General features: G+C 40.6%; 7 protein-coding genes, 3 long non-coding RNA genes and 1 other non-coding gene across 30 annotated transcripts; 3 read left to right on the top strand and 8 right to left on the bottom strand.

The window, feature by feature from the left end:
• Positions 1-17,211: 17,211 nt before the first annotated feature.
• Positions 17,212-30,710, bottom strand: LOC116453121. The gene is made up of 3 exons (XR_004243685.1): positions 17,994-30,710; positions 17,878-17,905; positions 17,212-17,362 (listed from the first exon to the last, which is right to left on the bottom strand). It is a non-coding gene; the product is annotated as an uncharacterized LOC116453121 (long non-coding RNA).
• Positions 30,711-84,007: 53,297 nt separating this feature from the next.
• RANBP1 (RAN binding protein 1) lies at positions 84,008-93,921 on the bottom strand. The gene is made up of 6 exons (XM_032128310.1): positions 93,834-93,921; positions 91,917-92,053; positions 90,740-90,897; positions 88,822-88,950; positions 86,848-86,913; positions 84,008-85,918 (listed from the first exon to the last, which is right to left on the bottom strand). The coding sequence occupies exons 1-6, from the start codon at positions 93,846-93,848 to the stop codon at positions 85,794-85,796; spliced, it is 630 nt and encodes a 209-aa protein (XP_031984201.1). The 5' UTR covers positions 93,849-93,921; the 3' UTR covers positions 84,008-85,793.
• Positions 86,636-86,767, bottom strand: LOC116453288. The gene has a single exon (XR_004243742.1). It is a non-coding gene; the product is annotated as a small nucleolar RNA SNORA77 (small nucleolar RNA).
• A 112-nt stretch (positions 93,922-94,033) lies between the features above and the next one.
• On the top strand, positions 94,034-101,106 carry TRMT2A (tRNA methyltransferase 2 homolog A). Its single transcript, XM_032128309.1, has 11 exons — positions 94,034-95,012; positions 95,717-95,825; positions 96,308-96,489; positions 97,355-97,469; positions 97,712-97,827; positions 98,403-98,514; positions 98,987-99,109; positions 99,398-99,473; positions 99,975-100,091; positions 100,309-100,405; positions 100,720-101,106. The coding sequence occupies exons 1-11, from the start codon at positions 94,432-94,434 to the stop codon at positions 101,018-101,020; spliced, it is 1,929 nt and encodes a 642-aa protein (XP_031984200.1). The 5' UTR covers positions 94,034-94,431; the 3' UTR covers positions 101,021-101,106.
• Positions 101,107-102,269: 1,163 nt separating this feature from the next.
• Positions 102,270-122,068, bottom strand: DGCR8 (DGCR8 microprocessor complex subunit). The gene is made up of 14 exons (XM_032128308.1): positions 121,929-122,068; positions 115,102-116,101; positions 114,508-114,670; positions 113,193-113,335; positions 112,220-112,502; positions 110,540-110,737; positions 110,074-110,175; positions 109,421-109,519; positions 108,940-109,022; positions 107,734-107,834; positions 107,213-107,319; positions 106,867-106,994; positions 106,442-106,555; positions 102,270-106,099 (listed from the first exon to the last, which is right to left on the bottom strand). Exons 2-14 carry the CDS (start codon positions 115,822-115,824, stop codon positions 106,016-106,018), a joined length of 2,328 nt encoding a protein of 775 aa, XP_031984199.1. The 5' UTR covers positions 115,825-116,101; positions 121,929-122,068; the 3' UTR covers positions 102,270-106,015.
• A 5,917-nt stretch (positions 122,069-127,985) lies between these two features.
• Positions 127,986-156,958, bottom strand: TANGO2 (transport and golgi organization 2 homolog). 2 transcript variants are annotated; one of them, XM_032127823.1, is made up of 9 exons: positions 156,687-156,958; positions 148,343-148,464; positions 144,218-144,306; positions 143,893-144,012; positions 142,792-142,906; positions 135,904-135,974; positions 134,404-134,557; positions 132,595-132,699; positions 127,986-130,824 (listed from the first exon to the last, which is right to left on the bottom strand). In XM_032127823.1, the coding sequence occupies exons 2-9, from the start codon at positions 148,396-148,398 to the stop codon at positions 130,704-130,706; spliced, it is 831 nt and encodes a 276-aa protein (XP_031983714.1). In that variant the 5' UTR covers positions 148,399-148,464; positions 156,687-156,958; the 3' UTR covers positions 127,986-130,703. The 2 variants fall into 2 exon arrangements, with proteins under 2 accessions (XP_031983714.1, XP_031983715.1); XM_032127824.1 differs by lacking the exon at positions 156,687-156,958 and adding an exon at positions 153,720-153,785.
• An 866-nt stretch (positions 156,959-157,824) lies between these two features.
• On the top strand, positions 157,825-416,102 carry ARVCF (ARVCF delta catenin family member). 11 transcript variants are annotated; one of them, XM_032127686.1, is made up of 22 exons: positions 157,825-158,036; positions 245,498-245,564; positions 257,054-257,155; positions 261,562-261,800; positions 318,886-318,924; positions 326,352-326,510; positions 335,171-335,778; positions 342,535-343,034; positions 351,029-351,212; positions 364,226-364,343; positions 365,587-365,758; positions 368,044-368,061; positions 372,510-372,581; positions 396,458-396,585; positions 397,554-397,704; positions 399,062-399,254; positions 400,397-400,508; positions 401,103-401,193; positions 402,247-402,300; positions 407,407-407,498; positions 409,413-409,526; positions 410,894-416,102. In XM_032127686.1, the coding sequence occupies exons 4-21, from the start codon at positions 261,585-261,587 to the stop codon at positions 409,512-409,514; spliced, it is 3,009 nt and encodes a 1,002-aa protein (XP_031983577.1). In that variant the 5' UTR covers positions 157,825-158,036; positions 245,498-245,564; positions 257,054-257,155; positions 261,562-261,584; the 3' UTR covers positions 409,515-409,526; positions 410,894-416,102. The 11 variants fall into 11 exon arrangements, with proteins under 11 accessions (XP_031983577.1, XP_031983575.1, XP_031983579.1 ...); XM_032127684.1 differs by having other exon boundaries at positions 157,826-158,036; positions 261,555-261,800; XM_032127685.1 differs by lacking the exon at positions 157,825-158,036 and adding an exon at positions 243,882-243,903 and having other exon boundaries at positions 261,555-261,800.
• LOC116452867 lies at positions 226,747-238,400 on the bottom strand. Its single transcript, XR_004243619.1, has 3 exons — positions 238,314-238,400; positions 231,305-231,465; positions 226,747-228,851 (listed from the first exon to the last, which is right to left on the bottom strand). It is a non-coding gene; the product is annotated as an uncharacterized LOC116452867 (long non-coding RNA).
• LOC116452866 lies at positions 387,830-396,462 on the bottom strand. Its single transcript, XR_004243618.1, has 2 exons — positions 389,106-396,462; positions 387,830-388,510 (listed from the first exon to the last, which is right to left on the bottom strand). It is a non-coding gene; the product is annotated as an uncharacterized LOC116452866 (long non-coding RNA).
• Positions 416,103-419,796: 3,694 nt separating the features above from the next.
• On the bottom strand, positions 419,797-443,082 carry COMT (catechol-O-methyltransferase). 8 transcript variants are annotated; one of them, XM_032127703.1, is made up of 7 exons: positions 436,281-436,443; positions 434,889-434,941; positions 428,550-428,742; positions 426,957-427,239; positions 424,988-425,181; positions 423,616-423,747; positions 419,797-421,160 (listed from the first exon to the last, which is right to left on the bottom strand). In XM_032127703.1, the coding sequence occupies exons 4-7, from the start codon at positions 427,237-427,239 to the stop codon at positions 420,981-420,983; spliced, it is 789 nt and encodes a 262-aa protein (XP_031983594.1). In that variant the 5' UTR covers positions 428,550-428,742; positions 434,889-434,941; positions 436,281-436,443; the 3' UTR covers positions 419,797-420,980. The 8 variants fall into 8 exon arrangements, with proteins under 8 accessions (XP_031983594.1, XP_031983591.1, XP_031983589.1 ...); XM_032127700.1 differs by lacking the exons at positions 428,550-428,742; positions 436,281-436,443 and adding an exon at positions 438,791-438,808; XM_032127698.1 differs by lacking the exon at positions 428,550-428,742.
• TXNRD2 (thioredoxin reductase 2) lies at positions 442,317-475,539 on the top strand. Of its 2 annotated transcripts, XM_032127695.1 has the most exons (17): positions 442,317-442,463; positions 443,492-443,557; positions 444,259-444,315; positions 444,907-445,051; positions 445,370-445,444; positions 446,272-446,350; positions 447,311-447,373; positions 447,736-447,806; positions 451,315-451,334; positions 451,694-451,785; positions 453,083-453,257; positions 461,673-461,809; positions 467,114-467,209; positions 467,426-467,518; positions 468,287-468,358; positions 470,136-470,233; positions 472,475-475,539. In XM_032127695.1, the coding sequence occupies exons 1-17, from the start codon at positions 442,391-442,393 to the stop codon at positions 472,596-472,598; spliced, it is 1,536 nt and encodes a 511-aa protein (XP_031983586.1). In that variant the 5' UTR covers positions 442,317-442,390; the 3' UTR covers positions 472,599-475,539. The 2 variants fall into 2 exon arrangements, with proteins under 2 accessions (XP_031983586.1, XP_031983588.1); XM_032127697.1 differs by lacking the exon at positions 468,287-468,358.
• Positions 475,540-486,230: the final 10,691 nt, after the last annotated feature.

Genomic DNA, 486,230 nt, shown 5'->3' with positions numbered 1-486,230 from the left:
TCACTACACTGAAACAGAACATTCGCATAGGAGGTAGAAAGGGGCCCTAATCTATTAAGATTTTACACAGGCAACAAAAAAATCAAAATTATTTTATCTGATTTAAGAAAAGAAAAATATAAGAGACCTTCATGTTTCAACATATAAAACTTTGCATTTGGAAAAAACATGCTCCTGTGGCCACCCGCTTTGGGATGTTTCACTCCTCAAGCCACCAGCTGGTACCAGTCACCTTTTGAAACTGGACATCAGAGGAGAATCATGAGTGATTCAGCCTGTTTTGGCAACACCTTTAATCATAAACTGGAACAGACCGAACAGCTATGGCCAAGGTAACAGAACAGACCAGGACACACCATCCCATTCAGCCCCCTGCTACCACAGACACCACGTGCACCACTTCTGGCCGTGCACTGTTCTGAAATCCAGCAACATTTTTTTATATCCCACATCTCTTCCCTGCAGAGTGGATGCCAGCAACAGCAGGGCAGAACTGGGGTCCTCCCAAACTGCTTCCCAGCCCATTTCTGCTGGAGGACTGGGACTGTTTTGGGGCACGAGGACAGAGCTGAAAAATCCTCATTTCTTCCAGCAGAGGGTAGTGGGACACACAAGCCTGCAAGCAAACGTGTAAGATTATATTGCAAGCAAGAGATACACACAGTTCAAACAAAACCAAGGGTGCAAAACCAGAATTCCAGTGCCTAACCCAGTGGGAATGTTCCTCCATTTGCATTCATCAAATGAAGACACACATCAAACTCAGCTTGTTCTCATTATCTCCACCCTTCCCCAGTAACATCATCTTCATTCCCTTTTCTAATTTTGGGAAGGACACCCCCAGGCAGCAGCAGAGTCAAAAGAGCCTTTTTCTAAACATCTCTACTAGAAATCTGCCTGCTCTTTCTCTCTGTGGAACTATTCTCCTTTCCTTGGATCTCCTCGACTTTCAGGCTCTGTTTCATCTTCTCTCCCTCTCATCATCCTGTTCTAAATCAATGACTGAGCAGTCCCACACGTCCTCCCGCAGCAGAGGAACGTGGTGCAGTTGCTGCTTTAATCTGGGCGTGTGGCAACTCAAAGGCATTGTCAGGTGCCTCCACAGGCCTGGAAGCCCATGGGCAGAACTGCACACAGATTTCCCAGGCTCAGAGCAAAGGTGACACATGCAGAGGACTTGTGGCTGTTCCCATGCATTCTCTCAACAGATACCAAGGAGAATCACTAAGGGAGAAGAACAGTCACAGTCTTCTCAAACTATTAAATCACTGTCCCAAGACTCCCCTGCCTGCACATCAGTGACTGAAACATCTCCACTTACCATCTAAAAGGATTAGGGCAGGCTTCTGGAGGCAGCTTCTCCTGCAGAGAAAATCTTATTACAGAACCCATCAAAAACCAAAATGCTTTTGGGGAGCAATAAAAACCTAAAGCAGACCATAGTGACTGTCACATTAACAGTAATTTTTTTATTTAAATGATGAAACCTAGCAGCATCACCACCTTAGGTCTAAGTGTTTCTGTCAGCGTGGACAAAATATAAAGCAAGTCTTCCAATATTTGTGCTGGTGCACAGGTATTCAATTCAGGCTGACAGAAAACAAAACTACTTTCTTAGAAAACATCCTCTGAGGTGATAGCATCTTAATTACAGAGAGAGGGAAATGGGATTCAGCACGGTATATAGATTTGTTTCTTGCCAATTCCACTCCAAAGTGCACAAGGTGAGGATTCTCCCAGCAGCCACAAAGGTGGGGGGAAGTGTCATTGCTTTACTTTTGTATTATTGACTATACCCCCAAACCCAGAACTTTTAAAGACAGAAGAGTAGCTTGCTCACACAATGCAGTGGACACAGGGTAGCTGTTTTCCCTACTAACACCTCACTGTTCACTAAAAGCCCATGGGGTTTGTCATTTTGGGGTGTGTTTCTTTGGAAGAATCACAGAGTCACCAGAAAAGGTACAATTATGCACTGGATGTGATGAACTAAAACTCGTCCAACTCAGTGGCCATAATACAGGAACATAAGCCAATTACAATTACCTGAGATGCATTAACAAAGCTTAATACTCCCAAGTCAAAATGGGACAATTAGCAGCTCCTGTACCAAAATAGAAGACTATGGAAATGACAATTGTGCCACCATCTGCTAACAATATACAATAGGCAAACCAATCCAGGGAAGGAAAAGAAAAGAAAAATAAAAAAAGTTTCTTGATGAAACTTGTTCCCATTTCCAAGAATCAAAGTGAATATTCAGCTTAAACATTACACTTTCCAGATTCCCAGCTGGGACCAGAATGAGGAGTGTCAAGCACCTTATGATTTAACTGTTGAGAAATTTCCAGGCCAAATTTTCAAGCAAGAGATCTGGATACAGATCTGAACTGTGGGATGTTTTGTCTGTGGAGTTCTGTCCTTGCTTCCAGTGGCAATAGCTTGCATTAGTACGTGTACTTTTTCAATACCCAGTGGCTCCTGAACTTTGTTAAGTTCTTAATTCATGCTTTTTCCCCTTGATTTAATTTAAAGCATAGGGACCATCATTCTGCTTTTCAGAAAAAAATGAACATTTACTTCTTGCTGAACAGCTGTCACAATGTAATGAAAATAATTCACTGTTCAGTTTGTCTGAATGAGTCCCTTATCCCTCCTGTCCTTTCTTCCTTGAATATTTCTTTAAAGTCATAAACCACCAGCAAACTAGTTTTGGCTTATACTAGAAAAGTTTCTTTAACTCTGGGATGCCTTACTGCCCTTCACATTCCTCTTCAACAGCAGATGAGTCTGCCATAATAGATAGGGGAAATGTGGAGCTGCACATCACAGGAGAACAGCCACAGAGACATAAGCAAAGCTTGCAAAGATAAAACTGCCATCATCTCCTTTGACTGGGGGGAGGAAATAAAAAAAGGAAGTGAGAGTAATCAGAAAATCTAAGCACAGAGCTGCAATTCATATTCTGCGGAAAACTTTGAAGAAAACTTGTAATTTCTCAAATTGTACTACAGAGCACCTGATTCCACAGGGCAAGAACAAGGTAGAAATGAACCATGTTCTGGGAAGTTAAATCCCTGAAGTACCCTTTGGTGAATACGAAAAGCAATTTCTTTTCCAGAGCTAGAAGAGTGGCTTTTTGATGTTTTAATTCCAGGATGCACATTTGAGTCCTCCAAATAATATTTTTCTCACTCACCCACTGGGCTAAAAACAGAGTCTTGTTTATTCACCTGAAGAAGCATAGTCAGGTAGTTTGAGTGACCTGGTTGAGGGTTATTTTTTCCACCACTTTGTTTATATATTCCACAATTCAGCATATTTTTTTTCCTCTGGAAACACCTTGCCTTTAACATTAATTCAGCAATTTTGGGAAGTCTTCCATTTAAAACAATACAAAAATATGTCAATATAAAAATTAACTGGAAAGTGTTATAGCCTATCTCAAGAGAAGTTCACCAAGTAGGGACACAGATTTACCAAAAGAATGGCTGAAATTAGTGACTCTCAGCAACAGACTAATACACCCTTAAACAAGAGATTTACACTGCTGCAGGTTGGGTGTGGAGATGCAGATGAGGAGGGCCCATCCCCTTCCTCATCTTCTATCACAACAGCCCTCCCAAAGCTTCTCACTGGTGATATTAATTCTCTGTCATGCTTACAGGCCTGCTTCCACACTCTACAGAGAGGAAAAGAGCCTTTTACATTGTTTATTCCTTGGGCATGAGTGACACACTCATTTTATCAGCTCTTCAACATCTGCTGTTCAACGTTAAACAGACATATCAGCAGGTTTTATATTTTTTTACAATACCAGCTCCATCAAGTCATTGACAAGTTAACAAATCTGCTTGCTTTTCATGGTGCTTTGCTTTGATTTTTTGTAATTAAACAAAAGATTGTTTGGATCCTGCCTTTTCCCTCAAAATGGAACACTGCCATACAGCAGTTTAACTCTGCATTTACCTTCTAAATCATCATATTCTCTCTTCTCCCTCCCTATGACAGCTGAAGGCAAACCACAGTCCCTGGGACATCTGGAGGTTGTGGTTTGACTGCATCCCTTCCTGCCGTGAACAAAAGCAATCAGCTTTGCTGAATTAATAATTATTTAGGAATTGTTAGTATTTCTGAATTGCAAAACTCCATGATTGCAAAGGCTGTAGAGAACACAGCCCTCCTTCAAAAGGTTATTAAAAAGAAGATAAAAGCTCCATGTTAGTTGTCTTAACTGTGCAAGATGAGAAAATCCATCTGCCTTGTTTATTCAGTAACCGCTATGCAGCAGCTCCTTTGGTATTCCTTGCTTCTCTCAAATTCACGTAACCATGGCTTAGTTGCCCAGGGACATTTTGTGGATGTTGGAAAAAAATAAAGGCTAGAGAGAGAATAATATGGTTATGCTAAAGATATAGTAAACACAGCCAGCAAGAAAATGCAAGTATCCTCATTCTGAATAGGAACAGATGCCAAGACAGCAGAACCCTGCCTTGAACTGGACATGTTTTCAATTATTCACAATTTGTGCCAGCAAAACAAAAAAGGGGTTAAAGTGAATTCAGAACATGCTAATAGATGTAGAAAAAGCAAGAGCCTGTCCAGAGGGTGTGCTCCCACTGGAGCCCCTGTGCCAGTGCTCCAGACGCTGAGGGGCCGCTCGGCATCCGTGCAGTTAAACCATCCTGGCAAAGCTGCACCCTTCGGAAAAGTCAACCTGGGTGTGCACTTCTGGCAGAAGGGCTGCCTGGGCAGAGGGGAGGAGCAGGCAAGGAGAACAGATTCCCTTTCCACCAGGATTTTGTTTCCTACGTGTTTGATTCAACTCCGAGCCCTCGCCTGCACTAACACACAGGTGTTGAATTGTTCAAATTACACACGGTCTTGTGTTGCTCATTTACAACAGCACAGCCAGTAACAAAGAAAAGAACTTAAAGTGCTCAGCGCCCTTCAAACAGGAAGAAAGCCCGTGGTGACAGGCTAGAGAACGCATGACTGGTTTTTCCACCACCCCATGATGCACACACACCACATGGAGTTCGGGAAGCTCCAGAAAACTCTGCACGCAGGCTCACAGTTGTCTGCAAGAGAGTTAAACCTCCAGCTCCCCTGCCCCGAGTTAGGAGTACAAAGCACGAAAAGCAGACCCTCTCTGGAACATCTCTCAAATTGTTGTAATTTCCCATCTGTCCTCAGCTTGGATGACTCTGCCAGGTCCACAGGGGACCATTTACAGCATTCGTTTTGGATTAAGGGTTCCTACACTGTGACTCAGGAGCCAGAGTAAATGATCTGCAGCTGCCTCACAGGGCCATGTCAAATGGTGAAAGTGCCAGTCCCAAGGGGCTCTGCTAGTGTGTCCTAAGCAAGTTAAAATCCAGCAGCTACCACCTGATCTCAAATATTAGGAACCAATGACTGTGTCAAGTTGATTTGCAGAGTGATAAAAGTGTGAATGATTTGTTGGATAACCTCCATCGGAAAGGACAGGGTTTGCTCAGGCTTTTTTTTTAACTAGCAAAGTTGTTGGCTGAACCAATCCAACTCATTTTTTTCTACTAGTGAAATCTATTGTTTGCCATTTACTTTTATGCTGAAAACTACTTCTACCACCACACCTTGCTTTGTGTGCAAACAATATTACAAAACAGTTGTGTTTGGCTTGACACCTAGACTAACTGCAGTGTGACTTCACTGAAGTTCACAAAGACAAACAGGCATAAGAAAAGCATCTCCTGGATCAAAAAATGTTTTCAGAAACAACACATTCATTTGCTCATTATTTCTCTGGAAACTTCTGAGTTTTGGATATTTCTGGATTTTTCAGTAGGCACAAAGTCCTTTCTCTAGTGAATAGGAAAAACATGGTTTACATTTGTCTTTTATGATGGCATTTTCTAGATACTCAGTGAAAGCCAACAGTACATTATTGGACCTTCCCTTCAATTTTCAGTTGCCATACAGTCACATTTTAGCCAAGCAGTGTTGTTGTCTCCAGTGCTATATGGACTTTCCTGTACTATAAAACTCACAAGTGGAGGCCAGGCTGTGAGAGTCACCTTGAAATGTTTTGCTCCTAAAACATCCCATCTCTGCAGAGTGGATACACCCTCACAAGTGGATGCTGCCAGCCGGTATTGGGTAATTAACTGCAGTCTGGTAGAAAAATTGTATTAGCACAGCCAAGCCCAATATCAATCTACCAGGTCAGTGCAAATCTGCAATGCAGATGCAGAAGCCTATTTAGTTAGTTTGCTTAAGTATTTTAATTTCAATAACTGAAGTAACTCTACCAGTTCGCTGCTCAGCATCTTCCACACTGAGGCAAATTCTGCAAATTTGACCTTAACTCTTGGTCACTGAGTGCTCGGTGTTGAAATACCCCTGTTTGAAACAGGGACAGTGGTCGTGCCTGCAGCGTGTGCAGACTGCTCAGAGACTGACACACAGCAACTAAATAAGCATAAAGAAACACAGTGCTGTGGGTATTATAACCATTAAGTGCTCCCTCATCTCGCACCGCTACAGCTATGTTAGAGGAAAATGGGTCAAGGAAAGGTACATCTTCAACTTTCAGATACTTCCAGTTATGCCCTATCTCAATGTGGCTGAAAACTCTGGCCCCTCAAAGCTTTGGTAACCACTTGCTGCAACTCCACTGTGTCAGGCTCCAGGTCCACTCCATATTCATATATAAGCCAATTATAATGCGGACTTTGCAATTCATTGATAATATAAAACAGACTAAGAGACTAACACGTCTACCTAAGTATGCAGGAAGACAATTTTCCCTGGGTATAAGTACATCCCTTCCTTCTGATCAAAGATTTGACAGGAACAGGACTGTAGTACAAGTACAGGAACCAAAAAACTACCTGCCAGCACAGCTGGAACTGAGCAACAACAGCTGGAGCCAGCCTTGACCCTGGTCAAAAGGACAGACAGAAGCCTCAAATCCTTCCCTTCTAGAGAAGAAGGCAGCAGCACTGTCACCAACATCTTGCTGCACCAGCTGGCCCTGTCTACAGAGCAGCACACGGAAAGGAAAGCAGGACTTCTACAGCTTTCCCTAAAACATGCATTTGCATCAAGGAGTGAACTAGTTAAACCACTGTTCCATGCCAGCTGATAAATTCTGTCCAGAAACCAAGTAAGCATTTTGAAAAAGGTTTGATTACAGCTGCCTGGGGGCCTGGCAAGATGCAGGAAACTTATGTGACCCACTTATATTGCTCATCAGAAGCCTCTTCCTAGCAGACGGTGAGATGGTGCATGAGGACAGCCAGAGAAACTTCAGGGGAAAGCTCTGCACAGAAATATTCTGCAGTTAGCTGTCTCTGACGTTCATTACCATCACCATGTAGCATCACAACTCTTTTGGGCTTTTGACTACCAAGGATACTAAAGCTTCCTCATGCAATTCCTCTAACTTTTGATTTGAACTTGTTTCCTTCAGTGGAGCTTTCTCTTAACTCTGAAAAACTCTGCATACTAATAATGTGTCAGGAATACTCCCTGTGCATAAAGAATTTACATACTATGCAGCAAGAAACTTCTACAATTGTTTACTTCTGACCAGAAAGAAAGCTCAGAAAGAAGTCCCTGATGGCTTGTAAGTGGCAGCAATGGTAAAGTAGGAGTAAAATGCTGCAGCCATGAAAGAGAAAAATAATCTAGTTGAATCATGAAGTAGATGCTTGGAACATATGTCAAGGCCAGATCAAAACAGCCAATTGTTGCTATTATCTACTTAATCTTCTGTTGTGTGGAAAAGGGAGTTAGGAAATTCTTTTCAGCCAACGCGTCTGTCTAAGCCAATGCCCAAGGCAAATAATGCTCTAAACAATAAGGCATTTTGTTCAACTCTGCAATAAATATTAAATTTGCAAAGACAGCTGTTTGGTGGCTGTCTCCTCCTGCAATTTCCAGTCAATGCTTCATATTTACATAAACGGATAACCATACATAATCCCCCCACCCTCAAGTCTCAGCTCCTTGAGAGAGAAGGCAAAAGGGTGGAAATTGGGGCTTAGAAGTTTAATCCTTGAAACAAAAAATACACTGCTTCCTTGAGAGCTGCCACATGGTGTCTGTTTGAAAAAGTGACATTTGTGGATTTTTACTTTAAAGTTATTGAAATCTTTTCACAAGATTATCAAGCACAGAACAGTTTCATTACAGAAGGATCTCTAGCAGAAGAAGGAATTGACAGGAGCAGCTCCTGTAGCATGGGAACTCAGAACAACCACAGGTCAGGGCAGCAATCTTTAACCTTTGTTTTCAGGGGAGCCTGACCTTGACAAATTACCAGCAGCATCTGACTGTACCATGAAGTGGTCCCTGATCTTTTAGCAGCTGTATTATTCATACAGTAGATTAACATTATTGTTTGCCCTACCTATTGATTGTGAAAAGCTAATAAATCAACTTTGGCTGAAAAAAGTACATGCAAATCCATGCTATGATGCTGAAGATATTGGCACAACAAGTCAAATCAACCCAGAAACCTTAATCAACAGGGACACTACCCTGAAAGTACACTTACCTTCCTCTAAACTCAGTAAAGTTCTATCATCTGGACAGGAGTATAGAAGTTTTAAAATACTTAATAACCCTCAAAATGCAGGGTTCTGGAAGCTCACAACTCTTTGCCAGGCAGTTATCCATTCTTGCACTCACACCAAACTCTACTAAACTTTCCATTCCAAGACCACCGGAGTCCCTGGAATGAAGATGACTGAACATGGTTGTTTGCAGATACAGGAGCAGACAGACAGAGCCTCTCCACCATAAGCATTCCCACCCACGACCAGATTTCTGCATGATGGCTCAGAACATCAGGGATGCTCACTGCTGAAAACTCTGAGAATAAAGAAGTTTTGAATTTAACACCATCCTTCTGAAAAAAAAAAGTATTTTTTTTTCTGTATGATTCAATGCAAGGCACAAGTCCTTGTGTTCAGTGGGATGAGTACAAATCTTTAACTTGATTTGGATCCTCTGCCATTTCCTTCTAAAAGCTAACTTGCATATGGCCACACTAAGGCTAAAATAAATACATTCTAATGTAACCACAGACCATCCATGGACTGAATCTACAGCACAAAAACTCAGGTGTCTGACATACTACTGAAACTGCAGATGCTTGAAATGTTAAAGGAGGAAAAGCACGTGAGCCCCAGTACAGCTCTTATACCCAGGTGCATCTTGCTTCCCCTTCCCTCCTTCTTCACCAGGCACATGGCCCATGCATTGACAAGAGTGTTTTCCCAGTTTGGTTTCCTGGGAGTCTCTACTGGCTGCACATCAAGCCAAATGTTCACTTTGCTATGAACATAGCCAGGGGGCTTAGAGATGCTCGCCAACCCTTGTTCAACCAGTGTTTCTGTTTTACAACATGTCATGCTTGGTGATATTGAAAGGAAAAGCCAATAAAAGGAAAAATTAATCTTGTGATTAAACAAAACACTTTGGATTGCTGGCTGCTGACACTGGCACCAAGCCACCTTCTTCGAGGACAGAACAGGACCTGTCTGCTGTCTTCACCAACAAAAGGATTTTTACAAAATAAGGGTGTCTTGCTATGAATGATCAAAATGAGCAGCTTGGCAAAAGGACCTGGCCAATCCTCAATTACAGCTTTGTTCTACCCACACTTAAAGATGGTATTGCCCAGTTCCAGAATGAGATTATATGATCCTGCTCTTGCAGAATTTCTGCATGCCATATAAGTCACATCTAAAATCACAAAATACAGAATTTATAGCAAATTTGTAAGAGAATAAGAGTTTGGAAATTTGTTTTTAAGGTAGTTGTATGTGTCAATGCAGTGTACAGTTTGGAAATCTGAATCCTCAGGGCTTGCTAAGCACCTGCTCCCTCAAAAGCAGGCTTATGTGCAATTGAAAGATTTGTGCTGGCCCTTTGGAAAGGGATTAATTCCTTTTCAACTGTGCATATTTGCATAAGGTACTGTGCTAGTTATGCGTAAATTGTAGTTTTTGTCATCAGTTATACAATGTTCATTTTTATTCTGACAAATGCTAAAGTTTAATTTAAACACTGCTTAGTAGGTCTCAGGGAAATTCAGATATGCATATATACTTACTTAATGAAATAAAAAGAGCTCATAAGCACAGTCAAATCAGAACATACTTCTGAGTGGCTTCTCACCATTGCTGTGCTAGAGGAATAGGACAGAAACTTCATACTATAAACTTCATACTATAAACTGGGGCTGGGTCTGTTATTTGTAAATGGAACCCAATCCCCTTCCAGTCCTGCTCTCCCTATTTCCACACATTCTTCAGTTAACCATAAAATCTCATCACTTTATACATTAATATTCTCTTAAAGTTGAACAGCACAAGCACTGGACAGTCCTTCCTGGTCAAAAGCTAATCCAAAGCAGGGCAATGAGCTGGTGAAGGGTCTAGAGCTCAAGTCCTATGAGGAGTGGCTGAGAGAATTTGAGTTGTTTAGCCTCAGGAGGAAAGGAGGCTGAGAGGAGATCCTCAAGAAGAGGAAATGCCCTCAAGTTGCACCAGGGGAGGTTTAGGTTGGCTATTAGAAAACATTTCTTCACGGAAAGGGTTGTCAAACTTTGGAACAGGCTGCCCAGGACAGTGGCTGAGTCAGCATCCCTAGAGGCTTTTAAAAGCATAGATGTGGCACTCAGGGACATGGTTTAGTGGTGACTTGGCACTGCTGGGTTAACAGCTGGACTCAATGAGCTGATAGATCTTCCCAAATTCTATGATCTATGTTTCTATCTACGTCAAATCACGTGAGTGACCAATTAACACCACTACTAAAACCATCAACACCACCTTCACCCAAAAGCATTTAAACTGTGATTAAATCCAACCCCCAAACACTGTACGACCTCTCACTTTTTATTTCAATACGGTTGCTGATGTTACAGTGTACCCATTAGTCCTGGCAGCACCAAGGCCCTTCAGTGGATCAGTGATGAATGTCACTTCTTATAATCCAGCTTTCTAAAAACCAGTTCCATCCAGCAGTACACATCTGTCTCCCAACAAATGTGATGACAGAGTTGCTTCCCAGTAATAAATGGTAAAGATACCACTGCTTCCCAAAACAAATACTATTTCTATGAAAACCTCTCAATTTGTTTTTTTATGATCTTCAGCCATTCCTTTACTCATCACAGGGGACACTGGAAAGTGTTACTGAGAGGCAAGTTTATGAAGACATAAATAATTCAATCAGAAGAAACTTTTGACCAAATCTTTGATGATGAATAGCAAAATATCAGTTTCTGGAATCAGTGTGTCAAACTTCAAATGGTCGTGGCAGACAAAAATGGTTCTGAGACATAAATCCCATAATCTGACATGGAGTACAACCTGCCTGTGTGCTTCCCCTACTGAAGGAACTGTAAGAAGCTTTTATTCAGCTCACCAGGCAGAAAAAATCATGTGTCAGTAGGAAAGTTGTGCTACCTAATGCTATGAATCCATAAAGGTGATGAATAGCCCAAATGTTGATGCAGCTGGTGAGAAGGATGCTGTCAGATCATTAAGCACAGCCAGGTGATTTGTCAGTGTTCAAAGACGCAGAATTTCCTATCTTCCACTTCCTCCCTCGGGCTCCTTGCACATGCACACATCCTCCAAAGCGATCTTTCATTACAGCCTGAAAATCATATTTTATCTCCTCTTCACCCTACTCACAAATCTGCCAGGTTTCCAGGGATGATTTTCAGCTCATTCTCTCCTTTCTGAGAGAGGCTGGGTCTGAGCACAAACCTTTATTAGCAAGTTTAGGCTAACACACTGCACCATGATTATCATGTCTACTGTTCTAAGGAAATTCTTTGCTGCTGCAGTAGCTGAATGCATGTGGGCTTTTTTTCCCCCTCTCTTGTGGCTATAGACAATAAGTACTGCTGATGTGTGCTTTTCACAGAGCAGCAGATTGATGTCAGATTAATTCTAAAACCTATTTTATCAGATTAGTTTGATTAGCTTGGATTTCACATCTGTTCTGTAAGATACACTAAAAATCTCTCTCCAGTTTAACTTCTGGGAGAAAAAGCAGTGAATTCACAAATGTATCCTAACAGAGACATAAAACTCCTCCTAAAGAAAAACCCAGAAGTGAGAGGCACCAAGGCAATGACAAATGGAAGGAGTAAAAGCACAGATAAGCATGAGGAAAGGTCCTCCATTAACACTCTACCATGACCACTTTGTTAAGCAGCATTGCAAGATCACATTGAACTTTTTTACTTATGTAAGCAGTCCTGCTTGGGCTAGAATGACTGAGCAACCTGGCAGGGATGTTCATGGTTTAGTCCCCACAGACACAGGTAATTGGAGCATTCTTCATGTTGCTCACAGAGGTGGATGCTCTTTCTGACTTAACCATAATGCTGTAACTGAGACATCTCACTGGAGACAAGAGGAACAGACACAAATACAATGTGAGAAAAGGATCTTCAAAAACACTATACAGAGCAAGTATTTTTCACACTTGTGCAACTAAGATAATTTCTACTGGAAAAATCCACACCTGCTGCAGGCTAATATTTTACATGTAGTGAACATAAACCTGAACATGGAGGTTTCAACTGTGACACACAGAAAAACAGACACCTTTACATTCTCAAAGCAAGCAAACTTTTGACTGGCTAGGGGAGAGCTGGAGACACAGGAACCTCATGTTTTGGTCTCAACTGACTGCCTTCCTGTAACTCAGCAGCAGCTCTGCATTGCATTAATCTTACTTTGCAAATGCTCCACAACATGGACTGGCTGGCCTTCAGGACAGTAAAAAAAAAACTCAAGTGGAAACTGCTTGTGTTTGCTCAACACTTCATTTTCAGGCCACTTGTCTTCTTGGTATTAACAATGCCATGGCAATTCTACTGTAGAACAAATTCCTTATAAATATGGATTTCCAAAACTGAAATGTGTAGGTAATAAAAACAGCAGAGACACAAACCCACAAGTAGGATCACGTTTAAGACTGGTTGCAAAATGTGACTTGACTGGCAACTCTTCTTAACATCTTTATAAATTTCATGTATAAGAAATATGCATTTAGACAAAACAGCAAATGACAAAAGTAGCATTTGAAGACTCAAATGAATGCAAGTCGCAGAAATGTAAATAGAATATTTTATTATTGCACTACATTTTCAGGCTGCATAAGTAAGTGTACATATATTGGTGGCTGTACTAAGTCACTGTGACAACTATGACTTTATTGTGGCAACAAAATGCCAAGAAATCCCCGGAGATTTAGCAATATTTTCTGACACCACAATCCTGCAGCTATCTCCACAAGCAATTACATGAAAATGCTGCACTGCCTCCTGCTACATTCCAGAGAGCTGTATCAGGCAATTCAGCCTGCCCAAGAAAAACACTGACAATGTACAGCCAGTGACTGACAGCTGCCAATCAGCTCTAACCCACCACAACCTCCTGAAATGGTTCAGATAGGCTGGCAAGAGAAAATACTACACTGCATTACCCCTCAGATGTCAAGAATGTCTTCCAAACAGGTTAGTCTTCCTGAAAAGGAAACCTATATTCTTCAAGGGGTAAAAAAATAGAGTTGTGGAAGATGCCAGGTTGTTTTGCACTTTCTATGCCAACCCTCCCTGCCACCCCCACCACAGAGAGAGAACTGGGCTATGCTTTGGGGAGCGTGGCAGCAGCCACCAAGAATATCCAAAGGGGAGATGCTCTGCTGAGTCTAGTCAGGCATCCAGTCTGCTGCTATCAACTTCTTGCTCGGCTGGAGGAGAGGGAAGCTTGTAGCTGGCTGAGATGCACCAGTGCTGGCATAAAAAAAAGCCCTCGGAAGGGAACAGAAAGAATACAGACGCTTCCCAGGGAATAAGGCAAAAAACCCCAGTTAGAACTGACTGCCTTGGATTAAGCGTGTAAAGGAACAGTAAGTGAAAACAGAGGGAGATACTGGATGTAGAGGAGAGAGCAGCAAGGCAAAAGTACAGAAGACAGGAAGGAAAGCAAGAGTAAAGGAGGTGGCAGAAAGTGCTGCAAGAAAACACAGCAGTGTTTTCCACAGCAGTGACATACTGGAACCAGTGTGGGTAATTTTTGTTCCAGCAATGGCTTTGGGGAAGACAATTCTTCCACCTTCATTCCCTCTAGTATGGTGCTGCTCTATCAGGCACAGTAAAAATCTCTGCCTCAGAAGGACTACTGGCAACCAACTAAGCTTGTCCTTAGAATGAAGCAGGGAGACAAGACAGGTCACTGAATGCTGCTAAGAAATCTTGCATGTCCTCAAGCTCAAAGCTACCAAGGGTACTTCCACAGTAAATTTACAGCATTTCAGTGGTCAAGTCAGAACCATGCAGCCTTTCGCTCTCACAGGTTATTCATATAAAAGATAATGACTAGTTGCAAATTTTGGCTTCTCTTTTTGGGAAGAGTTTTCTTGCGTAGTTTTGGCTCTGTGTCCACTATGAGCTGGGTTTAGCTTAAATAGTTGATAGCTCTGCTTTGTCATTCCAGAGCTGGAATACACAAGATTTGCAGCTTATATGTGTGTGACTTCCCCTTCCTCAGGTTGTTCAGACAATTCTTGTGTGTACCAAAGGACATGCTATGCAGGAATCTGACACACAGGAATTGGTTTTAACACATTATTCAGGATTATGTCTGTTTTCATCATGCTTTTCTATTACAAGCAAAATCACTTTCTGAAACTATTAAAGGACCTGGCATCAAATAAAGCAGAGCCTCAATTCCTGCCTGGAGGGTCCATGCTGCAGCATTTGTAGACTCAATCTAAAGGCAAAGTTTGCTGATAGACAGCCAGACTTTCAAACTTCGTTTGCTCAGGCTGTACCAGAAGCATCCACGCTAACACAATTCCAGCAAACATAGCAATCATTTGTTCTGCTTGACAAAGGTCACCAGATATCAGCTTGAATCTCCCACTGAAGTCCCTTTACCAAATTCTGCTTTCAGCGGCAGAACCAAAACTGGTTCACAATAAGCAGGGCCCCATTTTTATAATAAGCAGTCAGGAACATTATGCATTTTTTATACTCTGCAATTTTAAATTTACAGGGTATAATCCTGAAAACTAGGATTAAGTTTAATATGCTTTGAATTCACATGGTCTCATTACAGGATGAAATAATTCTAGACAGACTCTGCACAACTGCATGGTGAATGTACTCAGGGGCCCAGCATGTGACAACTACGCACGTAACTCAGCAATTCTGCCTGGAAAGGAGGGTTTGTATAATTTTACTCAAAGAACCTTTTGATTTCAGTCTTAAGTCTTTTGGCTAACTGATAAATTCTGAACACTAAAGTAGTCTGCCATTTAGCAACAACTCCCCCTAAAGCTATTAGACTTTATTCTGGGGCACAAAAAAGGTACACAGTTTAAAGAACTTTAAGCTGCTCTCTTTTATTATAGCAAGGTATCAACTCGCTCTTACCTTGCAGGAGGATTTGCAAGGTACAGCAGGTTGATACCTTGTCTAATTCACAAGGTGCAGAGTTATGTGGCTTTTGTGTCTAATTTATACATGGACATTTCCAACTTTCAAAGGGGAAAATGTGATTTAAGTACAAGATTGTCTGCCAAATTCCTCAAACAATCACAGATGTTTCATACATGTCTGACTTAAGAGGGCTGACTGCTGAAACCTAGACTTATCCAAACCACTACAAATTCCTCTACAAGCCATTTGTCTAGAGGCAAACGACGAGATCTAGATTTATGGATCATGACACAAACTTATAAATCTTTACTCTTAGTTTACGATTTAAAAAACATTTAAATATGGAGTTTGTCAGTCGAAGTAGCTTTTGGTCCTTTAATCCTTAGTTCCAGCTTAATGGAGCAGAAGCAGCATTTGTGTTTCCCTGCCTTAATGTGCACTTAGTGGTTGTGTACAGTGCCAGTATCTGCAGCACGAATGCAAGTAACCAAACCTGCAGAATTCTGGAAACAGCAAAGATGAGGAACCTTTTCCCCCCAGCCTCACCAGCAGGAAGAAGAGCCTGCAGGGTTCCCTGCAGAAGGCACTGCTGCTGGCAAACCAACTATTGCCCCTCCAGCCTCCTGAGGAGGTTGCCTGGCATGGCAGGAGCAGAGAGGCTCCTGAAGATGCACCAGCCCAAAACACAGAGTCTGTGGTGTGTGTCAGTGTCACTCAGCTGAGGATGGGTTTTGTTTCTCAAACAGCTTGTCTTGATGACTGTGGAACAACCCCAGAACTGCCTAACATTCAGTTTCTATTCTAGATTAAGTTGCCCTCAAGTTGCTGTTGCTTGACAATACCAAAAAAGAACCTGTCCTCAGTTTTATCTAATTTACCAAACTTCAACAGTTTTGGGTGACTGAAGATACAATTTTCAATCTGTGACAAACAAATTTTTCAGTTAAGTTTTTAACAGAGCAAAAGAAAACCACTACTTGCCCAGTTAAATCCAGTAACTTAATCTTTATGATACTAATGGTGATCATGTTTGGGCCTAAAATTTGGCAGGGTGTTGCCACTGATTTCTTCAAACCAAAACTTTTAATCATATATTATCCAATTTTTTAAATAGCTTTAGCTAGTTCAAAACACCATTTTTTCAGTGAATGAGCTATTCAAAAATCCTAATCAGGGACCCATTTTACTAGAAGCTGTATAAACACAGCTGCTAGAAAGGCTCTGGTACATATTGCAACAGAATGGTTTGAATTCTGTTTGGAGAACCTCACAGCGACAACTTAAACGTGTCAAACATGCTTCTGTGGCCCCCAAAAGTGATATTGTTTGATTAAAAATAAACCACAACAAGCGAAATGTAATACTCAAATGCAAAGAGCAGAAGGTGGAGCCAGAGCAACCATGATGCAAATTTATGAGAATTTGCTCTTGAGGAGAAACACCCATGAGTGAAAGAGGAGGAGGAGATGAGGAGGAAAGACAACTCTGAGGAAAGAGAAGTGAAAAAAACCTGAGGCAAAACCAGAGCCAAGGAGGCCACCTGAGAGTTGCTCTGCCTGTGAGAGCACTGCCAGCCCTGGCCATTGAAGCATCTGAGGAACCACTAATTCTGAAGGGAGGCTTCCAGGATTTAGCACTAACATGTCAAAGACTCTTCAAATTGTATTCTGCTTCACTCAGGTAATTTTCTTTCAAAACAATTCACTGCTTTCAGGGTTCAGGAAAAATCCATTGTGGAGCCAAAACCAGATGGGAAAATGTTTAATAACGTGCAGAGTACTCAGTGCCAGGAGAAAGCCCAAAGGCAGCTATTTGGAGACAAGGCTCATGAGGCTGCAGGTGGAAAACAGTGAGAGGGCTGGTCCAGGTAGCTGCTTCCACAGGCTCTTCTGGATGCTGCAAAAAAAGATCAAATACAGGTTATACACACTTTGCAGTGGTTTTAGTGAGTGGGGTGGGGAATGGGAAGGTTATTTGGTTTATTTGCTTGGTGCTGAAATAGCTCTCAGTTGCAGCTACAGAGAGCTATAATCCCTGCAATCATTTCATTGTGTCACAGAAACATATATTTGAGATAGTCTGGCTGGGATTTATTCAGTACATATAACAGCAGCAAGGAGTTTTCAAAAAAGGGTCTGTGGTTGGATTGATGGACATGTAATCACTTTGGAAGGCAAGATGAATCACTCAAACTAGTAGTGTAAAGCAAAAATACACACTGAATTCCCCTCAGCCAAGGAAACAAAAGAATAATTTATCACATTCTACATGAACTGGGGGGAAAAAAGGACCAGAAAATTTTCCAAGACAACTGACTTCAAAGAGTGTTTGAATTTCATATTCAAAGGATTTCTAGGAAGAATCTTTTTGGAATGGATGTGAAATTTGTAATAACTCACTACACAGCTTACCTTCTTGCTGGTACTTGAATTCTCATTCCTAGGAAAAAAGAGGAACATATCAGTGTTGCATCACCAGGCTGAAGCTGGGGGTGTTCTTAAGAGAATTTTCAAAAATATCTACTTACCAAACTCTGTGCCTCTCAGGTGAGGAAGGTCCCTGTAACTTGGATTCTTTTGACCATCTTCAATTAAAAAAAAAAAAAAAAAAGAAAAAAAAGAAAAAAAAAAAAAGAGGGGGGCTGCGTTCTCAGATTGCAAATGCTGGAGTTACCCAACCTGAACAATCAGTGTTGACTGCTGCAGATTAAATTCGCTGTGGCAAAGTAAATCATGTTGCATAGCAGATGACTTAAATCTCTTCTCAGGCCCACCCATACTACACAAAGAGAAGGCTGCATTCAATTCAGTAACCAGGCTGGGTTGCCTGAGCCTTTCCTTCTGCCTGTTCCTTAAACTTACCATTTCTTTTGACTGGACAATTTTCTACAGAATAAATGGTTCCTTCCAAAAATCCCATTATAGACTATGGATTTTTCCCCCCAGATTCTAGTTCCACTGAAGTCCAAGTCTTCTCTTGGGCTTTCCCTGCTGGCAAGGCAACAGATCATTGCTATCCTTTGGATTGTTCTTGCTTGCTTGTTAATAGGAAGTGCTCTGGACTTCCTAATAGACCGCACCTGTGAGAGATTTGACCAAGCAGCAAAATCACTCCCAAGAAAACAGTTTTTAACCACAGTACTTAATAATGATCTTTGGGATGTACTGCCTTAACTGTGGATTTTAGCATGTTGACTCACAAAATGTTTCCATGAAATGGAGCTTTTGGTCTCATTATGAGGATACTTCTTGCTGGGAAAAATCTTGATGCTCATTTTCTTTATGCAGATTGCTGATTTGGGGAGGGAGATGGGAATAGCCAAGGAGAATACCAGGGGTCAAATCAAGGACAGGAGACAGGCCACTTGGTAGGGTAACTATAGCTCCCTGTATTTTTCTGCAGGATATGATCTGGACATCAGGCATTGCATTAAGAAATACGACACAAAAGCCACAAACTGTGTATCGTGTTTAATTCTGGCAACCTAAGTGAGCTACGAAGTCCAGGCCCAGTAGGAGGAAACCTATACAATATGTTTGACATATGTTTGTTCTTATACAGCCCCTCCCCTGTAACTTCAGCCACAGACTCCAGTGTTTGAGTGCATGGCTCACTGTACGAGTTCAGTTTTGGAAGGTATTTACAATCCTGACAGAGGATCTTATTTCTACCACAACAGTTACCCAGATTCTCTGACAGGACACTGGACAAGTTGACTTCAGGCATAAATTGACTACAGGAGAGTTCAGTGTGTTTATTTTGCAGCTTTATGAAGAAAATACTGATGGATTTTCGATGCCTTATCACATCTCTTCCGTGGCCATGTGGTTGACATTACTTTGGACCTTTAAGCAAAGAAAACTTTCAACTCTATTAATAGATACTAACCAAGAAATGTTTTTTGGTGACCTCACAGGACGGCTTACCTGTCAACTAAATGTCTGTAATTACTGATAAATTCTTATCTGGGGTTGAACATAATTAAGATTTCTGTTGATTATCCAAAGCCCTGGAGACTTCTTAACTTTGCACACTGATTTATGTCAGTGTCCAGCTACTGACATAAATCAGTTTTCTTGAGCCTATAAGGAAATCCTTCTGGGATAGGTGTTAAGTTGGTCAGAAGTGTTTGATCACAGCTGTGAAAGTTGAGGACTTCTGCCTTCCCCAGTGCAGTAAAATACAGTCTAAATTCAAGTTTCTATACTTGCTGTGACAATTTGTCCTTTCTATACATTTTTTCTCACTAGCAGAGTCTTTGCATCCCTTCTCAATCTCTGCTGAGATTAAGCTGCTATACTTCAACAGATAATACAAGCAATATTCAAGCCAGTAGCTCAGATATGATGGGACTGCTTTGCTAACAGGATTTTTCAGGAGGATAATGGAGATATTTGTTCCAATCTCTAACTCTAAAAGTTAAAACCTACAAGTTAAAACTTTCTTTTAACTTCTCTGACTCTCAGCCACTGACAGCATACCCAAAGGTGCACAGTATGATCCTACAAGTGGAGAAGATAAAACTGTGGCCACAGCCAAGTGCCTTTCCATTTTCATAAAATGGACAGAATCTTGTCTGATTGATTTTTTAAAAACTGACCCAAGGAATTAGCTAAAAGATTAAGTTATACTACTTCTGAAGTACAAGAGTGAAATTACAGGTGTGACATAGACTGTGTCGAGTTTTGATTTTTCCTTTATTTAAATTCTCTTGCCAAATATAATTAAAACATATTTAGGTTGCACTTACCTTTTTTTCATAGTAGCAGAATACAAACACAAATGTAAATCACCTCACAGTTCTCACTATTATCTTAAGCTGGAGCTTAAAACCTTCTTTCTAATGTACACCTTTGATTATCTTAGGTTTTGATTATTAACAGCAATTATTTTTGGAGAAGTAAATGTTTATGCCCAAATTAAAAAGACAAAAAAGGTTGCAACTAAACATACTGCTTTTCTCAGTAATCAAATTCTCCCCATCAAAACTAGACTGACTCTCAAATGAATGACCTCTACATTGAGACTCCAGCAATAACCAGAGATTACAACTGACATTGTCAGTTTTCCATTGTCACAGCACAGAAAGTGCCAAGTTTCAAGACTTATTTACCACCTGGTTTCACAAACAGAGAAGGGATGCACTGAGGATATTAAAATATTTATCAGTATGAAAGGTAATAGGAATAAATCTTCTAAAATGTTATAGGCCAGCTCCCACAGCTGGGATTTAGCTTTTATGTTGAAAGACCTTGGTTCAAACCCAGAAACTCTTTTGGGGTCACAGCATAAATGCTTGAAGTTTCCAAAGATAAGTAAAAGATCAGGTTCATGGTCTGTTTCCTTAATAAATAACAGTAATAATAGAATCATTCTCCATTTTCTGAGTCAAAGCTTCCCAGAATCATTCCAAACTTCCCCCCTCCAGCCTTATTTTCTCATAGAAATCCCTAGTAAAGTAAAATGAGGAAATTCAGTGCTTGTTTGCAAGAAGTATTCCCTCCCACAGAGCAAGCATTTTTCCACCCTTGGAAAAACAGCTTCCCAAAATGGGGCACTGCATTAAATCAATATCCCTGTACATGAACAGGCAGAGACATGATTTCCCCTTGTTTCTTGAGGGCAGGGCAGCCCCCAGTGTGATATAAAAGCCTGACCCACCAGGTGTCTATTCACAGCTCAGGATCACCCCAGGTATCTGGTGACAGAACTGCCGGAGCTGTGCTGCTCTCTGCCAGGGAATTGTGCAGGCCAATTCCCTGCCAAGTCTGCTCCACACAGGCACACACAGTCAGTCTCCTGGGAAACCTCTTTCTGCTTCAGTTCTGATAGCATTTGAAACTCTTAATGGAGTATTTGACTCATTCTTAACATAATCAGATCAATCAGATGAAGATGTAGAAAATGGTTACCAAAAATTATTAATTTCAGTGTTTTCTCTGGCAGAAACAAAAATAAGTTCTGGTAAGGCTGAAGATGTCAGGGAAGAACATCCTCAAAGGATGAGAGAGAAACTGGAGTCACAAAGGCAAACACATGGTAGAGAATCAGAAAATCCTCCACTGGGTTCCAACTCCTAAATTAACAGTATATTCTGACGCATGCTGGGGAGAGACAGCAGTGAAACAATCTGGTTGTTCCTTTTATGAGATGAAAACAATCTCTTCTCCTTGCTCAAACCTTTTACAATAATCCCAATGAGCAATTGCTCCAGCCAGGCACACATGGAGCCAACACACCCACCCAGGCCAAGGCTACACAGGGAACGTTTTCCCCCCACCAATCTCCTGTGTCCAAAGGGTCAGCCCACAACCTCCCAGCTCTTCAGGGACTGGAGTGCGTGTGGAAGGCACAACTGTCAGGCCTCCAAACCCAACCTGGTAGGACTCCATGGCTTGTGGAAGGGAAGGAAGGTTATCTTTTGACAGTAGAAAAGTAATGCAAACTTTAATTGCTATATAGCCAGTGCCTAGCACAATGTGTAGCAGGGATGATAAGGAAAATACCTATAAGCAGTTCAAATTGGGTTTTAAAGAGAAAGGGCTTAATCCATTTCTAATTAAGTCACATGAAGTAGAGAATTGACACTCTAAGTGAATGTATGCAAAAACAGCTGAGAAGAGAAGGTGGGTAACTCCTCTCAGCACAAGTTAGCTCACTTCTGCAATCTATAACTCATCTACGGACAGCATTCACCGTGCCAAAACTCCACGTGGCCACTTTGAACTGGAAAAGAAGCCAAAAGCAGAGGACAGGCATCCAAAGGGAACACAAAAGCAGATTCCAGCAGCTTTGCTTACGGGCTCTATTCACGCTGGTTAACCCCACACAATGCAGCCTGGCAGCCCTTGCCTGACCAAATTAGCAGCGTGTCCCTAATGAGCCTGACAGCTCAGGATGCTGCCATTAACCAAGCAGTTGATGAGACTTCCCTGCTGCCTGCCCCAGTGACAGACATCCCTCTCACACACGGCCACTTCTTTACGGGCAGGCTGGTGACCTGTTACAGAGGGTTGTGATTTTAGTTTTTTACAGTGGTATTTTCCGTTTTCAGATAACTACACCCTTAAGCCAAAGGCAGAGAAAGAACACAAATCTTCCTAGATTTGCTGAAATGACTTCTGCCCATAAAACTGTGCTCAATAAAAAGGTACAGAAAGGAAATACCCCTGCATTAATCTCCACTCAGACACTGCTCAGCCAGCAGCTGTCCAGGACTCTGGCAGCCAAGCACCATCATGTCCTTCCTCAGGCAAGCAGCACTGTCACTTGGTCTGATGTTTTTTGCAAGGACCTCCATCCCTCCACCCACTCCAGTTCCAATCTCCAATGTCAGACACTAAACATAAAGAGCCTTCTTACAAGCATTCCCAACCAAAAAGGAACTAATTGGTAGACCTGAGCTTCTTGACCTTGAATTTTTTGATGGACACATGATTCAAGATGGGCTAGCACCACACTACTGAACTTCAAATCGGAGCTTTGAAGAGGCTTGGATAGAGTTGCTCATATATTTAATTACAAAGTTTATTCTCCTGATATATGATATAATTTAGATTCAGTATTCTGTGGTCTACTTCTATTTATCTCTTTCCTCACTAGTGTGTGTCCAAGGGCTCTCACAAGCAAAATTTTCATAAAAACAGAACAATCAGCCTAAAGGACACTTCAAGATCAACTCTTACAAAGCTCCGTAAGTGTGTACAATGCAAATGTAGCATGGGAAGCTTTTTTCTCTAAATTAGAATTCAGCTGGGTTGATCTCTAAAGCAGTTCAGACAGAGAGTGTAACCCTGAGGTTTTTACTAGGCTTCATCCTACAGCTGGCTCTTTCACTGAAAGATGGAGTGTTATGATACTGCACTGCAAATTCAAAAGCAGGATACAGGGCATAAGATACGCATTCAAAGCGCCTGCAAGAATCAGACATAAAAGACACAGAGCACATTGCTGCTTTCAGAGATGTGAAAGATGATGATGATATTTGTTCTATGTTAGATTAAAATCTTCCAATATCAGGTTAGCAGCCGCAAGACTTGTGAATGCTGTAATGACACTTCACTCACACTCCACACTTGGGTAGGCAATTGCCATAGTAAGGAGACCTCAGCTATCCCAAACTGCAGCCTCTTTAACGTGGATTAGTTAAGCTGCTTTCCAGCCTGTGGTTCTCTCCTTATTATTCAAGCACAGACAGGAGGAAGGTGCACAATTTCAAGCAGGATGGAAGTTGAAATAGCTCACTGAAACCCATAGTGACCCTTGGTCATCAGAACAGGGCCTGCACATCTGTGTGAAACATGGGCTCCAATATGTCAAAGCCAAAGTTTCCAGCTCTCAGGCTTTGTTTTCCAAGAAACAAAGTTCACTGATAACAATTGCTTCTCCAGACCACGACTGTCTTTCATTCTCAAATCCTTGTTTCATCTCACTAACAAAGCAAACAGTACTTAAGCAGCCTAGAGATGTCACGCACAGACAGTTAAGCAGTCTCATAGAGCCATTTTACATTTTAAAAAGCACTTATATTTTTGCATGTCTAAATGTTATGACTTACACTAAAAAAATTAAGTCAATCAACATTTCTATCTGTTAACACTACCAAAAGTTTTTAAAATTTTACATAGGATATTTTTTCTTAAATTCCTTTGAGCAGCAAGTTTCAAAACTAATCTGCAGTGGAATTCAGGAAAAAATTCTGAACAGAAGACATTTTGCAATTTGCCCCAACACTGACAAAACTGTGACAAAAGCAAAGCACGCAACTTGCTCTGTCCAAATGATACTTCTGTTCAGCTTTTTTGCACACTTAAATAAGATGCTGTGAGAAAAGTTGTATAAAAAAAAGAATCTCCTGATACATAAATCCTAAGTAATACCAAAAATAAGGAAATACTCCTTCAAGGTAGAGCTCTTAAAAAAACTCAAGCAAACCCTTCAGTTTCACTTATACAGGAGCTTTCTAAAAAGGAAATATTACTGAAGAATCTTATTTCTTCTAAACTGATCTGCAATTAAAGCAAAACAATTTTAAAAACCCCTCAAATGCCAACAAAAAAAACCCTCTAAATCACTTTTGTGACCCTCTTGCGCTGCTGGCTCTTCAGAGGGAAGACTCCAAACTAAACAAATCCATGAAGGCAGCAGCACACATTGGTTTCAACTGGTTTTGAAGTCTCCCCTGCTTTTCTACCAAATAAAAAAGTACCCTTTATTGCTTAAGCCAACTGAACAATAGTTTGCTATCACACAAGCTCAGACACCTTACAAATATTACACTAATAATTCGAGTCGTAATTTTAGGAGTTAATTTCTCAGCCCTATTGCTTGGGGGAGGAAAAATGGGCAAAAGAAACCTCCAAAGCATAGGTAATACTAGCAACAAAGATCTTTGGATTCAGATTTCTCTGAGATTGGCAAAAGTGTATGTGAGGCACTAACCTAATCTTACTCTTGCTGGTTCAATGCCATTGCTCAGCCTTGTTTTCTTCATCTTGCCGGGCAAGATGGTATTGGAGGAGACACAGACTTTTGTCTCAAATCTGCCGCTGTGGACTTCAGCCCAGAAAGAAGTTCTAGAGGGGAGACAGAGAAGATACATCCCACATGACATAACCCAACACCACGCAAAATGAAACCTTACTTAAGAGAGAAAAATGCAGATAGGAAGATGACTTGTTTAGCTCATCTGGTTTGTTTTCAGAGCAAAGCTTGCTTTAATTCCTGTCCATTTTACTAATTATTACAAAGTGTATGTCTGTGCTCAGTGTTGCTAATCAGAGTGTGCAGAAACAATACCCTCTCTGCACTTAGTGCCAAATTTAGAGGTCTGCTGTCCACTCCATAAAGTTTAGGGTTTCTATGAATAAGCTTAATTAAGTCTTGGAGAATATCCAGGCTTCAGGACATAATTCCCACACAGAGCCTTTGAAGCAAGATTTCAGCATCATTCCTCCTGGAGATGAATGGATTAGAGTGATATGGCATCATATTGTTTTCCCCTTTAACCTGAGACTGCTTAAAATGGAACATTGTTATTGAGCAGGAACCAGCTCTTCCTCTACGTATTTTGTGTATTGAACTGATGCCTTGAAGTGGCTACCTGAAAACAGAGGCTAGACAAAGTTAAGAGAATAACAGCAGGTATTTATTTGAAGGGCCATCAAAGGTACACCTTGGGAGTCAAAAGCCTCCGAGGGGCTCCACCCAAGATGGATGCTGGGTCACACACAGTGGTTCTTCACACTTTCATAAGTTTGGTCTAGTTGCATATCAGGGTTAATTTTCCAATTATCATTTCAGTTAATGATGTAATTACCCCAAGTTTGCCCCTCCTCTCAAAGGCTTTAGTTTACATATTTTGGGAACACCTGGGACAACAAGGTGTTCTTGAAGTGCAAACCTAGAGAGGGTTTATTATGTCTAACCAGCATGAGAGAATAGTAGTTAACAGGCCACACAAAACTTCAGTTACACACTAGGCAGTACAGGATTTAAAAAATATAAAAGTTAAAACCTAAGGCATCAATGTCCTGGAATTTATCCCGATCGAACATAAGAAAGTATCCAGAAATAAAACTAGGAAAAGAGTATATGAGCAGCCCCAGGCTGAAATGAATAGCACCTTACCCTTGTTTTTTAAAAATTCATCCCATGTACCACCAAACTGCTGGAAAAACTCTTTCTTCCCAAGCCCTCACTTCTCCCCTATCTCAATCACAGGTTCCCATTCAAAGCCAGTGACTCAACACCTCAACAGGGAAAACAGTCCAGGCTGAAATTTATACTCAACAGGATGGGAGAATGTTAAGCTCATTTCAAGGAGGAAGGAAGGAAAAGCCATTAGCAGTCAGAAAGGAAGCACGTTTCAATAAGGCTCTTTTGTATTTAGAAAAGAGAAAGCAAACTGAGAAAAGTTCTCTCCACTACACAGTTGTGCTTACATGGGCTTCTTGCTTGGAAAAATCTTTGATTTTGGCAAAAATCACACAAAAGAAGAAAAAAACCTAAACTGCTTAAGAAAAGAAACCTTCTAAATAACAATAACACAGATCTGGTCTGGAAAAGATTTAAATATTTGCACTTCTAAGTAAATAGGAGGAGTCAAGGCCTGTAGGTGCCAGATAAATAACACACACTGAGTCATTTTTCACAGGAGCAGTGACTGACTGTCAGACTGGCTATGGGTGAGTGGCTGGGCACACACCAGGGACACGGTGCTGGACCTTCTCTTCTGTCTCACGAAGAACATGAGAAACACCGCTCCAGCATATCCCAGAGGTTTCTCTGGTTGCCTCTGTGAGCCCACCAAGGTACAAGAACTCTTTATCATGCAACTGTCCACTCCGAAATGGAGAATTCAGCAGGGACACAGAGCAAGGAAGTGCTGCTGGAAAGGAGGTAAGAGTGAGCTCCCCAGTACAGGGCCTGCAGCACACTCCAGAAATGTAAGACTTGGAAACATAAATAAGTCTTTGATGCACTTTTCTTCTTCTACTACAGTGAGCAAATCCTGGACACAGGCAAGTGTACAGCGCTGGGAGAAATGCCAGGCAGTTCCTCCCTGAAATGGCATCTCCCTGAGCTGCAGGAGCTGTGGGACCATTCCATCCACTGGCACAGAGCAGAGCCCTGTGCAGAACAGCAGAACAGCAAGGCGTTCCTGCTTGCAGCACATGCCTGGGTAGTTTTTCCAGAGAAGTTGCAGCTCCTCCTGCAGCTGTGCCCGTCCATCTGTTTCCTGCTTTTGATGAAAACTCTGCAGCTTGGCTAGACCTGGGTTTTGAGCCTTAACAGGGGACTGTTTTACTTTCCTCCAACCCTCTCCAGTGGAAATTAGATGTGTAAGCACGGCTATCTCTCAAGATCACAGAAGACAAAGTATTATGGGTTATCATATTAGCTCCCTTCCATCTGACAACTCCAAGAATAGGCACACTGTGTACCTGTCACTGCTTGTCCCCATTGAACAAAGCCACAGTACTTTATGCTTTCATTGACAAGTTTAGGCCAAGAAGAGTAAGTCCAAAGCACCCCTGACCCAGGCATTCCCAAACCACCCAATGGTGGGTGGCACCAACTCCAGCCCAGAGCACCTCTGAGCGCACTGCGGGCATGGCTTGGCCATGGTTTGTGCCACCACACATAATGTGCTCTTCAGACAAGGGCAATAGAACAATAGAAGATTTGTGAGATAATGTACTGGAGCAAAAATGAGTACTTAACATTTTGAAAAATACAAGGGCCTGACAGGGCCAAGCAGAAGCACACACTGAACAAAACCTTTCAGAGGCAGACTGGAGCTGCCCACATGTTAGCAGCTACCGGCCTCCGACTACCATGAACTGAGGCTCAATTGTGTAACACAGATCAGAGGCTTTCACCAGAAGTCTGGCAAACTGAAAAGCTCTCTCAAGTTTTCAACAGTGGGGCTGTTAGCAGGAAGCACAGCTCATATGACCCTCACAGCCTTCCCAGGAAGAAAAGCAACAGCCTACAAATGCAATGGAGAGTTGGGATCACCACTGCTGTGATGGCAAAACAGATCCTAATAACATCTGCTGCCCTTCGCTTTATTGGAGGAGGCTTTTCCTCTGCATATTTCAACTCTCTGCTTTAGCTGAATAGTTTTTGACTACAGAAGGCATTCTTAACTTATTTAGCTTTATTACAACACTTAGACTAAGAGTCCATTATTCTTCAGTTATGCCCAAAACATAATATTGCTTGAGCTCAGGAAGGCCAATGCCCTTCCCAGGCCTGTTCCGAGTAGCTGTGGTGTGGGACTGCTGCCCAGGACCTGCTGGTGACAAAGGAGCCACATGCTCACCTGAGCAGACTGTTCCTCCCAACTTGGGACCAGCACAGCTTCTCCATGGAGACACCTGGGGCTGGATCTCCTGACTCATCCACATGAGGAGCCAAGTGCTGGCAGGACCCAGCCCTGGCACGAGCTGTGCTGCCAGGGCACTCTCTGCACCATGCTCCGTGATCCTTGCCTGACACTGCACAGAAGACACCGCTGCTGATTTAAGAGCACTCTGGACTGCAGTTGTAGGAATCAGGGACAGTATTTTGGCCAAGCATCTCATCTGGATTGTTCCAACACTCCTTTTCAGGCAACTGCTACTGGCTACTATCACAGATGGGATATAGGGCTAGGTGGACCCAGCACAGCCGAAGTCATAGTTACAAAAGAGCACTGCAAGAGGAAATACACATCAACACAGATTAAGTTTTTTAGGTATCATACTGGGAATAATTTGGCCTGCAGAACTTTGGCAACAAGGGTAGAGTCGCATGCTGTGACTTCCAGATCTGCATGCCTGACAGAGCTCCTCAGTTGAATAGCAATTTCTCATCAAGAGCCTCTCTGGTCATTCACTGTGAAATATTCTGTTCAGAAGAAAAACTATTTTCAAGTTAAAGAAGGGGGTTTTAATTTTAAATTGTTTTTCAACCTATTGCTTTTTGGCCTGAAGCCAGTAGACAAAATTCCATTTATATTTATAGATCAGATTACCTCCTCATCATTCACACATCCATCTGTTTAAAAGGTGCACTTTTCACTTATACCTTCCTAGGAAAAAAAAAACCCAAACAAACCCCAAGCCTTTTAATTTCTTCAAAGCCTTTCAATGACTATAATTGAAATTAACAGCACCCACTTGTGCATAACTTCATTTCATTGCTATTTGTCACATAAGCCCCCATTCTGTAACTACAATAACTTAGACAATAGTAAAGAATTGGACAGAAACCTGTAGAAATATGAACAAGCCTGTAGAAATATGAATAAACCTGAGGTGGGTTTGGGCCATCTGATTCTGAATGGATGGAAGATGGAGCTCCTGCCTGCAGCTGCTATGTGCCAACACCCTGCATGCTTCCCACGCTGCCACAGCTTAACACCACGCCACAGGCTGTAAAACCCAAACTACGAAAAAAGGAACAGGCCAACACACTCCTGTACAACTAACAATCATTTTTAACAAACGCTACCTTGGATGGATGCTACAATCAGTGAGTTTTAAGATTTGGGTTTGTTTTTAGGTTTTTTTTTAGTAAAAGCTTGTCATTTGCCTCACAGATAGATATGTAATGCAGGTTCACGTCACAGATCACAAAAAATGTTTGGCTAGTTCTCTATTCAGGTGTACTCACAAACAAGAGCAGTATATCAGTATCTCTTCTCATAATCCTTCTCCATTGCAGTTATCTCAAGATAGTTCAACCTGCAGAAATTCAAACTTTAGTATCTGCTGCTACAGTAAGCAGGAGGGAACCATGTCTGAAAAGGAAATGTTGATTTCCAAAGCCATTCATGCTTTGGCTCAGATTTCGGCAGTGGCAGTTTAAGTGCTGGCCGAAATGTTCCCCTGCTTCAGCCCTGGCACAGCCCCACAGAGCAGAACAGCCCTGAGCCAAATACCTGAGAGCCAGTTTCCCACTACAGCTCTTCCCAGAGCTACTGTCATTCCCCCTTACCCAGTCAGATTAAAAGCTAGTAACACTGATATAAAGGAAAATATTTACTTAATGCTGCAATCTTCTCAACAACGATTGTTCTGGAACGAGCAGTGATAACAATGCCTCGATCACTGCGAGCAAATGCCTGCTTTGCAGAGCGGCCTTGGAAGCCACACCTGCAGCGCTGAGCACACCTGCCAGCAGCTGCAGATGCTTAGTCACCTCGGCACAGCAAACAACCCAGCAGCCCCGTCTGTGCCTGCCACTGATTTCATTTGCAAAGTTACAGATGTGCCTACTCAAAAGCACCCTTTACAGGCAGCTCCTCGCAACATTAAAGCCCCTTTACACCTTCTGAACAATTCTAGCTGCCTGTACAGCAGGGATGTTATTTGTTATCCTATCCTTAGGGATTACAGTTGAATTACTTTGCTGTGTATTATCCTCTACCCAAATATTCAAAAATCATGCTGACTGCTTGTCTGTGCAGGAAGTAAGAGTTTCAGCTGTATCAAAGGGGAGGAAAAATCCAAGCTGTGTCTACAGTGAACCTCCTCTAACATCCCTCCCCCCACCTGGTACTGTGCAATTTCAATGTCAGCACTACTGTAGTTCAGCCAGACTGCCAAAGCCTACTTAAAAACTGAGCAACGGAGATTAGAGAGATGGAGTGGCTCAAAAACGAAGTTAAGCAAAACCTTTATACATTTATCATAAAATGATAGGCTTCATAGTCCATGAGGATATTACTTGGAAAACAATCTGCAACTGTGATGAATTTCCTTAAGCTTCTGCAGGCACAGGTCTGTACAGAATGGGATTAATTCAAAAGCTTATCAGCAAAAATTCATATGGCCCAGTTCATGGATCCCGCTTTACAGGGTTAAAATTTAGGCTATCTGGTATACTATGGAGGAAAACATTGTTTTTATAACCACACTTTTGATTCTCAGAGCACAATACTGCCCTTGAGCAGGTTTGCTATTTCATTGTTAATAATGAAACCCTAAAGGAAAAGCTCAAAGGAACTAAAAGGAAGAAGAAGAAATCTCAAACTGTTTTTTGTATTTAAGTCTTCTGCTGACATTCCCATTTCCCCAAAATAAATATTTATTACACTCCTTAAGCAAAATAAGATTTAATCCATGGTTCAGTTTTGAGATAATACTGAGCATCCTATGGGTTTTAGTTCCAGCCTTGTTTCCTAGAGGCATAAGCCATAGGTGAAAACACCCTGAACAAGTGTTTCTTTTGCTGCTGATGTGAAAAATAAAAGCTTGGGCATCCTGGGGGACTTTTTTCAAGTGCAGTGAGCCACATGCCTGTCTCTACAGTGATATGACAGCAGCGGCCTCTCCCATCACTCAGAGAGGCAGATCCATGAAGCAGCAGCATGTGCTCATGGGCCATCAGTTGGATTAATCCTGCTGTGAGCAGATGGCTCTCCCTCACCTTACAGCATGGAGGCTGTGATAAAGACATCAGTCATGGATAATTCCAAGTTATCAGAAGCTCCGTCAGAAGCATGTAAAGGGTGGTGACTGCACACCAGCTGGCTTCAGGAAGTGGGTTTTGACTTGAGTTTGCACTATTTTGATTTAAACCAGCCTTTTCCAATTCTGCAGAAGGCTAGCAAGATTAGTAAAGGTAGATTAAGATTAGTAAGGATGGATTTACGCGAAACTAAAATAGACTTGATTTTAAACTCCATTATGTTCTTCCCACCATGTAAAAGATTCTTCTTTTGAAATTACAGTATAGTGATATAAATTTGCAAAGAGGGAAGCCCTTGAATGTTCTGAAGCTTCCTCAATATTATCTTTCAAGCAGAAAAGTTACCTCATCAAATGAATTCTACTTCTCCCAAACTCTCAGTGTGTGATGTTAATGATGGGATCCTCTTCCCAAGATACTGGGTCCTGTGAAGCTATTGCAACAGCCACCAAACTTGAGAATCTAAAGCAAGAGATCAAGCTGAAATCTGCAGTAGCCCCAGTTTAAGTTTTGAGTACAAGGCCAGGCCAGTTTCTCCACTCAAAAAGTTCAAAGATTTAAGAAATGCATTTTAAGTGTAGCTAAACTGTGATGAGCATTCCTATCTGGGAACATTTATTAACATCATCTCTTTCCACTGAAGAAAACACAAAAAGAAACTAGACTTGTGAATCAAAGTATAAACAATGACATCAAGTACAAACACTGTAGTTCCCAGAGATGCTGACCTCTGACAGGCACTTGGAACACAGAAGCACAATTACAAGAGTCACCAATGTCTTGATGGAAGCCAGCAGCCTGTGATCTATTTGAAACACTTTCCTCACCCAGCACTTAATATATCAGCTCCAAATTTTCCAGTCTGTTTGCAGTTTTTAACAGCTTTAACTGATACTCAGCCTGTAATGAGTTCATTTTTAAATGTACATCTCACTGGATGCAAGTCTCCACGGTTCCCAGAAGAAATGACTGCTAACTTCACACCTTGGCCACTGGGGCCTTGTTTGCCCAAAACCAGTGCTGGAGTGGTTGAAAAATTTGCAACTGAAAAATTTGCATAGGTTTCTATTAAAGGACAGGAATGCAACTAATGGCAATCTCAAGGGGTTTATGATACCAAACAAACCTGATTTCAGAATTTGAAATGACAGGCTTGGCTGGTAGAGTTGATTGAGTAGTTAAGACTTTCAAGGCACGTGACTTATACCACATGATATTCTGACTACAAATTTGGCTCGTGTCAATAAAGCACATGCTAAATGGATTAAGGGTTGGCTAACTGACAGATCTCAAAGTAGTTGACAGCATAAAGTCACTGGGGAATGAAATTGCTTTAGTTTGGTTTTGCATTAATCAGAGTTAGCCAGATGCTCATCCAGATACATAAAAATGCTGAAGTCTAGATATAACCAATTCCTTGGAAGAAATGTTCTGCTAACACATAGATTGGCAGAATGAAATAAAAAAATAAAAGTATAAAGAAGAAAGAAAAATGTGCACACGTTCAGTTAAAACAGGCAAAGCCAGAGCTACACCTCTGGCAACACAGAGGACAGGCAAGTGCTCCAGGCAAGAGGATGTCTTGAAGAATTTCAGCATCCTGGCAGGTGAGTGGCTCAGGAGCAGCTTGCCACTGCCACAGCACAATGAATAAATAACTCACAGAGCCTTCAGCTTTCTGAAACAAGGAAAAAGAAAGTCAGGATGTGATTCCATGGCACTACTGATGTTCTACATTCGAATCTGAGTATCCAAATTTTTAAATTTTTATTGGAAAATTGAAGGTGGCAGAAAAGAAGTCACCAAGAAAAAAATCTGAGGGTTGAAATAAAAGGTTTCTATTGGAGATTTTAAACACTCTCTCTGTTGGGAAGTGACAATTATAAACAGCAAGAAGTAATCCTGAGGAGATGCTAAAGGATTCTTTACCCAGGAGGGAGGGCACAGTGGGGCTCAGTCCCAGAAGCTGCTGCTGTTCAAGCAAGACAAATTAGAAATATGATACCAATTTATGGGTGAGGCCAACTAGTTACTGGAAGAAAACTGGAGAAGTGAAACAGCAAATCCTTCACTTGGGTGTCATTAGACCAAAACTATCAGCTTTTCAGAAAAATGTACTTTAATCAACAAGGATATGGTAATGCCCGTGGATTAGAGATGGTGAAACAAGATCATTATTTGTTCCTTTTAGCTGTTCCTTTTTTACATCTGCACCAGATCCTACAGAGACTTTCAAGTATACTTGTGGGCATGCAGACCTGTATCATTCTAGTAAGGGTTGGAGAGATGTAAACATTGAGTTACTTCAATATTAAATTTGAGAGTGGAGAAAGAAAAGGAAGTCAGTCAAAGCTATGATGATGAGATGGACAGAAACATTAAGAAATTAAATTAGTATTGACATTTTATAGCCAAAATTAGCACTTGGGAATACTGAATCAATATTACAATCTCCCCTGAACATTACAGGGGCAAAAAAGGTTTTAAAGCTAGTTTGATATTATATACACATTTACATAATCTTGCAGTCATTCCCTTACACCCTTATCACACTGTACCTTTAAACATGAAGGTAAAGAGCTATGTTTTCCAAATTTCATATGCATTTGGAAAACTTCCTGTACCCCAGCCTCTCAATTATGTATTGTATGCCTACAATTAGGTATTAAAACAAGTAAGAATGAAACAGGAAGGGACGCAAAAGCCATGCAGAAAAAAACCAGCAAAACTACCTGCACTCATTCAAAAACAACACTGCAAGGCAACTTTTATGTTTAGACTACTGGGCCTCAAATTTCCATTATGTGAAGTTTCAATTCATAATTCAGGAGCCAGTAGTCAGGTTTTGTTTGCAGCTGAGCTAATTCCTAGTCTTTTCTTGGGTTAGATCCAAACTCTAAAAAGGGCAAGAAGGCCATCTCTAAGAAGGCAAAAATACATTTAATCTATTCAGGAGCTTTCAAGACCTGTCAATATTAAAGAGCAGCACATGTTCCTTGTCCAAGGCTCATCCATCATGATCCCTTAAGGAGTACTGGAAACGTTTAAGCCCAAACCTACTAAACTGGAATATTTACAAAGAAAAGAATTAAAACTTTAATTGAGAGATTATTTCATTCATATCTGCCCTGGATATTCAGATACAAAACACTGCTTCCCTTTATTCCCTTATTAAATCAGGAGTGGGCTCATCATCCAGTTAGAAACAGATGCACTAAGAGTATGTCAATGATTTTACTGCTCACGAAGCTCTAATGTCAAAAAACTGACCCCATATGTGTGTCTGTGCAAGTGTTTGTAAGATCAGGTTTTTTAAATTCATAGATGTTAAAGTCAGGAAATCTTAGAAATTCAAATTAGTCAAGAAGGGAGGAAGGGCAGTGAACCAATAAACCAGAAAACTCTGAAACTATTTATGGTAAAAACATTATTATTCATAGCACTAAGCTTAACTTGTTTATTTGCAGTTTCAGATGTTCAAACTGGTCACATTTGCACAAGTGAAATCTAGAGATCCCCTAGAAACTCAGATATTAAATAGATGGTAGATTCAATCATTTACAGTCTTAAACCTTGTATACACAAGTCCCAATTCAGTCTTTCTCACATTCAGTCATGCCTTTGAAATAAAAAACCAGAATGTCTGGCTAAGGCATAGACAACTTTGCAAAGCTAAAGATAAAACCAAACATTTTGTTTCCAAGGTGGTGTGCTAGGGACCTCTGATCATCTCTCTGCACAGCTTCCAGTTCTCCTTCAAAATATAAGTGTGAGCAAGCAGCCTCCCATTTCCACAGATATTCTCCAATACATGAGCACAATGGAGGAAGAAAACATTTGCCAAAGCTGCTTCCCTGAGAAAGTAAAAGGGATAGTGGAGCATGGCAGACAGGAACGATGTGCAGCCATCAGTCCTTGGGTGAAGGGAAGCAACATGAATGCTTTGTCTGGAAATCACAGCCCTCCTACTCCTTGGCCTAAACACGACGCATTACAGCAGTCCAGTCATGCAGGACCCCTCTCCTTCCTCTCCTCTGCTTCAGAGGGAGAGAGCATTTTCAAAATTCTTAAGAAAATAACTCTTGTTTGATACCAGAGCACAAGTTCAGCAGGCTCAGCCTCCTGTCTCTGACAGTGGCCAACAGCAGATGTTTAGGAAAAAACCCCTAAGAACGACCTCATCCATCACTTCTTATCTGTTGAACATTCTTGTGCCACTGACGGTAAAGCTCAGGGCAGACAGAGCCAGCAAGCTCATAATTTAGCACCAACAGTAAAATGTTCTATTCCCATTCAAAGCAAGACATCTGAGCTATCAGAAATTTGAAGCAGTTCAAGACACAAGATGAAGGGCAGGTACATCTATCAGCTGTGCTTTTGGTTGAATGCACATTTTTCATAGCACTGGATTTGATGACCCATGAAGTTTCTCCCTGCAATAATATCAAATCACACAGCGCTTTGTTTTCTTTGACTTCAAGCAGTGAGATGAGCCCCAAAGAAAAACAACCCAAGGATCACAGCTGTATTTCAGAGGAAATTTGTTTCAGGTTTGAGGTAGTCTCCTCTCTTTGTCATTTGGTCTCATTTGACATGGTCGGGTATTTCTTACAGCTCTTCCCATTGTTTTAGAGACATATGTGTATATAGTTCACATACAAAGAGAAAAATCTAAGTAAAGATGACCTGTCCGCACTGGCCAATTCACTGGTCAGCTCCTGTCAAATGATGTGCAACAGCTAAATGCTGCTGCTTCCTCCTGAGCAGAAATGTTCATTTGTGTCACCCTTCCATTTCAGAAGGAGCAATGCTGTTCCAGGCTTCCAGCTCTCTTCTCAAACATGAAAACTGACCAATGAATTCAGGAATTATTCAACTGACAGGGCAATCACAAAAGCCTGGCATTTCCTTAGGAAGCAGTCTAAATAGAGTAAATAGCCTTATACAGTATTTGGATTCAATCTAGGCATTTTTGGTTGGAATACCGAAAATAGTAAGGAGAGATAAGAAGTTGATCAATAGAAATGTCTTTTTAAAAGAAGAAACTAGGAATGTAACATTTGCAGATATCTGTGAAGCTGGGAAATACCAATATCTGAATTATCCAAGCAGCATGCAAGCTCTAACTGTAACATTCACTGGTTTTCAGTACCAGACCTCTGGCAGGTTAGTTCTTACCATCAGAGAGCACCCACCTGGACACAGCTTGCCCTAGCTTAGTAAGCCATTTCAAACCCGGCCTAACAGTACAATAACAGTTTCTATTGTCTTTTAAGGTCAGTTTTGGTTTAATCTCTTCCACAAAGTCAGATTACTAGAACTTGCTCAAGAAACATTTTCATGAAAAACAGAAACCATAACTAGGCTTTTTACAATAACACCACATAGCATCTGTGAATACAGGTATTTCCATCTGTAGTTTTCACTTCTTATGCAATTATGTAGTCTGCTTTGTATTTTACTAATTAGGCAGTTTTACCATTCTATTGCATTTTATGTAAGGGCCATTTATATGAGGTCTAATCTAACTAAGTGTCAGAACTAAAAGCTCATTGTTCCCAGGCAGGAAGGCAATAAAATGATCCCAGCAGACAAGGCAAAGGCCTCCAGGGTCAATTGCCAGGGGCCACTAACCAAGCACCTCCAGGCTCTCCACACACCTGAAACAAGGGGTGCTCTGGAAATGGGTTTTCTTGTGAAGAAAACTGTGCAAGGAGGTCACAAAGCAATGGCTGCCTCAGGACCTCAGGTTATCACTTCAGCAGATGCTATTTCTGTTCTTTTCTTCTATTCTTTTCACTGAGATGAAAGCTGTTGATGGAGACACTGATTAAGCCTCCAGACATTTTGTACCAGTTACTATCACAGGTCGTTGTTCTAAGATTTATGGCACATGAGCAGTAATACAGAGACACTGACAAACTATATCAAAGAAACAAAAATCATTTTTAGTGAAGCCCATGATGAAGCAGCACCAGCCATTTTTCTAGGCATGCAAATTAAGGGGAAAAAAATTCCTTCTTTCTGACATGAAATAGGATGCTATTTAACAATTTATTTAACCAAATATTTTCTGGCTCAGGAGAGAAGTCTTGTAGGAATCAGGCACTCAGATTCCACTTTAGCTTACAGCTCAGGAAGTCAGGTGTAGGTGTGGAGGGAAGTTTGAACCCAGATATCTATTTGTTTAGATACCTCACCGTAACCTACATTTTGGCATTCGTAAAGGTCTTAAACAACCACAGACACTGAGCACTCAGGCTTGCCTTTCACTGCCTTCCTGCCAACACACAAGGCACACCAGATATGATCTCCAGAGCCGCTGCTTATTGTGGCAGTCTTGCACAGTGGAAGTGAGAAGCAGTTGTATAGTCCAGTATGTTAACTCCCATTATCAAAAGTGGAGGCACACCCTCCATTCCCTTCGAGCATACCTACTGACAAAAAAATGGCCTTGGAGGCCAATGTCATTTTGTAGAGTCAACTAGGAAATAAAATAATCCCTATGTGATGAAACTTTGCATTAAGAATCTTTCTCACCTCCAAATCTACATCTCAAGCACCAACACCAAACATATTTCAGAACACAGATCAGCTGTTGTACAGAGAATTCAGGCTCAGTCTCCTAGCAGCATCACTATTAATAGAATCTGTTTAGATTAATCTTCAGTTTCAACCTTACCGAACTCTGTGGACTGAATTCCAAAAGCCAAGATTATTTAGGTATCCATAACTAATTTTTCCTCCTCAGTTTTCTGCAACTGATGTATGTAATGTCAGAATAAGTCCAAACAACAACATTCTCATTAAATGGCCGATCAGTCCAAAAGACCAGAATAAGAATATTTCACCTTCATTACAGATTGAGTGGCCCACAGGGGCTTGTGTTTTTGCCAACGTGCCTGTGCTATGGTAGAGATGTTTAGGAATTGTATAGCTCTACAGAGCTGTTTCTAGAATTAAAGCAACTCTAATGCTAGCATGATGCCTTTGAAATTAAAAATATACACATGCTGACATGTTTTCAAACTTGTCAGTTCCCATCTGGAGCTGCATTCACTCATCTCTGCCTTCAGCTTTAAAAAGAGTGCTGTTCCTGGAACCACAAAGGGAAAAGCACTGTGTGCACAACCCTGGGCCACACAGCCCAGGGATGGGATCCATTTGAAAAGTGCAGCAGAGACAGCAATTGCAGCTGTATCACGCTGACAGGGACTAACATAAGTCTGATCTCCTTCTGCCCAGGCTCCCAGACAAAACTCTCCTCCAACTGCTCTCTAATGCTGCCAACTCCCAGAAGGACATGTGCTCCAAGCTCCAATGGCTTTCAGGTCTTTGGGAAGCAGAGTTCAATTGAGAGGTAGTACTAACTACAAACAGCCAGTTTCTACTTAATAAACAATTACAACACATACACACAGCTGCTTCTTTCCCCCCATGGTTTTAAAGCACTCAAGCCACTACAAAGCCTTCGCTCCTTACAGCCTCTCCAAGTGTCTATCCCTCAGCCTCAACCATTTACATATTGCTCAAAACTGTCTGTAACATCTCTTTGTTTTGGCTGTTCCCTCTTCAGTTCTACCACACTTGAACACCATTTATGACAGCTAAAAATACAAAAAGATCTTATTGTTCTCTGAAAGAATCTTAGAACTGCGTTTTACCTGCAGTCAAGCATGCAGGAGATGATCATGGATCTTGTCTTGCCAGCTGTTTTGCTTATTAAGCTACTTTTACTTCTCCTACATAGAAAGGGTTTCTTTCTTCCATTCATCTTGTATCCTGAACCTTGAAATGTTGGTACTCTCTGTGTCAGTGTCACCATGACTCTGGAGCCTCTAAACCAGCACATTCTGACCATTGGTCTCTGCTGGTGCAAATTACTTTTATTGCACTGCTTCTTATTCAGATGGATTTTTCATTTTATCTGCAGTGCTTTGTACATCTTCAAATTCCACCTACTGCACCTATTATATCCATAGTGACCTCCTCATGGCTCTCTTTGGTGCTTTACATCCACTGAGCATAGGACAATTCTTTAGGGCAAGGATTATGTACTGCTTAGCATATTCTACCTCTTATTAGGCACAGGGTAAATGATGATTATATTTAAAAACAGACATTGTCAAATTCATGCCCTTAAAATTTTAGACCATTTTTAAGTGTTCATGAGCTAGTGGCATTTCTTTTGCATTCTTTCACTGTTTTACCCTCTCAATATCCAACAGCACCAAGCACAGACTCACATAATAAAGATGTAACCCACCCCTGGGATCTCTAGTTCCTGAGATGCAGCACGTTAAGCTCTAAGAAAATCTTATGTTCTTTTAGCTGGCCACAATTCTAAAAAATTGTTTATTGGTTATTTTATGCTCACCCTTTAATGTAAATGATAAGCCCTTCTGAAAGTCAATATTTATGTGAGACATTAAATATGAGTTCCCTAAAGGCTTTGGACGAGTCCTTTTAGGTTTTTTCATTGACTTACATAGCCAATATATAACAAATGGAAGTAATTAATTCAAATATAAGTCGATGTGAATAGCACCTGCATTTTAGGGGTGAAAAAACTTAGTTCTGTAAGACTGACACTGTGACTTGACACAAAAACAAAGGTGTTTTTGATCAACCCGCAGCTAAAAGGCTTGACACTGAGAATTCCAGTTTAAGTGGGGACACAAATCACTGGGTAGGTTTAAGTACTATCTGCTTGGCTGCCCTATGCCCCATGGAATCTAGGAACTTACATGTTCTGAACCACTCGCAAGCCTGGCTGGATTGCACAGGCACAGAGGAAAGAGCAGAGAGCAGAAAAACACCCCATTACAATCAATTCACCATGCATTTCCTATCCACTTGAATTTGCAGGGTGGCACTTTGCTGTGAAGAGGAGGTAAGATAAATCACCAGCCACCTATACAAAATCCTCCTGCTTCATAGGTCATTTTGAAGCCCAGGAAATCCAGAGGAGAAGAACACCAGTATTTAAGCTGAAGAGTGAATCTCACCCTAGATAAAACTAATCCACCCCAGCAGGTCTGACTTTTATTCATAGTCGAAAAGATACTTTGAAGAGAGAATGCTTTGTATTTCAAATGCATCTGTTTTGTATTTCAAATGCATCTCAATTCTTATGAAAGACCATGCAAGGCAGGAGGTCTCCTAAACCTCTCCACAAGAGACTGCTTTTCTTTACAAATCAGAATGACGACTGAACTGAACCCTGGGATCTGGCTAAATCTGCAGTTCAGACAGTTTGGGGTTTTACTGCTCATGAGTAAATCAACTCCTGGGAAGCTGGGGGTAATAATGCTTCCTATTTGATATACCTCCATCAACAAGGGGTTGGGGTTTTCCTGTAGCGAAGGGAGGAAGAAAGGAAAAAAAACCAAAGAAACAGGTGGCAAGTAGAAAGAACTGGGTTTACTACTTATCTGTGCTTAGTAAGACAATTTGTTAACACCTACTGGACCCACATAAATCATCTGAAAATCTCTCAGGCGTTTACCTCTCATGTTTGGTTCAACTTTCCTGTAAATTTTGTCCACCTAACTAAATGCTGCCTCCCCTTCCAGACCTTCCTCTCCTGTGCTTGAACAGGGGTAACAAGCAGAGCAATGTTTCAGAACAGTAACAGTCAATTACCACAAGCATTTCCTTCAAAAGTGGCACTGTGGCACACTTGGTAACAGCTAAGTTTATGTTGAGCATAACTATTTTATTAACAGAATAACAAACTTCAGCTTTCAGCTAGTAAGACTCACTAAATTCTCAGTTTCTACCTTTACATTTAGACATTGCTGGCAAGAGGCTTGGTACAGATCACCTAATGTGGGAAGTCTTGTGCTTTGCAAGCACATTTCTTGGGAAGGAGAAACTAGGTCCACCAGTGTCCTGTCCCTGAAAGGAAACACCTGGGGTAAGTAAGCAAAAGATAGGCAAGACTGCATCTGATCACAGCTTACATCACATGTGCTTCAAAAGCCCAAACTATTGCATTCTTTTCAGGGAAATATTAGGGAAATAAGGCCTGCAGTTTCAAAATGTAGGCCAAGTTTTCAATACTTTAATGCCAAACTAAGGCAGTCTGTTCTATATTGTTTCAGGTATAAACTCCAAAAATAGAATATTCAATTATGTGTATGATCGATATTTAGTGTCAAGGAAAGCCCATTGGGTATTTTGTGGAATTTAGAAACAGGTTTACAGTCTTTTAGAAATGAACTACAGAGATACAAATCCTCTCTGGAGAAACTGATGCATGCTGTGGGTACTCCACAAGACTGAAGCACAGAATTTGGAACTAAGTTTCAAAACATCTGAGACGTTAATGAGGTTTTACTGAGCTCTTTTCAAGATTTCAAGTCCAGTGAGGAGGGAGAGGGGGGAGAAAGTATGAAAACATAAGATTTTAATCTGCCATCACCCAAATGTACATACAATATTCTGTAGAATCTTGCCCAGCCCTCTTGGTAAGTATCACCGAAAAGTGGCCTAAATGTTCACTCTAATCGGCTTTAAAAGTTTAATCTCTTTATTTATACATACAGCTACCTAAGTAAGCAATAATTTGGAGTTATGAGTCCAATGTATCACTGATTCAGTTCTGCACACTTGGGATTCCCTATGCTCTAGGTCTCTGCAGGCAAAGGAGCCTTTGGTCTGAACACACTGGCTGTGACTGACAGCAATTTACTGTTGAATCAGCTTTTCCCAGATCTAAATTGATAATTTCAATTCCAGAAACAGGTTTAAAACTGTCCTGTTTGAGAAGGTTTACAAAAAGACAAAACAGAAGCTGAGCTCTGAAGGAAGCAGAATTACTACAGAGACTCAGAAGCCTATGTATGATCTTATTTTGTTCAACTGCATTGTAAATCCACCCACCATCCCACAAAAATAACAGATTGCACTATTCTGTTTCTTGGACAAGATTTTCAAATACTTTCTAGTTGGCCAAAACATGCTCCAAGACTTTTACTAGCAACTTTAACAACAGAAAAACTGACACGCCTCTGGTAGCACTGAGAGCAGACCCAGTATGAGATGTGTAATAAAGCACTTGGCCTTTCAGCCATCCGGGCTGAAAAGCAAACTCTGCCAAATATCCATCTTGAATGTGTTAGCTAAAACACCCCCGGCCAGCCAGTGATCTACAGAGTGTAACTGGATGTTTGCATGAAGCCTGCAGATTTAAAAAGTATCCACAGGTTTGTTTCAATGTACTAAAATCGACTAAAAGCCCTTCTTTTAAGTATAGCACTCCCTGTAGATAAAACCTTTCATTCCTTTATTACATGGTGTATTATCAAATTATATACAGCTTCAATTGTGCTAAATCATAAAGCATACATTTGATTTCCTGAACACTAAGATCTGAAACAGTGGGAAGCTAGTCAGCAGTCCTAAACCAAGCTCTTCCCACTAATACATCTTCCTGAGCTCTTCTGAAGAACTTTGCCATCACAATAAAGGCGTATTTTTAAAAGAGCTCCTTTTTAAACATCTCTGGAGTGGCAGCTCCCAGGCTAGAGCTGTGTGAAAATGCAGGAGTCCTGTAGAGTCTCTCCCTAGAGCAGTTCCATGCAGTGTAAACTGCAAACTTCTACAGAAATCCAATGAAAAAATAACATTATTTGGTACCTAATGACAACATCCTGCTATTGAGTCAATTAAGTCCTATATTCCTCCAGATCAAAAGGCAGCAGCTGGTTACACTCATCTATTGATTGAGATTTGCACAGGGCAGCCTTCACAGCCTAACACCTTTCTGCTGCATTCCACAGCCAGGAGATTAATACAGCAGCAGGGTCTCTGCTAGGTTAGGAAGCCAGAGTAATTACCAGTCATTTACTGCTAATGTCTATTCAAACTCTTGAGGTACTGTCAGAAAAGATATTAATTCAACTCCTGCTTTTTGCTAACCAAAGGCGAGCGAGTCTGCCCTGTGTTACAGTGAAGAGTCTATTTAAATCCCACTGGAAATAATGGGGCTAAAGCACCACAAAGAGTTAGAAAAATGGAACCCAGGCTTTAAAAGAAGCTCAAGTATTGCTGATGCCTTCCTTTAACACAGGTTTTTTTCTCAGGGTGTCATCAGCCTTGCACAGCAGTCTGGGAAAAACTCACTACAGAAAAAGACCTCTAGAAGAATTCCTACCTCTAGAAATCAAGACTTCAGCTCAAAGCCCTGACTGTATCAGGGATCTACAGGAAAGAAAATGTGGTGGCTTTGAGCCATTTCCCACTCTATCTACCTTTTCTTCCAATTAATCCTGAGAAGTTCAAATTTGCTCAACACTATTTCAGTTATTGCTTGAATAGAAACACTCTTGCCAAAGCAGAAAAGAGAAATCAATCTTGCAGATTTTTCTCTAACAATAACTTTGTCTAGTAGAACCACTTTCATTGCAGTCCCACCTGAAATCACTACTTGTGAAACAATACTCATTTGAGAAAGCCATTGTAGAAGCATACAGAGTCTTCATGTGTTTTAGGACAGATTGCAAACAATTTGAATCATAGTCAAGAGTGATTCTTTAAATAATTCCATTGCTAAGTTGTCCTGTAGCAACTCACATTCATGGACTCTCCTTAAAACCATCAGGGGAATTTTATCACCGATAGAATATTGAACGTAATCACAAAGATAACTACAGCCTGTGAAATAACCTGGAAGCAACTGCAAACTATCTACTGGAAAGTGTTAATGCCAGTCAGCCGGGAAAGGGGAAGAAAAAACTGAAGCTTTTTTGTACTGCATACAAAATGCAGTTCATCTGGGTCTACTTTGCTGCCAAGATTTTATCATGGCTGAGTTTGGGTTTTGTTTTTCTCTTCAAAAGATTAGTGTCGAAGCATATGAATACATGGTATTTGTTTTGCTGTCAAAACATAAATACCATGTGTTTTATCCAGCAACACAGTTCACTTCAAAGATCTATCAGAAACAGAAGACATACCATAGGCTAAGCCATTCCTCAAGTAGGCAGCAGTCTGGGGCAGTTTCTGACTTCCAGCTCACTCTCTAAAGGCTGGTTATTTTATACTCCACAAGAAAGTACTAATACATTCTTTGCTCTTCTCTTGTTTGAGATCCACTCAAAGTCTCCCAGTGCATGTGTTTTCTTTAAAATTTCATCCCCATCCCTAATTACTTTCTCAAAGGGAACTGTCAATGTGAAGAGGCCCATATATTTGCTCAATTTATAGCCTTTTATTAGCTCCCCCTGCATGTGATGCCAAAGGCTGTTTTTTTGCCAAGTCTCTTCAGTCCCTGCTTAAAGCAGAAGCAGATGCTGTGCATTGTCAGCACAGAAATACATGTTCTGATTTAAGCCACCCTATCCCATTATTTATAGGTAATTTCAATTCTTGCAGAAGCTTGAATATCACTTTCTCATGGATAGGACAAGAATGGCTAAGGAGTTTAAACTAACTTCTTTCCAGACCCCCTCTCACTATGAATTATTCCCTCTACATCTACAAGCAGCCTGTTTCAGAGTAGAATTGAGCAGGAGAGGATTCCCCCCAGCAGCACAGCCCAGATCTCTCACTATGCTTCTGCCGAGTGTCTGGCCAAAGCCCTGCCTTTTCCCCAAGTACAGCATAATTAAACCCCAAGGCTATTGCACGTGCTGATAGACTAGAGAGCCCTAAGTTACCTGACCACGAACATCACCAAGCAGTGTTCCAGGTGCACACTGTCCTCTAACCTTCCTTTTACATAGATGGAGTTGCTACACTTACACTACATGTTCAAGTCTGCTCAAATTTCTTTCTCCTCCTTCAGAACTGATTTCTCAGTCTTGGTGCAAAATAGCCATGATAAACAGCAATCCTCAAGGACACAAGAAGAGTTGAGTCCCATTCTTTTCCAAATGCTTCAAAATCCGCTTGCCAAGCAAAGCCTGCAGCTTCAGAGCCAGCAGCATGCAGCTCCTGGGTTAGCAGTTAACTAGCTCCCACCCACTGGTAGACAGTTTCGTGCACATGCATCCCTTGATCCTTTCCTCAACCAGGCAGCAAGTCCACAGCACAGGCCAACTTGCACATTGTTAGTTACCCCTCCCTTCTCTCTGTATCCTTCTCATTCTGTGATCCAATTAGCTCAGGTCATAATGAACAAGTAATTTGTAGTACAATCCAAAATGAAAATATTAAAAACAATTACTGGCTATGTCCAGTAACATCATGATCCTGTTAGAGCTTTTTCAGTCAAGTTTCCTATCCAGCATATTGTTCAGACACCCACATCTTCTTGTACCCCTTTGGATCAAAGTCAAACTGTACAGTAAAAAGGATGAGCCCCTGAACACACCTGTAACACTCTGGCACAGCCTCAGTTTAAAATTTTCCATAGGATCAATCACAGTAATTCCAGTTGCCTTGGCATAAATCTCAGTTACACACGCTGGATAGTTAAACTCAGAAAAACAGACCTCAGCCATCAAAATTCACCCTGGAGATTTTATTACTAAGAGCAAAAAACCCCACAGTTTCCTTTTCCAAACCAAACAAAATCCTGGAGTAGTTTCAATACACTAGTCCAACACCTGAAAAGTTCAAAACATTATCTCCTGTTTGGACATGGCTTTCACTCACACATCCCTCATACACAAATTATTTTAAAAACCATTTAGGTGCAGCAGAAGAAGGGAACAAGAACCTGTGCTGGATCAAACACAGTGATGGAGAAGCAAAGTAGAGGGAAATGCAGGTCCTGCTTGATGGGTCTGAAAAAACTGAACTGCTGACTCTTCTGAACAAAGTATAATTGTCTTACTTCTATTATTGGTGTTTTTACTTATATATACATGTACGTATGAATATATTTAAATATATGTATGTACGTATATATGTATACATGTATGTGTGTATGTTAATGCTGCATAAACCATTGAAAACACTATAGAGAGAAGTTAATTTTCCTGGCTCTCTACTAAAAGGTACCTAAAATGACATTTTCTTAAGTGTTTTAATTCCAGAAACATCACCACAAGAAACGGGGTCCTATTCACAGCCCATTTAAACCTCAACAATGGATCTAGTAAACTTTTTTAAGTCACAGAGAGACATGAGAGACAGGATCACTCCTCATTCCTTAGTAATACTGAGGCTGCCTGAAACTGAGCTCTGCAGCAGTGCATTTCTACTGATGTTTTATTGGCCCAGCAAGCTATTTAAAGGTTTTGACAGTTTTTGACAGTTATGAATTTGCAGCAATTTCTCCCTGCAGCTATTTTCTGATCTTTTCTGTGTTCTGTCCCATTCCTTCCCACCTGACTCCTCCGAACATCCCAGCAGCTGAACAGCAAGTGTACAAAGCCACATCTTAATCCTGCCTAATAGACTCTTGTGCAGGGTACTAAGAACAAGTGGCTCCAAAGCAGTAATCCTCAGTAAGGTAATGCAGAGGTGTTTATGCAACAGTGTCCCCCCTGAATTATGTAAGCACAGCATTCACAAGGGCTGCCAGAAGAGTGAGGCATCAGCAGCTCTTGACTCCCCAATCCAACATATCTGTAAGCTAATTTTACACCCAAGACTGTTTAAATAGTTACGACGTGTGAGAATATACACCAGTGTTCCAGCATCGCCTCTGATACAACTCAAACCTTATGAAATTATAATTTTCAGATGTGCATTGAAGACATGCACTAAATCATACCCAAACCTATTTGACTGCAAAGAAATTATCAAGAGTATGAAATTGGCCTGGTCAGTCAGGCCTACACAGATAAGAAAACAGTTTCCTAAAACATGTGTCCTAAACACATCCTCCAACTTACAGTATACTTGCAAAACAATCTGATATGAAGGAAAAGGAAAAATCATTCCCTTAACATCCTATCTGGGCAGAGCATTTCATAGCTTTTTTCCCAGAAAGGGAATATATTGCCAGTTCTGTAGCTACATGTGTGGTGTTTGTTAGAAACGCTCCTCCAGCATCTCAGAAAAACAGCAAATATGTGAGAGACACAGGAGGGAGATGTTGGCAAAAACAAACTTAACAAAAACACACAAAGAAATCCAAAACATGCAAAGTCTGGAAGATCTTATGGTTTTTACACCAGTGCTTTGTCCTGCTTGCTTCATGATGGGTGTTCAAGAAGAGGGGAAGGCTGGGAGTACAAAAAACAACAGAAGTTTGGGCTCCTGGCCCACAGAACTGAAGTCTGAGATAAAGCAGAAGCAAACTACAAAAGAACCCAGATGTGGCCTTGCTAGAAAGAACTGACAGATGCTTAGGTACCACCCTTCATCATCTCTTTGCTAAAAATATGGGCCAGACTCTTCCAAAATTACTGGAATCACTCCACCTAAATTCCGTAGGCTTTGGATCAGATCTTTAATTGGGCTAAAAGCAAACTCACCATTTGCTGATCAAAACCAAAGCTCAACAAGAGCTTTCAAAATACATACTTTCCTTGGTAAGGGCAGACAATTTCTCAATCTCAAAGTTCCCACTCAAAAAGCAACAACCAAGGCAATTGTTGGCTGATTCACTAGCGTCCCCTCACTATAGCTTGGGAACACACAAAAAAATCGTAGTGTATCTGTTATTTATGACTATTATAAGTATATTGACTGTACCACTGCCATTAAATTGAAGCATTAGATAAGAACTTATTAATACACATAAAATTTTTGAAAATACAGAATTGTAAAAATCCTTTAAAATTAGTATCCCAATGAAACATTTCTCCAAGCTGTAACTTGGACAAAAGGCTCCACTTGTATAAAGTGGCTTTCTTTTTATTTGTTTAGAAAGCTTTACAACTATGGTCTGTCAGAAATCTTGAAAAAGCAGCCTCCCCATAACACACCTTTTCACTTAATTTACAGTCCTACTAAAGCAGGGCCTTTCCCTGCAAACACATTCTTTGTGCTCCATACCTAAATAATAGGATATTACTGTAAATCATGCGTGCACTAGGAAGGAACTGTTATGTTTCCAATACAAAGTGAAGTACCAAAGACTAGACAGAATATCCTCCCAAAAAAGAAAACACTGTTTAGCTTCCATAAGAACCCACAATGAACTTTGCCCAGTGGACTGGCTGGCACAGAGGTGTATGACCTCAGTGATACTAACACAACATCATTAGTATGAGAGTGAAGCCATTTCTTCCACTGGATATTAAACAGCAAAGTATTGCACTGCCTCTAGTCCTTCCCCTAGAGGAAGATAAATCATTGCTGACGTGAAGTTTCCCTCCAGAAAATGTTTTATAAAGCACACTTTTTTTAAAAAAATGTGCTGCTAGGCTGTCTCATTTCTACAGCTCTGCCAGAGAAACTGCTCGTGCTATAAAGCTCTGTTCCTTTGGACAAAATAGTCAGTCTTAGCCTCAAAAAGACGGAGTTTCTTACCTGCACAATTTGTACAGGTATTAAAACCAGTTTAAAGTTCTCCTATTGAAGGATGCAAGGTGAAACAGTCTGGCAGCCGGATCTGTACGCCACATGAAGCATGTCCAGCAGAAGAAAAGTGTCTTCTAGAGGATCCCCAAATTGGAGATGATGGAGATGGAGCCAGCCTGCTTTTGCCAACTTTTGAGGGGGATCATTTCACTAAAACCAGAATCAGATCCTTTCCACAATTAGGCTGTGTAATAGCAATGCAAAATGCTTTGATCAAGCCCTTTATCAGGGACACACTGGAGGGGACAAGGAAAACAGCATCTGTCTTGCTCATTCTTTTGTGACTAAGGAATTGTTTAATTGTTTCTATAGACAAAAGTGTTACAAAAAGGAGTCCAAAGTTAGTCACACACTTGTACAAAATTACCTCCTAATAAGGCAAATTCACAAGTGGAGAGGAAAGATGAGCTCTCTGGCCCACACCACTTTCAGTAACTTAAGAGGAAAAAAGCTTCAGCAGTTAACTCACAGATGAGAAACAAGCCAGAGAAGGGGCAGGGGACAATAGGGTGTGTAAAGCACAGCTGTGTCTAGTTTAGCTTTTTCTTGATTCCAAACCACTCCAGAGTTTTCACCAAAATAACTCAATTCCAATGAACAACAGCATTCTAGCATTTTTATGTTCACACCTGCACACACATTTAGGAGGTCCATTTCCTGCCTTACTGTACACAAGCACAGTGAGGCTCCTAATTTGTTTATTGCTCTCCAGACAATATTTTTACACTGATGGAGAAATAAGATATACAAGGTAATTTAAAAAAAGAAAATAAAATAAAAAGAGAAGTGAAAGTTATGAATTATCCTAAATGCGGGTAGCTCAGGAAATGTCTGTGATTTACAAGTAGTCAGCCCAAACACTTGATGTGGAGACAGCCACCTTTGCCAAGAGTCCATTTTTTAATCAAACCTCCCGAAACTCAGGCATTACAGGACCTCCAGCATTAAAAAAGCACCAATCATCCAAAATACTACACAGAACCCAAGAGATCTTATCTTCCAGGTTTATGCAAACATCTTATGCTTAATTCCTCCAGCCTCAAGATTCCTGAAAAGAACACCGGCCTGGGGAATGCCTCTCAGGATCCTCTGCTGTGCTTCTCCCCAGACTCTGCCTGGCAGACTCACATGGAGAAAGAGACTTCCTTCTTTTGATGGAAGAAATGCAGCAGAGGAGCTGGACATCGCCTCATGGCTGGAAGAAAGGGGAGGAGATCTTGGCCTCTTTCGCATTCCCTTCACTGGAAAAGGGATTTCCCATTGATAGGGACACATGAAATAGCTTGGCAGCTGGGAAAAACTAACTGCAAGGAAAAGGGAGGCTTTAGAATGGTGGAGACTACTATCACAACGTAGATAAATGCAGAGAAGTCAACAGCACATAGATGCTACTACTGAGCCTCAAAGCAGTTCCAGTGTTGCTGCCTCTCTACATTTTCCATCACGATTTCTTAATACTCCTCCACTCAGAACAAAAATAGCCTCTTCAATATGCCAAATGTGAATGGCAAACATATTTGGCTTCTACATCTAATTTTATAAGCAAAAAATGAGGAAATGGGACTGATCTGTGACAAACAGCAAGACAGTCCAGTTTAGCATGTTCTCTCTCCTGTGTAAATATTTTTGGGAAAGGAGACTATAGATGTAAGGACTTGGGAAAGGATATTCAGCATAGTAGCAACAGAAGCAGATTTTTAGCAACAGCAATAAGTGAAATGAAAGATTTCCCTGCCATCAAAGCTGTCAGTCCCTTCTGAAAATTATTACATAGACACAAAATTTCCCAGGAAGACCATCATCACAGCTCAGCTTTGTGAGACAGTATCATTCCCTTCTCATTCCTCTTCTACAAACACGGGACTATCAAGTTCACTGAATTTTATTAGTTGTGCCTCTATCCCCAACTACTTGACTATCACGCTTTAAACTCAGTTCAGGTGGAGATCAGTGAGTTTCCTTTAGGGAGACTGAGGCTCTTGCTGCCCAGCTATCCTGCACTGTTCTGGAATCTCAGCATTGGCTTACAACAAGACAGGATGAAGCACAGAGTAAAAGATAGAGGAAAATATCTCCTGTGGGTGGCCACATGCTTGGCATGAGCAGCTCTTCACTTCCTGAAATTCTATCATTTGTCTCATCTTGTTTTCCTCAAGGTCACAAATCAGCTTTAAACTGAATTTTATGACCTTTCCTACTTTTCCAGGAAATCACACCTCCAGCTGGTTAGTATTAAGCAACTCCCCGAGTTATAGCCCAGGGAAATCATCTCAGTAGCATAGTTGCAATCACAGTAAGAAACTAGCATGTCTTTATATGGTTCATCCCTCACACTATTTTTAAAGAAGTCTTTACTTCTAATTTAATTACTTGGAAGTGACTCCAAGTTCAGTTCCCTCCAGCAAGCTTGAATTTAAAAATACCTCAGACTGGTCATTCATCAGTGGCATTTCTGTTGCTCTGCAAGGCACAACGGCTTCTCTTTTTATTATTTCTGATTAAGTTAGAGGCTTCTTTTAACAGCAAGCAAAAGAGTGTTGTAAACTGAACTGATGCTCAAAACCCAATTAACATCAATATTCACCAGAAATACACGTGAGCTCTATTTGTTCTTACCCTCCAATGCTGCTCTGTTTCATGAATAACCTACCAGCCAAAAAGTAAAGTATTTCCACATCTAAAGCTCTGCAGTTTCCCTTCTGGATTGGCCACAAAGAAGTTCACACAATAAAATGAGCCTTTCTGCATGCCAGAAGAAGAAGAGAAATGTGAGCCCTCCCTTCAGCCATTCTACAGAAGATCTGATGAAAATTTGGAACCATACAAACCAAGATAATTATTTTAAAATATTGCAGTACACTGTTACTCAATGGAAAAAGCCATGTAATTCTTTGTATATTTGGTACAAGTTCAATGATTATTCCAGGCTGTGAAATTTTTACACTACACATTCCTGGAATGAGTTCTTTTAGAAGCAGAAAGTTGCCATTTTTTTCCGCTAGAAAAAGGGATGTTTCCTTTAGCTGAACCACTTTATGCTTGCAATAAAACACTCCAGGGTGCGGTGACAAACTGTCTAATAATCACCACACCTACCAGTGAATGAAGTCAGTGTGTCCCAGCACAGATTAGGTGTGGCCAGACTGGACAACATCATCGTATCCTGTTGTGAATTATTACTTAATGAAAAAAGGCGTAACTGGGGGCAGGGAGGGTTAAGCAGTGCTGAACTTTAAAACAACTCTACACACACAGTACTGAGAATGGAAAGACAAGGAAGCAGACAGAAGGATCCATCTGCATCATTTCCATTTGCAAAGTTTGTCCAAAAAATCCTTTCCTACGTGTAGAATATGCAGACTTTTTCTTCCCTTTTCCTCCTCTTCCTCTATTAAAAGCGGTTAGAATAGCTTTTTTTCTGGTGAGATGATTCAACACTTACTGGGCTTTTACATTGCAACAAATAAATTACATGAAAGGGAGGAGGACAAACAATAAACATGAGAAACTACCATAAGCCCTCCTGAAGTCAGGGCAATACTTAATTTGGTATTGAAGATCATCTTGACATCAAGCAAAGCTAGTTATGTTTTTTTTTTTTTTGCTAAAGTAAAACCAGGTTTGAAGTTATATGAAATTTAGATTAACAGCAAACTCCTGACACACAGGAGTCGAACTGAAAAATCCCATGACTATGGAAAGGGTGGCTTGGCATCTTACAGAATATTGTGCTTCATTCTGGAAGTTTTCTTTCTAAGAAAAGTCATCCCATGGTAGAATTATCCTTCACTGAACTGTTCCTCTAGCTCGAGTTCTAACAATCAAAAATTGAACTCTTTACACATATTGCTACAGAGAAAAGAAACAGGGCTCCTACAAGAGCAGAATGATTTAAAACTTGTGACTGTTTCACAACAGAAGTTCTCAGTCTAAATGTTCTTTTTCAGTATCATAACATCTTTCATATGTTTACACTCGAATCAATGTAATAGTGTCAATTTTAAGCGGTTGCTTAGAGCAATAATTATCTTTCAAAATAAATGGTCCAAACATTTTCTCCTGCCCTCTGGGGAACGAACAAGCTTTAAGAAGATGGTTGGTTGCTCAAGCAGCCAGGAGACACAGAGGCGACAGCTGTCAATACAGACAGAAACCCACAATTCTCATAATGCAAACCAACAAACATTAGGATATAAAGAAGTCTAAATATAAAACAATCTGATTTCTTTTCTTTCCAAGCTCTTTCTTGCTATAGAATAAAGAAATTTTGATTATACTATTCCAGACTGCAATGGTAACCACTTTCCCAGCAGCCAAGTCCTCCCATTCTACTCCTGTCCACCCTCCCCACTGCTGCTACCAACCCCAGTTTAATTCCTGTAGGAAGAAAGTACCTTTCTTAGTCATTTTTAAAAATTGGAATTTCATGGAAACCAAAATGTTACCAGATTTTTAACCTGTTTAGGTTTCTCATACACACTAAATTTTTTATTCTAAAAACCATTCCAAAGATTTTTAGAGAAAGTAGGGAATTGCATTTAGACAAGAAATTATTTTTCCTTATCTCACAGCCTGAGAGACAGTTTGGCTTCTTTTTTTCCCCCTAATCCTTAAAAGTGCTAGAGGAAAAAAGGTATCTTAAATCTGTACAGTAGAACTTTTAGGACACAAAAACATGGTGATTTTTATTGTGCCACAAAAACATGGTGATTACTCCTTCTCCCCTTTCCATCAGGGACTGATTTATTTGATTGATGAATAGCTTTGCCTGCAAAAATTTGAAATCCCAGTTATTTCGGCCTCAAATAGTTGCCATGCTTGTAATTATTTCCAAGAACAATAATTACTTTCACCCAATCTATTTGAAGTTATAAAAAACCCACCAGTTTTTGAACTCTAATCCATAAAACCACAACTTATAAAGTCATAAAGGATTGCAAAAGAGTCAAATTTGTGAAATATTAAACATCATGGAGAACGCAAGGAAGCCTAAGGTTTTGTTCTTAAAATATAAGACTTAAATTTATGATACTGCTTAATACATCATATGATCCCTTTTTATCAGTGAGAGATGGAAGCATCCAAGATAGTCTTGCAGAAATGTGCCCACAACAAACTGAAACCCCTAATCCTATTTGTAAAAATAGGCTGTATGCTAAAGGTAATAGACTTTCCTGTAATTCCTGGGGAAGCAAGCATTTTTCCAAATATTTCTGCATGCAGTAACATCTTTTACTTGCTCCAAGATCAATTGTGATGATTTTGACAATAAAGAAGAAAAATGCACTGAAACAACCCAGATCAATCCAAGGGAACCCCAAGTTGCTTATAATGTTTAAGCTTTTCCACTTTATAGATACAATATTGGATTTCTCACCTTCCTCAGACTAATAATTGAGTGAAGAAAAAAAACAGCCCGAAGCCCAGCACTTCTTTTTGCAACCTGACACTGTAAATTCATATTCACCATCATATTTTTTAAATACATTAAAGTGACAACACTGGCATAAAGGCAAGTGCTCAGAAAATGGGACTGCTGGAATAAAACTGTCCATGAATCTTTAAAGTCACTTGCATGTAACAAGAGGGACAAATTTAATCTCTTTATTGCCTGTATTCCCTAAAGGGCTGCTGCTGCTCTGCACGCTGGCTGAGCAGGTACTGTTCAGGATCACTGTACCCCGCCAACATGCGGCCTCGGGCCATACTCGCTGCATGCCATGCACATTCTGTATTCAATATAGAATTGTTCTCCTTCTGGGATGTTCTGTTATAATTAACTTCATATGAGTGTTTTGCTAACATCAGCATTTATCATTTTAACACCCAGAAGTTGTTATCATCTCTCCATCTCAGTCTGATTTTGCAGATGGGAACTCAAAGTGCTGTGTGACCCCCATAACCTGACTTTTCAGGGACCTTGGCATTTGGAAGTCAGTGAAATGGGCACTGCCAGCATAACATAAACTTGGTATTGCTCAGAGCTAGAAGTTCAAGATGACATTGCTCTTCAAATAAAGCAAGACTGCAGTCACTGTGAGTTGACTGAAACCAGCTCACCCAGGTGCTTGCAGGCTCTTCGCCTTCCCCCGAGCCCTGCCCGGCTCCCTGACTGCTCACCTTAGAAGCACTGAGAAAACACGGCTGTTTCTGAAATATCTGTTTCTGCCCTCATTTCTGCTGCTTGCAAGACGCAAATCCTGGGCAAAGAGCCCCACACCTCCTCAGGACAGGGCAGAGGCCCTGGGGCACCAGATCATGCCCTGTGAGGGTGAACATTAAGGGACAGGAGCAGTCTGCCTCTGAACACAAACTCCACTGCTCTTCTAGAGACAGAAAAAGTCCAAGCACAAAAGCAGTTTTGTTGTTCCATTTCAAGTCCCTAAGGTTTAGCCTTGCTGAATTTGAGGATTCTGACAGGCAAAACATTTTTTTTAAAAATCATTCTGGTTTTGCCTAAGCATACACAAAATCCCTTGGTGTGAAGCATATTTCTTCACCCAAATGGCAGGTTTCACAGAATTAAACGTAAGGTCTTATAGCAGAAGTGTTGGGGATAATTATGATTAAGGTACACTGCAACCTGCAATCTAAATTGCAAAGCAGTGATTTCACGCACAAGGGAGGTTAAGGGCACAGCTTCACAGGAACTTGATGCCAACAGCAGTGGTAACTGCAGAGAGAGCACAGGACCCTCTTTGCTATTGGCTACATGGGAACTGAACCACAGCAGCACACCTGGGTGAAAGCCACCATCAGTGCTGGCACACAATGGCTGTAAAGGAATGCCGTAGGGCAGAAGGTCTGGCACCTTTTTCAGAAGCAGCACACGTAAGTCACCTTCTGCAATCATAAACAATGTCCCAAAAACCATTACAGCTTTTAGTAATTCCACTGGTTGCTTCTGTCTTCCACTCATGTCAGAATCCATTTCACTGCTTGAGGTCTTGCTTTATCATGTTTTCTCTCCTATTCGCGTAGTATCCAAAGTGGCCGGCAAAGATTAGAATCATAGTCTACATATTTCATTTGTTCAGTTTCCTTAATTTTGGATGCTTACCAGATGGAAGCCAGGAAAGCAAGTTTAAAAGGGAAGACTGACCAAGGGCTTGAGAAGCATCTGAAAGTACTTGCTTTTAAGAGGACCATATTACAGCTATTATTTTTATTCCAGCAGTACAAAGCTGGGCAGTTTTCAATCCAATGCAAGCCTTGGTGGCAACACAGAAAGCTCTGATTTGGACAAGTGATCTGGTCTACTCTGACAGAGCTAAATAAATACAGAAACTAAAAAAACAGTAAAAAGAGACATTAAATAATCTCCTGTCTCATTAACCTATGATAGACCTGGGAATGTCAGACGGAAGGGTTCCCCCTCTGAAAGTATCTATTTTAAAAGTAGTACATAGCACAAACAGCTTTAGTCATCTAATTTCCAGACAAGCTTGCTGCTCAAATGGGAGGACAAAGAGCAGAAATTACAGTGTCACTTCATGCTGCTGTGGTTCCCTGGAGCTGTGTACTCTGCTCCCTCATGCCCAGGTGCCAGTCCCAGGTGCTGCAGTTTGAGGGTCTGCAAATGGAGCTGCTGTGAAGGGCACACCCAGACTGTGAAGTCCTACTCAAAACACAGTGTGAACTGACAAGGTCTGCAAAAATTCCAAGTTCTTTATTTTAATTAAACACATGCAGATCAATAGTCATTCTTCTAGATATGCACAGTCTTGAGTTAATTAAACCAGTTAGTTATTTTCTTTCCACAGCAATCAATGAAAACCATTTTCATTAATTAGCCCAACAGCATCCTGACCCTGAAGAGTTTAGTATAAGCTGAAGCACCGAACGAGTAGGCAACATCCAGGGGAGAAGAAAACCCACATGCTTTTAATCTGTGGAGAGCAACTATTTAATTTAAAGTTCTGTTTGCTTTCCAAACAAGGTTATGCTGAAAATAGCTATGGGCCATAATTTTTTTTTGTTTGTTTTCAAAATAACACTTGTCACAAGAGTTTATCAAGGCCAACTACTTACTCCCTTTCACCGCAGAGCAGATAAATGGACAGACAAACTTCCAGCAAGTGAATTGCACTTTTCATTAAGAACATAACTTTTTGAGAATGTGCATTTTCAGGTTTTGTAACTAGCATATAAAAACCATGCAGTACACACACCAGTGATCGAAGATGCTGCAAATTACAACACAGAATTCCCAGACCTGTTCTCCATGCATGCTAGCACCCACTTAAGAAGATTAGTTGTTCACACAGCTACAGGAATGAGACTGGTAATCACTGTAGTGCAGTTTATCACTTTTCTTTGCAGATGCAAGAAAATGAGCCAAATAAAAATTAAAAGAAAAATATTTAATTTGTTCTGTACATATTTGTTGTTCAGTGACGGACCAGGTATGCAAAAAACCCATATTGTAACTAGGTTTCCTTTATTGTGTTAAATACCATGACAGCTTCAGTCCTTTGCATTATTTGCTCATTCAAGTATTCATAATTCTTTCACTGTGACACGAAGAGACACATCAGTTCCACTAAAATTTCAAATACTCTTTTGCACTACCTTAAATCAATGAAATTGTATACAGAAAGAATTAAAGTCACCAACTGGTACATGAGAGTCACTTCATTTTTCTAATGTGTTTTAAAATAGCTAATGAAGGACAGGCTTTTTATAAAGCTTGGCACCTGTGTAAAAAACGTTTAAGCCTTAGGATCTGTTTTTTTATTAGCCTCTTCTTTTGGACCTCTGACACTGCCCACCTGTCTCTGGTCACTCTGCATCACATTTCACCCCAGGAACAAAACAGGAGGTAGCAGGATAGACTTGCTTTCTTCCTGCCCAAAGACTTCAAAGGAAGGTCTCTTATGCCTCATTCCTGGGGAGCAGAATCTCCCTGCCAGCCCCTGAGCACCTTTCTGAAATTACCAGTGCCAAATGAAAACCCAGAACAGTGACCAAAGCACTCAGATTCACTTTACCTCTCACTCCTCCTCTCTCCTGCGCAGGTTTGCCCTATAAGCCAGCAAAAACCACTGTTGTGAGGAACAGCACTGTTGAAAAAGCACAGATTAAACACCCACTGGTTCCCAGTCACTCTTCCCCAAAAAGCATTCATTTGGGCCTCACCTGCTTAAGCAAAAACCACTCAGGTGAATAGCAGGGATAGTCCAGTGCACCCCAGAATAAGCCAACAGGCTTGGGCATTGCCAGGTGCTCTGAAAAGGCCAGAAGCCTGAGGTGGAACTTGGTACACAAGGATCGTGTTCGGCTGCCTCAGGAAGCTGCAACTCCTGCTTGTAACAGAGCAGGTTTAAGGTTCCTGTGAGTCATCCCTAAGCAGTACTGTCCTTCCTTTCAGCAGGTGCTGCAGGTGCCAGCCAGGGCTGTGCCTCAGAGGAGCTGCTGCTCTCTGAGCAGTTTCAGCACAGGAAAAGGCAAGGAGTGTAGTGAGGAAGACGAGCACTTTGCAGCACCCACTGAGCACTGTAAATCTCCCATCAGACCGACAGTGGGCTGTTAAAGCCTGCACAAGGACATTCCTCCCCAAACCCCCAAAGAGCTTAAACAATCTTCACTCTGTCAATAAAGAACAGGAATGTTCTTCGAAAGCACAAGATGAGTTTGCTATGGTAAGATTTTTATACTGTGCTAATAACTTAATGAATGAGCCAACTAGATTCACTACATCCAATTTGGGCTTCAAATATTCAATATATTCCTGGCAACAACTCTGCTATGCATAGGAGCTCCTACTCCAGCAGATATTAGTTCCAGTTGTAATTTTAAAAAGTAATTCATTAAAATGCTGTCATGGTATGATAACAATGTTTTTAATAACCTGTAAATCATTTAAATGCCTACATTCTTTTGAAATTCAGGAAGATTTAACTACTGCCCATACTACGCAGGGCTGGCCAAAACACTGACAGAAGAGCTACTCTATACTCCAGATCAATTCTCTTCTCCAGTCAGCCTTAAGAGCTCATTGCTAATATTAGCTTTGGGACTACATGAGATTTTAAAAGTGAACACAAGAGAGGCACTTTTCAGAGGCACACTGGAAAACAGTTTGGTTCCTTCCAACGGGCACTGAAGCAAAACTCTCTATACTCTACATCAGTGAACTATCCACCGCAGCAAAGCTTTTGCAGCAACTTTAAGATTTGGGAAAGCAAGGGAAAAGGATGACCACTTTTCTGTATCATCCAATTTCCATGAGAAAGAGTTGACAAGTTCAGTGGTCTGAGCCTGGAGAAAAAAGGGAGAGTGAGCACCAACTCCTTGCCAGCCATGAGTAACAGGGACACAGGGATATTCACACGGGCAGGGAGAGCAGATGTGGCAAACTAGCTTTTTAAACCATTTGGAAACAAATTGTGACTTCAAGCAGCAAGTCTGATTTAAACAACTGCAATCTTGCACTATCAGGATTATCTGTTCAATGTTTAGAATAATTCTCATGTTTCAAAACAAACTTACAATTTATTTTATGTTTCAATCTTTCTCCCTTTGTGGAAGATATTTCTATCAAAAATAAAACATTTCCAAAACTGTCTTCCAGCTAATGAAGTCTTTGTGCATCAAGCAAAAGGTACTTCCTTTTGCAAGGAAAGTGTGAAGAACAGGAGATTAAACCCACTACATTAAAGTGGATTGAAAGCCCATCAGCACAGTAAAGAGAAGCTTATATCTCACTTATATTTCCTCCATGCACTCACAGCACAGTTATAACTTCAGTTCAATGTAAATAACACTGTTTTCATATACTTGTATTTCTTGTATCTAAAACATTAACCAGATTTCAAAGTTAACCTAGAATTGGTGCTGCACACGTAGACAGCAAATTAAAATGGTTTCTCATCAAGTCATCAAGCTTAAATACAGATGACCTAATGTAACTGGTGATGTTCAAAACCAGAGGTGTTGATAAGTCTGACTAATGAACAGTGCAGTAACAAGGATCACTGTATCACATGCTGAGGAAAAACTGCTGCTTAAATTTATCTTAGGTGGCATTAACTATTACTGCAAGCCAGAGTCTGGCATAAATACATATTTAGAGAGCATCAGCTTTTTCTACCCAGCCATGAGGCACTGAAATCTAAGAGAGGAGCCTCAGCTTGTTAAGACTGTGCTATAAACATACTTCCAGCAGTCTGGATACTGTACCAAAATAAACAGAGGCATTAAAAGCAGTTCTCCAGTATTTTTAAAGGGGCCCAGGAAGGACAGTCAATTTGGTTTATGCACAATGTGTTACTGTTTGGCTTTATTTCTAAATTAGGGGGGTAAAAAAGCTGGTAGACCAGAGCAAGTACTAGAAGATGGGCACCAGCCGCCTCTGTTCTGGGCAGGGCAAAACACATTGCTGTCACACTACCAAGTTTAATGCATAACAGTGACATCTCTTGACAGGTGTAGTATGAGCAAAGGCAACTATGATGGAGTGCTTCAGGATAAGAAAAGAGAAAACTGCAAACTGGGCTGAAGCTTTAGTGTTTCTGCTCTGGAAACTTCATTCCTCACACAGCTTCTGACCTAGTCACTTTTCCTGACATTGACAGAAGGTGATTATTTCTCCTTGTCTCTTACTATGTACTCTCCAATAACAGGGTACAGCTGCCAAAGTTACCCAAACAGATCCCTGTAAAACTGTGGTAAATGCTTCACATTTTCTCCTTCTACTACATGAATGTTAATGTGGGCAGTTTCCACATCTTAAACCTTTTCTAGTCCCCAGAGAAGAGCCAGCTATTCTCTGGAAAGTTTCCTCTAAAAATCTCAGCCCTGTAACCAAACCCTAGCATTTAAGAGGGGTTAAAACTAACCAAATCAAGTTTTCTGTGGGATTAGCAGGAGGGACAAGGCTTTTCAGCAGCCAGTCAGCAGCAATGCAGTTGGCTGGTGAGGCTACACAGAATTATCTGCTGCCAGCCCCAGGTGTGGGGATGTTTGCAGCCACAGCCTCCCACCAGTGAACTCTCTTCACCAGCAGCTTGCAGAGCACAAGAACTGACGGACTTTGTGTCCCGTGCTTGAATAAAACCCTCAGCTCATGACAGAGAAGCTACAGCAGAACACGCAAATGGAGGATCCTCAAGTCACAGCTGAAGAAGCCACATTAACGTGACTCACAGAATCACAATGGAAATTCTAAGGAATTTCATTAATGAGAGTGAGCCATTGCTGCACTCTGACATTCAGCAATTTTCCTGAAGAGAGATTGTTAAGCGCTACTAAAAAACAAGTAGTTTATAGGCAGGAAAAATAGGCAAATCTGTTTTCCTCCCAACTTGTTTGACTGACCTTGTGGTACAGGTGGGACGATGAAGGTCAAACCCGCATTTTTTTGGTAAGTCTCCTTCTCCTGTATGTAAAGACTCATATAAATGTAGAACTGCTGGAACATCTACCTAGAAATGTTTCCTCTTTGGGGTTTGGGTGCCTGTGCCCAGACACTGAGGGCTGCTGTGAGGGGAGCCCTTAGCAAGGCCGCAGCACCTCGGGAAAGGGCAAAACCTGCACGGAGTGAGGGGAAAAGTCTGAGGAATGTCCCTCGAGTGAGGGGAAAAGTCTGAGGAATGTCCCTGGGAGTGGCTGTGCTGGATTCCCTGGCAGCCATCATGGAGCAAATCCACACTGCAGCCTGCAGAGGAGCCCATGCTGGAGCAGAGGGTATTTCCTGAGGGAATGTGGCTGCGGAGAGGAACGGCAGCCATGGAGAGCCCACACTGAAGCAACAGAGAGGGGCTGAAATGGACTGACCACAGCCCACATTCCCCCTCCCTTTGGCCCTGCTCAGGGGGCAGGAAGAGGTGGAGGAGTTGGGAATAGAGGAATGAAGCTGAGCTTGCAAAAAAAAGAGGTAAGGGGGGAAGGTGTTTGGGTTTTATCTTTGCTTTTCACCGTCCAAATGTATTTTAATTGGCAGTAAATTAATTTTCCCTGAGTTGAGTTTGTTTTGTCTCCGATGGTAACTGGTAAGTGATGTGCCTGTCTTTATCTCAATCCCCGAGGTTTTTCATCCCATTTTCCCCCCTGTCCTGTGAGGGGAAGAATGCCAGAGCGGCTGGGTGGGCATCCAGCCAGCCAAGGTCATCCGGGAAGGGCAGGGCAGAGGGAGAGCTCTGAACAGGAATTCTGCTCCATGCTGGGCTGCGAACAGCATGAAGCACTTACGCAGCACTAACAGTCTGTAGCGATGGCTCCAGCACCTGGAACAGCCTCCCTGCACAGAATATTTCCAGATATAGCATCTGTAGCTATGAACCAGCAATTCTATAGGAAACATAAGCAAAGGTGCGTTTAAACTGCTGTCAACACTAGCTCTGATCTTTCATCCTGACATTCACTACCATCAAAATCCAAGACTGAAGGAATGGATGGAGGAGTGACAGGTCTCACACAGAGCACTGAGGAAACAACAGCGAAAAAAAGAAAAAAAGATAAAAAGAAAAAAAAATAAAAATAATAAAAATAAAAAAACTATGCTTCAAAGCAAAAAGACAAGAAAAAAGATGATTTCATCAACAATCAGCCAGCCAGATTTTATTAATCCTGACTGTACTTGCAGGGTCTCCAAAAGACTACAGATTAGTGTCCTCCTTATGTAATTACTGCCAATCACCTCTTTGAGCCAGAAATACCAGACAGAAAGCAGTCTTACAGAAAAAAAAAAATTAAAAAGGGGAAAAAATTCATTTTGTTAGCTTTAGATTCAATAAGATACTGGACTTAATGAGAATTCAGGGAAAGGAGATAAGAATCGAGGAGAAAAAGTAAAAAGATAAAAGGGCAAAACCCCAGCATTTGTTTTGAAGACTATTTATTTAAAATTGCTGCTGACCATAAAATGAACAAAAGTAACAGGAAAAAAATATTGCCATATCTAAGTGCCATGTTTCTGTGATAATATGGAACAGCATCATATGCTGCAATAAAATGTTTAGGCTGATCATTTCTTGTCTTTTTTGGCACTCTGCTGACACACTTTTAAAAGTGTTAATTAAAAAAAGAATCAAATCAACACTACAAATTGGATGGATTTGTGCCCTACAAACAGTCTCTTCTGACCAGTAATTTGTGGAGCTGGGGCTCAGCCAACTTCCAATGAATCTGTGGAGAGTTTCCAGCAAACTGTCATCACAGCAGGATGCAGTTCTTGATAGGGTGATCATACATGGCAAGTGAAGTGATGCTGAACTGTCACTAAACAAGTCTATTTTACTGTGCCTGAACCTTCCTTTAAGGCTCACCCAAAAATGGGGATTGACAGTTTATATCCAGATATACATTTATACCATAATGCACCTAAAACCCCGTGGTATCCTCATGGAAACAAGATTTTTGGATGATTGTCACATTGTGGGAGAACAACAAAGAACGCTGGACCAGCCGCAGCTCTAGAACACACTTTTTAATATTTATAAATCAAATAGGCCATGACAAGAGACCTGAACATGCAGTACTTTCCCCTTAGGGGTTCTGACTTATTTCCTTTCTATCTTCTTTAGTTTGAAATAAAGAATTTCAGATTTCATATACATGAGAGTATTTTAGGTGTGCCTAGTGCAGCCCTCATACTGTATTCATCTATTGCTAATATTTTTAGAATTTCCAAGATACAGGTAAATAAGTACAAAAGGAAAGCTAATCTGCATGTAGAATACTAACAGTAATTTGCAAATTCAGTGTAGATGTATTGACTTTTGACAGGTTTCTGCTTTCTGAACATGGACCCAGTCAAGGTTAGGCAAATACAGAGTAAGAATCAGCAGTCTAAGTCTCCCTTGATGTACCTTCTCTCCAGTACCCTTCAAAATATCACAGGTAATGTCAGGAAACTGATAGTGAAGTGTTTGTGTACTCTTGCAGAAGTGTTTGTGTACTCTTGGAGAAAAGACAAAATTTCTTCTGTGTTACCATCTTGGAAATCAGAATATCCCTTCTCACCTGCAACTTCTTCCTTAGATACATAAGATGGGGGGGGGGGGGGGGGGGGGAATGAAAGAAATCCTTGCCTACTGCACAATAATTCATAATAACACTATTTTATACTCTCCTGTCTTTCCATCCTGCCCCCTACCACTTAAATGGGTGCAGACTGTAAATTGTCTGAAATATCTTCTAAAAGAGATAATTTAGCTTAAATCACTGCTTTCTGAACTCAGAAAAACAAAAAGAGCAAACAATACATTTTTAAGACTGTCACCCTACAGAAGAAGCAGATGTAAGAGAACTGACTTTGAGAGGGAAAGCTCAGTATTTCCTGAAATTTAGAAAGACTTTAGAAAACAAAGGAGTGAAGAGAAGCATCTGAAAACTAGCAGCCACTGGAAAAGCTGATGGGAATGTGTTCAGATATCTGTTGATGGGACTAAGAAGGCACAGGTATAAAACAATATTGCATATTTTGCATTCTGAATCACTTTGCCAAATTAACTGTTAGGCTGCAATCTTTCTTCCACCTCTGCCCTTCAAGCAAAGCATTTGTCCCAATTAAGGCTTTAACCAAAATGATTCAGACGTTTCCAAGAGGAAGCTGAAGAATGCTATTCTTTTCTCCTGTTGAAAAGCTCATCACTTCAGAGTCACAGAACAGGATCTTGTCCTTGGGCCACAGACAGTCATCTTTCAGAATGGTAAGGCTCAGGACACGTGCATGATAAAGGCAGCTGAAGGAACACAATCAGCCAAGCCAGCAGGACCAAGAGCCCTCCAAGGGATCTAAACCAAGTGTGCAGTCCCTTGGATACCTTGAAGTAATCACTTTGCAGTGAGATTTTAATGGGCAGGTCAGGAGATCAGATTCAGGTTCTAGCTTTAGATGGCTTCATCCCATCTCAGTAATTCTTACACAGCTTCATCAGGTTATTTAAGCAGGCACAGTTAAGAAAGAGCAAGAAGGAAACGAAGGGGAGAGATCTGAATTAGATGCAGCCTGTTTAATCAACTATCTCAATATAACTGTAAGCTTTTTTTTTTACTAAAAAAAGAAAAGAAATGCCTTCCAAAAGAAGAGGCCACTGGGACTAAAAGAAGACAGAATGTATATTAAAGCCTCAAGTTTCCTAACTGAGGAGTTGGCAGGACTCACATGCCCAGGGGAATCAATCCCTCATCAGACATGCAAGCATCCACCCATCACACATGCATAGTATGCTGCTTTGGAGACTTATCACAACATACACAATGGCAGAAGCAGCCCAAAAGAAATGTATTTCTAGGGGAATCAAGAAAAAAACTGGCAAGAAGAGACACTTTTTTAATGATGCCAAGTCAATATTACACTCAAAATAGCCTTTTCTCATTTCCAAAACAGTTGAAGCAACAAAAATAAATAACGTCACTCTCAAAGACGCAAACAAAAGCACAAAACATATTAATCACAAAAATGCAGAATCAATGCCTCACTCCACTAAACAGGGCTCTCTTGTGTTCAGAGGAGGACAATGTAACTGGCAAATTGCTACACATCTCTTTCCCTTTTGACCAGCCAGCAACTCAGCTTACTGTTCTGGAGCAAGTAAATTCACAAAGAATTTCTTAGTGGGGAAGAAGATAGAAATGTTGGTCAGCTTCTTTGGAGAGGATGCCAAACATGTGTGAGTCACAAGAAAGACAGTGGCCCAGTGAGAGCACTTACAGTTTCAATACAGAAGAGTTGTTTCATCAACCCCTAAAAGCCACCCCAGCTCAACAGACGGGATTAGATGTTGAATTACATCTTGTAGGGCTTCTACTCTGGCATTTCAGAAGGTAAACAAGCAGTGTTTTGTGTATATATTGGGCAAAAGGCCTTATCCACCTGAACAGACTGACCTGGAGATCAACTGTCAAGAGAGAAAGAGAACAGCAAAAAAAAACCAGCACAAGAGGCAGACAAGATGCAGCCAGATAAGCCCAGGAAGATCCAGAGTGATGGAAAAGACCAAACACAGGAAGTGAGAGGTCTGTTCTGTAAAGGTCTCATAGCTTAGTCCATAGCCATGCCTCTCCCGGAGAGGCAGAGTGGCTGGAAGCAGCTACTCAGGACACTTAAACCCACCGTAGTTCTCCGTTTCCTTCTGCTGTGAAGTGCCTCTGAAACGTAAACCACGTACTTGGGTTATGCTAAAAGTCAAGGGGCATGGCAGTGGGTTGTGACAGCAGCTGTGATACTTGGGGTCAATGCAAGTCCTGGGGTCAGATCCTACAGAGGATAACAAGGCTCATGTGGGAAATGAGAGGTGGAGAAAACATGGGTCTGGAAACCTTCAGGAGCACTTTAGGGCCCAAAATTCACAACTCCCCAGCACCCACTGCCGGAAGAACTAAGAAAACCCCACCTAGATGTAAATGGAGAGATGATAGCTGACTCAGAAGAGTATGTCTCTTATCAGATATGCATTATAAATCAAACACAGCAGGCTAGAGAAGGAATCATTAATTTTTCAGTTCTCAAACCACAGATACCATGTTTAGCTCTATCCCACTAGTCTCTGTAATACAATGCAAGAAAAATTACTGCAAAAGTAACTAGTCATTGTGGAATCACACACAAATAAAAGTTTAAAGACTACAATGTTACCATTAAACTCTTAAAGAGAGACAACAAAGCTTTAGTACATGTATCTCTATATTCATGCATTCATGCAGTGTTCAAGAAACAAAACACTCTTGCTGCATGAAGGATGGCCCAAAATGACATTAGACGGAGTAGAAACCGTAGAATTAAGCACAGCTTCAGAAGCCCTCTCTGAAAGAACGATCTCCATTGAGTCCTGGGCTAAAAGGGCCTCAGCCCTGGAGTTGGCACATTTGTGCAAAACTTCCTAAGCACCAGCACTTCAGTTGTACAGTGCCTCTCTGCCTCAGTTTAAGAAGTAAACAGGGATTATAGCGCTGATGACCTTATTCACAAGTTACACTACTGGAGACCAGAAGGGATGGAGACTTCCTAAGAAGCAGCACAGCTTTGCCCCAGCAAAGTCTTCTCAACTCAAGCAGTAGAGAAAGCAGATGTTTTCCAACCTGTTTATTATCATCAGCCGGCCAAATTCAATGCCACATGTAAGACCTTGTATGTTATTATCATTGCGATCTATTTGTCAAATGCCATTTTCTAAAAATACACAAAGATGACACAACCAGAACCATTTCATTTCAAGGAACCAGCCCTTCCACTGTTAAAAAAGACCTGTATCTGCCTGTCCTCCTCCATTGTCCCCCAGATCCTTGAGAGCACTGCTCATACAGACTGGCTTTGATTTCAAAATCAATAGATTATGTAAGATGAGAGAACATACTTAGCAGAGCTCTGCCAAGAGGAGCTGAGGTGGTCCTTGCATTTTATTTTTGATACATAACTATCTGGACATAGATCACGTAGAAGTTTTGCTTCACAACTAAAAGAAAATTGATTCAGTGGCCACACCTAGCAAGCCCTGTTATTTTAATCCTGCATTGTCTTTGAACTGAAATTTCTGTAGCAGATATTAATTCCCTTTGTTGCTGCAGATGCTACAGCTTCCATACGATTTAGAAGTCACCTTATCAGGTTCAGTGGCTTCATATCTCCTTCTGTTTGACTTGTACTGTGTATCAGAAAGCAGCCATTTTATCCACCTCTTTTTACGGAATTCTCAAAACTCGGTCATTAAAAACATCTAGTGTGTTGATGCTCTTATTGTTCTTGCCACAAAGACTCATTAGCCACTTACACAAGATGCAGTACGTGCAAAGCCAGCTTCAAAGAGAAAAGAAAGATGTGAGACTTACGCACCACACAACAGAGAAATGAGACAATAATTTAACAAAAAACCCAATACAAAACAAGAACCTAGAGACCTACAGTTACTGGTCAAACTCACAGGTCTTGACCACATGACCGCTTGACCACATGAAGATGACCATACAGACATCCTCAAGACCCTGTTCCATCATTGTGCCTTGGAATGTCAGAGGATAAGCCAAGTTAACAGTGTGGTTCCATAGGGAAACCTTGAGGTAGTGGCTCCTGAGCCCAGTGCCAGACACAAACCCCCATGGAGGGGGAGCTGCCCACCTACACAAGTCATGGCTCCTGCTGCCTGGAGCCAGGAAACAACATCATCAAATGCTGGGGCTTGGTAAAACACAGGAGGTGGTTCAGCAAGCTGCTGACAGTAGACAAGGGTTAACCACAGCATTATTAGATCATAACACATCTGGAGAGTCTTATTGCTGGGGCAAACATTAATCTTCAGAGAAAGCTAAACATGCAAAATGAGATCTCACTGATGAGAAAGAACTGAAAGGGAGGTTGTACACAATGAAAATAATCCTAAATAACTTTTGAAAAGTTAGGCTGAAAAGGGCGAGAGGAAGTATTTTTCCATAAAAAATACCTGCCTCTCCTAGCCGACTGGGATCAGAGTAAGTGGAAAAATTATAAGCTGAACTTTTCCATTTTGAAGCATTTCTGTGATTGACCCAAGTTTCAATTAAAACGATGCTTGTTTATAGAAATGTCCAAGCTCTCCTTATTCCCAGAACTGTACTTAAATTGTGTTGATATAGATATTACATTACATTATTTCCCTGAAGACATGAATAAGAGCTAATGTAAATGCCAATTTAGTTTTAAGAATCCTGGGAGAGTAATGCTTTGTCTGGCTTTATTTGAAGGCCCTTATATATTTAAGCAGTCTGTAGTTTGCTTTGTTGGGCTCCAACTTAAGTAATTTGTCTGTGATTAGTTCAGTCTGAGTGTGTACCAAGGTTTCTGGAGAGTAGTCATTTCATGGTGCACATGCACACTGGAAACAGCTACTTTGGTGTTTAGATTTCAAATTCAAGAGATACTTTTCCTGCACCTGGCTCCAGTGTCTTTTGTTGCTGGATGATCTCAACACGCGGCAGCAGAGCACAGGTATTTCATAAGGATTTCACATTTGAAGTGCACGAATGCTGTGTTTACAATTTCACAGAGAACCATGGTAACCACTGCAATATCTAAATATGGGTTACTGTACAGTTCATTCCATAATATCCATCCTGAGAAAAACAAAGAATCAAGTACCCACTAATGTTTGCACAATACGTTTTAGAGCGTAGAATTTCAGGCACTTTGGACAGCTTTGAAGCAAGTCTAGCTAAATTGCATTAGTAATTAAAAAAACCAATCAGTGACTAATTAAATCCTCTTTCTGGAAACAGACTACTGGCTGAAGATTTATGTAGTAGACACTACACTGTGGTGTACTCATTGGAATTAATTTTTCCAATCACCAAGCTAGGATCCCTAAAATTGCTTCTCCATGGTAAAATAAGATCAAGGCTGGGTAGGTTTTTCCAATCTATGGTATTCTTTGCAAAAGAACAATACAGCATTTCCATTAAAAACTGCAGCATTTCTGTCTCAACCTCCATGCCTCTTCCTCTCAATTTCATTAGCTGCTCCCAGTGACAAATGATCAACTAATAGTAGCTCTGTAACAGTGCAGCCAAATTGAACATTATTCTTGGATTATAGAGAAATGAGTGTTGTATCTACTGGCTTGAATCAAAGGACAGTAAATCAGTGTTCCACTTCTGCACTGATTACACAAGTGTAGCTCGTGTAGCTTTTACAATACTTCCCCCCCACTCCAGTTTGCATCTCCTTCATGCTCTAAACTGGCTTGCACCACTTTATTGCTGTATTCCAGGCATCTTCCATGGCAAAACTCATGGTTTCCCTTTGTTGGCCTTGAAAAGTTTCCTTGTAGCTTATACACTAAGTAAGCACAGAAAACTTGTTCCAGGTCATCTCTCACAGGTCCCACGGAGATCCCCACACCACAGGGCCCTACAGCTGATTTCAGCTGAGAAGCACATGATAGCAGAGTAAGTTGTTTACACAATAATGTTATGTGTATAATTAGCAAATATCCCAGGTAATGAACTTCAAAAATCAGATCTCTAAGGTCACCACATGTATTTATCTCTCAATTTAAGTTTTGTGTTTTCAGCAGTAACATTTCTTAGTTGATGTTACTAACAAATCAATTGAGCTTGAACAATCTTGTAGAGATTGTTTCTATTTATAAAAGGATACACATGTGGCATACTTGGACAAACAAGGACAGTATTTAAATTAGCATCTTGAAAAGGACTGCAGACAAAAAAAAGAAAAATTGCTTGTATATTCTTGTACAAAGGCTGAGAGGCCCACCCTGATCTAATTGAGACACTCTCATTCCTACTTCCATATGACCTTAATCTCTGCTTATTAGGAAAAATAGAAAGGAGGTTGCTACTGGCATAAATCACACACTGTCTACAGCTGTAGCCCATGTACAGCAATAACTTCCACTACGGTAGCTCTTCTGCTTTTTTCAAACTGGATCTACAGTGAGCACTGAAATGCCACTGCAGTGGCTGCAGAAAGCTCTGCATCCACAGCTGAACACGTGTAGCCATTTACTGCCTTCCACAAACACGATTCTGCTTTTTACTTTCTCAAACTACAGGGGAAAAAAAAATATTCCCATTGATAATAAATACCAGGTTTTGTTCTAAAGGAATGAATTTTAATAGCTTTCAGAAATGTCCTGTATTGACAACTTTGCTGTTCCCCTTGGAAGCAAGATCATAAAATCAGCTAGTTAAAAACAGTAAAATGGAGGCTTCTTATAGCATTAAAAACAAAACAAAGCAAAAACTTTTCACACTTCAGTTAAACATATTTTCCTGTTGAGATTGCCCATCTTATCCTGCATGACAAGGTTGTCTAGATTCTATTTCCAAAAATTTTATAGCAAGATGAAACTGCCATGGCTTAAAAGGACATTTCTTTGTCATAACAAAAGTAAATATTTTTCAGAAGCTTACAGACATGACAACTGAGATGACTGAGGTCAACCAGGCAAGCGTTACCTCTTCTGGATTGCAGGTAGAGTGGACAGGAAAAGCCTGCCATTAAAGATGCATTTAACATGGAAAATGTTAAAGTATCTCAGGAGGCCAAACTGCACTACTTGAAATCAGTATGTGACTGAAGTCAGTTTTAAAATTCACCTGAATAAACTGATCCACACTTTTTTTGCACATTCTTCTTCCCCTGTATAGTGTCACCTGCGTGGCTGTCAGTGAAGCTGCTCCCTACCAGTTCCAGCGATTTCTCAGTTTGGCATACAGAAAGCAAAAACATAAAAGAAAAATCAGAAATACATTAATATTCCAAGTAGTGAAGAATGGTGTGGAAAGAACATTCAAGGAGGGCGGAATTTGTTCCTTTTCATAATTAGCATTACCGCTATTAAATGGCCCCCTAGCCTGGCTAGAAACAGACAAGGTAGAGGGGCTTTGTGCTCCAAAGTTTTCAGAATGCCAAGGATATCTGATCTGACCATCTGATTAGGATGGGGGGAGAGATGGATTGTGGAGTGGCAGTGTTTCCATGTGCTTTCACACACACCACAGCACACCTGGAACTTCTGGCATCACACAGCACAAGCAACTGCCACCAGAGCTCTCCAAATCCACAAGCAGCCTTCGGCAAGTTATTAGGCAGAAGCCAAACTGTAAGAAGGATGTAAGACCACACTCTAAGGCAAAATTCATGCTGTCCAGCAGCCTATCAAGATAAAACAATTTGAGCTACAATTTTATCTTTATTTTCTTTGTTGTGCATCTACTTCTCAGCATTCAGTTCTATTTCCTCTAGGCTGGTATAAAACACACCTGTGTTACAGATGAAGCTCCATACCATCTGTAATATACATTTCATCATTTGTTCTAACTGAAATCAGAACACTGAACTGGCAGAAGTGAGTATCTGCACAGCTGGAACTAAATACTTTAGGCAAGGAAAACATCTTTGGATATAAATCAAATTCACTAAAGCAAAGATGATCTTCTATTAGCTTGACCTTTGCTAGTGACTAAACAAACCCAAGTCAAAACAGCAGACCATATTTTTCCCTTTTTGATCTGTGAACACTAGCAAGTCATAGGAGGAAAAGATCTATTGGACAGTTCAAGAACTCTAGGTACACATTTTTTTCATTATATATAGTTCATACTATATTCATATTATATTATATTCCTATTATATTTTCATTAACTACCATCCAGGACGGTTACTATAGTTTTGAACTTTAAGGTGCTATTACCTGATTATTTTAAGGCTGTTCCAGTGCAGGATCAGATGACTGCAGGAAGGGGGTAGTGCCTATGATTTAAGAGGTGAATGCATCGTAAGTGCATCTGGATTCATATATATCTGACTACAGAAATGCCGAGTCTTTCTAGTTCATTAAATACAGTAACATGATATACAAATGTGGGGGGAGCACAAATTTTTCTGTAAATATTCATCAATTGAAGCCAAGCTTTCCTCCCTGTTAAGGTAAATCTAGGAGCCCTGCTATGGAGCACAGTCTACCAGCCATTCTTCCTCCTTCTGCCATCTGAACAGCACAGGTTTAGCTATGTCTCTATTTTCTTTCGATCCCTACTGCGACTTCAGTTTCTCTTCTACACCAATTTATCACTCCTCAGTTTTTTCCTGAAGGTTATTGGTATTAGACTCCCTGTGCCACAGACTGCATTACAGTGCCAATTGCAGATGTCTGTGGTGTATATCTATGATTATCTCCCATTATGACTCTTAAGAACAAAGTTGTTCGCATCTTCAGTACTGACTGAATGTGTTTTCACCTTATTTGCGCTTTCACTTCACCCAGAAAATTACCCATTTTATTATCCCATTTCAAAAGATAATATACAGCAGTGTTACTACCATTATATCAAAGATGTAGTGGCACCTAGACCTTTGTTATGAATTACATGTTTCTACTGTATTTCAAAGGTGCTCAAGAAGCTGCATGCTACGGAAAATAGTCTGAAAATGGGTATTTTATGAGAAACTTCAGGCCTACAATATTCAGTGAATGATGAGCTTTTTTTTCCTTACTCAAATGAGCCACAGTTTCCCCTTAAAACCATATGCTTTCAGCTGGCTGTGTAATCTCCAGACACAGGCACTGCAGCTGCAGAACTAACTCAGAAGTTCTCAGCACTAACACCTACAGTAAGTAGCCAACTTAAGCAGGTGAAGAGAACTATTAGCTCCAGAATAATTATAGAATCATTTAGGTTGGAAAAGTCCTTTTAGATCACTGATTCCAACTGTTCACAGGTGACATTCTACTTGCTGACAATTAAGCTAAATTCTCTGCTAATACTGAAGGTGCAGAACCTAAAATAAGGTGGCAAGTTCTTGAAACTCAGGGTCTTTGAATGAATACAATTAGGTTTACACCACAGCACTTGGTAGTCCAAGGCATAAGAACCCAGACTTCATTGAAATTGGTTAATTTGTTATCTCTAACAAAAAGCCTTATGAGAAATACAAAGAAAAAATGGTTTTGGTAGAAATAAGTTCAGGTTTGCCAGGACTGAATCACTGGATTCGTGCTATGTTAAGAAGAATTGGTTCTTCCTTCATTACACTGTTTGATTTGCTCATATAAGTAAATTAACTTAATCATTCTACACAACATTATTGATATGTTCCTTCATAATGCTTAGAGTTAACGCTTGTTTACTCTCCCACTGTGACAAATCAGACCACCTACTCAGACACTGTATTTATTACTGAAGGAACACACATGGAGTGCTAAAAGCCTGTGATAATACAAGTGCAATATTTAGTTGCTTTTCCAGGCAATAATCTTGATAGCTAAATAGTTTAGTTCCCCCTCATAAAACCAGAAGAAATACAGCAGCGATACAGTAAATCGTAAATGCTTAGCTGAGGAAAAAGAATAAAGGAGAATCTAAAATGGAATTTTCCTAAAGTATAACAGTACCACCGATCAGCACCACGATGAACTAATAGTGGACACTGTGTAATTCAAACACTCTTTATGTGCTGCTTTTTAGCAAAGGTGTTTGGAAAAAAAGTTAAAAATAAAGACCACATTGCTAAAAAGCTAACCCCGGCCTTCAAGTTCAAAGAGCTTTTCATCCAGCAGAAGATACTCATAATGTGTGGCATGAGCCCACAAACATGTCTCAGGGAGAAGCCAAGTCAGAGCCTCTGTTTTCATACGTGTTACTCAGAAATGTTTCCAGTGCCCTAAAAAGCTTATTTTTTCTATTCAGTAAGTGGTTTAAAACCAATTATTATTCAGTTTTTCCACTGCACTGAAGTTGCTCAAATCTCTGACACCCTACTGAGGTGATCTGCACCCAAAATTTGATAGAAATCCCATCCATCTTCAGTTTCATGTGTTTATACACAGGTTACTTCATTAAGAGACACAGCAGCCTTAGAGTTTAATGACACAAATAAGGAATTAATAAATACACACGTAAATCTGCCTCTGATTAAGTTCTTGTGCTATGACAAGCAAGCATGGATTGTATCAAAAACACCACTTAAAACAATTTTAGGCCAGTGTTTCAACTGCTGCATCTCAGAGCTCTATCCAACATCAAAGGAGTTGTGCAAATCAACACACCTGAAAATTCAGGTCTATCTCAGCCTTTAATAACATATCACAACAAAAAAATCTTCAGGAGACAAAACACTGCCTGTGGAAAAAGATAAAAAATGGAAATGCTCAGGAAAGGGGAAAAAACCCACCGCCACACAAAAGAAACTAATCTCATGGATATGGCTTGCTTTGATTCCACAACAAAGATAGATTTTACTAAAACTGCTCAGCATGAAAAACAACACCAATCCCATACAAAATCATCTGAGTATTTTTGAATGGACAGGACTTCAGATTCTGCCTGACAACAGTTGCTCAATTATGTGTTACTTTTATTACACACAAGACTTGGCAGCAGCAGAGAACGTATGTCTGGGACAATCCCTAAAAAATTTACTAACACTTCAAGATACACAGGCCAAGTTACAATATGGAGAGATCCTCAAAATACTTCATTTTGCATGTAATTATTCACTGATAACAGAGGGAGCAGAGCGAAGTTTCAGACTCGGTAACAGATTAAAGCCAATTGCTTCTTCCATACCAATTGTAAAACGAACATCTCAGTTGATGTCCTGCTGCCAAAAGGATGTTTCAACAACAACTGTGTTACCAGGAAAGTCTCACATCACTAAGCAATTTGTAGCTCTACACTGGAAGTATCCTATGAAAACAAACATACAGCTTCCAAAACAACCTTAGCATAAATCCATTTCTCAAGCAGCCGGAAAAATAAATGCTGGCATTAAGGCCCCTTTTTTCATCATTTAATATTCGCCACTCCAATGTCAACCAAGTTCATCACAAAAGCCAACTTCTGTCCTGTGTTTGCCTATGAGCACCAAACTATAATTAGATGCCCAAATGATGAATGATAGGCTGATACTTGTACTAGCTCTTGAGGCTTGACCAGTTCTTGAAACAGTGTAATATCCTGAAAGGATTTACCCGTACTTCATATCAAATGCATTGAAAACAAGCAAGGAAAAATCAAGGCACATTAAGTCAAGAGCAAAACTCAGTGTCAAAATCTGTTCCGATTTAAGAAACTGTTAGACAAAACAACATTTACATTTTATTCTGAATTCCTACATTAACATTACCATACCAGTGACGAGCATTTTGAAACATCGAGAATCATATCACAGCCAAACCACGAAAGATAATGACACAGACACATACTCCCACTCTTATAGAGCCTTCTGCTTCCAACAACTTCACTGAGCTAAGTTAAAAAATAGCAATGGCAAAACAAGGAAAACAGAGTTCCAAAATAAGTGCGACAATAAATCTTAATATGCAATAGCCATGTTTTCATCTTCCCAAAGGCAGCTTAGTCAAAGCTCCTTTCAGAGCACAGTTTTGTAGCATCTCTGGAAACACCGACACCTCTGCAGGGAGGGTGCCGCTAAACGCACAGGGTTAGCGAGCTACAGAACTCGAGTGTATAGAAAGGGAAAGGAAACAGCCAAAGCACTACAGCACTCACATATTAATATAACTACAGGAGATCTGCAAGCCGACAGCCACAGCTCCCTTCTGCATTTAAGGGAGAAGGGAAGGAGTGAAGAGGAAACAGGGGAAAAGTTTCCTCGTCTTTCCGTCAAGCAAATGTAAATTTGTTCATTAGCTCCTCAATCTTTCAGGAACAGTTACATAAAGATATGTAAAATCAGTAATCCTTAGAAAAGGATTCCTTCCACTTCAAAAGGCTGTACCGGATAAACCCTGAGACACGCGAGAGATTGACGGGAGAGGCCAGCTCTTCCTCCTGAAGCACAGAGACTCCAGCCAGCTGAGACACGGGCTGGATCCACGCCTGTCGGCACCGCGGAGGCTGGGGCTGCATTTCCCTCCCGTACACCAGCCCTGCACAGACGGGCAGAGGGGCTGCGGGGCTCTGGCATCTCTGATGCACACAGCCGGCAGCTGCGGGAGGCTGATGGGGTTTTACGTGCCATGAAATGGTGGATCTGACTGTCAGGCACATTTTATGATAGGGAGAGATCGTGAGCCTCTGCAAACCAAAGCCGGGCAGGGATAGCAAGAGGCAGGCGGGGAGCGGGACCAGCAGAGGCAGGGCCTGGAGGACTGTCAAGCCCAGCCACCTCCCCCCGCCGGGCCGGGTGGCCCCAGCCCGGGCCCCCCCTCCGCCAGAGCGGTACTTACGTGAAAACAAAAAATAAAGTAGTCGAACCCACTAATAAGGCAGCTGCTGTGGAGACCGGGATGTATTTAGTAGGTTTAAACCTCTTTCCAGTGCTGCTGGGCATCCTGTAGTTTACACATCACTATGTAAATCCAACCCGAGAGGAGGGAGCCGGGAGGATGCGGGTCCCTCCGGCGCGGGGAGAGCGGGACCCGGGCGGCTGGGAGGGACGGGAGCAGCTGACCTCCAGCACAGGAAATCCCACCCACACCGCCCAGCCCACTCGGCTGATGTCAACCAGCCCCTTAAGGTAGCGCTGCGGGGAGATGGGAGCGGGGCGCGCAGGCAGCGCAGCCCCGCGGAAGGGCGGCCGGTGCGGGCAGTGACGGCCCCGGGGCGGCCGAGCCATCGCCGCTCGGGCCTCCCGCAGCGGGGCAGCCCCTGCGGACAGGGGTGTCTAGGTCTATCCTCTCTACAAGAAGCCCCCCCTCCTCCCCCGAAAAGAAAAATGGCAATGAACTGAGCTCCACAGGGCGCTGTGTGGGACGCTGAAGCTCCTGTAGCAGCTCCCTGTACAGCGGGGCTCTAGAGGGGGCTGCGGGCACGGCACCGCCGCAGCAGCCCCGGAGCGCAGCGGGGTCCGCGCAGGGAGCGGCTCCGAGCGGGGCCCTGCAGGACAGGGCGAGCTGCGCACGAATCCTGCCTTGCTAGCTCAGGGAATAAACCCTACTTTTCATTCTGCTACAGCCAGAGTCACAGTATTAACGGAACTGCTGCACTCTGCCAAATGTAACTGATTCCAAGATCCATAACTGACTGCAAACATCACTGAAATTACACTATAGTCTGTTCTTTAAAAAACTATCCATTAGCATCAGGACGCAGACAGAAGAGGTAATTTAAGGTAACAACAGAAAGTTCACTGAATCGGCTTTCCCAAGAGTAGTGTGTGAATGGCTCCTCTGTTCACACTCGGGGGCACCACGCAGCAGCTCGCCTCAGTCACAAGGACACCCTACGATGGGAAGAAAGGTTCAAGGCCGCTTGGAAGTTTAGAAATCAAGACCAGGAGCTGCATGCATCTTGCTCCCTCCCTCCTGCTTTCTTTCTCAGCTAATCCCCCTTTTGCAGCTGCCAACATGCAGATAAGTAACCCCTGCCTAACACAAAAGCCACATTTGCAGCATCTGCTGGGTGTTGTTAAAAGCAAGCTTGCCCTAGAAGGCATACACTGCAGTGCTGTTCTGAAAGGACATTCATAATTTCTTGTTTCAAGAGACTTGATTAGTTCCACAGTCCTAAAAGTCTTAAGAACAGAACAAGTAAAACCCAACCAAAAATCTGTAAGGGTCCTCAGCTTTGCAGTTTGCAAACTGCCAACTCCCCCCTGCCCCCCCCCCCCCCCCCCAAACAAAAACCAAATTTTGAGCATCAGCTTTAACAAAAGCAAAGCCAGTAAGTTCCAGCCTTAGGACATATGGCTATGTGAAATCTCAGCTTTTGCTAACAACTGCCCTGCTTAAAAAAAAAAAAAAAAAAAAAATCTTATCCAAAAGGGACTACAGCCAGAAGGCAACTTAAAATGATCTCCAGAGTTGGATTTTAAGGAATGGGAAGGACAACATCTACTGAAAGTTAGTTATTTTTGAATGCTTGGGGGATTGAATGTTTCCTTGCTTCACTACTCCTTGTCATGCTAGCTTATTAGAATTAATTATTCTCCAACCCCTTGTAAGTAATCAAAAGGTCAACAGTTTTACACAGAATCAGGCTCTGCATACTAAGCTGAAAGGCTTCAGGTACAGCTACATGAGCATGTTAAATCAGATCAAAGGCACACCTGGGAAGCAAATCTCTCCATCACCATCACTTACCAGGTCTGATGTGTATTGCTGAGTGGTCTTCAAGGAGCCAGCTGGGTCCCTTTTCAACAAAACTGGGCTGGAAGATCCATGTCAGGAGCACACCTAATGTTCTGGGCCACAAGTTAGTTTAGCACCACTTACTTGACAAAAGCAGAGACTTCATCACTTACATCAGTTTAATCATCTTCTTCCTTCCCACTCAAGCAACAGTCTGGGTGAAGAATTTTAAATGCAAACAGAACTCTGACTAATTTTTCAGTGATATTTTTATTTTAATCTGGAAAATGTTATTCTAAGCAACATTATAGACTGTTTATGAAGTTTGGTCAGCATCCTGTAATGGATAGTATGAGAATTACTCAAATGCATTTCTTATGTCTTGAAAAATAGTAAAGAAGTTGTCTCCCAAGTGACAGTCATATCTGCATTTTTAGCATGGACCTGCAAGTTTCCTTTCTAGGTGAGCCACAGAAACATCCTGTCAAGTTTCTAGCATGAGCTGGTAAGCAATAGGCACAAGTTCATTTTAAGATACATATCTGGAGTATAAAGATTTATTTAAATTTCATTATTTTTAAAGATGAAGCCTTTCTGGGACAGTAACATTCCTTCATGTGAATAGAGGAGTTATTCTTAAGGAGACTATGCCTCCTCTGCACCTCATTATTTTCAGTTGTGTTTTCCCCTAAGGACTCTTTCCTCCATAGAAAGTCTGCTTCTCAAAGACAGCTTTCCAAGTGGGGAGGATTCAGCACTTCTGCTCGTTCCAGCCTTCAGAATGGTTTTCCCTTCATCACTCTGACACACTGATGCTGATCCACTCTCACTGTATCAGCCCCCACTTATTGGGCCAATCTTTCAAGCCATTCCTGTTCTGAAAAGAGGCTCTCAGCAGCAAGCAACTTCGGCTTTTTTTTTTTTTAATATCCCAATCACACAACACTTCTCTAGAGGGAGACTAAAGATAACTGAGTTATCAGGACACAAAGAATTGTACCTTTCATAGCCACAAGAAGAGGTGCATCTCCAAACTGAACTGATCTCAAAGATCACTGTGGGAGCCTGGTTTGAGCTGCACAATCATCCTGTGGATCACGACACCTGTGCTGTGCAGTCATGCAGACCCAGCATTTCCAAAAAACAGCTGAGACATTTCATTTTACAAGGCTACAGTGTTGGGCTTTGGGATTACTTTTTTCTGGTGCACATTGTAGATTACCTATCAGAAAGCAGTGATTTTCTGTAATTTTGTGTCCAACAGTTCCCACAGTTCACCTCATTTCCTTCCCACTAACACTCCAGTTCTCAAGAATGCCCTGTTTTCAAGCCAGCACAAAGCACTGCTGAGCAACACTCAATCTCATTATTACAAGCCAAGTATATTTAAAGCAGTCAGATGACTTTACCTGTCAAACACTAAGGGTGTCTGAGGAGGACTTGACTAAAGCAGAACAGGCATGTCTCAGAATTGCTCTCCTGGAACACCTTTGTTTCAAGGACTGCAGTTTCTGGATTCACACTACCTTATGAGCATGCCAAAAGATTCTGGCAGCACTGAGGTAAACAGCAAAGGCAGCATGAGTTAGGGAAAGATTTAATGACAAAGAACAAACACAGCTACAAAGAGCAATCTAAGAATAATCTAGCAGAGCATGGCTAGTAATTGCACGTCTTCTTGCAAGATTTTACTCTGAGGTTTTACCCCAAAGGAGGAAGGGCCAACCACAGAAGTTGTGTTGGAGCCACATGGCAGGGTACCCCTCTCGGAGCTGGTAAGATGAAAGGAAACTCACAACAGAGCAAGAATCAAGAAAGCCATGCAATTTTCATATCAAGTCATGGCACTAATTTTAGCTGGAAATCTTAGCTACGTGATTAAGAAAATTCTTTTATTTTGCACACTTGAAAGTACTGAAAATCCCTGGAATATTTTATTGGTCACTTGCAAGTTAGCTCCTAGCTTGTATTTGCTGTTGCCATTTAACAGTGACCACAATAAATAATTATACTTTTCTTACTACAACAAATGTAGTTGCCAGCCCTTGTAGTATTTGTGACCTGCAAACTGTTCAGGGTCACTGGGAGAACCCTCAAGGATCACCAATTTGTTGTTTAGTAAAAGCTGGTTTTCCCCTCTAATTTGCAGTGCTCAGAACAGAGCCATCTGGATCATCTTGTGCTGCACAGTGCTGCCAGAAAGTGCCAGACAGTTCTAGGTATGAGCCAGGCCTAGTAAGTTACCCACTGGAACTTTAATTTGACAATTTTCATTTAGTTGTTCATTTCTTACCAGATAAATCAAGAAATTATTGCCTAATGATGACTTTTCAGTAGCCTTAACAGATAAACCACAAAATTTTCTAGATGATTCCAATAGATATTTTTCATGGGATGGCTTTTGCTCAGAACAGAGATGGAGTATTTCCCAACAGCAGTGACGAGGCATGTCAAGTTTCATTTACTATGAGACTTTGGTAACTCTGCAGACTGATTCTTAAATGATCCCCACAAAAAACTACTTACATCAGAATGAGGTAGACCTCCAGTTTTAAAGATTCACTAACCATCCTGTTTAAAACCATTACTTAAGTGCAATTCTCCTCCTCTAGAATGAAATATCACTCTAAATGATGCTGCTGAAACTCTGCAAGCCAACAGTGCTCATAAACCAGCAAACAAGATATTAAAACTGATAAGCACTGTTTATATGAAACAATGTTAACTTTAATTAGAATAGTTAGAATAGCTTGAGAAATATCCTCCAAACATACAAAATATTCAGTCATTTTAATGTCTAATCCATCTTTGTTGATGTTTACAATAGCCATAATTGCTTTTATGGAAAAACGTAACTACTTGAAATGAGGCCAGCCAGCACAACATGAATAGGCAAGAGCTCATGACACCATTAGCTTCTCTGTTAGGTCATAAGCAAATTGCACATCTTGATACAACAGTTCATATCTACAATACAGTGAATCAGCTGATGTCAGTTTGTAGAGTCAAGACTGATAAACAACGAGCTGCACTTTTCCAGCTTGAAAGCTGGAAACATGTTTAAGACTGTAAAGCTGGTGAAACACTTGCAGTAGTCAGACACCTTCCACAAAGGAAGTTTGCTGCACGTAACATCTGATCCAGATTTGTGCCAGCACCTTCTTTGTACTTAAAACATTACATTGGTGTAACAGAAAATACACCCCACAAACATTACCTGTACCATTAATACTTTACAAAAAACCATCTGATCTGATGTATGTTGCATTTTCACTAGGAGACTATAGCAAACTGGTTTGACAAGTCTTCCAAATATGAACAGGTCTTAAGTCAGTGGTTGGTGTCTAATGTGACTTAAGTGGACAGATATTCCATACTTAAATTTGCGTATTATAAAAATACAGTGGGCATAAATCTAATGCATAGCTGTAGGTACTAACACTACTCAGCTCTTAAATATTAGGAAGATTTTTGCTCCTGTGCTTGTCAGTTTTCACAGCCTCAAGATTTATTTCCTTATTCTTACTTGCTCAAGCTGCTTACTTGAGAAGCACCTTGTTTTCACAAGCACTAGAGTCTTGACAAATCACTTGCATGTAGAATCCATTCTACAGCTGATCATTTCAAACTTTTCTTCATCAAGCAAACCACTTCTGATCTGTTGCAGTTAAGTTTTCCTTAGCTCCTTACTCTGAAAATGATACTGTCAAAGATTTAGCTAAGGTTGGTAAAAACCTGGTAATTCCTTTTCTTTCTATTTTAAAGAGTAATTCTAGCTAAATCTAATTAGGAAGACCTTTAAAATAGATCCTAAATAAACCATCATAAAATAAAATAAAATCCTTTATACACACCTCACTTCACTGAACTAGTGTAAGTTTACACATGAACTCAGCAATGTAAAAACGCTTTGAAATTAGTTTGGCTAATCAAAATTAAGACATTGGCTTGCCATGGACACCTCAGAAAATACAGCTTGCTAGAAACAACCTGGAGCAGCCAGGACAGATGGGTGTCCTGGGAACAGGAGGGCATAAATAAAGACAGCAAAGGGAAGTTAACTGGAGAGGTTTAGGGTTGTTAAAATAACCACCCACTGTTTAAGGACTTGGCACTGAAAGCCAATGGCAATTTGTACAGATCAAAAACCAGCAGGGCAGTTTATAATGTAATCTCCACCACTGTCTCCATTTCTACACAAATAGGTGCAATTTAATATTACTGAGGTGCCAAGCTGAGTTTTCTGAACTCTGATTCGGAGTCTTTTCTTTAGAGAAAAGTTACTAGCAACATTTTTCACTGAATTATGTGAAGGAATGCACCGAGATGGAGCAGCACAAGGCCCAGCATTGCTGAGGGGCATCAGAGTTCAGCACAACTCATTGTGATCCACACACAGCATCCACCAGAGGACACAACACTCTCAAAGAGGTAACAACTCTTAGCAATAAAATCCAAAGAACTACTCAGACTGATTTTTTTCCCCCTTTACATACAGCTTTAAGCATGTTGCATCAAAATTAAGAATTTACAACATTCTCCTATCTGCATAGCGTTGAGAAGAATTTTAATTTTCTGAGTTTTTGGTATCACTGAGAACTTGTGTTTGATACAAGCTACCTTATTATACAGGAAAAAAAATATCAACATTTAGTGTTAAAACAACAAATTGGGAGTGTTTGCAATTTGTGAATGAGAGATTTAGTATCATTAATACAAACTTACTCCTGGAGAAAAAAAACCCCAACAGATTAGTGTAGTCTTCAAAATAATTAACATGGAATCTAGAGAGAACTATTTTAAATTCATTTCTATAATAAGTAGACTTCTTTAAGACCTGAACTACCTGTTAAGAAGGTATTCTTTTGATGCTTGTCCACAGTTAACAATTTCTAAGTTGAATTCATCACTCAGGAATCCTCAGACATTCATCCATTCAGCATATACACAAAACCATTAGTACCATCAAAGGCTGGGTCATTAAGCCTGGCTATATAGCATCTTTCTAAACCTGAAGCAAGCAGAAAATTTGTACAAATTGCAGACTTTAGCACCCAACAATGCTTTACTAACCCTATTATATTTTCCTTCTTTCTCAAACATGGAATAAAGCTTTTAAAAAATCTTCACTTGGCAGCCTACCTTACCTGTAGGAAAGTTTAATCATTAGAATAACTTGTAAAAAAAAAAAAGGTCTTATTTCATCGAGATAATTTTAAAAATACTTACTGCTTTTTAATGTGTAGAACAGCTAAAGCAACCAGAGTATTGACTGAGCATCCTTTAGTTTAGAGGACTAAAATATTCTTCAGCCCAATGTTACCTAGAGAAATGATTTTACTGAGTGGTCTCTCTTAACTTTGCTCTTTGAGACTGCAGACTTGCAAGGATGGTTGCAATCCATGAACTGTAAACACAGATCAGTTAACTTAAACAGGAATGGAAATGTCTTGAAGTCATTTAAGGATGCTGAAGTAAGAGGGGAAGAGAGGGTAATAACATTAAGCAGGAGTCATCAATAACCAATATTAAGACAAATTAAGTCATTCAGGTGCTGCCCCCCCTCTTCTGTACAATGTTTGACAGTGAAATGCAACTCACCCATTTTGCTGCCTTCATCACTTTGCCCCTGAAGACTAAAAATGCATTCCCAGTATGAGTTCTCAAAATAAAAAGCAAATCCTTTAAATGAAAATTTAGGTTTATTTTGAAATTTTTAAGTCATTTCTATCAATTTAGACACAGTTTGACATTATCAGATCATTTACAATGATTCATGGATAAAGATTTGGCTTTTACATTCAAATGTTAAATACTTCAAAATAGCTTTGTCTTGTTATTTCCAAACCAGAAACACTAAAGAGCATTTTGTTTTGCCTTTCAACCATCTTCATTAATTAACAGACTTTTGATATCTGCTGTAGTTCAAGGGGAACGTGCAAAACACCAAAGGAATTATTTTGTTTGAATGAAGTGAGTACCTGAATTACAGTTCCAGATTTAAGACTCGTTCACTGTAGCATCAAAAGGCAGTGCTAAGAAAAAAAGACGTGATTTTTTTTTTTTTAAAAATATATTTTCCTCAGGTACACTGCAGAACCTGACTGAGCTAAAAGCCTCTTTATGAAGACAAAAAGGTCTTGCTATCCCATGTTAACATCATTCAGTCTTACAGTTTAGCAAGTTTTGTCCAGTTTTCATAATTATTTTGGAAACTATTATAAAATTTCATCTCTATCCTAACACAATCCTTGTATTAGTGTTTAACAACAAAATTCAATTTATCTATTAGACTTAATTCTGTTGATTTTATTGCTTATTAAAGTTTATTTTCTTACTCTCTAGCACTAATTTGAAATTGGATAAACTAAAAACATTTGCAGGGAAGAGATTTGATCAATTTGCCCATTCTGGCAAGGAGGGTGTCCCTCAAGCATGTGCACCATAATTAACTGTTCCAAAATGAATTCCAGACTGCTGCTCTCCAAGAGGGACAGCCACCCTACCAAGCATCTGAGAAGTTCAAAACTCCTCTAGTTTGTAAAAACAATGAGCTCCAAAGCCCTGGGAAAAAAGCTTATACGTTTTAGACCTATAACAACAACAGGCTGGCAAGGGGAATGTCACAGGAAGGTACTCAAACAGCTCAGATTCCTTTGCATACACCTCAGCGTAACAGGCTGCTGCTGCTGCTGCCTTCAGTCAGCAAACAGCACACCATGGAAGATCTGGGACAACAGCAGGAACTGTCTGCTGGAATCAAGCCTTTGTACTATTAACAAATTTGGGGCAGGGGGAAGCACAGATTTTGTTTTGTAAGAGGGAAATGCTTCTCAAATCTGACATAATACATATTTGTCCCCCACCTTTATTTTCACTGTCTGATGGATCATCATCAACAGTGTGCCAGAAATGCTCTTACTGCCTGATTCCAGAAGTCTGCTGTGTTTCAAGAAGCACAGGCACATTCCCTGCTCAGGTACACACAGCAGCAGGTGTGAAAGGTCTGTTACATTACAGTTTAGAAGCCATACAAGAAACACAAATGCAATCCTAATCTTCCCTGCTGACAAAGTCTGTTAACCTACTTAATCCACAGGAATGATGATATGTAGCTCAATTAAACATGTGTATTCATAAGCCTTTACAGTATACAGAAAACTCAGTTCTGTCCCCTGATGCGGTTTTCAAGTTTGTTTTATTCACGCTTTTGGATGACTATAAATAAGTGTTTCCACTATGGAAAAGAAAGTTAGCACAGTACATTTTCATGACTGGGGAATGAATTTTTCTGAAGACACCTTCCAAAGGGCAAAAGCTTAGAAAAAACAATGTGAATGTTGAATTCAGTTCCATATAAAGTCCCTTGTAAAAATTAAAAAAAAAAAAACAACCAAAAAAACCCAAAAAAAAGGAAAAGAAAAAAAGAAAAAAGTAAAGGAAAAACTGCAAGGCCCAGGATGATTTTATTGCTTTTCTTCAGTTTTTTCCTTGGTCTCTTTCTTCTCAGATTCTCTGCTCTCTTCTTTTACAGAAAGCTCTTCTAGTTTTTCAGCAACTTTATCAGCACTATCATTTTTGTCTGTGCCTGCTAAAAGATTGGTTAGGAAAAATGTTACATACAGGCAGTAATGGATTTCCCTGTTAGAAAGAGTAAAGACAGAGGGTGAGGGGGGTGGGGAGAGACAGCTGGTATTGGACAAAAATTAAGATATTCTTCACTGACCACTGGAGTCACTCATCCCATTTCTTTTCCTCTGGTAATTACTTCAGATGTCAGAATTCAAGAAATACCACTCGTATATGTTAATCACTACATAAGGGCTTAATCACAGGGACTGAGCAGTGTGTAACATCTGGCCAGCTGTGCTGCTACCAATAAAGTATCCAGATAAGTCCTTAGCTTCTTGTCATCTTAACCAAAAAAAGCAAAGCCAAGTTCTCCAGTTTGAAATTGGGGAATAGGAATTCTTAAGACTGGAAAACTCCAATCTAAGTATCTCGAAGAACATTGACTGCGGTAGTCTGTTCTTAAGAAAGATGGAAATGTTTATTATATTTACATGGTGGGACACCTTGTCACACAGGCAATTCTAAAGGGAAGTGCAATAATCTATTAGAGACTTGTGAACAACTTCATACACATTAACAGCTATAAGAAAACATTAAATATTATACTTGCATGATTATACATTTGTGAAATTTGGGAAAGGGACCTGCAAGGAAGAAAGAGCACTGTGGCTGCAGTGTTCACAGTTCATTTGTGTACTATAAGCCACAAATACTTCCTTGGTAGCCTTTCCAAAGCAGCGATGTCCCAACAGCAACTGTAACAGCCTTCTACAGGAAAGAAGGCCATCGTCACTCCTGTGAGCTCTTACTCTCGCAGACAGAAAAGCACCTGAACTGAAGGCTGCAGTTCAGCACAGAGTGAGTCTGCTGGAACACGACGCTCCAGGGTACTGCAACCACTCACACAGCTCAGAAATGTGGCACCGAGTTACACTGAGACTACCTTACCTTTCTTTGCTTTCTTGCCTACTTCGTTCCTGCATTCTTCAAATTTTGCCTTGAATTTCTGTGCATCTGTTTCAGTAAAGATAAAATATTTTTTCATTACTTTTACTGCCTCACAACATTGAATACTTCTAATCTGGAAGAAAGATACCCCAGGAGAAGCTTTGTGTAAACAAAATTTTTAGGGACTTATGAAGTAATCTAGTAAATCATACAAGATGCAAAATTCTTCAATCGCATCTTTGTGCAACAGCAATTTATCTTCTTCAGCAAGTTTACTAAAGCGGCTTATTTTGCAAGATACTCAAAATGTAATGCCAGCAGGAGCTGTTCTGTAGTTATTGCAACTCCCAGCTGTCTGTAGCCTAAAGGAATAGGAATACGATGTCAGAGACTGCTAATACAACTATACGTATGCAGAAGACTGAAGATTAGCTTTGAACTGCTATCCTTGCCAGCTACATTATACCCCAAGAGTTTTCCACAACCTGACCATAACTGGGGTTCTTAGCATCAGCAAAGGAAGATAATGCCTGTTTCACCAGTACAGCATTCAGACTCTGTACCCAAGGGCTATTCCTCACTACAAAAGCCGACAATGCATAATCTTCATTACATTCTAAGCCACCACTCAATTCAACAACCATTCCAAGCAGTTGATCAAATTTCAGTAATGTTTCTACACAAGTAATACAAGCAACAAGAGACTGGCCAAGGAGCTTCCTGACAGCAGAACGACCAAGGTGGTACTAGCCTGCTATACCAGGCTGGTCTGGCTGACCACAGGAGGTCACTGTTGCCCCACAGGCATTCTGAAGGCACTTTGTAACTGGTCCAGGAAGTGTTTGTATCAATTCCTTTTCAAGCATCTCAAACAGGAGAGACACCTGAAGGACAAACTTATGTCTCTTCACCTGTCATCTGCTTAGTCAGTACTGCAAAGGGCAAACAGGAAGAAAGGAGTACTCCTTTAAGGCAGAACATTCAATAAGCTGAACAGCCTCTACCAGAAAGAGGGAAAGACTTCTCAGAGATGAGCAAACAGTTAGCCTTTAATTTCCTTCTTGATCATGAAGCAAGCACTAAGCAGGTGGACCAGAAAGATTTGTCTAGCTAAACAATATAACACTGGAGACTTAAGGCAAAGGAAGAAGACAAGATATACTAAGTTCTTTCCTGATGTAGTCAAATCCATCAAGTTTTAAAATATACAACCACTTTATGATCCATCTAGTACGTAGGGAGAAAAGGAAGCTAACACACTAAACTTGTGTGGCAAATTGTAAAGCAAGAAATGCAACACTTTTTCATTTTGCTTCTTTAAAAAAAACCCAACCAAACCACCAACAAAACAACATAAACCCCCTCTGCCCATAAACACTTCTTTGATTTAATCCCAGCTGATCCATTACTAGTTACTGCTCTGGTACTCGATGTAGTCACTCCAGAAAAAGCCACCGACTAGTTTGATGGGTCTGACTAGCACTTTTCACTGAGGGTTCCATTTAATCAAAACAAAGATACTACATACTTCATTAGAAAAAACCAACCCAGATGTTCTGCTAATGCAGACAGACCAGAAATATCAGGTCAGGATTTCCTTGTTTCTAATGCAAAAATCTAATCTTAACTACAATGGAGCACCCGAATTAAATGAAAGTAAGCTGCACATGAATCTCTTAACTGCTTTTAGTTTTATTCTAATTGGCATTGCACTTACATGAAATGGCTTATGTTAAAAAAGGGCCTAGGGCAGAAACAGTACAAATATTACTGCAGACCTAATTACTTCACTGTTTGTCAACAGATGTGGTTAAGTGATTAACAAACTTCTCTCAGATAAAGAATTAATTAGCTAACACTACCACAAAGGAGTGAGATACAGCATGTCTCCAACAATGGTTTAGAGCAGTATTCAGGCAAGCAGGGTAACATAACAGTTTACAATCAGTGTAAGTTCAGTGCCAGTCCACTCACTCTCTGCGTTTAGAAATCGGATTGCCAGAAGTTCGGGCTTGGGACTTTCATCTGCAAAGTCAGCATGTGTGTTCCAGACCCATGCCCTGTCGCTCCCAGCGTTAGGCTTCAGCTCCATTAAGGGTGTGACTGAAAGGAAAGCATTAAAAGATGTACAGAGCACAATAGTAAATGTTTTCCACATCAGCCTCCATAAATCTCAGTGACAACGGGCTGTGATGGTTACGTAAAGCACTTGACACAGAATTTCTCTGGGATAAGTACAAGACAATGGTGCCCATGTGTATTTTTCCTTACACTGTCAAATAAAATGATGCAAGACCGTTACTGTGTGAGAGGATGCTGGATTCACTACTGTTAGGAAAGAGAGTTTAATTCAATTTTTGTTTAAAACAGATGAGTATGATACTAAGAGATGCAATCACTGAGCACAGCTCTGAAGTACAGGCAAATGATTTAGGAGGAAAAGGCATCCAGACAAACAACACTCCTTCTTTTGCACACCGAAACTACTACCAAAATTAATTTTAAAAAACACTATTCCTACAATTAGTCATCAGGTTAATTCTCTCACCCATCATTTTAAAACTGTACTACAAGATATTACAGAATTCTGCAGCGCTGCAAAGTGTTCAGTGTATTTTCAATCTGTTTGCTCCCTTCCAGTAAATGGGGCCCTTTCCCACCAAGACACTACAATTACCTCACCTGACTGACTCGAGAAGTTGAAATGTTACTTCCCACAGTACCTTAAGACTTTGTACATTACAGACATGCAAAGTATAAGCAGGGCTTTTTTTCTGGGTCCTGTCTAGTTCAGGAGAAATCTGAAGAGTCTACTCCCTTCCCTGCATTTTTAAAATCTAGAGATCAAAATACATTTTGCTCCATTTAATGCTCTGCAAAAATGAAGAGAGTCCTTTTGTCTGACTGTGAGTCAGCATAAATTCAATAAACAAGTCTATAGGGAGAGCAGCTTTTCCACGAAAAAACCCTAAACAACTTTTGACATGAATACTACAAATTCATCAATTCTGTTTTGCATATGTGCAACATTTATTTCTCTAAACAAAAGGTTTATTCCTGCTGGTTGGTGACTACACTGCTTTCATATTTGCCGTTTCTTTTACTAAACACCTGTCTCCTCTGAACACTTTGATTTCTGAAGGGATCTACCCAAGAAAACAAGCACTATTGAGCTTTGCATTAAGCTACTTCTTATTTCAAGTTACATAAATGTAGTTTAACTCCACAGAACATTATATACTCCTCATATAAAAACCTGAGTATCGCCAAAGCAAGCCAGTATCACCATATTAGTCTGCTTGTTGCGAGTTGTGCTGACTTTCAAGTTTGTCTTGCTCTTTCATGGTTTTTTTTTATTCAAAGAGGTTTCTTTTTTGAATGAGTCAGCCCAATATAACATGTTCATTTCAGTTTATTTCACAAGCAGAGAAAGGTAAACTCAGATTAGCTTAGCACCTCAGTCTGTTTTCTGATGGTTAAGAGATTGGTTCCAGCAATTCAAACATTTAGCTCCAAGTAGTAAATTACTAGATCATGTTTTTTCTCACTCTTTTACAAAAGCAAGCCAGCATACATTAAATTCTTATTCCAAACAGTATTAAGGCCTACATGTTCTACACTCTATTAATCATTAAAATAAACCACACCCACTGGAAGCAATCATATAATGCCCATCTATCACAGCTAAATTTTAAAGTGACTTTAGTTAGTATTAGAGCAGTATCAGGCTCTGAGGGAAAAAAGCTTCAGCTTCCTTCCATTAATAAAAATAATCCCTCATGGTTTTTGATACCTGAAACCTTGTATGAACAGCAGGAGACAACCATACTGAATTTCTACAAGCTTATTTTTTCAAACAAGAATAAGTAAGCAATAGCAATGTATAACATACTGTAATGGTTTGCACAGATTTTTAGGGTTTTATCCCTCCGCATGAGGAGGCGAATTGTTCCCTTCTCCTTGTGTTTCAGGAGCTTCACATCACCAGTTCCTCGTTCTTTCCACTCTGGAAGGTCATTCTCAGATGCAAACCGGAAGAGCTTCGCTCGCCTTGGAGAACAAAAGATTTAATGAGCCTCCATGTATTAAAACATTTATTAAAACACCACACCTGATAGAACAGGACAGTTCTTTTTATAAGACACACAGAGGAAGAAAACAATTCCTTTTATAAGATTCTCTGTTCAACTTCAATATACACATTTAGAAACTGATATGATAAATTAAAATCTAGTAAGAGAGCATTAGGAATTATGTAATAACTGTACTAAAATTCTGGACACTCTTAGGGAATGATAAACATATTTGGTGTAGGCAACCTTTTAAATTCAGGTAGCTAATTAACAGGTTTTGCTAAAGCCAGAGTTCACCATACTACCTGTTAGAAACTGACCATCACTTTAGGTATTACCAGAATCTGTATATGGAGAACTCAAATCTCTCTTCCAGATGAGCAATACCATTCGTTGATTAAGTAAAAGCAGAATTTTTTAAACCTATTTAAAGCAAGCACATCAGGGATCAAATTCAAAACACTTCTTAAGCCTTTAGGCTACATTTTTCTTCAGAAAGATCAAGCTCTCCTGATCTGACAATAAGCATAATCTAAGGATAAACTATGTTGAGGACAACAGACAGGAAATGCCACAGATGCCCCAATACTGTACTGCAGCTGTTGTTTTTATTATTTCAGCACCTTGTACATCACCCTTTACCTAGGGATGCATGGCAGCAACATCATATACATCTCATTTCTTTCCTCCCAAGACACTTGTTTCATACTCTGTGATCACAATTTCAACAATTGTTACCTAAGTTGTTGTTTTCTTTTATGCTAAACAATGCTAAAGCCAGATTTGTACTATCAGCTCCCTTCTATGGTTCCAGACTTCATTTCCTTGGGGCAATATCAACTGCCCCCCACTCAATCTCGGCCATCACAGTGCAGGCCAAGCAAGTTAGATTACCCCTTCATACAGAGATTGCTACAAGTTATGCAGCTTCTTATAAACACTGTCAAGTTTAAGCCTAATGAACACACACATAATAGAGAGAAATATTCTACTTACATCTTAAAGAGTTCTTCCTCATCCTCTTCCAGAGTTTTTATTTCTTGCTCTGGAAGGGAAACTATGGGCTCAAACTGAGGATCGTGGTTAGAATCATCTGCATTTTCAGTAGAAGTATCATGCTCCTCATGTGCTTCCTGAGGAGTAAAAAACCAAAACACAAACTTGCTATGTACCCAAACCCTGAAGTACTCATATCTGTGTTTAAAACATGTATCACTTTTCAGCAACTAGATCTTAGTAACTGAAATACCATTATACCTGAAAACAAAGGACTTCCAAGTCAACATACAGTTACACTAAGAAACAAAAAGGTGCTCATCCAGTGCTAGGTGTTTTAATCCTACAACTCATGAATTGTGCGGAGGCTTGGCCTTGGAGCAATAGCTCTTGGTTATGGAAAAATAATTTCTTCAACAATTTTTCCTATGCAATGTGTTTTATGCTACTAAAGCCCTACTATTTCTTTAGTGCCTAATGACCCATTGCTAATGGGAAAATTAGAAAAAAAACCCCACACAACATCAAAGCAACCACCTAACCCAGCTTAAGGGACACATTGCATCATCTCAAGTTCATAATTCGGTCTTATGTATTAGAATCACCCACAGTCAAAGATATTATGAGACAGAGCTGTAACACTCATGAAATAATTTAGGTTTCTTGTTTTAAGACTCCTCAAGGAACTTTAGGTTACAAGTACATGGCCAAAATAATATTTCCTATTTAAGTTCTTTAGGAATCTGTCAGAGCATTCATTAAGCTTAAGAATGGTTTTTACTAAGTGACTAGTACGTAAATGATAAACATCTCTAGTACTTCATACATATGGACTGCTAAGAAGCACTCAGCACACAAGCCTAGGAGGGAGATTCATATGCAAGTTTAACAAAGCCACAAAGCAGCTATCTCAGGTCAAGGGAACTGATTTGGGTTTGGGGTTTTTTGTTGCTGCTTGAGTACCAGAAAGGAAAAACAGTCTATACATCGAAGACATTTAAATAATATTTTTACTTTACAAATGGAAGAGTCCGCTCTTACAGGCTCTATTCACAATGTCCTTTATAGAGCAGGTACACACAACTTGTGCATAAAGCCACTGAAATAAAGCAGTCTATTTTTACTACATAGTAAACAAAAGAAAAAAGAGGGGACAGGGGAAAATTAGGTAAAAAATGTTGCAAAATAAAGTCTAGTTGTATCAACAACATCACACAAGCTATCGCCAGTTTTATGTCCCCGGTGTTCCAACATGTAAAAAAAAAGCGGGAAAGGCGTTACGTCACATGTTTCCGAAAAACAGGACAAGAAACGTTAGCTAAACTTTTATACATTGTATCTTCCTGTGTAAGTAGCACATCCCTCCTGGTAACTCATGGTGCGTTCTGCGCCTGAGCAATTAATTACACAGACCATGAGAAATGCACGATTCACAGCAGCCACATGCGAGAACGTGGATCCCGTTATCACGATACGATCCCGCCCTGCCGCGATATAAAGCACGTGGGGAACTGCTGTAGCACGAGGGGTCCGGCCAGCGGGCCGGGGGAGGGGCGGAAAGAGGGAGGAGAAAAAGAAAGAAGGGAAACGGGGAGAAGGAGCACCCGAAAGATCCCGGGTCGCTCGGGCTCCCTCACGCCGGGGAACGGCAGAGGCGGGTGGAGGGGCCAGCCCGAGGAGCCGCACGTGCCCGGAAGGGCCGCAAACCGCCGGCCCCGCGGGCGCGGCCGCTCCAGCCTCCAGCAAGGCCCAGCGTCCGTCCCCCCGGGCCCTGCCCGACCTCGGCTCCCCCCGCCCGCCTCAGCCCCCCCCGCCCGCGCCCCACCTGTTTCCGTTACTCTCCCGCCCCGGCCCTCGGTGCCGCCCCTTCCCCCCCGCCGTTCCCGGCCCGGCCGCCGGCCTGCGGCCGCCCCTCACCGCCGTGTCCGCCATGGGCCCGCTCGCCGCGCTCCGCTCGCCGCTTCCTGCCGCGCGCCCCGCCCGCCTTTACCTCATTCCCGCAGCCCGCGCCGCGCCGCCGCAAGGCACGATGGGAAACGCCCGCTCCCTCTCAGCCCCGCGCTCGTGCCCCGCCCCCGGCGCGGGCAGAGCACCGCCCGCCCCGGCCCCATCACACCGATCCCCCCACGGGCCCCCGGAACCGGCCCCGGTACCGGCCCTGCCACCGACCCCCGGTACCGACCAGCGGCGCGGCCCCTCCCGCCCCCCGAGAAGCGTTTTTGTTGTCCCGTTTCCCAGGCGCTTTTCCCATCACCCCCCGCGCCATGGCGGCGACCGCCCGCGTCCCGGCTCAAGATGGCGCCCGCGTGAGGGAAGGGGTGATGTGTAAGCTGCTGGTTTTCATATGTTTAAGAGCCGCAGGTGCTCCCGGGCGCGGGGAGCGGCAGCGCTGAGGGGCAGCGCTTAAAAAACAACCAGATCCTTTCTCTGCCGTCACTCTCCTCGCAGCGGCCCGTCCGGGAGGCTACGGCCCCGCCCCAGGAGGTGCGCGGGGTGGCTGAGGGCTGGCGGGACTATGGCGGAGGAATGCGAGCGCTGCGACCCCGACCGCGAAACGGCTCCTGTGGCGGAGGCTGGAGATGGGGCTCAGCGGGACAGCCAGGCCGGGGAAGACCCCGCGGAGAGCCCCGACGTATATAGATATATTAAGGGAGACTTGTTCACCTCCGAGATCTATAAAGTAGAGATACAGAACCTGCCCAAATACATTGGGTTTAATGACGTGAAAAAGTTCCTTGCCAAGTACGGGCTCAATCCTCACAAGATAAAACTCTTTGGGAAGCAGACGTTCGCCTTCGTGACGTTCAAGAGCGAGGAGGAGCGGGACAAGGCCATGCAGGTGCTGCACGGCGCGCTCTGGAAGAGCCGCCACCTCAGCGTGCGCCTGGCCAAGCCCAAAGCCGACCCCATCGCCAAGAAAAGGAAGCAAGAAGAGGATTCGGAGCAGGGAGAGGCGAAGCGTCCGGCTCCCTCCGGAGAGGAGCCTCTGAGCAAGCGGATCGCGGATGTGGTGACCCCGTTGTGGAACGTGCCCTACGAGGAGCAGCTGGCCCAGAAGAAGCAGGAGTGCGAGCAAGTGCTGCAGAAGCTGACAAAGTAATTCCTGTTTGTAACGTAATGTGTACAAGACTTGGCCTTATGATGGGATATAGCTAAATTCACACCAATTGACAAAGCAAACCTCTAAACTGAAGTGAGTTAGAGGTAGGTCAAAACTCGGATCCCCAGTCAAACTACTTACAAGATAATCTGCGATGCTGCAGCCTAAAAGCTGTTCCATCTAACAAAACTTGCTATTGATGTTCTTGGTCACATTCAACAGATTGCTTAATGAAGGGGGATTGGTTTTAAAGTCTGTTGTTCCATAAGCAGAAGGATGTTTGTGCCCTTAAAAAAATGGCATTGTCACATGGTGTAAGAGAGAATCAATCTGTAGAGGTGAGAAATTACTACTAGGATTTTCTCTTTTTAAATCCCCTTAAAATTTTATGCCTGGTCTTTGGAGATCAAAGTATCACTTCTGTTTCTTGCCTTGGATAAAACTGGCATTCTTTATCATGCATGGATACATTGATAAATCCAGTACATAACCATTATAACTATATTTAACCCTTATTTTTTCAGGTTACAGCTCTTACAAAGCTGGAGAGGGTTTGCCCGTTAAAAAATTTTGGAAGAAACACTTCCATGTGATAAACTGATTCTTTTTTGTGCCCTATAGAAAAAAAAAGTCTTGTGCAACTCTTGACCTCAATTTTTCTAAATGTGTGCTTTACACTTTTTGTTTCTGGTTTGGGCAGGGAAATAGGAAATAACAACAGAGCTTTATTACCCTGGTTGTTCCTGCAGAAGCAGAAGTTTAATAAATTATGTTGCCCAGTGGAGGGAGTGAAAGCATCACCCTTACAGGTAATGTAATCTCAGGTAAAGTGTGGAACAGGCTTAATGAGCTGAGGGTTATGTTGATTATTTGGTCTTGAGAGACAGTTGACAAACTGAGTATTCAGCTTCATCTTGTAATAAATGATGAATTTTAGATGTTGTTGCCTTTCGTGTAAATACTGTGTGGAAATATTTACAGGAAGCAGAAAAATTGATAACTGGATATTCTAACTTTAAAAGAAATATACTGTCCTTGCAAGCCTGTGTTGTAAGCTAATACATTCCTCAACAGAGGCAATGTTTTGCTTTTTAAATAACAAGATTTACTAATACTTTTTTATTACTACTGTTAGTTCACACATCAAAATCCATGAGTATCTTCTATATGAGCTAAATGTTCTGTGTCTGTTTTCAAATGCATTTAACCACATGAGATTTGTTTCAGGAGAAACTTGGCATGTACAAATAAATACTGTATAAATATCTTACATAACTTTATTTTAATCTAGACTGAATATCGCAACAAATGTGAGTTCTTGATTGGGATTGGTGTAAATCAAGAAGACAAAACTGTGGGTTGTCGTCTTGGCAAATATAAGGGTGGTACATGTGCTGTAGTGGAGCCATTTGATACTATTCACATTCCTGCTATTGCCAAAAAAGTAGTAAAAGCTTTCCAAGACTACATAAGGTGAGCATAAGTAAAATGAGTTATCCATAAAGGTTTTGATATCTTAATAAAAAATATTTTAAATTTAATTAGTGTTTGTTCTGAGCTTTAAGATCTAAGATATACCAGTCTCAAATTCTAGCGATTCTTTGTTTCCACCTCGTGCCTGGATCATGGGGTGTTTTTCCCTTGGTCCTGCTCAGCTGCTCAGAGATGGGGGAACAGGTACGAGCTGAACACAGCTTTATTGCAAGCAATGGGATACGTAAGTCTACAGGAAAAAGTCTGTGTTACTCAGGAGTTTCTTCCACTAACTGTAAAGAAGTACTCAGGAAAACACTTCTGAAAGGAGGAATTGAATAACCAAGGTCCATTGCTTCCTTGGATGAGGAGAAGAATCATCCTACAGCAAGGAATAAACCAAAAGTTGCATATTAAGCAAGAGTACTTTTTTAGAAAAAGGGATGCTTTCATTAAAGAGCATTTAATTCTCAGAAATGGAAACCTCAGAAGAATCATGAAGATGGAAGACTTGAACTTGGTATGAAGCAGAGAAGCTAACGAAAGCATTATGAAAAGTTATGTCACCCTCTGAATGCAGTGAGAAGCTGCCTCTTGCCTCTCTGTAATTTTGCATGGGTTAAAACGGGTAAGAGGATTGTGGGAAGGAGGGACAGATTATTTTGCTTTAGGAGATCCTATCCATCAGTCTTTCTTAGTTGAGATGTGGAAGTCATTCTTTCCCTGACAAATCAATGTACCCTCTGTTTGTACTTAGCATTTTTTCCATCACTTTGCAGTGACCTTCTTTTGATTCAATGAACTGTTTAATGTTACACAAAAAAATAATTCTCTGTATAAGTAACTGAGCTTCTGCAAATTACAGGTCAACTCCTTACTCAGTGTACAGTCCTGAAACCTACGAAGGTCACTGGAAGCAGCTCACGGTCCGGACCAGCCGGAATGGCCATATCATGGCAATTGCTTATTTCAATCCTCAGGTATTTCACTTGATACGTAATGTGCAGCCCAGACTCACAGCTTTAGAACTACTTCAATTTGATTTTGTGAATTGTGCATGCAAAAGAGAAATAGAAGAATTACTTGGGGTAGTCTGCCTTGCATCACCACTCTGATTCTATTCTGACTAATCCGATACATGGAAATGAACAAGGCATACACTAAATCCTATCTTGAAATCACTAAAATGATTATTTTTCCTTTTTTCAAATGAAACCTTTAGAAATTGAGTAAAGAAGAGCTAGCTGACCTGAAAATCTCTCTGGCAAAATACTTCACAGAAGGGATGGGAAAGAGCAGTGGTGTTACTTCTCTGTACTTTGTGGAGGAAGGACAGAGGTGAGGACATTGACTTTGCTTTGATGGATTTTGGTGGTGGCTGGGTTTTTGGTGTTTGTAAAATAGCAGTTAGCACTTTCATAGCCTTGTTTTGTCTGCTTCGTAGAGGTAGCAGCGCTATTACTAATTGTTGAAGTTACTCACCTTTTCCACAAGAGACTCCTGAAATTTCCCATTCTCTGGACAAAGGCAGCTAGAGTTTCAGTGGGTGAACCCACTGGCCATTGCTGGCTGTCAAGCTGTAGAAGTGTTTACTGCAGTAGATGAATGCTTATTACTATCAAGTAACTTCTGCCTTTCTTCCCTATTTATGTGAATTTTTCAATCTCCCCATCCTCCTTAGAGCACAAGGCTCACACCATCTTCATCTCAAGATGGTGAAGGTCCTTGCACTCTGAGACAGTAATGGCCAAGGAGAGTCTCTAAGAGCAGCTGATAAATGTTACTGATGAGGATGTAGTACTACAATTTTATGATGACTACAGCTTTGGTAAAGATTGTGACACAATTGTCTTCTTTTTTTGGTTTTGTTTCCCCCTCTCTATTTTGTCTCCCCATTCCTCCTTTACTCCCAGGAAATCTCCCAATCTAGAAGACTTGCCTTTGGAGCATGTGGCTGGTGATAAGTACATATATGAAGAACTCCTTGGCCTAAAATTTAGAATTTCTCCTCATGCATTTTTTCAAGTAAGGATGATGTGAAGCTGCTCATTTAACTGGATTTGCATGAATGCTCTTGAGCTTGACTAATGCTGTGGAACAAGATGTTACTCACTTAGAGATTTAACCTTTTATATATTTGATGTGATTAAATACCAGTAAGTATTATGTTTGGCTGTAAAAGCAGTCAATGACTGTAAGCTTGATGGGAGCACATTGAAGACAACTTTTTCTATTTACTAGTTCATTACCATTTTCCTCCTGTTTCTTGGCAGCGTTTTGTAACACTGAACATGCAATAATATAGTTCAGGAGTCTTGTATTACTAATTTTTGTTTTCTTTCCCAAAACTTATTTCTGCCCTTCCAACACTTTAAAATGTATTTTTAACTTATAATGATTTGTTTTGTTGAAACAAGAAAACATGCTTTACTAAGACTCATTAAAACATATTTACTATTTATGAAGAAGTAGATCTATTGGAAACTTAATTTCCCAGGTGAACACACAAGCTGCAGAAGTTTTGTACACTGCCATTGGGGAGTGGGTACAACTGAGCCAAGAGAGCACTGTGCTGGACGTCTGTTGTGGGACAGGAACCATTGGGATTTCTTTAGCAAAGGTTGGCAATTTCCCTTCCTGGATAGAAGCTACTTTTTACCTATTTTTAACTGTGGCTGCAAGGAAAGAAAATACCTAATGAACGTGAAATGCAAAAGATTATATCTTAATTTTTAAAATTAATTTGTAATTGAACTGCCTGCAGCTGCTTTACCATATCCTTGTGAAAGCTCACCCTTGTGAGCAGCCTAGGTAGGAGTCAAAGTCCCTGTTAATTGCTAATGCTATGAAAAATGGTTAAATTTACATATACATATCACAGAGGGATCTTTTTCCTTTGATTCTACAGAGAGTGAAGAAGGTAATTGGAATTGAGCTCTGCCAAGAAGCTGTGCAGGATGCCAAAGCAAATGCCCAGATTAATGGTGAGTTAAGCTGAAATGCTAAGGCTTTTGTGTGTTAAGGAATAGTTGTACAGCCAGTTGCTCTTTACCTTATCTAAGCAGCCTGGAATTACATGTTGTTGATAGTGATCTTGTCCAGTTTAAACACTTAATCACTTGAAAACAAATACCTTGGTAGCCTATGAGATCAATTTTCCAGTTGAACAGCTTTTCTTAAAATTTAAAAGTAAAATATTTATTTCAGGGTAAAAATGAAATGAAACCACAGCTACCTTCCTAAAGAAAACAGGAACATAGCTGATGCTTGTGGGCTCTTGCTTTAGTCCAGATAATGGAAGATGCTCAAATTACTGTTGTTTAAATTATCTGAAGTTAACTGTGATTGTTTAAATTACACTGATTTCAGGGTAGACTAAACAATTTGTAGTTTCTGAGGCATCAGAACTTAATATCCAAGGCGAAGAACAGAAAGCTGCTTTGACTAGACAAGTACTCTGATAACATCTTCTCTTTTTCTTACAGAGCTGAGTAATATTGAATTCTATTGTGGGAAGGCAGAAGATATTGTTCCTTCCCTGATGAACGTTTTAGCTCCGCAAAACCTGATCACGATTGTAGATCCGCCGCGAGCAGGGCTGCGTAAGTTCACCAGTTAGGGTTTAACTATTGTCTTGATGGGTGTTGGGTGGGAAACTGAAGAAAACACCACTGGGATAAATTAAGTGGAAGCTTTTGGTATAGCTTGAAGCAAAATGGCAGCAGTTTTGTTCATGCTGGAGTATAACATGGCATTTTTCTGTGAGGCTCGTGCTGCACACAGAACCAGTACACAGCTGTTGTGGTTTTGATCATCTAGATTCCAAGGTAATTCTTGCCCTTAGAAGAGCTGAACAGCTGAAGAAGCTCATCTATGTCTCCTGCAATCCCAGAGCTGCAATGAATAACTTTGTGGAGTGAGTGTTTCTTGCATTAAGTTTATTTACTAAATGTAGAAAGAAGAAAAAGATGTGTTTTTTGAGGAGGGGGAGCACTGCTGGATTTTTTTTTTTGTAAGCCATGGTCCTTGAGGCTTACCTTGCAGCAGAAGTAGCTGGCTTGGAATGGTATTGCCCAATACACAAGTTATAACGGAAATATCAGGGGTAGTGAATAACCTGATCATGGAATTGAGGCTTGAGGAAGAAAAACCTCTCTGAGAATAGCAGTGATGAGCAGTGTACTAAACTATTAACAGTTCTTTCTGCATTTCCTTCCCTTTCCCATCAAGCCTATGCCGGGCCCCTTCCAACAGGGTGAAAGGAGCCTCTTTCCGCCCCGTGCGAGCCATGGCTGTGGATCTGTTCCCTCAGACCAGGCACTGTGAGTTACTGATCTTCTTTGAGAGGGTGGAATATGCCAACGGCAGCTCTGCAGCAGCAGCAGCACCCACTGCCGGTGAGATCACAGCAGCAGCATGTGGCTCCGAGGGCATGGATGGCATCAGCCCAGCAGCCAGGGAGGGGGGGAGCCAGGCAGCTGCTGGCCATGAGGACACTGCAGTCCAAGAGAGGGGGTCACTTAACTCCTGAGAGACTTTGCAGAAACTACTTTTGCTTATTAACTGTCAGTAACATCACTTCTGTAACATCCAGGTAATAAATCTCTGCACAACAGAGTCGTTGCAAGGTTTCCAGATTATTTCATCATGCTAATTTGAATGAAATTCATTATCACAGAAGCCCAGAAGGGTTTGTGGTGGAAGGGACCTTAAGGATCATCTTAAGGACCCTCTGCCAGGGGCAGGGACACCTTCCACTTGACCAGGTTGCTCAGAGCCCCATCGAACCTGGTCTTGACCACTTCCAGGGACAGGATATTACATACAATTAGGCCAAATCCTGCTTTTCTCTTGCTGCCTAGATGAATACAGAGAGAGACACACCCAATTCCCAGAGCAGGTCATCCTGTTACAGGGACCTGGACTTGTCAGTATTTCATCCAGCTCTGCTACCCTGTCAAAACTGTGCTGCATTTTTCAGTAAGCAGCAACCTTAACCCTTCCATAAATCTTCACTAAGAAGTAACACACTCAATCTGATAAAAATGCTACACTTTCCACAGTTGAAGTCACTCTTATTCTCAGACTGTAGTATCACTGATAAGACAATAAAGGCTTTAAGTACCTACACCACACTACTAAAGCTGAGGTGACTTTGCTTGAGCCAGGCCCTCACCACTGAAACCTGACAGCCAGAAATGAAGTGTACAGACACCAGCACCTCACGCTGCACTGCCAGTGCATCTGCTGGGGGTGAAATCAAACCTGGCTGAGACTCCCACGCTTGCACAAGGTGCTCTCTTGTCAGGACTCACACTGCAGCCAGACACTCAGGAGCTACCATTTAATGGACTGTGATCCATGCTACAGAACAGACAGCAAGACCATCTTAAATCTCAACTTACTGAACATACTTCCAATATACATTTAATATGGTCCAACAACAACAACAAAATTCTACTACAGCCCACAGTTGTGCTGATACCCCACCTTTCCAGTGACAACAGGTACCAAAACCAGCACTTCGGGTGTAACATTTCCAACCTTGACACCGTTTAAGTAAAAATACAAATCCCAATTTTTAAAAAGGAACTTAATTTCATTCCAAGTGTTTAACCATGTAAACATTCAATTCCTCACAGAAAAAGGGATTCAGTATTTTCATAACCAATGAGCCTGCACTGATCTAATTTCTCTTTAAAGATACCTACAGGACTTGAGGAATAAGAGTTCCTTTCTCTAGATATGCTTAAGCTATCATAATACTGGTCACACTGGCACATTTTATAATATCAAACTTTATTGCTCGAAACTAATTGTCTGAAAAATACACATGTAGTACTCAAAGACCGAACACAGAGGATTACATGATTGTGCAGAAAAAAAGCAAGCAGAGGCTCAGTGAAAATGAGGCTTTATAGTTGTACCAATTTAGCACTGGCACTAAGCAACTGCACCCAACACAACTCAAACAGCAACCATTGTTACCTGCTGGGACAATAAGGATGAACTTTGTTTTGTTTTCCCGCTTTCGCAGATACACTTTGAAATACTGTCATTGATAATTTTATTTGGTTAATAACAGCATGGCTTCTTGCACTTCACGTTTCTTCCCACAGAAAGTTAGGAGGCTATCACTTCCTGAATTTCATTCCAGAACCAAAGTACAGTTTAGGGAATTAGTAAGATAATCATGATGCTTTTAAATACTTGGACATTACAAATATATTTGTATAAAGCCTAACAGCATCACAGGAGAATGGAAGTTTACATACAACAGTTAAGGTTATGCATAATAGTCTTTCCAAACTTCTGAGTACCCAACTAATTCATCAGTTTTGTCTAATAAATATGGTAAAAAAAGCTGATGACTGGTGTTTCAGTAGGTAGCATCTGACTAGTCACCGGAAGTCACAGTAAGTTTTCCGTCAGTACCATGAAGATTTGAATGCACACGAATTTAATCCTTGAAGTCAATATACCACACTTTTGTCAAGAAGCACATCATATGCAAAGCAAAAACTGTCTAATCCCCAAAGGATGGAACAGTTCTTAAAAATACACTCCATCCCTATAAAAATACCCATCTTCCTCTGGATATAGAGGGGATAAATAACAAGTATCAGTGACAAAAGCAGCAGTTTTATGCATTCATACAATCAGATCTAAACCTTTACAGCCGATTACCTAGAAAACACACAAGAGTTACAAGACAAGTTTAGGATACATCTTGAATCACACTGTAAGTGTTCATGCAGAAGCTGAAGTTAATGCAATGATCTATCCTCTATCACAGCAGCTCGTGCTTATGTGCAAATGCAAGACTGTTACACTCCAAACAATAGTAAACATTAAAACACAAGAATACTTCACAATGACATAAACAGCAGTTACGTTGTTTGTTCCAGCAGTTATTGCGCTATTTTCTGGACATCTCTCCAGTTAAAGGCTGCAGCAAGGTCTAATACCATCTTTTTTTGTTTGTTTTTGTTTAGAATGCATAATATACGTTCTAGGCTTTGGTTCACAATGAAATCTCTGGATGTTTTAATTAAGGGCAATGGTCACCTTGTGATTCTGATAGTGGCAGACTGAGGTAATACAGCAATCCTCTTAAAATTAATGAAAACAAATTGGTAAGTGAGGCATCTATGGATATTCTGCAGGTGACCTGCAAATGCATTGACATTCTGATTTCAGAAAAATAAAAAAGATCTACAAGGGTGATTTGTCTTTTACAGTGCCATCCAAGTACAGATTTTTCTGCTGAAAACACAAGCTGAAATAAAACCTATCTAAGAGTAATACATTTAGGCATAGATAAAAGCCCTGTCTTTATGAAAACAAACAGAAAAGTCCCAATAAAAAAACAACAAAAAGAGACAAACAGCAATCACTGTTTGTCACTACTGCACCAATATTATATATACCCTTCAAAAGATGGAGATTTATTAAAGCTATACAAAAAAAAGCAGAGGCAGTGGTTTTTTTTTTGTCTTTTTTTTTTTTTTTTTAAGACAGGCCACTTCTTTAAATAATAGTTTATATACTGTCTTCCAACTACCCGTATCCTGTTGTAACAGGATTACAACTCATGGAACTAAAAAGCTAAATATAATAATAAAAACTGGGTGGATTCATATTTGCAGAGACCTCCAAGCGTATCATTTAAACACAAACAGGTAAGACTCCATGACTCCTCCTGTTTAACCTCATACATTATATGCAACACATTAGAGAATGTTAGTTTGAACTACAAATTAAAATCCACGTATTTCCAAAGTAACATGTAATGTTAAAAGAAGGTCTTACAATACTGATGCCAACATTTTAAATCCAGTAGGCACTAAATTCAATATACTGCAGCACTCTCTATGTAACATGGTAAATTAAAAAACAAAACCACATCAAAATCAGAATAAAACCAAAACAAAACCAAAAAAAACCCTCAAGCCCCCAGATTCCTGTCAACATAAGTACCAGGAGCTGCAGCAGGTACAGAGAACTGACCTTTTATTCCCAACAGGAGCAGGAGTGTAAAAATGGAGCAGTGCAGCTCCTGGATAAATCACTGCAGCCCTGCCACTAGCTTGGTTTTCACACTCTTCTTAAAGACCAAACCAAAAAATGGTTCCAAGAGAAGACTTAACTGCAGTCACCCAGTGAATCCTGTATGAAGGATGAAACCCACAGAGCAGACTGCCACACTATTTCTTCTGTGCTTGGCTTAATAAAGCCTCAGATGACACAGTGAGTACTGCCTGTTAGCCAGGATTGTATTTTAGACTAGTTGCATATTTGTGATTTTCTTATTTATAACAGGTTATGGTCTCATTCTACTTATTGTTCTATGTCATATTCCAAATCTACATTCTAATTTTCCTTGCAGAAATTACACACTTTCTTTAAAAACTGAAAATGTAATTAAAAAAAGTAAAAACAAAAACTTCTTAAAAAACCCTAAATTGCTGCAGTCAGACTTAAGGGTTGTGTTGATTTTTTTTCTAAATTCTTTGCTTTTATGGTGCAAATTAATTAAGACTTAACAAGTCAGATGCAATCTGACACCAAACAAATGAGAAATTGTTTTATTGCTGGGAAAAGGGAGTGGAAAGTCATTGGCAAAATATTTTCAGGCTATCAACCATCATCAGCTGCATTTTGGCTCCAAGCTTTGAAAACAGCCTTTCAAATTACAGTTTTTATTTTAATCATATATGTGGGGCCATATTTTCCCTGTTCAACTGATCCATAAACTAACACAGGCTCTTTTCATTTAAAATAAACCCCGGTAATTTTGAATCTCCAACCTGTTACTCTTAACACTACCAGGTATTCTTGTTCTTTTCAAGTAATAACAAAATCTGCATCTTGTAATCTCAAATAACTAAGCCTGGCAGGAGACAAGAAACAAAACAAAAAGAAACAGCATTACTGGCCTAATTCTATGGCATTAGAAACATTGCTCATCACTTTCCTGTATTTGTCACCAAAGTGTCTTATCAGTGCATATTATTATGTGCTGAAATGCAACAAAACTTTTCACAAAAATAGTTTTAGGCATGTTCATACAAGAAGATGTACATATATTTCTTTTATATATACATATATATGAATGTGTATATATATAATATCAGCTTCAACCTGTACATAGATATTCTGAATTTCATACTTAAAATACATCCATTTCAAACAACATGGATGGCTTTCCAGGAGAAAGTGCTTGATTGGTTTTATCCTGTGTGAACATGCCTGTCCTCTGTGCATTTGCCCCAGTAGAGATCTTTATGATCAATTCTTTAAACATACGTATCTCAGAGGTATTAAACAAGAAAAAAAAAAAACCAAAGAAAAAGAAACTAGGAAAAAGTAATATTGCCCTGATGATGCAAAAAGAACAATGCATTACTGAAGCAGCTTGGATTTTAAAAGTTATCTTGCATTCTGCAGCAAACAATTTTTAAATAATTGTTGAAAATCTAGTTCCTCCATTTGTGTTATTGCTCCCCACTTGTACATTTTCTCATTACACATCAACAGTACAGAGAGGTTCACTACCAGGTTGAGCCGATTCCACTATTGTCATCTTGGGTTTCTTTCGGGTTTCCTCCTAAAAAATACAAAACGACCCCCACCACAGTCACAAAGAGAAGAGAATCCTGAAACAGTTAAAATTCTGAACAATTTTAGCCAAACTTGTGTGAATTGTTGCAAGAGGCTAACTAGGGCTAATGTTAAAAATAAATGTACTGAAGTAGGTACAATCAAGTTATAAGCCAGTTTAGAAGAGAGGATGAAAGTCTCCCCAGAAGTAGACCCTAATCAAATTCTGAAGAGCTCTCTCTACTTGAAATACTGTGTAAAATAAGCAAAAAAAAAAAAAATCTGATCATTGGTACAAGTGACCCATGACATTCATGCTGTTTGTAAATACATAAGAATGTATACTCACTCTTTCCTGTGCCAGTTTTTTCATTTCCTCCTGTAACTTATTCAGGATGTGCAGATTTGGCTTGTTCTTTTTGGCATACTGCTGAAGTTCTATCACACTTCTATCAGAGGTTTCCTATTCAATAGAATCATAAGCAACAACTGATCAACTTTATGAAAAAAAAATTAATGTACATGGAGCAAAGTTTATTCTGTAGTACTTCTGTAGTTAGTTGGACTTCCTTAAGTAGGAACATCTACTTCCACGAGTTAGTTAAATAGGTTCTTTAATTTTGACCTGGAAGATGCAAGATTAACACAATTATTACTGTCAATGAAATCCAGGCACCTTAAAGTTTTGTTGTAACTAAATTTACAAATCCAGAAAAATCCAAAAGCAAAACTCCAGTCACAGGGTAGGTTATACTCAAACAAAAGCATGCTCACCTGTTTAACCAGCTTGCTATTCTCTCTGCCATACATTCGCAAGAGAGAGCCCCAATTTTTCACATGTGGATGCAGTAGCTGAAGGATTTTCTGAGACGCCAATTGCTTCCCCACTCTTTTATTTTTGCCTGTAAGAATAACCATGGAAGTGTGTCAATACCAGCACACTGTCTAATGAGACAGCCGCAAATATTCACTTGTGTTAGTCATAACTGAGATACCAGAGCAGAGCAGGATAAGCACGTAACAAACTTGGTGGCTGAACAAGCACCCTCAGAACGGACAGCAAAGGAGAACAGGAAGAGAGAAAGGGAGATTCAGAGGTCACACCAATTATTGTACTTACACCAGCCTCGCACTGTGTGCTTGCCACAAGTCATGACATATTCACTCTTCTGATTTTTCCCAGGAATCACTTCAAACTTTATGGATGTATCACCCATTCCGTGGTTTCTTAAGCACAAACACAATCAAGATCACATATTAAGCAAAATGACAAACAAGTGAAGCGGTTGCAGTTTATCATCTTGGATAGTCATTGCAATGACATTAGATATATTAATAACAAATGTCAATACATTAATTAACAAAGAGATCTTTTTTGATCAGTAACTTGAGTCAAACGAAAAAGCAACCCTGTATGAAAGAAACAACATACATTTCTCCAGTAACTACATCCTGATCTCCAAAGAGGCATGAACAGCAAATATGAATTAGAGAGGACTCGGCATTAACCAGGTCAGTCCCCACCACGTCTCTCCCAGGCCCAGGGAGCACAGGAGCTCAGGCAGGGTCACTGACAAACACCAGAAACAAGCAAACAGCAACACCTCACACCACACAGGGGTCCTCATGCTGCAGCCTTACCTTTTAAGGCACTCATGGAGAATCTGATATGGAGACAAGAGTCCAGCTTTACTGGTGAGTTCATATACCCGTGAGTCCTCAATACTGATATGGTTAAAATACTGCAAAGGAATTGAAAAGGGTTATTGTGCTTTGTGCAAAGAAAACCCTAATGATGTCCTTAACCCTAACTTCTGTTTTGCTATACTCAAAAAATTCTGTTGCTCTGTGCTTAATACTTTAAAAAGTGTTTTAAAATCCATAATGGATGAAAAGCAACATTATTAAAACTGTCACACCTAATCATACATTTGCAGACAAATTTTAACTCCAATCTTACATTATTCAATATGTACATAAAAACTACAATCTTATAAACTCTTTATCATAATTTCTCCCTCGAGGACAAGGTTACTTTATTTAACTAAATATGAAGCTTTATCAAAATGCTGTGGTTTAATAAAAGAAAACCAAACAGCTATTGGCACATTTGGTATTTTATTTTAAAAGAATGGAAAAAATTGTCTGCATTTCCTTAATGACCATTTCAGTAGTGCATGGCATACAATACAGTTCTATGTTAAAGCAAGGGTACAAATAACTCATTCTGTATATAACTTCATTTTAGAAAACATTCCTTTCAGGCTGATCACTGATTTTTCCTTTACTCCTTACTGATGGTATCATTGATCAATGAGCTATTTAATTCTCCCAGTACCTGAGCATATAGCACAACTCTCCTCTTAAAGAAATTTTTCCTTTGATTTACTCAAATGTCACTGCCTAAACTATGAGATTTCACTATGTGGTAATAAAAACATCTCAGAAGCCTGAGCACTTTTACTTCTTACTTGGTGTCCTAAGATTGACACACAAAACCAAACAGCATCTAGCTCTGAACCTTTACTGGTATCAGCCAGAGGACTCGGGAAGGTAGGGCAGTACAGGCAGTCTGGTACCTTGCAACATCTCAGGTCTTCAGTAAGTGACCTGATGTGTCAATGAAGACAGCAGTTCCCTGAATCAGAGCAAATTTACTGATCTATTCCGATAGGAAAAAAAAAAGTATTTTCTTAGCCATAAGTCTTGCTCTAAATGAAGGATTTTATATTTCCATTTGACTGAGAAAACAATCTTATTAATTTTAAGTAACTTTCTGATATTAAATGTGCAGTGTTTTAAAAACCAAACTCAAATGACACCAGCCAGGAAGCATGAGCTCAGTACCTCAAGTTCTTGACTGTCTTTGGGCTTCTCCTCAGAGGTCTGTTTAACAAAGTCAGGAATAAGGATTTCCAGTGTAGCTCGAGCTGCAGAGAGTGATTAAACATTTTGATTAGGTTTATTTTGAACAAAAATATCTCCTCTAGAAATTGACAGGTATTTTTTTCTGGTAAGAAATGTATTCACTTACACTTTCCAAGGGAAAAAAAGTTCTACTTGTTCAACCTGATAATTGAAGTCTCGTAATTAATTAAAATAAGAAGAAACTACTTTTTATAAGTGCCTACAAAAGGAAAAATATTCCAGTCTCATTTTAGAAGTGATATAGAGCCTTTAAGACCTAAAAATAAAGAGTTATCATCCCCTAGTTCTTACAGCAAAACCCTTGTACTGTATCACTATGGCCCTCAGAACCCCAGAATGGTACAAGAAGCAAATAGATCAACAATTCAGCAGTTGGCACTGAGAAAGAAAAAAACATTACCAGCTTTATTCTTGGCAAGTTTTTTGCTGCTGGCAGTTCCTGCCCCGTAAGTTACTCCATCAATAATCACTGAGGCTCCAAAAGGTTCACTTGGGTTCTCTGGAAATGGAGAAGGAAAGAAAAGAAAGCTTTTTGGAACTCCCAATGTATATGAAATATCACCACTATCAAGATTTGTTTTCTTAATTTCAACTTGAAGAGGAATGAAAATGGTTTATTCCTCACGAAGACTGAAAAATTGTTTTATTAACAGTTTTCCATTAACAGACTTACCACCATATACATCATTCTTCCAAATAAAGAACTTACAGATTTTAAGAGATCACTGGTAATCTGCCAGAATTCAAATATTAATTCCAAAGTTTTTGCATCATGGTGTGTATACAAGAGCTACACATTTTGATATTGGAAATTCAGTTGTATTATGTAATGCATACCCAGGAATAATGTAATTCTGAATGATTATAAGATACCCTCTAAAAAAACCCCCAAACAGCAAAAGCAAGAATGAGTGGAACATATATTATACCACTTAAGGAAAGAAAACCCCAATATTAACTTGATTCCAGTTATATCTTCCATATATGCAATACTTTTGGATTCTTGATTAAGCATCAAAATCAGGATACAGTTGTTGAAGAAAACAGACTTACCACATTCAAAGAAATTGTAAACAGGGCGAACCTTTAGGACTCGTTGCATATATTCATGCAAGATGCAAACTTCAGACTTCCCATTGGGATTAATGACAAACTCTGCAAAAATGACAGAAAGAAGGGAAGAAGCTAATTAGTTCCAGTCTTTGAAAGATCATTTCTGTTACAAATAAATCAATACTAGGCAACACTCAGCATTAAAAAGAGCTGAAGGTAGTCATCACTTACCAGGACTGTAACCTTAAACAAAAATATTCTTGTTTAGAAATTGGTCTTTATAATAGGAAGTATATTTTGACAGTATTTTTTCTTTACCATGTAATATATGATGGGTCAAAGAACACAGAATACTGGATCAGGAATAAAGTGGCCTTATTACAGGATTTTTTTTACTTTCAGTCAAGCTTAGAACTGCAATTAGTCTTCAATAAAGACTATTTGAACTCCAGGTAGATCAGCTAACCTTTCTTTATGGGTGCATCCTGCACAGACAGGGTGATGAGTTTCTGGTTGGCCGGCAGGATGGGCCGCTCGGACTCCGCCTGCTTCCGCTTCATCTCCCGGTTGAATTGGCGTCGCTCGGCCCAGGTCCGGAATTTCTTTACAGTCACTTGTTCAAAGTCAAAACGCTTCTCAAGATAGCGCCTAAAATCTTCCAGATCTGAGAAACACAATCAAGTTACTCTCTCTACCACTGAACAAGCATTAGGTTCTCCATTTCCACTGTTTTAAACGTGCTATAATTATTTTCTTAGACTAGGAGCAAAAGGTTAAGATGCTGTTTTGGACTAACAGAAATAATTGTAAGTTTTCTCGCTATAGGATCAAATGCAAAATGTTTGTGCAAACCAGAAAACAAAATTAAAAAAACCACCATTTTGTTCTGCCACTTGATAATTTTACTAATCCCTAACCAACATTAATACCCAACACAATTTGCAACAAAAGACAGTAATTGTTCTGCTTCAACATCTAACCACCTTCCCTTTACCTGAAGCAAGATACACAGTGAGTACAGTAGTTATGCTTTCAGCCTCAGTTCCCTGAAGCCAAACCCAACTGTTGCTGCCTACTTATTATGCAGTGTACCATGAAACACTGTACAGTGATGCTCCATGAACTCCATGAGTATCTGCAGCCTCTATGCAGAATTTAACACATTAAATCCACATACAGAGTACTAAAAGATCGCCCCTTGTAGTACAGCTGCTTCTCCTTTATAGGATATTCTGCAGATATAATCAGCAAAAATAAAGAGTAGCATCCACAGATGTAAACAAACAAAAGCAAGCTGCTGATCTTGCTTCCTTCCACAAGGGATTCCAAATGCAAGTCACGCTTACACTTGATCACTCAGTATCTTTTTCAGTAATACAGAACAGATCCTATTTAAAGAGAGAGATAGACAGGTGAACTTCATGTAAAAAAAATAAGTGCTTACTGACTTTAATTTTGCTGCTACATATTGATGATTTGGGATATTTTTTTACATCTTTTGGCATGGTTTTTGGACTGGACATGACATATGTAATGAAAACAAGTTTTCTGTCTGAGCACTACAAAGACAAATGTAGCCTATGATCCATACCAATATTCTGAGCAGCAGAAATTTACATGGATGGGACTCTCAGGTATGCAGATGTGGTAATTAACACATGAGCTTCCTCTCACAAGTTCATCTCTGCTGGGTGGTGATTTTGGCATGATGTCTCTCAACAACTTTGTGTAAAGGCTATCAGATTTGCATAAATAAAATAATGAAGCATATCACCCCTTTGTAGGAGTGCAATTGTATTTGCATGACTTAGTCTGCTAGACTTGTGCAAATACAAATATAGTTTAACTACATAATTTATCTTAAGAGACCATCCTGAAAATAGATACAACTCAGCCAATACAGAGGGTGCATAGAAAAGCCTATTTGCAGAAGTCACACAAACAACTGACAACAGCACTGACATAACTGATTCTTAAATGGAGATAAAGTCTACAGGACTAAACTACCAAAATGTTCACGTTTTTCAGTAAAACTTTTCCATGTGGACTCTCAGAGCTTTGGGCAAGATTACAATTCAGTAGCCAAAACTTCCCAAATGCCATTACCCAGCTCAAGTCAAGAAAAGACTTCACTTCCCATACATACCTACAGATTCATCTTTACATACTTCAACTTTGGCCTTAACTTGTCCCAAAGCTCCTTGTGCTGCATCTCCCCCAGAGGGGTCTTTGTCATCTAAAGGCCCAGAATCAGCAGCAGTGGAATCTGGTTCTTCTGTTTGGCAGTCCAGTTCTGAGGATTTATCTAGGTGCTTTACAGGTGATACTTCCCCATTAGGGGTTATGTCATTGTTTTGTTCCCTTTCCTCATTTTCCTTCATTTTTTTGTAATGAAAGCAGGGAATGCTACTAAGGGGAGGATCATGTTTCTGCAAATATAAAATAATACAGAAGGTTTCAGTATCTCAAGGTCACCAAAAGCAAAACTCCAACCCAAAAGATGCAACCAAGATTTATTCAGTCTAGGCTCAAGCTCCTCTTCAGTCAACAAAGTCATTCTACTCAAGAGCTGAGCAGGGCCACTCCTGTAGGATCTTCACACTGTGTAACACTGATACAAACCCACACGTTTAGATCCAGACTACAGTCTGTTCAGCTATATGCAAATACTACATGCTTTCATAAAATCCATTGAGCTTTCCTGGGGCATAAGCCCATGGCATTAAATCAAATTTCTGCAGATTCCTTGGGTTCATGAATGTCATATCCTTACTTCTGCAAATGTGGACCACAAGCCACAGCTCAGATTAGTTTATATTTACAAAGAAATGATCCCTATATATTTTTCATGGTGCAATAAACCCTTGATTTTGCAGCCATACTAGAAAAGTGAAGGCACCAAACAAGATCATCTCATTCACTTTAACTGCCCAAACAGAAAAACAAAGCACCTAAGAAAATCATATCAGATTTTCAGGAACAAAAGAGTTTACTTTTCAAGGATCTTAATTCTAATACTGGAAACAAGCCTGCCAAAGTAGAAAAATATCCAACTGCTTGCATGAACATACCTAATTTTTTTAATTTTAGTAAGTATTTAAGTAATTGACAGCTCTCACCCTTATGCTTCCTGTTCCCAAAAAATAAGGTCTAGACCAGGTAACAACTCTAGATTCTCTGTGCAGATATACAGGAATGCCCGAGTTATGGAATGTCATGATCCATCCATCTGGCAAAGGTTCTGTAGGAGGGCGGCCACGACCTTTAAAGCAAATAATGGCTTTAAACTTGGATAGACTGCTCAGAAGAATAGAAATAAAAGCCAGGTTTTTATTTATTTTTTTTTTCTGTCCCAAAGAATAAAATGGCACTGAAACAAGATTAAAAGTGTTTTGTAGAGAGATGTTGTTTTAATAACAAGGTATGTGCTCCTAACCCAGACTAAATCCTGCAAAATCACAGATTCCATGACGTTCTCAACTAAAGGCAATAGTAGCAGTAGTTTTTATATAGACTGATTTGTTTGTTTCATCATTGAATTCTCTTTTCTTTAGTCTTTTTCTACTTATCACAAGCACCAGTATCTACTGGAAAAGTCATACTCGCTTCAGAAACAACTTCATTTTCCATTAAAAATTTTTCACTTGACACTCAGGAATAAATTTGCATCGAGAAACCACCAGATTCACAGACCCAAACAGCCAGAAAATAGCTTATCTCTAAGCCAAGGACTCATGTCTCTCTAAATTACAAATCAGAGACCATTCATCTTTGACAGGAAGCTTTCAGCAATCTCTGTTACTATACAATTTTGGAGCAAAAAGTTATTTGTTTTTTTATTTTAGAATATAGTGAAGCTGTAAAATACTCCACAAGTATGTGTTTAAATTTTAATTCTAATTCAGAGGATTTTCAGTTACATTCTTCTGGATGGGTTTGTGTTCTCAGCTCTTTATTAGTAGTTTCTGACATTAATACAATGAAATTGGAGAAACGTCAGCCACTGACTTTTCTAGTTATTATTTTTAATCTAGATTGCATGCATAGAGACCTCACATGCAGCAATTTCAACAGCAGAAGTTATGTAATTGAAGCAGGAAAAAGACCAGAAGGACCAGAGACAAAAACCCCAGATCACCCTTGTTCACCTCCCCACCACTGAGGTAACACTCTTCATTATTTTTCACAATCACAAAAACGCACTAAAATATATTCTTATTACATACAACAGATCAAAAGCAAAAATCAACTTCACTGTTTAAGAATGTGAAAAATCATATTCCACAGTAAGAAGCCTCCCAACAATAAAATTCTCCAACACATTAACAATTTCACACAAATTGCTATCCCACACTTTGCTTGTTGATTATACTTTCGTCCTACAGACACAAGCCACACACAGGATCTACAGTTATTAAATGCACGTTAACTTACTCTTCAGTACAGTTTTAATTTTGGTCATCATTGGCTGAACACTTGTCTCTCCATCAGACTGGTGATCACTTTCACCACCGTATTTCTCATTATCTAGTCTCCTTGTTTTGGGTGCTCGAAGACCCTCTTCCAGCAGAGCATCCACATCATTATCAAAGTCATCCTGAAAGAGACTTCATCAGACACTATCCTTCTGGGTCTACCAACCTCCCTTTTCCCTTGCAAAGAGAAAGCAGACATTTTTGATATGCACTTCCATACAGAGAGAAACTAGAAATTTCCAATGATTCCAGTAAAAAGACTGAAAAATAAGAAAATAAGTTCGTGAGAACTAGAATCTACATGATAAAGTGAACTGTAATTGTGTGAGAAGACTTTTAAATACTGTTTTTACAGAAAACTATACAAGCTGCCACACAACTCAGAAGTTTGACTAGAATAGTTTACAGAAGTTCTCAGCCAAAGCTCTGTCTCTGAAAATTCTGCCGTTTTGACTCATGTACTGCACACTTTGAGAAGAGATTGTTTCTTTGTATATTTTTTTCTAGCCACTTGGAAACCTCTTACCCAGCAAAGACCTGTGGATTTACTTACCTCATATGAGAAATTCAAGGTTTCTTCATCCACTTTATCTCTTTGAACGATTGCTTTAGATGTGAACCCTCCTCCTTCTTCATCTATTTCCATCAAATTGTCGGTAAAGTCTTCTAGCTCATCCAGAACTGCAAATTCCACTCTCTTTTCCTGATCAATATCATTTTCATCATCCTTCTTGTCATCACTTTCACCCCCTAGCCCTACAGCTTTACCATTACTACCACCGAAAGGACAAACATGCAAATCCCCATTGACATTATTAATACCAAACTCTGTATCTGCCTTATAATCCTGCTCAACTCCAGTGTACAGAACTTTCCTATCTTTGCTTTTGCAGCTTTCTGTAAAGCTAACACTAATCTTCACATCCTTCAGTAACTTAAGATCTGGGGTGAACTTTCGAACTGACGGTGCATGACGAGCAGTTCTCGGGCTTTGGTCACTACTCTTGGGGTCTATGATAAGACGACTTTTGTAGCAGGCAGATCCCTTTGTGAGCAGCTGTGTTCTGCAGAGACTGTGCGTGTCCCCAGCAGGGGTATCTGACTGTCCATCACCACCAGAGCCAACGTCCATTACCTCTGCGTCACTGGACGTTTGCAGGGGAGGTGGTGGAGGCTGTTCGTTGGGCGGCAGAGGTGGGGGACAAGTGTGATTCTCCACATTCATTTCTCTTGCAGGTTCTTTAGGGAGGGGTGGTACATTTTCATAGTTCTCCATTTTTAAAACTACTGTTTTAAAAAAAACAATGCTTTAATAAATGTTTATCTCTATATTCCTAACATGCATAAGTCCATCAGGATTGGTTTATCATGTTCTATTCAATATGCAACACTGATGATTCAGTTAAGCTGACTACATTGTTCTTTTCATTAATGTAGACAGCTTTCAGAATCACTGTCTCAATTATTGGAAATCACAATGCATTCAGCTTAAATAGCTGAAGACTAAGAGTGCATCTTCACTGGACAAGCTGGTCTCCTTTTCTTCTTTCCACCTACAAGAGGAAACAAACAAAAAAAGACTTTTGTCACAGGAAAAAAATGGAAATAGTATCCCAGGCAGAAAGAAAACAAGTCACTCCTTCCAGCATAAATTTCAAGTAGAAGAGTGACACAGTGAGAAAAGCAGGGTACCCAGATACCATCTTGGATGAGGCTGAAACTAGAGTGGTTTAACTGCTTGAGCTGTACACCAGCACAAGAATTTGCTAAAACAGTTGCCTTTATAATTAGTTGACTATCTCTGCTTGGTTAGCAGGCAGGGCATTAACCATGACAGACTAAAAACTGTGCATTTTGGGGGATTTTTCCCATAATTTGAAACAACCTGGTATTCAAGCCATACTTACCCACACAGCAGAAAGGCTAATTAGTTTACAGTTTAAGACAATCTGCAAAACCAACAAGATTTTAAAGACTATGGTCATGGCTTTTCAAAGTTTAAGTTATCAGCTGTTTTTGAAATCTCACAATTTACTAAAATCTCACAGAAAATTACTCTCTAGATAACCAGATATTAGACATTTGATCTTGTATTTTGCACTATTATGGAACTATTTACTCTTTATGTCCAAAGAATTCAGGTCCAGATACATAGCATTACAGCTCAAATTAATTTTGGAAGGTATTTAGAAGCCACTGTTTTAGGGAATTTAACTCGGAAAAAGTATTCAATTCCTCTAGGAAATTTTACAGAGGATAGGGTGTGTTTGTTTAGGGTTTATTTTTCACATTAGGTGGTTCTTTCTACCATGTCTATGATGGCATCTTCAATTATACTTTTGTCATCTGTGCTGGACCATAAGCACCTAGGGAAAGGAAGGATCATTTCTTACCTGCTTATTTTGGTTTCTCCAAGTCCCTCCATGCCAGACTGAACTAGGCTTAAATCATCCTACAAGCTAGAAACAAAGCACTGTCACTCTGCCCCAGCCAGTCAGCTGGCTGAGTCTGCTCTGTTCGAAGCATTCCCAGCTGGCAGAGAATGTCTACCCAAGTATTCTGGAAAGACAAGCTCCAAGATCTTTCCTGTTGCTGTGTAACACTGCAGGCAACAGGGCAGAAGATCTGCGTTGTCATGAGGGACTTAGAGAAACCAAGTGTAATTCTCTCATGCACCTCTACACCAGCCCTGGCAGAACAAACCAACAGCAACATCCAAACACCAGCTGGGGCAAGGCACGAAGCGGGGAATCAGAAGGTATAACAGGATCAATTAAAATTCAGCAACATACAGAAGTTACCTACCTGGAAGCTGGAAGAAAGCGTAATACATAACAGCGCAATCTCTAATTTGGCAACAAAGCAAATTTTGCTGGGGCAGCAGAGGAGTTCTCATATTTTGTGGTGGTTTTTTGATGTGTGTGGGGTTTTTTGATCATACTCAAAACTGTGACACATCCAACATGCCGAGTTTGACATGCATTATAAAATTACTAAGGAAAAAGACCGATAAGAACTCTTAAAATAATCCCATCTTCTCTGATACCAACACATTTTCAGATTGAAAAATGGCTCATTCACCAATAAGACAAGCAATTCTCTATCTTTAAATCCATTCAATCCTACAAGATGACCATACAACAACCTTAGCAATGAACAATTCCTTCATCTTTCAACAGGTTCTGAAACATACAATGTTGTAGAGAACGCCCCTAGAAATATATTTGTCTAATAATTAACTTCCTCATCTCCAGATTAAAAAAGCAAAAAAAAGTGAATGACAAATTATTAAATTCTTCGCAGTAAATCATTAAAGTCTTAATTCTGAACAAAAGAATCAAAAGTCACAGCATGAGTTCAGCAACTCCTGGAAACGAAACACCCAAGTCATCACATTTTTCCACCTTAAAAAGCCTTCTAAAGACTCTTGAAAAGAGCAAGCAGAAGTAGTTCACACAGAAATGAAATACTGAAATCAGCATTCTAGAATTTGAACAAGCAAAGCCTTCCTTGGTGTTCGAGGAGCTACCTGGTCCAACTAGAAAGACTTATTTTTGACACAGCATAACACATGATCATGAATGCCGCTTCCAGATCCCTGATACATGTCCTGCTCCTATGCTCAAGTGTATTTTAACAACACCAATGTCAAAACGTAAGAACTTAACCTTTACCTGCCCATCTTTGGTGGCTCACTGAAACAACACCTCTGCTATTTGCAGGAAAGATGTCTTGTTATTCTATTCAAGCACTGGTAACAAATTCTTGTTGTCTTCCCTTTCTTGCTGGCTGTGAAACGATGCATAGCTGAACGATGAATAGCAAATCACTACCAGGGATTGTCTGCTCCTCAGTACACACACTGTGCTCAGGAAAAGTAATAGACCAAGATGGGTTCAAATGAGCTTTTCCCATTTCTAGCCATGAACCTGCCACATCCCTAGGGTAAGATAACAGTCTGGTAGTGATGCCAAAAAGATTTTTGCTTTTTTATACATTTTTCATATATTTGTAGCTCTGTAGACTACTATTATATAGCTCCTTAACTAACTCTAGTACTTTTCTTACCCTTTCTCTTAGATTTTATAACAATAAGCTGACCTTCTAAACACATTCCTGAAATATTGTTTAGTCTTATTCTAAGTAGGGGACCTACAATAAGACATAATAAGAAGTGGGACAGAGAACCATTGGACCAACTCCAAGGGGCTGACCGAGGGGTGGGTTACTGGGGCAACTGAATCTCCTGCTGATGTACCTGTTAGATAGCCTAATTAATTAACCTTTTAATTGTAGAAATCCAGCGCTGGGTGTGCCCATCACCACTGGGACACCTGGAAGCGTCCAAAGAAAGCTCTGCTTGTTACTATTCCAACACTGTTGCAAGGGGTTTTTTCTCTTTTGATCATAGGTAACAGCAGCTCCACAGTTACAATGGGCTACAATGCCTGCCTATAAGCTACAAAAAGCAAGGCAGAAGCAGAGGAACACAGGTCCAATTCCCATCTACTTCCCTGCCAGCTGACATTACAATATGCCCTTTATATCAGGGTCTGGGAAAAAAACCCAAAACAACAAAACCACTGAGCTATCAGGTATTTGGAAAGACAGAAGGGAAGAAAGGCAAAAGGATGAGTTAGATGAGCTTGTAGGTTACAAACAGCCTTAGACAAGGGAACAAATGGGCCTAAGATAAGGGAACATAACTGTCACATACAAACAGGCTCAGCAGACCAAGTTAAATCTGAACGTGAGTCAGTTTGCCTATTGCCATTCTTAAATATATTGTCCTGAAATAACAGTTTCATTCTCTAAGGCTCCACCAAGTTCCATCAACAGTTTCCATACAGATTTGTTCCAAGGAGACACAACACCATTGGCAGCTGCACCAAGCAGTAAAAAACACTGAAAACATGAGTGCACAGCTCATTTTCTGCAGATCACCAACACATGGAATTTCCACATTTTTAACTGCTTGTTCTTATTTTAGCTGATCATTTTTAAAAGTTTCATGTCACAAAGTAAACTCAACAATACAGATACGGGGGGGGACATATAAATGTAATGTAGCAAACTGCACAAGTCCCAACAAAAGCAGAGTAATCTTAGCCTGGTTGTCTTACAGATGTCTTTTAAAGACAGAAAGGAAAAAAACAAAACTACTTTGTTTAATAAGTACTACTGCCCATTCCCACAATCAGACAGAAAAGGGATGGGAGAGAAATACACAGAGAAAGGGGTATCTTTTTTCAAGGCAGGAAACAACCAGAATCTTAAAATTTGTAACCAGCATCGCCCAAACTCAAAGAAAAATTCCCTTCAGTTACAGCAGGTCAGCAGTCTAGTAATGAGTTTAATAAAGAACATATTTTCTTTAAAGATACTTGTAACTGCAGCAAGGAACAGCATACCACAAATTCTCTCTTCAAAAAGTCACTTTTGAAAAGAAACTGTGTCAGAGACTGCTTACTTCACATTCCGTGGACCCCAAAAGGAAGAGTGGCTCAGAGCAAACTCTCCTTATTTGCTAACCAAATACAAAGTCCTCCTCCTCATCCTCCAGCCCCAAATGGCAACTCTGGTGCTGATCCATTAACCCCTTTCGAAGTAATTCCCCACTCACAGTCATCTACCTTCTTTTTATTATACCTAGTGTGTCTTTTCAATACATACAGCTCTAGAAATAAGTTAATCCTATTTATCACCACTACTAAAAAAACCAAAAAACAAAAAAAAAACCCCACCCAAAACAAAACCTGAAGAAACTGAATTTATTTTCTTTAAACCAGAACAGGAAGCACCAAAACAAAATACTTTTTAAGAGAACTACTACATGTAAGAACTCATCTCTTCTCATTATCAGCTGTAGAGTAGAAACATTCTGAACGAAACAACCACTTTGTGTAAGTCAGTCGTCAAGGAAGTTTAAGAAAATGCAGCCAGGGCCCAACAATAACAGTATCAGTGGCAAATACAGACAAGGCTCAAGAACTTCTCTAGTTCATAAAGCTTCATCCCATTTCAGAATGAACAGACTAGATAATTTTGGAAAGGCACACTCAGAAATGGCAAAACAATGGTTGCTTTTAGAGGTTGACCAGTTTTCTGGCAGGGTTTAGATGGTTTGATTAATTATGTAAGACAAGAAAATGATTTACAAAAAAAGGTGAAAATCAGAGCCTAGAAAAGAGAAAATATATTTTTCTTTTCACATTATATATAAGCTTCTTACTCGTAAAGAAGAACAGCACACATAAGGAACCAAATTCCCTTCTCTCTCTCTAAAAAAGCAAAACAACCCTAATGATCAAAAGGAGCTGCCCAAAAACCCTAGCAACCCAACTCCTCATCCAGAATCAAAAATAGGACCCCTTAAGTTTAATTACCTAAACAGACAGAAAAATTTCTCAAATCACAAAAATAAAAGATCTGATTCCAAGACCTCTAACTCGCAACCTAACGGAATAAAGAAACTGAATGTGTTCACCCAATTCCAGTTTATGGTCGAGCAACGCCTGGATTATTCAGGTCTCAGCAGGCAAACAAACTCTGCAAACTCGAAGCCTAAGGAAAGGAGTTACAAAAGAACGAACTGCTTCCAACCAAAAAAAGCTGAAGAAAGCTGGGAGAATTAACGTTTCAGAGGCTGAACGAGATATTTTGCTATTAATAGAAAGAACACATGAAAAAGAATCCTGAGAGTTACAGAGACACCCCATTACCTTCAATGTACCAAAACTAAAAAGTCCCTGTGCGCCCGCACACACGTTGGTGCCTTCTCTTCCTAACTTTGCCCAGGAGCCGAGACACGCTCCTGTCTCCTGTACAAAGGGGGAACAGAACCCTCGCCGTGCCTCCCTTTGCCACAGACACACACGGACCTGAGGCACGGTGCAGGAACAGCCGGAGCCCATACTCCCCATCACCCCCGGCCGAGGAGGTGCCGAGGGTACAGACATGGCGTTTCCTTCCCTTCCACCATCCTGAACACAATCCCACGGCGAGGTGAGTAGGGAGGTGGCTGGGGGTGGGCGGGAAACGAAAAAAAAAAAAAAAACCAACCCAAAACACAAAACCAAAACAACCAAAGAAAAGCCCTAAACAAAATAAAACACAACACCAGCTCTGAGCAGAGGCCGCTCAGGCCGGGCGCAGGGGAAGCGCCGCACGGCAATACCCTCCGGGCAGGGCAGCACCTTCCAGTTCCAGCGATGGGATGTCGGTGCTCGGGGAGAGGCTCCTCTGGGCTCCGCGCCCGGGGGCCGCACCGGGCAGGCGGCAGGAGCGCGGCGGGCCCGCTGGCGCCGCGGCCTGTCGGGCGGAGGGGTTGGTGCTCGCGCAGGCCCGCCCTGCCCGTCGCCCCTCGGGACCCGCACCCACCTGGGCCATACCCGGCGGCCCCGCCGCTCCTGTGCCGGGGCTGCGAGTGAGGGCGAGTCCGGCCGCCTCACGATCGCCGTCCCGCACTCCGCGCCGCCGCCATCTTTAAACGCCTGCGCTGGGCCCCTCCGCTCCCCGCGGGCGGGACCCCGCGCGCGCCCCGCCAATGGCGTCCGCAGCGTCCGCTGTCAGCGATTTGAAATCCCGGCTGCCATTGGTCCATTCCCGTGCCTGTTAGCTCGCTCCGCCAATAGAGGCGCGGGAGACACCCGCCCTCACAGGCCCGGGCCATGGCGGGGCGGGCGGATCCTTTGTGTGGCCCGGGCTGCACTCGGGACTTTTCCCCCCCCCCCGTACGGACCAGCTACAAAAAAAGCCACTTTTCCCTGCAAACGCTGTTTTGTATCTTTAAGCAACAAAACTACAGCATTACTGCTTCAAGGCTGATTTATCTAAAAAGGATAAATCAAAGTAGGGCCATTTCTCATGCTATATGTACTAAGCAGTTCCACAGAACAAGTCCCAAATCTGACTGCAGTGTTTAGACACAATTCCTAAATAATTATTGAAAATATCTTACACAATTTATGTAAAACTACTTCTAAAGTGTTAATGAACATTTTCTGTCCTAATTTGCTCTGTTATTTTATAATTTGTGAGTGATATAGAGCTTTTATTGATACACTTACTTAGAGGGTTGCTTCTTTTGTCCTTCACTGTTATACTGGTTTGAATCGACATCAGACACAAAATATTGTGATAATACATCCTGGTTTTGTCACCAACAGTATGTTTGTGGTTTTTTCATGTGTAACTTCAGGACATGAGAATCTTTCTCTAGTATTTCACTGATCTCATGTCTTTGAGGTCCCCAAATACTGCTATGAAAGGTAACAGTAATATTTTAATAAAACTTTTAAAACTTATTCAGAAGACCGCTGTTAGGCCTTTCCATCTTTGTGTTTGTCTCACTGGAACAACACATTTAATGATAGGGTGATAATTTGAACATAATGTCACAGTGCCGTTTCAACACGTAATGATCAGGTTACTTAAACTGCTTTAAATCATTGCAAGCTGCCCTCAAAAACTGAACACAGTTTCAACTAAAAGCAGTTTCTAATTTTTAATTCCTTATAACAGGTTTCTCTCAAGCCATGATTTTAGTGATTTTTAAATTAGGTCTGCTTTTATTAATGTTAAAACAAACCACTTCAGAGCATGCATTTAATAAACACCCACAGTTTGCAAAACAGCCATTCACATCACACTTCAACTGTCAAAGCTGAGGAAAAAGATCTCGTAATTAAGTAAACAGCTCGAGTTGATGTTGGTATTTGCTGTGTCAGGCCACCTCAAATTGCTAACACTGGAACAGAAGTTTGTCCCTCTCAAAGGGCCTATGAAAATACCAGTACTGTGACTCATTGGCATCCCATTTATGTGACTGTATAAATGAACTACTGCAGTAAGAAGATCGCGTGCTTCAGAAAACAGGTTAAATTTTTTGTATGTATGGGAACAGCAATGCTTCAGTTAGGATCAGATGAGGCACACACACAGATTTTTGAATAAGAGCTGGAAAATTAAAATGCCTGCAGTGCTTTAAAAATGGAAAAAATAACCAGTTTTAGTTTTTTCATTGTGCATCTGTTTTCAGAGAATCATACTACTATGTCTTAAATGAATGGTGCGACAGCTGATTACTTGAGACACTGACACTACAGGGAAATAGACTTCTAACTTTTTATAAACAAAATAATTAATCCATTAATGAAATAACGTTTTCATCAAAACAATGCTCAAATTGTGGTTAAATTTTTAATCTAGAAGGTTGATGTGACCTCTGAAGAATTAAATCTGATCTGCTGTGTCTAACAAGGTGCAAATTCACCTGAAAATTTTCATCACCAGGACTTCTGATGAAAGACTTGTAAAACATGCACAAAAATCTTCCACTTTTGAATTAGAAGTGTACAGGTCCACCTGCTTGGTGCAATCAGGATTAACCGTAACACCATGAAGTATCATTAGCAACAAAAAAACCAGTTCCTAATGACAAGGAGATTTTCACATAGAAGATATCAAAGTCTGGACAGAAACTACCGCTGTCAACACAAAATACGGCAATCAAGCCCATAAAGACAAAACTATGAGCTTCCCAATAAAGTTAACAGGCTGCATTCATCAGAATGAAAATTAGGTGGAGCCAGTGGCTTTTTCATATTCTTCCTATGTCAGTAACTGCAGCACATACTGCGCTGTTCCAACAAGAGAAAGCTACTGCAAGACAAGTTTTGCTCAGCCTGCATTACTTTTATTTCGGTAAAGTAAGTTCCACTGCAGCTTTTTACTTTTTTTTTTTGTTTTGCATTGGTAAACTGGTATTTGCTTGCATTACACGTCTTTGTCTTTCACTTTTTGCTGCAATCTGCTCTCCTCAATCTAATCTCTGTCAGTCATCACTTCACAGCCATGGAAAGATGTCAAAAAGGCCCCATGAGCAATCTCAGATCAGTTCTTGAATGTCAAAAGAGGTGGTTGATTGCTACAAAAAATCATCAGAGTAGACACATCCTTCGGCTCAACAATATCGCAGAATCTTGCTCTTCCCATTCACAGATTCAACATAAACTAAATTGTGCTGTCTACAGAATCACTATAACTTCTGATATTCCTGTTGGAAACACTTCAGCCATAAGGTTCTCCCAAGTTTCAGACTGCTGGCAGAATTTTCCCAATAATGCATGTATTTTTCTAAAGACAATATTGCTTAAAGTGGGGTATGATGTCTAAGAGGTCAAATAAAAAGTAACAGCTTTACATTCAAATCTGGAAATTAAACCAAGAAAAAATAAAGCCAAAACCAAGTGACCTTCACATTAGAGACTGGACTGCACAAGCCATTCAGAAGGAACATTCTGCTCAGTTGCCAGTTGGACCTGGGCTGGTGCTATCCTGTGACTGTGGCTTCCCTTACTTGTTCTTCATATATAGAACAAACCTATTCCTATAGCTGAAAATCCTGCATTCCTAAATACACTCAATTTATCTACGGGGAATATTAGAGAAAAAAAATAGTATCTATCTGGGACAAAATAGTAGTCTTCATACTTTGCTTTCTATAGGCCCTGTCATCCAAACAGTTCAGAGTTCAGAACACTTTTCTGAAATAGGCAATATTTATCTGCTCTTTAAAAACTTAAAAGAAAAAAAATCCTCTGAGTCAGCCTCGTGGCTGTTTGCACATCGTGCATCTCTACCAGTTAAACCACCCCTGCAAGTCAATCTTAGTCACTTCACAACTTGTAGTAGAATTGCACTGACAACTACTGCAGACATTCTGGCTTCTCCCCAACTGCTGTTGCATAGTAATTTTTCTTTATACACCATGATGTTTCTAACTCAAAGCTGTGGTAACAAAGCACGCTTTGTTGTACACACTTTGTGTGAACTACAGCTAAGAAGCTGCTGCTGCAATCCCTTAGCCCAGTCTCCTCTATATACTGCTTGCAGCACGCAGACATCAATCAGGAGCGTAATCTTCGGCTGTCAAAAATCCAGGTGTAGTTGCACTTATATGAGCAAAGCCATGAATGTCAGTACCTTTGTTTTCCCTGACAGAGGCCAAATAAATTCTGAAAGCACAGTTGTGCTGCTAGGGTTGTTTTTTATGGAACTGCCATCCCGGGATTGCTTTGCCAGTCTAAACTCATGCACATTACAACAAGAGAGAACTCAGACTTGACTGGCACAATATATTGCTAAAGAAAACAGAAAAATTTGCAACTGCCATATCACAAAGATAGTGATACAACACATCTATATATGCTACATCTAGAAGTACAGCAGGCCAACAAATGAAGATTTATGCAGCAAAACAATTGGTGCAGAGTACTTAATCTTCATGCAAGGTGCATTGCAGACAGTTTTGCTCAGGTTAAATCCTTTACCTGTTGGACAACACTTGGTGCATTCCTCACACACACCTACCTGTTGTGTTCCATCTGAAACCAGCCTAGACCCTGTGACCTGAGGCTGCCCTGAAATGTGAGCCAAGGCACAGTAAATGGGGACTATCAGGAAAACCATGTAAGGGCACTAATCAAACCAGGGTGATAATGCAGACCCATCTGTAATTGAGAGGACAGTTAATTCCTCTCTAAATGCCAGTCATTCCACTGAGACATGAGATACAGGAGATGGATAATGCATCTGACCAAGACCTGGCTTTATGTAGTTATTTTGAGCAGCTATTCACAGTAGAGATAGTACAAGGAGAGAAAAAACCCCCTAGCTTTCCCATTCACCTTTTTCTTGGACCAGTACATTCCTTTAACAGAGGCAAAAACCTCAATCATTGAATACTAGTTATAATGTTGTACCACAAGAAGAGACACTACTGGCTCCATATTTTCCAGTTTATTATTTAATATATCTTAATTAACATCTGAAAAGTGATGTGGTTTTCTCCACCGAACAGAAGCAAGCAATGTGTTTACCCCGTCTGGCAAGTTACTGACCAAGGCTGGTTCTGTGCCTGTCAGGGCTGGTTTGTCAGGTGAGACACCATGGAAAACACTCCTGCATCACCTGAGGGAAGTCTGAAGGCACCTAAGTGCCTTAGCAGGCACTGTCCTTCTTGGAGGCCTCAAAAAGAACAGGATCACAAACCAGAACATCATTGTGTGTTCTCTGTTCTCCCCTTCCTTTCTCCATCTTCTGATCTGTTTTCAGCTTTCACTTGTTTTTCTCCATTTATCTTTCTAGCACAAAGACACAAAAATTTATCATGCATCAGCAATTTCTTTTTTCCTCATTCACGTTGTGTATGACTTATGAATTGCAATTTTTGGTTATTCTACCTAATATTATAATATTTATTATTTCTCCTTCATCTGTGATCCTAAGTTCAGTGCTTATGTCTTCTTTAAAAGATATGGTAAATTTGAGCATGTCAATGATACTGGTTTTTTCATTCAGCTTCTAAGTTCTTGATACAAAATGTTACACAGATAATTTATATATATATGAAATATATTCAACATTTCTTCACTCTGTTCACTTTAACCTACATTTCACAGCATGAGTCATACTGATGGGTTTTGTAATTCTCACAGTTCATGCCTCTCCAGCTGATTGCAGTACTGATTCTATTTTCACCAAGTCAAGACTACTTCCTAGATCCTCAGAAGCTATGGACAAGACTTCTCTGCAGAAAATGAATCAGATGAAGAACATCAGCTATGTTCTATTACACCAATCTGAATGAAATAAAACTAACTCCTAGTAGCTAATATTCCATATAAATAGGAATGCTTGCTAAGCCACAAATGTGCATTAAGTTCTACAGGCTAAAACTGACATGTAAGATAATTTAATTATTGTCTCATTAATGCTTAGTATTTCATAGATTCATTTCAAAATTACTTATCTCCTTATGATATTATGAAAATAGTGTTCCAAGTCTTATCAATATTTAATCTTATATTTAGTTTGGTGTATTTCATTTGTCACAAGTATCAGTTAAGCTTTGAACATAGTGAGGATCTCCAAAAGCCCAACTCATCCTGTGCTCTGTTCAGGTGTGTTTTATTAAGCTGCTACGAGGGAGATGAGACAATTCCACCTCCACTGCAGGGTCCATTATGGCAGAACATTAATGCAGGTTCTAGTCAGTGTAACAAGAGAGTCTCAGGTTTGCCAAGGATCCAGACTTTTTCCACAGTGAATCTGGATTCCCATCCTTCAGCAGCATTTTGTGAGGTTCCACTTTTCCCTAAGGAAGCACTGATTTTGCTCTTTCCTACCTTTCAAATATTTTCCAATTTCTTACCTGGATAAGACAACCATGCAATAGCATAGAATTAAAAAACACCCACAACACAACATAAAAAATCCCAGAAAAATAACAGCACTCTTAAAATGGAATTAAGTACCAGAAACTAACTTACAGTTCCTTCATTGCAAATATACCATAAAAGATTTTACTTCATTGTATCATACCAAGTTACAGGCAAATGCACAAAAACGTATGTGCAAAAATGCACAAGCTAGTAATGTCAACAAAGACTGGTCACCAGGTTGACTTTATTCTGATTCTAGTTTTGAACACACATGTAAACAACAATTATGATACAATTTTAAGCGAAAAAACATAACTGAGTTTTCACACATTTTAAAATTTCTTCCACTACCATTCCAATAGAAAAAAACCAGGAAACAAAAATCTCTTGCAAATGTATGACTTTGAAGAGATGGTATGTATAAGCAACTTAGTAAAATGCCATGCAATAGTTTCCTATGTACACTGTTTTCCTTTATATCCTTTAAAACTGGTATTTAAAATTCCCTTTTATTATTAAAAATACTTTTATAAAAATAAAACACTTTGTTAACTGTAGGTACAGTCTACTTTTTCCAGTAGATTCATTGCAACTCTAATTTGCACAGAGTAGATTATGCACTTCACAAATACCTTATCACTTTTATGGACAAGCACCACTTGCTGATATCTGCACAGCAGTCCTGATCCTGTTTCCACTGAAGCCAATGACAAAACTCTCACAAGCTTCCAAAGAAGTTAAAAAAGCTCACTTTATTAGCTACTCTGACATGATAAAAAACAACATCCGAGGTTTGGGCTCTTTCCTGTTTATTTTAATTATCAGCAAATCCCAGATCTAGAATTTTGATTCAAGCATAGCAAAATACATTATTATAATCTATATTTACATCTAAGCTCTGACTCGCCTTTCTTTGCCTATAGGTAAAAACTAAGAATAAATTTTCATTATTACAGGACTGCTATAAAAACCAAAGTTTATAAATGCTTTCAGCATGATACTGCATACAAGTATTTCGCTTAAGATAATGCCTTCAGAGAGAATGTCATGTTTAAATATCCACTATTTGTAAGTGGATATAAAAAAGTTTGCTATGCAAACTCTCAGAGCAAGCTATTGAGGGAGGGCTTTGTTTCTATGTATGCACGTGTCAAATTTAAGACAGCTATAGCTACTTCTTTGCATCTAAAAATAACAGTTAACATTTTTATCCATACAAACATAGGGTTTAAGAAGTCATCAAAAAATTAAAAAGGGCTGACCATTTCCTGCAGCTCAGGACAGTCTGGAAGGCTTCGAGTTCTAAACCACGTACAACACAACACGATGTTGATTGTCTTGCCATCAGGGTGGTCAAAAAGTCATTTATATAGAACTGAACCAACAGCCTGTGACTAGTGATGCAAGCAGTCCTGGTATCTAGAAGCTATTTAAATATGCAAATATAAAGAAGATATTTGACTAAATGCTGCTTTAGCATCTCCTGATACTTACAAATCTGGGAATGGCCTTTCACAGTACTTCACCTCAATGGAAAGTCTCATTTACTGCTGCCTCCGTTTTACACATGCACACGTGAGAAATGCCCAAACACACCAGCTTGAGTACAGAAACACAGCTGCACATGTTCCAAAGAGTATCAAGAATCTGGCTACTTTGCAATAATTAATTGAAGACAGAGGCTTGTGAAAAGAATAAAGTCAGCATACCTGAAGGAAAAAAAAGAGTGGTGATCCCCTACTAACCTAATATTCAGTATTCAAAATAAGTCAAAACAGAACACCAATAGAAACAAAAATAGCTTAGGGTTTTCAAATATCCTGATATTACCTAGAATCTTTTATTACCTACACTGGCACTGAATAATTGAAAAAAGCATGCATTTAAATAGCTTTTTAATTCACAGGTGCTAGAACATAGGAAGCACCTCTTAATACCCAACTTTCTCAGCAATTTAAGACTGCAACACTGCCACCTTACAACACATAACTATTTTTACTAAAAATCTATGAGCAGTCACTCTAGGCTGTAACCTATTATACAAATAAAGAAATGAATCCAAAATTTTGTATGTACAAAACAGCCGATACACAAAAACCTCATCTTCAGCTTGTGTTTGCAAACACGTTCCTATTCCTTACCTGCTTGCTGGGAAGAAAATAACAAAACCAATATTGCTAATTAGACTACCAGGAAACAGGATGTCACAGCACAAATAGTTTTATTCAGGTCAAAGATAAGCAAGTCTGCTCCTATGGTTCTTTCAGTAAAAGTGAACAGAGACTGAACTAAATTCCCTACTTTGATTCTCAGATGAAGTTTTAGAAATAAGATGTATTGCTGTACTATCTATAGAAAAACAAATGTAAAGAATTCCCCCTCTCTGCCCTCCCCAGGCAGAACCATTGCACCATGGCACTGAAAAGCTTAAATGAGACTAAAGCACTTAATACTACCCAGATAACATACATTCATTTAATGCACATTGGCATCAGCTGTACAATCTTAACAGCATATGTTGAAGGTAAAGCAAAATTTGGTAAAACCTTCATATAGAACAATAAAAGCAGCAAATGTTTCCTGCCATTAGAACTAAAAAAAGTTTAAGTCTACTTAAAACATCTTTAAAAAAATCCACACCCACAAAGAAGCACTGACTTTGTCTTGGACAAAGATGGCCTTGCCCTGAAGGCAGGGTGATATTAAATAAAATATTTCTGATTGTAAGTTGCTACTTCATGTAAAAACACCATCTTCATCTGGTTTTCTCCAAAGCATTTGTGAGCTTGATAGGGTATGCTACCAGTTTATTTAAACTTTTGCTTTCCTTGCTATTTTTAGCTTGTGGAGGCTGGCACAAAACATTTACTAGAGCTTAATGGCTTGTTCTGTCATTGCTATTATTACAAACCATTCATGTGGAAAGTTGTTAACTGTGCAGTTTGAATTCATAGGTGCTTGTTTTCCACTGGTTGACATCAGCATTGATCATGTTGCGCTCGGTGAAAGTAACGTGTCCCTCGGAATCGACAAGAACGACTGTGTTCGTCCTGCAACAGTGCAACAGCACAAGGTTAAGCCTGGGGTCCATCATAAAAACTTCCAGGGTGCTATCCCTCATTCCCAAATGTTTTAACTCTTTTTTTTTTACCCCTGAGCACATCATCATCACACGAGCAGGGCAGAAATCATCCTGGCAAGTTCAAATGGGCATTTTCAGTCCCTTCTTCTGTCACTCCACTGTCTTGATTCCCTGCTGCACTTGCAGCAGCTGACACACAAATCTGCTCATTGCAGAGTATGATAAAAGCTCAACTTAGTGCAAAGTGCTCCATTCAGAACGAAGTAGCATAAAACTAAGTGTTTCTTCACAGCCTACATGTACCCATAAGGAATATTCATATCAACAGTACTCTCTTCATTCCCCTCTTTCAAATCATCTGTCCATTAAGATTTAAACATTGTTAATTATAATCACAGGACACTGATATATGATCACAGAAAAAGGTTTCTCTCTCTAGGAACCTTCCAAAGGGGAAATCTGTTTTCATGAAAAGCACATGCCAGATGTGCATCTATTCCACTCTGCCTTGGGTAAGCTGTCATTTCTCTATGGACACTACAGTAACCTTCCACAGAGGGATGACTGACAGTAGGGATTTTCCACCATGCTATGTGGTGGCCTTTCCCAAGTCACTTCACAGTTGTTCACTCATATAAAAATGCACTTAATTTCCTCAGAAGAATATGGTGAGCCCCAGTTAACAACCTCTGCTCACTAAGCCCTGTTGCTAAGGGAAAGTAAGTGTGAGCATACAATTACAGCATTAGGGAGACTTGAAATGTGTGCTAATTCACCAGCAGAAGGTCAGTATTTCTACCAAGTTATCCCTGTTTCCTTTGAAATGGCTGGACTCCAATTTGTGAAGCAAGGGGAGGAAGGTGCTTTGTTACCATGTTAAGTCTTCATTAACCTATATTTAAAATGTTCTTTTAATACATTTTAAAGAAACCACTGTAAATGCTGAGTATCTCTTTCTCAGAATACCAACTTAAAATACCTACAGCAGTGAGCATTCTCTGCTTATCAACTCCCATCTCTGCAGAGGAAATACTATGGCTGACCATGCCACAGACCAATCTGACAAAATTATTGGCAGACTTAGAGCAGCAATTCCCTACCAGCAGCAAAAGGGTTCACCAGCAATTTTGTCTCGTTGAAGATTAAATAAAGATTTGCATTGTATTATTCTATTCTTCTTGCAGCTTTGGTGAAACAGTCAGAGCAGAGAGTGAGACTATCTCAGCAAAAACCGAAGCACCAGTTAGGGGAGAAGTGGAAATACAGGTTCTTCTGAACAAGAGCAATAGGTTTTTAATGTATGAAAATGGCAGATCCACTTTACGATGCCATGTCTAAGGCAAACTCTGATTCAGGAATGCAGATGACACGATTCCTGCTTGTGGAGGAGAAACGTGTTCTGCGGTATCTCTGGTAAGATCAAAGTTAAAGGTGCTCAGATCTGCTACTACACTGGGGAAGCAGGAGAACTATTATCTTGTCTGGGACAGGTTAAAGCTGTGCTGTGCTTTCCATCAAAGATGAACCACAATGTGAGCTTCAAATGCTCTTCAGCAGCAAATCCCAGACACTCAAATACTGACCAAGGAAATACATTACTGAATTATACCAGATTAATATCTGAAAAAAAAAAAAAATTAAAGCAGTCACTATAGAACTTAAACTTACACTAGCACAATTTTGATTTGAGATATGCTTTCATCCAGTACACATCTATTTCTGGCAATGAATTTTTTACCTTGTTCCGTAACCTGGGCAACGAACACATAAAGCTGCATACTTGTTCAATATAGGACGGATATAGTCCTTCCCTTGGTCTTCAATTGCAGGGTCTGGTAATTGACTGAAAAAAAGTAGTAAACTAGTTTAAAAAAATCAAAAATCCTCCAATATTAACACATTCATCCGTCTTGAACTGGAAGGAATTCCAGGACATCCTTGAGATCACAGTCAAAGGCAAGGCTGAAGCAGAAGAGAGGGGGTAAAGGAGAAAAACCCATCAGGAAAGAATGGAATTCTAAGATTAGGCCAACCCCTGTAAGCACTAAATTTCTGTAATATGCACACACAAAGAGATCACAAAGTAATATGAAACAGGATATTTTAAGAAAGTTCAAAGCTAGTGCATTCCACATGTTCATATTTATTATGAAAAGATAATTTCATCTTCAAGTGTGATTTGGAAAGATTACAGGCTTAGTTTTAAATATTGCTTTTTGTAAGTAAATATTTCCCTTTTGTAGTCAGATGGTTTCAGATGAGATCAAATGGAATTACTGAACATTAAGAGAAGATCATTTGACTATATTGTATCTTATACCTTCGTCTTTTTACTAGTAAAAAGTATAACAATTTTTTAAAAAATCACTTGATCTGATAGCAGATGAAAAAAGCAATTAGGACAGCTTAGCAGACTTCCCAATTACTACTCATTGCTCAGATGTCTGAGTTCTTATATAAACATTTATTTTGAACGACTGAAAAATGCCACATTCATGAATGCTGGCATTAAAATTCGCTGTTAAGTTTGGGAAATTGGATCTATACACCAGAAACAGCTTTCCTTCAACTCTAATCACTTCCCAGACAGATAAAGGACAAGGTAAACATGGAAGTTACTGGATGGTGAGCAGTGATATGAATTTAGACCACAGCATCTCCTGCACCCTACTCCATGTCTGCACACTGAAGTGGTATCAAGTTCCTTTCTTTCTGAACATCCAGCTGATGGGCTCAGGTTCACTGTGCAATCAGTTGTGAGTGCAGGAACCTTCCTTATCAAACTCATCTCTTGGGAACTTCCTTGACTGGAACTTCCTTGAGAATTCCTACAGCTGAATTGTACAAATACTTCCTTATCTCCTTCCCCCACTTAGCCTGAAACAACTGCACTTTTGAGGAAGGCAGCTAGTTGTACTTTGAAAATGGCTTGCTTCTCCACCCTCTGTGCAGCAATACAGAACAGTAAAAGCTACTAATACAAACCTGCTCACCACCTGTGACGGTGCTGAGGCCCTGGCACAGGTTACCCAGAGAAGCTGTGGATGCCCCATCCCTGCAAGTGTTCAAGGCCAGGCTGGATGGGTCTCTCAGCAACCTGGGCTAGTGGACAGTGTCCCTGTCCATGACAGAGGTTGGCACTAGAAGACCTTTAAGGTCCCTTCTAACCCAAATCATCTCATGATCTATTTAAACAAGTGCTTTTTCTAAGTGCAGTAACCAAACCTACCTGAACCTCCAAAAGGCTGACAGCAAGCAGCTTATACATCCCTAGTCATGCACTCATTGCCCTTACTAAGAGAAGTGCAATCTTTAAAAGAAAAGGGCACAGAGAAACCAGTGCACAGCTGATGAGTTCTAAGACTGCAGTAGTCTTAATTGTGTCTCCTGCTTAAAAATCAATACTGTTGAAAGTCAGACTTTGTGAGAACAGTACTTTCAACTAACATCAAGGTGAAGTGCTTTTTTCTTTCAAAACAGTTTCAATATGCATTTTTTAAATGGGTCATATTGCATTTTGAGTGAATTCCAGCTATCGTGTTCTTACGGCTCTTGATTATTCATCACTGTAAGAAGCTCCTTCACCAAGTCTTCTTTGGTAAGGTCTTGACTTCTCGTGACCACTTCTGTGAAAAGCTGCTTCCCATACTGAAGCTTCTTCCATGGTGTATCCAACAAAGAATTACTCAAGCCATATATTCCTACACACACACACAAAAAAGCCAAACAAAAAATAAACCAATTTAATTGGAAAGTGCATTCTGGTGATTTCAGTTGTCATTACAGATTTTAAAAAAAATTATAAAGTGCAAGTGATTCCCCAGGTAACCTTGACCTGCAGGTGTGCCATAAACACACAAGCCCCATTACTGAACAGGAGAATACAGCAGGCTGGGCTTACGCTGGGCTGTGCTTAAGCACTCCCCTGTGCTAATGCTCAGTACTTGGTTTCAGTTGTACTCTAATCCACATCTACAGCAGTTAGTTTTAATTTCTGGTTTGCTAAACTATGAAGAAGGCACAATAGAATTATATAATTTCTGCAACCTAGTCTTGTCCAGTTTAGCTGTATTAATTATAAGTTATCTTTGCCTCTGATTCTACTCTATGGAAAAACACTGCAAAGGAACATTGGATGACAAGAAGGACCTCTCTCTTTAGAGGCATCCCCTCAGCACAATCCAGACAAGAGAGATTACCAAACATCATCTCCTCCTGAAGGCAGCCATGTGCACAGGAGGCTGTTGTCTAAGCACAGAGACCGTAACTATCTTTGGTACAGTCTGCAGATACCCAGTATTTGTGACTCAGTTTCTCATTACAATATGGCCAGATTTTAAATTTTAAAAAAAAGTCTGTATTAAAACCTGTTTTATGTTTGTAGTTGTACAAAATCTAACAGTTATTTCCAAGAATTTATGCTGTAATTGCTCCAGTAACAATTTGCCTACTGCCAGACACATTTTGACCATTAACCTAAGCCCACAAAACAAGGCTCTGCCATCAACTGCTATCAACCAGCTACACTGCTCAGAGCCTTCCATGTGCCTGGTTCCACTTAAACTGCCTTTTTGATGATGAATTCTGGAGCTTTGCTCTCTCTAGCTAGCTAGCAAAGAACTAGACTTGAAATATTTTAAAATCAATCCACCTGCTAGACAGATTTTTTTTTTAAAGCCAACTCTGTCCGTGGGGGAGCACAGTCATAGTGTGACCTTCAAACTGCTGGGTAAGGGGAGTTAGGGTCAGATCCTTTGAAAACTCCGTTTCTCAAGACAGACTTCCGTCCTGTTACCAAGCAGTATTCTACTAATTGCACTGCAGGTGGGTACACTGGCACAGACAGAAACTTCTAATGAATTATTGATTCTTTACTGAAATTTATTAACAAAAACTTAAATGAATTCAAGGACATTGAAAAAAAATTTTTTTTAACGAATGTAAAAAAAAAAGTCAGTGAAGACAATGCTTAAGTAGCTAAATTACTAGAACAGTACACAGCTATGTAAGAAAAAGTAATATCCAGACCCTTCTGAAGAAAACCTACCAGCATTTAGGAAAACAGGTTCTGGTTCTCCTTTGTTTCCATAGTAGCAAATTACATCTCCTTTGGTGGTACTGAAAAATATAAATACAAGTTTCTCCTTGAAAAGCCATCAGCTTCTGTATTTGATTATGCTTTAATTTCATGCAATCTTTGAGCACAGTAAGATGCTTCTCCCACTGTTACTCCGATGATACCAGACATTGATGAGTTTTATTACTTTCCTCCTCTGAAAACACTGTATTAGCTGCACCACTATCAAGAACTACCATTATCATTTTTAAACATAATAATGCAATAAAATTCAGTAAACCCCTGTAACTTCTGCATGGAAGTAGCCAGGCTTAATGACAAAAACCTGTATGGTTTTGATTAACTGGAGATTTAGTTGCTTGGGAGAAGGGGGCATGTGAAAACAAAGGAACTGTCCATCACAGCAAGTACCCTTTTCACCATCACCTCTTTTGAATCCTTCCTGCATTCTAAACCACTGACTGCTGTGGGCCATTTTAGATGGCAGAAGTGCATTTGAGGCCCACTTCCAGCATTGCTGCAGGGCAGAGTTGGGTTCTTTGTGCATCTCTTGGCTGTTTTCAGGTGACTGTAGTCACTGAATCTCTCTCTAATTGTAGGCACTGGCTGCAGCGCTCGCTCTCTCTTGTGGACAGAGTACAGGGAGGGTCTTGCACAAGGTTCAGAGACAGCTTCCAACATTGCCAACAACTCTTATTTGACAGAGATGGTATCAGCATATCCAAACAGCAGAGACTGAAGGAGTCACACTGATATTGACAACACAAACACCAAACCTACTGATAAGGGAAAAGAAAAGAAAGAGAGTCATCAATAAGTCATGTGTGTCCTGTGGGAAACGGACTGCCATTAGATGGCTCACTCTCAACATCCCTCAATCAGCTGACACTGAAAAGTGATTCCTCAGATCACTTCTGGTTGGTGGGGTTTGCCTTTTTTTTTTTTAATTTCCCAGAATACAGCAATGAGATCTAATTCTGTATTTTCCCCTAGTGATTTACTTGCTCACAGTTACCAACAAACACATTCTGCCATAGTTCAGTTTTTAATTTGTCTCCCAATCTCCAGCTCCTTAGACAGCAGATAAGACTTTTTTCAATTGGGGAAAAAAAAAAGAAACACAAAACTTCCAGTTAAGATTGAATTTGGATTAAGTGGCATAAAACATAATACAGGAGAGAAGCCATTTCCAACTCCTCATTTTTTTCTTAAGATAAAAAGGAGTATCTCTGCGCTGATGCAAATCAGAGTATATAGAATGCAATCTCATTAATGATGTACTGGAACTTAAATTGCTCTGCATAACTTAGCATCCGCTACTCAAACCTTAATAACAAGCAAAACAGTCTTGATTTAGCTGTTTATATTCTTCTTGAAAAGCCATTATGAAAGACATTCTACAGTGTCCTTTGCAAGACAGCCAAATGAAGAAGGAAATATTAACTTATTAATTATAGAAGTCAGAGGAGTCAAGAAGAGGAATACAAAAAAGCCCCCATAAAGCAAAAATAGAACTGTCTTTCTCTGTGCACTACTGTTCCTACTCCCAAATCCATGAGAGCTTTCTGATACCACACAGAAAGATGATCAAGTTTTTCAGCACAGGCAGAAGACAGCAATTACAGCAGGCATATTGTGTACTCTTATTTTTATTGTTAAATATCATATAAGAAGACCCCGGTTACTTAATTTGCTATTTATCTACTGTTACAAGAAATGTGTAATTTTTCTGAACTTTCCTCTAGTGGCTTAAAGGACATTTATTTTCCTTATCTTTTTTCTTCTCATCCTTAGGACTCTTGTTCAATTTTATTTATGTTGATATCAAGACTTACTGACCACCGGAACTCTCCAGAGACAACAGCCCACCTTAGTTTTTTTCAGTTAAGACATCAGCAATTACACAAACTATTGTATTGGTGCATTAAGTACTCTCTTTTCAAATACCTGCTGTAGAAGGTCTGTGAAGAGAAAAGATCAGAGCAATTGTTATCACCTGAGGTCTCACAAGACAGTGTTAGATGGAAAGGTGGACAAATGGCCCAAGCAAGCCCTGGAACACAGCTTAAGACAAGGCCTGTCATAGGTGAGACTGCATGCTCAGTAAGTAAGCACTGCTGACTTCCTTTAGAATGGCTTTTTATGTGAAAGAATATAATCCTCTAGCATGTCTTCCGAGATTTTTGTCACTAACAAATTCAGTAACAAGATCCCCTGGAGCTTCTCAAGAAGATGGGGAACACATAGGAACTGCAGGGTCACTAATTCAGGACATCCGTATCTTACTGTATCCACAGTCCCTCAGATGCGTGTTTTCACTCACCTCCACTGCAACACTGCTGCTGTCTTCCGTCAAGAGAAGACTAAAGCCTCCCAAGAGACTTCTGAAATGGGCAGACTTTCAAAATTTAGTTCACTGTGCCAGTTAGCTACTCTTTCTTTAATCATTTGGCTCTGCCTATTCCCTTCCTACTGTTTACAGGTACTCAGTACTGAACATCAAAGCAGAAGCCAAGATGAAAAAAAATCACCGTAAGCTTGATTGCAGCAATAGCCTCAAAACCCTGGCCCGTACTCAAGATTCTCTTCCCTCCCAGCCTTACAAGTATAGATACCAATTTCACTGGAGAAGTAATAAAAGCATAATTAAAGTGATGACAATAGGACCCAATAGACATATTTTTAAATCCCAGCCATAGCTGATGGCAGAAAGAAACTAAAATTATGCTCTTAGATACATCATTCTGTCAAAAAATGTAAGCAATAATAAATGTTCTAGGAAATATTCTAGGCAGCACAAATCTGAGTAGTAATAGAAGCTTCACAGCAACATGAAAGCCATACAGAGTTTGCCATAATCACTTCTTAATGCTGGTGAAACATAAGCAATGCCCTTCTGCATCCCTGCCCTGGTTCAACTTCAAGGTGGCTCCAAGTCATGTCCAACAAAAACGCAGAATGAAAGAAAAAGAAAAAAGTAGTGAGGCAGTAAAGCTCCACAGAGTGTGGTTATCACTAAGTGATCACTCCCCTGGGCACTGAGCTACAGACTGGGCACTCTGCTACAGACAAGGACATTGGATTGTTTTATGAATAATGTGCACATGTATTTTTTGTGCAAGGACAAAAGATGAAACTGGCAGCTTGAAATGCTGTACGGTCATTTCAAATAAGTAGTATGGTTTACAGATTCATTTTCTTTTCTTCAATCTTCATCAGCTATATCAGGAAACTCTTTCTGTTCTGAAGCTAAAAACAAGCAAACACCAAACCACCAACTATAAAGCCCAAACATATACCACATACTGTCAAATAAAATGGTGAAAAGAATTCTGCCAGATACAGCATACAAAGTCTGCCTTAAAACACTACTTTGATTTTGCTGTCAGTGTCTAAACATGTCTTTGGTCCTGTCCTAGTATTTTGGGCCAGGCAGAAGGGCCAGAGGAAAGAGATAAAAAGTTTTTCAGAAGCATTTTTCTTTCTTTTGACATTGGACTGTCCATCCGTCCACTGGAAATGACTAAAGAGCTATGCAGAAATACCGCATTTTCATGAGGGAACCGCAAGAAGCAAGACAAGTGTACTCTGCAAAAGGTGATATTGTATCACCTCTTGTGCACGAGAAGTGCATGAGAAGAAATGTAAATCAGCTTACAGAGCAATCCCGCTGCCTTGATCATCCATGTTCTTTCCACACCAGCATTCTGACCTTCTCCCTTTTTACTGAAAAGGCACCTAAATCCAATCTCTGAAGAGCAATCAAATCCCTCCCACCCAGCCAGGTCATGGTAACTACGCTGAAGGGAGAGCCTGCAGGTGATGGTATAATTTACTACATGTTCTCTGCAGGGATTGAAAACTGGCTGTGACAAGGGAGAGCAGAAAAGCTCACCCAAAAGGCATTTTTCTGCAATCCCCTCCAGCTGACTTGTTTGTAAGGGACAATTTGTCTGTTCATCATGGAGAAAGTGATTCACTCCTGTTACACAGTGATCTTATTGCAGATAAACTATATGGGTTCTAACTGACAGCCTGTCAGAGACTCTACATTTGCTGGGTGGGTGACAAGAAGCTGCCAGTTTGTCCTTCAGGGCAGTCTGTATTACATACTTGTAAGGAGCACAAATGAAATGCTGCCACAGCAGCCCTGACATAAGTTGGAGATACCCATTAAAGCCTAAGTAGGTGCAGCAGTGGATTTGTTGGACATAAACACAGGTTTCCCCAGAACTGAAATGATGTCCTGATCATCAACAAAAGCAGCTCACTGCCTTCAGGTATTACCACAAATAGAGAAAGAAGGAAACCTCCCTTGAATATTGAGCAGATATTTACTTAGAGACCAGCCCAGCCTCTGATAACCTTGTTCCTCTCCAATCAGACCTATGGATAGTCAGAATGAGAGGAGTGGCAACACTGCCTTCCTGGAAGCCAACTTTGCAGCTGCACAAGATTCCAAACAGACACTGTTTGCCACATGCTATAATTCGACATAAAAGTATGTTTAGCATAACTGGATAAATATTCATGACTCTCATACTCAGCAGGTACACCCAAGATGATAAACTGAAAAATGAGAAAAATGAAAGTACTAAGTAATTTTCCTAAAACAAGAAATCAATAGTATTCAAATTGACATCAAGAGATGCCACAGAGTAAATAGATTATTACACTATAAGTGTCAAAATCCATGCATGTTAAAAATAAGAGTCACACCAAGCTGTGGAAATAAACAATGAGATTTTACAACCCGTATAGCTTTTTCCTGCTCTCCTTCTCATATTACTGCACCTGTCATCTAGCATACTGTCATCACAATCACACAGAGAGAAAATAAAAATTTTTTTTCTGAAATGTGCACCTGAAGATTCAAATATTGTAAATCTCTCTAAATATGCTGCTTGCAGTCAGCAGGATCATGTGCTCAGGTATACCCCTTTCCACCAGTGCTTCATTTACACTTTCAATCTGAGTTGCCTCTCCATTTCATACACTCTAACAGAGCCAATAGCTGTTTGTTACACAATGGAAGAACGTGTTAAGAATAGTCCTCTATCTTTGTTTTGGACAGTAACATGGCCCAACAAAATAGCATCAACTACAATAACATTTTCTATTTACGCAGAGAAGTACCTCCCATTCATATACCACATTTCTCTTAGGAGTAATTCTAATTTCCTAAAATGACAAGTTTACAAATCTTATTGAAATTGCTCTGCATCATTAGCTTGCCAAGAATTTCATTTCATCAGAGTGTCCAAGGCTAAGGACACGTCGAAATGGAGAAGTTAATCAACACACACAGCTTTCAGAGTGGTACTCAACAAGGAATTATGACCTGTATCACCACGGAAAGACTATTCAATTGAGCATACAACTCTCTATCAGCCCAGCATGGAGGAATAAACAAACAAAACTAACACAGGAATTATTTCCTTAAATAATATCAATCAAACTTACTTTAATATCATCATACTAGCAGCCATTATGACTATTCTATTTACCTAAACTAAAACGAAGAGACTCAAACTTACTGCTTGCTAGGTCACACTTTGAATATCATGTTTGCTTGAAAACATCTATTTCTTCTGCTGCCTTTTCAGTTAAAGATAGCCTTCAAATTTATGCAATCTAGCCAGGCAGCAACATATGGCAGAAAGCACAAAAAGTCAAATCCTCTGACCATGGTAAAAATTAATTCAGGCAACTGAAAAATTTTGGGAAGTCTCTGGTGGGACAATAAACTTTATAAAGTAGATAGTAAAAATACCAAAAAGCATCAAACTCTCCAAATCCCTAGCCTGCTTCTGGATTGAATTTCTGGAAACCTATATGTTTACTTCTAAGCAGGTTCACCAAGCAGAAATACACTCACGTTATCTTCACAGAACTGACTGATAAGTCTGAGCCACCAGCTGAAGGTGGTTTAATACAGAAAGTGGAAAATGTAAACACAAGGCCAGTTAGTGAGAGGGTGCTAGAAATTATTTCCACTGAAAAGAGTAAACACTGTGGCCTTCTGCTTTAAGTGTATTCCCAGAAGCATGCAGAAAAGCTGAGTGGGAGAAGGCCCTGCACCATCAGGTTGTCGAATAAGATGAATGCTTTGCACCAAGTGGGCCAAAGCAGCAGTGTTCTCCTGGCAGTTTAGATGTGCTCCCGGTCATGCAGTGTGCATCCAACTCGGAACTGACACACGGCCTGGAGATGGCTTAGCCCTGGATTTCCATTCTTCTCCATCAGGCAGAATGCAAGGGAAAATCAGCAGATATACTTGTGCATAGACACATGCACACGCAGTGGAAAGGATTGCGCCAACCACACTGATTATAATCAAGCATCAAACATCCTTTCTCAGCTACAGAAACCTTAAGTTAATGTTTATTTGTCTTGTGCTGATTTTTACTGTTTCATGAAAGATTCACGGACACTCTGACAGGAACAATAGCTTGAAAGCTTCCAGCTGTTCTTCCTGCTGCAGCATGTCAACTCTCTGAGAAAAAAGGTGTCTGAGAAATTATGAGCCAAGGTTTTGTTTTCTCAAAATACAAGCCCCAGAGCCTCCAGGGTAAAGACTGGCTATGGCCTATCAGGGAGTCGCAAGAAGTTTTGTGGGGAGCACTGGTTAGAATACAAGACAGCCCTCCAGTGTTTGAAAGACAAAAAAATAACAAAGGAAAGGAGGACTACAATAAAATTAGGACCTTGAATGCCAATTAGCAAAAACCATGAGCTCTAACTTTAGTTTGTGACGGGCTTTTGTATTGTTACACTTCGGTGCTATGATGTGTATGTACAGCACTGTTATTATCTTTCTCCCTCTGACATTTGAACTGTGATGTTTTGTAGACTTACTTCAAGTCAGCTGCTAATAAATTAAATCCATTGTAAAGATGTCCCTCTACTGATACTTTCTTCAAGTAAGAGTAGCTGTCCAGATCTGCAGTCAAGAAGTTTGTTACAAGAGCACCTAAGAAAGAGAAGTACATAGAGCAACTTGTATGTGTACGCTCACTATTCTGACAGGCCTGGTAAAATAAACAGAAACATAAAGATTCCTGTTGCCAAAAGGCTGTAACAGTGGAAAAAAACCCCAAACACAAAATAAACCAAGTAACGAACCAACCTTTAAAAGTCTTACATCATTGTACCATGTTCACATTAAGACCTTGACTTTTACTCTGAAGAACTCAGTCAAAAGCTCTTGGCCAAAAATTCTACAGAATTCACATTTACTAACTACTCTGGACTGGATGCACCTTTCTTCTCCTCCCACCTCACAAATTCTTTCTTGTCTTGCTTCATTTCCCTTATACATGACCCTAAAATGAATTACAAATGACATGGTCCATTTCTCTGTATGACACCTTTGTCATTGCAATATATTCCCAATCCAGTACCATATGACAGTTACAAACAGACCTATTTTTACTTTAAAAAACCCCACAGATGTGCTGTTTTGAGCATCCTCTTTGAAAAAGGGTTTTTCCTATTATTTCTGCTCCTCTGATTTATCAATGCAGAAGAAGAATCTTTTAGGCTACCTCCAGCATAATCCAAGTTGCATTCCCTAACACAGGTGTTTGAATATGAATATACACTTTAAAAAAGTCTGCTGTGATCTAAAACTAGGTCAATGCTTGGCTAGTTGTTCTGCCTGTTAATTAGAATTACTTTCCAGAGGAGACGGTGCTGCTGAATTTCTTGTCTGAATTCAACTTCAGGCTCTAAGCACTACATCTTGTTTTACTTTTGCCTCAAAAAATCATTATCCAAGTCAAGTTCCTCACATACGTACTCAAACTCATCAGTTCAAAAAATCTGTTTACAGCACATAAACATTCTATTTGTCCATAAAGCTGTGTTAGGAAAATTAATTTTGTAATCATCATTATTTTACTGGAACACCAGGCTTTATTTGTCCACTTTCTTTTTTTTATTTCAACTCCTTCATACCTCTTCCTTTTGCATTTTTATCAATCTTTGGCTGCATATAGTTTGTCAGGGCCGCCATCTTGCCTTTCTTACTGATTCCCAGCCATGTCCCACCTTCTTTGCCCTCCTCCATATCCAGACCTAATGGAATAAGTAAGAGTTAGGTTATTAAATACATTAAAATTAAAAAATGTTTCAAACTTACAACATGTTTTCCTTAGATGTATAAGGAAGAAGAAAATTTCTTATTAGAAAGGCAACACCATCACCCTAATAATAAAAAATCCGTGCCATGATTCCCTTATAAATGATATAAAAACCACTCAAAACAGCAGGACATACATACCACTAAGGATCTCATTGCTGCTGTCCCAAAACTCGGCCGATTTGGATGGTCTGTGGTAAAATTCATCCCTATTAGCTGCTAGAATAAGCCTGTAGAACACAAGAGGAAAAAAGACACTATTACTTACAAATGTGGAGCTTCACAGTACAGGCAGGAGAAGAATCCAATTTTTTCCAGAGCATTAACTCATTTTAAGCATGAAACCATCCTTTATCTCCCATCTCACCTTTACCACTCAGTGTAAAGGTTGACTGACGTCTGACAACAGCCTCTTCTCTCACTGTCACTGACTCAGCAAGTCCATCTTGTGAGTGAATGAGGCAACCAGCATCTTCAAAAAATACTTACAACAGAAGACACTGAATTAAGATCACACAAACAACCTTAAGATTCCTCAGCACAAAGTTACAGCTTAATGAAAGAAAATTATTATTACTTTGAAATTATTTTTTTTTAAAAGTGTTTTTCATCGGTAGAACATCCTCACCTGGGGAGCAGGTAACGGATCTGGCTGATCCAAGTAAAGGTAAAAGACAACTGTGGCCCCAGGCAAGCCCTGTGTGGAAACTCAGGGAAGCAGGTGACTGCAGAAAGCCCTGCACAGCTCGAGCACAGCTCCCAAAGTCCTGCTCATCAGTACCCACAACATGATTTGCCTTTATTCCAATTGTGAGACAGTGAACGCTCTCCTTTCTCTCCAGCTATGTTGCTTAATTTAATTTTAATGAAATGCCATCTTTCAAAAGCCTGCAGATTTTCTTAACCAGTTTTCCATAACCTCAGTATCTTCTTCACTGTCAGTTTCTCCTACCAGCTGCATCTCAATTACATCTGCACAGCAGAAGACAAGTTTGCTACTGGAAACTGAAGACAGACCATACAATTTTAATTCTAATTTCTAGCCACAACACACAAGAATCAATCCCAATGACATCTCATTACTTTGTTCAGCATTCAGATGTACTGACATTTTCTGCACATTTCTGAACTTTCATGCAAATTCATCTCTTCCCTAATACACTGTTTTAAAAGAGGATTGTGAGGTGCAAGTTGCACATTAGAAAAATACTACAGAAAAAGAATCATTATCAACCATAGAGGAACTAGAAAAACCTGACACTTCAATGGCATCCTTTCTGTAAGGTAAGGTGCTTAGCATTTTGTCCAACAAAGATAACATCTGTTGGAAAGCAAACTACATGTACATTTTTATCTTTCCAATGCAAATATAATATTGTTCCTTTCAAACTTACGTAATTTTGCTTTTTCTAGCTGATTCTAGTCTTTGAGCTATAGGCTTTCTGCTGGTTTACCCAATTTCTGTCTTATTTCAACACACTCCATTAACAGGATGCAGCCTCCTTTCACAGATTTTTATTTAAATGAATATCTCCACTGTTAAAAAATAGTTTGCCTGAAGTGCATTTCTCATCCCCTGAAGCTTCAATTATATTTTGCCTTCAATAATTCTTGACATGAAACTGTGGTTTGTTTATAGTATCTAAATACTAAAAATAAGCTAAGTCTTTCTTGTGTGATTGAATATTCCCATCTCAAGTTTAACGCAGACTCCTAAATTTAGCACAAGGCTAGTATACAAGAGCATAATAATAAAAACATCTTTATTTTGTCTTTTATGAAACATAATTATACTGAAAAGGAGCAATATTAAGTGACCCTCATCTTCTAATAAATTGCAAAAAGCCTATTCAGCTATTTTTATAGCTGAAATAATTCAACTGTATTAGGATTTACGTATTAAGATTTATTTTAATATCGAAATGAAAACATGAGAAATCATTCCATTAAAGCAATTTCCTACAATGCAATTCAGCTCCAGAAAAGAGCCTGTGATTATAGCTTTGAAGCTTGAAACATTTATTTATTTTTAAGATGCACACAGTACTATTCAGAAAGATGTAAAGGCAGCATATTACCTCTGACAATAATAATGAACTACAGTAAAGTGCTTGTTACACTGCACTAAACTTTACCACAGATAGGCCCCGAGAGACAAAACAGAACAAGTTGCAAAGGTACAGGCAGATGGATTTGTTAGTGTGTCACAAGGGTGAGCTCTTTGCTTAATTAAGTGCTCAAGAAAATTGGCCAATATATTGGTCTAGAAACCAGAGTCTACCTGGATGGAAAATTCTCCTAAGTGTTAGAGAGGACATGTTTTAGCATGGCCATTTTCTTCTAGCCAGTAAACTCAGTCAATGAAAAGCTGTTTGTCTTTTCAACTTCTAATGCTCATTACAAACACTTTCTTTTAGTTAGAGATGCAAAACAGTAAGGAAAGTTTAATTGCCTGCTTCCTGATGGACAGAGAAATAAATTAGTATGTCTGCAGGTACAGGAATCCCCTTTTGGTTGGGAAAACTGTTCCAAGACCTCATCATGAAATAAACAGAGCTACAGCACAGAGATGCTCAGACAGTCAAGAAAAATTACCCTTAGCAAGGACTAGTAGGGAGACGCCTAACTTGGCCTAATGGCTATAATAGTGCTTGGAATCAGGAGGGCCGGGGACCACTCCCAACTGATACTCACACCTATGTCCTTCAGAAACCTGAGGCAAAGGTGAAAAAAACATAGGAACAATTTAAAAAGAAAGAACTTCAACATTCTCCTGAATAAAGAAAAGCAAAAAGACTTAGTTATGGAGTGTTAAGAAAAAAAAAATAACTAAAGTTATGTATCTGATGTTAAAATCTGACACCAGTAACACCATGGCCTGGCATTTATCACCCAAACAGATGGTTCAGAGTGATTTATCTCAGAGGTCTATATAGAGCAAGGCACTGCTTCACAAAAGATAGAAAGTTAGATACAATTAAATACTCCTGAATTTGGGCCAAACATCTCAAAAGTGTTGTCCTATTCTGACACTGCCAGCAAGTTGTTTTCTGATATAAATGAATAATTTCAATCTTGATGCAATTTTTCATAGCAAGCAAACTACTCTAAGTTTTACTTTCAAATATTGATCATGGCAGAAAGTTCACTTGGTGAGCAACTGCAGTTTACATCCAAAGGATTTTCCCAAGAGGCATCAAATTGATGAAACTGCCTTTCGCTAACTACCAACACAAAGAAAGTCAGACCAAATAAATGGATATATTAATTCAGCACCAGTCACATCATAAACAAAACCCCTTTTTAGGCAGGCTCCAGATGCAGAAAGGAATGCACTCTGTGGACAATTGAGGTTTCGGTTCTCATTTCCTTTCTTTCTATAGAATGGCATCTGCTTCTTAATACGAGAGGACAGGAGAACAAGTCAGTGAAAGGCACAACGATTTACTGAGCAGACTGATGGTTTCTGGATGAATACCAATACTTGTACCCTACAAAGTAATATAGAACCTATACAGTATATATAAATACAGAAAACAATGAACCTTCATAGCCTGCTTATGGCCCAAAGTGCTGGTTTTTATTACATACTCAGTGTACTCAAAGATACCGATGTTGGATATGAAATTTAAAAACTATGAGCTACAATGAAAGAGAAAACGATTACAGGATGTTTAATATTTTGGAAACTCACTGTATGACATCGATACATTCTTACAGACTTACCTAGAAGCCTGCAAGCTTATTTTTTCTTCAGTTTTTGGCTGAACATTTCATACATGACTTAGTTTACTGCCTACAGTTTTAATTGCAAGCAGACTTTGGGGAGGGGAAAGGCTAGGATACTTACTAGAAGTTCCTTGGTTGCAAACTGGAAGCCCTAAACGTATCTACCATACTGAAAGCAAGAGACAGCTACAACTGCGATGCCCACAAACAGGATTCCCCTTAGTTTAAATAATAAATTAGAAGGCAGGACTTTCAAACACTGGAGTACAACATTTAAAGGACTTACACGGCACATGACAGATCACCAGCAAAAGGTCCATGATTACAAAGCCCAAGACTTCTGACATAGTCTAAAACCAAAGGGTTGTCAAAAGGTTCCAGTAACTCCTCCAATGGGGAAAGCCATGAAGTTAAACACTACAAAAGCACAATTGAACACATAGTACTGACTTGAGTTTGTAGCTCACACACTGGCTACAAAAAGAAATTGTGTAAAATATTACAGAAGCAAGTCTGTTTTAGCTACAGCCATCTTACCTGTACGCATTTTTTGAAACTGGTCGGGGGTCAAATTTGAATAGAAGGATGCACATCGAAGAAGTGATGTTTAAGTCTTGCTTCTTCCACAAAGGCTCAATGCAAGGTCATTCTGTAATAGCCTAAAATGTAAATAAAGATTATCTATTACACTGCAAATTATAAGAAGATAACTTGCTGCTGCGCTGAAGCTTAAGGATTGCAATGTACTGAGTAATAGCTCACAGTAAAAATAAATAAATAAAATACAACTTCCAAACCAGATGAGTTTTAAAGACTGGTTTACAAACCAAATTCTTACAGTATTTCTTTCAAAATTATGCCTGGCTAGTTCAGATTTTAGGGAAAAAACCTGCATCAGGAAAATACTGACAAAGTCTACAGTGCTAGCAATACATGAAAAAAAAGACTGTTACGCAATTTCTGCTCATTACCAATGAAGTACTTTTACTTTTTTCGCTTTCTTAAGTAAAGCAAAATGCTTATGTTAGAATAAAGGAGAAAATAAGACTCAAACTGTTGCAGAAGCCAGAAAAAGCCTTGTTAAAGACACTCACAGACCTGCAAATAAAGTATAATTTAGACCAAGCTATTGTCAAAGTCCAGGAGAAATTATTATTGTTTAGCATCGGGTAAAAGATCAGGTACAAATAGAAATACACTGGACATTTTGTGTCCAGAGTTTACATTTTGATGAGGAGTTTCCAGCACCTGTGCTGTATTTAAAATTCTGGCCATGCAGATGGGATGACAAATGTGCTTTCCATTTCAAACCAACAAAACAGCTTTCAAATAGTTTGTGTTGTCCAATTAACATTTTTCTGGTAATAAAACTGCAGTTTGATCTTTACTTTTTGTGGCTGCTCAAACAATTATCGGAATGCTACCACCCAATGACACACAACCATTTTTTACTGCTACTGAGAGCTTTTGCCATGAAAGGGCTTTCAAGGTAAGTCAAGGGGAGGGGGAGACAGAATTCAACACCCAACTGTAAGGCCATCTGAGCAACTCAATGACTGAAAAAACTTCTGTACAAAAAGTAGGATTTTTAACCATACTTTCAAGATCTGTAGAAAGTGTCTCTGTTGCTCTTTAGTTTCTACATAATTTGTCATAAGAGATATCAGGAAATGGATCATCTTGACTACATTTCATGTTACCAGAAACAGAGCTGCAAGTGCAGCATTTGTACAGATCGCTTTTTTTAATTAACAGCTTGCCCATAGCTGTTGGCTCCTGTTAAGTCACAGTTCAGCACTAAAACCAGCCTGCTGTTGTTGTCATGGCACAAGTTCAGTCTTGCAATCCAGTACCCTGCAAAGAGACTCTTCTGCTGCAGGACATGAACTAACTCAGAAAGAGGTGCAACACTCCTGACATGCTTGACAAGAAAATTAGTGCACAGGAGCACGTGTGTGTGTAGATACATAAATATACCTGAAAGTATTTTAAAATCTGTTCGCTGACAAAAAGAATTTTCCTCCTGAGTTGACTCATAATCTATGAGCCAAGAGCAATAGCAGAGCTATCCCAACTATTTTGTGTTTAACAGGTTGCACAATAAGGCACTGAGAAAACTGAATTAAATCACACTGTTGGCTTTCTTTGCCACTAACAAGTCAATCCCAAGACAACTGCCTTAGAAATACTTCATAAAATTAAGACGCAGTCTTGAATTTTGGATAACTGATTTATGAACCAGGTGTTTAAAAAGACCCATAGCCAGCTTTATGGAGAAAATCTAACCAGTTTTGAGAAGGTGATATGCATCTTCTCAGCTCCTATTGCTGAATTTTCAGTAGACTGCAATCATACTGGACTTGAACTACCAGTACTGGAAGACGTGGATCTTTTACACACAGACTATTTCAGAAACAACACTCATAGCTCCAAAGAGATCACCTTCTAATCTATGGTTCTAGAGGTTCCCATCTACAGCACTACCATGAGTATCGTAGGGAATCCTTAATGGGCAAAGTGCCAAGAAGCTCACTTGGCGAAACCAAAGATACAAAATACAATTTTAATGACAACTATCACGGAGTACTCTTGCTGACTATGAAGATATGGCTCCTAGTATTCATTAGGTGCCCTGCCAGATAATCAAATGAATTACTTGATAAAAAGCTGTTTGCAATTAATCACTTATAAGACCACTATTTTAATAAAGAAGTTTCAGGCTCCAGCAGCTGATTTACTCAGTTCCCTTCAAATAATTAAGTTGGTCCAGCTGTTCATGCAAAGTTACTGGCCAGCATAAAGATTACACAAAAACTGCCAGTCAGAAAACAGCTGCAAAATAAGTTTGCAACACTCATCACAATTATCTAGGAGGACAAATATTTTGAACACTTCGGTACCTTTCTAGAATCCACATTAATTATTATTAGGTACTACTGCTTTGACAGAACTATCTTTTTGTCACCCCAGCAACCCTGCTTGATGTTATTACAGTTCATTAAGTTACATTTATGCTTTTATTAACCCCAAATATCAAACCAGCGTATTTTATCTTGGGCTCCACCTGCCGGTCTTGAGACAAGTGTAAGTGTTTATAGGTCCTATATAAACAGTCCAACTTCTTCTTTTTTTTTTTTTTTTTTTTTTTTTTTTTTTTTTTTTTTTTTTTTGACAGAAGTGTTTAAGCCAGATAAAACAGAGCTACCCCTTAAAATAGCAGCAACACTTAACTGGCAAAGGAGGCAAGCAAGGTATTTTGGTACCTTCTTTGACCAAAGATGACACTGCACTTGCAACACATGTTGTGGATACTACCATTAAATTCTTAAATACTGTAAGTCAGACTCAAATTTGGATATTCTGAAATCTACAATGATTAACAAAACACTAAGAGGGAAAAAAAGCCTGAAGAGAGGCTGTCATAGATATGGTAAGTACATAAACATTCAATCAAAAAGTCTTCATGCAGGTGCCATTTTCTTGAGCTCATACTCACATAAAAGCTGGTGCTGCAACTGTGGGGATGAGATGAGCACATTGCACAGAGCTGGAGCTGCAAAGCAGATGTGCTCAACTCAGCCTCCTCCTCACTCAGCTGAGACCCCATAGACCAAGGAGAGGAGAAGGTGAAAAAGATTAGGCCAGCAGTGACTTCCACTTGCAACTCGATCCTACAGCAAGTCCAAAGCTAGATCAAAAGCTGATTTTCGAGCTCCATTTCTGCAGGAAATGTGTCTTCAGAAGCATCCTTAGAGATGCAGGAGGTGCTGTAGTTTAAAGCGATCAAATAGAAAAGGCTAAGTGGTGGTACAACACTTGCTTTCTGATTTTCTTTTTGAAGACAATGCAAGCCAGAATATATACACTATGCAACGTGGCAAGGTCTGCTGGAAGGAGGGAGAAATCCTCTGTTCTGGGTTGGAGACAGTGAAGACTTACTGCTGTCTGGATAATGAGCTTTTCTAAATTTTAGTTTGCTTGTTCCTAGTCAATAAGACAACAGTTACCAAGGATGACATGATAGCAACAATCTCCTATTTCTGTAATGTTTCTAGTTTGCTGTCCAACTTATGCCTAATACACACAAACCAGCTTGACAAGAACCACAAACATCCTGTAATTAAGTGTTCCGCTCCAAATGGCACCACTAATTTGGAAATGACATTAAAGTAACTAAAATTCTTGTTCTGTGCTACAGTACTCTGTTAGACAGCACAGTGTGTTGTTTTGCTCATTTGAAGGCTCTGTTAAAAGCATGAGTGGATACATGCCAGCATAAGGTAGCATTGAGAGGGACTTTCAAGAGACCCAAACATGATAGATTGTGTATGTTCTTTTCATAGGGTTCTACCATCATTTGGATGATTAGAAGCAATCAGTTCACAATTTGGCATAAAACTATTTTACCCTTAAGAATTCCCAGTAGCAGTAGCATTTGAAAAATGAAGCCATTTGTTATGTATTTTGTATTCACAAATGAAGCATCATAAATAACATCTGTCAGTTACCACAGTGATCTCAATTGCTTCTCAACTGATCCAAAACTATTGTTTAGGTGCAGTCTAAAACACAGCTAAAAAATCATTATTCACTAGAATCTGCTAGTTTTATGTACTACAACAATAACTCGTGGTCAGCAGAGTGCAAAACTATTTTACTGTCTCTTTTGAGTATGTCCAAATGAAACTGAGCCCTACAGTCCTCAAATGCCCATAGAAGGGCCATAAAATTGGATGCATTTTCTTGCACTACTGAAATAAGTGTTTTTTAAATAGAGAACTTTAAAATCATCAAGAGATGCTTGATTAGTTCTTAAAAGTAATCTATTTTTTTTTTCCCCGCAGAGAAAAGTGTCTCATGGCTGCATTTTTAAAGCATTTTACTGTTTCGTTTTTGCACTTCCCTTGCGTAACACATGCTTCACTGTAGCAATACTAATAACTAAAGATGAAGCGGAATAGATGGATCTATAATTTGATGACTTCCAGGTTGCTCCCTATAAAGAGCATTTGTAAGCAACCTAGGCTTTATAACCCTACCAAGGTGAAGAATAAGTCTTCACTGCAAGAGACAGCAATGCAAAGTACAACACTTATGAAACACAGAAAATAACATATAAGGTGAACGGCACTCCCAAGTTTAATGTGCTAATTTTATTTTCAGCTGCTTAATTTCTCTCCGGCATTTTACTAGATTAGGTCCACTGTACAGCTCCCATGAGGAACAAACACCAGTAAACAACCTTTCACCACACCATGTTTTAGAAACATTTACAAGGATGGAGTAAAAGAGCCTTTGCCCCAGTTTCTCAAGAACACGAGTTTCTCCTCCGCCAAGGATCTGCGGACCCAGAGCTTTTTGCTGGGCTTGCTCCTTAGGTAAAGGCTGTATTTTTAGCTTGTACAATTCTTATGTTTTCTTCAGTGAGGAACCACCAAAAGTCATTAGTAGTTTTCACTGTCTATCTGTGACTATTTCTTGACCTCAAAGGGTCACCACACATTAAAACTTAATTTAAAAATTGCTTTATTACTTTTGTACACTTAAAATTACTCCTGGACGTGACTCAAGTACCAAGAAGCCACCACCTACGCAGGAATCACAGAATGAAATGGCATCGCATAACCAAAGAAAACAGGTGTGAACTGACACCTGAAAATATCGCCAGAGGTGCTGCTGGATAAATTTAGGATAAAAACCTCAAGCAAATGGCGCTCAGGGGAAGCGCCTTCCTTGGCGGGGAGGGCCGGGGCTGTGGCGGTGGCCAGGAAGGGCACACACAGCCCCCCGAGCCAGAAGCCCGTCAGCTCCCGGCTGCTGGTGACAGCTGAGGCGCCCCCGGGCTCTTTCCGAGCCCGCCCTGCAGGCACGGGGACCCCCGGCCCCTCACTCCCTCTCCGCCTCCCTCACTCACCCACGGCCGCCGCACCGCGCGTCCCCCGCGCCGCTTCCGGAGCGCGGCCGGGCCGCAGCAGCGCCGCCCCTCCGGGGGCCGGGCCCGGCTCCTCCTCCTGCCGGCGCTGCCGGCACCGACACCTTCCCCTGCGCCCTTGGCCCGGGGCTGTGTCCCGCGGGCCCGGCACTGCCGCGGGGTGTGTGTGAGGGGTCGGTGCGACACCGCCCGGCATCCCCCAGCGCATTGGGGGAGTCATCTCATAGTGCATGAGCTGCTTCTTGGCTGCCTCAGCCTACAGCCAGCATATCTGGTTTCAAGCTGAGACGGGAAATTCGGGTATTAGAAAATTTTTTTCCACTGTTAGGGGTGGTCAGGCATTGGAACAGATTGCCCAGGGATGTAGCAGTGTCGCCGTCCCTGGAGGTGTTTAAGATCTGGTAATGTGGTCTAGTGGTTTATACAGGTTACAGTGGTAGTGCCAGGTTGGACTTCATGATCTTAAAGGTCTCTTCTAACCTTGCTGATTCTATGATTCTATGAAGGTGTGAAATAACATTAAATGCCTGATCTGAGCACCACAGCGCTCATACCTCTGAGGACGGATACACCCAGGACTGGGCTGTTGACAATCTTAGTGGGTTTGGATGTAGCTCCTGACCCTTCAGAACAAGGCCCCTGTTGTTGGGATGCTGTTCCCCTGACTACGTTCACCAGAGACTCTGCTTCCAGGAATGCCCCAAAGTCACGGAGCCCTGAGCTTGCAATGGGATGAATTCCAGCCAGGACAGCTTTCCTGAGGATTGAGGAAAACACAAGTGACAATGTCAAATTTGCTTTCAGTTATTAGCACAGCATGATCAGAACTGATAATCAAACATTTAGTAATGTTGATCTTCAGATTTAGGTTGGGATTGGATATGTGTCACCTTTTGGTCCTACTGAAATATTAATATTTCATTTTTCAAACAAAATCTCGAACTTATTTTTCTGACTTTTTTTTAAATGGGTAACAATAAAGGGTTTCAGTGGAGCCTGTAAATTACAAAATGTTTTATGGTGAAGCCTGTAAGGAAACACCATAAAAGCCTGGAGTGCTCTTTCAGGTTTTAACACTGATAAACACAATACACACAAGATGTGAAACAGTAATTAAAAGAATTCCCAGGGGCATAGAGATGTGTTAGGTGGCTTGTGAGGCAAAACCTTTCATCCTGGATACAGAAAGCCTCAAGTCAATTGCCAGCTTTAGCACTGCTCTGGCATATGACATTGAGCAAGTTCATCTCAATGCTTTCCTTCTCCATCATCATCAATGGGACAATAGCATTGACCTTCACAAGGTCTCTTGAGATCTACTGATGAAAATTACTGGATGAGTGTATGATCATCATTCTTTGTACTATTGCTTCTGAAACACAACAATAGATTGCAATTATTACCTTGAGACATATAAACCTAGAATGTATTTATGCTTTCAGGTAGAGAGTTGTTATTCAAAGCAGTTACCTGATGACTAAATTGACAAATTACAAATCTCCGTTACACTGAAATTGGTAAAATGCATGCACATTAAATGTAACGTATTGTTCATTTTGGCACTCTGTTTGAGTCTCAAAGTATAGACTCATCACTGTGACCAAAGATTGTTTAGCTTCTATGCTTGATACCCATTTAAAATCTTCAGATGATAATGTGAATACCTTCAGCAGCAGTCACGTCCATGGGAAGAAGCAAGTGTCCATAGGCTTAAAACTTAAAGGTGTTTTTTACTGGTTTTGGGGTTTTTTTGCTATTTTTAATACATATGGAAATAAAGAATAAGTTCAGAATCATTTAAAAAGCCTTTTAGGAGGCTTCACAAAACCAGTCTACTGCAAGAATTTGTGAATACTGGATTTGGTGGCCATTCTGACTCTTCCTTTTATTCTCCTGTCTACCTTTTGTTCTGCCTAAAACAGCTTGGTTATTGTTGCCCCTTCTAGACCCTGTCCTAGGGGATCAGTGTATAGCTCCCATTGTTTGCCAAACTTGAATAGACTGATCCCAAGCAGGCTCTGATTCTGTATCCATTTCAAGAGAGTGGTACTGTCAGGGCAGAACTTCTATTGGAGAAAGCTAAAATACAAGCAGAAGCTTAATGAAAGGCTTGTAGAATTGTCCTGAGTTAGTTTCAAAAACTAAAAGAGAAATAGTCCTGATATTTGTTTAAAGTGCTTTTTCTTCAAGTGCTGGAATGCACATTATTTGGAATGCATAAAGCACACCTTAGATGGATTAAGTATCTTTTCCCTGAGAGGTCTCAAAAAGCAGCTGTAAAGAGGAGACATCAGAGACCCTGACAGTTTTCTAGAGATGAGTTCTTGCTCTGATTCAGTTTGGTATCTCGATCAATTGTCTAGATAATGCAAGATACTAGTAAATTTTGTAGCCTAATAAATGAGCGAATAATTAATATCTGGTTACAAAATCATCTGATGTATCCAATTAAGTCATCCCAGTCCAGTAAATTGCATTTTTAATGTCATAAAATGTGAGGAAATGCATCTGGAAATAAAGAATGCAGAAATGGAGCTAGCATGGCAAAAAGTACCTCAAAAAAGAATTCAGTTGTTACTATTTCAGTGTGACCTCTCAGGGTAATACTGTGGTAAACTGGACTACTCTAACAATTAAACGTATAAATACACAATATAAAAAGGAGACAGGGGAGTGACACTGTCTTTGTCCACAGCACAGAGGCATTGGAACGATGCACCATTTCTGGCACCCACGGTTAGGGAGGGAGGAAAAACACAGGAAATTATTCAGAGGAGGAACATTAATGAAAGGGAGAGATAACAAGATATAAAATAGGGACGTAGGAAGCTCAAGCTATTTAGGTTACCAAAGACAAAGCTGAGAGGTGACGATGGCAGCGCATAGACCACTGCAAACGGCGAGAAGGTCAAGTTAGACAAATCCATGCGGATCGCGTGCCAGCATTACCTGGCTGCGCTGCACCTGACGGGCCCTCTGCCACAGCATTTCAGCCACCAGCTGGGCCCGGAACCTCCGGGCGAACAGCTGCGCAAGGCAGCGTTCCGTTCCCGAGCGGAGAAACCCTTCAACCGCGCAGCGAGGCGGGGGCGCGCACCCATCCAGGGAGGTGACAGAACGGTGCCCGCCGCTCTTGCCGAGCGCACATCGCCCGTGCTCCGCTCTCCAGCGCGGACAGCGCGGCCCCGCTCCCGTCCCGGGGCTGCGGCCGCTCCCCCGGCCGCTCCCGCCACCGCGCTGTGACGGACAGGCGTGCGGACCAATGGCGCGCGGCGGCGGGGCGGGGCCGCGCCAATGGCGCTCCGGTTGCCGGGCGCGATCGCAGCGGCGCCGCCCAATGGGAAAATTCGCGGCGCGGGAGGCGCGCGCCGGTTCGCTTGCGGCCGCAGACGCGCGGCGCGCGCGGGGGTCGGCGGCGCGGACGCGCGGCGGCGGGGCGGGCACGGCGCGCGGCCCCTCACGCCTCCCGCGCTCCTGCCCCCAGGTGCGAGTGTTGAGGAATGTGACGCCCTGCTTGGGAAAAAAAAAAAAAAGAAAAAAGAAAAAAAAGAGGAGCGGGCGGTGCCATCATGGTCTGGCCGGCGTAGTGCGGTCCCGTCGGGCCGCTCCTGTTGTTTTCCGAGTAATAGTTCGGGGAGGGCGCGCGTTTTCCAGCCGTGCCCTTGGAGCTTTTTTCTGGAGCGGCCTTGGGGCTGTCAGGAGCACCGTCAGAGGCCAAGCCGGGGTGCGGGAGCGGGGACCCGGCGGGCCCGATGGCAACCAGTCCATGTGCTCTGTAGAGAAGGGGAGTTCCCCTGTGTGTTCCAAAAACGGAGCAAAAATCACAGTAGAAAAGGTAAATGCAAGAAAAGGGTTAATGAGTATTTCCACCTCCCCCTCCTTCCTCCCCCAACCCCCCAGTTGGATAAAGATGGTCTTGGATACCCTTTGTAAATAGGAATGTGGAGGTGGGAGGGGAGAATCAGCCCGGCTCCGACTACTCGGCTGCCTCGGTGGGTGAGCAGGCGGGAGGAGCTGGTGCAGCCCGGGCGCTCTCCCGGGGAACGCGCGGGGGACGGACGGGCACTCGCGGGGCGGGCACGGCGGGAGCGGCTCCTGCGCGGGGAGCGGGAGAGGAGGACAAGGGGCTGACATGCTGCCCAGCGGCTGCCGAGCGGTCTATTGAAGAGTTGGGAGGGTTTCCCCTCTTTATTTTTTAAAATTCTTTTAAAAAACATTTTTCTTTTTTTCTACGCCGCCTCCTTGAAGCTAGTAGCAGCAAGGAAAATAAGATGAGGACGGAGAAATAAGACGGAGATGGTGAGCAGATCGCTGGGTTGAGGGGAATGAATGAGGCTGCCGGGCTATTTTCTGAGAGGTTCTTGCAGGGTGTAGTACGTTTTGGGGTGATTTTGCATCACGATTCCGGGCTAGACTTCTTTGTTTGCTGAAGGTTGCTGGTTCAGGTTTAATAGCGTTCATCACTTTATTGTGAGATGCGCAACGAGGAGTTGATGTATGCGAATGCCTGAGTTACATGCGCAAGCCACACACACAAGCAACCCCTAAACAAACCAACGTTGTAATAATCCTGCAATATGATGGGCAGCTCTTGTCATGGAGGGAAGTCATTGCTCAGGTTATTTGTGGCATGCATAGGAGATGAGTCTCTTTGTAGCAAAGACCAAACAAAACTAACCCATTTCTTCACACATGCGAAATCCATTACAGACTTAAAAGCCAGAGTTAGGGGTTATTTTTTAATTTTCGCTTTCCCTGCAGTGTTGAGGACCATGGTTAAAATCTGACGTTTGTAGAAGTTGAAAAACTCTTTGAAATGTTCATTTCTAGTGAATATGGAATAGTAAAGACTGTCTTCCGTGCTTTCTCTCTTGTTTTTTTCATGTAGGCACTTGTTTGTGTATGTGAAAGGGGGAATTCTTATAACATGCACTTTGCTTGTTACGCTGTCGTGTTGTGCCTTTAGGTAGGTCACAATGCAAAACGTGATTCATAGCTTGTTAAAAAAACCCCAAAGCAGATTTTTTTTATCAAGTGAAGACCTGTTATCATACCAATAGCTTAAACCCTAAATACAAGTTTTGCGGGGGTGGGGGGAGGAGGGGTGGAAATAACCCTGCTGATTTTTATTAATGGGAATGCTTTATGGTAAAAAATCCTGCTTCTAAATGACAGAATATTGACATTGGCTCATTGTAACTTCCTGTGGATAGAGTGCTGCAATCTGCTGAATACACTAGTCCTTTAAAGGTCCATAAATTTAGACATATTTTGTTTACAAAATTGTGCAGGACTGCATGATGCAGTAGTAAAATCTGAAATTTTAGTGATTTTAGAGATGTTGCAAGGCCCTACAAAAGAAAAAAAATGCAGCTTCATATTAAATCTGCTATGGAAAAAAAAAGATTTGTTGTAATAAAGTAGTACAGGGTATGGATGGTGACTAAAGTAACTGCAAGGGCTGGAGAGTTTGGAGTTGGTATAGAAAAAATAAGTTGTGAACTATGTTGGGGTCTTCATGTCAGGTATTTGGATGGATGGCTCTTAAATTTATTTAAGCAGCGTCTCCGTCAATTCTTGTCTGAAATATTTAAATTATATGCTCCATTAGGCAGATGGTTTTATCTTCCCATTGCTTGGCTAAAGGAATGCATTAGGAAGCCAAGGTTTGGAAGAACAATAGTTTGACTGCATAGTTTCACTGCATGGTTTATCCTTGTGTATTGTTCAGAGATCATAGATTGTATTTTTTTTGACATTGGTGATCTTTATAAAGTGGATTTTGCTTATTTTATTTTTATGCCATAGTTGCTCTCAACATAAATATCTGAATTTCAATTAATATAACCATAATTTTGACTTACTGTTTGGCTAAAATAGATGAAAAACAGTTCCCTTCTTAGAATTTAATCTATTAATTCAAAATCTCTGCAGTTGATTTCAGTCTCAGAAAGTTTTTAATATTGGAAGAACCAGTAAGAGGTACAAATAGAGGGAGTTTCCCATTTTATTGAGTTAGGACACTGTACTAGAAATCGCAAAATTCCTGCCTTGTGCTTATACTTCAAATTTTGTACAAACTGTAGTTCAGATTAGATATCTTATCCTGAAGACCATCTGTATGCATATTACAGTTATATAAAACTAAGCTTCTGTACTTGATTTTATGTAATGCAACACATTATATCTGCAGTGCTTTTGGTGGATCTTGGGTAGTGTCAGAATTGATACACTGCAAGGAAAACCTGTTAGAATTCTTGTGCTACCAGGTTTGTTGTTTGTTGCTCTTAATATTTTATTGTGTGAGTATAAATCATTGACACAAACATTTTAAACAAATGCTGTAGCAACTTAAGTGTGAGATGACATTTGGCTTGTGTCTTTCCAGTTTACCCAGAGTATGACAGTATTTTGTCAAGTGTGACGGCATCCTAATAGCCATCACAGTTACCTTCAAAGCAGTTAGGTCAAATTTTTTACTTTCTTGTCTGTCTCTACAGAATAAGGAGGGAAAGGCCAACTATAGGGTTACACCAATATGCATAGGGAAGGAATTTCACATGTGTTGCATGCAGTTACCTTATTCAGACTTCCTGTGTGTCTCCTGAAAATTAGCAATGAGATTTTTAAGATTAAAATCCACGTATTTCTAGAAAAAGTGTTCTTTCCATAATGCGAGACATTTAGAGTATACATATAATTTGACAAACACGTTTTCTTAGAGAAGGGCATCAGCGATACCATGGGTTTAAGCATTAAAATAAGAACAAGGAGATTTACAAGTATTCTCTTAAATTTCAGGTAAGATGTGGTCTACCTGTGAGCTGAAGCAAGGCAGGTAACCACCTGAGCATCTGAGAAAAGAAGCAATCGATTTAGATAACGAAGTGGGTTTTAATTGCTTCAGCTAACTTGTGTAAAACTAAGCCAACCCCAAAAAACTGCGGTGTGTGCATTTTGTTCCCTGTTTGTCCTTTTCGCTCCTACCCTTGCATCTCACATGCAGACCAAAACAAACTGTAAAGCTACTTCTGGTGCAGTCTGCTGAGGTTCTAGAGGTCTACATTTTCTCCATTAGCTTGGGTCACATTTGTTTTAAATACTATGTAAGAGAAACAGCTAGTTCTAGTGAACCGAGTTCTTTTTGTGACTGGTTTTGTGCAACGTTCTAAGAACAGACAGCTTAATTTAGTAATACCCAATCTTTTGAAAGCCTGACAGTCAACCCTCTGGCATTCACATTTTCAAGTAGCATTTGATGTGTTGTCTGTAAATGGCTAATCATTTCATAGTAAGTGGACAGCATCTATTACTCATCCTTAACTTATACAGACTGATCAAACAAAATAATATTTTGGAGTCCTGATGAGGCTCATTGATTGCCACTGTTTCAGGGTAGTCTGACATTTTGACCCACCAAAATAAATGCTTTTCTTGGAATATTGGTTAATCTTAGGGATAAAAAATGTTAGAGACACTGTAGGAATGTATATATAGGTGGCATTTTAAAATATTTTAATCTTTTGCAGAGAATGCAATTTAGTTAATGAAGCTCATACCTAGTTACTCCTCATTACTACAAAGAACATACAGTTTCTTAAAGTGTTGTCGTTACTGGGAGCTTACCACTGTTGGAAGGACTGCTTCTTTCTGAAAATAATGAATCTTAACTACGGCAGCATGATACCCTTGAAGTGACTGGCTTTATTGATTTTTTTTTTTTTTTTAACTGGTTACTTTATCAAAATCTGTAAAAATTGACACTGCACTTATATGTATTTTGCTTTGTAGTTACATGATTTTTGTCCCACCTAGATAAACATCTCTTTGAAGGGTATCTTGGTCTGATTCTGCAAGTCTTAATCCTCTATGATCAGCTGATGTTAATCACCATGAGATAAGTTGAGTGATTTTTGACTATGGTCAAATATATATGTCATATATTTTGACTATTTAGAAAGAGTAAAATTGTAATATTTAGATAACAGATTCCAGACTGAGTGGTCCAAGGAAGTAATTTTCATCCACCTCTTGTGTGGTGGTGATGCTGCTGCTGGCAGTGTTACAAGGTACTGAGATCCATTGAGAACATATGGGCAGGGTTGTGCCTCTCTGTCTCACTCTCCAGTTTATATTGGACTGGGAAGACCTTTCTGTTCCTGAGCTACATGCAGTATGCTTCATCTCTTCAGATATGATGGCTTTCTTAGGCAATTTGGGATATTTGTTCCATAAGGTCCTTGACTGGGTTGTCAAAATCTTCTGTGCATGCTTCAGTTGGTGTTATTTATAGTTATGCTTTTTCTGCATCTTGGAGCACAAGCATTTTGTTTCAGAAGCTGCGACAGGGTTTCCATGAGATACTGTGCAGATATACACCAGTGCACCACTAATCTATTAGCTTCTGATTTGTAGGTCAGGGAGGAATTGAGATTTTGCTATCTAAGCAGTATCACCTCTTTGCTGCTTCAGTGCTTACATGACATCTCAAGTTGGCTGAAGATTAAAAGGACACTGTCAAGGTATCTTTTGCAATTTCATTTTTATTATTTACTTTGTTTGCCTTGTTATTGCTGTCATAAGCCATTGGAAACTTGAGGTCTAGTGCCGTAGCAGCAGGCCTTTGTCCTCCAGAACAGGTACTGTTTAGCTGCTTGTGGTTTATTTAAGAGTTGTGAAGCACTTACTGTCTTCTGAAATGCATTACTGAAGAATTACAGCTTAAACATTGCAAGCAAGTGAGAGGGAAGAAGTGAGTAAATCAGTTTGGGGTAAGTCCTGAGATTTTGTCATTATGGTAAACTCAGAATATTTATTATTTTCCTAATTTCTTTCAGGACCTAGTAGTTTGGAGTGTAGCATTAGCCATCAGTGCTTCCTTTGCACGGTTTTCTGTGAGAGTGGGCTTTTGTTATCAATTGTTATAAATTCCAGGGGATTGATAACAAGACCTGCATTCTAATTGGATATAGTTGGAATTACCTGATGAAGTAATCTGTATAAGAATTCTTACAGGTGCAGTGGTATTGACCAATTGAGTTGCTGGGCATATCTTTACAGGATCTGGGCTTTGTGTATCACAAATGCCTTTTTTCTGTTCTAAGCTTAGTTATCTTCCCCTCCTGTTTCTGCTCTCATAAAAGGAATGATCATGGGGGTTTTTTGTACAGAAAAATGTTGCCCTAACTTGTTCCTGTATGAAAAAGTCTTCCCTTAACTGATCAACATTCATTGCAGTGTAAAGTTAGGGAAACTAGAGCTACTGTTTCCAGTAATTTAACTGCCTCTTCTTCATCTGCTCTGGTGGTGGAAGTCATACCTATGAGTTGGAATACCTCTGTGGAACCTTCTCATTACAGTAAATGTTCTCTGTTTAATTTAGGTTATGTAGTGATAAAATTTTAAGTAACTGCTATTCAGAACAGTGACAGAAGTGATGGCACAGACTTTTTTTACTGCATTATCCTGTTGGTAAGAAACTGTATTGCAATGTTTCACTATCAACAGTGTCCATGGCTACTGGATTCACAGCTTGATGAGAGCTGAACGTATATAATGATATTGGATAATCTCATTTTTGCAGGTTTTAAATGGGAAAATTATAATCTTTTTAACAGTATGCAGAGTAGCAAAGCTTGCAGAGATTGCCCAGAGGAAGGAAAATTGCAGTGACTTAATACATGGTTTATAAAGTGCAGGCTGTCTTGGGGAAGGAGAATCTGAGATGTGACAGTTAAGTTGGGGTAGCTACGGTAACTTCAGGCATGTCAATTAGAGGCCTGATTTAGAAAGGGCAGCCACTTCTGCATGTGGATTAAAACAGTGGATACAGACTTCTCTGGAGGCTGATCCAGTCTGTGATGTTGAATCAAGTCTTCTAACTGGCACTTTGTGAGCATCTCTCTACTGAGTAGCAAATACAGGTGTTTTATGGAGACTAGCTTCCAAAATTAGGAATTTAAAAAACTGAAATAATCTAACATTCCTTCTACAATTCTTAATCTGATGCAAAGAATCTTCAGTCATGTTCATCAGTAAAATGTCAGTAACCACTCAAAAAACTTTGATTCAGTTTCGCATAACAGAACATGTATTCTAATGGTCCCAAGGTATTGAAAACTGTTATTGTATGCAGGATCCATAAATTTAGAAGTTTTCCTGAATGTTTAAGGCACACACTCTTTTGCCTGAATAAGTATCACATTTGACTTTATTTTATCAATGTAATGTCAAGTGAAGTCTCAAACATGAACCTTAACTTAAACTGGCAGTGTTTTGCTTCTTTGCACCACGGGCTGGGTCATGCCATGCTGGTATAACTTCTCCTCATATTTTTAGACTGGTTCTTTTTTAATTCAGTATGACAATACAAGTAGTGAGTTATTGATGGCAGCTAAAGTGAGACCATTATGACTGTAATCAATAACACACCTGCATAGAATAACAACTACTACCGGGGACATATTTTGTATTGATTCAGAAATTTATGCTGTCTCCACTACACCCAGTCTGCTACTTCCATAATTTATGTAATAAAATCTCTACCTTAGAGAAGCTGTTACTAAGTTAAATACCAAGAAATGATGACATATCAAGATGTAAATTACATATTGAAGATTTTACTACAAGCAGAAACATCACTTTCTAAATTCCTGTGGGTTCTGATTCAGGACCAAGGCACTTCCTTACGGCAGGCTGAAAGATAATGGAAGTCAAAACCTGTGTTCCCTCTCCTGAGGCAGTATTTTAGAGGTGGAGGGTAAGGCGCTGTTTTTAATGTGGTGTGACGATGGAAGATTATCGAATTGTACAATCCATAAGTTTGAAACCTCTGTAGGTTACCACATTTTTTTTCCTATGTTTCATTGTGGTATGTTCTTGCAGGTGATAAACAGCCTTCAGCTTTTACAAACTACTTACTATGCTGATGGTGGGGTTTCTGAATCCCAACCCATGCTCGTCTATCTAGTCAAGGAAACAAATGCCTCATTTCATTTATGATGCCACAAACCACTTTCTGCTGTTTGAGAAGCAGTATGATAACTCCAATTTTTAGGAACTTTAGTATTTAAGGTACTGAAGAACTCATGTTAAACAGAACTGAAGCTTGCTACATACATATAAAAGGAACATGAAAGATTCTTGGTGATATAAATTAATTGATACCTTGGCTGAGAGGTGTCTGTTAGGAATTTAGGCCCAAATTCTTAAAGTGATTTAGGCACCTAGTGCCTGTTAATTTCCATTATATTTCTTTCCAATATTGTCACTGAAACCAAGGGTTTAGCTTTAGGAATCCTTTTAAAAGCTTAGATCACAGGTTTATAAACTTCCTTGACTTGTTTCTTTCAGGTTTGTGTGATTGTTACAGCTTTTTTTTTTCAAATAAAGATGGATTAACTTGGTAAGATGTATTGACAGGTATATTTAAATTATTGCAACTATTTAAAAAATGCAGTTGTAGATCAGTTTAAGATAAAACATCAGTCACCACAGACTTAATGTAAAGAAGCTCTGAGCATAAAACTTGATTTTTGATGTCAGCATATATGACTATTTATATACATTTGGATTTGAAAGACACAGTCATTCAAGAAACACAAGAATTCTATGGCCTTTCTCACCATGCTTGTTTAAAACTGCGCAGTTTCGAAGGCATTTAGTACATTCCCAAAACCTGAGAAAAGAATTGAGAGGTACATACAACTGCAGAGAGTTTCAAAATACAGAGTTTCCATTTACACTGTAGTAAACTGTAATTAGGTCCAATCTCCAGTGGAGATTGTATAATTCAGAGAATATTGAACATCCCCACTTGCTTCAGGCTGTCTAGTGGACTATATTGCCCACAATTAAACAGATGAATGCACAAATAAGGATAGGCATCCTTCCATCCAGTTCTAGCTATATTTAGCAAATTCTTCTCATTTCCCTCTCTGTAGGAGGGTGATGTTGGTAATCTTAACATTGGCCAAGAGAACTGTCAGTGTCTTAAACTCTGCCCTACAAGGTGTTTTACTTTCCCATATTGTTTTCACCTTGTGTTTGCTCCCTTTCTTTTGGATTAACCGTTTCTATGTCCTAAATGAAAAATTTGCTTTGCATTGACCATCTGAATGTAGAAAGAAGTAGAAGGTCATTCTCTGTGGCACAAGGGATTAGGAAGATATTGAAAGTTTCACAAGTTCAGTGTTCTGAAGTTTATTAAAGATACAACAAAGGCTGGGGAGCAATGCAAAGAAAACTCCTTTTTATGGAAACCGAAGGTGTAGATGGTGTAATTTTTTACGTTATTTTATGTGTCACTGTTTCAAGAACTACCATGACTCCTGTTAAAATGCAGTAGCCTATGTTGTATTACATTTAGGAAACACAGAATTGGGCTAAGAGAAATCCTATAATTGGCAGTAGACATTTTAAGCATAAATAAGACTATGGATTGGCTTATTATAGGTTTTATTTTTTTGTACTGCAGGCTTACTACCTGTGCAGTAATGAGTAAATACTGCTCTGTTTTGAAGGTGCAGTGTTTAGCCAAAGAAACTGGCTACTGATCCTGGTAGTGAAAGAACTTAACAGGTGCCAAATGCAGATGTGTTTGTCGCAGTAATGCAGTTGGGAAGAGGAGGCTGTAGGGCAGATTTGGTGTATATGGGATTGTATTGTGTGGTTACACCAATGATGCAGAAAGCAAGGCCTGGGAGATTAAAGTAATGCAGAGTATAGTTTGTCATGGTACCACAAAAAGAGGGAAAGACTGATAAGAATTACAGGATAAGCCCAACTACTTCATGTGAAAAGAGGTTAAAGTCTAGGGGCAAGCAGCTGGTCTCACACAGGAGAGAGTGATATTTTAAAATTTTAAAAATTATTTTTTCTTCGAAGTACTAAGCCAACATATTTTAAAACTGTAAAAGCTTAGAAAACAGTAATACAGGTATTTCTGTTGTTTCAGAAGTAGACAAACTGTGGAGCTGTAATCTGTAGGAAAAGTACTGATCTTCTGAGAGTTTCTGATTCTGGTTGAAGATGTAAGGATAAATCATGTAGAGATTTCAGAAGCTTTAATGTCTACATACTAGTTCAATTAGGAAAACTAGAATTTCCCGTAGTGTCTGATTTAGATGCACTGTCTTCTGTCTGTAATCTGTTAAGTAATATCTGCATGTACCCATGAGACTGCTATACAGAGGATATAATTATTTTGTTTACCATTTTGAGATTGATGTGAATGGAATCAATACCAGTTACTTTGCTTTTCATTACTGAAGGCATCTGAAATGTTGACCAACCGTATCTTCCTTGTGTCAAACAGATCACAAAGCCCTTATATACACACCATTTGACCTTCTAGGACATTCTTCAAAGAACTGGCAGGCTTAGCGTGTCACTTTTTTCCTCACTTGAAGAAATTAAATCTAATTAGGAGGATCCTACTAATACAATGTAGATACAGATTACAGGTGCACAGTGTGTGTGGAGAGTCCAGAATGAAAATAGCTGTAATGAAGAAGCCGGGGGAGGGGGAAGGCCCTGAAATAGGCTGACTTAATTATCAGTCTTGTACTCTAAAATAGGAGACTTTAGTAGCTGCACTGATTTAAAACATTTACAGCAAGTTGGAAAATTTTGTTGGGGAGAAATCTCTCGGTGTATTTTCTTCTAGAGAATATAAAATGAGAAAGGCATTATGCACAAATGCAACAGTTGCACAATTTTAGTATTAGTGATTAACACCTGATATTTATTTCTCTCTTCTTCACCCAGGTGTAGTTTGACTGGGTACCCCTGAATTACTTACTTGTTTTTAGAGTGGAAGCACGAACAGAATTGACTTCTCCTTGGGAAACCTTTGACATTTCACTGGCTGTTAGTGTTGTCCTCCTTAACAGCAAATGTCACTTGAGACTTTTGTAATAGAGAAGAAAAAAAAATGCTTGTGCATGCTTGTCATTTCACATGAAATCAAGTGACTGATTTCTGATAGAAATCTCAAGAGTATTGAGTCTATAAAAGTTTCTCTCAGATCCCCCTCAGAATAACTGGGTTTTGCACATATTTTTTGAGGCAAGGAGTGTTAATAGTGGATTTTCTGAGAAACTGTTTAAAATACTTTTGATACTATAAAATTGAGAGAAACTTCTGAGTATGTACAAGACAAAATCTGCTGGTTTAAAGTAGGTGTAATATCTGGGACTAAAAAAAAAAAAGTGAGCTTGTTTTGTGTGTCCTTGTGTGACTGGGGAATCTAGAGCAGTCATTGGAAGAAGAAGGAATCCAGCTCTCTGCATTATTGGACCCAGAGGCCATACTGTGTGATTACTAATGCATGCAGGCATGGTCAGTAAATTTCATGGTTATACATCTCATTGTCATTTTTGAAGCTCATTGATTTAAGCAGCTCACGCTGATTAAGAATACTACAACAGGCAGCACAGCCTTATACGCTGACAGGTACAAAGTGGAGGAGTCTTATTTCAATCAAAAACTGAGGAAAAATTTGCTGTTAAGTGTGAACTGAATGCTGGAGCAAGTTGGCCAGAGATTGTGGAGATCATATTCCTGGAGATTTTCAAAACCTGACTGGAAAAGATCCTGAGCAACTTGCTCAAATTGACTCTGCTGTGAGCAGGAGGGTTGCCAGGTGATATCCAGGGGTGTTTCCAATCTCAGCTGTTCTGTGTCTACGGTGCAAAAACCAGAAAGTAGTTCCAGGGTTGCAAGACAATCTCCCTTTATGTTTCTCCCCAGTGGGGATAAGCCAACAGTGACTCTCCCCTCGCCTGTGCTGGTTGTGAAGGGGGAGCTGGATGGACAGAGCTGAGTCAGGCTGGGATGTGGCTGCAGGTCTGAGGGCACCATTAGCAGCTGCATTTATGAGACCACAGTTTGTGTTTTTTAACCAGCTTGGTTGTATCTATTTAAATTAACATTTAAGGTCAAACTTCTGCCATTAGTGCAATAAAGAATTTTAAGAGGTTTATTCAAATTTAAGTGCTTCCACTGTCACTTTATACAGCTGGCTTCAAAGCATTTTGACTTACATTGAACATAATCTTCTAATGAGTTTTGTTTTTGCCAGGAGATACATGTTTCTTCCATTATCTTGTTTGCTTCTATTTGTACTTTGTGAGTAATATTTGCATTTACTTTTCTACAGTACCATGTTGGTAACAGCAGCAGGAAGCCCTAGTTAGCTCAGCTGGAACATTTTGGCCTCTGGAGTTCTTGTTACTGCATTCAGAGTAAGAAATAACTGCCTGCTTATCTTTGCTTATATTTGGATACTCTCATCCCCTTTTTTGTTCAATATTCCTTTATTGGTTAGACATAAGACAGCTGGTAAGAATAGTAAATCCAAGTTGATTGTAACAGATTTTGTGTGACATTGGCATGTCTGTAACTAGGAAGATGAAAACAATGTGCAGTGAATATTTTGGACAAACTGAAAGAATTTGCTGAAATAATTCATAATTGTCCTGCCTGCTAGACTGGATAAACAAAGTGAAAGTTATTTCCCTTTATTTGTGCACATTTTTGAAGAGCCTCAGAATTGCTGTGATGGTGTATTGAGCTGTATTTCTGCTCAGTGCTTTTTTGTGGACATATTTCGTGTTACCTATAACTTCCATCAGTGCAATCTTCCTGTGGAGAACATTTCCTGTGGCTGGACTGGGAGAGCTGTGTTCAGTTTGCACCTCATCAACTGGTCTGCATTAAAGCGCCTTGAAGACATATTTGTAATATTAAAATAAAGGTGCTTAGCCTTTGTTTAAAATACTGTCTCTCTGGAAGCAGGTTACCTAATGAGCATGTTTTACTCATCTCATGGGGACAAAGCCTGAGCTGTTAAATTTGTGGCAGCAAAATGAAACAATTTTTGAACCAAGTCATCATTTTCAGCATCAATAGAAGGTCATGCCCTTGTCAGCTGGCATTGGTTCTGCATAAGGTTCCAGTCAGAATTGGCTGCCTTATGCTTAGAGCTGCTCTTTAAGAGACCTTCACCCTTCACTCTGTTTGGAGCTGCTGCCGTGGTGGGTCTGTTGAATATTTATGAGACTTATTACGAGACTTCTTCTTGCAGTCAGATTGTAGACTTGTTAGTTCTCGTCTGGCAGAATGAAGTTTGTTCAAGCTCATGAAAGACTCTACTTCCATCATTTCTTCTCTGCTTACTGTTGTGTGTTAAGCCATGATACTGATTTAAGTTCAAAATATAACTCCACTTGTACTACTACAGTAGTTTCAAGGTTGGCTTGGTTCCTGAGAAATTCAGACCTTGCGGGACCTAGAGTTTGGCAGACTAAACTTTTTAAACAAGGTTATGAGTGAAGGCTGGAAAGCTTGTTCTCTTGCTCTGCTGCTTGATTTAACTAATGTTTTACTCAGCTGTAGTGTATAGAGATACCCAAAATCACACTGAATCCTCACCCCTTGCAATTTTAAGAATACGACATTGCAAAAAGTTAGGGATCTGTTGTAATAGTAGGTGATTGTTCTCATCAGAAATTTTTACAGTATGCTTGAATTTCTCTTCCCATAAGCATCTTCAGATGATGGAAAGAGATGAATTTTTAATCAGATGTAAATTACCGGAATGTCAAAGGCACTTTTTGAGCAAAGTTGCTCACAAAAGAGAAGAAGTTATAACATACATAAATGTAAGTTATAGATAATTACAGTTTCTGCCTGAACTCTTCTCAGGTCTTACAGGCATATGTAGGTAGCAGGGTATCCAGATTTGTAGCTCAAGTGATACATTGCTTTATTGAAAACTTACATTAAATCAGCTTATTGTCAACTTCTGCTTTTCTTGCATCATCATTAAGAAATTCACTGATTATTTGCTTTTTTTTAAATATGCCATAATTTTCCACTTGTTTTGAGAGTAGAAGCTTTTAAAATGGCTCATACAGGATTGACATATTCAATTAAAAATAATTTTAGAAGTGCAGTTTAGGATTTATTGCAATGTTTTAAAATTTTATCAAGCTACTAGTGGCATTTTTTAATACATTTTTTAATAAGTATTGTCCTGTTGATGTCTGTTTAATATTATTTCTGCTTATTATTATAACTGCATTTTTTTTGGATTAGAGGAAATTGTGTGTTCATTTTATTCTTTGGAAAAATGTTTTTAAAAGGGCAAGCATTGGCAAGATTTTGCTTCTGACCTCTGGATTGAATTGCTCATCAGGCAACATCTGAATTGCTAATAAAAATGAAACTTTTGAGGAAAATTCTTGCCTGGGGTTGGATTTGTACTGATTCAACACATTTTTTATGATTATACCATCTCCCTCCATGCTGTTTCTGGAACAACATGACCCTTTTAATGAATTTCATTTTGTGACAAACTGAATTCCCATGTACGTGCTCTACTTGCTTGTGTGTTTTGTGTTTGTGATGCGGTTTCTCCTTTGTTCTGCAGCACTTAAAAGCATTTACTTGTCAAGAGTTGAAGATAAATAAAGCATCATGTTAGTAATTAGCTAAATTTTCGTTGTGTCATCCTAAAGGCAATGGAATTACTGTATCAAGACATAGTGTTGTCTTACAGTTTGTAAATTGTGAAATGAAACATAAAATTTACCATGGAAGGTGACGACATGTGGGGAGAAGATACGGATTTTTGGAGGCAGCCAAATGCTGACTTGCTTACAAGAATTGTGCGACAAACCCCAAAGTCTTCCTTCATAAAAGCAGTCTGCAGGTAGTTGTGTTCGTATTTCTTAGATGACTTAAAAAATCAGTTTCTTAGACATAAGAAGCTGTTTTTCCCACTGAGTGCACTTACATCCTTTGTGGATCTGAGTGTTAGTCAGTTTTTCTCTGGTGTTAGTGGGTTCAGATGAGGCCTTGTGGGTGAGCACTCTTCATCCAGAACAGTAAACCCCCTCCCCCTCAACAAAACAACCCCTAATTATTTGTGATATTCATTACTTAAATCACTGCTGTAAATCCCTCTATGTCAGTGTGACTGTCCTACAAATCCAGTGTAGCCAGCAGTAGAAGGGCCAATGGTCAGTGGTGCTTTGGCATTGTAGTGCTGTAGCTATACTTGGGCATTTATTGATTGATTGATATATTTATATAATGTATTTATATATAATACTTATATATTTATTCCTCTGTGTCTGCCCAATATGTAGTGATAATCAAGAATTATATGGTACTACCGTTCCAGCCTCTTGCCTTCTTCTTGTTTTTAACTTAAACATTCTGTAGAGAAATCTGAGATCTAAAGTTTTTTAGATTTTAAGTTTAGGGTAAAATTTATCCTCCTCTCTCCTGTCAGCCCCAGTGCTGCTCGCCTGTAGTATTCTACACTGAAGGTGTGACTTCCAACTTGCAGTGTACCTATGGAATTGGGTGTATTTCTAGCTTGGAAAGAAAGGCAGGTAAAAGAGTTGGAAATTTATGATATTTGGAGTTAAACATAAAGAAAAAATTGATCAAAACTTGGTAAAATGTAGCCCAAGAAAGTGTTTGTATTCCTTGGGAATTAAAACTTTGTATTACTGTTAACTTGATATGAAAAATGCTTCAGCTTCCTTGTAACTTCATATATGTTTGTTTTCTTTAGAAAATATTCTTTTGTGTATGAAACAAGTATTAGGTCAGTGAAACCAGGTGTATGATCCAGGAAGAATACATTTAAGCAAAGAGAAAATAAGGAGAAGCATCTTGGCTATTTTTGCATCTCATTATGGTACACTTAAAACAAGTGATTTTTGGATTTTATGACCCAGAGATTTCAGTTGAAACTTTTCCACATGCTAGAGCATTCAAACCAGATAGAGATTTCAGCCTTGAACTTTGATTTTGGGAAGCAGGAACTCTGCAGGCTGACGAAAGCCTTGACTTGGGGTGTTTTGAACTAGGGATAGCAGTGCAGTTTTGGCAGGTGTTTGGACTGTATATGGATGTTGTCTCATTCCTCAGGTCAACAAGCTTTTAGTTACACTGGTTACAGAGTTTGTTCAGAGTTTGATCTGCCTCTTATGTTTTCCAGGGATATCCGTAACTGAGTTGTGCTTTATGAACAAGGGGAGGGGCCTAACAACCTGCCTGAAAGGGTGGTAAGGGTTGGCAAAATTTCCTACATATACTTACATTTCTTACATTATTACATGTGTTTGTGTGTATGAAATCAAGAAAGCAAAATTGTCTGGGACAGTAAATAGAAAGATTTAAAAAGTAAGTCTCACAGTTGACATTCTTTAGCCAACAATAAAGTGATAAAAGGCTAAGTTCTTTTTATAGTAACAGCCTGCAGTGACCTTTCTCTCAAACAGAAGGACTTTTCAACTGAGTATGGCTAAAATATGCAAGAGTTTGAATTAGCCTGCTTGGAATAACAAATCACCAAATAAAAACAAATGTTTGTTTTAATCAAAATGTAGAATGATCAACTGCGTATAATGTAGCTAATAATAAAGCTTCCAAAACTTTATACATGGGCCTTTTCAAGATGTTTTGTTCTGTCTGGCTTTTAGACAAGAGGTGAACTGACTTCCCACCTCCGTACTGCCCTTTCTCGGCCCCTCAGTTTTGTGTTCAGCTGTACAGACAGATTTCATGTGGGGTTGTTCTCAGAGCTCTGTGTGCAGAAATCTGTGGCGCAGGAATGTTGCACTGTTCTAAACTCAGTAGTTACCTACAGGCATGGTGGGGTGTGGGCCTCGCTTTGGCAGAACCTCCTCGCTGTAGGTGAAGGGCCCTTGCCAGAACAACACAGTCAAAGTAGGCAAAGACCAAGCAATTTATTAATTTGTATGACTTTCACTGATCTGAGAAGTCATTACTGAGACCTAACCAGGCAGAAGTTTCCTTACACAAGGAAAAGTCATTTACATTGGGATAAAGGAACTTAATTTAAAAAGCCTGGTCTCTTAAATTACTAAAACCAGAAGACAGCTGTCTAAATGAATAAAATTGATTGAATAATTCAAACTTTTAAAAGCTTTCATTTCTTTTTATTAGTCTCCTTTTTAATTTGTTTTAGGGAAAGTACATTTTTGGGTAAAAGATGGGAGTACAGTTTACACAGTACAATCAAAACTGAAAGCTACTGCTTCTGAATATCCTAAGCAATACAGAAGAGGTGGGAGATTTCTTAGGGGATTTGTCACTGTAATACTCAACCTGAGGTGAATCTTGTAGTGTTTAAAGCAAAGGAAAATGATTGTAGGGGTGAAAGGGAATAAAGTGACAGGAACAGAAGGTGTTATCTCTTACCAAACAGCCTGACTGCTCATTCAAAATTAGGTAAAAAGGTAGCAGGCAATCAAATGAAATGTTGTTGGTAGAGACATGACAAACATATATCTGTCATTATTTTGCAGTATATTTGTGAAGGAATGTACAGCTTTTAAAATCTTTCTGCTTTTTCTACTCTGAAGAAACAGTACTAATTGTCCTATCATTACCAAAGGGCTTTTTTACAGAGTTCATGTCTAAGACTGATTTCTCGTTTCAGAAGTGAGGTATTCTTGATATTCCTTTTAAAGAGTATGTCACCCTTAATCAGGAGAGCCATACATTTTCAGAATGATGGTGCTTTCAGTTTATTGCTTCTCAGCCCTAAAGAATGCTGGTCATTACAAGTGCAACTCATTGACTGAGACTGCTAACTTATAAAGCAATTCTAGGTTTATTTTGATTGGTTATTGGTTTGTGGCTTTTAATGATGAGATTGAATTGCCTTTCTGTGCAATAGACATTGTGGTGGAAAATCTAAAAAGTTGGAGCCGTTTGGAATTGCTCTTACTCCCACTGAGGTCAGCAGTAGCATTTCTGTGGCTTTCAGTGGGAGTAACATTATACTGTCTGAATGTGAAGACTTTTCTTTCAAAAAACACTTATAATAGTCTGCTTTAATTAGGGTTTCGTGAAAACTAAGTAACTATTGTACTATTTGTTTATGGATAAAAAAGGTATTTCCTAAGTAGGAGAAAGAAGTTGTAACCATTTCTGTTGTGCCAGCATATTGGGTTTCTTAATACCTACAGCTCTGAAAATCATTGTACCACAAAAATTGGTTATCTAGAACTGTTTTGATTATATCCTCCAGTGTGTTTTATTATATTGTCTGTAGGAGTAGGTCTGAGCAGACAGAAGGCCTTCTCACAAGGGAGTGTTGTGGGATGAATACTTATTGGAGTAGTGGTAGACATGGCTAAATTGTGCCATTGCAGGTATTACTGGTCATGTGAACAGGGAATCTGGACTGGAGAGGAAGCATGTCATCTCCTGAATACATGTAGGTTTCAAAACTGTCTATTAGTTCTCAACTTTTAATAAAAGGTTAATTATTAGTAGTAGCATTTTTGTGGATGTCATTTAAGAAAAAGGTTATTTTTTACAAAGGTAAACATTTCAAACAGTGAGATGCTGTATTTGCTATGCAATAACTGTCATAAGATTTTTTTTTTTAAATCCCCTATATGAAGATGCTGTTACAGGTGAATTTGGCATATAAGCTTCTAGCCTGTGGTTGCCCAGAAATGATTTGTGAAACATGAAAAATAAGTGCCTTTTCAGAAATTAATACTAAATAGTCATCTCTAGAACTGTAGTTGTGTGATTTAAATGGTCAGTTTTGCTTGTGGTATACAAAATGGAGTTGACTTGATTTGAAATGTGTTCCAGACTGCCAGATTTCAGACCTCAGCCATCCAGATTGGGTGTTTTCAAGCTGTTAGGAACATTCTTTTTTCCTTGTAATTAATTTTCTTTCCCTAATTCATTGCTTGTAGATTTATGGCTGCTTATTTTGGGTTTCTACCATATTTTCTGGAATGATCAACAGTGATGAATTAATCTTAATTGATGGATTACTATACATTAATCAAACTCTTACTTAATGGACTTGATATTTCTTGTGAGTAAGCTATTTTTTTAAAATGTTGTCTGTAGTTAAGTTTATTAAATTAAGACTTGGGCATGTAAGAGTCTTTGTCACATACGGGAAGCACAAGATATGACCCAAATACTCAAATTAGCCAAAGTTAGCATTTTGTTTTATAAGCATTTGCCGCACAAACAAATCTGAACTAAGTAATTTTAGAAAGGAATTCCTCCTCCATATGGTGTACATTATATGTAGATATCAATTAGGTATTTTTCATCTGTAGCTCTTGGAAAATATTTTTATCTGGTTTATCTGATGCCAAGTATATTTATCTCAAATGGGAAGTTTTGCTATTGTCTCTGCATGACGTGGTTTACAAACTAAGTCTGATGACTTTGTGTTGTGTGCCTGAGAGTTTACCTCTACATGGTTATCTTTAGTTAATGATCATACAAGCCTTCCAGAATTGCTGCTGAGTCCTACTTTTGCCTTCATTGTTATCCACACCGTGGTAGTGCCTTTGGTGGTGTTGAATAGATGTCAAAAAGTATGTTGCATTCTTGTGTACAATATGCATGGATTTAATTTCTTATATTTCTTGATGGAAATTTGGAATCACTTAATTCCTAATTTAAAATGGTGGGTTAGAAGGGGTCAGTAGCTCTGACCCAGGAAGAGGTGAGCGGTCCGGGGAGATGGTCCCGAAAGGAATCTCCTTCCCGAGGCCCGGCATCTTCCCTCAGCTGCTGGCCAGGAGGGCCCTTGCAGAGACTGTCAGGTCTTTAGTGATTATCAGCTCGTGATTCCAGCTCAGCTCTGCAGGGCAGCCTCCAGGCCAAGCCAGACCAGAGAGAGACGAGAGGCTCGTGTGGCTGGTTCCCCACGGAAGGAGCTTTACTGTTGGTCCGTCCTCCGGCAAAGGGGAAAGCCAGGGACGACAGCTCTCTCTGTCCCACAGGGGCAGAGGGCTTAGCTTTTATAGGGATACAGGGGATGGGTGAAGGCCAGTGGGTTACAAGGGATCTGCATAGGGTCTCCTAAAGGATTGTGGGTCTGTCTTTTCTCGCCGTGACCAAAGAAGTGTTTGCCTTTCCAGGGAGTCCTGCTGGGCGATTGCAAAATCTCTTATCTCAGCAGAGATCCCTCCAGGGCAGGGGCTTGGCATACCCCACAGTGGCCTGTTTGAAAGCATGAGGATTTTGTCCTGGTCCTGCTTTGACTCGTCTTGGTTTATTGATGCCAGCTGGAGAGTTGAGCTCTTTCACTTAACCCAGATGAGGTCTGGATGATCAGCCCCTGGGGTGTTGGAGTTGCTCCCATACATGCTTAGGTCTTCTCCTAACAAAGATGACAGCAGCAGGAGCAAGCCTGGTGCTCTGCAGCAGTGGTGTGACAGGCTGTGGCTATTTATTTTCCTCCACTTCACTGCGCAGCTACATAGCACTAACAGAAGATAGGTTGTATTGCTATAAATAGTATTTTATGGTTTGATCAGGTATGGTTTAAAAAATTATAATTTACTTTAGTGAGCATCAGTACTACTGTAATACTGATTTCTGAAACAGGCAGATTTTTTCAGTAGGGTGTCTACTAAAAGTTTGCAAAATAGCTTACCTGTCTGAAGTAGAATTTCATTGAATTGCCTGGCTAAGGTTGGCCTTAGAAGTCTGTATGATACATCGTTGTGTGCTGCCTTGCTCTCTGCTTCATGGCTTGGAGAAAACCTGCTTCATCTGAAATGCGTTAGTATTCAAAACCTGGATGCTCTTCTGGACTCAAAGGACTGATAATCTGTATTTGGGATATGCATGTGGAAACATGCTAATGTACACCTATCAATGGAGCTGTACATCTTTGCGCACATTAGTATTGAAAACAAATATGCAGCTTCTGATCCTTGAGCTCTATCTGGCAGTGTTTCCATTCTGGCCAAACATGCGATGCAACTCCTCTGTCATATCTTTGCTGGCGTATTCCCAGATGCCATACCAAATTTCCCCATATGGATCCAGTGAGGAGATTAAAAGTTTACAATTTAGTATGTACTTTCATAGCAAGAGACATGGTAGGCCTTTTTAATGTTCATTCAGTGTTCTTGGAGACATCTCTGGCAATAGTGGAGTAAGATGGGCATGGTCTATTAAAACTACAGTGAATAAAACTTTAGGACCCAATCTCTTGATCTAAATTTCTTACAGCAACATCTCTATAGAATTGACAAGACATAAATAGTAGACAAATTTTCTCTTCTTATTTAGATCCATTAAAGGCCTTTCCAAGTGGATAAAGGAAACTTAGATGATGAAGATAATTAAACAAGAAATACAAAGCATTAGCTTAGAAAAATCTTACAATACCTGCCCCTTAGTAAGCCTCCCCTCAGAAGTATATCCTCACAGAACAGGTACAGATGGAATTGAAATGCAACCAATTTAGCTGCTGCACCATCTCATGGTGACTGTTTTTAGCTTTTTCTTCTTTATACTTTTTCTTAAAAAGTATACTTTATAAAAGGCAACAGGCAGTTTTATTTGGCTTTAGGTACTTTCTTGATTTCTTGTCGTTTCAGTATTATTCTTCCATTGTAAACTTTCATGCCTTACGGTAAGCATTGATTTTTTTGAGTTTTTTTTTTTCTTTAAAGCTATATATGGTGTATAAATTGGTGCTGGGTTTCAACAGGGATATACATGGAACAAGTCTTCCAAAACTGATTTGCAGCTTTGCTGTAGAAACTTGTTGGAAATTGTCAGTAAGAATTTTGTGAGACTTTTTAATCTTGCACAACTTCAGTGTAGGGTCTTCTGTTAAAAACCTGATGACTTTGTTGAATTTTGACAGAGGTTCTTAAAATGCCTATACAGCGAAGTCAAGAGCATTTAGACTCTAATAAAACAGTCCCCTTTGCATTTTAGATTTAAAGCTGAATTCTTCCTCCATCTGGAGTGTTATGCATGAGCAACTGCAGAGATGCATTGTCCGATGAGAGTTCTGGCAGGGATTGTTTCCCTGGAACAGTGCTTTCAGGAGCAGAAGGGAAACGTGCCCTGATCTGTCTCAAAAGCTAAAAGCATCGCTTGTTCCTCCTCTCCTTCCTGACTGGAATTCCAGTAATTGTTGTAGCTTTGGCATCGCCCACATCAGTAGAAAGGGAGACTTTGTTTCTTGCCACTGCTTCCTACCATTGCCAAGATGGATCTTGGGCATTTTTGACTGGGGATATGAGGGCATATTTATCTCATTAAAATGATCATTATCATATCCTATTGTTGACATTATCTTCAGCATGTTCTTTCTTTTAATTGAATTGTAGCCTATTGTATGGTAATTCTTTGCTTTCCTAAAGTATTTCTTCTCCTTAAGATATCTGTACAGAATCTGAACTGACAGCTGACAGAAGACTGACTTCATAATGCTGTAATGGATTGCAGTACTTCTTGTGTTGAGCATTTTTTCTCTTGGCACTAGGCATTTGTGAAAATACTTGCTGGGGATTTTTTTCACATTTTTCTATATACATGTATAGGATGATGTTTTGGCACAAAGATGTAACACTTCATTTAGTGACAAAGATAAAATTTTCAGCATTCTTGGAGGAAGTTTGTATTTGTTTGATAGTTGCATGTCACTCTCAGGGTATTTATAGATAACAGGGGGCAGCACAAAGATTAGATGCTTTCCAGCATGTGTTAATGCAGTATTATAACTTTCAAGAAGTTTTTTTTTAATGGAGCTGAGTTTAGAAGGATGTTTGAAAACAGCCTCGTCACACATGTCATCAAGGTCAGAAGAGAGAGAAAGCAGACATTTCAACGTTCCAACTAAATTTTATGAAAGGACTGTAGAATGTAAGTGCTTGCTAACCAGTGAACTAGTCTCTTCATGCCTCTTGAACAGTCCTGCAGTAGAGATGATGCAGTTTATCCTGTTCCATGAAATTTTTAGCTCGCACTGCTTGGGACTTGAAGGTTAAATTTTCAGGTACTATAGTTGATAAAAACCGCTGATTGATTATGAACCCAAAGTGGCGTCATGAAAGCCTGGAGGGCATGGTGTGGAAGAACCCCTAAGTGAGGTTGGGAGTGTGTTGTCTGTACTTGGAAATCCTCTAATGGTTTATGTAGTGGAGAACAGAGGTTCATTCTTGCTGTTTATAGACAATGGAGGCTCTTTTGGCATTTTTATCATGGTTCTCTACCATCAGTTCTGGAGAAATGTGAGCAGTTGGTTCCATGTTGTAGCAGCTCAGTGGTGGTGAATACAGCTTATTCCTTGGAGTGCTGCTTTAGAACACCTTTTAATTTCAAATAAACATCCAACTGAAAAACACTTTGCTGAGCACTGGACCTGATTAACACTATCATTACATGTTTCTGCATGTAGTAATTTAAGCTTGTTACTTACAGTTTTGGGAAGCTGACGTGCATGTTGGTAGCATTCAGTTGTTAATTAAAAAACACATAAATAAGTAAACATCAGTTAGACTAATATTATGCCCCCAGACCTGGAGGTGTGCAGCCTCATCAAAAGCAGACTTTCTGTAATACCCTTTGTGTGCCAGTGACATTGAAGGATAATGCTGCTTTATGTTATTCTTTTAACATGAAAAAAAATTCTGCTGATTTATTGGATTTAGTCCAGACTTAAACCGCTGTAGAAGCATACTACTGCTGTGTAAACCCTTTCTACCAGCAGGTGGAAATATATATACAACTCATCCTTTGACTTATGTCTGTCTTTCACTGGTGGATGTTTCTCTCCCAATCACTGAAGCTGAAGGTTTGTAAAAATTCTTTTTAAAAGTTCAACATAGTAGATCTTGCTGTGCCAAAACTTGCAGGTTCTTCTCATTAACAGAAACTGGAGAGTCTAGACTTTCTGAAAGATATGAATACTGGAATAATGTTCTGTAATACCCACTACAGGTAATTAAAAGCTGTAAACCATGGTTAAGATGTCTGTGGTATGTTTCTGGAATGATTTTCTGTGGAATGGATTTCCTCTGTTGACCCTGGTACTGCTGTATTGCAGTAACTATGCCTGTGGTATAGTACTAAGCCCATATAAGCATGGTCTTTGCTATGAGTTTGTGGTTGACACAAAGCTTCTCTGGCTTTTCATGGCAGTCTTTGCTGTTTGGAATTCAGAACTAGTCATGCTATTTTGGCACATTAGGACATTTAATTGAAAATAACATCACAGAAGTAATACTTCCTGTTAGAGTTTACATAAGATCTGAATTAGATCCTAGCTTTGTATTTGGGATCGAAGTTTTGTACTATTTCCATTACTATATAAATACTATATGGTAAAGAGTTGCTATTATTTATGCCATTTCAATGGAAAGTCAGACTTTCAGGGCAGGCAGAGTTGTGGGATAATAAGCTTGACAAGGCACTAGGTGAGATATTGTAGATCCAGTTATTAAGTACTAAGAGACTGCAGAAGACTGTATTGAAGTCAAAAGAAGACGACATCTTAGAGGCATTGATACTTGATATTTAGAAGGCAAAATCTAGAAAGGAATTTGGAAGGCTTTGAAGTCTGTAGCTGGATGATGGTGGAAACAAGGGATGGAGTACATGTCTGGAGTTACAAAATGGCAAAAAAAGCTGTTTTTATAAAAAGTGGTGACATTTGTAATACGGCATTCAGTTCTATTAAAGCTACATCAAAGGAAGCTAAATAAGAAAACCCATGGGATTTTGAAGATACCATTCTGCATTTCTTTATTGTCTCTAATCCCACCCAAAGGTGAATTCCCAAATGTGGAAGATCTTGCAAGCTTACACTGTGTTAGGTGACTTACGAACTGAGCCGGTACTCAGTGGTGTGCATGATTTTTCCGAGTTGGAAGGAAAGAGTTACAGACAAATGTAGAGCCTGTGGAAAAAAGGTCTTCACTCACAACGGAATTTGTCAAGCAGACACAGATATGCCGTGGAATTTTTCACATTTGCTAACGGCTAATGGACTGTCTGGCAGGTCAGTTTAAGTAGGAAGACTCTTGCCTTCCTTTTTTCTGTATAGCACCATACGAGGAGAGAGCATTGCTGCATCATCCAGTGCTTTTGGGGTGTTACATTGAGAACTGATCACACCCTGATTAACTTGTGAGAGCAGGCAGCTCACAGCATAACACTATTCTTTTTTTTTAATTTATTTTCCACTCTTGTTTCCTGCTTGATTAATATTACAGCTATTTTTGCCTGAAACACAGAATTATATTTCTGTACAGTTCTCATTGAGAGATCCAAAGGGCTTCTTTCCTAGTATACCACAATTAAATAGGAAAAGGTTATCTAGCCTGAGAACTCATTTAAAATGAAGGTAATAAGAATATTTTCTCAATTTTTTTTTTTCTGAATAATAATGTGCAGAGATTACATTTTGCGTCGTGGTCCAAAATCCCGTCAGTTCTTCCTTGGCATTTGAAGAAGATGGCACTGGAAAACAGTGCATATGGGTTGGGGTTTTTTTTATTTCTATAAGCAAGTTATTTTGATGTAATGAATAGAAGCCTATCTTCTGTCAGAAAGAGTTGATCAAATGCGAATTAAATAACCCGACTGTATTAAAGTCTGTGACTAAAATGGTAACTGTTAATATGATTCATTCAAAAGTGTAGGTATAAAATACAGTAGATAAAAAATTTATCTTGGTCCACTAAAGTCAGGTTAATTGGAAGAAGGGCAGTGCAGGAGCAGGTGGCATTTTGTTCTGTCATATTGTGACCACAGGGTGTTTCAGAATAGTTTGAGTTTGTTAAAAGGCAAATTTTGCTGGAAGGGATAAATGCAGGATTGTGTTTTGTCAATTTCTAATAGGAGTGGAATTTCATTAGCACTACTATTCATTTGTGTTGTGGGAGGAAGAGTAAAATAGATTCTCATTGACTTAAAATGTCACTGTCAATTCTAGCTGCTGGAATTCTCTGCAGTTTGTTGGCTGAATGTGTGAAAGAAAATATGACTATGGGTCAGCCCTGTTCACTCTAATTAGGATCCGTGAGGTTTTGTGTGGGCTTACACATTTGTGGGGTTTAGTTGTTGTAGTTGTATAACATTGTGCTTTTGTCTTTTCTTCTAACACCCACACACTCTTTGCTTTCTGATAGTGCTTCATATTTATTTCTGTAATGCAAACTGTCCTCTTGATTGCAGAAGCATAATTTGTTGTGCCTATACTTCATACCTTTCTGTCCCTGATCTCTTGGAAAGTCCTTGACGTTTCTTTGCTTTGTCTATCCAACATAATGTTTACATGATTTTCTTGTCCCACTGCTGACAGTTCTTTCTTCAGTGTTTTTCTCAAACTTGTGTTTAGCTTCAAAGAGCTGAACAACAGATCTATGTATCCTTATTTCTCTCTTCACATTCATTCTTTTTCTGTTCTGTCTTTCTAAGCGGTGTTCTTGTCACAAATTTCAGTATATTCCTTGTAGGGCAGCCTTTGCAATCAAAGTCTGCATACTGCCAGAAAGATATATATGGTTAGTTTTTGCTTTGGCTTAAACAGAAGAATTACCATCTCTGCCAGTTTCAAACACATAGACTTGCAAGCTGGCTACTCAGTCCCAAACTCCTTGGAATAAGGTTTCTTATCTTCTTTTGTTTTGGTAGAAATACTTAGTAAAGATTACTGGAAAATTCCGTCCTCCCTGCTCAAAGTGACAGATGATATTGATATGGAATTTCCTGCCAGTTGTTACGAGCAGCCTTCAAATTATGGCTGTCATGAAATTCTGTATTAGTGCGCAGTGAAGTGACTCAAAAATGAAGGAAATGAACTCAGAAATACCTGTTGTTCATCTCGCATTCAGGAGTACCACATTAGCTGAAAATCACTTCAGCCTCTTGTGACTTTCTGGCCCTGTAACTTGTGAAGATAAAGTGCCATTCTCCTGCAATCGTTTTCTATATGTTAAAAAAGAAAGTTGTGTGAGGAAATGATTTCATTTATAGATGATAAGTTTCCCCATCAAAATTTGTAATAACTGCGTTATTTTTTCCTGATTGATTGTAAACTTGCCTAAATTCCCTCTTCCAATAACCTCAAAGGAAATTATATTACCAGGAAAGGTTTCATTGCTTGTTCTCTGATATTTTAAAGTTACTATCATTGGTGTTCTCTACAAGTATTGAAGACCTCATCTTTACAGGTCTTTGAGGAAGAACGAGGTGTCCCTGCAAACACTTGCATACTTCCTCCTTGATTCAGAGAGAAAAGTTTGATGTCTTTGTAGGAGCAGTTGTTAATGGCAGTGTATTAGACACGGAGAGTTATTTGTCTAATTCCAAAAGAGCACGTTAGACATAAACAATTACAAATACAAGTATTGTTAATCCCCCAACTGTTCTACAGTAGGTAAAGTCTAGCACTCCCTATTTTAAATATGGCTTTAGTTGAACTACTGCTTCTCAAAATATTTCCACTTATCTCTGAAGTCGTAATTATGGTATTCATCATATTTGAATATAATTGCTGCACTTTGCATTCTATTCAAGTCATAGGAGTTCAGTAAAGAATTAATTTCAGCTATTGCTTTCTTGCCTACTAGAATCTGGATTTTGGACTCCATCTCCTTTGGTTTTTATCAATTACAGTGTAATGTTTCTAATGAGGTTGTCTCATGTGTAGAGTATTACTCTAAAATGGAACTAGACATTTACAAAATAATAAGTAAATACCATGTAGGTGGTTATAGGTGGTTATCAGGTGCACAGAGATTTCTGGATGCAGGAGCTGCAACAGTTCCATGTTAATCCTATTGTAGACAAATTCTCCTAAATTATTTCATCTCTTTTGAGAAAAATATTATCTCTGTATAACAAGACATAATTAATACTTGTCAAGTGTTTGAGGTGCTGTGCTTAACAAAAGGTATTGCTGGGTAATTACAAATATTTATTCTCCTGGGTGCAATATCAGTGAGTATAACAGACCAGTAATAAACACATGCCTCTCTCACATGTCCTGAAAGAACTAAAACACTCAAAAAAGAAATTGGGATATTTAGAGACTTGTGCTCCTGGTAGATGAAGACTTTATGAAGCACTTTCAAAAGCTTGATAACTGCAGTAAACTACAGATGCATTAGCTTGTTCACTGTGTGCTGCCAATCACACAGAAATTGGGACGAAGCTTTGAAGTAATGTAGGACTATATAATAATATTATTCTGTGCCTTTTTGGAATGTGTGACCTCTTCACGGAAAGAATTGCACATCTGCACTCTAAAGTAGATATTCTCAGTTTGGAACTGATTAGAAAAGAGTTGCTAAGCCCAGTCATTTTCTATCACAACCACAGTGATTTATGTATTTAAATGTAACAGATTTCCTCCTAAAAATAATTAATGTTTGTTTTTTGTCCCTCTTTATTTGATTTGAAAAGGCTTTCAGGATGTTGCTCCTCTGATGGATAGAATTGTCCTGATTTCCACCAAAATGAACATCACAAATAGCTCCTCATTTTAGAGCAACAGACTTTGAGCTCACAACAAAGTGAGAACTTTAGTGGAATGTGACGATGCTTGACCTTGTTGTCCCTGCCACCTTTCTCTTTTCCTTATTTCTGTTGAAGAAGAGAGATTGAGTTTTGGGAGAACTTGCTCATGATAGCTTTCTCTCTTGCTGCTTCCCCAGTGCTGGGTAGTCTCCTTTGCTGCTGCTGAGCCATGTCTGGTGCTCTCTTTGCTGTGCAGTGACATTCTTGCTGCACACACTGAACAGAGAAATGTGTAAGTCAATAGAGAATGGGGCTGGGAGGTTTGTGGAGCATCCCCAGCTCTCCCCACCAGCCCAGGGTAGAGACAGGCTCAGCATATGCTGAGCACAAATCATTCTAAGGCTCTCTGCACATTTTTCTCTTCTTCATCAGTCTTTTACTGGGATGCTGTGAAGTTTCTTAGTCCTTGGTATTATTTCTGTGTGCAGCCTTGCTTGCTGAACAATTGTAGCAATACCAGAGTTCAATTCAGCAGTATTTCTTCAAGAGCTTGGGTCCTTGACTGATTTGTAGAGGACAAATGAAAAGAGCAATTGCAAATGGGTTTCTGTGCTATTAAAGCTCTAAACAGCCTTCCCTCTTGGCTGTGTGTCAGATCATACCTCAAGGAGGGATGGGTGGGCTATGAACCTTAAAAAGATTTAAGTACTTAAGTGCAGGGTCAACTTGTCATTTCAGTGGCTGTCTTAAACTGGTCTCGGAGTGCTCAGCAGTAATGATTTTCTTAAATATTTTCAGGTAGAATTGAAGGTGGTAATTGAGTAGCAAATGTTTTGAGTTCTTACATTTCTTAATAATATTTTCCTATAATTTACTTAAAATTTCACTACAGAGCCTCAGTTTTGGATTAATTTTAAAAAAGCATAGTTGCAGCTTGTGCTGTGGGGAAGATTTGTATCTAGTATATCAATAGCTGCACAAAAACCGGTAAGCCAGAGAGTGAACCAAGTCAGGAGAGGAAGAGGTTGTTAGGAAGATCTTTTAGAGGAGAGATATTAGCATACAACTTCCTTCATTAGTCAGCTATTTTAGGGTATTCCATCAATGCATAACATTAATCAAGGGAAGGGGAACTAGCTTGTGGCCTCTACCCTGTAGATCCTTGAGACTGTGTTACCTCTCTTCCCATACAAATTTGTAGACTTCACCTGTTTCTGGAGCCATCAGTTCTAGCATTCTGCAGCACTGGCCATTCTCCTCAGTGCCAGCCCTCTTTCTTTTTTCTTTATTCCTCTCAGGTGTGTAGAAAGCGGCAAGCTTGAATTGATTTTGGCAAGAAGCCATAAGAGTTGATGCAAGAAGGCTGTCATCCTCTGGTACACAGAAGTGGTTTCTAGATGTGAAATCCATACCCTGATCCTTTGTTTCGCCCGATGTTTCAGTGACACTGCTTGGGTTCAGTCTGTCACTGAAACATTCCTGCTTTGTTGTTTACAGATGGTTCTCTGTGGCTGGTTTATGACTTGGTGGGGAGATAACTGCCTGGTATCTTCATTTTCCTATTATTTCACGTATGAACAGAATGTATTGGCCACTGTTAAAGAAGTAGCCTTGTCAAAGAGAAAAGATAATTACAAATCACCATTAACGTTCTTTGAGGATGGCTAATTGGGAGAAATTGGTAGGAACAGCAGAGTGAAAAGTTTAAGTGCCAGTATCTCTGGCCTCCTGTTTAAGCATCAAGCCTGCCTTGTATAATAAAAGCTATTTATAAATTGCTGCTCTGTTAAACGTGTACAGAATTTTACGATGCATAAATTGGGAGGCAGAGCCAGCTAAGGGACTTAGCAGAGTGATGAATGGATGACAGGGTGCAAGACTGAAACTGTGTTTTATTCATGGATTGTGAGGTCAAGAAGAACAACTGCTGGGAAGGGTTGGCAGTTGAATGAGAAAGATAAAGAATCCAAGAGATAAAGAATCCAGTGATCTGAGAATTATCAAGCCACATTTTCACACTTCTTTTTGACAGTTACCACTCCAGGTAGTAGCTTTCTATTTTTACTTGCTGCACTCTCATGGGTTATTTTTTCTCCCAGTTCCACTTGCATCACTGTCATCAGCTGCTTCCAGTGTCACAGCCCTAATTCTCCTAACTCTCAGTAATGTGTTACCTTACATTTTAAGCAACAGGTAAGAAAAGGGGTTTTTTCCCCTCCCACACTTTTGTTTTGATACAGCCACCCACCCCCACCCATTTACAATGTAGAAAGTATGTGATCATGCAATCCAAAATCATAGTCTTGATCTGGGGCCCAGCTGGAAGTTCATTAATCTGTTCAGTTTGGGCTTAACTTGTCAGGGCTCAAAAGATTGTTAGAGGCTGATAACTCATTAAATTGCCATTTAATTCTGTTGGTCATGCAGGTATTCCTGAGCAGAATGCAGTTAATGCAACTTAATTCCAAACACATGAGTCAAGTTCATTGGTTTGCAGTCATTATTTGTAGTTTTGTCACAGGATATGTTCAACCCGCAGGTACATTTTATATCCACAAATACCACAGAGTAAAAAAAAACAAATCAAGGTTAGAATAGAGCTGCTTTGGACCAATTAATGAAATCTGATTTCCTTTCATAAATTTACTGTGGAGTCTTTCTGTATTTAATTTAAAATTGGCAGATAGATTGTTTAAGGAATATGCGGTTGCACTTCAAAATGCATGTTTTTCTCTTATGTGTTCATTGTTTCTTGCATCTCTAAGGATTTCTGCCAAAAAACATTGGAAAGGAAATTAAAGAGGCACTCAAGATAATCATCACAAAGAGAAGAGTTCCCTTACCTGGTAGCAAATGAGAAAATACACCCTGATTAATTTTACAGTAGCAGTGGCCTTTAGTTTTCTTCTGGTAGCTTGTAGGGTGTTTAAGAAAATGGGTGATGTAAGGGACTCTGATGTTTGGGGAAACTGCAGCACTTCTTTCTCATGCAGAAATTACAGATATTCACTTTTACAAGCCCCAGTATCTCAACATACTCTTGGTATTGTAGCATTGTAGTGCTGTAATTTGACTAAAAAACCCACAAAAACATAGGCAAGCAGTATTAAAAAAAAAGAAAATATTTGATTGTGATTCTTTATAAGTGAAATACATCTGATAATGCCTGCAGTATTGGTTGTGGTCTAATTTGTGTGTTGCGCACTAACAGTATTTGCTGGACAGATTTCATCCTGCTTTTGCCACCAGGGTTGCTGAAGACCCCTTTAGAGCATGGAGGATGTTGGTTGAGTGTGGGTTCATTCTTTCTATAAAACCTTTTACAGTAGAATTATATTTTTCTGGGAATGGCTTGTTGTTCCCTAGGCTTGCAGTATCAATCTGATGAGCCCTTAGTCTAGGAATGGATGAGTGGGATCCACAGCAGTTATTCCAGCAGACTGGTGGCATGTAGTGGTATTCCAGTGGCACGTAGCTGACAGACCACTTGGGCACTCCGGTTCTCTGGAATTGCTCTGGATGCTGACTGGTGTCCTAGGAAAACTGGCTGTGCTCTGTCAAGGGTTTTTTTCAGCCCTACCTTAGTTCAGCAGTATAACCTATATCTTAGTCTACTAATTTTACCTACATGTTGATCCAAAATGTGACAGACTTGTTTGGTGCATCTATCCTCACTGGTTGGACTGAGGTCCTTCACCCTACAGTGAGTACTTGGGTTTTTATTTTTTTCTATAGCAAATGCAATTTGAGGGGGGTATTGAAGTTTGTTTGCACCGATAATACCTTGTGGTTGGACTAACATGAATGTCTGTTCTGCAAATAATGGCAAGGACAGCCTGCATGCTAAGCAGAATGCAAGGAGAGTGTGGTGGTTCTTTTGCGAATGATTCTAGATCTTAACTTTGAAGTTAAGGAACTATTAGCTCTATTGTAAAGTTAATATTTTTGAAAAAGAAGTTAGGCCAGGTTTTTTCCCCAATAGTTATAACTTGATACTTGTCTTCTAAACTGTCAGTGATGTTTCTTTTAGGGGAGCATATTTTTGCTATCTATTTATGTTATAAATAAAGGTAATATATTATGTATGAATATTAGTATTAGTATTGTACAATAATCAAAAATGGCTTTCCCACAACTCTAGATAAAATTTAAAAATTAGCTGTAAGAGCCAGTCTTTCAGTTTGCAGATTAAGCAATGTGAAGCAGGACATAAGAAATCCCATGGAATTTTTTACTTTTCACACTGTTCAGAGTAGGAAACCATTTTTCCATGGAATAGGACTGGGTTCAGAATAGTTAATAACAGCACTTTTTGGAAACACTACAAAGATGGCATTGGATGTTTCCACATATCACAGTTGGCTCGCTAAGTGCCATATTTTCTCTTAAGTGCTTTCCCTGCTGTTATTTCCTCCCTGAAAAGTTGATGGTTGAATCAGTCCCTAAAAGCAGAGTGCTCCTGGGAGAAGCTAAGGACACACAGGAAGCAAGCTTAGTTTGAATACTGGTGTTGGCTCATACATGAGTTGGATTTACATACTATAGTACGATCAGATAAAATGGTGCAGTGAAGAGACTTCATTCTTCTAGTGTCTGTTACTTTGTGCTTTCTGTATATGGGATTTTTATGGAAAGTAGTGGACACGCAGCATTATACATTTGGCTTGAAACATGGAGTGGGAAGGAGAGTGCGTGGTGTCTTACACAGGGCTCTGGGAAGGAAGCAAATTGCATGCCTACCTGAAAACAAAAGGCTCACTAACATGGTGTTTAATGTGTTTTCCCAAGAAAGCAATTACGTATTTTAATCCTGAAGTCTGTGAAATACATGCATTACATGTGTCACTTTTGTATATATTGTTTTGCTTCCATCTGGATTTGAGAAATTAGACTTGCTTTGGACCAAAGCCAAATAATATGAGCCAGTTTCATGCCTTGTAAGTTATTGAAGAGAATGTTTGGTACCTAAAACTTCAGTTTGCTGGTTCCCTTCCCATTTCTCTTAATCCTTTTGGGAATTTTGGTTATAACTCTCTTTCAGAGACTCAACAATTTCTGAAGGCTGGGTTACTACTCCAGTGGAATGGAAGGAATTTTAAATATGATCTCTCTTTCCCCTGACATTTGTCCTTTTCTGGTTTGCAGTCTCCTTTTTGCTAATTCTAGAGAACAACTATGTTAAATCACAAAATATGCTTTGATCTTAATGGATCCCTGTCACAAAAATCACTATCTGAACTTGGGGTCAGAGGATGTTCAGGGCAATAATTTGATTTTGTTTTCTGTATCTCTGCAATATATTTATTAAAGCTCCCATGGCCTGTTCTCTTACTAAAGCATGTGTTTCTCTTTTGTTTGATAGGGTTCGTTACGAGGCAGGGCTATTGGTTTGCTGTTGTAACAGCAGCATGAGGAAGACAGACAAGCAAGTAAATTTGGCATACAATCATGTTGTTGGAGTAGAATATACCTTGAACAAATCTTAGTCAAATGTGAGCTTTTATAATAATTTGGGGCTGGATTTTGTTGCATACGATCCAATCAATTGCGCAAGTTTATTGTGAGATGACCCACATACAGGGGTAATTTTAGAGCACTGGAGATGCCTATTAAACTTACCTTAAAGGCTTTTCTTTTTAATGGTCTGTTACCTCTCCTTGTATTTATATTATTTCAGTTTGCTAAGGTCTGAAATAGCAAATATTTTAAATGGGAGAAGATGTGTAAAGATGTACTGAAAATGTGATTTGTGAACCTCTTTGGAATTCTCTAGGATGTAAGTATAAATACAGAAAGTCTGTTAGAGCATTTTAAAGACTACAGAAGAATAGTTTTCATAGACGGAAGTTATTCATTACATAACAAATTGAATGTATCGATCGTACTTTAAGAATCAAAGGTTAAGATTTTACTTAATTTACACAGAATGCTACATGGAAACACATTACTTAAAGAAATTCAAATTGTATTAATGCTCACTGCCTAGAAATGTTTTTGTAGCAGCTTTTGCTTTTCCCCTGTAGGAGATGACTTCTGTAATCTGTGTTACTGATACACTGTAGAAATTTTAATAGTAGTGCAGTTTTATTATTGCATAAATCTCTGTTATGGCAACATAAATCTCCTATGACAAACTTCGGACAAAATCACGTTAATTGTGTCCTTCTATTGACTTCAGCTAAGTCATGGAAAGATTCTTTGACAAAATTAAATAAGAAGAAATGAAAAGAGGCTGCTTGTCAGCTTCATTTATATAGGCAAAGTAAAATAACTTAAAATAGGGAGTAACTGTGTTAATGCTTCCTGGAGGGAAGGTGGTGTATAGATATTGATGAATTTGCCTCTTCCATGATCACCAAGTCCTCAACCACATCCCTTGTGTAACTAGCTTTAATGTAGAAACAAAAGAATCTAGTGTAATATAACCGTGGTAATTAATATGTTGTAGCAGGGATTCCTGGCAAGATGGGCTGTAAAATGAGGAAAATCAACATTTGTTCTGGTAGCATAAACTTGTCAAGACAATCTCTTCTCAGTTCAGGTCACTGTCTTATGGGGAATGTCATCGCACTGTCCTCGTGTTGCAAATGGCAGCCGCTAATATGGAGCTTTGGATCGATTGATTCATTTCTGACTGCAGTTGCTTACCCGTGGTGCGCTATAATGAGCTTATTTTCCATAGTGATTGTATTTAGGTGGGGGCAGCATAGAGAGGAAAAAAAAAAAACAACTGGAGGGATTATAAAGAAAGCAAGGAACATGATTTAAAATCCTTCATGTGGAAAGAGGGGCTTAGAGATGCCTCTTTTTCCTCACTTTTTGCATGGATACTCTTCTTAATTTTACTAGCATCTCTAATTAACTAGCTCTGTTTCAATGGCCTTCAATATACAGGCAGGGATTTGCATGAAAGTGAGAAAACTTACAAAGGTTAAAATTTGTCTTTAGTTTCCACTCACTCTGGTTATTTTGTTTTTATTATAATGATTTAGATTCTGAGGATAATTACCACAGTATCTGATGTGAACTAAGATCTGACAGGAAAGCTGTTTTTAACCATGCTGCTAAAAGTTCCAGTAAATTATTAATAATTTCAGTATTTAATTTGGCAAAACCTGATAGTACTTATCTTCAGTGCTCATAAGCTATGTAGTAGGCTCTTGAAGGAGTTTCTTTAGAAATTAAGGAGAAGTAGCAATTTATAAAGGAAAACTACGTTCTTTGTCTGAGCACTGTTAGGGTGTAGGTAATCAGCATCGTGAATGAAAACCCAAAACAAGTGTGGAACACTTTTCGGTTTTATAGTTGTTATTCCTCATTAGAAGTAGCTTATTTGTCTCCATATATACTGGGGAAAAGGATCTGTGTTAATTGCAAGTTCTTAGAAACTTAATTGTGTTTAACAGACTTGTACTGTGCTACAGAGGTTAGATCTCATGACAAGCAGCATATTTTGAATGAAAGGGCAGGGTTGGGATGTGGGACTTGTGGCACTTTAGGAGCAGGATGTACAAAACGCTTCTGACTCCTGGAGCCAGAGACCATCAGTCAGTGACAATCTGTGTCTTTTCTCTTGGTAACGCTGCAGCTCCTTGTTCTGAGGCAGAGTGCACCTTTACGTTTAGACATGTGACCTGCCACCAAGTGTAATCTGGTGTCAAGAGACATCAGCTGTTTGTGACCTTGGATGAATCACTTGGTCTTATGAGGAACAGAGATGTTACTTAAGTAAGAAAGTTGTTATCTCAAAAAGTCTGGAGCACATCTCTGTCAGTTCAGGATTATGAATATATAAGCATTCAGGTATTTTTAGGGATTCCAGTGGGTATTTCCACTCATTCAGCAATCCTTTAATGAAATGTGCTTTTTCTTTCTTCCCTTCAATATGATTAGTCATTTAATAACAAAAATAGATTCAAGAAGTTGTGGGAGAATTCAACAGTCCTATGAACAAGTTTAAAATGCATGATAACTCTGATGTTTTCATCTAGCCTGGTGTTCATCAGCTGCCCTGGCAGCTTTCAGCTGCCTTAGCCTCTGAGCAAAGCAGAAAGTTTTGAATAACTGTTCTCATGTTCCTGTTTTATCCTTGTTCCTCCTTCCTCCATACGAGAACGGACTATCCCTGCTTTTTCATTTCTTGCTGGAAAGTGCAGCATGTCTGAAAACACAAAATCTTGCTTCGTAGCTCTCATTCCTATGGACATGAAGGCTTCATCCTCAAGAGAAGTGCTGGGCAGGAATGATGCTTAATACGCATGTAGTTACTGCTATACAAGAATGCAGGGAATGTTTTGACATCAACTATTTGCAAAAAAAAGTTGAATAGTTTCATCTATAAAAATACTGAGATTTACAAACCAGAGAAAATGAGGCATCCTTTGCCCTTCATCCCAACATGTGCTGATCAGGGCCCAGGGAGTGGGAAACTCAATTCAGCACAGACTGTAAGTCATCCCTCTGGCATCTTGGGCAGGTGCTTACTGCAGAGTTTGCTGGCCCAGGCACTCTTAGTTTCTTCTCTTGCTTTCTTCCAAGATATTAAAACTGATCCAGCTTGCTTGCAATCTTCTGTTTGAGTTAGCTCCAGAGTAGATTTGTGTGTCAGGAGACTTGAGTTCAGAAAGTTCTCTTGCTGTTTGCTTTGAAGATGGGTCTGCTTTGGTCCCATCACTGGAGAAGGTTCATTTTGAATGCTCAATTTGTGGTAGATGTAGTCTAACCCATTGGGCAGTGCACCCAAAAAGCTCTCTCTCTTCCTTCAGTGCTGCTCATGTTTGACAGCAGGAGCATAGGAAGGGATGTCAGGATGGCTCCTGTCACCACGAGGGAGCTGCTGCCTTGGCTTGGCTGTTACTCCAAGTCACAGGCACAGAAGGAGGAGCCACCCAGAGCTTTTCTGTCAAGGGGAGCTCCTCTTTCTCCTCTCTTTTCTGTGAATCTGGCCTTCATTTCACAGCTTTTGTTACAAGTCTGAAATGGAATATGTCATGTCAAAATGAAATGTTGAGAGGGTTTGAGCAAGAGAAGGAGCTATTTCAAATTCAGTTCAATCTGGCGAACCGAGAAATCAATTATTCACACCGCCTGAGTTAGGACATAAAATGAAATAGTGTAATATCTTCACTTAAATTTTCTCTCAGTAGTTTTAAGCAGGATATTTGAGCTCAGACATAGGGGTAGGGGGGAGTTGTGTTGCTGTTGGGTTTTTTTTGTTAATTATGTGTTGTTTTAGGGGGTGATGTTTGTTGTTTGTGCAGTGGGATCTTTAGGGACTAGAATGTGTGGAGCATTGACTGACTGGGATGGCTCAGTGCTATGGACTAGAGGGGTGAAGGACACCTGAATTCTCAAGGCAACATAGTGAATTTGTCTAAGTGTGGTGTGAAACTAAAGCCCCTCAGGCTGAGATCTGATGAGGGGCATGATTGAGGACGTCATGGCTGCAGAGCTGACACAAATGAGCAGAACATAAGTACAAATGTGCTTTCAGTAATGGATAATCTGTTTCACTATAAAAAAATAGGTCATTGAATAGCAAGAAATGTAAAAATTATAAACTATATGTATTTCAACAAATGTGGTTTTTTCAGATCTAATATAAGGCTCTTGGTGAAAGAAGTTTTTTATTTTTTTTTTTTTAGCATCTTTCATGCTGTCTCTGAAAACATGCATCATCAATGGGTAGTTAATATTAAGACAGAGTGTTCTGCATGCTTAGTCTTGCATCAAGCAGTTCATACCCTAAAGGAATATTTGACTTAAGGGAATAGTGCAGCAATTAATTGGAGATAATACACAACTCTAATGGTTCCTTTTAGTATGTTAGTGGATGCACAGAGGCTTTAGCAAATCTTTGCTTTCCAAGAGGGTAAAATGTGACTGACTGCCCTCCTGAAGACCCATCTATATAGAGATGGAATCATCTTTGTTTTCTTCATTCAGTACCCCAGGCCAGCATGAGTCTCAAGCTCTTGCTGGGATTTAGTACTGCAGCTTCAAGCTATTTATATTAGGATAGGAGGGAGTGAGCTATTCATAGCTAGGCACAAGTGGAAGGAGATACAGGGAGGCAGAAATGGTGTTGGGATTAGGATCCTTTCAGTAGGCAGCGACTTTATAGCTTTTCAGCTCAGTGCTCTCCTGTTTGTAATGAACTTTCATTTCCTAGGTGTCATGTCTGTATCTTGACTAGGATTTGTCATTCCATCCTCAATCCCTTTTTTCCTTGAATTTTTGTCTTCCATTTTCACTTTTCTGTAAGACTCTTCTCCCTATCCATTTCACTCCAGCTTCCTCTTAAGTTTTCCCTCACATGGAAATAATGTTTCTCAGATTTCCCCGTGTTCAATCCCATAACGTTATTCTGTGTTTCCTGGTATAGGGCGTAACTTCTTGCCAACACCTTCCCTGACTTGTGCTCTTACAGTGTGTTGGTTTAGTTTTCAGAGATGGGAGGCTTTAGGTGACAGGAAGCCATTACTTTTTATATTTTCTTGGATACAAATATCCTCTGGATGATCATGTATTTGTTGTGCCACCTATCAGCCATTTCTAAGTTGGAGGCAAGGAAGAGTCTTCTGCTTTTTCATGAAGTTCCCACACTATGCTGAATGGAGGAGAGAACTTCATTTTATGTTTAAGTAGTGATTCACAGTTGTAAATGTGGTTGTATAAAGCTCTGACTTAATGTTCCCATGTATGAAAGTACCATACGTTACAGATGCACTGGGAGATGTAGCCAAAAAAAGAAAATTTGGTTCTCTTTATTTTAGTTTTAAAACTGACTTAATTCCACGAGAAAGATCTCATTTATTAAATGAGTAGGTGTTTTGAAACAATTTCAAACCTATTTGCGGAACTTAATAGAGATTAGATCTGTTAATAGAATTTCACAGCTTTAATGGCAAAAATCCACAAATGTGGTCTTATTATTTCTTAAATTCTTAATAGTTCTTCCATGAGAGATGTGGTGGTTTCTTTTCTTTTGGTTTTCTCTTAATTTTATTAGTAATTGGAATTTGCTAACATTCCTAGCTTTGAAGAGACCTAAAAATTGAATCTAAACCATTGGAAATGGTCTTCTGTCTTCCTTGTATTTTATCTATTTACATGAAAAAGCCTGGGCTATTGACACTGTATCATATTTATTGTAGGTTCCTGGATCTTGTTGCCACAGTTACATCTGGTTTTGCTGGGCTCAAAGTTATGCTAATTGACAGTTTCTTAGGGAGAATAATCCTCAAATTTCAGGGAATAATCATTCATTCTTGCTCTAAAACTTGAGGAAGCTCTTTAGTTTTCATCCACAACAATATCCCCCTCCAACCCGATTCGATACCAAGGCTGTATGTAGTTAATTTTTCTCAGAGAATGTTTTTTTTCTTGGATGCTTTTTGCTGTTTGATCAATCCTCCTCTTGCTTTTCTCCTCTTCCCCCATCTCAGAAAACAATGGCCTTTTTCTTATGCTAAAAATCTGATGCTTCAGATTTCTCTGAAGAAATGACAGTTTCAAGGTTCTGCATTTTGTAGGTAGTGCAACCTACTGTCCAAAGAAAGATAATCAGGGTTAATCACATGGCAAAGCAAAATATTATTAATGACACACCATTAATCTCTCTCACATGTTCTTAAAGTGAATTTGCTTACTCTTGGAAGAAAAAAGCCCAAATGCAAAAAACCTCGCCAGAACTTTGTTGTTTGGTCCTGGACTTGCTCTCTTGTTAGTCTCAAAGAAAAAAGAGAGAAGCCAGACTGGTGTAAGCAAAGAGAGATGTTGTACTGCAAATGCATTCTAAACAAGCCTTGGTATGTGTAAATGGTACCTAACAGGAAAGCTGGAGCTTCAAGATTATCGCAAATGCCCAAGATGGGATAAGGTAATGAATTTGTTAATTTAAATTGTTTGAAGATAGAATCAAGCTGTATCTACCTTGAGATTACTTGCTTTGGTATAAACTGATTTGTAGCATGATAGAGTTTTATCTAGTTTCAGTGCTTTCTGCAGTTTCTGCCACTTTCGTATGGTCAGCTAAAATCCTCTTACAGGAAAGGCTTTATTGGAGCAGACACTTAGATTTTATGATGCACTTAGATTTTATATATTTAGTGTGTAACAGTACTTCTGTAGTTGACTCGGAGAAAAGGAACAGCTACCTGTCCAGCTTTTCCTTGTAATGTCCACCTAGTGCTATATATTCAAGGTATTTTAAACTTAGTCTTCTGGATTATGTCCAATGGTTACCCAATTAACATGTCCTATCTTGGGCACTTGTAAGTCGCCAAAGTTATCAGCAGAACTTCTAGAACTAGATAAAGTCTAATTGTCTCAGTGAAGAGGCAATTCAGAAAGGAATTACTGCAGCTGTGTCATTAAGCACACCTGATGGAAGTTCTGATTTAAGAGCCTTTAAATGCTTTTTTTGGACTGGTGATAACTAAAGACTTTGCAAAGGTAGAGTTTTTATTGCGGAGTAAAACAGGATCTTTTTCATCTGCTTTCTGAACCTGCCTGTTCCCATGGCTTCACTCTTGAAGGGTTGGCAGCTTCTGGGTACCATGACTTAGCAGTGACTGAGAACAGTCATAGGCTCTGTCTGAGCCCCCTGTGCCCCTGAAACTGCTGAGGCTGATGGTGTGGGGACCTTCCAGACACGGAGAGGTGAGTGGGAAAGTTTGAGATGGTATGTTTAGGAAATGAGGGCTGGGCAGACAAATCTTACCTCTGTAAATATTAGTGTGGATCTTGGGACGGAGCGCAGCAGTGTCTGGCATTACACTGATGTGCATCCCCTTGCCATGATTGAACTACTGTCCAGGCATTGTGAGCTTTTGAATTTTCCTGTGTTCAGCCCACCCTTTAATTCCTGCTGTGTGTGTGCATCCTGTTACACTTCTGTACCTAGAATGTGCTTGTCAGACTGCTCCCAGAGCCTTGGAATGTGCAGTGCAGGAGCTGGGCTGCCCAAGGGTTCTACAAACGTTTGGGATTTTCATATAAAACTTAGTGACTCGCTGGGAGTACACAGTGTAATTTGGCTGAAATCAGAGGCATGGTCTAGTGAGTTCAGAGCCAAGAGGTCTGTATTCTAGCCCTCGCTCCTCTATTGATTTCCTGCAGCATTGCACATGTCATTTTTACTGTATGAGTCTTTAATGACACTTTTTTTAAACATGAGAAAAATATGAAGAGGGATAGCAGTGATGGCTTCAATAATATTTTAAAGATTTTATGGATTTAAGTTTATAGATACTGGCAGTCCTTGTCTATGGAAGTGGTATATGATAAAAATATTTTTACTATAATTTTCTGTTGGAATTTGATACAGCAACAGTGGTGTTGAGATTGGCAGGGTTCAAAGGATAGCTTACATGTTCTGAGTTTGAATTCAAAATATAGTCTCTGTATTCTGTCCTAAAGCTGTAGTTCCTTTTTACTATTGTTTGGCAGCAATTGTATGCCTGTCTCCCCTTATCACAAGCTCTGAAAGGCTGCTTTTCAAAAGGGGATTAATATTCTTAAATTTAGTACCTTGTGTTACCAATTTAAATTGGTAAGTTGTTTTTTTCTTGATAATAATATGATATATAAATGTATAGCATGTTTTTGCCTTAGATAGTTTAAATTGCTTTCTGTTGGTATTTTTTTGGAAGGCCACTTTTTTCTGCTCTTTCAATGCACTGTTCTGTCCATTTGTTTCAGAGAGCTGGTGATTTAGGCTCACGTATAAGAAACAAATTTAGCTACAGGATGGTGTTAAAATTATCTTGCAATGTACTAGTCCTATTCTAACTCAACTTGGCTTTATAATATTACCTTTAGAGAGAAGAGGACAGTTAACAGAACCCTCACATCCTAAAATGTTGGCATTTATTTGAAGAAGTACAATTTTTATTTAGCTACTGAAGTATTTAGAAAAATACACCTCCTATATCAGTGCAAATTTAAGATTAACATCCAGTCGCTTCATTATTTTGCTTGTTGTATTTGGTACCAGCTAAAACTTGTAATCAGTTCTCTACTACATGCATTCTAAATTTTACAGATTTAGTTGAATCATTGCCTTTTTTCCCATGTGTGCTTTAGGGCTTAGTTTTCTTTGCAGATTTACATAAAAATAAACTGAAGGCCTGGAGAAAGGGCTCTACTAAGAATGTTGTGTTCCTGAATGGTTGCTTCTTAGGTCTTTTACTAGTGTCATATTAAAATTGCAGAGAAATTGGCTTACGGTATTGTTTTAATTATGTAACAGAAGTGTGGTTTCTCTTCCTTTTTTGAGCACTGGATTATGCAATGACTTTAGAGGCAATTTTGTCTCTTTTTTTAAAGTGGTATTAAATTACTGATTTTCCTCTACTTTGAAGCTGTCTGCAGATAAGCAGATCTTAGAATTAAATCATGTTTAAATCATAAGGCCACTGACTACGTTGAAGTTGTGGGGATAGGACTGAAACTTTCCTGAAGTTTAACAGTGTTTGAATTGAGTATTTTAATTCAAGCACATCTTTTGTTCCTGAGTTGGACAGCAGCCAATTTGTGCTGTATCTTTCTATTCCTTCAGGGAATTGTAGGCATTTTCAGCTTTATTTTATGCCTTAGTTGAACAGGGTACATTCTTTGGATGTACGTAAGGGAAGAGAAGGGGGGAACCAATCTGAATACTCAGGCATGATACAATAAGCTGTAGACCATTGATAACAAAGGATTTTTACTGGCTGAAAATAGGTGCTCAGTAGCTTCCCGATAGAAGCCCTCAGATGGTGTAGCTGCTTTTAAAAGCTGGATGGTTTTATAAATATATATCTCTATCTCAATCACTGTGTCCCCAACAGAGAGATATAAGGTTCTGCTATCCTGACTGTGACTACGAGTGTAACAGTATATGGAACATAACTTTGCAAACAGATTTGACTCTTCCATATGGCAGTGCTTAGGTTTAATTTCTGGAATTTTGTAGTTGTGTATAAATACTTGGGTCTCTCAATGTGTAATTAGCACCTTGTCTTCTCCTTTACCTGGTTTATAATTTTCTTCAAGAATGTATGTGTGTTTAAGAAAAGCAAATCAGATATTAATTTCTCCTGCTGAAGAAAGAAGTCAGCTTAATGATGTTTTAAATATAAAGTGTTCTTGCATAACTTAATGTTTAGATTTACAGTGTTCATCTTGTAATAGTCACCTGCTTCAGAAATTGGTTTGTGTGTCTGTCTAGTGATTTTCTAATCCTGTTCTGAAGGTCGCACTGGCTGCTGGTCAAGGGGACCTGCTGCAATTCTTAAGTTATGGCCTAAGTTTATATTACATGATTTTGATGTGTGATGATCTGATTATGCAGTAAGCTACAGTGTGATTCATGAGATCCAATTTTGTGATGCCTGGGATGTTATTGAAGCTGGTGCTCTGATTATGACTTTGTGACATAACTTACGACATTATTTCCAAACCCACTTTTTCTTCCTTTTGAAATAACACCAGTGTATCTTCCTATCCCAGCTGAAATTGAGGATCACGTCATGCCCTTAAAATGACATTAAAATTTATATTTTGAGTATTAGAGAGTATTAGATTCTGAGTATTAGAGTATTAAGATTCTGAAAAAAGAAATAGTAAGATGTTAAGTGATAATGGGTGAACAGCAGGAAATGCTGGGCCTCTTGGTAGTCATCATTTATAAAGATATCTTTATCATGGTGGAAGTGTGTGTGTATACTTATTTTTATATATGATATGTTTGTAATTGGCTCATTGTTTCAGGAGATCCATGAGTAATCTTATGCTAAGATTTTTGTCTCTAGAATGTGTTAATCACGTATATGTGTGAGCAATATGTGTATATATTGCCATGGTTTAGTTGAGGTAGTGTTGGGGCATGGGTTAGACTCGGTGATCTTGAAGGTCTCTTCCAACCTGGTGATTTTGTGATTCTGTGAATTTCATAAATGACCTAATCTGCACAGCAGATTTGGAAGCAAATTTAACTTAGGTATAGCAAAAAATAGGGAGTGAGGAAACAGAAGTGTGTTTTTTAAAATGAATGTAAAGTGCAGTATGTATTTTTTGGTAAAGAGGGCTATAAGATGAAAATATTCAGCCAGCTTTTTCAAATGTCAGGTGTGCAGTTATGTGGAAAAAATATGCGTAGTACGTAACTAATATGATTGGGATTCAGGGATTTGTTATGTAACAGAACTCAGGGATTTGTTATGTAATAAATGCTTTGGATGTGCTCACAGCTGCAATGGAGTTAACATTTTTCAATAAGACACATAATTGTACACGTTGCAGGCTCTTTTTTTGTGTGTTGATCTTTCCCGAACAAAATTGGTAAGTAGCAAAGAAGCCAAGTAGTGTAAAAGCTTTTACAGAAAATATTTTCATGTTTCATTTTTACTGCAATAACAATTTACTTTGGTTAGAAATATCCATGTATGATTTTATGTAAATTAAATGTATTTGCCATAGTCTGTAATTATATAGCCATTTATGCTTAAACTGAAGCAGTAGGTTATATGGAAAAGTTAACTCAGACCACTGGATGTGGTTTCCCTTCAGTTACAAGTGTGTTATGTGTTCATGATTTAATCTTTCATCTTCTGTCACTGGACCAGACCTAACCTAGGAGTCCCTGTGTCAACCCATGAGTGCATAAACTGTCATGTAACACTGTTGTGTTTGTTGTCTCATTGAGCAGTTGAGATCTAGTGCTAATCTTATTTTACGTATTATACTGAAGCTATTGAAAACTCTTGGGTTGCTTTCATCTTAATGGGGTTCAGAATTCTCAGAAAACTTCTTGAACCAGGAAAGGTCAGGCTTTGGCCTTCCTTTTGAAACTCCCACTTTGCACAGTGTCCATATTATTTGGTAGTGATTCGATAAAATTGCATGTCTCAAATCATTCCTCAGTTTTTGAAGTGGCTGTAATCCAATGCGAATTTGAGTGTTTGAATTGTTTTCTGTGAAACTTGGTTAAAATAAAATAATTGCTGTTTGGCTTTTGTGTAACTCTTTCAGGCACAGTTCCATAATGCTGGAATTCAAAAGCATCTTATCTTGACTAGACGACCTGGGTCTTAGTTTATCTGCGCAATTCTTCTTTATGTCTAGCCAGGCATAACTGAGAATTTTCTGTTGGTTCTTTCTCTCTTATAAACATGGGAATATTGGAGCTACTTATCCGCTGCCTGAAAGCCAGTGGAAGTTGATGTTAATGAGGGAAATGCAGAGCAGAACTGTGATGGAGTCCACTGCAGTTTTCCTTAGGGTATTAATTACTTGCTACATAGGGCTTGCTCTTGCTCAGGGCAAGGTGCTGGGAACAAAGCCTCAGGGTGTGTTTGCACCAGCAATTAGGCCTTCCCTCTCCTCTCAGCATGAACCACGCCACACACAAGGAACTTTGCCTCGACAGCACTTCCCAGCATCCATTCTGCAGTTTGTGGGAGCAGGATGTTGGAGGGAAATTCTTGAGTCTTCTGAGGTGTGCCTGTGTCTGTCCTAAACAGGTGGCAGAGGTTGGCTCCTGTGCTGTGTCCGAGGCTGGGGCCAGGTGGGCAGTGCAGAGATACCTGTGTTTGCAATTAGTGTTTGCATAGCTGTGCTGCCTTCTACTGTTGTGACCCCAGGACTGGGTTTAGGATTCCTGCATGTGGCTGGTAGTGTAAGGACCTGTCAGATGCACAGAGGAATTGCTGTACTGAATGAGCAGGATGGATGTGCCTTGCTCATGTATCCCAGTTATGGGAATGAAATCTCTGCTGGAAGTTACAGTGGCAGCAAGGATGATGTTTTGCCACAGCAGGCATCCAGCCATGTGCTGCAAGAAGTCTTCTGGGAGTGTTTTCATGTCTTGATAAGGTCTAAGAAACAAGTTCTCCTTTCAGATTTGTGCTTGTGTAAATATGAGAAATTACATGAAGACATTTCAGGTGTTGTTTTATGATTCTATGGCAGTTTACTCAATACAGATTTTGGAAACAGCCCTGTCTCAGGAGGGTGCATATAGGGTATGGGTAAACATTTCAAATTTGATCTTCTTGTACATGTGTGAGAATACTCCTTTTCTTAAAGTACGTGTCTGACTCCAGGGATGTACTCTAGTTCCAGTAACAACAGATGAGATTTAGGTACACAATTAATTATCCCACCAAAATGGCACCAGTTCACCAAATTTCTCAGTCTAAAACTGCATGTAGCTGTTACTTAAGTATTATTGCATCGTAAAATACTTCCATGTTACGTGAAGCAAACTTTTTTTTTTCATTCAGAGTAAGAATACTGACATTACTTCTATTCCTTTTAGCTCACAAAAAGGCAGGATATGAAGTACTAATTTATTGTAAATTATATTTGTATAGGACAGGTGTTCCAATTTTGCCAGTGCATTTGACATTTCTAGTGTGTAGGGGAAAATTGCTATAAGGTATGTACTTTTTTTATAATAGATGTTCAAAAGTTACTTCAACCTTTAACTCAGTAGCATAATCTTTCTGTATGCATTTTATGTATATAATTCTACTTTCTAAAAAGAGGCCTTCGGCCCCTGAAGAGTGAATTAATTTAAAGTAAGTATTTAATGCACTGAACTCACTTGATGGGATGTAGTATTTTTGGAAAATGTAGCTGACAATACCAATTCCAATTTCCTTTCAAAATAAACTGAGGAATTCAAGGATAAATAAAACAACTCTTTAAATTGTCTTTCATTGTTGTTGTGCGCCATAGCCATAATTAGTTGGATGTCTGTGCACCAGGAAGAGTACACAATGGTATTACTAAAATAAAAAGGTTTAGCATGTTTTCCGTTCTGGCCTAGTGGCTGACAGCCAGCACTGGAGTGAAATCATTACACAGGGCTGACGTGTCTCGGGCTTGTACTGACAGGGCTTCACTTTGATTTGTGTGGAGGGAGCAATCGTGATAAGGAGCTCCGGTCCTCTGGGTTACACACTGTTCACTTATCCGGGCCTTCTCATCCTGGGAAAGTAAAGTGGCCACTTCTAACCTGAAAACACACAGAACAACCTGGTAGTGAAATCCAATATGGTATTGCTGCAAGTTGCACGGATTTATGGGTGGTCAGCTGCGACAGCAGTGCTGCTTTTCTTTCCAGCAATGCTTTAGCATGTTGAATAAAGCAAATTAACATTTCAAATCTTCTGAATTGATGGTCATTTTTGGCCAAAAATAAAGATGGTAAATAAACTAAACTTCCTTTACTAGAAATTAGGTATTTAGCCTTTTTTTTTTTTTTTTTTAATTTAAAGAACATTATGCTTGAGTTCTTCTGATACCAGTGGGACCCTGGTTCTCCAGTCTCAAATTATTAATCTGAATATAAACATTGTTGCTCAGATAGGTGGTTTGAATAGCACTAAGCAAAGATCTTTTGTCACTTCTCTCTCTCTTTGGTGCTGTAACAATAAAACTGCATCTGTAGCAGGTATTACAGTCAGCTGCCTGAGCAGATGGACAGTTATCTTTGTGAAATAGAGAGCTGACTTAAATACCTGGCTGCATTTTACTTGGAGGACATAGTTGTTAAGGAGCAGGTAGACAGAACAGGCGGGTTGTCAGGAGCACCCAGGGTATCAGTAAGGCATGACCCATCCATCTGGCAGTCAAAGTTAAGGTTTTTTCTCCTTAACATTCACGACTCAGATCCTGGAGAGAGCTATACAAGCATGAAATCATTGGAATTCTTCAGTAATGTGTGTGGGTTGTAGATACAAGAAGTTTACTCTCTGTATATTCATAAGCCAGTCTAAATTTGATTGTACCCTGGAACAGTCCCTTAGGTGTCTTGCTGCAGCTCCATCTTTCTGGCACACTCATTAATCTGAAGGTGAATTATCTGAGACAGAACCCAGAATCTGGTTTTTTCAGAGGGCCATTTCCCTCTCCTTAGCAGGCGTGCTTTACAGCTTATTGGTCTTTCTTTGGTGTAACTCTGTTTCAAGTTTCCCCCATCTGAAGTACAGCTTTATAATGGTTAAAAACGTTGAAGTTAAATATACTTTATTACACTTGTTGGTTTTCTGCTTTAAGTACTAAAAAGAGAAGCAGCCTGGTCTGCTCCTGTCTTCATTTTCAGATAAAAATGCCCAAATCTTTTTAGTATTAAGTGTCTTTTTTTTTAAAAAAAAAACTTGATTTGCACCCCTCTTGCAAGTCCTGCTAAGCCTGCATTTATTGAAGAATTAGAAATCCGATTATAAAACTTTGGAAATACACATGTATTTATAGCATTTATGCATGTCTTGGGAAGACAGCTTGTTCCTCGCACGCTGTGTGTACCCCTTTTCTTTTCATCTTTCCGTTTAAGTATTTCATTATATCAGGTGTCTACAGTAATGCTCTGCACTTGGAGTGAGCACACTGCTTCTTCCATAGGATTTCATCAAATTCAAAAGAACTCATCACAATAGTGAGCACTGTGCTGAGCTTTTCTTTGTACACGTAAATTATGAGATCCATAGCATTGGCTCAGCATCTTTATCTTCTCTGTAGGACATAGCATGTTGCTTTAGCACCACGTACTAAGAGTGGTACTACCCTCTGCCTGTGGAAAAGGCTTTATTCAAGATACTGATGTGTTTTAATCCGTCTGCCTTCAAGGCAACACCACTGGAACATAAAAGTAAGGAATTGCATGAATATTAATACCAGCTCTTGATGTGACAGGTACCATAGCTTATGTGCATAGTATGGTACTTAAAGAATCTGAGAGACATTTTTAGATGAAAATGAATTTTGACTTTGTCTACTGCTGACAGATTAAGGCTATTTAAAATGGAGTATTCTTCAGTTTTGGGGCTTTCTTCCAGAAAAAGTATTAACTCTTAATTTGCCACAGGAGACTAAAATACAAAAGTTTGTTGTAACAGTTGCTAAGTTTCAGTGTGAGACTTTGACACGTCCCTGCTAGAACCTGTTGACACGATGTTGAGGAAACAGTTCACATCCTGTCATGAATATCACAGTGGTGTGTATTGCTAGAGGTGGGATGTCTAATTTCAGTGGTGGGATGAACAGCGGTCTGTTGGAACTCATCTACTGGAGCACAGCTGAGAGCCAGCAGCTGTGTTTAACTATATTAATTTGGAGAAAAATAGTAAGTTTTCATCAAATCACCTCACTAATTCAGAATTCAAAGTTACTTTCTCAACATTTGCTGGCCACTTCACTGAAAATGTTTAAGATTACAGATGGTATTCCTGTGATTCAAAAGGGAATGTTTCTCTTTTTTGTTTCGTTTTGGTTGGTTTCTTTTTGTTCAAGACATGCTGGATTCTCCTCATTTACCTGATGACAGCTGTGATACATTAGGTCCTTTTTGTTCTTGACTGCTGAGTGTAAATCTTGCCTGTTGGTTTTGGGCAAGTTATGTAGCTATACTCAAGTAAGTGACAGCAGAGATGGCTAATAGTCATTGCTCCTGGCTTAGTGTTGTATTTATTGACATGACAAAGCTGTTGACATCAAGAAACTGATTTGCAGATTCAACTGTTAAGATTTATTTGGCCAGTCACTACAGAGATCTACTTTTACCTAGTAATAGCACATATTCAGTAAATTAATTGAAAATACAAGCTCATCCTTTTTTAAAGAAACTGTAGAGCCTCCAAAAAATGTATTAATTCCTTCCTCTAAGGAACTCAAATGAGAAAGCACAATATGCATGGTGTAAACATCCTTTCTGTGTTTTGGTATTGTTAAGGAGAGGACTTGATTTACACATGTAGGCTTTTCAAATCTTCTGTAGATTTCACATTAAACCTAGCCCTGTTTAGTTTTACTGCACTATTGGAATCATTTTCTTGACTAACTAATTTCTCAAACTTTCAGTTGTTGATGGGTACTTTCCCAAGAGCAGTGGTTTTTGGACAGAATCTTGAAAACTTCTCCTTGTCTAAAAAAACGGGATAAATGAGCTGTTAAATAATTTTAAAATGCTTTCAATAGCATTTGAAATGAAAAGTTCTATGAATATAGATAATCTTCCTCAAGCAATTGGAGGATTTGCAGTTGGTCTTTTGATCTAAACTTGAATATTTTAAACTGTTCATTTTGGTGAGAAAAATTATAGTCTGATTATCATGAAACAAATACGTTTAACAGCGTAAACTGATTTATTATGTAGATGCATCTGCTTCTCTAAGAGGCTGTACTGAGCAGGAAGAGAAGGCTGTGCCAAGTCCTTGCCTGTTGCAAGGATAAAATCTCTGTAGGAATTGCTGAAGGTACAACCAATGCCTGATGTTAATTGCCTGAAAATTTAATTCTATATAATGTGTCCCTAGAAAAAATGCTGTTCAGACAATTGAGTGACTGCTCTGGATTACATGTATCTATTATCTTGTGGAGGGAAAAGTGTGGTTTTTTACTCTCAGCAATATGTTTTGAACAAACCAGTGTACACAGTTGGACTCTCAGCAGGAAGAAAGTCCAAGGACTGACATGTTATTTTAATAATGGCCAGGTCAGCAGCACGATCGGTGCTGTAGCACAGCCGAAAGATTAATATCAAACAAATATGTTTTTAACATGAAGCATAAAATAATCTGTCTTTAGCTGTAGAATATGTTAAAATACCTTATTATAAAATTACAGGGCCTGTAATAAATAAAAACATCTATCAAGTTTCTAACAAGGTTTCTAAAATCATATCATATTTAACTGATAAATAGATTAGGTTTTGCAGAAAATAGCCTCCTCATTAAATTGTGAAGATTTCAATCAGATGAAGTACTCCATACGAAAACTATGTTAAAAATTTAACTGTCCTTGTACTTGGTTGGTTGTGCTCTATATTTAGGAAAAATGGTCATAAAATTTCCCCAGCTTGTAAAAATATATCACATCAAATGTATCTAGGTATGACTGCCTGCTCTTGTACACCTGTCATTAGTATCTGGATCTGCAAAAAAAGATTTTTTTTTTTTAACTCCTGTAATTGAGATTTTGTCATAAACCCATTAACTGTAAAGGAAACTGTAAATTCAGAATTCTCTGATCCGTGGAAACAGTACCTTTACTTAGGACAATGTAAACTTTATTTGAACAGTACTCTTCCAAATATGCATTGGTTTAATTTTGCAGGTTCATATTTCTTTTTTAAACCCCTGTTGACTTGTACTTGGTTGGGGCCAGACTCTGGGAGGTCAATCAGTCTTCTAAGACTTCTGGGTTGGTCTTGTTTTTTCTCCCAGCTGAAAGTGAGTCATGACCTCGGACTGCATTTTGCCTGAATTAGGGAAACCAGAACCGATTAATGTAGCTGTGCTTATCATTTGGCAGCTCATCTGGAATATTGGTTTTGACATATATTCCAACAGCTTAGGGAAGGGCTAAAGAGTGAGATGCTGAGCTTTCCAAAAGGTGCCAGTCCATGGCCATTTGTCAGTATTGAAGATTCCCAATGCTTTCATGAAGACAGCTGTTGCAACACTTAGGAGAAGTAAAAGAAAGGGAAAGAAGGGGGATCAGGAATAAATGTTTTCTGTCTTTTCTCTCATCTGTGTATCGGGGGTGCTAAAATTGATCATGAGTGTGAATGCTTGATATAATATGTTTTTTGACATTAAAAAAAATAAATCCCAAAGACTGCCTTGCCCACATTTCCACTTAAAGTATATGTGAAAAAATCTCTGAATAATAGTTGGAGTGACTGACATGAAATTAGATCAATTACAATACAGTTGACATTGATTGAGAGGTGTTAAGTGAGGGATGGAACAAACCATATTTGATCAAGATTAATCCTTTTTCTGCCAGTGCTCCTGAGACTTGTATAATAATAATAATGATAATTTTTTTTTCCTGTAAAGCTGCTTACAGAAGACTGAGGAGCCAAATCATGATATACGGAAGTCCATACAAATTCTGGACACAAGGATCTTTGAAGATCGCACAAACATCTTTAAAGACTTTTAAAATTTATAGTTGGGCATCTTCATTTCAGCTGAAACATCACTACAGTTTAAGATGCTGAAATCATTTAGCATTATGGATGTATAGTTTTGTCTTAAAAATCCCCTTTTCTCATACCCCTGGGAAAAGTGAAGTGGAAAGTAAAATTATAAATGCTTTGAAATGATTCGTGTGTTTAAGTGGAAACCCACCCACAGTTTTCCCAGAGTGCAGGTCACTGAATCCTAATGCTTCTCTTAAAGAGATGGGAACTTCAAAAGTTGCCAAAGATACCGTTTAGAATCTGAGTGGGAAATGAAGTTGCTTCCTGTGTTCACTCAATGCTGATGAAATTAAGTCTGTTTTATTTGACGTGTAGTTGAAAAGTTCCAAATACAGAGCTAATGTTTGAAGTTATCTCAAGCCAGATTTGGTTGCAGGGTTTTTCTGCAACAGCCACAGTGTCACATGGAGCTCCTTATGTAAGTCTTGGATAACATGTACCACCCCCAGCTCCTGAAGAAAAAAAAAGTCCCTCTTTTTAGTCTCTCTTATACCTCTTTATCTTTGGATCTCAGTCTTACTGTTACATACAGCAGAAAGTGTTTATTAACCTTGGTAGTAAAATGGACTCTCTTTTTTCTTTTTGCATTATGAAAATAGGATCGTTTTTGCTGAGTGTTGCATGAAAATGCTCAAATGCTGCAGTTATCAGCATTATTCACTTTCAACAAATATCTAATTTGTGGTAAGTCATTCTTAAAGAGGGTTTTGCCTCTGTGTGGAATTCCTGACAGCTGGAAATCCCAGATATGGCCACTGCTCTTACAAATGTGCTTCCCCTTCTTTGCTGATGCCCAGTGCTCTGTTGGAGCCCAGTGGATTTCCCACATGTGAGCAGTGTGTACACAGCACACAAACAGTGCTGATGGAAACTGTGGAGCTGCTGGATGATGGTTCAGAGTGCACGGCCCCCACTCCTGTGGGGTAAATCAGCAGCTGCACAACTCCCTCGGAGTTTCAAGATACTCCTCTGTTCCAGGCACAACACAGCCAGGCAGGAAAAGGCCTCTTTTGAGAGCACCAGATTTCTATCAAAAAAGACACTGGCTGATGCCAGCAGATTATAGCAATAATACATCCTCAGAAGATAATGGTCCATTATAAACTGTGGGGTTTCTGGACTCTTGCTGTCAGAGTTACTCAGCATTAAACCCCAATCTGTTTGCTTCCACTGGAATTTTGCAAGCATTGCACTACTTGTCTGCTAAGACCAGGCTCCCAGAAGGCTTCTGCTAGTTCCACAACTGTAGTGCCAACATGGGGATTTTATTGGTACCTTGAGTCCAGATAAATTAGTATTTTGATTAAAAATCAATGGTGATTAAAAGGGCTTTTGTCTAATTCAGGGTTAGCATTAACCAACAATTTGAGTATGACAGTGCTTCCAATCTGCCTTATTAAACTTTTGTTTTTAACAGCCAGCTGACCTAACTGGAATAGCTGGGATATGGAAATTCAGGCATAGAGAACATCAGTTGCAAGTAATTGGATGTTGTTTCCTCCGTGCTGTTAAATGGATTCACATCCCTCTCGTAGTGTTTGTCTGGCATGATGAAATGAGCTGTCCAGATGAACAACAAATGTTCATGTGGTTCTTTAAATTGGATGAACCAAATGAAAGCATTTCATAAAATCCAAGATGGGATGGGAGCTTCTGCACATAAATCGCGAAGTCTGTGTGTGGGTTATATTGTAACAGTAAGTGAAGCATTACTCCTTTTCTACCTGCTGGGGATTATCCTTCAATACTCTGAAGCCTTGCACTGAAGTATAGCGATGGATGCTGCTTTAGTAAGAGGAATGCTGCACACTGGAATCCAAACTGCTGGGTAACTAAGTCCAAACTCTTACCAGTGGAGTGAAATGGCTTATTATAATGCAGTGTACTTCCAGTTTTTGCTTGACTGTTCTTTGAACTTTGTTTTCAAAGGGATGAAGCAATCTGCACTACATTATTTTGTATTTCCTTATTATAGGATTGTACACTGAATGTCAAGGATTGAGCAAGTTAAATTCATATGGAAGAGAAATTAAGAAATTTTTTAAATTTTTTTTTTAACCTAAGTACTGCTAATCTTGAAATTCAGAGCAGTAAATTAAATTTATGCAGTGAGCTATATGTTTTCTGTTAAAGGCACGGAAATCTCAGATTTAGACTTCTGGGTGACCTGCTGGTAAAATATGCTTTTTAGGAGCTAGGAAAGACGTGTCCCTCTGAAAACAAAAAATTAATCTATGTGCTTTGTAGAATAGGTAGACCATTCTGTGTAACCTGTGCTCACTTCTGCGAATTCTTTTTCTTTGTAATGCTGTAGTGTCTATAAACTTGAACAAAGATAGATGTAAAAACAGGTTATCAAACTTGAAAATCAGGACAAAGCTTTGTCTGCAGAATCTGTTCTGCTTGTCTATGAGCACAAGCAGAATAAGGGAAGAGCCCATCACAAGAAGCCACTGTTTGCACTTTAAAAGTTTTTGTTTAAAAAACAGAGTTCTTCTGTTTATTATAGTTCTCCTAAACTCTCTTGGTTTTGCCATTATGTGAGGTTTTTTATTAAGCTCAGATTACAAGTTAGCACTGACATTTTTGCTTCCAGTTGACTTGTTTGTAACTCCTTTTTCTGCTGTGAATGAGACCACAAATTAAACATTGGCTTGCAGTATTAATACTTTATTGTTAATTGCCTTGACTTGGTCCCTTGCAGTGCAAAATTAATGTCTGTGCCTTCTCTTTCGGCAGTCTTAATTGTAGCACAGGGAGGTTAATCCAAACTGGAGCAGCATTGTTCCCAGAAAGCTGCTGGAGCAGCGGTCTCCGGAGTGGGGTTTTGTGAAGGGTACGGGCAGCCGAGGTGCAGAGGGAAGGGGGTCTTTGAGAAGGGGCAGGATGGCTCTGCGCTGGTTCATGAAGAGCAGCCGCACTCCAGAGGTGGTCCCTGCTGCCGTGCCAGTCGCTGCTCTCCGCCCTGGCGCTGCGCTGGGACAGTCGGGAAGCGGTGGAAGGAGCGGCGGCGCAGCCGGGCTGTGCGGCGGGAGGGCCGCTGGGGCAGCGCGGGGCGGGTGCCTCCCTGCTCGGCATCCAGCGTGCAGCCGTGGCTGGCAGCGTTCCTCTGCAGCTCCGGGACAGCCAGCCCTTCCCGGGAGCGCAGGATGAGCTGCCTGCCTTGCTCCTGCGGAAGGGGTGCCTGAGCCAGCCAGCGTCTCCTGCAGTCCAGAGCAGGGATCAGCCCAGTGGCCCACAAGGGCTCTGGGAATTGCTGGGTTTTGTTTTTCTTGCTGTAGGGCTTTATGAGGAATATATGATCACACAATATAGCCGATACAGTCCAGAGAATATTTTCAACAGTACTGGCATGGAATGCTAACTTAAAGAAGCATGTGGTTTCTGTAGTCGTAGTTAATGGTTACAAACCAAATTAAGTCTAAATATTTGAGGAAATTAGCCTGCAAAACTGGATGCGAAGGAATGAACACATACCAAATTGTTCTGAGGAACAGAAATTACCTTCTAAAGTAATGTGAACTTGGGATGACTTTTTACTCTTTGTGTAATGAGGGGAAAATGGTTCATTTTTGCTCTTTAACAGATGCTGCCTTTGAATTGTAACAAGAAGGGGGGAGACAGATAATGATTTCCAGTGAAGTCTAATTTGTTAAAAGGCACAATTAAGCTTTGAGAGAAATGATTTAGCTTTTAAAACACTGGGAGTAAAGGAATTAAACTCAATTCTCACCCATTGCCTGTAGGGTAGCTTTTTGATTTCTGTAAAAGGGAGCATTGTGATTTGAAAAAAAATTAATTTTTATGGTTGTGTTCTGTCTCTGAAACCACACATGTGCAGTGACAGCTATTTTGCATCTATTTTAGGGCAGGCTATCTTATTTGATTCTTCTGAGAAACTAAGCAGGTTGCTATAGCTACTGAGCTGTGGCTCTGCTGAGTTTTTTTTCTTCAATTTCTGAACGTAATTGTTAAATAAGGTTGGTATAAGGCCTGTGATATTCTGCTGTTGATTGCACTTGGAGATTTTTATTTAATTTTTTTATTTAATTCCAGCAGGTACATGGAAACATGTATGTACTATTTTTATGTACATACATGGCAACCATGTAATGAAAAATGAACGTACAGGTTTTCCAAACCAATATTTGCCTCAGAAAGCTCCTGCATTCCTCTTGTTCTGCTTGTGGTTGGGTGTGGATTCTGGTCTCTGTACACGGTCCTGCAGGATGAGATGCTGCTGAATGGGATGGCTGTGAGAACCACGTGCTAAAACTATTCTTCCCGATGATCTTTTCTTTCTGGTGTGCTACATCTGAAACAAATGCACAAGTAAAAGAGCTGCTGCTAACAATACATTGCAGCTATTAGGTACAGGTTTTTAACGTGTGTAAAGAGTTGTTCAGAACAGAATCAGCGTGTCCTCTAATTTGTAAAGGCTACCCGTTCTTGACCTTGCCTACAGCACTTGGGTGGATTCCTTGTTTCCTGCAGCTGTGGTCCAGTTGTTACATTGGCTGTATTGATACCAGGCAACATTACTAAAAATGTAGTATTGGTTTTGTCATGGGTGGATGTGGGTTTGGGTATTTTCTTTTTTTCAGCCAAAGTCCACCACAGGTTCAACTCTTTTATGATCCTTAAGATGGGGTTATTGAGGCCTTGTGGTGTGTAGTTTTTCAGCCATCCTGGAGTGTGGAAATTGGTGAAGCTCATCTGCAGAAGCAAAAGCTTTAATGCAGACCTATTGTGAGGAGGCCATAGCGGTGTATATTAGATGTTAATGGCTTCTTGTCAGGCAGCAGTCAGATGGGGCAGAGGGAAAATACCCTGTAAAGCAGCACCATCACTGGAAAGCCAGGACAGAAAATACTAGCTGGATTTGCAAGGACGTTTAGGGATTGAAAGGTACAGGTAGGCATCCAGTGAAATATTTCGAGCCACTGCTGTTGATTAGGAGTCCAGTGCTTGCTGATGTACGGAACTGCAGGCACCCTTGTTTTGGGCATTTTAGTGAATTCCAGAACCTGTGTATTTGTATCCTTAGATGCTTTATGAATCGTGCACTGTGAATGTCTGACAAATTCTTTGGTAGCAGTGGTGGATTTAGGGGCTACTTGCCTAAGCTGAGTGCCTGGGATGCAGCGCTTCTGAGCCACTTGGGACAGTGTAAATTTATTCTTTACACAGGTTTTATTCAATTAAGATTAGTGTCCTATTTAGGCTGAAGTAGCTAATTCTGTTACGGAATAATTTATTCTGGAGCTCATAACTTTCAGATAATGCTGTATATCCAGCTGTTGTGATCCTGTTGGATAATACTAGGTATTCCAAGAATAGGAAGAAACTGTATTGAGGAGATTAGAATAAAAGTACTTGAGGTTGATACTGCAGACTTCATCAAAGATGGACTTAAAGACAGGTTCATAATAATCAAATTGGTGTTATATTTTTAGCACAATCAATCCACTCACTGTTGTCCCAATTTCAGGAAAATCCCTTGCTCCAGACTTCCCTCTTAGACAGTCTTTATTTACCTAAGGCCAAGGTGTTCCCAGTCGTCTGTGGATGGATGAGGTGTAGATCTGGTGGTGTGGGACCTCTGCTGCAAAGTGCTGAGCTGCATTTATGACTTCTATGTTCAGCCCCTTCTATTTCTGCTCAAGTAGTAACCGCAATTTTAGGGAACTCCTACCAATTCTGCAGCCAGGTACACAAATTTAACCTGTTAGGACATTACCATTGGCAGACAATCCTTAAGGTGAGCAGCAATCATCCCTTTAAGGATTTGGATTACCTCTGTATTTATTCTCATTTTTTTGTTGTTGCTTTCCTGCAGTTCCTAAGATACAATTATGCATGTGATCTGGGAAATGAACAACTGAATGCAAATCCTGGTGACCTCAAAGATTTTTGGTGAATTGTAATTGTGAAAAAATTTTTTCTGATAGTCACCTGTCTTGATTTCTGACTACAGTGTTTGGTTTAAGATGAATAATCCTGCAAAAGTTTTAAAGATTTATATCCTAATTTTGGTCTTAAGTAAATACCCAATTGTCAGATCATTTAGTAAAACACACTGTTGTGTAAGATTGTCTCGCTGGACTGTTTATGAACATGAGAAATATGTAGTGTCTGTATTGTGTCTAAATGTATGGCATACAGGTTAAAATAGTCAGTTACACAGACAAATTCCCATCTCAAAATCTAGAGGACTTTAATCACTAAATTTTAAAGGGATTCAAATTATGTTAGTCTAATGAATTGCACCAATATCTTTAAAAATAGTATGGACATTTGCATGCATGCATAATCACTTAAGGTGCTTATCCTGTAATTTACTGAGACCTATGACTTGAGAATTCGTGGTTTATAAAAATCCAACCTTTAGTGACTCCTGTAAAAAATAATTGTAATTAAAATTTAATCACCATTTAAAGTGCAAAAATGTTTAAAACTCTACTTTTGCTTTCTAGCCAATAGGTGGTGTAGAATTTACCAGAGTGCTGCTGGTATATTACATTACTAGCATTGCAGTAACCTAGTAATTTCATAGTAAGAATTAATTGGGCAAATCAGTATTTTATTGGCAGGATTTGCCTGGGGTACTGAAATTTTTTACTTTTATCAATTTTTTTTAAAGTCCCTGTAATATATTAAGTATGCAAAGCAGTCATTGATTTACAGCTGACGTGCAACCAGCTTTGGGAGAAGCACAGAGGCTGTTTAACAGCAGGACTGCTCTGTAGCTTAGGGCAGGAAACAAGGATGCTCTTTCCAGTTGGAACTACTGGAGGTGTAGCAGCATGCTGGTGAAGCCTGTTGTGTGATTTCTCAGTTGGCTGATCTGACTGCCAAAGAAGAGACTGCTACTAGCTCCAGCTGAAAGAATTACTCATTTAACTCAGTTGAACCAGTTCTGGTGCTTTGATGCTGAAGATTAAAAGTTCAGTGCCCACTGGCAGTCATTGGGGGTTGACTAGCTTTGAGTGTGTGACAATGTTGCTGTATAATTATCTATGCTGGGATTTGTTTGTGACATTAGGCCTGATACATCTTATGTTTCAAAGTCTGTTGTAGGTTCACTGGCTGTAAGATAGCTTGCATTTTGTATGAATTGCTGATTATTACCTTATCCCTCACTTGCATTTAGAAGAAGCTGCTTCACAGAATGAGGGGTTACTTTTCTAGTACAGGGTAAATATGCAGCTCTTATTCATATCGGGATATAAGAGTTATTTCACTCAGTCATATACTCATTTGAATACTAAAAAAAATGTGGTTACCTGCTCTTTAAGTGGTTGAATACTGTAGTTAGAAAGTAGATAAATGGATAGGGGTGTATAATGCACCTCTGTTACTGTACTAACAGCAACAGCCAGTTCCTCAATTAAAAAATGCATAGTTATTGTTCCAGTATCAGGTCTCTTCCTCTCTCTGTTTTATGCAGAAGTGCATGAAAAGTCCCAGGTTGATTTTAAACTTACAGTGTTGAAAGGAGGGACAGACATGAATTCTGTCATTAATCCTCACAGAGCTTCTCTGCCAGTAACCCTGAGTCTTTTGCAGGGGTGGAAAATCTCTTATTCACTTGTCTTTGGGATCCTATCAGTGGCAGTTTTGCATAGACTGATGCTGGTATCAGTAGTGGAAACTTGTATCTGTGCTTCATCTCCAGATCAGGTAATGCTGCCTGAAGTATTAACTTGCTGCAGTCACTTAACTAGACAGTGTCTAAATTCTTGCCTTTTGTAGATCACAAGTTGTTCATATATGGATCCTCTGGAATGAAAATAATCTTATAAGCTTAAGAACATTATCATTCACTGAAGTTATTGTACTTCCCGTTATGTTTTAACTTTCAAACTTTTCCTCCGTGCCATTTTGGACATTATTTTTGAGAAGGATTCTCCTTGTGTTAGCTCCTTACCTCCATGCAGAGTCCCTTGGAACATGCATATTCAATACCTCTCTGGAGGGCCTAGCCTCTGCTTTGTTCTGCTTGTCAGAACGGCTTGTGATTTTCCTGCATTTCCAGTAGAGCTTGAAATTAGTCACATACTGATGTTCTACTGAAACAAGCAGGGGAGTCAAAATTAACATGGCTTTTATTTGTAGCTTGTTCTGTGCATGGTGATAATCTGTAACATTAGAAGCACAGCACTTGCTGCACTGTCTTCTTCCAGCACATCTGTGCTTTGGTTTGTGGCAAAGCCAGCTGGGTGGCACTGCTTCCTGTCTGCAGTCTTTGCAGGCAAGTTCAGCATGACACAGAGCCTTGCATAGTTATGGTTGTGGCTTCCAGGTGGCTTGAGGATGGGCAGAGGCTGCCCTCCAGAAAACACTGATGTGAGTGCAGAGGGAATGCAAGGTATCCTTACCTATCTCTGTGCTTAGAACTGCTCTTTATTAGTATCTCAATGATAAATATAAATCTGGGTTTTAAGGGACAAAAACATTTGAAGAAGTTCAAAGCTTTTGATTAGAATTTCCTGCCAATGTCTTACTAAAATGGAAAGACAAGTCTGCTTTTTTGTCACTCTCATCAACCTATAGTTGACTCCTTCACTCCTCCACATACATCAATTGTCTACCTTGCCCCTCACAGCTGCAGGATCATACTTGGGGGCATAATATATTGGAATATTATGCTAATGCCTTCATTGTCACTGATTGTACCCTAGAAATGTAATTGTAATTCTTCATGTTGTCCTGGTGCCTCAGCATTGGAATGTAAGGAATGAGAGATGTTTTTGCATCTGGCAATTGCATGTCTTAGTGTTTGCATGAATAGGTTGGTTGCAATTAGTGACTGGGCAGTAAGTGTTTCATGCTTTGAAGGGATCATCCCTAGAGAGTTGTGGGGGTTCTACAGTGGTATTTCAGATTGAAGGTCTAGAACTTGGGGGAAGTTGATCTGCTGAAAAATGGAGCGGGTTTAGCAAGAATAAAATAATCCCTACAAATCTGTGGTCTTTATTTTCCACTTTTGGCCATAGTTCTCTCTTTTCAAGTACCTGGTGATTCACTGCTACTGATTGCAGAGTCCTACCTGTGTGCACAGACACCTTCACTGTGTTTTGGGTTAAATACTTATTCTGAAGCTCACACATGAAAACGAGTCATTTCACAGAATTAAGTGTAAGCAGAACAGTGACCATTGTGTTCACTACGGGTTGGATTTAATAGGCGGTGGTTTGTTGTTTGATTGGTATGACACTGCTGCCAGTGAAATCTGGTACTTCATGTGGCTGTAGTACAGTTTCAGTGACCCTTAATGATGGGTTTTTTCTCTTTTTTTCCCTTGCTGTAACTCAAGGCCTTTTTACAGTAAAAGCTGACATGCGAAAAAAAAATGATAGCAATAGATGTTTCTGGGACTTGCATACCTAGCACATAATTGTTTTTATGCCTTTTTGAAATAGTCGCCTATGTCCAGCAATAATGGTACACCAAGGAACAAATCAAAACCTGGTCAGATCAGTGCCAGAGTTTTTGTCTTAATGAAAAGAGTATATTCTTACTGCACTGCCAGTTGCTAGCTCCAGGAAAATCTGGAAAGCGCTGCTTGTCCCTCAGAAGCATTTCCCTGCTGACATGGTTTTGATGAGTGTGTGTAGGGAATACCGTGTGCCTTAGGGATGGTAGAGGGAGCTGTGTAACACAGGGCTCCCAAGGGATTACAAAGCTGTAGGACATTTAGAAGTCTTGAGGAGAGGGAAAAGAAGGGCAAAGGGAGTCTCTTCTGCTGAGAAGCAAGCTTTTGAAGCAAGGTGTGGGTGCAATTTCTCTTGTGTTTTTGTATCATCTCAGTACATCCCAGCTCTTGCCTCTCAGGAGTTTTACCAAGCTGCCTTCTTCCTATCCCCATAAGTCATTAGTGACATGATGTAGCATCCCTTATAGCCTCTGCAGGCTTAGCTGTAATTTAGATCACTGCACCAATACGCTAATTGGCTGCTTCCTCCTGTTGTCGTGTGCAGACTCCATAGGTGTCCTTACTTTCATTCCTTATGAGTTTCATGATTCTACAGTCTTAAAGGCAAATGGTTGAAACGGCTGTCACAGGAATGCCTTGGCTTAGAAATGCCACACATTTTCCTGATTAATTGATCTCTCCCATAGATTGTAGAACTGATCTTCTTGACTGAGTCTACTGATCATTCAGATCTCATGGGATCTCTGTTGGGCCTACTCAGTTTCCTCTGGGGTGATTTACAAAGGAATTTCACCTCCATTTGATGTACTGCTGTTTCACCTGTCCTACAACATCACAACTTTATAAAATGTTCAAAAGAAAACCCAATTTTAATAGAAAATGATAAAACTGGAAAAGAACAAATCAGACAAGAAGATTCTGTAGCTAATGTACACTCAAGCACAAGTGTTGTGGAATAACTAACGCTGTTAATGCTGGAAATTGTATGTGTACTGTGGTATAACAAAACCCTCTTCCTGGACCATGTTGCTTTATCTCCTGATCAGGAGGTCACAGACTACAAATCCCCCTGTTTGTGTAGGGCTGAAATAGGCAAGTGGAATGGAAGTGATTGTGCTTGGGAGGATTGAAGAATTGCCTGAAAGCCTGAAGTCACTCCGGGGCTGACTGAAGGCTGTGAAGTAATGAAGCGTTCGGGGGACATTGTGCAGTGAGGTGCTGTTAGAACAGTTCCCATCCGTCCCATGGAGGGAGGATGGATTGATACAGGAGCTCAGTAACCCAGTGTTGTACCTGTGGGTAGGTACATCTGTGGCGTCAAGACCCACAGCCAAATCAAAACGAGATCAATACATGTTCAGCCTTCACCTTTCATACACTAGAAGGTGCAATCAACAGCAAGAACAAACATCTTTATTTTACATCAGAGTTAAGAGTAAAGTTCAACCTTTAACCTTTAAATTTTCTTGTTTCGTTACTATACTTCCTAAGCAGAATTAATAAAACCTCAGTTCCCATGATTATCTCTTCAAAGATGTCACAATGTATCCCAGCTGCAGAGGAAGTTCTGCATAACATTAATTATGCACTGAAAATACAAAGAAAGCACTTGACATTTTTCCCGGATCCATACTGTGTTGTTTTACTTATTTTAGGTTTGAGGGTTTTTTGGCATTATCTTTACTGATTCAAAAAAGGGGCTTTGAAAACCTGTTCCAGAACTTGCTTTAGGTGTACAGGATTTTCCCTCACTGATACATAGTGACTAAAGAAAATGGTCATTTACTCTCGCTGAAGATTATTTAGAGCTGTATCTGGAGGACTGTAGCTAAACATGACTAATGAGATCATTGGCAATTACTTCCTGTGTTGCCTTTCCTGGAAACAACCCAAACAGAAACATTTTGTTTGTCCATTGGTTGCATTATTATTAAATCAGTAAATCAAACCTGCTGATCCTGTTGGGTTCCATCCAAGTCAGCAGATTCTAGGATTCTATTCACATTACCATTTCACAGGATGGTCAGAAGACTGATTTTTTAGCACACTCAGGAGCAAATTACATTTGGTGTCTGGTGCATACACAGAGCTTTATTACTGTTCATGGCTTGGTTACTCTTCATTCTTTCAGGACAGTAGTAAGTACCATATTTTAAAAAATAATTAGCCTCAATAGAAATCAGAGTAAACTTTTACACAGTTGAGCGAGACCTCTAAGGGTGGTGCTCTCATTTTATAAGTAAGAGAACTAAGGTATAGAAGTAGAAATGAAGCTATGAAGGCAATCAGTAACAGTGCCACTGATAAAAGTTTGCATCATCTGATAGAAAGTCTGTTGTTCCTCTGTGACTCAGAGGAATTTAGTTAGCTGCAAGAACCTATATGGTATTTTTTCTGTTTATCCTGGAATAGTGACAGAAGCAGCAGCAAAATGGAATTTTTTGGATTTATTTTCGAATTTTATTTCTTGTGTCACAACAGAGAGAACAATTGTAATAATGAATGAAGTTGTTCTCTTAGGTGTTCTGTAACAAAAAAAGAACAAGGGTCTTTGAAGAAATAAGACGGAACCTGTTAAGAATTTTCGTCTTCTCCTAAAACGCAAGCCTGCTTACACTTCAACATAAAGTCCTGTTCTGAGCAAATCAACAACCCCTAAGTGAGAGCCTGTGGAGTTTCCACAGCAGCAGCATTTTCAATGGGAGCAATTTGTCTGAGAAGCTGGCAGCATATCCTTTGTCTCAGTGATGTAGGTCCTAGTGAGTCCAGAGAGAGAGAGAGAGAGGATGCTTTGTTGCCTCTTAATGCTGGAATTATTTTGAGTAGTCATCTCCCATCTCTGTTGGTCTTCATCTCCATCCCTTGCTGCTACAGGCAGCAGCAGCTGAGAGGGCATTGTGCTATGGCCAGTGTAGAGCAGGTTTCATTCTGGGTGGAATTTCCATACAGAAATGTGATGGAAGGGTGGAAGTGGAAATGAAGCTAGTATGTGTTATTTGAGCACTGTAATTGCAACAGTAGTTTGAAAATACTTTGAGACTTGTAAACAGATTTCATTTAATTATATGTTGGCCTATCAATAAAAAGGTACAGGAAGGACTCTTCCAGTGTGGTGTATTGTATTCACTGTCACTTTTGCAGAAAAGTAAATTAATTTGGAATGATCAGCTTGGACTTTATGCAGCCTGGGCATGGAATTAACAATGCTGAAACTGCTTGTTAATCTCATTTTGCCTTTACATATCTGTCTTTAAAATAAAGCTTCACGACAACAAATGCTGTATATTGGAAAGCAGAGGGAGCTCTTTCTGTCTGCTGCATTTAAAGAGATCAGTATTTGTGCCAGTTCTGAGTAAAAATGTTCCCAGCCTCCTAATAGAGCTGTAATTAGTAGGGTGTACCAACTCCTTTCCATGAAGATACATAGCTTTGAGATTATCCCATGATTAGTAACTCTTGGCTTTGGAGGTAGCTAAGAACATGGAGTCAGCCTTTAAGAGTGCCTCTCCTGTTCCTGTGCTCTAATTGCACTGGGTAGTTGTAAAAGGAAGTGTTTGCAAGCAGGGTAAAAAAGCATGTCTGATATGGGATGGAAACTGTGTGTGGATGTATGTTTGGGATGGGAAGGATAGAGTCAAAGAAGTTACACCAGAGTTTTTACATCAAACCCTGTCTTCATGATAGTAGTCACACTAAAATCTCTAAGCCAAAACCTACTGAAGGGGTGAGGTAATTTCCATTGACTTCAAAGGAATTGCTAATGCCCAATTTCTGTCAGCATTTGACCTCCAGAAAATTCAGAGGAATAAAGCCTCAAGGTGCAGGTCCTTTTTGAAGGCTTTAGAAACCAGAGTGTGTTTTGTCATAAAATCTCTGAATAATATATGTTGGAAGGGACTTTTGGAGGTTGTCTTGTCCAACCCGTCTTCAAAGCAATGTCTTTAAACCTTTTATGACATCCATGTAAGACTGGGCATATGTGAGTGGTTTGAAGCTTTGTCAGGTTTCACTCAGTCAAAAACCATAAACTGTAACTCTTTCAGTTGGAGCTAAACAGTGAGAAAAACCCCATCTTCACATGCTGAGTCGTCACATTCTCTGTGGCTGACATACAGTGCTGACTTAAATATGTTTAGTCTTGAAATGTAACAGCAACAGTTGGTAGGGTAGTTCCTGTGGGTGTAAGTTTGGGTTCTTACCATTGCAGATTGACCAGGCTGAGGCCTATAGAATGTGTTCACACTTACAGGATATATTCTTCCTGATAGTCTGTGGCCAGCCTAGTACCTTAAATACACCAGTTCAGTTTTAGGAGGATGTGCTGCCCTGCGTTCACAGTGCCAGAGGTGCTTAAGTCAGGCATTTGATTGCCCTTGCCCTATTACATGCAGGGAGAGCCATCTCTTGCAGGGTACGACAGCTTACACAAACACAGCAAAGGCAGCTAATGGTACTTTTAGATCATTATCTTTGCTTAGCATTACTGTCACTTTGTTGTTTGTAAGGCACAGGTCAGATAGGCAGTCCTGTATATGTTCATTCCCATTCTGGAACTGATGGATAATGCATCTGTTTCCTCTAAATTGGCCTGCTAAGATGAGAATGTGAGCAGCTAAATAACTGGAGTCAAGAATAAATGCTTAGCCCTTGCTTGGGTAATCAATCTCGCAGACTCAATAGGAGGCATGGTGCGGAAATAGCAGAAAAGAGAATCTGAAAAGATGTGGGATGATTTCTTTAACGTAAATGTGGTTTCATGTCACTTTATTTCCATGACTCACTATATCTAATATAAACAATGAAAGACAGAAGAGAACTGGCTTTCTGAGGGTGGAATCAAATATGAATAAATTTAACATTTAAGCTGCAAAGAGCTCTAGTAGAACTTTTTTGAGTTATGTCTGACACTTATCCTGTCATTAGTGGCTGAAAAATAAATGTTGCAGCCTTTTTATTCCACAACGCTGCCCAAAAATAAAAAAAAAAAAAAGAAAAAGGATCATTTTAACCCTTTGTCCCACTGCTGTACATAGTTGTTCTTTAATGCTGTTCTTAGGGAAAGCTAAGCATCTCTTGGAACAAATAATAAATGTAAACTATCTCCCCAGGTAGAGGTAGTAACAGAAGCAAGAGAGAGAATGGAGGAGTAAGCAATAAAAACCAGGAGTAAGCAGCTTTATTTTAAAAGTACAGTCAAGGCATGTTTACCACTGGTGTGGTGTTTTATCCTCACATCTTTCAAGCTGCCTACTAAAACCAAGGAATTTTGCATGAAGCACATCACCCTGCTTGTCTGGTGACTATGTTGTGACAGTCCTGTGGGCCCCAATTGGGACTAAGACCATACTGTGCTTGGCACAGTACAAATGCAGAAAATTAAGTCAGTCCTTTCCCAAGAAACTCACTAGAGAAGAACCTAGCTGTGGTTAAGTCTCTGTGGATGCATACTAAATTTTAAAAAGTCAGCTTCTGTTATAAAGAATATAAAATACAAAATATTCCTCTTTCTGTTTTGCAATTGCTTTTATATGTATCAGTGTATGATAGAGGACAGCAGAGCTATCTGCTGGAGAATATCCACATACACAACGTGCTTGTTGTATTTGTCTTGCATTGTGATTGTACTTAGATTAGTTTTTATTTATCTGGAACATACTGCAGGCAACTCTGTGAACGTGTATTTTGTAGGTTTATCTGATGAGCATGGCAGGGCAGGCACGTCTGTGTTTTTTCTTGTTTCTCTCATATCCCCAGCATTTGGTGGGAGAGGGCTTTGCAACTGGAGCATTTTCTGACTGCAGGACTCCATCATTGCAGGATTATTTTTTTCCAAGTAATTCCTCTTTACATTCTGCTCTGAAATCCCACTGGGTGCCTGCTCAGCAGTGCTTTAACTTCTGAATATTGAAACCAGCAGGTATGGTGAGAATGGAATATTTTAAACAGCAGAAGAGACACTTGGTGTAGTGTGTAATACCTGGCTCTCTCTATGCTGCACTGGAGACAAAAGCTGTGTGAGAGTCACTTGGGGTACAGCTGTTTATGGACCAGTGACAGGGACTTCCAGAGTATGTGAAAGCTCTAAAACAGGAGAGTGGTGCTGGGTGCTGGACAAAAAAGGAAACAGAAAGACATCTCTGGATTGGTAACTCATCTTTTAAGATAATTTTCTAAACAAAAAAAATTTGTTTGGCAAAACTGTAAGATGAAAGACATTTATCCAAAGGCAGACATTTATGGGTAAAGCATCTTATTTTAGTGCCCGTCTGCTGTGTACAGTGTGGAGATCATTATGGTAAATGCTTATCCTTTTAGATTAAGTTGTTGGCTGTGATACAATTGGAATTAGTTACGTGCAAAGGTTTTTGTAACCAAGTGTGACTTCCAGCAGAAAAAGAAAAATGCAAGAGAAACTGCATGAGCATATAAAGTAGGTTTGTGTAGGTCAAGGAAGCAGAAGAGTGATTTGGGGCTAAAATACGATAGCTCCTTGTCAAATCCCTGAATTAATGCGTTACTGGCAAGCAGGCATGTGGGCATGTGTAGGGGTGTTTGAGAAAAGTGAAATAGATTACAGTCCAGAAATGGGATTCTTGAGCAAGGTGTTTTTCTTTTTCTTGGATGGGAGAAATAGCTGAGTAGTTACTTTCCGACAAAGTCAAAAGAGGCCACCTTTGACATAAGGTCTCCATGGGGAACAGTACAGAATGTGAAAGAGAAAATAACAAGGGAATGTTTTTTAAGGGGTCTGTTTCTTTTTCTTATGAGGGCTGTTGAAATAGAAAACCTCCCTGAGCACAGCAAAAAGCAAATGCAACTTAATTATGTTACTGATACTCTTCTTCTGATACGCCTTTCTTAGTTGTCTAAAAAACAGGAAAAGAAATGCTAATTCTACCAGTATGATGATTTCCTTGCTATGCTTAATTTCTTTGCATGTTTAATTCACTCTGAACCTTAAAATAGCTTTCTGATGCTTGCCTTGCTGGCCTCTTGTGCTTTATTTACTTTTGAATTGATTTTCAAGCTTTCACTCACTTCCTTTTGGCATGAAGATCTGTAGGGATAAGGGGATTGTATCTCTTCCTCTGTCCTCTGCTGCCGTGCTTCCTCCCTTTCCTCTGTGTCACGCAACACTGAGCTCATCAGCTGGGTTTTTAGTACTCCAAATGGAGGAGTTCTGTGATGGGAGTTGGAAAGCAGTACTGTAATACAGTTGGCCTGTATGACTAATCAGTTAGATAAAGAATTCGGCCTGCAGAATAGCAGAGCCTTCATGCTTGATTGATGATAACAGCAGCCAACTGACTTACTGCCCTTACTGCCAGCATCCCCCACACTATTAGAGAGGATTTCTAGCACAGGACAATAGATTTGTCCTGGTAAGCATAATGCTGGGGTTTGTAGCGCATGACATCAAAACCAAAAGAAAAGCAGGTCAAAATGGATGGCTCCCTGCATATACTTGAAAAGCAGGAGTGGAAGAGTCTGCAACTGCTGTTTGCTCAGCCCCTACCTGCACACTTCTACCAAAAGAAGTGGATTAGTTTCTGTACTCAGCACAGCATAAAGAATCTCTCTCATTCCTAATGACCTTTACCATGGAGCTTGTTTTTCCTTGGAAAATCTCCCAGACCATAGGCAGGGCTGATTTCTTTGGCCAGCAGAAGTTACTCTCTTTGAGTCAGGGCTTATGAAACTGCCATTATACATAAGGGTAGGATAAATGGAGGGAAATAAAGTATCTTTAATGGAACCCATAAGAAAGAAGGGAAAGCTACACTTGTTTAATATAAATGCAACTTAATTTCTTTTGTCTTGCAGGCTGTAAACAGCTCTCAGAAAATCTTATTTGCTATGGGCTTGGGGTATTTTGTGTCTAGTGATGTAAACTTGCTGTGCTGTCCACAAAGCCATGGATCGTACTGGTTTATTGAAGCTGCAAAGAAGAACACGTTGAGGTGGGAAAACTTTTTTTGTTGCAAAGAAAAAGATGAAAGTTTTCCTGGATGAAATCAAAATCTGTTTATGAGTCTCAGGAGAGCAATTCTACTCTCCTGCTTTACAGGAGAGAAAGGAGCCAAGAATATGGATGTTTCTAACACATACACATAGTAATACTTTTTATGGATACTGTGAGCTTACTGGGTGTCAGGTGTTAGCAGATTGATCGTGTTCAGTGTCACTGCAGAAACCTAGCTGTATTTTTTTCTGTTTAAATATCATTGTGACCACTGTTCTCATTACACCTCCTAAAACAAAAGCAAAAGGCACCTAAAATAATATCTGTATACTGGATACTTTATTTAAATTGATGTAGATGCTGTTTGAAGCAGAACTCCACTGAGTACATAAAGAATATTTAAGATATTTCTGTAATCAGACTTCAGTTGCTGGATTGAGATATGTAGATTAATTTATTATCTATACAAAGAAATTGCCTAAACTGTAAACAGCTGGTAATGCTTTCTGGACAGAATTTGAGCTTTGTGTTTGACTTAGTACCTGAGAGAGAAGTATTAAGCTACAATACCGATTCTGATTTGAAGTTGAATGCTGAAAATTCATTGTGAAGTTGTTAACAGCAGGGAGCTTCTTTTGTAAAGAACTAAATTAGAAGCTTTCAAATCTTTCAGTACTGACAGACTAAATAACCTCAGCAACTGATGAAGTTTTTATTCTGTCACTGGCTCATCAATAGCTGTCCTTCCTTTCTAGGTCCCTTATTCATAACAAAATGATTTCAGTATAAAAGGGAGGTTAGCCTTTCACAATTAGCCTTCACTTCCTGCTTGCTTCATTCCCAGTTGCCACAGTCTAAGCCACAGAAATACAATTACAATATTGAATGATGGGAATTTATGAGACAATTTAGTCCTGGAAGTGAATTTGTTGTTTGTGATGTAGGGACTTGTCTGAGTGGCTGAGAGCCGGATACCTGTGGTAGGACTGCCAGCCGACCCTTCCCAAGCGGCTCCACTAATGGGAGGATTGCCAGGTGTGCAGCTCTGCGTGGTGTCTGGCAGTGGTTACTCATCCTTGGCTGCTTCCCTTCTGCTCCACGTGCCACATGAACTTAACACCCAGCTATCACAGAAATGAAAATGGGGCACCGTGTGTTAACCTGCAGCTGAATCAAAGAGCATTTTAATGCTGTCATAAAACTGCAAACTCCTATGAAGCTTAAAATATCCCAGATTGCATCTCTTAAGCTGTTATGCTAATGTTCTGTATTTATGTATGTGCATTACCTAAAAGATGCAAAGTTCTCAAATGGAAAATAAAGTCTGCAATATCTATTGTGAAGTGCATCTGCACCATCTCTTTATGAGGTTTGAACTGATGAACTTGCCTTATGCTGTGCCTCCCAAACAGATGCCAGAGAGACTCAGTCCAGTTACAGAGATACCATCAAGCTGGTACAGCTTGAGATGTTCTGTATTCAGTGCTTGTCTAAGTCCACAGAACTCAGTGGAGTGGCATGGTGGGAAAAAGGCATAGATTTTGCCTTGCCTGGATGGATCAAGGGATGTTCTGGATACATGTCTATGAAGATGGAATTTGAAGCCATTTTGCCCAGCAGAAGCAATTACACAATCTACTTAATACTAATTTTTTATATTTTTCAGGCTAGGCGGCACATTTTATAGACAGCTCTGAATGGCAAATTAATTCTACTTTACTCTTGTGTGATTGACTTGGTCTCCTGGGTCTATAAATCAAACCAATTGATGTTTAGCTTTTCTAAAGTTCAGTCATGCCCAGGCTTTTGGCTCTGATGAGCATTTTAGTCATAGAGCTCTGCACCAATGGGGAATGGATAAGGCAAGAAACATTTTGTCATTTTAATTTTTCTTGGGGAAAATAAGCTGGGGAAAGGACTGTAAACCCCCCAGTGATTTGGGTAAATGGATGGGTGGTACAGAACCAGAGAACAGTCTGGAGCAAGAAATCTGCAACTGAAATGTTACTGAGTTAGTTCTGGTTCTCTGTGGAAAGTAAAGGGAGGAAAGACCAGACAGAGAACAAGAATAGTGCTGGTTGGAAAAAGCAGCAACACTTGAGATGCTGCTCCTAGTGAAGCATTCCGGTTGTTGCCAGTGGTACCCACTGTGAGCCGAGCGCACACTGTCCAGCATCTGCCAGGAACCAGTTCTTGTCCTGCTCATTTCAGAGCAACATGCGCCTCTGCAGGAGGGGATTTGTTTCCCATTTATGTTTACTTGCTGTAATTCCATATGGGGAAATGTGCAACATGGGCAGTGTCCTTGGGACAGTGAAGAGAAGATGCAGAGAAGGGAAATAGGAGGGACTATAGTATGCTTGAGGTCGTGTGAGATCTATTGAGGAGCTGGGGTAGGTAGAAGTTGTGTCTTTACAGTTCCTGCACCTGAAGGAAGAAAGTATAGTCTTAAAATACTGCAAAGCAGTTAAAGCAGTAGAGAAATAAATAATTTTTTCCTGCTACACTTAAAAGGTGCTTTCCATATTTTGCCATTTCCTTTGCGTTTTCAGTTGTGAGTTCTTCAGAAATCTTTTCTTGTATCTCTGCTAAAGTCTCTGCTTTAATCTTCAAAGAAATCTTGGAAACCTCAAAGACACTCCTTCCTGGTTAGTCCCAACACAGGTCGTTCTGCCAATGCATTACATCCTGACTCAAGCCAAAGGTACTGGGTTCTGGTTCTGGGTATTTATCAGAATTCATAGTTGTATTTGAACAGACTTGCACCATTTTCAGCACTGAAAAGCATTTTATCCCACAGGATGTTCAGAAGGAGACAGAAAGCATCTGTTCTTTGAGGACTTTAATTCCTGTATTTCTACTAGGAGGTGTCTTCATATTATTGTCTCAAAGTCCACTGTTTCACAAGTCAGTTTGATCTCTTTGCCTTAAATGTCCCTTAGCAGTGATGGACATTTAATATCAGGTAGCATTTCTTTACCTGTATTAATTTCTAATTTCTTAGCATCTATTTCTGTTACATAATCTTTTTTTTAATATTCAGAATTCAAGATGGTATGGACTTGGTGAGGTATGTGAACCGTAAAACTCATGCATTGTATGTAATTTCTTAATGATTGAAAATTTGCCCTTGCAAATATATTTTTAACTTTTACTCAGTGTTAGTATTTCTGTAAACATTCCTTTGGAACAATCATTTTCCTGAATACTTAAGGAAGAAGAAATAGCATGAAAACTACTAAGAGCAATTAAACTGCATAAATAAAGAGTCCCATTAAATATTTGGAGGCAATTACTCTAAACCTGGTGTAACTAGAATGTTAAAACAGATAATACAAGTTCTGCTGGCACTCCTTAAGTCCATTTCTCAAAGGACGGTAGATTCAAAGCAGCTCTGCCCAGATTTACTGGGCTGCTTGGTGGAACCTGCTTCAAGGCACTAATCGATTAAACCTGTGCTGTTTAGTCTTAAACTGCATCCCTTCTGTCCTAACCTGCTTTTGCTTGTCTGTCTGCTCATGAGTGGTGAATTTTATAGGGAAAGAGAGTAGCATGAGTTGTACAGAGACAGTTCTTCAGCTGAGCTAAATAGATACTGAATTAAATAATAGAAAATCTTACTTTGTTCGTTCAGCAGGGTAGGGAGATGAACCCTGTGGACTAAGGCCCATCATTAACTAAACATATTAAACCAAAGATGGGTTTATGTTATTCTGTTTTTTCCTACCTCTGCTTTGGTTATCTGATGGACATTTTATAACTGAGTTACAAAACATATGTACTCTAAGGCCAAACCTATTTGAAAAATACCAGGTTATTTGGAGTGTTTGTATTCGGTGTATTTCCTACAGCATTTAAAACTGTTCATCGTACATGAATGTTTACTAGGAAAGTAATAATAAAAATCCTCTAGTAACATGCATTGGTATTACTAGCAGAGGGAGTAGTTTTATTGCATCTAGGCAGCCACCAGCTACCCCAGAATGTTGCTTGGATTTGCCAGGAGAGGGCATGTGTTATCCAGGGGAGGCGATGTCTCCACCCCTGTCCTCCTGCTGCCAGACACCACTGGGTAACTCCAGAGCTGGAGCAAATTCAGGCACCAGCCCCCTCCCTCGCCCCCCCCCCCCAAAAAAAAAATTCGGCATTTTCCCAGTCCTTCAGGCAGGTTGCTTGCTGTTACAGGTAACATTCCTCATGGCAGTTTGCCCCCAGAATGAAGTGACCACCATAAAAAGAAGCCGTAAGATCAGCTGCAAGGGATTTTAATCTTGATGCTACTTTATCTTAGCAGCATTCCAGGGAGATGTAATTTCTTTTGTGTTGTGTGGGGTTAATGGCTTGACAGAAACAGGAATATTAATAAATAATTCTTAATTATAAGGTGTATTGAATTGCCAAAAGAGGAGATAATATCTCCTTATGACAAATTTGGGCATAACACAGCTAGCCTACCAAATGAAAAGGGATAAAAATAGTAATTCGCACAGTCAGATGTTTTGAAGCCACAGAGGCAGGTAACAAGATTTGAACATCATTGATTCATCTGTGAGCAGAACCAGAGTACAGGCGAGGAGATCAGCAAAATAACCTGCTGGTGTGTCAATTAAATCTCTCTAGTAAACAATCCAAACAAGTAAAATTCTGCTTCAGGCATTTGCTGCCTCTTTCTGTAGCAGCAGAAATTCACTACTAGACAATTCTAGTGGTTAAAAGATATTTGGGTGTGTTTTATCTTCAAAGTACTGTCTGTCAAACAAGATTTTGCAAGGACCATTGCATGAAATTTCTCAAGTATCTGAATTAAAGAGTCAGAATAAATAGCAAGCAAAGTTTTAAATGACAAGCAAAAATGGAACAGAAGTTCTCAGAGTTTTTACCTTTTTGGACCACTGTATCTTGAACAATACCAAAGTTGGACATAAATTATTACATGTATTGAAAAAACAGATGCAGTGCACCAATTTCCTTCATTTCCTGAAGCCCATCCAGAACAAATTATCAGAAGGTGGTTGCAGACAGAACAGACAGCATAGGAGACCTATTGGAAGTGCAAAATACTGTAAATATGAGCGTCTTAGCTTGTAAAAAATAAAAATGAAAAGTAGTTTTAGATTACATCACAGTAAAACGCAGGAGAAAGAGATCTCTTGACTGAAAGATTCCACGTTCAGAGATCTGAGAGCAAACCACTGTATCGCACCGTGTTGCAAGGCGTTGGGAGAACCGATCCTGTGCAGTTCTGTGCTGCTCAGGCTGTACTCTCGATGCTCCTGCTGTACTAGAGCATCTGGATTCCTTACCCGGGATGGCAGCCCTCATTCCTTCTGAGTGTAACTCTATCCTGCAAAGCACTACTGTAAGTTCATCTCCGTGCTTTTCCTTGGCACTCTTAGGGGTAGGAGTCCACAGTGCTGGAATAGCTGAAATATTTAAGGCCAGTCTTATACTTCAGTAGGTTTGTGCTGATGTTGAATTTGTTCCAGCTTCTACATATATTTAGATACTGTGGCATGAAATTTCACACCCCCTAAACTGTGGCTTCAGGGTAGTAGCACTCATGGCCAGTTTTCCCAGCACCAGTCGGGACTAATGGCATGAGCACAGGGTGCAATCCTGCATCCATTCCTTTCTCATTATTTAATAGAACATGTTAGCTGTCATAGCTTTGTTCTTCAAAGGAGATTTTGACACAGCCTATACATTTATTTATGACTTTGAAGTACAGGGGGGAATAGTTCTCTCTGTAACAAGAATCTTCACTAGTACCCGTTTGTCCTGGGCAGTTGGTGTGTTAGAAAAGGGTGGAGAAGTTTAAGTCCAAGAGCAGCTGATGGTGAGTGGTTCTGAATAAATTGATGTAATAATCTGAATTGAAAACACAGCACGTAGAGTGACATTTTTAGCTTTGTTCATGTGTTTCTGGATAAAGAGGATTTTTTAAATGATCTGGTATTTTTCCCGATTGGACTCAGAAGAGCAGTTTAACATTGAGAAGGAATAATGTGAAGGTTATGCAATTTTACAATAAATGTAAGAATTTAGAGCTATGGCAAGGGAATAGAATTTTAGGGCTATGACTGGGTAACTAGGTACTAGATACAGTTCAAGATGAACACTGCACCCAGATTACCTAATTTGATGTAATTGGTAAGTCTTTAACGAAATGGAAATGAATGTGAACAAATGCTCACTTGGGGATATTTATCTCTAAATCCTGAAGAAGTATTTCTGTACCCCTAAAATTAGTTTCATTTTTTCTGTTTAGCTGTGGTTTTAAAGAGTGCCACAGTTTCAGATGCAGCTTGACAGTCTTGGTTGCTTTTATTTTACTTCGGTATCCCACTCCCAAAACCAAGTGACTGTATCTGATGTTACTTTAGTAATTGCATTGACCATGGGTGTGGGTAGTTGTCCATCACTGCTGCTGTTCCTCTCAAACCTTTGTGGGCACATTGCACACACACACAAAAGGGATCATTTTTATAGAGACTTTATATAAATTCTGACATGGAGGACTGGTGGTCCATCAACCAAGGGAAAATACCGTGCCTGCCTTAATTGTGGGGAACAACATACCAGATGATTGTTCATCCATTTGCTCTATTATTGCCTCACTGTGTTTCCAAGATAGGAAGGAAACTGCTCTGACACTATTTAAAAAAAACCCAGCCAAACCTCAAACCAAGAAAAGCTGAAGGAACATTACCCCTTATCCCAAACAAACCCACACAACCCTATCTGTTTCTGTCCTGGATAAAGTAGTTAATGTAGTTACATGCTGCTGTGTTAGATTGTTCCCAGTAAACAAATTCTTCATCCTTTTATTCTATTCCCCGTTTCCCAGATTAAGCCTGAAGACTTTCTTCAGTCTAAGTCTTTTATAGCCAATTAAAGGTGTCTAATTTTACAGCAAATGCTCTGACGTGATCCTTTTAATTTCTGTAATAAGAAAAAAATCATTGGAGTTTCTATAAATTAAAAAGAATATTATATACAGTGAAGTGAAGCAGCTGAGTTTAAAGATACACAGAAACCACGTGAAAAAAAATCTGTTCCTCTTTGAAAATGACATAAGATTTCCACAGCACCGTTGTAATTTGGAGTGTACCCATTAATGTGTGGGAGCCGGTGTGTTGATCTGCCGTAGTTGTGCTGGAAATGTAGAAGTTAAAACCTCCAGCTGCAGTTTGGCTGCTCAGGCACCACCGCAGTCTCTGGGCACTCACATGCACCTAGACTACAGCTAATGAGCACCAAAGTTAATAAATTTTCACAGATACTCTGAAAATGACTTCAAAAGATGCTTGAACACACCAGTTTGCGTGTGCAGGAAATCATAACTGCATGTGGAAATATGTACTGTTATCTACAGGTTTGGATTTAATGGAATTTTTTTGGTTCCTTTTGAGCTTCCCCATTCTTAGGAGTCAGCATAGTGATCAAAGAATTGGAATAGAGTTATGAAAGTAAAAAATTCCTTTTAATCCCAGTTTTTGCTGCACATTTTGCTTGGGTACATCATGGTGTGTCTCTGCTACCAATTACTGGTGCTAATGTTACTTCCCTTGGAAAATACATTGAAGTTTCATGTCAAAAATCTCTATGTGTGTAGAATATTCTCTATAAATGTAAAATATTTGCATTATAATGTTAATGGTGGTGTTTCATTAAGTTGTTACTGATGAATGGAACTATAAAAATTTATTCCACTTTCTGCATATTCAGCATCCTTTTTTTTTGGACATCAGACAGTATTTTGAGTTTTCTTAGGGATTTGAAACTTCAGAGTTGACTTTGCTGGCAGCAGCCTATGCAGGTTATAGAGAGGACTGTGACAAATAATTCAGTGAGTTAATTTTGTGAATTGTCAGTTTGGAATGTCACAAGATGTCAGATCATTTGGTTGTTTTGCTTCTGGTGTGACTGACTGATTTCAGAAAGGGATTAAAAGGGGCTGATTTAACTCCTCTTTCAGTTCGATAAAGCTGGAATCTAGAGATGCTGTTTGGCCCTGCCCTGTATAGAGTTTTCTGTTGCACTGTTTTCTTTGTCCTTTCCTTAACATTTTGAGAGAGGGGCAAATGCCACCCTTTAGACATGCCTAAATGTTACCGGGCATTCTTCAAATTCCTCTTCTTAGTGTTTCACAAGTGTGGACTTGGGTGCAGCTGAGAAATGAAGATGTAAAAAGAAATGCTGGAGTTCTCTGGTTTTGGTGTCTCTGTTGTATCCAGGTTACATATGCATACGAATTAGTATAATTAATTATATATACACACATTTCGATGGCCAGCTCCTGAAACTGAGCTCACAGTCAGTCAGTATAAATAATTTCCTTTTGCATGATTATGTCATTACAGATATTAAGGACCAAGCATTCTCCTGATAGCTCTAGCTTAAATACAATCAGAATAATGCATGTTTTCTACAAAGAATTTAAGTACCAAATCCATTTAAAGTCTTGACAGAGCACTGTGTCCAGCAGTATAGCTATTACTGTAATTCCATTTAGCTTAATTTATGCAAACCAGAGAGTTTCAATCAACTGCAGCAATAAAACTTTTGTTTCAGCAGCCAAGTTAATCATTTGACTCCTCATGATTGTGTGTTTCCATGACAATTGGATGGGTTTATGATTGACACACATAAAATTAAAATTTGCCCTTCAAAACTGTAAATCTCAGAGACCTAATGAAAGTTCAGTCATATTCCTAAACAACTTTTCATTAAAAGAATGCTGGATTGTGATTTTCAGCAGCCAAGGGGCCACAATTTGTAGGTCTTGGCACCAGTGAGCACAGCCGAGTAATGTTACGATTTATTGTGGCCTTAGCCTTGGATTTAGATCTCACCTAAATGTGGTCTTATATTCTCTTATTGATTTAAACTTCTGTGGGTTTAGTGAATTCTTTTAATTAACACCTAGAGTGAAATTACGTAGTTCTTCCACAATCTAATTTCCTTTTGCCTTCATGTAGGACTGAGTGTGGTTAACAGTGAGAGAGCGTGCTAGAGTTTCTAATAATAAGGTTATGCATATACCAGCTCTAGGAAAATATATGCTGGTGGCTTTACCAAAATTGACAAAAATTGATGGGCACTTTGGTGGATGAAAAAATCTTACTTAAAACCATAAAAATCACTTTATGTTATTAAAACTCTGGTATTTTTAATCAAAATAGGTTAATAATAGGGTTTCAGTGGAAAGTATATTTGCTTCATGCTCTCTTTTAGGGTCTGGATAGCCTCTAGACACATGGAAAAGTCCATCTCCCTTTCTAAGGGACCAGAACAGTAGGACTTAGATGAGGCCTAGAGGGAATAGCAGCTTATTTTATATTATCATGGAGATTTATTAGCATTATATGAGCAGCTTAATACATAGAAGCTTTTTTCTTCAGACTGCTCAGGGTGATTACATTGTTTTGATATCAAGTATATTACTATTTGTTAGTTCATTGCAATTTTTCTTGCAAGTCTCAGACAAGTGTATTTTTTGTGCAATTTTGCAAGTCTGATATGGTGTCATTATATCTGTTACTGTATTCATAGGATTCATTTCATTTCTGTATGTTTTGAGATCTAAGAAGCACCTAATGCCTGTGATGTTGTGATTAAAAATCAAAATATCTTGCTGGTTTCCAAGGTACTTGTATGAAACATATTTTCCTTCTCTAATAACTAGTCAAGTTGAGGGTTTTTTGAGGCCAGTATTTTTGGCATCATCAATCCTTAGCTGCATTTTTGGTGTCCCAGAAACAAGAGACATCGCTGAATCATTCAAGAGGAATAATAAAATGAGGAGAGCAGTCTGGCAGCTGAACATTCATGGTGTGCCCCAGCCCTGAGGTGCTGGAGCTGGCACAGCCCCCTGAGTGTTCAGACTGCAGGATCTACAGTTGCTTGGCTGCTCCCATCCAGCAGCAGCCCTTCAGATTAAAAGAACAGATGTGAAGCCAGATTCTGTCTCTTAAATCTGCAGATTATAAATATTTAAGATGCAAATAAGACTTGTGTGATGCAGCTACTGCTTCTGTGATTTTGGTGGTCAGTCCTGTTCATCAATTTTATCGCTCTTGGTTCTTGTTGTGAGGACGCTGTCCAGGCTGGCAGAACTAAAATTAGATCTGTCAGCTCTTTACTGCTCTGTGGTTTCCCATGTTGTGTTAGTCCTTGTTCTGCTGCTCCACTCCCTGAGCCTGAGCTGCAGTGAGCAGAGTGTTCGACTGAAAGGTTCTGCAAGGCATGAGATCTCAATTCCATCTGAGCCCAGAGAGATCCCAAGTGTGGCCGCGGTGTGTCCACACCTCCAAATGCTATGCTACTGGTACTTCTCTGACTTCATTTGTTCTCATTTCTGTGGTTTTTGTGAGCAAAAGAGGAAAGGTTACATGATACTGAAAAACTGATTCAACAGGTGTATCAAATCTATACTGATAAATACCTAAATTTTAAAAGCAGTACAGTTCCACGCTTACTATTCCTACCAGGAATGTGTAGTAATGCTTCTATCAACATGAAGAGCAGGAACTGTAGCATGGAGCAAATGTATATGAATTGTTTTCCTGTTTATTTCTCTTCCAGTAATTACCTGTTCCCTTTCCTGACCAGCAGCAGCTCTGCAGGACAGACTCAGTGTGTGCTTTCTCCACTGTTCACCTTATTTTCCTTATTTCTTTGCTAGCGTGTGTTTTTTTTCCTGCTTGTTTTCCCTCTGCCTAGCCACAGAGACAGTTCTGTGCAGTCACTAAATCACATAATAAAATTATTAATTAATATTAATTAGTCCATTGCTACTTCATACATTCAGGTTTTTGCCCTGGCAAGTTACCACAGCAGCCACATGAAGCACATACAGCGAGAGGGATAAATACAGCGATTGAGGCTCTCCTGACAGGAGTTGGGACAGTTCTCCAGGGCCACATGTTGGCACATGCTGCCAGTGCCAGTTCACATGTGGCACTGCTGTTCTGTTTACAGTGCAAATGTGCCTTTCCTTGCCAGTGTTTCTGTGTTCTTCCCTCCCGCAAATGTATTTGGTGTCAGCGTGTTTCAATGTCACACTTTCTAGCGTGTGCTCTTCTCCTCTACTACACTGGTTAATTTGGCCTTTCAAAAACCTTTGGTCTCTTGTTTGTGTCTCCAGTGGTAGCAAAATGCAGTATTTGGGACTCTTTGAGGTCAAGCTGTCCGTGAAATAGATTGGGCAGTTAGTTATAATTGCCAAATTTCTAGTGATCTGAGTTTACTCCCCCACCTTTTTTCTTTTTTCTTTTTCTTTTTTTTCTTTCTATTTTAAATACTGGCTTGTCTGTCTCAGAATCCCAACACTCTTTCTTGGTTAGGTTTTCTATAGCACATCCTCTCAATATTTAGCACATCCTCCCAATATTTCTTAGAAAAACAACAAGAAGTTGCTTGAAATTAGCAAGATGTCAGAGTTTTAGGAATATGTTTCCATGTAATCCCCCTTAATTGGCATTAAAGATAAATACAAAACAAGGAGTTTATATTTTTTTTAATATAGGTCTAAATAATTGATTCAACTATTTTGCAGTAGATTTGTAATAAATTTTCTATATCAGAAGAGCTACAGTAATACATGAAAAAGATGAGAGCAGTCACCATAAAAAAGGAAACTGTGGCAAAGCAAATAATTTTGCTTCAGAAGTGCTTGGATAACCAAATTCCTGCTGCTTTCATGTTTTAATCCTCTTAAAAGAAGAGGCTGAACTCTTCTAGCGTTTAAGGACCAGATTAAACCCAACAAACCGTTAAAATTCTACGATCGTTGAACGTATGCACTGAAAACACTAAGAAACAAACTCTGTTAATAAATGTGTATCTTTACTGTCCTTCAATTAATGTAAGATTATAGATACTTACAGAACTTTTATGTGAGTGTGGGAACACATACTTCTGGAAGCTAACAGTGCGTGTTTTAGCTGCTCTTGTTTGTCCTGGGAATTGAAAGACCTGTAGCCGAGTGTTTGAATAAGTTAGTGTGTCTTTAAATAGCCCGAGTGCTAGGACTGCCCAGTAGCCTGCATGCATTAGAATGAAGCATGAAGCTTTGTAAGCGTTCTGGGACTTGGAATAGAAATGTTTTTTGTATTTCCTTCTTCATTAAGCTATCCCAGCTTTTTGTGTGAATTCCCAGTTGGCCGGCAAAGGTTACTAAGCTCTCATCTATATCAACTGCAAATGATTGATTTCTTCTATCCCTAGATATTCTTCCTACCCATCTGTTTTACATTCTTAGAGCAACAAGTTTGGATGATATTTGTATCTTTCCTTGGCGATTGTTTCTCAGTTTATATTACTACAGTAATTCACCTCTAATTTTCCCTTTGCTTTATTGAAGCAACTTATATTAGTGATCCTAATCTGTGCTAATGTCACACTGTTCCATGTGCATGACTGAGTACAGACCCTACTTTTCTCTTTATGTGAACTCCTCCCTTCATCATTAATAAACAGAACATATTAAATTTATTTTAAACAAAGACAAATGGAAACATTGTTATGCAGTTAAATAGAATATACGTAATTGTTGTGTAAGTCAGACGTGCTGTGCTCTTTCACTGTCATCCAGGTACAGATTTTGTATCCTTGCAGTTTCTACTGCCAAAACCTCATTAGTCAAATCAGTGCTTCTGTAGAATAAAGTTTAAAGAATGCTAGCACATATGAAGTGATCTGACTACTTGTACCTTTTGGGTTCCTAACTGTTCGTAGGTATTTTGTTAGTTTGGGAATGTTCATTAAGGTTACCTGCATATACATGCATCCACCTTGCCAGTTTTCTGGAAGATGTGTACAGCTGCTACCACCCATGAGAGTGCTATGAATTCTGCAGGTTTGCTACAGGACTCCCCTTGTTTCAAGCTACTTTTCCAAGTTCTTGTTTAAAAAAAAAAAATCTAAAATCCTGCTTCATGTGAAGAACTGTAAGAGATGTGACTGAGGCCTCATTCCACTGCATCTTTTTTAATGATAAGAGGAAGGCATCACTTAGGTTTTAAGGATTACTTCTGAGATTCCAGAGATGTTTCACTCACAGCTCTTGACCTTCAGCAAATTGTCATTCTCTCTGTGATTTCTCCAATCTTACCTGCATTTTTTTTGTTCCTTTCTTTTACCTTTATTAGCCTGTAATGGTAATCTGTCTGTGGTAGAAGGTCTTATGCCAGTTACAGGATTAGGTGCTGGTCTAGTAATGACTGCATGAAGTATTCTAGTGGTCAGCTTAGACTATTAAGAGTGTTCAGATTTATCTGCAGTAATGCAAATTTATCAGGAAAGCAGAGTTCTTAAGCTAGGCTACCCTATAATTTTATTCACAAAATATTGTTAGTTAAGCTTTCACTTAGGCTGATTTTCTTCTTCCGTTTGGGCACAGAAAGAACTGGACATTTTTCAAGTACATATTTTTGGTAAGAAATTTCCTAGCTTGACGAAATATCTGGTAGCTGCTTTTGTTTTGAGTTGAACCCTTGCCAGTGTAATTGCCAGGGCAGAAGATGTTGGCCACGGACAGTGAGTGCAGCATCATGAACACGCCAGAACACTGTCAGAGCACCACAGGAACATCTGATGGTGCTGACTGCACGGTGCTGCTGGTTATTGTCATCCCAGTGAAACTGGGACAGCACTCTGCTGTGTTACAGCAGCTAATCTGTGCTGTATGAGTACAGTAGGATATTGATTGCAAACTGCAGTTTTCCTTTTTGAATTAAGATTGTGAACAAAGATTTTTCTAAAAATTCCAGCTTACTTTGGAAAGTTCACTCCCTTAACTTTATGGTTACAGGACTGGGTCTGGCTTGCTTGAGAGAGGAATTTCTACCCTGGAGAATATAAACATCTTCAGCCAGTTTCCCACAGTTGTTGTGAACTTTACTGGCACTAATGTATTATTACTAAAACCAGGATTAATTTTTTTATCCTTCTTTTTCCAAGATTACATTTCATTATAGAATTTTGGAAGATCACCTTTGCCTCCCATCTAAATGAATAAATTTATCCTCTTTCTGTAATACAGAAAAGGTGACTTTGGTTACCCCGTGAATGCTATCAAGTTCAATTTAGATACCCTTAGTATACCAGAAAACAAAATTAGATAATTCATCATCTAAATTAAATGAAACTCCATGTTAGCATGTAATATAACAGAATTCCTCTCAAAATTTTCATTAAAAGTGATCAAGTGTTGCATTTTAATTTAATTGTGATGAATTCCTACGCATATTAGGCTGTAAAATTTTAAATTACATTTTTCAATAAAAGGTGTTCAGTTATAGTTTTATTGCTATGTAAGTTCTTGAAACAATGCTGTTGGTAAAGTCTCACTTATTACATATATATGTGCACCCTTGTGGTACTAGACCATGTATACCATGTTTTTCCATTCCTAGATGTCTGTAATGAGGATTATTAGGAACGTAGCACTGGCAGCTGTCAGCAGGCTCTTGATAAGAAGATTATTATGTGTTAACTTTAAAGAGTTAGGAATGTATAATTCACGGCTACTTGGTGGATTTTGCAAATGTCCCAGTTGTACACAGTTGCTGATCAGAATGACATGATGGAAAGCAAATCTTGGAAATACTGTCATTTAGTTTGTTGCAATAAAGAAACTGCTGTTTTAGTGCAACTTCTCTGTTTGATGTTCAGGAGGAAATCTTAGTCCTGTATTAAAAACACTAAACTGTCTGGGCTTCTTATAAATATTAATTTACCAAATGCACAGAAGTCTGTGATATTTCCTTCAGAAGAAAGGATTAGCTTTAATTTTGCTTGTATCATAGCACAGTGAAGTGAATGACTGTACATTGGCTTTTGTAGTTCTGTATTTCATACATTTTTTTTTAATATGTCATGTCTTTATCAACACAGTAACATAGCAGAGGAAATAGGTGCCCCTGGTTTGGCAGAGTAAGTTCAGCTGTTGTTTCTTTAATAAATGATTTACTTCACTGGTAGCAAGTAATGACTTGAGTGACTTTTATAGGCTGTTGTACATTTTCAGTCCTGACATTTTAAAAAGCCACAGTTCTTATCTGTGACATGTCTGTGTACTGATGCATGGGCTCTTTACTGCTTTTATATTATTTATATAAAATTTACTGGCAATAACTGCTATTACCCAGCGCCTCTCTTTTGAAAGGTCTGTGTATCTCTCCACATTGACTGAGCTGTTCAGAGGGGGTTTGGAACTTTCTGGGCATTTTGCCACTACTTCTGTCTGAACTTTGTCTGCATTTGTATCAGCTGCTTTAGTTAGTGGTTGCTTGCTTGATGTTAACATGCTGATTTACACTATAATTAAGAATGAGTAGGAGTTTCTAAGGGAACTCAGAGCTCCTAAGTAACACAAAAATAGTACTGTTTTAAATAAATTTCTAGAGATAATTGAGTGTAAATATTAAAATATCAAACAGCTTGAAGTCCACCTCTTTTGATGGAAAGATTTGTAGTGAGTGTGCGGGGTGGCTGCTGTTCATTATGTTTGTATCACATCTTTAAGATGAGAAACCTCACTTCCCATGACTGTTTCATATGTTTTGATGCAAGTTGTGACAGAGCATATACCCACACACTGAGTTGTGTAATGTAGCTACCTCATGTTTGCCATCTGATACCTTACATAAAAGCAGAACTGTGCTGTCAGTCAGAATACCCTACATTTCTTTGTGAAATAAAATAGCAGTTTAGCAAATGAAGATGTAAGGTGAAGGAAGAAAATTCTTTCTTTCCACCTCCTTGTCTCTTGGTTAAGTAAATCACAGCATATGCAAAATACAGTTCGGAGATCTCTGTTCAGCTCTTCCCAAACTTCTGGTGAGTTATCTGTGACAGAGCTCTTGCCAAGGAAAACATACAATTGGAGGGTATCAGCTTGTTGCAATCAATAAAAAAAAAACATGGACAGACAAATTAATTTGGGAGTAAGTGAGCTCTTTTCCACTAGTCTCTTTCCTATTGGGGTAGCTGTTGGCAAGTGAAGTTGTGCTGACTGCAATCCACTGCTGTAAGGGGAAACATTAGTTCCTTGAGGCTGATTTGAGGTTGTAAGTGAGCAGCGAGGGCTAGAGCCATGGGCCTGCAGGTAATTTTTCTGCTACCAAATAAATTACATCATCCAAATTCTTTATTAGTTATTTTAATGCCAGAAATGTCAGAGAGAAGGTCGTTTGAGTGACAGAGCCAAAGGTAAAGGCTTTCCATTCATGCCCTGGGCAAGGGTTTGCAATGTGTTCTTATAGTAGTATTGCAGCTGAATTGAAAAGCAGTCTGCTTGTCCATCTCATTTATTTTGGACTACACTGCCTGCTTGCCTCACACTTGGCAGTGTTAATGTCACCAGTTTCTGTGCAGAGGCGAGGGATCCGCTCCGTGCCCCGGAACGTGTTCCAGCCCTGGTTTGTGTCACACTGGCTCCGTGTCACTGACACTCAGACTGCCAGAGTGTGAGCCAAGGGCCAGGCAGTCCAGTGGAGTTACCCAGCCTGTACTTGGCTGAAGGCTGCTCCTCACACTGACTGAAAGCGTGTGTTTTCAAGAGCTTGGGTACATGCTCTGAAGCCTTTTGAGTAAGGGGCCGAGAAGATGGGAGGAATGGATTACCAGCACAGTCCAGGCATAGCTGATGATACGAAATAAGGCATTAGGAAAAAGGAATGGTAGAATAGGTTGCTACAGTACTTTCCATCATGCTGTTTGCACACATTTGCAATGGTGCAGAATCAAAATTTGTCCCTAAGTCTTCCTGCAGTCCAATAAGCTGCTCACATTCTCATTATGTTAGAAAAGCTTTAATAACTAATTATGTTCACTGGAGTAGGATAAGAATGAAGTGTGGTTGGGATGCAGTTGTGGAACTTGCTGACTGGCAAGACATGGTTTGCTGATACACGATTTACTTTCCCAGACATTTTTGCAGTGTCAGTGCCTTGATGTTCTGTTAAGTTCTTTGTTCTGAAAATATTTATCTTAATTAGTTACTATAGCTAGAGACTAATTGTCTAATTTCTTTTTTTTTTAGTCATTTGTTGGCAAGCAATCATAAAACCGCTCAGTCTTCAACAGTGAGACTGGGGTAATTAGTTACAAGTGAGAGATAACAAGCAATCTGAAAAGGCATTACAGGTTTTTCTTCACCTTTCCCATATGAGAGCTGTAAGATACTTGATTAAAATCAGCAATAAAAGTATATCACTAGAATGAAGCAGCATTTTTGTAATGAAATAAAGGTGTTTTATTAAATGTCATGCTGTCCAAGCTGGTTGGTTTTGCCCCCTCTCCCCACAGGACATGTTATCTAATGGGCAGCACCAAGGGCTGAAGAGGGGACTTTGCAGGATAGCCATGAGCCTCAGCAAGCTCCAGGCTTCCCAGGATTTGGGGCTGAAACTCTGAGCTGGCATCAGCCGATATAAACCAACACTCCCACTGGCAGCTGGACTGAGCCCAGGTGAACACGGCCTTATCTGATCCAGGTGTTTGCCATAACCCACACAGCATGTTAGGGATTGTCTCTGGTTTGCCAAATACCCTGCCCAAAGAGTAAAATGAAACATGTAGGTTTGTATTGAAAAGACAAGTAGTTTTTTCTTGGTAATCAATGCTAAATTTAAGGGTATACAGATGTGATTATCACTAGAAGACCACCAGTAATAGTGTGGGTGTATATAAGAGCTCTGATGGTTTATATTCATATTTTTGAGATCTTGTGAAATAGGCAAATGCACTTTATTCCCAGGTTATATGATAAAAAAATATTCAACAACCCACAGCTGAACACGAATGCTGTAGTGGGACTGGGTCTTACCCTGGACGTCCCAAGCCTTAGGCAGCTTGTCTTCTTGACTCTGAATCAAAACCAACAAAAATACAGGTGAAAAAGGAGGAAAGAAAAATCAAGGGATGTATTTTTTTCCAGTAGTTTTTGTCTATTCCAGGTGACATTAATTGTAAATCATTATTTATTTCTGGCTTAAAAATGGAGAATATTTTAATAAATAAAAATAGCTTACTTAGAGGAGATAGTCATATTCTTGTTATGTGACAAAAGCTAAAAGAAATTAGGCTTCAAAGAAGCCTCTTTTCTTACATCAGAGATGTAGAATTTTCTTTTAGCACCTCTGTGGTTACACTGAGTCTGCAGGATTCAAGTGTTTTTCCTTACTTACCACTCACATGTTTATTTGGCCTGCCTGTGCCTTCCAGGCAAAGGAGGAGCAGTGAGGAAGGGTCTAGTGATGGAGCCATGTGTCATGGAAGGGTCATGGCATACCTGGTTTTTGGATAAACTTTACCTGAGTGAGAAAGCCAGCAAGGGTGATCTTCAGGAATCAACTGCCTGAAATGTTCTTGATCTCAGAAAGAGAGCAGGAGAGTGGGAAGCCAAGACAAAGGATCCTGCTGGTTAACTTTGAGCAATTGCTGGGATAGGAAATGCTGTAATGGGAATGCTGCATGAAGCTCTAACAAAAAATGAGATATTGAAAAACGTTGAGTTCTTTCTGGTGAATTTCCTGCCCTAATTTCTCTTTATTTCCTGCTGTTAGAAGAAAAAAAGTCAAACAGGATGAGATGTATCTGTGGAGCCACAGTTGACAATTTTTAGAGCCACTAGATGGCATTTAGACCTGGGTGACTGAAAATGCTGTGGTGTTTGCTTATGAGGGAAACATTTTTGCTTTTAAATCTAGGAATTAATGGGGAATTAAATATATATTGGCTTAATTTTAAGTTCAGGAATGCGTGATATATGCACATATGAGTGGCACTGGGACAGAAATCAAGAGGATCTTTTGATGGAGTTCACTTTCAATACTCCAGTTCTGTGGGATTTTCTTGGGATTTCAGGTGATGGTGGAATAGATTCCAGAGCTAATGCTTTTTTGTAAACCAGCATGACTCAGGAAGGGGAACCAAGGAGAGATACAACTAATAGACTTCCACAGTATTATATAAATGCTATCAGTTATTTAAAAATAATCCCCTCTTCCTACTTTCCCCAGATGGAATAAAGATCTTTGTTATTTTCTTTGTTTCTCTTACAGAGTTGTTATCGAACCAAGGGAGAATTTCCATCTTAAAAGCTGCTACAAGAAAGAAACATTATAAAAGGTACTGTGTTTCTGCAGCTGAGTCTCTTGAGTGTCTTGTTACTGTTTCATTATGTGTGTTCTTAAATCATTGTCCTTTTATTAAATGTCTTTACACCTCTCAGAAATTCCTTCGTTTGCGTGCTATTGAGGACCAACTACAATTTGTTTAACATAGTGGTAGAATGCTTGAGGAGCAGAAAGAAGGGAATACCTATGATAGCTCTTACAACTGGAACTAGGACAAGACCCTCTGCCATCGTTGTGTCCAGAGCCAAGGCAGGGGCAGGGGTAAAATGCAAGTGCAGCTGAGGGAAACAGGGATGGCAGTTTTCTCTTTTGTGCCATCTCTGATCCATGTCTCCCTTTTCCTATTACCATGGAAATACTTGTTTAGCTTCATTCTAACCCTGTCAGAGCAGGGCATGTCTCTCAACTGTGGGGCTTCTTGCTACAGGCAGTAAGGGTCAGACTCTTAGGATGTCTCTTCCTCTCTCCATACTCTCCCTGCCAGCTGTATCTTAGCCTTTCTGGAATCAAAAGGTCAATTCTCTGGTCACTTCGAGGATGACCATAAATATTTTCAGCTGCTCTGAATTCACCTCAATACTTTGGTGTATCTGTTTTAAATCTGGGAACTTGAAAGTGAATAATGGGATTAAATATTAAAGTACTCTTGTTTATTTTCCTGAAATATTGCTCCCTTCTGTGTACTGCTTTATTTCTCTCCGTGTAGGTGGATTATAGTTTTAGCCAAGCATTCCTTGAAAATAATCCTCTGAATAACACGTATCATGTTACTGATTTTTATAAAGTTCTTTCCATTTTCATTTGATTGTTTTTAGATTAAACATATTTCCTTTTATATATGTCAAACCAAAACGTTTTATTGAAAATAAATAGCCCATTTAAAGTTTCAAAGCAGTTTGCAGGAAAGATTCTCAGCAGAGTTTACGTTGTATTTACTGTCTGAATTGTTTCGGACTTACCTCTGTTACTTTCACAGTCTTAATGAAATGAGTTAGAAGTGTTTATTATAGCTGAAAGGTATTCCTATTTATACAGTGCAGGATTTTAATTTTAATGTAATAGAGAGAATTTGCTTTAAACATTTGAAGTGGTTAGAAAGTTAAAGCAAAATTGTTATTTTTCCCACTCAGCAGTTATCAGCAGGATGGTTATTAAAAAGGGATGTTTGAATAGAAAGTTGTTTCTTGGAGCAGATCTTCAGTGATTTGGAAGAAATACTTCTGCTTCCAAATAACTGTAATTAAGCACTAGTGATAAGTTTGTTCTTGGAAATAGGAAATATTCTTGATGGGGGATATAAACTACAAAAAGCATTAAGATTTAGTCAAAGATAAAAATGTAGGATAGGCTTGGAATGGGTGAGATCAGAGTCTAACTATAGCTATCTGGAAGGAAATGATTTGTCCAAAAGACAATTGATACTGACCCCCTAAATCCAGTATTTTCCCCAATTCCTGCTGATTTTCAGGTCAGGGTCAACCTCAGCACAGAACACGTCATTTAAATGTGGTAGTTGTCCAGTTGAAATGGAGGTTTATGAGAAGGTCAGATTCGGAAGAGATTTCCCATCAGGGAAGGAGGGATGGGGAGAAGGGGGGATCCAGAGAGGTCCGGTATGGTGTTGGTGAGTTGCCAGCCCAAGGTTGTGGTGACCTGTGCCAGGCTCTCACCACCTGCGGAGCAGCCTGGACACCACATCCCTGTGCTTTACTGGCAGCCCAAATATTTAAATTCTGATAGAACCACAAACCAGTGAATAAAAAGCTCTTGTAATAAAGATGTGAATCTTAGTCATGAAAATTGATACTTGCAGTGACGTAGTAGAAACAAGTTTTGATCAGTGTATGGCTGTAACACTTGGCAGTGTAAGCACAGCACCGCATTTCTGCTGTGTGCGAGGGAAGACCTAAATGAGTAAGGAACGCTTGAGTCTGGACTAATCAATGGGGTTACTATGGCATCCTGATTTGCCCAGGGATATGAACCAGGCACGTCCTGAATACTATTCTCTGAGGGCTACTTTGGCTGTCAATTTAACCCCACAGAACCCAGTATGCTTGGCTAATAGAATAGGAAATGCTTCTCAGGGATAAGGATTTCTGCCTTGAAAATTCAGCAACACCTTGCACCTGGAAACAGGAGAGTTGAACTGGCAGTTCTTGTGGCAATGCTTCTGCCCCTCAACCAGGCACCACCTCTGGAGCAGCATCTTTTTTGCAGTGCGTAACAAAGATTATTCTGTTGAGAGATGTTACATGCATAGATCTATCATACGGAACGATGACTTGCTCCAAGACTTTCATTAAAATGTGTCTGTTTTTCCTGTCTTTATGTTTATGCATGAACTGAATGATTATTCAAGACAGCAGATGAGTTAAATACTTTTATTTTGCTCAGAAATTATTTATTAGTTCTCAAATGCATGTTTGCCTTGTAATACTAAAAAGCTGTGGTGTTAATCAGCACAAACTTGGATTGCATCCTAAACTTACAAGGGTAAAATGAACTTGGATTGCATTTTAAATTTACAGATGCTGAAACAGTGAAGGGTGTGCTCTGCACATGCCATTGCAGAAAGCAGATCAATAGTTTAGATCTAAACAGAGTAGATTTACTTAGTGCCTCAGGCTTCCAAACGTAGCTTGGTGAAAAAAATCCTGGATTTAGAATGACAGAGATGTCATTCTAAATGTTACTGGAGAGAATTAAAGCCAGTGGGCCTTACTCTGTTTCTTCTGTCTTTGTATTGCTTTAATCTCTTCATTGATACTGTTCCTGGTTTAAAGCAACAGAAGGTGGAAATCTGATTGTTTTTAATGAGGGAGGTTGAAATATGGGAGAGTAATGCAGTAAGATTGGTTGGTATGCAGCTAATGAAATTAATTTGATTTAGTAGCTTCGAGAATTATACACGAACAGTGACATGATGTTCTTTCCTGTTTATACTGATGTTTTCAGTTCTCTGGTGGAGCAATGGAGCAGCCGCACAATCCCCTACATGTGGCTGTGAGAGGTAAACAAGACCCATGTTCTGGAAAACAGCTGAAGGGTTTTGGTTTTGTTTTCTCCTGAAAGCAGGTGAAAACCACAGGCAAGAGGCTCGCTCTGAACACTTCAGACAACACTTCAGACCTGTGAATTTTCTTCTTAGCAATACCAGTTCATTTATTGGTATAAAATGCTGTGGGAGATACTAAGTATTTGATTCAGATGGGTTAAAAAATCTGTTTCTATTTTATGCACTTACTTGCATTAATCTTAGAAGTAGTAATTGGAAATGCCCTCATAAACCCCGAGACTGGAGCCCTAGAATTAAAAAGCATTTGTTATTACCCCGGAATGTAGCTGTGCAGTTTTATTGGCCTTTCTTCTACTGTAATCTATGGATCTCATTTAGCTGCATGCAGCCCTGTTCTTCTGAAACATACAAGGAAGGAAATCTCTCAATATCCTGAAATCAAATTATCTCTCTGTGCTAATCTACATGTAAAACATCCAAGCCCACTTCTTTAAAGGAAAATAGTTTTACTGATAAGCAGAGCTAGACTGTGTTCTTTGGATACTAGAATTAAGTGGGGTTTTTTTTTCTGTCTGCAGAGTGCTATTTATAGCATCAATTAACTCGTCATGGTTGGGATAAGTCATTTGACACATCTGTTGCTGAGCTTAAACACTCACTGTTCTGTGGGGTCACAGTTGGATTTTTTCCTCTCCAAATGTGTAGTGAAAGGACAGTTTTCTACCTAATGGCTCTTAGTTTGAATATGCTGCCTAAACACGCTGCCTGCTGCCTTCCGGGGGTGTTTGGAATGGGTGAAACTGTTGGGGTGCCTGACTGCAAAGCTGACCTCAGCTTTGTTGCTTGCCATTTTGTTATTATCTGCTTGTTGATAGCACAATAGTATCTTTTATGAAGGAGTTATTATGAGCTTCTACAGGATTTTCCAGCCTTGCTGTAATATTTCAGTTACTCTGTTTCACCCATGACAAACTGGCCTGGCTTTGGGAACTGCTGCCGGCCCACTGACTCTTGTTCCTGCGTTTTGTAGAGATTTAATGCTCATAAATAGAGGGCTGTTCTCAGCTGTAGTTCCCCACATAGAGCCAGTTCCAGTCACATTCCTGGCAGTAGCCTTTCTCTTAAAATGGAAGCCCTTTTACCTAAGAGCCAAGAAAATGAGGATTCTTGTATATTGTCTAGTGAAATCTTGTAAGTGTTCTGTGGAAGTAACTGCATGAGGTTATAACAGGGTGTTTATGTGTTTGGCTTATTTGTGGCCAAATTGGATTGTAGATTAATGAAGCCAAGCTTTAAAATTCATGGGAAAGAAGGGAGGAAGCGGAGTTACGAACTGTGCTGCTTTTAATCTTTATCTTTTTCCCTTTCTCATTGAAATAGCCCTGTTCTGAGAACAGATGTATTGATTTTGGGTGGCTCTGCTCACAAGGGAGGCTCTACAGTAAGGAAGTCATTTCTGTTGAAAATGTTACATCTTCCCATGGTTAATTGAAGGCCTGATGCTATTTAACAGTCACATAGGCTGTTGGAGGGGTTTTCCTTTGCCTCTTGGAAGACATTATTCCAGTGAATCCAGTGAAATGGTTGTGGTGGGATTTTCTGTTGTCTGTTTCTGCTCGCTGTGATCAGTGGCCGAAGGGTCTGTTGATGTGGGTTAGGATCAGATTGGGGTCAGAGGAAGTGGGGGACATGGAGCTGCTGCTAAAGACAGCTGTGAGAATACTTGGAAGCCTGGATATCCACAAGTCAGAAAAGGACCACAAAGTGCAATCCATTTTTAAGCAGAGCTCCTTATTGATTTCAGTGGGGGAGACCTTTGAAAAATCAATGGCACACAGCAGCTTTAGTATGCAAGGACATGTGTTCTGAGGTGTAAAAGTGATCGGCCTATGAACTAATCAGGCTGGCAGCAATCATGTTTGGCAAGTTCCAAGGCAGAAGAAAAGGTGTCAGAGGCTTGAGATGCAGCAAATTTACTATTCATATTCCGAGAGAGATTGCAAAGTATGATCTTGTTCATTCTAGCTTTGACTTTCAAGTTGCATTTTATTTCTATAGAAAAACAAAAACTGTAAAGGGAAATATAAAAGTTTCTGGTGATATGTAAACATGGGTCTGATTATTATAAGGTATAGTGTTAAACAAATAGAATTGCTGAAATAATCAAAATATTCTGATTTTTTCCATGAGAAACCGTCTCTGTCTTGTTCAGTCTTTTGGTATTTACAAGATTTTTACAAAAACTATTCCACCTAGACACTCGTTTGGAAATATTTGGGGAGTTTGTTTACGTAGAGAATTTACAGTGCGCACAGTGTGAATTTACAGACTATCACATACCCCATTAAACCTTAGTGTGGACACTTAGTAGGTGTGAAGTAATATGCTGCAATTTTGCTGTGCTGTTTTATCCTTAATTAACACAAACACTGATCTCTGAAGGAAGTGTGGCATAATGAGTGCTCTAATGGAAGAGTTCAGCTTACTTAGTGTGGACAAGTCCTTGGGTCCCAGAGAGCAAGAGCTCTGCTTCAGAAAGTTGTCTTTGCTATTCTGGTCTATAAATGACAAATTTTAGGAAGAAATGGCTTTTTTTTTACCTTGGGTAAAAGTAGCCATAGGCTAAAGCATTTACTTTAAAAATTGTCCTCATAAAAATATTTCAGTTTGAACTTTAGAGCATTAAACTGAATAATTTATGCTATTATATATATGCAGTTCTGAGGAAGATGTTCTGTATTTCCATAATTTATTTTCCTTTCCATTTGGAAGTACAGTATAGCAGTTGAAATTTACCTTACTGGGGAAAGAGAGCTACAGTATAATTAAAGCTATGTAGACACACTGTATCAGCAAGCTCTGAAAACACTCTATGAAATTTTGGAAGAGAAACCTGAAAAACTCTAGTAGCAAAGTGCTGAAGTGTTACAGTGTGGGAACTGCAACACGCATATCAAACAACGAGGCCTGTGGAAAAGAATATCTATGGACAGATTCTTGCTAGATGTTTCAGAGATGTTTAATTTCCCAGCCGCATGGCCAGGGCTCTGCCGAGGAACTGCTCAATCCCGGGACCGAGGGTCCTTGGCCGCGCAGGGGAACACAAAACAACACAAAACAACCACAACAATGACCAGGGGCAGCGAAACCCCATGTCTGTCCCCTCAGGGCCCCTCTCCCAGGGCTCCATGGCGGGGGGAGGGACCGCGACATTTCACCCGTTTATTTTTAACAAAAGGAGATGTAAAACTTAACATTGAAAACAACTGGATAAAGATAACAAGAACAGCTTCAAAACAAAACAAGCCACCCTCCTGAGTCTTTAAATGTCCAAACAGATTCTGTGGAACATCTTAGGGCTGACAGAAGGGAGACAGGACTCTCTGAGCATGCTTTGTGCGGAAACTGAGGCAGGAGAGGGTTTCTTCCATTTGTACATGTTGGAACTCTAAACAACAATAGTTAATTTCTTCCCTCCCCCTCTTCATCCCCCACTCGGCATTGGAAAGGGATTTTTGGGGAAACAATTGGTAAAGGCATGGTTTTGTGAGGGAAACCATGGATGAAAAAACGGCTTGGGAATACACTGGGGGTAATAGGACATAGGGTAAAAGGGAAAGGTGGGATTAGGAAAGGGAGACTGTAGGGTGGGCTTATAATGGAGATATTGTCTAACATGACTACGATTTTTTGCATATATACTGCCTTTTACAGGAGCACCATCAGGCCCAGTGACCTGCGATGCTTGTAACCCTTCTCTACCTTGCACAATTTTGAACTCCACCACCTCTCTATCTCCCAAGCTTGGGATGCATTTTTCAGGGTTATTCTTTTTAATAGCAGTTCTATGAACAAATATGTCTTCTTGGTTGTCACATCTTGTTATAAAACCATAATTTTGTTTAATATTATACCATTTTACTATTCCTAAAACCTTAGCTACGGTGATTTTTTCCTTTTTTCGAGTGGTTGCTGTTTTCTGTCTCGCTGCATTTTTGCTTTCGTCTTTCGCTTTCATTCGGTCCCGTGTTGGAATTGCCGGGGCTGTCAGTGCTGCGGGGGCCGTCGGGGCTGCTCGTGCCTGCGTGCTCTTCCCGGGGCTGCATTCGGGGCCACGTGGGCTGGGCCGGGCCGTGCCGCTCAGTTCCCCACGTGCCACTGCCTCTGCTCTCAGCTGCGCTGCCGCTGCCTGGGGCCATGCCCATGTCTTGGCTGGGCTCCTGAGCGATGACTCCCCCGCGCTCCGCTCCAGCGCGCGTTTCGGCTGGGCGCGGCTCCGCTCCACCGCCATCGCCGCCAGCCGCCGCCCACGCGCTGCCCCTCTCGGCCGGGCGTTCCCGGGGCTCGCTCCACCACGCGCTGCGCAGGGCCGGGCGGGCACCGCCGGGTCCCGCCGCTCCCGCCGCTCCTCGCTCCGCCACTGACACTGCGGCTCGCGTGGCTCCGCCCGCACGCGGGAACTGCCTCGCTGCTGCTCGCAGAGCGCTCAGTCCATGTGGCCGAGGCCGCACGGTCCCTGCGCCAGGCTTCCCTTCGCCAGGACACAGCTGACATTGCTCAACAGTCTCGGTAATTAAATAATATTCACAAAAATATTCTTCCATCGGCATATATTTTGACTCAAAAATTAACTGTGTCCAAACGGTCTTCCAAAAGTCTTTGGTAAGAATCAAATCCCAATAAACATAGAAAAAGTTCTTAAACAACCATGAAAGGAAATGTTTCAGTTACTTTTGAGCTTGAATTAAGCTAAAATTTACAAATCGTTGTTCAAGAATCTTTTCAAGTTTAAGATAAATGTCCATATGCGGCTCTGAGAGCCAAGAGTCTTTCCACGGTTCCTCCATCGTTTAGAGATGGAACAGCAAAACAAAACAAGAAGAGAAATCCAGAGTTTACTCACAAATCAGTCGCTGTCCTTAGGGATCGGGGATCGTTCTGCTCGCATTACCCACCATTTGTTACCGTGTGGATACTGCAACACGCATATCAGACAACAAGGCCTGTGGAAAAGAAATACATATGAACTGATTCTTGCTAGATGTTTCAGAGATGTTTATTTCTCCAGCCACATGGCCGGGGCTCTCCCGAGGAACTGCTCAATCCCGGGACCGGAGGGTCCTTGCTGGGGCACGGGAACACAAACCAACCAATGGGGAACGAGGCTGAGCAGGGGCAGGGAAACCCCGTGCCTCCCACCCAGGGCCCCTCTCCCAGGACCACATGGCAGGGCAGGAGGGCCCCAACACTGAAGTGAGGAATCTTTATCAAAGGGAAGCTGTAGAAAGAAGGCTGGTGTCATTTAAATATGCATTGATTAATATATTTAGAGAGTTTGCATTGGCTATAAGAAAGTTCTGTATTCTTCTTTTGCTGAGAACTGTATCTTTTCTGAGGTACTACAATATGATTTCAGTGCTTTTAACTAAAAGGTTAATTAAATTATTTCTTTTTAAATGGACTGGGAATCATTTTGGTAAGATTGGAGATGCTGTAGTGCTACTGACCAGAGCCAGTTCTGTAGTGAGTTAAGTGGTGGAACCGTACTGCCTTTACAAGCATATGTTTGGATGCTTTTTTTGATGTTGCTAAACCCAGTTCATAGTTTATCAATTTATTTGCAGAATTTATTTATTTATTTATACAGAATGTTTCCTGCTGGATGATCAGATGAAATTTCCTACTGATGTAAAAGCTCAAATATTGCGCATTGACCTTTTTGTTTCTGCAGTAATGGAAGTGGTCTACTGCAGCATTTATTGCAATGTCCTTGAGATGCAAAGTTCCTTCTCAAGGAGTTCTCCTGTTACCATTTCCTCTGCCCTCGTTCATTCCCTAGCTTAAACCTTGTTTCACAGACTGCCTCTGTCCAAAGGAACAAAAAAAACCCTGACCAGCTTTTTTGTTGCTTCTTTTGACAGCAGCACAGTGTGTCTGTCTGTGCCTACCAGAGAACTATATTGAAATAGCTTTCTTTGTGAATTCCTCATTGCTATTCATTGATGGAGGTTGTCACGTAAGGGTCAAATTAGAACTCAGTCAACCACAGCAGCAAGAGGACCCAGGCTCAAGATAGATTTCAGCATAAGGTCTGAGAAGCAGTTTATTTGGAATGTGTTACATGTTATTTTATATATATATATATATATATATATATATATGTATAATTCCAGAGTGTTACTCTTTTATCTGTAGAAACTCAGTTATGTTTAATTTATTCCCTCTGGTCATTTACTTGAGAATTAGTCTTTCTCTCACTCTGCCTCCTGACTTTCATCTTTGGGCATATCTTTGCACAGTTTTGTTATATATATATATAAGTTTTGAGCATAGAATTTACTTCTGTTAGTTTAAGAAAAAATGAGTTTTCTGGCATGGTGGTTCCGTGCCCTTTGAGGTTGGATCCATGCAAAGAAAGGATCATATTTCTGGTAATTTGGCTGAAACACAAGAAATTGTGTTTATGCTGGCTTCAGGAAGGCAGACAGTACCTGGTCAAGCATAAAATCTGCCAGGGCAACATTCCTCTCTGAAAATGTTCTAAAACATTTGAACCAGCAGTGTGAGTTTGTACTGCCTCTGCATTTTGTGCCATGTGGTTGCAGCATTTTTGATGTGGTAGTAGCTTAAGACTGGCAGTGCTGCCTCACAGAACCATGCCTATGCCAAATGGGTTCTGTTCTGTACATTCTTCAGCAAAAACAGGGACTAAGTTGGTAGCTGCTGACCCAGAGAAGTTTCAGTGATAAATGTTTTAAGACAAAATAAATCAGGGATTTACTGAGCTACACGGATGACCTGATATCCCAAAAGCTTCTTTTGCTTCGGTTTCATACAGGATCAGAGAGGTACGTATGCAGCCAGGGAGAACAAGCTATTGTGCTGTGTCCATCTTTTCAAAATCAATGTCTGCTCTCTAACACGGATCTGTGAAATGATCTTGAGCCGTTTGGGGCTTGTACATCTGGCTGAGGCCTAAAGTTGTGTGCCTAAATAACAGTTCTCATTTCTGAGAGCATCATGTTAGCTTTTTGTGTTTTAAATTGCCTGGCTATAATATCCAGCTTTGCAACATTCCATCATCTACAAGACATTCCTTCCAGTCTAGAGTTTTCCCTGATTTAGGACATTAACAGTAAATCTCACAGGAACATGCAAGTATTGATCACTGATAACAAATCAGATTAATCAGGGTGGGGTTTCATTCCTTAGGAGTCTCAGGATTGGCTTCTCTGAATATTATTTCTTTGTATTGGTTTGGAACGGCCTGGTTTTGGGTAGCAGGGGTGCCACAAAGATGGCTCCTGTGAGGAAGCTGCTGGAAGCTTCCCACCATGTCCAGCAGAGCCAATGGCTGATGGCTCTGAAGATGGGCATGCTGCTGGCCAAAACTGGGCCAATGAGAGAGGTTGGTAACACCTCTGTGATGACATATTTAAGAAGAAAATCAAAGTCACAAGATTTTGGATTCTAGTCAGAGAAGAGGAGGAGGTGAGAACATGTGAGGGAAAACAATATGGAGACACCAATGTCAGTGAAGAAGGAGGGGAGGAGGTGCTCCAGGTGCTGGAGCCGAGATTCCTCTGCAGGCCGTGCTGATGACCATGGTGAAGCAGCTGTGCCCCTGCAGCCCATGGGTCCAGGGGGATGCAGAGATCCACCCACAGTCCGTGAGGGAGGTGCCTGTGCCGGAGTGGGTGGGTGCCTGGAGGAAGCTGTGATCCAGTGGAAGGCGCGGTGGAGAGAGAGGGCCCTGCTCCCAGGCTGGAGCAGCCTGTCCTTGGAGCACTGCACCCTGTGGAAAGAGAGAGCCCCGGTGCTGCAGTTTGGGAGGGCTGTGTGCCTGTGGGAGGGGCTCACGCTGCAGCAGGGGCGGTGTGGCTGCTGCTCCTGAGAGTGGACCCACGCCAGGGAAGTTCACAGAGAACTGTCTCCCGTGGGAGGGACCCCACGGCCTCACAGGGGAAGACTCCTCTCCCGGAGCAGCGGAAGGAAATATCGGTGATGGACTGACCAAACCCCCATGCCCTGTCTCCCTGCGCTGTCAAGAAGATGGAGGGGAGGGCTGGGGAGTGAAAGGTGTACTAAGGGTTTACTTTATTTCTCATTATCCTCCTTTGATTCTGTTAGTGATAAATTCACTTTGCAACTTAAGTTGAACCTGTTTCGCCCTTGAAATGTTTCTCCCGGTCCTTGTCTCGCTCATGAAGTGTTCCTTAATTTTTTTTTTTTCCTTCTCCCTCCTCTGCTCAGTTGTGGCAGGGGAGGGTGAGTGAGCAGCTCTTGTGGGTGCCTGGCATTGGGCCAGCATCAAACCACGACATTCTTTTACTACAAGTTTGGAGGAAAACAGTGTAATAAATAATTTCTACAACACAGTCAGAAGAACATGGGAGCTGACTATATACAGAAGAGGTAATACCTTATTAACTAACTCTGTCTCTCTTTCCTCTCTCTTGTAGCTGGTTCTTCTTGAGGCTGCTCTCCTGCTTTGTCTGTCCTGTTCTAGTCTTAGTGGGTGATGTCCCAGCAGCTCTAACCATCAGACTTCAGTACGTCACTAGGTGTGTATTGATCAATTTTCTCTGCATGTTTTCTGGTGTCGCATGGGGGGCAACAGTCATGTTATGCTACTCATCTCTTGTGGCACTTGAGGCTGAAAATGTCATTGGCATGTGTTATGCTTCGGTTCCATAGATTGTTTAAGCCCCATTTTTGCTTTTATTCTGCTGGTTTTCTTCCCTGGAGAAGCACAAAGCTGCTGTTTCCATGCACACTCACAGGCCTTCGTGTTTGCTCCTACAGCTGCTGAGCTGCAGTATGAATGAGCTTCTTGATGCTCATAGAAACACCTCGTGCGAGCAGGACTGAGTAGACTTGGAGGGGTCTTGGACAGAGCAGTAGTGGGGCAGCTCTGAACTGAGCATCCAGACTGTTGGACCTGAGAAATCCCTGAGAGCCTCTGATGCTGAGAGAAGCCCCTGCTGTGTTCTGTAGGTGGTGGGTGGACACTGCACTCTCCAAACACAGCTCACTCACGGGCCTGATCTGAGGAACACACAGTACTTTGAAGTGCAGGGGATTTGAGGTTCTTCATGACTGTTAGCATTTAGGTGCCCAAATCTCACAGAACATGACCCCTCTTAATCTGAAGAGCTCTTTAAAAACTCTTGACTATCAGCTACATCCTATAATAGCAAAATTAACATGCAGAGTTGACTCATGTTTTTTGTGGAGCACCAAGTGGCCCTTGGAGTCTTGGCAGTGTTTCCAAGGGCCTCAGACTTGGGCATGAGCTGGGGTATTAGTAGTGAGCGGGACCCCTGTTTTGGCCCTTTGCACTGGGGTGATTTTCATCCTCGTGAGCACTCAGGTTGTATTGACTCAGAAGGGGCCTTTTGATGCATTAGTTTTTCACATGGACAGTCAGAATAAACACATCCTCTTACTTTGCTCTAATTCTAGTGCAACACTAATGTACGTAGAGTCACGTAGGCAGGAGAGAGAGATTTGCTGCTGTCAGCATAGCCTTTGATACTCTGTAGGCAGCTGGTTTCTGTGTTTAGAAGTGCAGCCTAAGGAATAATTTTTACCTGGCTGCTCTGGGTCTAATATTTTCATTTATTGATACCCTTTTCAATGCACTTTAATTTATTTACAAATGGTAGCAAATTGCAAGTGGCAGCCTGAGTAACTAACTCATGAGTCAGTACTTTTTTTTTTCTCCTCCAGTCTAGACTGCTGATAATGTAAATTGTTGAAACCCTGGGTAAATAATTAGGGGTGCAATCAACAGCAAGCAAGTATTTATCTGCTAATAAAACATTTGAAATGCAGAAGTCTGTCTTTGTCCAACAGTTCTTAAAAGGCAGTTATTGGTTCTACTGCTGTTTCTGCATAGCAATTAGGATTTTTATGGTCACTAATTGTACATCTGAAAATTTATACAGTTTATTTTCTGCCTGTGTTTTTCTTTGCATAGAGAAAAGAAGCACAATATTTATGGTTATAAGGAGGTTAACACTATACTTTCTGCAGGGAGATCTCTCTAGAGATTTGTACCATTTATAGAACCCAAATTTTCTAGGTTTTCTCATGTGTGGCATCAAAGGGCTTATATCTCATTAAGGATTTTCTGAATGGGATCTTTGTCACATTCTCAAAATGTGACTTGAAAGTTATATACCAGCTCAGTCATCAACTTGATTTTTATTATTAAAGCTGTAACTGCTTCTAAAGAGGGGCTTCTTGGTTTTTCATGCACTCTTGATAAGGCTTTTCCTTAGAACAGAAACTTGCATTATATGTTCTACAAGAAACCTGTTTGTTTTAAATTTACTTACTGTAGATAACATCTTGTTATCTTCTTTCTACATCCCCACTGGATTCACCTTCTGAAATCAGTCCCCAGAAATATCCAGCCTGTGGGACCCCCAAAAGATGACTTTTGTGTGATATCATGGTTGCATGTGAGAAAGAGCAGTTCTAGCTGCAGACAGTGAAGTTCCTGAAAGCTGGGCCCCTGTGGGGGTGACTGAAGAGACCTGAATTCCTGCTCTGCAGCACCTCGAAGGAGCCTGTCTCCATTCATCAATCTCTGACTGATCCAGACTCTTTTCTTGGGCCTGGAACATCCCCTCCTGAGGTGTATTTGGATCTGTGGCAGCCAGGCTGTTATCTGCCCTAGAATGAGGACAGTGATGATCGGTAACCCAGGGGTTGTCTTTAGGAATGTATAGTTAGAATTGCCACTCCCACTCCCCAGTATGCTTCTTCCAAAATCTGACTTGTGCCCGGGTCTGTGAAGTCCTACTTCTTTCACACTGCAGAGAGTCTGTGAGCATGGCTGCGCTCCTGGGAGTAGAGACAACAAACAGAGCTGTCTCCATCTGTGCAAAAGCAGGGAAGCACAAAACCAGAAACATGGAACTTGGCTGTGCATGAGCCAGCTGAGGTCCAGAAAGTCTGGCTGTGCTCGTGTCTAGCTGTGCCAGGGCTAAATCATGCTGAGATGGAGCAGGTGAGTCTTCCTGTGACTTCCCATGAATCATATTATCCTTTTAGAGGGTTGTGAGTCTCCTTTGCAGAAACCAAATTGGTAACCTCTCTGAAGGTTTTATAGACTTTTAATAATCTATTGGAAGGTCTCAGAAGTTGGCAGCTTGGTCTGTATTTGACTAGTCTGTGACATCTGGAAAACCCTTTGGTGGTTTTTGGTTTTCTTTCAGAATTTCAATAGAAGTTAAATCGATGCATAAATGAGAAAAGTCATTTCTGCTTACTGGTCTGCAAACATGAAAGCCTCAAGTCATGGTTATAAGTAAACATTATGAGATTAATACATGGTAATCCTTACACTGTTCCCAACATGATTTTATATTACCCTGATCCCTTTCAACAGCAACTCTCTAAGGATTAACAATGAACACAGAGCTACTGGCAGGTTGTTCCCCATGAAATCAGGGTGTATGTCATTGGGTTTGGGTCTGTCACTTCTGCTCCAGTGTCTTTTCGGCCTGTTGGGTGATTTCAACCATATTTGACAAAAGAAAGGAGACTTTGAGCCTACTTAGGAGTTTCCAACAAACTGTGTAAAAACATGCAGCTTAGTCACTACTAATACTCCTCTTTGGGAGCATAACAATATTATGACCATGTTATTATGAGCTACCAAAGAATCTGCACAGGAGAGAGACCTGATAAATGTAACAGTCATGGAAAATGCATCAGTCAAGAGTGTGCATCATCAAAAGGCACAGAACGATGAATCGCAAAGCATCAGGAAGCAAGGAACTATCTGTGCTCATGGAAATCCTTGTTGATAGATTGAAAACAAAGAATCTTTGGCAGCAAATCAAAGGACAGTTTCTCAGGACTTAACTCTCATCACAGAACATGAACTGTTCTTGAATTACAGGAGCTTGAGACAATTCTGCCTCTGCTCATCTCAGAGATGCTTTAAGTAGTTTGGTAGTAAAGGGGTTACTTGTTTAATGAAGGATTCTGTTGAGGCCATCATTTATGCTTATATTATACTGCTGATTTCGTACTCATAGTAAAATGTTTTGAATGATGTTCAGGTCACAGATCTGTGGAGTCAGTGGGGAGTTTTACTGCATGCACCGAACAGGTGGAGATAGGGTTTTAAATGGGTTGTTTCATAATCCTGCTAGAGAAGACATAAGGCAGAAGTTCTAACCCATCTAGCTGGTTTCTGAGTTCCTTTTTCTGCATTGAAAGACAAGCTGTCCTCTGTGTTTTCCATGGAAGGTGTTTGCTTTTTTCATTTGCATTATTAGCAAACAGCTGCATGAAGGACTGTTTCATTGGCTGAAATCATCAAGCATTTCAACTGCAATTGCACACTCTGCATTTGAAAGTGTTTTCCATGTTACAGTGTGCTGCATTATTAAAAATGAAAACTGTTTTCAGCTACTGTCTGTTAAGTTCGGGGGGGGGGTGTGGAAAAATGGACAGAACTGTTTTCTGAAACCATGAAGTTTCTGTCCTTAAAAATGTTAAACTTCTCACTTATGCTGTTGAAGACAAAAATTCCAGGTATCTGTAGAGAGAATGTTCCTCGTTCCCTCTAAAGCCATATCTTCTTTATATATTTCTTTTAAGTACGTTATTATTTGCACAGTGAAATTAGCTCTGCAAGAGGGATGAAAACCCTTGTCAGAGCAGTTTTAGCAAAAAGATGAAAGGAATTAAATACAAATTCTCTCAAAGGTGAGCATATATTTTTTTCTTTTTTGAACATGGAAGACTTAGATTAATTACTTTTAATTTAAAATCAGATCAATGGATGGAAAGATGGGTGCTTTTCAGAGAGCGCTGCAGTTTGCTTCTTAGAATGATCAGTATTTTAGCAGGGTGACTAACGATGTGCATTTTTATCTTTAACCTCTGACCTGTGCCCTCCCCACCCTTTACCTAACCCTTTCCATTTGCCCTGGTCAGTTAACAGGCAGGAAGCATTTGAAAGCAGTCATGGATGACTATGATATCAGGTCTGCTGCCAGCATTTTAGCATCTGTTAAAGAGCAAGAAGCTCGTTTCGAGCGGCTCACCCGCGCACTTGAGGAAGAGCGGCGCAATGTCTCCTTGCAACTCGAGCGTGCCAATCAGCCCACAGACCGAATGAGCATTTGCAACATTGGCAATGGTCAGCCACTGGCAACCGCCTGGCAGCAGCTCGTACTGCAGGTAACAGCCTGCTCCTTTCACTGTCACTAGAGTCCACCCCTAGCACAGTGTCCCATTCCAGAAAGTCAGTGCATTCTGTGTGTTGTCAGCATTTCATTATTGCGTGGTGTGTCTTCTGATAGCCCAGAGCTGGGGTGCAGTTTGTGCGCTTCATCAAGTCATCTGCAAGCTTGAGCTTCAGAGCCTTGGCTTAGAAGTTGCTCTTCCTCTTAGCTCATGGGATACTTTTAAAAGTATGCGCATGCTTGAGTAGAAACCCTAAAGAGGGATCTTCACACCCTCCTCTAAATCTATGCACTTGCTGTAAGTCTGGTGATGTGCTTGTGATTGAAAATGAAGGCTGAATCATAATCTCCATAGCAAACAAAATTTCCATTAGAAATAGCTGGACTTTGAATAGAGGGAGCAGCATGAAAAGCAGAGATTTCCCTCCTGCAAAGCCTTATTGTTTGTGTAGGGAGGACTTCATAATTTGTTTCTCATGTGCAGTGAATTGATAGACTATTTTAATGATGCAAACTGGCTTTGTGGGTAGCTATAGATTTCCAAACAATGTTTTGCTTGATATACACATTCTTTAACTGTTTAAATGTGCAATGATAAACTACTTACGTCTCTAAATTACTTCAGCTCTCAAACCCCTCTGACACACAAGGTAAGTCATGCAGAAGCAATAGTACCATTTGTGAAGGTCTGTTTCCTGAGAAAACATGGTTCAATTCAGAAGGAAACTGGGCTGTGACAATTCTGTAAGTTGTTTCCCAGTTATACCAGACTGTTTTACAATTCTACTTGCGTTGAGCTGTATTCAGGCAGACTTTATCTTATATTATGTTAGCACTGCTTTTCTATTAACAGCTGCCATGTTTTTGTACATGTAGATGCTTGAATTTGGGATTTCATGTGAAAGGAGCAGCTTGCACTGGTTAGGCTAAAAGTCTGACCATGTCTGGTAGGAGCTGTAGGTGGTTCTCCTGTGATGAGCATCTGGGCTGGGAGAGGGGGGATGTGCTTACATATTTTTTACAGGAAAAGGACAAGTTCACTTTTTCTGAATGACTTCGTGCAAAGTGCCTGATTAATAGCTTCAGAATGAAATTCCTTATCCACAAAACTGATGAAGCATGAGTTTTCTGCATTGTAATGGCTTAAGGTCTAACCACTTCCAAGAAAACTTAATAAAAGAGTTTTAAGTTACTGGGGTCTACGTGACTCTTACAGAGAAACAGCCCCTGTAAGTGACCCCAGACTGAATCTGCGTATGCTCAGCTCACTGCCACTGGGTTTGGGGAGCTTCAATTCATTGATAATTAGCACTGAGGTGTTTAGAATACCTTGTATATGAAATAAAATGGTTAAAAACGAAATATGCACAATTAAGAATCAACGTAAGGTTAGTTGTGTGAATTCTCATAAAATAGACCAAGGGCCAAATTCCTCCCTGACTTACTAGAATTAAATACTGTTTCAATGAAAGATGAAAGCTGTACATTCAGTCTTATGCAGAACATAGAATCTTTTCATCTCTACTGTTCTGTGTTGCATTTCATTGTGCGGAGTACACAAAGCAAGAGGCGCTCTGTGCTCTACTGTCCGTGGGGATTGCTCACACCCTGTAGTGAAATCCAGCTCTCTGGGGCCGTTTCTGTGAGGACTGGCTGATTGCTGCACATCACCCCATTCAACTGTTTGTTATAAGGAATATTGCAAAGTAACTCAAGTAGCAGCTTTTCCATTTGGAACTTGCATGGTGATTATACATAATCTAGTTATTCTGAGTAGAATTTGGACAAAAGAAATGAGGGTTAGCTCCGTTTTATGAGAGTGACAAATAATCTTTAATCATCTTCACAACCAGGTATCAGTTTTCCATGTTGTTTGTTTGTCAAAGTGGAATCTGCCAAAGGGATTTGTTAGGGAAGTGTGTATAGTCAGGGCTTTGTTAAATGAGTCTCTCTCAGTACTTTTTTTAAAATACACAATCCCATACTTACTCCCTTCTTAGAATAGAAAATTAAGCTTTTTTTTTTCCCCTTCTCATTTTAGACAAGGAAAAGTATTATATATATGGGCAATGTGCCAGGAGTCTTAACAGTTTTCTGAAGTCCTTGAAAGACAAAATCAAGGTCTTAAAAAATATTGATTCTAACTGATTAATTCTGGAACTCTTACTTTAATTTCTTTCTTTTCTTTTTATTTTATTTTAATACTAGCTTTAAACTTGTTCCGTAAGAATAACTCCTTGTCCTAGACAGCCCAGTTAGCCACTTGCTGGTGAGTTCTGCCTGTTCAGTGTGAATTTCAGATACTGGAATAGAACATGTGAGCTCTGGTGCACTTGCTGACTTTTTCTGTGAGTGTGTATGCCATTGTGTCTATTGGCCCTTGATGAGAAGTATCAGATCTGCAAATGAGGTCAGGGATGTGCTGTAATTGCCAAAAATTGTGTGCATAGGCTTCTTGACTTCACATTAAGAAAGCATGGATACTTTTTTTTAAAAATTACCTTAAAGATATCTTAATGGGAGAAGTTGATTACTGGGACAATCTAAACAAATCATTAATGTTTATTTCAGATATTAGTTAGAAATAGCTGAGATTATTCTTTAACAGGAAACTTTCTCAGAGGAGGGGTTTCTGGGAAACACTGTCCTCACAATGAGAGGTCCTAACTGTTGTTGAAAAGTCTCCCATTCATATTAGTGAGAGTCTTCTATTCAGGTAGTGGCCAAGGCATGTGCTTCCTTAGCCCGCTGCAGAAGGCAGTGCCTGCCAAACCTCCAGGCTCTGCAGAGGTTTGTACCTGTCTCTGTTCCTGCAGGAGGCTGTGAGCAGCTCCTGCCATAGGGACAGTCAGCTTTAACCCGCACAGGCCCTGGTGAATGGGGACAGAAGTGCCCTTTGTGGTTAAGCACTTGGGGTAAATGTAACTTCTGCCCTGTGCAGCTTCCCCAGTGTTCGACTGTAGCTGCAATTAGAGTTTGTTGCTGAGTGTGCAGCCAGTGACATGAATTAGGGTGTTTCAGCTCCAGAACTTTTGGAAGATATGCAGCTTTATACATGTGTTAGCTGCAGATTTTGAAGTGGACAAATAAAGTGCTCTTTCAGACTAAGAAGCCTCTGGGCAAAAGGTCATTAGTTACACAGTGAAAACCTTGGCATTCGTCTGGAAAATGTAACATTTAATGAAACTTTGGTCATAGATCTTTTATCTGGTTAATAAAATCTCCTAAAACTCACTGCAGTTTTTAAGGATGTTCTTGAATGTCTCTGGCCTTGAGTGGTGGGAGCCACATGGCTGGTCACTGCTGTTGGTTTTTGGAAGTGAAACTCTGGTTGGACTGAAAACAGAAGAGTGGTCTGTTAATGTGTATTTGTGTTTGCTTCTCTAACTTTTGAGGTAAATCATGTACATTGGTTATTACAGTATCCCAGGCCATGGGAGTCTTGGCAGTCTTTGCCTTTTTGGTCAGTTTACCAGGGCAGGCACAGTCCAGTAAGTGTCTGAGTTGCTGGTGAGTAGCACCCATCATGTGTTTTCTACATATTCAAGTATCTAGTTGATAAGGTTTTTTACAAGCCTGAGAAATCTTACTGCTCTTCATGTATGAGGTATTTAGTTTAATCTACCTGGTTTTGTTTAACTTCTTTCAAATCAGCCTTCAGCTGCTCTTCACAGTGGGAGCTGAAGTTGGGCAGGGAGGAGATACAGATGTGCCCATGTGGGGTATGTGCTGTGATGGGCTGACACAGAGATGCAATATTAGCACCACAGAACATAACTTACTACTACTAAAGAACATTCTCTCATATATATATATATATATTATATATCTATATATACTTTTATTAAAATATTAGACATGTGATACTTATTAAACACAAACCTATATCCTGACTTGGTTTAAACTGGCAAGGCTCCATGGGTTTCAGAGAAGCTCTGTCAAGTCTGATCATCTGGGGAGCTGAAAAAGGTTTGCATTCAAAGATTGTTTCCCATTGGTACATGGTGACAACTTCCCATTCCTGTTAATGTTGCATAACCAAAATAAAGCACAGCATTTAATAGACCTGTGTAAAAAAGCCCTGTAACAATACATTGACTTCAGAGATTCTGTAGTGCCTTTTAGGGATTTGAGAGGGGTTTCTGTCAGAAAAAGCTATTATCCACTTTCTTACAGGTAGGAAAGGTGTGGGAGTTGCCAAATTTCACATGGCACAAATAACAGAAATCAGCCCATTACATGCTGGTGCAGGGTTTTACTTATCAGATATATTGATTCTTATGTGCCTGTAAGAAGTAACATGGGTTGATCTGAGAAGTCTTCACACTGACAAAATCACCCAATAATTAAAAATTTATAACATTTGACTGTTATTTTGATTCTTTTAGGTTCCCAGTGGGGGGTTTGTTGGGGTGTTCTTATATGAAAAAATAAACCAAGTTAATAGAATTAATTTTTTTCTTCACTTTACAAATATGATTATAGCTGTTCTAGGGAAATTAGCTTGTGGAAAAAAGCTACAGAATATTTTCATAGTTATGATTTGGATCATTTATATATCAGCTTATGTTCCAGAGAAATAACACCTGTTTGAAAACAAACATATTTGACATTTTTTTATATTTTAGGCAGGTATTTTTAAGCCATAATTAAGCACCAATATTCTTCAGTATTTATGTTAATCTGAGGTACCTGTGACTTCTGCCAAAAATGACATTTAGTGAATTGAGGGCCATTTTCAAATAAAAGGTGAACTCTAAAGCACACCAGAACACATGGTGAGAATTAAAAAACAAATACAAGAAGATTAGCTCAAATTGCTTTTCTAAGAAAATACCATCAAGTTAACCTTTCTGAGTCAGCCTGGGCAACAATAACGCTTCTGTCTGTATTTCATTACTTCTATTTAAGATTCTCTGCTCCACACTGACGTAGTGCAGACTGCTAGAATGTAGAGGCTATTTCCAGTGCTTTGATAGTAAGAACGTGGGTGCATTAATATTGTATATAATGGGTGTATTAATACTGTATATATGTTTAAACATATCCAGGGAGGAAGCAAAAATGGGTTCTGAGCTATACTGAATCTTCGCCTCACCTTTTCTCTCTTCTGCATCTCATACAAAATGCAGTTCCATCTTTGGGTGTAAAAGTTTCATACAATTAATTTGAGTTCGTAGTGCCTCTTGGCTTCCTGTGTTATGTAACATATTTGCACTCGTATTAAGGGACTGACGGCATGGAAAATTCCTTTTTTTTTGCCTTACAGGTAAGGTCAGGTACAGACAACAATGCTGTCGGTTCATGACAACTCCCTGGTGTTACAGTACTGTTTCCTGCTACAATGCCAAATACCAAGAAAAAAACTCACTGGTAGTTAACCCACGGATGTTCTCCTTCTGCTAGTATTGATAGGTAGCAAAATGTCGAAAGAACTTGCAGGGATAATCGAATTCCTTTATAAACGCAGATGAAGGCATAGAAATGTACGTTCTGCTTGAGGGGTACAGCATGGTTTGGTGTCTGTCACTTCACGGCCGATCTCCAGCTGCTGCCGCCCCTGCCCAGCTCCCCTCACTCTGTAATTTGGCTCATGTTCCTTTGGCCTGTAGGTTCCTGGGAGTTACAGGGGCACTTGCTCTGCCCTCAGCCTGATCCTGCAAATTCAGTGAGTAGAGTTACTGAGCTTCTAGGAGTGACCTGGGTCAGGTTTCAGCTTCTGCATATGTGCAACTATTCAGAGGTTCCGGGGGGAAAGAGGAGGGAGATTTGGGAATATGATTCCCATGGGAGAATGAGTTCTTATATCAGAATTCATTGTGAGCTGGGAGATACTTGCAGTACCAAGGGATCCAGCAGTTAGGAACTGCACCAGGAGCCATTACTCAGCTGCTTTTCAGGGAGACATGTTCCCATCTGCTCCCATCCCTGGCTTCTGCTGTGTTGGACATGACAATAATTCCATTTAGCTTGGAGGTTGGAGCTTGAGTGCCTTTTTTATGGACATTGTTCCATCTCTGTGAAAGCATCAGCTCCTGGTTTAGAGTAAGAGTCGGGACCTCTGGCTGATAGCTCAGCAAGAGGGGAAGCTGAAGCAGGAGCTGGTGTTCTCGGGCCCAAAGCACTGCAGTTGGCTTGGGGCAGTGCTGCTGCCAGCCTGCATCCTGCAGGCCTGGGCCAGAGCAGGAGCTCTCCTGGAACTACTGCAGGTGTCAGAGACTTTACAAAGTGACAGCATGGCATGTGGCACCACTGAGGAGCTCCTGCTGTTCGCCTTTCTGCTGGGATGACGCAAATCCCAAAGGAAATCCTACAACCTGCCTTATGTATTGCAGGAGGAATTCCATAGCAGAAGCCTTAAAATATTGTGCATCAGGCATCATGGTATATATCACATGAGAGGCTCTGAAAATGGACTCAAGTGGTATCTCAGCAAGAATTTACATTTCCTTGTTCTTCTGTTTCTTGAATAGTCTCAGCCCGTGATTATTCTTCACTCTTCATTTAAGGCCTTACAATGGTAAAAGCATGGATACAAGTCAGTGGGAATATTAGTATCAATTTCAGCAACAACTAAGAAGCTTTGACCAGTTGAATCAGAAGCTGTGCAGTCCTTTCCAGAAGGGAATTATTTGATAAGCAAACCACTTAAACCTCACTTATGAGAGTTATTTGGGGCTCAGAACTGCTGGCATGCAGCAGAATCCACTCAAAATCTGATGTGTTATCCGAGAAGTGTTTGTACAAAACTTTGTCAGCGAGTCTAGTTTAAAAAGTAGATTCCAAATGATTCAATAAAAAATAAAAAGGGAACCCAGTAACTGAGAAACTGACCCTCTGTCTGGAGGAAGAATTACTTTATTCTTTGTATGATTTGTTTTTTCGAAATTTAATTACATACTATTTTACAGCTTTACATGTGTAGATGGAATGTATACTTCCAGCTCCAAAAAGCACACCTTTGCAGAAATGTCATTTTTCTCTCTGTCATCAAAAATACCTCACATTCACGTCTCACACTTCATCTGTTAAGTATGTGCTGTGCAACTCTCTGTGGGAGCTGCTGAATTCCAAAGTGCCATCTAATGTTTGTCTGCAGGACAGCAACTGCCTTGCACTAATGATGGTAACAGTGCAAAGCAATGGCCATGTTTGCCCTAAGCATCTCAAATATTTCTGCAGTTTCATTTGCCTTGAAAGTTTCAACTCCTTTTGTTTTGTGCAAATTTTTATTGAATGAGGTTTTGGAAGCAACTGAAAAGCAAGGATTTTCTTATTTTGTTTGCCAAGACTTGAGAAAGAATGATTTTTCACAAGTGTTAGCCTTTCTGGCCTGGAGCTGTGCCAGGTTTAAATTAAAAATATTTAAATTGAATGACAAATTCACTGTTCCATGGTAATTTTCCATTGCTTTACTAATAGAACTTTAGCTTTTACATTGCTTTACTAATAGAACTATGTTTTCTTCTACAACAACATATAAGAGAAACACATTAAAATTAAGTTCTGATTGCAGTGTGTTCCTTATTATATAAACAGGTATCTAGGTTGTTCTTTGCATGATATCTCTGAGTGTTACAACATCAGCAAGTATAACAGCAAGTAATTATTAAAAATGTCTCAAAACAGGAACATTAAAATGTAAACATTAAAGAGTAGTATCAGGTTTAATAGGGTGTTTTTAAAAAACAACTTTCTAGTCACATTTACCACATTTGCTTCTTGATAATTAACATGAATCATCTTACATTAAAAGTTGTGATTTATTTTTCATGTCCTGCTGCTTGTTTGTTTCTCAGTTCAGACAGCAGAACATGATTAATTGTCCTGGCTTTTTAAGATTTTTAGTTGTCACACATTTTAGTTCCCAAGCATACGACTGTATTAGTTTAACTGGGATGTTCATGAAGAAAGATTATAAACCATCAAAACATCTGTTTGCACTGTATCTCCCAATCTGATGAAAAGATTTTGTTCCTAATGCAGGCCTTGATCTGTAGGGGTGCAGTGAGGCAGAGCTTTATCCCTACAAGGCGTTGCCCAGGACCTGGTCAGCCTTTGTGAGCCTCTTCCCTCGCAAAGCCACGTGTGGCTGCAGAAAGGTTTTGCAGAAACTATAAAACCACCAAGCAGCCAACCTGGCAATTTCCTTTTCCCCTGAGCCCTTTGGGCTTTGGACCTGCAGGGTTCAACCTGGCTTTTAAAATCAAAAATTCTGTAGAGTTCCCTTTCAGCTGTTCTGCAGTGTCTGTAAGTCTTGTGAACTAATGCTGAAAGAGCCCAAAATGGGTGTTGGGTTATGATGACATGAATAAATTAGTGAGTCTTTTGCTAGTTTAGGCCATCTTGTTAAGGGTTCAAATTATGTTCCTCCTTGCTTTGTCACAAATGTGGAGTAATTCACTGAAGTCATCAGTGTGACTGAGAACAGAATGGCCAAAGATGGCCATGGGCAGCCTGAGGCTGTGTGCCAACTATAATTAAAGCCTTTGATTTAAATAAATGTCACAGTTTTCTCTTTATTTAGGTATTATTTAAAAAAACCGAAACACAAACCAACCAAACAAAAACCAAAACCCCAACAACTGCTTCTTTTTTAAACTACTAAATTACTAGCTGAAGAGAATATTTTTTATCCATAGTTGTGGTGACTGGGAAGTGTTGTAGAGTACTGTCAGAGTTCATTTTAAGGACTCAATCTAAAATCCTGGCACAGTGGCATTTTTAGAATGCTGTAGTTAAAGATAGAAAAGAACTATAGTGTCTGTGTTTCTAACCCATCTCAATTATCTCTTCTTCCTTTTTGCAGTCTTATTTTCATATGTAACTATTTAAAATACAAGAAACCTGTTCTGGAATAAATTTCCTACACAGAGACCTTAATTCTCTCTTCAGAAGGGACTGCAAAATAGCTTCAGGTTTTGGTTTGAAGAGGACAGTAATTACCATGAAAATGGGTAGATTGTGCAGACAGTTATCAGTCCAGTACATCATGGCAAACCACATTTCTGCCTTCTGGACGAGAGAATGATGTGTTAAGCTGGTACCTTCTGAGCAAGTGTTTGTAATCTGCAGCATGAAATACAGCACAAATCGTCTGGAAAATCCACAAACCAAAACAGAATCTGAGAAACAAAAAATGGTTACTACTGAGTCTTTCTTTCCTGCATTTGAGTCTTTGTTTTCCTTTCCAATAACTACAGCATGAAATTATGGTTACAGTACCAACCTTAAACTTGATTTGTTTTCCTTTCTGTTGTCATTCTGTTATAAATGTCATGGTAATTTAATTTTTTTTTCATAAGCTCGAGGGGAGGGTGTTTTTATCCCTTTAAAATGTAGTTGATTCTTACCTAAATGAAGCTCCTGGGAAGAAACATAGGTCATTCATTCAACTGCAACCTATATGCAGTGACATGTAGCTTCCTCTGTCCTTTGTTTCTAATGTAAGCAGTGCTGTCACCAGACTGTCCTTGTTCTCATCCTGTCATATGACAACTTAGATGAAATGGAGTTGACTGATATTAGATGTAGCAAGATGGAATCTGTGTTCGTATACAAATTAAAATCTCCTAAACTTACTGAAATGCCTGATGGTGTCAATCTATAGAAAGTGTCTGCTTCCTCTTTGCTGTATTGTTCTTCAGTCTTGTGGTCCTTTAGACCTCTTTTTTAATACTGGCTTCTTAAATAAAAAAAGACACCTAAAATCATTCTCCATATAAACACAACAGCTCCCTGATTGAGGCAACCTGGCTTTGTCTCAATTTCTAACCTTGCAGTATGGGAGCAAGAAGATTGTCAAAGCCATGTTCATGGCAATGCTAGAAATATCTGGGTGGACGTGTCCTGCTAGAGTCACGCAAACATTTTGGAGCAAGTACAGATGCTTTGGAAGGGCTCCTGTAACTTTTCAAATACGTTTAAAAATGACGGTAATGCTAACCGAGAAAGATTTCAAAATGTATCTCGGAGATAGAATGTTCTGTTTTCATTTGTCTGGATTAAAATCACTACTGTAGGGCACTCTGACACATCCCAGCGTGCTGTGCTTTAGATCTCCCACTTACCTTGTTTATTTGCTGCATGAAATTCACAGAAGGACAATAAAATATCCTTGGCATGGAAGCCCCTGTATGAATACAGGCTCTCTAATTCGGAGACTTGCCATGGGTGATGGTGGTGCTTTTGCCTATATGGTTAGCTGGGATTCTTGATTCATCTTGTGCCTTCTTGCTCTGTTGGGTTTATGGAAGTTACATATCACTGAAGCCATATGTTATGATCCCAGGCAGAGCTGTAAACCATTCCCTTTTTACTGCCTCTGAGAGCAGATCAATCTATAGAGCAGCACTAGTGATGGGGAATTTTTTAAGGGTAATGGGGAAAATAAGAAAAGAGAGCTCAGCTGAGATACTATACTATTCCATCTTCCAAAGAATTAATCCCTTCCTATTTATAAATTTTTAATTTCTCAGCAAGAAGAAAGAAGGTTTTCACCCTGCTTTTGCAGCTGGGAAAAAATGTGACAGATTAAGAGTTTAAGGTTCATTAAAAAAAAAGAGGGGAAGGTTGTGATGTAGTCAGCAGTCTGATACTAATGGATAGTGTGTGTTGCCAGAATTTGGAAGTTCAGTAGGGATCTAATCCATAACTCTTTTTTAGGTAATTGGTACTTTGACTTCACATTGCCAAATCTCAGCATTCAGAATTATAAGAGCTGGTAAAATACTGCAAGAGGCTAAGGGGACTGGAGATGTAATTTGCCCTTAAAAAAAAAACCCAAAAGTTTTAGCTTTGAGTCAAAACATTTTCAAAATTTACTTTACAACGAGAAAGCCTACAAGCATCCATTTTATATTTTAAAAGAAAAGCATGTTTTTAAATAACAACCTGACTCCAGCAGGTGGGACTTCAAAATTCAGCAGCACTAATCTTGCATGGCTTGCACAAATACTTGTGGGTTTACAACATGAGAGACTTCTTATGTGAGTAAGAATTGGCAAGTCCATCCAGGAAGGTTTTCAGTTTCGTCGCTTTGCATGCAAGAGTAGCTCCTTCAGTGCCCTATGGATATAAGCTTTACACTGTTTTTTTCTTTGACAGTGTATAAAGGTCTGGCACATAGCCAGGTGCATGGCTAAATTGAATGGTGCTGTTCTGTGCCAGCATGGCCTCAACAAAAGTGGAGCTATTTTAGTTTGTTAACTGAAGAAAAGTTGGACAAGGAGAAGGGGTGGGGAGAGCACTTTACAAAAGTACAGGAGATTCATACAAACTTTATTCCTTTTGCTTTGGCATTTACGTATTTTATTAATGGCCACTACAGTTGCCTCTAAATTATTCCCCTGTGGATAGAATACATCTTTTCCCTCCAGTGAAGCAAATCACTTCAGCTAAACCTTGTGGAACATCTACCATTGCCCTTGTCAAACTTTACAGCATTTATTTTTAAACAAACTAGGATGAGCTGGGTAACGTAGTTCTGCCATGTTCTCTGCCCCAAAAATACAAAGCTTTAGCTCTAATATACATCTGGAGTGCTGACACTGGCACTAGTAGGAAGGCTGAAAATAGGATTCAATAGATCTGATACATTTCTTCCACTCTTAAATGAGTGTATAGGAGATGCCACTTTTTCACGTTCCTCTGGTAGGATTGATACAAATTAACTGTTAGTTATGGTGACACTGGAAGGATGTTTTAAAATTTTCTGGGAACCTGAAGCTGGGATGAAAAGACCCTTTTGTGCAAAGGTGCCTGTTCTGATATTAAAGACTATTCAATTGTACCTTTCTTCCTGGTGTGTAGTTGGTCTCCCTGTCTTTGACTATGCCTGTTTTCCAGGGATGGTCTCTAATTTGATGCCAGTATCTTTCAGTCCTTAATTACCATTGTTCAGTCACCAGCTGTTACTGTGTTGGATTTACTTAATTGCTTTGGTTTGCTGCAGGAATCTAGTAGGAAGAGGGAGAAGCACCATTGCCCCTTGGCTGTGTCTGCAAGCACTGCTGGATTTTCAGCACTGGGGGGGCCTTGGCTCCCTCCCAGGTCTGGCCAACAGCTTCCATGGAAGGGCAGGGCTCTGGTTCAGTGCTGGCTGAGCATCTCCTCTTGCCCTGTTGTGGCTCCAGGGGGAAAAACACTTAAGGTTTAGTTAAGGTTGGTTTACACCTACCAACCTACATCTTTCTTTTAAGAACTGATGTCTTAAAATATTTAATACATCACTTTCTGCAGTTTTGTGGAAAAGGCAGAAAGAAGGATCAGATCCTAGAATAAGAAGTATGGGAAAGCTCTCCTTCTTCCCAGGTATTTCATAAAGGTTCACAGCCTTCTTCAAGGAGTGAATATTAAAAACTAGATACTTCAAATTTACTAGAAATAGATGGATGTGAAAACCGTGTTGAACTACGGTGTGAAGTCCCAGTTCTTGTTGCAGAATGTGGTGGATGCAAGGCACAGCGCATCTGGCATTCATTTTGGTAATGAGTAATTTGTCCAGGCGATCTTCTAATGAATGTGGGACAGGTTCGTGGGCAGGTGAATGGCTTTAAAAAATGAGGCCAGTTGTACTTTTTAGCTCTAAGCCTCACCGCACCTATGTAAGATGCAAAAGGGAGGAGACGGTGATAGAAGATCATCGTTCTTTGGTGTTGGCGCATTAGAGATGCCATTAATCTCGAAGTGAACTGCAAAAAGTAAGCAAGCGAGAAGGTTTCCTTTCTTGTGCTTTCTTGCAGACCGCCCTGTAATTCCGGAGGCAGCTGCGCTCCCCGGGCAGGCGCTGTGGGAAGAGCTCTCTGCCGCCGGAGCCGGCAGGTTACCGCTCTGAGAGACGCTGGGAACAGGCGGTTTCCCTCTTTGTCTCTGTAATCCATCAGGAGAGATCCGGGGGCGGGGAAGGCGGGCCGGGAAGCGGGGGAACCCCCGGGGCTCCGGGCGCGCAGCCGCTCGGTGCAGTCCCCGGCAGCCGGAGGCACCGCGCGGCGGCGCCGGGCACGGGCTGCGGCTGCTCCCGGCAGCTCTGCCCCGCTCCCCCGGCCCTGCCCCTCTCGCCGCTCCCCGGAGCGCCGGGCACGGGCTGCGGCTGCTCCCGGCAGCTCTGCCCCGCTCCCCGGCCCTGCCCCTCTCGCCGCTCCCCCGGCGCGCCGGGCGTGGCCCGCCCCAGCCCGCTCCGGCTGCGGCTGCCCGTCAGTGCCGCCCCCTGCACGGAGCCTCCCGGCGCCGGGGCAGCGGCGGCAGAGCCATGTGAGAGGGACGCGGACGCGTCCCCTGCCGGAGCCGCGGCGGTGCCGGTCCTCCCGGTGTAGCGAGGCTTTTCCTTGGATGGGCTCAGTCCGCAAGGAGGCTGCGGAGGGGCTCTGGGGCGCCGAGGGTGCCGGTCCGGGTACAAAAGGAGCGAGCTTCGCCGAGGGAGGAGGCTCTGGAGGCTGTCAGAGCAGCAGGCTGGGTCCGCGGAGGGGCTGCGGGCAGCCGGAGGTGTTCTGTGCTGGGGACAGCGGGACCGGCTCCTCGCATAAATGCCTGCGGAACTCAAACAGGTTAGTGCGAAACTTGTGTCCTTTCCCTCGGGCTCTGCGGCCGCGTGTGCGGGGGTCCTGGTGGCGTGGAGAAAGCTGTCAGCGCTGGAAGGGATTGTTTACTTGTAATTTCATTTTTAGCTGAGAACTAGGAGCAAAAGCTGAGCTGCTCGTTCTAGCAGAGCATTCGAGAGAGATTCTGCTTTTGTCTCTGTTGTGTTAACTGGTGAAACACCCAAAAAAGCAAGCCATTGTGTTCTTTGACCTTCTCGTCCTGCTCAATAAATCTAGGGAGCTCTTTGACATGAACAGCTAGAAACAGTGCTTTTAAAAGAGAAAGCTTTGCTATTGTGCTTTTGTTAAATGTTTGCTTTTCCCATACTGTGTTCCCTGGCTTTCTCTTTGATTTTGTTGCTGGACATACCAGGGAAATAACGGCGGTTTTTCACTCTAAATGTTACCTTAAACATAAAGTTCTCTTGGCTGTCATCTTAATAATTATAATGGACCTAAAACTCGGTGCAAAAATATTTCAAATGTTGTTCTTTACTTTCAAGTGTCATTGGGTATTCCAGGGCAAAGATTTAAATAAATAGAGATCATGTAGGCTGCTGTAATTCATAGGTGCTTTCCCTGGGTAACCTTCTTCTCCTGCCTCGTAAGCCTTAGGAAACCCGATAAATTCAGGTGGTGGCAGGGTAGAGCTGTTTCTCCAACTAGGATGAGGTTGTGTCTTTTTCTTAATCCTCCTTTTTCTCCTCTGCCTTTATAATTGAAAACAGAGTACTTTAGAATAAGAAAATGCAACAGTAATACATCACTGATAATACATCTGTGAATATGTTTAGGCTCATTGCACTGGAACTGTTAGAGTTTCTCCGGCTTGGTTTAATATGCTGTGTTCCACTCACCCATCTCAGTAACAGAAGGCTGAATCATTTCATGATGCAAATAGGATGCTGATTCCCTTGAGGGGAAAGTAGCCCTTTCATCTGGGCCCTCGAGTGAGCATTTCTTTGTCTGTAGGATTCCCTGGCATCGTGGTCCTGCCTGCTGGAGATGGCCGATTGCTGGTTTGTCTGGGTGCTTGTTTGTGTTCATGCTACCTGTGGGCTTCTTAGGAAGGGATTTGATTTGTCTGTGGTGTTGTTCACATTGCCTGACCCACAGCTACTGTACCTGTCAAATTACATGCAATGGACTGTTGAGTTTTAGATAGATCTAGTTAGCAGCTCCAAGGGATTTTGGTTTTGTCTGGGTTTTTTTAATACATAAAGGAAAAAGCTGGAGGTAAGGAGCAGAATGCTAACAGTAAAAAAAAAAAGGGTATGTTTAATGTCTTTTGACCCGTGCAGTACAGCTGTGTTCATGTCTTCTGGGTTTTCTGTGTTGGTAGGCAGAAGAGCTTGAGTGAGAGTGGAAGATTGTTGTTAGTCACTTTAGGTCATGCTTTTCAGTTAGCTTGTAAATTCTTCTTCCATATCAAAACAAAAAATCTCATGGTTTTAATTTTCACGCTGTCTGTCATAGCTGAGGATCAGACAGAGATATGCTGTTTTATCTTTTCTGTTGGAGTAATGGTTCTGGATTCATTCTGAGGCCTTTTAATAGAAAAACTGTTCAATCTGGTAGCACAGCAGTTTATTAGAGAATGCTTTGCTTAATGAAAGGTGGTAGTTTTAAGCCATGAGTTGTCAGATAAATTTATTGTGCAGTTACAGAGCCTCTAGAAAGTAATTCTTTAGCTGTAATGATCACAATTAAGTAAAACTAAACCAAATGAATAAATGACTTTGAGGTGGATGACAAGTTTGTACAATCCATATAGATAAAGATAGGGAAGATACTAAAATGGACTTCTGCCACATTAACTGAAGGCCTATTGTGTTTAGATAAAAACAGCTGTGAAATAGTAATTAAAAAGAGTGAAGAGTAACTTCTAATCATGCTTTTGGCTTTTGCCGGGAATAGTCAGGCTTCCTGAAGTTCTGGGCCACAAAAGCAGCATTATACCTGAGGGCGTTGGTAGAGGAACCAAGTGCTGAAAACCATAAATGTGGTCATGAGTGTGGAGGGTGGGTATCACCTTCTTGAGTCTTCCCTTGGCCATTCCCCGTCCTGCTCATGAGGGATGAAGGCTGTTGAAGTTTGTGCCGAGTATCTGCAGTCTGTAATGGCCTTGGAAGTAAGTAAAGAGTTCATGAAGTTGAGAAGGATCTTGAAGTCTGGAACTGTTAAAATATGTGTTCATGCAGTATCACATACAGCTTTGATCTGGATCTGAAACCTAAAGTGCTGGCTTGCCTCGGGGCCATGAATTTGTGAAGGGGAAAGAAGTCACTTTAAATGACTTTTGCCAAAAACTCTTCAGTTCTCTGTTATTCTTGCTTTGGAAAATACTTTATTAACATTCTGAATTCAGGCACTGACCTCAGTAAGGCTGTCCTTCCTCAGCACTTTGTTCCTGAAGCTTTTCACTAGAGGATGATACTGATGTGAGAGACTATGAAATTGTAGATCTGGCAAGATGAAAAAGCAGTTAATCCATTAGTGACATCCCTGCTGGGAGTCTGTATCAGCGATGGAAAGCTTGTAGAAGAAATGTTCGTGGAGGTGCAGCATGCAGTAGTATCATCATTTTCCAAACAGTTGGGTGAGTCATGTTAGAAGAACCAAATAAGAAGGGGGAGTGTAAGATTTGGCATGGATCTCTGTAGGGATTCACCCATGGATTCTCACATATGACCGGCCTGAAACAGGTCTAATATGCTCTACTACCTTGGAGCGAAGAGATGTAGCAGTCTACGAGATTGAGTCCTCCTTGTTCCCCCAAGCAATCCCTTTGCCAGCAGTTGTGACCTCTGTAGCAGAGCTGGGCATAGGGAACGTGATTTGGGACTCCCTGGGGCATTGAACTATGTACTGGAGCAACTGAGCAGAGGCACACACTCCTATGAGCTCTGCCACAGAGGCAGGAATTCTCTACAGGAGGGTGGATTTTGGAACTCTTCAGGCAGTTACTGCCTCGTTCAGGTGTGGAATGTCAGAACTCAGATGTGAGGATGTGCCCTTACCTCTCGTAGAGGAGCTTGCACAGCTGAGTCCTTCGGCATAAGGAGGAAGCCCTGGAGCTGCAGGAGGACACCTGTGTAGGACATGGAAGTGTTCTGTTTCTGAAAAGGCCTCAGTAGGAACTGTGTTCTTTAAAAGTGCTGTTGGAGCTGTTGAGGTGCGAGGGCCTATAATGTCCATTCTGTGTGACTGCCTGTGTGGGCATAGCTTTATAACAGCGATGGACCAAGCAAATACCAATACCAAGCAAAGCATTCCAGCAACTGCACTTCCCGAGGCCGTATTGCTTAACCACCTGTCTCAAAGGTCTGGAGGTGTTGTACATGGAGCATCAGGCTGGCTGCAGTTTTTGCTTAAGTTACTTACAGTTACTAAAAATAAAAACATGTTTTGGTGGGTTTTGTTGCATTTGGGTTTGGTTTTTTTTTTTAAACAAGTATGTGCACTCAAGGTCTTTCCAAATGTAGAAGTACTGATTATGGAAGATAAAGTGGAGAAAAAAGCATGTTAAACAACCACATTTGAAACTGGATAGACTGGGTGTTTATAACAAGGCTGTTTGCAAACACGTAATATTAAACACTCTTCTCCCAGGAGTTCATTTCTGCCACTAAATTAAGGTTTTGATTCAGTAGGAGTAGGATCAGAGCCACTGGATGAAGTTCTGTCCTTGCATTTGAGTGTTAAAATAACACGGCATTTTGCTGAATAGAAGGATTTCAGCATATTTTCGGTGTGTCTTTACCTGTTCCTGCCCCTGTTCCTCAGTTGCTCTAAGTTATTTCTTCTGTGCTAGCAAAATTCTGCAGCTGTAATACAGGGGAACTTCTAAAAAGCTCCTGCTTCAGACTGCAGCACTGCTTGTTCTCCTTTGTGGAAATATTTGTGGATACTGGGGTGTGAGATGGGAGATTCAGCTTTGGGGTTCAGAAAATCCTGTTCTTTGCTGCTGCTGGCCGTTGGTTTCCCAGAGTGTGCAAGAAGGTGCCCTCTTGGTAATGCAAACACGTGTTTGAGGCTCATTCTGTGGGCAAGACCAGCAAACTGATCCAGCTTAAAAACTGAAGCAAACCCTACAGCTTCATGAAAAGAGGAATGGCATCCTGAACCAGGCTGTTTGAGCCTCAGGAAGGGTCATACTTCCCTCCTGGGCATGAAACAGGGAGGAGCAGTGGCTCTGTATGAAGTTACTGGGAGAAAGAAAAGGGCAAGGGATGAACAGGAGCATGTGGGCAGGAGCTCATGTTAGGGCTCTTGCTGGTGAAACAAGGTGACAGTACAATATAATATCTCAAGTGCCTTGGCCTGGGAGCCCTGTATACATTTGGTTTGGTCAGATCTTCCCAAGGACAGAGCAGAGCAATAACAAGATTTTATTCTTCAGGTTTTTTAAAACTACTGTTGTTTCAGTAGCGTGTGAGAAGTGAAACACAGGATTTTGCTTGTAAGTTTTCTTTGGTTTTGTTTTCCCAGTGGAGGTTTGAAGAGTAAATGGAGTCCCTGAAACGAATCTTGAGGCTAGAGAGGGCGTATTTCAAATTCTTGGATAAAAGGAAAACCGAAACTCGAACATTGATAGTTTTAAATGTCACAGTGTCCTTTGTGTCTTCTGTCTCTCATTAAGTTGCAGCCAGGCTTTGGTACCTTTTTTTAATTTGCCTTTATGCCTAAGAATGAGCAACTGTGTCTGCACCTGAGAGAAGCCAGATGAGCAGCGCTTGCTTTTTCAGGGCAGCATAATCTTTTGTGTCTACAGATGGGTGGGCAGAATCTTTTCTGTTGTATTAAGGGGTAGAAACTCCATGAACTCAGTGCTCCCTGTATACTGCAGTAATGTGAAAATTCGTAACTTTCAGTGGTGTTCTCTGCCTCTTTGATGAGTCAGGCCCGCACCTGCTTACAGCAGGAGATTGAAATGCCTGAGTTTTCCCTTTTGTCTAATCCCACACATCTATCCTTAGCATCACAACTCCTCAGTGTTCAAAAAATAAAGTGTTTTAAGTAAACTTGGAGAATTTTTGAGCTTTGGAATTTCTGCCTCTGCAAGCTAAATCACTTGGCACAGCTCTGAACTTTTATTTTCAGCAAAACTTTCTCAGCAAGACTATTGTAATGTTAAGAGAGATGTTACTGAAAGTCTGTAATGAAACCAGAGTGAGGGCTTATTTTTATACTGTAGAGACTGTATTTTCCTGTGTGTTTATATATATGTGTGTGAGTATAAAAATACATATGCGGAGGAGATGAGAAGATGATTTAATTTAAGTAGCATTACTCTGGATGTGTGTGTAGTGTAAGATTGATCAGAAGAATTATCTGGAATGTTCAGAAGTCCTTTCAAAGTACAAGCTTGTAATTGATTAAGGAGCTGCTGAAAGAGATGCAGCACAACTTGTTTATGAATGATAGAGCCCTGAGTTATAAACAGGTCCTGTGTGTGACCAGGATTATTCTGCTGTTTGAATTGTAAACTTTTGGAAATTGTTTTAGTAAGTTTTGCATCTGAATGTATTTGCATCCCTCTCTTTTGATATAGTTCTCAGGTGAATTTGCTGTTAAGGGGAAAAAGGCCCTTTTGGCTCCTGGGCACAGCAGTGAGTGAGCCTCGGCTGGTTGGGTGTGTGATGCTTTAACAAAGACACAAACCAGTGTCTGTACCAGAGTTATGTAGAGATGAGAACTCCAGATTTGAATAAGATAAAGTTATTTGTTTAAGGAGTTTAACACAGGCCTTTTGAAAGTATGTTAATTCCAAGTAGCTCTGGAGAAAGGATTGATGAAGAAACCGGTATGTAAGACTACAAATGGGGCTTCACACAGTACTGCATTGCAGTAATGTAAAACAAATTGTTTTGAATGGACAAAACTACTTACTTACAGAGCAGATTACGTGGGTGGCTAGATGTCTCCATCAGCACCTTACTGAATCCTTGTTAATCACTGGTAAACCAAACTAATTCTTCGTATTGAAATGATACCTGGAAGTTCTTTTATGGCACCACTGCCTCTTCTATTGGCATAAATTATGTTGAGCAGCTGCTCTGGTTCTGCATCAGGTCACGTTGATGTTCTCCCATGGACATCATTTACTTCAGGCACCTTCCTGGTGTGACGTTCTTGCCTTACTGGGGATTCCAGAATGGCCATTCTGAAATCATGGAAATTCAGGAATTCAAGGTGTGCATAATGCCTTGCTTTACACATGCCTTGAAGCCCTCAGTGCTATGTTTAGGGCTTCAGAAGTGCTTTGCATCCTTTATATGCTGTTACAGATGAACCCACTGGCTCGTTTGCAAATAGGAGGGAAACAAAGTTCTGCCTTCCTCCCCAGAAGGGGAGGCAGTGTGCTGGGACAGTGGCAGGGGTGCCTCCTAATGCTCGTGGTTGGGTGAAGTTAGCCACACTGTTTTCTGGATGAAATTTCACTGAATCAGTTGTGCAGAAAGCCTTCCCTTACCTTCTAGTACTGCCAAGCAAGTCAGTAGATCTTTATTAAAGATTTGGCAACTTTCTGAAGTGTGCTGGTTATGGTGTTAACTCACTTCTGCAGGGTGATTGTGTCCCAGCTCTAAGAGTATCAGGACCTGATGCTGCAGCTCCTGTCTCTGTTTTTCAGTAATATATTTCGTTTTCTGCCCATGTGTTTTAATAAGCTTATTATACTTTCCAGTTCTTCATTCTCCTCTTTGACCAACAGGAGTGGTCTGTACTTCTGACTGTAGTATGTTTACAAGGGTTTTTAAAAATTACACATTAGCATGAGTAAATGTGGGCTAGACGAGGAACATTTCACATTTGTCCTCAGCAATTTCATCTCATCTGGGTAATTCTTTTGACCAAGACATGTTGTTTTATTACCTGAGGTTAGAATGCATCTTGGTCATGGTGACACATTTATCTTGTATTTTATGATGCAATCTTATCACATCCCATTTCTTTTCTCTTTCCTACTCAGCTTTTCATCTGTTGTTGACAGCCATGACACCAGTCAGTGGCACAGTAATGCCAGGGCTATGTATTAGTGCACACCGTTGGCAATTTTTAAGGGTAATGCTTTGCTTCTAAGGTACAATATTCATTTGAGCAGGTTGTTTCTGGAGGGAAGAGCCATTTGTAATTACATCAAAACCAGCAGCCATCAGTCATTTTAGATGTAGGAGATGGCAAAGAAGACTTAACTTGGATAACATTCAGGAAATATGAAGCAAACAGAAGGTGACACTGCACCCTTCTCTCACTGCAAGGAGTGCAAAGAAGCACTAATTCATTTTTTATGTACTGGTGATGGACCTTTGTATTTACAGTTGCAGCTTTTATATTTTAACATACAAAAATAAGTATCTTCCATCAGCTGTATGAAAAAGCAAAGTGAGAGGGAAAACGTTGTTCAGTTAATTGCTGAAAAAGTTGTGACCCTTCTTGATATGTTGGATTGAAAAATTTATTTTTCCCTACCATGTCTTCAAGGGCCAAATCTTCAAAGAGGAAACTGCTGCTATATAGGTAACCAGGATTGAGGGTCAGACTTTCAAACCTTTAAGCTAGTATCCACCAGCTGCAGATATGATCAGAGATCAATTAAAAAGTGCTGTGTCAATCTGCTGAATAATTTGGAAAACCTGACTGCTGGTTTTGATGTGTAAATAGGAACTGAAGCATCTGCCTGCAGTTTTGTTAAATCTAGCGTGACACACTGTTAATCCAGTAAGTTTTTCTGCTTCTTGATTTTTGAGACTCCAGTCAAAATCATCTTTGTTTCATTTACATGGGATCAGTTTTATTTTTCTTATTGCCACAAAGCTGACATTTTAAAATTTCAGCTTAACAGTGCCAGGGCAAACTTTACGGTACTCAAATAAAATGTAATTTTCTTCCTTTGCTGTCTTCACCAAGAGGCACAGCAGATAATGTGTAACACCCATGCCTAGCTTGGCTGAATTCCAGAACCCTTCCAGAAAAAGAGACACTGGTAAAATCAGCATCTGCCATGTAAATCAAGATAGTGAAGGAAGAGTCATGTCCACAGCAGCTGAAGTGTTGTGTATGCTTGAATAAATGCGCTGCAAATGTGTGGGTGTATTTCATGAATTGTTGCTCTTTGAATTTTCTTGTTCAGAGAAACTTGGCTGAAGTACATTATGTGGATACTGTTTTGGCAACTGGAATCACAAAAATATTTACGAAATCTGTTGGGTTCTTCCCCCATGCTCTTATCCCTCCTTCCTGTATTTAAAATTCCCTTAAGTGTTTTGTTTTATTCTTCTAAAAATTCATAGTTTAAAGGGACAAGGAGAATTAGTTTTCTCCTGGTTGTAAATTACAGATAAATGTTTTTGAAAAATGCCTTTTAAAATTAAGTTAATGACTGAAACACAACACTTAAACTACTTTTTTCCCTAATATTTCCTGTGGATTTTTGAATGGCAAAAATTTGGGAAAAGGTAGTTTTCTTCCCTCTTAAAATACAACTCCCATCTTCTCTGCAGGTAAAATGTCAAGATGGCTTTGTTGAGCACTTCATAATATACCCTAAATAGATACCCTCTGTTTTGGGGTTTTGCTATATTGTATTTCCTGTGCTGGTGGTGGGAATGCAGCCCTGAATGCCCAGAGGATTATGTGGGCTCCTGGTCCCATCCAGCCTGGCCACAGGCTGCTCATGTTGCTGGGAAGCAGCTTTGGGACACGCGGTGTGTGTGGGACGTAATGTGAGGTGATGAAGGCTGACTTCTCCATTGGATAAAAGAAACTCAAATATTGGCCCTGGCAACTCTTGAGGTCCAGTTTCTCAGAATTGTTGCCTGGTTTGCCTGGTTGAGCAGTGCACTTCAGCCTAGGGCTGCAGTGCCACTTCTCAGCTTTTTATCTTGTTCCTGAGTTTCTAGACTTGGTTCTGATAGTGCCCACAGCCATTTAGAGCTGGTGTTCTTCAGAACTCGTGTCTTATTAACTCTGGAGAAGTACAGTCCAGATTTTGGCTACAGGTAGGTCCAGGACTATAAAATTACGTCTTTGGATTTAGCTGAGAATGGAAGGAAAGGGAAGAGTGTCGTGAGTGGATCAATTGCATTGGAAATGAAAGAGTTAAGAATGGAAATCTGATTGCACAGCTGAAATCTCAGTAGGAACTTGTGGTCTCCTGAGAGAAAATGCCATTCAGCACCGTTGCACAGAGTTATTTCATTCTTAATTTTAATTGACATGTCCCAGAATGCAGCCTTCTCTGACGAATCCGGGCAGCACAGAGGCGTTGTGAGTCTCAGTCTCTGTGTGGGCGATTGCTGTGTTTCAAATTCAGGTCATCACTAATTTCCCTTTTATACCAGCATTCTTTCTGCCTACCTTGTTCATTCAATAGGTTGATGAAATTTGAATGAATCTTCCCGTAAGTAAGATGTTGGTCACCTCCTGGGATTTCAGTGTCATAATCTTGCCCTGCTCTTTTTTATGACAGTTTTAGCCCCTTGCCTTGTTGACACAGGTGTCCTGTGCAACTCCAGTAACAGAAAAGTAATTATTTTATTGTTGTAAAAATAGCATAGGTGTTTCAACTTTATTGGGGGGGAAGCCTCAAGGAAGAAGTTGTCCTGGTATAACATCAATTTTTCATAAGTCTCCGGGGTTTAATTCAGATGCAGTTAGTGACAAATCCAGCAAGAGTGGCAGAACCATGCAGCTCCATCCTGTAGTTGTGAGGGGTAGAGATATTTGCCTTAAGTATTTCTTTAATATTTTGTATCTCCAGTATTGATTGCATTTTTCAAATAAGATACATGATTGACCAGTATTGGAATTAGCCAGAATTTACATAACTTTCTTAGAGCTTTTGTCTCTGCTTTGTGTCCAATAGGCAGCACTTTAAAGAAATGTTTTGCAAAGAGCCTAAATGTACACAGTAGCCACAAATGCAGTGGAAAACTTGTGCTTCAGAATACCAACTTGTGATTTAATTTGTTTTTAACCTGCAGATGTGCAGATGAGAACAACTGCAGGTACATCTGGAGCATCGAAGGTTTCATTGGGGTGTAGACTCCCACTCCAGCTTATGGATAAATGTCAGTGTTATAGGTCTAAATACCTTAAAAGTACAAATTTTCAGAGTAGAATTTGTTTCTAGTTACATTTCTGTGTTTTCTGTTACTCATCTTTGTCTTCTCAGCTGTGTAAGCTGGTACAGTGTTTTGCTGGCATACAAGGTATAGTATCTATGAAAAGAGAGTCTTCATTATCTTTTGGATTTTTGCATAACATCAGCTCCTTCATGGAAACCATGTAGTGTTTGATGGTGGTCATGGTGATGATCAAACTTACTGCATGTGTACAAGAACGTTTGTTTACAAAGGGTCACTCTTAACCTTAAAGACATTAATTAAAGTCTTCTCAAGGGTTTGGAGTGGTAATGAAGGTAGACTGAGGAGGACAAAGGGCATTATATGTTGCATTCTTGTTTATATTTTTCCTCTGAGCGTGAATAGGATCTGCTGTATTTTAACATAGGAAATGGTTTTGTATTTTCACTACTTACCAAGGCTGAAGTAAGCTATCGTGAGTTACCTTCCTAGAAAGCCTGAGCGTTGCTCCTCGTGTAGAGTTCCTCACTTAACACAAATTAACAGTAGCCAGTTGTCTAGCTGTTTTCTGATAAGAGTTGAATGCCCCTAGATAAAAGGAGACAGAGTTTCCTGCATTGAGGGATGGGTCAGCCATGGTGTCCAGACAGTGCAGTTCAATGCAGTGCTCCAAGTGCTGGCTGGAACTGAGCGTGCAGTTCATAGCCACTTTTCCTGCTTCAGCCTGTCCCTAGGCTGACATGAATTTCATAAACTCACAGCTAGAGCCTTTAACCTCCATCACACTTTTTCCCCAAGTCTTGATCTGTCACACTCTGTACCTGGAATATTTCCGGGACACAAGCCTTCCCCTGCTCTCGGGTTGGTAAGCAAGTGAATTTTACTGCTGGTGTGCTGTAGGAGGTCCTGTAGAACTTGTTTTTGCCTGATGTCAGTCTGTTAGGGTAAAGCAAGGCATGCAAATAATTATTATCTCTGATTGGGTGTTTCTTAGGAGAAATTATCACTGCTGGCTTAATTTTCCTGGAGTTTTTCTGGTGTGGGGTTTGGAACAGGAAGGAAGCCTACCCAAGCTTTGTCCGTGGGTGGTTTCATGAGTAGCTGCTGTGGTCAGATGAAGTGTGTGTTTCGGAAGATAAATGAGGTTAAGTCCTGTTACCTGGTCTGCTTCTGGTATTCTAATTTTTGAAAAATATCTTTGCTTGATTTTTAAGCAGGTGAATGAAAAATAATAAAGTACTGTAATTTAATGTGTTTATACTCTTGTACAGCTGCCTGCCTGCCTTAGTTGGGGTGGGGGCTTTATCAATAATTAAACCATGGATTTGTTTGGGTTTGTCCAGCCTCAGCAGAGAAACAGCTTGCTGAAATTGCTGACTGGAGGTAAATATGAGAGCTTTGTTCTCCGCAGAATCCTTCCTCTTGTGTTGTTTCCTCAAAAACCTAAAGGTTCCAAAACCTCTTGGTGTGTACATGTGTCTGTTCTTAAACTAGAAAGTGCATAGTATTACAAATATACTTTACAGGGACTGTACCATGCAAATTTGGAATGTGTCCCTGTGTATATTGCTTGGTTTTTCTTTCTTAAACTTTTCTTTCTTTCTTCCCTGCCCCACAGATAGCCTTAAGCTAGAGGTTTGGAGGGAAAAACCCAAAGCCTTACGTTGTTTATTTGCACAGCCTATTGTTCAATCAAAGTGCATATTATCAGTGGTCACATGCTTTGTTTAAATATTTCATAAGATCATTGCACTAAATGCTAACCCTGCCTTCTTTCTGTTGTCTGATTGTGCATTTCCACTTAGACCTAGTTAGTAATCTAGACAGGCTTGAAATGTGTAAGCTTTTAGCAGATATTTGATTTCAGACATGCTTTGTTCTAAAAGTTCCCCTTTGTTGTGCTCAAATGACAGAGCTTTGAGTAGTGCGGTGTTTTTTTTTTTTTTTTCCTTGTCTTCTGATTGTACAATGCTGAAGTAATCTCTTATCTGAAAAGAATCTTCTGCCCCCTCACGCCTCCAACATGAGACAAAAGCCATGCAGGTGCACGTCAGAGGATTGGATTAAATATGAAGGTGGGTTCAGATGCAGGTTCAGGGCGAGTCCTGTCACAGCTGGGTGAGGAGTGTGTCCTGTGACAGGAAAGTCTCTGCCCAGGCACCTCTGTACCCCCTGGCAGGGCAGGGGCTCTGCAGTGCAGGGAAGCTCTGTGCCCTCCTCAGAGGTGAAGTGCCTCTCTTGCTTTGTTCCTTGGCTTTTGGAACGCTGCCCTTTCTAGGATAAGGCCACAGGGTAGGAGAATAGAGAAATGCTGAGAAGAAAATAATCTGAGCTGTTGGAACTAATCTCTTGGCTCTGGGTGGAGAAAGGTCTGTGTGGTTTCTGCCTGGTCCTGAATGCAGCAGCATGCATTGCACTGCCCTGGTGGTACTTCTGGTCTGGTATCAGGAAGGCAGTGCTTGATCTCTCTGCTTTCTGCTTCTCTTCCCAAGTTTCAATCATGTATTAGAGAAATTTACAGGAGCTTTGTCACTAAACTTGGCAGAAATAGGTCTGGAGTGTCTGCAGGGTTAGTAGACATTAAGGCTCCTGAGTAGGGCTCCACAGTGGCTGATGTTGTGAGCAATGATGATGATCCCTGTTTTTTGTGGGGAGGGAAGAGTTTCGTTCTTATTTGGGCCGGAACTACTTGTTATTATGTTGGGGTCATTTACCCTGAGGACAAGTGAAATCAGCTTGTTACTTGGGTTCAAGCTCCAGAGTTTACTGTCCGGTGACATCAGTTTCTGCCTTCTCCCCATCCAAGCAGATTTGGTGGAATGGACTTGGGATTCTTTGCTTAGAAAGTTCTTTTAGGATCATCATTATCTCTGAAGGTGATTTAATTTACAGGAAACACGTTCAGCTTCTTGCAGTGTGTGAGTCAAGAAAATTTGAGTAGATAATTAATCTGAGGAACTGGAAATTAATTGGGAGGGAAATTGTTGCTTTAAAGATGTGCTAAATAATTACCATTTTTCTATATTTAGCTGACTATTGAAGTAATATAAGATACAAAGAAGATAAATCTCTGTAGCCCAGTACTCCGTATTTTGGAGGGACAGTACACTAATTCACATAGCTAAATATTTCTTCCCTTTTAGCTCACTGAACTTTCTAAGTGCAGAAAGCTGTCGGTTATCAAGAAGGTTTGGGAACTACTCAATGCCTCACTTGTAATATACTTTTGAAAGTTTCAGCTTCCTTAAAAGCTTTCCAGAACTAAAAAGCATCCACATCAGCATGTAAATACTTCGTAGCAGGGAGATGGGAGGCTCTGCTGTTCTTCACATTCCTCAATGGTATCTTCACACTGCACAAGGGCCCTGTAGGTGGCTTAAATGCTGCAAACTGTCAGACTAGAGCCAAGATCTGGGTTATCTTTGGGGTTTCTTGCTTTAGGGGCCGGTGAGTTGCTACCAAACAGGAGCAGGAGGCTGTTAAATGGAGAGTGTTGATGGCACAGCAAATTATGCTTGCTGGTGCTGAGTTGAACTTTCAGCCATCTGGTGATAATGGTGGTGCTCTTGAAGTCAGTCTTATTGAAGTTTAATTGAAATGTGATGAATGAAGATTGGGTGCAATGTATCAGTTGCATTTTTGTGGCTGACAGTAGCAAGGATCAATTTAGTGAGAAGCACATTAGAGCATACTATGGCTGCTGATTTAGCATCTAAGTGAGGACTGTTTTTCTCATGAAGTGGCTCTGAATGTCACCATATAATAATGTGGAGCGATGTGTCAGTACCATGGAGACAGTCTGTCAGAGATTACATGGAATTAATTCTAGACAACAATGATGGAAAGGTTAAACAAGCACAGAGTATGACAGAGAGCAGATAGATATCTGTTAGAGTATTAGGAATATATTGCAGGTATAAAGAACATACATGGGAACATGCCTTTTACCCCTAGTGGGGACCATGTCATTCGAGGTGCCTGATTTAAGGGGGTTGATTTGCCAGACAGGAACCTCAGAAACCTGTTCTTTAAATAAGTCAGGTCACATAGGCAGAGAGTGGAGAGGTTTTTACAGTGACAGCTGATGAAGAGACGGATTTTAAGGAGCTTTTTAAAAGGGAGATTTTGAAGGGTACGTTTGCATGCTTTGACTTCTTGAAGTGATCCCTTTAGCTGGATCACACCTGAAGGTGAGCAGAGACAGCTTTGCCAGGCCATCCGATACAGCTGGGGAGTGGGGAGATGAGACAGAGTGGGGAGGCTTTAGCACATCTCCTAAAGATAACTCTGAACTTTTGCTCCTTCCCTTGAAGGAATGAATTCTGGAGGGATTGTCAGTGCTTTGTTACTGAGATAAAGGTACGCAGGTCACAGTTCCTGGATACCGTGCTCTGCGATGAGGAAAGCAGGGAATGTATCTTGGGGTTATCTGAGGGAGAACATCAGTGCTCCTGGCGTTTTGAGGAGTGTAGCTTTCAGACCATGCCTGAAAATACAGTGAGATGCTTTAAACTGTGTGGAACTGATATTTCTTATTTTAATTTGTATCACTTAAGATTATGGCATATTAATTGTTTGGACAGACGTGTTGTGGATGGGGTAGATATCCGGAAGACAAACTCTTCTAAAGTTCCAGACTAATTTTTATATCTGTTTGCCTCTCTGATAAGCAAAAGGAAACTCATGGTCTTCTGTGCTACAGTAAGAAAGCAGTTCTGAGTGAAGTCTGTTTATTTAGCCCCAAGTAAAGCTGATCATTACTATGCATGAGTTTATGGCCACTGTAGATTTGAATGTGGGGGAGGCAATTCAGAAAGGCTTTGAGGTTTTTTTTTTCCCTGTCGGCTTGCTTTAGGTGGGGAGTGTCTGGAGAGGAACTGGAATGCAGATTTATAATTTCAAAAACAGTAGGACATATTTTGGTGAGTAAAATGGAGCAAGAGAATCACCAAGCGGCTGAGGTTGGAAGGGATCTCTAGAGATCATCGGGTCCAACTCCCTGCTCAGGAAAGGCCACTTGGAGCTGGCTTTTGGATGTCTCCAAGGATGGACACTCTACAGCCTGCCAGGGCAATCTCTGCTGGTGCTCAGTCAACCTCACAGTGAAAAAGTGTTTGCTGGTGTTGAGACAGAGCCTTCTGTGGTTGAGTTTGTGCCCAAAGCCTTTTGTCCTTACCCTGGGCACTACTGGCTCCATCCTCCCTGCGCCATCCCTTGAGGTATTTATTGACACTGATAAGATCGCACACGATTTTTCTCTTTCCAGGCTGGCATGTCTTCTGATAAATATTTTTAAACAACCACCAAGCATGCCAAGATGCTGAAAAATTCAAAGGATATCCCATTGAAAAATAAATAAATTAAAACATCATAAGGTGCTAAGCTCAGATGATTCTGGTAAAACCAGTCAGCTGTTTTAGAAGGGTGGAAGTTTATTTCATGGAGCGAAGAGGAACCAGAGTAATGATTTTGATGGTATTTTGTTTGTTTCCAGAACTCCTCTGTTCAAATGACCAGCTCAGAAAAGGTTGTAAGGCATATCTACTTTAGCTTCTAGGAGATGTTGTAGTTCAGTGCTGCCTGTTGTCTTTTCAAGTAAACTGCTTATGACTTCCACTTGAATGTTGTTTGTTAAGGAAAACCTCATGTAAATAAATCAGTTGTGAATTAAGTAACAGCAGGTAAATGGAATAGGCCTTTTCTGCTGTAGTGGGTGCCCAGTCTCTGCTAGCTCCATTGCTTAATATGTAGGAGTTGACTTTTTTCCTTTTGCTTGTCTCTTCCGAAGTTCAACTTGGTGCTCTTTCCTAAACAGACATTTTGTGTGAGCCTCATGAACCGTGAGTCAGAGCAATGATGTGCAGAGCTCTGTAGAAAAGGCTGAGCATCTTTGTGTACCGTTATTTTGCCATACGTGGTCTACGTGTTTGTTGCAAGCTCTGTGTGGTTGTGACCCCCCTCTTCCAAGTGACCTGTTTCTGCATTTTTCATGCTGTGGATTTTATTGAAGAAGAGGCCTCAGTTAATGGCAGTGCCTCCTTCAGTAGCTCTGACTGTGGGGGTTGAAGACAGGAGACAGTTGTATCAGAAGGAAAACAATCAAATTCTTAGGATCTGCTTTTATCTAATAAGATAGTTGAAGTGCTAGGAGAGCCTTGGAGACAGGTTTTAAAAGCTTTTATGAGTAACAGAACTAAATTGATTGTACTATGCCTAGAAAAACTTCATTGTTTTCGTTAGGAAGGCGATACATTTATTTAAAACTATCGCAGACTTCCCAAATCGACTATTGCCTGTCGCAGAACGCATGCTGGAGGGGCAGTTTTGCAGAGGGAGTTGTTGGACAGTAATTGAAGGACAAACATTTGGTTGTTCAACAGTGCAGTTGAGTACATGCCAGCTTTTAATTGGGGTATCTGGATCCTGCTGATGTTTCCAGAAGCATTTGGAATGACAGGAGACTAGTGAGCCAAGTGCAGGAGGATCATTGCTGGGGAAATACTCCCTGTGAAATTTCCAGATTTTAAGGGAACAGAAAGAGTATTTTTGTCATCGTTTAAATGTGACAGGTGCTAATCAAGTGGAGAAAGGTTAAGATTTTTTTTTTCCCTGATCTTTCCTGGAATTGATGAAAGATCTCCATTCCCATAGGTTTGGAGAATTCCAATTCCCCTTTTCTTATCTGCCGTGATGTATTGTGGTGTTGATGCAGCAGTGAGGCACCTTAACTGCACCACGGCTTTTGGAATGTGGTTATTGGCATTGTTACTGCCCAGATTAATGTCTTTGTTTGTCTTTCTTGTGCTTGGAAGGTCTACAGAGAACAGTTAGAACCTCCTATGCCATTAGGCTTCCTGGGTTTGTTTATTTTTCTACAGAAAAAAAGTCTAAAAAAGGATCTTAGACTGTTTGCTTTGTCCACCCTCTCTCCACCTTCCATCTTGTATGCCTTGTTTTTATTAAACAGAAAAAATTAGTCAAAAAGTCCACACATTCTTAAGGGTAAAGCTCGTTTTGCTGCCGAGAGTCAGGGCAAGCTTTGGGGCCCATCATCAGGCTGAAGAAGGGTTCCATAGTGGCTTTTGTCCTGGGGAATCCTACTTCAGTGTGATTTTTGCAGAAAAGTCCGTTAGCTCAGCTGTGGAGAACGAATGTGGCATTCTGTGTGTTGCTGACTACCTCTGTGAGAATATCAGGAAACAGTTATTCTCTGAAGTTTGGGATAAGTCAACCAAAAATTACTCTTTCCAGTGGGTGATGTGATTTTCAAGACTTCTCTGTGCAAAATCTGAAACGATAAAAGTATTAAGTCTGATGATTTGAATCTAGATTTTTTAGATAACAACGTAAAGAGGAAAAGCGTATTGGGACACCCCGTAATGTCTTGCCCCGTTCAGGGATCTAGACCTTGGAGAGTTGCCCCCTGTTCACTCCCCTTCATGTAATTGCTGAAGGCTCAGGGTATTTGCCTCTGGTGGAATCGCTTCAGCTGGGCATGTTCCTCACAAAGCAGAGACGAAACAGCTGTAGGAGGCTTTTTTTCTTTCCTTAGAAAGAAAGAAATTAATGACTTAGTTTCATTCCTCTCCCCTGTGGGCAGACAAGTGGACAGTCCTTGGGTAGCTTAAAGTCTCTGAACATTTTGACAAAGTAAATAATACGTGCCCTATGTGGGCTGAGAGCAGGCACTGTGCCAGAAGCACTTGTGGCTCCAGGACTGAAGATTGGACCTTTTGTGGTGTCTGTGTTGCCAGAAACAGTGAGGAGTCCAGGTGCTGATCCCTGTGTATTCAGTAGGTGGTAAGAGACATGGCAAATGAGACATACGTAGTCAACACTGCCCACAAAGTACAGCCAGTAGGAGTTTTTGCACCGTACATGGGACATCTGACATGTTTCTTCTGGATAGTAAAAAAATAAATGGGAGGAATTTGTAGATAAATGTGTGATGCTCCTGTTTAAAGCTTGTTGGAAACAATGTTAGGTTGCTGTTGTGACTACTTGTGGTTGCATTTCAGGTTTGAAAGCTCTCATTTGAATGCCATGGTGCCTCTGTCCTTTCCATTTTTCTAGTTGATCTGGTAGTATGTGTATGTCAGAGTGTCCATGGATATGGCTGTTTGTGCTGTCAGGTGTAGCCTGGAGTCCTTGGTTACCTGAGAGATTGAGCCGGCAGAACTGTGAATGCTGTAGAAACTGCAGGTGCACAGGCTCAGCCTGCCAGCACACCCTGCCAGTTCTGCTTTGGTTGTTGGGGAGCTCTTGCAGGCAACTTCCTCTGTTCCCAGGCTGATGTGAGGCATCTTCTCCCTGGAGCATTGCCCTCAGTGTTCCTCATCTGATGGCTTTCAGGAGAAAATGTGACCACTTGTAACTTACTGAGAGGATTGGTCTGTAGAGAAGGTTTGGACGAGAGGTTACTCCTCCTGAGTATCTTACCCCTGTGCTCTTTGTCACTAAAAACCCACTGGCAGCCCCTTATCTGCTGGTGCTGCATCATTTGATTAATGCAAGACATCTTCAGGGGGGCTGTCTCAAGGTTGTGTGATGAAGTGATGTTTCTGAAAGTCTGAGGAAGATGGAGTTACTTGAATAGAAACTCTATAAATCTTCCTGGGTTGCACTGAGCTTACTGATTGGTGCATCTCAAGCTCGCATTGCTGTCCATAATGTACCTAATGTTCCAAAAAGTGAAGATAAAAAAAATCTGTGCAAGTTTAAGCAGCTTTCAGTGTCTGAACTGCTCACTGTCAAATTTGCACCACGTCCTATCAATTTTCCTGCTCAGTGGTGCCATGAGAATGACCACACCAAGAAGGGAGTCATTACTCACCTGAAAAGCTCTTCTAAAAGTTGATTTGTAACTGGAAAAGTTGCTCTTAAAGAGGGGGAGGGAAGGAGAGAGAAATACCAAATGCTGTCAGCTGGTTGCAAGCAGAAGGCTTTATTTACTTTAGATAAGCCGCTTTTCTGTCTATTGCATAATTTCTGTCATAATCTTGTTTGCTTATTTTAAAAAAAACCGAAACAAAATGCAAAATTAACATTAAAATGAGGTGGCTTTAGTGAGTAGTTTTCTCCCAGGGATGATATTCTAGATTACTTCGAAGATGTGTCCTCAATATTGAATTTTGGGTCTGTATAGTAAACTTTATTGATTGTTTGAAATGGATTGGTTGGGTGCTGTTCTCTGGGTAAAGCACGTCAGCTTTATACAAATTCTAATGCTCTTGGCTAGGACTGAATGGAAGTTACTCGAGTGAGAATTTCCCAATGACACTAGAGGCTGAAAATTGGCATTGTGCAATAAGCCCGGTTACAATGAAGCAGCTTTACTGGAATAGAACAAAAAGACTATGTTCTTAGTTCAGAAAAAAACCAGGCAGATTTGATTGTTTTACATAGGTGATTCAGAAGCTCAAACTTCCTTTTTTGCAAAAAGCTATTAAAGTATCCTTTTGAAATCACTGCAATGAGTAATTCTTACACTGCATTCACAGTTATCCCAATGAGCACGTACCAACTAAACCCACATATTTAAAATTCCTGCATCAGTGCTATTTCTGCAGTAATGAGAACCTGGACTTGCTGGATCGGACAGACTTCATCTGTACAAAAGATAAACGGTAAGCAAAGAAGAAGCTGGGAAGAAATTTTAGTAAGACACAGGAAGAAATATTAGGAGATAACTGGAAAATTGATCTTCCCTGTTTTGTAATCAAAGCCATGTAGGAGTTAGTAGGAAGAAACAAATCAGGTACGCAGGACAATGCAGCAGTTGGGATGGAGTGTTTTGGTTCAAGACAAAATTTGAAAGAAATGGGAATTCTTCAGGGAAGATAAATTTGGTGAGTATATACTGTTCATTTCCCCTAACTCTCCTGAGGGTGAAGAGAGAGAATTCAATATCCAGTACTGGTGCTTGGCCCACAAAACTTGACAGGGTTGGCAGATGTACAGGGCCCAGTTCTGGGCCGCTAATAATTTGCTCTGACTTGTGTTTTGCTGGCTTTTACCATTCTTACATTTCCAAAGTTCTTATCAGCTGTTGATGCTGCATTCTGGTTTTAATCTTTATATTTAGCATCAGTTGCCATGTGGAATCGTCTGATTTACTCCGATCAGAATGCTCTGGTTGTGTCTTTATAGATTATGTGCCTGTAAACTTCTTGTAATCTTTAAAGAAGTCATAGATAGCTCATTTTACTTTAAAATATACATATCTGATTTTCAAGTGTTTGAGAGCAGTAGTAAAAATGTCTTCTGTGAGTAAATTATCTACAGGTTCTGGGGTTTTTAAATTTTTTTTTAGTGTAGTGAAGAACAGTGTGTGGTTTTGGCTTCGGTGATTTGCTGTCAGGTCCTTTGCTTTTTTTGATTATATTAATTTTTTAATGTATTTCCTGATTTGATTTTGTCTTGGCTGATGCTGATGGATCCTTGTGTTTTCCTGCATCCACCTCCGATTACTGAGCAAGCACAAATGATAGCGGGATTCCCTGCTGTCAACAGGCTTTCTTCTATCAAGCTGACCTTCTCTGGAGAAAATATCCCTTCTTGCTAGATGATAAATAGTTTTGCAAGAGCTCATCTGCTGCTTCATGACCAACCCCTTCTGCTACTGCTGAAATCTGAAAAACATCTGAAAACTAACCTCTGTTCACATGACCATCACACAGTGTTTTCATTAATTACGTGCCACTATGAAGTTAAGTCCTGGAACTGGTGATCCGTGAGAAATGGTGTGTTCAGAAGAATGTTATTTTGTTAGCCTGATGGTTTGGTATTTGCCTTGCTTAGAGGCTGGCTTCATTCCTTTTCTCCCTGTCCAGTTCAAGTCACTCTGCTTTGGGCTGGCAAAAAAAAGTACTGCCATTAATAACCTCTGAAGGATTGTCTGAAAACTGCTTTTCTCTCAAATGGACTGCAGGAGAAGTTCTTCTGACAGTTCTGTTAGGGATGGGAAAGTTCAGAGCGTAAAGCACGTGTTTATTTCCAAACACATGGTGGGTCTCCCTGAGGCTGGAGCCATGAATCCTGTTTGTGGGAGCAGAAGGGGCATCTCCCTTGGCCTAGTGTGGGAGCAGCAAGGCTGCCCCCATGCTGTGAGCTTTGCAGCTGAGCTGCACATCTCCGCTTCTCCATGTGGTAAAAGTTTCCTTAGCCAGGAGACTCGCAGAAATGGTTGACTTCCTCTCTGCTTCTGAGACTTCTCATAAATGAATAGGACCCACTTCTGTTAAATTCTTTAACTTTTAAACATGTTTTTATTCCCCTTCGCCTCTTGTCTTCCTTCCCCAGAGGCAGCCCAAGTGTTTTAGAAACAACATAGTCAACTGGAGCTCATTGAATAATTCAACTGTTGCCTGAAGTGATAGGAAAAAGAGGACGACCCATTTAATAAATCAACCAGAGCTAAAAGCTCTGTGGTTTGTAAAAATGTTCATCTGCCCTCCCTTTGAACTACCGGAATTTCTCTTCTGAAGCATGGTGGTTTTTTTCCCTCTCGGTTGGATGTTCCCTGCTCTGGAAGGGAGCCTGATATACCTGCAGGTTATCCTTGCAAGTAGTTTCTGTTAAGCAGCTCTTTTCCAAAGAGTACTGGGGGTGTTGCTTCAGCAGCAAGAGACGCTCTGAACCATTCTGTCCATCCAGGTGTTCCTGGATAGCTTCCTCTCTCATGGTTGCTTCCCTAATATTCCTGCTGAGAGCTCCTGAAATATTCCGTCAAAGTCACTGCTGTGGCAGGAGCTCCCCAAGAACTACCTGTGTCACCTCTGGGGTTCCTTGACCATTTTTAACCCAAGAAATTAAGGTATTTTGCTTTCTGAAGTGATGAAAAGTGACCTAGCCTTTTCATATATGTTTTTGTTTTTCTTTACGTAAATAAGAATTCTCAAAGTGATCTTTATTTCTTACTTGTGCATTGTGCCTCTGTTACCTAAAACGGGTCTAAACGCAAGATGCTGTCTTTAAAGGACATTACTTAGAAATACCACTGTCTAGGGAAGTTAATAACCCTTTTGCTAAAGACATTCTTCTGTCTGTAGTCAGTGTCAGACTTTTTACTTAATCCCTTTGGACAGGCACTTGCCAGTACATCAGCGTGTTACTGTATAAATTGCTTTTTCATTGTTGCTGTAATTGTAAAATAATCCCTCTACTATACCCACCCAATGATCACTGCATTATCTTTTTGCTGAGTTGCAACATTTCTTGATGCCTGGTGGTGTCCTGCCTGTTGAAACGAGAGATGTTTATTAAATTGGCTTTTCAGTTGTGGTTCAGTTGAAGAACTGGCAGACTGATCAGTAGGAGAGACTTGCTACATGCCTTGAAACATCATCGACTCTCTTGTAGTTTACTGCTTTTTTTATTTTATTCTGGTGGTCCTTTCTTCAGTCTCTGTATTTGGGCTCATGGAAACCATATCAGGTTACTGAGCTTTGTGCTCCAGGGGCTGCTGGGGATGAATTTGTGAACACTGCTGTGCATAAATAAATGATCACTGGTTTGAAATCAGGGTCTGGGGAGAAATGATCTGTTTGCTTCTGTTTCCTGTTTTGACCAGAGAGCTGAATTAGCAGCTAAAATGTGTGCTGTGGTGTGTTAAACAGCATTGAATAGGAGGCTACAGAGATAATCCTGGGGGGAGGCCATTGAGGTTGGTACTGAGCCTGGACAGGCTTTGCTGTTTCTCTTCTCAGTGCTGAGGTGGTGGCTTTTTCAGTGAAATTTTGTACCCTTTGAAGCATCCCAAACCTCTTCCTTAATTAAGAGGTAGATTGCAAGGTAACACTGGGCTTGATCTGAAAAACTTTTGGCTGTTTCTGTTTTCTGCTGTGTTTCTTATTTTGTAAGAGGTTGGATTGCTTTCTCTGTAGCTGAAAGACATTGCAACAAGAAGCTTCTTCCCCAGCCCTTCTCACAAGTGTATTCAAAATTAAATTTAAAAAACTCCCACTGGATGTTCTATTTTCTCTTGAAACACAATCAAATTCAGATGATCTTCTCCAGACATAAGCTAGGGAGAGTGAATAGTATCTGGATTCTTGCGCTCTTGTCTTCTGTCCAAGCTGGGATCTGCTTGCATGCCTTGGTTGGTGTGCTACAGGCAGCCTGGGGTTCAAAAATTCCCCAGGTCCAGGAGTGAAGTTGACCTAAGTTTGAAGAGTTAAAAAATAAACCAAAGAAATGGGAGGCATCTCATGTCTCTTAATCTATTTTTGCACTTTACCCTTGAGAGAATTCTTTAAGATTTTGTTTTTGAAGCCTTTCTGTAGAACCACCAGAGTTATAAATAATTCATGTACTGAGCTTCCCTAAGAGGTGCAGATACCTTCTCAGTGGCAGGCGGTGGCACGGTCCCGTGCCACATAAAGCCATTGTTGCAGAAGTCATTCTGACAAAGTTGGCAACATCCTGGCTCTATGATGGGGAAGGACTGGGGAAAGGATGAATTGTTGTGTAACAGAAAGCTAGAGATCGTGTAGCCATGCTTGACAGGCTCTTCTTGGCTTAAACAACCCTTGCCTTTCCACAGATAAATTAGTATCTCACCCTCAACAAAATACTGTGACTTTGTTCAGGCAGGATGTACTAAATAAGGCAAACTGATACAGCAAGGATGTAGAATACTGGGCTTCTCTCAGGTAGTAGCTCTGAAGTAGAGCTCCTGTAAGCTTTCACTGGTCACATGGAGCAGTAGGAGCAAAGGGCCAGTGACTAGTCTTGAAGTGTTCAGTCTCTTGTATCTACCACCATGAGTGGTTTTGTAGCCCATTTCTTCTTCAGGAAGTTATTTTGGAATAAATATAGCTAATTTGAAGACATTTGAGTGTATTTTCCAAAGAGAGATGAGATACTTTTTGTTTTGGTTATGGTTTGAAGCTCCATTTAAAACTAAGGCTGCCAGTTTTCACAGATCAGCTTTAATTTTATTTTCCCCATTTGCCATACCAACAGCAAGATAGATTATCAAACGTATGACCAGGCCAAGTCAATAAATTCTAAATGGATCCTAAATTATTTTCTGTCTGCCTCACACATTTTTATGAGGTTGTTGAAAGGCTCACTTGATGCGTGTTCAGATGAGCAGGGGAAATTAAATTGTTTTCCCCTTTCTTTCCTCTTCCCTCCCCATGGCAGAGTGATGTGCCTTGGCTTGAAATTACAAAATGTCTTTTAAAGATCTCTGAAGTAGACAACAGAATTGGTCTCAATGGTCCTTTTTCAAAAGGATATCTGTAAATGCTTTTTTTTTCCTATTCAGAAACTGAAAAGCTGGTGGGGTTTTTTTTCCCCCATGAAACATTACTCTGCTACTGAAAGACTGTGCTTGCCTAATGGAAAATCCTTTATGTTAATACAGGACGAAACATCCAAGGTATATGATTTTCCTACTGTATCATTGTGATGCAGCCATGTTATTTTTGCAGTACCATGTTGAGGAATCAAGTACATCAGGAGGTGATGATGTGTTCTAGTGTGTGGTTTGCTCTTGGATGTGTCCAGCCAGAAGCTGGCTGCAGCACAAGCCCTGTGTCCTCTCATGCTGCTGGGTGCAGCCATACATCTTCTTGGGTTGCTCCTGTGGAAACTGGTTCCAAAAGACTTTGCTCCATCTTTCATCGCCTCCATAGATCATGGTTGCATTGTTGACACTTTCCTGTGCATAGGAGATGAAATCTGTTTCCATAAGGTCTATTTGGTTATTATAAGCAAAGTAATAGGGTTGCGTTCTTTCCAGATACGCATCTGCTTACACTGGTGGGAGGAATACCAGGCATCAGGAGAACTTGAGGGCTTTTGAAAATGTTGCCCGATAAACTAGGAAAAGAGCTTAAAACTAATCAAGCTAGTAAAACTAGGGCTACCCAGTGATTTATTTCATTTACATCAAATTAGCTTTAAATCAGAGAAGTTTTATGGGTATCGTTTAACCACTACGTAATAACTTACTCCTAAAGGCACTCTTTTGACCAAGAAAATGGCTCTTGCTGTAGACACCTGGTCCTGGGCTATTAGTCTGTCAAAATGACTGCTCTTCTTGTGCTTGGCTGTTTGACAACCCAGGGAGATACTTGGACAGGTTTCTGTAGGTAACCCCTGACATCCTTCAAGTGCAAAAACGTTTTGTTTCAAAGCTCAGGATATATCTTCCTGCTAAGGTAGTAAAGCAATTTGGATGGCTCAGCTGGAGAGCAGTTGCTGTGTGTTTGTGGGAGAAGGATGTGGCATTTTTAAGGAAGAAGGATGATGCTGCTGGAAGGCCAGCAGCTCTTTGGCTGCCTGCCCTGGAGCCTGCCAGCAGATCCTGTGGCACCAAGCCAGCCTCACCAGCACAGCAGATGGACAGACCAACTCTGTGGTGAGCTGTGCAGTAACAAGGAATGATGGCCTATAGTGAACCTCATCTGTTGATTAATTAGCATGGAAATCAGCAGCAAGGGTGCAAAGAAGAAAAAATAGTTTTCCCCAGAAGGATCTCTATAAAGTGAATGAGCTGGTGAGCCACAAAAAGGACAGAAGAGGCTTTGTAAGAGAAGCATGTGTGTGTATGACAGACAGTCAAAATTGGTTGTAAGACCAGAAAATTTACAGAACGGTGTTCTGTTTTCCAGCTCACGTTCACATGACTGAGACACTTCTTAAGGATTTGGACTTGTTACAACGGGCCTGCTTTTCTTACTGTCCACGTGAAGAAATAGTAGGGTTCAAGATTTGACCTATGAGTGTATGTAGAGCTGGCTTCAGTTTGGAGACTAGAGAACTTTTTTTACTTTTCTGAGAAAAAGGTTTTTAAAAAGCACATAGATGATCTGCAAGAGCAGAAAATACTTGAGATGTTTATGTTAATGTTAAGATTGAACTGAGGGACTTCAATCCATTGGAAAAGGCTTTTCTCACCATGTAGGGAATAAGAAATACGTTTCTGAAATACTTAATCTACCTTTGTAGATAGGGAGTTTTCATTTGCTTGCCAACTAAAAGGTAAGAACTTCTCTAAGCTGGGTTGTTGTCTCCTTTGTAGTTTGCTTTTTGCCTTGCTTTGTTATTAGTCTATATTAAAGATTCCAAGAGATGATAGTGTTGATACTTCCCAGGAGGAAAGAAACTGCTATTAATACAGCAACTTCAGCAAAAATTTAGATTAGGCTTTGTGGAATTGGAACTGAGGCTCTACAAATAACCTGAACACTTACAGCTTGTAAAGCTTCTTGTAAAGAAGGTAAACATGTCTCTGCCTCTATTGATGGATGCCATTGGGGTAGTTTCTGTACATCCCTGTTCCTCAGGCTCTCTGCTAGGCCATTGAAAGAGTCAAGAATCCCACTTTGTCATCCTGTTCCCTATACATCTCTTAAAATGAGCAATCCCTAGGACACAATGCAAAGTATGCTAATAATAGCAGTGATGGACAGCAAGTTGCAGGACTAATAAGTGAGGTGGTTTATTTTGGCCCAGTGCCTTTGATTGAAAGGGGCTAGTAATAAAAACTCTGAGGCAGAGCTCCCGTGAATTGTGTTTGACAGTTGGAAAAGGTTATTGTGAAAGGCGAGGAAGAAATGGCTCCTGCTCGTGGTCGAAGAGCTGGCTTTTCAGAGTCACAAAATGGGAGTCTGAGTGCTTCAGGCACATACTGAAGGATATGGATGTTGGGCATCAGGTGTAAGGTAGGGTGGGCAGTGAAGAGCCAGAGACAGAAAATGCTGTTGGAAATACTGAAGGAGATTAGAACCACTGCAGAAATAGCTGCTGATGTTGAGAATTTAAGAAAATTGACTAGAATGCTTAGGGAAAGTGCTTAGGGAAAGTTTAGCAAACACATAGAAATTTCAGCTGAGTTGTGGGGAAAAAAGTGTGAGGAGAAGCGGACAAGGTGTGGCCTACAGAGCCCTGCCCAGGCACATCGTGCCAGTGGACTTCAGCACTGTCAAGTTTTTTGCTTTGGTTGTTTAGCTCTTGGATGTTGGGATAGTCTCATTGCCATGAGAGGGAATTGCAGTCAGTGTTCATGGGAGTCCTGCAGTTTAAACTCCTGTAGAATTAATCCTTCATGTTTGAGTTCAACAACATTTTGCATTTTAGCAGGAGCCTAAAGTGATGTGCAACATCTGTGTAGAGCATTGCTGAAATTCCTGATAAATGAGTTCCAGAGGCAACCTTCCATTTGTGGGACATTTCACAAAATCTGCCACACAGAAAGAATAAACTTTTTCACCTGGGCTCTTCAGTGGCCTGAAAAGTTAAAGAACCAGAGCCTTCTCTTCGAATGATGGAAGAGATGGGAGTCTGTTTGTCAGACACTGATGCACTTTAGACTCACTGCTGTTGGCTGACCACTGTGCTGTGTAAACTCAGGATTACTGGAGGCACTGAAGCACTGGGGAATAATCTCTTGACAATCTGTGCCTCAGTTTCCTCTTCTATGAAATACATAGCTTTTAAAATGAATGCTGGTTATGAATTTCCCATTATGTGAAATAAAAGTGATTGTGAAGTGTAAAATACTGTTGGAAGGTGGTTGAATTATTTCAATTTATGTAACACAAATGAAAACAGGGCCTTTATTTCCTTGAGACATCTCCTGTAGTATTGGAGAGCTGGTGCTGTCCCTGCTTTTGTAGCAAGGTCACTTCTGTCAATACCATCCAGATGTGTATCCTCAGGGTTTGTCTAAACATGGTTTGCACTGCGTGGTGTTAATAGCTCTTACTCTGTCTCCCAGCAGGGTCCCACCCTTGTGCTTTCACCTCAGTGTTTATCCACTTTTGCTGCATTCACACTGCTTTCTGCCTTCCTCTGTTCATCTGTCTTGTTTCAACAATTTTGGGGAAATAAATCTTGCCTCCTTTCCTTCTATGGGAGAGAAAAATTTAAAAAAAAAAAAAGGGATTAAGAATCCCTTTACAGAATGACAGTGAATAGGAGCAGACCTGAACATTTTTATCTCCGGGACTCTTTGTAGCAGCAGAGAAGCGGTGCAAATTTTTGAATAGGTAAAGCAGTGCAGGGTTAACTGTTCTAGAAGTCATCTTATATTAAGATATGTGTGGTATTCAAAATGGATTAGTCTAAATGGAGAGGAGCAGGGGCTCGGGGCTCCGTTCGTACTCTGTGCACGGTGTCGCAGGAATGGCAGCACCTGGGTAGGTGCGCTCAGATATTGCAAGAGGGGAAGGTCAAGTGCCTGCTCTTAGATGACATTTTGTCATCCTTGCTCTTGCTTCTGTTGACAAGTATCAGGTGATTTTTAGTTAAGCTCAGGAAAAGGTTATGAAAGGTCCTTCCTCTTTGCTGCTGGGTGGAGAAGGGATGCTGTGGATGTGCAATGTGGAGGATGAATCCAAGCATGTTCTCTTCAAAATACAGAATGTGATACTGCTGTTTCTCAAGGCATCAGCACTGAAATCAGTGTAGGAAATAACTGCTTTGAGCCAGCATGGCCACATTCCAATCAAAACTTCATTTTTTGCCTTATTGTGTTGGCCTGAGCAAGTCAAATGTTACCCAATTTTGTGACCCAGTTCTGTTTTGTGCCTCCGGGAAAGGTCTCTTGTATGCTTCTGTCTTTTCAATGTGTTTGTGAGAGTTCCAGAACCATTTCAGAGGTGGGGGAGAGCAGTATAGTACTCAAGAAGAAAAATAATAAAAGCTTCCAGTTGGTTTTTTTTTTCCCCCCTCTCTGGCTTTTGTTTTCTTCTGATGTGTTTTTCCTTGCAGAAGCAATGTGTTCCTTCATTTGAACTGTTGCGCTGACGTGAATTTAGCAGAGCTGTGCCTGAGACATGTTGGTATGGATGATAGCTCAGTGAAGTTTCCTGATCAAAGGTGTCCTGCATCACCAAGTGTTCTGCTCAGGCTGAGCTTTCCATTTTAGGGTAGCTGCTGTGGTACTGACCTGAGTTAGACTGCTTGAGCTTCCTAAGAGATCTTAAAAATGAGGTGTGAAGAAATAGACTGAAAGTGAATCCCATGAGTTTGTGAAAAAGTATCTTTTGAAGGATAAGAATGGTTCCTGGGGTATAGGAGTGGGTGACAAAGGAAGAGCTTGACAGTACCCACTGCTGCTGATGCAGCACTCAGAGTGCAGCTGCCCAGCTGCAAAATGGGAAGCAAGCACATTTTTTCTCAGTTTTGCGAAGTGGCTGAGAATCTACGGCTTGACTGTAATGGAGTTGTAATTCAAAGATGCCCCTTGTCATTGTGGTTTATTTATCCTGGTTTATAACACTTAGTTGGGAAGTTTCTCTGCCTTGCAACATTTTGCTTGCCTGATACTTAATTGTGCCTTGGTTGTATGAGCCAGACTTGGCTCCTGACTAAAATGATGCCACATTCATTTAATAGAGTTGTGCTGGAGATGAATTTTCCTCTCAGTGCTAAATCTGGGACACAAGTCACGTAGGTTCTGCTGGCCTAAACATAGGCTAAGCCCTTCACTGCAGGGTCAAAGTTCTGCACACAACTGTGTGAGTGCATAAGAGCTGCCTCGTTTTTTTTTTTTCTTTCTTAATAACGCAGCTGCTCTAAACAGTGTGCCTACATAGCAGTTGGGAGGCAAAAAATTACAGACTGAGATGGGTTGGCTTTTGTTTAATGTTTTTAATTGGCAGTTGGTGTGCTGTGTAAATTCACCCTGGCTGTCCTTACAATATTTGTGCAGATTTAAGTCTTTTTGCTTTCTCACACCCAAATTACTGTAATGTCTCAGAAGAGCCTATTGTTTCATATAGAATTTGCATACATTGTACAGTTGCACTTCTGTGGCTATGTTGCAATATAAGTTTTTGCCTCCTGTGTAAATCTTGAGATTAACAGCTCTGGTGCCTGCTGAAGTAATGATCTGCATCATTTCAGGTGCTCAGTGAACAGTCAGGAGGAAAGCATTTGGCAGTTGCTGTACTGTTGCTACATGGAAAATCAGTTTCACTACTTTCAAATGCTTAAATTCATTATCAGCTTAAGAAGCTTTTCTTGCAGAAATTGAGAGGCTGGTTAATTACTTTGCTTTAATTTCAGTCACAAATGGTACATACTTGCCCCTTCCCAGGGCACAAGTGATTTCATGGCTAAGAACTGCAGTGCGACGGAGGGCAATTAAAGGGAATTATTTCAATAAACAGTTTGTACTGAAGCCTTTGGCTCCCCACACCCACCCACCCTGACCACTGTTTGGAAATACTGGAGGAAAACACCACTCCCTCAGTAGGAACTCAAGTGTGGCTCTGGCTTTGTTTTGATTTGTTCCAGTTGTGTTTTGCCACTGGGAGTGTTGTTGTGATGGGCTTGTCCACCAAGTAGAAGGCTCCCAGACACGTTTGCCATTTCTATTTTTCTCCAAGGCTCCAGCTATTGCACTCCACCTGAAAATTAGTTCACTCCTCAGGAGTGGAAGAGAACAACAGTGTTTGAACTGCTAATACAGGCTCTCAGGGCAGTCCATGTGCTGACTTCAATTACCATCTCCAAGAAAGGTGCCCCTCTTTGAGGAACACTTAATCGTATGCTAACAGCACCAGAAAAAGGTGTAGTTATCTTCTGAGCTATATAAATGCCAAACTGAAATGAAGCATAGAAAGGTGAAATGTACTTTTTCTTAAGGGAATCACAAGTGCTGTGCCTTTCTGAAAGGGAGTGGATGCAGGATTTAATTGAGGTCATGTGGGAGGTGCAGGTGCAATTCCTTGTGCCCTCTTAAAGGTGTGTTGCCCTTGTTTCCTAAGTGAGCTCTACTGTGTATTTCTAGAAATCTTGATTTTCAGAGGAGCAGTTGTTGCAGCTGTATGCAAAATAAAGAATTCAGAAGCAACAGGTGAGGAAAAGGAAAGTGGATTAATAATGAAACAATTTACCTGTTCTCTCTCATTGGGAATATTGTCCTTGTTCACACTGGAAGGTGACCTTTTTTCCTAAAACAAAATTGGAAAATTGGAGGTAAGCATCCCAAAAATCTACACAAAGGCCATAGAGGAACTAATGGTGGAAGAGACAGGAAGGTTTCATAAAGCTGTGCTGTACTGAGCTGTGGAGTGATGGAACATTCTCAAGGGGAGTCAGAGACTCAATAAAACTGGGTGAGGCTGTAGGGGACAGACCCCCAGTGGGCAGAAGGGTGGATAGGCTGAATGGGTGTCTTCTGTGTCTGATCTTGGCTAATGCTGAATGAGCTTATTATTTAGATGCTCATAACGAATTAGATAAACAGTGAAATAATTAACAAAGCAGGCACTTAAATGGTTATTGCATGGTTTAGAGCTGACTTTATTTAGATGAATGAGGTAGTTCATTCTACTATTAGCTGTGCCCTAGCAAAAAAGATTTTTTTTTTCCCCTTCTCTCGTTAATGATTAAACACCACAAACAGAAAACACACTGTGGCTTTTGCTGGAAAGACAGCACAATGGCCTGCTTCCTTCGGAGGGAGTTCATCACCGACTCCCAGTGACTCACATGCAATGGGAAATTCTGAAAATACTGTCTTAGTTTTCTCAAATGTCAAAAAATTCTCAGGGTCTTTGATACAATAGAAGAGATCATCAAGTCATGAGATGCTGATATTTGACTTACTGTCTAATTAGATCATGTCTGTAGCACAGTATGCCAGGTACTGTTAAAGTACACTTACAAGTCTGTCTTCATTTTTGCCATTCTCTGAGCTGCTGTTTCTTTTTCCTCAACTAGTTTTTAGGCCCAAGTAATCAGTCAGCAGAGCTGCTTACACTGGAATGCTCATGGATTCTTCTTGTAACCCCTGGTCAGCTGTAGGACTCCAGATACCTCACACTCGATGACTGGGTCCTAAACTTTGGATCTTTCATTTTTTGCTGTACCTCCTAATCCCTTTCTGTGTTCTGTGGCTTTTATGGTTCTTACTCAGTACAGATAATTTAACAAGACGTGCAAGCTGTTTGCTTTAGCTTTCATTCTTTCACACACACCATGTGTAGCCCATTGCCTCTGCCAATGAAAAAGAAAAGCAGTTACCAGAGGTGTAGACCCCTGACCTCAGTTCTGCAGGTTTTCTCTTTTACCTGTTGAAGTACAGCATCCTGTCTGTGCAGGGCTCGGATCTTGTGAGAAGGTTCAAGGGCAGTCAGAGAGGTGATTCAGATTACTGCAGAAGCTGACTGAGTTTCTGATGCTCTAAGGTATGTCACAGATGTGATTTTTCCCTCCTTCTTTTCTTATTTTTTAAAGAACAAAGGGAGAAAGACTTAGACATTGACCATGACTGTGCAGACCAGTCCTGGGAGTGGTTGCTCTGTGTACTCTACGTCTGGCTTGATTTTCTTTTTAAAGGTGTTACCAGAGAGATAAAATGCAGCTGTCATACAAACCCTGCCTTGGGAGAACATTATTAGTAAATCCCTAGCTGTGAATTGTTCTTCAGAAATATCAGTCAAGGCAATTTTATTTCCCGGTCTTCTTTTGCATGGGGAGGGTGTGTGTTTTCATCTGGCCTTCCTTTACTAAACTCTCCAGCCATTTGGTACTTCCATGATCATCTGGCTATTTTTTTGCTAAGACTGTTACCTCCCACCATTCCCAGAACATCTCAAAAATCTGGAAGAGCAACTGGATGGAAAAAAGGCTTGTCATTTGTCATAGTGGACTTGGCTCCATCAGACAGCAAATTTCAGGCAGGAAGCAAGGCATTTAAGCACATTCCATAAAAATGTTTGATTTTACTTTTTCTTTGTGCTTTGATTCTTTTTCTGTGTATATGAAATTGTCAGAAGGTTTTCTGGTATTTTCTCCTGAATTCCTATTGCAAACCTTTATGTTAAGGAAAAAAGATTGTGAATTTGAACAAAGATAGATATGCTGGTCTGTGTAGTCTATTCCAGTGCAGATTTTATACATTACAGTTGTTCTTGTATGAATTTTATTATTATTAATAAAAGTGGTTCCTCTCCAGAGTAATTGCTCTGCTTTACTAGTGGTTTAATTTTATTTCAAAAGGGCATTGTTTTTCCTTCAGGACTGTATTTGTGTCAGGAGTTACACTGAGAAGCTGTAGCTGTACCTTTCCTACAGTCAGCCTCCAGGTAATGTACAGCTACAAAAGACATCAAGGACTCATCTGACAACTTGTACTGGGAAAGTAAAAATCGGACTCAGAAACTTTTGGAGAGCTTTTGGTATATTTATATCTTGCTAGAAGTCATTAGCACTTCTTGTCTGGGGAGATATTTGCAGGAAGTTCCTTTTAACTCTTATGTGAAAAATCTTAGAAATACTCAAAATCTCAATCAAATGGCTTGGTTCCCCTAATGGCACAAATGTGGATTTATAGATAAATTAAAATGTAGCTGTGGCTTCTTCCCTGTTTACCAGAGGCTAATTGGAGTATTCCCCCCTCCCTTTGTCTGATGCTTTCACGTTCTGGCAGTTGACCTGCAATAGCTCCTGGCCTGCTGGAGCAAGCTCCTCTGGAATACCTTCAGAGCAAGAGCTGTCTGGGAGGGTCTGAGCTGGTGCTTAATGGAGTGAGCGTGGGGCACTTCTGTTGCTGGTTGCCTTTCGGGCTCTGCTCAGCCATTCCCCAGAGCTGCTCTGCAGACATGAAAGAACAAATACGACATTTTTCGAAGAACCAGGCAGGAGTCATTGTGGATGTCATCTTTCACCACCAACTGAATTGTCTCTGCATGCAGATCTTACTTCAGCATGGACCTCATACAAGTGCCTCCTCCATCCTCAGTGTCCATGCTCCCAGTGTGAAGCTGACAGTACAAATCATGTCTTCACATCTTTTCACTTAGTCTGATTTATATAAAAAACAGCTAAAATTATGTTTGCAAATTAGTCCACTGGATAACAGTTACCTTGTATGACGGAAGACAGGATTTGATCTGGCATGCACTTTGTGTACTTGAAACCGTTTTTCCTAATCCTTTGATTAAAACCTTTGACTCCCCAGCTATTCTACTGAGACTGAAAAATACTGCAATGTTTTAATATCTCTAGCTGGATTTTGCGTAATATTCCTGTTCTTTTTTCTTCAAAGCAAGCAATGAAGAAATGGAGGAAAAAGGAAAGCCCAACAGCTGTGTAGAGTTGATATGCTTGGATATTAATCATTAATGTCTTGCAGGTGGGAAGCAAATGTGCTATGAAGTCTTCTGTATCTGCATGCAGGGTAGTGAACCAAAATAAAGTGAAGTGCATGGAAAAGATCCCTTTGAGCCTGAATCCTTGAAGAGCAAAGGAGGTGCCTTCAGGAACAGCTCAGTCTATGTGCAGGGGGTTATTGAGGTTATGCTGGTCTGATGTTGTGGGTAGTTACTGCTTCTTCAAATCCTTTCTGTAGGTTTATGCTGTATCAGAGTGGCTGGAAGCTGAACATGTATCATTTTTTGCTGTTACATTGCCTTTTACTAGCATCTGGAAGAGAAATACGTCCTCCTAAATAAAATGTCAAAGGACTTAATCACTGGGTGGGGCAGATACGCTGAATTAAAGAGGAGCAGTTCATTGCTTTAAGAGAGGTTTGCCATCTCTTGGAAAGACAAACTGCTGTACCTGGTGCTGTGTGGCATGTTGCAAATCTTTCAGAAACAGCTCTCCCAGACAGGCGGAGTCATCCCACCTTTTTCATTTGCAGTGTTCTAACCGCTGCGTTGTGAGCTAATGTTTTACACGGATCGCGTCAAAGTCTTGCTTGTCATATGCCCATTATAAAGTGAAAATATGCTTGCCAGACAGGTAGCATAGATCCTGCTGACTCTGTTTGCAGCCTGCCTTACAGCACATGTTATTCTCTGAAGGTAGCTTTAATTTTTGTTCCAGTTATTATGTACTTGTAAAGAAATTACTATTAACAAGGCCTCTGATTTAGGAATGTGATTTTATGCCTGTCTGCAGCCTCTTCTGCTGCTTACCAGCATGACCTGGTAGTGTCTTCCTCTGTAGGAAGCTGTTTTGAACATGTTGCCATCACACCTGTGTATATTGATAAATGTTTCTTTTATGATGTGCTTTAACCATTTCCTGCAGCAGAATTGACTCTTTGAAGTTGTACAGTTAGGCTGTCTTCAGCTTCATATTCTTGAGATTTTAAGCTCAAGAATCTCAAGCCTGTGCTAGCGTGTGTTTACAGGAGGGTAGTTGTAGGACTGCTCTCCCCACTCTGCTACTGCAGCCTGAGCACAGGCTGTATGGAATTAAATAATGGAATTATGGCTGCACCTGAGATGTTTCTGATGCTGTGAGAGCAGTTTCTGTCTGAATGACATCAAATGACTGGTTCTTGGGCTTGTTCAGCTTGCAGTAAGCAGTGTATTGTACTGGTGGTATGATAGTAAAATCTTGGAACACAGTATTTTAATACAGCTGAGATGCTCCTTTTCTACTGTAGACATCAACTTCAGACTATTTCTGAAAGGGAGCCAGGGTGACCAGCATCGCCTGCGTCAGTGATGCTGTTGTTGCAGTCTGAGTTCACCACTGGGTATGGTAATTACAGTTGTTGATGTTCAGGTTTCTGAATCGGACTAAGTGGGTATTGTGTGTGTGAGGGAATGCTGAAATTGGAGACATGGACTAAATAAACATCAAAGGTCTCTGAATCTGCTAGAGAGGCTGCCATAATGACTGCTCATCCTCCCATACTCTGACAAAGGCTTTTCTGGCCTCTGCACTCTGTGGGTGCATCCAAGGGGTTTGGGAGAGGTGGCATTGCAGTGGAGGAGGAAAGTCTTGGTGAGTAAATTGTCTCTGTCAGGGATGAGGATGCACAACCTGAGCAGGCGTGTGCTTACAAAAGGGAGGTTGTAGGACTGCTCTGTCTCCTCTGCTACTACAGCTTGAGCTTACACATAGAGGTCGGTGCAGGATGAGTGCTGGAGTACTAGGAATGACAGGAGTTGTGGTCCCTGCCAGCTGACACTGACATGTGATGAATAAAGTATCTCATTGAGAGATTAATAACATAAGAAAAATGATGTCATTGTACAGAGTTGTGCCAGATGTAGTCAGAATGCAAAAATACCTCTCCTGCACTGATGAAAGGGAGTGGGAGAGGATGTGGTGGATGTAAAGGTTAGTTTGGTAGTAGTGGCACCAGTTGCTAGGAACAGGTTGATGTAAGGAATGTAACCGTGTGTGAAAGGAACAACCAGCGTTACTGCAGGTGAGGGGCCAAGAGATGAACTGATGGCCTCAGATCAGCACTTTCCTTCTGTGCTTCTGCTATATACCACACTTGTGTCTGAAGTAAGAGCATGTGTTGGCTTTTTAAAAGTTTTTATGGATTGGAGATTTTAAATGCTTTTTCCATGGCTTCTCCCTTAGATGGATACACTGTGAATTTGATGAATACAAAAACACAGATTAGTATTTCAGATTGACTGAAGTGTTCTGATGAACCTCTGGGTAGTCATCACGCCTGACACCTTCCAGTAACAACAGGGCTCCAGTCTTAGAAGCACAGCAGAGCATATGGGGAACCAATTAATTCAGTAGATATTAATTAATAAACACATTTCCTCTGGGGAAAACCTTTTAGCACATCCTCTGTTTGGCCCAGGATTGCATGCACGCATGAATGGATAGCAAACATGCTTTCCTGAATTGTCACTTGTTATTTCTTGATGGGCTGGGGACTGCCTCCTCCAGACTACTGCTGCCTGGCTTTTGGGAGAGCAGACTGCAGCTAATGCTCGAGCTGTCTCTCAGCCACCAGCGTTCTCACACATAAATGATGTCAACACACGCCAGTTTCCACCCTGGCCCTGTGACTCTGAGCTGAGCCCGGCCAGCTCCCGGCAGCGTGAGGTCTCTTTGTTTGGCGCTCGCTTCATCCATGTGTGCGTGTGGAATGATCAGCTCTGATACAGCTACTGGCTGTCCTGAGGCACAGATGTACCCTTGCAGAGCAGAGCTGCTGTGGGGTAGGCAGGGTATTGCAGAGCCTTCCTCTTCCAGTGCAGCAGCTGTGTTTGCATCCGTACATGGCCCCGCACTGACGGAGCGGGGTAGGCTGGATAGTTAATGCACACTGTGGGGCAATTCAGCTGAGTTGCAAACCTCCATGAACTTGTGTTCTTTTAGAAATAATTCCGTTGTTCTGTCATCAAGTTCATATTGCTCCAAGGCTAAGAACAGTGAACACTTGTGCTGTAGCATGGTCATTCATGATGAAGACTTTTAACATCTCTCCACCTGGTCCTGACAATTAATAAGTTCTCTTGTAAAACTTTCTTAGTAGAAACGAGCTCCAGACGGTTTACAGAAGCTTTTTGCTGCTGACCATTGGAACTTGCTTGACTGCTAAACTGCAAAATGCTGCTTAATGTTGTAAGTTTTCACTGATGTTTTCTTCTGCTGTAGTGTGGCTGCAGGTGTGAAGGTAATGTTCTTGAAGCAGCTCACTCAGTGATTTGTTCTGAACTTGCCATTTTAACTGTGTAAAATTTCATGAGATTAATTATATGGATTTTTATTAAAATTTGCTTCTTTTCCTCCTGAGTATGAAGACAGAAACCTACTATGGGAGTGCAAGTCCCTGTGATGGAAAACCACATTCATTGCAGAACATGGCAGTGCTTTAGAATGGGCAGAGTGCTGAGGTGTGACCTTACCAGTAGAGGACTGGACCAGAAATGCTTGTTAGTCTACCTTTATGGTTTCTTACATTCTTAACATTACATGAAATACTCTCCAATAAAAAATGGTTTTATTTCTTGTGGTGCATGTGCAGGTGTTGAAGTTGTGAAGAGGAGAAATTTCTTCATGAAAGTCTGTAAAGGATGCAGAGGCTTCTCTGATGATCTCTCTTCCTCTTAGAGAAGTTATGGGTATAAAATGCATGCTGAAAGAATTTTATCAATGGTATCCTTAAAAAGAAGTAATACTTGAAATTTAAATATGCTACTTGAACTTCATGGGAGAAATAGTAAAGTGCCTCTTAAGTGCTCATTCGCTGCATGTATATATCACCTTTCAAAATGTTACCAGTCGTCTTCAGACACACGTGTAACCTTTCCTACTTGGTACTTGCAGCCTGTATCCTTAGCAGGGAAAAATACTAATCCCTGATGAGTGAGAGTGAAATGGTAGGTGAAGTCAGCAGAAATCTTTCTACCCAGTGAGCTGGCGGGGCAGGTTTGTAAGCCAGCAAACTGCAGTGCTTTGCAAAATATTATGGATCCAAAAGCACAATGAATTATGTCTACCAGATTCACAAAGCTAGGATTAAGAATAGCTGTAACGTCTGCTGCTGAGGGTATACAGAGCACATTATCTGGTCTATTTTCTGGGTTTCTAAACACATTTTAGATGTGTACTAAGAGCCTGTTATAATATATTTGGTGGCTTTTGTTAAATGAGTGATATGGTTACCCTTTGGTTTAATTTAATTTTCCAAATGAGCTGTACTCAGTTTAAACTTCTTGGCAAAAATAGTTTTCTGTGGTTTTTCTCTGGTCAGAGTTGCTGATGATTCCTTGTTGAGGAGTTGATTTAATTTCTGCGTGTGTGAACTGATAAATGGTGGGAGGCTGTAAATGCTGATGTGTTTGGTCACTGTTGACGTAGATAATTGAATTAAGTGTAGAATCAGGCTAGTTTTCTGTCTGTGAGGTATGAAGTGTTCATGGTGTCGGACACAATTTGCTGTTCAGGATGGATATCTTTGTCTTCCACTCGGGTAGCTAGATGGGTACACTTGCTCTTCCTGACGTGCTGTCATCCCTTGTAAGCAAGATTTATTAATTTGGCTCCATCTTTGTGTTGTGTGGTTCTTGTGCTTCCCTGGTGTTCGTGGCTTGGGGCAGTATTCCTCCTCCCAGTCCTCAGCTCGTGTGCCAGAGCCATGAGCTGTCCTGCCCAGGGGCTGGAAGTGCTGGGGCTGGCACAGGAGCTTGTGGTGTGGGAGATGGGTTGTGATACATCTGGATCTGTGCTCTCTTCCCCTTTCTGTACTTCCCTAAATTAATTGCTCTCACGCCTTTGTGGGATAGTTCAGACACATTCTGTTCATGCTGAATGGATGCAGAAGTATCCCCAAGTCACACACAAGGCATTGTGCTGTTGCCTGAGTGTTCACTTGTGTCAAATCAAATACTGGGCTTGTGCTCAGGTTTCTTGTATTTTATAATCTCTTCCCTGTCAGTACAAGATACACATCTGATGAGAGCTTAGCAACAAAAACATAGTCTAGGCAAACCACATAAAAAGCCAAAGAATGACATTATGGTGTTTGGAAAGCCTTAATAAAGAATCTTAATATACTGCCATGTGTGGAGGGAGCTACTGTTCACCAAAAGATTTATACGGTGAACGAAAGCAGTGTTAACAGGATGGAATTAAAGACTGAAATATTTCTTTCATACTTTCCCCCTCCTTCCCTTTTCCTGCCACTTTTTTTCATGGGAAAGCCACTGATTTGGCTTCCACATGACATTCTTCTCATTTATGGGTTCTCTCTCTTCTCATTTTTATCTGTCCTCCCCTTTTCCTGACGTGCTTTATTGTTTGGTTTTGCCCTCCCTGGATAGACTCATGTATTTTGTAATGCTTTTCTCTTCTGCTCATCTTTTTCTGGTGGTCTTCAGGCTCCAGCGTCACTTTTGCAACTGTTTGCCAAGCTTACCCTCTTCCATTCATATGTTTATCTGTTGCTAACTGTTGTACTCCCTGATGTAGCAAGCTGAGGTGTGGAATATTACAGATTTCTGTCAGATGACTTTATTTGTTAACAACTTGTTAATGTCATTATGAGTGATGGGTTAGTCCAGGTCAGCAAACCTGACTTGTGGGTTCAGCAGCACTTTTTTGGAGATGTTTTTTGCTGCTGGGGACTCTGGGGAGGAATTAAAAGACACTGTCTTGGGAAAAAACTAAGCGCACAAGCTGAAAACCAAAGTAAGATGAACCCTGCTGGTGTGTGTTTCTGAGAATATTCCCAGTGCTGTGCTCAGGGTGAGTCCTGGAGGCAGGAACAGTGTTTCTAGCAGGGTGCTCATTGTGGGTGGTGGACTTGCTGCTGCTAAATTTGTAGTGATTGAGTCTGTCCTACTGTTTAAAAAAGGTGGGTGGGATGACTGTTTATCTTTGATTCCATGTGAAGAATTGGAGGAAAAATAAAACAGCTTCATTTGAACTTTGGGAAGGACAGCTGTGTGTATAGATGATCCCAGGACAGCTAATGCTTTATGGAGGACTTTGGTTTATTTCTGCCAAAATTTTAATAGAGGAGATGGGTCATAGGAAAGCCTATAAAGGACAGAAGGCAAGACTGGGTACCTGGGTATTCTACCAGAACAGGTGAAAACGGCATGCCCTGCACAGGCCTGATTTACAAAGGGAGTCTAACACAGGAGGATCATTTGTGTGAAAGGGAGGCAGTCACTGCTACCAGTGTGCATGTAGGGATTTAGGCACTTTGAACCGTTCTGCCCAGGGTGTGAGCTAACTGGCTGGGAGTTTACTAAGGCACTGTCTCCTATTTGCAGCCTCATTTTGGCAGGGCTTCTCTGGAAAAATTAAAGATTCTGTTTTCTGGCATAAAACCACAACAAGGAGTGGGAGGGAAGTGCAGCTGTCCTGTCCCTAGGTTCAAACAGCTTGTCTTGCCAACTGCAGAGAAATGCAGCATTCAAAGCATGAGTTTAGTTTTCTCACTGATGGTTGTTAATAGCAAGTCCTTGGTTTCATCCTGTATGATCTCTTGTTTTTATCTGTGTGTGTTTAATTGAGAAATGGCTCTCTCAAAAGCCCTCTGAGAACCTGTTTAAAAGTGATTTAGACTGTAGACTCTTGGGCTGCATCTTGTCTTAGTCTTCATCATATTTGAATTCCATTGTGAAGTCCCAAACAAAAGCATATCAGAAATAATAATAATAAAGGTACTATGTAAATAATTGAGTGCTTGACAAATGTGATAGGATTTTACAATTCAAGTGCTTTAATCCAGAAGAGCTGGCTTTATACACAGTGCCAGTAGGAGCAAGTGGTCATAGAAAGATGTCTATTTTCAGCAAGTGTGTGGAACCATTAGCCAGAGCTGATGACAAATGGAAAAAGCCAAACACACTTAACTAAGAAATTGAGAGCTATTTTACTTTGCTGGTGAAGGTATTTACCTGTGGGCAAGTGACTTCCACCTTATCTTAAATGACTTTTTCCTTTTTGAGATTCATGCTCGTCATGCAGTAATAGCAGTCCTTGCTGAATGGCCTGACTGTCGATATTGAGCGCTCTTATTATAAACTGAATGGAGCCAGTGGTTTCCCATTAATTTTCCTGGTGACAGTGCCTGGATAAATGGTGCTCATGTCTTCTCTTTTCCCCTTCAGTCGCTGGTTGCTGCTACACACAGCTATTTCAGTTATGCTGGCACTACAGGTTTTTGGGAGCTGTGCTGTAGACAGCAAGGGCTGGGGAACAGGACAGACAGTCCTTCTGGGTGATGGTGGTTTCCTCAGTTGGCTGAGAAATGTCCACAGTGCTCTGGTTTGCATTGACCTTACCTGAAGTACTGCTTGACAGCTGAGAAGGGGCTTCACCCTTGCTCGCTGGTGGGAGGAGAAGGAACTCCTTAGGCCAAAAGATGAACAGGCATCATTAGCCCCTTCTGTGGCTTACAAAAATCTCTTCATTTCATTTAAGTATAGTTTGCTGAGGGCAGGCTGGGGGGATGATGGGGAATTCCTTTACGAGCCTTAAATAATTTATTCTTAGCCTGAAAAATCTTCAGAGCATTGCAGCAGACAGGTAGGAGCAGTTGTGTGCATGCACGTGAGCACCTCTCCATTATCAGGTTTATGAGTAAATAGGAACCTTTCTTAAAAATAATTAGGTCCAACCTGCTAAGCAGCAAAGTTTTACCATGTAAGTGTTTCTCACGCAATTCACACTTACTGTCTTAAAATTAAATGTGTGTGTCTTGTCAGTCTTCATCACTGGCACTGGTTAAACCCTTCTCTCTGAAGGGTTCTCCATTAGCTTTCCATTATACCTGTAGGCACTTGACTTGTAATCACATCACTCCTTGACCTTCTTCTGAGGTTAATAGCTCGGACCTTAGGCATGAAAGAGAGACCTCTGATCCTGTTCTCTGGCTGTTCTGTTAGCTGTGCTCTGAGCCCACTGCAGTGCATCCACATCCTTCCACAGCTGTGGGTACGAGAACTGAGCAGGTTCTTACTCAGCATTTTCCCTCATATCCAAGTGCTCACTTCCATCTTTTGTTTTTCTTTTCCTTTTTTTTTTTCTTTCCATACTGTTTATTGTAGTTAAGCATGAGCTTAGCACAGGCACTTGCTCTCTTACCAGTGTGTGGGGGCTGGCCAAGTACAAGTAGGGGTTATAAGGTCAGTCTTAGGGAATAAACAGAAAATGTGTGAAGTAAACAGACTACTGGACAAAAAGCCATTGGTGAACTCTCTTGGGTAGTTGAAACAGCACAGTAACTGCATCGCACTTGGGAAAATTGTCTTTCTCCTGGAATCTCTTCCATTTGAAAGATGTACAGCAGTTGGAGTGGCCTTTGGCTTGTTGATTTTTGTGTCTTTGGTGTTCCAATGGACTTGTAGCTATCCAGAGACCTCCCGCACAGTTCCTTTCCTGCTGTCCCTTTTCTGCTCTCTGGGGTTACACAGCAGTGGGAGCTGGGCTGTGGTCGAGGCTGTTCACACATTCCTGCTGTGCTTTGTTCAGATCACGGTTTTTGGTGAGGGGCTGGAACGGGGTGAGATGCAGAGGGAAGAAGTGGTGTGTGATTTAACAGGGGTAATCTCCTGGGGAGCTGTTTGGGCTGATACAGTCCTGCTGCCTCACTGCCAGGCAGACCTGCTCTGGGGCTTAATAGTGAGAGACACTGGCAGGCACAGTCCTTGTGAGATGGGTGATTGGATTTATTGTCAGTTGCTTTGTATTCCCTAGAATGAGAAATGATTTATTTCAAGGAACAGCTTTCTTGGAATGCCAGCTTAAAAAATCATCAGTGGTCTGTTTGTTCTGTTTCCCTCAGGATTAAAAGCTTTTTTGTTGTTGTTTTTTGAGGTTTTTTGCTTTTTGTGTTGTGTGTTTTTCCACAAAAAGCATTTTTGTTGCGTCGTTCAGATCTACCAGCAAGATTGTGGGTGGGCGAGGAGATGAGTTAAATTTAACACTGATCTGATATGGCTCCCAGGACACTCAAATAATGCTCCAGCCTTGGTCGTAATTCAAAGAATGCAGAGATGGTTTACATCTGCCTTGAAGTTAAAAGCAATTGTCTAAGGTAGTTTTGTAGCAGTGCAAGTGGGCGTGTGTGTGTTAGCCTAGAACTGGCTGGGTCTGGCAGGCTTTGGTTTAACTCACTAATGTGAAGGTGGCTGGGGTAGAGTCTGGGACACACAGACTGCATAAAGAAACTTTCTGTTCTCACCTGCCAAACTGACAGTTGTTTTTTTTGTTTTAGATGAAGGACCTAGCTTGTACTTCTGACTCCCATGTGCATGTAAGTTTGTGGACTTGCTGTCTAGTAATACGTGCATCCATTTAATTTGTGATCCGAACTCTGTGGGGCCCAGAAGAAATGAAATCTGAATGCCTGTCTTGCAGAAAGGAATGTAAAATTAGTCATCCCACACCACCCTTAATGCCAGCATTGTAGAGGCAGCAGGTGGAGATGAAGGAAAAAACTTGCTGGAAAATTATAATCCATGATGTAACCTCATCCCAGTAAAAATGTCCCTAATTTAGTCTTGGTTAGTTCATCTGAAAGGCTCCAGAGAAGGAAGCAAGTCAGATCTGTTCTGGGTTTGGTCAAAGATTAGGCATGTAGATTTACATTGTATTTGTCTTTGGCAGGTAGTTTGGCAAATTGCAGTGAACTCTGTATACAGATCTTGGTGAGAAACAGTCATTTCCTGCTCAGTTTCCTACTGGGCATACTGTCCAGATAAACACTGGCCATTGCTGTCAACAGTTAAGGGAAAGAGAGCCGTGTGTGCCAGGTGCTCTTTCTTTTGGTTTTTTTTTTTTTTTTTTTTGTCCTGTATCATTTTTATATTACAAATAATGGCTTACGGTTCTATTTTACTACCTGATCTTGCTGAACTGCTGGGAGAAAAAGGGCTTGTGACTAAGGGACTGAGTGATGACTTGTGATATCCTTGTCCTGTCTAGGTTCTACACAGAGTACTTACACTGGGGCTTTGAGGCCTGGATTCATCCTCCAGCTTTAATGTTGTCTTGAAGCACTTGATACAATTTCCCTGCAGAATTGATGGCAAAAGCTGGATATGTCCAAGGAAGTAATTTAGTCTGTGCAAGATCTGTTCTCTGAGGCTCCTACTCTTCTTTTCGACTAAAGGGAAAGAATTAAGTTATCCTGCATTTAGATACCTTGCTAAGCTGCCTAAAGTTAGATGGTGTGAATTTGAACCTATTACTCATCCATTTCCCCATCTGGAAGTTGCATGTTCCCAGTCTTCCTTCCCGGGAGCTGTTGAGGTGAGCAGACAGCTCTGTCACATTGCAGCACTGTTGCCCTTTGCAGTGCAAAAGCTGCTACTGATGGTTTTGTTCAGAAAACCAGTGGGCATGTGTGGCTTCCTGAGCATTACCTTAATGTAGTGGCACTGATTAACATGTAATTTTTAAATATATATCATCACATCTGTTGAAGTTGACTGAGATGTGATGTCTTGACACCCTTGGTTAACACCCAGTCAATCTGAAAAGCAGGGCAAGGCAATAGAGAGCCCTGAGAGACACCTTGTCAGAGTGACAAATTGCCCTTTCTGATTCAAAGGACCAGCCTGCGTGGCAGAGCTAAACAGCTCCTGGAGAAAGGAGAGGAGTGCATGGGAAAAATACCCTATTCATTTAGGCCTTCCCATGTATTTATTGTATGTTGCTCAGAGTTGAAGCTCTTTGTTTTCCTTCATCTGAAACAACTTAACAGCAGGTTGAGAGGAGCAAAGCCCCTGGGATTCTCCCTCTCCCACTTCTCCTTCTTACAAACTGTTTACAGTCTCCTTCAGTTTCCTAGCTTTGTATGGAAAAGTTCAGTGGGTCAGCATTCCCTTTAGCTTCATCCATCATTCCAGTCAATTGGAAATAGTTGAGGGCCAGTTGCCCGGTCTACCATTAACTGAGACACTTCAGATTGTTTAAAATAGCATAAAAGCCCTCTTTGTTGACCGTTGGGCAGGCACTGGATTTCCCCGTTGATGGGCAGCTACCGCGTGGCTGAACAGAACCCCAGTGTGCCTTGCTGTACTTGAGGGATGAATATTGCTACTCCAGGCCTTGTCTGGGGTTTGATTCCTTCTCCTTCACCTCCGCCTCTTGCTCTCCCTGAAAGGTGTGATGCCTTCAAAGGGTGAATTACCAAGCCTGCATCCAAAAAAAAAAACTCCTCTTTGTGGCTTTTCAGAACTTCTGTAGTTGAGGGTTTTTTCCAGTTGCTGAAATGTTCCTTTTAACCTTGGTGCTTTAAAAGCTCTTGGCATTATTTGTTCGGTGCTTGTCGTGTGTGTTTCTAAAGGACAAAGGAAGTGTGTAAGTGTTCAGGAAACAGTTAGTGCATTGTGGTGTGGGGCTGAGTTCATTCTGGTACCCTGTGCCAGGACAGCCTGCTTTCATTGGTGGCTAACGTTTCCCTTCTGTTCTGAGCTGACCAGCCTTAGGGTAGAGTTTGTGTCAGAGCTCTAACAGAGCTTGAAGCTTTCTCATAGGTTAATGTGTTTGGGTTCACATTGAAGTGCATTGAATCCATTGTATACATATACATAAATACAGATTTATATACATGAACCCTACATTGTATTTCACAAAACAGAAAAGTAGGTTTACTAAATGGAGATTAGTTTATCTGCAGCAAAGTAGATATTTATGTATTCCCATATTTAAGTCATTGTCTTGCAGACTCTCGTTCCAGCACCCTGTGCTGCCTGGGTTTCTGTACAGGCTGGTCCGTGTGCTTTTTGTTCTTCCAGAGCCGTTTTGCTTGAATGAGCCATGATTTGATCCCAGCTTTGGGGCAATGTTTCCCCGATCATGAAGAATTTGGGTAGGTCTAGCTGCATACCTGTGCTTGGTGCTGAAGACCTGGGTCTTGCTGTGTCTTTTGAGTTGAGGGAAACAGCCTGTGTCAGTCCTTGAGCTTAAGGTCTCCATGTGCTTGTGGAAGGTGCCCTGCCTTGCAGTAGTGCAAGTGCTGCAGTGTGTGAGGGCTCCCCTGTTTCTGAAGAACAAACTAGAAAGAGTGGGACGGTACTGCTGCTCCTCAGGTGACACTGGCTCAGTGATGGGCATGAGCTGCTCAGCTTGGAGTCCATCTTTCGCACTGCTGAAGTGCATGGAGGCTCTCAGGACAAATCAGGGGGGAGAGCACAGCAGGCATTTTGAGGCTGTGGTGAAAGAAGGCTGCCCTGGTGAGGCAGGGGGATGTGATAACCAGATTTGAGAGTCTTCAGCTGCTGTGGAGTTGGACTTTAGAAAAAGTCTACCACAAATACACAAAGTTCAGCAAATTCCTCTGGTGATTTCCTTCCTCTCTGATGTCCCAGTCTGATGCAGATCTCAAGACAGACTTTTTTCAGCTGCTGTGTTCCTGCAGACTTGCCTTTTGTGTCTTTCTCCACATGCCTTCAGCGAATAAAAGCTTGAGAACATGACTGAGCTGGAAGTGCACACCTGAGTGGGAAGGAGACCATTGGGGCAGAACATGATCCTGAGACTTGGCTCTGACAAAGCCAGTCTGCTTGCTTTACACTTAGAAATAATCTCACGCTTTGCACAGATTGAAGGTGTAATAAGTCATTTAAAGAGTAGTAGAGGAGAGAGAATCCACATTTAATTCAATTGTCATTGTTGTCCAATGCCACTAATTATGCCCAGACTTGTAATGTGTTTCACAGGAGCTGATACACTTGAGCTCTGTCTATGCTGGGGTTGACTGAGGACAAGTGTGTCCATTGATGTAGAATCCAGCTTTTGTGCTTTGCAAAAACCTTCAAATTTGGTATCTGACAGTAGCCTGGAGTAAGGAGTAGCTGGAATAGCCTGCACTGAGATCTTCTGAACAAAGGGGATCTTGGGGAGAATGAAGATTCGATGTACATGATTTCAGTGTTCTTGAAGAGGGGCTGTTTTAGCGGAAATAATAATCTCCTGCAATTTTATATTGTTTCCAGACTGTTTAAAATTGTTCCATAGGCAGAGAATAAAGAACTTTGTTTACAGTCTTAAAGTTGGATGTCTGATCCTCCTGGGGGAGGTTATTCTTTTATTAAAACAGATATAAAATAGCTACTTTGATGGAACTACAACGCTAGGAATTGAAATGGCGATGATTACAGAAGCTGTAGTATTCTAATGCAAAATAAGCCCTAGGAGATATGTGCCCTCAATGATAAATCACTGTTCTTTAACAAAACAAGAATTACTGTTATTTTATGCTTCTTGGTTATTTTACGCTTCTTGGTTATTTTACAAGGTCTTTAGCTGTTCCATCTGCGCTTAACTTTTACAGGCTGGAGGTAAATTGATTGTTGCTTTGTGTTTTAAATAGCATGGCTTTTTAAAAGCACACTGGAGATGCAAGTACAAATCAACAGGATAGGATTCATTTGGTCTCAAAAAAGGAAGAGTAAAAGCAAGAGTCATGACTGCTGACGCCACATGCAGTAACGGTACTGGAATCTGTTCTCATAATTTGGTAGTGTTTTGTAATCTCATGGCTTTTGCTTTGAAAGGCCCCAGTAAGGTAAATGAGTGTGTATTGTTCTGAACTGGAATTAACCTCCTTCTAGCAGGCAGGGAACTAACTACTGGTAGCATTATTCATTAGGGGTGTCATGTTCCAGCCCTATCCAGCAACTTGTGGTTTACTCTGGATAATTAGGCTTACCTGCCAGATGTTTGGAATCTGAGATGCTGAGGTGTATTTAGCAAAAAAAGAGCGTTCTAAATACTGGCTTCGAAACTGAGCAAATAGTTGAAAGGGGTAATGTGTCCCAGTTTCTGCAATTTGTGATGACCTAAAATCCTTAATGATGGAGTCTAAAAACAGGCAACAAAACCTTTGCATCTTTTCTACATTAATGTTAGCTTGTGACAGCTCCAAGGTAGCGATGTAGAGAAAGTACTGGGTTGGGAGACCAAAGAACCACCTGGTTCAGGTAATTCAGGGGTAAGCTGGGTGGTAGGCTGTCCCATTGGCTCACTGCATTCCTCAGTAGATCCATAGTAAGAAGGAAGACACAGTAGATGCCAGTCTGGTTACCTGTGTTGAGATCTCTACCTTGAACTTTGCAAGCTTTTAGGCTTTCTGATGCTTAGGACAGTCTCTTGCTAACAATAGTTTTCTCTTCTAGGAATGCAGATCTGTACCATATCTGCCTGAATCTTCATTTTAGAAGCAGCTAGAGGATAAAACCCAGCGCAATGCTCATTTAAAGTCAATATGCTCTGGCTTGCAATTTGCTGATGTTTAAGTGCCCAGCTTTTAAGGTTTCCTTTGCCCACAGGCAGTCTGAATACAAAGGCAGACTTTACGCTTTTTTAAACAAAGAAAAAGTATTGCAAAAGCTCAAAGAACAAAATAGTTCTTTCCACCTTCCATCTCCTCAGGTTTATTATCAGAAAACAGAGGCTGCCTCTATAAAGTCTAGAGGGGAACTAAGAGATGCCAGTACCTCAAGTGCATCTGGAAATGAAGGTGGTGGATGAGCTGTGTGTGTGTGTACGTACATGTGTGAGAGGAGTGAGAAGGTCCCACCTTGGGGCAGTTTTGGCATTCGATGGTGAGGTTTACAGGGATAAGGTGTTGTGTAAAATCCCTCTACATATAAGTGGTTTCTTCGTTCTTGGTAAGGTTTGATTGAGTGAAGATGAATAGAACTTTTGAGTCTCTACTGTATTGCAGTATTGTGTAAATTATTCTCTTGAGAGGAAAGCTTTACTGTGGGGTGTGAGAAAGGGAGTTGCAGTTATAACACAGTTTCTTAAGAAAAAATGTGAAAAGAATAATGTATTTATTGCAGGAGCAAGTTCCCCTTCTGGAGCCATGCGCAGAAGACATGATGTGACATCTGAACTCTACCATAAAGAATTCAGCATGTATCATAAGTTGCCATTAATGATTTGAGTACTGCAGACTGGAAGGAGTGATTTTCTTAAGGATTTCAGAAGCCTTATTCTTGTTGATTGATTCTGTAACCTGAGTTACTCTGTGGTTTCAATAGAAATGGAAGTAGTGCCTGCTTGTATCACTTCTGGTGCCTTACCTTTGAAGGCTGTCCATGTTGCATTTTGACTGAGGTGATTGCCAGAGGCTTATTGTCGTGGTCTTGGTTAATATTCGTGCTTACCTGAAAATGGGAGCGGCTTTCTTGCTGAAGTCTGAGTTCCAGAAGGTCAGAATACAGCTGTAAATAAATGAAAACTGAGCAGGGACATCTCAGCTTGTTCAAAGGGAAATTATAAATCATGCAAAAATTAAATGTGGACCTTAATGAGACCTCAGCAGCAAAAGTTCGCTGGAGGCCTGCACAAAACATGGCACAGCAAAAGGGGAAATTCAAAGGCTATAGTTGGGTTGAAATGCAATTTTTCTAAATAAAATGATGCAAAATGTAGTGTTGTAGTTCCCTGGTGATGAAGCTGTTCACAGGTGGATAATGTTTTAACTTTTATGTAATTAGGCTGAGCACCTCTATTGCAACAGTTTCATCACAACCCTTTTTATTTTCTTGTGATGTGAAGAGATAGTGGATTTGTCCAGAGAGTTTGCTTTAGGCAAAGTTTGCTCCATTTGCAGGTTTGGGCTCTATGTCATTCTTCTTCGATTTTTTTTTTTTTTTTTAAAATATGTATGTAAAAATGTGTGTGTATATAGTCCTTAATAAAGGATATTTTTTGAGTGTCTGTTTGACAAGGTGAGCCAACAGAAGCCCTGCTTTGGCTTTAAAGCCTGTGTAGCCAGATACGTTCAGGGCTCGTAATGAAATGATCAGTCTGTCATTGCATTTTACGTGGCTGAGGATTCATAATGCTGGGTAAAAGGCTGAGTTCTCAGTGCATAAGCTGGTTCTTTATTGGCCTCTTGCTGGGAAACTTCTGAAAGACGTTCATCTACCAAAGGGAGCTTCTCTGATTTCTGTGCTGAAACGCACAATTGCATAAGAAAAAGGAAGGTTCAGATGCTGGTGCTGGCAGAGCATTCTCTTTGGGCAGTATCCCTGCAAGAACCCGCCTTTGATCTCCCATCTTTCTGTTTAGTTTCTATTATGTTGTCTATCTGTTACAAATTTTAAATAAGCTTGTAGCCAGTTAGACCTTATGGACTTAGTAAAGACGTGAGAAGCGAAGCATTTCACTGAATTAATCTCTAGCCATGCATTTTTTGTTAAATTGTCGTTGCTTTGGACAGTTTGAGAAAGGTGTCTATTTAATTGTAGGTGTTGACGTTTTATGGCCTTCTCTAGTCTCCAGCTGAGCGTACTTTATCAAATGAAAAGAAACTTTCAATGGTGTGTAAGATTAACTGCTCTGAAAGCCAGTGGGCCTGTTCACTGCAGAACTAAAAGAATGGTTTTGCAGACAAAAAATCCACTCCTCCTATGCTGGGCATTGAGAAGAAAGCTGAAAGCAGATTTAAATATAAGATAGTAGTCTGTAAGTCTGTTGCCTATTAATAAGAAGTACTTGATAGATGCTTCACATGATTTCTATTTGCTGCACTGAGCCCAGTCATTCCAGCACAGTTGCAGCAAGCTTGTCTGAGACAGGAAATACTCCTTTCTCTGAATCTCTGCTTGCAAATTGTAGGGTAAAACGTGTTTTTTAAATCAATGAAGCTGAAATCAGTAGAACAGTTAAACCATGATGGCAGAAATTAAAAGTTCAAATTTTTTTTACTTGCTTCTTTAGGAACAAAGCCCCAGTAACCAGACTTCAATAGCAATGATGCAAGAGCCTCAAGAAATGGTGGAAGAGACAGTTACTGTGGAGGAAGACCCAGGCACTCCCACTTCCCACGTGTCTATTGTCACTTCTGAAGATGGAACCACAAGGAGAACTGAAACCAAGGTGAGAGGTTAATAACCACTGAGGAAAATGGCAAAGTGCTATCTAATCATGGAATAGAAATAGCAGGGAGTAGCCTGAGTGATGACAATCATGCTGTTGTGATCCTCAGTGATTTTGAACATTGTGTTTGCCAGCAGAGCTGAGTTCAGGGTTTTTTCAGTTTCACGTCTATGTCTAGATTGCTCCCTATCAGCTGTGCTGATACAGCTGTTCATGGATCCATAAACTGAGCAGTGGAAATTAGCCAGGTTAACCAAACAAAAACACTAGAACCCTTTCTCAGGCTGCTTATTCTTGTAACATTAACTTCATTCTTCTGAAGCAGTTCACAGCATTGCCCTGCAAACACATACAGTGATACGAAAATTGATGAGTTGGTAGGGCTTGGCTGAGGAAAATATGCGTGGAAATATGTCTTAAATTAGTGACAGTCTGCAATAACGTTATGTCATTATGCACTTGTCCTTTAGAACAAGAAACAGCCTATGTAAATAACACCATAGCATTCAAAATCTGCAACAATCTTGTGAATGGCATCTTACTCCTAATGAATGGGGAAAGCTGGGTGTGCTCTCAAGTGACTTGTACCTCAGGTTTGGCTGGATTACAGGTGTTGCAAATGTTCTAATTTTCCTGATAACTTTTTATTCCTTGTGTAAGGTAATTTTGCAGTCTCTGTTGAGCAGGCACTGTGTGTCCATGGCTGCCTTGCATGCTTTCAGCACCACTGGAAAGTTACAAAGATTAAGGGTGATTTCCCTTTTTAAAAATTTCTAAAAAGAAAAAAAACCGCTTTCTGTGTTAAAAGGAGTTGAACAGAGGTCACTGTGTAAATCAGTGTTTATTTTCACTGATGTTCCAGAATTGCAGTCCTCTAAGATATCTATTCAGGACATCGGATCCTCAGGTTGAAGTAAATCAGTGTTGATTTCCTGAGGTCAGTGGGCCTGTACACATTATAATAAACTGAGTATCTGGTTTAATATTTGTTGCAGTTAGTTAGAAGGTAAATGTAACTGGCCTATTTTCTCATTGTTGGAAGGAGATGAAGGTCTTTAAATAAAAATAAAAGAGATTAACAAAAAGCCCCCACATTTTATTAGCTCTTCAAATAATCTAATGTATTTAGTTTGTGACTTACAGGAAAGAAATTCTGTTTTCTTTCTACTGACAGCAACAACAACTGTTATTTGCAGGAAGGAAGTGATAAAATTACAGTGGGGATGGACACCTTTTTATATGTACTAATAGTAGTGCATAGTTTTAGGAGGCTGTAAGTGCAGCTATGCAAAGGCATAAGATTATAGCTATGACTGTAAAAATAGAGGTGAGGCCATGCAGTGGTCCCTAGATAACAGGACCACATGGAGTGAAGTAATTTGTCTGAAATAGTCGTGCCTCTGATAAAAGCTGAGTGTTTGTCAGGGCCTCAGAGGTGTGATTTTCTCCTCTGTATCAGGAACCTCCTGTTTTTCCATCTTCCCACAGAAAAGGACAGTGGCAGCTTCAAAACAGGCATTGTGGCTGCATATGGGAAAGGAAAATTGAAAAAACAGCAACCCTGGAGCTACTGTTCCATTTCAAAGAGCAAGGCTTTCTTCTGTTACTGTAGGTCATTGCAGGCACTGAAGTGTGTCCAGAATAGGGGTAGGATGCATAGCTGTCTTACTCTCCATTTGTGTTGTTTCAAATAATGCCACTGACTTCAGCTTATGTGCTATCCAGAGCTGTTTCCTAGTAATTCATTGCTAAAAAGACCAACAAAAAAATATTAAAAACCCAGTTGTTGAGAAAAGTGATTCTGAAATGTCAAAACACAGCCTGGCTTAGCCATGACTGTCAGAAAAGGTGCTGAGACTTTGTTGGGGTTGTTGTTGCCTCTGAAATGGTTTTGTTTTGACTTCTCCTTGCTGTGATAAAATGGCATAGATTTAACAGCTCTTAGATACTAATCCGAGGTCAGATTTTACAATTTTTTCACATCACTTTGGTCTTTGACTTGCATTTTGTTTTGGTAGGGATTGTGAAAATGAAAACTGTGTCACCGGGATTTAGTAGCATCAGTTAATTGCCCTGGAGTTAATTGTCATTGACACTATTACTTCTAGTAGGTATCATCACAGTGCTTTCTTAGTTCATGCTATTATATGTGAGAGCCCTACAGAGAAAATGAAGCTTTCTGGTACTGCTGTGCAGTGGCAGAATTCTGAGCTTGCTGCTCAGAGGAGGGTGGTGAAGAAATCTCCCTGGCATGGGAGATGCAAACGCATTGCGGCTGGGCATCCACTTGCAGGAGTAGGAGGTGTTGAGCCCAAAACCAGTTTTGTGTCTCTGCCTGTTCCCTCACAGACTTAAAGAAATTAAAAATACAAATAACAGCCCCCCCCCCCCCCCCCCCCCCAACAAAAACCCCCAAACCAAAACCCCCGTGTGAATCTGGCCGTGCATTCAGTGTGCAGGTGGTGCTTGTCCTTGTAAAGGAGCAACATTTCCTGTGGTGGGAATCCTTTAGTCTCTTTTCAGTAATATCCAGTGTGTAAAGTTGAGATGGTCACACTGTGCTCAGGGGAGGTAGGTTTGTGCTCAGCTTTTCTTTTTACTCTGAGCAATAGCCTTTCATGCTCTGCATTGCTGTGCTTGCTCCAGGCTCCTTTAAGGAAGGGTTTAGAACCTGTTTTTGTTCTGTCTGTAACTAAAAGGCTCTACTGGACAGTGTCAGTCACAATCTCCAGCATATCTGTCTTGCAAAGAAAGTGGCAGCACAAGATACTTCCTCTGACAGAGTAAATAACACAACTCATGTCTTTTTAAGACCCAGAGAAACCAGAGATGTTTTCCAAATGTATTCTTTCTTTGGTGGATAGCTTATGTGGGGAATAGTCAACCTAATGCCATTTTTGGATTCTTAAAAGGAAATTGTCACTTATTTTTGCTAAATTGTGTGAATTTCTAGCTTGCTGGAGAGCAATGCCTCTGAAATTCTTCCTCTTGAAATGCAGCACAGCAAAGGCTGTAAGCATGAATGCTCCTGGATGCTGCTGTTCCTTTATTCTCTATGCCTTTCCCTGTTGTTTCAAACCCGTAATTTATAGAGGTTATTCTTTTCAATAGTGTATTAAGTAAACAGCCTTAATCTAGATGCATTGACAGTTTTGCTTTGCTTTTCCCCTCATCTTTGAAAATGCCTGTAGCAGTGAAGCAGGAAGAAGGCGTAATAGAATTTAATATTTGACATATTTTAAATAGAGAACATCTGCCTTTTCAAAATGAGATATCTCTGAGTAATTTTCCCCTACCTGTTATTCTTTTAGTGTTGTACTGAGTCCCTACATAACATTCATTGCACAAAAGATGTAGCAGATAACACTTCATTTCAACTTTATAATATCTCTGGAAGCCAAATACCTATCAAGCTAAAACAGTGAAAGTCACCTTGGGGAGAGACTTCCACTTCTTGCTGCTCGCTGGAGCACTGTCAGGTGTTAAAGGAAGCCTGTTGTAAGTGGCTCAAGAGAACTCAGTAAAGCAAGTTAGATGCGTGTGTGCTTGTGTAAATGTTAGCTTTTTTTTCTTTTTTCAGGCACCTTTTATTTTTATCTTGGAAATGCCAAAAGATTGGAGAGATTTAGGTCACTGGTACTCATTGAAATTGATATTTTATCATACCATACTGTGAAATCAATCTGTATACAAAGTTGTTTAATTTGTAGTCCATCCATTTTCCTTGAGCTTTCCAATACTCAGCAAGTCCAGATCTTTCCCAGCAGTGATTAACTGCTGTTCCCACTTCCTAACACCTGTGATGAGCAAGTGCTTGTGACCAAAACCCTGGGTTGTGCTGGTGCTAGGTACCCCAAGAGGCAGTTCTTCGAAACTTTGCAGGAAATTCAAAGGTAATAGAGCAGGAATGGATTTCAGCTGGAGTTGAGGGCCCTTTCAAGATGTGAAATACTAGGCTTAAAATTGAAGGGGAGAAATTTCAGCTGTTGTTTTGGAAACCTACAGGGTGAGTTCTTCCACAGCATTTAATAGAAAGGTAATAGCTTCAACCTGTCTGTACTTCAAAAATAAGCTCACAGAAATGTCAGGATGCTTAAACCCTCCTGTGTTCCTTCTCATCTGATTCTTGGTTTATGACAGCTTCAACAAAATGGTTAGCCCTGTCACCTTTCACAATGAACTTAATTTATTAAAAAAAAAAAAATTAAAGGCCAACCAAAACCAACCTCAAAAACAAAATGGAAGACAAAATTATAGGTACTGGTTAAGTTGACTGCATTTGACCATGACAGCCCAGTTCCACAGAAATCTTGGAACTGTCTTCACTCCTCTGTGATTGAGCCCTGTGAGGCACCTACTTATGCCATATGCACGTGCATCCAGTAAATCCAGTTGTTGGGTAGTTTGATGTTTGTTCTCCCATCCTTCTAGATAAATAGGAGGATGAGGGACAGAAAAATACAGAAGCTGCTTCAAATGTGTGAATATTTCCTTTATGTTCCATTGGCAGATGTATTTCCAGAAACAGTATTAGTGAAACCATTATCATGGGGTCTGTAAGGGAATTACTTACTAGAATAATTGTTATTTGGGGAGGGTGAACAATGGTAAGGTCCGTAAACCGGAAGTATACTTAGATTTTGGGGTGTGGAGAGCAGCAGTGAAAACACTGACTTGAAGTATCATAGAATTTTGGCTGCAGAGAGGTGTATTGTGGTTTTTTATACTGTAGCTGAAATCTTAGTATTTGTACAGGGATTAAAGAGTTATAAATACGTTGCAAGCATACTCAGCCAGCCTCTTCGTAGGGAAGTGCTCTGAAGCTTTCCTCTGGTACTCCAAGACTGGGGGATTGAAACAAGTGAGCATCTTTGATTTCATCGGGCTGAAACAAACCTTTTTACACAGGTTTTCTTTTGGGGTGGAAAGTAAACAGAGGAAGTCAAATTACACTCAAAGTAACTTGTAACTCTAAATTTTTCATTAGATCATATCTGTAGTGAGGAATTGATGCTAATAAGTCTTTTTTAAGATCGGGTGCATCTGTAGGATCAGGTGTCTCTCAGATGAGGCAGTCTGCTGGGACTCCCATTTGGAATAGCTTCATTGTCTTTGGCTAATGCATCAGTATTAAGGAAACCACAAAAATGTTGGCAGAGAAGATTACTATGCTGTCAGCTGCTCAAGATTGCCTGTGTTCTTTAAAGAAATAAAAATGAAACATTCCCTTGAGCAGGATTTCCTGAAATAAAGGTGTTTGATTTGTTGGTTGGGTTTCTTCTTTTGCTTGGAAACCTTACATTAAATGGACCTTCATCTGTGTGCTGGCTAATTGCTTCCAAAAAGCTTCCCCTTATTGTCCTGTCAGCAGCAAAATCTATTTGTCACATGATAAATGTTCTATCTCAATGCCTATGCCTGGCAAATGAGGCATGAGTGCAAATACTCCCTCTCTCTCAAAATACAAAATGACTCTGTTTGATTGCCCCAGTATAACACCTTTAACATTACTGAAGGCTTTTATGCTGTGAGAAATGCGTACTTCAGTGCTTGAGTGAAATGTTCCTTTTTATGTGTCTGACAAGGGGGTTTTGATTGTCCTGATACTTTGCATTTGCTGTTGGGTGCAGCATTCAGAAAATAATAAGAGGTGAACCGGTGCTAATGTTGTAAACTTGTTCTTACATGTGCTGCCTGACACTGAATGTGGCTTTTTGATGAGCCACAGCCATGGAAAGCCTGTCTGAGCTAGTCTAAAAGACAGGAAAGTAAGGCAAATAAGGTATAAATTGCAAATGAATCGCTTGCATTCTGTGTTGGTAATTTAAACTAAAAACCCAAATCTCTGTAAATACTCTGTAGAATTGCCAGAGCGTGGTGAAAAACTCACTGAGTGTAACTGGTAGGTCACACATTGTCTAGGAGTTGATTTTCAGCGATCTGAAATTTTGCTTTGTGGCTTTTGTGTATATGTAGCAACTGTTGGAGACAGTTGTCCTGGCTGTAATGTTTCTGTTTGCCAATAACATGGAGCAAAGTTTTTGATGAAGGTGGACCTGATCCTGCAGGTCAAAGCTTATTCCTTCTTTGGTGCTTTTCTGCAGCCAGATGAGGTGTATTAGGTACTTCCTATTGTTTACTCTCAAGAGCTTTAGGAAGAATGGCACGTGACAAACTGCAAGCATGGGAGCTCCTGTCTGAAAAGCAGTGCTTGGACTTAGATTTGTTGTATAGTGCTGAAAGAAAGAGCTTTTGTGAGGTTATGCAAGGGCATTTCTTGGCATTTAGAAAGCTCCTTCGTTGTTCCCTTCCGAGCAAAAGTATCCATTTCTGATTCATCAAATTGCTGTCGTCCTACCTTAATTCCTGTTATTCCCATTACTGGTTCCCAGATTCAAGAACAGAAAGGCCTGGCACTTTGCATCCAGTTTTGTCATGGCTTTGCAAGACTCGCATATTTCAGGCCTGAGAAATGTGGCTTTTCCTACTCTTAGAAGATCACTTATGAATATGCCACTTTGAATAAAAGTATTGTTTCAGACTTCAGCAGGAGAACACTGAGCTGTGTTGCTTTGTGTGTATCCACTTCACAAAGAGCTACTGTAAACTCCGCCAGCTCTTTTTCTCCTCTCACTGCTGAGTTTATAAATGCTGTGACAGTGGTCATGCTGACAACTGAGCAGAAAGGAGAAGTTCTGTGCACAGGTAACAAGCAAAAACCCCTGTTGGATTGTATGTCATGAAATAAATGCTGAGTTTCTAGTTTCTTTTCCTCCAGTTAAAATGTGTGCTTTGAAAACGGGAGAAAAGATTCAGAGGCATGGAGGATGGCATCTTTCCTGATGTTTACTTGCTGAAGAAATCCCTTTGTATTGAAGAGGAAAATCCTTTCAGCTCAGGCTCATATTAGATACCAAGGTCATGATATTGGTACCTGGCTATGCTGTATTCAGCGTGTTGCTCTTATTACACTGCTGGTGGAGAGGCATTTGTGCTTCTTTCAGTCTTGCAGGATTTCATTACTTCATTATGTTGAAGTGTCATTTACTCACAGATGTGTCTAGGAAAAGAAATGCTGTTTGGGTGAATCTTTTTTCTGTTTGGGGTTTCTGTGTGAAAACATCTGGCTAGAGGACATGTCTGGAGCCACTTCAAGAGATGTACTCTAATTGTTTTGTAGCAGCTTGGCTAATCTGTTGGCAAGCTAAAAGTTTAAATTGGTGGCTATAGGTCAAAATAATTATTTGGACTTCGGAGCCACTGAGCAGTCTAGGGATATATGTTTTGGTTAACATTTCCCTTGAATGTAGCATTTCATTCTGAGACCTAGATGAAGAGAAGTGTCATTTGCTGATGCTTATTTATGTCTGTAATACCTTAGAAACCCCAAATACCTTTTACCAGTTTCATCTTTTGTTCTTCCCCTGGTGCGTGTAATGCTGTCAGGTGGGTTGATTCTCCCCCTCATCTTTGTGGATGTGCTGTTTTGTTGCTTGGTTGGGCTGAAAAGTCAGCACTTACTAGGGATAGGGTAACTTTTTATAGGTTAAAGTAATTTTATTAGGGTTAGGGCTACGAAGGATAGACTGGCATCTGCTGGACTTCTTATTCTTCCCAAAAGAGCTTTTGCTGGTCACTCTGGAAGACAGTACAGAAGTTGATGGAGCCCAGATGCCAACCCACACAGAAGGCCCTTTGCTAGCTTGTAAATGTAGTGGATTTTGTCCAGCACTGTCTTACACAGATTACCAGACCTTTCCCACAAAGGCGGATGGTTCTTGTGAAGTTTTAAGAAGTCTTTGTTCTTACCCTTCAGCAAGAAACCCTGAACACAAGAACCCTCTGGACATTTACTATTTCTGGTTCTTGTGAATTCTGTTTTGAAATGAAATGTGATTTATGGAAATAAAGATAAAGATGTGTTTGTGTACAGATTTTTCTTTACTGTTTTAAACAAGCTTTTCTAGTATGTTTAGGTAGCTGCAATTGCAAAATCATTGTGGTGCTAGTGTTCATTATTCCAAATTTGTTAGTCACCAAAACAGTGACAACAGCTACTTACTGGGCTTGTGTGGTGGTTGCTGGATGTAAGAATATCATAAAAGAGAAAGCAGGTATATTGTCCAGGATCTTGAAGCCCAAAACTTCTGTTTGAGATAGTGGTTTCTTAACTATTACTGCCAAATTTGAGCTCCATCACATTACACAGTGGTGCAAACTTGTTCCAGATCAGGCAGAAGCACATAACCCTATTTCTATAAAACTGTGGAATGTGATGTGGTATTTAGGCTATAGCTGTGGGAGGACAGCCTGTGGCTCCTCAACATAGTAAAGTCTTCTCTAGGACAGATGCCTCCTGAAAACATTTTAGGGAAATTGGAACTGGTTTAATGACTTTGTACTGCTTCCATGTGCTGTCACCTGGCTGCAGTGGTTTTGATTTGGTCGTAAGAGCCCAGAGTGCTTTTCTTGAAGTATTTTTCCACCTTTCATTCCGAAAGCTAATAGGTGAGCTGATTGCTACACCAGTGTTACGGGCACGTCCCAGTAGTTTGCTTTGGGCTGCTCTTTCCCTGTTTTACTCTTCCACCTCCCTGTGTGTCTCACCACATTGTGCAGCAAGGAGAACATTAACACATTTACTCGCTGCTTCCTCCCAGGTAACCAAGATGGTCAAGACAGTGACCACGAGGACAGTGCGGCAGGTGCCGCTGGGGCCGGACGGGCTGCCCGCCATGGACGGCTCGTCGCCCATGGGCAGCTACACAGACTCCATCGACAGGAGGTACCTGAAGAACGGGGAGCGCTTCATCACCCCCCAGGCCTCGTCCACCCTCACCCGCTCCTACAACAGCTACAACGATTCGTACCCCGAGAGCCACGAGGGCCAGTACCGCCCCTACATCGGCCACGACGGCTACGGAGACCTCTCGGACAACTACGGCAGCTTGTCCCGGGGTGTCAGCTACCGGCCCCGCTACGCCTATGTGCCAGGGGGCACCTACCGGCCCGACGATGGCAGCTTCACCCTGCCCAGCCGGAGGGAGAACTACGGCCCTGTTGCCCAGCCTCAGGTGCCGGTGGGCAGCAGCGTTGACTTGAACCGCTCTCAGCCTGAGCGCTTCCAGCCGGAGCCCTATGGACTGGAAGATGACAACCGCAGCCTTGGAGTAGATGATGAAGGATATGAACTGGATCCGGATTACTCCACTGTGAACAGGAGGACGTCTGCAGGTGTGCCAGAGAGAGGAAGACCTCACAAAGGAAGGTAACACTCACTTGTTTTTCACAGTGCTGTTGTGCAGCTGTTTTGCTTATTTGATCATGTACATTCAAACTCTGTGATCTGGTAAATTCTGGAGTTACTTGACAGAAAAACAGCCCATATATGACTGCAAAACACACATGAAGTACAGAAGAGAGTGAGGGTAGGGCACAAGGACCCTTTCAGTGATTCTGGGCTGCGTAGTGCACGTTGAATTTGGAAAGAAAGATGACCTTTTAGAAGAAGGCTGTTACTTTTTTTCCCTCTTCCTGAAGAAGTCTTGTGAATGCATTGTGTTGTCCCAGAGCCATCCCACACTAGCAAGGTGAAAAGAGGGATTTGTGATCTCTGAGACTCCTGACAGGTCTGGTTGTGTGCACATCTGCCAAACAAAAGTTGTCAACAGCTGGTTGGGGTTGCAGATGAGCTGATCCCTGGTGGTGAACGGGTGCCAAGCTGTCTTGTGAGGTGTGTGACAGCCTCAGCCGTGATCCTGTGCTAACCACACACCCTCAGCTGTCTGGCCAGGTTGTACTGAACCTCATTATTTTTGTCCTGCGCCTATAGAAGGGGAGAAAAGAGATCTGTGTTGCATTTAAAGTGATCAGTTACAGCTTACTTCTGGTTCAGCCCAGTTTCTGAGGAATGTTCTATTTTATGCCATGTTTTTTGGTATTAGTTGTTTATGCTGTGTTTACAGTTGTTTGCTCTTGCATTTGAGAAGAAAACCCAACAACCCACAGGCTTGGGAAAAGAGTCCTGTTACTCAGCTGAAACTCATCTTGTACAGACCTGAAAAACTTGTAATACTTTGTTTTCTGAGGGGTGTACAAATTTTACATATGCCTGCTTGAAGTCATATCCTCATGATTCATGTTTTGAGATGGATTTAGTTCTCATTCTTTTCCTTTTAATTTAGAATAGTTTCCAGAGCTGTAAAGAGTCTGGATCCACCTGCCTCTGTGTGTATAGACAGTCTTTAGACTTAACATTTCTGACCTAAGGCTTTGCTGCGTCAGCAGCAGTTGGTGGGATTTGTGTTGGCTTTTTTGTTCTCCTGGAGTCCTCCTCCTTGGAGATGTTATGTTATTCATGCTTTCATACTCTCTTTTCCTTCCCATTTTTTGGAAGTTCATTTTAAAGCTAGACAGAATCAAACACTTCCAAATTGTCATCTGTACTTGAGAGGAAAAAACAAACAAGACAAAAACCCAGTGAAAAGATGTCAACACGTATCTCCCAGAACACCCTTTAAGTCCCTTGTGCCATCTTTCATTTTGCAGGCTTACCCAGCAGTGGAACCACGTCCGTGTTTTGTGGGGCTGAAGGAAATACCTGCACCCAGTGGGTGCCAGAATCCTGATCAATCTATCAAACTTGGATTAGTGCTCCCCTGCAACTAAGCAAGTTTACAGTTCTTGCTAAAAGAAGTCAGACATCAGTGCTTTTAATTTTTTATTAACGTTTTTCTAACTGTATGCAAAATGAATCATTAAATGTATTCTCAGAACCTACCCATTTGCATTTTAAAATTTGGTGGTTTTATTAAACATCCCTTTGATTTATTGTTCTTGCAGTTTGGATAGGACCAATTCATAATTTTTCATTTAGGTTTCTTTTGTTGTGAGGTTTTTTCCATATTTAATGTGATCAAGAGGCTTTGACAAATAATTAGCCTGACTGTGGCAGAAAACTTTAGCTGTTGAGAACATAAGAAGATTGTATGAGGGCCTATTCATAAGCAGTTACTTTTTGACATTTCAAAGAAATACTTGAACAATTCAATAAACCTGCGTTTCAGATATGCTACTGATTTGCAAGAAAATAAGCGCTACAAGTAGTGCTTTGTAGTAGATGAGGGTAATTACTAATTTATTACTCCTCTCTAGTTTTTTTAAAATAAGTTATTCCTGTGAAAATGATTAAATGAATGTGATGAATTTATGTCACTTTTGATTTCAAAAAGTTTGTATGTGTAGAGCAGGTTTAACAACAACTCTGTTGGGCACTGTTCAACATTGCACCAACTTCCATCTTGGGCCTCTCCTTGGATCCTGGACAGAATTCCTCCACTGACTGACTCACTGAGTTATTCTCTCATGTTCTTCCCAGAAGATGCTACTTCATTAGTTAGTAGTTTACAGGTAAAATAAGAGTCCTTACTGTCAGTTCCTGTGCTGAGAGGGCTTGAGTGGAGGTTCCTCATCTGAATCTCTGCTAGTGAGTCTGACTCCCTGTGTGATAAGGAGGCAGCCCAGCTGTGTCTGGAGGGGGTCCTAGGCAAGGGGATTACAAGTACAGATTGTTCTTTTTAGCCCTTGTCTGCTCCGTTTGATCGCAGAGATAAATACCTATTGTGCTTTTCTTCTGTCATTCACCAGCCTCATTTTAAGCTACTTATATTTCATTTTAAATTGGGGAAAAATGTGCCTCCACACAAACATCTCCAAATCCAGATAAATGCAGAAAGGCAAATATTCCATGTCTGTTGGCTTGTCATTGCTCATGGCTGGGTTTTCTAATTTTCCTTTATACTGAGTCTCTCATGTAAGATACATTACTTTCTGCAAGAGTACCTGGCGCTTCTTGTTCTTTCCCTCAGCATTTGCTCTGGTTTGGTGTAAGTCAGGTTGCATAATGAATTGGGGTTAGAGAAAGCATTTGGGGTGTACAATATTGATTTAATGTTACTCAGGTTTACTTGTGAAGGTATTTACACGTCTTTAATTGAGTTTATGCCCTTTTTTTCTTCATTTGGTGGGTTGCCTTTATTATACTAGGTGTTTTATTGTAGTTTTTAAAAACATCTAATCTTACTGTGTCCTGGATGTTTTATATACAGTCCTATTTGAAAGAGGAGCAGGAAGTACTGAATACTTTGATTCACAAAAAACATCCCTACTACTATTTGAATATTTCTTAATCATTAAATTGGAATTAACCCAAGCTGGAAAAAAATGGCAAGTCATAATTCATCTTACTTATGTAAATAACTTCTGCTCAGCTTTTTCTTGCCTCAGTGGTGATTTCTTCCCAGAGTGGATCACTGCAATCTGCACTTGTAGGAGCATTCATGGGACATCTTTTTTCCCTAAGAGCTCTGGAGCAGCTATTGCCAGTGTTACTATTCCAGACTACGCAGGGTATAAATTTTTAATGTTGACTAAATCGACAACAAAACAGTTTTCTATTGTTAAATTGTTTATACCAGAAGCCTGATTTAAGACCCTGAGACTGTATTTGGTGGTCACTTCACAGTCCAAATTATTATTACCAGGAAATGAGCCAGATTCTAGATTAAATAACTTAATCGGTAGGTCTGTCTCGCTTCTGTTGTGTATAGACAGTGAGAGTACTGGTAGCACTGGCCATGTCTCCTCCTTCTTCTGGTCCTTTTTTTCAGTTCAGAACATAAAGGCTTGTAATTACAGATAAACTTTCAGTCAGCACTTGTGGCCTAGGTGCACTCATTCCAAGTGTATATGGGCAACATTGGGATGTTGTCTAGTTTGGGGCAGGAGTTTATGAACGTGCTTGGGCAGGCAAAGTGGTCAGTTTGAAAAATACTTGGTTTTTTCCTGAGTCTCTTCCTTACTGTGGATTCGCTCTCAGTTTGATAATATTCTCATAGCAGAAGGTGATGAATGGCAGAGTCTGATGTGGCAGGAGGCAAGGCAACCCGAGTCAGCTCATCCACTGGCAGTTCTTAGATGTTTCCTGTTAAGGGGATTTCGGTGTTTTAACCATGTCGCTCCTAACTCAGACTTGTCTCAGCAGAGGATTCACTCCAGTTTTGAATCCCCTTGTGTATCCTATCAGGGAACAGAGCCTGGCAAAAGTAGAATCTCAGTCTGCAAAGTTTTACATCTCCTCTTCAATGTTTGGCACAAAGTTTCCTACTGAAATCCCAAGCCTTTCTGGTCTTTTATCCAAAGCAGACACCAGCTGCAAACTGTAATGAATGTAGCACTTGTAGAAGTTGTTGAGGATTAAATGTTTAAATCCTTCACCTGTTTACTCAAATGTGCCTGTGTTGAAGCCATAAGGAAGATGATAGATCCACGAGCTCTCTCCCAGTTTTTATCTATGCTAGAATGTGTTTTGATCAATTCCCTGAGACAGGTGATTAGTGAGACCCATGGCATCCTAGAAACCTGGCTGCCTTGCTACAAACAGACGGAAGGCAAGATGCTTGCAGTCAGCAGCTCTGGCATAGCACCAGATCTCTTCAGTCCTGTGAGTAAAGAGCTCTTGGCCTCCTGAGAGCAGTATCTGCTGAAGCTCTTGTTAGTCGTGTTCCGTATCGAGTGGCGTTTCCTTCCCAGCGTAGCTGCTCCAATGATGTGGAAGTGAAAAATCACATTTGGTCCGCACCAGTCTGATTCAGAAAGAGGATTTCTTCACTCTCCCTGTGTGTAAATATGTTGGTGATCAGGGTGTATTTAATGCCCTGACAGACACTTGCTTTTGACTTCCTCACTCTGCTGGTCTGGTCTTCCCGCCCTCTGTTAAAGGAGAGGCGATGGGGTTTGTGGCACTTCTGCCTTGCTCTGCCTGAGCAGTTGTTCTGCTCCTTTGTAGATGACCTGTTTTGGTAAACTGCTTCCCCTGTTGTTTTTTTTTTAACCTTCCCTAGCCTTGGTCACTGTATTTAGTCATGTGAATCTGAAGTGGTGTGATACTTCCCTCAGCTGAGCTTTCTTGTACAGTTCTTAGGTTCATACAGGATCTCGGAGTTTCTACACAATAATTTGGGGTCTTCAAGGGTCAAGTGCTCAGATGGGTTTTTTTGCTGCCAGGTACACTCATTGAGCTATGTCACTGGTGCATTAAAAGTGGCTCTTGATATTGTTTCTTCCTCAGAGGTATTGTGGAACTGACCTGTGTGGGCTTATTCCAGCAGTTGTGGGGTTTTGTTTTCATCGTTTTCCCTACAGACAATTCACAGGTGCTGTCTTGTTTTAAAGCAGAGTTGTGATCTTATTTCATTTTTCTTTTTTAATGATTGATTCTTGACTTCCGGTATTTTCACTCATATTTAATAAGTAGTGATTGACAATTAAAAAAAAAAAGATAGTGTCGATGGTACAAGACTTACGTGGTGCTCTCTCTTTTGTCATGACAATGTTGCAATTTAAAGTCCTAACTCTCAAGTTTTCTTTTGACAAATGTAATGAAACCAAGGAGCTTTGTGTGGCAAAGGGAGGAGGATACAGCATGGTGAAGATAGGCCCATCTGTGTGGTTCTGTTTGGAAGGCTTTGTGGAATTAAAGCAAACAAACTGCATACCAAGACAGTAATTACCTTTGTGTACTTGGACGGATGAGGAGGAAAGAGAAACTTAATTGTGCAGCTGTAATTGAGGTGGTGCACAGTTATCTTGTGGGCAGCTCGCAGGACTGGGATGTGCCGAATTGCAAGTTACCAAGTCAAGCAAGCAACAGCTGTGCAATTATTAAAATTAATCTTCTGCTGCTTTTATGCAGTGAAAAAGAATTTAACGTGAGGATGAGTTTGAGAAAGGAGATTTTGTTGTAGTTTTTTAATGCTGGTTATCACAAATTTGCGTTTGTAAAAACAGAATTTTGAGGAGTAGCTAAGGGGTTTTGTTCCTCCTTCTGCCCTGTCTGCATTCACAAAATCGTTCCAATGTTCTTGCTTTCTGCTTGGAGTGATGGAAACAGCTTTGTTCTGTAAGAGAAAATACGGCTGTCCAGACAGTGTAAATGACTGTGTAGAGCAACTGCTGAATTATACATACACAAATAATTGCATCAATAAAAGGGTTTCTTCAGATTCATTCTGAGTTTTGGATATTTGCCCATTTTTATCCTTTCATTCAGTTTATGGTTTAGAACAGCAATTAAAGCAACGTAAAGTCAGGAGAGGCACTTTTAACATTAAAAGCGTTAATTGTACAAGACTAAGTTCAGTCTCCACCTCTGGTTGCTCTTCTCCCCAGAGCCCAGTTTAATTAGCAGTCCCTTTGGGATGACAGCAAGCTCCATTTTCTTCCTGCCTTCTAATAATCTATACTTCAGCATGGCATCAGAAATGGTTCAATAGCATCACTCGGTGCTTCAGATGAGAGATTTTAAGAAACATTTTGTAGCAATTAAAACTACTTTCTTGACTGAGCTAACTGCAATACTGAGACAGTAGCAAACCTGTCCAGGGAAAAAACATAAAGCAAAAGGCTTCTGCGGGTTTGAAAAAATATATATATGAGAGGGTGGTTTATGGTAACATCAATTAAGAGTAGTGTTTAGAGTACACTTGTTTGAGCATCAGCATGGAAATGTAGTGGAACTTGTCAGACTTGCTGAAATATGTCCGTGGTCTCTGTCCAGGCCTTGAATGCCTTTAATTAGAGTTTTGGTTTGTTGCAGAAGTAACAGCATTAATGAAGATCAGTGTTTCCTACTAAATGTAATCCAGCTCTGTTGTAATTGCTTTGCTGAGTGACCAAAATGAAAGCAATCTGTTTGATGGCTTGCAGTTCCTGTCATCGTTTCATTGCTAGCCAAACGCTGTGCTGGAGTCCCATCACTGCTGAGAACTCAGTGATGGTTAATTTTCAAGTTACTACAAATAAACTATTGGAAATTGTACATATGCTGTCTCATATGCTGTTTGTTGTATTAAAATGTTTGCTCATGGCTGAAATCTCCATATTGAGTCAGAGTTACAAAGCGTTTAAACGTGCTTTTTTTTCCTTTTTTCCCCTTTCTTTGTCTTGGGACCGCTGCTCCTCACAGGGGCTACGACGACCCCATTGAGACAGAGATGGTTGAAGAGAGGATTCCGTACCTGCACGGCGGCTACGCGGCGCCGCTGGCGCAGCCGGAGCGGGGGAGCATGGCCAGCATTGACCGGCTGGGGAAGCGCTCCCCGTCCATCGACAGCATCCGCAAGGACCCGCGCTGGAGGGACCCCGACCTGCCCGAGGTCATCGCCATGCTCAGCCACCCCATCGACCCCGTCAAGTCCAACGCCGCCGCCTACCTGCAGCACCTGTGCTACGAGAACGACAAAATCAAAAAGGACGTGAGGCACCTTAAAGGGATCCCTATCCTGGTGGGCCTGCTGGATCATCCCAAGCCTGAGGTCCATCGTAAGGCCTGTGGGGCTCTCAGAAACATCTCCTACGGGAAGGATAATGAAAACAAAGTGGCTATAAAGAACTGTGATGGGATCCCTGCATTGATCAGGCTGTTGCGAAAAACAAACGACATGGAAGTCAGAGAGCTAATTACAGGTCAGTGTCTGGTTTTGTTAATGAGTCTTTACAACAGTCCTTTCAGCTTCAGGAACAAGAATTTCTGGAGATTAGAGCACTGAAGGAGAATTTAGATCACTGGCTGCAGCTGTTCTCTAGCTGCACCAAGTTTGTGGTGTGAGAGCCTGACACGTGCCTGTCAGGAGGGGGATCAGGATCGTCTCAGTGTGTGTGATGCACTTGGGATTGATTCCCTGGCTGCTGAGGGATGGATGCTGCTCCTTGGGCGTAGCATGCAATTGCATGTGGTTGGGTTACTGAAGCTTAAATGAACTGTAGCAGCTCCACTGACAGGTAATTTGTAGTGCACGTGCCCTCAGCATGTTGTAATCATGAGGTAAGATATGCTGAGCTAAATCTTCGCTTGTTAATTTCTTATAAAACAATCCTGCTGCCATGTCCCCACTCCCTCATATTTATAGAATAGTCTGTCTCCTCAGGAACACTTCCAGCCTGGTGCTGAGGACTCTGGGGCTGTATATAAAGCTGCAGCACTTCTGGGCTGGAAAACTCACATTTTAGGGAGCATAGGGTGTGGTGTTTGTTGGATTTGTTTGTTGCGAAGGTCAGAAAAGGGAGAATTACATTTCAGGTTACTGAGTTCGTGCACACTTTGCAGGGAGTTTTCAAATACTTACAGCTCCATTATTTAACCTGTTTTTATTTGAACTTGGTCTTGGACATCATCCAAAAAGAGCTATAAAGTATATGCCAAGTTTCAAAGTTCAGCCATTAAGTGGAAGAGGGTGGAAAAGTATGTCAGCTCTTAAAGTAAGGAGAAAGATATTGTTCTTCAGTCTCCCATAAATCATGAGGAGTGAAATGGATTTCCCTTTCTCTTCTCAGAAGCCGCAGGGGATGTTTGGATGGAGACCAGAGCAGTTGCAATGAATTTCAGTGCCAGAACAGAATTTTTCAGAAAGCTTTGTGAGAATGAAAATGGGTCCAGGGCTGAAACTTTTTAGCTGCCTTATCCATGTTGGATGATGCAGGTAGACCCTATTGCAAACACTGATTAAGCCATTAGAGGTAAACATCATAATTCTGTAATTTCCTCAAAAATTATAGTAGCTCTCTAAGTTTTTACTGGTAATCATAATTCTCTGAGATGAACAGTGGCCTTGGGTGTTCCAGCTGTTCTTCCTCAGCCATTACAGGCTATTTATCAAACTAGGTCTAAATATACAGTGTTGAAACTAGCAGGGATATTTTTCCAGACTTTTTCCAGTGAGCTGGTGAAGGAGAGCTGTCTGTTTTGTCAGAGAACCTCTGAGTAGCATGTGCTGGTTGTGCTTTGAGAGCTGTCTGTGCTCTGCCTCAACATGGAAAGTCTGCAGGTAGTATTTGTATTTCATTTGTTGCATTCATTTAGTATGATGGCAGACATAAATTTATTTATTTTTTAAAATAAAGAATATCTATTTATCTGCTGTTCTAGTTTAATCAAAACTCATTTCTGGGGTGCTGAGAAGCAATAAATTTATTTCCTTAGATTCAAGAAAGGAGAAGCCAGTGTATAATTTACTCTGAAGGAATATCATTATAGTGCTAAGTGGTAATCAGTCACTTCTGAGATGGCAAAACCAAACTGGATGTTTTTCCTTTTCACTGTAAATGGCAATTGCTTTGATTTCCAGTTGATTAATTAGAGTTCAAATGCATTTTATTTGGCAGTAGTTTTTGCCAATTAAATGTAGTGGTTTTATTCCACCTTGGCTTTTGTTACTTCGAGCTCTTTATTTCCTCTTACTGAAAAACACCAGGAATACTAAGGGCATTAACCTAAACAGATGTCCAGTAACAGATGATGTGCATTTAATCTCTACCTAACCAGGAATAATTTCATTCTACTTCTAAAATGATACCACCAGATCCGGTGTGACACATTCAAGTATCAGCACAGAAGAGAAGAGTATTCCAGCAATGCCTCTGTGACTGGTGCTGCTGTACTTCCAGTCCGTGTTCAAAGCTCTGGCTGATAATGTGGAACTGTCCATTTGTAAAATGAGCTCCAAAAGTCAGCAGAGAGAAACAAGAGCCAGCTTGAAGTGCAAAGGGAGCATTCAGGCAGAGCTGCTACAAAAGGACTGTGTTCTGCAGCCTCAGAAATTCAGATCACAATTCCAGTGTTCTCCTGGTAGCAGTCTGGACTTCCTATCTGGGTACTTTTCCCTACTGATAAACCAAAGCCTACCTTTACCATGAAAGTTTTTCAGTGTGTCTGGAGTGAAACGTCTGGGGACTTCATCATCAATGCAGTTTAGAGGGAAAAAAAAGAGAAGAAAATACAACAGCATACAGGGTTTATGTGTTTATTTCTTTTAACAGGCTCCAAATTCAAGTTTGGTATGACACATTGATTTTTCTACAGTTTAATGTTTCTTTAACTCAATATTGGCTGCTTTTCAAAAGCTCAATAGTAATCACCAGCTGGTCATCTCAGCTACGGACAAATGATAAAATAATCCTGCTTTCTGAAGAGATTCAAATAATTTAAAGAAGTTTAAATAACTCAGTTATCTGAATTCAGGAGCAGTTCCAGGCTTGAAGTTTTGTTTCTCTGGCTGTGGGACGCTGCTTGCTTGCAGGACAGGAGGTACCTGGGAGTACACAGTGGGACACCCTGTTGGGAGAGGGGTTGCTGGCAAAAGAGGGCATCATTCTCATCTAATGTGAGAGTCAGTCCTTGGCTTTAGTACAGCTCCATGGCCTCTCATTTGCTTGGTGATCTGATGGAGCATCCACAGCTAGGTCTGACCACTGGGTTAATGGAGTGGGGAAAAAGCCACACCAATGAGTTAGAAACACCCAAGAGGTGGATGCAGCATCGAGGGAGGTATCAGCTGTGTGGCCTCAGTGGTGAACGAGTGAGGCTTGGAGTGCCAGGAGTGTGTTCCCTTGAGCACTTCCCAGGATACACTTTTGGAGAACACAAGTTACACAACTATTTTGGAAGCAGGTGGAGTGTACTGATACACCACTGCGACCAGATTAAGCCAATCTGTAGATTTTTTTCTTACAGAAACACTGGTTTTAGCAGAATTTGAAAGACTTATTTGGGTTAGTGCCATCTCTGTTTTACCAGATATTCTGGACATACCTGCAAATGGCACTAAACATGGTGTCCTTAGAGGTCAGAGATCTGTGAAGTGTGCAAAAATTGCCCTCTAAACTCAAAAGATACATTCCTAAAATACCACAGATCTCGCTTCTCTTTCTTTTTAAAGTGTGGAGTTACAAAATGTTTCCTATCTACTGCACTAAAAAAAGCTTGATTTAAGTGTTGGAATGTCCATGAGTAAATTATGAGTAGAGTTGTGTTGAGAAATACTCCATAAAATTCTTCTTTCATTTCTTGCTAGGCTTGCAGCTGTACTGCTGTACTCTCAGTGGATCATTTTCTTGAGAAAAAGAGAGAAATGAGGATTAAGCTGATAAGGAATTAAATCTGTTCTGATTGGGCAAATCTACAAAAGTTTTGAGTGATAAGGTTTTCATGGAGGAAATGTTCCCATCAGATATGCAAGGCCAAAATTCTATTACATTCTTCAGAAAGCAGTCAGAAGTTGGTAGCTTTAATGAATGATTTTGTTCTTTGTGAGAACGTTGGAGTAATTTTGTTGTTTAATGACATTGCACTGATTTCAAGTGGTGCAGGATGTGATTTTTCTGCTACCAAATAGGTTATAATTGAAAAATGATTGACTTTCAAAACTCTCTACAGATGAAATATTTTGATCTAATGCTCAAATAGCAACTTGCAGATAAATCAGCTGGCTCAGAACTCCCAACTCCTGGGCACTGATGTGCTGTGTCGGCTGCTCAGATCTGGATTTCTCTTTGAAGTACCCTGCTGTCTTCAACTTACTGATCTCAGATGAGCTTTCTCCTTCCACTTTCTGTTCCAAAGCTTCTCAGAAGAAGGTCCTTGTTCATGGTGTGTTCTGTCACACACTAGCTTATGTTGAGGTTCTCAACTTGACCACTACTGGAAGGAGCACAGCTCCAATCTTCGGGACTTTGATACAAACAAATCTGTCAAACAAATCCCCCCAGGACCAACATGCAACAAGAATTCCTCTGGGAATATATTGCAGAGTGCTTATTTTTCCAAGTGATAAACTATCTGGTATGGACCATAGAAAAGGAATTAAACAGCTTCTAGTTTCTTGGTGATGTTGGATTTTTTTGAAATAAAGCTTGTAGCTATTTTCCCTGCTTAATATGTTGAAAATTCAGGGCCAATGGTTGAAGTTAGAAATACGTAAGTACGTTACTCATATATTTATGAAAAAAACACAGATTGATAGTGATCATGTTCATCTACTGAAGAGCAATACTTCACCTTTCTCTAGTCTTAAAACTCATGCAGTCTGTGGTCAAAAAGGCCAATGCTTCTAGTGAAAGTGCATGGAAAATTTAGATAACTTCATTTACTTTGTGCTGCTGTGTCAGTGACATGATTCCTCCTGAGTGCTAATTATTTGAATTAATTAAACTTGGAGTTTTAAAAATAGTGTTTCTAGCTTGTTGAAACATTAGTGTGTTACACCAGAAGTAACAAGAATGATGTGTAAAGATGGATGTCAAATTTACAGGAATTTTTTTTTGCCTTGGATTTTTTCTTATACTACTAAATGCTACAGTTGGATCTGAATTTGTTCCCTTTAATTTTCTGTGGCTGTCACTATCAGTTACTTTTCCATAGAAGTTGTTTCTTCTGGAGCGCGAAAGATGCTGGGATTTAGAGCTCTTGGTTTCATAATTTTGAATAAGAAAAACGTACTGTCAGTGTGTTTATCTTCTATATTCTTTCTTGTGAAATATTTTCCCCATGAAGTCAGTGTTTAACCTGAATTTTTTTCTCTGTCTTTGGAACCACAGGACCTCCCTCACCCCTGCTTATCTTGTGCTACACTTCTTTTAAGTGCTGTGCATTTTCCCTTGCTAAATGCTGTTCAGCAGAGGTATTCTTTTGGGTTTTCTTATGCAGCCATCAAGGAGAATATTATAAATTTAAGTGCTTTGACCTTTTGAATAATTTGAAGGATTTGCACAATTTTTTTTTTTTTAATAGTAAGGCTGTCTTTTATTCTTCTTCAGTTTGTTGTTTTGTATGAAAGATTTGAGAGATAGGAGGCAGATGAGAAATTGAAAGCTTGCAAAATGCTGGGGGAGTTTTTGTCAGAGGATGGTGGAAAGGTGTTCTGTGTAACTCCAGTCCTCATTGTCTGGTAGTCACTCGCTGAGATTTACAGTCAAGTTGTGTTTGCCCTAAATAGTTCATTGCATAAGCATTGCATAAGTTGCAGCCAGCCTCTTAATAAAAATTCTGTGTATGTAGAGGATCTGCTTCCATAGGGGCAGGTGGTTCTCTTGGTCGGGGTGGGGTTACAGCAGTAAAGCTGATGTGTGTGGTAGATGGGCAGGTTAGTGCTGCAATCCAGGCAGAACACTACTGAATCCACAGTTGCATTTAGTCTCTTGAAATAACCTCTGGCGAATGAGAATATAGGAAGAGTTTGGAGATGATGATTTTATTTTACATGCTGTGGTTGAAGGTATTGAAGTCTAGACACAAATCTCTTAAGTCTTAAAACAAGCAAAAGGTTTGAGCACTGGAAAACTTTCATACAATCCTGTAATATTAGAGCTCTTGGAAATTTTATAGGTATTTTTGACTTCTTACTTACATGTCTGCCTGATTCTTCTTAAGCAGTAAAATTTGCCTTTGTAGTTCCATACTCTAGAGATAACAGATTACATCACTGCTTCAGGAAGGGGGAAGAAGTAGACTCTCATTTCGGGTGCAAAAGTAATACGTGCGTTCAGGAAAAAGCTTTTAAACTTGAAGGGCTGCCGGATTTTAAAGCTTAGCTCTTCCCCATCTCAGCAGTGTTCCCAGTTGCAATGTTTTGCAGTTTCAGAAGAACAGGATCCTTAGGAACCCTGCAGAGGATTCCTTGGCTGATGCCATCTTTTCCAGGTTGTGGGGGTTTGAGCACTGCAGATACCCACTCCATGCTCCATTTCTGGTCCTGAGAGAGAACCTCCAGAACCAGGGTATTCTGCACCCACTCTTCTCAGTTTGAATCTAGCTTTGCTCCAGAGATGATTATCCTGTATAATTTCCAGGGATTCATCCATCTTGTTCAGTGCTGGTTGTTGAGATTTAGAATTTGAATTTTCAAGTCCTGAGCCAGCCGTGCATTTAAGGATTTAATTGTACTTACTGTTTTTATATGAGTGAGTCTGACATGCTAAAGAAATTGGTGAACAGTAACTGAAGAAAGACAGTCTAGTACAGTATTTAAAATTAACAGGGCAGCTTATATGTCCATGGTTTTAGTCTTATTATAAATATTGACTTGCATTTGTTTTTTGTATGTTGTATATTTTTTGAGCCAGTTTGTTATGAGAAGTAAAGGCTTTCTTTGATAACAAAATGGGGCCAATTAGCTCTTTCTGCTTGGTTTTGCTTTTTTTCTTATTCTTCAACATTTGTTGTTTTACAGCAACAAAGGGTGATTTATTGTAATGGGTACAAAGAGAAGATTCATATTTTACCTGCACAGTCTCCTTTGAAAGCTAAAATTAGGCTATAAAAATCTCATACAGTGTCTATGAATGGCATGGGCAGTAGGCCAAAAAAGCATTATTTTTGTATGACTTCAGAAAAAAGACTGCAAAAAACATTATGGTGTTCATTCCGTTGTCTGCCTCAGAGTTTTTTTATTAATTAATATGGTATCCTCTATCCAATCACTGCTGGGCTCCTGCAAGTCCCCACGGCAGGCTGTGCTGCATGATAATAGATCCAAAACATTTTCCCAGTTACCTTTAAAACTTGAAAATTGTAGGTGGTAAAACTTGGGGAGATTGAAAGGGGCTGAAACAAAAGGTTGCACTTCTGTTGTTCTGTTGTGGTTTTTAGATGGATATACAGTGAGGTGGAGATTTACAGTTTGCACTGTAATATGCACAAATTCATAGTTGTAGTAACACAGGGAGCCTCAGATTGATATTGGATCCACTTAGGAAAGATTTCCTGTGTGTTCTGGGGAATCTAGGTTTTCTGTTTGGTCTGTCTGAAATTTTGCTAGAACTCACACTTTTCCTTGGAGACCAGAAGTGTGTGTCTGGCTCCCTCCAAGTGTTGTTACTGACAGTTCTCAGATGGCACCAGGCTGGGTCTATGCAGAAATTCTCTCAGAAATGAATGCTCTGTTTTAGTCCTACTCTAATGAGTAATAACTGTTAGGACACTGATACAGGTCTGCTGGGAGGTTGTATCACTTATCCAGCACTGGGTATTTTGCAGCTATAAAGCTGTTGTTGCTATTCTGTTTTATGTTTGACTTCTGTCTGCTTTGGCTCATAATTGAGGTAAAAATGAAAAGACAGAGGAGTTCTGGTTTCCAGCTTCTTCAAGGAATCTTATGCTTGTGGCACCAGGAGATTTGAACACAGATATTGCTTGTGACAGGAAAATGTGAAAGTAAATAATAGAGAGGAGACTTGAATGAAATATTACCTTGTGCAGAAGATAAGCATAGGATCAGTGATCCTCCAGAAATTCATTCCTCCTAGGACTTGCTCAATATACTTGTCTGCTTCACTGGATGAATTTTTATTTTTTTGAGGCATAGTTAGACTTGAAAGTGTAACACAATTTGTATACAGCAGAAAAATCCTATTAATCTCCAATAGTACATCACTTTTATGTACTCTGTGTAGGGCTTGATGAGTTCAACAATATCCATGTCTTGATAGAAGTGCTTCCCTGCTTTGTTGAAGAAGCTGTGGGATTTTCCTTAAGCTAGTTCTGGTCTGGCATCTCATCAAGTTGCTTTGCCTTCTTGTTTAGTTTTATGATTTAACCTTCAAGCAGTTCTCCGTGAATCCTCTGGTTCTGTTTAACATACAGATTTTAAATAGTTGTTATACTCCCATTGTTTAATAATCCCCTGCAGGCACCCTGTGGAATTTATCCTCCTATGAGCCCCTGAAGATGGTCATCATCAACCATGGTCTGCAGACCCTGACCAACGAGGTGATCATCCCCCACTCGGGCTGGGAGAGCGAGCCCAACGAGGACTCGAAGCCTCGCGATGCCGAGTGGACAACGGTCTTCAAGAACACCTCTGGCTGCTTACGGTAAGGCACAGCTGCAGAATTTTTTTCCCATAGTTCCTCTTTTTTTTTTGGTGAAGAGCTTGAACTACTGACTATTTAGGATCCCAAGTATTCCTTCTAATACTCCTTGCAAAGGGGCCTTTTCTGGTTTCATACTGTATTTGCAATTCTGAAAGCACCTTGAGAGCAAGGACAGTCCATGCTAAAAGCTGGGGTCAGGAGGAGTCCTAATGCACTCTGAAAAACCTGAAGAACCAATGTTCCCTAAACACAGTGTGTCTCATTTTGCTTTTCTTTTGAGATAAAATAGTTACGCTCAGTTTAGATTCTTCAGCTTTGCGATGAAGTCAATTAGTTTGAACAAAACTAATAAAGATTTGTACCTTCTGTTGCTCTGAAGTGTACTCCTGTCAGATTTCTTCTGATTAATGCAGATTCAGAAGTTGGTTCATTTCTGTTTCTTGGGCTTGTGGTCTCTAAATTGCAATAACTATTCCCCCAAGTAACTTCACAAATGAAGAAAGTAATGAAAAGTGTTCTGAAAAGGCCCATTACTGAAATTATTTGCAGTCCCACTGGAAACTGAGGTCCTTTAAGCAGACTCCAGACATCATAGGTTTTTACTTACTAGTGTCTCATTTTCTAAGGGTGTTCTGCAAGAGGAAATTAGTCATGGTGAGGGAACAAAAGGATTATCTCAATGAATATGAGATTTTCCCGTAAGTGTAGACAATAAATTGGTCATTAGTAGACTAGCCTAATCCACATCATAAAATTTTATAAGTATGTGGATCCACTTGAACTGCATTCCATGGTATCTCTGGGTTTGTTGATTTGTTGGGTTTGGGGTTTTTTTTTTATTTTAAAGTAAGGCACTGGTTTTACAGGAAACTCAGAAGCTTCTTCGCCTTTGGACATTGCGTTCTTAAAGCTTATGAAGAGGGGTATGAAACATAGTACTGAGATGTTAGAGAATTTGAACTTCTGGTATTTAAAAGTGGTCCTGATGCACCTGAAACGCATCAGGACAGCAGCCAGTGAATGGTGGCTGCTTCTGCTGTTGAAGGGGGAAATCTCTTTCAGTCCTTTCATCTGTGGTATCTGCTCTCATAGTGAGGAGGGACTTTGTGCTTCCTTGTGGAAAATTTGAAGCTTCCATAAGATGTGGGGCGAGGTGATCTGATGGTTGGCTGAGGCTGCCTAAAATAGGTGAAGATGTGACAGCAGGGAAAGGTAATCTGGAAAAGGTAATCCATGTCTCTGCTGAGCCGTGGAGACAGCACCCTCTTGCATAGGAGCTGGGGAGAACTGCCCTGCTGTCTCCCCGCTTCTTGCAGTGAGGTGAGTGAGTCCAGGAACAAGACAGATGCAGGAGCAGGTGAATATGAGCTGTCTTTCAGCTGATTGTGCTTCCTGTTCCCATGTCAGGGATATTACACATACCTTTTGTAGAGCACTTCCAGATCTGGGGGTGCAAATGGACATATCAAAAGTAATTAACATTAAAACTGTTGAAAATTACTTTGTGTTGTGTGTTGAAATCTTCTGCACCTCATCTTTAAAAGCAGCAGCAAGATGTGATAGTTAACACCAACAGAGAATAAATTGTTGCAGCCATCTGTCTGACAGATATCAGTGTTCAAAAACCCCTTTGCCTACACTTCTCTCATTGACACAGTAGCTGGTCCTAGAAATTCAATTTTTCACGAATGGAGCTTACTGTAGACTGCAAACTGTTCACCAATTTGATATTTAATTGGGAGGTTAGGCCTCTTGATGATGTGCCAGCCTCCCTTGTCCCCTTTGAAAGTGAGCCTCAGGTGTGAGCTGCGTTGTCTCCCAAAACAACTGGAACAATCTCTTGAGCTTCTGAGGTTTCAGCTGTCCCTGCAGTTTAGGTGTCTAAGCAGAAGACAGGCATTGTGCATGCAGCATGGCATTCGTTTCAGTATCATTTTTTCAGTTAATGAAGTTTATCAACAGATGTGGGCGAGTTTGTTTCAAACTCAGTGATTCACAGCATGAACTGCCAGTTAATTATTACTTGCTCTTTTTTTTTTAACACTGCTTACTCATCTTTACTTTGTTCTTAATCTAGGTTTCTCCTTTGATAATGTGGAGCTATGGAAACACTCATTTCAAAATAATTAAAAACAAGTAATTAAAAAAACCCCCACACTACAATTATTTACCTTTACTTCTTCAATTCCTGATCCATCCCACTTTCCAGTCCTATCCATTTTCCCCCATGTGACCTGTAAAGCATCTCTTCCTCCTCACTTTTGTGGATGCAGGTCTGAGTAGGTCAGGGTGAGTTGGATGCTGTGGAGTCACCTTGGCCCATGTGCCTAAGGGTGGATTAAGAGCTGTATTAACAGCAGGGATAGTGTGGTGTGGCAGGTACGTGTGGGATGGAAGGATGCTTCAGCAGCAGGGTCAGTAACTGGGACCAATACCTGAGCAAAGATCTGTACCTGCACCAGGGCTGGGAATTAAGTTACAAGATAAGAGCCATGATCCATGCACTCTGCCCCTTGGCTGGAGCTGAGAGGGCTTACTGGCTTTCTGTAGCCCTGATTTACCCACTTTGTGAAGTAACAAAAATCCCTCTGTGATGCTTGATACTGATATTAGTTTGTGTGGCCACAGGACTTGCACCCAGCAATGGACCTGCTTTTTATCTGCGTCCGATACTGAGAAATGTTGGACCTGGTCGTTTACAAGCTGGAAATCAGAGAAGCTGCTCACAGTTTATCATCAAGAAAGCCATTCATATACTCTGTTTTGCCATGTTATTTCACTCTGGGATTACCTGGGATACTCAGTGGTGTCCATTCCAAGCTACCATAGCTGACTACACACACATAGAGCCAGTGGGAATCAGAGGAGGAAAAGGCCACTGGCTAAGGTCTATATTGACTTTGGAGATGGGTGTTGATTTAAAGGGCTCCTTCTAAAATCAAGCCCTCTCCTGTGACTGTGCCCATTGTAGGGGTATTTTGAATCCTGGTATCATCTGGAACACGGCTGGTGGGTTCTGTGTGCCACCTCACTCTGCACTTGACTTGCCAAAAACTCTGTTCAAACAAATGTTTGGAGAATCTTGTATTCTCTTCTGGAAACTTGGCAGCACATCCAATTTGCGAAGTATGAGCTGATAATGAAATTTATTGGCTGCTCTTTTGTAATCTTGACTAAGAAACACTGAAGTTTTCAGAAACTAGTGCAGGTGATGATAATTTTGTCTCCATTCTCATCCTGAGATCAGAAAAAAGATGCTTCCTCTTACATTGGTGTGTTCTATTTCTAGGGGCAGACCCAATATGATGAATAGATCTACAATATCCATAATCACTTTACTACTGCAAATGGTCACGAGCCGTGTGAGGGATGCTGCCTTGGGTGTCATTTTATAAAACAGGGGCATTCTTACATTCTGTTGAAGCTGATAAAAGAAACATGTATGGTAGAAATCTGGAAAGGAACAGTAAAAAACAAAGCAAAGTGGATTTTTGGTTATTAAGTAGTAGGACTGGGGAAGAAGTAAGGAAGACATTTGCTTACTATAGGAGAATCATTAAGTATGCACAGATTTACAATACGAGTTTTACGTCCCCACATTGTATTTTATTCTTTTAGCTATGTGGAGAATGTCTCTTCTAGTTCTTCTAGTTACTGCCTCTTTTTTTCTTTTTTTTCTTTAAACCCTTAAATCTGTACTGGGATTTGCAGTCCAGAAGCATTTGTCTTCAAATTGCACTCCTGGTGAAATAATGGAATGATTTGGTGCATCTTCATGTGGCCATTTCGTGATCCTTCCTACAACTTTTACCCAGACATTGAGGTGCTTTAGGAGAAGAGTGTGAGTTGAGTTCTTGTGGGGAGGTTGAATGTGTGGTTCATGAACAACCAGGCAGTACAAGAGACCTTCCCTGGGTCCCCTGGTTTCTCCTAAGGTGCTTCCCTGCTTTGGAGGGAAATTGCTGCATCTGTGGGTCAGAGCACTGCTGCAGTCACATCATCTTGTTAATTTTCTGTGGAGATATCCACCATGATTCCTAGTTCTCTGGAAGCAGCAAGGATTTTAATGGTTTAAAAATTAAATTCATTCTGGGCTTAATTGCTGTTTTCTGCCTAATTACTTTTAATTCTCTCTTGGATTTTTTCACTTCTAAGAGGACAGAGTAGAACTTAGTTCCTAAATTGCCAACTTTCTAGCCTGATTCCTGTGCTAAACTGACCTGCTGTCAACAAATGTTAAATGAATTAATTTGCATAGCAAACAGATGCAAAGTGCTCCTTTTTCCAGGGGTACCATCTGTAGTTGCAGCATTTCTTGTCAGTTCTCCAAGTACACAGAAATTCACATTCACAAATATCCTCAGGGTTCAGAGCTCTGGCCAAGGTGTATGAATACAAACAAACTGCACCCACCTGACTTTTCCCTGAAAATATGCATTCTTCAGCTGGAGATTGCACATAACAGCTTGTCCAACATCAGCCCCTGAGAAGGGAAGGGACAACCTGGTGGCTAGAGCGGTAACAGGAGACTCGAGAAGTGGGGATTTATTTGCTGTTCTGCTACTGTACTGACATAATTACAGGCAAGATTGATGGTATAAACCTTTTTGTGGTCTAATTTTTAATAGCCCTGCCTCCTTCTGGCTTTGGCAAGGTTCAGGCTCCTAAGTGCCTGAGGGGATTGAGACTTCACTGATCTTCTCTCTTCTGTCTTTCATGAGGGACTGGCACCTTTGTATGTACCTTCTCCTGAAGCTGCTGTAAATACCAGCAGTTCCAAGTATTTTGAAATGGTTGATCCTGTAGACATCAACTGGGAATAAGCAACTCCTGTAGGTATAAATTAAGGGTTTGGTCCCATGGAATTAAAACCTGAGAGGTTTGGTAAGTGTGAGATATGATGTTTGAAGAGGTGGCATAAGGACTCAGTGGTTTCAAAGCCAGAAATATACTCCACCAGGTTGAGAACTGATGTAAAAGTATCTGCAGGCTCCTCTTAGATACTTCAGAGGAAAGGCTGCAAGAGCTTGATGGTAAATCAGTTATACTTGGGATGTGTCAAATAGTTTTTGTATGTAAGTGTTCTAAGCCCTTCTGAGAGGAGGACAGAGCATTATGGTGCCTGCATGTATATCTTGTCCTGCAGACGTCACTTGCAGTGTTTCAGTCACAGGTAATGCTGTGAGTGAGTCCTCATGTCTTTATGTATTTGTAACACGTGTGTACCCAGACATGCACTGCACACACTGTTTGTAGCAGGAGTGTGGGTGTCTGTGGGGCACATGGGTTAAAGAAGGTTTGTCAAGCAACATGTGGTCTTGTTTGGGCAGTAAAGGTCTCTCTCTTTGCACCCTGAAAACACCTGTATTGAGTGGATCAGTGATGTTGGTATGCCTGTTTTTTCTTCCCATCTCTGCATGCTGAATTTGAGGAAGAAAAAAGAGTAAGGTTGTCAAAACCAGGTTCTTATGCCCTCCTTTCTCTTAATGATTAATGTGTGGCTTTCCTCTGAAGAAAAGTGCCTGGGAATTAGAGCTTTCAAAATGTATTACTTTCAAGCTCTATCCATCTTTACATCCTGCAGGCATGATAATAGTATGTGGTGACAGTCACATAATATTTGTCCTGTGTGCACTCATATACTGGAGGCAGCCTTCATCTCCAGCTGACTGAGGTAAGAAGGCACTTAAGTGCAAATGTGTGACCTGGAAGTGCTGCCTAGTGCAGAGCAGGGCGCAGGAGGTGAGGTTCAGGTGACGCTGCTGCGGTCCTGCCCTTGGTGTCAAGACAACTTTGCTCACTGAAGCATGGCAGAACAGAGAAACTAAAGGCTGGCACCTGAAAACTCACATTTCCCTCTTTTTTATCAGCAGCAAATTTGCATTAGTACAGAGCCCTCCTTGGCAGCTACAACTCCAAACTCCAAAAAAGATTCTTTGACATAGTCGTTTGTTTGATGTTCCCTTTAACTCAGTGTGTTCCCCCATCCTGATTCAAGTAGTCCTTTCCTATGCTTTTGCAGGGCAGTTATTTAGCTGAGATCCTCTGGAGAGGACTTCTTCCAATCATTAATGCTTCCCTGTCCCACCCGGGAGGAGCTGAGGGCAGATGCTGCCATCTCTGTCCCCACGCTCACCCGTGGTGCTTGGAGGCTGCTATGCTCGTGTTGTGTTGAGAGTGGGTGCAGCCTTTGGCTGATTGATGCTCTAGGTACTGGAGCTTATGATATTGTCAGTCTTTTGGTGTGCAACAGGTACTTTTGAAGTGGACTTCCAGAGAAGGAGTAGTTTTAGAAAGAGATAAAAACAGAACCGAGATTTGCCTGTGAATCTTCACTTTGGAGGCAGCAAGTAGCATGAAAAGGGAGAAGCTTATCTGCCCAACCCAGACTGGAAAAAATCAACTCAAATTAAAAACCCACACAAAAGAGAGGAGTGAGCAAAGGCAGTTTCTTAATTAGCTTACTGATACTGTGCAGGATCACAGCATATGGCTGTCCTGGGGCTTATATGATGAGCAGAGCGTTTAATTCGTGCTAGTAAGGAGCTGTTAGGGTTCCTCCTGACAGTTCCTGATGTTTAGCTTGTAATATAAATAAATTATGCATAGATTTTAGCAGCAGAGACATAACCTAGTTACATGCAACCTTAATGCTTTACAATCATATCTTGAGGTATAAATTTAAAGTTGGGCACTTGTTTACTGCCTTCTGTCGTTACTTAGGAATGAGTCTAGGTCCCTCCTCCCTTGGCTTTCAGGAAAGGGAGTCTTCAAAAATGTCTGTTGCTGTGGTGGGATGAAGAACAGGACTGCAGCAAAGCTCACTGCAGTCACTCTAATGGACGTAGCCTGCTTTGGAAGGCTTGTGAGCCATGATCCTTTGTTAGATTAGTACCACCTCCTTCCTGTATTTTTGAGATTCTTTCCACATGGCAGCAAGCATGTGAAAAGCAGGGCCCCTTGGCCTTTCCTCCAGGCAGAGACTGGAATAATTTGGAAGCCAAGTAGCTGCTGGGCATCATGGAATTCTCATGTAGTGCATTTCTGCATCATTTTGCATTACAGGAGAGCAACTAAGGCCCTCCAAGTAGGTCATGCAGGAGGTAACCAGTCAGCATTTTACTGAAAAGGCATTACAAGGTGTTTTGGGTATAGAATGCCACAGATAACAAGGTACAGATGTCAAGTCCATCCCTTGTTAAACTGTGCTCTTGAGCCCCAGCCTGTTTCAGAGAGCTCTTCTAGGCAGTGCAGACATGGATATGAGGTGTGACAGGGTGCCCTGGAGATCCCTTGCTCTGTGCCCCTGTTGCTAGAGCACAGACTAAGCTCGTGAAGCGCTTTTTCAGGGATGACTTTTGCTATGTCCTTTAGAGCATTTGGTCAACTAAACAAAACCAACCTCTTTATTTAAATAGGTGTGGAAGGATTTACATGCAAAGAAACTGGGGCTGCTCTGCTACTTCTTTTCTCGGGTGTAAGTGGTCAGTGAGTGCCAGAGTGGAGCAGCAAGGTCCGGTGGGATCTCCTGCCCAGGTCTGAACAGCTGCTCCCTACCTAAATCAGCATCAGTAGAGCTCCTCTGGCTTTCTGTGCATTTCATGGGGACTTTGGATTCTTTCTGCTTTCTTTACCATATTCTCTGCTTGATTTCCGACTGAGCTCTCTGCTGCCAAACTCCATTGTGCTGTACAGGGCCCTCTGATGAGAGCTGCCTGGATCAGGCTATCTTTGTGTCACAGGCAGCTTCTTTATTTTTCTCTCTTGTTTTCAGAACAGTGAACTTTAATACCAATTAAACTTTCTGGTACTTCATGTGAACTGAAGTATGGAATCCATTCTATTTCTGCATGAAATGATGGAATGATTTTTAAATGTTGTCTGTTCCTCCTTTGAGACATAGCGGACCTAGAAATACACTTGGAAATAGAGTACATTTACTACAACTATTATTGATCCATCTCCTTTGGCTGGCATCCAAATAAAAATTTCTTTATTGTGAAGCAGAGTGTGGGTGTGGAAGGGTGTTTGTATAGCAAGGGTTCTGCCTGCCAGAGTAGGTGGACAGAACAACTAATGTATTTTAAGCTGAGTTGTGAGAAGCTTAAGTCGTTTATCAGCTGAAGTATGCAAAACTGTGTCTGGGCAGCAAAGCCTCAGTGATGGTGCTGGTCAGAGTCTAGCAAGGGGTTGGAAGGAGCTCGTCACTGTCTCGGCTTCAGCTCTCAGCCACGATTCTTCCAGGGAAAGGTGGAAGTGTTACGAGGAGGATGTCTTAAAAATTTCCAGTTCAACTTCCTATTTATAGACAAAGCAAAGTCTCCAAGCTGTTGTCTTCATTCCCAGCTAGATCTCTAAACAAAGGGCTTTTTACACCTGCTGCACTGAGGCAGGAGGGTAAGTGTTCAGTAACACTCTGGCCTCAGCTTCATCTGCAGCACTGTGGGATAGCAGCTGATGGTGCTCTCCTGCCAAGTGACAGACACAGCAACAGTCCTGGAAATACTAGTTTTAATTTTCAGAGAAGAACGTGTCTCTGCCTTTGTTTTCAAGTTTCTCTTCATCATTTAAAAAAAACTATCCAAAAATTCTCCACATTTCTACTCTGTCTGTCGGATTGTTAGGGAGAGCACAGAGGGGGCACTGCCACATGATTGCATTGAAAGAGTGCAAATGAAGTACCCTGTACTTAATTACTTTTAAGTCTTTTCTCTTGAAGATAATTTTGGTGTGTGGCACAGACAGTAGTAACAGCTCACCTCTCCTAGGGGTGACAAATGCCAGCTCTGTTCTGCAGATGTAAATGTAGCATTTAGAATTGTGTATTATTAAGACAACTCTTTGGTGATAATGATAACCTTAGCTAAGGTGGGAACAGATCTCTCAGCACATTCACCCCCATTTTCTGAAGTCTTTAATACCAACAGACTGCATTCCTAGCCTGATGTGTTTCTATGCTCATAGGTATTTACTTTTATTTAACATTTACTTAGTGCTTCTTTGTTTTGGTTTGGTTTTTTTTTCCCAGGGAAAGCACATATTGCGACATCCTTACAAATTCTCTTTCACTAGTCCTGGCCACAGTCTGGACTCCCAAGAATTTGAGGAAGAATCCAGGTTGCTTTTTTTAAATCTAAAGGCTGGAGATTGAAAATCTCTGGAATGAGATTTGTGCTTTACTGTTTTACATAAAATCATTCATCCAGTTGGTTTCTTTCCTTTATACTTTGAGCCACATTGTTCTTCAGACTGTGTTGTGTGTATTTACAGAAAGCACACTGAAGGTTTCTATTACCCTTTGTAGTGGCATAAGAAAGACACTTCTGGTTTTAAAATACGTTTTTCAATAGACTCTTAGAAAAGTATTGAAAAGTAGGACAGTCAGGGAAAGCAGCAGAGGCCTTTCTGGAGGTGAAGAGACAAGGCAAGGGAAGCAAACTGTACAGAACACTGGGAATGAGTGGCAGGTCTCATTTGCCACTGGTTTGTGTAGAAGTTGTTTGGGTAGTTCCCCCTCACCATTCCCACCCTTCTGAATGAGCAGTCAACTTTATTTTCATTTGTAACAGGATATTTGCCCGTTATCGGTGCCTCAAAAGCCCTGTGGAGTCGTTCAAACTTCAATAAGCAGCTTTAACTTATATCTGCAGAGGTTCTTGATATTAATTTGCCCCAGCAAGCAAGTCAGTGAGATCATTTGTTTAATTCCAAAGTCTTGAGGCCATTCCAGTTCTTGCCTGTCCCCTGAGTAACAGAGTTAGCAGCACCTCAGCTTGGGGTATCAGCTGCTTTGCTATTTGGTGTCTTGTGTGAAACACTTCATCTGCTGAAGAATCTCTTCTGGTGTAAAACAATACTTGTCTAATGAAAAGTTCAATGAAAAACAAAGCTCTCTACTTTATCCGGGTCTGGATGCCATATGTTACATATCTCCATTGCGTGAGTTTCTGGCCTGAGCGAGGCTGTGCATTCCTTTTGTGGAGTGTTGCCTTGTGTGAGGGGAATGCAAATCCTCTGTTAACTGCTGGAATCAGTCATCTGTTTGTTGATTTCCATCACTCTTGGAAGAAGGGTGTTCAGAAGCCTTGCTTTGGAAGCTTCCTTTGGAAGATGGTTTGGTTACATCTTTCATTGCATCATGCGTAATAGATGTAGGATGCAGCAAGAATAATCCCAGTGCAGATGTGAAACGGGAAGATATTTTTCCTGACTCCTGTCAGTGGAGTGCACTATCAGGTTGACTCTTCTGTGGCAGTTTCTGTGCTTTTTAATGACCAGTGCCAGCAGCAGCTTCCTGTCCATCTCATCCCTTTTGTTTTCATGCTCCAGCCCCTCCTGAAGACCCAAGATGAGTTTGATCAACGACTACCAGGTGATGCTTTTCAAGGAGGTGGATAGTAGAGAGTCTTAACCCCATGGCAGAAATGCAACCTGGCATTTTCCTGTGTTGCAGGGACTTGCAAAGGTAGCTCTGGATCATGGAAACCAACCCTGGCAGCACTTCTTGTGGGATTGCCAGATGAGAACTTAGTCAAAGCGTACCGTCATCGTTTTCATAGGGCCCACCTTTGTTCAGAGCTTAGGGGTGTCTGGCATACTTGTGCATGGATCTGAAATGCAAATATTTCCATGGGGATTGGGAGATCTTTGCTGCCTTTTTCAGTGTTGGAGCAGCAGGAAGAGCAGACTCATGATCAGGTGCTGATCCCCCTGGGCTGCATTTGTCTGAGATCTGCCTGGACTGCTGGGACAAGAATGGGAGCTGAGCTCTCCCATAGGTCTGGGTTATGGTTTACAGACAAGGAAACGGGGTTTGTGCTTCCATGGTAGATAAATCCCATGGGCTGCTGGTAGCTCATTACCCAAGGAGGGAGGACTAACAAAATCCCCAGAGTTGGGTATTTATAGAGCAGATGTTTCTGCATGAGATGCTCATAAGGATACATTTTGTGATGTGATAGTTAAAACATTAAAACTGCAAAGTTTGATGTCTGGATAACTTAGTCATAGCATTAATTAGCTATTAACTTGATCCTGCAGAGTTTTCATGCTTATTTGTGTGTGATATATGTGGAAATTTTTTCTCAAGGCATTAATTTTCAGTGAATTTTTCTATAGTCAAAGAGACAGTAAGTGATACCAGCAGGCCACATTCTTGCTGATACAACTTTATAATACTTTTTTCAATCGTAACCTTATTAATATCTACCTTGATATTAACCCCAGTACAGATCATAGAAGTAAGAAAGCAGGATACACAGTACTGTGGTGCTGTTCATAACCAAAGCAGTCAAACAAATGTGCAAGTGTGGTAGCACAAATGAACCACAGAAAAATCTCTTCTGAATGGGCCATAGGGCAAGGAAGGTGTGAAGGTTGAGCTGTTTTGCCTTTAGTCTGCAAGTGTTGCTTATGAATTTTAACACTCTAAAACTTAATGAGGGGAAAAAAAAAGTGATACACAGCTCCAGATAAGACCATTTATAGTGCATTTCTGTCACCTTGAAGCTTAGTAAGTAGAGTTCCACATTAATAGATGTGCTTGAAGGTGAAGCTGCTGTCGTTTATTGTTGTAACTCCTGAAAGGTATCTCAGAGAATTTGAATTCTAATTTCAGTTTCATAAAGACGTGGCATTAAAATTCACATTTGTGTTTTTGACACAAAAGGATTAGTTCAACTGGAGATGGGAAAACAGCATGTAGAATTCTCTTCCATCTATCCTGTGGAATCATTTTAATATGCACTTTACCTGCCTCCTATCATTCATTGCTAGTGAGGCTGTGTGAGGATTTGAGGAAAGGATGCATTTATCTGTGCTTTTCATTTGTGTTCTTAATTGAAAATTAGTGCTGTTACAGCAACCAGCTCACAATTAAGTGCCTTCAGATTTTGAGAGGTCTCTGAGAAAATGTGGTTTTTCAACCTATCCAATTAACACAGCAGCCTGCCTAGATGACCGGGACATGGGAGAGGACCATGATTGATGTGTTAATTACTTGGAGATTGGCATTCCCTCTAGTTAAAAGCAAAAACTGGCTGCATGATCCTGATAGCAGAGGGTAATGATGGTGTCCTCAGTTTTTGAGAGGTAACCTTACACAGCTTTGTGGGATTCAAAGGCCTGAAAGCTGAAAGGTTGTCTGTGTTATTGTCAAAATTACTGCGTTTCAGCTCTGGGAAGACCTTCCATAGTCTTCTATGACACTTGGTCAGTGAGCACTATTAACAATAATTCTGTCACTTCATTTTCCCCCTAAAGAAAAAAGGGGGGGGGGGGGGGGGGAAGGCACCCTTTGGAAAATTGACTTGAATTTTATTTATTTATTGGGTAGTGGCAGGTTGGTGCTTATGCAAGGCTGGAGTATCAGTCTGTGCTCGCTGGATGAGTGAGGCCAAGTTGAAAGGTCCCCTCTGACAGTTTCTGCGGTCATTGATAAATGTAACTTCTAACAACTCCAAGTAGCCTTTCACTCTGGCTTGCTTCTTCTACCTGTGCCATTCTCTTGTGCAGTGTTTAGAGAAATTTAAAGGATTGTGTAAGCTATCGTCCTTTCCTAACTGAAGGTGACTGATCTAGGCTTTGTGCTGAATCTGCTGCACACAGGTTTTTCAGTTTCTGTGGCCATGATACTGCTGAGCAATCTTGTGACTATGCATGTTTTTCCTAAGGTGGTGAAAGTGTCTTTCAGTTTAGAACTGCTGGTTTTGAAATCAAATTTTTGGTTTACATATTGTTTGTTCTGCAGACTTCAGCTTGGTTTAAGGTGAGTCCCTGGACTCACCAGCAAAGCAGAGAAATGTGTTTGTAGGCACTTCTGGGATTGTGTTCCCCTTTTTGTTCAGGCTCAGAGAGTTGCAGATGTGCATTGCCCATATTTTACTGAGATTTAGTGGGTTTGTCTGTCTGCTTGGCCTCCTAATTGTTCATCCAAGGTGATGAGTTTTTAATAATTGTAGTATAAATCAACTTTATAGTGAAAACTATACTTTCTTTCAACTCTCTTCTGTCAGGAACGTAAGTTCAGATGGAGCAGAAGCACGCAGAAGACTAAGAGAGTGTGATGGCTTGGTGGATGCCCTCCTTCATGCTTTGCAGTCTGCGGTTGGCAAGAAGGACACGGACAATAAGGTGAACTTGAGCATTAAAACGTGGTGGATGTTTCCATTAATTTATGCTGCAGTGTTGCACTGAGATCCAACTTCTCTTTGCTGGTATCAGAAGAGGATTATGCTTGCTGCAGACAATAGAGTATCTCTGGTATCCGTGGTACTGCTGGTGGGTATCAGCAGGATGCTGCTCTGTTTCTCTCTATGGCTGATGAGGGGAGCAAAGGCTGGCGGCTGAGAGGTGGGGAGAGTAGTCCTTTATTGTCAGTGACATTATTGCTGTTGTTCTGCATTACTTAATTGGCATTTATAAGTGCAGTCTCCAAATCAGAATTGAGTCCCGTTTGCACAAAGCAGCAAAGGAGTCAGTTCCCATTTTAAAGACTTTATTCAGCACCATCTCTAAAGACTGAAGTACTTAGACATTAAGAAATGTTTTCAGACCTGCAGCACGTTCACTGTGGCTTTTTTTTTTTTTGGTGCAGATTCTGTTAATCTGTTTTTATCATCATCTCATCCCATGGCACTTCAAAGTGTATTTATATGCATGAGGAATATCATAACTTTAACCTGTTTGAAAAAGAGCATACTATTTCTTTCTATCACCAGAAAGGTTGTAAAGCATTGTTATTTTATTCTTTTTGAGTCCCACCATGTGATGGCCTATACAGGGGAGTTACAAAGCCCTGTTACTTAATCAGGTAATTTTGGAAGTGGATTTTGTAACCACCTGGTGGTTCCCATTGCAACCTACAGAGCATTGCTCTTGTCAGAACCCGATGTGCTGTGGATTAGCTATTACTACAGGACAACGTGTGTTCTCATTGAAATCCTCACAAGGCCTAGGTTTTGACCCAGAGAAAATTTAATAAAATGAGCCCCTTGGAGATTGTAAACGTTGGAAGAATGAGAGAGAGACTTGGATTAAAATAAGATCCTTATATGATCATTTTTTGCTGTGTATTTGATCTTTTGGTGAATTGTATTCTTTATGTAAGATCAAGTGGTATTTTTGATGAGAGAGTTTTCATTTTGAATGGATACTATTTTTGAAGTGCTTCACTTTCAGAAAAATAAAATTGGGTTTAGAGGAAGAATGAACTTTAATTTAAGGGTCTTGACTAAATCTTCCTTGAGAGCTACATGGTTTTCCTGGGACAGGTGTCCTTCTTTCTTCAATTTCCCCAAGCCCTCCTCTGTATGATACAATGGTTTGCAGGTAAGAGGGTGCAATACTTCCTGTAACATAAATTTCTCTGTAACAGTCTGTGGAGAACTGTGTGTGCATCATGCGGAACCTTTCCTATCATGTCCACAAAGAGGTCCCCGGAGCTGATAAGTACCAAGAACTAGATGCTGGTCAGACTACAGGCACAGGAGGCTCTCAGAAGAAGAAGAAAGATGATGCTGGTTGTTTTGGTGGAAAAAAAGCTAAAGGTATGTGTTGCAAAAAGCTCAGAACTGGAAATGGATTTGGGGGTAAACGTTGCCGTGCAGTTCTGCTCTTGCAAGCACATTCATCGTGCTTGTTTAGGATGGTGCAGTTTGTGGAGTGTTTGCTGTGTTCTGGCATGTGTTTATCTCTTGTGTTGTATCACTGTTAGATTCTTTTTCCCACTATTGCTGTGATTTTGTTTGGCTTTAAACAGGAGTGCTGCATGCTGACAGATGACACTCTGCTGTTGGAAAAAGGTGGATGTGCTCTGCCTCTCCTCTGCGTTGCTGTGTTCTTGCATCTGTCAAATCTCTGCTCAGTCCCCTTGCCTGGCTGTGTAGCATGTGTGCCCTCCTCGGGAAGCCAGGCCAGCATGGATCCATCCATCCATCCATTCCCCTGCATGGCACTCCTGGCTGTACATCTTCCATGCCTCCAGAGTCTCATACTTGAAAACAAACTAAAAGCCTCCCCTCCCACTCAACCAAAATGTACAACCTCCCAATTCAGTCACTATTTCAGTAATTTAAATTGCAAACATGATTTTGTAGCTTTTAATTGTCAGTCACTTTTAGACCTGTTCTCTCCTCTGGGGCATGAGTGTTGCAAATGAGTTTCATTATAAGAGAGGATTAATAGTCTCAGTAACCCCCCGTCCATGTTTCCTTTACAAAGAGACACTCAAATTATATCCATTTTCTTTGTTGTTTTAGAGAAATTACTATTCTAGACTGAATTCTGTTTTCTTTCCTTTCTTAGAGAAATGACTATTCTAGATGAATTCAGAGATAATTAATTCCATTTTCTGTCTAGGCTTCATTCTCCTCATTCATGTGTACACACATCCTGGCTTATTATTTATAGCCAGGTACAAGGAAGGGTTTTGCCCCTAAAGAGCTGATATGGAGTTGTTTGAACTTGATGGACTGTGTGCTGCACATTACTCTTTGATCTGACCTGTACAAGTTACTAAAATATTACATGTTTCCATATGTGTTAAGGAAGTCATCACAGTGTGAACTTGCTTTTGCAGACTAGTCTGTCATCAACTAGATTTGAACTGTTTAAAAGAAAAATTGGTGGGAATCTTCTAATGACTGAGGGGAAAACGAAAGAAATAATTCTGCCTGCCTGGCCAGCCTGTTCTCACAGGGTGTGACTGAACCTGCGGTGTGATACCTGTTGGAAACTTTGCACATGTGCTGACTTGAGCCTGTTCCTGCCACTTGCAGTCACTGTTGTTGCTTTGCTTGAGAGCAACACAGTCAATGGAAACACTTTCAGACATAGAAGCTCAGAGTGCCCTGTGGGAGGAGGGTGTTGTGCTGAGGGAGACCTGTCCTCATCCCCTCGATGGCAGTAGCCAGGGAGCACTCTCAGGTGTGTGTCCCACACCAGGTGTGTGCCTGGGCCCACCTAGAGATGCCTCTCCTGGGGCTGTGCACCCGGGTACTTTCTGTTTGTCAGCTGAAGCACCACATCATGTCTTTTTGGACAAATTGGTCTCAAAATCATCCAACAATGAGGATGAGCCTGTGGACTGCAGCAAGCAGTGCAGGCGCTCAGTGACAGCTTGGGTTTGGCTCTGTGTGTTCAGCAGGAAATGACAATATATTTAATGGTTTTTCCCAGCTTTTTGCAGTGCTCTTTTGAAAGTGTGCTATTCCCTAGAGGAAATCAACTGGTGATAATGCTGGGCTCACAGCTTGTGGGATGTAGATCAGAAGAATAGAGAGTCTCAGACAACTGTTGTGCTTAAAAAATAAAAGTTAAAATCCATTCATAAATGTGCTTTTAAAATCATAAAGAGAAGCTCCCTTGTCTTCTGTTAAATTTATGTGGATACTGGTCTGAACCTATCTTAATTTTCTCAGTCTAGAACCTCAAAATTTATCTGTTCTCTCCTCTCTTGTTCACTTAATCTCACACTGTTTCCATGTTTATTTTATTTTATTTCATGGTCATTGATCACAGCATTTCAAACACCTCTGCAAAGGGCTAGTCATCCTTCTGTCCCCTCAATTCTGTGAGCAGCTTTTCATTTAATGAAAAGAGAAAGAAAAGAAAAAAAATGCTGTGCAAAGAAAGATTGGGGGTTTTCAGCAGGAACAAAAGGGAGAAAGTGGAATACCTTGGTTTGGTTTTTTAATTGATAAAACTTCTGTAGTCTTATAATACTCAGGTTTTGAACCTGTTCTGTGAAATTCTGCCTCTTTGTGACTGTTCCTTTGTATTTTCTTCATCCTGTAAATTTTTGTTTTTCTTTTGCTGCTTTTCTGGTAATTAGAGGAGTGGTTCAATCAAGGTGAGTCTGCAATACTTTCTTTTCATCATCGCCATAATATGCTTTGTTCGGCTTTCTCATGCAAGGCTAAGAGCTGAGATCAAGGTCTTGTTCGTTCACCTTCCCCTCTGCTCCCCCAACGCATCCTTCTGTTCATTTCAGCAGGCATGGAAAAATCCTCTGAGGGAGCTTTGCAGTTTGGTCTTTCCACACCAAGAATGGAAAAAACAAGGATTTTTTCATTCCTGGTGTAAGTGAAGTAGGGGAATTGCTGTGCAGCTGGCCTGCTAAGCCCAGGAGAGCAGGAACACCCAAGTGTGAGAGTTGTCTCCCCAGCCCTGTCAGATGGAAGGCTCTGCTGGCTGGTCTGGGGGATGGAAGTAGCTGTGAGCCACAGCAGCTTGGATGTGTATTCTGAAGGGTCCTTGGCACTTCCTCTGCTTGGGCACGGGCCTGGGCTGCTGCAGCTTTGTTACACAGAGGAGCTGGATGAAGCTATCCCCAGTACCTGTCTCAGGGGATAGGCTTAAGTTTCTCATCCCAGCACAGTAAGTGGAAGTGCACCTGGAATACACAAGTCTGAGGCTAAAGCTTCCCTCAGCTGGGAAGTTCATAGGCTGTGGGTGCCTGGGAGACTTTGTTACTGAGGCTGATTTGGGGATGAAGGCAGGGCCATTTTCAGGTCACGACACTTGCTTCAGATCGTGGGTTCTGGAGGGTTGAGCCGAAGGAGAAATGTTGGGGAGGGGAAAAAACCAAACAAAATCTAATTGCTCCATCCAGCAAATGTGCTGGGTAGTGTTCTGCAGGATACTGATTCTGGACTATGAGTGGTGAGGCTGTGGAGGATGGACTTGCTGGCAGGACAGAGCTCAGCCCTTGATTTCTGTCACTCCTTTGTGGCCAGTTCAGTGGCTGTATTAATGAGCACCAGGGAGGATAAGGCGGGATTGTTATGAAGAAGGACTTTCCCTTAAACTTTTATTTCAACCAGAAAGCAAGCTTTTGGGAATTAATCCTTCAGCAGAAATGATCTGCTGAATCATGGTTTGATTATCCGGTAAAGAAAAACCACATTTGAGGAAGATCAACAAGAACATTAGTGGTTAATAATGCTGGGTCACACTTCAGAGTCTGTGCAGAGTTTCTGACAGGTGGAAAATGCTGAAGGTCATGTTTTGGTTGTTTCTTATATAATGAAAAGTAGCAAGGGGGGGGGAGAGGGGAAGAATTTTAATCCCACTGTTTCAGAGACTGTAAATTGCATCTTGCACAAGCAAGTCTCATGTCAGGCAATTTTCCCAAACCAGAGTGCTGTGCCAATCCTACAGCCGGGTCTCACAAAACAGGCCTGTCAGCAGGCATATTCATAACTGTCTCTTGGGCAAGGTTTAGAGCTGTGCTTCTGATCCAACAGCATTGGCTTTTCTCTGACACACCTCAGGCTGGAGAACCTGGAGATGGGTGGAAATTGAAATGTACAAAACCAGGATCTTAAACTCCCTCCTGCTGCAAGTGCGGTTTGTGCTGTGGTTTCAGCTTCTCTGTGGTGCACAGCCTGATTGTGAAGATCCAGAAAGTGGCAGTGGAGTGCTCCATACAAATCCCAGCCACATGGGTTGTGTGTGTGTTCACATTCCTGTTGTGAACAATTGCACAGGGTCGAGGGAGAGAGCAGGGTGTTCAGAGCTACGGAACCTGGCAGTGATGCTGGTTCTCTCATGTCATCAGGTGGGCATGGGGATGGCCGAGAGGGCTGTAATCAGTAGGCTCTCGAATTGTTAGATTTGGTCACCTTTTTAGAAACTCCAAACCAGTATTTGTGAAAATCAAAGGGGAAAAGTAGCTGCTGGGCCTCAGATTGAAACCTTTGCTTTCTGGGTGTATTTGTTTTGGAGTCTTCTTGCAGCTTGCTCACCTTGTCTCTATAGGAGAGCCCTGGAAAATGAGTGTGCTTGGGGTATTTCCAAACCAAATCCATTTGATTAAGCAAGTAATTTGTAGAGTTGAAATCCTCTTGGCCAGAGCTCCATATTCTGAACAGCTGCCATTGGTAAGCAGCTGGCAGCTTCTGCTTTGAACAGACTGGCTTTGGCCTGCAAGGTGGAAGTTTCTCAGAGGGCTGAGACACAAACCAGCAGAGGTTCCTCCAAACCATCCAGTGTTTGCTGTCTGGCCCAGAAATGGAGAGATAGCAACTGAAGAGCCCAGAGCACAGGTGGAGGGTGCTGTCTTTATGAAAGATGGGTTAGTAAATAGGCAGCTGCTTTGGCATTCCCAGGTCAAAAGTAGCAGCCAACACTGCACTCCTGGACAATTCCTCCTTAACAAGTTGTGCACAGACACAGTGCTTACTAAACACTGCCACTGAGAAGAGGGGAACTCTTACTGTACCATCTCAGTTCTGTAGGGCTGATAGAAGTTCCAAACCAACCTTTAAATTATAGAGAGAACTTCTGAAATGAGTAGTTATGTTGAGTAAGGTCTGGCTCTCTTGAGAACATGTTCTGAGGTTTAAACTGTCTAATGGCAGAGACATGAAATTTGGGGTCATGTGAAAAAACAGTTTGTCTTACTTGTAGATAAGATGGAGTCACATTTATTGGTCTGCCTTAAGTCTGTAATCTTTCCTAAACACTGACTTCCTTCCTTGAATGCTTTTTTTTTTTTTTTTAAAATTCCTTCTGCCCTGCTTTTTCCTGTCAGTGCTCTAAGGGTCAACAAGGGTTTGCAGCCAGTAACTGGGTTCACCTGCTGTTACGAAATGCACTGTCCTTTGGTGATGTACAGCACTTTTTCTTTCTGGTATTTGATTCCCCAAGCAACGTGTTGCTCCTTTCACGGAGAAAAAAAATGGTGGAAGGCTGCAAAGTGCCACTAATTGCTGTCCCTTCCTTTAGAAAAGATACCTTTCAAGGAATGCTGTGATACCTGGCTGCATGACCTTTTGGCAGCTTAGATGGGCTTTTACATACTTCAGTTAAGGAAATTACTTCAGATAAGCAGAACTTCTAGGTGCATGTTTTGTTTTGCACAGCAGTTGAAGTTGGCTGGTATTCTGTGTTGGCATTTCAAAAGAAAAGTGTGTGATTCCATCCCCTTCCAAAGAAAGGGAGAGGGTGGAATACTACCTTGAGGGGAGATTTCCCTCTTGATGTTATTTCTGAATATTCATAATGGTATTTAAAAGCTCGATTCTTCTGTGTACAGTACTGAGTATTTTTATCCTTTTGTCAAGAGGAAGGGTTAGAGTGACCCATTGAATTCACTGTGCGTGCACCAACCCCCTGCTATAACAAGGCAGGGACTGGCCTTTCCCATCTCGTTACCTGTTGCCAGTCAAGACTCACACTGATCTCCTCATTACATTTTCAAGGACCATTTTCCTGTTTGCTTTTAAGCAGCCTGGCTGGTGGAGCTTTCAGCCCTTTCTGTAAAACCTCCATTAACAGCCTGGTAGTCTCTGTGCAGAAGCCACTTCTGGCAGCTTAAATTGCGTTGTCTGAATTCATTCTATCACACCTGCCTTCCTTCCTCTGGAGGGAGGAGGACTAAATTTTCCCCCCTCAAAATAATTTGGGAAAGCTAAATTGTACGCTGCTGGCCTCAGAAGCCATGCAGATTCTTGCACTGCCTTCCAAATCTCTCTCTCTGCTGCCAGTATTCCTCTGATGGCAAGGTTCCTGCTTATCCCACAGCATCCATGCAGGCTTACCCAAGGCAGTGTGTCTCCTTGGGGGCATGGAAACTAACCCTTCCTTCCCCATGTATTTCCATAACCTTGAATTCTCAACCTGACTAAAATTAAAAGTGCAGGTTTTGTTCTGTTTTCCGTAAAGGATTGTATAAATTAAAACTGATGTAATGGTTTGACACTGCTTCTTAGCAGAAGTATGGAATTATTTCCATTAGCTTCTAATAAATAGTAAAAATGACACTTTGTCGATTGAAGGGCAATTCAAGGTTAAGTTGTTGGCTGCTGTCTGTACAATATATTAAATCCAAGTCTTCCTGCCTGGTAGTGGCATTGAGAATAGAGGCTACAAAGCAAGGCTGTTGTTTTTTTGCTCTGCTGCTGAGTTTTTGCTTCAGCTAAGCTTCGGGTCAAAATCCCTCTGTGAAAACAGCAAGTAAACACTGGGCTTCTGAGGGAGGGGCACAGCTTTGCCAAGAAGGGAAATGGCAGAATTTTCCAAGGTTTAAAACACTCTTAAGACTCTCTGAAATGCTAGTGCTAAGCATGTTTGCAGATCAACCTGAAAGCAGCACAGGTGTTTGTCCCTAAGTTCCCATGCTAAAACCACAACTGTGCAGCTGGACTGCGAGTCAGATACATACAATTATGGGTAGCAGTCTGTGATTTATATTCTGGGTCTGTATCTTCTCCCATCTTGTAGATGCACATGACAGAAACTTACCTGTCAGTATACTGACAGTCTTTTCTATCTGTTGTCCTCTTTTTTGCACAGGAAAGAAGAATGGAGATTTGGACAGGAATTTTGATACACTTGATTTGCCTAAGCGGTCTGAAGCAGCAAAAGGTAATGCTAATGTTTGTGCTTTTGGAAATAACAAGTAGCTTGGGAGCTGGAGGCTCTTAAAGGGACTTGAGACATGAGCATATCAGGCCAATCTCTTTCTTTTGTAGTGACTTAATTGAAATAATGGATATATCTGTGCATGCTGTTATCTAGTGTTGAATATTGGGTATGACTTTTTATCTAAAACTGCTGAATTGGTGGAATCTCATAGAAGCCTGTCTGATTTGTTGTTAGGTGATTGTAACTCCAGAGAGGGGTGAGTGCAAGCTCTCCTCCTCTACAGCTCCATTTGCAACCCACCTGCACCAGATGTGACTGTAAGGAGTTGTGAAGTGCACTGGGTGAGGGTACTTAGCACTAACCCTTTCCCTTCCCTGGCATCTCTGTCATTTTTCAGTGTTCTGTGGAATTGGATGACAGCAGGGATTGAGGTTTTTTCCCTTTACTGATAGTCAGTCTTCCCCTGAACACAGTATTCCTCCATGTCTGTACTGAGCAGTACCTGTAGTTTTCCAGGATATGGGAGGTTCACAGAAAAACTCTTCTGCATTGTGCTTTTTGTATTTCAGCTCTGCCAGAGGTGGAATCTTTCACAATCTTCGTTCCCTTCTTGCATGCATGGTACTTCTTTTAATTGGAGATTAGGAGGTGATTTGGGATTTTGTCAGAATTCTTAGAGCATTGGATGGTGTTTTGAGACTTGCACGGGTTTTGATTTGAAGTGTGTGCAATGTCTCTGCAGAGATCCAGCCATTGTCATGGCAACTGCTGCATTGCCACCCTGTCAGCCTCACCTTAATGAGCTGTGAATACCCAGAACTACCTGAGTATTCCTCAGAAGAAAAATTTTAAACTCTTCCCGCGTCACTTAGAGAATTTTGGAGGGTATAAAGAGACAGTGTGACTCAGTGGAGAGATCCATGGACTTGGAATACCTGAATTATGCTGTTTTAGTGACCTTGGTCCAGTCCACTTATTTGTGCTTCAATTTCCTTGGCTGTTAACTGGGAGCAACAACAGAGGTTGTGTCTGAGATCCTTAGGGATGTGCTGATAGTCAGTAATGGTGTAATAATTATACATACATAGTGCTGCACTCAGATTCACAGTGAAGCTCTGATTGATGATATGCAAACTAATCCTAATATGCAGATGAATCTAATCTATTTACAGATACCCTTTACAGTGGATGCAGTTTCTAGTCTCGTGTCTAAACTGATTTTCATTTGGTGCATTATTACACAAGATCTGCTGTATCTTGTGCAATAATGCAAGATACTGATGTACCTCTTAGAAGCTGCAGTACCATCCTATTTAGAGAGCTGCAGGAAACTTCTGCTAACCAACCTTCACTGGCTGCCATCAGTTCAGGCTGGGAGTTCATTACAGTGCAGAGCAAGGAGACACCTTTAGGATGCAGGAAAAGAAAGGAATGCAAAATATAGCAAAGGCTTCAGCATTTGCATTCCTTTCTAATGTGATTGGAATATAGGTGCCACTAAAGGGAAAAGATGGAAATCAAGAATTTCTGCAGGAAAATGTATCTCGTATAGCTTTCTTTAAAATAAGATAAAAATATTTCATGTGGCTCTGTTAATGGTAGAAGTGATGTGCAGATCTGATGGGAGATGTATCTGTCTCAGAGCTTACACAGCTTGTTATCATATTCAATTGCTAGAAATCTCACACTCTTGAAGAGGTTGTTTGATAATTTTGAGATACCCCCATTTAATCAAAGACAAATAAATTACATATCTCATGCTAGATAAGGTCAGGAGATTAATCCCACAGCATTTTGAAAGGAGCACTTTGACATGAAAAAAGGTGTAAGTAACTATTGACTTGTGTGCTAAGAGTAAAAAAACCAAGACAGTGATGCATTTTTGTTCACTTTTTTACCAGTGGTTTCCTGCCAAGCATCTCATTTACTTGAGAATTCCTGGATACTAAAGGTTCTAACAAGGTTGCTTGAACTTCGAATTGTTCGGTAAAATAAAGGAAATAAAATTGCAGTTTTAAAACCCTTAAGAGCCCTGGTCAGATCTCTGCTACAGAGTATAATTGGCTCTGATGAGATCAGCTCTCAGCTGAGGCAGAACCTCGTTACCAAGATGGAAAAATCATGCAAGTTTTAATGATCAAAAGCACTCAGATTGAGTGACATGATGAAGTGCTATTTCAAAAATCAACAATTATAGATTAATCTCTTTCATGTATTATTAAAGCCATATTAAAGTGAGTTTTCAGCTGGAATCTTTGTGAGCAAATGAAACTGCAGTAATAAGATTTGTTCATGCAATGCAGCAGATGAACATTGGGGTAGTTAACAAATACTGGGATGTAGTGTTGTTAAGTTTCCTGTAATCTTGTAGTTAACATCCATGGAGCTTATCTGATGGATCTAAAGACGTGATCTCAAGAACTTGACATCATGGTTTCCCTACAGGATACTCCTAGGTATGACCACTGAGCTTAATTGAGAGTGTGCTTATGATCACTTGAAAAATCATGAATTAGCAGCAGCAAACTATTTCAGACTTATTTTCTATCAGCTCTGGAAACTTCATTTTGACTCCAGATTACTTTAATGGTATGAATCACTGCTTGTCCTGTAGCCAAACATCATAAAACCAGAAACTTCTGTAGATTGTGAGATTGTGGGTGATGTCTGTGCAGGATGCAGAGGTTTCTCAGTCCTTCTTCAGAACATCTGTCCTGCTGGTACAACGTCTTAGGAAAATCTTCATATCCTGAACAATCCAAAGGCTCTTGTGAGTTGTAACCTAGTATTTTACTTCCCCTCCTGTCCCCCCCGTCCCCCCCCCCGAATTTATTTGTTCTGGAGAGGAATGAATGAAGGAAGGCAGTTGTCTTTTTCAGAGTGATGAACTAGAGTCTCTTCCTGATGGCTCCTGGTTTTTTAATGGGAATCAGGTTTTGCTGCAGCACATCATTTGAGCAGTCCTGAAACCATTTCTAAGCCTTTAATAATTTTATGTGCTAGGCATTCTGGCAGGGGAAAGCTTCCAGTTCAGGGTTGTTATCTGTGGTAAACTGGATAATGTCAGATGGGAGAACTTGCAGTGCTTTCAGAAGCTGTCTCATCTGATACTAAAAAATGAATGTATATGCCCTGGCAGTGTCCAGAGTACTGCTGTCCTCGTGAGGAAAGATTGTGAAAGAGAAGCTTCTTGTTTCCTCTTTGTTGAAAGGAGTGTATTTTTTTTCCTGACAGTCAAAGAGAGAGGGAGGATAAAGTTCGGGAGAAAGTGGTATGAGTTTGCGTAGAGAAGGGAGCAGCACTGACAAGAAATTATGAATGCTGTCCTCAGAACCTTGCTAAATTTAGGACTTTCAAAAATTGCTGCTTCTGTGAGGGGGGGGGGAGTAAAAGTCTTGCTGAAATCCCTTCCCCAGTCTAAAGTAGGTCAGTGATAGTGGTGCTGGCTGCCTCCTCTGCAGCGTATTCTCTTCCGCACTACCACAGCGCTGATTTCTCCTGTGTACACATTAAGTACATAGCGTAGTACAACTCCTGTGCTTTGTTCACAGAGTCCTTATTTCTGAGCAGGAATAGTGGCAGGAGGCTCAGGCACTGGGGGAAGATCAGGATTCATGGTATCTGTGCAGGGGAAGGCAGTGTCTCAGATGGCAGTACCTCTGCAGTAAGGTTTCCTGAGCAGAATTAAGGATTGATGTGTGTCAGCCCCCCAAAGATGTTACAGGAGTTGTAACATTTAATCCTCCTGTGCGGAGGTGTTGACTGTCCACCTCTGCTCCTCTGTGCTGGAGTATGGGAGAAGAAAGTCCAGAAGAGCAGAACAGTTTTTTATATGGAATCAGCATTAGGTTATTCCTAATTAAATCCAGACCTCTGTGCTGTCTGGTTTAAGCAAATCTCATGGCTTGTTGTTTATGTGCACATGCATCTGGGGGCAGAACAGTAGCTGCTCTAAGGAGCTTCGGGGGTTGAAGTTCAGCTCTCATTTCAATTTGTCTCATTAGGGAGTTGAAAGTCTTCAGCCGTAATGGGATGTGCAGGTACATTTCAGCTGGGTGGATGAACTAGCTCATTTTCTCCTTTGAAGCAGTTATTAAAGTGGTTATTAATTTCTCTTTCCTGTTTTGATTACTTAAGTTTAGTTCCATTTAATGGGAACATAAGTTTAGGAGAGAGTTGTGCTGAAATACTGAACCAGTGTTAAAATGCTTGTAATTGAAGAAGTCTATTTTGTTGCAGTGGGGACGTCACAGAAAAGCTGAATTTATTTGAAAGCTCAGCTTTGTGTGTACACTTACCTTGGCCAGCAGCCTACATAGGCAGGGAATGAGATTTTGGATGAACTTGTCAGCAGGTGAATTTCTTCTTCTCCATTATCTGAAATCCTCAGTCACTTTCCATGTAGCCTCATGCTGATGATAGATTTTCTATTCTAGAAGGTGAGTGTTTAAATTCCCTTATAAATCTTTGTATTAGTGCTCCAGGAAATTAGACTTCCTGGCACTGCCAGGATAATGACTTTAACTTAGTAGATTACAAAAGTGCTAGCAATTTGTCTTCAGCTAAAGGCAACATGTAGTGGAAAGAGAGAGAAACTTCACTTTACTCTGGCTTTAGTTTGTAATTAAGATTGGCTGTGGTTCGCATTTCACTGCTGCTTTAATTTGCTTTCTTTAAATCTTTACAAGTTGACTCAAGCACTCATCTGCCCTTTCCAGCTCCCTTCCATCATTAATTTTGATTGTTGTATTGTGAATAAGTGAGTAGAACTGATTGATTAATGGCACCATCCACACCCCTCCTGTGCCTGCTGGTGGAAATTCAGGGACTGGGAAGATCTCCTCTGTGAGAGCAAGTCACGTGTTCTTGTATTAACATCTTCTGAGTATTTCATGCACGTTGTTGAGAATTCCTATCAGAATTATTAAGTATCTCTCATTTCTGTTGCTTTACTAAGCTGAGTATTCATTTTGGTCCCATGTGTTTTTCATAATTTACAAAGCAGTGAAAGATTTCTCATCTGTCTTCCAGTGCTTTGAGTCGGAGAAAATGTATTGCCTCAAATAGGAAAATTCCCATATGGAACCTGGCCTTGCCAAACTTTCTCTAGTCTGGTACCTTTAAATTCCCATTCTTTTTCCCAGTATTTTCAAGGAATTCAGAGCAGGCACCTGTGGATTTTTCCTTTCTTGTGTACACACTCTTTCCACAGCTGACTGCTAATTGTACTGGAATCCTCGGCCTTTTTTGTCATAATCTTCTCTGATTCTTATGTTCCATGTTCTTATTTGTTCAGAGCTGGTGGACACATACATGAGTTGCTGAGCTGTGCGCTACAGCTGAAAAATTTTTTGTGATCTTTGTGGATCTGTTAAATTTGAATATGTAGAACATAAATTTTAAGTTTAGGGTTGGAACTGAAGGCTTTGAAAAATCATACGAGAAGATACAGTTGGAATGTGAGTTGGAGGTCCAGAAGTACTGTTCTGTCTCTGCCACTAATTCTTTTCCCTAAAACCCCCAACAACTTGGTAATACAATTCTATCCTATGATATTCTTACTTTGGAGACTGTAAGGAAACAAATGTTTTTCTGGGAGAAATGCTAAATGATGTGAGTGAAGCCTTGTACAGTAACTGTGTACAGCAGTGCTGCTGAGACTCACAGCTCTGCCGTGTGGAGTTCAGTTACTCCACAAAATCACAGGAGAGGAATTTGAGATGGTTACAGGACCAGCTCTGGTGTTATCTGTCTGCTCAGGAATGTGAAGAATAGTTCCATCTTTGCATCCTCATAATTGCTGCCATGTTTGTCAAACTGTTGCTCTCTGTTTCTGAGAACGCCTCGACATTGCAGCTCTGAGCTGTGATTTCCAGTCCTTTGCTTTGTCTGTAGGGACATCCAGGCAAAAATTGTATGTACAGATAAGACAGGCTGGATTCCTGGTAGGGGTGAAACGGCATCTGTGGAACAGAAAAGCTCTTGCAGCTGAGTAAGGGAAAAGCACAATGTCTGTGTGAGTAGACTGTGCTGTGAATGGCCCAGGTGAGAGATGGTGTCAGGAAGATTTAGGTTGGGGACTTGTAATAGTTCTGCTACGTGGAGGATGTAGAACCAGTGTAAACTGGAGAAGAAATTTCAACTGTGGTATTTAAATGCCGCTAACGCCTCCCACCCCCAGCATGGACACTTCATAATGTGAATGTCTTTCAGTTTTAGGTCATGCAGCTTTGAAGTTTAAGCTGAGAGACCAGTGGGAAACAACTGCTGGGGCAGGGAGGCAGGAGGAGCAATTGTAGTGATATGAGAATTCCATTCAGCTTTTTATTTATAGAAGCTGAAACTCTTTGTGAAGTCCATTTCTGTTTGGCTCTGCTGTAATTTGCTTGCCTGTAGAACTCCTCATTTTCCCTTTGTCTTCCATCTCTGTCTTAACAGCTAGAGGTCACGTGCAAGATGAGTTAGGGTGACAGCTTCGTTTCTGAATCATTTCAGATTTTTTCTTCTGAATGAGTAAAACTGACTTACTTCTAAGACACTTCAGTTATCTTGGAAATAGTGAATCAACATCCTCTTCTTTATCCTTTTTTTTACATTCTTGAATGTTTAGTCTCCCTCAGCACATGAGGGGGAAAAGATGACAGTTGGAGGCAATATTCTCCCTCTGCACCTTTAGGTCCTTTCACCTGTGGCTCTCATAAAAAGACTCCATTAGTCAGCTTCCAGCTCCTTCTTTCCTGAGGCTGACACCCAAGAATATAGACCTATTATAATAATTAGCAGTATCTTGAGAAGACAGGAATCCCAGGTGGTAAATTCCCTTTCCAACTTGATGTGAATTTGTGGCCAAGTTTAAGTGCACAGAAAATGAGATTTAGGCATCTTAAACAGGAAGAGCCTATATATACTTGCATAATAAAGTGGCCTATGAAAAACTAAACAGCAGGAGCTCCACTAGAGCATATGGTAATTACAGCCGCTAATAAGGAGATGGAGTGATCTGGAGCTTCAGCTAAAGACAGAACTGGAAGGAGAAGAGTCTCATTTTCCCAGTCCAGCATTGCTACTGACTGAGTGACCTTAGGCAAGTTAATAGCATTCAGTTGCTGGTGCTGTAGTGAACCTGTTCATGAAGAGCCTGCTATTTCCACTCCCTTCACTAGAAGAATCACTTCACCAAAATAATAGCTAGAATTATTCCTTCACTAAAATAATTAGTGTTTTCACTGCTGCTGTGATAACCAGTGCAAATGGAGAGCACATGATACGTTTGTAAAAACAGAGAAGTTCTGCTGAAGTATCCTGTATCCCAGCTGTTGCTAGAAAATTTAAATAAAAACACAGTTTCAGTTAAAGGTGGATGGTAGAGGTTTGCCCCAGTGAGATACTGTGGGAATGGACTGAGGCGTTAATGTTACAGAGAGAATTTTGAAAATATGTAATACTGTGAATTGCTTTGTGCTCTCACTAAGCATATTGCACTTATTGTGTGTTTTTATTGAGAAGTTCAACTGCATTATTTATGATGCTTTGTATAGAAAGGTGTATACATAAACGAATGCATAACTTGAAACATTGGTGAGTTTTACTCCCCAGCTACATTTACTTCAGTTGTAGCTGTGTGTGCTCTCTGGCAACGCAGCATCTCTTCAACAACTGATCGGATTTTCATGTCATTTCCACTTGGCTAATATTTCTGATGAAAAATAGTTAATGTTGGAAAGCTATAGTTGTCAGTCATATGTTTTTAATTATCACAGCTTTGGCTGTACTGTTTGCCCTGCTGAGAATGGTTAATTCTCTTCCCTCCCCGTATTTCAGGTTGTGTATATGTTTTTGTATGTCTCATTTAGCATTTCTATTCTACAAGCATTTCTGATTGTTACTCTAAAATAGAATGCTTGTGATTACAGAGCATAGCTCATTATACAGATGCTGCTCCAGGACTGTTTATAAAATGAGAATGTGCCAAAAAAGCCTGCCAGGAATAAAAGCAGGAGTTAATGGGAAGGTGCTTATCCCTCATAATTGTAGCTGCCTCAGTCCTGGGACTCAGTCACTGCAGTGAAAGACTCACTCCATGCCCCCATCCATCACTGTTGCATTATGTCAGCTTCTGCCATGCCACTTAGTTTCAGTTAAGAAACAATAACAATGAAATCTCTCAGAGTTCCCCCCGCTTCCCTTTTAGCATAAGCGTAAAAAATGAGATGATCCTTTGAAGAGGGGTACGAATCCGAAAGTTGTCCTGGTTGCCCAGCCAGTATCGCCAGGAAGCTCGGGGAAGAGGAACTCGGCTTCTGTCAGAATTTAGTGATTCAGTTCCATGTCAAAATCAATTACAAAAACCTTGTTGCACTAAGCTACTGTTGTCTCTGGTGTCCATCAAAAGTACCGCAGCAAAGTTGTGCTGACGAAGCTGCTTGACAAGTTAAGAGAACTGCAGAAAGTTTCAGAACAGCTGAGGCAGAAAAATGGTGTAATGTTGATTTAAATCCCTTGCCAGATTTCCAGAAATAGTGTGAGCAGAAGCAAAGGAGGTAGTTCTAGCTCAGGGTGAGTGTTCTGAAGCATGTGCTTTTAGGAGTAACTGGAATGTGGATTTCTGAGAGCCCAACATGACTGGTACTTTCAGAACTCACCACTAGACAGACATCACTCGAGCCTCACTGAAAGCATCTGTCCCACCTGGTATCCTTCTGCCCACAGAAATGGAGGCTAATGCCACCTAATTGGGCATTGGAGCAGGTTCCTCAGAGGGGTTTTGAAGGGTTCTTGATTATCATTGAAGAATTTCAAGACCTGACTGGACAAAGGCATAATAGCTTAGTCCAATTTTGGCATTGAGCCTGCTTTGAGCAGGAAGATGGCCCAGGTGACCTCCCATGTTCCCTTTCTAGTTGTTCTGTGTGACTCTCATTAACTGATTACAGAGCCAGCCAGGAAAAGTGTATCTGCAGAAAACCAGCGTATTTTTCCAAAACAACTTAATCCACAACTGCTGGATTAGGTGACTCAGATGAGAAGAGAAATGAGAGAGTCCATTTGCCCATGGAACCTGAGAAAGGAGCATATATATAAAATTGAGTGTATCAGGTTGCACCTCAAGATACGGCTTGTTTCAAAGACAAATACATTTTTACTTATAATAGATACTTTACTGGTGCCAGCACAAAAAAACGTGGAATCCTCAGAACACTCGATAATCAGCCTCTGAGTGTCTGCTTATAGCAGCTAATGATGGGGGAGAGAAAGGGGAATGAAAATCAAATAGTTGTATGATTCTGAACTAATTGCAAATTGTGGTACTAGAGATCAGGCAAGGAGACCTTCCTTATAGTGCAGCCAAGACAGGGAGGTACATGCATTTTCTCCACTTTTGCTTGAACAGTATTATAGTTAATGGGGAGCTTTAATCATAGATTTAATCTGAAAATTAAAACAAACTGGAATGTCAAATAACCGGGGCATTTTAAATTGCAAAAGCCACTGATGCTCATTAGTTGGGCTGAAGCTGTAGTCACATTTTGCAGAAGAGCAAATAAAAGAGAATCAAAAAATAAAGACTTCTGTTTTCTCAGCATTAATTTCTAGTGTGTGTACCTGCACAGCTGCTGCAACCCTATTATCTGACTCATTACTTTGTAAACCATTGTGAGATCTCTTGTATGTGAAGGCTGCTATATCAAGCCATGTTTATTTCTGTAACCCCGAGTGCTCTGCACAGGCTTAAAAGCTCCCCTCCTTCTCCACCATGACAGGGGAATTATAGGACTTAATGTGCCATATACCTCTAACTGTGGATTGAAGAAAAATGACCTTGAACTGAGAGGCAGGCATTTTTACATGGTAAAGCAGTCACTTAAATTTACCTGTCAACTGGAGGCGGGGGGAACCTTACCTCTGCATGGTTTAGAAAGCAATGTCAATCCAGCTGCTGGTTGCTCTGAACCCACTGAGAGCTTGATTGCTGACCCAGGCATTTCCAGGTGATCAGTGAGAATGTTGATCAGTATGTGGTAGAAAGGAGAGCGTTTTTATTTCAGCCTCACAGACCATTAGTTTCAGCCCTGAATTTTCTGTGTCTTGATCATAGGGAAAATTGGAAGTCTGTAATAGCATGAAATGTTATTTGTCTGTGCAGGAATAGACAGACTCTGGTTCAGGCAGATCTGGAAGAGACATTGTGGAGCAGTCTTTGCACCTTGTGCCCAGTTCAGTTGTGTTTTGCACACCTTGCTGTCACTTTACTAAAAATACTGTTGCTTTGTAGGAGACATGTGGAGCAACTTTGTGGGTTTTTTTACCAGTAGCCTCAGTAAGGGTAAGTACCAGCACACTGTGACTTGAGCAGGCCAGGTCTAGATCAGCAAGATCGAACTCGTGTGGAAGGGGAAAGGGGGCACCCCTGCTGAAGTGAACTGTGCAGTTAGAGAGCATTTCAGTGGTACAGCTGGGATCAGAGATGAGATTGCCTGATTCCTAAAGCAATGTCTCCCTAGCTTGCTTGTGCTAGCAAGCCCACTCCATTTAGAGATGTCAGTTCTTCTTGTCCCTCTCATACAAAGCCAGGAAGAACATTTAATCTAATGAGTTTTGTTTTGAGACCTCTAAAATCACAACCAGCAAATCTGTAATCACGATTGAGCATATAATTGCATCTTACCCTGCTGAGAGCTTAAAAATGATGAGCAAGAAAAACATCTCCAAAGACTCACTCAGAGTGTGAGGGGACAAGAGTAAGGTCTAGAGAAAGGACCTGCCTTACCTGGACTGTCCCCAGTGACCTTTAAACACTTGGGAAATTGGAAGCCTGCATTTCTTGCAGATGCAGGTTTCCCACTCCCCTTTTGGGGCTGCTTTTCACATTGAGTAATAAAAGGAGAGAGCACACAAGGCAATCTGCAGATGTGAGAGAGGAGATGAGAAGTGGGAAGGATGACTGAGCTGTTGTGTTCTTGGCAGTGTGCTCAGAATTTCTCAAGGAATGAGAAACTGGGGGTGTTAGGAACATGAGACCGTAATCCTATTTATTCAGCTACATGAGAGCTGCTCCTGGGAGAGTATTTCAGGTTAGTGATAGTATCCAAAATGTAATACTTGGTAAATGCATGTGTGACTTGGATATGGGCAGTTCTGCAAGGTTTTGCTTAATAGTTAAATTCTAGCAAGCACGTCCCCGCAAAATCCAACATCCCTGCTTGCTGAAAACAGTGCTGAGATTAAACCCACAGACAGTAAACTGTATTGGCAGTTTTCTGGGTGGCTGGATCCTGCTTTCCCTGAAACACTGAAAATTTGGTGCCAATTGTTTCACTGAAGTCTGGAGATCTGTTTCTAAATCAAGCTCTGGACTCAGATGGCCCATGAGAAGCCATCAGGGCATTCATAACATCGCCTTGCGTGGAGAAATGGGTATAGGCCCTAATATGATGGAAATTTCTATACTCCTGAGGAAGTATCTCACCTTATTTACATTTATACTGACCTTTTCAGAGTTTTCTATAGGCATGAACAAGCTCCACAGTAAATGTCAGCTTCTGCTTAGAATCCTTTACATGGGTAATTTTAAGCTCAATTTTTAATTGCATAATACTACCATAAGAAAGCTGCATTGAAATTGAAAACTGTCCTGGACAAAGTGGCTGTTGGGTTAGGGATCTTTTCACTGTTTTAAAAGCGATGAAGTGGTTTCAGAGAAGGTGTCAGAGTTGCTTTGAGGTAGCAGCTGCTGTGGCTTTGTTACAGAATTTCTCATATGATTTTCTGCTGGCTTATGAATGCAGGCCATTGCTGTAGGGTGGTGAAGATAAGGCAGGCTGTAGTTGGATGCTGTGTAATGTTCCCCTTTGCCTCTTGAAAAATGTCTCTGTGCTCCCTCTATTCGTGTCAGCAAAGTATCTCATTCATTGCTACACACTGGGGCCCCAATCTCTTTTCTTTTTCTTTTTAACTTGCAAATAGATTTATTTGTGGTTGTATTGTGTGTGTGTATTTAGCCAGCGAAGGCTTCATGGAGCTATTTCTCTCCGGATCATGTTGTCTTACCTCACATTCTAGTCCAACTTTAAGTTTTATAGCAAGATCTGTGTTTCCAGGAAACCTATTATCCTATAGGCAGAGCTGGTTTTGTGTCAGTTCTGTCTGTGATTATCCAATATTCAGGCAGTGCACCGAACAGCAGGCAGGTTTGCATTTAGTAGAAACTTCCCTGGTTTTCCAGAAAGCTGCAGAGAATGGTTGGCAGGAAGAGGGAGAGTACCTGTTCACTCAGTGCTTTGATGGGGTATGTTCCAGTGTGTCCCAATTTAAATGAGGGAGGAGCAGCAGCATCTCCTCTTGTCTCTCATCATCTGTAATCCCTGCCTGGATTTGGTGCTTTGAGGATGAGTGCAGAATCTCTGTTCTTGGAGGCATTAATGTTTCTAGTTTACACTGAAATCCATGAGAATTAAGTACCCAAATACAGTACCTTGAAAAAGCTGGGCTGCAAGGTCCATGTCTTATTAGAGAAGTTACGGAAAACCTTCTGTGCTGCTTCCACTCTGGCCTGACATTCATTTGACATTGAAAACATCAACTTCTTTTTCTTGGATGCTTGGGAGATACTTGCCTGACAGCAGCACAGTGACTGTAATTGAGACAGATTAGAGGCACTGGGCTGCCTTTGGGTGCATGAGGCAGCTTTCATGAAATGGAGAGAGGAATTGAAACACACTTTTGACTTTGGAAGCTGGAGCAGGAACTAATTAGCGATTTCAGGACACAAACAGGATTGGAGGAAGTGTTTGGGTTGGCATATAATAAATTATTTATTAACATGGGGGAGTCTTTCCATATGGCGGTTGCTTATAAAATGTTTAAAAGGCAAGATTGCAGGACTTTGCACATAATGAACCAAACAGGCTTCGGTCCCAGTGATTAGGAGCCACTGACCTTTCATTTCTGCAGGCTGAGACTGGACCTGGTAGCTTCTGCTCAGCTTGGATTCTGATAAGCTTCCTCCAAAAAAGATTAGTTGTTTATGTACAAATATTTCCTTCTTACTGGGATGTATTTTGAGATATTTGATGTTTCTGTGAGGGTATGCCCACTGGAGAATAAAAAAATTTATTCCGCCTTATTTGAGAAATTCAAGCTGTGGAGTTCTGTAGCCCTTCACTGCCTTAAGCAGACAGGCCTCTAACAAGCAGCTGAATTCATATGGATAACCAAATACCTGTGTAATGGCTTATGACCATTTATGAGACTTTATATAAAAACCATGATGAGCAGTGAAAGTATAAGAAGACTCAGTAAAGCATGAGTAACCCAGAAAGAAGCTTTCAGTTTGGCTTCTCAGCATATTTCAGTGTGCGTGAGCTCTGAAAGATTTGGGTTTTTTCTTGACGTTGTTTTTCCCTTGGCACTGAAGATAAAACCCAGACATGCTGCAAAGGGGAGAACCTGACAGGTGCCAGCCCGAGTGGAAATGCTGTCAGTCGATCCTTGTCTGTCGCAGCTCTGGCTCTGATCCACCCGAGCGCTCGTCAGGACCGTGTGGGCTTTCAAACCCGAGCAGGAGGTCCCTCAGCAGCGGGAATGTTTTGAAGCGCAGTCAGTGGAAACCCCCATAAGTCCCACGCCTGACAAAGTAATCCTGTTTCTGTAAATTCCTGAGTGATGGAGGATTTGGGTTTGCCTTGCTGGTTGGTTTTAGTGCCAGCACCCAGTGCATAACAGCACAGAAGGGCTGACCACAGACGGTGCTGTGGGTCCTCCCACACCTCGGCTCCCCACAGGCCTGGTGGAGAGAAACAGCATCCATGGAGGGCTGGAGGAGTGTGGCTGCTGTGTCCAGGCAAATCCCTGGTCACTGCTGCAGCCACCTTGAGCCCAGCCTGGCTCCAGGACTGCGGCCGCTCCCTCCCTCAGCTGCCGGCTCTGCAGAACCACCTCATACCTCTGCACTCTGAGTGCTGCTTCTGCCTGGTGCTGGACCCCACAGCTTTGCACTGCAGAGCACTGCGGCCTCTCCTCCACTCCACAGCCCCTTACAAGCATTGGGCTACTGGGCTACTGTGTCCAGTCTCTCACCTGGAAGGGGAGGGCACTTGGCGGGACCATACCTGGCCTCATTATCCAGCACATTTCATACACTGTCTTGGAGACATGAAAAAAGATACTTCAGAGGTCTTCAGAGGTAAGAAAGCTTTTTCTGTGCTTTTTCTACCTTTCTTGCATACCTCAGTATTTAATGTCTGAGGGTGTGTGGATATTTTGACTAAATATGCATTACTATGTAGGTTTTTTTTATTTTGTCATGTAGCTGCCTGCTGTAGTGTTTCTTCCCTTTGCTGTGCTTCTCTACTTCCTGGAGTTTTGTGACACAAAGTTTATAAAGTTGTTCAATACCTCAACAGTTCTAAGTAATGTCAGAATCTTTTTAATAAAATAAATATGCTCAGGTGGCATCTGGAGCCAAGGACTAAAGCACGATTCCTTTTGCAGTAAGTTTTTCTCTGCGGACAGGTTTCTACTGAGCTGGGAGGAAGCTAAAAGCTCATTAGCTTCCTGGAGTAAGAGCAGTTGATTGGCATCTGGAACTGCAGAGCTGAGTTTTACAGGGGCTTGAGGCCAAAAAAGGGCAGTTTGGAACACGTGATCCTTGGTTAAAAATGCACCGAAGACCAGAGGAAAGAAAATGGTAGGCTCGGGCAGCCACAAGTTAAAGGAAGGAGTCCCTTAACAGTGCTGCTGATTTTCAGTGGCGACTCTAGTTCTGAGACATTTTTGTGTTATGAGGCTCTTGGACTTGTTGATAAGATAGTAGCAGCAATACATTGTATTTTACTACTGGACATATCTGTGCTGTAATTTGGGTTTTTTTGTGGGCTTATCTTCAGGGAATCACTCAGTATCTCTCTCTTTAATAAACACATTTTATACAATAAGCTCAAACCTGCTGATGGTTGGGCTGGACAAATAGGCATCTGCACTAGTAATGGCAGTGAAAAGAGTCTTAGATCTCAGGTCTCTTCAGCTGCACCACATGGCAGCTGTGATCAGAAAGCTGTGTTGTGCTTTTCGGAGCTGTAGGTGGGGGTTGTAAGGACAAGGTTTTTGCCTGCTTTTGGTTTTCTCAGTTTAAGGAAAAGTCCCAGAAAACACACATGTTCTGGCATGAATACATGAATGCACAGTTGGAAAAAACACATCTGTTTGTCTAATATGAAAAGTAACAATTTTCCTCAAGTTCCCAATCCTCGTTAACTTTGCCAGCCGTCTTTTTATTTATTTTGTTCCTTTGGGAAAGCTTGGCCAAATGGAAAAGGCTTTAGCAGTATGCTCCAAAAAGCCGTGGATCCAAGCCCTACCAAGGCAGAGAGCAAGCATGTTCAGGCCTAGAGATTCCTCCACTACAACCTTTTTCCATTAGGAAGAAAGGGCCACTTCCCACCTGATGAGGCATTCTGTAGTGTCAGCTCGTTACTGCATGTTTCCAGAGCTGCAGTTGGGAAGAGATCTCTGGCGGTGCTATGGGTTTGGACTATTGTGGCATCCCCACGTGTTCTTGGCTGGTGTTTGCAGCTCTGAGGTCAGTAAGTCGACAGTTCCTGAGCCCCCTCCACATTTTCTACTGGTGTCGCTGGCCTAAGTGCCAGGAGCCAGGTGGGCTGGGCAGTGCTCTGCTTTCTGGAGAGGATTGTGCAGTCCTTGGAATTGCTTTCTCTGGCTGAAAGGGAGGAGTGACAAAATAGAGCTGTTTGGTGACACACACAAGGAGACACCCCTCGGGGCATGTGAGCGGTCACCAAGCACTGCCATCTGGGTCCTTTCAGAGAGGAGAAGGAAAACCAGTCAGTCATGTAATTCTGGACCCTTGCAGAGACAGGAGCAGACACGTCAGAAGCACCCATGGCCAATAGGAGCAGCAGCCGCACTGAGATCTGAAAGAATAAGCATCGATGTTTGACCTTGTCACTGTTGTTCAAATATCCTTGTGATATAGCAGACAGCATCTGGAAATTCAGGTTTTCCCTTCCAGGGAAACAAAACATGATCAGTGGCACACTTGATATTGATCTCGTATGCTTGGGCCAGATTGCTGTCTGTTTAAGAAGTTCCTAGTGCAGTGCACATCATCACTGTGCCCAGCTCCTTTTGGCATCAGCTGTTAGAGGTGTGAGCCCAACCAGAAAGCTTCAGGAAGGAGCTTCTCTGAAGGGAGCAGGCAGGATTGCTCACATCTGGGAGCATTGCTGCTCCCTTGGCATATTGATCTGCTGTCAGGGAGATCACCTGATAAGCATAATCAGTCTTTTAAAACACTAGTGTTTGAAGCAAGAGTAAGGGGCAAACAGTTATAGAGACTCCTCTAGACACAGCATTTCTGCAGCCCAGGGAGTGTTCATCCCTAGCTTAGAGTCCTGGATGTGCCTGAGCTGCCAGAAATTCCGTACCCGGCACGGCTGGCAGTGTCACACTGTGAAACCCTGCAGAGCTGGCAGACCTGTGATGCAAATTAGTTTCATACTCACTTACGTATGTGAGCCAGGATTTTGAACCAAGTCCCACTTGGAGATGTTGCAGTGGTGATGCAGGGCCTGGGCTGCGTTCTGGGAGCTTGCAAACACCATGGTAAGCTGGTGGTGGGAAAAGGGGAACCTGTACTTCAAACAGTTTGCATTTGATACGTAGCTCACAGCACAGAGACTTCAGTGTGTGCTCTGTGTGCAAGAGAGAGGGAGAAAATTTTATTTAATGTTTGATTTTTAGATACAAATTGCATTTCAAAACAGATTTGCTTTTGGAATAACATGATTGTCCTGTTCCCTTTAAAAGAAAATGCATTCAGTTATCACTGTGAAGTAAATAAAAATAACTTTGGATTAGAGAAGCTGGCGAGAGAGTTAAGTGTTAACATTTCATGTACTGTACTGAGAGTCTCCAAGGTCAGAGGCAAGTCTTCTGGGGCTGGGGTAAAGGAAGCTATTTACATGAGCTCTCCATTTTAATCATGCAGCCAAAGGGTTTAATGTTAACTCCAATCCAAAGCATTGTTGCTTGTAACAATGGTGTTTCTCAAAGGCAAACAAAAACCATTGCCAAAGGTGACCTAGAAATGCTTAAATGTGCTGCAGTTCACCCACGTGTCTCCCCTCCCTGCGGGTGCAGACCTTTAGCAGCTCTCCCATCCCTGCATCAGCCTGGCTGCTGGGGATTCCCTGCCCTTTTGTGACAGCTCTGCGGGACGGAGCATTCCCCTTTTGAACCAGTAGCTTGGGTAGTGCTCCAGTTATGTGCAGCAGCTCTGAGATTCTTACTAAGTATTAGTCCTCCAGAGCCTTTGCTACTGATTAGTGAGGAGAAAAGGCTGTTAATGGAACATCTCCAGTTGCCAGGAGACTTAGCAGCATATGCTTGGAAAAGACTTTGTATTGGGCAGTGTGTCAAACACTGTTGGGAGAAATGCTGCTTGCAGGTCCTTTGGAAGGGGAAACTGTATTAGCTCTAAAATATGTGGTCACAGAAAACAGAAGTGCTGGAACTCACACAAGGTCAAAATGGGTTGTTTGATTGAGCCACCTCTTTGTTGAATTGCATACTCTTTGGATATGAAGTGGGATGTAACCAACCTTGTACAAATCACACTCTGTAAGAAGGTACTTTGATGACAGATTGTGGAGCTTGGGAAATATAAAGAATAATAGAAATAGTAAAAGCCAATTTGCTTTCCCAGGCATCCTTTCTTTCTCCTGCAATGTCTTGTCCTCCCGTTTCCTTTCCTTACTGCCTTTCTGTCTTCCCTGCAGTCACCCTAGCTCCGTGTTGGTTTTTTGCATACCTCACTCTTGGTAGTGCTGGTAACATTCCTGTTACATCCTTTGGGCTAGGGGTTTGTTTGCTTCCCTTTTTGAGTAGCATGCCAGTGCTGCTGTCATTGTGGGAGTACATGATAAGCTGGGAAGAGTTTACATCATTTTAGAACTTGTGTATGACTTAGTAGATTAGTTGGAAAGGTCACACACTGTGGTGTTCATTTCCTAAATAGAAAAACTCTTCTTAAACATTCCCTCAAGCCTGATTCGAGTCTCGTGTGTCCCACATTATTCCAGTCCTTTTCAATACCATTGAAAGGCTGTTCTGTCTGTCTTCAGAGCTGCTGCTCAGTGGTGGATGCTGCATTCGTGATTGAATCTCTGCAGTAAGCGCAGTACCTGTCCTGACTTGTGCTGTACCTTGAAGTGAAAGCCACAGGGACTGTTCAGAACTTTCCACCTATTATTTCATCTTCATTCGTTGCAGAGTTTGCTGTGCTGCTGCTGTGGCACTCAGTATTCTGCATGTATCTGCATCGAGCTGCATTCTCGGGCACTTATGCCAAGCGTTTGGCTCTGTTGGAGCTGGCTGTGTTCTTGCTACTGTTAAGCCTTTCAATTAGAAGAATCTTGAAAGTTTATGTTGGCATTCAAGCTGCTTTGTGCACTGGGTGCTGAAGCACAGTATATAGATGGAATGGAGCTGATGGGTCAGGTTTTTTAGGGATCTGATTACTGTTTTTACAAAAGTAACCAGCTGCCTCCCCCAGCCTCCTATTGGGTTTTTCATGTAGCCTGCTGTAAAACCACACTGCAGGGTGAGGGGTTCCTGGAAGGGGAGAGTTGAACTGCTGGACTGATTTGCTGCTGAAGCGTTCTGAAAACATTTTTGTAGCAAATACATCTGAGCCCGGGTTTACAGCTTGGGGACAATGAGCTGCACAGGCTGTGGTGAAGGTACCGGCCGGTTGTCAGCAGAGGGCAGGAGTCCAAGGGCTGCGGAGCTTTTCTTTCGTGCAGATTCTAGTTGTTCATTTCTTTTACTGTCATGATTCTTTACTCTCTCTTCTTTTTTTCTTTTTTTTTCCTTTTGGTTTGGCTATTGGCTGATAGCTTCCTGGTTGCTGAGGGAGATGCTTTTTCACTGTGCACAATCTGTTTTCGGGTGACCTTGCAGAGGAGGTGCGGTCCGGGCTCCTCTCGCTCCATCTGCCGGCGCTGCAGGTGCGGCTCAGGGCGAGCACAGCGGCCCCAGAGCTCCCAGTGCCGGCAGCCCCTCAGAGGTGTGGGCAGGGAATGCACCTCCTGCTGTGGTGGCAGCCCAAAAGGAGTCCAGGTGCCGCTGCATCTTCCTGTTGAGAACCACAGTGCAGTAAGTGGGAATTGCCTCTGCGCACTGCAGGAGTGAGTAGCTGTAAGAGTTCACGTCAATGATTCCACAGACACACACTCACCCCCTCTCCCCCCGGTTTAGGGGTTGCTTAGGTTTTTTCTGCAGTGTTGCCAGCATCCTTCCAGCTTCCTAAAAAAATTTGAAATTTGACAATTGTTTTAAGCATCAATCCGGAGGTTTTGTGTGGATAGAAAATTAAGCAGTGAATTTCTGCTGCAGCAGCAGGAGATCTCTCATCTGACCACCATCCACATGTGTATAATTTCCCATGCCTGTGGTGGGGGAACAAATCCTAAATGGAATGGGTGGTGAAAGGGAATAGGTTTGGCAGCCTTGTTCCAAAGAGAGTTGTCTGAATTTGGGATTAAGCAGGTGTATCAGAGATAGGTACCTGGTGCAGTATCTTATGTTATTGCCAGAATGTAGCTAAGTGTAGGCACAGGATCAGCATTGCCAAGATGAAAGTAAATAGTTTTGTGGAAGAGATAATCCAGGAACTGCTGCATCATTCTCAGCACAGGGACTGAGGATTGAAGGGATGGAAATGGCTAATCAGCTAATTCCTCAGGTGTTTTTCTATTCAGGATTCAAATTGCTGTCTGTGCTGTCACTGTTTTCTGGGCAAATAAAGGATAATGTACTTGCCACGTCCTGGTAGTGTGAACTTCACACAGAACTAGTCCCATTTGCCAATTTTGAGCAACTCTGCTGCAAAAAAGCTCATCTTCCTATTTCTCAGAAAGATGAGACTGCAGTGTGTTGGAGAAGATGACTCTAATATAAAGATACTCCTCTGTGACATGTTCATGTTGTTGTTAGCTGGGGGAATGCTTACACACTGCAAAAGGTCTGATGCTCACAGTGACATCAGTGTCCTAGGCATTTCTCTGTTTCTCTGAAAGCCAAAAACAAATAGAGTGAACTTGTTTACTTTGCTTTCTGCGATGAAAAAAGCAATAAATTACTTATCTCCATGCTTTTCCAGGAGGAAACAGTGGTAGATTGCAACTCAGCACAAATCCATAACCAATGGAAAAATCTCATTTATTCCAGGAAGATTATCTTTTTAAGGACAATGCTGAATCTGGGCTATAATTAAAACAGCTTTTTAAAGAAAAAAGAAAAACAGTGGATGTTTTTCTTGTTTGATGTATTCTCTGTCACTAATGACTCTCTTTTCTCATTTATTCTATCCATTTTTAAATGGGAGTAAGGAGTTAGCTGTATATTGCATAAAAGTAGCATTACCTGAAAAAATAATTAAGATGATCTTGAAATTAAGGAAATCAGTTTTGAAAAGAAGCAGGTGCTTAATGGAGGTGAGACCAGCTGTGCTTCCCAGGAACGTGCTTGAAGCGCTTCATGGAAAAACGTGCAAGGCCTTCATGCAACACTGGAAGGAAATTTATAATAATTCAGACAAATTACATCCTATAAATAGCAGAGCTGGATTCATTAGGACAGGAGGCAGATGGAGAAAATATAAAACTTGTTTGTTTCTTTTTAAGGCACTATAATGCTTATGAAAAGTGTCAGCTTGCTGTCAGAGAGGAAAAACCCTCCAGTGCAGCAGTAACTTTCTCGTTATTAGGTTCTCATCCCTGCTAATGAGCAGCCTCCATGAGGGGCATTCTTGGTACTTGGCTTTGGCAACTCCTCCTGCCTTTCCCTGGCATACCCAGGCTGACCCAGAAGAGCTGCAGTGCTGGGAGGAGGAGCAGGCAGGAGGGAGGACAGAGCTGTGTGTGGTGTGCAGCACTCACTGACTGTGTTTAAGACAGATGCCAATAGGGCAGAGGCATAAATGTAGTTGGAAAGGAGGGTGTGTGGAGTGAGGTGGGAATCATCCACCACCTGGCTAAGGAGTTGTGCCTCAAAGCAGGAAGGTACTGGTGGTTGGTAGGGAAAATGCTGTGCATTATTGAAGAGAGAAGGTGAAGGCATTTTTGAGATGCTCTTACATCAGTAAGTAAGAAAAAGGAGAGGCTTTCATGCATGGAGAGAGGTAATGACAGAGAGCGGGTGGGAGGTGCGTGACTGGAATGCAGCTGGGTCTGCAGGAGGGAAGCAGAGGTTAGAGGGTTGGAGCATCTCAGTATTCACACACAGCGAGGTGCTGAAGAAGGAAGTGTGTCCAGCCAAAAGGGAGCGTACAGACTGACAGAAAGGGCACATCACAGACTGCATTTAAATAACAGGACAGAGTAAGAGTGCGGGGCTGTTTCCAAGTGTGCCGAAATTACAGCTGGGTACTACTCCTAAACAGAAGACTGGCTGAACAATTGCCTCCTGTTGAACCACAGGCAAGCGTGAGCTCAGATACAGAAGCAGAAAATGTTCTGTATGAATATTATCTGTTAATGAACCTGCCTTCATCTCTTCTGCTGATCTGATTTACATCTCAGCAAAGCTTCCTTAAAAGATAAAAGTGTCAAAATTCCAGTAGGCTATCCTAAGAGATTTTTAAGTACTACTGTTCAGGAAAGGAACACTGGGCGCTTATCAGCAGTGTTTTTTCTTGAGAAGTTCTTAGGTTGCCAATTCACCTTGTGAAGTGGCAGGGGAGAAGGGTGATATGAAGGTCGTATTGGAGTCAGATAATCACAGACTTACTCAAGGAATGGAGAAAAGCTGTACGTACAACTGCTCATGCTTCATGGATTAAGTAACGATAGTTTTTCCTCAGCATTCAATATAGAGGGCAGTGATCCCAGCACAAGGAGGAGACATCGGAGAAGAGGAAAGGCAGCAGTATGGATTGGCAGGATGCCTTTGGGGGTTGCCATCTGTTGTAGCTTGCACGTATCTATAGGGTGTCATGTGTAGCAGGCAAGTGGTGGCATTAGAACGAGGCATGGATGTGGAGCAGGTTAAGTATCCAGTCACTGGAGAAGGATCCAGGCGTGCTGGGATGCACATGAGAGGCTGAGCATGGAAAGTATGAGCCAGCTCATGGATCCTCATGCATAGATCAGATTTTTGGTATGGAACAAACCTTAGCTGATTGCATCTCCTTGCATTCGGTGGGGTTCGTACCCCCTGTACAGCCAGGGGGTTAACACAGCCTGTGTTTATAGGCAGTGTTATACAGGGTTTAAAGGGCTGAGTTCTGAGATCTTGACTCACATAGCCACACAGCCATAACTGGTATGAAGGATGTGGAGAAATAGTTATGCTTAAGATCAAGGCTTTTATTTCAGGAAGCCTTTAGCAACAGGGAATAATAATTTTAAAAAAAAAATTATAGGATATCCACTGGATAGGATAGCATTGCTCCAAGATGTCTAAAATACTATAATCTCAGACATGTGCATGAGAGATGGGTGATTTTGAAGGGAAGATACTGAAGAGAGGAAGTGATTTGTGTTTAGAGGTTTCCTGTCTTGCTAGTGGAAAACTTGCTTTGAATTATGCTACAGTTCTAGGACAGCATCTTGTCATGTGAAAAACATTCTTTTCATGTGTACAAATAATAAAAATTCTTCTGCTCAAAACAAGCTTGAAATTCCCTCTTTGCCCAGGCTTCTTCACAACTTCATGCTTTCTTTGATGTCATGTTTTTCTAGAAATTCTCTCCTAGGTAATGCTTGCTGAACCTTACTTACTGCAAGCATCCCAAAGGCCACCAGACCAGCTACAGTGACTGCAGATGAGTCACGTTGACCAGAAATTGCTTGTGCCATCCTGCACTCACCAAGGCACTTTAGGGGTTTAGTTTTTTGTTCACATAATCTGAACACCACATTGAGATGGTGTGTCTGGCCAGTCCTGTAAGCAGATGCTTGGCATACTCTGCCCTCATTGATGCAGTGTGTCACGCTACACTTAGTGAAGGAAGATAGGTAAAAATTGCTTCAAGTTGTGCAGCAACTTGGAGTGATGGAATTCTTGCCTAAGACCCTCTTTTTGATGTGGGTAGACGCATAAATCCTAATCCTATGGATGAGGAAGTCAGGACACGATGCTACTGTCAGTTACTCAGCATCACAAAAGGAAATCCTTGGCAGAGCTGGGAGTGGCTCTCATTCCTGTCGTGCTTAAACTGCACAGCTGATACAGTGACTCTGGGGATCTGCAGTGAACAGATGTGGCTGTCACAGTCTCCCAGTGTGGGACAATGCTGGTGGATTTCTGTGCTGAATATTTGAACTGGAGTCAGTGTTCTCCTTGCCCCTCACACTTGGGGGTTCTGGTCCCTTTGACATCCTGCCCCTCCCTTCTGTCCCCTGGGTGTGTGCAGGGTGTGGCTGACCGGATGCTGTAGCTCGCTCTCTTCGGCCCTGCTCTTTGTGTCTGAAAGTATTGAGAGAGATTTGAACAAGGACAGGAGTGCAAGGTGAATTTGCAGCGCAGTCTAGAGATGCAAAGTAGGAATTGTTGCAGGCAAAAATTGTCTCTTGTCACCTTGTCATTACCTGCATGCTGGGCAGTTTATAGCATAGCACAGATTCCAGAAAGAATTGTCAACCTCATGACAAGCAAAGTGACCTTCAGCCCACGTGAACATTCTCTGCATGAGTTGCTGTCTCCACCATTTCCAACAACTGTGGATAGAATGTCCTGGGTATGGCAGAAGCTCTTCATTCTCTGTTCTCTTATGTGATGAAATAAAATTATGTGTTTATTTATGCATTGTCTTCTCTGCTTCTCTTGCTTCTGTTCTCCTCTTGCCCCACCTGCAGGCTTTGAATTATTGTACCAGCCAGACGTGGTCCGACTGTACCTCTCCATCCTCACCGAGAGTCAGAACTTCAACACTCTGGAAGCTGCTGCAGGAGCTTTGCAGAATCTTAGTGCTGGCAACTGGACGGTGAGTGCAGTCTGCTTCTCAGTCTTTTTTGTTTCCTTTGTGTAAGTAAAGAACAAGGGGATTTCCCACTGTAAGTGCACTGTTACTTTGTGCATTTGTGTCTCCTTTAAAAAGGGAGGTGGGAATGTTAAGGAAATTATTTCCATTTGCTTACTGAAGATGTTTTGCGTCTCCTGGACCAGTTTACATAGTGGAAGTGGCACTGAGCTCATGAAAATTTAACCATGAGCAACCTTTACCACTTCAAGCACTTAACCATTGTTTTGTCCATTCAGAAAAGCCTGGTATTAGATAGTTAGGTGTCCTGAATACTTAATTTGTTGGATTGAGTGTTTGTTGAGGAAACTGCACTCCAGAGTGTCCTCTGATACCCTCTGTGAAGCATCCCCAGCACTAATCAGGCAGTTCTCTCAAAGATTTGCCTGATCACTTCTAGAACCGCTCAGCAAAGTGGGACTGATCAGCAGCCTGAGGGTTGGCAGGGCGGTGTTTCACAGCTGCCTTGAGTACAGCTTATTTTAAATAATACAGGCTTATTTTAAAAACAATCATGAAACAGAATAAAAGCATGAAATTGGAGGAGGAGGAAGATAACAGATGCTTTAGATGCTTTACTGTTTCTTCCTTCTGACCTCTTTTTTTCCTAATCCAGAGGGATGTGTTTTCACACCAAGGTGTGTACAGAACAGATGCTGGCAGATGATGCTCCTTCCCTCTGTTGCTGCACTCTTTCCCCAGAAGCTGGCTTAGCTGTAGGATGAACTTGTACATCCTTTCTTCCTTGGTGCTTGGTGAAGTTGAATGATGGGTTAGGGCAATGCAATATATCAGCACGCACAACATAACTAGTCTTTGCAGAGAAAAAAATGGGTTACAGCACCAAAAGAAATGCCAGGGGCAAGGAAGGGGCAGGTATATGAACTCACAGTGCTTGCTGTTGTTTCTTTTCCCTCGTGTGTCCTGATCAGTGGTCCACGTACATCCGTGCGACGGTGCGGAAGGAGAGGGGGCTGCCAGTGCTCGTGGAGCTGCTCCAGTCTGACTCAGACAAGGTTGTGAGGGCTGTGTCCATCGCCCTGAGAAACCTTTCCATGGATCGTCGCAATAAAGATCTCATAGGTATCTTCTGAACTTTTCTGACTAGGCTGGGATCTTTGAGAGCCTTGAGAGACCTCACGTTTTCTGTCCCTTGGGCTGAGGATTCGTTCTCTCTGCAGTTTCCATCCAGGCTATCTGGGATTACGCTGTAGCCACAAAGTGGGGGGCCGTCAGCTCAGAATGTATTTCCAGCCCACTCAAGCTGTGGCTTGAGGGAAATCTCTAACTTGGGAGTAACATTAGGTGTAGGTTTTTGCAGGAGAGGAGTGCGTGTAGATGTGCAGAGGGCTGGATAGGTTAAGAGGTTTCTTGTGTTTTCCTTAGCCCTGGCTAGCATGGGACTTGTGCTCATAGTCACACGTCACAGAGGTGTTGCTCCTTAGGCCTGCCTGCTATTCCAGTTAGAGTGGGAGTGTGGCTTTTGGCATGCTGAGCTAACCTGGGGAAGTGCAGGGAGCTCTAAAGTTGTACCTTTCATTTTTTTGCTTCCTTTCTCATCTTTTGCCTGGTGGGTACTTGAGAAGTTGGACACTAAACAACTTAATATTCTTCAAGTTGGTGTTCAGCACTGCTCTAGCTCCTATCCAAAGTGGTAAATAACATTCAGCTGCCCATAAGCAGGAATCTTGAAAGATTCAGCTGAGATGAGTTTTCCTCTAGATGACTTCTGTATTTAACTAAGGTATTTGTTTAAACTGTAACCTTGTCAGGCCAGGAAATACTGGTCACATGTTTGGGACCATCACTGAACTTGATACTGGCAACTAGCAAGGTGGGATTCTACCTTAATATTTCAGGTTCTAATTTTTATAGTTCAGAAGTGTAGCCAGGCAAATGGTGCAGATGGATACCTGGGAATGATAAAGTCCAGATTCCCTGGTTTTTTCTCCAGTACTATACATGGAGAAGGCTAACTGCACCCAGGAGGAAATACTCTTACCTTTCTTGGGGAAGGTTAATAAATGCATGGTTGCACACCTGGCCCCAGAAGGCCTATTACAAGGCTAAGTTGAGTAAGCCGTGTGCGTGTATTACCATGAATACGTGGCATTAGCAGCAGCTACCGGATGCTTTTTTGCCTCAGGCTTTGCAAAATATGATAGGTGCTGGCTGTAAAATTCTAAGTAAAACTGGCTTTTTTCCCCCCTCAATACCTTTCAGAATCCATGATGAAGGACTTTATCTTAGCTTTATCAGCTGTCAGTCACCTTGAAATAATGAATGATAAATACCCTGTGAAGTTACAGTCTTGAGGTTTAAAACACATACATTATAAGGGTTTTTCTGACACAGCAAACACCATTGGCTTTAATCATTCAGGATCGAAAGCTGAAATGATTATTAGGGCTGCCTAATGGTATCTCTTCCCCTTATGTAGGTAGTTATGCCATGGGTGAGCTGGTAAGAAATTTGCCCAGCAGGCAGCAGAGATCTGCAAAGAACCTGGAAGAGGATACAGTGGTTGCAGTGTTGAATACCATCCATGAAATCATTACTGACAGCTCAGAAAATGCAAGGTCTCTGATCCAGACACAGGGCATTCAGAAGCTGGTAGCTATCAGCAAGTCAAGGTAAGTGACAGTTGAAAGCAAAATGCATAAGAACTCCTTGCAAACATGAAAATGTCACTATGAACAGCAGCTTTTGCTTTGTGAAGGTATTGGAACATCCCAACATTTCAGAGCCGTAATTTCAGCAGTTAATATATACAAAGTAAAAACAAGCAGCACCTTTAAAAGGTTTACTTGATGAAAAAGGTTAATTGATGAGTCACTTCAGTCATGTTAAGACGTGCTCTCTCCTTGTCAGAGACATCTTAGCACCATGTATACGTTTACCAGGCAGCATTTGCAGTGAAGCCATGATCTTTGGTTTTAGTTTGGGAGGCTTTTTTTCTGTGGCAGTGTTTCACTACTAGAATGCCAGTGATGAAATCTGTTTCTTTCAAGTGAAATGGTTAATGATGTGCAGTAATTGTTCTGGCCAAAGGGCTGGTGGTGGTAATTAGAAGTGACAAATTTTCTTCAGTTTAAAAACTGTGTTCTGACTGCTGTAGAGGAAACTTCGTTTTGTGTAGTTCAGCCCGTTAGACATTGTAGGTGTGTTTGCTGCAAACCTTTGGGAGAGTGGCTGAAGTAGCTTTCTTGGGTTGTATTGTTATGAAATATGAGAGCCACCAAAAACCTAGGCCTGTTTTATATTATAAAAGGTGTCTGTGTACTGACTTAGTAAGGAATCTCATTTTCCATTTAAAAACAGCTTGTTTTTTTTGCTGACCAAAATTACTGTGCAAGGTATTTTAAACAATGGAGAAACTTCACTGAATTGTGAGGAATATGTGTACGTTGGGGTGAAGGTTTGAAAAGTGGCTTAGAATAGTTTTTTTGTTTGGGTTTTTTTTTCCCTGAATAAATCCAGGAAGGATGGAATCTATCTGTTCTTTGTTAATGACAGCTGCAAGACAAAAGGGTCACCCTGGCCTCAGTGCTTGTCCAGCAATATGCGTGAAAACACAGAAATGTGCAAAATCCATAACATTTTGATTTCTGTTTTTGTCAGCAAATACCTATAGATATGAAGAAGTCACTGAATGATTTCACATATATCCCATAACTTACAGGTTCAAATAATAGCAGTATGGAGTATTAGGTGTTAACGTACAAATAGTCTGACACTGTTTTTTACTTAAGCTGTAATTTTATCTTGCAAATAGCCAATCTCCCAGAGAAACAAAAGCAGCATCTCACATTCTTCAGATGATCTGGAGCTATAAAGAACTACGAAATGCCCTTCAGAAGGACGGGTGGAACAAGTCACACTTCCAGGTAAAGGTGCTGGATCTTAAATTAGTTCTGGAAAGGCCTAAGTGGAAGGTGTCCTTACTTAGGCTAATATTGCAGTCTGTAGATTTTAGTTTTCACTTCTGTTCTTCCAGGTGAGAGCACAATGGATTGTACCTTACTCAGTCACGCCATCCTGCATGAAGTTGCTGGCTGTGCTTTGCTGTGATCTGTGGAACGTGGCTCTTTAGGTTTGGGGAGTTTGCCATCCTGTACAGGCCAAATGCCCCAATTTACTGGAGGAAGAATTAGCATGTCTTGTCTTAGTTGTGTCTCATTTGAAACATTCTGTACTGCAGCCTAGGGCAGCCACCTCTGCTTGACATGCAGCCTCCTCACCTTTTCTTGTGGAAGGGTTTTGTTCATTTTACAGAGCACCAGTGCTGCCATTGAGATAACAGGGAGGAAACATTTTCATCAAATCTATATGAAGATAAAAAATACTCCAGTTCCATATTATCAACAGAAGGGGGGCTTAGCAGCATTCTATAATCTCTCTTCCTGCTGTTGATTCATTTATTTTTATTGTTCAGTTTCCATGAGTAGAAATTCGGTATTTATGTGGTTTTTGTCTCGTAGTCTGTTTCTGCAGCTCCAAAGGGCTCCAAAGGTACTGCTGGCAGGTCTGGCTACGACGACAGCACTTTGCCTCTGGTGGATAAAAGTCAAGGTCAGTTCTGCTCTTTATCACTTCTCATATAGTGCTGTACTTGTTTTCTAGATTTGCCATGACTGTGTTACAGCATGAGGGGGTAAAAATGCACTATTCATGTGGTGATTTTTACCCCACAGTCTCAACCAGTCCTTATCACCTGGAGATGGATAGTATTTCTTCCCTTACAAAATGTACACTACTGATACTGTTTTCTCAACTTGGATGCAGCATTATCAGTTAAATCTTCCTGGAAGTGGGGTTGACCTTACCCCTACTCTGTATTGGAGTCTTTCCCTTTTTTAAATAAATGTGCCCATTTTGGCACAGCCTCTTCCTCCACCATGCGGGGTTTTTTAATTGGAATTAGTTTATTCAAGCTCCAGCTAATCCTATCTCTGCTTTTTCATGAGGCACAGGCACACCAGCACCACTGTAGCACCAGCTTTGACTTCACCATGATGGCTGTGTCTCTGAGTCTGGCTCTGGTTGCTAAGAGCAGGGTTTGCCTGGTGCACTTTCTCTGGTTTAACTGCAGGTTATGGCAGAAACAACAACCCTGCACCGCCCTGCCTGTTTCCACCTTCCCTGTCTTTGATCAAACCTGGCACGTTATGCAGACGGAGGATGATTTGGATCACTTTGCTGATGTGACAAGAAACTTGTTTTCTTTTTGGATTAGTTTTCTGTTGGCTCAGCAGGCTGCTGGATTGGCTTGTGTGCCATGAGAAGCCGCACCCTTACTTATTTTCTTTTATTCTGGAGAGACCAAAGAGAAACCTGTTAATAGTTGTAGGTAGTCCAAAGCAGAACTGTGGTTTCTGTTCGAGAGAGAAAGTTCTGTATTACAGTGCCAAAGCAGAAAATACATGGATTATGTGTGCTCTGTGGGGAATTTGATTCAGACTTCCCTTTCTGAATGGATAACAGTTGAATAGTTTGGGAGTTTTTTTACAATGATCTCTGCATTCATCCTTTATGGACCTCTCTGGTTCTGTGACTAATTCAAAACTACCAAGTTTTGGGGAAAGTAAATGTAACTCAAGTTGTTCCAATGCTTCTGTTTTCTAGATAATGAGAAGTCTGGGAGTCGTGATATGATACCTATGGATGAACTTGGCCCAGGTAAATTCAGTCATAGATCAAACTCTGTCTGTTCCAATAGAGCACACTGTCGCTCACAGGAAAGTTCAACTATTTCTCTAGGAGATATTATTTCAGATGGATAAAGCTGACATTTAAAAACAGAGCATTACCTCACAAAAGATTGGTCGTCCTTTTTTTTTCTTTTTTTTCTTTGTATGCATGTAGAGTGTGCACACCAATTTCTTCACTACTTTATACATATACTGGAGATACAATGACCCAGCTTTCATTCTGCTCTTTGGCCCCTGAGGCAGCTGCATTCCCTGTTACAGATCTGGAAGTCTCTGGGATTCAGAAGGAAAAAAAAAAAAGAGTTGAAAATTTACTTCAATGCATTGTGTTTAAATCTGTTCTGCCTTTGCTTTTGTAGGTAAAACCAAAAATAAGTTTGTATGTGTGATATTCATGGCTCTGCTTTCCATTTACCTGCATCTAAATGAGCCTGGTTTTTCCTGTAGAGTGAGAACCACCACTGACTGTCAGGGATGTGCTTTGAGACTGATAAGCTCTGTAGTGTTAAACTTCTAGAGGGTTTTTTTTTTCTTCACCAAGGTAGATAAAGTTGCTGTGTGGTCCCTTGAGAATTTGCTTTACTCCTTCCAGTTGATGTTATTTTTATTTAAATATACCTATATTAATGCCTCCAGATCAAACAGTTTGATATACTGCTATTAGTGATTGTAGCTAAATAAAATAGCAAGTTAGAGCCAAGAAAAAGCCAAGCATGTTCAGAAAGTAAAATAACAGGTATCTATTACGTTTTATATTCTTGGAAAAATGAGATGCCACCTGCCATGAATCAACTGTCCATATGTATTTTGCCTTAGGGAACACTGAAACATTTGTTCTCACAATGGAAGAAAATCTCTTCAGAGAGGATTGCCTGGCAGGAATAGCTGTGTGCTGGCAGGTGCTGCAGAATGGGCAGTGCTGATTGTTTATAGTCTCAGTATTAATTGCTGCCTTCTGCTCTCAGGAGTTATTGGTACAGCCCTGACTACAAAACGAAATGCAAATTTACAGCATGTGTAGAGCATCAGGCAGATTCTCTGGGCCGTGCTGTTCTCCAATTTTTTATCACCTTTAGAAGATGAAATCTCTCAAGTTTTCCTGATCCCAGCTCTTGATTGCCTTTTCCTTCCAATATGACTATAACTTTGTGCTGTTTCAGAGGTCAGCTGAAAAGAGACTAACTTAATTTATCCCATTCGCTATCCTTAATTCCAGGGAACTGGAATAACGTTTTATCTCTTCAGGCTCTTCCAATGCTGCATGTTTTTTATCTTACGGGTATACTAACATGAGAAGGCTGCTCTGGACTGTATTTTCTGGTTTTAACTTCATTATGGACTGTTGTGTTCTGGAGTTTTTGTTCTTTTTCCACTCTGGAATGAACTGGTAGATACATGGAGCAGAACACCAGCATACAGTCTCTGGGTTTGTGCTTCCAGTAAACAGTTCGATTATATCCCCATATGCTCCACACCAGAGCCTCCAGAAAAGACCAAGAAATTTGGTTTGCCAAGAAAATGCATGATAGAGTACCAGAGAAAGTTTTCCTGCATCCCAGTTATTTTTTTTCCAGAAAGTTGTATGCCCTGGTTTCAGTTGCTTATTTTTCCCTTGTCTTCTTTTTGTGACTTCACTTGCTCTAAGATCTTTCTGCTTTAAATTCACTTTATATTAATTTAGAGAATTCTTCCCTGTCTCCAGCTTTGTGTTTATTTCATTTAATTCAGATGCTTCCAAGTTGCATAGTTAACCTTTCTGCTATACTGCCTTGGTACTGAACTGTAATTGTCTTAAACATTGTTATAGTGGGCCAGTGCAGAATTCCATGGATTTCCATGCCACACAGGTTAGAGTTGCCCGTACATCAGCCACGTCCTTCCAGCCCAGTGTTCATCCCTTGCAGAGTACAGGACTGATGGTTCCAGAACATCCCCACCTGTCTGCCCCTCCTCTGTGGATTCTTCTCACCAGTTTTCAGGCTGTCCTGGTGCCTGGGCCTTTCCTGTTAACCCACATTGGCTCTTCTTCAACATCACAAAAAGAAAACTGCTGGTGCTGTCTCAGTTTGTTTGCTAATGATGTGGGGGTCATCCTTCTCAACAGAGGAAATCACTTTGCTATCAGTGTTTAGGGAGGCAGAAGGATGCACTCCCCATCAACTGGCAGTACTAGACCAGTCAGATCGCTGCTGTCTGGGACAGTGGAACAGCCTGGGTAGGGTGTGGGTGTGCTGGGAGATAGAGGAAAACCTCTATCACAGTTTACCATGGGATGCAGAGGTCTGTCAGGCATTCCCAGCTCCAGGCAGGCTGGAGAGCAGCAGTGCTCACTGTCACCCTGTGCCTGGGACCCTGACCCTCAGCTGTCTGCAGAGGCAGCAGAGCTGTGATCTCCAGTCTATGCCACATCCTCCAAAATTCTGTGTGTGCCTCAGTTAACCTGCAGTCACTCAGGAGCACCTGGGAGGTGAAATTGTTCAGACCAGAGACAGAGTTCAGATGCCACTGTCTTCCATGCCCATCTTCAGGCATGACTTTTCCTTTTTCCTCCTCTTCCTGCTCTTTGATGGGTCTAGAGGTTTGGTATTTTTAACTTGAGAGCTGTGTGAGGACACAGATGGACTGACACTGGCAGGCATTTATTTGGTCCTGTAATTTGTGGTGGCATAAAAATGTTGCTCTAGAGTGAGTGGGAGATAGAGAAGCAATAGAGATGACAATAAGCAGGAAGCTGAGGGAGAGAAGAAGCCAAGGATGGGATATTCCTCTATTGACCAATGTAACTTTTGTCTATACAAGGGATTGTATTAAGTCAAAATGATGCACTCATACCTTGGAGCAGCAAGATACGTATAAATCTTCTTTATGCCACAGAAGCAATTAATTCTGGTCGCTTCTTAGAATGAATCTGAAACACGGGAGAAGCAGTATTTCTGACTTCGTTGCAGAGCCATCGTTCTCGGGGCAGTGAGGTGTTACTTCTCTGATGCAGCCTCCTTCAAGATATTTCTCATTTCATTTGATCAAATCATGAACTTCCTATCTCAGCTGCTGCTTATCTTGACAGGCATAGCACAGTGTGTGGGTTTTGGACACGTGAGCCACCAGTGCTGGTCTGTGTGCAGTCCAGGGGCCTGCAGGATGAAATACAAAATGTGTTGGAATTTAGATACAAAGAGCAAAGTTCTTGAGTGTTCTTTGTTGGCAGATTACTGCCAGTGCAAAAATCTTGCTGATGTGTCCTGTCTAAGCATGGGAGTTTTAATTTTTTAGTGGTATTAAAGATCTGGTTTTCTTTTTTATTTTTTATGATTACAGTCTTTGCTAATAACCTTGCTCCCTGGGAAATACCACAGCTGCCATCCTTCACTTAGTGGTTGTTGCTTTCTGGGGGTAGTTTAAAGGTTTCCTTTGTGTCTTGGCAATCCCTTTTAGAAATGTTTGTGGATCACCCATGATAATGGCACTAAAAAATGCCAAGTGATCTATTACATCCTTGTGAGTACAGTTACCATGAGATTGTAAAAAGCTACCACCCAGTTGCTCCAAGTTTGATTTTCTGTTTTTCCATCACTTAATACATACTCTTGTGAAGTATTTTGTCCTAAATAAATGATGAATCTGTAGATCAGGACACAGCCTGCTAGCAGTGTTCATGCCTGTCATTTGAAAGAGAATTACCAGTTGTGAGTTCCTCCACAAGTGCTGGCTGGGTAGCTGGGTGCAGCTGGTTTGTTTTTTTTGTTGTTTTTTTTTTTTGTTCAAAAGGAATAGCTAAGAATATCAGGCATCTTGATTGTCAACAAGTGTAAGTTAAGTGCTGTGTAGCAAATATTTCCATGCTTTATGATCTCTGAACTACATGTATAACTCCAGAATTCTTTAGTTATTTTTGGTCAGCGTGGTTAAATCATCTCCTACTGCCCTTGATGTCATAAATACATCCTGCCTCAGGGGCTTGTTGGCAGGTCTGTGTGCACTTGGGTTTGAGGTACACAGAACACTGCAGCTCTTCTCAATCTGACCTGGCTGTGTGTGCAGTTGTCATGTGGGCAAACAGTGCCATGGGAACCCCACAAATACATCACTCACTTCTCCTTAATGGCCTGTTACAGGCAAGTAAAAAACTGAGAGAGGAGCATTTTGACAGTTTATGTAAAACTTTTTGTGGTATTCTAAAAACACTGTTTGTCAGGACAAAAAAAGCATTAATGATCCCTCAATTACATAGGAGAAAACAAAAGCCTACAGGGAGCTATAAACTCGGGCGTCATTAACTCCAGGTTACAAAGCTGTCAAAGCAGAGCAGGCGAGGATCTATTTGTCACTGATAATGAGGGAAATTTGATGCATCACAAAAATAAATTAAGTTTTGCGTTGTCTGACAATGATTCAAAGCAGAGGTTCTGAAGTAATTATAGCCATTTCTTTATAAAACCCTCTCACAGTTTCCTTCCTTGTGTTCATCACGCTTTCATGCTCCTCCTTAGTTGTCAGGAGAAAAGGCACCAACAGGTGCTGCTTCGTAATGAAAGACAGCCCAAGCACAGCAGGGTTTGCACTGAGATTTCTTCCAACTCGACAGGCCCTCTTTGTCAGTGCTCTGATGGGGACTCTTCCAAATTACTGTCGTGTCCTGCTAGTAGTCAGGCTCAGGAAAAGTGGGAACAGGCTGCAGAGCATTCAGAGAATGAACACAGCCAATTAATCAGGCTGCTAAGCAAGGAACACGGGATTTGGGCTGAATTTGGAGCTCATTAGCCACAGGGCATGAGATGACAACTTGCTGCTTTCCTTGGGCACACTAAAAAGTGCAGCAGGCTGGGATGAAAACAGTGCTGTTTGCTAATGAGTGCCAGCATCTGGCAGTGCTATAAAAAGAAGGCTTCTCTGTTTGTTTTTAGCTGGTAAAAATGAAATTTCAGAGCTGGAGCACGTGAGAAGCAGGCTGCCAGCATCTTTGGGTTGTGGTGGTTTGTTTTCCTTTTCCTTTGCTGAAGAATTCTGCTTACATCAGCTCTATTTCTGTTCTTGGTTGTACTTCATGCCTGACTGTCCTGTTCTTTCTCCTCAGATGGATATTCCACCATCGACCACCGGGACAAGGAGCGCAAGTACAAGACCAGTGATGACACAGGGGATGCCTCTGAGAAGGAACCTTTAAAAGTGAGCTCCCTCTTACTGCTGAGTGCTAGTTAGTGCCTTGGGAAGAGATGAATCGAGTGTCCTCAGTCAGAAACACAGGGTAGTTACTCACCAGGGGGCTGTAAAGGGCCTTTTCTTATTTCACATAAAGGCATTATTTTGTAATTTAGCACTTGGCTAGCTAGAAATAAAAACAAAATGACGCTTTCCGGTGCAGGAGCGAATGCAGGTAGTTGCTGTACTCTTGTAAATGGATGAGGCTGTAAAAACAGAAAGTGTTTGTTCTGTCGCCCTTGTCCAGGCAGCATTCCCTGGCCCTGAGCTGTGTAACTGTGCTCAGACTTGGTTCTGACAAGTCTCTTCAGATTGTCATGCTGCTTTATTGTCTTCACCACGAGAAATAGGTGTGATCTTGTGTGTCCATGTCCAGCAGTGTGGTGAACAGTACTCAATTTCTGCAACACTCATTCACAGTCCTGACGGTGGACCACAGCCATGGGTCAGGGAGATGGAGAGGGAAGAAGAGACATGCACAATTATGTGTGTGCCTTCTAAATACAAATTTAGACAACTTTATAATTAAAGATAATTCTTACTCCACAAGGCTTTTTGTATTGTGGGCTGTGTGCGAATGTGGCTCAGTAGGCTCTGTGTAATTTCTGTTGCATTGCTGTACCTTTTCAGTGACCTTTTAAAAAGTCTGTTAATGTTGTGGCCACCAGTTCTCCCTGGCCTAAAAACAAGCTTGGGTTTTCACCTGGGGGAGTAATTTTGAGAAGGAAAAGGAGAATTCATTGAAGTAAGAGTCAGTGGTAGGAGACACTATTGCTAGTGTGCAGAAGGCTGTCCTTAATAACCTTTAGCACACTGTTGATAATACCAGAAAATCCAGGTGATTCATGTTGAGTGGAAACAGTTAAACTTCAGTCAGTTGAAAGGCAAACCCACCATCATCGAACAAGGGAAATAAAAAAATATGATCTGGAGAAAACACTTCCATAGATGGTGAACAAGGAAGATGTCCTGCTGCACCAGCCTGCCTGTTATAACTTGCCTAGTCAGGCGTTTCCTGCTGTGTTCTGCCTTTCCATGAAGGTACGCCCTGGAGAGTGGCTTCAATCTGCCTGGACTTCTTTTAAGCTGATTACTGAAGTCTTACAATGTGTCCCCTTCCTCCAATTGGCAAGAGATGCCCCTGCTTGAGCCAGTATCAATCAAATAAACTTTCTAATTCCCTCATCACAGTTCCAGTACATTTTGCAAGGATGCAGCAGGAATGGATGCAGTAAGTTATATAAGAATGTTGATCAATAGGAGCTTGGCAGAAAATGTCTTTCTGAGGAAAATAGGCTAACGTAGGAAAATTAACAAGTACTTGTTACTTTTGCCACTGAAAATACATTGAAGTGGTCCAATACAACCCTCAGAATCACATCAAGCAGCCCTAACTCCAGTGTATTACTGAAGTGAAGCACAACCAGAGTTCAGCAAGTGGCTGTTTTGCTTTTATGAGAGAGAGAGAAAAACCATTTCACCTCAACAGTGTGTGACCCACAGCCTGTGCTGCCTCTTGGTTCTGAATACCTGGGGGTAGCCTGAATCCAGGCTGTTCTACACAACAAAGGTGTGCACAGCCCTGCCCTGACCTGGGGCAGAGCTGAGCAGCTGCTGCTTTTCCTCCCTGTGCTGCCAAACACAAATGTGGCTGTGGGAGTTGTGGCTTGTGAGCCATATGAAAGCTCAGGGGAGGGTGGGAATCCAGGGGAGTGTGGCATTTTGGCTGTTGCAGATGCTTTTGTCAGTATTGTGCCTTTGCTGATCGTGTTTCTTTCTCTACCACTAATTTTCCCTTGTGCTACTTTAAGCTGACTTGTTTGGTGGTTTTGTTTGATTAATCCGCTCTGTTTTGCTTTAACTCCTCACCCTGTGCTGCAGAATGACACAAATAGGAAAAACATTAACAGGAGTAACAGGGCTTCGGTGAATCTGGTGGATGCCCGTGACATTAAACCCCAGCCTGTTGACTCCTGGGTCTAATTTGCATGCATGGTAGGTCCTTTTAATGGTAATTGGGGCTAGTGAATAACTTTCTCTTGTGCATGATCTGTATAGCTGTGGAATCTCTTCAAATCTAACTGCTAACTTACAGATATATGAAAATGCATTTGGAAAAAAAAAGGTGGTGTTTATATTATTCAGTGTATCTTTAATGAAATACAATCAAACACCACTGTTTGATTAAAAAATAACCTGTCAAATAACCAGGCAGAAAGTTAATATTCTGAATGATTGCTTGTCAGCTGAAATGTGAAATATTTCTGCTGTTAGGCCATGGGAATGAATTTGAGTAGTGTGTTCCTGCTTCCAACCATTTTTCTCCCTCTATGCTCATTATAAGGATTAGCCTGAGACTTAAGAAAAAACATATCCTTGACTATTTTTGGATGTCCCCTGAGGTTCCCACGAATTACAGCAGGAAAGCTGCTGACTGTACACAAGTTACTTTGCAAGGAGAGATGATATTGGTTACACAATAAACAGTGACCCACAGCTCCCACTTCTCATTTTCTTTTTTTTTTTCATGTATCACTAAAGAAAGGTGCCTTTTTGTTGTGTTCTAGTTGTCTGCCTTTGCCACGTGCCAAGCTCCTCGGTAATGTCACTGGCCTTTCTTTGCTCCTGCCACTGCTCATCTGTGTCCTGCTGTCTTGCTCGAGTTACCCCAATGATACCTTCTGGCACTCCGTCAGAGGATGCTATGTTTGGAACAGCAGGTGTTGTGCCCCTGGCTATGATTAAGGAAAATTTTAGTGACTGTCATGAAGGCACTGAGCAACTTTCCCATCAGAGTGGGCAACAGACTTTAAAGGCCCAAATTCCAAACCGTGAACCATCATCCACCCCCATAATTCTACATGGAAATCCCTTGCATTAGTGGGAGAGAAAACTCCTGGATGTTTTTGGATGGTGGTGTTGGATATTTTTTCCCCCTCCTTCCTTTCAGTCTAGTAGAAATGCCAGGTGTTGACAGATTGTTTCTGGGTTGGAAGCACCTGCCCAGAGGAGCCTTTCAGCATTGTGAGGTGCTGTCACGGAGCAGGTCCTGGCACCACTGGCCACCCATGGCCGCTCAGCGCTGCGTGATCGGCCGTGGTGGCTCAGGCACAGGGCTGGCATCAATGTGCATGTGGTGCCTGTTCACCTCCTGCACTCCGCTCCGAGCAGAGAAGCCCTACAGGTGGGGTCCTACCTTTGAAAAAGTAAGTCTATGCTTATTTTCTCCCAGACATACCCTTCAAGGAACCCATGTGTTGGCATAGGTTGGCACTTCCAGTCACTGTCCTACCACGAGGTAATGGAGATCACCAAGGCCATGTTACTGACTGGTATTAATCAGATTCGACTTTATTTTGCAGGGCTAAAGTCCAACCACATTTTTTTTAATTGAGGGGGAGAAACAAACATTGAATCGACACAGAGGATCTCATCAGTCACCACTGCCATTCAGACTGGGAGGGCTGCAGGTTCCAGGAGGGCGTGGGGAGCGAACCCACCCGAGTGCCATCGCCGAGCGGAGCACGATGCCTTACAGCGAGACACTCTGCTGCTTAACTCCCTGACATTCCCACCAGAAACAGCCACCGCCTCCCCTGCCCTCCCTCCACTCCTGCAAGAAGAAAAGCAAGAGAATCCAAGCTTCCATGTAGCTGGCTGCGTTCTTAGGTGACTCTTACGTGTGGATGGTGCCAAGCTGGAGAAGTGCAGGTCATGCGGCATCTTCACAGCAAGAGAGGAACTGCGGGATATTTGAAATGATATCGTAGGTGTAGCCATGAGGAGAATAGCACTTTTCTGGTTTGGGGCTCATTGTTTTGGTTTTTGTTTTGGGAGATTTCTTTTGAACTGTGACTCTTAACGTTTTTGAAAGCTTTCTGAAAAATGTTTAGGTTTTCTTTATTATTCCCACAGAAAGTGCAGGAATGTTGAGTGGGTTTATTGGATTTCAATGAAGGGAGAAAATGCAGAACAAAAACTATTAAACACTAGTTAAATGAACTGGAGAGTGGATGAAAAAATTGATGCAAGCTGTATAATCTGCTTTTAGAGTAAGCTATATCGATCACAGTGCTATATTATCATTATAATCTGGTGTACAATACTTCTGCCTTTTGAATTCTGTAACGTCTCTGGTTTTATTTCCACATATTGAAAAGCAGTTTATGGAAGGTTTCAGTGTCCCTGGTTCAGAAATCTGTGCTGAGAAATGGAGTTGGCTGGCTTTTTATTTTCGTGTTCTCAAAGATTGCAGTAAGGAGCTTTTTCATGTTAAATGTATCATTGTTGCATTGATGATGATTAGCTACTTTTGCCATAGCTGTTAAGACATTGAAGGAAATAGGAGCTTTTTTGTAGGATGTCTTATTTTGAACACGCTATAAAATTTGAGATGGGTCTGTCACTTATATTTGATGGTAAATTTTTCAGTGTTGAATCCATGTTTGCTTTGGGCTATAGATTCTTATGAAAAATGCCACAAAGGGAACTGGTTTGGCATTTTAAAATCATTGTCATGGTTTCTGTGTTCCTTTGCTTTTGTTTTGAGATGGAATATTTCATTTGGCATGAAAATCACCCATGTGCAGCGGCTCTCCTCCAGGATGCCAAGGCCCCCCTTCTGTAGGGGAATGTTTACCTCAAGAGAACATACTCTGCAAATGTGGTATCTGGAAATGCCAGGAACTAAATGACTTCAGATCACTGATTTTCTCCAGGCATTGGTCAAGAGAGGGCAGCAGATGAGAATAGGAAGCAAATGTCTCAGTAGCAGCATGAGAGGACTTTTGCTGATTTTACTTGGTTGCCACTGTTCTTTGATTGCCACATTTAGTTTTAAACAAGCTCCTAAAACGGTGTGACTGGAAAGCACATTTTTGAGTCTAGCAAACATCATTTGCAGTTTTCAGTGCCTGCCGTTCCTTTTGTAACTAAAAAGGGGAAGTATCCAACAATCTCACTGCCCCCAAAATATTACTGTTATAGTAACCATTACATTTTTTATAAAAAAAAAATTAAAACTTAAAAAAAAAAGCAAGTACCAAGAGCTTTGTATCTTCTTGAGTATATTAAAAATTTGACATGAATACATATATATAAATAAAAAAGTCTATATATCTATATATATATATATATTGTTGTGCAGAGAATAGGTTAACAAAACCATGTAAAGTAGTTTGCAGGAGAGGGAAGCATTTGTTGATTCAGGGAAAAAGACTGATGCCAGAAGCTGTCAGTGATTTGGATGATACGTGTGCTGCTTCACACCCTCCCTTTTTGACCCTCATCTTCCACATACGTTGCAGTGTCACTTCTGGATCCTGGGGAAGGTGAAGTTGCTTGGAGCAAATCAACATAGCAAAGATTTGTTTTTTCACCTGCATGAGAGTCCTATTGGGCCAAAGATGCTCAGCGGATCAAGGGAAGCAAAGAGAGGCACCTGTGACTATCTGTGTCGGGGCAACGTCTCTCTGTGTAGACAAAAAGTGTGGCAATGAAACCAGGTACATCGTCTGACTGTATATTATATCAATGGTGCTCTTTTCATACTTGTTCTGCCAATACGCGGAGACCCTTTTAACCAAGCTACACAGAAGAGTTTTATATCACTTTTGGTTATGTACTTGGTGTATTCTTTTTGTATATGAAAGGATTTTTTTAAAAACGTTCAGTAATTAGCAATGGAACCTGCTTTGTAGCTGATTAGAACAGTGTTAAGAGAAGGGCCGTGCTGTCAGTCTGTCCCTGATCTACTTCAAACCATATATTTACCAAAGGAGTCTGAGCAAAAGTTCACTTAAAATAAAGACCTGACTGTTGAAAGGCGTCTCTGCTAAGACTTTGTGGTTTAGTTATTGTGCAGATATTTCAAAGCCAGCAAGAAGTTAACAGAGAAAACCACAGGTAGGGGCAAATGAAGAGACTGGGGCCGATTATGGTCATGACTTCCAATCCTAGTTATCCCATGGCTCTTAGTGGGACACTACAGGGACACTCAGAGTCTGGGTTGAGTCTACTATGATCTCAGTCATTAGTGGGCTAAGACCACTAAGGATATTTGAGAAGCAGATTCAGACCCCATCTCACTTCTCCCAAAAGTCTTTTTGGTATTTACACTGCACCATGAACCATCCTTGTCAGGTTAGATGGCACTGGCTGCCCAGGTCATTGTAGCAGAGTGTTGTTTTCCTGGGGATGTTACAGCAGCCAGCAGAGTTGTGAGCTGACAACATGGTTTATTGCTGCAGAAAATCAGAGGATGCAATGTCAAGAAGTTGGATACCAAGTTGATGGGCCAAGGCTTCCCCTGGGAGTCACACATCAAACCCCCACCTTTCCCATGCCGTACATTGACAACTAATTCCCAAGTATGTAGCAATAACCCATCCTCAACATTACTGTGGGGTTTTTTCTTTGCAACAAACTGTTGTTTGGATGGTGAGGAAAGAAAATGGATTGGGGGATGACTTGGATGTGAGACTATCACCTTGTATTATCAGCCCACCTGCTGAGGTCCAAAGCAGGGTACCTTGAACCAGGTCTGGTAATTTAATGTCCTTTTTGTTTATGGACAGAAGCTCACTGGTGGAATGTGTGCCCACCCCTGTCCTCACCTGTCCCCTTGTTGGCACAAGTGTGACTAGCTGTTTGAGCTGCTCTGGGATGTGGGTGGATGAAGCCGTAATTGTTGTATTTTGGCAGCAGGGACTGTATGTAAAGAAGGGAAAGCGGCAGTGTGTGTGACTAATGCTGCAGTAGGGTCTGGAGTCTCCTGCTAAAGGGCAGGCAGTGCTTTTTAGGGCTCAGGTATGTGACCTCCTCTTTTCCTGTTGGCTCCACTGTGAAAGCAGAGGGAATCTGCCTGCAAGGGGCTGGGGTAGAAGAGATTTCTACCTGCGGAAATTATAGTGGGAGGGATGGTTGTGGAAGGAAGTGATGGTGTTGCAAGACTCCTCCTAAAGAGGAGAAGGAAATTTGACGGCCCAGTCAGGGCAGAGATAACATGGGAGAGGGAGACTTCTGACAGCATGTGATTACTGCAGAACTTTCTTCCCAGGAAGGTGGTTTGCACATCTCTCAAGCATTTTCACTGAGCTGTGCAAGTTGAAAAAAACATTTGTGCCAACTACCCTGGAGAAGCATCAAGTTTAGCTGTTGAGTGTGTGAGCAGTTGTGCTTTATGGCTTCCCAGGTCAGTCACTGTGTCTGCAGAATCCGAGGAGGAGAGCAAAAAGGCAAGGTTTTAGGACATTTTGGTTCTGTTGTGGATGTAAGTAGCAGTATAGCCATAAATGCAACTCATGATGTGTTGTCAACTTGAAATGCTCCCTAGGGAACAGCTTGGGCAGCCATAGGTCCCGATCTTCAGTGTCTTCTGGCGTTAACTGCTGCCTATCCCAGATCTCCTCTCACATGCTCAGACCTTCCGGTTCTGAATGCACTTCTACCAGGGAAGCAAATCTGCTCTCTGTTGCCAAGATGTCCCAAAAGGGACTGACCTGGGTACTAGGAACTGAGTTGCTGTCACTGACACATGAAGAAAGCCAGGGGTGGCATGTCTGTTACAGCAGTGTCATACGTTTGTGCCAGCTCTGAGGAGCAGTCTCAGTAATGCTTTCCAGCACGAAAGCCTTGTGCTCGGCAAAGCAGTTTTCACTCCTAGAGCAGTTCCATGAGACTGAAGGTGGTGAGTTACCTTCTGTTACCTGCCTTAAGGTTGAGCATAGGCTCAGCTACCTGTGAGAGAGATGCACATGTCAAACCCTCAAGTAAGCAAAGCTTCAGAAGCCAAATGGGCACATTAGTGTGGTTATAGCTTCATCTGCTGAGCGACTGCTGGCTCAGTGAAACCTACAGTGTGCCAATACCTTCAGCCAGCAGGTTTGTGCTGTTGGGGTGGAGTTTTTGAAGGTGTTTATATAGAGACATAGTTTCTTGCAAAATTTCTTTGTTATGATGCCCCTAAAATCTGGTGTTAACTTATCTTTGACAGAGAAATTCTCTGATCTACTGGTACAGTAACTAATCTAGTGCATTTAAGGGGAAGATACTATGAGCCTTTGTTTTCTGTCTTGACATCAGGGTAGGATGATCTGAAGTCCAAGGCGAGGAGGAAAATCGTGCAGATACTACAAGGCCTGCCAATCTGGTTCTTACTGTTCAGAAAAAACAAAATAACTAGACTAAGAAGCTTACTGGTAATTAGTAGCTAATGTGTTTGTAACTTCATGTGCCTTAAAATTTTCATGGTAGGAGAACTTAAAAAAAAATCAATGTGTTTTCTGTAATACTGCTCAACATTCTCTCTGTAGTTTAGACTGGTGGGATTTTGCATTGTATTTACACTGTACTATAAACTGAAACACTTAGAATGGTTTGATTTTACAAGTATGGAGAGGAAAAAAAAGGTGGATTATGCTTTTCATAGAACAAATGTTACCATGACAGAATGTATTATTATTATTATGATAGGATCTTTCCATAATGCAGACAAGTAGAATGCTTGTTAGAAACCAGGTATGTAGGATAACAATTTGGTGTGTTTTCAATAAACCATGCCTGGAAAGAATACATGTGCCATTGGTTATCTTTTTGTAATATCAGGTATCTCAAATATTCTTTGGCTTTTGCAGCAGCAGTTTTGTGTGGCAAGGGATTATTCAACCCTAGCTCAGGTCAATGCTCTGTGTTAGCAAAAGGTCAATGGTAATGAGGGGCAATTGAAATATCCTATAAACAAGTAAAGCTGAACATTTTTGACTCATTGCCATATGCTGCAGTTGTAGCATGACCCTGGACTGTAGATCATGGGGTTTTTTTCTTTTTTCATATACAAGCATATTTCTGTGGGAAAGACATCTGCACCACTGTTCAAGGGCCAGCATGTTTGTGAGCACAGAACTTGCTGATAGCTTTTCCATTTGGGAAGTTATTAACCTTTCCCAATAAAGTCATAAAATCCATGTAACTTTACAAAGATTGCACATTTCTGAAATGCGTGCAAGAAAAACTAATTGTAGCAATGTATGAGGTTTGGTTGACATGAGAAATTGTTACTTTGAGGATGTGCCAAATAATTTACATTTGGTACTGTGGAATGAAAGAAAATTCTGATACTGAAGAATCACCCATTTATTTAAGGTAACAGCCAGTTATTAACAGATTCATTCTCTTGAGGACTGCCTCATCTGTGTTGGTGAGATCAATGACTGGCACACCTGAACACACCATATCCACCGCCATGCTTTCATGAAGCCTGACAAAACATGACAGAATGTTCTGCAAGGTCTTAGAGAAAGAATGGAGGTCAGGTTTTCTGTGAGTGAAGCATTGATGAATCATTGCCAGTAACAGAGTTTGCCATATGTGAATTTCTGATTGTACCATTCACGGCACTATAAGGTTCATTTACATGCAGATGTTTGCAAACAGCACTTGGAAGGTCATCTCCAGCTTACCTTCCCTCCTTATTTCAGATGTCCTAAATGCATCCCCAGGTGTTTTGTAAAATCATCTCTGGATCTGTTCTTGCAGCTGGAAGATACAGTTTCACAAGTGCTGTGATAACATGTGAGCTTCTGGGCTTAGCATCCTGCACCTTGGTGTCATCATTCTCCCACTGCAGGGAGGAATCTGTTTTCCCTTTGTGGGTGCACTAATGTGGTAATGAATGGCAGATACTGTAGGTAAGGTACCGAGCTAAAACAAATACGTTGTTTTTACAACTGACCTTTTACAGCTGTCAAAATGATTTTATTTTCAGCTTGTCACAGGTTGGGCAAATGGAAGTGGTGAGTCCTGCAGGTGAAAGGTTAACCTAGTAACAATGGGCAAGAAATATCACAGCCCTCATCTGTTTCAGGTTTCAGCAGTGTCTTGGGGTAATATTCTGTCCTCAAGGGTCTCTTCCCCAGTGTCTTATTTTGAAGGTCTCTGAAGCACAGCAGTGGCAGGATCTTGTTCTGGTACGAGCTGATGGGGGATTTTTTAAAGCGGGAAGGTGCTTTACAACATGGTCATTAACTGAGCTGTAGAGACAGAGGCAAAGACTGAAACTCTGGTACTATGTTCAGTGTGTGTGTGCACAGCAATCATAGCTGCTATTTTTAAGGTACCTTATAACTGATTCCTGATTGACTGCTCAGCCAAGTAAGGACACATCACTGCCCTGCTGGTGTCACCTTGGGTGGGAGAGTTGGGATCTCAGTGGTCTCTCCCTTCTTATTGCTCTTGTAGGGGTTTCTGTAGGTTCCCTTCACTGCATTTAGTGTTTGACTCCTTGCTTAGAATTCTCCAGTGAGCTGCTTTTCACTTCCTCATGCCAGTGGAGGAGGAAGTGGCTCCAACATGCAGTGCCTGTTCTGTAGTCAGACAAGTAAATTTTGATGGAAGGATTGCTTCCATGGATGCTGTTATGCAAAAGGCAGTAGTGCTAGGTTTGACTTCCTCTTAAATCCTTCTTCTTTCTTCTACACTGAATTGGTTCAATATTTTGAAAGACAGTATCATGTCCCTTTGAGGTAACAAAGGGGCTCTGGCAGAAACCAGACCTCACTTCCATGTATTCCCTGAATCAGTGAGAGAACCTAGACAGTAGCTTTCTTCTGGGGAATAGATGTAAATTAGCAGTAGTCGGTAAGATCATCCATTTCTGACGTGAGCTGTGAGAATTTGCAGAAAGCTGTGTGGTGTTTTAGGGGAGTTCTTCCCCTTGGGAGCTTTCTGTCAGTGGTACACTCTCACGGGCACTCCTTAAACACGTGCTCCACATACACCATTCCATACCCAGTTTGTGCAAGAATAGGTTGTGTTTTCTAACTAATAGGCTGATGTTGCAGTAACAGTAAGTTTTTAGAATATGTTTTAATTAGAAGATCCACTGTCTGCCTTTTGCTTCTCCCAGAATGCAAAGCATGACTTTATTTTGAAAAGTGCCTTTTCTCCCTGGGAGATTTCACATTTATGTGTCAGTGACTCCAGATCATATTTGCTCAACTGACCAAAAGCCTTTTTTCTAATTGTCAGTCATGCAAACTGAGTCAGGCTTTTTTCTTTTCATCCCTTGCCACCAATAATTAAGAGCATTTCAAAAATGTAGTGAAGTGGAAAAATTTTTCTTACATATGGAATTCTGCAAATATTCTGATAGTACATACATTGTGTTTATTTTTACAGTTTGCCATGTAGGAGATGCTTTCCAATGAATTAAAATACCTTTATGTACGAAAAGGTGGCTGGTCAAATATTTGCCACATTTATTACAAATACATTTTCACTGATGCATCTTTCGAAATACCCATGCTAACTGTACAGGTTCCCACCTTTTCTAATCTTCTTGACAGTCTCTTGAACAGTAATTTTGGCCATTAATGAGCAGTAGGATTGCATTTTTCTGATCCTCTCTCGTAAAGTGCAGAAGAGTGTACCTGTTTACTCTTACTCATCCTTCTGAGACTGGTTTGCTTGTCAGCCTGTGTGACTTGCCCTGCTGTGACAGGAGTGTCTGTTGGGTGCAAAGGTGTTTAGGGCTAAACACAAGAGAGGATTCTTTGGAGTTGAGGCTTTAGATGTACAGACAAATTTTCTGGTCAACCATATGTATCCAGACTTTGCAGTGTGCTCTAGAAACTTGTGTATGCCAATAAATGGGCTTGAAGATTATTTTGCATTGCAAATTTTGCAAAAACCGCTTGCAACCACCTGAAGGACTTTCATCCAATGACTTTGAGTTTAGCTGAATGCCAAGAGGATGTGCTGCTGAGCAATGTTACAGAACTAATCACTGACTTGCAGTATGAGATGAAAGTGTTAGACTCAGTGTCGGCTCTACACAGAACAGCACAACAGAGTCACATGAGGCTGCTTCTGCATAATCTAATCCGCTACAGGAAAACTTGTGTATTTCTCAGTATGACAGAGTTTAATTTGTTAGAAAAACTCTGATAGCGTTGCCTTCTCCTTCCTATCCCTATGAAATGCACACTTCACAAGCTGACTGGGTCACCATGGCTTGCTTGGTCACTTCTAAACTGACTCCGTCACCTTAGCCTGTTCTAGTTTTCTTTTACACTGCATGGTGATCCTCTGCTCCTTACTGGTGTCTTGGAGGTGGATTTTCTGCAGCACACAGGCCAGGGGAGGGACCACTGTAGTAAGGTGGGCTATACAAGGAAGAAACTCGTAACAGGCTTGAAAGAATTCATACTGGGAAAGACAAGAATGGTTGTCCTTGGTTTTAACTCTGGTTTTCAACTGTTGGATCTTGCTGTGGCTGTTTCAAATCTGAAAGCCTCAGGTGCAGTACAGAATTAATTGGAAAAAATGGAAGTCATGCCCCTGCTCTATTGTTTTTTATTTTTTATTTATAAATGTGACCATGTCTGCCTTACATAATCACAGCAGGACATGCTAGGAAATGCCACTGGATTTCTGCATTGTTCAGGTGAGTTAGAGATGGTATTTGGCTTTGAATCTTCTCAATGACACCCCAGACTATTCACATAGTGTAACAGCACTGAGGTTAACCAGGGCATGCAGGACCCACCTGCTAAAACCCTTTCTCTCTGGCCTTTATTTTTATACAGCATCTTAAACATACACAGCACTTCAGAGTAAGCAGCTTGCCCTGCCCCTAAAAAGCACATACTATGTATGTACAGGATAATGAGGGGATAAACAGCATTTTCTCAAGGTCAAATATTACGTCGTTTTGTATTCTTTTGGAAAGAGTCTGTGCCTTTTGTTAAGTAACAAAACTTGTCTGTTACTGTGTTTATTTTAATCTGTTTACTACTTCAGTTTTCCCTGCCTCTGCATGGGCAGATTAATAATTTTATTTGTTTGTGTTTTCAAAATTCTGGTTTTTCTCATCACTGCATGGGTCTGTCTTCTTTCAGTGCATGCTCTTTCACATAGAGATGATTAACTTTTGCAGTAAATGTGCAAAGAAGTATCTGATCTCACAAGAGGAGCCTTCACTGCATCAAGAGGCATGCTAGTAATTTAGCAAAAATAGGGCACATGAAATGGTCTTTTCTTGCAACATGGATGTTTTTTCCCACTCCTGCTAATGATTAATGAGTTTAGCCTGAGGACACAAGTTTTCAGAAGTTGCAGTGTATTTCTCCACCTCACCCTAAACCCAAACTGTGGTTGTTCAAGCTTGAGCTCAAAATAACAGACTCTGTTGTTTGATGATGTGTTGGCCAAGGCAGGGCAATGTGCATCACCTTGGGTTTGCTGAATTAATGTAGAACCATGGCACAGACCTTACTTACTCCTGATCTTGATTTCTACCTCGCCTAAAAAGTTCACTAGCGCTTGTTTAACTACAGGCTCCAAAAAAAATAAAATATTAATAATAATAAAAAACTTTAAAGCATGGACAAGTTAACCTGTGCAGTTGCATTTACATCATTTGAAACAAAAGTTGATTATTAATGGCTCTCTTTATCCCAAAAACACAGCCTTCTCCATAGCATCTTCCACTTGCATATATTCCAGATGAGATGGGTAGTTAGTGCATTGGAAATGGGGGCTCTTGCGGACATAGTTAAGGAAATCTGGAGCTCCTGGGAAAATTACATTGTCAGCCAGAAGAACTGAGCCCTTCCTCAGCAAGTTGCATTCCTAGAAAGAAGAGAAATTGCTTCATAGCAGCTGTTAAGCAGATATTGGCTTGAATGCAATGTACTTTCATGTTAACCAGGTCATGCTCAAGTGCCTGCATCCAAAAACCCATTGTGGTACAGGTCTGGAAGGTCAAAGAGACACGGGAGAAGCTGAGTAACTCTGGGATCCTTTGTGGTCATTTGCTGACATTTTCTATTAATTAGTAGAACATTAGAGATATTGATTCTGAAATAGCAAATCAAGTGGAAGTGTGTGTTTTGCTCATCAGCTTGTTTCCAGCTATGTCTATGTGATCAGTAAGGTGGCTTTGTTTTGGCTGTCATGGCTCCTGTTTAAGAACTTTTTAAATATGGCATTAAACAGTTGTAGTAGCTCTTTAGGTCACCTGGGAGCCTAGCATGTACTGCTTTGGCCAGTCTCAGTCAGACTCCAAAACCACTAAAAGAATGAAAGATATTTTCTGCACTTGTTTCACCTTAAACAACTTCATGCCATTTTGTTCGGCTTCTGGGTGTGAAGCAAGGTTTGTGCACAACGAAGAACACCAACAAATTTCCACAAGACATAATTAACTTGCAGTAGTCACTTCAAGTGCAATGTTTATTCTCAGTAAACCTAAAAACCTAATTTTTACTGATATTTTTTGTCTAGGAGGAGTTGCTTATCTGGGCTTAGCAGCTGTTTTGAAACAGTCTGTAGCTAAGTTGGGTTGGTTGTTATCCTGTGGTTATAGGCAGCAGCTGTAGCCAAAACATGGGTGTTTTTTGTCACTCCCAGTCTATGAGAGCAGTTCTGTTGATGAGTGTGCTGCAGAAGCCATTGAGCTTATTGCTCTTGCCTCTGGGGACTGAACACCAGTCAGCACAGTAGAAGTGATTTTAGAGACAAGTCAAATACCCTCCAGTCTGTTTCTACTGCACAGCTTACAGAAGCCTGCAAGAGACAACATACTGGATTTTCCACTGGGCATCAGGATTTCAGATGCTCTTCGTGTCTGGCTTTTTTGTCTGGACCACTTCCAATACATGCATATTTCATCTGAATATATTCATATTGACTATTCATACTGCAATACCTGCCGAAAGTACATTTTAGAAGGTTTGTAACATCTGAGAAAATCTGAGGATCTGTTGTCTTTCTCCTCTTAATTTTGCGGGAGTTGTTTGCAACTTTGTATCACAGTTGCATCAGACTGACCACTACGTGGAACTAAACTCTCTGTTTGTTTTGGCTGTGTTGTGAAGGCTAAGTTCCGATAAGGATGTGCTGTGGAAAGAGCTCAGTCATCCTTACACAAGCAGTTTAAAAGAAAGCATTCTCTGAGTACAAAATAACTGTAGGGAGTGAACATTTTCTTCAGCTACTGCTGTGTAAATTCAATACTAGCTGTTCATAACCCCAAACAAATTTCCTTTTCAAACAGCTTTCTGGAGGACAGGGCTTTAAACTAAAAAAACCAGGGGGCCTGGATCAGAAAATAGTCTTGTAGTCCTCAAGCAGGGGTCAGGAAGTATTTGGCAGGTTCTCAATTTAAGAGGCAGGCTCAAAAAAAGTGGATTTATTTGTGAAAAAAAAAAAAATTGAAAAATGGCACTTCCATAAAAACAGGCAGTTGTAGAAAATTTTATCACCTAGGAGAATATCTGTATGTGCTGTGTTGATAGGTACAGGTGTTGTCAATCTCAGTTATTTAACACCTGAAAATACCTTCCTATCCAGAAGTCCTCTGGTAGTTACCTATCACTGCCTACTGCTGTTACAGCCAACTTGTTTTGTAATACGTCCAGTAATGGTTAAGGCAGCTTGGGAAGAAATAAGCATAATTTTTTCACATTTGGGGCTGGACATAGAGTTGGACAGCATTTCCCTAGGAAGTGCCTGGCTGGGGCAGTCTGCACTCTTCTTATCATTGCTTTCCAGCCAATTAATTAGGTGGAGTGTAAAGACTCCCAGACAAGTCATACTCAGCCATGCTACCAAAATAGTATTTTATCAAGAGGCTCTGCTGGCACCATAGACCCAGGCAAAAAATGGGGTACTGAGGAAATAAGAGAGGTGGAGCTGGGATATGCAGGTCCCAAGTCTCACCTGCTCCCAGGATCAGGATGGGCTTTGGGTCAAGTGTTCTAGTTAGTGACCATGCAGGCACTCCTAGGGAGTGTAAGACTCAGGCTGTGCACTCCTCCAGGTAGGATTTCTACTGCACACCTGTATATTCAGGAAGCAGAATGGTTCAGCAGTACTCGCTGAGTCCTGAGCTATGTAGTGTTGGCAGTTGTCCTTAACAAAAGTTTAGGGTCCTGTCCTTCAAATCCTCTTTTCTTGTAAGGCTGCTATTTTGGCTGCCAGTCTTCATTTTACAGGAGATGAGGTCCCTCATAAAGAACAGAGGCCTCACAGACATCAAGATATTCACTACTTGACTTTTAAGACTGGAATTGTGCAAACTGACCTGAAGCAGGATGGTGTCTGGTGTGTATCTGTCTTTCCAGTGGTCCAGGAAGACAAAATCCAGAGTATCCACTTCATATTTTTTTTTTAGCTGGGGAATAATTTCCTCTGAAGGGCCTTCTAGGAGTTTTACCTGAAATACAAATCCATCTGATGAATTGCAAACCATTAAGAAAAATCACATGCTTCCAGCTCGTTTTAAATTGTAGCCAGACATCAGAGATCCTGTTTATAGCTCAATATTGTGGTCAGTTGAATTATTTGGTAGGGTTAGATGAAATGAACTTTTTTGGTTTTGACAAACCAACTCAGTTATGTTCCAAAATATGAATTTGGGTGTTTGGGATTTTGTTGATTTTTAAAATTAAATTTTTAAAGAAAAAGTGACGTTGTTTTTGTTGTATAATGGGTTTCTTTACTGGAAACATGGAAATCTCCTGTTCAAAACAGTGCTTTTAATTACTTTTTTTTTAGTTACATCTCAGTTGAATGTTGAAGTCCAAGGGAAGCAAAAAATGCAGAGAACAGGTTAGGTTAGAATAAAAATGGAGGCTACAGTATGTAAAATTGATATGGCCAGGAGGGGGAAGAGGCAAGACAGAGGTTGTTACATCTTCCTCCCAGGTTTATTGGAGTACCTACTGTTAAACTGAAAGCAGCTGCCGTACGTGGATTTTTGTTAGGCAAGCACCATATAGTGTGAGACGAGGAAGAAAGTGGTAAGGAAATGTCTGGTTTATGACTCACAGCTGATCAGGACATTAAATCAGATGGGGAAAATGCAGTTTTAGGTGTCACTAGTACTTCAGGTTCTCTTCAAGAAGTTAAGAAACGCATTAGAAGGTCCCTTGGTGGGACTTATTTCCTCCAGTGTTTCCAGCTCCACTGAAGTGAGATGTCTGCTGAAAGACAGGCACCTCTCAGGCATGAATCCCCCAACCTGAGGCGGGGGGAATATAGACTGGAAACACCTGCATCTTAACCACCTGTAGAGAGTCAGGACACCTCTGACTGCACAAAACTTAGGTATATGTACTGTGACCAGCTAGATTTGGGTAAACACTTCTTATCTGAAGTCCACTGCACTTAATACAACTGATTCTTGTGATCTTTTGTAACAAATTGGACTATGGTTCAGTTTTTTGTAGTCAGTCTTGACACAAATTTGAACCTTTTAGTTTATACTGAGAAACCCAGTATTCTTCTGGCTTTTGGGAGACAATGTAGTGAAGTCCTGCTGTGAGAGGTCAGGCACTGTAACTAAGCATGGAGCTGGTTAAATTTATAAGGCCCATGGGTACAAGGGGAAAAAAAAAAGGAATACCAAGTCTAACCAGTTTTGCTGAAGTGGTAACAGACAAAACGGTATTTACCTTATCTTGTACTCCAGCAAACTCAATCATCTGTTTAGCTATAGCAGCAAATTCTGGGTTGAACTCTACAGTGAGCAGACGAGCTCCTGCCTTCAGTAGCCGAGAAATCCTCACTGCTGAGTAGCCACAGTATGTTCCCAGCTCCAGGGCAACTGAGGGATTGGCCTCTTCCACTGTCTTGTCTAGAATTAGACCTGATTAAAATGGGAAAAGATTACTTTTTGACAAAATCAAACTGGTTCATACACAGAAGAGCAAGTCAGTGACAAGAAACTTAGAAAATCCATGTACTCAGTTGCTAAGGACATTAAAAAATTAAGAGTTGATGTCAAATTATATACTGTATCCTTTGCAAACTGGTTTGTGATCAAGTTAATCATGGACATTTTAAGTTTCAGAATTCAAACTTTCAACTAAAAGAAATATTAGTTTCACAATATACACATTTCTGAGTAAGGAATTCCCTGAATATAACTTACGTAATTCCCTGAATTAACTAATTTATAGTGGTAGAAGGGGAAATGCAGTAATTTTTTTCCAAGAACTTATTGCAGTAACTGGCCGTATTTGTGAAATATATAACTACTGGATTTTGAATGCTCATGTTTGTTGCAAATGTTACATGCTGTATTCTGATACAAAATTTCTTATCCTAAATATTCATCTTTAAAGGTAAAAAGAAAAGTCTACTTACAAAGTTGCAAAATATTTGGTTTCACTACATGAATTTGTGGGATGGAAAGCATTAGTCAATTGTTAACAACAGAAAATGTTCCCAAAAAGAAGTGACAGTGTACTATATTCAGTCCTTTTGAAGAAAAGGATTTATTTGTGAGAAAACTATTTCCTCTTACTTGTATGGCTAGAAACTAGGTAACTAAACTGAAAAAGTAGTGGAAGGGATTTTATGCTAAGCCATGGTCATTAAGTGATATTTTTCTGGGTGTTGTTTATGAATATGATGATGATGAGGAGGCACCTTGAGGCTATGTAGTCACTCTTGAAATCTCAGGGCCTAAAGATGCACTAGCTTTGATGGCTCTTATCTGAGGAAAGGCCATCAGAGCAAAACTAGAGTGAAATTATTAAGAATTTAATCACAAATGTTAAAAGTTTAAAGCTTAAAGTATTCCTACTCAGCCACCACCCACTGTTTTGCTGGCCTAAGCACCCCAGCCAGGTATGCTGAGCAGCTACTTTCAAAAACTGTACTTATGTCAGAGGAGCATTTTTATTACAATGCTTACAGTTGTATTTCATTAGCTATGTTAATCCCAGACTAAGCAAATTTCCCCAGAAATTTCCCAGTAAGAGTACTTTTGTTTATAATTCATAAGGGAACAGATTAACATTTTGCCATTATAGTCTATTGAAAAGATTGCTGCTTTCCTGCAGCTATGAAAAAAGGTTTTTGTTCCCATATTTTTCTTCAGGAGGCAAGAACAAGATGATTTATTTGCTAAATAGCAACAATGTCTGATACTGTATGACATGAATAGGATTTCTCCCTTCAACAGAAACTTCTAATTTTACTTGCATATACAAAATTCATATAGTTTAACATAATTTGGGTTTTTTTTCAATTTGCTATCTTGTTGTTAAGGACCTGAGAGTATTTAACACAATAAATTATGCCTTAAAGGCACCCTGTGTAAAAAGTGAGGTATAATGCAACCCTAGATTTTTCCCATCAGTTGTCACTCTCTGCTTACACACTTGCAATGTGCACAACACAGAAACCCACATCTGGTCTTGTGAGTTTGTGGATGAGTCACTGGATACCCCTCCTCAAAAACATCTGCACGAGCAGGCACCACTGTTCACAGAACTACTCAGCTGACCACAAGGCTGTGTGGGTTGGGTTTTTTGCAGCAGCAGCAGATGGAAGTTGCGATGTGAATACACTTAGATGTCCTATACTGTGCTAGTCTTGAAGGATCTTTCAGATGCTGGTCCCTGCTGCAATTACCTTTCTCATTGCCCACATTCATGGCCCACTCTTTCTGGGAGCAGTATTTATCTATAGTGTCCACCACACTACAGGGGTCCCCTCGGACTGCATTCTGCAGCACAAAATTTAAAATCCTCTGTTCTTTGCTCTGATTCATGATGAAATTGGTTACTTTCTCCCGGATTATTTCATTCCAGATAAGGGCAGCAGTGCCGTTTCTCCTGATGAGCAACACAATGAGCAGCAAAATGAAAAGCAGGATGAAGACAATGAACAAAGGGACTGAAGAGCTCTCCAGCATCTGGAAGGAAAGAAAAAAACAGCCCAGGGTTAAGGTGGCACGAGAGAGGGCTGTCCTTTTTGTAAATATTGAGCTGAATAACCCACAACCAACTGCACGGAACAGGAACACAAAGAATTTAATTATGATTGTGTCTAGAGTAGCTGTAAAAGGCTTCTGTAACTTGGTAATGGTGCTCTACGGCAATTCCTTTAGAAGCCAATTTTACAGGCAGTCAACAAGTAGCTTTATTTAATGCTCTGGTCCCTTCCCCCACACAGCTGCTCAGTCCTGGCTCCAAGCATGCCACTGCATGAGGAGCTTCCAGCATCAAATCTGTTCTAGCTCCAATAGGAACTACAACATCCTCAAAAATTTTGCCTAAGTTCCCCAAGACCAGCGACAAAGGGATTATCTCATTCTAGGAAACATTCCCCCAAATCTCTTCCTACTTGTTCTTGCTTCTCCTTTTTGTTTCCCCAAAAATTATCCCAGAAAATTCCTAATTTTTATGGATGGTCTGACCTCCATTCTGTAGAGGGACTTGGCATATACACACAGGAAAAATCTATCCTACTATTTAAATTTTGAATCATCATGCAGAACACATTTTGACTTCAGAAGACTGAGTTTCCATGGAGATATGCTCAAGACACAGTACAGCTGATTTGGTTCACCCATCCTCTTATCTTAGTTGCAGAACAAGTATGATTTGTTTGGAGCTGTCAAAAGTCTGTTTCTTTTGCTTTTAAGCAGTCACCAATGTTAATAGTTACCTCTAATGCTTTTCTTGCAAAGTCTGACCTGAGACGTTTCCTTTCAGAGCCCGCCAGCATCATTAGCACATGAAAATCTTGCTTCTTGGACCTTCTGAATATTTTTTCCTAGCTAATATGAGCCTGCTTCATTACTTCAACAGGATCATGAAAACCTGGATATCAATTTTTCTTCTTATCCTCTGCGCAGTAGTAGTTCTACTGACCAGGCCCAATTGTCCTGCACCTTTCAGATGGGACTTCCGCTCTTTCTAGTTTTTCTACATGAAAATGTTTGACATTATCTGTCCACTGAGAACTTCAATAGGGCTCTGAAAATATCATTAGTTTAACATAAAATATCTCTCTAGCTTCACTTGACTAGTCTTTACTTGATATTCATGACTTAGTTGATTGTATGGTCATTGCTGATGGATTACTGACACAGGTAAGAGATAATTATTCTGAACTCCAATGAATGGATGGAGCCCAGAAACCACTTCCTGAGGCCAGCAGGTCTCTAACCTTCCTGCCTCTGGACACATGAAACTGTGACCCTGCACACCCATGACTCACTTGGTGGCAGTCCAGCTGTAGTCAGGTCCCTCTAGAACAGAAGACTGCTGGCATTCAGAATTACTTCACACTACTGCCTCATAATCCTCTGGTTACAATGGATACTTTGGCATTCTCTGAGTAGAGCTTGCTATAAGCTGTTGCTTCAGCACTATGAGATCCTGCCAGCATGTTTGGGGCTGCCCTTCAAGACCTGTTAGACAGCAAAAGTGGATGAGAGCAGCAGGATGAACTAGGTGGTGTATTTTTGATGGAACAGCTTTCCTCCTTTATTGCTTAGCATTGATATGAGAGCATTTAATGAGGTTCCTCAAAACAGGGAGAAACAACCTCTGTAGGCTAACTCAACCCTACTCCCTGTCCTGCAGAAAGGCTGAGACTTCTTTTTCAGACTGACTGAAACAAGTACTCGGAGGGATCCACTTTTTACAGTGCCTCCGATCTTTGCACTTGAATCCCACATGAATTCTACCACACATAAGAGGTACCACATGTAGGAGCAGAGCCCACCTGCCTCCATGGATCCTCAGAGGTTGCTCACAGGTAGAAACAACCTACAGAGTACGTGCTCATTTTTCCATTCCTAGATGAGTTTACTTATTTTTGAGGTATCAAGGAATGTTTTTCAACCACTGGGTCTTTTAATTATTATTATTATTTCTGTATAACACCCCAGCACCTTCATAAACTTGCAGTATGGGCTGTTCTTAGCACAGCTCCTTCAGGAGGCAATTATCCTGAAAACCACTTTACAGAGAAGGTACCTTCTAAAAAGAGAGAAATGGACACATCTTGGTTTTCTTTTCATTTTTTTTTTAACACAGTTTTTTTCAAAGTTTGTCCCTCTTAATTTCTGTCTTCTTAGGTGTGAAAATAAGTTTAGTGACAGCAGTAGACTGTAAAGGTAGTCTGCCAAGAGCAAGAGGCATTGGTGATGGTCATGCACCGAGAGGGAAAAAAGATCTGTACCAAAATAGGTAATTGCTTTCATATTCTTAGCTGGAAAATATTTGATATGAAAATTAAGTGTGTAATTCAACCAATTTAAAACTACCACTACCTAGGAGACAGTCATGTTATGACAGCTTTAGAAAATGCAACAGTAATTTTAGCTTTAATGTGGATTCATGAGATTCATTAAGTATGCTCTAAAACTGAACTTGCACATAGTCAAGTTTCCCATAACCCCTTATTACAAGGCAGTCACTCTTATTATTTAATGTGTATACTGGGGTTCCAAATACACAGGCTAGCACTGCAACCTCTTCTGTTCTTTAGAAGCACCATAATAAAGTGAGCCTTCTCTTTGAAAGCTAAAATTTAAAGTGGAAAATAGGCAAATGAAAAATTCAGCAAGGGAATAAACAGAAAACTGGAGGGACAACATCATGGGAAGGAATGAATAACACGTATCAGTACATCTGCTTTTGGGAAGAGACAGTTTAAAAGAAAACATATTAAAGTTTCATGCCCAAACCTGTCAAACTACTTATGAGTCTTTCTAAAGCACTGAGTTATTTTCTTATGCATCTAATCTTACTCATTTTGGCAGGTTTCATAAGACCAAATCATAACTTGATAGTGCAGCTCAGCAGTTTTCCCCTGATGCACACCATAATCAAACAATCAGCATTTGAATGGGAGTACCTCTGTTTCAGCCTACAGAGATTTAAAAAGACATTTTCAAGAGAGAAGCAGACACAAAATATGGGAATCTGCTGCCCCAACTTACCTGCCTGTGGAGATAAAACACCTAAGTCATTCCAATGGCTATAAAAGAAACCTCAAGAGGTTTTTATGGCTCAGACTTAGGGATCTGCTATTATGCCAAGAGATGTTAAGTTAGGGGATTCAGTATCCCCTTACTATCACATGATCTTCAGTTTTTCTAAAATCATAAAAATGCCCACGTGATGGAGCCCAAACCAATACATCCTGTTCTTTATTCTCATGTGGCTGACTTCAGCCATTTCACCAAAGGTTACAATAAGGATCTTTCAGTAATGCTATTTATCAATCCTCCTGGTACATTTTTCCAACCTCTGCTAAAAAATAATTGCTCTTAGAATTCCCTGAAGTGAAAAAATAAGGATTAGAACAACTGGTAACATCAATTTTTAAGGTAAGTCCGAGTAACCGGATTGAACTGGGATCTTTTTCAGTGTTTCATAAAAACTGTACAAAGTTTTCATAACACTGTTAGAGGAAGGTGTATGGAAAGGTGATGTAAACTACTGATTGCAATTGTCTCTCTGATTCCAAACCAACTCCCTCTGCTAAAAAGTGATGTTTACTGAGAAGAAAAATAAGCATGTGAAAGCAATCATCTTTAAATGGTCTAAGTTTTTAACAAAAGCATGTACCTTAGTGAGATTCACACTCAGTGGATTAAACAAGTATCAAATTTGACTATTTAACTATTCTGAAGCTTAGTTCACTACATTATGAGTAATTAACAAGATGTCATTTCCTACAGATGCAAAAATAAGAGATGACAGATATTGAAATACTTGTGAGGTGGAAAACTGCTGGATAGAACATTTTTCTAATCAAGGTGAATCCTTCTAAGCCTAATTACAGAGCCTCTCATTACAGTTTCAGCTTGGATAAACTGATACTGCTTTGCTTTCTACTGAAAACTAAGTCCTAAACATTATCACAAAAAACTCCATCCTTTTCTAGAAAGACAACACATACAAGACTGCTGTTCTGCAGGGCTGGAATGAGAGTAAGCTTTGTGACCCTGAGCCAGAGGACTTAGCTGTGAGTCTCATTTTGGCAATGTTTTTCTGATGTGGCCTTGGATGAGCTGTCTTACCTTCCTCTGTGTTGCCACAAGAGTTAAAGTTACTGCCATGTGTGTAAACTTTCAAGGCACTGTAAAGCTGAATTAACCTTTTTCAGAAAAGTCCCTGCTATGAATATATGGATATACACCAAGACAGCAAATGCCTATGTGACATTTTTATTCCAGAGTTTATGAACAACTGGGAAAATGTGGAGACAGGCAGTGCTTCAAATGATTTCCTGAAGTGCCTTCAGCCTGCTGACAATTCAGGCCTTTGAGGAAAGCTGATGGTACATCCAGTCTTGCTATAATTTTTCATGCATTTAATCTAACTGCCAAGTACTGGTTGGTTGTTAAAGAGATTATTAGGAGTCTCCACGCATCCAGACAGTACTTTAGCATTCTGGTGCTAGAGGGTTTAGAATCTAATTTTGACTTTATTAGCTCACATAACCTGGTGAATGGGGAACGCTGGATAAGTTTATATCATTCAACCTTTTTCAGTTTCTGCTGAAATTAAGCCTTTAGACACTGATGCACTAAAGTATGCAGAGGACTTGCACACTAGTAAGGATACATTAGCTGTTTATGAAGCGTTGTGAAAACAGTGCAGAAGAGTCAGCACATTTCTACACATATTTTAACAATGTCCTGCACTAGGCCAAAGGAGATCTGTGCTGTGCTGGGACTGGAGTTCCTGACTCTTAGTCCTATGCTGTCTTGAATGAGGCAATCTCTCTTTTGTGGCATTTTGTTTTCCTTGATGTTTTCCCAGAGCAAGAAAGGCAGAGTATTTTGGTCAGAAAGTCTAAACTAACTTCTGCCAAACATATTGTATCCTGTTGCTGTAGGCAACACAATTCAACAGCTTCATAATTTAGTACTTTTAAAGGTCAAAAAATATCTTTTTACCTTCTATTCTTTTGTTACTGTTCATGTATTTTCAAGTGAGTGCAACTGTTCTGTGAAGAATAATCACCATATTGCCAAATGTGAATAGCTTGTATTTCAATGGAAACTTAGTCTGGGAGCCTGACATTCAGATTTTCCACTGACATCATGAAAACAATCTGAACAGACTTTATATAATTTTTCACTATTTCTTGCCTGAAATCTAGATTTTCCTCTCAGTTTTTTTTTCAAATTACTATGATTTAGCTTCACTACCATGACTACAAAAATTTCTGTCTTTCATAAATGCAAAGTTCTAATGATTATTTTCTGCCCCCATAGCCTTTTGTCTTGTCTTCTTCACTTTTCTCGGGTTGAAAGGAAACAAATAGAAGTTTCTTCTCACTGAATGAAAGGAAAAGAACAGAAAAGTGCCTATTGCCTACTTGGGAACCCCATCAAATAAGCTTCATAAGGGTGTTTAAATCCATTCTCCCCACATAGATTTCAATTAGGATAATTGCTACCCACTTAAAACTCCCTTCACAGCAGCCATTCTCTAGATGGGATTTGGTGCTATTACCCAAAGCAAAAGGTTTATATAATGGTTATGTGCCCCATAAAGAAGTGCAGTGTTTAGAATGAACTGGCCCCACAGAGAGGCTTCATCTCCATCCAACAAGCAGGTCCACAGGAATTTGTAGCAGTCCGATCCAGACTGACCTAGTGAACACACTGCATGATTAAAGCCAGAGCTTGGGGTGAGAGAATTCTTCAAGGATAAGAAATGCACTTTGCAGGGGCTTAAGCAAAGATAGCTTTTCAGGAATAAGACCTTTTCAGGTACCTTTAGGAAGTGTTTGTTTCTGATAGTCCTTATTCCTACTGGAGCACTCCAGATGTGTTTGTACTATTAGTACCAGTGTTTAAGACCAGTGGTTAGGGTGGCTCAGCAGAACTGTACAAATCCTACCTGGGAGGCAGTGGACTGACAAAAGTAGAAAGTGGTCTGCCCTGACAGCACACTAGGAGCTGGTCTGTGCAAAGTTTTCTAAGCTGAGATTTTCATGTTCCCCAGGGGGTAAAATCAAGCTCTCATGGAATGATTTTGCCCCAAATGGAGGTAGGGAGAAAGCGCTGGACGAGGAAAGACCAAAGTGGCTAATTGTCCTCAGGACAGACCTATTTCAGAGTCCCTTCTTTATATGACAGGGCTGAATCCTTAGTGTCCCAAATCCCCACTGCATGCTCCTGCCCTGCTTCCAAGGCTACCAGCTAATCTACTGTAAATCTGTCTCTCTCCCAGCACAGCTTTCTGCTGTCCACAAGCTGTTCTTCAGGCTGGGGGGAGTGCATGACTGAAACTTGGTAGTAAGGACACCCACTGAGGGATCTGAAGGATTAGAAAGGAAATCTCTGCTGAAATGATGACCTATTTCTATGGGAACTAACAACTGGAACACGCCAGGCAAGGTGGGATCCACCACAGCACAGCAGGTAACCAAACACCGCGTGGGAAGAGGCAGCCTGAGACAGAGCAGGCTTGAGCACTGGTTTTAAATCCTGAGTGAATGCCCTCCCCAGAAAAGTGCTTGGTGTGGGCATAGAGGGTGTCTGGCTGGAAATTGCTTTCTGAGAGAGCTTTAGAATAGCCCCACACATTAAGATCTGTTTCCAAGAACTGCTGCCAAAATCATGTTTTTTCAAAAAATTCTCAGTCACTCTTAATTCCAGTGATCCTGAAGGAATGCTGAAAGACAACAGTATGAGACTGGCAGAGATAAACTGGGGACCAGACTGCTGAGAAATATTGCTAAACTTGGGTGGCAAGCAAGTTGCTTGCAGTGTTAATGCGATCAAACTCTTTTCTCATTAATGCAAACTAAAGCTGTAAATCAGGAAGTTTTTCTTTTGCATTTCTATACTGCAAAGCTGTGCAAATGCATGTGGTTCTGAACCTGAGGGCTTTGTTAGAGAAGTCCATGACTGAGTAAGCAGAAAAAAAGTAAGCTTAAGTGCAGAGACAAAGTAAAGGTTTTTTAAGGTTGTTTACAGAGTTCATCAGTATGATGTGGTTGACAGTATTGGTAAATATGAGTTTGTTTTCAAAGGACAGAAGGTAAAAAAATATCCATAATGGGCATCAGAACAATGCTCTATAAGCACCAATACGGCTAGCAAGCAAAAGTACTCGCTTTTTGTCTCTTCTTCAGAAATATTTTGCAGTAGCAGAACTCCTGCTTGAGAATGAAAACCTCCATAAAATGCATCTGCAGCAAAACATTTATAAAAGCAGCTACTCAGTCAAATGTGACTGAACCAAAGCTTGACTTGCATTCAGCTTTTCCTTGAATACAAATGAATACCAAATTCCAGCATACTTATAGCCATAAATTACATTTTCACTTTAGTCAGGGTTATCTCATCTCACTTCTTTCAGCTGTCAAGATTTACAATACAGTACAAATGCACTACACACAAATATGTCCTACTCTTTCTCTGTGAAAGCTGTTGCTGCCCACGGACTGGCTTCCTGACAATGAGTGCCAGTCAGAATGTGGAAAACACCACTTTCAGATGCACTACTGTTTAAAATAGTGACATTATCTAAGATAACAAATCATGTCAAACCTGAGAAATAAGAAAATATAAATATGTACCTTTCTTAGTATAGCAGAAGCTGTTCCCTCCGATCTTTTCCTGTGCTGCTCTCCTGTGGATTTTACAGAATAAGAGTCCAAGAGCCTGCAGTATTCAGTCACATTCGATCACATCACAGGAATAGCTTATCAGTTCTGTTACACAGACTCTAAAAGGAGCAGTGTCCTTTTCCCCAATTCCTCCTTTCACAGATTCTGCACTCCTTAAAGGTGCTCGGTGCTCTAATAACCGTAGAGAAAGCTATTCATCTGTCCCCTAACGACAGTGCTCTTGTTACTTAGTTACAGCACAGTGAATGCTGACAAAGTCAGGTATGAGCCAAATCTGTGCTCAGTGTAAACGCAATGTGTTCAATCAAGCAACTTCAGGAATGAATTTGGCCCAAGGGATTTAGTTCTTTTTTCAGCTCAGATGTGGCATGCTACAGCCAGAGCAGAATTGGTAGGAACAGGACCTAGGCATGTGGGTTAAATATAGAATGTTGCTGGAGGCAGGGGAGGCATGTATAGCAAATGGCTTAATAGCAACTACAGGAGGAGCTGCAATCAATACATTATAAATAGCACATTTGAATTTCTGTGGCTTCTAGTTGGGAAATATTCTGCTACAAACAGCTCTAAGAAAAAAGAAGAGGCTTATTCTAACAAACCTTGTTCTCAGCTTGTCTGTCTATATTGTTTCCTTCGAGGTGGGAACAGTATAATCCAGCTGCAATTAAATTGCACCATCAAAGAAAATAAGAAGAAAAACAAAAACCCAAGCACAATGTGGTAATAGTTCTCTCCTGTATCTCACTGCAAAACTCAGACCTAGCCAGCAAGTGTTTGAAGCTCTAGCCTAGAAACTTTTTAAAGACTTAAAGAATGTGTTTGTACCAAATGTGACAGAAACAGGAGCTGAAGTTCTGAGAATGTCACGCTTTGTCATGTGATAGGGGAGGTCCTTGAAAGAATTAGGGACCACCTGAGAGCATGACAAGAGAAAACCAAACAATTTTAAGCAGATTAATTGAATAAAGAATTGTGGGAGAAAATAGGTAGGTGAAGATTGAAGTGTTTCTAGTAGCTCTAAACAAAACGTAACTAAGACCCTGCATTACAGCACAGTCCCCAAGGTCAATACAGAATAACTTTGAACTATCCCTTCCATGTATAGCAGAGCTTTAGCTCTATAAATATTTTCTTATAATCCAAACATCAAGCAGAACAAAGAATAAGTAAGCAATACTGCACTCCAGCCTCAGTGACAGTAATTTCCTGTCTGGCCAAAAGCTGGTTGTGTCTGCACGATCCCTGATGCCACCCACAATTCAAATTGACAGAGAATTTTTTTTTACTGCCGGGCTGTGGAGAAAAGAGTTTAAAACAGTAAAACATACTCTAAGGACTGACCTTGTGTAAGTATACAGCTGCTCTTTGGAGAAGTCCTTGCAGTTAACTACAAGTAGTTGTGGGTGGTGTCAGCCCAGCTTCTGCTTAGCAGCATAATTTAGTGCCAAGACATCCCAGATTGAGCAACATCCCATGACAACACTTCTAAAAGTCTTTAACTTGGAGCTGAATTGTATTCTTCAGGCTCGAAGCATGGGAGGAGCAAACTTGCTTCTGCCTGCCCACAACTATTTACTTGTGCGATAAAAGCTACGCCTGCAAGTAACCCTTGCTGTTGTCTACATATTTCGTTACATAAGTAAAAATGGTGAATGGCAATAACTGCAAATTAGACAAAGCTGGAGGTTCAGTTGGTTAAGCCACCCAAACTGTGTGATAATGTCCACAAATTACTTCCAAGTTAAAAGAAAGTTGGAATCTTGTAGTATGTTATGGGATATCTTCTTCTCCAAGAGAAGTTTCTTTGGTAGCCTGATAGACATTGGTTTATGCCTTTTTTTAATTTACCTGTTAGCCCATGTCTTGGGGTGACTTTATGATGTGTATCCCATATAGCTGCCCTATGCCCAGAAATTAACTTTGTGCCTTTTTATGCCTCTAAACTGAGCCTGAGAGGGGGAAGGAAAAACTGGGCAAAACTTTTTCAAAGCAGTTTGCAACTTGTTCAAGGTCACACACAGATAGCAACTTTTTTTTTCCCAGCTGCGGCAGGGGAGGAAGGAAGCACCCGGCTTGCTGCTCCCGGGTCAGTTTTTGGCCAGTTGTTCAGCTTCTTTTTCTCTGGAGAGAGACTGAGAGTTGAATTTTTTTTTCTTCCCTGGAATTTCGGATTTTCTCCCTTTTCTACTGGACTGCTTCAATATCAGAGCACATCGGGAGGACTTTCCACCGAGCACAGAGGGCCTGGCCCTGGGCCAAGCCCCAGCTCCGAGGGGACCAAAGGGAGGACTCTAACCCTTTCCCAGGTTTTTTCTCCACAGCAAGAGATTTTATTATTTAGCATTATTTTCCTTTTCTCGTGTGTTTGTTAAATAAATAGTTTTTACCTCTTTCACTTTCCTTTGAGGAAAATTTATTTTTCCCAAACCTGGTGGGGGAGGGGTGGTGACGTGCCTTCTCTCAGAGGATATATTTCTAAATTTGGCCAAACCGGTACAGCCCAGCACATGGTCTATGTAAGTATGGATATTTTTGCAAATTTTTACTAATGTACTAACAATGCTACAAACTCCACAGTGCATAAACTTATATACTATTCATATGACTTAACCTTGTCTAGACAGTAAAAATCTGCCCTGATATTAATACATCCAGGTTAGAGAACTGTGGAAAGCTACAAATGTATTGATGTAATACAATTTTTATATAGGGCCAAGATCTTAAAAGACGGGTTTGGTATTTCAGAGTATCAGGTACTGGATTCACAGGGCACATCTATGGGAAGACGTAGGACCAGGATGCATTAGCCTGGGAGCAACATCACATGAATGGCAGCAGCTCAGGATAACTGGCTGGTTCAGGCTGACTCACCCTGACAGTCGCCACTTTAGCTCTGATGTGGCTGCACAAACTTGAGCAGACTTGCTCATGGACAGACCTCCCAGCTGCAATCACATGATGCAGCGTGGCTGGGCTGTTCCCACTTGCTGCACATAGCATGGAGCTAAAGCTTTTCCCCTAAATCCATGCCTGGCATAACAACAAATGGCATTCCCTTCTTCTAATAATCCTGGACAAAGACTGGTTTTTAAAAGCCTAAACAAAGGGAGACAGGAGAGCTAGCACATTATCATAAACCCCACAGATCATGTGAAACACTGAGTGGAAGAAAATTCTTTTGAGCTTGCATTTTCAGAATAGCAGGAGGGATTTTCTTTTATGTGAATGTGCTGTTTTCCACAATCAAATTAGTCTCTCTTGCTGAGAAACACACAAAAGAGGAATTTTGAGAAGGGAAGCACCACTCATGTCTGAATCAGGAAACTGCTCGGCGATATCTAAAGTAGGAAACAGCTAAAAGAGAAGAAAGGTGGCCAGCAAAGTTGTACTCTAAATTTGAACAGATAATACAAGCAGACTATTTTGTGTTTACAGTGCATCTTAAAAGGTTATGAGGCAGCTTGAAAAAACCCTTCAGCTTTCAAAGACTTTATAACTCCTCACGTAAACTTTGAAGCAGTTAAGTCTACCATATTTCTCTCTCTTTTCTACCCTCAAGTTTTTTGGCAATATGTGCTGAAGCATTTGAATGAAGCCAAGAACTTGTGTTACTTGAAGCTTCATCTGTTTCTGCTGGTTTTTTTCCCTTACTTGCAGTCAATTACTTGTTCAGGACAAACTATGAACAGAAGATCTATCTATGTTAAGGAAGGAAGGAAGAAATAAAAAAGCATAGATTAAATTCCGAATGAGTCCTACTCTGAGACAAATTTCTGAAAATAATTCTTAAATAATCTTTAAAAGAGAGTCCAATCAATCAAGAGAGATGGTAAGAAACCAAAAGGTCCTACCTCATGCAGAGACAGCTTAGTTCAACCAGTGATCCAGTAGAGTTCTCTGACACTGCTGTAAATTATTCATTAGGTCATGCCACAAAATGCAACCTCTGAGAGAACAGATTTCCTACCCCACCCACTAAAAAGGACACAAAGTGATGACTTCCAAAGACAGTATCTACCTGGCACCTCTCTTCTTCCCCCCCATCCTCCCTGGTTGCTGATCTGGGAAAGTAAGACATAAAGGAAAAATGCCAGAAAAACAGGAAAGACAAGAAGATGTGCTTAAAAAGTCAAAATTTCTAAAAGTTTTGGTAGAAAAAGTATTTGGTCCTGGCCATGTTCATGAGGAAGAATTTCAGTAAGCCATTGATAAATGTAATAAAATATATTTCCTACAAAAGAAAAGACAAACAGAATTGCAAGCTGTCTTTACAATAAATTCAAAAGGAGAAAATTTGCCTGCTCACAAAATTTACAACTTACAAAGCATCTTTTTTTGTTCAATGGATTTATATACATTTCCGATACAGGGTTTCTCCTTTACCCTTTTAATACCACATTGTTTAAAGTATATTGAATAAACATCTCCCCCAGGAAATAACTCAAACCACATCTGGTGTATAAGTTAATTTATTACTTTAAACATGACTAGCTACAACTGACAAAATTCAGTGGAAATATGATGTTAAATCTGATAGCTATCTTGGAAGAAGTTTTTTTCAATCTCAGTTTTGGAAGTATATACTTTCACTGCAGAAACACAAGGCTTTACCTCAGTGACTCTTGATAATAGAATGAATTTGCTGCTAAAAGACTTAATGCTTGTTTTCTTAAGAGAAATTGAGATATGTAAAAAAAAAAATGTGTATCACTAATTATCTAATCAACATAATGCTAACCACAAAATAATTAAAATAAGAGTAGACAGCTATATGAGCTGAGCCAAAGATCCAGTAGAAACCACATCTGATAACCAGTATCTGTCTCCGGTCCCTGAAAACGATTTTTGAAGTGCAGCACAGACACACCTGCTCAGGGCTGACAGCAGGAAATACCAGGGGCTGCTGCTCTTACTGATACTGTCACCATGAGCACAACCCACTCCTCATTGCTGCTATTGGTCTCTATCACTGTCAAGGATCAAGCCTGTGAGAATGAGCAAGAACAAGTGGAATGGCACAGCACAGACTTTGGACTTTCTTCTGAAGCCGGTGGTCCTGATGAGAAAGCCTGTGGAACTGCACCGTGCTTTACCATGAGCTGTGGGATACAGCCAGAGGGCTGGGGACACCTGTGTCACACAGTCAGTCAGTGGCACAGAACCAGCTGTATTTTCTAATACCTAATCTGAATCTCCCTTGGCGTTTTAAGGCCATTTCCTCTCATCCTTTCACTTGGGACACAGCAGAAGAAACCAATGCCCAGCTTCCTTTCATTTGGTTCAATTTAGTTTCACTTTGCTTTGCCACATTTAAGGCTTTTCCTTATTAGCAGAACGCCATACTGCTGCAGGGACATCTCCTCACATAAACTTGTTCTGTGTTTGGGGAGACTTAATTCTACTCTTGATCCTACATGTCTGAACTAAATCTGTGTGAAGAGCATATGCTCAACACTGCCTGATTCAACTCAGAATAGAGGCTAAAATGAAAAGCTGAAACGACTTTGCATGCATGTACCTGAAAAGCACAAAAGATTATATCTGAATATGCTCAAGATTTCTTTAATTTAAAGGCCTCTCAGTATGCTCTAGTCACGTCTTTCTACTGCTGTTGCAGTAAGTGTTTCTAGTGATCTACTGATTAGTACTGCAGGAGGTAACAGGGGGTTTGCCTTCGGTTTGCTTGTATTTTTGCTGGGTTTTTTTTAATAGCAGTGATGCCGGATAAAAGTCATCAATCCACTTATTAAAGTGATAATAATTCCTGTTTCGTGTATTTTCAAACATTAATGGGGTGAACAAAAACCGTGAGACTATATTGGAGGTGAAGTCAGTTCAACAAAACTTTCTTTAGAGTATTTTAATTTCCTGCCATTTCTCCTCAGCTGTGGAGCCGAGGATCGACGTTTTCTGAAACCAAAATGGTTGGATGCTGCCCCCTTGTGAGCTGGGCCCCTGCTCCAGAGCCTGAACCACAACTGCCTAAAACCTTTTTTCTGTAGGAAAAGCATCTGTTTCTCTCGTCCCAAACTCTGGTTCGGCTGTGGTGGTATTTAACATGTATGACCCACTACCTACAGCAGCAGACAGGGCACCTACTGAGCTTCAGTAAAGGCCAGCAGCCAGCACCTCTGAATGAGGAAGAACTCGTTCCCTTGATTTGTTTTGATCTATGCCAGCTTTGAGGCCTTTTACCTCAGGCTGTCAGAACACATCACAGGCATTAACAACTCTCACAGCTCCCATTCAGGATAGGTCAGCAGCATTGGCCTTCTTTAATCAATAGCTGGCATGTGGCACAGGGATAAGGAATGCTGCCGGAGGCTGAGGCATTGGAGGTGCTCTGACAGGTTATCCCAAGCAGATATCTGTCCCACCACAGCCCAGCCATGTGTGAAAGCTGTTGGTGCAGGTCCTGATCACTGACCCACATTGCCTGGGCCCTGCTCCAGCATTCCAGCAGAGGAACCCCCTTCTCCAGACCCGGGGACTGCTCACAATCCTGAATGTATCACAGTCACAGGAACATGGAGCAAGACTGTGTGTTGCCTCTAACACCTCACGGAAGGGAGAGGCTTTGTTCAAATCACCTCCTCAGAGGTTTCTGACTGTCAGCCCTGCACCTGCACCATGTCTGCTACAGACAGATGGGCAGTTCAGAGGGGAAAAGACAAGTCTTGGATGTCGGTGAAGGTTTTGGGCAGTCATCATGATCCTTGTCTTTCCCAAAAGGCCTTCTCCGAACCCCTTCTACAGCAAGATCTGGGGGGAAGCCAGTCAAGAAAACTGGGGGGTTTTTTTCCTTCCAAATGTCTAATTTTAACACAAATTTTAACTAATTTTAATTGAGGAGCCCAAAACTGGAATACTGTGTCCAGTTCTGGGCTCCTCAGTACAACAAAGACAAGGAGCTATTGAAGAGGGTCCAGCAGAGGCCATGAAGAGGATGAGGGGGCTGGAGCATCTCTTACGAGGAGAGACTGTGAGAGCTGGGCCTGTTTAGTCTGAAGAGAAGACTGAACAGGAATCTCATTAATGCATATGACAGGATGAGGAGCAATGGCCATAAACTAAAACACACGAAGTTTTACCTCAAAAGAGCTTTACGTTGGGGGCGGCAGAGCACCGGACTGCCCAGAGAGGTCGTGCAATCACCCCTCTGGAGACATTCCTAACCACCATTCCACCTGCTCCAGGTGGCCCTGCTTTGTACGGGGGGTTGGACTGGGTGATCTCCAGAGGCCCGTTCCAACCGTAACAATTCTGTGCCGGTGTGTGTGATACGCCAGAGCCTGTGCCGGCCTCCTCCAGCCCCGTGAGGTCACCGGGCCGAGCGCTCCCCTCAGGTGGTTTTGGCGCGGGATCCGCACGGGAGCCTGCCGCTCTCCGCTCAGGCGCTGCGCGGCCACCCCGCAGGGTCCTGGCGGGCGCGGGGCCCTGTGCCGTACAGCATGGCGGCGCTGTGGCGGCGGGGGCGTCCTCCGCCAGTGTCGGGGCTGTGCCGTACGCTCCGAGCGCTCTCAGGTACGCGGTACCCGCGGGGCTCGGGCCCGGCAGCGGCCGCGCCTTCGCCACTCCCCGCGGGAAGCGGCTGCCTGCGCTTTCCGACGCCCAAAGCGCCCGGGGAAGGTCCCCCCAGCCTTTCCACCAGCCGCGGATGCCGGACTCGAGCGGCTGCTGTGGGGACCGGGCCGCCTCTCCGCTGTACCCCGAGGCGGGGCGGGCGGCGGCCGCCTGCATCCGTGAGGGCTCTGGCAGCCACCGCTGCGCCCGGTACTCCTGTCGGAGCCCGTCCCCTGGCCCCTGGCCCTGAGGGAACCCCGGGCTCAGGGCACGCTGAAGCGGGGTGGGGGCTCCGCAGAGGGGCCGGCGCTGTCCCAGAGGCAGCCGAACCTTTCCTCCGGAATTAGCGCCAAAGGGTCGCGGCCCTCTCCGTCCGCTCGGGGCTGCCAGGGGACCCCCCCCCCCCCAGCCCGGGGTCGGATGCTGCATGGGCTCAGTGCCCGCGACGCCTCCGAAAGCAGCAGCGACCCCGTGCCCTCGCTAGAACGAGGCATCGCTCACCTGCGGCTGCTCCCGCCGCCTCACACCGCGCCGGGAGCCGGGGCTGCCGAGGCCGGTCTCTGCCGAGGCCGAAGTGGCAGCAGGGGCCAGCTTCCCCTCTGACCGCACCCCGGCAAGACACACACGCACATAAAGCTTTGCGTCCCATAAGGTGACCCCGGAAAAAATATTTGTGTAGAACTGGCTGCTGTAATGCAGAGACCTGTACTGGATTTCAATTGCATCAGTTATGAGTCTCTTGGGACATTGTGTAAAAATCGAATCTATTTTCTCACTTCGTTGGAATTACTTTATTTTCTGTATCTCATTCACAAAACCAGAGTAGACAGTTTAATAAAAAACCCATAGTGCTAGAATAAAGTGAAGAAAACCCAAATCAGCAATAATCAATTGTAAAAATAGGTGTACTCTGATATTGTCCTTCTTACATACCTCTCCCATCTTCCTTGTCTGTTTCTTTTCCTTCTTTTTTCACGCCTTCTTCACAGGAAAGAATGAGTATGATCTTCTGGTCGTTGGCGGAGGGTCTGGAGGCCTTGCTTGTGCAAAAGAAGGTTTGTATGCATAAATAACTAACAGAAACCTTGGTTTAGCTTCAGTGGGGTTTAAGGAAACTAAGGGAAGTGTTACTGATAATCCTAAAGCTTTTTAAGAAGCATAGTACACTCCAGTACCTGCACATTAATCATTAACTTAGCTCCATACATCTAATCTGGAAACTAATTCACACCCTCAGGTGGTGTGATCTTGTTTAGCTTTCCTCTTAGCCTTTTAAAAAATATTTCTTCTTTTGTTATGGAAAAAACTAAAAAGCTTCAATTTCACTGTTGTAAAAGTGTTCAGAGTACCTCCACAGATACTGTATTTTTTTTAATACTATTTCTCATTTATGTGTTAAAACAACAATCCTTTCAGACTGTTTCCAAGAGCTGTTTAAGTGCTGTAGAGAACCTTGCCCCTATGTATGTCAGGGTAACGTTTGACAACCCACAGTGTTCTTAAACATCTCATTTGAGGTCAGATTGCATTTTTAGGGTCAGTGGAAGCTGGAGGCCCCCGTCTGGGTTACTAAGTGTCTTCCAGAGAATTTGCTGACTATATAGGCACCTTGATACCTGGTCTGGTATCTTGAGTTAAACAGAAAAAACACCAGCTGTCATCTCCTGTATTTTATTTGTATCTATGCTACTAAAAATATTTATGTTTGTGTGTTTCTCCTTCCTCTAAATATCTTGCCTTGCTTCTTTGTTTAAAGCTGCTCAGTTTGGAAGAAAAGTGGCTGTTCTGGATTATGTTGAACCTTCCCCACGAGGTATGGAAGAGAAATACTAGGGTAATAATTGGAAATGCATATAATTCAGTTGCTCAGGTGAGCAGGTTGCTCCAGACAGCACAGTGTCCAAAGCCACACTGCGTGCTTTGCTTGGAGTAAAAGTCCTTAAGTCCAGCTTGTGCTACAGCTCGTTCTCTGCAAGATGAACCAGCTCTGCCTGCTCCCCTGCACATTAAGCTTGTTAGCAGTGTTTGGTGCTACCATTTGTAGTAGACTTTGGACTTAAAAAGTAAGAATATTCCCTCTGTCAAAATGTTATTTACAATTTCTAAAAACTACAAATTGTATCATGTTGAGGCTCCTCATGTACAATATATAAAATGAGATCTGCAAACATGGATGTTTAGTAACTGGATCTCCTGAGCTCTGAGATGGTTTGAATTTCAGAAGAAAAATATACAGAGATGTTTTTTATCAAAGCAAATGAGCATAAACAGAGTTAGAAACTGATCTGTAGGAGATAGTAAACTGTCTTGTTACAGAACGTTTTACCTACCATGTACCCAGCTGCATTGTTACACTAATCTGATGCATTTACTTCTTTTTTCTTTTCTCCTTTTTTGTCCCAAGGAACCACATGGGGACTTGGTGGAACTTGTGTGAATGTTGGCTGCATTCCTAAAAAGCTTATGCATCAAGCAGCCCTTTTAGGGAGTGCACTTAAAGATGCCCAACACTATGGCTGGAATATATCCCAACCTGTTCATCATACCTGGTAAAGACTATTGCCCATCTCCACTCCTATGTGCTGCAAATGCATAGCAATAACCTTTTCCCAGGTGGTGTTTATAATGGGACAGTTAGGGAAGTGAATTTTGCATGGGAAATTTTAGCTTGGTACTTGTTTATAAACAGAACTAGTTACTGGTTTCTCAGGGAAGAAATTATGTTGATTTGGACTCAATAATTTGCTTTTACAGCAAAAAAATACTGTAGATCATTCCTCATTTTTAGCAATTGCCTATATCTTTTTGTTGCATAATCTGAATCTGTAATATGATGGTTTCATGTTCAGTTTCTTGTTTTGTGACAGGTCTGTGATGGCACAAGGTGTTCAGAATTATGTGAAATCCTTGAACTGGGGACACAGAGTGCAACTACAAGACAAGTAAATAAGACTTTGAAGTTCATCTTTCTTCCCACAGTCAAGGAGGTGCTCTTGCCCTTGTAGAATTGCAGAATTGCCGAATTGCCTTTGAAGTTTCAATCTAGAGCTAGTATTTTGAGTCTGTAAGTCTGTCCTGCTGAGGACTGTAAGTGGCCTTGTCAATGCAAGTGGTCTCTTCCTCTCCCATTTTCCATTTCTTTTCTGTGAAATAGTGGTCAACACTGACCATACACGAAAGCTTTCTAGCAGTGTAGTGATGCTCTCTTTAGTCTGGAGAGGTTTTGCATTAATATGAAGCAGTCAATGTTTCTTAAGATACTTTTGATCTTGTCCCCCAAAGTTTCTATGCCATACAAACCCACAGTTAGCATTATGCTAGAGCAGCAGATTTTTTTTTTTTTTTTGCTTTCAGTGAAGAAATGATTCCAAGTTTTTCTTTTTATAGAGAAATTATATTAATAGAAAATATAACAGGTTCTAGTCTTGCTATTCCTGCTGAGTCCTTTTTGTGTGTTCTCAAATGGGCATGGTATTAGAAATGCTATAGATAATGGAAAATGTCTTTTTTGAAGGTCAATAGCCTGATCTCAGAGTTTGTTTACAAGGTTAGTTACTTTTCTGTATAGAGGAGTTAAGTGTGACACAAGAGTTAAGTAACAAATTATGATAGAGCTGCAAACAGTCCTATGAAATGAGATTTCTTCCTTTTACTGCTCTATGCCTGTTTGCTGCCTTTTTTAGCACTTAAATACAGAAAAAGTAGCTGATTGTATTTCATACCTATTCTTGTTAAGTGTGCACTGCTGATGCTGTTTTCTTCTGAACAGGAAGGTGAAATATTTCAACATAAAAGGGAGTTTTTCTGATCCACATACAGTCCGTGGTTTAACAAAAGCAGGTAAAGAGGTGAGCTGCTGTGGTGATTTCTGCAGGGTTTTTCACGTTGAGCATTTCAGGTTTTTCTGGGAGCCACATTGTCCTTTTGCAAATTGCCTTAGGTATTCAGTATTGTTTTGGTGAGTGAGATTTGCATTTTCCACTTAGAGAAGTTGTTTATGAACTTGACTGGTGCCTATTGAGTCCCTGGCCTGACCTGTTAGATGCCATTGCTTTTCTCTGCAGATGGGAATGCTGAGATAAAAGATTTTTGTTTGATTTGGTCAGTTATCCTGATGCTTACAGAAATGTAAGTTCTGAGCATTAGGTTGCTCTGAGCTGTTTCCCTCCTTCAGCTGATTTGTAGGGGTGATTAACTTGGTAATACCAAATTGTGTGGGGGAGGCAATTAGTGTGAATGCACAGCTGGGTCACCTAGGAATGGTGGCCATTGCTGCATATTTAACGAGGCCTGAACACCTTTTTAACACCTTTTTAACACCTTTTTGAGGGTAATTGTTTAATGTTACTGGTTAATATCAGCTTGAATATCAGGTTTTTGGGGGTAGGTGCCTAGGATTTTCTGGGAACATTGTCCTTTTGAAGTAGCTTAACTTCAGGCCTGAGACAGAATTTACTGTTACTATCTCTGTGCGTTTTATCCTGACCAGAAATTGATTGTAAAACGTTGTCATTTGTGCATAACTATTGCTTCCAAGTAGCCATCAAAGTCTTGCTGAGTGTAAGAACAATTGCAAGGGTAATATTAAAATAAAACCTGGTAAAGAATGGCTAGGAGAAACTCTTGCATGTATTAGTTTATTTTATCTCCATTCTTTTTTTTAATGCATTGCTGATTATTATGTCACGTAAATAGCAGATGGTAGTGCCAGCTTTTTCACTTATCACTCATTTATACATAGATTAAATCCAAAGACAGAAAAAAGGATTGCAAATGCTTGATTTTGATTTTTTAATTTTTGTTTGTAGACTATTGTTACTGCAGATAATATTGTCATTGCTACTGGAGGAAGACCAAAATATCCTACACATGTAAGTTACCCTTCCATTTGACAGCTCCAGTGCTTTGCTGGTTGAGTTGCAGAACACAATGAAGGAGGATAAAGAATGTAAAAATAAAGCAACATATGAGTGATTTTTGTACTTGTGTCACACAAAAAATTGTCTTTATATAAAGAATGGCTTTTTAGAAAAACATTTCCATAGAAAACAATTTGCTCCAATTTAGTATGTTGATATTGCTCAGAGCTGGAGGATAATTCAGGTTGGAAGTGGGGAGCCCCAGATATATTCCCCTTGGTCTGCTAGCTATACTACAGCCAACACACCCCAAATTGCTATTAGCTTTTTTTGCTGACAGGATTTGCATTGTAGATTCAACTGTGTGATCATAGATTGCAGGTGCACTGGAGCATGGAATCACAAGTGATGATCTGTTCTGGTTAAAAGAATCTCCTGGAAAAACGTAAGTTACCTTACCATGGCTGTAATAGATGCTGGCATTCCTACCTTTTCTATATGGCAAGGTGAAAAATGTTCAAAATTGCCTTTTATACACCAATTTTTCTTCTGTTTTCCTTCTGAAATGTGCTTTGCATTGCATCAATATCATGCTACCAACCTTCATTAGTAACCGATAGATCTTCCCCCTCGTCCTCTTATGAAATTCCCTTCTAAATTCAAATTACATACGCACTTTCACCGCGGTAGGTTGTGCTGTAGCGGTTGCACCCCAAGTCACAAGAGGGCAGCATGAACTCACCCAGGGGCTGCTCAGTCGCTGTTCCTCGCCACGCGGGTGTGAAAGTGTTCCTCGATTAGGGGAGAAACTCCAGCATAATTTTGGTTTCTCCTGAGCTGTGGCAGTTCTGATAACAAAAGAAACTGTGATGAGACATTTGGGTTACTTTTGCCGTTTCTTTTTCTTTGGAAGCTATTGTTTTACTGAGATACTAAAACACTGGTTTTAATGGAAATACGAAGATACCATAGTTGTTTTTTACAGCACATAGCACAGTAAGATTCTGAGTAAACTCTAAACTACAGAGCAATGTTCTGATGAAAATAATTGTGATAGGAAATGCAGATTTGCTAGCATGAAAGGCAGATAATGCTATTTTTTTTGTTGTCTCTTTGGAGAAATTCTAGAAAAAGCAAAAGAGACTTCAAACTATAATGCTGGTGTTTTTGCAAAAAAACCATAGTTGCTTCATGGCAGTGACTTTCTGCTATAAAAAATGCACTGGGTTAAGCTAAACATCAGATAAATGAGGCTTCTTAGTACAGTTTTAACAAGAAAGTAAATTTGCTGTTGTTTGTAGTGTATCAGTTACCTCTTGAATTTTGAAAACATGATTTATGTGAGGAAACCGTTTTTAAGAAAAGCAACACCCACACCAACAACCCCCCCCCCAAAAAACCCCAAACCAAAATACAAGATTTATCCTTATAAGATGTTTCTGTGAAAATGTGGCTTTTGTCCAGTTGCTGCTAATGCAAGTTTTAACAGTGTAATGTGGGAGTCTAGTGTTTATATGTTGCATTCCTGAGATTTAGTCAAAATAAGCCTGCAGGGGCTACAGTAGCATTTCTGTGCTTTATCAGGCTGTGTCTTAGCAAATGAAGGAGGGAGTTGTTAAAGGTTTGTTTCTGTCGGATTTGTTTCTATTATAAATATTCCCAAGGTTCCGTTTAACACCTTTTGTTTTTAGTCTGAGCTGTGTTGTACTTACTCTTTCTTTTCTCCCTCTCCAAATGTACATATCTCAGCTACAAATTACATGCCTGGAGGTTATAGAACTGTCACTCCTGCAGTTATTCATATTAAAAAAAAAAAAAAAAAGGTAAACCATTAACCAACTTAAAAGTCCCTTAGATATACAAACATGGGGAAGAAACTCTCACTACTGAGATGAAGGGTTTTGACAGAGTGACTTAGAAAAGATGCCTTGAAATGTGTTGAGAATGAGTGAGAGATTGAGCAGGTGTGAACAAGGTTAGGTTCTGCTTTCCTAACTTTTCTGTTAGACACTGACAATGCCCAGGAACCCCCGGGTTTGTACAAGAAAAGGTGAATAATGTGAGGCTGATGCTATGAATAAGTGCCAGCTGACATCTATTTTTCATCTAATGAAAAAGAAGAGCAAACATATGCCCAAATTACAGAAATTCTCATTCTTTTCCCTGTGTGATTTCTTATCCTTCCAATAAATATTTCTTTATGGGCAGCATGTGGCTTTTTACAGCACTTCCCAGGAGGCTCATGCTAATGAGGGAGTGATGATCCATTCACAGATGAATCAGATACCCTAATGCTGGAAAAATTATTTCCCATTATGTTAAATTGTTTGCCAAACATAAACCCCAGACTAGCAGATTTTAATCGCTTTAACTCAACCTATTTTCTGTACACCTTCAGAAGTTGTATGTTCTTATTGTAGGATAGGGAGATGTTATCTGGGGCTTTTTGTGAGAAAACATGTGTTGTACTGACTGTGCAGTCCCTGGGGCTCACAGAGCTGCAGCCTCCATGTCTACACTCCTCAGAAGTTTAAAAGCATTGCTGTTAGAACTGGGAGATGCTGCAGATTGGTTTAGGGTAAGGCATAGGCCACAGGCCCGTTCAAAAACTTAACAAAATACTTCGTTGTCAGTGGAAATGCTGTTTGGGATGCATCTCCAAACGGTGAGATTTTAACAAGTCTGCGTAACACACGAACAGCAAAGGAGTGCAAGTGCAGCGTGTGCAGCAGCTGAGTGTTAATGGCTGCCTGGCTGGGCCTGCTTTTACCTGCAGAACAGAGACTGAGCATTCTGCCTTTTGTACCCAGCAAATGTAGGGAACTGAGGATGTGGTCAGGAGAGAGACAACTGCTGCAGTGTAAGGGGCAACTGGGGACAGACATGGAAACTTCTGTGCTGGAGAGCTGATACACCTCATAAACTGAAAGTGTTGATGGACAATTTCAATTATATTCTTGATTGAAAGGGTGTGAAATATTGAGAGAGATGGGAGCTGGAGTTTTATTGAAGAACTAAAGTGGATGTATTTGGTAAACACCAGTCTAAGTAAATCTATTAAAACCCATTTTCTATAATAGCATACTCAAATGTTTGAAGATAGGAAGGGCAAATATTTGGCATTTGGAAAAATATGACGATTAAAAAGCAGATGGTTATAAATCAAAATGAAATTTAGCAGTGAATAAAATCTTATATTGGGAACTGTAATCTACTTGATAGGAAGACATAATCTAATTGATAGACCATCCCCATGTGCTGAAAGATGAGCTGTCAGGGAGGAAGATCAGCCTGGCTGAATTGAGAGTTTTAGCTGGAACTCAGGAGAAAAAGGAGTGTTTATGCCCCCGGGAGAAGAGGGAGGACTGCAAGGATGCCATGAGGTTGTGCAGGGAGAAAATTGGAGGGGCCAAAACCCAATTAGAACTTAATCTGGCTACTGCTGTAAAAGGCAATAAAAATGTTTCTATAAATACAGAGCAACAAAAGGAAGGCTCAGGGGAATCCCCATCCTTTATTGGATGCAGGGCGGGGGGAGAAGCACAGTAATAAAGGATAAGGAAAACGCTGAGTTACTTAATGCCTTCTTTGCTTCAGTCCTTAATAGTAAGAGCAGTTGTTCTCTGGGTACCCAACCCCTGAGCTGAAAGATGGGGACAGGGAGCAGAATGAAGCCCCCATAAATCATGAGGAATTGGTTAGAAACCTGGTACACTACTTGGACATGCACAAGTCCATGGGGCCGGATGGGATCCACCCAAGGGTGCTGAGGGAGCTGGTGGAAGAGCTCACTGAGCCATCATTTACCAGCAGTCCTGGCTCACTGGGGGGTCCCAGCTGACTGGAAGTTGGCAAATGTGACACCCACATCAGCAACTGGTTTTTTTTGGTTGTGCAAGAATATGCACAAGCTCATTCCACTGCTTTATTCTTTTCTTCTTTTTATGTAACAGGTTGGTTGTTGGAGCCAGCTGTATCCTTTGAAAAGCCTGTGATGATCTATGATTATAAGTAGCATAGCTGTCTTTCCTGTGAAAGTTCAGTTTTCAGAATTCCTTTGCTCATTGGTAAGAGAATAGTAATAGTTTTCTATGCAGTAGCATCATGGAAATTAAAGATCAGCAGAGGATAAATTTTCAGGATCTTAAATCCAGTGTTAACTATGTTAACTGTAAGACTTCCAAGTTTTATTCTATATACGAAAGCAAGCTAAAGATGTCTGTGTGAGGAGAACTTGGTATCTCCAAGTAAAAAGCCCATTTGCATGCTACTCGTATATATTGTGTTTATACAAAATTATTGTTTATATTTGCTTAACTGGTGTGTCACCAGATGTTTCCCTGGAGTGTGCTGGTTTTCTAACAGGCATTGGATTGGACACTACAGTCATGATGAGGAGTATCCCACTTCGTGGGTTTGATCAGGCAAGTACAGAATATCTTACATCTCCTTATTTAGCAAATAAATTAAAAGATAGATTTGATTATTTTTATCTTCTAAAGAAAAAGTGTTGTTTGCTTCTCCAAACATTTCCTAGTACTTGCAGAGTTTTTGAGGTGGGAGTATTGTTGCTTAAGTGGCAGTGACAAACACCGCTTTTGTAGTGACACTAGTGACAGCTCCTGGTTGGATGTCACACTCTCCCACTTTGGAGTGGCTTCCCTAAAACTAGCAGCTTGTATGCTTTAAAACTGGTGGCATGTGTTTGCAAAACACTGTATAGGAATAATTATTGGGATTTACACTCCTCATTGAAGAAATCTACCCCTGTAACAGCACAAGGTCTGAGCATTCAGGGAATAGTGTGTGTGGCACTTGGTCAAACGCTTACAGTAGGGTTTGCTCTGAGAACTTGATCCTCTGTAGGCAGGAAGAGCACAATGGCCATACCAAAGCAGATAAAGTATTAATGGAGATAAAATAATTATGTCCAGTCTGCAGCCACATTGAGTCTGATGGAAACTGATTAGTGAGCTCTCACGTTTCTGAAGAGACAGAACCCTGCTGTTGCCTTCATATTAGTTAATATCAACTTTGAAAATAAAGTTTTGTAAGCTGAGAGAGTTTGTGTGTAGTTGTTCTATGTGAGTGGTTTTGTAATAACATCCTTTAAGTAATAAACATACTCTGGCAAGGTGAAACCTGAGTTCCTGCGGTCAAGAGCACTGACGTCTTTGAATAAACCTGTTGATGCCACACTTTACTACTTGAGTGTGGTGTGGCATTATTTCAAACAGGCTCTTAGGAAAAAGTATTATTTCTTTTTTTTTTTTGCAGTAGAACTTTCCATGAAACCTTAGTGATTCATAGTCATTGCAGAGAAATGTCAGGTGTTATGGCAAAGGGGAATATTTATCTTCCACTGATTTATGAAAGTATTTAATTTTCATCAAACTACAAGAAAATGGTAATTATGGTAATAGTAAATTGAATATGCTCTAGATTGTGTAAACAAATGCTTTAAAAGCAATAGTTTTATTAATATACTGTTTTATTTTTTTGAAAATAATTTGTGTATGTAGGTGCCTCTTGGAATGGAATTGCAGGTCATAGTGGCTCCCAAAATTACTGTGTGTTAGCAATGCATAGTAACTAAGTGATAAAGAATGTTTGAAATGCACAAGGTATTTACTGAGGTTTCCTGAACCCAGCTGAAGGAGGGGTTTACATTAAAAAGGTCATATATCTAAGAAAAAACAAATTTGTTTCACTACTCAACAGCAAATGGCTTCTTTAGTAACTGAGCACATGGAATCTTACGGCACAAAATTTTTAAAGAGATGTTTCCCAACTAAAGTTGAAAAACTGAAGAGCAACAGATTGCAAGTCACTTGGAGAAATGCTGACCTGAACACAGAAGAAACAGATTCTTTCGACACAGTTATGTGGGCAATAGGTAAATATGATTATCTTAATATTTCTTTGCAATGCTTTCCATTCTGAAAATGAAGTCACTTCATCATGGGGTCAAACAGCTCCCCTCTCCCCCCTATATATTAAATATTTAATGACTTAAACATTGATAGTTGTTAAATTCTTTTGTTGCGTGCCTGACTTGTTCATTTACAGTCTAAAAACACATTAAGGTTACAGTGAATGGAAGAAGAACTACTTTTGCATGAGCTGCAATAAATAGGAGACCATCTAGTCTTCCTCACTTTTACTAGAGTAAGAGCATGAATTCCAGCAGCTCTGTGTTGCAGGTAGTGTTCTCTCGTATGTCCATACTCTAGAGTGATTCATGAAGCTCTTCACTATAAGTGCATATTTATCCTGTTTAAGAGGCTACCATTTCTTCTAGGATTTTTTCTAAACTGTGCTGCTTAAGTTTGTTACTGCAGCCATCATCCAATTCAGAGAAAGAGAAGTAACTGTCTCTAAAAATCCAAGCTTATTGCAGGGAACCTTGAAACTATATAGCTTTTTGAAATCTGGTTAGGGACTTTCACGTATCTCAGACCCCTTGGAACTGATATACGATGACTAAGAGTAAATCAGTTTAAAAGAATGCTAGACAAATGTCTATGAGCATAATCACCAGAAATGGGAATTAAATCTGGGGTTTGCCTCCTTCAAGACGAATGCTACTTCCTGCGAGGACTAACACACTAAGTGATATATGGTACAAGGCTCCAGACCACAGGAATGAAAATACTCCTTGGGTGTTGCCTCCCTAAGCTGCTCATTTGTTGCTGTTACAAGTCTGTGCTCAGTTCCTGTGTTGGTTCAGATGGGCTGTAAGCCCACCAGAGTAGGAGACCTCTTGTCTTTTGTGCTTATAAAGCTTTGTGAATATCTGGAATTCTAGATAAATAATGCATGACTAAAGGTAGTAGTGGTATTTGGCAGGCAGATGATATCTGGCAAACAAAGTAAATAGGCTTAAACATACTGCCCAAGAAATGTTTTGATGCAGACAAATAATCAGTTTTACTAACAGCTTTAGCAATCCCCATGACTAACTTTATTTTTATATTCTTTTTATCTGGCCACTACTGTTTTAGAGTAGTGGGGATGCATTACTCTTTCATTTGTTTATAACATGAATTTAGATTTTTGTGGTTGTAGAATAGATCCATTACAGGATCAGAAACAGATCATTTACAGCATTTAGTATTTTGCCCAGTGGACTTAATCTATTGTCCAGTTGTTCCATTTCCCTGGTTAAGTCAGCTTTATGTCTTCCTAATACCCCAAACAGAGAGCAGGCTGTGCATTGTGACAAATGTTTTCTTTTCCTTTCTGTAAGTACTACTCTCTTAGAAGTGCATTGGGCTCTACAAATTGTGGAAACAACCTGTAATAATGGATTATTCTCATCAGAACCAATCAAACAGACTAGTGCTTGCCAAGAGCAAAAAAAGCTCATGCTGTCTGGACACGTGACAATCCTGAAAACTGTAGAATAATATTCATGAGGTGAGATGAAATTGTTCCCAAAAAGTGGGTTTCTAAATGCTGTATTTGATTTTTCTTAAGCTTTCTGGTAAAAAACCCAACCCATTCTGTGGTTCGATGAAAAGTACACTGAGTTGGAGACACACATGTCAAATGTCAAATCAATTTGCTTACTTTTGTCTAAGATGGAAAAAAGAGTTATTAAGTTAAAATAATAATAAAAAATCTTGGTTTGCTGTTAATTATAATGGAATAAGGTTGCATGATAGACTATTGCAATCCAGTTGTAACATGAGTTTGCTCACTATTTCAATGGAGGAACTACATGTATTACAATTTTTGCCATAGATTTGAGTTACAATCCGTATTTAGAAACAGCAAAATGAATAGTTTAAGGATTTTGTGTTGACTTTTTTTAGTGTTCAAATTGGCATTCCACCGTTAAGGATTAAACACATTAACAGTTAAAGTTGGTTAATTGGTGTGCAGTCCATTTGATTCATTGTTTTGCTCTGTATCAACACACCCACACCAGGTGTCTCAGATAATAGGCTGGGAAACTTGGTGGTGTTGAGGATTTCCTGTCTGCAGATGTGCCAGTTACAATACTGATTGAAGCAAATCAGCTTGTAGAGTTGGTTAAAAAGCAGCTGCTATTGTTAACTAATTGTAGCCTAAATTATAGTACATATTTCCTTTATTTTTGCCAGTGCATCATGGAATTTTAGTAGGATTTTATGAATAATGTTAAAAATAGTTACTGACAGTGGCACAGTTTAATAAGCTGCAGTACTATCTCTAAATGTCAACCCTTTAAAAAGAAAATTAGATTGTGTTTCTATGAGGAGTCTTGTTTTGCTGTTGGAATGTGTGATTTTCTGCTTGTATGGATAAGCCAATAAAAGCAGGCACAATGCTCTCTTTGTTTTTCTAGCAGCTTTTTTTAACTAGTCAAAATATTTGAGGGGAAAAAAAAAAGAAATCTCATTTTGATACGTTTTACTGTAATTTAAAAGTTTTAATCCTAAGTTTTGTAGGTAACTGTCATGGACCTGTGATACTATATACTGTTACATTCCAACTCAGTGCAAGAGCTTGTTCTTGACCTTTATTTGATTTTTCCAGTTTAGCTCTATATGTCCCTCTGTCTTACTAGTGCTGTCTTTGACTTTTAGAGAATTCTCCTGAAATGATAAGATTTTGAGGTTTTTTTGTTCAATGTAGAACCAATAAACTTTTACTATTATAAATATATATCTTCCTATATATATCTCCCTGCCCTTAAGGACATACAAAAAATATTTGTTAGATACCTAATTTACCTGAGCTCCAAAGCAATGGTAAATGTGTGCATGTACAGATTAAATATGGGGTCTTCATCCAAAAGGAGTAGAGATTGTCACCTTTGTAAAGCAGATGCAACTTCTGAGCTGCAGGGCAAAGTTGCGGGAGATCAGGCTTTGTAGGGAGGGTTCATTTCAGCTGTTGAAGGGCTGAAACCTGTGGATGGAGTGCAGCAGTTGCAAACAGCTAATATATAAAAGGAATTTGTGGTAAGTAGTATTTCCATGTGAGTTTGCAATAGATGTTAAAAAATCACTGCTGTAACTGAAATTTGATTATTCACAAAATCCTTAGAAAGGATACCAAGTCACTCCATCTCCAGTGGGGTCCAGCTCTCTAGAGGAGCAACACTGCATTGATGATTACACTAAGCAGATATTTGCAAAATAGCCCGGAATTAGTTTGTCAGAGAATGTGAGGTAGTGTACTTGTAAACTGTAACAGAAAGAGCAATGACCAGCAGCAGATTTTAAGTTTAGCTTTATAAAAAGAGTTTTCTCCCTCATGACTGCAGTGGAACAACCATTCTCAAATTTCAATGCATTTGTAAGCTTAGAGGATCCTGACTGTGTCTTTGAAATAATATCATCTTTGCTGTAAAAAAGAACTACAGCTCTAGGTCAGTGTAAAGCTGAACAGGTATCAGGTGTTGCACATCATAGGCTATCAAGCACATTGTCCTTTGTGTCAGAGTGGACATTGGGCAGATTTATTTTGTTGTGCAGTAAAATAGAATCCTCACTGTTCAGTATCAGAAAGGGTTAAGTACATAACATTTTTTGTAACAGTTTTCTTCAAGGCTTACAACCAAACCGGTTTGAATTAAGAAGGGAAACAAATTTTGTTTGGAGATTTTCTGTGAAAAGTCCCATATGGTAAAATATTGCTGTCAACTCCTGTGAGCACATCTCTGCCAGCCCCTGTAGAAAGGGGAATGGGCCTTAGATTTGTCTTGGCAAACAAAATCTTGCCATGGAGTTTTTAACCTTTGAACTATTCTATGAAAAATAATGCACCTTGGTTCATCTCAGAGAACTCTTAATGCTAATGTGTTGTGGTTTGCTGAGGCTCTTGGTCTTTGTTCTGAACTTCCCATGTCTCCCTCTTTCTTATTAACTTAAATTCATTACTCTCTTGGTAAGATATGGCTTCTGCAATCCTAATGAAAATTGTCATTCCCATTATATCAGGCAGTGCTTTTAGGTTTTTTCCCAATATCTAGTTTTAAGGACATTCAGTCAGACTTTATTCAGCAGGGCTATTTTTAATGTACTTTTCCCTTCATTTGTTTAACCAACCTATAAACATTGAATGTAACCTTTATTTTATGCTACTTACTTTACCAGCCTGTAACTACAAAAATAACTTGTTCATGTGCCAGGCTCTGCCTCTAAGTCTGCATGTGAAGAAGGTTGGATTCAGAACTATTTCAGCACTAAGGTGCTATTTGAGTTGATAGGTGATGCTAGCCTTTACCTGAATAATGGTATAAATAGATTTAAAAATGGCAGAAAATTACTCCAAAGGAATTTCTTGGAAACAGTATAATTACAGTTTGTGCAGAATACAGGTTCTGTTCACCTATAAGTGCCAAGGAGATTGAAGCCACCTACCTCACTTGGGAATGGTGGTTGAGTACTGGGTTTTGAGACTGCCAAGCCATCCTTTGAAACCAAACCTTTGGTTAAAGCAAGCTTTGTGTGGGAGAATTAATGTAAGAGTGAACTGTAGATTTCTTCTCAGAAAATGTTTCCAGCCCACTTCACTTTTTACAGGACCTTGAGAACAAGAGAAGTAGAATTTTAGAAGCCTGTCCCATGCTGTAAGTTTTTAATTTGGTTACATGTCACTTGGAGTTGCTTTTGTTGTTAACTCCAGGTGTGCAGGGGATGGCCATGGCCAGGTTTTTGCACTGCAAGCTTTCTGTTGAGAGGACTTCTCAGTGTAAAAATTATTAGCCAGTGCTGCAGGAGAGAGTGCAGTGAGCAGCCTTGGCAGAGAGCCAGTTACTGCCCTAGCACTGACTAAGGGCCAGATTTTTTTTCTAATTGTGGCAGGCATTCTGGAGGTTTATCAGTAATGGATGTAATGTTCAAAAGCATCCTTGTAAAAACGGTGCACACTATCAATGTGATAAAGGTTCTGAACTTTTTTTAACCTTACTTAATCTTACTCTAGTCAATATTTTCCTGTAATCTGAACAGTAGTTACACTGAATTGGTTTTATTAGTCATTATCAGCTGGTTATGTTTTAGTGAACATCCTGTGGGTTTTAGGAGACACTTGAAGGAGGAAAGATTAGTGGTCTTGAAACTAATTTGGGGGATGTGTCAGGCACTCAGAACAAAGAGTGCAGAACAGAGAAGAGAGTATTGAGACTGGGAACACAGGCAAGATTTTGATTAAGGTCTGACTGAGGTGAGACTGGATAAAGTTAGAAAATGATGTGTCAAAATGCCCATGTATAGGGAAGAAGTGGAAAATACTATTGGGCTTGAACTTTATTCCAGAAAAACCATCCTGTCACCCAGAAGGATCCTCACAGTGGCCATCTACAATAAAACACACGGTTGGCTCCAATATGGATTTTTCAAATGTTGAGAGGCAAACAGGCATTCCAGTTTCTGTGGTTAAGAAACTCTGGAAGACCCATTATAAAATTCTGCTGTCAGCTGCAGTTTATCACCCTGGGAAATCTTACTGGATGCAAGAGTATGCCATCACTCATTTACCACTGCTACTTACCTGACTGTGCCTATTCCTCTGGCTTCTTCAGAGTTTAACTGCTTCAGTCTCCACTGTTGAGGGTCCTGCACCTAAAGGTCACAGCAGCCTGATACTTCTTCCCCTTGTTCTGTGTGCAGGTGTGATTACCAGAGCCCCTGGGTGATGGGGCACAAATGCCACATCACAACACAGCCAGCCTGGCCAGGGTCTGTGATGGGAGCTTCAACCACTCTCCTGTCATTCCCTGCAGCAAAACTGGCTGGCAGCCCCTTTAGGAGGCCATGTTGCTGGATTTTACAGAAACAGGACAAAAGTTGTTCTTTGCTTTTAAAGTTAAAAGCAAATGGGGACAGGCACTGAAAGCCGGGTTCTGTGTGGTTTTCACAGCTGTGTGGTAAGTGTATGGGTCTATGAAAGATGAGATTATGGTCTGCTATTCGAAGTGCAGGAGGCAGGTAACCTTTTTAAGGGTCAGATTTGAGTTGCACCTTTCTGCTAGATGTCTGGCATATTATTTTGCTGTTTTGAATGAAAGCTAAATCTCATCTTATGTCCTATACAATCATACGCTCCTGTTCTTTGGCAATTTCAGGACATCTTCAAACTAAAAGCCATGTGCTGATTTTAGGCAAAGGGTGGGTTTGTGTGCCTGGCAGGATTTGGGATCTTAGAAATAAGCTGTGAAGTCATGCTTTCCTGAATTTGTAAATGTGAAAAAATTAGGAGTTATGGGTATGAAATGAAAGTCCTACTGAGAAGTGGTGAGAATTGATTCTATAGTAGTAAACAAATGTTGGGAAATACCAGAACTCCCTGAATTTGGCACTATAACCTACCAAGACATGCTGTATAATAATGAGCCTGAGCTACTGAATTTGAGATGAAGCAAGATCAGTAAGTATAATTCTGGTTTATGGAGGTGAACCTGCATGGGACTAAAGGCCAATAAAGCTTCAGTTCAGTGTTTTAAAATTTTGGTTTTGCTTTCAGAAATAATAGTTAGGCAGTAAAATTGAGAGAGAGACTTCACTGTGAGAGGCAGCTCATTTTTTTTGTAACTCTTAACTATTAATACCGGGCTGTACATGTGTTAAAATAGACTGGAATGGAAAGGTTAAGTGTTATCCTGCAGATTTGATAGACTCAACTGTTGTTGTCACAGGTCTTTAAATTACTCTATTGACAGTTTTTCTTTTTTTCCTTTCAGTGCCTGCCATTGCGTGCTAAGTTTTCTCTTGGCTCTGCCTGGCAGGAAAAAGGGGAAACTAGAAAACCCCATTAGTTGTCCATTTGCAGAATACCCAGGCTTTACTCTCAATACACAAAGAAATACAACGGTAGGAAGTTGTTTCACATCCGAGCCAAGATAAGGTCCTGGAGGTTTATTATTTTTGTTGCCTGATAGCATCAGGACTGGGGAGCAGGGGGCAGAGAAGGAACAGCAGATCAGCATCCCATGGGGACAACAGAAGGGAAGACAGACAGATAGCCAAGTGCCGACAGCTTCAGTCAGTACTCCCAGAGGAAGTGTTGGTTTCACCAGATGAAATTAATACACAGAAGTCTTTACAGAGGCATTCAGATGTGACATTGTTTGAGGGGCCTGGCTATATGGCAGATGTATAAAGCAGTGAATCATATGTTTACATATAATTAGGTCTGTATTGACAAGCCAGGTTTTCCTTTTGTTTAATAATTTCCTACCTTAACATCAAAGAGGTTGTTTTTATAACGAAAACACATTTCCCTTTTTGTTTTGCTTTGCTATAGCTCTGTATTATCATCAAATGCAAAAATCACAGCTAACGCAAAGGAGACCTGTATGTGTAGATATATCCATATTCACTTAAAGCCTCTAAAACAGATACAATGTTACAAAATTTCCTTAATTTGGATATATTCAGGTAATTTTTTTCCTATGTGATCCTGTGTAGCCTTAAAAATTTTGTGAGTACCTCATAATTTCACTGAGCTTATTAACTTTCAAACAAGTTGGATAGGCTTTAAGATTCCGATTTCTGGGTCGGGAATTGCTTCCTTAGATACTTTATAGAAAGCTCAGTGTAATGCTATTAAGACTTCGGTGATCTAAGGGGTAACTATGCAGAAAACTACAAAAATATGTTTTTAAAATATGAGATAATTTGATATCATTGGAATAGGAAGCTGTAATAAAATCTGGGCTTGGTTGGATTTGCCTCATTTATTTTTAAATACATTTAAAATAATGTTTCTAAACTCTACAGAAATAGCTCAAATACAGTTTGAGATAACTAAATCAGCATTAAGGACTTGAGAGTAAAGTTGATAAAATTTTTCATCTAAGCTGAGGGAACTAAAAATAAGTATATTCAGATTACAAGAAACAAGGACTTCAGGAATGTTTAAAATTGAACAGCATTATTAATTTTTATCCAAAAAATATACACAACACACTGTTGGCAATGAGTGCCATTTTATTGGAAATTTTCAGTATAGAAGTTGCTTAGTTTTTATATATATATTTGTGCTACATTAGGAAACCGAATTTAAAATGTTCAATAACTATTAAGTCGTGTGTATTTTGCACTTTTTCCAGTGGGTGCTGTCCTCCATATTTAAAAAGGATAACCCTCTGAAGTCTGAGCAAAGGCAATAATGATCGAGCTCCTTTCACACAGAATGTCATATCCATACTTTCCACGCCTGCAGCTTTTATAAGTTTTGTCATGTTTCTGCTTGGACTGTCAAATAGCATGAAGTTCTTGGAGACCCACAGTGGAGGATGCCAGCTTTTTAGATTAACACTGCTGAAGTTTTCCAATAGCTTTTACTTTAATTTCTTTTTTTTTTTTTTCTTAAGGCCGAGTCCCTGACACCAAAACTCTCAATTTGGAGACAGTTGGAGTGAAAACTGATTCTGAAACTGGAAAGATTATTGTTGATGCCAGTGAAGCTACTTCTGTTCCTCACATTTATGCAGTTGGAGACATAACAGAGGTACTGAGTCTACATAAACTATTTTACAATAACAGGAAGCCAACTTTGTTCCTGACTAATAACTAGTCCCCAGATGTCGTCATGCTCTAGCATATATCTTAGTGTTTTGCACTTTTTCACTTGGCAGAGCTGGAGTGTTTATGCCAGCCACCTGGGCCAGTAATTTCCTTCACAGGGATCCTGTGAAGTATCTCAGCATGAGAGGTTATTGCTGATGTTTATCAGGGAATGCATCATTGGTCACAGGCTAATAATGATGTCTTTATCACTTCAATTATCTTTCTAATAATGTTTTTATCACTTTTGACATATGACTTCATACTGTCTGTGAATGCTGAGTTAAAGCAGTTCTTACTTTCTGTAGCTGAATACATTTACTGGGAATGACCGTGACAAGTTCTGTGATTGCATTTGGAGTATTTTGGGTGTTAATAGAGACTAATCACAAAACAGCTTTTCAGCTCTCTGATGGAAAATGCTTCTGACAAAAGTTCCTTCCTCTAGAATAAGAAAAAGTAATTGCTGGAAATACTAAATGCATTTGACTTTTGCTCATGATTCATGAATGATTATACCAAATAAACATGAGGGGTGTGGGGTTTTGTTTGGGTTTTTTTTATTGTTTTATAAGGAGGGGACATTATAACTTAAGCAAAATAATTTACTTGTTAGAGAGATAAAACCAGATTCTATGGCCTTATTCTAGTGCTATTGATAATCTATAGTCATATATGACAAGTATGTCTTGTTACGATAAATGTGCACTTAAATACCTTCAATCTGCCAATTTTCTTTTTACATAAGAGCTCAGATTATCTGTTGTAAGTTGGGCATCTTCAAATATGTTGACTACTAAAAAATGTTTGTCTGGATTCTGAGCTGTAGATTTACAGGGGAATGTTGTCATCATCTGTCCGCTGTGCCTGCGAAATTTGGGCAATATGTAGAATACAGAGGCTGGGCATTGCAGGATGCAGAGTTCTCTCACCTGTTACTGAACCTTATGGAATTGAGGTCTTCCTATCAAGATTGTTTTTCATATAGTGCAGGCATCTGCTTTACAAGTCTGGTAAAGTTAAATACTGTAACAATATCCAAACACTATATATAGTATAATTCTAGAGAAATTTAAAAGATTTCTCCTTCTGCCATGTTTAAAATATTTTAAAGGTCTCTCAAATGTATAAACCCTACAGGTGCGTTTAGTTTCTGAAGAGATGTAATGGGTTAGATGATGACTTGGGAATAGCCCTGCAAATTTCTGATTGGGCTCTGGAGCTGCCAGAGACACTTAAATCTCATAAATCTGCTGACCACTCCTGACCTCTTCCCTCTGTGTAGACATGTGTTTCTTCCTGTCTGTCTCCATCTTCATGTGAAGGATTTGCCATTTCCTTTTAAATTGTGTTAAAACTCTTTCCTTCTCAGGTATTTCTCCTTTTTTCCCCTCCCCTACTCTACACAACTTCTCTGTCCTGTTGTCCTGTCCAGTCACTCAGAGCTTTGGGATTTTGTAGAGTTCCTCTCCTTTCTTCTCATTTCACATGCAGATTCCCTTTATATTTGTCACTTCTTGCCCTGGGATATTTCCTAAAGTCCACTTTCTGCCCACAATAACCTCCTACACCTGCTTATTCCTGATACATATGCCTTGGCTGGGCCTCCTGCTTTCCAAAATTTTCTTTTTGATTTCATCCAAGAAGCAGTTGTTAGAGGCAATGCTGGCAGGGCTTAGATTCTCTTGCTTATTTTGCTGCCAATCTGCAGTGTTATTTTGGGCAAGTAATTTCCTTTTGGATGCTTTTTGTCTTCTGCCCTTTGAGGATTTAGTTAAATAAGAAATATAAAGTTGGAGGCAGGATGTTCTCCTCTTTCATACCCTGGATCTAAAAAATCATGTCTTCATTTATTTGTCATTTTCATGTTGTTGTTAAAACTTGGATTTCCTTTTCCTGCTTTTGTCCTCATTAGTGCAGATTTTTGAACTTGAGTGGTTCAATAGACACTTCTAAATATAAGTGTTAAAAACAACAACACAGTTCTACGCTGTGCCCAGTGTACAATTGAGGGAGAAAATGAAAAAGTTAAGTCAGTGCTCTCCAGAAATATTCCCTTAAGCTTTTATCTGCATATTGGCTCAATGCAGGGAATTAAAGAGATTGTCATATAGTACTCATACATTCAAGTGTTTAGAGATAAAAAGAATTACTGCTGCTATCTTATCTGAATTCAGCACAATGTAATTCCACTTGCTAAGCAATGAAATTTATTTTATTTGAGTACTTAAATTAGTTTAGGGGTTTTTTTAAAGCAGAATTAATTTAGATAATAAATTTCATTGGCATGGGAACCAGCACTGAAAGAAATTTCTGTGTTGGTGCACATCTCATTAACACACACACAAGAATCAAGTGCATCCTGCTAAGAACCACAAAGCTGCAGAGCTTGGTTGTGGTACTTTCTGGGTGTGACCTACCAAAAGGGCACAGGAAGGGCAATCTTGTTTCCTGTGAGTGAGCATCAATGATCCTTAAGAATCATTATAAGAATTATTTTTACCTCCAGTGTTCCTGCTCAGGATTTCTCTTTGCTCTGCTGTGTCTCTGTCAGAGTTTCTTTGCTAACATGAAGTGCTTCTGCTCAAATTTTGCAAGTAGTTCCCAAGCCCTCCTCCCTCCTTTACCACTCCACACTGAATAAACACTAAATTGCTACCAAAAAGCAAGAACTACTTTTTTGGTTTGAATTCAGTGCCCTGGCTGGAAGGGGAGTGAGAGAGGGGGCAGGCGAGTTTCCTGATTGCTCAGAGTGACTGTTTTCATTTGGAAGTCATACCCAGCTGGTACGAATGGGAAACTATGTGTGCATGAGTGTCTTGTTGCACCCCTGTATGACAAATGGAATCCTAATGTTACCCAAGATGTTCATATGGAAGACAGGGGGAAAAAATCTTCCAGATGTCAGTCAGTTTGTGTACCCTCAAAAAACATTTTTTGTGTTTTGGCAAAATATTATTTTCAACTGACAGGTGAAATTGCATTTCAGCATTTTCGTTTTCTGTACTCAGGAAGAGGAAGATCAAGCTAGAATTTTAGTTTGAATCTTTTTTTTCAGTGCTGATATAAACCCTCTGTGTTAAAATACTTCCTCCAGTAGTGTTCTTGTTGAAAAGCATGGCACACACTCTAAAGACATTTTCTCAGAAGGAGGTTTATCACATGGTCAGGCCACTACATCTGTCATATTTCAAAGGGTGTTACAACAAAGATGTGTAGAGAAAGTGGAATGTACAGTATGTTGCTTTGAATAGAAATGAGACCAAAAAGAGTTGTGTTAGAACAAATACACATCACTTCAAAGCTTTTTAAACTCTCTTAGGACTATCACGGTTAAATGTATAATCCATTGGAGGATTCTTATGAACAATTTGTATCCATAATTATCAGCAGAGTAGTTCTACACATGACTGCAAAGTGAATGTTCATTTCAAATATTTACCAAGGAAGGTCTTTAAGTCATTGTTTATGAGGAATTGGGCTTTATCTGCATGGGTGTTTTAGTAATTAGTTGGGTTTTATGGAATGCATGGCAGTGCTTTCACAATTTTATCTCTCGTTCCAATCTTCTATTCATTTCTGGAATGCCAAAACAACATACATTTCCTGCTACAGAAATGATTGGCAGACATGTTTCAGGCAAATGTGTATAAGAAAAAACAAATTTCATCTGGTAAATTACATTTACAGACTTGAACATCAAAATGAAAAATTGTGACTTGACACAATGTGATGTTAGAAGGAAAAAGGGATAGACTTGCAGTTTTGTGATTTGTCATGAACTGTGGAGGAAAAATAGATTAGTCTTCATTAACAATTAGAATTGTGATTTCTGTTATCAGGTTAGATATAATGTTTCAGATTGCTTTTTTCAATGGAACTTTTAAGTGGTTATTAGTACAGATTAAAGTCTAGATGCCTATTAATATGTAGATAATTTATATGGTATGTGTACTGAAGAAAATGGTAGCTAAAACCATGTACAGAGTCCATCTACCAGTGTAGAAAAAAAGATAAGCTGGTAAAGAGAATGGATTCCAGTAAATGCTAAAAAACTTCAGGATAATGAAAAAGAAGTGAAAAGCTTTGAATGTGTGTGGTGGGGAATCCTTATTTTATTTTCTGCTGAGAACTGATTTTGAGAGCTTATTGAATGACTGCCTCCAAGTGGGGCTTTGCAGGAGTGTGACAAGTGTGGTATCTAAATAGGACCTGTGTGAATCAAAACTTCACACATTTTATAAAGCATTCCATGTTGTCCCCCAAAGGTGTTTCTAAGTTATGGTTTTCTTATGTCTCCACATCATTCCTTCTGGACTTGTGACCTGTTTTCTCATGTCAGACAAGCATTTTGATGATATGTATTGGATGAACTCTTAATCAATGGGGTTTTTTTATTAGATTTATGAATTTTGTTTGGTCTCATTAACTTATACATACTGTTATTCCTTGGACTTGAAAATATTCTCTTGCAAATGCCTTACTTCAATTTGCAAAAACGTTCAAGTTCTTTAAAACCAGCTCTGCAGTTCTGATGCTCCAGTGGTAGTGTGCCAGCACTCAGAATTAGGGTTCTGGCACAGCCATAGCCCTGTTTGGATATAAAAAGTAGCCAGGACTCATGGTTTGAACCAGAGCACATCCTGGTCATATCCTGCTATCGTTCCATTTCTCACTTGCAGGAAGTTTGCATTTGCCAATAGCAGTCCCTTTCAAGTCCCTCTGTAATAGCAGAGCCTGAGACCGGCACCAGCTCACCCCATAGGTCAGGACCAGCACAGAAGTCAGTAATAGTGTCCACAAATAGCTAGGTTTTGTGCCTGTGTTCTGTAAAAATGTGTCAGACAAAAATTCTTTTTAAAGGTCTGATATTATAAAAACACTATTGCTTTAAACTTGGCTCTTCCTGCTTTAAAAAGACACTCTAAAAAATGTCTTCATGGCTTACTTTGGACAGAAAGGGGGAAGTGAACAGTTAGCACGTGAATATGTGCTGCTTTTCAAGAGGTGACATGATAAGATATAAAGATTTGAAATATTTGTGACATTTTCCCTCCATTAAGACAGATAGTAAACTCAGACTTAAAAGCATGTTTGGACAGAAATTATTATTGCTTTTTCTTTTTGGAGCCCTGGCTACCAGGCTGGAATTCCAAAGATTTGGCCTTCCTCTGACCATTGTCCCAGGAGAAATCTTTGGATGCCGCTTCTCTTTTAGTTCAAACAAAGCTTTGTGCTCTCTTCTTAGGGCCGTCCTGAATTAACACCCACAGCAATAGCTGCAGGAAAACTGCTGGCTCAGCGTCTTTTCGGCCAGTCTTCAGAACTGATGGACTATGACAATGTGAGTTGTTTTGTCTCTTTTCACTAAGAAAAATCTTTAGCTTTTTTCTTTTAAAGAATTTTTAAGGAATTGTGTTTTATCACCTGGAATCTAGCTTTGACAGCAGCCAAAGTGGAGGTGTGTGCCCGAGCTGCACCCCTCAGTCATGCACAAGTGTCTGACAGGCAGCTGCTTCACATGGTTCAACAGTAACACCTTCTGCTTCCTCCTGAGCAGGTGCCTACCACAGTCTTCACTCCCTTGGAATATGGGTGTGTTGGACTGTCAGAAGAAGCAGCTGTGCAATGTCACGGATCAGATAATATTGAGGTATGAAAACATCTTTAATTTTCTAGTTGGTGTCAGAGTTGCCCTGTGGAAAGGCAGAACTTTCACTGCTATATCAAGTAAAACTTTTGGTCCCCAAAATACTGTGTTTACAGTTAGGGAGTTGGTGCCTCCAAGTGCTCAGAACTTTGGTAGTATTGCAGCGGGTCACAATGGGAACTGTTACCTATTGGGTTTAAAGTTGCTGATAGGGTGTGACAGCTTTAGAGTAGCTGCCATTTTAGAAAGTTACATTGTGCAGCATCATTAAATAACGGTTATGTTGCTTTCAACAAGTCACCCTTGAAAAGATATGTTGTGTTACTCTTACTTGCCCCAGGGAAAATCATTAATGAAAAAATAAGAATTTACTATTCAGAATGCAAAAATTACAGTTTGGGTTTTGTTGTGGGATACATTGTTATAGATATGAAAAGATCCTTGGATTTGATTATTTTCAGTAAACAAGGCATTGAACCTTTGGGAGAAGCTTAAAAATGCTAGTTTTTTTCCTTTAATTTGTCTAAGTAGCATTATTTGTGAAGTTTTTTTTCAGTTTTGTTTTTAATGTAATGATTTTCTGAGAAAGGTTTGTGTTAAGCTCTTACTATGCTTTCCATATTTTTCTTTAAAATAATGAACAGGTTATAAATAAATCAGTTTTTGTATAATGGTATAAATATGTAGTAACAGTAGTTACTATAATAATAAATAGCAAGTTTTGATACAATAGTACTCTCTAACACAAAATGTTACTGTTTTTCCTACCAGGTGTACCATGCATATTACAAACCTTTAGAGTTTACAGTGGCTGAAAGAGATACAACTCAATGCTATGTGAAAGTGAGTTTTGTGAGCTTTTAACTTGCTTTTAAGTTAAAACAGGGGATATGATACAGCCAGCTTTAAAGAGGACTGTTTGGCAAAAAAACATCTCAAGATGGATATTTTCTTGGTGACAGACATCTTGAAATTGCTTTACAGATATAAGCATTTTTCAGAACTGACATTCTGCTGATTAATACCATCTTTGAACTGCTTTTAAGGTCCTAAGAAATATTTTAAATTCTATAGAGATCAATCTCTGCTTTTCCCAGCAAAGTTCTTAACTGGTTACATGTAATATTTATATTAGCACCTCTTGCCAAAAGTATGATACCTTCAAAAAATTAAGCATAAGGCTTACAAAACTACATTAACTAGTCAATCTCTACTCATGGAAGCAAAAAAGCTCCCGGTTTAGACTGAAGTGTCAGACCTGAAAAGTGCCTTCTGCAGCAATCCAGTTGCTTCAGTATTGGAAAGGTTTTTGATATTCTTGCCCATGGTAGAGAATCTTAGATAAGATGAAGTGTAGTGTTGGTAGAGTATATAACAATTTTCTTTTTCTTTCTTTTCTCCTCAACATCAGGGAACAGTCTTCTTTGCATAAATAAGTCCATCAATTATATTATACGATATTATGTTGTTATTGTTATGTAAGGAATGTCCATTGTCAATAATTGCAGTTTTTCTGACTGTATTTTGTCACATCTGAATTATGTATGTGCTTGCCTTAAGTGTCCCAAGTACAAGTGTAACTAAAGTGATGATGTTCCATTTTATGTATTCCCTTTGAATTATGTCAATTAGAGTAAATATTTAAGGGTGAAGTAGTAATAGCATAACCGTTGTTGGATGATATTTAATATAGTCCTTACTAAACTCTCAAAACATAAAAACAAACATGTAACTTGAGTGTTTCAAACTCTATTGCAAGAATTTTTCCTTTAAAACTCCTTAATATTGAAAGTCCCACATCAGGATTGCTGCTGTTCCTGGCATTCCTGATGAAAGAATGTAAGCTTTTACTGAATAGCAGAACTTAGTAGGTTAGTGATAATTTAATGCTTGATGGGAGGATGCAGGGAGAGACTGACTTTCTTTTCATAATTATAAAGATGGTGTCCTTACAGGAACTAAAAAGTTTTCATTAAGTCCTCTAATAAAAGTTAAGTGTGCAATGACTCAGGCTCTCCCAGATACTTATTAACCTTCATCTTTGGCTGCTTCTGAGGCTCGACTCCTTTTTAGGTATGTGGTAAATGTATCTCACCAAACATGCTGCTGTAAGTGTTTACTGACTGAGTCACAAAGGCACAAAATATCCTGTAATTAGAAGTGGTCATCTGTGAGAATACAGCTGATAGTGGTAGTGGTCATCTGTGAAAAAGTAGCTGATGAAAACAACTGCACAGGCTTGGAGAAGTGCTGAGGTGGCCACTCAGTGGAAAAGAGCACTGGTCTGGTCACCAGACTATAGAAAGTACTTACAGGGTTTCATACAAATGGCAAACAACAAAGTATTCAACACATTCAATAAGAAATTATTGTTGTCAGTGGCTCCCTCAAGTCTGAAAGAAATACACTAATAAAGCTTCAATTCAGGAAAGTGCTTAAGGACAATAAGAGTAAGAGCTATTCAAGTCAGTAAGACTTAAGCAAGTGCATAAGCTTTTGGCACACTGGAAATAAACAGCTGAACTAGGATCTTGGGGCACTCCAGTTTCATTCAATTCATCTTCATGCCTTATCTTTAAGTGTTCTGAGAAAAGATCTCTATGTGATGTATTGTTTTCAGATGGTGTGCTTACGAGAGAGGGAGCAACGAATACTTGGCCTTCATTTCATTGGACCAAATGCAGGCGAAGTTATTCAAGGATTTGCTCTTGGAATCAAGTAAGTACAAAAGAATGTCTCTAGCTTCTAAAGCCTGCTTCTTAAGTTATTGTAAGATTATAAAAGATAACTGCCTAGTTTTGGCAACACTATAAAGAATGCATGCTTTTTGTTACTTTTATAGAGTATTGCACATATTTTCACTGAAAATACTGCAGTTCTTCATTAAGATGTACTGGATTTAGTTACTGTAATGCTGGATATAGTTAGGGAACAACTGAGGAAAATATATTGTTATTTGATATAGTTAAAGCAAAAACCAGAATTGTGCATTAACGTAGTAATGTTAATTTTTTCCGTGTAGCTTCTTTTGCATTCTGTGCACAGGATAGGAAATCACCATACAGTTTTGCAAGCTACTTCTTTAAAAAGACATCTGTGCTTTTGAGAAAAACCTTTCTTTACAAGCATTTCCTTTCCTAATCTCATCTTTAAATTTGCACGGCCATGGCTCCTTGAAAGTTCAGGAAGGATTTGCCTGAATTCTTATATTTCTGGGGTAAAAGCTAAATATAATATAGTAAAAAAGAAACTTCTGTAGGATGATGGGAGATGGAAGGTACTTTTGTTTGAAGCAATCTGATAATTGCAATAACAAACTTATCTTTTGTGATCTGATCTTGTTTAAGATTGTGCTCAAATATTAATATAGAAGTCCTCCATTTGAAGGAATAAGGAGTGATTCTCGGTCCTCTCTGGTTAAATGGAAAATTCCTGCTATGCTTCTTGTGTGCTACAATTATTTCTTATTTGTTTTTTAATTTCCCTTTCTTATTGCTGATTCACATCTTCAGAAATGTTGATTCCTATATTTACATTACAAAATTATAGTTTTTAACTCCCTCTTCAAAGAAAGTAGTCTGGGACACAATAAATCATTTCCAGTTGTGATGTCAGTTCATTTTCCTAAATTTGATCACCATTTTACTGCAGTTTTAGTCCTGCAGTTGTGAGTGACTATTATAAATGAAAAGCAGAAAGGATTAAGAAGGCAGGACCGCAAGTATCATGTGAGGAATATCTTGAAAATCACTGATTGCAGTGTACCCTCGGTACACATTTTCAACATGTGTTTGTAGTCCATTAATTGCCAGTGGTGTAGATTCTAGAACTACATTTTTTAGGATGTCATTGTTTTGAAGTTTTATCCAAAATAACCATTGAAAAGGAAGCACATGAAACTGGAGTGCTTTTCTGCCTTGCTTGAGGGAAATGAAAACTTTAGCCACAGTAAGAGGTTTTCAGCAGGTCAGATTCTTGTATTGGTTTCTATTGCATTGCACAGAGTTTTCAATGTGGAACCTCCACTGTAAAAGCTGCTCTTCTCCTTTGTCAAATATTAGGTCTTGCTTCAGCCTCTCCGAAGGATGATTTTTCATTTTATTTCTCCACCTAGCACTCCAGTAACATCTGTGGTCAGCAAAGATCTTTTGCCTGTCAGTGCTTTTTTGGATGTAAGGGGAGGCACCAGAAGGCATCTATGGCTCCTTTCCCTGTATTTTGTAGAGGGAGATAACATTATTCCATAGAGAGCTTGAAACAATTCTTAAATTTAGAGCCATTTCAGCTATTCTTACAGCATGACCTGCCAGGAATAGCAGTTCAAAAGAAAGTCATCAAGTCTTAAGAATGTTACTGGACAAGTAATGGAATTAAGCAAGTGGGATTGTAGCACAAGGGGGTTTTAGTGGGTTTTGTTTGCTTGTTTGGTTGTTTTTTTCAAATGAGAGACTTTTTTTCCCTCTGCTTATAACATTGGTATGTTCACTGTAAGCATCAGAGACTTTAGGTTCATGGAAGAATATGCTGGTATTACTTCCTTCAGCAGATTCTTTCCAGCAGTTCTAATTAAGTTTTTCTTCTTCTGTGTGTATGTGTGCATTTTTTTCCATCTGGAGTTAGTGAAACACACATGTATGTACAAGAAAAGCTGAAGGTTGCAGTTTTGTCATATGTTTTTGCCACAGGCTCAGTTGTGACTTGGGGTAAATTGCTTAATTCTCTCTGTCTCAACTCTTATGACAATTCTTTCCTACCTCAGTGTTGTGAAGCTGGGCGTCTACGTGTTGTGTAAGTGCCTGAGAAATAATAGACAGCAGTGTTGGAAGAACAAATGCAACTCCTCTACCCGATAAAATGGACAAGAGCAGAATTACTTTGATGTTTTAGCACCTTCTAGCTGCTTCAGGTGAATAGCATTTGACTTTGTGTGTCTTTCTTTTTTTGTTGTTTTTTTGGTAGATGTGGTGCTACATATCCTCAGCTGATGAAGACAGTTGGCATTCACCCTACCTGTGCTGAAGAAGTTACCAAGTTGCACATTACAAAGCGTTCTGGCTTGGATGCAACAGTCACAGGCTGCTGAGGTTAAGTACCATCCCTGGAAAGAATGAAAAAAAGCACAAAACGTATTTGTAAAGAAAAGGGGCACTTAGAGTTGAAACAGCTTTAATGGTTCAGGTTACAGGAATCTTTCTCGTTCTCCTTGAAGACAGCTTTTTCTCACAGCCAAAAAATTTTCCTTGCACCATCACAGTTCTAAAACCAACATAGTCCTGCTGCAACAAATCTCTCTTTCAAAGTGCCTAAAGCTCTTCTCTTGCTGGGAGCTAGGGATTATTACAGTATTTTATATATAAATATAACTAAAGCTCATGACATCTGAGGCTATCTACAAATGAAGCAGTTGTCATTTGGGTTGCCCTGTTGGCATGACTGACTGCCAGCAGAATAGTCTAAAATGCTGACAGTCAGACAGGGCATCCCTTAGAAGTTTGGTGGGATGCTTTGTCCTGCATGCTTGGATTGCTCATTACTGATTCTGGGTAAGCAGTCATCTTTGGGTTTTTTCCTTTAAAAGGTAATGTGTAAAGGAATTTAATAGAAAATCACCTGAAGCCATACTGCTGCTGGAAGAATCACAATGGATTAATCAGCAGCAGCCTGGTAACATTGTTATGGTGAGGACTGAGAATGAATGATCTCAGAGGTGCTAAAGGAAGTGTTGGATTTTATAGGGGTGCCTCTGCCTACTCCTGAAATTTTTAATTCAGCTCAGTCCAAACTAAATTGATGCATCTCACAAATTACTGCTTGAACAATGTACATTGAGCTGACAAGTAGAGTAAAACCCACTAATAATCCACCTTATGCAGCATTTTCTGTTTTATAGAATGCAGAAATATGGCTGAAGCTGAAATATTTTCTTGGTTTGTTTTTAAGACTTTCTTGCTGATGAGCTGGAGACTATATCTGAATTGACTTATGTCTGGCTTTAATAAAACACGTTACTGAAGGGAACTAGATTAAACACTGATCCAGAGAAGAAATGGTCTTGCTCTGAGCAGAGATATAAAATAATCATCTGCGACTTTTTTTTTTTTTTTTCTTCTTCTTTTTTTTTTTTTTTTTCCTCCGTACTGGCCCGAGTAAGAAAGCATTACCCTGTTGCACATTCCTGCTGATTTTCGGGATCTCCAGAAGGGGGAGGTGCTGGCTCATCTGTGGCAGGAAAGGAACAAATCTGAGTGAAGCTTCTTGGGCAGAACCCTGTTAAGGAGGTAGCCTGACAAAGGCAAACACAAACCAAACTGCACTGAATTTCAATCCCAGTTGCAGTATTTTGATGTGCACAGTCAGAGTTTCTTGCACCCTTTACAGCAGAATAGTGCACACTGGAAGAGACCAGCCTGAGATGAAACAAAATATATCGTTTTTGCAGTTAATTGATATCAGTGTTTGATGTGTGGAATTTGTTATTTTCATTCCAAATTTGTTGCAGTTTTGAAGAATATTCTGATGATCATGTATGTATCTGCTATTTTAATTTGATTGGTATTTCACTGCTGCAGCAACACGGACAAATGGTTGGTTTATATGAAGTGTGAAATCATTTTTACCATGAGAATTGTACCTATCTGAGAAACTATTAGGAAAAAAGGGATCAAAACTTCCTTGTAAAGTAGGATGTAACAGCATTTATCACACTCTCATTGATATGAGAATATTAAATTTTCAAATATTTGTTTTAACTTAAACAACAACAAAAGAAGTCCTAAATGTTTTCTCTACAAACTTTCCTGATTTTTTTTGGTCCAGGTTTCTGGTCCATAAAATAGGAAGGAGTGATACAGTTTGACTCTTAAGTGGCATACCCTGTCAGATCTGCTGATGCCATTTTTCATCTGTGAAGTCATCCATAAGTTTGTAGTTGACAAGAAATATTTGGATTGGAAGTGTAGTTGAAACAATGCCTGAATTTTGCAGCTGCCTTTAGAGGAAACGATGAAAACTTTGTATGTATAAAAATAGGTGCATACCTGCACATTCAGAAGTTTGTTTCCTTTAATAAAGGTCCTTATGAGTATGATGCAGCAAAAGCCCTTGCTAGATTTTCCCCAGCTGTTTACAAAAAAAGAGTTCATAGTAAATTAGGGTTTCTTAAAATGTTTTACTTAATATTCCAAAATACAGAGATACAGCCTAAGAGAGATTTTGCTGTGAGAAACAGCTCACCTCTGACAAAACTTTAACGTGTATGCATGCAAGATTTTCTTTCTAGTGTTTACCTATTATAGTTCCTTTTGTTTCCCACAAATGAAAGCATTGGTGTTTAACCGTGTAAAATCTGCTTCTCTTCTCTGCCCTACCAATGCATCCAGCAGACGGAGTTATCTGTCCCTACAGACAGATGAGTTAATTTCATTCATCATAAAGTTCAAATTAATTATTTGGGACAGCAAATAGAGTGATCTCAAGGAAATGTGTCCTCAGTGTATATCGAATGTGAAACTAAGGCATGTCATCATTTTCAGAAGAAACAGAACTGTCTTGGTTTTAGAATTGCTGAGTGGCCTGCATGAAATTGTTCCGGTCTCTTCAACAGCAGCCTGGTTCTGTTCCTCATTTAGTGGAAAATTCTGTTGCCCCCTGAAGTAAAACTAAACATACCATCACACCTACATAATAATGTCAGAATCAACAGCAAGACAGAATAATGACACATACTGTGATTGTGCTTTTTTTCCTGAAGGATTCACCAGGGATGGTGCTTAAGAATTTTTTTTAAAGCCCGACTAATGTAAATTGAAACAACTGATCTACATTGCAACTTACTGATTGCATGTGAAAATGTAAAAAAAAATGTAGTCAGGCTTCTCAGGATGCCAGCTGATGAGGATTTGTTTGTCAAACCACACCATGGTGCAAACAAGTCTGAGCTTTGCTGGGTCCCTCATATCTGTGATCCCAATATTTATTGTGTTGTGAATTAAATAATGAATAAAGAATTTTTTTTTTCTAGTAAATGTGTGATTGTACTTACTTAATTTTGTACACATGATTTCTGCTTACAATAGATATACTTTTTGATCTTAATGCTGTCTCTCTTGGTTGAAGTATGTGTTAAGGAAACAAAGAAGTAGACAGACTCAGACCTTTTATTAAGGAAATGTTGATACCTCTCTGTTTCCGTGTGTAAACTGAATAACCATTGAGATTTTTCCAGGCTGGATGGCCTCTTATTTTAAATTTAAATTAAGAGAACCAGTAGACTCGGTAAGTATGGTTTCAGATATTGCCTTGTTTATTCCACCTAATGAGGTCTAACAGGTATTTTCACTGCCCTGCATGCTGACATGCTTCTTGAAGTCTTGTCAAGAGTAAAATCCCCGAGTGCAGTCAGAGCATTATACAGGGCTAAAGTATTCTATGTGAGCTGTTCACTTTGGGGTTTAAACTAGAACACAGAGTGGAGAAAATGCATTGCAACAAAGCCTATTAGTAGCTATGGGTACTGCTAGGTAAAAATATTAGAAAATTAATAGAAAAATGACTAGCAAAACATATTTAGAATTCTGAGAAACTTCTCTGTCAGAAAAGTAAGGGACTACATTGTTTAATTCATCTCAATTTTCTTTTATATCTTTAAATCCACTGGTTTTGATGAGAAGTTCCCATTAAATCAGGTGATCAGGTTCTAACTAATTAGGATAGCTAGTAACAGTGCCAAAAAAAGGGAATAAGGTAAGCATAATTCTTGATTATTTTTTGCTTCTTATTTTCATATACCACTTAATCCCAAAGCAAAAATAATAACAGACAAGCAAACAGACAAAATAAATTAGGAATAGAATTTAGTGCATTATTTTTATTACACCTAATGGTAGCTGGTTCTCAATGTTAAGATATTATGTACAATTAAGTTTTGCCTTTTCCCATTTCTACATGTACTGTATTTTGTTACATCAACTGAAAATTGTTTCTACAGTTTAGATTATTCCAGACCAGGAGCTGGAAAAAATACTTCAGTACAACAGATAAACATTTTTTTGCTAGCATGGTTATTCTGATAAAAACATAAAACCCGTGGATGCCGTGGTGCAGTGTGTTTCTAACCAAGGCAGTTGAGTATTGTTAAGACTTTTGGGTTTGAAGAATTCTTTTCAGGGCTCATGTCTGTCCAACAAAGTAGGCAATTCTGTGCCCATATAAATTGCCATTTTTCTAAATGCCAGTGACGACAGTGTACTCAAAAGTTAAGGTTGGCCATTAATTTCAGTGGGATGCAAGTATGTGTCTTAAGTGCTTTGTTAAAGGGGAATCAATATAAGCATATGCCAAAATGTCTTTCATTATTACAGTTGGGGAACAGGCTGCAATTATGATTCAAAACATAAAAGGTACAATAGACATCTATGATTAGGCAATGAAATATGCCTTTAATAAGCATAGTGCAGACAGTTTGTTTTGCAATACGTAAACTTGTATAAAATTCATTGACTTTTTCATTCTTTCAGATCTGTGTGCTCTCTTTTAAGAGAGGTTTTTTACTTTTATGCACAAAGTTTTCCTGATGTTCTTCCAGCAGAAAGGCTGGGTTTGTATGCATTTATTCTAGTGCCAAACTTGGATTTTACTGGGAAAAGAGGAAACAGCAGAGCAGACCTTTTTTCTTTCTTTTTATTTTTTCTTTTTCCCAGGGCAGCATGCAACAGATATGTTGTAATTACTCTAACTGATTTTTTTTAAAATGGAATATTTCTGTCCACTACATGTCAAAGAGCTAATTATGTTTCCGTTGTGGTACTCAAAGTCAATATTGTCAGTTCTTCTTAGTTCTAATCCTCTACATTGAATTTTGATGGGCCAGGTGAAATATCCCCTTCAGCGCCTTACTGCAATTCTTGTCAATCATCTTGCCATGAAAAACATGCATATTACAAAGGCTTTGGCAGCACTGCATCTGATTTCAGTCTTTAATCTTATATGCACCTTAAGAAAACATCATTCCAACTACTGACATTCTGTTTGGGACATGAATAGGAGCCTATTTGCTGTGGGAAACAAAAGAAAATCATCTAATCTTTAATGGATATGATGGAACTCTTTGGCCATCACAGTGTAAAGGCTTAGTAAACCACACATCTACGAAGAAAAATAATTATGAAGGTGAAGTGGTGCAGAAATTAAGCAGAATATCTCAGGTGAATAAGTAAGAAAATGCACATTTATTTATTCATAATGTAATTGTAAAAAACCTCACTTCAGGCACTGTTGGACTGAGGAGAGTGTCTTTTTTTGGAACCCCTAGACTTCCTGTGCAAGGAGTGCTGTTCACTATGGCCCATTTCTGAGCACGGTACTGTGTGTGCCACTTTTTTTGTTGTTTCTTATAGACAAGATCTAGCACATCTAAAATCTTCTAGTCCTACAATGGAAAATTAACATCATTCCCTAAGAAGCTGGAATATAAACTAATAAGGCAGATTTCCAGAATTTGATTGCATCAGTCAGAAAGATATAGTATGAAGAGAAAAGTGGATATTCCCTGGGGGGTAGTGTGAGATGAAGACCAGTCTTGTTTGAACAAGGTGCTGTGCATTGTTAGCTGGGTAGAGATACTGGGAGCTGCAGCCTGCCAGAACCAGCATCTCCAAGGAGGGGGTGGGGGGAAAATTTTTCCAGGTAGAAGTCTCAGCAGTTTGTAATAGAGTATGTCCAATGCATTAATGCCTTTATTTAAGGAAAGCCTTTATACTCCATGAAAGATGAACTATGCCCTTACTGTACCTCCTGCCCTGTTTTCTTTCACATCATACAAAGACCAGAAAGACTGTTGGGGTTTTCTGTCCTTCTTTCCTTTACTTTAAAATAATATGGGAATCAGGCTTGGTATTCCTTGTTTCAGCATAAAACCAAAGAGCAAGATCCCTCTTCTTAAATCTTTCACAAGGAGACTTGTTTTTCTCAAGGCTCTGCAAGGAATTAGCTAGGTGGTAACATAACTCCAACAAATCTAAGCTATAGATGCCTTTTCAGTCCTTGTCTATTAGAATGTTATGTAACTCCAGTAAAATATTCCCTTGGTATTCCAAGGGAAAGAAAACAGTGGAAAAAGACAGGTTTTAGACTTTAAACAAAAATTGAGAAAATAAAATATTCCCTTTTTTATTGGCTCCCTAAGAGGAAAGGCCCAAATGCATTTTTCCATGGTGTACTCCCAAAAAAACCAGTTAAAATTGAAAGCTTGTTTTACTTTTATCTCTTACTAATGTGTGAATGAACTGTAATGCAGCCACCCAATATTCTGTTCAGACTGTGTGAGAGCAACAGGTTAGAAAGCGACTTTTAGCTTTATGCAGGAGGTTGAGCTCAGCAATCTTTATTTAAACACCTTTGTTCAACAGGGACAAAGATTGAGCTTTGGCATTTTTATTTAATCTGGATAATCCTTTTTTTTTGTTTCTCTCAAAGGATCAAGAGGAAGCGAATTAACTTTCAACTTCACACAAAGGCAAGTTGTACAAACATAGCTGAAAACTTCAGGAAACCCAAGCATTTTCCGTAGAGAAATGGAGGTAACTAATGTTCTGCTGGCGGTAGACTCCTGGATAATCAGGAAGATGTTGTTAGGCGCAGCAGTTTGGGCAGCAGGGTGTTCACACTGATAGCTCTGTTCAGTTTGGCTATCTTAGGTGAACGATTCCTGTAATGTAGAAAGCAGAGATTATTAACCATATGACAGGAAGTAATTTAAAGAATACAGGCTGCTTTGGAGACTTTAGAAATGGCTCTTAGATTGTCAAAGGACATTTTAAAAATTCATTTAATTTATACCAGACTGAGATCTAATTACATCATGGCAGCAACTTTTGATTTTTGCCTCTTTACTTTTCATTGAGTTTATTGCTTAGATATATTTCAAACACAAGAGAATAAGGAGAATTCTCTTGACATTTCAGACTTTGGTTGCATTTCTGTCCTTGTTCATTCTACATATATCCAGACTTTCTAAGAATTTCAGGTCAGGACTTTGGTTCTCTTTCTTAATTAAGGATTTTATTGTAATCCTTGATTTTTTTCTTGTTCCACCTTTTTGCAAGAGGTCCATTCTATTTTGCTTAGCTACTTTTAGCCCTATTTAAGTGTTAGTAAGTGAATTCCTTTTTGATGGGGTAAGAGTCCAATGTATTCATAAGAGAGCATTTTGGGATTTTCTGCTTGCATCTTCCTTTAACTCCCTTGTACTTTCCAACTCTGGAAAGGCCATAGCTCCAGAGGAGGCAGTTCTAAATAAGTCCTGTCCATAGGTGTGGTATTGTCCCCCTTGAACAATAGAAGACCAACCAATCATGAGTGTTTAGAGCTGGACCTTCTGAAGGGCATCATCTTTCCTTAATGACAAAATGCATCAGATTCACAAGCTGTGACAGCAGTGCCTCAGGGTTCCCATGACAGTGGCAAAGGGGAACATCTGATGAAATTTGCTTGTGAAATGCAAGGCTGCCTTTTTTGTCACTGAGGTTACTGAGAGAGAACTCTGAGGTCTTGCAGTTTTTGTATTGAGTAGCAAACTCTCAAAGTGCAAAAAGCTACCCTGGAGTGATGAGATTGTTCATGTGTGGGCTTAAACATCCTTGTAAGGCCACCTCATTGTTTTATGCTCTAATTCTGGAAGTCCTAATATTTCCCAAGTTCACAAGTTGGGTGAACATTTGCTTTAAGCTATTGTGTTGATCCCTAGGAACAGCAGAGGGGGGTGCCCCCTTGGATCTACATTATTGATTGAAGCACTCTCCCTCACTGTACTTCAGTGAAGTGTAGCCAAGAACAACAAGATAAGAATTAATGTAAGTGACAAGGGAGTTCCTCAGACTCTGCCTGTGCACATTAGCCTGGCTGAAGAGAAAGAGAAGCTGATACTTGAGTCTTTTGAGTTGTGAAGGGTCTGGTCAGTCCTTGAAGGGGAAGCACATGAATGGCCCAGTTGTCATCGCATTTTATTTTTCCTCCAACTTTGACTAATGGTGCATTTCCTCTGGCCTCCCACGGGCCATCCGTGGCTGACTTGCTTTGTCACTCTTCACATCGAGTCACTGCCTTTACTGTCCACGCTGTTCCCATGGCAGGAACCCGGTGTCCTCTAAAGAAACGCACAGGCACGAACCATCTGTCATTCTTCCACTCCTCTTTCAAGCCACCACTTCCCATACTGTGTGGCCTTGCAGGCTGAAAGCAATCTGCCTCCCCCTGCATGCCTGGAGTACACACCAACTCTCACTCCACTTAATAAGGGACCTCCTGAAAACCTGCCTGTAAAAATACTAATGGGCATCTCCCTGTTGATAACCAGCTCTGCCTTTTTATTGTGTTCATGGGGTGATAAGTTGTCTGGATCAACAAGGAATTGTCCCTTTTGCAGGCAAAGTTGTTAGGGTCAAATTAGGTGTGAGTTGTGAAATTAATCATTGCAACCACAAATAATTTGTAGTGTGCTTATGGACAAAGGGAAAAAAGACTAGAAGAGGAAATTATTGTAGGGCACAGAGAAACCAAAGTGATTGGGAAGGAGGGAGGAAGAGATGGCTGGCAGTGGCTGTACAGAATGTTGAGCTAGGTCTGCAGGCTGTGCTGGATTTGGGTCTCCTGTGCCTGTGCACTGTGAAATAATAGAACAAGGTTCTTTAATGTCATTTTGAGAGTCTGAATTAATCCCACACACAAGGTGTCTTAGAGAGAGGAAGATACCTGACTTTGACCAGAAAACAGCACTTTTATGCATATGTAAGTTGATTATATTCCTTGCACATCTCTAGATAATCTGAATCACGTTAGTCTAGTCTCTGCTGGAAATGAATAGTGCAACACGTACTGAAAAGCCTCAACTTTCTTTTCTGGGGTGAGAAGCCCTGAGTTTTGTGCCGAAAATACAAATCTGAAGGTGTGCTGAATTCACTTGGAAATGCTGCAAAACTATTCTCATTTCCTGTAACTCTTGCAAGGCTGGCCCTTTTCCATGGCTAAGCCTCAATTCTTAGCCAGCCAGAATGAAGTGGAAGGAGAAATTCACTCCCTCTTTCATCTCCTAGTGTATCTAGGAAAGCAAGAACCAAGACTTTGAACCATTAATTCCTAAGTCTGTGACTTGATTTGGTGCAGTAGAAACTGTGTTTTAAGAATTTTGTCTTCTCTTACCAAAGCTAATTGTTAATTGCATCTTCTTTTCTCCAGCCACTGCCACAAGGAATGACTGCCTTCTGTGCTGATGACAGATCTGCCCCTCTGCTATCAGACACTGTGCTTTTGCCATCTCAGTTTCCTAAGAATTGCCTCTGCCTGGGAGCCAGTGGAATGGTGGTGTTGGGGGCAAAGCAGTTCTCTGAGGAGGATGGTGATGGATGACAGAGTGATTCCCTTCAACATGGCTGGGGCACTGAGGTTGTGTTAATTTTTTATCCCCTCCCCAATACCCCCTTTTCCTGCTCTGAATTATTAAAACAAATCTTGGCTTTGCTGTATGAACAACATACAGATGCTAGTGACTTGAAAAAACATATTTTATGGCACAGGATGCAATGCATCCCTTGGTCAAAATTGTCAGGAAAGAGATAATTGCTGCAGGTGGTAGAGGCTGCTGGATGGCCATCAGAGGGTGCACAAAAAATAAATTTAAATGCCTCTGCAATTTTTAGTGTTTACACCAGCAACACTACTGCTTTTTCTCTCATATATGCGATTTTGCTCCAGCTCTCATACTGGACTCCCTCCTGTGCTTAGGAAAGAAGCAGGTCTGGCACTCCTACTGCACTGAGGTTCTCTTGGGCCCTAGGGAATGGGTTTGCAATGATGTAGCTACACTGGCACAAAACTCTGGCCATGTACCAGCACAAAGCAAAGTTTGTCTGGAAGCAAGTTGCTCTGAAAAGTGTCTGCAAGCAGTACAGATACCCTCAAGGAGATGGGTTCTCAGGACTGGATCTCAGCCATATTGAGAATCAGCTTTGTGTTGATGTACTTCCCTGAAATATTCTTTAATAGTTGAATAGTCTTGAGCAGAGATCATATTTCCAGTTTGGGATTCCCTTTATACATCTTTCATTAATACAGGGATTCTCCGCAATCAGAGACCAGCACCGCAGAACAGCTGGATCCATTTTGGCTTGACAAGGGGCATGGGCATTTTTTTATATATATTTATGGCTTTTGTGAACACTCAAAATGCTTTTTATAAATATTAAAAATAATCAAGGGTTCTGGAAAGAATTCATTCTGCATTACCATCATCTGCAGGAGTTCTTCCATCTTCCTCTAGAATATGTATTACTAGCTGACACTGTGAACTAACTGGTCCAGTCTGGGAATTCCTAGCTACAGCTCTAGGAAAAGGGAGGCTGTGAAGGGAATTGGTATCTCTTGATCATCAGAGAGAGCAAATACAATACAGGCGGCAGTCTGGCTGCCCCTGGAGCAAGTCAGAAGCAAGAAACTTGCAAGCAGGCACCTCAGAGAGCTCCCCAGAGTTTTGCTTTGCCTGCTGCACCCGCTGTGGTTACTTGGTAGGTTACTTGCCCTGCTTGTCTTGAGGTAGCTGGAGTTGAGGCATCTGTTTTCCATTTAGAGCTTGGAGGATGCCCAGGTCTGACTTGGCATGCTGTCTGCACTGGGCATCAGTAGTACAGATGTGGAAACCACAAACCCGATTAATATGAGCCTAGAGTAAAAACTCAAATAAGCTTATAAATAAAACCAGACTTGCAGATTATTTGTTTCCATATTAGTCTATAATAGACCCTACTCAATATGTTTGTTTTATTTGGTTTGGTGACCGACATAGGTATTTATATTTCCAATAAAAATTTAAATCAGAATACAACAGATGAAGTAAGCTTAAATTATTTCTGCAGAAGATGATTGCAACTGTCTGAAGCATGTAATTCCTTACATGAAATGTTAGCCTGCTTTGAATAGAGATGTGGCAGACTTCTCAGTATTTAATTTACCATTCCATCATAGCTCCAAATCCTACATTTATATATTAAAATAGACTCCTAAATGGACTCTAACACTCAATGAATAATCCAGAGGTGTTGGGTAGCTTGGTGGGTCTAATTCTTGGTGTAAGCACCATCTGTGTGATCTTGGGTGAGTCACTAAATGATCCTCGTGTCCTAGCTCAAAGTAGTGACTGTCTTTTTATCCCTGCCAGGCTCCTGCTGAGCTCTGAGCTTGATGACCTCAAGTGCTCCTTTCCAGTGCAACTTCAGCTGCTCAAGTGCAGGTAATGAAACCATCCAGAGAAGAGAGTTCCAAAAAACCATCTGAGAAGATTCTTCAGCAGTGCTGACAGACATTTTACTCAGTGGAGAAGATCTCTTCCCAGGAATGGATGGCTCTTAATCCAAGGGTGAGATTATCTTGATTCAGCTCCATTTAAACACAGCTGTACCAGAACAATTCTATGGTTCAGCAGCAGTAGGACATGTAATTTATTCTGCCTGTATTGTGACACTCAGGATGGGACACCTGCACAAAGCCTGACAAATCTTTGAAGTGAGGCCTTGTCTGTGCTGAGCCAAGTCACTCTCCAAGTGACCAATGAGGCCTACCTGGCTTTCAGACCATACCATGGTGGCATAACTGGAATTGTGCCTCACTCCCCTAAACCTCCTAAATAGACAATAGAGGGAAATAAGCACTTCCACATGCTGGTTTGGATCTCACAAGGGAGCATAAAGTTCCCAGAGGGATGAACCTGAGCCTTGGGTAAGTACTTGCAGTGACTTCTTCATGCTCATGGGGCTCTAAGACAAATGAATAAACAAACAATGCTCTCTTCCCATTTCTGCCTTGCAAAAGCATAAGAGAAAAAACTTTTACACCCTTTGTTAGGATGTCAGTGCCAGAGGAAAGAGACCAGCCATTATTCCATTCAAATCTCCAGTTTTCATTTCCAACTGTTTCTCTGGACTCCATTTTTTTCCCTCCTCTTCAGCTGGTTGAGCAATGGCCTGTTCTTATAAAACAAGTTTTCAGCTTTGTAACAGTCCTGACTTTTCATTGTTTGAAAGGCAAGAGGGTCACTCAAAGTAAACTCTCTCGTGCTAGATAATGTTTTTCCACATGGAAATGTTGGAGGGCCACTCTGTGCTGTCAGATCAGAAAGGCCAGAAGATGCCTTCAGACTCCCCAGGTGCCTCTGTGTTTGTTTTCTAATGTTTTTGCACACACAATATCATTAATATTATGTCCAAAGCTTGTCTTTATAAACAGAGTCAACACATCTAACTTATTAGTCAGCCATTGGGAAAGAGGAAAGGATTAATCAACACGGTGAGGAATTAACCCTTTTCATTGCCCACAGAAGAAATCAAAGATGATACAAGCTCTTGAACTTGCAAAAGGGACTTGATTGTTTTCTCTCACAAATCAGTGGAAATATTTCCTCTCACGTTGGCACTCAAATGTAAAAGGTGTCCTGCAGGACTTGGAAAAGACTGGTGACTTACAAGACATGATTCTCTTTCCCATGGTATATGACATTGAAGGACAGGAAAATTCCCTCCCACCTACCTTCTTTTTTTTTCAATCTCCATTTCCCTTTGGGCTGCCTCAGGTACTGGGCTAGGCTTGGCATGTAGACACAATTAGAAATAGAGGCGAGACTGCACGGAGCAAAGTGTCCAAGTGCTGAGTGAGTGCCCAATGGGCCGTAGCAAAATGCACAACCAAGTCAAAGAAAAATGGAAAATATTCCATAAAATTCATCTTTGCATCCCTTTTTCCTCTCTTGATATATGGCCCCTTATTCACAGCTGCCCGGGCCCCGGCCTGCGTGTAAATATGTCAGTGCAGCAATGAGACGGAACACGGTCACAGAACGCCGGCGGCTGCTCCCAGATAAAACACTGAGCTGGAGCCCAGGAGTTTATTGTAAATAAAGATCAAGGCAAAGCAGCAGCATTTCTGCTCGGCTCAAGCCTGCCAAGGTTGCTAGTCCAGCTCCTTTCACAACTACCATATGTCCACATGGATTTCCCCTTCCAGAGAGTGACATGTTCCTCTTCTCACAGCTCTGTACCCTTTGCAAGCTCCCCGATACTTTCCATGTGTTGCTTTACAGTGACCTGGAAGCACTGGTGGCAGATGGGACAAGGGGTGGGCATGGAAGTGAACTTCCAACTGTTCTGCTCCAATACTGCTCTACCTGAACACTCCCTTTGTGGGCCTGGGACATGTTAATGCTTACTTCGGTTCTACTCAGTAGAGGGCACTGGATCCTCCTGTAAATGGGAATTGATGCCGGGAAGCACGAGGGTCTGATCACTTTTGCAGATGGACTGATTTTTTCCTTCTGGATACTGGTGGTGTGGAAGAGAAGTCTGCAGCTCTGTCTGCTGCACGCTGATTGACTGAGAGAAAACCATGGCATGTGTTAGCAAGTGATAAACTTGTCATTTACATATATTTTTTATTTTAATTAAAGAGGTAGCTACAGAAATCAGTTATCTGGAAATCAGGCTGGGTAAAGTACCAGCTATCTGGCATCCTTCTGAAGAGCAACACCAGCCAGCTGACACAATGCAGGGAGATGCAAACACCTACAAACTAGAGCCTGAACAGCCAGGCTGGGGTGGAAACTGGTTGAATTGTTCAGGCTTGTTCCTGCAGCCCACAGGGAAAATACAGGAGTGGTCTGAGGAGAGCTGGCTGGATCAGG

The sequence above is a fragment of the Corvus moneduloides genome, chromosome 18, assembly GCF_009650955.1.
Source record: "Corvus moneduloides isolate bCorMon1 chromosome 18, bCorMon1.pri, whole genome shotgun sequence".
Lineage (NCBI taxonomy): Eukaryota > Metazoa > Chordata > Aves > Passeriformes > Corvidae > Corvus > Corvus moneduloides.
Note: the sequence above shows the minus strand (reverse complement) of the source record. Positions and strands in the feature narration are given on the sequence as shown.

Coding starts and splice junctions, on each gene's coding strand:
- RANBP1 (XM_032128310.1), bottom strand. Junction 90,898..91,916: donor GAGGAAGAACTCTTTAAGAT/GTAAGTAGAATA, acceptor TTGTTCTCCAAG/GCGAGCGAAGCTCTTCCGGT. Junction 85,919..86,847: donor AGGCAAGAAAGCAAAGAAAG/GTAAGGTAGTCT, acceptor CCAATCTTTTAG/CAGGCACAGACAAAAATGAT.
- TRMT2A (XM_032128309.1), top strand. CDS start 94,432: ATGGCGGAGGAATGCGAGCGCTGCGACCCCGACCGCGAAACGGCTCCT. Junction 97,470..97,711: donor TTGCTTATTTCAATCCTCAG/GTATTTCACTTG, acceptor TGAAACCTTTAG/AAATTGAGTAAAGAAGAGCT. Junction 100,092..100,308: donor TCCGCCGCGAGCAGGGCTGC/GTAAGTTCACCA, acceptor TTGATCATCTAG/ATTCCAAGGTAATTCTTGCC.
- DGCR8 (XM_032128308.1), bottom strand. CDS start 115,824: ATGGAGAACTATGAAAATGTACCACCCCTCCCTAAAGAACCTGCAAGA. Junction 113,336..114,507: donor AATTAAAACTGTACTGAAGA/GTAAGTTAACGT, acceptor TTTGCTTTAAAG/GTCGTGGCCGCCCTCCTACA. Junction 106,556..106,866: donor ATAGCAAGCTGGTTAAACAG/GTGAGCATGCTT, acceptor TCTATTGAATAG/GAAACCTCTGATAGAAGTGT.
- TANGO2 (XM_032127823.1), bottom strand. CDS start 148,398: ATGTGCATCCTTCTATTCAAATTTGACCCCCGACCAGTTTCAAAAAAT. Junction 144,013..144,217: donor CAGCAATGAGATCCTTAGTG/GTATGTATGTCC, acceptor TTATTCCATTAG/GTCTGGATATGGAGGAGGGC. Junction 134,558..135,903: donor ACCTGTTTTCCTAAATGCTG/GTAGGTTTTCTT, acceptor GTGTGTGTGTAG/GAATATATGGCTTGAGTAAT.
- ARVCF (XM_032127686.1), top strand. CDS start 261,585: ATGGATGACTATGATATCAGGTCTGCTGCCAGCATTTTAGCATCTGTT. Junction 396,586..397,553: donor TTAGTGCTGGCAACTGGACG/GTGAGTGCAGTC, acceptor TGTCCTGATCAG/TGGTCCACGTACATCCGTGC. Junction 402,301..407,406: donor TATGGATGAACTTGGCCCAG/GTAAATTCAGTC, acceptor CTTTCTCCTCAG/ATGGATATTCCACCATCGAC.
- COMT (XM_032127705.1), bottom strand. CDS start 427,239: ATGCTGGAGAGCTCTTCAGTCCCTTTGTTCATTGTCTTCATCCTGCTT. Junction 423,748..424,987: donor TTGCTGGAGTACAAGATAAG/GTAAATACCGTT, acceptor TTTGTATTTCAG/GTAAAACTCCTAGAAGGCCC. Junction 421,161..423,615: donor CAGACACCATCCTGCTTCAG/GTCAGTTTGCAC, acceptor TCTTCTTTCTAG/GAATGCAACTTGCTGAGGAA.
- TXNRD2 (XM_032127695.1), top strand. CDS start 442,391: ATGGCGGCGCTGTGGCGGCGGGGGCGTCCTCCGCCAGTGTCGGGGCTG. Junction 442,464..443,491: donor TACGCTCCGAGCGCTCTCAG/GTACGCGGTACC, acceptor CCTTCTTCACAG/GAAAGAATGAGTATGATCTT. Junction 470,234..472,474: donor GGATTTGCTCTTGGAATCAA/GTAAGTACAAAA, acceptor TTTTTTTGGTAG/ATGTGGTGCTACATATCCTC.